We start from the raw sequence: 576716 nt of genomic DNA, 5'->3' as shown, positions 1-576716 counted from the left end.
GACACTGGCTTTCTTGCTGATCCTTCAATGCAAGACTATACCTCCCTCCCAATTCTGTGCCTTTTCATTGGTTGACTGCCCATGCCTGAATGTTCTCCTTCTTCATCTCTGCTTCTTGATTTTTTTTTTTTTTTAGTGAGGCAATTGGGGTTAAGTGACTTGCCCAGGGTCACACAGCCAGTACGTGTTAAGCGTCTGAGGCCGGATCTGAACTCAGGTACTCCTGACTCCAGGACCGGTGCTCTATCCACTGTGCCACCTAGCTGCCCCAATGCTTCTTGATTTTAATGGATTTAAATGCTAGTTCAAATTCACCTTTTCCAGCAGGCCTTTCTGTTCCTCTTCTTGTCTTTCCCTACCCAGTGTTTCCATCTGAGATTACCTTACCTTCGATTTATATCATAGGGAGAAAAGGGTAAGGCTGGCACCTCTGGTGTGAGAGCTTTCTGAGCCCTTTTCAGGGCTGCTTATCCAGTTTGGGTGTCTACTTGGCACTTAACTCTTACTGGGGCTCCAAGAAGCTGTACCATGCACAGCAGCCACATCCTGGTAAATTGTCTTAGAAGATGGGCGTAACCCATCAACCCAGGTTGAGAGTAACGAGCAGGGCCTCAAAGCTGTTGACAAGTTAGGGGGTTGTCTATCCCAAGCATTGTGAAGACTTCCCTGGCAGAATAGGCAGAGGAAAAGATTTGTTTCCAGTGGTCATGAAGGTGGCCGAGCAGACTCTGTGGATCCCTAAGACCTGGGTCTAAATCAAAGATGCATCCCGAGCCATTGTTAGTCATCTTGACTTTTGGTCTTGCTGCTAGACTAGGTGATTGGAAGAGAGAGTGAGGTTGATAACGTTTTATGCAACTCTGCCTCACCTAAATCCAATTCCAAACAAGTCAAGACCACTCTGTGATGTCACTGGGTCCTCTTTGAAAATGAAGGACAAGGGGCAGCAGGGGGTGCAATGGATAAGCACTGGCCCTGAATTCAGAGGACCTGAGTTCAAATCTGGCCTCAGACAATTGATACTTTACTAACTGTGTGACCCTGGGCAATTCACTTAACCCTCATTGCCCTGCAAAAAAGAAAAAAAAAAAGAAAAGAAATGAAGGACAAACCATAACACATGTACATATTTGTATATTGTCTGCTCCATTGGATTGTAAACTTGAGGACAAAGATTATTTTGTTTTTCTTTGAATCCTTAGTGCTTAGCACTGTGCCCGGAACAAACCGAGCACTTAATAAATGCTTATTGACTTGATTTAACTTGACTCGATTTTTTTCACATCTTTTGAAATGTTTCCTTCTAGATATCTTAAAAATCAGCCCCTGAATGGGTGTTAAAATTATGTTCATTTTCAGTATGTATTTCTTTTTATATGCATTTAGTTAGGTCCAGTTCCTACTGAAAATTTTGTTAAATGTCACTGACCCTTCCTTCCACAGTACTTCAGATATAGTTATAAGAACTCTAAAATTCCAGTTGGTCATCACACAGTGTTGCTGTTACTGTGTACAATGTTCTCCTGGTTCTGTACACTTCACTCAGCATCAGTCCACTTAAGTCTTTCCAGGATTTCCTGAATTTGTCTGCTCATTATCATTTCTTACAGCACAATAGTATTCCATGACATTCATATACCACAACTTGTTCAGCCATTCCCCAATTGATGGGCATTCCCTCAATTTCCAATTCTTTGCCACACAGAGAGCTGCTAGAAATATTTTTTGTACATATTGGGTCCTTTTCCCTCTTCTATGATCTCATTGGGATACAGACCTAGTAGTGGTATTACTGGGTCAAAGGGTATGTACAGTCCCATAACCCTTTGAGCATAGTTCCAAATTGCTCTCCAAAATGGTTGCATCAGTTCACAGTTTCACCAACAATGCATTAGTGTTCCAATTTTTCCACAGCTTTTCTAACATTTATTATTTTCCTTTTTGTCATATAGCCAATCGAAAGGTCTGAGGTGGTACCTCAGAGTTATTTTAATTTGCATTTCTCTATTCAATAGTGATTTAGAGCATTTTTTCAGATGGGCAATAGATAGCTTTGATTTCTTCATTCTGAAAACTCGCCTATTCATATCCTTTGACCATTTCTCAATTGGGGAATGACTTGCATCTTAAAATTTGGTTGAGTTCCCTATATATTTTAGAAATGAGGCCTTTATCAGAAACACTGGTCGTAAAATTGTTTCCAGCTTTCTCGCTTCCCTTCTAATTTGGTCTGCATTGCTTCTGTTTTGTACTAACCCCTTTTCATGTAATGTAATCAAAATCATCCATTTTGCCTTTCATATATTCTCTATCTCTTGTTGATCATAAATTGTCTCTCCTCTCCATAGATTTGAGAGGTAAAGTATACCTTTCCTCTCCTAATTTACCTATGTATAGTATCACCTTTTATGTCTAAGTCATGTACCCCATTTTGACCTTATTTTGGTATGAGGTATAAGATGTTGGTCTATGTCTAGTTTTCTCTGCCATACTACTTCCAGTTTTCCCACGCTTTCTTAGCAGTGCAATGATCCAAGACAGTTCCAAAGAACTCATGATGGAAAATGTTCTCCACATCCAGAAAAAAGAGAACTGTGGATTCTGAATGCAGATTGAGCTGTACTATTTTCTACTTTTTTTCTTTTTTGAGGTTTCTCCCCTTTTGCTCTAGATTCTTCTGATTCTTTCAGAAAATGTTTAATGTGATTGTACATATATAACCTATATCAGATTGTTTTGCTCTCTTGGGAGGGGGGAGGGAATGGAGGGAGGGAGAAAAATTTGGGAATTAAAAATCTTATAAAAACAAATGTTGAATCTTCAATGAATGACTCAATTATTTTCAGCAATGCAATGACCCAAGACAACTCTGAAGGTCTTAGGAAAAATGCACTCCATCTACAGAAAGAGACTGATGGTATTTGAATACCGATTGAAACATAATTTTTTTCATTAGTTGTTTATCAGAAACAAACAAAAATGATGAGCAGGAGACCATCAGAAAAACCTGGAAAGACCTACATGAACTGATGCAGAGAGTAATGTACTGTATACAAAATAACAGCAATATTGTAAGATGATCTGCTAATGAATGAACTTGGTTATTTTCAGTGATACAATGACCAAGATACTCTGAAGGACTTATGAAAAATTGCAATCCCATCTACAGAGAAAGAACTGATGGTATCCAAAAACAGATTGAAGCATATATTTTTTTGATAGTTCCTTAATCTGAAGTTTTGTTTTTGTCTGTTTTTCTTTTTACACACCTGGCTTATGTGGAGAATGTTTTGCATGACTACTCAGTATAACTTATATTGAATTGCTTCAGTTCTTGGGGGGTAGGTAGGAAGGGAGGGAGGAAGAGAAGTTTGAAACACAAAGTTTTAAAAAATTGATGTCAAAATTTGTTTTTATGTGTAATTTGGAAAAATAACATTCTAAATTAAAGAAAAAAACAAATGTTGAAAACTATTTTTACATGTAATGAGAAAATAATAAAATACTTTTATGATTAAAAAAGAATTCTAAAATTCCTTCTGAGAGGTACCTGACAAGATGGCAGATTACAGGCAGCTACCCAGCTGAATTCATCCAGTATTACCCTCCAAACAACTTTAAAATAATGTGTCAAATAAAATTTTGGAATAGCAGAGCCAACAAAGAGTCTGGGTGAGGCATTTTTCTGGTTGAGGTCAGAAGGAAAACTCTGTGGAACTGGATAAGTAAATTAATTTGGGTAGAACTGTCTTTTTATTATATTGGCTCAGCCTACCCATAAGCAACTAATATTTTGCCAATTGTTTACATCTATCTTTATTTATTTATTTATTTATTTTAGTGAGGCTATTGGGGTTAAGTGACTTGCCCAGGGTCACACAGCTAGTAAGTGTTAAGTGTCTGAGCCGGATTTGAACTCAGGTACTCCTGAATCCAGGGCCGGTGCTCTATCCACTGCGCCATCTAGCTGCCCCTACATCTACCTTTATTTATGTGAAAAGTTTTTTTTGTAATTGTGTTCATATAATCCTTGTGTTTGTCTTGGCAGGTAGACTTTCAAGTATAAAATATTGTCTGCAGTTATTTAAAATGGAATTTTTCTCCCTATCTCTTCCTGCTGGGTTTTGTTGATGCTTGTAGAATGCTGATGATTCAAAGGGTCTATTTTATATCCTGCACCTTTGCTGTAGTTGTTAATTTCAACCAGTTTTATAATTTACAGTCTATGGTTCTTTAAGTATACCATCATGTCGTCTGCAAAGAATGATAGTTTTGTTTCCTCATTGCCTATTTTTATTCCTTCAACTTCTTTTTCTTGTCTTATTGAAATAGCTATAATTTCTAATGCAATATGAAATGATAGTGGTTATAATGGACATCCTTGCTTCACTCCTGATATTACTGGGAAGGCTTTAAGTTTATCCCTATTTTATAACCACTATACATAATGCTTGTTTTTGGTTTAGATTGATACTACTTATCATTTCTTTCTTTCTTTTTTGCGGGAAACGGGGGTTAAGTGACTTGCCCAGGGTCACCCAGCTAGTAAGTATCAAGTGTCTGAGGCCAGATTTGAACTCAGGTCCTCCTAAATCTAGGGCCTGTGCTTTATCCACTGTGCCACCTAGCTGTCCCCTCGATACTACTTATCATTTTAAGAAAAATTCAATTGATAATAGGAATGGGTGCTGTATTTTGTCAAAGGCTTTTTCATTATTTAACTCTGTGTGTCTTTCTGTTTCATTTAAGTTTATTCTCTCTAAACAACATATTGTTAGAGTCTGGTTTCTAATCCATTCTGCTAGTCTACTTCCATTTTGAGGGTGAACTTATCCAATCACATTCACAGTTATAATTACTGTATTTTTCCCTCCATCCCATTTTCTTCTGTTTCTTCCTCTCCCTCTCTCCTTTTATCTTGTCCCTCCACAAAAGTCTAACTACTTCACAAACTACTGTGAAGTAGTAGTTTAAAAGCCTATTTCAAGTTTCCAAGTCTATTTTGTTTGTTTGAGGTTTTTCTTTCTTTGTTTTTTTTCCTTAGGGCAATGGGGGTTTAAATGACTTGCTCAGGGTCACACAGCTAGTGTCAAGTGTCTGGGGCTGGATTGAACTCAGGTCCTCCTGAATCCAAGGCAGTGATTTATCCACTGCACCACCTAGCTGCCCCACCAAGTCTATTTTTAAAAAGTGTATATTACAAAAGTCTATTCCCAAGTGTATTTTCAAATCTATATTACAAAAGTTTAACTACTATGCAAAAAGTCTAACTTGCTTCTAACTACTGCTTCCCTTAATTCATCCTCCCTTTTATCATTCCCCTCCCCCCCTCCCATTTCCCTTTTTCCCTTTCCCTCCTATTTCCCTATTGGGCAAGTTAATTCTATATACAACTGACTGCCCTATAAATGATAAAATTTTTTGAAGTTACATGTATCATCTTCCTATATAGGAAAGTAAGTAGTTTAATTTCATTGAATCCCTTATGAGTACTCTTTCATGGTTACCTTTTATGATTTGCTTGGGTCTTGTGTTTGAATGTCAAATTTTCTATTCAGCTCCAGTCCTGTCATATGGAATGCTTGAAAGTCATCTATTTCATTTAAATATGCTTTCCCCCCCTGAAGGATTGTACTTCATTTGCTGGGTTGTAATTCTCATCTTTGCCTTCATGTACATCATATTCCAAGTCCTCTACTCTTTTTAACATGGATTTGTGATCCTGACTGTGGTGCTCCATGATATCTGAATTGGCTTCTTGAAGTATTTTCTCTTGCCTGGGAGCTCTGGAATTGACTATAATATTCCTTGGAATTTTCATCTTGGTTATGGCAGTGATTGGTGGATTTCTTTCCATTTCTCTTTTTCCCTCTGGTTCTAGGATATTGGGGACTATTTTCCTTAATAATTTATTGAAATATGAAATCTAGGCTATTTCTTTGATTAGAAACTTCAGGTAGTCCAATAATACTTAAATCACCTATCCCCCATCTATTTTCTAGGTCAGTTGTTTTTTCCATGGGATATTTCACATTTTCTTCTATCAATTCTAATTTTTTAAAATTAATAAAGTATTTGTTTCCCATTACATGTAAAGATAGTTCTCACTTTTGTTTATGCAAGCTTTCCAATTTCAGATTTTTCTCCCTCCTCCCCCCTATAAATTCTAATTTTTAAGGAATTTATTTCTTCAGTGAGATTTTGAACCTCTTTTTCCATTTGGCCAATTCTGCTTTTTAGATGTTTTCTTCAGTGATTTTGTGCCTCTTTTACCATTTGGTCCATTCTGCTTTTTAAGGTGTTATTTTATCAATATTTTTGGTGCCTCTTTTACCAAGCTGTTAATTCTCTTTTCATGATTTTCTTGCATCACTTTAATTTCTTTCTTGATTTTTCTTCTACCCTCATCTGTTTCTTTAATGCTTCCAGAAATTATGTGCTGGCTTTAGGTCCAATTAGCATTTTTCTTTGAGGCTTTTATTTTGTTTTTTGTTTGTGGGGCAATAAGGGTTAAGTGAATTGCCCAGGGTCACACAGCTAGTATCAAGTGTTTGAGGTTGGATTTGAACTCAGGTCCTCCTGAATCCAGGACGGGTGGCTTTATCTACTACACCACCCAGCTGCCCTTTGAGGCTTTTTTAGTAGCAGTTTTTACATTAGTATCTTCTGAGTTTACATCTTAGTCTTCCCTGCAACCATAGTAGCTTTTATAATCCAATTCTTTTTTTTATTTTCTCATTTTCCCCACCCTATTTCTTTTTTTAATTTAAATTTTTTTAAAAAAGTAATAAAACATTTTATTTAAAGTTTTGAGGTTTCAAATTTTATCTCTGCTTCCCTCCCTCACTCCCCCACTCCCTGAGGTGGTAAGCAATCAGTTATACATGGGCAATTATACAAAACATTTCATATTTGTCATTTTGTAATAAGAAGACTCAATTAAAGAAAGGGAATCAATAAAAATGTAATGAAGGTGATCTAGAAGTTTCAGATTTCGAAATATATTACAAAATCATAATCATCATAACAGTCTGGTACTGCTTAAGAATGTTTGTGGTGGGTCACGAGAATAGATTAGGTATACCCTATTTCAGTCATTTCAGTCATGTTTGACTCTTTGTGACCCTATTTGGAGTTTTCTTGGCAAAGATACTGGGGTGGTTTGCAATTTCCTCTTACAGCTTATTTTACAGATGAAGAAACTGAGGCAAACAGGGTTAAATGGCCTGCTTAGGGTCACAGAGCTAGTATATATCTGATGTCACATTGAACTCAGTCTTCTTGTGCCACCTAGCTGTCCCCATATGACCTAGGAACCACATATTAATTTTATCCTTTGTTTTATCTACATTTTTATTTGTCTTGTTAAATATTTCCCAATTACATTTTAATCTGATTTCAGCCACATTGGGAGTTCTGAGGGCCTTAATGTGTACTTTGATATGTAGGTCTGGATGACCTCTAAGGTACCTGTACATCTTTAAATCTGCACTTTCCCTGAGGGGCCTTGATATCAGCCAGCTAATCTGAGAAATGAATCGAACTGTTGTACTAAGGAACAAGACTAAACGGAACTCTTGAACACTTTAATGGTGGGCCTCCCAGGGGACAATGAAGGTTATCATATCATTACTTCTACCTTTGTTTTTTCCACAATTAGTACCCACTCTTAGGAAGTTTCAAACTCACTTGGCTCCCCCCCTACCTTTCTTTTCCCCTCCCCCCACTTTCTCCTGTTTATGACAGTACACTGTTCCCTACTTACTGACTAACATTAGTCCTCCACAGATTGAAGAGACCCTATTTCTCCAGCTATAGCTCATGCTATTCTTCTCTATGTTTCCATATCTCCTAGACATCCTGGATGACTGTCTATCCCCTTCAAAGACACAAGCACCATCCCACAATTATTCCCTAGGCCAAGCATGTCCTTCTTCACCTGCTTAAATTTCTTCTTTTAAAGGACCTACTGAAATACCACCTTCTCTCTGAACTGTCAGAGCAGTAACAGTCTTTCCTGCCCCCAGAGCTCTCATAGCAATATTGTTTTTATCTCCCTAACATACTCATTGCGTGTTATTTTTGTAACACAATTATCTACATAGATTTCACGTCTCCATGCTAAATTATGAGCTCCATGGGCAGGAATTTTTTATTTCAGAGATGACCTGCTAATGGGAGAGGGCAAGATAGATGCTCTTAGAGCAGCTAGGTGGTGCCATAGTGATCGTGTGTGAGACCTGGAGTCAGGAAGACTCAACTTCCTGGTTCAAATCTGCCTCAGGACACTTAGTAGCTTTGTGACACTGTGCAAGTCACTTAACCTCTGTCATCTTCAGTTTCATCAACTATAAAATGAAAATGATCATAATAGCACCTACATCCCAGGGTTGTTGTAAAGATCAGATAACATAATATTTTTAAAGTGCTTGGCAAAAAGTAGGAGCCTAATAATGCTGTTTCCTTCCCTACTTTCATTCTATTAGCATAGGAGCCTCCCTTGCCTATGCCCAGAGCTTTGTCTGAAGAATTGAAAGAGATTTATTTAAAGTAGGAGAATTGTTATTTGTCCTTGTTCTTGAAAAGGACCAATGACAACTGATGAGGTCACAAATCCCAAAGATTACCAATGATATAAAGTTGCATTGCCCTTTCACACTGCGAATATTCTCCTTTCCTCTTTTTCCCTTTTTCCTGCTTCTACCTACCCAAGCCTTGCTTTAAAGACCTGAGGTGAAGATGCTAGAAGCTCTGGGGCAGTGTGAGTTAAGTGACTTACCCAGGGTCTCATAGTTAGACCATATCAGAGGGAGGATGTAAACTCAGACTCTCCTCACTTCAAAATGCCTTCTATCTACTATGCTGTTCCCAAAGGAGGCACTGGGAAAATATGCCAACAGTGGGACAGCATTATTATGAACCTTTTGTATGCATGAACAAGTGCTGTGAAAGGGATACTACTCATGACACTTCCAACCTGTGTGACTTTGAGCTTGGACTTCACCTGTTTGGTCCTATTTCTTCATCTGCAAAATGGGGGAAGGAGTTGGACTCAGTGAGTCCTGTGGTCCCTTCCAACTTTAGATCTAGGATCTAAGACCTCACAGTAATAGAAGTCATGGTCCCCAAGGAGCAGCTAGGTGGCATAGTGGATAGAGCACTGACCCTGGATTCAGGAGGACCTGAGTTCAAATCCGGTTTCAGACACTTACATACTTATTAGCTGGTGACCCCGGGCAAGTCACTTAACCCCAATTGCCTCACAAAAAAACAAAAACAAAAAAACAAAAAAAAAGAAGTCATAGTCCCGCCCCTAAGGGACCCACAATTTAGTTGAGAAGGCAATACATACACATTCATGAGGGAACACATACAAAATCATACACACAGACACATCCCATCACTCACAAACATATACACCATAAACATTCACACACACAGGCACATGGTGGGGTTTTTTTTTTGTGTTGTTTTTCAAGTGTCTGAGGTCAGATTTGAACTCAGGGTCCTCCTGAATCCAGGGCAGGTGCTTTATCCACCTGCACCACCTAGCTGCCCCCACTCCCATGGTGTTTTAAGAACACTGTTCAGAAGCTTACCATCTATGCAAGATTTCATAGTACCAACTGAGCCCTTTAGTACCAAACAGATGTCAAATCAAAGATGTGAGCAGTTTGGCAGGCTTAATCAGGAAAGATTTCCTCCTGGAGGTGAATTGGGCTTAGGAGGTGATGATGAAAGAAGAGCATAGGCATAGAATATGTGTGGAGTCTGAAGAACTGAGTTTGAATCAATCCCAGCCCTACTGCTACCATCAGCAGTGTAGAGCTGAAGAGACTTCAGAGGTATCTAATTCAATCCCTTCATTTACGGATGGGGAAAAATGAGCTCAGTGAGTTTAGGTGACTTGCCCAAGGTCACACAAGTAGTTCAGTAAGGGAAGAAACAGCTCCCCAAATGAACAGGATTAAAAGGATTCTAGAATTATCTCTTGAACAGATCTTAGAAGTCATCTAGTTCAAACCCCTTCATTTTGCAGATGAGGATTAAATGTTTGATCTTGGGTGAGTCATCCATCTGTCAGTCAGAGGTGGGGGGGGCCTCCCCACCTTCCCCAACATTCTAATTCTATAGATTGTAGATTAATTGTGTGGAGGGAGGTTCCAAAGTGGAAATCTTTTTTTTTTTTTTAGTGGAAATCCTCTACACCTATGAAATCACAGTGTGTGTGTGAGAGAGAGAGAGAGAGTGAGAGAGTGAGAGAGTGAGAGAGTGAGAGAGAGAGAGAGAGAGAGAGAGAGAGAGTGAGAGAGAGTGAGAGAGTGAGAGAGTGAGAGAGAGAGGTGAGAGAGAGAGAGAGGAGAGAGAGAGGAGAGAGAGAGAGAGAGAGAGAGAGAGAGAGAGAGAGAGAGAGAAAGTATTACTGATCCAGGTGAAGGGGATGGTATTTACAAAACCCCAGAGAAGGGAAATAGGTGACTGGACTCCAAAACTACTTGGGATTCCATGTAGAATGATAAAGGAGGGAGGGGTGGAGCAGGGAAATAGTTGTGTTTATTATGGCCGGAGGACTTTGATAGTTCTAAAGGGCTTTATATGAATGATAAAGGGCACACTTTCCCCTCCTCCAATGGACTTCCCTCCTGAGACCTGTTTAGGACCTTGAAGGAGGGGGGGGGGGGGGGCGGTAGCCGCGGCACCTCCTGCAGCTGCAATCTATTTCAACCTTATTGAAACTCTCCCTCCTTTCTCTAATGGTTTAACACATATAAACCTGTGTAACTTTTCTGCTGAGGAAGCCCCTTCTGGCCAGTGTTTGAAGTAATCTTGATTGGAGGTTTTTGTTCATTTGTTTGTTTTTGCTTTCTTTTTCTATAGAGGCTTTTATCATGGAGGGTAAATATTTTTGTTATTATTTCTTTCAAACTATAATTAGTTTTTCTTACCTTAGGTCCTCTCTGTGTTGGTTTCTATTCTCTGGTAAATGGGACACTTTCTTAGGTGACCAAGGGAGAAGGAAGAATAGATGAGAAAAGACCTAGAGGATCCTGGGAAGTATACGTGTCTCTAGATGAGTTCTAGAATCAAGCAAAGTTGGTGTGGGTGAGGTGGCTATGCTAGCAATTCCTACGTTATTTATAAATGTAGAATTTTCACTCCATTTGAGGAAATGGGGGGCTATAAGGGATTCATGTTGCTGGAATAGTATTTTCTTTTTCTTTTTTTTTTTTTCTTTTGAGGTTTTTAGAATGTTTTACACCTTTAAACAATTTTTAAAAAATAACACAATTTATAAAGCACATATTAGTTGTGTTTCCCAATGGTGAAACTGTTAAGAATTCCTGGACTAGCCATTTTCTAGAGATGTTGGGGCTCTAGGAGGCATGGGTCTTCTTAGAACATTGGGATTTTCAGAAGTGGACACTATGTCCAAGAGAGGGTAAAATGATTCATCCCCAATCATACAGGTAGTTAAGAAACAGAATCGGGATTTGAACCCAGGTTCTCTACCACCCAATCTGGTGCCTCTTTCCATCCAGGCTGGAACCTCAGAAGTAGCAGCTCTTTAACCATTCCCTAAAGCCTCACCAGAAGTATTTGGCTTCTCTTATATGGCCTGACTCTACCTGTGATTTGTGGTGGTGTAATAACAGCAGCATTCCTGACCCCTGCTAGGAGGTAGAGTTGGGTTGATCACTCCCTCTTTTTCTCAAACTTGGCTCTCTCAATAGAAACGGAGATGAAAATTCTGAGGATAGGAGCTACAGTTAACAGAAGCTTTCATTGGTGCTGGGAAAAAGGCGTGGACATATGAGGACAGTCCTTGGCAGAAGAAAGAATTCTATTCCAGTTACATTGCAAAAGTCTTACAGCAAGTGAGTTGGGGTCCCTTTGGTCTGGAAGGACGGCTTGAAAAACAAATGTGCGATCAGAATAGATTGTCACCCCATTCCACTAATGCCAGAGGAAGAAATTCCAGACTTCAAAATCCTGGGCATTAGTCCTCTCAACCATCTTGAAAAGTTTCGGGCAAAGATTTTGTAAATGAATCCTATTTGTTTTTCCTATCTGACTTAATTGGAACTAGGAGGGGAGGAGGGATGACATTCATATGAAACACCTACATGTGCCAGGCAGTGTGCTAAGTAAGTGCCTTTTAAAAAGTTTTATTTTTTATAAATATCTCATTTGGTCCTCGAAACAACCTTATGGGATAAGATGTTATTGGTTACCCATTTTATAAAGGAGGAAACTGAGGCAAAAAGAATTTGACTTGCCTAGAGTCTCACAGCTGAAGCTGGATTTGAACTGGGCTCTGACTCCACTGGGCCAAACAGCTGCCTCTGTCAATTCAGAGGATCATGGCTGTAGATCTGGAAGGAATTGAAGAGACAATACCAATCCGTTTAACTGAGATTCAGGGAAGGGAAATTACTTACCCAAGGTCATACATAGGGTCCTGGTACTTGAGCTGGAAGTGATCCTCAAGGTCAACTAGTCCAACCCTCACATACCAGATGAGAAAACTGAAGCCAAGGAAGGCAAAGTGACTTTTAAAAAAAAAACAAAACAAAAAACATTGATTCCTAATGCTTGGGCTTTTCCTCCTCTCCTTAGTTTTGTCTAGCAATCAGCAAGGAGTTTAAATACTGATTTAAAAAAAATAATTTTTAATTTGAAAGTTTTTAATTCGAAAGTTTAAAATGTTAATTTAAAATATTCTAATTGAACTCTGTTGGGGGATGAAGGATTCACTAAACAAATTTAATCATTTTTGATTTGCTTCCTTCTCTCTCCTCCCACCAGAATCTCTACACTGCGTTCAAGAGAGGTAGACCTGCCACCACCAGGGGTTTTATTTATTTATTTTAATTTAAATTTAAATTTTTAGTCCTAGCAGCTTTTGAAGGCTCTCTACTAATGCTCAGGAGGATGGGAAGCATGGTAGAGCTGCCTCTGGATAGTGAGGATCTGGGTACGAATTTCACCTCTGCACTACTGTGTGCCCCTCGGGCCAGTAGCGCCCTCCTGGGCCTTCATTTCTTTATCTATAAAATGAGGGAGTTGGGAGATGACCTCCAGGGTCCTGTTCCATCTGTAGCTCTAGGATCCAATGACCCCACACTCTGGATTTATGGAAGAGGTATCTGTATAAACAAAACCAGAGTTCCTAAGTCACCAAGATAAAATCAGTCCAATTGCCCAGCAGGGGTGGAACTGACTTGAGGGCTCAGTTTTGATTTTTATTTGTTCCCTTGCAGATTCATGAAGACTTCAGTGGACACACCTGGGCCCTGGATATCCTGTGGTCCTTAGACGACGGGCTGTTTGAGCAGGCCATCTTAGAGGCAGTCAGGTTATCCTTCTTTAACCACAGGCAGGTAGTCACCATCAGAGAACTGATCCACGCATTGAGGGCAGATGCTCCCTATGGGTATGGACATGAGGCTTCTGCTGTGACAGCTAGCTGAAAGTGAAATCTCGTTGTATTTATGTAAGTTATCAATAAAGTACTTTTATAAAAACAAAACCCAAACCCCGAGCTGTCTTTGTTAGGATAGCAAATGGCAGTCACTGTATGACTTGGGGCCTTAGTTTCCCTAGTTGTAAAAAAAAAAAAAGGGGGGGGTGAGTGGTGGAGTGGTGGATTAGCCACTCTAAAACTACCTCTTCTGGCTATGGACATCCTAGGGATCACTTCTGAAAACATGTTGCCTTACTCTACCCAGTCTCTGATACTAAAGTATAGTGTAATGGCCAAAGCACAGGATCTGAATCAGGATGTGGCGTTCAAATTTCTACTTCTGATACTTCATTGTGGTGACTGTGGGAAGTCACTTAACCTCTTTGTACCTCTGTGCATCCTCATCTTTTTGAAAAAAAAAGTCCGTTGGACTTTTGGCTTCTGAGGTCCCTTCAAACCCTAAAACTATGATCCTATGGGTTTGAAGAGGCTTGGGTTAAAATCTTGACTCCAATAGATACTAGTAAGTCATTTAACCTCCCTGAACCTCAGCTTTCTCATATGTAAAATGGGGACAAAGTTGCATCACCTAATTTATAGGCTCAATGTGAAGGAAATGCTTTGCAAATTTTAAACCTTTCTGTAAATTGGAGCTACTACCTCTTGGTTGAACACTGGACTTGGGAGTCAGCAGAGTCAAGTAGTGTTTTTGCCATGTCTTAGCTGTGTAACCTTGGGCAAGTCACCCCCACCCCACCCCCAACTTAAACTTGGGTTAAAATAATCAATTTCAGCAATATAAAATAGAGGCATGGCCATTTAATACTTTGTCTGGAAAAAAAAATCTGGGTTTTACAATGCACTTCAAGCTCCGGATGATTCAACAGTGTGACAGGGTAGTAAACAAAACTAATTTAATCTTGAGTTATTTTAAGAGATTTATAGATTCCTCTATTAGTCCTGCTGTACCTTGCCCTGGTCAGATCATAACTGTAGTATTGTGTTCAGTTTTGGGCATCACACTTTGGAAATGACATTGATAAGCTGGAGAGCATCCAAAAAGGGGCAGCTGGGATGGTGAAGGACTTTGAGTCCATGCCACCTGAGGCATGGACTCCATGAGGATTATTAGCCTAGAGAAGATTATGGAGGTGGGGCTTAATGTCAGGAAAAGCTTATAAAGATTAGAACAAGTTCTTTGTCATTACAAAAAAGAGCTGCTGTTCGTAGTGGACTTTTCTTGCATCTTTTTGGGGTTTAGACCTAGTGGTATAGTTGGGTCAAATGGCATGTATAGTTGTCACCTTTGGGGGCATTGTTACACATTTCTTTCCAGAATGGCCAGACCATTTCACTGCTCCAACAGGGCATCAAATATACCCACAGTCCCATCCAATATTTGTCATTTTCTTTCTTTCTTTTTAAAAATCAGCTTATTATTAAATTGGATGGATATGAGGTAGAGACAGTTGCATTTCTCTAATAATTAGAGGAACAACTGGATGGTATATTGAATAGAGTGCTGGGCTTGAAGTCCGGAAGATGAGTCTTCCTGAGTTCATATCCAGCCTCAGACACTATGTGACCCTGGGCAAGTCACTTAACCTATTTGCCTAACTTTCCTTATTTGTCAAATGAGCTGGAGAAGGAAATGGCAAACCACTTCACCATTTTTGCCAAGAATGGGGTCACCAAGAGTTGGACATAGCTCAACAACAACAAAAACCTCTGAATCCAGAGTTGATGTTCTTTCAGTTGTGACAGCTGTCACCAGACTGGGAACCCTGACTATGAAATGGTAGATAAGAATGGAAATGTAAACTTTGTCCCTTGCTCAAGTACACCCACAAAGGCACAGTATCTTAAACAAATGATTAGCTTTTACAATACAAACGGGATCCACAAGAATCTGAAAACCTTATTACTACAAGGTTTGGTCTTTGAGGCCCCTAATCAAATGAGGAGGACCCTTCCCCTAAGAAGCACTACTGACATCTAGTGGCCAGTCTGAGAAATTCACTTTGCAGGAGTTGGTGTCATGGGAGTAGAAGAACCCAGATGACCCTATGATGTTTCCAGAGTTGCCCAGTAATTAACCATTTGATGGTACCTGTTAAGGAAGATGCTATGCACTTGCAGAGGAAGAACTGATAAATAGAAGTATTCATAGTATGGTTTTACATATATTTATATATCAAGTGGTGACGTTCTCTAGTGCAGGGTGGAGAGTTCAGAACTTAAAATGTAAAAAAAAAAATTAAATTTGATTAAAGAAACAATGTAGGGGGCAGCTAGGTGGCGCAGTGGATAAAGCACTGACCTTGGATTCAGGAGGACCTAAGTTCAAATTTGGCCTCAGACACTTGACACTTACTAGCTGCGTGACCTTGGGCAAGTCACTTAACCCTCATTGTCCCACAAAAAAAAAAGTAAACAAAATGATCACTAAAAGGAAGTTGTCATTTTAGTAAAGGAAAAACCAATGATGATCCTAAAGAAGAGAAAATGACACAAATCTCCTCCTTCATGGCAAAGAGGTGGGGGACTACTATGACAGAATATGTATACACTGTCAGATGTAGTGTTGTATTGGATATTTCTGCTTAGTTATTTTTCTTTTTTACAATCTAAGGAGCAGAGTGTTGTGAGAAAGAAATGTGATTACAGTCCAATAAAGTGAAGGGTTTGTTTTTTTTTTTAAAGAAGCATCAGAAGAAATGTGAACTGGTGACAAGCACTTCTTGGGCTCCTGGTTCAAACTGGGATATATAGTCCCTTTTGTGATTGGGTGGGTAGGGATGTATAGGATAGACCTGAGGCAGGTAAGATATTAGGCACCTCTTTAGAGACTCCTTGGGGTGTGTTTGTGAAGGAAAGGATTTAGACAAGAGTGGAAACATGGGTTTTCTGTTGAGAGTAGGATTATCTCAAGAGTGACTAACTACTCTCTCTTCTTCCGGCCTCTCCCCTCTTTAATCCCTATTCCACATACCTGCCAAGGTGATATTCCTAAAGTCTGTCTAATTATGTCACTCCCCTGCTCATGAATCTCCAGTGGCAATGATAACTTACTTAATGGTTAGTCAACTCTCATCATACTTCTATCATCCCAGTGATCCTCAACCCCTGATATTTTTTACCCCTCCCCCCATTCTCTATCTTCCCCCTGACTGCCCCTTCATTCCTATCCCTTACAAATCCTTCTTCCCTTCCAATGTCCTACTCTAAAATGACCTACTCCTGTGCTCCCTGGAATGCCTTATCCATAGGTAACAAACCAGCTTTCATTTTTATCAATTTTCCTTTTTCACTCTCCATCCTCTTGAACTTACTGAGACCTGGTTTCCACCTGATGACAAAACTTCCCAGACTATCTTTTCCATCTCCGGTCACTCTTTCTTTCTTTCTTTCTTTCTTTCTTTCTTTCTTTCTTTCTTTCTTTCTTTCTTTCTTTCTTTCTTTCTTTCTTTCTTTCTTTCTTTCTTTCTTTCTTTCTTTCTTCCTTCCTTCCTTCCTTCCTTCCTTCCTTCCTTCCTTCCTTCCTTCCTTCCTTCCTTCCTTCCTTCCTTCCTTTTTTTTGTGTGTGTGAGGTAATTGGGGTTAAGTGACTTGCCCAGGGTCACACAGTTAGTCAAGTGTCTGAGGCTGGATTTGAACTCAGGTCCTCCTGACTCCACAGCCAGTGGTCTATCCATTGTGCCACCTAGCTGCCCCTACTGGTCACCCTTTCAATCTCAATCCCCTTGTACTTGTGGGGGAGTTGGAATACTCCTTGCTTCCATTGACACTTCTAGTATTACCCTACACCACTGTCACTCATTAGCTTCACTTCCTTTGAGGTGCATTTAATCACTACTTATCCCTTAATCAAATCTGTTGCCTACTGACCTCTAGAACACTTTTTCCTTCCTCAGTAAGCTCAGACCCTAACTCATACTCGTTCCTCCCCATACTACAGGACTGTGACACACATATTGATACTTCAAAACCCTAACCTTCCAATTCCTTAATTTACTAATTTCCCATGATCCTTTCCTTTACCCCACCTCAGCCACATATAGAGATGGTCATATAACCTTGATCTTGCCATTTCCCACAAGTGTTCTCCTTTCATGTTCATGAACTCTGAAGTTCCTTAATCTAATCATAATCTATTGTCACTTCACCTATCTCTCTCAGTCTCTCATCCCCTCATCCTATTCTTCATCCTCACCATGATCTCCAATTCCTCCTCCTCTTAGTTATTTCCCAGACCCCATGTGCTGGCTATACTCTCCTCCATTGCATCTCTTGACTTCTTGATGAAACAGTTCTCTACATTGTCCTCTTCTCTCAAGTCCCTTTGTCTCCCCTCCTATCCCCCTTCTTATTCTATCAAAGATCTTGTGTGGCCAAACCTTACTTTGGGTTACTTCCACCATCCACTACAACCCTCCTACTTACATACTGGTTTTTTTTTTAGTGAGGCAATGGGGGTTAAGTGACTTGCCCAGGGTCGCACAGCTAGTAAGTGTTAAGTGTCTGAGGCCGGATTTGAACTCAGGTCCTCCTGACTCCAGGGCCGGTGCTCTATCCACTGCGCCATCTAGCTGCCCCCTTACATACTGTTAAATGCAATTGTGCAGACAGAGTGCACCACAAATTTGTGTTACATAAACTCAACTGGGCTTTCTTGATGCCAAGGCAATCCTTTTACACCTCCCTAAAAGAATCACTATCCAACTTTGCCCTGAACTTTTTCCAAAATCTTTTCATCCCTCCTCAAATTTCCCCTGGCTCCCTCTCCCCGACTCTCTCAGCCGAGATCTTTGCTTCATATTTCACTGAAAATATTGAGGCTCTTTGCAGTTTCCTGTTTTTCCTACTTCTTATGTTGGATCACCTAGCTACTTTCTGCCACTATCTCCTCCAACCCTGTCTTATGATAAAAGGGGGAAATTAAAACCCCTTTACATGCACAAATGATCCCAGTTCATTCCATGTTCTCTAATAGGTTGCCTCTGTTATCATTACCAATCCCTTACCTCTCTTCAATTTCTCCCTATCTGCTGACAGCTTTCTGACTGCTACAAACATGCCTACATTAACTCATTCTCAAAAAACCCTCACTAGGGGGGGCAGCTAGGTGGCGCAGTGGATAAAGCACTGGCCCTGGATTCAGGAGTACCTGAGTTCAAATCTGATCTCAGACACTTGACACTTACTAGTTGTGTGACCCTGGGCAAGTCACTTAACCCCCATTGCCCCGCACAACAACAACAACCCCCCCCCCAAAAAAAAACCCTCACTAGACCATCCCTTTTCACTAGATATTGTTACACACACACACACACACACACACACACACACACACACTCCCTTTCATGGCTAAACTCCTCTAGAAGGCCATCTACAATTCCTCTCCCCTCTCTTCTTAACTCTCTGTGATATGGCTTTCAACTGAATTTGCTCCCTCTGAAATTGCCACTGATCTATTAATTGGCAAATCCAATGGTCTTTTCTCAATCCTCATGCTTCTTGATCTCTCAGCAGCTTTTGACATTGTTCATTACATTCTTCATGACACACTTCTAAGTTTTTATGACACTTTGCTCTCCTGGTTCTCCTCCTGTCTGTCTGATCACTCCTCAGTCTATTTTTCTGACCATTCACCCAAGTTGTGCCAACTAACTATGTTTGTTCCCCAGGTCTCTGTCCTGGGCCACCTTCTCTTCAATCTCTCTCTAAAAATGTACTTTTCTTATTGATCTCAACAGTTCTCATGGATTCAGTTGCCATCTCTATCTCTCCAGCCCTAATCTCTTTTCTGACTTCCAGTCTTATCTCTCCAGCCTGCCCACTGGACATCTCAATCTGGATGTTCCATAAACTTCTTAAATTCTTTTTTTTTTGTAGGTCAATGAGGGTTAAGTGACTCGCCCAGGGTCATACAGCTAGTGTCAAGTGTCTGAGGCTGGATTTGAACTCAAGTCCTCCTGAATCCAGGGCCAGTGCTTTATCCACTGTGCCACCTAGCTGTCCCCAAAACTTCTTAAATTCAACATGGCCAAACCCAAACTAATTATCTTTCCCATCAAACCCTCCCCTCTTCCTAACTTTCCTGTTACTGTTCAGTGTACTTCCCTCCCTCTGGGCATTCAGGCTCAAACCTAGCGATCATCCTTTTTTTTTTTTTTGCATGGGGCAATGAGGGTTAAGTGACTTGCCCAGGGTCACACGGCTAGTAAGTGTCAAGTGTCTGAGGTCAGATTCGAACTCAGATCCTCCTGAATCCAGGGCCAGTGCTTTACCCACTTCACCAGCTAGCTGCTCCCTATCATCCTTAACCTCTCACTCTCCCACCCCCATATCCAATCAGATGCCAGAGCCTGTCACTTCTATATTTGTAGTGTATTTCATATATGACCCCTTCTCTCCTTTGACATTACTACTCCTCAGGTGCAGGCTCTTATCACTTCATGCCTGAAGTATTATGATAGTCAGCTGTTTTGTCTCCCCACCTCAAGTGTCTCCCCTATTCCATATGGAACACAGGACAGGTTTTACTTAACACAATAGAAGACACATAGGACTGGTACCCAAGTCTCCAAACTGCCATGACATCATAACTCTCTGATGGTCTCACCTCCCAGCCTTGTTAGAGACCTGTAACCTGTGGACACAGGTAAAACTTGAGAGCATCTGACATGTTCCTTTCATTTTACCCTCAATGCAAGGAAATTTCCTTTTGGAATATCATATTTTTTTTTTCATATTCTCCAAAAAGGGCTTCTATGCAAGCCATTCAGACAAACTAATGAAAGACTTTCTTTCCAAAATGACAGGAACATTGACTATGGATGATAGGAACAGCTGAAAATTATATATATACTATCTCATTTGATCCTTATGATAACCCTGTGAAGTAAGTGCTTTAATCCCCATTTTCTAGATGAGGAAACAGGCTTAGTAGGTTAGTCATGTGCCCATAGCAAGTAAGTGTGAGATTTCAACCTGGGCCTTAATAGATCCAAATCTAATGCTGCATCCACCACAACGCCGCACTTCAGCCCAGTTGTGCTACCAAATGCCCTGAAGGTGACAAAGTGGCCCTAGGAGACTAGAATAATGTGGTCGATGTCAGTGCCACTGGCAGGATTGGGACACTTGGATTTTGTGTAGAATATAGAGCCTACCATGGTGGGCCTTGTACAACTGGACAATGTACTATTAACTGCAAAGTCTGCATCCATGATCTTCCTTTCTAGTGCCAGCTAGGCAACAAAGAGCAGGAGTGCCAAAAGGGTAGGTATCTGAGAAAGAGAATTCTTTATCGAGCTTAACATTGCTTTGTTAACGATGTCCTGTTACATAATTATTTGTTTGATTTTTGTTATTTATTTATTTATTTTTAGTGAGGAAATTCGGGTTAAGTGACTTGCCCAGGGTCACACAGCTAGTAAGTGTTAAGTGTCTGAGACTGGACTCGAACTCAGGTCCTCCTGACTCCAGGGGCAGTGCTCTAACCACTGTGCCACCCAGCTGCCCCCTGTGACATAATTATTAAAACCAGATTTTCTCCACACCATCTTTTCAGCTTGGTCTTGATGTAGCTACATAGTATTCTTGAGGAGAGGGTGCCCCACTGAAGCTTGTCTTGCTACGAACTGCTGTTTTCAGCAGATCCCCAAGTTCCAGCAAATGGAGCATTCCTCATGGTTAGCTTTACCTGCATTGGCTTTATTTAAAGATATGTGTATGGAGAAGTTTGCTATCTTAAGACAGTCTGAAGTTGCAGCAACTTCTCCATGTGGTTCCCTTCACCTCAAAGGGGTATCCCAGATCCTGTCCCAAATCTTGGGGAAGAAGTGGCCCATCCTGGGAGATTGTTTCTATATGGAAATGTGTGTCCATTAGAGCTAAGGAATCCATAGTCTGAGGCTATGTGGTGTGGTTTACATAGGGGCTATAGACCAAGGATAATGTTTCATAGGGTCTTGACTTGAAGGAACTCAGGCTGGTCCAGATGTTTACCTCACTGTTCCCCGCTCTGGTTTCAAGTGATATATTCAAATGGAGCAAGTTAATATGACACTTCACTTGTACATACTTCCATACCAGAACTATAACCTGTGGACATAGGTTCAAGTTGAGGGCATCTGACATGTCCCTTTTATTTTTGCCTCCCAAGCAAGGGAGTTTCCTTTGGGAACATCAGAATTTTTTCACATTGGTCTCCCAAAAGACCTCCTGTGCAAGCACTCAGGCCAACAACTGTAAGAAAATAATGGGCTTTGCCAATGCCCAGAGGCCTCAGTTGGAGGGGATTGATTTGGATTGATTAGATTGACTGAAATTGACTGAAATTGAAGCCACACCTGCCTGGCCCTCAGGAGGGTGTGTTCTCATCGCTGTGAACTCTGACCTCAACACAGGACTACCCTCAAGTCCAGTGAACCTGATGGATTTGGGGGTGATGCTAGCCAATTTGCTTGAAGCAATGTGGAAGACTGCCTCTCCTGTGGGACGAAGAGGAAGCTTCTTCTCTCAGTTCAATCTCTCGAACAGGCTCGTGGTGGAGAAATTGAGGAAGAACCAGGTGAGGCTGGAATGCTAGGGCTAGCGAGAGGCCTTTTCTTAACTTTCTGACCCAGGGGTCTTTCTTTGTTTTCTAATAAATGCTTTATGCCCCAAAATTGGTGCTAAAGCTTCTATTTATAAGTAATTTCTTAGCTAGCTTTACCCATGCTTTGGGGCCAGGAATAAGGCAACCACACATAATTTTTTTTTTATTTTTTACTGAGGCAATTGGGGTTAAGTGACTTGCCCAGGGTCACATGGCCTAGTAAGTGTTAAGTGTCTGAGGCTGGATTTGAACTCATGTCCTCCTGATTCCCAGGGCCGATGCTCTAATCTACCACACCACGTAGCTGCCCCCTTGGACTCTCTTTTTTGAGCCTTATCTGACAATAACTCTTCTCCTGGGAGGGCCATGTGTGATGCACAGACCCTCCGACGCATGTCCTAAGGGTATATGCTACTGCCATCCAACACCCCATTAGATGTGTATTTCCACACCTGGTAGAGAAAGATATAGCATCCCGGCTCAGGCTCTGACCATCAAAATTCAGGAATCAACTTTTTGTTGTTGTTGGTTTTTTTTTTGTTTTTTTTTTTTTTTAGTGGATAGGCAATTGGGGTTAAGTGACTTGCCCAGGGTCACCCAAGCTAGTAAGTGTTAAGTGTCCTGAAGCCAGATTTGAACTCAGGTCCTACTGACTCCAGGGCCGGTGCCTCTATCCACTGGCGCCACATAGCTGCCCAAGGAATCAACTTTAACTGGTAGGCAAGTAACGAAGTAGAAATGAAGTGTCGACAATACAGAACTGTAGGAATAGTGTACAGTGGGAAAGAGAATTGGTTGGAATCAGAAAGATGACTCAAGTCCAAATCTTGGCTCTGCCATTTATAGCATGGGATCCCCCTGGGAAAGTCATTTAAAACATTAGGGGTCTCAGTTTTCTACATCTGTAAAATGAAAGAGTTGAACCAGAGGGCTCCTAATTCATAATTCAATGACAACCCATACAGTTTAGGAATTCACTTAAACTGGACATCCCGTGTCAATTGTTCTGACTTATGATAGCTATCTGAGACCCAGTGCAATGCAGCAGGGTGTGTATGTGGTGTGTGTGCATGTATGAGCACTTGTGTGTTATTGCAAAATTGTAATTCATTGGATACTCTGCTTATGGATTGCTGGATGCATATGACATTTGGAGGAAGGAGGTCCTCTGGGACCTAGAGTCTGCACTCCTCTTGCCAGACTATTAATGCCTTGCCCAGAAGTCTCAAACACACAGCCCCCTGCCTGGACAAGATTAAAATGAATTGGGCAATATTTAACAATAAATGTACCTTCTGTACTGTCCCCCCTCTTTGGGCCTCCCCCACAGGGGCATAGATTGGTAAGTCTCAAGGAGTCTGCTTGTAGGTAGTGATGGTGGTGGTGAAACGAATCTTGTGGGTTGAGCTCTATGAGCTGAAATCCAAAGGATTTTTCTTTATTCTGATCATGGAAGTGCTTCTAGCATCCATGTTGAAATCCTTGTTGGAGTTGGAGTCAGGCCTAAATCCTGACTCAGATACTTACAGTACTATCTATTGCCTCACATACTTCGGTTTCCTCATCTGTAAAATGAGGATAATAATAAATAAATTAAAAAAAAAAACAACAGGTTAAAGCACTGGCCCTGGATTCAGGAGGACCTGAGTTCAAATCCGATCTCAGAAACTTGGCATCTCTGTGACCCTGGGCAAGTCACTTAACCCTCATTGCCCCACCAAAACCAAACCAAACCAAAACAATATAGATAATGTTACTATATGGTTTTCTAAGTAAATATTCAGCCTGCAAGGATCTTTATAGGTTAGTGGCCCTGCATTTGTATATGAGGTTGACACCACTGCTTTGGCCCATATGCTGAAACTCAGATTACTAAAGACAATCCCAAATGTTCTCTTGGGATAAGGACTACAGTCACACCCTTGGCTATCTACTTTGCTTAGAACCAGACATCTGGTTGAGTGTGAAATAGAAGCAGTTCTGATGTCTCATTGGTTTTTTTTTGTTTTGTTTTTGCGAGGGACAATAAGGGTTAAGTGACTTGCCCAGGGTCACACAGCTAGTCAGTGTCAAGTTTCTGAGGCCAGATTTGAACTCAGGTCCTTCTGAATCCAGGGCCAGTGCTTCATCCACTGCACCACCTAGCTGCCCCTCATTGGGTTTTTGTCTGCTTGGGGGTGGGGTGAGGGCTCTGGGGCACCTGGGCTGAACTGGGCTCCTTCAGGACTCATTTGGCTGGCTTAAGGATGAGAATTTTGGAGGTGGTCCGGACTGCCAGCCAGCCCAGTTTGGTGAGAATTCCTGAGATTTCTTCTTAAATGCTACCAAATATGTTAAGGACTGGACTTGGCTTTGGGACCAGGAAATGAAGTATCCCTTTGTGTAGATGTTGCTTGCAGGAAGTGAAGTTACCTGGACTGCACTGGTTAAACACCTGCTATCTAGAACCTCTGTTTACATGGCCCTTTAAGGGGCCAGTGAGTCCCGTTTCAAAGTTCAAGTATGGGATGGCTGAATGGGGTATGGAGTGTTATTCTGGTAAATATCAACACTGGGATGAGGCAGGGTGAGAGAACTAACTCCTGGGATGATGGATTTATGTCGGAGAGTTCTTCTAGCTTCCTGGAGAGCTCTGGTCTGTCCCCAATTTTCTCTGCTTCATCTTGACGGTTTGAACTTGGAGAACAGGGTCCTGGCTGATGCGTAAGGGGTTAGAGATATATAGGGTCAAGGTGTATGTATCTTCTGCCCCTCTCCTTTGAGTCTGCCCATGGGAGCATTGATGGGAAAGTCTTAAGGAACCTGCTTGTGGGTGGGTGAAGGGGTGGGTGGTGGTGGTGAAATGAATCCTGTGGGTGGGGCTCTAAGCTGAAACCCAAAGGATTTTCTTTCTTCTGATCATGGAAATGCTTCTAGGTATTCAGGATCAGTTAACATTTTGCATCTTGGTGAAGAGGGATAAAGGAGTGGGCTGTTGGAGTCAGGATAACCCGCCCCCCCTTCCCCCCCTCAAAAAAGAATCAAGGGAAATTATGCATATAATGTGCTTTGCAAGTTTAAAACACTATTGTTATTAAATTTAAAAAAATCTTGCAAGGCAATGAGGGTTAAGTGACTTGCCCAAGGTCACACAGCTAGTAAGTATCAAGTGTCTGAGGCTGGATTTGAACCCAGATCCTCCTGAATCCAGGGTCAGTGCTTTTACCACTGAACCACCTAGCTGCCCCGACACTATTGTTATTGTAATAATAATTATAGTTCTCATCTACTCTGCTGTATAAACCTCCTAAGCCAGAGATTCTTAACCGGGGGTACACAGATGCCCACGGGATTCTGTAGTTCTCTCCCTGGTGAGGGGGCGGGTTGTCTGCAAGACATTTGGGATTATCATCATTCTTTTCACTAATAATTGGTTTCGTTTGTAATCCTTGTGTATTTTATTTTATGTATTTTAAAAACATTATTCTTGGAAGGGAACCGTAGGCTTCACTAGAATTGTTGAAGGAATCCATAGCACCAAAAAGATCAAGATGCCCCTGCCCCAAGTTCCAACCCCAAACAAGAGAGATTCCTGTTGGTTTTAAAGACTTTTGCGCAGCAGGTGAGGAAGGTGGTGGATACACCATAAGAAGGCAAGCACTTGTGTAATGCTTTAAGGTTGCAAGGGCTCCACGCCCTTTCTCTCACTTGAACTTCACAAAAACGCTGTGATCCTTGTTAGGATCAAAGATCTAGAGCTGGGAAGAGCTCAGAGACCAAATGGTCCGACCCCACATTTTACAGATTGAGGCTGAGGCCAGAGAGAAGAAATGATTTATTCAATAATTGATATAAGTACTTTTTTGTTGGGGGGGGGATGTGCAGCCTATAAGCCCAACAATATATAGTATAGGTGTCAATCAAGAAAGTTCATGGGCTGAACGTGGCCCACAACACTTCTGAATGCAGTGAAAACCAGATTAAAATGTAATTGGGAGGGGCAACTAGATGGTGCAGTGGATAGAGCACCGGCCCTGGAGTCAGGAGTACCTGAGTTCAAATCTGGCCTCAGACACTTAACACTTACTAGTTGTGTGACGCTGGGCAAGTCACTTAACCCCAATTGCCTCACTAAAAAAAAAATGTAATTGGGAAATATTTAACAAAATAAATGAAAATAGGATGAAACAGATAAGTCATCTTCAATCATAGCTGACTCTGTGATCCCTTTTGGAATTTTCTTGGCAAACATAACTGGAGTGGTTTTGCCATTTTCTTCTCTAGCTCATTTGACAGATGGGGAAACTGAGGTAAACAGGGTGAAGTAACTCACCCAGGGTCACACAGCTAGTAAATGTCTGAGGCAGGATTTGAATTGGGGTTTTCCCGACTCCAGGCACAGTGCTCTTCCACTGCACCACCTCAATATACAGCCTGTAGGGATCCTTATGTGTGGTTTTAGTGGTCCCTCTTTCATTCCGAGTTTGACACCACTGGTATAGGGAAACAATGTAAAAATTCCTCTCTCAGGGGCAGCTAGGTGGCGCAGTGGATAGAGCACCAGCCCTGGATTCAGGAGGATCTGAGTTCAAATATGGCCTCAGACACTTGACACATACTAGCTGTGTGACCCTGGGCAAGTCACTTAACCCTCATTGCCCCAAAAGGGGAAAAAACCCCAACCAAACAAAAAACCCCGACTCTCCCAAAATGCAGATCAGCCTTTCTGCTGTTGATTATTTTCAATTGATCTTGTATATGGCTTTTTTGTATATAGTGGTTTGCCTGTTTTCTATTAGATCATAAGCTCCTTGAGGGCAGGGATTGTCTTTTGCTTCTTGGTGTGCCTCCAGCACTTATCACAGGGCCTGGCACATTGTAGGTGCTTAATACATGCTTATAGACACAGACGAACTCCACTGACCAACTAACTGATTTAACTTTAGGGATACCATAAGTCTTAGTGACTTGCCAATGGTTGTACAGCTACGTACGACCATAGATTTAGAGCTGCAAGTGACCCTTCATTTTACAGGTGAAAAAACTGAGGCCTAGGGAGTTTAAATAACTTCTCTATGGTCACACAACTGGTATATAAGGTAGGATTTGTTTTTATTTTATTTATTTATGTACTTATTTTGGTGAGGCAATTGGGGTTAAGTGACTTGCTTAGGGTCACACAGCTAGTAAGTGTCAAGTATCTGAGGCTGGATTTGAACTCAGGTCCTCCTGACTCCAGGGCTGGTACTCTATCCTAACTACTCCTGTATAAGTTAGGATTTGAACCTGGATCTTCTTGACTCTAAAGCTGGCTCTCTATCTATATCTATCTATACCTTGTTGCTTTTTTAAAAAACCCATTTGTTTTTGAGGGGCAATGAGGGTTAAATGACTTGCCCAGGGTCACACAGCTAGTATGTGTCAAGTGTCTGAGGCCATATTTGAACTCAGGTCCTCCTGAATCCAGGGCCAGTGCTTTATCCACTGCGCCACCTAGCTGCCCCTGATTTGCTGCTTCTGGAGTCAGTAATACAGGTTATTTTAACTTTTTAGGTCTCACAGAGGTTAGGTGCCCCCCCCCCCCCCAAAAAAAATCACACCATTAATAAGTGTCAAAGACTGGCTTTGAGCCCATGTCTTCTTGACTTCAAGTCAAGCAGTTTCCACTTATAGTGCTTTTCATCAAGCCTCTAGGGAAGGGAGGCCTATAACCATCTCTTCTGGCCTTGGGTTGGTTCTACCTCTCCTGTCTTTGAGGGAAGGGTTGGATTAGGTGAATATTTAACATTCTTTCTCAATCTCATGATCTGAGGTTGCCAGGGAGTGATTTAAACCCCAGACTGAGACACTTTCCCCAGAGTAGGGTACTTTTCCCATACTTACCATAGTTTGCAGCCCTCTTCCAGAAGTTAACCTTTCTTCAATATTGAGCCAGGCTTGTTCCTTCTCCTTATAGCCTTCTTTCCAGATCTTGCCTTTCTCTCCAGCTTTCTCTTTCTTACCTCTTCCTACCAACATTTTCGCAATGGTGAGAGTGTTTGCCAGTAGATAGCTCTAAACATACCCACACAGGTATGATTTGAATCTGGGCTCTCTGGTTTTCTTTTTTAAAAAAAATTTTTTGGGGGGCTCTCTGTTTTAATTTCAGTCCATTTCCCCTTATTAGGTCTCAACATAGATCACATCTTCCCAGTATCCTCATCTTAATCCTTCATAGACTTTTTTGTGTGTGTGTGTGAGGCAATTGGGGTTGTGACTTGCCCGGGGTCACATAGCTAGTGTTAAGTGTCTGAGGCTGGATTTGAACTCAGGTCCTCCTGAATCCAGGGTCAGTGCTCTAGCCACTTCACCACCTAGCTGCCCCTTCATAGACTTTTTTTTTTTAGTGAGGCAATTGGGGTTAAGTGACTTGCCCAGGGTCACACAGCTAGTACGTGTTAAGTGTCTGAGGCCGGATTTGAACTCAGGTAACTCCTGACTCCAAGGCCAGTGCTCTATCCATTGCACCCACCATCTAGCTGTCCCCTTCATAGACTTTTAAAGAGTCATCAAGTTAATCAGTTCAGCCCTCAGCCTTCCCCTCTCCAGGCTAAAAAGCCCAGTTCCTTTAATTGTTACTCATAGGGCCATTTTTCATCCCTGCTCTCCCCATGTTATTCAGGACAGGGTTTTGAATCAGTAGTTCCCCATCGTTGTTCTTTTTTTCCTTATCCCATCCTTTTTTTTTTTTTTTTAGTGAGGCAATTGGGGTTAAGTGACTTGCCCAGGGTCACACAGCTAGTAAGCACTAAGTGTCTGAGGCCGGATTTGAACTCAGGTCCTCCTGACTCCAGGGCCGGTGCTCTGTCCACTGTGCCACCTAGCTGCCCCCCCCTCCCATCTTTACTATCCAGTTCCAAATGGTAATTTGGCCCATCATATTCCCAGTACATATTCATACTCCTTGGCAGGTCTTGAGATGAAATGATGGCAGGGGTATCTGGTAACGGGACATGGCAGAGGTGTTACAGATTCTCTGCCCAGGGCATAGTGGATAGGGCACTGGATTTAGGGTTAGAAGGGCCTGGGTTCACACAAGAGCTCAGACAATTGCTGTGTATCGATGGCTTCCAAGGTCTTTTCTACCATCCTATGAAGTCTTTTCTAACCCCCTTACTGGGCCTCCAACCTCATCCCCAGGAGTTTTGCTTTAGTCTTGGGAATTTATCATGATTCCTTCTGTCAACCAAGCTTACTTCCCAGCATGCCCTGTTCTCTTGGGGAGCTGCTGAGGGGAGCAAAGCTCACAGCCGACTTTTCTAATCAGTCTGGCGTCTGTTTGGAGCCTGTTCACTTTTACTCTCTAAACACCAGAGCCAGGAATGTGTCCGGGAGCCTTCAGGATTGGGGTAAGGCTCACCTCATCTGTGTCTGTCCCAGCCTTTGGCTGGAGAGAGCCACCTCAACTTTTCCTCTCTCACTGTGGGCTTGAAGCTTTGATGAAAGGGACTTGTTTGGGGAACTTTGCAGAGGCGAGCACCTTTTGTGTGAGGCTCTGGCTGGGAGTTCTGCTAGTGAAGGCTCCGAGGGCTCCTCCTCCAGCTTCCTTGTGGGGGAGGGGAAGGTTGGCTGGTTGGAGATTTCTCTGACCGTTCCATGCCAGGCACCATTGGAATAACTCACATTCCGATCCCACAGTGGCTCTTAAAGAACCAATCTGGGAAAGAAAGTTCTGTGTTGAGCTAGAAGCTTCCCTGGGGAGGCCAGGGAATGGGTGAGGGTTTCTGGGTAGAGGCCCCTTGGCTGTGATTTGATTTAGGTGTTAGATATTCCAACATGTGGTATCTAAAGTGGTCTGGGCACTCTGCTGCGACCCACTTCTCCCATCCTTCCTGAGGCCCCCTGAATCTTGTGCATGCCCTGGAAAGAAAGACAGAAGCCCAGGATTGTTTTATTTTTGCTTAACAAAACAAATGGAGGGTGGCAGAGAGAGAGAGAGAGAGAGGTGGGAGATAAGGAAGGAGAGAGAGAAGGAGGGAGAGAGAGAGGGAGAGAGGGAGAGGGAGAGAGAGGTGGGAGATAAGGAAGGAGAGAGAGAAGGAGGGAGAGAGAGAGAGAGAGAGGTGGGAGATAAGGAAGGAGAGAGAGAAGGAGTGAGAGAGAGAGAGAGAGAGAGAGAGAGAGGTGGGAGATAAGGAAGGAGAGAGAGAAGGGGGGAGAGAGAGAGAAGGAAGGAGGGAGAGAGAGAGAGTGCAAGAGCTTTGGCCAATTGGCCTGCTCTTCCTCTTCTATGCCATGGGGAACCCTCCTCCCCCACCAGGATGAGGCCCTTTGAGACTGTAGGCTATTACTTCCCTGGGAAGATTGATAGTTTTAGCTGAAGTGGGGGGTGGGGTGGGGTGGAAATTGGCAGCATCTGGCTCACCCAGAGTAGAGCACTGAAAGTTGAGTACAGTTATGGAAGGGAGGCTTTCAGCGACTCATGGGAGCTAGAAAGGTCCTTTTAATCATCAGCATAAGGGGTAGAGCATTTAGAACCCACCTGGAGCCAGAAAGACATGACTTTGAATCTTGTCTCATAGGCACTTACTAGGCTAAGCGACCCTTGGGCAAATCACTTTAGCCCTTTTGTGCCTGTTATTTCCTGACCTGTAAAAATGGGGGGGGGGTGATATAATTAGCACCTACCTCACAGGGTTGTTGTGAGGATCAAATGAGATAACATCCGTATAATGCTTTGTAGACCTTGAAGTGTTAATATATATGTTAGCTATTATTAGTGAAAACTCTCTTGATTTACGGAGGAACAATTAGAACCAGAACAGGATAGTGGGCTAGCACCAGAGAAACAAACAAAGAATGAAAACGTATTAGGGGAAGGAGTGAAATTTTATTCCCCTCAAGACCAAGAGATTGAGTTTTAATTCCTAGTTTGAAGCAATATCTGTTGCCCTCCCCTGCCCCCCCCCCCTTCTCCTCTGTCTCCTCAGCATCTGGTTTTGTGTTTTGCTTTTGCTCATGGACGAATGTCTGTTTCTTTGGCGTGGGGAAACCTGTTTGTAAGTTTGAAATTTTTTTCCTACTTTCGGGGTATCAACCAGGATCAACAAAAGACCAGCCACTTAGAGCTATCTGAGGCCTCTCACAAGGATTCTTAACAGTGTGGATTTCGTCTCCTTTCTTTCCCTTTCTTTCCTTCTACTCTCTTCTGCCTTCTCACATTATCTTTTTATTCTGCTTTTCATATGGGTCTTGTAATCACCAAGAATCATAGAAGTTTAGAATGTTAGAGTTGGAAGGAACCACATGATATACAATGTCAGAACTAGAAGAGATCTCAGAATACAGAATGTTAACTGCAAGAATTTTTACAATGTAGAATGTTAAAAGTGAAAGAGACCATAGAACACAGAATGTTACAACTGGAAGAAACCTTAAAACTTAGTGTCAGAGGGGCAGCTACACGGCTCAGTGGATAGAGTACTGTCCCTGGATTCAGGAGGACCTGAGTTCAAATGTGACCTCAGACACTTGACACTTACTAGCTGTGTGACCCTGGGCAGGTCACTTAATCCTCATTGCTCCACAAAAAAACCAAAAAACACAAAACAAAAAAAACAAAAAAACAACACACAACAAAACACAAACGAAAACCCAAACCAAAAAAAACCCAAACCCTCAACAAAACAAACAAGAAAAACTTAGTGTCAGAACTGGAGACACCTTAATACAAAGAATATCAGAGATGGAAAGGACCAATGACCACAGAATGTTAGAATTGGAAGAAGTGGGGAAAGGGAACAAGTGTTTATTAATCACCTACTATATGCCACACACAAATATGATCTCATTTGATCCTTATAACAATCTGGAAGGTAGTACTATTATTATTCCCATTTTATAGTTGAGGATACTAAAGCAGACAGAGGTTAAGTGACTTGGCAAGGGTCAAACAGCTAGTAAGTATCTTAGGCTGGATTTGAATTTAGGTCTTCCCGACTCCAGGTTCATGGATCTATTCTCTGCACCGTCTAGCTGCCCAAGAACATAGAATGTTAATAATGGAAGAGATCATAGAAGACAATGTCAGAACTGGAAGAGACCTTAGACCAGAACATGTCAGACCAGAGGGCAGAACTGGAAGAGAGCTTGAAGGGAAATTGGAACATCGAGTCTTAGAGCTGCAGAAGACTTCAGAACATAAAATGGCAGAGCTGGAAAAGATCTTAGAACACAGAATGTCAAAGAGGGAAGATGCTTTAGCATGTAGTATGTTAATACTCCATCCTGGTCAGAAGACACCTGGAATATTGTTCACTACTCAATGTCCAAGTTTTAAACACTCCTTTTTTTTTTTTTTTTTTTTAGTGAGGCAATTGGGGTTAAGTGACTTGCCCAGGGTCACACAGCTAGTAAGTGTCAAACGTTTGAGGCCGGATTTGAACTCAGGTACTCCTGACTCCAGGGCCGGTGCTCTATCCACTGCGCCACCTAGCTGCCCCTAAACACTCCATTTAAGAAGGATATCAGCATACTAGAGGGTGGTGACTGGGAGGAATAAATATCCTCAAGAACAAAAATTAGTTAAAGGAGTCAGTGAGATGTTTCTGATTGATTTCCCCTCCCCCCACCCCCGATATGGGCTAATTGTTTAGTATGTATTGTCGTCATTGAGTCGTTTCAGTCACGTCTGACTCTGTGACCCCATTTGGGGTTTGTCTTGGCAAAGACACTGGAGTGGTTTGACAGGTCCTTCTTCAGCTCATTTTACAGTTAGGAAACTGAGGCAAAAAGGGGTTAAGTGACTTGCCCAAGGTAACTTAGCTAGGAAATATCTGAGGCCAGATTTGAAATCAGGAAGATGAATCTACCCACTGTATTATCTAGCTGCCTTTGGTATGTATTATTCCAATACAATTCTGCTACTGCAGATCCCCTGCAGAGATGCCCTAAAAGTCTGCCTTTGGGCCTTTTTTGTCTGTAAAGACTCATAGATAACTTGAAAGGACAGACCTTAGAGGTCATGTAGTCCTAGTTTTCAGATGAGGAAACTGAGGCCCAGGGATGTTTATAACTCTTCCAACATCACAAGGATAGTAAGAATCAGAGGGGATTTGTACCTAGGTCCTTGGATTCCAGAGTTAGTCCTTTTTCTACTGTACCATGTTTAGTCTGTCTTGTGTTATAAGAATTGTAAGGCTGACCAAACCCTTTAAACTTTGACTTACTTCTCAGACTCACAGCTCTAAGACTGGAAGGGGCCTCAGAGGTCATCTTGTCCAACCCTCTCATTTTACAAAAGGGGAAACTGAGGCCCAGTGGTGAAAGGACTCGCCTGGGCAAATAGAGTAACCAACAATTAAAAAAATGTGAAGCCAGGCTCTATGACTCCAACTCCAGAGGCTTCCATGACACCAGTATTGAAGCTAGAAATTATTACCACTTTCTATCCTTTTAAAGTGTTTTTTCCCCCTAGGCAGTAGAAGGAGGTTAGATCTAGGGAACAGAGTATATACCTCAGTGGAAACTGAAGATGAAGTTGTCAGTTTCGGCTCCTGTTAACAGGCATCCTTTCCCATATGTTCATTCAGAAGTGAAAACAGTGTTGCTACAAATAAAGTTTCCATTCGAAGCTTGACAGGTCAACCTTGCTCAAGGCAGGGGAAGAACAAAAGTCAGATTTTGACCCTGACCTGTAGCAAACACCCTGCCTCCCAGACTCTGGGGTTTTTCTAGACGTCTTTAGGAGGGAGGTGGGGCTGTAATATGTGGCATTTCTTACTGTGCTAAGTTCAGGGAAACATGACTTGGCTGTCACATTCTTTTCTGAAGCCCAGATACATTGTAACTTTCTTTAAAAATGTTTTTTTAAGACTTATTTTATTATCTTTTGTTTTTATATCCCTTATATTTAAGAATGTAGCTTTTCTCCAATCCCTCCCTTCCCCCCAACCAGTCCCTTTGTGCCATACCTTGTAATGTTGCAAAAGAAAGAGGAAAAAGAAGCATTTTAGCAAAACTAACCCCAAACTGTAGTCTCCTACTTCACAATGAAGGCAGGGAGGTATGTTTTTGTTTTTCAATTCTTCTCCTAGCAGCAACGTAGCTGTTGCAATTATACAATGCTAAGTTTCAGGGTTTCGGGTTCTTTTGTTCATGTTATTGTAATCATGGTCTATATTGTCTCCTGGTTCTGCGTTTTTTTTTTAAAGTCTTCATAAGTCATGTAAATCTTCCTATGCTTCTCTGAAGGTTTTCATTTCCATTGCTGCTGCTTCTTCTTCTTCTTCCTTTTTTTTTTTGTAGGCAATGGGGGGTTAAGTGACTTGCCCTGGGTCACACAGCTAGTAAGTGTCAAGTGTCTGAGCCGGACTTGAACTCAGGTCCTCCTGAATTCAGGGCCGGTGCTTTAACCACTGCGCCATCTAGCTGCCCCTCCATTGCTTCTTATAATGCTGTAGTGCTCCATTAATATTACTGCCATGGGGGACAGCTAGGGTGGCACAGTGGGATAAAGAACCTCGCCTGGATTCAGGGAGGACCTGAGTTCAAATCCAGCCTCAGACATTTGACACTAGCTGTGTGACCCCGGGCAAGTTACTTAACCCTCATTGCCCTGCGCAAAATAACAACAATAAACAATTAACGAATAATAACAATTGATCTGGCATTTATGTAGTTTCGTAAGTTGCAAAGTATTTTACAGTGACCAGTCTCAGTTTCATTCTCACAACAACCCTGGAAGGTGGGGTGCTATTATTTATCCCGCATTTTATGGATGAGGAAGCTGAGGCACAGGAGAGGTTAAGGGACTTTGTCCGGGGTTGACACAGTACATAAGGCCTTGATTTGAACTCTGGTCTTCTTGACTCCAGGCCCAGTACTTTATCCGTTGCACCACAAAAGCTGTTTTCCTATACCACCTTTCTGAATCCTATTTCCATAGTCCATTGGGCATACCACTTTGTAGAATATCCTTTTTCCACGTTGCCCTTGGATTTAATATTTGTGTTCATAGACTTTCCATTTGCTGTTTGTTTGATTCAAGAGACCTAACAGGTTTTAGGGGAATCCAGGGATGTAACCCCGGGTTCTATGGACCTGTTGCTTGCAGTCATGGAAACCGTTTTGTGATTGTCGCCATTGGTGTGCTAGCCAACCATTTTTTTTGGCCTCATTTGTGGCCTTGGGTTGTGGTTTGCAGACAACGCTACTGTCGGCCCCGAGACCTGCCTGCTAGCACTATGACTCCAGTGAGGTGCCCCTGAAGGGAAGGGGAGAAAGGATTGGAGATGAAGAGCTGGAAGGGACCTCAGACCCTATCATTTTACAGATGGGGAAACTGAGGCCAGGAGAGATTTAGTGAATGACTCAAAGTCATACAGGGTTAGGCTACTCTTTGGCTCCTGAAGAAGGAAGCATATGTAGAAGAAACAGCATGTTGTGGTCTATCCAGCCGAGAGTTGCATGTTTGAAAGTGTTATGAAAGGGCCGCTAGGTGGCGCAGTGGATAGAGCACCAGCCCTGGATTCATGAGGACCTGACTTCAAATCCAGCCTTAGACACTTGACACTTACTAGCTGTGTGACCCTGGGCAAGTCACTTAACCCCAATTGCCTCACCAAAAAAAAAAAAGTGTTATGAAAGCAGGTTTTCTGGGATACTATTCATAATGACAATCTATACTGACTAAGGATATACCCTGAGAATCAGAGGAACTTTGTTCATTTCATGCCTCTGATAATTTATTTTCTGGGCAAGTTACACAATCTCCCTGAGCCTCAGTTTCTGTACCTGTAAATTGGATCAGATAGCCTCTGAGGTTTCTTTTAGCTCTTTATTTATGGCCTTATTCACTCTCTGGGCCTCAGTTTCCTCATCGGGAAAATGAAGTGGTCGGAACTGGTGGTTTCTGAGGTTTCTTGCAGCTCCAGATCTAAGATCCCATGTTATTTTTTTTTCTTTAGCAACCCAAGGTTTCATACACGAACAAAAGCTAAAGTGAACCCAGTTCATGTCCAAACTGATGGGGAAGGGAAGGGGAAGGTGACAGGTGGGTTGGGGTGTGGGGAGGGGTTTGGCAAATGAAGTCCTTAGAGGTACTGGATCCTAGTGAAACAGAACCCACTACAACAGAAATCTTTGTTTAGACAAAAGATGTTGAGACTTGGCTGATGACCACTTGAAGCAAGGTGTTGCCCAGTACAGCAAATCCCAGGGTCCTCCTTTATATGAATAATGAGCTCACTAAAATATGTAAATCATAATCAAGTCATGATGCTTCATCTTCATTTCTAAAGATCTCCCAGTCACAGTGGCCCAGACTATCTCAGTTCTAAGTTCCATTCACGGGATCAGTCCCCAGGGCGGTGCTGGAGTGGACTGTTCCATTTCAGTGTGAGAATTTGGAAATCAGCAGAGGTGATTAAATAAATCAGGATTTGATTTAATGTGTTGTGGGTTGGTTTAGACTTTAAGAAAGTGATTAAGAAAATGCAGCTAAATTAAGAAATGTATCATGGGGCGGCTCAGGTGGCGCAGTGGATAAAAGCACCAGCCCTGGAGTCAGGAGTACCTGAGTTCAAATCCGGCCTCAGACACTTAAACACATACCAGCTGTTGTGACCCTGGGCAAGTCCACTTAACCCCAATTGTCTCACTAAAAAAAAAAAAAGAAATGTATCATGTATACATTTTCCTCTTGAAGAGTCAGTTGATAAACATTTATCAATATATACCAGCCAATCCCCATTCTACAGCCTCTTGTACTATTGGTTCCTAATTTTATAATTAAGTAATTTTTCAGTCATGTCTGACTCTTCATGATGCCATTTGGGGGTTTTCTTGGCAAGGATACTAGAGTGGTTTGCTCATTTCTTTCGCAGTTCATTTTATAGATGAAGAAACCAAGGCAAACAGGGTTAAGTGACTTGCCAAGGGTTCACACAGCTAGTAAATGTCTGAGGCTGGATTTGAACTGAGGAAGATGAGACTTCTTGACTCCAAGCCCCAGTGCTCTATCCACTGTGTCACCTAGCCACACCCCTAATTTACAAATAGACACTTAAATGTATTAGAGGAACCCTACTATTTAAGGAATGTTTATCACAGGATCTCAAATCTGAAGCTAGAAAGTATCACAGAAGCCCTTTAATCTCAACTCTCATTCTAGAAGTGTGGAAACTGAGGCTCAGGGGAAAGGAAGTAACTGTCCAAGGTTAAACAGGTAATAAGTGTCAGTGGCAAGATGTGAACCAAGATCCTCTGAGTCCCATGGGGATATTTATGTCAAACAAATACCCAATAATGTGTATGCTTTAATTAGATTTCTCTTTTATATTAAGGATAACATGTGCATCATACTGAAAGAATGTGGATTGTTTCCTGGGCTTCATTGTAATGAGACTTGCCCCTATATAGCTATTCCTAATGGAAAGTATATTTCTAGGGTCGAGGTAGGTAGAGAGGGAGAGACTGGGAAAAATGTGGGGTAAGTATTTTGAGGGGAGCATTAGGTAAACATGAAAGTGGTTCTAGGGAATTCAGGTAGAGGCCAGAAAAGAGAAGAGGAGGAATGCAGAAGGGGAGGAGGGAGGCAATTCTATTAGCAGAGCATTATGGACTGTGTATCATTTGATGGTGGTGCACAATCCCACCTCATTTGTCTTGGGGACAGTGAAGACTTTTAGATTCACTATGTGTATGTGTGTCTTGGGCTTTTTTTAAGGTTCTAGCCTCTTCCAAACTCTGTCTAGCAGAGTTCCACCCAAAATGTGAAACCTGTCCTGATGTCCTATACTCAGTGGGGATAACCAGATCTAGGATTAAGGCCTTCTTTTCTTGTCCTCCTCAGTGACTTCTTCATCCTCTGGATGAATTGTTCCCTCTCTGGCAGGAGGTCAGTAAGTAACTACGCCCTTTCTTTGCAGACCAATCGTGGACCTAATTGGTGCTATGGAGACCCAATCAGAACCTTCGGAGTTAGAACTGGACGACGTTGTCATTACCAACCCCCACATTGAGGCCATTCTAGAAAATGAAGATTGGATTGAGGATGCTTCGTAAGGCAACTTTTTCCCTTAGCTTCTCCAAAGGTTAACCTTCCTGACCTCTGGGCTGGGCTTCTGCTTTCTCATTTGTAAAATGAAGAGATTGGATTAGATGTTTTCAAAGATGATGCCCAGCACCAAATCCTATAAGCTTCTCATTCACTGGGGAACTCTACTTTTTGTTGGGCACCCATCACTTTTTTTTTTTGGCGGGGCAATGAGGGTTAAGTGACTTGCCCAAGGTCACACAGCTAGTAAGTGTCAAGTATCTGAGGTCACATTTGAACTTAGGTCCTCCTGAATTCCAGGCTGCTGCTTTATCCACTGTGCCACCTAGCTGCCCCTAACCCATCACTTTGTTATGGAATTTGGAACCAGGTAGCCCAGATTCTAATCCTGAATTTACTGAGTTCTAGTTATGTGTTACTGGGCAAGATCCTTAAACTAAGTGAGTCTTCTTTATATCTCCCCAGAGGAAAGCAATAATGCATGTGCTACCTACTTGATAGAGTTGTATGGAAAATATTTTGTAAACCTTGAAGTGCTATGGAAATGGGAGTCTTTATTATTATGGGTGGGAAGCAACAGCAGAAAGAGAGTACTGGCTCTGGCATCAGAGAAGCTAGGTTCAAGTGCTTCCTTTGACACTTACTAGCAGTGTAACCTTGGGTAACTCTCTCTTTTTTTTTTTTTAATTTTAGTGAGGCAATTGGGGTTAAGTGACTTGCCCAGGGTCACACAGCTAGTTAAGTGTTAAGTGTCTGAGGCCGGATTTGAACTCAGGTACTCCTGATTCCAGGGCCGGTGCTCTATCCACTTGGGTAACTCTCTTAACCTCTGTTTGGGTCAGATTCCTCATCTGTGAAATGGAGATAACAGTAGCACAAAACTTCCAGGGTTGTTGTGAGGATCAAATGAGATCATTTCAAAGTGCTTAGCATGGTGCCTTGGGCTTAGGAAGCACCACATAAACATTAGTTGATAATGATAATGATAAAAGGGAAGAGACTTCATGAGTGAAGAGGGCCTAGATATTTCTGGGAGGGTTTATGATAGGGCAGGCCGGGAAGATCTTCCACAGATAGGATAACCTGACCTTGGTCAATGAACTTAATCCATTAGGATTATTGCTGATAAGGGCAGCTAGGTGGTTCCAGTACCAGGTCTGGAAGTCAGGAAGACTTATCTTCCTAAGTTCAAATCTGGCCCTCAGACCACTTGCCAGTTTGTGTGACCCTGGGTGAGTCACTTGACTCTGCTGCAGTTTCCTTATCTGTAAAATGAGCTGGAGAAGGAAACGGTAAACCACTCCTGTATCTTTTTTTTTTTTTTTGCAGGGTAATGGGGGTTAAGTGACTTGTCCAGGGTCATACAGCTAGTAAATGTCAAGTGTCTGAGGCCGGATTTGAACTCAGGTACTCCTGAATCCAGGGCTGGTGCTTTATCCACTGTGCCACCTAGCCACCCCACCCCATCTTTTTTTTTTTTTTAAATTAAAAAATTTTTTTTTGCTGGCAATGAGGGTAAGTGACTTGCCCAGGGTCACACAGCTAGTAAGTGTCTGAGGCCGGATTTGAACTCAGGTCCTCTTGAATCCAGTGCCACCTAGCTGCCCTCTAGCATCTTTACCAAGAAAACCTAAAATGAGAGTCACAAAGAGTCAGGCACAACTGAAAAATGACAAATTGCTGATGGGGGAAATCTGGCTGGAAACTCGATTAGTGGATCAGAGGCAGAGGAGGTAGGGATGCCTGGAGGGAGGGAGAAGGGAGGATGGCTTCTCTCTTAGTCACTGACAAGCTCTTTGTTTCTCCAGGGGTCTTGTATCTCACTGCATTGCTATTCTGAAGGTAATCATTTCTCATTAGCAGATATGGACCATCAATGGACTGCATGCCATCCATGGGTAATAGCCTGGGGTAGGATCTTACTTTGTCTGCCTCTCTCAGAGGATGCATTTAGTACTTGGGGGTGAAGGGTGGGGAATGGTTCTGCATGGAATGAGCTAAACTTGATTGGAATGAGAAAAATGATCCCAGGTCTATCTCCTCTTTCCCATAGTGCTTTGTGCCATCCATTTGCCCTTATAAAGAAAAAAAAAAAGATTTGCTCCCTTCTCTTCTAAATCTCTGAAATATAGCATGGCAGAGTGACTCTGGATACAGCAGGCCTGGGTTTAAATCCTACCTTTGGCAATAATCACCCATGTGACCTTGGGGGAAAGTCACTTTACTTCCTTACTCCTGGACTCTGAGGGTTCTTCCCACTTGAAATCTATGATCCCTGCTCTGCCATGAACTGCCTGTGGGGCTTTTTGGTACATCAATCAACCTCTCTGGCCTCAATTTTCTCATCTGTAAAACAAGGGCATCAGAGTAGAAGACGGTCTCTTCCATGGCTAGATCTAAGATCCTGGTTGGTTGGTTTGTTGTATAGTTCTGGGATTGGGGGGTTGGGGTGGGGAAGGGTTTGGGCACGGATTGGGCTCTTGGGGCCTTGTTGATTAGGTAACAGAGTATTTATGCTGGGGCTCTTAAGGGAGTATAAGGTGGGGGTGGGGGTTCAGGAAATGTTTTTCTTTTTTTTTTTTTCTGGGAAGTTTTTTCTGCTAAGCTCTAAGGGGAAACTCAATCACATGCTCTTTCTCAGTGTTTTTTATTCCAGATTAGAGTTCTTTGATCCAAAATTCCAACTCTGATCTCCAATTCCCAACCCCACCCCCCTCACCTCCCTTTGCATTTGCTTCTTCCCATTGCCTAGTACATGAGTGGCGAAGTCTGGGGGAACAGATAATGAACCAGGAAAGCTAGGCTAGAGGGTTAGAGAGCTAGCCTGGGTCTGGACTTGCTCCTCAAAGGAAAACAGAGACCCTCGGGCTTGGGTAGATCATTGTCATTTCATAACCCTCTGCCTTTGGTTCTTATCAGATCTGCCATACTCTGACAGAAAAACTTGTTGCCATGACGATGGGCTCAGGGGCAAAGATGAAGACTTCTGCCAGTGTCAGCGACATCATTGTAGTGGCCAAGAGATCAGTCCCAGGTAAGAAAGAAACTGACTCAGGTCTCCGGGGCTTGGGGGGGTCCTATGTGGGAGGCAGAGTCTGGGGGTAGAAGGGGATGGGGGAAGGGGGGGGGATAAATTAAACTCACGGTTATTCATGCTAGATGATAGATATGTTGGCAAGGATGACACCCTTGTTCCTTTTCCCCTTCCCCCAAATAAAAATCAAACAACAACCATAGATACTCACAATCCTTTATGTGTCTTTATGAATGTACCCAATGGTACAATAACAAAGTGGTGTTCAAGCCCTGCTTTAGAGGCAGCAAGGAGGGTGAAGCGGGATAGAGCCCTGGACTTTGGAGTCAGGAAGTCCTGAGTTCAAATCCAGCCTCAGGCATTTATTAGCTCTGGTTACCCTAGGAAACCCTCAGTTTCCTCATCTTTAAAATAGAATAATAATAGCACTAAACTCTTAGGTTGTTGTGGGGATCAAATGAAATAATATTTGTAGGGTGTTTTGCAAATATTTAAGGGCTATACAAATGTTAGTTATTATTTTAATAATATATTATATATAAGATATCATTATATATTATATATACTTTAATCTATCCTATAACATAACATATGATATTATATTATGTATAATATATGTATGCTATGTACAACATCATATCTGTACTATATTATTGATGTCTTACATATTATATGTATATATACAATACATATGTGTACATGTAGGTATGTTTATATACGTGTTGATATATGCACACATATGTATCATACACACATACATATGCCACATACACATATAATATTAAATGATAATGATGATAATTCTGCCACCATATATTAGCTGTGTGACCTTAGGTAGGTTATTTAACTTCTCCGAAATGAATAATAACAGTTGGAGTGGGTATATCATAGTAATGTTTTGAGGAAGGTGCTTTGCAAACCTTAGAACACTGTATAAAATGATTTAAAGACTTTACCCAGGTGGGCAGCTAGGTAGTGAAGTAGATAAAGCACCGGCCCTAGATTCAGGAGGACCTGAGTTCAAATCCAGCCTCAGACACTTGACACTTACTAGCTATGTGACCCTGGGCAAGTCACTTAACCCTCACTGCCCTGCAAAAAAAAAAAAAAAAAAAAAGGACTTTACCCAAAAGAGTCAATCTCTCTCTTTATGATGCCTATCTTCTGCTAAATCAGCTGATCTTCTCTGAATGCTTGCCAACTCATTAGGACAGTTTCAGGGGGAGAAACTCTGAAACTGTTCTGGCTGATTCACAGATGCCAATTTGTGATTAAACTTTTTTTTTTTGTGTGTGTGGGGGCAATCAGGGTTAAGTGACTTGTCCAGCCAGGGTCACACACGGCTAGTAAATGTCAAGTATCTGAGGTCGCATTTGAACTCAGGTCCTTTCAAATCCAGGGCTGGTGCTTTATCCACTGTACCACCTAGCTGCCTCCTAAACATTTTCTTTCTTTCTTTCTTTTTTTCTATGATGGACATTGTACTGGATTCAGGTAGACATGACTTTTAATTCTGCTTTCCCCACTTGGTAGTTCAGTGACCCTGGACAAGTCACTCAACCTCTCAGTTTCTTCATTTGTGTAATGAGGCTAGTAATACTTGTAATAGGGTTTTCACAGGGTTGTTGTGAGGCTCCAAGGCACTAGAATGGCTTGTATTACATACATGATCTCAACTGATATCCACAGCAACCCTGCAACATAGGTCCTATTATGCCCATTATAAAGATAAGGAAATTAAGTTTGAGAGTGTACCTCTTTTACTATTTGCATGACTTTGGCTTGTTCCCTTTCTTTTTTTTTTCTTTTTTTGCAGGGCAATGGGGGTTAAGTGACTTGCCCAGGGTCACACAGCTAGTAAGTGTCAAGTGTCTGAGGCCAGATTTGAACCAAGGTACTCCTGAATCCAGGGCCGGTGCTTTATCCACTGCGCCACCTAGCCACCCCGGCTTGTTCCCTTTCTGATTCCCAGGTTCATCTTCTGTGAAATGGGGGTCATTGGGTGGGAGGGGGTTGGATTAGATCATGTTAGAAATCTGAGGGGGCAGATAGATAGTGCATCCCCTTTCGCCTCTCTGCCCCTGGCTTTCAAGGGGATTGAAAGTGAATGGGTGGGCCAATGTCCAATACCGATACTGATATATAAATACATCTTCTCCAGTTCTGCATTTGATCACCTGTGGAGTGACCTGACCTGCACCCTGGCCTCAGTTTTCCCTACCAGCCCAGTGAAAGAATTAGACTGGCTTCTCTTTAAGCTTTGAATCTACTGTCTCTGCTGCCTGCTTTAAGCACCATAGAACCAGAGCTGGAAGTGGTCATCTAGTCTAACCCCTTCAATTTTCAGTTGAGAAAACTGTGGTGAAGAGAGGGCTAAGTGTTCTATCCAAGGTCTGCCAAGAGGCAGATCGGTATTTGAACCTGGATTCTCTATGAAACAACTTCCTACAATACTCTGTCAACTCTCTGCTGTTCATTGCCTTAGTCGGGGTGGGGAAGGCAGAGTATAGTCTCAATGCAGCAGGTATTTCTATATGCCAGGTGCCCGTTGAATCTCAGTTGCCAGCAATGCCCCTGATTTGCACCTGATATTTTGATGAACAATGAAACCCGCATAGTCCGTGAAGTCTGGAAGTCTGTGGTGGTGCTGCCACCTAGTGGCCACTGTGTGAATGTGCCTGAGCCATGAAATGCTTCATCCTGTTCTGTTTTGGTAGTGGGGTGTGGCCTGTGCTTTCATTTGGTGTGAGGAAGTTCCAATGAAAAACCTCCCTCTACCAATGCAGACCAAGCCCCTTACAACCTCCCCCTTTTCTCTTTTCAGTCTTTTTACTCCTTCCTCCCCATCATGTACCCTTCTACCCAGTGACGCTGGCCTCCTGGCCGGTGCGTGAATAAGACATTCCATTTCTGGGCTTTGGGTATTTTCTCTGACTGTCCCCCCATGTCTGGAGCACTCTTCCTCCTCTCCTTCAGCTATGGACCTCCCTGGCTTCCTTTAAGTCTCAACCTAAATCTTGTCCTTCTACAGGAAGATTTCCCCAACCCCTTTTAATCCTAGTGTCTTATATCTGTAAATTTTTTTTTTAAGTCTATGTCAGGATTTTCTTTTTTTTAAATTGTAATTTTTTTTGCTTACATTTGATTTCTAAGTTGTTTCTGTCCCTCCCAACCCTGTACTGGAGAAAGTCAACATTTTGTGTGTTTATATATCTCTCTATCTCCATCTCTGTCTCTGACTCTATCTCTATCTTTATCTCTGTCTCTTTATCTATGTCTATATCTCTATCTACATTTACATCTATATCTACATATATGAAGACATATACACATATATACACATGCAGATGTGTATGTGTTTGTATATCTATCATCCATCCATCTATCTATCCATCTATCTATCTATCTATCTATCTATCTATCTATCTATCTATCTATCTATCATCTCTCTATCTCTCTATCTAACTATATAATATGTAGTTTCATAATCAGTTCTTTCTCTGGAGGTGGATAGTATCTTCCTTTTGGGGTGGGGGGTCCTTTGCTAATTGATTTGAATCTGTTCATTATTTCCTATTTGTCGGGTCTATAGTTGGGTTTTGTATATATATTGTATAAATCTGTTTGTGGTGTTGTCTCCCTCATCTAGATCTGGTAAGCTCGCTTGATGAGCAGGGACCGACTTTTGCTTCTTGTTTATATCCTCAGCACTTAGAGCCACAGTGCTTGGCACCATAGTAGGTACCTAATAAATGTTTCTCAATTGATTGATGGATTAAGTGAATCTTACAGAGTTGCTCAGACATTAGAGTCAAGTCATCTACAGTCATTATCCAAAACCGTCTGCTGTCAAGGAGTGGCACCAACCCAAATCTTGCTGGCTTCTGCGACCACCTTTCTCTCCTCTAAGCCTTCTGGACTCTCTGTTTTCTCCTTTCCCAGAGGTAGGGAAGCCCCAGCTCTTGGAAAAGATGCACAATTATGTTGTTCAGCATTCTGTGTGAGTTTCAGAAGTTCATTTAATTTTCTTGTCCTCGAGAGATTGGATAATACAGTTGAGAGACTGTTGAATTTGGTGTCAGGAAGATTGACTAAATCAAGATGACCAAGTTTCCAAGCAGTCAGCAACTAACCCTAATTTCAAGGTGGCAGCAATTCCAATCAGTCAGCAACACTGACTAAAAAAACAGTACTTAGTCCCGTGGGAGGAATATAAAAGAATTAGCCAACTTGACCATCTTGGAGAGGTTTGTGGAGGGGAGTTGATATGTCAAGTAAGGGGCTGGTGACTTCAAGGAGGGAAAGGAAGAAGTAAAGATGAGTCAAGGACACTTCTGCCTTCTCTTTTGGTGTTATCCCTAGCTCATAGGTAGTAAGTCTCCTACTTACACTTGCTAGATGGATCCTGAACCCTAACTCCAAAGTGCAGACAAAGTCAACCATGGGATTCCAAGCTGGGAGGAAAATAATAGCTGATTTAGTCCAACCCAATCCTTTCCCCTTCACCCCTGACTCAGCTTTGTACGATGTAGACACTGCTCATTTATTTCTTCGTGACACTTCTGTATGACCCTCCCAATACCCACCCCAGCTCTGCTTAAGCAGGCTGGACAAGTTTCTGTAATACCAATCCTTTGGTGGATAATGATAGGAGCTAATAATAGGATTTATACAGTGCTTTAAGATTTACAAAGCCCTTGACAATATTATCTCATTTTTCTCCTTACAACAACCCCTGTGAAGTAGGTGCTATTATCATCTTCATTTTACAAATGAGGAAAGGAGGCGGCCAGAGGTTAAGTGACTTCTCCAAGGTCATGTAGCTAGTATGTATATGAGGATGGATTTTAATTCAGGTCTTCCTGACCCCAGGTCCAGCTTTTCATCCATTGTGCCCCCTTGGAATTAGTGTTAGGGTAGCTGACTGATGAAGAAGAGTAATTCTAAAGTTGCATAATGTGCTGGGGCATGTCTGTGGTGGATAAAGCTGAGGTTGGGTTAATGAAGGGCTCAGAGATCGGTTGCTGCTTCCTTCATCTCCTCTCATCCCCTCAAAAAATGGGGGGACACAGTAGAAAGTCCTCTATGGGTCTTTTCCTGCCTCCATTCATTGAATTACAGCTCCAGAGTGCAAGGAGACCTCAGAGATCATTCAGTTCAACGACCTTCATTTTACAAATGAGGAAACTGAGACCCAGGGAAGTGAAAGGCATATAGGGACATAGATTTAGAGCTAGAAAGGACCGGAAAAGCTGTTTAATCCAACTACTTTAATTTTACACACCGGGAAAACAAGGTGCACCAAAGTAAAGTAACTTGCCCCAAGTCATAGGCCATAAGCCTTAGGGGAAGGATTGGAACTGACATTCTCTGACTCCTTCCTTCAGCTTGACCTTTCCTTTCCCCATTCTTCCTATTGCTCATTCCCTCATTTCTCATTCTCTTATTTCTGCTCCTGCCCACTTACTCCAGGGACTGTGCTTATCTTTTGTCAGATCCGAGATTTGCAGGCCCACAGAGGAAGCAATGGGTTGAACAGCCTTGCTTCTAATTTTCTCAGAGGCTGGTTTCTGGGCTCAGTGTCTTCTTGTTCACCAGCTCAATAGCTCCTGGAAAATATTTGAGTGGAATTCTTCCTCAAACGCTTCTTGGAAATCAAATAGTCAATCTTTCCTGTTTCTTGTCTGACTAGGCATCAAGATGGCTATGAGCAGGGACTGTAGTTAGACCATCGCCGAAAGTCAGAATGGACAGCATTCATTTACTGAACCCATTTTATTTTTAAATCGAATCCATCATCTGAACTTGAAGAACCTTCGACTGATTTGAACTAGGAAAAGAGAAACCATCATAGAGTTGAAGAGTGTGGGTTTCAACCCCTCCCCCCATCCCCATGTTTGCTATTTGTGTGATGTTGGGCAAGTCACTTAGCTTCTCCTGGGGCCTCAGTTTCCTCAAATGTATAATTGGGGTGTGTTTGGACTAAATGAGTTCTAACATTCCTTCTGGATGGATCTAGACTGATTATACTTTTTTTCGTGGTTTAACTGTTTCTAACTCTTCATGACTCCAGGGACTGCAGCATGCTAGGCCCTTCTCGATTCCTCTATCCCTTGAAGTTTGTCCAAGCTCATGTTCATTGCTTCCGTGGCACTCTCCATCCACCCCATCCTCTGCTGGCCCCTTTTCCTTTTGCCTTCAAGGGATATTCTATGGACCTAGGATATCTGCTTTCATCAGGTGAGGACCTTCTCTCCATTAGCAGAGGATGTGACTCCTCCACTCTGGCATCTGAGAGTTGTTGTGAAATAGAAATTCCTCACTTTATAGATTATCAATTTAGAGCCAGAAAGGACCTTAAAGCTCATTTTGTCCACCCCTCATCCCTCTGCTTCCTTTTACATTTGAGGAAAGTGAGGCCCATGGGGAAAGAAGTGGCTGGTCACAGGCCATTCAGATTCTTGATTTTGTTTTGTTTTTTGGGGTTTTTTGCAGGGCAATGGGGGTTAAGTGACTTGCCCAGGGTCACACAGCTAGTAAGTGTCAAGTGTCTGATGCCGGATTTGAACTCAGGTCCTCCTGAATCCAGGGCCGGTGCTTTATCCACTGCACCACCTAGCTGCCCTGGTCATTCAGATTCTTAGACTCATTTATTTAGAGCTTGAAAGGGCCTCAGAGGTCATGTACTACAGCCCTTCACTTGCCAAGGAGATAGATTGATAGATACCTATGTACATGCATACATATATGTATACACAGAGAGACAGAGAGGGAGAGAAACAGGGGTGGGGGAGAGAATACATAGGTAGATGGATAGATAGCTATAAATATCTATATCTTTATGTATTTATCTAAATAGCTATATATGTCTATCTAAGTATTTTTCTCTTATGTATCTATTGACAGTAATTAGCAGAGCTGGGATTGTGGATTTATGGTTGGCAGGGTCCTCAGGGGTTCTTTTGTCTATCTCTCCTTTCCCATACCTTAAGTAGAAGGAAACTTGAATCCCACTGCAATGAAATGATTGGTCAGAAGTTGCATAGTTATCAAATAATGGAATCAGAATTTGAACCCAGGCCTTCTGATTCTAAATCTGGTGCTCTTTCTGCTGCACTACATTTTCTTCCAAATTCAGGTTTGTTGGACAGGCTCCTGGTGATGAGCCTCCCTCAACCCTGTTGGGCTGCTTTATGGATGATGGGCACACCATCCAAGGATAACTGGCCTGTACTAAAAACTCTTTGGCATCATAGGACCATCTAGAACTGGCATGCTTCAAAACAGAGGACCAGGGTACCAATGGGGAGGTATCCAAGTAGGACATCAGTGGGTGCAATCACTCAAACCAAAGCAAAACCAGCACACTAAAATATTATTTGAACTGAACCTCAGCAGATGTTTCTCTTTATAGGACTAGTCCCTGATCCTGCAGACATGCCTTCAACAGAAGCCCCAAAGATATGTCTTAGTGCTATGATGAAAAGAATGTTGGCTTTGGAATCAGAAGACCTGGGTTCAAATCCTGACTTTTGCTTTTTTATTACTGCTATTACCCAGGGTCAGTCATCTTCTTTATCTGAACTTAAGTTTCTCCCTGCAGATAGTTGGAATGGGACAGGGAGTTTCCACACTAGGAGCTCTTTTTTTTTTTTTTTTTACTGCTAAAACTCCTCTTCTTCCTACCCCCTGAAAAGAAAAAGATATACAAGGTAACACTATGAGACCATAGGTTCAGAACTTGAATAGATCTCAGATGTCATCTGGCCCAACCTCCTCATCTTATAGATTAGAAAATTTAGGTATAAATAGTGAAATGACTTGTCCAAGGTCACCCAGAATGTGAGGGTGAGTGGTAGAATTTGAACCCAGGTCTTCCTACTGCCAAACCCAAGGCTCTTCCCATTGGACAAGCCTGCCTCATCAATTTGCTAGGTGCTTGGGAAGGATAGAATAATCATCCTCATAAAAGCTGTCATTTATACAGTTTTTCATATAAATATTAGCTCACTTTATTCCCACAATAGCTTTGGAATGTAGGTACTATTATCATCTTCATTTTGCAGAGGACCCCTTTGTAATGACTTTGTATGCTCTTTTTTTTTTTTTAAATAAGGTACGTATGTGTGTACAAGTGTTACCCACAATAAATTATAAACTCCTTGAGGGTAAGATGCTTTTGGGTTTTTTGGTCTGTGCAGCCCTCTTGCCTTGCACAATGCCAGACCCATAGCAAGTACTTGATGGAATGCCTGTTGATGGAACTTCAAAGTTAATAGAATGTTTCAAAAATGATCTTTCTCTCCGCAGAGTGGATGATGTTGTGAGATCAATGTACCCTCCGTTGGACCCTAAGCTTCTGGATGCCCGGTGAGGAGACACATCATGACTCAGACTATTAGCCAAACGTAGAGGGAGGTGGGATAGACATTCAGGAAGCTGGGTAGTGAGTCAGCTGATGAGCCAACCACAGCGTAACAAAGCAGCTGACTGGTCAGTCATAAAGTCACCTTTCTTCTTCCTAGGGCCTGAGTCCTTCCATGGGAGGTGGGTAGTTATGTTTGTTCTTAGTCTTGAGTAATGCTCCTTCAGGCAACATTCAGAGATAGGAATGGCATCTTGCTACATTAAAAAGGCCACTCCAACTCCACCTGGGTCTTATGGGACTCCAGTTGGTTCTTGGAATTTGAGGTAGTGGTTATTAAGTCCAAACATGGTCTAAACCTCCTAGGGGTCAGCCAGTCTTCTTGTTTTGGCTTAGGGGAAAGATGACATCATTCTAGAGTCCTTGGAAGGGACTGAACCGGTCTTAGATTTTAGATTTCAAGAGCTAAACATAGGCTTGTGTCAGTTCATGTCCCTACCCCTAAACACTCTAACCCATTTTTTTTTTTTTTGGTGAGGCAATGGGGGTTAAGTGACTTGCCCAGGGTCACACAGCTAGTAAGTGTCAAGTGTCTGAGGCCGGATTTGAACTCAGGTACTCCTGAATCCAGGGCCAGTGCTTTACCACTGCGCCATCTAGCTGCCCCTCTAACCCATTTTTAATCTTGCCATTAGCACAGTGCCTGGAACATAATAGGCACTCAATAAATGTCTATTGATTGAGCTTCATTGGCCATCTCACAAACACCAAGAACTCGTCTTCCTTGGTTATGGCTGTTGGCCAGCTGATAATCTTTGGAATTTTATCATAGGATGATAGCTTCAAAACTGGGAGGGACCTCAGAGGGCATCAAGTCCAACCCCTTCATTTTAGAGATAAGAAAACAGAGGTTTAGAGAGGTTGACTTGTCCAAGGTCATACAGACAGTAAGTCAAACTCATATCTGGGGACTCCAGGTTTATACTCATTTCATCATACCACACTTTTCCCCTTTTGGATTAGATTTTGACAAGGTCAGCACTGAATGGTGGTAGCAACTGATTCACCCATCTTTATCTCTCCCTATACCCACTTTTGTTGTTCAGTGATTTCAATCACGCCTGACTCTTCATAATCCTATTTGGACTTTTCTTGGCAGAGATACTGGAGTGGCTTGCCATTTCCTTCTCTGGTTCATTTTACAGATGAAGAAACTAAGGCAAACAGGTTTAAGTGACTTGCTTAGGGTCACACAGCTAGTAAGTGTCTGAGGCCAGATTTGAACTCAGGAAGATGAGTCTTCCTGACTCCGGGCCCAGTACTCTATGCACTGTGGTGCTATCTAGCTTCCTGCCCTAAGCCTCAAAGCTAGTTACCTCCCCTGAGTTTCACTTATGGCACAAGCACAATCAGCTAACTCCAGGACAAGGCATGAAGGGTATGCCTTAGCTTGCATCTTCCTGTAACATGTATAGATTGATTTTTTTTCTTTATCTGAATATATTTCTCTATTTTATAGCTCTAAGTAATTCATCATCTCAATGCCAAGAGGTAGAAAACAGGATTCTTCATATAGGTTGATTTTTAAACCATTAAATCCTCATCCCCCTCCCCTCCAATAACTTATCATGACCTCTTCACAGATGCTTCATCTCTGATTTTTGATAGATCTTCAGGATACAATGCTGGATTCAGAATCAAAGGACCTGGGTTCAAATCCCAGGCTCTGCCACTTACTCCCTGTGGGCAAGTCAAGAGAGGTAGCAAAGGGGTACCTTGGATTTGAGTATTGGAATGGAATCAGAAAGACCTGCATTCAAATCCTGCCTCAGATGTTTATTAACCATATGACCCTGGGCAAGTCACTTCACCTTTGTCTGCCTCAGTTTCCTCATCCGTAAAATGGGCATAAGATGGGGGCAGCTAGGTGGCGCAGTGGATAAAGCACCGGCCCTGGATTCAGGAGTACCTGAGTTCAAATCTGGCCTCAGACACTTGACACTTACTAGCTGTGTGGCCCTGGGCAAGTCACTTAACCCTCATTGCCCTAAAAAAAAAATGGGCATAAGAATAGCACTTCCTTGCCCAGAGTTGCTGTGAGGACTCAAGTCAATACATGTCAAACACTTTTAAACCTCAAGGCTCAATACAGACATTGTCTAATAACATCATCAACTACAATAGCAATAATAACCTCACCTCCCTCAGTAGGGTGACCGGATCCTGTTGATTTTCTTCCAGCACAACTGCCCTCCTTCTGTCTGTCAGTCACCTGGTGCTGGTGACCAGGAACGCCTGCCACCTGACCGGGGGTCTGGATTGGATTGACCAGTCACTGTCGGCAGCTGAAGAACACATGGAAGTCCTCCGGGAAGCAGCTTTGGCCTCTGAGCCAGAGAGGGGTCTCCCTGGGGCTGAGGGCTTCCTGCAGGAGCAGTCTGCCATTTAACTGTGGCTGGCCGGCCACAAGGGGGCAGGCCTCTGGCACGCCAGGGAGTCGGCTGCCTTTTTTTTTTCCCCCTGTAGGAATAGGTGGTTTGCTCAGCTCCCAAGTGGAGCTATTAAAGACCATAGATGCGCAGAGCAGCGTGACTGGTGTCTTGGCTACAATGACCATTGGTGGTCAGGGGCAATGCATCATAGAGATTACTGTGTCTGACATTGGATGTCACTGCTGGGATCTAGATACGCGAGAAGTGGTCATTTCTTCTTGGGCAATGGCCTGCTAGTCTGCATGGTTAGATTTTCTCTAGGGAATTAACTGAATTATGTCAATTATAATACATAATCCTGGAACTATGGAAAGAGAGGCCCCTTTCTGTCCTGAGATCTGTTTGGCAAATAATAAAAGAATAAGTTGGCAGGGAGGGAGAGGATGATGGGTACTTCTCAATGAGGCTTGGGGAACACAATTGAAACTTGAAGACTGATGTCTCGAGGACATATAATGGAGAACCACTCACGGTAAAGAGCTGACTTTTGAGCCAAGAAGAGCTGGGTTCAAATCCCACCTCTGATATGCTGGCTGGGTGACTCTGGACAAGTCACTTATCTCAGAACCTCCACCAACTCTGTAAGACTCTCTTTGCATTGCAAAGTAATTTCCAACCAGCTTTGGGAGAGGGAATTTCCTCACAAGGAGTTCCCTATACTATTGAAAGAGGGAAGGGAATATGCAGTTATTATACACCTACCATGAGCCAATAACTGCTAAGAACTATACCAATGAAATCATAGGCTTAGTTAAAAGAACAACCTTATTATTCAAAAACCACTAAAACAAAATTTATCAAGATATGCAAGCCATTTGCAAACGTGGGCATCTCTCATCTTTTCCTGCTCTATTCAAATGTTAGGAGAAGAGGAGTCTCTTCTCCCTAGTCACCATGAACACATATCTTAAAGCCGAGCTTCTGAAGACCTTTGTCCCTGCTCAGAAATCTAGGGGAAGGTACCGAGGGCAGAGTCACATGACCTCTCTGGCCCTCAGTGTCCTTCTCTGTAATATGAAAGGAATTAGACTACATGGTCTCTAAGGTCCCTTCCAACTCAAAATCTCTTACCCTATAAGTCACTTAGCCTTCCTGGGCTTTAGTTTCCCCATCTGTAAGAAGGGGAGGTTGGACTAAATGGCCTTCCTTTGCTAGCTCTATAATCTTATCAGTCGCTTATTTCCCTGTGCCTCAGTTTCTTTTTTTTTAAATTGAAAGGGCTTGATCAGATAGCCTTGGAGTTCCTTTCCAGTTTTAAATCTATGAGATAGAGTTCTAGAGCAGTTGATATAATTTAGGAATATTCAGGAACCTCTCTATTTCCAGAGATCTGTTTGGCAAATGTCAAAGGGTAAGTTAGTATGAGGGTGAGCCTTAGGAGACTCAGACTTGAAACTGAAAGACTATGATGTCTCAATATTTATTGCCATTTCATGGGAGAGCCTGCATTCCCAGGTGTGCTTAGTGCTTGTTTTTCTGCCCATGGGGGGCAGGGGGTGGGGAGAAGGCATTTTCTTAACTCCCCAGTCACTCCCCTCAAATTATATTATGCATAATTTACCTGGGAGGTACAGTAATTGGTGTAATAGACAATAAATTGACCTCAGAGTCACGGAAAACCCTTTCCTAACATAAACTGACTGCTTTTGTGACCCAGGCAATTTACTTACTCTCCCAGCACTCTTGGGTAACTTTTTTTTTTTTTTTGTGAGGCAATTGGGGTTAAGTGACTTGCTCAGGGTCACACAGCTAGTAAGTGTCAAGTGTTTGAGACTGGATTTGAACTCAGGTCCTCCTGACCCCAGGGCCAGTGATCTATCCACTGCACCACCTAGCCACCCCGTTGGGTAACTTTAAAGACTAAGTGTCAGACTTGCTTTGGCAAGGAGAATTTCCTCATCTGGGAATTCCTTATCTCAAAGAAATTATAATTCTGGTCTGTGTGTATACTATTCATCTCCCACATCTCTAGTAGACTATCAAGTTCTAGAGGACAGGGAAAATTTTCTGTTTTGTCTTTGCATACCAGCAAAAATATTGAGAGATAGATAAGAAAGTCATAGAATGTTATAGAATTTCAGAGAGGAAATCCACCCTAGAGATGAGCCTGTCTCCAATCAGTCAGTCAACTAGCATTTATTAAACGCCTACTGTGTACCAGGCACTGTGCTGAGCCATGGGAATGCAAAGAAAGGCAAAAACCTTTCTTCCTGCTCTCAGGGAGCTCACGGGCCAATATGCAAAGGAGTATGCACACCAACCTCTAACAGAAAATTCACATTTCCATCAAATATGAATGCACAGCAGTCAACAAAACATGATTCTGATGAGGGAGCCATAGGCTTCACTGGATTGCTGATGGGGTGTATTATGCACGAAAACCCATAGAACCCTTGATTAACCCACCCTCTTCTTCTGCCTGAGAAGGAAACTAAAGCAAGATCGGATAAATGATTCCTCTGAGGTCTTGCAGAAAGAACCATCGGAGATTCACCTGCCAAAAGGCAATTTCTGGGGTTGGAGCAGAAAGGGGCTTTAAAGAATCCTCACAGAGAATGGCCAATAGATTAGCTGGAGATTGCTCCTGGTAATTTAGGCTAGCTAGCAAAACCATAGCTGGAGGGCATTAAATGAAAGGGCAGAGAATTGGAGGCCTGGTACATAAGACAAGCATGATGCAGTTCTATTTTTTATCCATTTGGGGAACTAAAGTCTGTCTTGTGATCTCATCTTTGCTAACTTCTGTAAACCACTGTAAGATTTGTAATGCCCTTTATTTGACTCACAACAACCCTAGGAAATAATTACTGTAGATAATTAAATATAGTTTCATCTGCCTGTTTCCTACAAAAATTTAATATATAGTTGAGACATTGATTTTATAATATCTCCTACAATTTATTTCCATACCCATCCTCCTACCAAAAAAACAAATCAGAGAACATAAGTCTCCTACCAAAAACCAGATCAAGGAACTTATAATGTCTCCTACAGGATAAACCAGATCAGAGACAGACAGAAAAAAATAATACCAATTTAATTTGTCCCAAGAAGAAAGAAAACATTATTATGTTGGAGACCCCCCCCCCTTTTCTGAGGGTATATAAGATTTCTTTGTTCACTGGTTACAGGGGGTTATCAGTTTCATTAGCATGATACAAATCAACTTAAAAGCAAATACTATGACAAGAATGAACATCTTAACAATTTTAGTTATAGTTCAACCTAATAGAAACACTATGATAAGATTACAGGATTCCAAAAAAAAGGGTTTGGCAAGGATGAGGACACATAATAAGATAGGGACTTACTATCCTGAGGAAAGAAATCACCAGGTAGGGACTTTTATCACCTAGCTAGCTGGGTTGAGTTTGGAGTTCAGGTGAAGGGCAATTTGCTCCTAGGGTTTCATAAAAAATACTTTTGGATAATAAGGCACCTTCATCAAATCCAGTTGATCCATATATTCATATTAACAGTACTTACCAGAGACAGTTACACAACTAAGAAATATTTGAGGTTGGATTTTTCTAAGTTAAGTAACTTGCCCAGAGTCACACAGTCAGTAAATGTCTGAGGTCAGATTTGAACTCAGATCCTCCCAATTTCGGGGTTGGTGCTCTGTCTGTTGTACCACCTAGTTGTCTTATCTTTCAGGACCTTAGAATCTTCTTGTTGTCCAGTCATTTCAGGTGGGTCCTACTCTTCTTGGATATTGTATAGTGTTGGGAGAAGGAAGTGCTCTGGAGATTTGGGGATAGTAGGCAAGTCTTGAGGGGGGCAGACCCAGCGCCAGAGTTTCCAAGGGGCTGCCCAGCCCCTGCTCACAGCTGGTATTTCTCTCTACCTTATAATGTCAATGCCAACCAATAAATACCAGGACCCCTTCCATGCCTACTCCCCACCCCACCCTAGCCCCATTCTAGCCCCTTGTTAAATGAATGCAGACCTTCCCTCCCATCACTCAATAACTAGATTTTCTCCTTCTCTTTCCTGTCTAGTCCTCTCTTCCCTTCCCCTCCAGTTTTTCATCCATTCCTTATGGTCTTCCTACTCCCCACTCTCAATTCCCAAGGTTCTTCTGCCCAGCCCAGGATCCAGCCCAGGTAATCATCCCAGGATGCAGTGTAGCCTACCACATGCTGTGCTAGACTTGGAGTCAGGAAGATCTGGGTTCAAATCCTGTCTCAGACGCTTTCTTGTTGTATGACTCTAGGCAAGGATCATGAATTCTCCAACTGTGTAAGTCACTTAAATTCTTCAAACCTCAGTTTCTCCATCTGTAAAATGAGAGCATTGGCCTCAGTGATCTTACAAGTCCCTTCCAGCTTCTACTCTCACATAAGGAGATTTGAGGGGAGGTAGAGCTCCAATCACGCAGTCCAATTTAGTAGAGAAAAGGAATGATGTGTATGCGTGCAAGTCCATGAGGACACATTTCAGTCCCACATGGAATGGGTGGTTTTAAGATACTAGCCTCAATTCCTACAACACATTTTTGCCCTTTCAAAGGGGACAGTTTTGGAGTTGCAAGGGATCTCAGACCATCGAGTTCAGCTATACCCCATCTCACATTACAGATGAGGAAACTGAAGGCCAGAGAGGTTAATGACTTGCCTAAGGTTAGTCAGCCTCAGAGTCCCATTGGACCTCAGTGAAGGTCAATCTCTGCATTTTGCATCTTGACAGAAGGTGAGTTTCTGGCAAGAGAGGATTCTGCTGCTAGAGGGGCATGATTTGGGAGAGAGGTCTTGTCAGACTCCTGTGGGGTCTTTCCTACCTCCCTTAGGAATAAGAGAATCAGACCGTTTGGATTGGAGTTAGATGTCTATAGTGAGGGCACCCCCATTTTAAGAGATGAAGCCCAGAGAGAGGAAGTAACTGCATCAAGATTACACAGTGGGTTACTTTAGGACTAGAACCCCAAGTGCCCTGTTTCCCATCCTATCTCCTCCCAACACCTCTCCCCCAATGAACCCTCACCCTGTTATCTGGCTTGTTGTTTCTGCAACTCTTCTTATAGTGTGTTTAAGACATAGTGATGGCCTTGAAATCAGGGTAGACCTGAGTTCCAATCCAGCCTCCAACATTTACTAATTGTATGACCCTGGGTAAATCACTTAACCAATGCCTGCCTCAGGTTCCTCCTCTTTCAAATGGGGAAAAATAATAGTAGCTATTTCCCAGGGTTATTATGAGGATCAAAATGACATGTTGTAGAGTGCGTTTGTAAATGTATAAAGTGTTTTATAAATGCTAGTTACTACTACTACTACTACTACCACCACCACTACTACTACTAGTACCACTACCACCACCACCACCACTAATACTACCACTGCTACCACCACCACTACTACTACTACCACCACTACCACCAATACTACCACTACTATTATCACCACCACTGCTACTACCACTTCTACCACCACTATCATCACATTTGTTTCATGGAATATTCTAACTGCAAGTGTCATTCTTCCTTTGAGAAAGGCAAATGAATTAATATTGACTACTAGAAAATATATACACTATAGGGACAAGGACTTGATTTAATTGGTATGAGGAAACTCCCTCTATCAGTACAGATCAGCATCTTCTCTGTGGTCTTAAGAGAGTTTCCTGGAGCAATGAGTAAGTGACTTGCTCGGGGTCACACAGCCAGTATGTGTCAGAGATGGGACTAGAACTTAAGTCTTCCTGGCTTTCCATCCACTAGGTCATGCAGCACATTTATATATGAATATTTGAATAATTGAGGGCTTCCTCCCCACTCCCAGTTTGGACCTTTATGTATTGACATTTTATTCCTTCCTGTCCCTATAGGCCATGGGTGCTTAAAACTTATTAAAGAGGGGGCAGCTAGGTGGCACAGTGGATAAAGCACCGGCCCTGGAGTCAGGAGTACCTGAGTTCAAATCCGGCCTCAGACACTTAACACTTACTAGCTGTGTGACCCTGGGCAAGTCACTTAACCCCAATTGCCTCACTAAAAAAAAAAATAATAATAAATAAATAAAAACTTATTAAAGAGGCATGGGAGCATACTGGTAAATATTCTATTATTCTAGGTGTCCCAGTGGATTGAATGCCATCTTCCTGAGTTCAAATTGAGTCTCAGACATTAGTAGCTGTGTGACCCTTGGCAAGTCATTTAATGCTGTTTTCCTCAGTTTCCTCATCTATAAAATGATATGGAGAAGGAAATGGTAAAGCACTCTAGTCTTTCTGCCAAGAAAGCCCCAAATGGGGTCATGAAGAATTGGACATGATTGACAAATGGGTTAACAACAACAACAGTCTGTTAAAATAAATCTCTTTTATTTCTTAGGTGCATATGCATGGTAAACTCTAGAACTGATTTCATTTTGAACTGGGGATACTTGAAGACATAGTGAAAGTGTGGGAGTGATGGAGGGGTGGAAAAAGTTTGAGGACCCTAGCCCTAAATTACATTAAAATAACATTCATGTGTAGAATTGTTTTTCTATTATATTAATAATCCAGTTTTATTTATTTGTTTGTTTGTTTATTTATTTATTTTTGCAGGGCAATGAGGGTTCAGTGACTTGCCCAGGGTCACACAGCTAGTAAGTGTCAAGTGTCTGAGGCTGGACTTGAACTCAGGTCCTTCTGAATCCAAGGCCAGTACTTTATCCACTGCACCACCTAACTGGCCCTCATGTGTAGAATTGTAAGGGAAAATAGATATCTTTTGATTGTCCCTAGAAAAAATAATCCAATACCATTCTCCTGGCCTAGACCTGGTTATCTATCTATCATCTATCTATCTATCTATCTATCTATCTATCTATCTATCTATCTATCTATCTATCTATCTATCTATCTATCTATCTATCTATCTATCTATCCATTCATTTATTTGTCTGTCTGTCTTTCCATCCATCCATTCATTCATTCACTCACTTATTTACTTATTCATTCATTCAATTTTTTCATTTATTTGTTTATTTATTTATTTTTGCAGGGCAATGAGGGTCAAGTGACTTGCCCAGGGTTACACAGCTAGTAAGTGTCAAGTGTCTGAGGTCACATTTGAATTCAGGTCCTCCTGAATCAGGGCTGGTGCTTTATCCACTTCACACACCTAGTGCCCCTAGACCTGGGAATTTAGAGACAATTCCCTGGCAGGCTCATGGCCACATTAATTTGGCTACTATCCTTAATACTTAGATAGTTTTGCTTATTTTTTCTGACTAAAAACAAATTTGTATTGAAATATTTTTTGTTTTTACATTGCCTAAATTTTCTTCTCTGTTTCCCTCCTCCTCCTGCAAATAGCCAGCTCATATAACAGTTTTTTTTAAAGAAAAAAGAAACCAAGAAGAGAAAGTGAATTAATTGCTTCTTTCTTTTTTCCTTTGTCTTTTCCTATTCCTTTTTTCATCAATATCAGTTCTTTTTGGAGGTGGATAGTATGTTTCATCAATATTCTTTTGTTATTGTCTTGGATTATTGTATAGTTGAGAATAGTCAGGGGAAGCTAGGTGGTGGAGTGGATAAAGCACCAGCCCTGGATTCAGGAGGACCTGAGTTCAAATCTGACCTCAGACATTTGACACTAACTAGCTGTGTGACCCTGGGCAAATCACTTAACTCTCATTGCCTTGCAAAAAAAAAGAGAGAGTGAATAGTGAAGTCATTCACAGTTCTTCATTGAACATTATTGCTGTCTCTGTGTACAGTGTTCTTTTGGTTCTGCTCACTTCCAAATACATCATTTCATACATGTCTTTCTAGGTGACAAAGTGTATAGAGTGCTGGGTCCCAAGTCAGAAGACTCATCCCCCATATTACCTGGTTAGGTGGTGCAGTAGATAGAGCACCAGGCCTGGAGTCAGGAAGACTCATCTTCTTTTCTTTCTTTCTTTCTTTCTTTCTTTCTTTCTTTCTTTCTTTCTTTCTTTCTTTCTTTCTTTCTTTCTTTCTTTCTTTCTTTCTTTCTTTCTTTCTTTCTTTCTTTCTTTCTGCACGGGGCAATGGGGATTAAGTGACTTGCCCAGGGTCATACAGCTTTTGTCAAGTGTCTGAGGCAGGATTTGAACTCAGGTACTCCTGAATCCAGGGCCAGTGCTTTATCCACTGCGCCACCTAGCTGCCCCCCATGACTCATTTTCCTAAGTTCAAATCTGGCCTCAGACACTCGCTAGCTATATGATCCTGGGCAAGTCATTTAATCTTGTTTGCCTCAGTTTCTTCACCTGTCAAATGAGCTGGAGAAGAAAATGACAAAGCACTCCATTATCTCTGCCAAGAAAACCCCAAATAAGATCATGAAGAATTGGACACAACTGAAAAATGACTTAAGAACAATGAAAACCAGTCGAGGGAAGGTCTTTCCCTATAACTTCATAGATAAGTGTCCATCTGGGCTAAATACTCCCCTACACATGGAATCATGGGTAAAATCCTTTAGACTCCCTAATTAACTGAGCTAGAACAGATGAGGCAACACTTTAGTCCCATTGTCTCATCCATTCACCGTGCTCAAAGATGCCAAGAGGGGAGCCTGGAAATCCCCCACAAATCACAATCTTGGACCCCTTGCAAAGGAGAGAGCATTCTCAAGAGTCCTCAGAGACAGGATTTTTCCTGTCCAAAAAAGGAAAGCAGAGAAGGCACTTGGGAGCTACTATACTCTCCATCGTCAGTCTGGCTGCATATCTAGAGGACCACAGAACCTCTCCATTTCTTTCTCCAGCCCCCAGAAGACCTCTTAATAAGAATTTTTGGGGGCATATAAGTCTTGTCTATGGGTTTTAACCTTTCCTCTTCTCTGCTGCAGACACTGAGTTACCCCATGACAGCAATGACCTGTCATTATCATCATCCCTATTTTACAGATGACCAAACTGACTTGTCTAAGGTCTCACCACTAGATACTAGGAGAATCAGTACTGGAACCCAGGTGGGGAATAGAAGCTGACATTTCTATAGCCATTCTAAGATCTATAAAGCCCTATATGTGCATCATCTCATTGGATCCTCCAACAAGTCTGTGAAGTCAGTGCATACTTATTATTATCTCTTATTTTACAGGTTCTCAGTTACATGCCCATGATCACACTGCTTAGGTGTCAGAGGTGGGATTTAAATCCACATCTGCTCTGATGCCAAGTCCAGTGTTCTCTCCATTATATCAACCAACCAACCAACCAACAAGTATGAATAAGCTCTTACTTTGTGTGGGGCATTGTCCTAGGAGCTGAGGCTACAAAGATGAGTGAAAATGGAACAGTCTTTGCCTTCAGGAAGATTGTATTCTTTTTTTTTTAAGTGAGGCAATTGGGGTTAAGTGACTTGCCCAGGGTCACACAGCTAGTAAATGTTAAGTGTCTGAGGTCAGATTTGAACTCAGGTACTCCTGACTCCGGGGCCGGTGCTCTATCCACTGCGCCACCTAGCTGCCCTGACTGTATTTTTTTGAGGAGAGAAAATGGACATAAGTAGATATAATACAACATAGAATAACAACAATGATGATTAACATTTATATAGTACTTTAAGGTTTGCAAAACACTTTACATATATCTCATTTCATTCTCACGGCAACCCTGAAAGGAGGTACTATTATCATTGCTATTTTACAGATGAGGAAACTGAGGCTCAAATAGGTTAAGTGACTTGCCTTGGTTCACATAGCTGGTGTCTGAGGCAGAAAAAACACTTAAAGCCCCAACTCTCTGGAGACTCATAATCCTGCAGAGCCCTCAGATTGATGGGGACAGATGGCACCTGTGAACTATGCTGAGTTGCTGATTTCCAGGAGGAACAATGAGAAAGAAACAAAAATCTGAAGGTGCTGTCCTCCAGGCATATAGCAGCAAAGAACAAGAGCCCATAAAAAACCAGCAGCCTTGGCCAATGCCAGCCAACCAATCAGCTTGAGTAGGTAAAGGATTATGGAGAAGAGGATGGTCTTCAAGGGAATGTTAAAACATGGAAGCTGAAGGTTCTGGAGCCTGGAGAGGAGCCCCCGGTCATGCCATCCAAGGCAGCACCTGCCACCAAACTTCCAGTTTCAAGTTGATCAGATTGAAAGATGTTAACACAAGCAGCCTCCCAGATCCAGAGGGGTGTTCAGGTCACTGTGTGCACGGTATGGTATGGAATAAGCAGACCTGGGTTCTAGTCCTAGGTTGCCACTAACTAGCCATGGGACTTTGGTCAAGATACAACCTTTCTGACCAACTGTGTTGTTGTGAGGACCAAATGGGATGAGATTTCCAAAAAGTTTTGGATGCTAATCCAGTGCAAGGGACTATAATGATTAAACTTAGTTTTTCCAATGTGCCGGCCATTTGGAGCTCAGAAAAATGTTCTAGAGCAGTAGTCAGTCATTGAATCAACATTTATTAAACACTTACTACATGTAAAGCTCTGTATTAAGTGCGGGGGATGCAAGGAAAGGCAAAAACTCGCCCCCCAGTCTTCTCATGGAGAAGACAATAGGTCAACAGCTATATACATGTGAGGATTCTCAATTTGGGGTCTCAATGTAAAAAAAATTTAACTGTATTTTATTATATGTAATTGCTCCCCTTTTGATCCTTATGTATTTCATTTTATGCCTTTTAAAAATAGTATTCTGAGAAGGGGTCCTTAAGCTTCACAAGACAGTCAAATGGAATAAATAGGATTTGAAAACTTTGCCTTAGAGGGAAGGAATCATGTTCTATAAGCAACTCATAAGAGAGAAGGAGCTAATATGCTGGTGACTCCTGGGACTCCAAGTGGAGTAATAGCGATTGAGTGACATTTGGGGAATCGATACCTGGAGTTGCTGCACTAGTATCACCAATGACCATTCTCTTATATCTCTCTTCCCCTTTTCAGCTAAACTCTTTGAAAAAGGGCTGCACATCAGGTGCCTCCATTTGCTCTCCTCATCCTCTCTTCTTAACTTTATGCAATATGGCTTCTGACATTATTCAACTGAAATTGTTCTCTCCAAGGCTACTAGTGATCTAATCCCCAAATTTAACAGCCGTTTCTCAATACGCACCTTTTTGGCTTCTGAGTCATCTGACCTTATTGATTACCTTTCTAGATACTTTCTCTTCTATGGGTTTTCACCAGCTGTTCTCTCTCTTGATTCCTGGCCTCCTTTTCGGTCTCCCTTGTTGGATTTTTATTCATGTCCCACCCACTCACCATAGGTATCTTCCATGATTCTATCCTGGGATTTCTTTTCTCTTTGTACTATCTCACTTTGTGATCTCATATGTTCCTAGGAGTTTAATTATCTCTATGCTAATAATTCCAGGATCTGTTACTAGGACCAAATTAGTGTGAACCTGCTGACGTGGTCAAATTATTCACAGAATATTTCCATTGAGCTAGAACCAATGACCACATTTTACATAATTACAACTCTCAATAACTTGAGTTTTCTAACCACTTCATTATTTTATTTATTTATTTTTTGGTAAGGCAATTGGGGTTAAGTGACTTGCCCAGGGTCACACAGCTAGTAAGTATTAAGTGTCTGAGGTCGGATTTGAACTCAGGTATTCCTGACTCCAGGGCCGGTGCTCTATCCACTGCGCCACCCAGCTGCCCCCCGGGATGCACTTCTAATAAAAGGAAAACTGATATTTGTCTGGGGAGACCAATGTAGTTAGCTACATGGAGAATTTACCAAGCAACTTAGATTTTAAAGTGAAATGCACAGAAGATGGAAGCAAGGCCAAGTGATTGACTACAAATGCTTGAGCATAGCACAACCCTGTAAAAATAATGTTAGGGGGGAAGCTTTGCACAGTGGATAGAGCACTGGCCCTGGAGTCAGGAGGACCTGAGTTCAAATCCAGCCTCAGACACTTAACACTTACTAGCTCTATGACCCTGGGCAAGTCACTTAACCCCAATTGCCTCACTAAAAAAAATAATAATGTTAGGAGTGCTTTCAGAATGGGTTGAGGCTGGCAATGAACTAAGGAGAACAAAAATTGCACACACACACACATACACACACACACACACACACAGATGGAGATCGAGATCTAATCTAATTACTTGGCCAAAGTCACTCAGGTAACCAATAGCTGAGCTGAGATTAGATCCAAGTCTTCAAACTTGAAGTCTACTGTTCATTGTACAAGGCTGTTTGCAAGGCAGCATTGAGAATAACACAGCATTTCTATATTTTTATGCTGGTAAGCGGTATGAAATGGAGACTCATGCTTTCATTAAAAACATCCACTTGTGTTCTGCTATGTATGGGGAAATGCTGATTATTTTTGGTATTTAAGTTCAGAGGTTAATAAATAAAATTTAAAACCTCAAAAAAAGAAAGGGGATAGAAATGGGGCATGTTTTTTTTTTGGGGGGGTGCATTGTCATAACCATACTGCTGTGAGAAAATAATTATTAATAATGGATTTCTAGGAGAAACCCAGACATTAGTTTTAGCTGCTCTTTCCCCCTCACCAGAAACCAGCCTGGGATGAGCCTTCATGTGAATAAAAAGAATACAGATTAATTCTTTTGTTTAGCTAGGGGAAGAAGCATACGTAGATGACTAGAATTTCATCTCTAGACCATCCTTCAAGTCATGTCAATCAATGGAGCCGAATGACGCTAAGCAGTTAGCTTAGATCAATATATGGTAACCCACCTCTACCAAAAAGAGGATAAAAGACTGGACCATGAGGGGCTTGCTCTCTTCTTCCCTGGACCCTCTTTTATTCTCCACTTGCCCTCTCCTACCCCTCTTGGCTCAATACACCAGGTATGTAATTGTTTAGTTTTGTGACTGGTTGTGGAGGTCAGGGAGACACGCAGTCAGTACTTTAATAATATGAGATATTAATTAAGAATAAATGCTTACTGCCAAAACTGGTGCAATGGCCATTTATATATATATATATATATATATAGTTTGTTTTGTTTTGTTTTTTTGTAGGCAATGGGGGTTAAGTGACTTGCCCAGGGTCACACAGCTAGTGAGTGTCAAGTGTCTGAGGCCGGATTTGAACTCAGGTACTCCTGAATCCAGGGCCGGTGCTTTACCACTGCGCCATCTAGCTGCCCCCCCATTAATATATAATTTAGTAATATTTTAGAAAACCCAGCCTAGTCCCCTAATAATTTAAATAACACACTGCTATGTGTCTTTGGGGATGACCAGACCCTAGGTAGAAGTTTCTCTTTGCTCCTAATAATTTATGAGATAGTTAAGTGGAGAAGACACAGAGGCAGCCAAACTCTCATTTTATCTGGCATTTCTAGAGTAGAGACGATGCCTTTGTCTAAGGGATAGCCCTTAGATTGCTGCCTGGGACCTCCTTCAAATACTGGATCAGAAGAGATGGGAAGGAAGATATGGGAAGCTGGCTGTGCTGTCAGTCAGTATCGATATCAAGTGTCTGAGGCCAGATATGAACTCAGGTCTTCCTGAATCCAGGGCTGGTGCTTTATCCATTGTGCCACCTAGCTGCCCCCCAGGACCAATTAAAAAATACTCCCTTTTATTATTACTATTATTATTTTGTGGGACAATGGGGGTTAAGTGACTTGCCCAGGGTCACACAGCTACTAAGTGCCAAGTGTCTGAGGCTGGGTTTGAACTCAGGTCCTCCTGAATCCAGGGCCAGTGCTTTATCCACTGCGCCACCCAGCTGCCCCCAGACCAATTTTTTTAAAAGCATTACTTATCTGCATACCTGCTGCTTCCCCCCTCTAGAATGTAAACTATTTGAGAGCAAAAGCTGTTTTCACTTTTGCCTTCCTATCCCTGGGACCTAACACAATGTCTGGTATGCAGTAAGGAGTGCATTCTAGCCCAAGGGACAGTCTAGGTGAAAATGAGGAAGGGATAGAGTACTGAGTTTATCGGTCAGCTATCAGTCAGTCTGGCTAGAATGCAGTGCCGGTGAAGGCACTGAATGTAAATAATCCAGAAAGTCAGGTTGAAGCCAGGTCCAGGAATTTGTCTGTCTCTATGGTACAAAGTGGGATGGCTAGGTGGCACTGTGGTTAGCATACTTGGCCTGGAGTCAGGAAGATCTAAGTTCAAATCTGGCCTCAGACACTAGCCGTGTGGCCCTGGGCAAGTCACTTAAGCCTCTTTGCCTCAGTTTCCTCATCTGTAAAATGAGCTGCAGAAGGAAATGGCAAACTACTCTGGTATCTCGGCAAGAAAATCCCAAAAGGGGTCATGAAGAGTTGGACATGACTGAAAGAATCAGACAATGACAACAACAAAATAGCACAAAGTGAGTAAAGAGATAGCATAGTGTAGTGGGTTGAGAGTGGTCGCGGAGACAGAAAGATGCAGCTTTAATTTTTGCCTCAGGCACATGCTAGTTATGTGACACCAGTCAAGTAATTGAATTTTCCTAGTGTTCTCCGAAATTCCCTAAGACTTTAAACTGAAGGACTGTCGATCTGCACTGGTAGAGGAAGCCTCCTTATCTGGTCTTTCCCCTGTTATGCCAAATTTAATAATCTAGATACAAGTGAGATAGTTAATGAGTATCTAAATCACTTGGATTTGATGGAACTGCCGTATTATTCAGGTAGATTCTGTGAGACCCTGGATTGATAGAAGAAAAATGCCTTTTGACAAAGACTTCAAACTGAAACCAGATCGTCCCTATTTACTTACCCCAAGAGAAAAAACAAACTTAAATGCCCCTTTGAAATTCCTATTCACTATTTTCTTTTCCTAGAAAGTAAAGGGATCTTATTGTTCTCCCAGTCAACTATCTAGACCCCCTTGTCTTTAATAATAATCTAATCATAGCATCTACTTTAAGTTAACTGCTAAACTGACTTGTATTATTTGACCGATTTACATTTGTGGTTTGTGTTTTGGGTTGATTTGTAGCATGCTCATGAAATGGATAACTAAACAGCAGAAAAAAAAAGGTTTAATTGCTGTCAAAAAAGGGAAAACCTTTGATAATTTTTATTGGCAGACTCTCTCTCTCTTTCTCTCTCTCTTTCTCTCTCTCTCTCTCTCTCTTTTATTTTGCAGGGCAATGAGGGTTAAGTGACTTGCCCAAGGTCACACAGCTAGTAAGTATCAAATGTCTGAGGCTGGATTTGAACTCAGGTCCTCCTGATCCAGGGCCAACACTTTATCCACTGCACCACCTAGATGCCCTGTTGAAAGATTCTCTGCATGTCACGCTTGCTTGTTATTGGGATGAAATAAATCAGTGCTCTGATCTGGTTTTGTTTAGGTGCTCTCTTCTTGTAGGGGAAGCAGGGATTGTGAGTTTCTGTTTTTGCTTAGATTGTAGGAGGATAGGTATGAAAACTATAATTAATTTTAATATTAATCATTGAAATTATGGGATTTGTCTCTAATTCCCCATAAGAAGTGAGTATCTAAGTACTGGGAAGAGGCAGAGGAGAGAATGATCTCAGACTTAAGTTGGAACAGCTTACTGGAGGAAGAGCTTTGGACTAAGCCTACATCCTCTGAATGCACCAAGTGTAGACTCACGGTTCTGGAAATGAGACACCCCCCCCCCCCCCCGCCCCGCCCCGCCTACTTTCCCCCTGTCCTCCTGGGTTTCTCTACAAACCTATAAAATGTTGAGGTAACAGAAAATTCCAGTGGGAGATTTTCTAGTTCTTTCTTTTCTTTTTTTTTTTTTTGGTGAGGCAATTGGGGTTAAGTGACTTGCCCAGGCTCACACAGCTAGTAAGTGATAAGTGTCTGAGGCCGGATTTGAACTCAGGTCCTCCTGACTCCAGGGCTGGTGCTTTATCCACTGTGCCACCTAGCTGCCCCGATTTTCTAGTTCTTCAGTGACCTTCTCTAAGCACCAATCTGAAGATAAGGATATCTCTCTCCCTCTCCCTCTCCCACTTTTTCTCTCTCTCTTCATTTTCTCAAATCTCCAGGGAGAGAGGCCCAGCATTTATAGCTCAGGACTTTTTGAAAGGAATAATTAGTTCACTAGATTTACTTATGAAATCATTACCCTTGTGAGGGGGATGGAATCTGAGAATGATTTCCTCATAGCTTGGGGCAAGAGTCCCTCTTGCGGCGCACAACATTCCATTCCTCCTTCTGCAGGCAGGACTATAAAAGAAGACTCACTGTCTCTTACTGCCTGTCAGGGATGCAGAAGAAGAAGAAGACTGCTGGTGAGATTCCAACTTCTTTCCCCATGGGGGTCAAATGGGTGCTTTGTTTTTGAGGCTGCTGAGGTGTGTGTTTCCAGAGGGGTTAAAGGCAGTTAGTTGAGACTGAGGATTTCAGCCTGGATATTAAGGAGAAAGAAGCCAGGGGTTAAGATAAGGAATGGGAGAGGGGTTCTTGGGAGTCCGAGGAGAAAGGCAGTGCTTTAATGGTGGAAAGGAGACTCCATAGGGCAATCTTGGGACTCAAAGGTAGGTGTGACAATCCTTCTATATCTTCCATCCTTCCAAATCTATGCTCAACTTGGCAGTGACCTGCCCTGAACTGGGGAATGAAACGAGGTTATAGGGGAATATAGGAGCAGACACGTAGAGCTTGAAGGACCCTGGTTCAACTCATTATTTTATAAATGAGAGAACTGGGGTGGATAGGGGAGAAATGATTTATTAAAAGTGACATGACATTCCCCAGTTGAGAAATGGTCAAAGGATATGAATGGGCAGTTTTCTGGTGGAGAAATCAAAGCTATCTATTCCCATATGAAAAAAATGATCTAAATCTCTAATGATTAGAGAGATGCAAATTAAAGCAACTCTGAGGTACCACCTGACACCTATCAGATTGGCTAAAATGACAAAAAAGGAAAATAATAAATGTTGGAGAATCTGTGGAAAAATTGGACCATTAATGCATTGTTGGTGGAGCTGTGAACTGATCCAACCATTCTGGAGAGCAATTTGGAATTATGCCCAAAGGGCTATAAAGCTGTGCATGCCCTTTGACCCAGCAATACCACTTTTGGGTCTTTTCCCCAAAGAGATCATGGAAAAGGGAAAAGGACCCACATATACAAAAATATTTATAGCTGCTCTTTTTGTGGTGGCAAGGAATTGGAAGTTGAGGAGATGCCCATCAACCGGGGAATGGCTGGACAAGTTGTGGTATATGAATGTAATGGAATACTATTGTGCTGTAAGAAACAATGAGCAGGAGGAGTTCAGAGAAACCTGGAGGGTCTTGCGTGGGCTGATGAGGAGTGAGATGAGCAGAACCAGGAGAACATTGTGCACAGTATCATCAACATTGTGTGTTGATCAACTGTGATAGACTAGATTCTTCTCACCAATCCAATGGTACAAGAAAGTTCCAAAGGACTCATGGTGGAAAAGGCTCTCCAAATCCAGAAAAAAGAGAAACTGTGGAATATGGACGCTGATTGGACCATAATATCTCTTTTGTTTTTGCTGCTGTTTTTCTTTTTGGAGGTTACATATCAGATTATCTGCTGTTTAGGGGAGAGAGGGATGAAGGGGAGGGAGGGAGAAAAATTTGAAATTGGAAATCTTATCTAAACAAAGGTTGAAAATTTAAATTAATTAATTAATTAATTTTTAAAAAAGTGACGTGAGTAGTAAGAGAATTCAAACCCAGGTCCACTGACCCTAGAACCAGCAGCTCTCAGAACAGTTCAGAGCCTGTTCAAAAACAAGGCTGGGGTGTTATGGCCAGAGACTCATATTAGGAACCAGAAGACCAAGGTTCAAATCCTAGCTTTGTCACTTACTTAGCTGTGTGATCCATGCTTGAATGGTGAGACCTTGGGCAAGTCACTTTGCTTCTGAGCTTCAGTTTCCTCAGTTATAAAATGGAGACAACATCTTCTTCACTATTTATCTTCCCAAACTAGAAAGTGGGAATCTAAGATTAGAATTTAGGTCCTTGAATGCTAAGCCCAGTTATATAGCGATACCAAAGTTCAGAAAGGGGTGCAGAGGGTGATAGAAACAGGGCAGAAGGGAATAGGGACTGGTGAGAGAATCGGTGCTAAGTTTACTGCAGGGAACAGGGAAAGGCGGCCCAGTGGTCCCTCATGGCTGCTGATCCCAGACATCCCAAGTGGACGTATTGTTGGGTCAGGCACTACTCTGCTTTGCCTTGATGGGAGAGTGTTTGGGAGAGGGACTTGTGAAAGAGTTAGAATAATTTGGGGGCAGGAAGACAGCAGGTCAGCTGGAAGAGGATAAGGAGATCTTGTGAGGGGGAGATAATGGGTAAACTTAAGGAGAGCAAGGATATCTCAAAGGGAGGGATCAGGTAGGTTTGAGGAATGTAGTGGGGAAGGTATCAGGCAGGTCCTGAGGCCAAGAAGGGGTAGTATTTTTTTAAATTTAAAATTTTGTTAGTGATATATAGTTACATTTTATACATATATCAAACATAGATCTACAAATACACATAAAATGACATATATAATGTTTATTTTCTACATTATTATATCTAGATATATTCTAGTACATATAACTTAGTATTTTAAGTCCTTCCTCTTCCTTTTTTTAATAAACAGTTTTCTTTTTCCTTTTTTTTTTTCACTTACCACTTTTTTTCTCTGACAGCTTGTCAGGCATACTGTAGAGTGGATATTGTTCCTATCTCGGCTAGACTGGATGGATGCTGTGGTCCTTTCCCACTCTGACATTCTGTGCTTTTTGTTAAGGAAAGCTCAGCCCTCCTCAATCAAGTCTTTTAAAGCAGTGGCTGTGGGCAATAGCTGCCAACTCAAGGTTCTCTCTTCCCTCCCTTCACACAACTTATAACTACCCTCTCTGGATCTTCTCTTTCAGCCATGGAAGTGCTCTGGATTCTGCTGATGCTGAATCTGCTCCAGCCCTTGGCAAAGGCATCATCAGGTATTGTGCCCTCCCTTTCCCCCCTTGCCCACTCCCTCCCTGTCCCTGTCCCCAAATATTCTACCATTTTAGGTTTCCAAGCTATTGTTCCTTGGGTGATAGCTTCTGGAGCTAGAAGGAAACTTTTCATTTTACAGATGAAGATACTGAGGCCCAGGGAGGCAAAGTCACTTGCCCAAGGTCTCACAGATGGTAGAAATGGGTTTTGAACCTTGTGTCCCGTGATTCTGTCTGGTTTCATTGTTCTTTACACCAAACCATACTGCCTCAGTAACAGCCCCATTATTCCCCATGGGGCATTGTGTCATTTGGTAAGTACCATCTCAAGACCTCTCATGGATTCCCAGATGGTGGGGAAAGGTTTCATATTCTTCTAGGATTTAGAGCTAGGATGGATCTTAGACTTGATCTATAAAATGGAAATAATAATAAAAATAATAATTATCATTAGTATTTATAGGATACCTTAAGGTTATCAAAGTCCTTAACAAATATTATCTCACTTGAATTTCATAATAACCATTGGAGGGAGGTGTTTTACAATCTCCATTTTACAGATGAGAAAACTGGGGCAAATGGAGGTTTTGTCCTGAGAGTAAGTGTTGGAGGCTGGATTTGAACCTAGATCTTCCTGACTCCAAACTCCAGCATTCTGTACTGCCCAGAGGCTAAGGGAACAACAATATCTTTACTACTTCCATTGCAGTTGTTAAGAGGAAGGTGTTTTGCAAACTTTAAAGAAGTATAGAAATCTGACTTGGTTTTGGTTATCTGGTCTAATCCCTTTATTGTAGTGGCACATATACCTATGCCAAGGGAGGCTGAGACTGGTGGGTCAGTTGAGTTTGGGAGGGTTTTTTTTTTTTTTTTTTGCGGAGCAATGAGGGTTAAGTGACTTGCCCAGAATCACACAGCTAGTCAGTGTCAAGCATCTGAGGCCGAATTTGAACTCAGGTCCTCCTGAATTCAGGACTGGTGCTTTATCCACTGAGCCACCTAGCTGCCCCTACCCTCTGGTCTCTTTCCACTCAACTGTTTGCTTGACACAGCCGCTAAATTAATATTTCTGAGTAGGAGATCTGGCCACATCACCCCTTTAATTAAGAAGCTTTGGTGATTTTTTCCATTACCTTTAGGCTAAAATATTGAACTTCTTTGTTGAGAATGTAAGGCTGTTTGCCGGTTGGCTCCATTCTGTCTTTCCAGGCTGAATTCCTGTTGTTTCCCCCTTGAGCATTCCTATGCTCTGGGACAGCTGGTTCACCCACCATTCTCTATATGGGACATTTCATTTCCCTGCCTGGGACCTTGGCACAACCTGTCCCCCAGGCCTGGAATTCTCATTCATTCATTCATTCATTCATTCATTCATTCATTCATTCATTCATTCTCTCTCTCTCTCTCTCTGTGCTTACTCCCCCCCCCCCCCGGGGCAGTGAGGGTTAAGTGACTTGCCCAGGGTCACACAGCTAGTAAGCGTCAAGTATCTGGGGTTGGATTTGAACTCAGCTCCTCCTGAATTCAGGGCCGGTGCCTTATCCACTGCATCACCTAGCTGCCCCCTGTCTGCTCACTTTTACCTTGCTGAGCCCCAGGTCCTTTCAAGGCTCATCTTAAGAGCCTTCTTCAAGAAGTTTTCCTAATGGGAAGAGAAGAAACATTTATAGAGTGCCCAGCACAGCGATAAATGCTTTTGTTTTAAAATTTTGTCTCACTTGATCCTCAAATAATCCTGGGAGGTCAGTGCTATTATTATCCCTATCTTACAGTTGAGGAAACTGAGGCAAACAGAGATTAAATGACTTGCCCAGGGTCACACACCTAGTAAGTGTCTGAGACCAGATTAGGACTCAGATATTTCTGACTCCAAGTTCAGTGCTCCATCCAGAGTCACTTTACTGCTTCTTAATTCTCCCAGTTGTTAGGCCTCCACTCCCTTCAATTGGTATGTGTGTGTGTGTGTGTGTGTGTGTGTGTATACACACATATACATACACATACACACAGATACATATACATGCATGTATATATACACATATAACTATGTATTGTATCTATCTTCTCTCTCTCTCTCTCTCTCTCCCTTTCTACCTACCTACCTATATATGAGGGTAGTAATATTTTCCTATTTACCTATCTGTGAACATCTTATATCTTCCTTAGTAGACAATAAGACCTTGAGGGCAGGAAATATAGTGTCTGACACATTGTGAGTTCTTAAGAAATGCTTGCTGACCCATTCTGTTTGGCCTCAATGCATAATGGGGCAAATAGGTAGAAATCATAGGGAAGCAAATTTCAGCTCTCCATAGGAAATAGTGTTCTATGTTGAGAACACATTTTTGCAGATTTATCTACTCTCTAGAACCTGTGAATGGGGCATGTGGTGATAACGAGAAGTGTACATTTGGTCTTTGTGTAATTGGGTGCTGTGGCTGGCCTGGATCACTTGTGTCCCTTGAGCATTGGGGAGAGGGAGAGAGAGACTGATAGAGGTAGGGTTCATTCAACTTTTGCTTCCAGTGGCTTTAATTATGTATGTCCACTTCTAAGTAGGTGCAAATCACCATGCTTTTTGCTTTTGGACTCATTTTCTTTTTTCCAGCTCCCTCATTCTCCCTTGTTTAAGAGGAAAGGTCACCTACAGAGAGTGAGTTGGGTTTGGGGGCTTAAGGAGAGCAGAAAAGGTCTGGTTCAGTTGCTATGGGAAACAAGATAGTCAATTAGGAAAGTGAATAAAAATGGATTGCTAAGTAAGCACCACTGAGATGGCTTGATTGAAGTTAGGCAACACAAGTTTATAGTGGAAATAATTGATTTGACTTTCACTAGTCATGCTCATCTGCCCAGGGTCAGAAGCAGAAAAAAGAGAAAACAGGGCTATCTTTGATTCAAGGCTGGTAAGGTGGGCACAATGGAAAGGTATGAGGTGAGGAAGAAACCTAAGGTGCTAATGAAAAGATTATTAAATTAGTCAATCGCTCAATTTGGAGCCAGAATACACAGATTTGAAGCCCACCTCTAGCATTAGCTAGGTGAGCAAGGATAAGCCATTTAACCTCTTTGACCCTCAGTTTCCTCATCTGTAAAATGGGAATGACTAATTCTCACTTTTTTCATAGCATTACTGTACAGCAAGCACTTTGTCAGCCTTCAAATGTTAGCTGTTATTTTTATTGGCAAGTAAACACATAACATGTCTGATAGACTGGAAGTTTAGGTGGAATCAGCGATTTGGATGTCATAGTGATGGTTAAGAATGGATTCAGTAGGAGTGAAGGAGTGTGATCTACAGAAGGATAAAAAAAATCACAGTCAAAGCAGGAAATTTCATAGTTTGAAATCTTGGGGGTGGAGAAGTTCCAAGTGATAAAGTCCAATGTGTCGTCTCTCCTTCAGCTGTAGTGAAGTCAAATGAGGATGAAGGTCATCTTATTTGAGGAGGACCAAAAGGTCACCAGTATCACTGGTGAAGTCTCTGAGGGCACAGGATGGGGGTGAGGAAGCCTGTCTGTGAGCCAGGCCAAAGAGCCAACAGGCTTGTTGAATTCCTTGAGGAAGGAGGGCGAGTGTCCTAGTACAAGACATTGATAAGATGTGTGTGGGGGGGCATAAGTGAAATGTATGGACTGCTGTTTTTAAAAAGATTTATGAATGTTTTTTATTTTTGTGTCACAAGCATTTCTAGAGAAACCCTTCTTGCCTCCCTCCCTCCCTCTTTTTCTTTCTAAAAACAAGCACTAAAAAAGAGAAAAGACAGTTTAGGTAAACCAAGGAACAGTGGTCAAGTCCAGTGCTCTATCCACTGAGTCACCTAACTCCCTCCTAATTCCTCCAGTTGTTAGGCCTCTCCACCCCTCAATCATTCTATGTATATATATATATATATACACACACACATACATATACATATACATATATATATATATACACACATATACACACACACATATAACCATATGACAATGTATGCCCCATTCCATACCTATAGTCCCCCACTTCTCCAGTGAAAAGAGGCTACATTTTTTTCTTTTCTTAACTCTTCCCCAGGTGCAGGCTTGGCCCTTATGCTTACATAACATTCAGCTTAGTTTTGTCATAATTTTCTTTTGCATTGTCATAGTCACTGTGTGTATTGTTTTCTTGGTCTTTACTCTGCCTGTTTGCATAAGCTTTCCAGTGTTTCTTTGAAGGGAAGGGAATAAGCATATATTAAAGTGCTTATTATGTGTTATGAATTTGAATTTATTCATTATTTAATCATTTATTCATTCATTCATTCATTTATCTATTTATTTATTCATCCATTCATCCATCCATTTATTTATTTATTTGTTTATTTATTTGTTTGTTTGTTTGTTTGTTTGTGGGTCAATGAAGGTTAAGTGACTTCTCCAGGGTCACACAGCTAGTAAGTGTCAAGTGTTTGAGGCTGGATTTGAAGTCAGGTCCTCCTGAATCTAGGGCCAGTGCTTCACGAATCTGCATGTCATCCTTGCGCAGGGACCATGCTAATCTTCTCTGTATTGTTCCAATTTTAGTTTATGTGCTGCCAAAGAGCACAAGGGCCAGTGTTTTATCTGCTTTGCCACCTAGCTGTCTCCCTCGCTATTTCTTACAGTGCAAACAATATTCCATCGGAATAACATACCATAATTTGTCAAGCCATTTTCTAATTGTTGGACATCTACTTAGTTTCCACTCTTTTTACTCACTCTTTAGGGCCAGGCAGAGAGGTTGGCATGCCACTGCTACCTCCACATATTTGGATATTTGGCTATCTTCTTTGAAAATTTTCTTTAAAAAGCCCATTCCTTCATTAAAAACCCATGCCTTCTTTGAAAGCCCATGCCTTTATTCCCCTGATAGAACAAACTTTTTATAAGGTTCTATGTACACAAAGACATTCACAGGAAAAGTTTTGGAGTAATAAAGAAGTACCCTATCCCTGACACTAATACATTGTTGGTGGAGCTGTGAATTGGTCCAACCATTCTGGAAATAAGTTTGGAATTCTGCTAAGAATGTGAGCATACTGTTCATACCACTTGATCTAGATCACTTGCTACTGCAAGGCATCCATTCTAAGGAGATCAAAGAAAGACAACTCCAGTATATACCCAAATATTCATAAAAGCATTTTTTAAATGGTAGTCAATAACTAGAAGGGTAGCTAGGTGGTGCAGTGGTTAGAATGCCAGGTCTGGAGTCAGGAAGACTAATTTTCTTCAGTTCAAATCTGGCCTCAGCCTCTTACTAGTTGTGTGAGCCTGGCCAAATCACTTAACCCTGCTGGCCTCAGTTTCCTCATCTATAAAATGGGCTGGAGAAGGAAATGGCAAACCACTCTGGTATGTATGTCAAGAAAACCCTAGATGGGATCACAAAGAATTGGACGTGACTGAAAAAGACTGAAAAACAACCAAAATTAGAAACAAAATAGATGCCTATTATTTGGGGAATGGCTAAGCAAACTGTGGTACATGAATATGAGAGAGTATCACTGTACTGTAAGAAACAATGAATGTGAAGAATTCAGAAAAGACATGGATAGGCTTATATGAACTGATGCAGAGTGAAGGAAGCCAAATCACAGAACAGTAGATATAACGACTATAGTGATGAAAAACAAAAGAACAAAAAACCCCAAACTGAATGTAATATAATTATCATGTTCAAGTTTGACCAGGGAGAACATATTCTCTTTATAGAAGTGGGAGACTTTGGGTATGGTATATTATCTATGCTGTCAAATATGGCTAATGTGTTAATTGGTTTTGCTGAACTTTCTTTTGTAATCATTATCATAAGGAATAGTTCAATGGGGAGGGCAGGGGAGGGGAGAGAGGGGAGAGGTTATATTTGGAAGAGAAAGGAATGTAAAAACAAAAGATAGCAATAAAAATAAGATTAAAAAAATTTGCGCCTGATTGATTAACTGGACTACAGTGGTAGAAGTTGTAGTTGTTTTATGGGGTTGAGAGAGGATACTGGAATTCCTTATAGGGAAGTGAAGTGACCGTCATGCACCCATTGGGTTCTCTTGTGCTACAGGTGTCATGGGGACCTTGTATACCTGAAGGTATTTTCCATCTCCATCTCTCTGTTTTTCTCTTTCTCTCTGTCTCTGTATTTCTGTTTCTATCTCTCTCTGATTGTCTCTGTTTTTCTGTCTCTTTGTGTCTGTGTCTCTGCCCCTCTGTCTCTGTATTTCTATTTTCATCTCTCTGCCTCTGATTCTGTCTCTGTTTCTCTTTCAGTCTTTGTGTATGTGTCTGTGTCTATGTCTGCCTTTTTGTCTGTTTCTCTGTACCTGTCCGTCTTTCTCCAGACAGGGCTTCCTTAACTTCCCTAAGCTGGAAGTGCAGGGGCTGCTCACAGGCCCAATTGCACTTTGTTTTGGTGTGTGAGGTTTGACCTTCTTTCTGTCCAAACCTTGGCTTCCCCCTCCTTAAGCAATGGGTCTCTTTCCCCCAGGCATTCTGCCAGAGTTCTATGGTCTTGGATGTTTTGGGGTTTGTGACCAGATCTAGTCTGGTACATCCTGGTGCTCTTTATCATTGGATAATGGTAGAGAAATATTCTTGTAGGCCTAATGAGCATTCCCTGTCTCTAATTCCTTTAATTGCTGAAAGGCAAACAGAGTCAGTTGTTTCTCCTACTCCCCAATGAAGCAGAGAGATCTCATAAGGATTAGACTCTTGGCTTGCACCCGAGTGGTAGAAGGCTTAGGGCACTGGCTTGAGACAGGATTATACACTTTGTCAGTTGTCCGTGAACTCAGAGATGAAGGGAACAGCTGCTTTGGGGTCTGCTTTAAGTGAAATGACTGATTTTCTCTCCTATATTTAATGTAAAGTGAAATTGGGCTTGGGGCATGGGATCACTCTCGTGTCTGGTATGAGCCTCCAACAATGAGGTTTCTAACACCTTACCATCCTTATCTTTGGCTGCATTCTCAGATGTGCTCAGCACTTCTGGGCATTCGACAATAATGATAATAACAACTAGAAATTATATAACACTAAGTTTTGCAGAGTGCTTTACATATGTTAACTTGTTTGATCCTTACAACAACCCTGTGAGGTGGGTCCTATTATTATCCTAATTTTACAGATGAGGAAACTGAAACAGAGGTGAAGTGACTTGCCCAGGGTCACACAGCTAGTAGTGTCTTATCAGGATTTGAATTCAGGTCTTTCCGACTCCAAGTTCCACATTCTTCAATTACCTCCATCTTTGTGTCCACATACTGCAGCCATTTCTTGAACTTGCTTCTCTTCCATATGGAGCTGTACCTTCTTTGAGTTATTAATTTCCTGGTCCATTTGAATGGATGGGGACAGCCTAGTGTTAAGGCATTACTATTTCCTGACCTCTTGCCTTCTTTCCTATTCCACATAAAGTCCTAGATCAGGTTGCATTGTGAGTTTCTGATGCTGGCTGGTTGCTGCTGGTGGTGGGGAAGTCATTGAGGTGAAGGATTAATCAGAACCTTAGAACCAGGGGAGGTCTCTACAGGGTTATTCCTCCCCCACTAACTAGCTGTATGACCTTGGACAAATTGTGTCAGCTCTGTAGGCTTCAGTTTTCTCCTGCAAAATGTGAGAAACCTGGGATGATTTGTATGAACTGATACAGAGTGAAATGAACAGAATCAGAGGATCAATTTAAACTATCACAACAACATTGTAAAGACAAACAGCTTTGAAAGACACAACTGATCAACCCTATGAGCAACCATGGTTCCAGAGGTCTCGCCAAGAGGCATATCACCCATCTTCTGACTGAGAAGTGATGGACTCAGAGTCCATCTGAGACATATATTTTTGGCCAGGGACAATGTAGGGATTTTTCACTTCACTATGCACCGTTGTTTTAGGGCTTCTGTTTTTCTTTCTCTCTCTCATCCCTCAGTGGGGGATGCTGGGTGGAGCAGAGCGAAAATGGATTTTTTAAATTAAAGAAATTAAAATAAAAAACCCCTCAAGGTTGTATGTGCATGTGTATATGACCTTGTCATCCTGTATTCTACTTCCTTTTATTGTTTCTCTTTGGACTAGACACCACCGATGACCTGTTTACCTATGAGGATCTGATGAGCTGTGTGGAAGAGGCAAAAGAGATGGTGGATGCAGCCTATGAGAGCAGCCAAAAGAGGTAAGGTGCTAGGAACCAGGCAGTAAATACCTTGGCTCCTGCATCCCCAACCCCAAGAGCTGGGAGATGTTATGTCAAGGAGGAGGTGAAGGTGATCGTGGGGGAGCTGATAGAGGAGGAAGTAATGGTGAAAGGGCTTGAGCTTAGGGCTCCTGGAAGGGATGTGGTATTGACCGAGGCCTGGGGAACAGAGAAGTTGTTATATTTTTTCTTTCAGAAATGCTTTGTTTACTGAATTAAAGTATAGTATTCATTGCATGCCAGTGTGACGTAGAGGATAGAAAGTAGAGGGATGGCCCTAGAATTAAAAAGACCTGGGTTTAAAGTTTTGCCTTGGACCATGGGCAAATCACTTAACCTTTCTTTCCTGGGCAACTCTAGACTCATCACGCCAAACATCTAGAGTTGGAAGGGACCCCTGAGGCCATGTAGTCTGACCCAATCATTTTATAGATGAGGAAACAGGCCTGGGGAGATGAAGCAAATGCACACGTGAACACAATAACAGGAAACTTAGATTTCCAGTAAGGAAAGGGTTATATATTGTAATAATTTTCTATCAGAGAACATGAATATATTTCCTATACATAAATGAAAGACCATTAGCATATACTTACATGTATAAATATATATTGATGTTCTCTCAGAAATTTCATTCTGAGGCCAATAAATTTCCCTTTTTTGGCCACATAACTTTCCTCCTCTGGGTAGTTTAATTAAGAATCTCAAACCGGGGCACTTCTCACCCCAATATTAGCAGCTGTCACATGGCCCAAGCTGTCAATCCTATTATTAATAGCTACATCATTTTTACAGCTAAGAAGCAGGCAAAGGGGCATCATTGTTACCTCAGGGATGCGAGTCATGCTGTAGAGGAAAGAGCACTGGGCAAAGAACCAGGAGTCCTGGATCTCCCCCTCACTCTTCCTATGGCTTGGGGCAAATCTATCCCCCTGTTCATTTTTCCCATTTTTAAAATGAAGGGGTTGGAGCAGATGGTCTTCCCTGTCCTTCTTAGGCCTTGGCATTTTCTGGGATGTATGACTGATCAGAGGCACTTAACCTTTTCCCATTTTGTATCAGCGAAAAAAGATTGAACAAGGAAGAATAAAAAACAAGGGAGGAAAGGCATTTTCCTCATGCACTAAACCCCCAAACTAGCTAGAGAGGAGGCTTTAGACCAAAACTGAAAAGCTGAGACAGAGGTCAGAAGCACAGGTTATCAAGCAATTATTAATCACTTCCCTCCTCTCAGATACTGAGCTGGGCACTAGGGTTACAAAGATAGCAATGAAACATTTCTTTTCCTTAGAAAGCTAACATTATTTTTCCCCAGAGGAGACATGTTTTTTCATATGTGTAGGTGTAGGTGTAGGTATATACCTACATACACATATATATGAAAAATAGATATTCTGAATATATATACATATATACTTATATGGATACATAATATATGTATGTATATGTATAGAGTAAATACATATATATACACAGTGTATATATATATATATTAAATACAAATTCAAAGTAAATACATTTAATTTTTTGGGGGGGGAGGAAATAGTTGATGGGAGGAGAGTGGATTTATTTAAAATTAAATTTTAGAGGAAAAGCCTCCCATAGGAGGTGTCATTGGAGCTAAGTTTCGAAGGAAGTGAAGGGTTCTAAGCAGCAGAGATGAAGAGGGAATGCATTCCAGGCATGACGGTAGGCAGCCTGTGCAAAGGCGTGGTGATGGGAAATGGAATATTGTGCATGGGAAACAGCAAGGAGGATCGTTTGCTCAGATTCTAGAGTACCCAAACAGGAGAAATGTAAGATTGAAATGTAAAATGATTCGAGAAAGGTAGTGTGATGTTTAAAATCTAAATTGTGGTCACCTTAAATTAGAAGCTTCAGCACCAGTCTTTGGGCATTAAACATTTATTAAAGCATAGAGGTATTCACAAGGAGTTGAGAAAGTTAAGAAAAAGAAGTCCTACCTAGCCTAGAGTTCCAGCCTGGTTGGGTTCTTCCTGAAGTCCTTCTCCACCAGCCTGCTTTAATCAGGAACTCCCCAGCAAGCTGATTGTGGAAGCTTTTTATAGGTCTGGGGGCGGTCCTTACACGCTGCTTCAAGCTGATTGGTTGTCTTCATCCAAATCCATTGGCTTTGAAGGTCTTCTCAAGTTGAATTCACAGTCTAGCTTCTGAGAACAATACCTTCTTAAGGGCTAGCCAGGTGTGATTACAATCCAGTTAACTTGAAGTAGGCTAATCAGCAGTCAATCACTCTCACTTGATTCAATCAGTTTAGATTAATCTCCAGGTGGGTCTTTGAGTATCTGCAAAATCCCATTATTTCATCACAGAAGGTTGGTGCCAATTTGTGAAGATAAGAGAGAAAAGAGCAGAGTACTTGCAAAAGAAAGGGGAAAAAAAGAGTAAGGAACAAAATGGGGTTTAAGGTGGGGCCCTGACAACTGTCCTAAGTGTCATCTCTCAGTGACACCACCCATAATGCGTGTAGGCTAGGGGCAGCTACTGCCGCTGTTCTAGACTTGGCATCCACAGGTCTGATAGCAATGTGACCAAGGATATATATGAGTTGAATTTCAGCCAGCAGAGGGTGACCAGAATAACGAGAGGACCTTAGGAGGATTTGCTGGAGGAAGGAGAAATTTTAGCTGGCTGAAAACTTTGGAGGCAGAGAGGAGTGGGATCCCATAGCTTGTCTTCCAGGAAGAGGACTCAGGTATGTTCTGCTTCATCTTGAGCTAGGAGAAGTAGGTTAGAAGATCAAGAGAGGTACCTCTGGGCTGGGTGTAATCAAAATTTTAATTTTTAATCAGATTTCTTAAGTTTAAATACTATCTCCAACATAAAACCTCTCCTGATCCCCACCATGCTTCTGACCCCTCCCCAATTATCTTGTATGGTTTTTTTCTTTTTCTGGAGGCAATTGGGGTTTAACTGATGTGCCCAGGGTCATACAGCTAGTAAGTGTCTGAGGCTGGATTTGAACTCAGGTCTTCCTGACTCCAGGATCAGTCTCTATCCACTGCACCACCTAATTGCCCTTGAATGTATGTGTGGTTTTTTAAAAAAAACTTTCCTTATGTTTCTGCTTTTTGAGAAGCAGCCTGTTAGAATAGAAGGAGCTTTGGATTGGGAATCAGAGGATCTGAGTTCAAATTTTGTCTCTGCTACTTGCTACCATCTCTCTGGGCCTCGGTTTCCTCATTTGTAAAATGAGAGGGTTGGACTAGATCCCTTTGAAGGGTCTTCTAGCTCTAAATCTATGATGCTTTGCTTATATGAACACTCTGGGACTCAGTTTCTTCATCTATAAAATCAGGGGGCTGGACTAAATGGCATCTGAAGTCCCTCCCAGCTGTGAAATATGTGATCCTGTGGCCAGGGACTTTTCGTTTTTGTCATTGCACTTCCAGTGAATAGTACACAGTAGGTGCTTCATAAATGCTTATTGATAGGCTAATTGGATATTTAGAGCTATCCCAAAGCAAGATGGACTAGTTCAGGAGTGAGTGGTTTTCTCTTCATGGGGGGGTGTCTTCAGGTAGAGGCACGATGATCACTTGTCTGTTAAATTATAGTGGGGATCCTTAGTCTGTTGGATCAGGTGTCTTCCCAAGCTTCCGCCAACTCTGGGATTCTGAGATTCTCTCTTCTGTGCAGAGATGTCAGGCGGGGCCCATGACTCTTTTTTTCTCTTTCAGAGCTCACAATGCCCTGGAGAGTGGCAAGGCCACCCCTTTCAATTTCATGAAATACCTCAAAGAACCCAGAGGAGGAACCAAGGCAGCCACACAAGTAGCTGATTACACAGAACTCACCCTGCAGATCCTGAAGGAGAAAGCGTGGCCCACTCTGGGGGACGTGAATATCACAGGTACTCCCAGGCCTGGGGATGGGGGAACCCTCAGGCCTTGAGCTGCAGGGAATAGTGTGGTGGGGTGAAAAGAATATTAAACTTGGAGTCAGGGAACCTTGGGTTTGAATCCTGGCTTTTCTATTTTCTGACTGTGTCACCTTGGACAAGTCATTTAACCTTTCTTAGACTTGCTTTCTTTGCCTGTAAAATGGAGATATAACCATTATACTACCTATGTACCAGGATTGTAAGAAAATAGATTTGGAAACCAGATAGCAAGGAGGTATTATTATTATTGTTATTAATGTGATGATCTTGCAAACCCTCCCAACACCAGGAGTCCTATAAGTTGTACACAGGGTCCTAGGTCTTAGCTATAATGTGTTTAAACAACATGGGAGATTCAAGGGGGGAAATCTCTTCCCACCTTTCTCTCTTCTTTTTTTTTCTTTCTCTACTTCTCCCTCTTCCATTCCCTTCCCTTCTTCTGTTTTTTTCTTCCTTTTCATTGCATCAATTCCTTACTGTTTATACTATAAGTCTGCATAACAATCCTGGTGGGGGCCTTTCAGAGTTACAGTTAGTCATCTATCAGAAGATAACTGGAGTGGATGGGTGGGGGAACTCTGTCTGATGCCCTGTGAATTTTTTTTTTACGGGGCAATGAAGGTTAAGTGACTTGCCTAGGGTCACACAGCTAGTAAGTGTCAAGTGTCTGAGGCTCCATTTGAACCGAGGTCCTCCTGAATCCAGGGCCAGTGCTTTATCCATTGCACCACCTAGCCTCCCCCATCCTGTGGATTTAAGGAAGGTTATTTCCTAGCTAGTCTTTAGCATTAGCTTGTGTATGTATCTCAGGGAGACTTGAAAGGTAAATGGACTTGGTTTAGGAGACAGGAGACCCACCCCTCCTAACCCTAAGCCATTATTGGTTTCCCTACAGATATATTAAGTCCCCTGCAGAAGGAACAGATTGCTCGAGCCACGGGCTGTGTCTCCTACACACATACTACAGAATGTCCAGAGATGAGCCCTTATCGGACCATCAGTGGGAAGTGCAACAACCGGTGAGGGAGACGGGGCCAAGCGGCTGCTTCCAAGGCCACTCACACCCGAGCAGATCCTCTATCCTGAGAACAAATGTCAAGAGCCTTAATAACGCCTGACATTTGCCTGGTGATTTTAACCTTTCAAAGCTCTTGGCGGGCTGGAAGCTGAGTACACTTGCCTCCTTATGGCCCCTGAGGGAGTAGGCTCCACCAGGAGATGGGGATGGGGGAGGACTGAATCTGGGATGATGGTGGAATCAATCAATCAATCAAGCAAGCAAACACCTACTATGTGCCAGGCACTGTTCTAGGCACTGGGGATACAGGGATAAAAGTGAAATATCCCTGTCCTCAAGGAGCTTACCTTCTGTCAGGGAAGTAAGGAAAGAAATAAACACTCATTAATCACCCACTATGTGCCAGGCACTGTACTAAGTGTTTAAAATTAATATCTTATCTTATAACCCTGGGAAATAGGTGCTATTATTATTTCCATTTTACAGTCGTAGTAACAGAGGCAAATAGAGGTTAAGTGACTTGCCTAGGGTCACACAGCTCATTATGTCTGAGGTCAGATATGAACTTAGGTTTTCTGGGTCAGCACTCTATCCACTGAGCCACCTCCGGGGTGGAAGTGGGGAGAGACATTTTCATAAACAAGTGTTTGCCACGTGTGTAGAAAATGAATTATAAAATATTGTGTGTGTGGGGAAGGCACTAGCAGCTGTGGGGAGGGGCATCTGGAAAGGCTTCATGGGGATGACGTTACTTGAGCAGTTCTAAAGGAAATGTGAGATGTAAAGAAGCGTAAATGAGGTGGGATTGCATATCTGGCATGGGGGACTAATAAGAAAAGTTTGGCTGGACCAAAGAGGGTGGGAAAGGAAGTAATTAAAAGCACAAAACGATTGGAAAGGTAAGTTGGCGTCAGGTTGTGAAGAACTTCAAAACCTAAACAAAGGAGTTGATGTATGAGTATATTTTATATGAAAAAAGGGGGTGTGGTGAAGAACCAGGACCTGATGGTAGAATCTAGGGGAGGGAAGAGTGTCCACCTGTTGAGGACTGGGGGTCTGTGGGAAGGTATTAGTGTCATCAATAGAAATGGGGAGGGGAGGCTAGGTGGCGCAGTAGATAATGCACCAGCCCTGGATTCAGGAGTACCTGAGTTCAAATCCAGCCTCAGACACTTGATACTTACTAGCTGTGTGACCCTGGGCAAGTCACTTAACCCCCATTGCCCCACAAAAAAAAAGCAATAGAAATGGGGAACTTTGGAGGGTGGCTTTGGGGATATAGATATAGGTATAGGTAGATAAAGATAGATGTAGAGATAGAGATAGATACGGAATCCATATAGCTAGAAAGATAGAGATAGATTCCATATTTTTCTATCCGTATCTCTACATCTATCTATATATAGAGATAAACATGGAATCTATATCTAGAAATTGATTGTCTCTATCTTTATTTATCTCTAGAATTATCTATCTATCTCTAGAGATTCATAGTATAGAGATTTTTTTTTGGGGGGGCAGGGCAATGAGGGTTAAGTGACTTGTCCAGGGTCACACAGCTAGTAAGTGTCAAATGTCTGAGGCCAGATTTGAACTCAGGTCCTTCTGAATCCAGGGCCAGTGCTTTATCCACTGCACCACCTAGCTGCCCGTATAGAGATCTAAAGATATTACCTATATCTAGATCTTTTTCTTCTCAATCTCTCTCTCTCTCTCTCTCTCTCTCTCTCTCTCTCTCTCTCTCTCTCTCTTTCTCTTTCCCTCCCCTCTCATGTCTGTTTTAGACATTTTGAGATGTCTGTGGAGATGCCCATCAGTCAGCTGCCAGTATGGGACTGAACTTTAAAAGAGAACCTAGGGATGGACACCCAGATTAGGAAGGCATATAATATAGTAGGTGCTTGTTGACTGACTGACTGATCAGAGAAGAAATGATTTGACCAAGGTCACATAGGGAGTAAGTGGCAGATCCAGGACTCAGACTCAGGTCATCTGTCTCAGAATCCAGGCTTCTTTCCATCTCATCATACTCCCATTTGAATTCTCTTGGCTTGCTTTCTCCTTTCTATGACAGGATGTATCCGAACAGAGGAGCCTCCAATCAAGGCTTTGCTCGTTGGCTCCCAGCTGAGTATGAAGATGGGATATCTCTTCCGAAGGGGGCTACTGCAGGAAAGCTTTTTAATGGATTCCCTCTCCCGCTGGTGAGAATGGTGTTATCCACTGTACTTAGTAATAGACACAAGGGAGACATAACATTGTCTGTTCAATAAACATGAATTACTGAATGCTGGTGGGAGGGAATAGGAAGAGGACAGAAGACAGAGTCTCTGCCTTTGAGATGCTTACAATCTATCTGGCGACAAAAAATACATATATATTAAGTGACCACAAGTGTAAAATGATACAGTAAAAATGGGGGAAAAAAAAGGAGGATCCAGGACATGGAGAGAAAGAAAACAATCCAAGTGGGGCAGTGGTCAGTCCAAACATCCTTCCTGGAGGAGGTGGGTTTTGAAGAAGGGGTTTGAGTGGTAGAAAGGAGGAGAGAGGGCACCTCAGGTGAGGAGGAAGCTTTTGGAGCTGCAAGTGGATTTGTTTCATAGGTGCCGAGTGACCCTTGGTTGGGGGAGGAATTAACAAATAATAACAGCTCAGATCTGAAGCATGTGGCATGGTACCCAGCGAACTGGCCTTGGAGAAAGGAAGACTGGGGTTTAGATCTTGTCTCTCACACCCAAAGAAAATTGCTTAACCTCTCTGTGCCCTAAAAAACTCTCTTGAGGCTAGCTCTGGAGACAGAGGGTTCAAATCTCACCTCTGTTGTTTACCATCTGTGTGAGACTAGACAAGTTATTTAGCTTTCTGGGGTCTGAGTTTCCTCATCTTTAAATGAGGGGATTGCACCAGAAGCCTCCAGGGTCCTTTTCAGTTCTAGCTCTGTGAACCCATTAACCTTTGAGCCTATGACCATAAAGTACAAAAGAGCTGTTGATCTGCATTGGAGGGAGTTTCCGTACTTGAAGTTCCCCAGGCTGATAAAATCTTGGGACAGGACAGCAAAACAATGAAAATGCCACTCGAATTTCTATTGTGTTTTAAAGTTTAACAAGTTCTTTAAAGTTTTAATATTTCACATTGTATGAAGTTTCTATATTATTTCAAGTATTTATATTGTGCTTTAAAGTTTCCTCACCCCCTCCCTGTGAGGCACCAGTATTATTATCCACATTTTACAGATGAGGAAACTAAGGCACAGCATGGTTATATGACTTGCCCAGGTGGCAAATAAGTGTCAAAATTGGAATTTTGGAATCCAAGTCCTTCCTGGCTCTGAGTGCAGGATTCTTTCTTCTTTTCCCACGGTATTTTCTCAGGGAGATACAGTTGTGAAAGTATGGGCGTGAGGGAGGGCATCAAGGGAATGCTGGGCTGCAGACCTTAGCAAGACTGAGTGGGCATTGAGGGGCCCAGAGACCCCATGACTCCTTGGTGATTGCTGGGAATGGGACAGAAAACTTGGATTCAGCTGCTTTCAGTCACCGTCTCTTCTCCTTGGGCAGGTACGACAAGTGTCCAATGAGCTGGCACACGTTTCCAATGACAACATCACTCATGACCAGAACCTCTCAGTCATCTTCATGCAGTGGGGACAGTGGGTGGATCATGACTTGGACTTTTCCCCGTCCAGCCATACCAACCCCAAAAAACAAGTTCCATGTGGCTCTACCAACTGTGATTTTGACTCCCCCTGCTTCCCTATTAAGGTGAGGAGGACACCATTTCCCTTCCCTGGGTCTGCAGTGAGCCTACCTTTCCCTCTCCCTCATAACAGGTCAGCTTTGGTCTTTGCATAATATTTCTGAGGAAGGACCAATAAAAGTTTCCCCCTTTTCCAAATTTTCTCCCTTATTGGCCTATTGCCTGAAATTCCCAATATTAATAAACTCCATTGGGTTAAGGGCTGCTGCTTAAATGTAAAGATCTTATCTGGGGTGGGCTTCTAGCCATCATTTCCTTCCACATATATAAATGTTTTTCTTTACTCTTTTTGTCCCTACCTTTTGTCCCTTCTTCTTTCACTCTTACTCTTTCCCTCTCCCTTTCTTGACAGGGACCTTTGAGATCATCTAGCCTGAAGGTTCTGGGGTTCATGAACCCCCAAGGGATCTGCAGATTGATTTCAGGGGGTCCATTGACTTGGATGGGGAAAATGACATCTTCATTTTTCACTTACCTCTAACTGAAATTTAGCATCTCCTTCAATTATTTAAAAACATAATTCTGAGAATTCTGAGTCCATGGGCTTTAGTCAGATTGTTCCAAGGGGATCTGTAAAGGTTAAGAAACCCAGATCTAACTTATTACTTTTATTTCCTTTGCCCCTACACCTGCCTAAATCATAGGCCTGTCAGTGGTTCCCAGAGGTATGGGGAAACATCAGGGTTAGTATTAGTAGGCTTGTGTACTCTGTAAGCCCTCAGACTTGCTAAGGGCCAGGGCCTGAGATCTCTGGGTTAGGGAGGCTACTGAAATGTTATGGTAGAGAAGAGGAAGATTTTTGGAATGTTCATTGAAGAACTTATGGGAGGAGGTATCAGGGCTGGATATCAGGGAAGGAAGATAGTAAGGAGAAATAAAGTATGAACACCAGGGGTCTGAAGACATACTCTTAAAAAAAAATTTTTTTAAGGCAATTGGGGTTAAGTGACTTGCCCAGGGTCACACAGCTAGTAAGTGTTAAGTGTCTGAAACCAGATTTGAACTCAGGTCCTCTTGAATCCAGGGCTGGTGCTCTATCCACTGTGCCACCTAGCTACCCTGAAGACATACTCTTAAAGAGTTTTCTATAGGAAGAGCTAGGAATTAAAGAATGAATTAATCAACAAGTATTTATTAAGTCAACCAGCACCTACCATGTGCCAAATAATGTTTTAGGCACAGAGGATAAAGGTACAAAGAATGAAAAAAATTCCCACTTAGGAGGAATTCACATTCTAATGAAGGAGATAAGTACATATAAAAAATGAATACAGTATGAATACAAAGTGAATGAATGCACATGGGCAGCTAGGTGGCCCAGTGGCTAGGTGGAAAGGAGTTAAACACAAGCTAGTTTGGGAGGGAGCTAGTGATTGAGGAACTGCAGAAGAGAGCGCTTGAGCTGTGTGTTACAGGAAGAGAGGCATTCTGTCCTGTGCAGGTAAGGAAGGAGAACATCTCAGTCATGGGGGATGGACAGTACAGTGGAAGGAGATGGGAGATGGTGTCATGTATGAAGAACAGAGAGAAGACCAGTTTTCCTGGACTGCAGAGCACAGGTGGAAGGGGAGGGGGGGATCCTCCTTCTTTCACCACCTTCTTCCCCAGCCAATGAGCAGGTAGAAGGGTGTGAAGGGGGGGTATGACTTCTGGGACCAGGAAGTAAGCATCCGTCTCTTTCCCAAGTTTCCTCCCAATGATCCCAGGATCACCACCAGAGGCATCTGTATGCCGTTCACCCGCACATCCTCCGCCTGCAACCCCGACTCCTTCGTCCGGGAGCAGATCAATGGCATCACCTCGTTCTTGGATGCCAATATGGTGTATGGCAGTGAGGATGGCCTGGCCAACTTGCTTCGCAATAAGAGCAGTGACATGGGCCTCTTGGCTGTCAATGAGGAGTTCCAGGATGAAGGACTTGCCTTCTTGCCTTTTGAGACTTCAACTCCAAACCCTTGTTGGCTTACCAACAAGGAGGCCAACATCTCTTGTTTCAGAGCTGGTGAGTGGAAGATGCTCGACTCTTCTCCTGGGAATCTTCCCTTCTCTTCCTTACACTCAAAAATGGTCCCCTTTCTGGAAGGCCCCATTCAGAGCTGCTAGTCATAGAGAAGGAAAGTGGTTGGACATGGAGCTTTGATGATGGTGGCTGTGATGGTGGTGATGGTGGCTGTGATGGTGGTGATGGTGGTGGTGGTGGCGGTGATGGCGGTGGCGGTGATGGCGGTGGCGGTGATGGCGGTGGCGGTGATGGTGGTGGCGGTGGCGGTGGTGGTGGCGGTGGCGGTGGTGGCGGTGGCGGTGGTGGCGGTGGTGGCGGTGGTGGCGGTGGCGGTGGTGGCGGTGATGGTGGTGGCGGTGATGGCGGTGATGGTGGTGGCGGTGATTATGAAGATGATGATATAGTGCTTAAAGGATGAGGTAGGGAAGGCTTGTGGGTATATCTCAGGGGCAAACCCTCAAATCACAGGAACACAGTATTTAGAACTAGGAAGGAACTCAGAGGTCATCGAATCCAATCCCCTTATTTGACAGATCTGAGGTTAACTATGGCCCTTAATAGATGTAGTGCTAGGAAGGACTTCAGAGGAAATTGAGGCCCAGGAAGATGGATTGACTCACCTGAGGTTGCAAAAACAGATAGTAGCAGAACCAAGATTCAAACTCAAGTACTTTACTGCCAACCTGCTGTTCTTTTCATTGTGTTAGCTCCTTTTCCTAGCTCCTTGAGAGCAGGGTTTATCTTGCTTTTCTAAGCTCTTTCTCCTCTTCCCTCCCTCTCCCTTCCCCCAATTATAATATGTTGTAGGCAGTGAGGTTTGGAAGTCAGTGAGTATATAAACTTTTTGCATGCCCAGTGCCCAAAGTAGTACAGATAGTTGTCTAAGAAAGGCCACTGATAGTCCTCTGTGACCATGGCTCCAGGGGAAAGAAGCCAGGAACAAGGTCAGACACCTTCTATCTATTGAAAGATAGTGGGGCGGGGCAGCTAGGTGGCGCAGTGGATAGAGCACTGGCCCTGGAGTCAGGAGTACCTGAGTTTAAATCCGGCCTCAGACACTTAACACTTACTAGCTGTGTGACCTTGGGCAAGTCACTTAACCCCAATTGCCTCACTAAAAAAAAAAAAAAAAAAGAAAGATAGTACAGCAGGGTAATACTCTAAAAGCCCTGGATTCAAATCCTGCCTCTGACCCATACTAGCTATAAGACTCTAGGTAGACAAGTCACTTTATCTCTCAGGCACTCAGTTAACTCTTTTTTTACGGGGGGAGGAAATTGGGGTTAAGTGATTTTACCAGGGTCACACAGCTAGTAAGTGTCTGAAGCCGGATTTGAATTAAAGTAACTCAGGCAAGTCTTAAAAATTAATAAAGGCTAGACTGGGGTAGTTTGGATAAAAGATAAATAAGTCTCTTTGTTCAGGACTCAGTGATCAGTCATGTCCCTTGCTGCTCATTGGAAAAGTCCACCTATCATTATAATAGTCATTCTTTTCAGGGGGCAGCTAGATGGCGCAGTAGTAAAGCACCAGCCTTGGATTCAGGAGTACCTGAGTTCAAATCTGGCCTCAGACACTTGACACTTACTAGCTGTGTGACCCTGGGCAAGTCACTTAACTCTCATTGCCCTGCAAAAAAACCAAACCAAAACAAACAAAAATATTCATTCTTTTCATTAATTGTTAGGCAATCAAAGTTGATTGCAACTCTTCCAAGGGCATATAAGTGCTGAGTGGGTTCTGTGAGTAGTATTCAAAAGTGCCAGTGATCCCTTTTGTTAAGTATATGCTAACAATAATAAAATGATTAATTACTCAGAAAAAATATTAATAAAGGAAGACAGTACATTATGGTGGGAAGATTAAAAGACCCCTGGATTTGGAGTCATAGGACCCAAGTTTAAAGCTTCACTCTGCTTCTTCCCTAGTGACCTTGGACAAGTCACTTAACATACATCTGGGCCTTAGTTTTCCCATCTGTAAACTCGAGATGGCCTCTGTGGTCTTTTGAAGCTCTAGATCTGTAGTCCTAGGTGGCTGGGTGGCATAGGGGATAGATAGAGTGCCTACCTTGGAGTTTGAATCTAGCCTAGTTAAACAATTCACTCAACTTCCCAGCCTCAGTTTTCTCATCCATAAAATGAGGATAATTATAGCACCCACCTCACAGGATTGTTGTAAAGCATCAGATAAGATAATAGACATGAAGTGCTTTGCAAACTTTAAAGTCCCTTGTAAATTTTTAAAATTTTGTGGGGCAATGGGGGTTAAGTGACTTGCCCAGGGTCACGCAGCTAGTAAGTGTCAAGTGTCTGAGGCCAGATTTAAACTCAGGTCCTTCTGACTCCAGGGCCGGTACTTTATCCACTGTACCACCTAGCTGTCCCGTCCCTTGTAAATTTTAGACATCATTATTATTATCATTCTGGGATCTTGTAGAGAGCAAAATTTCCAAACATTCAGATGACTGAAAGGAGTTTCCAGAATTTGAGGTGGGAATTTTGGGGAGGGGCAATGTCTCATGTAGCAGTGATTAAGACTGGAGGGGGAAAGTCAAGGCAGGGATGAGGATCAGAGGCTGTCCACCATTGTTCTCCTAAGGACTGGAAGAAAGAGTCCTAGTACTGTTTTCAAGCCTAACCTGGTTTTCATGGTTTTGACCAACGTCTATTTTTTTTTTAAGTGAGGCAATTGGGGTTAAGTGACTTGCCCAGAGTCACACAGCTAGTAAGTGTTAAGTGTCTGAGGCCGGATTTGAACTCAGGTCCTCCTGAATCCAGGGCCGGTGCTCTATCCAATGTGCCACCTAGCTGTCCCGACCAACGTCTATTTTAGTTCCATATAGTTACTTCAGTTCAGTCTAATTATTTTTTTTCAATTCAGTTCTAGTCCATTCAATTCAACAGGCATCAATTAAGCATTTCCCTGTAAAGAGTGTGGGAACTTCTCCTGTGGCAATAGGGTGTCTTCTGTCTTTTGTCACCCAGCATTAGGACATCACTTCCCACGAAGCATAGATCTCAGAGGTCATCTACTCCAATCCCCTCATTTTACAGATAGGGAAACTGAAGTTCAGGTAAGTGAAATCCCTTGCCTGAGGTCACACAGGTAGAAAGTCAGCTTCAGAGGTTGGGCTCTGACTCTAAGGCTAGGACTCTTTCTTTCTGAAAGAATTAGACTTTAAATAGAAGGAAGGCCAGACTCGGAGATCTTTTTGTTCCATCCATGCCCTTTGCCCATTCATTAATAAAAGTGTTGATAAGTATTTGTTAAGTACCTACTGTTCTAGGCAATGGTGATGCAGTGGTCAAAAATGCAGCAGTCTCTGCCCTCTTATTGGTCACTGACCTCTGGTCTCACCTCCTGCATCTGTCTCTCTAGGGGACTCAAGGGCAAATGAGAACTTGGGCATCATGGTGTTCCACACTATCTTCCTTCGGGAGCATAATCGCCTTGTCTCAGAACTTAAGGAGCTGAACCCACATTGGGATGGGGAAGTGTTGTACCAGGAGGCTCGGAAAATCATCGGGGCCGTGATTCAGGTAAGTCCAGGCACTCTCCAGGTCCATGTTTTCCAGGAACTGGCCACCCTGGAGTAGCCCCAAGGACTGGGCAAGTCACTTAGCCTTCCTTACCTCAGTTTCCTCAATGGGGATACTAATAGCACCTACCTCCCAGGATTGTTGTGAGGATCAAACAAGGATAATTGTAAAGCACTGAACACTGTGCCTAATCCATAGTAAGTGCTATGTAAATGTGAGTTGTTATTATTGTTGCTGTTCTTTGCTCCCAGAACTAGCCTCATCAATGAGAAGCAGCATGGAGTGGTTAGATGGAACACTTGAGTTGGAGTTGGGAAGACCTGGCTTCAAATCCTGCCTCAGACAGTTACTAGCTTTGTGATTCTAGGCAAATCACTTAGCCTCTCTGTGTTTTAATTCCCAGTTCTGCCATTTACTATCTCTGTTGCTTTGGTTAAGTCACTTATTCTCTGGGCCTAAAGTTCTTTATTTGTAAAATGAAGGGTCTTGGATCTTCAAAATCCCTTCTATCTCCAAATCAATGATGCTTGTGTCTCCTTTCTATGCCTCATCTTCATTCCCCTCTTTCCTTGCTATTGCTATTGCTTGAAGTCTACCTCTCTCCCACATTAGATGATTCCTTGGCTAAGGAGATCTGTACATCAGGACACAGCTCTGGATAGCTTGCCTGTCAGCAGGTTTGACTAGTGGGGTCACCAGTCTTCTCTTACTGGGTCCCAGGGGTCTCCAAATGCAGATTTATTGGGGGCCCTGACTGATCAGTAAAAGCCAGACTTCTTGCAAGTTCACCATGTTTGAAATGATAGCAGTATTAACAAATGCCTTGTATTTTGTTGTAGTGTTTTATACATTTTCAGAACATTTTCACACCTATTATCCCATCTTATTATGATAAGATTTTTATTTTGAATAGTATTCGCATAGCATATTTACTTCTTTACAATTCTTATCCTACCATCAAAGAAGCCAACAACATTTCCATAACTATCGCATGCTGATTTCTTCTGAATTTAAATACACATTTTCATTGTTTTCCACTTAGCTGTTTTATGCTCATTTATGTATTTATTTTGTTTGTATCTTTTCTGGTTTTTCTTTACAGGTCTGGACCTTTCTCTTTGTTTAACAAAGTATTGATAGCTTCTGTTTTTATATCATCCTTGTATCCTTGTTTCCAAATTACTCCCTTCAAATCTCCCACCCAAAGAACCATACCTTTTTTTTTTTTTTTTGTGGGGCAATGAAGGTTAAGTGACTTGCCTAGGGTCACACAGCTAGTAGGTGTCAAGTGTCTGAGGCCAGATTTGAACTCAGGTACTCCTGAATCCAGGGCTGGTGCTTTATCCACTATGCCACCTAGCTGCCCCAAGAACCATACCTTTTAACAAATACAAAAAGGAGAGGTGAAAAAAAGCAATTCAGCAAAATTAACCAGTGTAGTAGTAGAATTTGACAGTACAGTAATCCCTTCCACATCATGGGGGTTAAGGGTGCAGCACTCCCTTGATCCAGAAAATCTGTGTAAAATTTTTTCAGCCCTCCCTTTATGCCAGAGAAGAAGTCTGAATTATTATGGTATTAAAATATAAAATAAGTTGATATAATGCAATACTATACATATATTTTATGTATTTCTGAGTTTCTAAGCTTTTTCTCTGTCATCTGCTGGTCTTCATGTGTTGTCTGCAGCTTCTGCAAAACTTCTCCCAAATTTCCATTTAATTTTTTATGCTGACCCATGATCTATATAAACCAAGACAGGGAAAGTTGCAATATGGAAGGGATAACTGTATATGCATTGTTCAACACCTACAGCCTCATATCTATCAAGTTGGCCTGTTTCTTTCATTCTTTGCCATAACTTTTCTGTAAGTTGTTTTCTTTTTGGTCTTCATAAATTCTCCCTTCGTCTAGTTATTTTTTTGGATTAATTTGTATATTTCTTTTTTTTTTTTGTCTTTTTTTTGGGGCAGGGCAGTTGGGGTTAAGTGACTTGCCCAGGGTCACACAGCTAGTAAGTGATAAGTGTCCGAGGCCGGATTTGAAGTCAGGTCCTTCTGAATCCAGGGCCGGTGCTCTATCCACTTCACCACCTAGCTGCCCCCTAATTTGTATATTTCTAAGCATCTTCTTCCCTTTTTGGAATCTTTAGCTCCAATGTCATGATTCTCTTTCTTTTCCTTTTCACTTCATCCATTGTGATTTCATCCCCTTCTCTGCCACCCTCTCACTCCCACAATCTAGGCTAACTGGCATCAAAAGTTTTTGGTGTGGTGCAGAGACTATGTATGCATTACTGTGTCTCTCTCCCCTCCCCCTACTCTTGGAAGGTTTCTTTTGTCCTGGAACTTAGTTTTGCCTTGATCAGCAGTTTGTTGCCTAAAATATTCTCTGGGACATCTCTGCTTTGTCCCAGTTTTATATCCAGAAGCCTCTTAAAGAGCTTTGTAATAACATTATCCCCAAATCCATCAATTTTTATTTTATAGCTATAGACTTCCTTGAATATGTCTTTGGATCTTTCCTGGGTTTTCCTCTTTCAGATCTGTGGCTTTTCTCTTTGATTCTCACGTCTTACCATCATGGAGCTGGAAAGGACTTCATAGGACCCTTCTTCCAACCTTTTCATTGTACAGATGGGAAAGCTGAGGCCCAGAGAATTTAAAAGACTTGCTCAGGGTCACACAGGTAATAACTGAACCCTGGTCCTCTGGATGGCATACTATGGATGGTAGTTTCCTCTGAATCCAGTTTTTGAGGCTTTGCCTTTGGCTGGAGTGGCTTCTCACTTAGCCAGGTCTGGTAAGAGGAATCCTCATTTGAAGTCAGAAGATCTGTGTTTGAATCTCAGCTGTGCTACTGACTTGTGTGCCTGGGTATATAATTTCTCCTGCTTTGGACCCCAGTTTCCTAATCTGTAAAATGGGAAGTTTGACTGAATTCCAGATTTCATGGGAAATTCATTTACAGAGCATTATAGCTTTAAAGATAGAGGGGACCCTGGAGAGCTAAAGTCATCTGTCTAGTCTAATCCCCTTTGTTTTTCAGATGAGGAAATAATCCCATGGAGGTTCAATGATTTTCTCCAGGTCATACAAATAATAAGATGCAGAGCTGAAATTTGAACTTGGGACCTCTGATTCTCTAACTGCTCTCTTTCCACTGTACAACAATAGTTTAAGACCTTACTTCCCTTCTTCCCCCTCTGTTGCTGATAGAGATGGTAGTAGCACATGGGCATGATTAGTTTCCAGCAGGGCCTACATGGACCTCCTCACCTCTCCCAACTTGTCAATTTCCTATCTTTTCTCACCCACTCGGAGACCAGGGGATGCTGATCAAAGTGATGGAGAATGTCTTCATGTAGATCAGCTTCCCATCTGGCCAACTCCAATGAACATTCTCTGTGTGGTGGAATAAATCACGGCTTGTCAAATACAAGAATCCTCTAGATCTAGAGATAGTCAATATGTTTTCCCCTCTTCCTCTTTTGGCATTTTCTATGATGTCCCAGGTCAATAGATAGCCCCTGTTTGTGGCATATCCTGTGCCTTTTGCCTCAGTTCTGCCATCCTCACCAACCTTGACAACCGCATTCCTGCAAGAAGTTTGTAGTCAGGGTTTTAGTCAGGTCAGTGACTTCTGTTTTCAGAGTCTTCCACTCTACTTTCTAATTTAGCATCATGAATGCCTTTTGTTTCATTGTGCAAGTCATTTTAATCTCTCTAGTAGGAATATAAAAGCCCATGGTTGGCTTAGACTGCACCAGAGACCCTGTAGACACCCTCAGCACTGAGACTACCAGTTCTGTTCAAATTGTTCATACCATTACTTTCTCCTCCTTCTCCTTCTCCTTCTCCTTCTCCTCCTCCTCCTCCTCCTCCTCCTCCTCCTCCTCCTCCTCCTCCTTCCTCTTCCCCCCTTCTTCCTCTTCTCCTTCTTGAAAAACAAAATTCTTTAAAATTTGAGGTAGCTAGCTGGTGTATTAGATTGAGTATTGGGGAGTATCAGGAAGATCTGAGTTCAAATTTTGTCTTAGATAACAGCTGTGAGACTCTGAGTAAGTCACTTAACCTCTGCTTGTCTCAGTTTCCTCATCTGTGAAATGGGTATTTTCCCTACCTCCCAGGGTTGTTGTAAGGATAAAATGAGCTGTTTGTAAAGAGCTTTGCAAGCCTTAAAGCACAATACGAATGATAGCCATTATTATCTTTTGGTTTTATACCACCTTTATTTAATATTATATATCCCTTTCCCTCCCCTACCCAGTGAGATAGCCCTTGTAACAAAAAATAAATAAATAAAAAAGAGATGGGAAAAAAACCAATTCATCAAAACTAACCAAGAAATGACATGATCACGACAGCGTATGTAATGTCCCGCACCCCTAGTTCCCCACCTCTAATGAAAGGAGGGCGGCACATTTTCTCAACTCTTCTTTGAAGAGAAGCTTGGTTGTAATAATTACATGGTGTTCAGTTTCGTTATTTGCTGTTGTTGTTTCCAATTATGCCACTCACTTTTCAAGCTGCGAAGTCTACTGTTAGATAATTTGCTTTTTTTCTTCTCTGATTGGAATGCATTCTGGCATTAGCCCAGATTACTTCCCTTTCCTCTGAAGGTACCTTAACTGGCTCCTGAAATGTCTCTTCCCTCAAAACTCCTCTCTTCTTCACAGATTTTTTGGGGTAGGTTTTTAATTTGTTTTTCCTGTTAAGCCCAAACTAACCCAGCCTGTCTTCTCTCTTTATTCCATACTCATTCAGAGAGATCTATATCCTTGTTTGACTTTCTTTCTTCCCTCATCACCTTGCTCCTGTTTATGCAAACTTCTCTCATTCGATTGGAGTTTCACTGTTTCCGCTCCAGTTTCTTCACCTTGGGTTTTTCTCTCTGTGTGACCTCTATTATTCACTTCTGATGCTGCTGTGAATACGTATTTTGTTCTTTAAAGTCTTTTGGCTTCACTTCTTCCCTTGAGAATTTTTTTCCCATTAAATTGTTTTTAAAGAAAGGTAGGAGGGGGGCAGCTAGGTGGCACAGTGGATAAAGCACTGGTACTGGATTCAGGAGGACCTGAGTTCAAATCCAGCCTCAGACACTTGACACTTACTAGCTGTGTGACCTTGGGCAAGTCACTTAACCTTCATTGCCCCACCAAAAAAAAAAAAAAAGAAAAGAAAGAAAGGTAGGATGGTATAGTGAAAAGAGAAGTAATATAGAATTGCATTAATTATATTATATCATTAGTTCCCTTTGTTTCATTGTGCTGGTCATATCCCTCTTCCCAGGAGGAATATAAAAGCCCCAAATTGACTTGGGCTTCTCTCAAAGACCCTATAGGGATCCTAGGGTTCTAGTTCTAGAACTACAAAAGGTCTGAGATGCCATCTAGTCCAACTGAGGAAACCGAGCCCAACATCATACAGCTAGTAAAGAACATGGATAAAGCACCAGCCCCGGAGTCCAGACGACTTGAGTTCAAATTCAGCCTTAGACACTTACTAGCTGTGTGACCTTGGGCAAGTCACTTAACCCTAATTGCCTCCCCCAAATCATGGAATTTGGGATTTGAATTAAGGTCTTCAAACTACTTTTATCCTAGGAATTAGATGACATGAAATAAAATCCCAGTTCTGTCATTTAATGAGCTGTGTGGCCTTAGAACAGTTACTTCTTCCCTTTGGGCCTCAGTCTTCCAACTTATAAAAGGAGGACATAGGGTTATTCTCTCTAAGGTTACTTCTAGTTTTTTTTTTTTTTAAGTGAGGCAATTGGAGTTAAGTGACTTGCCCAGGGTCACACAGCTAGTAAGTGTTAAGTGTCTGAGGCCGGATTTGAACTCAGGTACTCCTGACTCCAGAGCTGGTGCTCTATCCACTGCGCCACCTAGCTGCCCCCTAGGTTACTTCTAGTTTAAACATTATATGATTTTGGTGTTTCATCACTCCTTGACTTCTTGAAATGGGAGTAGAACATCTTTCTCCTGGATCATTCCTCATCATATTTTCCATCTCTTTCTGTTCTGACCAAAATTTGTTCATCTTCTCTATGCCTCTGTCCATTTCCCTAATGTTTAAGTAATTAATTCCAGCTATTTTCATAGCTTGGTCAGAAAAGTGGCATCTTTCACTGATATCATGACGTGTTTAGTTTAGCCATGCCCATGTCAAGGAAGGCACTGTGCTCCATGAATAAAGCAGAATTGCATTAGCTGAAAGAAACACGAGATGCCCAAATTTAGAGACATCTCCACCCAAATGTTCCCATGCACTCTTTGTGCCTGACCTGTGGTACAGTCTTCTGAGTGCATATTGGTCTGATCAGTCACAGCTGAACACATTGTACTTTGACACCAACATAGTGATGCCATTTTGGTCCTCTCTGAGAATGAAGAACAACAACCATCTGACCATATACACATATAGGAGGGTTCTTCTCTAGGGAAAATGGAAAGGTCTGGTGGTACTTCAGATGAATGTGTGTATAGGGTTAGTTGTTTTTTAAAGTTATATTTTCCCTGGTTTGCCACATAGTAAGCATTTAATAAATGCTCATTCATTCATTCACTAGAAAAATCTAAGGCCTCTTCCAGACACAAAATTCTATGATTCTAAACATTCTTTCACTTTATATTTTTATAGACTGTTAAATGTTTGGTTTCACTTTTTTTTGGGGGGGTGAGGCAGTTGGGGTTAAGTGACTTGCCCAGGGTCACACAGCTAGTAAGTGTCAAGTGTCTGAGGCTGGATTTGAACTCAGGTCCTCCTGAATCCAGGGCTGGTGCTCTATCCACTGTGCCACCTAGCTGCCCCTTTCTTTTCACTTTTGAGCTATATTCCTCCGTATTATCATTCTCAGTTTAAATATCTCCCCCAACAGTTGACCTTCCCATTCTGTGCCTGAAGGGCACCTGTTTCAAATTTATTTTGAGGGGGCATAGACATTCCCCAGCCTGATCTTTTCTTTCCATAATTTCCACAATGATACAACTTTAAACGTCAATTTTTTTATCTTCTAGAATCCATTTCGAATGTGTTAAAGAGAACTCTTACCTCTGTATTGGAGGCAGTGTGGTATAATGGAAAGAGCTGGGTCTGGGGTCAGAGGACCCAGGTTTAGAGCTTGGTTTTCTATGTCCTGAGGCAGGAAGGGATTTTACATGTCCTTGAGTCCAAATCTCTTATTTTATAGATGAGAAACTGAAGCCCAGAGAAGTTATAGGATCATAGATCCTGAGCTTAAAGGGAAATTAGAGTCTATCTAGTCCATCTTTCTCATTTTACAGTTGAGGAAAGAAAGACCTAAAGAGGTGAAGGTTAAATAGAATTGAAATTTGAACCTACATTCTCTAACTCCAAATTTCCAGTATAATGGACAAGTCATTTCAATTCTTTGTAGCTCATCAATAAAATAAAGAGATTGGATAAAATGTTATATCTGAAAGTATAATCTTTTTTTTTTTGAGGCAATTGGGGTTAAGTGACTTGCCCAGGGTCACACAGCTAGTAAGTGTCAAGTGTCTGAGGCCGGATTTGAACTCAGGTCCTACTGACTCCAGGGCCGGTGCTCTATCCACTGTGCCACCTAGCTGCTCCTCAAAGTATAATCTTATGATAATCTGATGGATTCATTTCTCAGCTGACCAGTAGGGACAGGCCTCAAGCCCAGGTTTCTTGACACAGAATTCTGCCAATTAGCAGAAAACAGATGATTCTCTTCATCTTCATTTCGTTTCAGATCATCAACTTCAGAGACTATTTGCCTTTAGTCCTAGGAAATGAGAAAGAGCAATATATCCCTCCCTACACAGGCTACAATGAGTCTGTGGACCCCTCAGTGGCAAATATTTTCTCGTTGGCTTTCCGATTTGGACACAGCACCATTCCATCCTTCATGTCCCGCTTGAATGAAAAGTTCCAGCCAAATGGTCCAAACTCAATTATCCCTCTCCACCTTACTTTCTTTGCTACCTGGAGGATTATCTTGGAAGGTAAGTCTAGACTTATGAGTAATATGGGAGATGAAGCAAAGGTGTGGAAAGGATCTGACATAAAAAGAAAAGAAACAAGCATTTATCGGGTGTCTACTATGTGCCAGGCACTGGGCTAAGAGCTTTACAAATATCCCATTGGATCCTCACAACAATCTTGTGAGGTTGGTGCTATTATGATTTCCATTTTACAGTTGAGGAAACTGAGACAGAAGTTAAGTGATTTGCTCAGGGTTATGCAACTAGTAAGCACCAGAAATCATATTTGAACTCAAGTTTTCCTGACTCAGGCCCAGTGCTGAATAGATTTGACCTTTTCAGTTTACAAAGGCAAATGTTCTCATGGCATAGCGGAAAGAACATTAGATTTGGAATCATGCGACCCAAGTTAGGGTTCTTGGTTTGCCATTTAACTGCAAGCTTTGGGCAAGTTACTAAGCCTCTCTGGGCTTCAGTGTCCTACAGGACCTCTGAGCCCCCTTCAAGCTCTAAATTCTAGGATAAGTAAAATCTATAAAGCCTTGATTGATGATAGGGCTATAGAGTTAGAGCTGCGAAGAACTTTGGAGTTCATTTAGTCCAGTCCATTCATTTTGCAGATAAAAATACTAAGGCCTAGAGAGATGAGCTGACTTGTCTAAGGTCAAATAGAAATTTGGTCTCCTGATTGCACTGTGTAAGTACTGGTCTGGAAGGAAATAGATTTTTAAAAAGGGACATATCTCTGAATGATAGAACAATGTTTAACTCTTGAGAGAAGTGAGGATATACTCATCTTTTAAAGGCTGAAGGCAGGGAAGAGTCACCTTACCCTCCTACACTCTCACCTCAAGGCCTCTTTTGGCAATAGAATTTTGGGATAGCTGGGCCAAGGATCTGATTCATCAAGGTGACTCCCATTTTTCTTTGTAAGGTATATATCCTAAAGTTCCCTTGGCTAACTTCATTATTTATTCTAGTAAATCTTTATTTATTTACTCATCTATTTACTTATTTACTCATCTACTAATCCATCAATCAATTAATTTGTTCATTCATCTATTTATTTATTTTGCAGGGCGATGGGGGTTAAGTGACTTGCCCAGGGTCACACAGCTCCTAAGTGTCAAGTGTCTGAGGCTGGATTTGAACTCAGGTTCTCCTGAATCCAGGGCCGGTGCTTTATCCACTGCATCACTTAGCTGCCCCCTGTTCTAGTAAATCTTACAGGATGTTAGCCTGACCAAGAGATTCCTAGGACATGAGAGGGGATAACATTTCCTAGAATCCTTGTCAGGCAGAATCATAGAAGGTCAGAGCAGTAAGGGACTGTAGGGAGCATGTAATATAACTGCCTCATTTTGTAGAAGAGGAAATCTGAAGAGAGATGAAGAATTGCTCAATGACACATAGCTAGCCAATTCCAGAGTTGGTACTATCTCTTGCTCTGAGTTCAGGGTTGTTTCTGCTAATATAACTTGTCCATCTGACTTTCAAGGACCTTTTTATTCTGTCTCCATTTTACCTATTAGACCCTGTTTTAAAATAGTAGTCTGTGTGGTATAGTGGAAAGAACTACTGGTCTCAGTTTCCTTCTCTGTCAAAAGTAGAGGGTCAGATGAATTGAGATCCATTGGCTGCCATTCACCATTCCATGAAATCAATATCTCAGATGAGGGCAGATTTGTAATTGCTTAGAAAGAAATGACTCTTCATCTTGCTGCTAACTGGTTTAAAAGAGATTCACGTTGTCAATGGAACTGAAGTTTGAGTCATTCAACAATTTCTTGTCCACTCAGCTAATCCATGTCTCCGACCGCTCATTGTTCTAGGGAGCGATAAGAGGCCTTTCTCCTTGTGTGGACTTGGCCAGGATTTCCCATTTGGTTAGCCCATTTGCCAGGTCAGCAGTTCTATTTGATGACCCAAGCCTTATATCACCCTAGCCAGTAGCTATGATGAGTATCATCATCCTTCATATAGAAAGATGGTGTTATTGACCCATGTCTTTCAGGCCTGTGCTCTCCAGGCTGTTTCCAGCCTTTGGGGAGGTAAGACATTTACATATTTGAAGTCTGTCAGACTTGTAGTCTTCAGCACCCACCTGGGAGAGGGCTGGCCTATCTGGGGTGAGAGCTATTTTCTGAGTGTCAGAGCATGGGACAGAGCAAACTGGCTTGTAGAGCTAATGGGCACCCAGTGTCTTTTTAAGATTTACTGATCAACTGATCGATTGAAAAGCATTTCTCCAGTGTCTTGGATATGTCAGGCACTGCGCTAAATCCTAGGGCTACAGTAACAACAAAGAAATAGTCTATGCCCTCAGAGTTTACATTCTGCCAGGAGAGCAAAGGCGTTTCTAAATAATTATATACAAAATAAAGGATTATGGAAAGGGGACAGAATCTGTATTTTCACTGATCAGAAGAGGAAATTCCTTTTACCAATGTAGGTCAGAATCTTTTATGAAATATATAGACTTAGAGGGGCAGCTAGGTGGTGTAGTGGATAAAGCACTGGTCCTGAATTCAGAAGGACCTGAGTTCAAATCTAGCCTCAGACACTTGACACTCACTAGCTGTGTGACCCTTAACCCCCATTGCCTCGAAAAACAAACAAACAAACAAACAAACAAATATATAGACTTAGAGAACTGTCTGGGACCCCAAGAGGTTGAATGATTATCCAGGGTCACACAGACAGTCTGTTTTAGAGGAGAGACTTGAACCCAGGTCTTTCTGATCCTGGGACCAGCTCTCTGATCACTATGCTATGTTGTCTTTCACTATATAAAATAAATGCAAAGTATTTTTTTTTTTAGGAAGGGAGAAAAGGTGCTTTCAGGGGTATTCTGGAAAGATTTTATGTGGAAGGCAATGAGTTTTGTGAAGTGTTAGAAGTGAGGAGGGAGTGCCGTTCAGGCATGGGGGAAAGTCAGTGCAAAAGCTGGGAGGTGGGAGATGGAGTGTTCTATTGGAGAAATAATAAGAAAGCCCCTTTGGCTGAACCATAGAGTGACTGAAGGAGAGTAATGAAGAATAAGTCTGAAAAGTTGCTTTGGCACCAGACTGTGAGGGGATTTATATGCCAATGTTTTTATTTGATCTGAGAGGCACTAGAGAAGAGCCTTCTTAATAAGCAGGGAATCTGGATGCCTGATAGCTATGTCTATTCCTACTCATGTACGGCTAAGGAGTGTGTATTGTATCCTATGAAGGCCTAATCAGGAGCTTCTGAAGGTGTTTGAGTGGAGGAGGAGCATGGTCAGAATTATCGGTCCATTAGGAACCTGCACAGGAGGACTGTGTATTCCAGAATCACTGCCCCTCCTCCCCAAGCCTCCAAGTGAACAAAGATGAGAAAATAGTGACTAAAACACGGTCCAGGGCTGGAGGTTAGAGGGATAGGGGGAACAAGGAGCCTTTGTGTCTCTCCCTAAAATTAACTGCCTTACTCCTGCTAAGGACACACACAAAGGGGGAGGAATTGGAGGCAGAGACCAGGCAAGCTGTCATGGAGGACTGAATGAGGTTGGTAGTAATATGAGTAGAGAAGAAGGGAGAAATATAAAAAAGATTATGGAAAAAAGGATTGAATGTGGCCTGCTGGGCTTGTAGGAGGGAGAGACTTGGGTTTGACTCCTACCTCTGATACTAGATAGATGACTTCGACCAATACACTTAACATTCTGAATTTTGATTTCCTCATCTGAAAAATGCCTTTGATGTCTCATAGGGGGTATTGTGAGGCTCAGATGTATCTAAAGTACTTTGCCAACCTTACATCTATCTGTACAGATTAATTATTTTTCGTGTCAGTTGATTGAATGTAAGAGGTTAGGGAGATGGAAATATCTTAGACAAATGGGATTTACTAAGAAGATGCTAATGCTTGCAATAGAAAAAAGGAAAGTTGAAAGGGAAGGGCAAATTTGGGGAGGGAGCATTATATGGTCAGTCTTAGGTATGTTGAGTTTGAAGTACTTAGGAGAAATCCAGGTAGGCATCCAGGCAGTTAGAAATGCAAGATGGAGGGGCGGCTAGGTGGCGCAGTGGATAAAGCACCGGCCTTGGATTCAGGAGTACCTGAGTTCAAATCCAGCCTCAGACACTTGACTTACTAGCTGTGTGATCCTGGGCAAGTCACTTAACCTCCATTGCCCAGCAAAAAAAAAGAAAAAAAAAAGAAATGCAAGATGGAACTCAGGAGTTATCTGCATAATGGTGATAATCAGATTTATGGGAGCAGATGATGCTCACCAAGAGTAAGAGTTTTGGAAGGGAAAGATGATATGGAGTCAGAGGGCTTAGGGGATTCCCATACTTAATAGGTGGGGAGAACTTGCCCAAGATCCCCCACTGATCTGAATAACTGACAACTGGAAGCCAGGTTTAGTGTATGCCTTCCTATGTTATAGTGTTTCTCTGGTGCTTACATTCTAGTACCCAGCATTAGAAAGTTGCTAGTCCCACTGTGTGCTAAGTGTTGGTCAAACCACCTCTTTGTCTTAAGATTTTTTTTTTTGGTGAGGCACTTGGGGTTAAGTGACTTGCCTAGGGTCACACAGCTAGTAAGTGTCAAGGGTCTGAGGTCGGATTTGAACTCAGGTCTTTCTGAATCCAGGGCCAGTGCTCTATTCACTGCGCCACCTAGCTGCCCCTCAAACCACCTCTTTGGATGCCATGTTTTGGGAAGGATATTGATAAGCTGGAATGTCCAGAGGAGGGCGACCAAAATGGCAACAGGACTTGAGTTCATGCCAAATGAGTATCATTTGATGAACTATGGATGCTTAGCCTGAAAAAGAAAATAATAGGGAGAGTAGGTTACTTGTTACTTGTTCTCTGGCATTTGAAGGATTTTCATGTGGAGAGTGATTAAACTAGTTCTTCTTGGCCCTAGAGGGAAGAACCAGGAGCAGTGTATACAACTTACAGAGAAATACTTTTAGGTTTGATGTAAAGAAAAACTTCCTAACAATTAGAGTTGTCTACAAATGAAATGGAAGCAGTAGGTTCCACCTGCTTGCATGGTTAGATGACCACTCTGGGGGTATACTATAGAGGAGATTCTTGTTTAGGATGGGGCTAGATGGCTCCAGAACCCACTCCTAACTCTGAGATTCTGTGATTCTATTTGGTACCTTCCCCTACATATATAAAATCTAGTGGTGTTTCCCTTTTTTCAGGAGGCATTGATCCAGTTCTCCGAGGACTACTCATCAACCCATCCAAGTTGTTGAAGCAGAATGCAATCCTGAATGAAGAAGTCCAAGAGCGGCTGTTTAAACAGACTGAGGTCATGGGCTTAGATCTGGCTGCTATCAATATGCAAAGAGGAAGAGATCATGGCATCCCAGGTATGTCCCTCCTGCCCCTATTGCCCTAAGAAGGCGGACATGCTGCCAAGTCACAAAAAGGACGAGGGGTCTTGGGGTGGGATCTTAAGCCAATGATAGGCATGGCAGATCAGAATAAATGACCCACCATCTAAACTAGGGATCAACATATGTCAGCATACACTGTTCCTTTCTGATTTGCATAAATGATGCATCTCTAGGGGTTGTACGGAATGGAAGGAGTCTTGATGAGTTTTGTAATGAAACCTCTGACTCTTAGAGTCTCAGGAAAGGGATGCAGACAGTTGCTTTGACTGAGCAAGGGGAAGAGAGATTTGCCTGTTCCTTGTGTGCCAGCAGGAGGTCCTCTGACTCCAAACCCAGTGCTCATTCTGCTAATATCATGTTGCCTCCTAGATAGTAGCCTCTTAGCTAGAAGGAACCTTTAAGGTCAGCTAGTTCAGAGGCCAACAAACTATGGCTTCTAGAGACAAGTATGCCTCCTCTCTTCCCTATCTTTTACAGCCCAAGAGCTAAGCCTTAGGCTGTATAATTTGCCAGCCCTTGGGTTGAATCTGACCCTTGCATTTTACAGATGAGAAAACAGAGGTCAAGAGAAATTAAGTTATTTGCTCAAAGTTAAATGGTAGTAGTAAAGAGTAGAGCCAGAATTTGAATCCTGTACCTCTGACTCCAAATCTAGCACTCTTTCTACTATACCAAGGGATAACATCATTCTCAGTGGATCCTGGATTAAGTAGAATGAATTAATGTCAATTGGCAAGTATTTATTAAGCACCTATTATGTGCAAGGCACTTGGGATACAAACATAAAAGTGAGATAGTTCCTGGCCTCAAGGAGCTTACATTCCCTTGGTTTTTTTTTTTTAGACAAGATTCCACAGACAGATCCATTGTTTTAAAAGAATCAACCGGGCAGCTAGGTGGCGCAGTGGATAAAGCATTGGCCCTGGATTCAGGAGGACCTGAGTTCAAATCCAGCCTCAGACACTTACTAGCTGTGTGACCCTGGGCAAGTCACTTAACCCCCATTGCCCTGCAAAACAAACAAACAAACAAACAAACAAAAAACAACAACAAAAGAATCGACCCTGGAACGAATCTGACCCACTCAGTACACACTTGCTTAGATTCTAGGGTTTGTTTCCTGGCATTTAAAATTTTTATATCATCACAAAACATAGAAAAAATGCCCAATAATGTAAGAAAATCCATTTGTGAAGGGAAACAGGTAGCCAGAGAAGAAACAGTCATAAAGCCTCTCTTGCATTACACAGAAAGGATTGGAGAAAATGAGGTGATGCGGCCATGAAGAAAGAGGGAGAGATTTTTTTAAAATAGTAAAATAAAAAATAGTAAAATAGGGGGCAGCTAGGTGGCGCAGTGGATAAAGCACCGGCCCTGGATTCAGGAGTACCTGAGTTCAAATCCGGCCTCAGACACTTGACACTTACTAGCTGTGTGACCCTGGGCAAGTCACTTAACCCCCATTGCCCCGCAAAAAAAAAAATAGTAAAATAATTTTTTTAAATGGTGGAAAGGAAGAAAAGTGAGAAAAAAGATACTTTCTGAAGACATCTTTCAGCTGTTCAAAAAAGGCAGTTTTCAAAGGGGAGTTTCCTTTTTTAATAAGTGAAGATTTTGTAGTGATTGCCACTGGAATTCAGGTTGGCACCTTCTTTCAATGTATAATCTTAGACAGTTGCCTACTACAGAGATGTTGAGTGACTTACTCCAAGGGGACACAGTTAGTATCTGTCAGAAACCGGTCTGGAACCTAGGTCTTTCTAGCCTCAAAGTCAGCTCTCTATTGACTATACCTCTACTATACTCTGACTCTTGAAAAAAATAATAGTTTATAAATTGAATCCATTAGTCCTGAAGGAATAGAGTGCAGTGGGTATGGACATGCCTGAGGAATTATAAATTTGGGGGAATGATCAAATGCCCGAAGAATTGGGGACACTCAAATGCTGCTGTGAGTGACCATAACTTCCCTCTCCTTCCATGGTGGCCAAAGGACTAGAGCTGGAAGTAAGGTCACAGGGTGCCTCCTGTCCCTTCACTATACTTGTTCATTCTATTCTTTTTTGTCTTACTTTATCCTTCAATATTTCCCTTGCTCCTTACTTCTAAGGGACTTTGAGCTGGAAACATTGGAGGTGAAGTGTTGAAGTGTGATTTACCTTGGGCCTAAAGCCCTCTCTGAGAAGGAGCTTGGGAACAGAGGTGAATCCAGGAAGATATTATTATTTTTTTAAATTTGAAGTATATGTTTATTGATAGCTTCTGTTTTCATATGACCTTCATTTCTGAATATAACTGTCCCCCATGCAGAGAGCTGTAGTTCATAATTAAAGTGAGAAAAAAAAAGCTCAGCAAAACTAACAGATCAATGTAATCTGATGGTATATACAATGTTCCACCCCCATAGACCCTCTGCTCCACTTCTACAAAGGAGGAAGATATATTTTCTGATGTCTTCTTTAAGGTCTTGCTTGATCATAATCATCATTCAGTGTTTTTCTTCTTTCTATTTACATTATTGTAGTCATTGTGAAGAGATGAGTTTTGATGAAAAGGACAGATTGATGGAAAAGGGTTAGGAGGATCTTCCAGTTTTGGGGGGTCATGGGAGAATGGGGTTGGGGCTTATGTGCAAAAGAGTCTCAGCGTCAGAAATAAGCTAGCCTCCTGTGTGAGATAGGAAGCATCCATAGGCTTGACTGGAGTGGCCTGGGGATGGGAGAAGAGTGATTTGGTGAATAAAGGTGGGGCAGAAAGGGTGTTGAGGCAGTTGCTCAATCATCTTTCCGTGGTATTATTGCAGGGTACAATGCTTGGAGACGGTTTTGTGGTCTCTCAGAGCCCCAGACCGTAGAGGAACTTGGAGATGTTCTCCAGAATATAGAATTGGCTGAGAAATTACTGGCCCTGTATGGGACAGCAGACAACATTGACCTGTGGATTGGGGGTCTGACTGAGCCTTTTGTTCCTGATGGAAGAGTGGGACCTCTCCTTTCCTGTCTGATTGGCCGACAGTTTCAGCAGACTCGAGATGGGGACAGGTGGGATTCAAATCCAAGTCTTTGTGGCTCCAAGCCTAGCATTCTACTCATGATGCAAAGTTTTCTAATTCTGGAATGTTGAGTAAATGTCACAGCTGGGTCTGTGGTCTTAAAGTAAAACTGTAGAGCCCAGCCGAAAGAAGAAGTGGGTAGTGGGGTCAGGAACAGGACTTGAAAGAGGAGCTTGGGCACCCTCAGAGACTGACTGGTAAGGACATCAAGTACAATGTGGCAGAAAGGTATTACCTCCCTGAATGATTCTGCTGCTAAGAGCAAGCCTTAATTTTTAGGTGCATGAATGAGACTCTAGCTTCCTCTTCTAACCAGGAACGAATAGAGTAGAGAAGGATGAGTGTCACAGGGAGAAAGCAGATGGGTACAGATAAGCTGGTTGACATTCCTTGGGAATTATGCCTAGATGAAACCCTATCTTCCGCCATGCATAGTATATACTCAGAGGGAGAACTGTTGAAATGAAGGTTGTATTCTTGACTGGCCAATTTCTCTCCATCTCTGCAGGTTTTGGTGGGAGAATCCGGGGGTTTTCACAGAAGAGCAGGTAGAATCCTTGAAAAATGTTTCCTTGTCTCTCTTGTTCTGTCACAACACCCACCTTTCTGAAGTCCCCATGGATGTGTTTAAAGTCAACAACTATCCTGAAGACTTTATAAATTGTGCAGAGTTTGGAAAGCTTGATTTGTCTCCCTGGAAAGTCCCAATCGAATAGAAAGGTAAGACTTATGTTTCTCTCATCCTTGTCCCCTGACTCACTTTGTCCTGATATCCTTCTTGCTTCCAGTGACCCCAAAATGTTCCAATCAGTGCCAGTGGACTGGAACAGAGTCATTTGGATAAAACCTTAGAGGTTACCTAATTCAACTTCCTCATTTGATAAAAGGAAGTGAGTTGCCCAAAGTCATACGGTAAAGTGGTAGCAGAGAGAAGACTGGAACTCGCTTCTTATGAGTCCTAAGAGTGAGGCATTTTCACAGTAGTGGGAAGAGCATTGGCCTGGAGGTCAGGACAGATTTGGGCTTTAAACAATCAATCAATCAATCAACAGTATTTGTTAAATGCCTTCTCTATGCCAGGCACTATGGTATGGGCTCATAGTTACAAGGACAGAATAAAATAATTCCCACTTGCCAAAAGCTTATATTCTAGTGTAGGGGTTCTTTACCTTTTTTGTTTCACAGAATTCCTTGGATGTCTGGGGATATCTATAGTCCTCTTCTCAGAATATTTTTTAAATACATAGAATTATAAAGGAAACGTTGAAATTTTATTTTATTTTTTCCCATACAAGTCCATGGATCCCTTGAAATCTACCCACAGATCCTCTGTGAATCCCAGGTTTGATAATTTCTGTTCTAATGTGACATTTCAAATCAAATTGACCAGTTGTGTGACCTTGGGCAAATCACTTAAATTCTCTGAGGTATAGTTTTCTCATCTGTAAAATGGGACTCTACCTACTTACCTGGATTGTTGTGAGAAAAGCATTTTACATACCTCAAAGCACTATCTAAATATGAGCTAATAATATTATTAAACCATATTGTAGTTTACCTACCTTTTGGTTTTCCTGAGACCAGTGATATTCTCCTTAATTACTTGGTTGTTGACACTTACTTTTGTTGTTGTATTTACTTTTTTCTTTAAAGGAAAAAGCTGTAAAGCCCTTTGAAATTTCAATACTTAACCATATCCTGGGTTTTGAGAAGAAGGCAGCTGGTGCTGTGCCTTAGGCTGAGGCATGGTTGTTTTCAGCATAGAATCAGCTGCTATTGAGAGTTGAATCACAGGCATAGGATTAGGAAATTGGATAGTTTCTTGGCTTCTCCTGAAAGATCCTTATTAAGTTTGGTATAAATTACCAGGCCAGAAGACAAATATCCATTGAAATAAAAGGCATCAACAGCAACACATTTTCAAAGCCAAATAGGATGGTTAGATTGGCTTCCATTTTTTGGATTGTCCATGCCATCGTTCTCTCCCATTGGCTTCAATTTTTGCTGTTTGTTTCCATGAAACACCAGTGCTGATAGACTCTTCTTGTCCTTGCTGTCTTCTTGCTTCCAGGGCAGGAATACTAAACAGTGCTTGGAGATCCATAGAATGAGTCTTCTTTGTTGTGGTGGTTTAGTCAATTTCAGTCTTGTATGATTCATCATGGCCCCCTTTTGGGGTTTTCTTGGCAGAGGTACTGGAGTGGTTTGCCATTTCCTTCTCCAGCTCCTTTTACAGATGAGAAAACTGAGGCAATTGCCCAGGTTCACACAGCTAGTCAGTGTCTGAGGCCAGATTAGGCGAGTCTTTCTGGCTCTAAGCCTGGTGCTTTATCTGCTGTGCAATTTAACTGTCCTTGAGAGCCTTCTACCCCACTCCCAGTTGTCTTCCTTTCTCAGAGGGGCTTCATGGTCAGTTTCTTCCCATCAATACTGCCAAGTTCAGCTTATTTTAAACACATTGGGCACTGAACTGTAATATTTTGAACTGTGACTAACAAGATCCATATTTACACAGTTTGTGAATCCTGCTATAGTTCTTTCTCCTAACAGCTCCCTGTTTTTCTTTGAAGACTAATCCAGAATGTCCACGATTCACTCTCTACTTGGTATTTATGTATTGCTTTGTTCTCTTCTCCCAGGGCATCTTAGGAGTTTTCTTCAGCAGCAGGATCCTGGCATCTCTTTGGATAAGTGATGGAGGCCAAGAGGCAAGGAAAACTCAGGGCTCTTCTGGCCCAGAACCCAGCAGATGCTCCCTTCCCCTTTAATTTCAGCAGCTCTTAGCCTGTGGTCCATAATGGAGCTTTTTGTTTGTTTTGTTTTTTGTTTTGTTTTTTTTTGGTGGGGCAATGGGGGTTAAGTGACTTGCCCAGGGTCACACAGCTAGTAAGTGTCAAGTGTCTGAGGTCAGATTTGAACTCAGGTACTCCTGAATCCAGGGCCAGTGCTTTATCCACTGTGCCAGGTAGCTGCCTCCTATAAGGGATCTTTTAAAGGACCTTCAGCCACCTGTAGTATGGGTATTTACAACAGAGCAAGGTCTATGCCTTTGTTTCAGTTATGGACATTAGCTCTGGAGCAGCCATGTGGACATTAGCACCTGTTGTCTGGGAGGAAGACATACAACCCATTTTCAGGAGTTTAAAGGATCTGTTGCAAGGATACTCAGGTAATTCAGGCCTGCAGCACATCTCTCAGAGATGATGGAAGAAGACTGTCTCAGTGACATCACAACCCTGCCCTTGGGTGTGTGCAGGATCTGGGCAGCTGACTGAAGCATCACCACCTTCCAAGCGACCCATGTCATCCGCCCTATTCAGACATCTAACGTGTTCCCTAGCAAAGGCCTCTGCTTGTCGCTGAAGGCCCTTCTCAGGATGGCTCCCACCTTCCTTTCCAGCACCTTACCAGTTCTACCTTTCAGAACACTGTGTCAAATTTGACTGGTCGTGTTTGTTACAAGGGTTTTGCTTTGCTTAGCTTTGCTTGTTTGCTTTCTTTTTTTTTTAATGGCGGGGAGGGGTGGAGGAGGGAGAGAAAATAGATATTTGTTTAAGAAAAATATTAAATTAAATAAAAAACATAAAATCAATTTTTGTTCTTCATGCATTCTTCATGTTAGTCAAACTGGCATGCTAGCTGTTCCTTGAACATGACATTCCTTTTCCTGCCTTTACACAGGTTGCCCCTCCCCCAAGTCTGGAAGGCCTTCTCTCTCTTTCCTTCTCCCTCCTCCCTCTCCCTCTTCCTCCTTTTTCCCCTCCTCCCCCTCTCTTCTCTCTCCCTTCTCCCTCTCCCTCTTCCTCCTCCCTATCTCTCCTATCTCTCCCTTCTCCCCCTCTATTCTCTCTCTCTCCTCCCTCTTTTCTTTCAAAGCATTGCCTATATGCCCCTGCTCTTTATTGGTACCTTTCCTGATCCCATACTCAGGTTTCAGTGTTCTCTAGCTCCTGAAACTCTGATGATGGTGGTGGTGGTGGTAGTGGTTGTTCAGTTGTGTCTGACTCTTTGTGACCCCATCTGGGGTTTTCTTGGCAAAGACACTGGAGGGGTTTGCCATTTTCTTCCCCAGCTCATTTTACAGATGAACAAACTGAGGCAAACAGTGTTAATTGACTTGCCCAGGGTCACACAGCTTAAGTAAGGGTCTGAGGCCAGATTTGAACTCAGGGAAATGAGTCTTCCTGACTTCAGCAAGCTGCCTATAATAATAATAGCAGCAGCTAACATTTATATATTTAAATGCTTTAAGGTTGGAAAAGCACTTTGCAGACATTGCCTTATTTTAGGTGCTGTTATAATCCCCATTTTATAGATGAGGAAACTGAGGCAGGCGGAGATAGTGACTTGCCCAGGGTCCCAGAGATCTGGACTCATGTCTTCCTCACCCCAGGTCCAGCCCTCTGACATGCTCTAGGTATCTGTGCAGATGTTATATGTCTTCCCTCTCATCCCTCTTCCCCACTAGAATGGAAGCTTCATGAGGACAAGGGATGTTTCCTTTATGGCTGTTATGTTTTTGTCTCTGTATCTCTCACATCCAGCACAGGGCACTGCGCACCACTGGTGCCTATGCAACAGAAGGATTTTCTGAAGCTTAATCCTGTTCTGGAAGTGAGAGGCCTTGGGAGGCCTGGAGGGAAAAGTCCCAGGGGTGCCCTTAATTGTTGTACTGCTGCAGGTGCATCTAGAAAGCCGTGCTAGGAGGGGCAGGAAGAAGGCCTGGGGGAAACCCAAGACCTGAGACCTCTCTAAGAGCTCCAGGATCCCATGATGAAATATGTCTATTTCAGTGGAGCTAAGGAAGTTCTTATTAATAGATCTTGTCCTCCCTGATGGATTAATACTCTACTTATATCTAGTTAAAAAAAAAAAACAACCAACATGTTCCCTGAATGCTAAGTAAGGTGCTTTCTTAAGGTTCTTACTAAGGATGAAGCTGACCTCATTCATCCAGGGAAGGATAGAGTTTTGGTAATGGCAGTTTCAGACCCTAGGTAATGGAGTCGGGAAGACTCCTCTCCCTGAGTTCAAATCTGAACTCGGACACTTACTAGCTCTGTGACCCCGGGCAAGTCAACTACCATGGTTTGCCTCAGTTTCTTCACCTGTAAAATGAGCTGCAGAAGGAAATGGCAAACTACTTCAGTATCTCTACCAAGAAAACCCCAGATGGGGTCCCAAAGAGTGAGACTTGACTGAAATGACTAGACAGTGGCAGATAGGTGATCCAGTAGATGGAATGTTGGACTTGGAGCCAGGAAGAACTGACATCAAATCCAGCTTCATTCACTTACTAGCTGTGTGATTCTGAGCAAGTCTCTTAACCATTGTTTGTCTGAATTTCTTTATCTGTAAAATGAGGTTAGTAATAGTACCTGCTTTCCAGAGTTTTTGTGAGGATCAAAGGAGATAATATTTGTAAAGCTCTTTGTTAACCTTAAAGTGCTATATACATGTTAGGCATCATCTCATCTTTTCTCTCTCATCTTTCTCCCACTGTTGCTGGGGATTTCATTGGCATAGGGAGTTCTCAGTGAGAAATTTCTTCAAACAATGCAAATCACCTTCTCTTTAACTTCTAGTCTCACAAAGTTGTCTAGGGCACTCGGAGGGTTAGAGCTTTGCCCACGTCACACAGCTAGTATGTGTCAGAGGAAGGACCTGAACTCGATTTTTCTTGACTTTGATACCAACTCTTCAGCTGCTGCCTTTTAGAAGTCTTTTTTTGTTTCTTTTTGTTTTTTGGCAGAGCAACGAAGGTTAAGTGACTTGCCCAGGGTCACACAGCTAATGTCAAGTGTCTGAGGGTCGGATTTGAACTCAGGTCCTCCTGAATCCAGGGCTGGTGCTTCATCCACTGCGCCACCTACCTGCCCCCTTTTAGAAGTCTTAAAAAGCAAACCCTCTATAACAGAAGCTTATAATGTCTTACATAATACTCTTTCTTGCTCTTTGAATATTGAAGTGTTTATGTTCATGGTGGTTATTAAGTTCATAACTGAAAAGAAAAATTAAAAAATCTTGGAGAGGTATATAAATGTGAATTATTATTCTCTTGACTTCCATTTGGATAGAGGTAGGGGGTGGGGCAGATGAGCTGTAGCTTTGTCTTTGCTCTTTACCCTAAAGCAGGCACTGTGCCTTTCCAGGATGTCAGTGAACACTGTCATGCTTCAAAGTGATTTCTGAGCTGTGTAGAGCTTTTATTAAGAATTCCAGGAAGTCAGAGACTCTTGCATAAGGTGTGAATCATAACCTAATACTTATATAGCTCTTTGGGAAGGGAAAAAAAGGTTTCTAAGCATTTAGATGGATTTTCTCATTGAAGAAGTTGAGTCTGCCAGAAGTCAAATGACTTTTCTATAGTTATGAGGGATAGAAGGGAAGAAGGAAGGAAAGTAGGAAGAATGGAAGGAAATATGGGATAGAGGGGGTAGAGAAGAATAAGAGGGAGGAAAAAAGGAGGATGGGAGGGAGGGAGGGAGAAAGGAAAGATGGGAAGGAGGAGAGGAATAGAGGAAGGGAGGAAGAGGAGAGAGGGAGGAAGGGGGAAGAGAGAAGTAAGGAATAACAAAAGGAGGGAAGGGAAGTAGAGAAGGAGAGAGAGAAGGGAGGGAAGAAGGATAGAAGGAGAAAGAGGAAAGAGGCAGGGAGTAAGGGAAAAATAACATTTGTATAACACTTGAAGGTTTTCAAAAGTATTCTTGATTCATTATTTCATTTGAACTTTACAACAACCCTTTGGTAGGTGTATAGGTATTATTATTCCCATTTCACAGATGAGGAACCAGAGCCTTAGACAGACCAAATTACTGGCCCAAAGTTACATAGCTAGGTGGTGCCAGAGGTTTATTTCCAACCCCTTGAATGTGGAGTACACCTATACTCTGCTTAGCTATCTTTTTCCATGTGAGCACTGAGCTAGCAATACAGTCATCTGTCTAGAACTGGAGTTTTATTACCTGTCTGTGAACTTAAAACAATTTTTTGATCACTGATCTAGAAGCATCAAGGGCGGACTAAAAGCTGCCCTATTACAGTGGTAATGGAGACCAAATCCAGACTCTAAAGTGACCAACTTCCAAAAAGAGGATTTCTGTCTTCAGACAGCCTTTACGAGGAGGCATGGGGCATTCCCAGCACCCCTGCAGTCAACCCACTGGGGTCCCACATAGATATTTGCCTTCCCTGCCTCTGTACAGTGGATAAAATGACAGACTTGGAGTTAGGAAGAGCTGGCTTGGAATCCCTTTTCAGATTCTCACTAATCATAAAGCTCTGATATTTAACCTTTACTACTTTTAGCCTGCTTTTTTTTTTTTTTGGTGAGGCAATTGGGGTTAAGTGACTTGCCCAGGGTCACACAGCTAGTAAGTGTCAAATGTCTGAGGCCAGACCTGAACTCGGGTCCTCCTGACTCAAGGGCCAGTGCTTTATCCACTGTGCAACCTAGCTGCCCCACCTGCTATTATTTTTAAAAATTAAAAACTGTTATTTATTTTAAGAAGTTATTTAACTTCTCAATTTCAGTTTCCTTATCTGTTAAATGAGGATAATGATAGAACCTTCTTTGTGGAGTTATAATGAGATGATCTATTGATCTTCCTTCCTTCCTTCCTTCTTTCCTTCCTTCCCTCCCTCCCTCCCCCCTCATTCTTTCTTTCATCTATTTGAATATATCTATATCTATACAAGTATATCTTTAGCTATCTATATCTATAATGGACAGTTAGGTGGTGTGCTAGATAGAGCACTAGCCCTGGAGTCAGGAAGCTGACTCACCTCAGACACTTACTAGCTGTGTGACCCTGGGGCAAGTCACTTAACCACAATTGCCTTAAACATCTGGGGCCATCTCCAGTTGTCCTGATGTATATCTTGCCACTGAACCCAGATAGCTCTGGAGGAGAGAGTGAGGTTGGTGACCTTGCACAGTCCTCCCTCACTTAAATCACCTCCTGATGTCAAGAACGAACAACTATCTGTCTATCATCTATCTGTGTGTGTGTGTGTGTGTGTGTGTATATATATATATATATATATACTTATATATATGTATATATGTATATATATGTTTGTATATTTATCTATCTGGATCTATCTGAGTATATATCTGTCTATCTAAACTTAAAGATTTATATAAAAGTCACCTCTCCCCTCCACTCTTGTCCCCTTTTTTCCTCTCCCCTCTCCTCTTCTCCCCTCATAGGCCATGGCATCTCTCTAATGATAGAATAGAATATTAAGACCACCTTCTTTAGGCAGATAAGGGATTGACCAGCTAGGATCAAAATCTCTGCTCTTTGGATTTTTTAAAGAACTGGAAGTTTCCAGTTCCAGTGCTATCTCTAGCTGGAACCTAACTCAGCTTGGCAGGATCCCAAAGGAAACAGCTGCTCAGCTGGTAGCATGGGACTTCTTGAAGCCTCCTCCATTGCCTAAAGTATATACTTAAGACATAACTGTTCCATAAAGAAAGGCTCCTGTATAAGATTTAGCAGTGCCTCTTAGAGGAACACTAGGGGGACCTCCACCAAGCAAAGCATGCTGGGAACATGTGTGGAGTGGAGGGGGTGGGGTCTGACCAGAATGTTAGACGTTTGTGCTTTAAAATGATTGCATGTGCTGGGCTAAATCCTCTGCATGTCCACTTGTAATCTGGATATCACAGAGTCTCAGGCACATAATATATTAGAGATGGAAAAAACTTCATGGCAGCTTAATCCAGCCCATACCCTAATGGAATCCCTACTACAACACACCTGACAAGGGGTCCTCTAGCCTGTAGGGGCCAAATTTAATATGAGGAGAGTTAATTGGGTGGCTTGCCGTAATAGTGGGGTTCAGAAAATAATGAGGGACTTCTAGGTCCAAAGTTTCCTCCCTTCCAAACTGCCTTTTTTAGTTATTTCTCCCAGGCCAATAAGAAAGGAGATTAACAACCTCTTTTCCACAAACAAATCAGGTTTTATTAATGGGAATAAAATATATAACAAAGGTGAAATTAATAAAGCCAGTGATAGGGAAATAGGGAAAGAGAAAAATGGGTAAGCTCCCTGGCTCTAGAAAAGACTTACTCAATCCCCAAACTTGCTTCCATCTCAGCTAAAGTTGAAGAGTTGGCCTTGTTTTTATTAACTCACCAACTGGGGTCTGTATTTCTATAGGAGTCATCCGTGCAGCCCCTCTCCAGTCCATTCTCGAAAGCTCACCAGCAGGAAAGAGAGAGCTCCCAGCCTCAGTGTTCTCCTTTTATACTTTTTCTCTCCCTCCCCCAAAAGGGATGTCCTTCAGGTTGCTTGACTGAGATTGGTCCCCCTGGTGATGTCAGTAGTATATGTCACTCAGGGCAGGCCAGGTGTAGCCTATATCTAATTATCTCAAGTAGGTACTTAGTCAGTTACTCAAACAATACTAGATCATTCAGGTGTGACCCCTGGGCATCTGCCAAATTCCATTATTTTATCACAAGCCTCTGCTTGAAGACCTCCAGGTATGGGGAACTCATCACTTGTCTAGGCAGCTCATTCCCTTTTGGCTCAGCTCTGATGGTTAGGGAGTTTTTTCCTGACATCAAACCTAAAATGGGCATCATGGGCAATTTCTACCCAGAGGTCTTGGGTCAAGCACAAGAAGCTTAATCTCTCTCCTGTGTGACGGCCCTTCATATACCTTTTTTTTGTATGTGTGTGAGGCAATTGGGATTAAGTGACTTGCCCAGGGTCACACAGCTAGTAAGTATCAAGTGACTGAGGCTGAATTTGAACTCAGATCCTCCTGACTCCAGGGCTGGTGCTCTATCCACTGTGCCACCTAGTCGTCCCCCTTCATATACTTTACTCTCTCTCTCTCTCTCTCTCTCTCTCTCTCTCTCTCTCTCTCTCTCTCTCTCTCTCTCTCTCTCGTGTGTGTGTGTGTGTGTGTGTGTGTGTGTGGGGCAATGAGGGTTAAGTGACTTGCCCAGGGTCACAGCTATTATGTGTCAAGTGTCTGAGGCCAGATTTGAACTCAGGTCCTCCTGAATCCAGGGCCAGTGCTTTATCTCCTGCACCACCTAACTGCCCCCCTTCATATACTTTAAAACTGCTATCATATTCCAACCTGGATCTTCTCCAGGCTAAACATTCCTACTTCCTTCAAGTGATCATCTTATGGCTTTCTGCTATTCTAGTTGCTTTCCTCTGGACATTCTCCAGATTATCGATGTTTTCCCCCAAATCAAGGCATCCAGCAGAAAATGCAATGCCACAGAAATGGTCTGATTAGACAGAGTACATGGGACTATCACCTCCTCATTCCAGGGAGTTGTGCCTCTTCTAAGGCACCCCAAGATCTCCCAAGTCTTTTTGGCTGCCACATCAAATTGTTACCTTATATTGAGCTAACATCCCCCCTCCATTTTTTATAACTGTTGTCCAGCTATGCCTCCCTAATCTTGGATTTAAGAAGTCTGAAAGGCACTCCCCTCTCCCCTCCCAAACTAAAAGAACTCTTCTATCCTCATCAACTCTAAACCATCATGTTTCTGCATCTTATTTCTATTTCTGACAGATAAACATTTTAGTCAGGTTTCCAGGAGGCAAAAAGAAAATTATGGATGAGTATGTCGATTGGTAAGTAGATAGATAGATGACTGACAGATAGAAAGGTGGACAAGCAGAGAAGAAACAGTAATAGACTAGGAGATAATAGGAGGCCACTGAAAGATTTCTAAAGGATATCACACCCTTCACAGTGCAGCCTAAGATGCTATTAGCTTTGGTTGCTATTGTACTATTGGATCATGTCAAGTTTGCAGTTCACTAGAATTCCCAGATCTTTTTTTTTAGACAAACTAATCATGTCTCCCCCATCTGGTATGTGCAAAGAAGTTGATTTTTTTGAACCCAAAATATAAGATTTCAATCTATCCCTGTTATGTTTCTTTTTATTTAATTTGTCCCAGTGTTTAACCCCGTCCAGACCTTTTTGCATCCTTGGTAACCAGTATGTTAGTCAAACCTTCCAAGTCAATGGCATCTGCATATTTGAGAAGCACGCCATCTATACCTTTATTCAAGTCACTGATAAAAATGTTAAACAGTATTAGGTCAAGCAGAGTTCTGGGCCAATCAACTACCTTCTTGCCAAGTTGACCATGAGCCCTTAGCAACTACTCTTTGAGTCTGGCCTTTTGATGGATTTTTTTTTTTTGGCAGGGCAATGGGGCTTAAGTGACTTGCCCAAGGTCACACAGCTAGTAAGTGTCAAGTGTCTGAGGCCGGATTTGAACTCAGGAACTCCTGAATCCAGGGCCAGTGCTTTATCCACTGTGCCACCTAGCCGTCCCTTTTTGATGGATTTTTAATCCAATAATGATGCAATTATCCAGTCCATATCTCTATCATTTTCCACTGCATAGTTGAAGATACTGTACAAGTGACTTGTACCAATTTAGGTAAATTCTTTCTACAGTTCCCTTGATCTACTCATTAAGTAATCCTGTCCAGAAGGAACTGAGGTTAGTCTCTCTCTACCATGACTTGTTCCTGATGAAGCCCTGCTGATTTTTCATGATCAATAATTGCCTTTCTGGATATTTGCTCCCTGGGCTTGAGGTCTTAGCTTTAATATTTTACATTTGGTGTATTGAAAAAACAACAGCACTGGATTTGGATTCAGAGACCTTGTATATTCAATTCTGACCTCTACCACTTTTTGGCTGTATGCATGACCTTGGTTAAGTCATCTGACAGCTATGAACATCACTTTTCCTACCTAGAAAATGAGGATAATAACAAAGGATCCCCCTCACTTTTGTCATTTTCTGCCCCAACACTCCTGCTCCTTTTGTTGCAACTTCTTTCAGAAGCAAGTCACTAAAGGTCATGGTTGAGAGGAGCTAAGCCTCCTGGGCTGTGTACTATGTAAGACCACAGTGATGTGGTGATGAGAGCCTAAACTAAGATGTTGGTGGAGAGGGAAGGGTACAAATTCAAGAGATGGAAATCTAGAATTCAAAGGACCGGGAACTGTCAATAGTCAACAATTGTCAATAAATATTGATTAAGGACCTACTATGTGCCAGGCACTGTGCTAAGTGATAGGGACACAAATAGGGAAAAGAAAGACAGTTCCTGTCATAATGGGGGAAGATAATGTACAAAAGAAAGGTGAAAAGCAGGGAGTTGGGGAGCCAAGGTACCTGGCTCAGGCATGGTGGGGAAGCCAAGAAAAGCAGCCCCAAAGGAGGGCAGCTTCTGGAGGGTAGGGACCATCTTTCTCTTTGCTTGCATGTATATCACCAGTACGTAGCACAATGCTTGCCACATAGTACTCAAGAAATGCTTGTTTCTTCCCTCCCTCCCTCCCTCCCTCCCTTCCTTCCTTCCTTCCTTCCTTCCTTCCTTCCTTCCTTCCTTCCTTCCTTCCTTCCTTCCTTCCTTCCTTCCTTCCTTCCTTCCTTCCTTCCTTCCCTTCCACACCTTAGGAGGGGCCCCGAAGGTTCAAGAAGAGTGAGATCACACAGGTGTGGAGTTCTAGAAAGGCCATTTCCCAGGACCTCTCAGAGTCTCTTCCCTGTTTTATCCTCTTCAGGAAGAAACAGTTGGGGCCCACAGGGATTTACCTGGAGCTGGAGCTGAAACAGCTCTTGTTGCTGCAGTCACCCCCTACTCACTCAGCCCTGGAGGGAGAGGCTGCCAGGTGGTCAGTCCTGTTCCTCCCATCATCTCCTTGGACCATCTGGATTTCAGCAAGGGTCAGCAAAAGACAGGCAGGCAAGGGAGGCAACCAGAGTGAGGTAGGCATGGATTCAACACAGTGTGTTTAGCAGGATCACTTAGACACTCCAATAACCAAATAGATCAAGATCTTATTGGTTTAGAGGGCTCCTCCAACTCTCTTAGTGCCTTCTCTAGGAGACTATCCCCAATTTATCCTGTTTATATCTTGTTTGTACATTGTTGTTTGCAGGTAGTCTCCTCCATTAGATTATAAACTCCTTGAGGGCAGGAACTATTTTTTGCCTTTCTTTGTATTTTCAGTGCTTGATACAGTGCCTGTTGGCCACATAGTAGCTGCTTAATGCAGTTTGTTGATTGACTGACTATGTATTTAGCCACTCATTCAGACCTTGCTAAACCATGGTATTTTCCCCCATAAATTCACCACTGGGAGTTCACCCAATGTGCTGGAGGCCTCCCTTTCTCCTACTGGATCTACTGGATGCCAACGGAGCACTCTAGTTGTTGATCTTTCATGTCTAACCCTTACATGCGACTAGCCTGTCTTCTTTTCCTCTCATAGTTTTCCTAATATACTCATGAACAAGCTTTATATGTGATTCTTCCAACTGCACATCAGTGAGTCAATCAATAAGCATTTACTAAGCACTAATGTGCTAGACACATTAGGTGCTGGGATGCAAAGAAAGACAAAAATAGCTCCTGGCCTCAAGGAGCTTACATTCTAATGGGGAGACAACCTGTAAATAACTAGGTATATACAGCATCTCTCTCTCTCTCTCTCTCTCTCTCTCTCTCTCTCTCTCTCTCTGTCTGTCTGTCTCTCTCTCTCTCTCTCTCTCTGTCTCTCTTAAACATGGATGGTAATCTGAGAGGGGCACACATTATGAATTGGGGGGGACTGTGCAGAAGGTAGGAGTTGAACTAAACTTTGAAGGAAGCCATGGAGAGTAAGTGGGAAAGGTGAATTATAATCTGAACAATGAACATTCTTCAATCACTTGGCCTTTCCTCTGTGGATGGTCTTTTCCAGGAGGCTCTTCAGTATTCATGGATTAGGGAGATTAGCTTTTACAATTTGTAAAAATTCAATTTTGATTTGATCCTCACATCAACCATGTGAAGTAGAAATATTATTATCACCTGAAGAGAATTTTCCCTGGACTAGATTGCATGTTATTTCATCATGTTTGCAATTTGAATGGGCCATTCCGTCTAATTTATTAACTTTGTATATGGGGAAACTAACACTTGGAAAATGGAACACATGACAAGTATAAAGCAGAGTTGAAATTTGAGTCTTGGTCTTCTTACTAAAACTCCAATATGTTTTCTATGGTACCACCTTTGCATACTTAGAATAGAACATGATATCTTGTGCCCAGGAGACATTTCATAAATATTTCTCAAAGTGGACTGAATTGAGTAATCCAAACCTAAGTTATCTCCAGAACTCAGTTTAAGATACCCAACCTTGACCTCTTTGACCACTGAGTCAGCATTTGAGTGCCTATACCCTACTAGGGATAGGTATAGTATACAAAGCTAAAAACTTCAACTTTTCTTAAACTTACATTAGTTAGTGAGTACTAACTTTGCAGTAAGATAATCTGATTTCGCCTTCTGACCCTGACAACCCATGTGAGCTGTGTTGTAAGGCATTAAAGGTCTGGGCATAGCATCCACTAAAGTCCTGGCCAGTAATGACTCTATCTCAAGGTCAGTGATCACTGCACCCTTGATAGCACCCCAGTCCTTTTCTCTTTGGTGTCTTTATATAACCCTGAGGAAGTCAGTTAACTTTTCTTGGCCTTGATTTGCTCATCTGTAAAATGGAGTTAGACTAGCTGACCACTGAGGTTAGTGATCTAACTCTAGGTCTCTAATCCTTTAAGACTATTCAATTGTATATAAGCTATAATGTAATTATAAAGTGATTGGTGTGTGTGTGTGTGTGTGTGTGTGTGTGTGTGTGTGAGAGAGAGAGAGAGAGAGAGAGAGAGAGACAGAGAGAGAGAGACAGAGAGAGAGACAGAGACAGAGAGAGACAGTCAGAGAGACAGAGACAGAGACATAGACAAACAACCAGGTGCATCAAAAAAGCCCTCCTATAGGAGGCAACAGCTGAGCTGAGTTTTAAAAGAAGCTAAGGATTCCAAGAGGGGGAAATGAGGAGGTTGGGAATTCATGCATAGGGGGTAGAGCCTGTTCAAAGACACAGAGATGGGGTGCCAAGTTCGAGCAACCGTCATCAGGCCAGCTTGGTTAGAACAGAGAGTACATGAGGGGGAATTATGTGAAGTAATTCTGGAAGGACAAATCAGCACCAGATTGGGGAAGACTTTAAATGACAGGCTAAGGAGTTCGTACTTTATCCCAGAGCAGAGGAATCTGTGGATAGATTTTAGGAGGTCTATGAATTTGGATAGGAAAAAAAAAAGACATCTTCCTTTTCACCAAGCTCTCAGTGAAATCGAGCATTTCCTTTCATTATGAATGTAGGCAACGCACATTATTCTGAGAAGGGGTCACTGGGCCAGACTGCCAAAGGGGTCCATTGCACAAAAAAGGTTAAGAACCACTGTCCTGGAGGCAAAAGGATATTAGTCCTTCATTCAACATTCAAGAAACATTGTGTCTGTCATTTACAAAGAATTGTGGTAGGCACTGAGGACACAGATATTTTGAACACAGATGGTTTCTGCCTTCAAAGAGTTTATGATTTACTGGAGCAGAGAATCTCAAACTTTTCGTTCTTGGAATCCCTTTATATGCTTAAAAAATGATTGAGGACCCCCCAAAAGATTTTGATTATTGGGTTATATTTATTGGACCAGAGGACCATGACACTGGGGGTGATGTCATGACTTGTAGTGAATTGGATTTAAGTGAGGGAGGGCGGTGCAAGGTTACCAACCTATCTCTCTCCTCCAGAGCCATCTGGGTCCAATGATAAAATATATATCAGGACGAGTGGATAGCATACTGGCCCTGGAGTCAAGAGGACCTGAATTCAAATCTCACCTCAGATACTAGCTGTATGACTCTGGGCAAGTCACTTAATGCCAATTGCCTTAAACATGCAGGGCCCTCTCCAGTCATTCTGATATATATATCTCATTACTGGACCCAGATGACTCTGGAAGAGAGAGTAAGGTTGGTAACCTTGTACAGCCTTTTGTCACTTAAATCCAATGCACTGTGAATCATGACATCACCCTGATGTCATGGTCCTCTTTAAGAACAAAGGACAACAACAGCAGTATATTTAGTGATATTAATTAGAAATTAAAAGGTCTTTATATTTTTATGAATAGTTTTGAACTTTAGGACCTTGTAAGGGTTTGGGGGACCCCAGGGGTCCTTGGACTATTCTCCAAGAAGCACTAGATCCACAAATCTGGGTTTTCTGTTGTGGGGACCAGTGCCAGCATTAAGAAAGAGGACAAGCTGAGTTTCTTCCCAGAATCCTGAGCACACTCAGATTGTTGTTGCTTCAGTAGAAGGGGTTACAGAAAAAAACAGGCAGGCTTGCTGAAATCAGAAAAGCTGAATTGTCCTCTAATCTTTATCTCTTCCCTTAGCACCTACCTCTCTCTTGATGCTCTGGGAGGTTGCACTCAGCTCACCTTACTTTTTCTTCCTTCCCAGGAAATTGACAACAGCAACTTTGGGACAGGCCAAAGAGTGGGCTCTGATCTCACATCACAGCCTTGAGCCCAGAGCTACCCCAGGGCCTCCAGGGGCCCATCTGAAATGGAGCTTAGGGCCTGGTTGTACCTGCCAAGGAACAGTGTCCTTGCAATTGTCTCTCTGATCAGCTGTTTTCTTGCCTCCAGTGAAGCCAAAATCTATAGTCGGTGTGAAATTGTCCATCTGTTCCAACACAATGGGCTTGATGGCTATTGGGGATATCACCTAGCTGACTGTAAGTTCCCTCTGTTCTTCCCCCCAATCAGACTTTATGGTTCATTTGTATATCTCTCTCCTTCCTTCTCACTGACATCTCTTAAGAACTTTTCTGTTTGGGGGATGAGAGATCCTAGATGCTACACATCAGCTTGGCCTTGAAGTCAGCATCTTAGAGATTAGCAAGGTATTTTAGAGATCAGCAAGTCTAACCCTCTCATTTATATGGAAGGGGAAACTGAGGCCTAGAGAAGGGAAGTAGGATCATAGGATTGTAGATACAGAGTTGGAAGGCACTTTAGAGATCATCTGGTTTTAAACCTTCATTTTATAATGGAGGAACCTGAGGCTCAAAGACATTGACTTGCCCAAGGTCATAAAGCTAGTAAGTCTCAGAGCTGGGAATTGTACTTAGTTCTGACTCCAAATGTAGGACTTTTTATTCCCTGTCTTCCTTCCCTAAACTGTGTATTCTGTAGCTACACAGTTGCTTTGGCCTCTGTCCAAGGTCCTCACATCGCTTTCTGGCCCAGATCCAAGGTGGCACGCCCTAATTCCGCCCTAATTCTCCCAGCTATGGAAAGATGATACCTTCCTCCATGAACTTCTCCTGCCATTCTGTCTGAACCTTCCATGAATTATCTAATTTTCCTTTTGGACATTTCTATGTTATGCCTCCTCCCCTGAAGCCCCAAATACTTCATCCTATTTCAGCTTTCTATATAGTCCCTCCAGTTTTCTTTTTTCCATAAGGCACTTCTTTTGAAAAGGATCATATAATTCAGAGCTTGAAGGTACTTTGTATATCTTCTAGTCTGAGGATTCTTAACCTTGGGGTCGTGAACTTATATTTTAAAAAAATTTTCATGGTCATATTTCAAAATAATTGTATTTTTGTAATCTTATGAATTTGATTTTATGTATTTAAAAACCTTATTCTGAGAAGGGGTCCTGGGTTTCACTCAACTAACTGCCCAAGGGGTCCAAGACCCCAAAAAAGTTTAAGAAGGAAGAAACCAAGTATTTATTGAGCACTTATAATGTGCCAAATAGTATGCTAAACACTGGGATAAGCACAAAATTAAAAAAAAAAAGAAAATCCCTGCCCTCGAGAAGCTTACATTCTAATGGAAGGAGAGGTGAAAAGGAGTCAGGGTGGGGTGGGATGGAGGGTAGGGAGTGGGGAGCAGGAAATGATGAAGGTGCCTGCTACTGGGGAATGGTTTGGAAGTCAGGAAGAGATCTAGGAGGGAGATGAAGGCTGGCCTTCACAAAATTGCTCCTCCAGGAGGACCTCACCAGTGGAAGAAGGGGGCAAGTCTTACAGAGGGATACTCCAGCAGGTTGAGAAGGTCACATGGCTAGTTAGATGTTCCTTCCTCCCTGTCCCCCTCTCCAAAATAAACAAACGTTTATTAAACTCTTACTATGCACCAGGCACCATGGTGATTGGAACAAAAAGATAAAAACAAAGCAGTCTCTGCTCTCAAAAAGTTTATACTCTGTCAAGGTAAACAATGTATGCATATTGTGGACCAAGCTGTTTAGGCTTAAAACTACATTAAGACTTTTGGAATGCACAGGATGTATGTATGTGTAGATGTAGATGCATATGAATACATGTGTATATGTAGATATTTAGATAGATATATGTGTATATGTGATATGTGTGTGAACACATATAAAACCACACACATACATAAAATGCAAGTAATTTGGGGGCATGGCACTAATAATTGAGCTGACCAGGTCTCATGAAGTTTTCACTTGACTGATTCTTAGGGGGGAAATTTGTCGAGTCCTAAAATATATCAAATCTGTGAGTTGAGGAATAAAGCATCTTTAATTGAGACAACAGGGTAGCAAACCTGGCATATTTCAAAATATGTGCCAGGGGGCATATTTTGAGGGATGTCCAGTGAATTTCCACTCTAAGACCCAAGCAAAAGCTTCTTATACCTTTAGGAGGAGAAGGGGAGGAGGCAATATAAAGTAGCAAGGTCTGGTCATGAGATCCCAGTGGCCCTTGGTGATCTGGGCACGGAAAGACACTTCATTCTGGCTGTTTTACCCTTCATGCCATTAATCCCAATGAAAGGGGACAAGGAAACTAGAAGCTGAGATCCAGTTTGAGCTGGACTCCTCCACAAGGCAAAATCCTTGGGTAGAAGGATTTAGAGTGTGGCTCAGCTCAATCTAATTGAGTAAATATTTTAAGAGTAGGAATGTGAAGACATTACAGAAATTTGGACCGGATCATTTAAGGGAGTGGCAGTCCATATTACATTTGGTATTAATAATTTCTGTCATATCAACAATTTTCTGTCAAAGTTAAAGTGCACTCCATTTTTTTTTTGTGGGGTGGGGTGGTGGGGCGGGGCAAACACCTGAGAGATGGGAAGTGGAGTGGTGTGTGTGAGAGAGTCCATTTGGATAGACCACATTTCACCTCCTATTCCCCCTACAGGCTGATCAGGTTACCATCTTTTGTCCACATGGCTCTCTCCCAGCACAGGCATGGGTTACTTTTCTCTCCCCCATCCCTTTGTCTTCTCTTACTCTCAGGGGTTTGTCTAGCATACTATGCCAGTGACTTCAATACAGCAGCCTTGGACCACGAGACTGATAGGAGAAACAACAATGGCATCTTTCAGATCTACAGCTGGTGTTGGTGTAATGACTACCATACTCCCGTGGTCAACAAGTGCAACATTCATTGCAATGGTATGGACCCTGACATTCCCCTCTGGCCCTTTCTCAGAATCTCTCCCTTCCCTTCCCCAGGTTCTGTCCTTGGTCCTACCTTTGTCCCAGTTTCAGTTTTATTTGATTTCTTTGGTTCTTCCCAAATCAATGTCAAAGTCTTTATTCTTATCGTATTATTATGTGTCAAGCACTGTGCTAAGCACTGGGAGTACAAAAATAATTTAAAAAGAAAGACAATCTCCACTCTCAAGGAGCTTGCATTCTTTTTTTTTTTTAAATTTTTATTTTAGTGAGGCAATTGGGGTTAAGTGACTTGCCCAGGGTCACACAGCTAGTAAGTATTAAGTGTCTGAGGCCAGATTTGAACTCAGGTACTCCTGACTCCAGGGCTGGTGCTCTATCCACTGCGCCACCTAGCTGCCCCAAGGAGCTTGCATTCTAATGGAAGAAGACAAAGCAAAAGAGGGAGGTGAAAAGGAGTGAGGGGGTGGGGAGCAGGAAATGATGAAGGTACTTGGTAGTGGTACTTATACCCCATTCCCCATCCCTATTTATTCAGTATCATCCCCTGTCCCATTTCTTTTTGGCCAGACCCATGATTCCACTTGTTTAAGGGTCTCCCAAAGGAGAAGCTTCCTCTACCAATGCAGGAATCCCCCTTTCTCTGCTTCTTATGGTCTTAGAGAGTTGCTTGGGAGATACAAAGAGTTAAATGACTTATCCAGGGTCACCCAGCCAATATGTGTCAGAAGTGAGACTTGAACCCAGATTTTTTTTACTCCAAGATCTGCTCTCTATTCACTATACTGTGCTGCCTCTCTCCTGTCTCTTTAATCTCCCTGCTCCTACCTCTAGAGGATGGAAGAGAAAGAAATATCCTGAATCTGGATCAAGCAGGTATTTGGTAGGGGGTGGAACAGGAATAAGGCAAAGAGAGGGGGAGGTTTTTTCCAGTTCAAGTTTAGAGTTTCAGATCAACTTCTGGTATCTCTGACAGGAAGTTAGCCCCTGCTAGTACTTCAGTGGATAAGGAGAAGAGAAGGGTACAAAGTAGAATAGAAAGCGCCCCAAATTTGGAGGCAGACCAGGATTTGAATTATAACCCTGTCCCTTCCTGGTTATCTCACTTTCCCTCTCTGAGACTCAGTTTCCTCCTGTACAAAACGAGATGACTGAACTAGATGATCTCTAAGTTTCCTTGTAGCCTTGGCTCATGGATTGATGAGATGTCATAAGGTTCTCCTGGGACTTCACTTCATATAGACTCAGGGATACTCCCTTATCCTCTCCTGCTTCCCCTCCTATAAACCAACATCAGTTTCTAAAATGACCTAAGTGGCACCTGGAGATAGGCTAGGGAAGAATTATAGAACCACAGAATTTCAAACCTGGAAGAGACCTCAAAAGTCACTTAGCTAGGGGGGCAGCTAGGTGGCGCAGTGGATAGAGCACCAGCCCTGGAGTCAGGAGTACCTGAGTTCAAATCCGACCTCAGACACTTAACACTTACCAGCTGTGTGACCCTGGGCAAGTCACTTAACCCCAATTGCCTCACTAAAAAAAAAAAAGTCACTTAGCTCAACCCCACATCCCTTTACAGAGGAGGAAACTAGGTGTTGAAAGGGAGAATGAGGAACCCAATCTCATACCACTATTTGTGGTCAAAACCAGGGATAGAACCTAGGCATCCTTTTAGTTCAGTGTTGTTGCTTGTCCTCTCACTCTCCCCCCAAATACTGGCTGATAACTGGCCAATGATTTGAACTTAAAGTCCAAGGAGGATGTATGTGTGTTCAAATGTGTGTGTGCTCTCAAGTTGCAGGATGAGAGAGACAGAGTCAAAGAGACACACATATAGAGAACTCCAGAGAGACACAGAGCCAGAAACAAAGTCAGAGATAGAATCATGGAGATATGTATAAAGAGAGACAGACACAGAGAGACAAAGACAGAAATAGAGACAGAAACAATAAGAAGCTGGTCTCCCACTTCCCATCCAGATCCTCATTGCCTTTGTTTTGCCTTTCTGCCTCCCACCCACCAGACTCGCTGAATACTGACTTAAAAGAAGATATTGCCTGTGCCATGAGGATTGTGAGGCAGCCTCAGGGTCTGGAAAACTGGTAAGTGTTCCTTGGGCAGAGGAATATCTGCCACCTTAGGGAGGTGGGCTGGTGCTCTGGTCCCCAAAGCACCAGTCACTTGGTCAAGGGAAGTCAAATTCTATATAGAGTTCTTTGTAGCAGGAAAAGGTATAAGAGAATTAGAAGAGAGGACAAATGAAGTGGGGCTACAAAGAAGACTTTCTCTCAGGCAGACATCCCTGTGTGGATTGTGGAAGTAAGGAAGGAGGTAAATGGGAAATAGGAGCCCAAGTGGTCAGCACTGGTATGGGAATGTCCATTTGGTGTCACGTATGTGAGAGGTTCCTCATTTCAGAACAAATAACTTACACCACAAGAAGCAACATAATAGTGGATAGAGGGCTAGCTTTGGAGTAAGGAAGACTTGAGTTCAAATCCTGACAGAAAAATTTACTAGCTATATGATTCTAGGCAAGTTACATCAAGATCACCACCACCACCACTACCCCTAACATTTATAGAGTGCTTTTTTTGTAGTGAGGCAATTGGGGTTAAGTGACTTGCCCAGGGTCACACAGCTAGTAAGTGTTAAGTGTCTGAGGCCGGATTTGAACTCAGGTCCTCCTGAATCCAGGGCCAGTGCTCTTATCCACTGCACCACCTAGCTGCCCCTATAGAGTGCTTTAAGGCTTGCAAAACACTCTATAAAGATCATCTAATTTTATCCTCATATCAACTGTGTGATATAAGTTACTATTATCTCCATTTTTCAAATGAGGAAACTGAGAAGTTAAGGAACTTGCTTGTGGTTACATAGTTAGTATATGTTCAAGGTCAGATTTGAATTCAGCACTCTATGTCCAGCACTCTATCCACTGGTATACCTAGCTGCCTCTCTGGGCCTCAGTTTCGTCATCTATAAAATGAGGGGTTTGGACTCAATCACTTATAAGGGCCCTCCCAGCTGTAAGTGTGTGTGTATGTGTGTGTGTGTGTGTGAGAGAGAGAGAGAGAAACAGAGAGACAGAGACAGAGAGACAGAGAGAGAAACAGACAGACACACACACACACACAGATAGAGACACAGAGACAGAGTCCAAAGCATAAGGGACAACCTAGTGAAATGGACAGAGGGTTAGTTTTAGGATTCTTGAAGACTGAGGATCAAATCCTGATTCTGATATATATGAGCTGTGCGACTTTGGTCAAGTTTCTTGACCCTTCAATGCCCCAGGCAACACCATAATACTACAAGTTGTAGAGGAATTTCTGGTCTGTATTGGCAGATGGAGTTTCCATGTCAGGATTTCGCCATGCTGATGAAATCACTGATCCACACCAGTGGTGTCAAACTCAAATAGAAATAGTGGTCACTAAACTGTACATAAAGCTCCCCATGGAAAGCATATTGACTTAGAAAACCACACATGTTTCTCTCTCTCTAATTTAATTTTTTAAAAATACATCAACACATTAAAATCAGATAGAAACTACATTTTAATGTGACTCAGGCTACATGCAAGAGTGCTGTGGGCCAAGTGTAGCCATGTTTCACACCTGGCTTGCAGAACAAACAACAATAATAAAGCCAGGATCCAGGAAATGGCTCTTGGAGACTGTTGCCTGGATAAATGGCCATCTGGGTTCATCTTACAGCTCCGCCACCACTTAATTGTGCTACTGATCCCTTTGAGACTTATTTTCCCCATCTGTGAAATAATTGTCTCTAGCTCCTTTCCATAAGGCTTATAGGGATATAGGACCATAGATCTAGAAATGGAAGAGATCTTTGAGGTCATCAATTCCAACCTACACTATGCAGATGGAGTTCAAAGAGCCCAACACTTGCATGAATGTTTGAGGCCAACTGTAGTTTCTGTGTAATCATGCAGGGTTTAGAGTAATACTGGTGAGTCCATTCCAAAGCTCTTGTCCCCTAGTTGAGTGGTGATGATTCTTTACCTGCTAAATTGGAGGTCCCTCTTTGAGACCCAGGCCAAATAGCACTCTTGGCCCTTCCCTACAATTGGCCATGAACTCATTCATCAATCAAAGAACCTTAGAGTTAAGGGGTTCCCTTCCAGGCTTGAAAGAGGCAGTTTTAAGGAAAATCAAAGGAAAAAATAGAGCATTACTTTACGTGGCAGGTGGCAAATCTAGGCAGCTTGTTACCAGCAAGTGGTGGTTGAGCAAGAAAATATATGTAGGTTTAAAAAGGGGCTCAAGAAATTCATGGCTTCATCAATTCTATTTAAAGCAACCCAAAAACATTTATTAAGTTTCTCCTGTCTGCAAGGCATACACCATGCTGATAATTGATGTGTAAAGATCCAGTTAAGGAAGCAAGGTCATTCTAACAGGTATACTGAGTTGTAGTAGCTAATAGAGAGGCGGGGTATGATAGTGGCTAGGTAGCTAACTGGCCTCAAAGCCAGCAGAGACCTGGATTCAAGTTCTGACATTGACAAAAAGTGGCTGTATGACTCTTGGTAAGTCACAAACTTTCAGTGCTATATTATATGCAACTTTCTAAGCCTCCAAATAGAGAAGGTGCTGATCTGTATTGGTAGAGGGCTACAAATGAAAGTATAAATCTAGCCTTTATTTTCCTTCTGTAGTTGCTGCTTAATATATCGATACTATTCTCTTAACAAGTATTTTTAGAATGTTAAATAAATGAGGTTTGATGTAAGGACTGAGTATGTATTGCCCATGTAGGGTGTGTGTGTGTGTGTGTGTGTGTGTGTGTGTGTGTGTGTGTGTATATGTGTGCAGTCTTCTCCACTTACCCTCCTCAAAGGGAAGCTTTGATTTCTGTCTTACATAAGGAAAAAAACCTGACAATGAAACCCATCCATTGAGGTAGTAGACTGCTTTAGGAATTAGTGAGTTTCCCCATCATTAACAGTCTTGAAGACAAGGCTGAATGACTCCATGTTGGATATGTGGTAGAGAGTATTCGCATCCAGGTTCAGAATGGATTAGATGGTCCCTGAGGGTCCCTTCTAACACTGAAATTCTTTAATTCTATGAATCTGGAACTGATAACCTTTTGTGGTTGATGCCAGAAGGCAATGATCATAGAATGTTAGAACATAGAATGCTACCATTAGAAGAGGTCTTAGAACATAGAATGTTAGAACACAGAATGTGTTCCCTGATTAGGCCTTGGAATATACAATATTAGAACACAGAATGTTAGCATGTAGAATGTTAGAACATAGAATGCTAGCACTAGAAGAGGCCTTAGAACAGAATGTTAGAATACATAATTTTATCTCTGGAAGAGGCCTTGGAACACAGAATACTAGAACACAGAATGTTAGAATATAGAATGTCAGAACATAGAATGTTAGAATGTAGAATGTTAGAACATAGAAAGCTAGCATTAGAAGAGGCCTTATAACATAGAATGTTAGAACACAAAATGTTATCCCTGGAAGAGTCCTTGGAACATAGAATACTAGAATACAAAATGTAAGAATGTAGAATGTTAGAACATAGAATTCTAGCACTAGAAGAGGCCTTAGAAAATAGAATATTAGAACACAGAATGGTATCCATGGAAGAGGCCTTGGAACACAGAATGTTCGAATGTAGAATGTGAGAACATAGAATGTTAGAATGTAGAATGTTAGAACATAGAATGCTATCTCTAGAAGAGGCCTTGGAACATAGAATATTGGAAAAGATAATGTTAGAATGTAGAATGTGAGAACATAGAATGTTAGAATGCAGAAAGTTAGAATGTAGAATGTTAGTACACAGAATACTAGCACTAGATGATGCTTTAAAACATAGAATGTTAGAACAGAAAATGTTATCCCTGGAAGAATCCTTAGAATATAGAATACTAGAACACAAAATGTTAGAATGTAGAATGTTAGAACATATAATGTTAGAATGTAGAATGTTAGAACAGAAAATGTTATCCCTGGAAGAGGCCTTGGAACATAGAATATCTGAACACAGAATGTTAGAATTTAGAATGATAGGACATAGAATGTTAGAATGTAGATTTGTTTTTGCAGGGCAATGGGGGTTAAGTGACTTGCCCAGGGTCACACAGATATCAAGTGTCTGAGGCCGGATTTGAACTCAGGTACTCCTGAATCCAGGGCCAGTGCTTTATCCACTGCACCACCTACCCACCCCAGAAGGTAGATTTTTAAACCATAGAATGTTAGAACACAGAATGTTAGTTTGTAAAATGTTAGAACATAGAATGCTAGCACTAGAAGATCCCTTAGAACAGAGAATATTAGAAGACAAAATGTTATCCCTGGAAGAGGCCTTGGAGTATAGAATACTAGAACACAAAGTGGTAGAATATAGAATGTTAGAATTTAGAGTGCTAGAACTAGAAGAGGCCTAAGAACATAGAAAGTTAGAAGACAAAATATTATCCCTGGAAGAGGCTTTGGAACACAGAATATTAGAACACAGAATGTTGGAATGTAGAATGTTAGAACGTAGAATGTTAGAAAGTAGAATGTTAGAACACAGAATGTTAGAATGTAGAAGTTTAAAACATAGAATGTCAGAATGTAGAATGTTAGAAAATAGAATGGAGCACTGGAAGAGGCCTTAGAACATAGAATGTGAGAACGCAGAATGTCATACCTGGAAGAGGTATTGTAACATAGAATATTAGAACACAGAATGTTAGAAGGCACAAGGTTAGAAAATAGAATCTTAGAATATAGAATGTTAGAACATTGATTGTTAGAATGTAGAATGTTAGAACACAGAATGCTAGCACTAGAAGAGGCCTTAGAACATAGAATACCAGAACACAAAATGGTAGAATGTAGAATGTTAGAATTTAGAATGTTAGAACATAGAATGCTAGCACTAGAAGAGGCCTTAGAACATAAAATATTAGAATACAGAATGTTATGCCTGGATGAGGCCTTGGAACATAGAATATTAGAACACATAATGTTAGTTTGTAGAATGTTAGAACATAGAATGCTAGCACTAGAAGAGGCATTGGAACATAGAATGTTAGAACACAAAATGTTATCCTTGAAGAGGCCTTGTAACACAGAATACTAGGACACAGAATGTTAGAATGTAGAATGTTAGAAGGTATAATGTAAGAATGTAGAGTGTTAGAACATAGAATGTTAGCACTAGAAGAGGCCTTAGAAAATAGAATATTAGAATACAGAATGGTATCCATGGAAGAGGCCTTGGAACACAGAATGTTAGAACGTAGAATGTTAGAATGTAGAATGGAAGAGCATAGAATGTTAGAACATACAAAGTTAGAACATAGAATGTTAGAAGGTATAATGTTAGAATGTAGAATGTTAGAACAGAGAATTTTAGAAAGTAGAATGTTGGAATGTAGAATGTTATAACATATAATGCTAGAACTAGAAGAGACCTTAGAACATGGAATGTTAGAACACAAAACATTATCTTTAGAAGAGGCCTTGGAATGCAGAATGTTAGAATGTAGAATGTTAGAACAAAGAATATTAGAATGTGGAATGTTAGAATGTAGAATGTTAGAACAGAGAATATTAGAATGTGAAATGTTAGAATGTAGAATGTTAGAACATAGAATGCTAGTACTGGAAGAGTCCTTAAAACATAGAATGTTAGAACAGAAAATGTTATCACTGGGAGAGGCCTTGGAACACAGAATATTAGAACACAAAATTTTAGAATGTAGAATGTTAGAATATAGAATGTTAGAACATGGAAGGCTAGAACACAGAATGTTATCCCTGATGAGGCCTTGGAACATACAATATCAGAACACAGAATATTAGTATGTAGAATGTTAGAACATAGAATTCTAGTACTAGAAGAGGCCTTAGATCATAGAATGTTAGAATACAAAATGTTATCCCTAGAAGAGGCCTTGGAACCCAGAATACTAGATCCCAGAATGTTAGAATAAAGAATGTTAGGATGTAGACTGTCAGAACATAGAATGTTAGAATGTAGAATGTAAGAACATAGAATGTTAGAATGTCAGAACATAGAATGTCAGCAGGTAGAATGTTAGAACATAGAATGTCAGAACATAGAATATTAGATTGTAAGAACATACAATGTTAGAACATAGAATATCAGAACATAGAATGTTAGAACGTAGAATGTTAGAACATAGGATGTTAGAATGTAGAATTTAGAATATAGAAAGATAACACTAGAAGAGGCCTTATAACATAGAATGTTAGAATGCAAAATGCTATCCCTAGAGGAGGCCTTGGAACCCAGACTACTAGAACCCAGAATGTTAGAATGTAGACTGTCAGAACATAGAATGTTAGAATGTAGAATGTTAGAACGTAGAATGTTAGAATGCAGAATGTTAGAATATGGAATGTTAGAACATAGAATGTTAGAACGTAGAATTTTAGAATGTAGAATGTTAGAACATAGAATGTCAGAACACAAAATGTTCTAATGTAGAATGTTAGAACATAGAATTTTAGAATGTAGAATGTTAGAACATAGAATGTCGGAACATATAATGTTAGAACACAGAATGTTATAATGTAGAATGTTAGAACACAGAATGTTAGAAGGTAGAATTTTAGAATGTATAATGTTAGAACATAGAAAGCTAGCACTAGAAGAGGCCTTATAAACATAGAATGTTAGAACACAAAATGTTATCCCTGGAAGAGTCCTTGGAACATTGAATATTAGAACACAGAATGTTAGAATTTAGAATTTTTGAACATATAATGTTAGAATGTTAAAACAGAGAATGTTAGAATGTTAGAATGTAGATTGTTAAAACATAGAATGTTAGAATGTAGAATGTTAGAACAAAAAATATTATCTTTGGAAGAAGCCTTGGAACACAGAATGTTAGAATTTAGAATGTAGAATGTTAGAACAGAGAATGTTAGAATGTAGAATGTTAGAACATAGAATGCTAGCATCAGAAGAGGCCTTAGAACATAGAATGTTAGAATATAGAATATTTTTTTTTTAGCGAGGCAATTGGGGTTAAGTGACTTGCCCAGGGTCACACAGCTAGTAAGTGTTAAGTGTCTGAGGCCAGATTTGAACTCAGGTACTCCTGACTCCAGAGCCAGTGCTCTATCCACTGCACCACCTAGCTGCCCCTAGAATATAGAATTTTATCCCTGAAAGAGGCCTTGGAACCCAGAGTACTAGAACACAGAATGTTAGAATGTAGAATGTCAGAACATAGAATGTTAGAACATAGAAAGCTAGCACTAGAAGAGGCCTTAGAACATAGAATGTTAGAATGCAAAATGTTATCCCTGGAGGAGGCCTTGGAACATAGAATATTAGAACACAGAATGTTAGAATGTAGAATGTTAGAACGTAGAATGTTAGAACATAGAATGTTAGAAGGTATAATGTAAGAATGTAAAGTGTTAGAACATAGAATGTTAGAAGGTAGAATGTTAGAATGTAGAATGTTAGAACATAGAATGCTAGCACTAGAAGAGGCCTTAGAAAATAGAGTATTAGAACACAAGGCCTGGAAGAGGCTTTAGAACACAGAATGTTAGATTGTAGAATGTTAGATCTGTTAGTTTGATGAGTCCTCTATAATTTTGTCGGCCTGTAACTGAATCAGCTCCATTGATGGCAGCTTCTGATTGCTTCTGTATGACTGGACATTGAAACCACTGTAGTTGGATTCTCAGAGAATTCTTGGTCCAAAGAGACTCCATTTTTTTTTCCAGATGAAATTTAGTCTTCATCGCCATTTCCAGACTCCACACTGCAGATGTCTGGATCCTATTAGGAAGAATAACATGTGAGTAAATCAACCTGTGAGTTTTTATTTAGGAAAAGAATGAGATGTACAACTCGGGGCATCCTGGGCTGAAGCACTCTGTCTATCTTCTTTTGTTTTGTCTTCATTTTTATGGGCTGTCTCTGACACATAATAGCACCTGGTTTCTTTTGCCTTTGCGCAAAAGCCAGATGTATTCTTGTGTTTCTTCTGGGATTAGAAGATTCATAACGATGTGGTCTTCACCACTGGGACCTTGTTCACATGGTCACTAGAAGCTGAGTGGGTTATGGTAGGTGAATACTAAGTATTTAATTCTTTCTAAACCTTCCAGGCTTCCATGGTGGGGGGGATGGGGAAAGAGACTTTTATCAGCCCAAAGCTCCTGTATGGGCACAGAAGCTGAAACCAAAGTGGATCCAGGAGATCCTAGCCGTTTGGGTACTGAGCCTTTGGTACGAGGTTGACTGAAACCATAGAGCAGATGGCCCCAATACCCAGTTGGAGGGTTGAGGAGAGGGGTAGAATGAAATCTAGTCTATTACCTTTGACTGAATCAATCAAACAATGTATGGACTTACATTTACATTAAGTATTTATATTATGTAGATACATAAAGTATTTACAGTAATTGGGGGGATACAACCCCCCACTATTGGCAATAGAGTAAAAGATTTTAGAGACAGAAGGGACCTGAGCGACCATTTAGTTTTACTCCCTTTTTTACAGTTGAGGAAATTGAAGCTCAGAGAGGGTAAGCCACTTGCCCATGGCTATACAGCTCCAGAGACAAAACTTCAACTCAGATAATCCTGACATTGCATGACACTCTCTGGTCTCATAAGTAGTAAGCACGAGAGTTAGCATTTGAATGCAGTTCCTCTGATTCCAGAGCCTGTGCTTCCCTTCCTCTACCTCATGGGTCATATTCATTAGAGATGAGTAACTTCTGTGTTCTCTGAGATTCCAGTTGGGGAGGGGAGGGGGACACCTGGTCACAAGCTCCTAGCCATGCCAAGTAATCCAGCCATTTGCCAAGTGTCTCCTTCTCAGCGGGCAGTGGTGCCATCTCCATTCTCAGTGGGCAGTGGTGCTGTGTGTGGCCTTTCTGCCAACGTATCATGTTAATGTTGAGTGTGCTTTAGCTTAGACATAATTTCTATTGAATATGAGCTATAAAAGCATGAATTACATGAAAAAGAATGAACTATGCAGGTGATAAGTTTGCCAAATGAGGTACTAAGCTAACTTCAGAGGGCTCAGTTTGCGGAGGGCAACACAGAGAAGGCCAGGACTGGGAGTAGCAGGTACTAGTGCATCACTGTGAATTATTGTCAAGGGGATGGTAGGTGTGTTTTTTTTAAGCAAGCAGAGCCCTGCTTAGAAGCTAATGAAATGTCAAAGGAAGTGCATGCCGGGGGATATATAACAACTGGGTAGCATTTGTCATTTTCCCAGATGAGGGCTATGTGTTCCTGTATCTCTGTAGCCTTTCTGTCCTGCACCAAATTGGGATGCAAACCCTTGGCCACAGCTAGTCATCAAACTTTGGGGCACCTAGATGGCATGTGCCTAAGGGTGTGTTGGTATCAGCTTGAGCTGATTGTTAAATTTTCAGTGTGAACATTTACACCTTGGAAATTGGCAAATGCTACAAATCGTGGCTTGATTAATCGTTTTGTTGATTGTCTTGACTTAAGAAGTGGATAGAGAAAATGCTAATATTGTAGATTAAACTTAAGAATATATTGGTGAAGATTTCCAGAGAGTCAGTTGTCAAACATTTCCTGGTACACTCCTGCATGTGCCCCTTCTCTGAGAAGGGGATGAGGTAGTTGGGATGGTTTTGGTAAAAAGTAGACCTTAATCATTCTTTTTCTGCCTCTTTGCTCATCTTCAGCCCTTTCTGAGGATTTTCTAATTCTGATAACTTGCATTTCTACATACATACATATTTCTACATACACAATATTTTCCTTGTAGTGGTCCTTGAGGTAGAAAGGGAAAGTAAATACTGTCCCCCTTTTGCAAATGAGGAAACTGAGGTTCTGGAAGGTTAATGACTATAAGTAGATAAAACATTTATTTTAAAATTTTTTACTCATTTTGAACTTAAATACAAAAAGACAAAATAAAAGAATATTTCTATGTACACAGCACAACATAAAAAGAGGATTCAATATAAAATCATGAATTTCCACATCACATGGTTTATCTTTTTGGGGAAAAACTAGGTGATAAATACTACACATTATTTTCAAAGCTACCCTGTTTTTCTGTACTTCCTTCTAAGTTTTCTTCTGTTCTCTGCTGCACACTTTTAATTTGCTTTCTCCCTTTCTCCCCACCCTGTCCTAGAGAGGGCTACCATTAGACACAAAATATGTATATGCATGTATGTGCGTATTTATATGTAAAACCATGCTATACATACTTCCATTTGTCAGTTCTTTCTCTGGCATCTTCCTTATAGGTCCTTTGTATTTGCCTTGAGTACTTATAATATTCAAAATGACTTAGTCATTCAAAGTTGTTCTTGGAACAATATTGCTGTTACTGTATACAATGTTCTGTAGGCTCTTCTCATTTCACTCTTCATTATTTCATGCAAGTCTTTCCATGTTTTTCTAAAATCAACCAGCTCATCAGTTCTTATAGCACAGCAGTATCCCATCACATTTATTAAGTACTTGCTATGTACAAGCACTGTGGTAAGTGCTAGGCATACAAATTCAAGCAAACAAAATCGTGTCTATGTTATTCTAGGGGAAAGACCAAACATGAGGGAGAGCTGAAAAATTGGGGGAGGAAGGAAGGGAAGAATACACTTAATGGAAATCAACTGGAGGTGGGGAGGTTGGAGAGTGAGTTGAGCTGGGAGTAAAGTGCTTAGTAAGGCTGGGGTACTTCAAGAAATGGTGACCCTTGGAAGAAACTCACAATTTCATGAGTAGGCTTCAGGCTGGAGTCATCTCTGGATGGGTAAGGCAGCTAGTGGGGAGATTGAGTGGTCTTTAGGGTTGAGTTGGGTACAAAGCGTTTATATAGCTCTGTTGTCTGGGTCTCAATTTCTTCCCTTTTAAAAGGACAGGGTTGTGCTAGATCCTGGGAGATTAATTTATTAGGTATTAAGAGTATGTCCTTTGACAAAGCTGACCATGTTGAGGATGTACCTAGCATGTGTCTCCTTTCTCCATAATTTTACTGGTCCTAAGCCTCTTCTGACTCCATGCCTTGATGGTCAGAGATGTTCTCATCTCCACATTCTTTCCATCACTTTTTCAGACATTGACAAATGAACCAACATTACTCCTGTGAAGGTCATGACCATCTGTTGCCCTGATTCCACTCAGAATCACTGTATTCCTGTACTGTAGACTGTGCATGTACACATTTGTTTACATGTTATTCTCCCTGTTGGAATGTAAGCTCTTCCAGGGCAGAGGCAATATTTTTGCCTTTTTTGTCTCTCCAGTGCTTAGCACAATGTCTGGCACATAATAGCTGCTCAATTAATGCTTACTTACTGACCACCATTCCCTTGCTCCCTCATATCTATCCACATCAGCCTCATCCCTCTGGTATCCTTACTCTGCTCTTCCCTAACTTCCACAGTGTCCTCTGTAATGCCTGTTCTATTGTTAACAAATTGACCTTCCTATTTGGCATGTGCCATTCCCTTGAATTTAGTATTTATTTATATTGTATATATTATCTCCAGCCCCCAATAGAATGTAAGCTCTCTGACATTTTATCTTTGTATCTATAGCATTTAGCAGCTGGTAGGTAGGTTCCCAATAGGTGCTTTTTGAGTTGAATAGATAATCTGAGGTTCCTTCCTCTCCTAAATCACATGATCCCATAGGTGATGGAACTGGGTTTTGAATTTCTGTTTTTGAACTCCAAGTTCAATACTTTTTGTGCCATTTCTTCCATTACTATCAAAGCTCCTGTGTATCTGCTGTGCTGTTGATGGGTGTCTTTCTCATTTCTCCATTTTTCAAGAAGCCCTGGTATCTATAGTTCATAGCTAACTTTCATTAGGAAAAACAAATTGGAAAATTTCCATTGGTTCATACTTTGGTTCTCATCTCATTAGCTAATTTCTTAAAATACATGGCTATATTTATTTTGTTCCAGGTTTTCACTCTCGCTTACTTACTTCCACTCGGTTCTAGTTCCCATGTGTCTTGTCTTATTATCCTCAAGGATTTCACATGTCCAAATGAACCCAATAGTTAGCCTTAAGAACAATAGGACAAACAGATGCACAGATGTATCATATTACTTTTTATACTCAACAAAGATCATTGAGAGCTAAAATGAGAAGAAAATTTCCTTTAGGAAAAGGAGCCATTTATTATACATCTTGTTGTCGTTTGTCCTTTGTTCTCAAAGAGGACCATAATATCAGGTGATGTCATGACTTGCAGTAAATTGGATTTAAGTGAGGGAGGGCCGTGCAAGGTCACCAATCTCACTCTCTTCTCCATGCTTTGTCATAGAAGCACCAATATAGATACAAAAGATGGAGAAATTGGGTGATGCATGGACACCAGCCCTTGAAAAACCTTAGTTATAATATACTTTTCTCTTTCCTCTTCTCTTTCTTCTTTCTTCCCTATATTATCTAGAATTCCATTTAGAAAACACTTTTCTTCCTCTCACTTCTACCCACTGATATCTGTTTGCTGAGCCTGGGATTGGACAAAAGTGGTAATTCAATGGTGGAAATGAGAGCAGTTTACTCTGTGAAGAACCCTGGACTCAGTGAGTAAGAACCACAAGGCTCACTCAGAAATACTAATGAAGCATTGCAATTGGCCAAGTCCCTACAAGGTTATACCTGTTTTCAGCTAGTTGGGTTTTAGGTGGCTCATGATTCATCTTGATTTCTGAATCTGCTTCTAGGCCACTTACATACATTCCTGTGTCACTGATTATATCTGCCTAATGAATACTCTTTCACCTAATTTCTGATGTTTCTTTTTTGTTTTAATTAAAAAAATTTCTGATGTTTCTAACCCACTGAGATCATGGGGCAATTTTTAAACCTCTGAGTCACCCAGAAAAATGGAAAATATTCCAGAGCCTTGGACTAAACTCTTTAGAACCCTGCCCACAACCCCATGATTCCTTATCCCCTGGGTTTCCCTTGGGCTGTGTCTGTACCCACACACTCATTACAAAAATGGCATTGACTTTATTTGAATCCAGTCCATTTGAATGTTTTGAAAACAACCATATAGTGACTATTCAGGAACTGGTCCCTAAATGGTTGTTTGACTGAAGCAACAACAGCTCCTCTCTCTACCACCACAAACCAGTTTGTGTGTATAGTTGAAGGACCTGAGTCAAACAAAACTCTCAGCCCTTAGGTATAAAATACAGCATAAATGTTCTGCAATCTGAACCAAATGGAGATCAAATATGATTATTCTTTTTAATGGTTTTTAAATTGTGCCAGAACTTTCTCTGCACACATATAAACACATATACATACAATATATTGTATGCAAATGTGTATATATTGTATGTATGTATTATATGTATATATAATACATCATAGATGTATATATAGTGTATATATGTATATATGTGTATGTGTGTGTGTGTGTGTGTATATATATATACCCCCACATATATGGAACTCCCTCCACTGATACAGATTGGCAACTCATTCAATTCATTATAGCCTTAGGGAAGGAGTTGCCTGGGGTACTCAGAGATGATTACACCTGTCTTGTAGACTAGAGAAAGAACTTCAATTCTGGTTTTCTTCTGGTTAAGGCCAGTTTTCCATCCTCTATGGCAGTATACCTCTCATATAGAATCTATATATTTACATATTTCTTAAACTTTTTAATAAAGGGAACCCTAAACATGTTCTCCAGACTGGGTCTTTTTCATTCCCTTTAGGGTCCCAATGTGGGCATACCCACAAGATGATAGAGATTCTCTTCTGACAGTTAAAGGGTCTCTGCCACATTTTCCAGGCTGGCCCCGGGTTGAGCAGGAGACTGCTCCTAGGGACTAATCTTCAAGCCTCTAGCAAAGAGAAAGAAGCCTTCTCACTCTTCCCTGCTCTAGCAGAAGGAACTCAGCCCAGGAGGACTTGTTTTTCACTATGGCACATTGAGCACCATGCTTACAAAAGGTTCTTTCTGCATGTACTTTTTGTTTGTTTGTTTTGTTTGCAGGGCAATGGGGGTTAAGTGACTTGCCCAGAGTCACACAGCTAGTAAGTGTCAAGTGTCTGAGGCTGGATTTGAACTCAGGTACTCCTGAATCCAAGGCCAGTGCTTTATCCACTGCGCCACCTAGGTGCCCCTGCATGTACTTTTTTTTTTTTTTTAATGTATAGAAAACAACATAGTATAGTGGAAAGAGTGCAGAATTAGGAAAAAGGAGACCTGGGAACTAGTGTCATCTTGGCCACTAGACTAATCTCCAGTGAAATGTAAATTGCAGTGGTAATTGATGTATACCCCTCAACACACCACTCTGCTGTAGGTTGGATATTTTCACTCATACTGTTTTAGTGAGTAGGAAGTCACTAAATACAAATCTTCCATTAATATGACAGGCTCTATTTGACTTATTGCTGAGTCATAGGGACCACTGTGCCTTACCATTTGCTTTGTAGCTGCACCCTAAGAATCCCTGGGTCTAGCCATTAACACTGTTGATGAGCCATAAAGACCACCAGGTCTTCCCATTGGCTCTGAAGTTGAGCTCTTCTGTATGTATATCTTTTCCCAACTTGAATTCAAGCTCCTTGAGAGCAGGGTCTGCCTTACCTTTCTATTTTTACCCCCCTCCCCCCCCCCAGTTCTTATGCAGTTCTTACCCAGTTCTTATACATAGGCATACAGTAAGATATTAATTAAAGCTTTCTAATTAATTAATTGAGAGAAAAGATTTTTTGTTATTCTCTTTGTATCTCTAGGACCTAGCATGGTACATGACAATTAGTAGGCTATTGGATGCTTATTGAATGAATGGCTGGCATGACCTTGGGTAATCACTTTATATTGCTGGGCTACAGTTTCCTCCCCTGTAAAATAAAGGGGTTGGAATAGAAGAGTACTAAGGGCCCTTTTTGATATAATGCTAATAATAACAGCTGCCATTTCTAGGACAGTTTTCATTGGTTATCTCATTTGGTCTTCACAACAACCCAGGGAAGTAGGCATTCCATATAATATTGTTGTAATGGGAACTTCTGCAATAATGTTTCATCTCTAAGAGAACCTAAGGGGCCAGTAAGTTTCTAGAGAAAGAAATAGAATTTGTGATACATGAAGAATTAAGATTGTCCTAGTCTTTAGTAGGATTGAGAGTATACAGGGAAACTGGGCTGTCCCAAACATGCTCTGGAGAAGGAAGACATGTGATATGGTATAAGGGAAGAGATGAGATATGTATGGTGGTATACAGGGTTAACTTTCCCCCTTCTTTCTGCTGCTATTGAGATTCTGTTATCTTGATTACAATGTTGAGTGACTGAGCCTCCCAGAGACAAGAAAAATAAAGAAGGTTTTTAAAAATAGTATGCTTTGTTCTGCATTCAGACTCCATCACTTCTATTTTTGGAGATGGATAGCAGTTCTTCAGAATTGTCTTAGATTATTGTATGTATTTCTTAGAATAGTGAAGATATCTACAGTTGATCATCATACAACATTGCTGTTTTTATGTACAGTGTTATCTTGGTTCTGCTCACTTCACTTTGCATCAGTTCATGCAAGTCTTTCCAAGTTTTTCTAAAAGCATCCTGATTATAATTTCTTATAGCAAGATAGTATTCCATCACAATCCTATACCATAACTTGTTCAGCTATTACCCAATTGATGGGTATCACCTCAATTTCTAATTCCTTGTCACCACAAAAAGAGGTGCTATAATTATTTTTGGACATATGGCTCCCTTTCCTTTTTATCTCTTTGGGATACAGGCCTGGTAGTGGTAATTGCTGGACCAAAGGGTATGCACGGTTTTATAGCCCTTTGGACATAGTTCCAAATTCCTCTTCATACTGGTTGGATCAGTTTTATAACTCCATTAACTGTGCATTGGTCTTCTAATTTTCCCACATCCCTTCTAACGTTTACAATTTTCTTTTTCTTTCATGTTAGCTAATCTGATAAATACCTCAGAGTTCTTTTAATTTGCATTTCTCTGATCAATAGGGATTTAGAGCATTTTTTCATTTGATTATATATAACTTTGATTTCTTCTAAAAACAACCTGTTTGTATCTTTTGACCTTTATCAATTGGGGAATGCTTCATATTCTTATAAATTTGATTCAGTTCTTTATATCTTTGAAAAGTGAAGCCCTCACCAGAGAAACTTGCTGTAAAAAGTCCCCCCCCCCTTTTTCCTGCTTCCCTTCTAATCTTGGCTGCATTTGTTTTGTTTATGTAAAACCTTTTAAATTTAATGTAATCAAACTAATCCATTTTACATCCTGTAATGCTTTCTGTCTCTTGCCTGGTCATAAATTCTTCCCTTATCCATAGATTCGATAGGTAAACTATTCCATGTTCTTCTAATTTGCTTATGATGTCACCCCTTGTGTCTAAATCATGTATCAGCACGTAAATCATGTATCTTGTATCAGCATATGGTATGAGATCTTGGTTAATAGTTTCTGCCAAATTGCTTTCCAGTTTTCCCAGCAATTTTTGTTATATAGTGAGTTCTTGCCTCCAAAGTTTGGATCTTTGACTTTATTATGGTCATTTACTACTACATATTGTGTACCTAATTGTGTCATTTACTACTACATATTGTGTACATATTGTGATCCACTGATCTACCATTATATTTCTTAGACAATATCAGATTGTTTTGATGAATACCACTTGATAATACTGTGTGAGATCTGGTAATGCTAGACCAATTTCTATCACACTCCTCCCTTCTCCAAACTGATTTCTGGATGCTCTTGACCTTTTGTTCTTCCAGATGAATTTTGTTATTTTTTTCTAGCTCTACAAAATATTTTTTGTTAGTTTGATTGGTACAGCACCAAATAAGTTAATTATTCTAGGTAAAATTGTCATTTTTATTATATTGGCTCAATCTGCTCATGAATCTGACTTTATTTGTGTGAAAAGTGTTTTGTAATTTTGTACATATAGTTCTTGGGTTTATCTTAGCAGGTAGATTTCTAAGTATTTTATATTGTCTGCAGTTATTTTAAATGGAATTTCTCTTTCTATCTCTTGCTGCTGGACTTTGTTGGTAATATATAGAAAATGTTGATGATTTATGTGAGCTTATTTTATACCTTTGAATTTTGCTGAAGTTGTTAAGTATTCCAGCTAGCTTTTTAGTTGATTCTAAGTATACCATCATATAGTCTGCAAAGAGAGGTAGTTTTGTTTCTTTTTTGCCTATTTTATTCCTTCAATTTATTTTTTTCCTGTTATTGTAATAGTTATCATTTTTAGTATAATATTGAATAGTGGTGATAATAGAAATCCTTGCTTCACCCTTGATCTTATTGGGAAGGCTTCTAGCTTATCTCCCTTATAGATAATGCTTGCTAGTGGTTTTCGATAGATATTACTTTTCATTTTAAGAAAAGCTCCATTTATTCTTTTTTTTTTTTGGCGAGGCAATTGGGGTTAAGTGATTTGCCCAGGGTCACACAGCTAGTAAGTGTCAAGTCTCTAAGGCCGGATTTGAACTCAGGTCCTCTTGACTCCAGGGCCGGTGCTCTATCCACTGCGCCACCTAGCTGCCCCCTAGCTCCATTTATTCTTATGCTTCTTAGTGTTTTTAATTGGAATGAGTATATTTTGTCAAAAGTCTTTTCTGCATTGATGGAGATAATCCTATGATTTTTGCTGTTTTTGTTATTGAGATGGCCAATTATGATGATAGTTTTCCTAATATTGAACCAGCTCTGCATTCCTGGTATAATTCCCATATGGTGTATATTTTAAAAGTTAAATTGATGTCTTAAAATATTACTTGCACTTTCCAATGTCCCCCCTCTCTGCCTCTCTCTCCCTCTTTTGAATCTATTACCCTTCCCCTTTTCAATCATCTTTCCCCTTCTTCCTTTCCCTTGGAAGGCAGCTAGCCTAGACCCAGTGGCTTTTTCAGCTTGGTGTTGTTTCTTTACCTTCTTGAATGAATGAATGTTAATAAGATCCTTGGAGGCCTCTCATAGACCCTGTTTTTAGAAGTACTGATTTGGAATGTGAGATTCATACCAATTGAAAAAAACCCCCAAATCCACAATTGCAGATAGCCCATTTCCCTCTCCATGTTAGAACGGTTGTTCTTGCATCATGTGCGGGTGCAAGGAGTCCCTTAGAATAAGAAGGGGTCCACACATATAGCCTGGCATAAGGCACATCGTACCATAACATGAAATCGGGCTGGACACTTCTTGGATAGCCTTTGGTTTATGTACTCAGACAAGGCTGGTACATACTTGGCCTTTGGCTTTCCAATATTTGAGCAATCTTGTTTCAGGACTAGTGAATAGACATTCTAGTGAAATGTCAGCCCACAAACTCTCAGTATGCAATATCATAAAAAGGAGAGTTTGGTGTCTATGTCCTTCTCTAACAGGACAGGCAGACATTGTGCTTTGGGTGACTTTGGGAGGTTGATTGCTTTTCTGTCAAGCCCTATGTAGGTCACAAGCAGGACCAAAGAACAGAGTTCCCTCTTCATACTGGGTTGTGGTGGTGATGTTTGTGTTGCTGACCAGATGAGAGTCCAGAGGGGTCAAGGCTTTCAAAACATTTCTAAAGACCAGTGCCAGAGGGGATGCTGAGAAAACTCAGAGCTACCAGAAGGGCTGAGAGCTCAGTGCAGCTAGAACAAGAGGACTCGGCCTGGGGCAGTTCTTGGCTCACCAGTGCTGGGCACATTCCTCTGGCTGCAATGCCAGAGGCTATGGCCAACAGTGCAGGACATCAGCATATCTAGAAAACAGATTGCATGTAGAGATTGCATTGGGGGTTAAGGGAGAAGGGGTGTGAAACTGGATCCAGCTGGAGAGGAAATGGTCTTCCTAGGATGGAATTCATTGCCAGAGAGACAAAGACATGAAATGTGGCTTGGCATTTCTTGGAGAGCATTTGCTCTACATGTTTACACAGAGGTGTGATCAATGACTTTAGGCAGGCCATGAAGATTCATTCTCAACAGAAGATCCTTTTAGCAAAATCAGACTAGCCAATGATGTCATTTTTTAATATCATGAAAAAAAGAATGACTCCCCCTCCCTATATCTCTTTATATTTACTAATCAGTATATATATTGAGGGCAGGGCTGTTTTATTTTGGATCTGTGTCGGGGCAGCTAGGTGGCACAGTGGATAAAACACTAGCCCTGGATTCAGGAGGACTTGAGTTCAAATCCAGCCTCAGACACTTGACACTTACTAGTTGTGTGACCCTGGGCAATTCACTTAACCCTCATTTCCCCACAAAAAAAGAAAGTAACATTTTTGATTTGTGTCCCCCAGAATCTAACACAGTGCTTGGCATATAGCATTTGCTTATTAAATATTTGGGGAGTGGATTCCCTTCTCTGTTACCACATTATTACCTACTTGTTCCCCTCAAATAAAAAAAGAAACAAACAGTCCCCTACCCTAACCACCTGACAAATCCAACATAAGCACAAAAATGTAGTATGAGTAGTGGGGAGGAAAAGGGACATTTACAAACAGAATATTTTCTAGGTGCATTAAGATGGTGTCTCTCCAAATATATGAGAAAATTTAAACATTGGCATAAAACTGAGCAGTGTTTAAAGGGACTTTTACATGTATTACCTCATTTGAGTCTCACAATGACCCTAAGGTAGTTAGGGCTTATTACCCCTGTTTTAGAGATGGGAAAAATGGAGATTCATAATGGTGAAATGATTGTCCCAAGATCACAAGGTGAGAAGACCAGGTCTTCTGACTGTCAGTCCAGTGTTCTTTCCATTGCACTGAGCTATCTCTGAAACATTTTTGAAAACAAAACTTTCTGGTTCATAAGGGGAGAGTTAAGACCCAACACCACAAATTTCATGAGTCTGGATAGTAACTATAGAAGCCCATTGGATGTAGTTGAAGTTTTCATTTTCTGTGGGTCCACTGTATATTTCCAAGTTAGGTTGTATAATCCTTGAGCATAAAAATGGTTTCCTTCTTGTCATTCAATCTTCAGGTGCCTAGCCCAGCACCTGGTACATAAAAGGTGCTTAATAAATGCTCGTTGATTAATAAAGAGATATTGTATATGTTGGAGTATATGTTGGAGGATGGGCCTGTGGATGTGGCAGTGGAACAGGATTTCAAAATGTAGAGGGAACTGACAAAACTTATACTCCTTTAGCAGCTAGAAACAACTGAGCTTAGCATCCGTTCAGCAAGGCTAATTAAAATAGGAAACTTATTATCTTTATTTACTAATTTATTATTATTAGTTTAATTAGCAAGGCTAATTAAAATAGGAAATTAATAGAAGTTTTCTTCCCTTGACTTTCTTTCCCCAGATGAACTCCTCCCTGCTTCCCCCCTCTCCCCTGGTAAACCAGACTTGATGTGTCCTAGAGTCTCTTTTCCCTGCCAAAAATGAACAAAAAAAAAAAAAGTTAAAGTGAGGACATTTTCCATGCTGCTTTTTCCTGACCTGCTTTGTGCAGCCTCTCCTGGGTGTGTGTGCTCCTGGGTGCTACTCTGAAGGCTAGGTCATGCTGTATCAAAATATTAGCTGAAGTTAAAGGTTAATACACAGGTTGTACATTGCAGTGAATAGGTTACTATGTGGCAAGTCCTAAAAATCTTGGCAGTTTTCAGCTTTAATAGCTTAAATAGCTTTAAGCTTTAATTACTTAAAGTTACACTAAAGGCTTTTGGTACCCCATGTATAGCTCTCCATGTGGAGTGTCCTAAACAGTACTCTCAGTTTTGGTGCCTGAGACTTATGAGAGAAAACTTTGGTTGATCTTAAGATTATGGATATAGAGCCAGGAGGTATCTCAGAGGTTATCTGGTCCAGCCCTCTTATTTTCCAGATGAAGAAACAGGTCCAGAGAGGTGGAATGACTTATCTAAGGCCACATAGATATTAAATAACTGAGCTGGAATTTTGAACCCTAAAGTTATAACTTCTCCCACTGTATCATGCTGCCTCTTGATAATGGATTCATGCCTGGTATAGTTACTGTGGGATTATCAGTGTTTCTTGTCCCATAAATAAGATACATGGAAGTCCCTATTATGGACCATACTTTGAGAATTGTCAGTTTGGGGTTAGTGCCCAACATCAATAAGAAATTTCTTATCACTATTTGATCCAGGCTGCCTCAACCGATATTCCATGTTATAATGTGAGCTAAATCCTTTGGGCAAAGACATTGAAAGCCTAGGCTAAAATGCAAATGTTACCAAGAAGGTGCTATCCTTATTGTTAGCTATTGAGACCTTAATCTGAATTAGATTATCCAATTACTTAGTTAATAGTGGGCTCATAAAGGAATAAGACAGAAGTCAAATAAGTTTTTTTTCCTTTCTTTTTTTTTTTGCAGGGTAATGAGGGTAAAGTGACTTGCCCAGGGTCATACAGTACGTATCAAGTGTCTGAGACCGGATTTGAACTCAGGTCCTCCTGAATCCAGGGCCAGTGCTTTATCCACTGTGCCACCTAGTTGCCCCCTTCGAATAAATTTTGATGAGCAAAGGCCTTAGGGTCATTGAGAGAGTGCTAGAAGAGACTTCTGAAGTCATTGAGGCCAACATCTCAATTTTATAGATGAGAGAGCTACAGCTCAGAGAGCTGAATCGTATTTCCCAACATCATATAGTTAAGAAGGAGCAAAGCCAGAATTTAGACCCCATGTCTGTTTCGTCATACTCTGCTCAAGGCTCAAGGCTCAAGGCTCAAGGCATATGGGTCTTGCTAGGTATCATAGAATCACCAATTGAATGCTAGAAGAGACCTTAGAGGGCCTTTGGGTCATCAAGTCCATCCCCTCATTTACAAATGAGGAAACTGAGGCTGAGAGGTTAATTGACTTCCCCAGGTCACACAGCTAGTTAGTATATGAGGCTGGATTTGAACCCAGGTCTTCCTGATTTCACGTCCAATGTTCTATCGACTATTCCACACTGCCTTCAAAGGTTGGATAAGACCAATGGAGAATCATGAATAGTATGAGGGAATGGGTGCCTCAGACTGGGTGAAATGCTTTGAGGCCATGGAAAATCCAAAGCAGGGGAGTCAAGAATTTTTGCCTTTTGAGCACAATTCTTGCTGAAATCTCATTTACTGTGAAATAGGCAACAAGAGCCCTCATCCATGGGCCTGCCAAGTAGGGTTGGTTTAAATCCTGGGTCCCTGAAACAAATATTTTTCTAAAATGCATCCCCTTCGTCAGCTTCCAGCCCACCAGTCCCTTCACATGATAACCACAGACTGATTGCGCACATCATAGCTAATTGGCCCCAGTCTGTTCTCTCTGAGAAAGTGACTAGGATTTGGAGACAAGGCAGAAAGAACACAGACTGGCCATTTCCACAAGACCAGCTTTAATATGATTGTGATTTGAAGCACAGAATAAATTAATGGTAAAGAAAATTCCAAACAAACAAAATCCCATGAAAGTTTTTTTTAAATGAACAGGAAAAAAACCAAAAAAACCCAACAACACCAACAACCCAATAACAAACCAACCAACCTTTTCCTCCCCCATTTCAAAGAAAAAGGACCGGGGTGTACAAGCTACATGACGATAGAAATACAACAGAGGAGTCGTGAATAGATCTTCCAGGTCACTGAGTCTGTCCCAGGCTCCCTGGGCAGCTGGGAGCTGGTCCCTTTGGGGCTAAGGACCCCACGGGGCCAGCTGGGGTTTAGGGAGGAGGGCGTGGCCGTCACAATGCCTGGCCCTTTCTTGGAAGAACCAGTGAAAACTACACAAAGGACAAAAATGCACTCGGGGGTCTGTCAGAGTCATACTTGGTGGCTCGGTTTTTATTCTCATTCAGGCCGGCAGCATTAGTAAAGGTGGTTTTTGTCATCGGGGAAAGAGGTCAGGGCTGTGATCTCGTTCCGCCAGCACTTGGGCCTTGGAGTGAAAACCAGAAACCGCAAAGAGAGGAATGTGATTTATAAAGACAGAGATGGACACGGCGCAGTAAAAAGGGCAGGCATGCAAGTGTTTTATACATTTGGCAGTAAAGTAGGAGAAATGGCGGGCTTTGTTTACGCACAGTTCCAGAATTGGAATCCTCTTCCAGAGAAGAGAGTCACACCCCATGGGGCACGAGGACGGAATCAAGTCAAAGGTGGCTCTTGCTAGGTTTTGGCAGATTTTTTTGTTTTGTTTTGTTGTGTTGTGTGTAGGTGTGGTGTATGCATAGCGATTGACTCTTTCCATTGGGTTCAGCCCTGAGCTTGCCGTCCCCTTTCTTGGGTCTCAGGGTCTCAAAGTTCTATCTTGTTTGATCGGGGTGGGGGGAGGGGCCGTCCTCGGGGCCGGGGGTGTCAGCAGGCAATCTCCTCCAGGGTCCCCAGAGTCGTCTGCAGGGGCACATTCACAGTGTGGCTGATGGTTTCAGAGTGGTTTGGCATCGTGTCGCAGGTACTCTGGGGAGGAAGAGCAGTGGAGCAGACTTATTGCATAGCCCACTAGCATGTTTCCCTGACTCCTCCTTTGGTAGGAAGAGCACTGGGCAATATACTGGCTTTATTCTGTGCTCAAGGAAGTCAGCCTGGGGAGGGTCTTGGAAAGGTCACAGAACCACAGTTCTCTAGTCCAAACCTTTCATTTTTCACATGAGGAAGTGGAAACACGAAGAGGTTCAGTGACTTGCCCAGGACCATACAGGTAGTGAGGGTCTGAAGCAGGACTTGACCAGGCTAGAAAGGGCCTCAGAGGTCATCTGACCCAATCAACCCATTTTTTAGATGATGAAACTGATTAAATGTCTTGCCCAAGGTCACACAAGTAGTAAATCATGGAGGTGGGATTTGAACCCAAGTTCTCTGACTATAGATCCAGAGCTCTTCTCTATACCACTGTCTCCCTCTATGTTGTTGGACAGCACTACAGAGCCACTAGGTGGCCCCACAGTGCACAGAGTGATGGAACCAAGAAAACTCATCTTCCTGAATTCAAATCTGACCTCAGACACATCCTAGCTGTGTGTATGACCCTGGGCAAGTCACAACCCTGTTTGCCTCATTTTCCTCATCTGTAAAATGATCTGGAGAAGGAAATGGCAAACCACTCCAGTATCTCTGCCTAGAAAATCCCAAATGAGGTCATGAAGAGTTGGACACAACTGAAACAACTGAACAACAAAAACAAAGCAGAGGGAGGAAGAGAGGGTCATTCAGGCCCTGGGTAGGAAGAGATGGCATCACAAATACTTTGATGACACTAAGGATAGGAAGTGCCTGGCACACAGTAAATGCTTAAGGAATGCCTGGTGACTTGATTTCATTGGCTGAGTTAGAGGCCAATCTAGGTTAATCCTGCCATTTTACAGATGAAGAAACTGAGGACCAGAGAGCGAGTAGCATCATAGGATTATAGTTTTAGAGCCCAGAGGGACCTCAGAGGCCATCAAGTCTAACCCCTCTATTTTTTGTGGTCCAGTCGTATCTGACTCTTTTTGACCCCATTTTGGGGTTTCTTTGGCAGAGATACTGGAGTGGTTTTTCATTTACTTCTCCAGCTCATTTTACAGATGAGGAAACTGAGGCAAACAGGGTTAAAGTGGCTTGCCCAGGGTGACACAGCCAGTAAATGTCCAAGGCCAGATTTGAATTTACAAAGATGATTCTTCTTGATTCCAGGTCTGGAACTCTATCCACTGTGCCACCTAAAGACCCTCCTTTATTTTACAGATGAGGGAACTGGCTGAAGGAGATAAAAAACCAAGGCAGTGTCAGATTCTCTGACTCTAAATCCATGGTTAATTCCATGGGCTGAGAGGGCTTCACTTGTATCACTTACTTATTCCCCCTTTATCCCCCACCTCCAAAAATTGTCCCCCTGTTTATATTCTAGAGAAGAGTATTTTATTGTAGGGCCTCTGGCATCAGGCTTCTGTGGCCTCATTTGCCTCCAGTGTCTGGCTCCACTGAACTTTCCACCTCTAATCTGCTCACGTGTATCTACTATGAAGCATAGGGAGTAAGAATCGCTGTCTATGGTGAGGGAGAAGAATGGGCTGCCTGGCTGAGTCATGGCACTCAAGTGCTGAGGTCAGAGATGTAAAAGGGGTCCCAGGATGGAAGATGACCCTGAGCAGTGCAGCAAGCAGCAGGGACAGAAGCTGGTATTGGAGATCTGGGACCATCACCCTCTCCTACTCAGTTTTTTCCAGTTTTCCCACATAAAGATACTAAGAGAACACAACTGGATTTGGAGTCAAAGAATGCAGGCTCAAATATTGACCCTGCCACTTTAACTATGTGACGTTAGGCAAATCTCTGACTTCTCTCAGACTCAGCTTCCTCTGTGTAGTACAATGGAAAAAGCTGAGGGTCATAGGACCTTATGACTCTACTCCTTACCACCTGTGTAGCTTTGGGCAAGTCACTTAACTGCTTGATGCCTCAGTTTCCCCATCTGCAAAAGAGGGGATTGGACTAGGTGACATCTGAGTTCCTTTACAAGATCTAAGGTTTATAAGATCATATGACCTATAGTAGGGGATTTGAAGTAGGTCGCTGGGAAGTAGGATGACTTGCCCTGAGCAATGGTGTGCCCGCTCTCTCCTCTCTCTCTCTCTTTCTCTCTCTTCCTCCCTCCCTCTCTCCCTCCCCCCCCTCTCTCCATCTCTGTGTGTCTCTCTCTCCTCTCTCTGTCCTCCCTCTCTCCCTCTCCCTCTACTCTTGTCTGTTTTTCTCTGTCCCTTCTGTGACAAAAGGCATTGTGTGTATAAGATGATTAAGTAGATTGATGGGCATGTCCTACAGCCAAACCAGGAATAGGGTGAATGGAAGTTCCTTATGGGATTAGAAAAGAGGAAGAGGACATAAGAGGGTATGTAATTATGAGGTAATAGAATCATGGATCATAGGATTAAAGATTTAGGGCTGGAAGGTACCTTGGGGTCATCTGGTCCAACTTTTTAAAAATAGATGAGCAAACTGAGGCCAACAAGAGTTAACACAGATATTAAATAGCAGAGCTGGGATTTAAACCTATTGTCCCTTAACTACAAATGCATCATCCCCCATCCAACCTTGTACTAACAAGAGAAAACAGAGGCTCATGGAGGTCAAGAAACTTGTCCAAGGTCATATGGTTGAAGGTAGCCAAGCCCCGATTTGAACTCCCATTTCAAATCCAGCAGTCTTTCCTGTACAGCACTCTGAATAAACTAGAAGACTATGCCAGAAGAAGGGAGAGGATAAAGAGAAAGCAGGAGAAGGGGAAAGAAGGGGAAAGAAGGGTCTAGATGATGGACTCTAGCTTTCTCTGAGGACTAATGAAGAGCCCAGGTCAGTAGGAGCCGGTAGCAGAAGGTCATGGGCTGTCTCCATGATTGGAACCTAAGATCATTCTAAGAAGGATGTATTATTGAATGATTGCACATTTAGTGAACTGAACCAATGTTTTCATCAAAGGGAGGTACTGGATGTAGAGCACCCTGGGAGAGTTCTCCAGGGGTCCAGGGATCAGATGAGAGGCTGGTGAACCTGAGATTCAAGAAGGCAGTGGTAACGTGTGAAAGTTTTTAGGCAGACATCAAGGTAACAAATGGCAAACCTTCTCCTGGTAACCCTGGGCAGCAGAGCCAGCTGGACATGCTGGGCTGGGCTACAGTCCTACCTGGTTTCAGAATTAAAAAGTCCCCTATGGTTTTATAATCCTCATGAGGTCAACTCTGGATAGAGCATGAGGAGGCGGACATAAATCACCTGACATCCTGTACCTCTGCGTGCTTGGAGGAAACAGTGAACTCTTTGGGCAAGCACACTCCTAAAAAGAAAGCTTGAGGGAGAAGTGTTGTAGGGAACCAGATGAGCTGCCGCAGGCAGGGAGAGTGAGGGTCAGGTGGTACAATGCAGTGGTAGACCACACTGGAGAACCCATTCAGCACTGGGAGCCCCATCCCACTAAGGCATGGCGAAGGGTAGCAATGACAAGCCTGAGGGTCAGAGCAGGGGAAGAGGAAGCAGGGAAGGGGGGAATGAAAAGGAGGAGAGGAAGGAGGAGGAAGAAGGCAGGAGGGGTAGAAGGGAGAAGGAAACCAGTTGATCATGTGTTCTTCGAATGTCTGCTTTGTACATGGTGCTATGCTGGGGTCTGTGGGGAATCCAAAGATGCCTTCACAGAGTCTTCGGTCTAGGAGAGGAGACAGGATGAATATACATATAGCAGAACAATTAAAGCTTAAAATACATGATATTAAGTGCAATAGGAGTTCAGGAAAAAAGGGGGATGGGGCAGCTAGGTGGCACAGTGGATAAAGCACCAACCCTGGATTCAGGAGGACCTGAATTCAAATCCGACCTCAGACACTTGACACTTACTAGCTGTGTCACCCTGGACAAGTCACTTAACCCTCATTGCCGAGGGGAAAAAAAGGAAAAAAAAAACTTATTTGACTTCTGTCAAAGACAGAAAAAGCAGGGTGTGTGTGTGTGTGTGTGTGTGTGTGTGTGTGTGTGTGTGTGTGTGTGTGTGTGAATCATGGAAAACTTTCTCTAAGAGAGGACACTTGATTGAAGGAAATGGAGATGTTTGTAATGGCAAAGAGAAAACTCACCTGGGGGTGGGGCTGTGAAGGTGGGTGAATATGATAGCTTCCTTCCAGTATATGAGGGTTTGGGGCAGCAAGGTGGTGCAGTGAATGGAACACTGATACTGGAGTCAGGAGGATCTGAGTTTAAACCTGGCCTCAGACACTTAATAGCTGTATGACCCCAGGCAAGTCGTTCAACCCCAAATACCTCCAAAACCAAATGAAAATAACAAAAATGATATGAAGGATTGTTATGTATGTAGCTAGATTAACCTTGTTCTGTTTGGTTTGAGGGGACAGAACCAGGAGGAAGAGATGTGAGCTTAAAGAGGAAATGTTAGGCTTGAAATCTCCTAACAATAAATGTGAGCTGTGCAAATATGGAAGAAGAGGCAGGTTTGCCATCATTAGAGATCTTGGTGTAAGGGGGTAGGTGACTACTTGCAAGGTATATTAGGGTATGGGTTAGACGACACCCTGACCATAGTCATGATGCTTCAATTCTCTAATTCTGTGGTTTGATTTCAGAGTGGGTCTTGAAGGATAAATAGTATATGGATAGTTGGAGGAAAGAAAAGAAGGCATTCCAAGATCCAGAAACAGCTTGAGTGAAGGCATGGGGCCAGGAATGATTATGAGGGAATGGGTAGCCATAAGGAAATTGGCTTGAGTGGAGGCTGGGTAAAGATAAGAAATATGGTTGGACAGATAGGATGGGGGCATATCAGGTAGGGCTTTGGAAGTCAGGCTGAGGGACAAGGCACAGTGTAGTGGAAAATACACTGAATTTGGAGTTAAAGAACCTGGGTTTAAATTGTGCCCTGGATCATAGTATGTTAGAGCTGGAAGGGACCATGTGAATTTTTTGAACTGTTTGTATTTTAGAGAAGAAAAGTCCCAAAGAACTGACTTGTCCCAGGTCATGCAGTCTGGATTTGATTTGGTAGGTAATAAAAGAATCATTATGCATTCCTGAGTAGGGGAATGATGGGATAATAGATTGTACCTTGGAGGCCATCTAGTATAGCCCTTTAATTTGACAGATGGGGAAACTGAGGCCCGAATTTGCTCAAGATCACAGAAGTATTAAGTGGCAGAATTAAGTTTCATACCCCAGTACTTTAATTCCAAATGCAGCGCTCTAATCCAAACCCCTCGTTTTCCAGAGGAGGAAACTAAGGTCCACAGATGTTACACAGGTGCTAAATTGCAGGAAAAGTCTTTGAACTCAGGTCCTCTGATTATAAACAAAGGTTTTCCCTTTTGCCATGCTCATACATGTGGTTGGCAGTAGTGTATAGGATTGCCAGGGATGGACAGCCAGGACTGGGCAGAGATATGAGTCCAAGAGACTAGCTGTGAGGCTGTTGCAGTAATCCAGGCATGAAATGAGTAGAGTTTGGACTATAATGGTGGCAGTAGGAATGGAGAGGAAGGGATGAATCTGGAAGACATCCCAAAGGAGAAATCACAGCACTTAGCAGCATTGTCTGCAAGGGACAGAGAAAGAAGTGTCCAATATGATTCTCAGGTTTCTAGCCTAGGATTCTGGGTAATACCACTAGCAATGAAATAATTCATAAAAGGGGGCTGGGGTGGGGAAGAGGAAGTAAATGATGATTGATTCAGCTTGGGCATGTTGACCCTGATGAAATCATAGTATAACAGGATCACATGTGTAGACTTGGAAAGGAAGTTGACTCCACCCTCAATTTATTGATGAGAAAACCAAGGTCCAGAGAGATAATTTGTCCAGGGTCACAAAGCCATTATGGGTCTGAGGAGGGATTTGTATCCAGTTATGTCTGAATCCAAGTCTAATGCCCAATCTATTATGCCATGATGAGATGTCTAAGTCTATAATTTAGCTGTAACTAGGGGAGAGTGACTGGGCCTTTGTCAAAGGCTGCTGGATTTTGAGAATTCTTTTTAGCACTTGCAGTTAGCTTAGAAATAAGGGAGATGACAATCTATTTTTTTTTAGTGAGGCAACTGGGGTTAAGTGACTTGCCCAGGGTCACACAGCTAGTAAGTGTTAAGTGTCTGAGGCCGGATTTGAACTCAGGTACTCCTGATTCCAGGGCTGGTGCTCTATCCACTGTGCCACCTAGCTGCCCCTGAGATGACAATCTATTATGCAAGAATAATTAATTAATATAGAAAACTATCAGATGGTACAGCTTTCTACTCCAGATGATCTCTTCTTAGGCTGCATTTTTCATGCCCATTTCCTCCAGAAGACATCTTTGATGGGCATGGTTTATGCTACTTGTCTCAGGTTCAAAATTCACCTGCTCAGGTAAATGGTTAAAGCCCTGAGAGTAGCTTAGTTTTCATGGGGAGAGAGTATTGAACATCAGATCAGAGGACTGTGGGCTAAGTTTCAGGGGAGGGGAGAGAGAGAGAGAGAGAGAGAGAGAGAGAGAGAGAGAGAGAGAGAGAGAGAGAGAGAGAGAGAGAGAGAGAGAGAGAGAGGTCAGGGAGTATTCAGGGAGGTGAAAGAGGAGAGGCCAAAGAGGAGAGTATAAGTACCAAGGCAGTGGTCAACAGTATTAGATGTTGCAGAGAAGTGGATGAGGATGGGGACCTGCAGAAAGGAGGTTATGAGTACACTGGAGAGAGCAGGATATAATTAGGAAGGTCAGATAGGGGCTGGAAGAGGTCAGAAAGCTCTTCTCTTCTCTTCCCTTCCCTTCCTTCCTTCCTTCCTTCCTTCCTTCCTTCCTTCCTTCCCTTCCCCCCTCTCTTGTCAAGGGAGATTCAAGTATGTTTGAAAGTCAAAAGGAAGGACTAGAAAGGACACAATAACCAGGAGACAGAAGCCAGGTCCTAGATTGTCTGCTCTGGTTCTGTAACCTCACTGCTACTCTATTAGCATATTAGAATGAAAACTTGAGAGTAGGGATTGTTTTATTCTTCAAATTTTATCCCAAGCACCTCGGACAGTTCCTGGCATACACTAAAGTGCCTAATAACTGCTTCTGTATTGATCAAATGAAAGCCCTAGGAGGCAAAGACAAGGGCTATTAGTAAATAGCACTGTCTATGGTCTAGGCACTCATATATTAAGCAGTGGATGGTTTTCTTCCTTCCTTCCTTCCTTCCTTCCTTCCTTCCTTCCTTCCTTCCTTCCTTCCTTCCTTCCTTCCTTCCTTCCTTCCTTCCTTCCTTCCTTCCTTCCTTCCTTCCTTCCTTCCTTCCTTCCTTCCTTCCTTCCTTCCTTCCTTCCTTCCTTCCCAGGGTAATGAGGTTTAAGTGACTTTCCCAGAGTCACACAGCTAGAAAGTGTCAAGTGTCTGAGGTCAGATTTGAACTCAGGTCTTCCTGAATCCAGGGCTTTATCCACTGCGACACCTAGTTGCCCCCCACAGATGGTTCATTTTCAATGTAACCCTGGTACTCCACTCCAAGCCTTTGGCCCTAATGGCCCACTGATCAATGGTTTCCCACTTTTCAGTGTGGAGTAGAATTTGGACACAACTAGGGCACTCATCTACTGGGAAGATGGTGGCAGGGGTTGTAGGATCATGGATGTAGAGCTGGAAATGACCTTAGACGTCAATGAGTCCCACTCTCTCATTTTACAGATGAAGAAACTGAGTCTTGGAGAACTTAAGTGATTTGCCTAGAGTTGTATGGTGTCTGGGTGGGATTTGAATTGAGGTCTTCCTGATCCCAACTTTGGCTATCTCTGAACTGTGCCACTTAGCTACCTTCAAGGTCCCCATAATGCTTTTTATTTCCAGATAGGAAGACAGGGGTCTATAAAGCACCCCCTTATAGCACAAGCTATAAGGGAGAAGCCAGCTTGCTCAGAATCTCCCACGGTGCCTTCCTTGGGCCCCTTTCCAGTGTCTATCCTAGGGTGGGTGGTTGGGGAATGCCACTGATCTCTTAACTCATTTATGGTCTAAGTCTGAGTTCCTTGAATCTCAAGGATTTGAAGTGGGAGGGGGTAGGGAGGAAGTCAACATTTAGGGCAACTTTGATTTCTATTTGCTTTTTCTGCAAGGCACATCATTCCTCTGGGTGAATGAGCTCTTTCACTTGCCCCTGCTAACACCTGATTAGCATTAGCTTGTAATGGAAGGCAGCCTGTGAACTGCTCCCTTGGACCTGTTAATTTGGCTGCAATCAATGTAGCTGAGGTTTGCATGCCAGTGCTCCTGAACCTGCACTGATGCTCACTCAGCTAATCCATACACCATCTTTCTGGTTTGTCCTACTTTGGGAATGAAAAACAGAGGTTCCCAATGAGGGTAGACAGGCCCTCCACTTGTGAATGAAGAAGGGCATGTCTAGGGAAGCCTCCTGAGGCCTTGAAGCAACCAGGCTAGGGCAGCTGGTAGCCCTGCCCATCAGGGCACAAAATCCTACAGAATGCCCACAGATGCCAGCCTGTTCATTGAAGTTGGGAAATAGGCAAGGATGGGAAGCCTTTAGTTTATTGGGATCTCTGGGCAGGTCTGAACCCACAGGAGGAAGTCTGAAAGGTTAGTTCCAAGTTGGCTGGTTTGATTGTCATTAAAACAAAAAAACCCAATCCAACCCACCTCCCCTCTTACCACGTTTTCATCGTGACTCCCTTCCTCTTCCTCTTTCCCAAGTAGGTCTAACAACTTCTCTTTTATCAGCTGAAAAAGAAATGGACTTGGATGGACTCAAGTTGTATCAGGATCACACAAAGTCAGAATACCCCTGCCTCAAGGTGGTCCTGAGAACCACAACAGGAGCAGCAGCCTTAGACTCAGGCCGACTGAATGAAAATAAATCTATACACAGATATACATAAACATATATACATATGCATAAATGGATATAAATAGATTATATTAAAATTACATGTATATATTATATAATTATAGTTATACATTAAAATATATAAATTATATACACATAAATTAAATGGAAATATAAACATGTAAGACATATTTTATATACATGTGTATATAAGTGCACAGACACACATGCACACATAACACATGCATGCACATATGTGTGTACATACAAACACACACATATATGGAATAAAATAATAACCCACTGGTACAAGGTGGGGAAGAATGGGCTTAACACACCTGATCTCCTGGCAGAAACTTCTGAAGGCTACCCTAGGCTAGAATGGAATTTGTCTGTATTGTATATTGTTGAGAATATGCGAACCCTTTGCTTAGAGAGATTCCTACATAGACATACATATACACATAGGTACATAGATTTGTGCATGTAATACATAGATGTTCATGCATATCAGTCTATAAGTGGAATTTTGCTAAGGTGGATATTGTTCAGAATGGGCAGGCTTGAAGATATATGTGCACGCATATATACATATGCCAGGATCCGGGGCTTTTGTTTCTGGATGGAGGTAAAAACCAGGAATGAAGTTAGGCCGGTCTAAAGTGGGGGGTGTTGTGGGAGAAAGGAAGGGAATGGGAGTATAGGAAGGACAAGAGGATAGAAAAAAGGGAGGCAAAGGAGGAGAGAAAATAGGAGTAGAGAGGAGAGGAAAGAAGGGAAATAAGAAGAAAGAGAAAGCGAGTATAGAAGGAGGAGAGAGGGGAAGGAGGAGAGGAGGAGAGGAGGAGAGGAAAAACAGAGAAGTAAAGAGGAAGGAATGGAGGGGGTGTTTCATTATATGTCTCTGGTGTAGCCTTGCTTTCTAGTTTGGATCACTCAGTATCCACATGATCACTCCCTTCATAACTACTTCATGTCAGAGACCATGTTCTTTCTTCTCTCCCCATTGTGCCTAGCACGGAGCTCTGCTCACAGAGAAAATTCAATAACTGTTACTGCTGATGGTCCCAAGGTCTGGTTATCTCTAGTCAGTCTTTTGGGGTGGACAGGACTCAAGGTAGGGACCTGTGGGGACAGTTTGCCCCAGTATCCAAGATCAAGAAATAGCAGGGATCCCAGAGACCGCTTAGTTCAGCTCACTCACTTTATGGATGAGAAAACTGAAGTGTTTCATCCAAGCTCGCCCACATAGTAAGCATTAAAAGTGGGATTTGAGCTCAGGCCTCTGACTCTTGAGCCAGTGTGTTGTCCGCAGACCCATGCTGACTTTCCTGGGGTTTGTGGGACAGTAGAATCTTAGAGCTTGGTTCTGTAAATCTGGGGACTGGAGTGCAAGGAGAGGACCTTGCCAGCATCGTATTTCATAGGGATTTAGAAACAACTGCAAGCCTTACCTCGTAAATGTAATCAAAGAGCTCTAGGATTGTAAGGATACTAGCACCAATAAACAATCCCATCTGACCACCGATGTCCCCTGTCGAGAGAAGAGAAAAGTCCAGGTTTTTTGCCGCAGGGAGGTGGCATACATTCCACACTGCTCTGATATAATGTGGTCATGTACTCTGTCTGAGAAGACCTTGGCAAAAATCCCCAGAAGTAGAGAAACCATAATACAGAAGGAGAAAGAAGGCTCAAGGCTATCTCCCAGGTCCGGGTGAGAGCGAGATTTGCACTCGTGCCTTGCATGCAGTTATGGTTATAGAATCTATACTGCCTCAGTTTTTCTCTCATCAGATGAGGGCTGGGTGCTCCTTCCTTTGGAGCAGACTAAGAACATACAACTGCCAAAGTGGCTTGAGATGAATCCAGAGGCGACTGAGATGGTCTTCCAGAGATTGGTGTCCAGTGATCATAATGGTCCCATGGTAAAGTTCTCTTTGTGAATATTTGTATGGATCTCTGTAAACATGTATTCCCTATAGATGGTAAAGTCTTCTGGATATTATTGTTTGCGGAAGACAAATCTGCAAATCATTTAACCTCCCTGGGGCCTCAGTTTCCTCATCTGTAAAATGAGGGATTTGGACTCTGTGGTCACTGAAGTCCCTTCCAGCACTAGGGTCGCTGATATTTCCCTGTTCTGTGGCTTGTATTTCTAGCCTCTATAAGGGGCAGCTAGGTGGCTCAGTGGATATAGCTCCGGGCCTGAAATCAGGAAGATTGGAATTGAAATCTGGCCTCAGATACTGGCTGGGTGACCCTGGAGTGGTCACTTAACCCTGTTTGTCTCAGTTTCCTCATCTGTAAAATGATCTGGAGAAGGAAATGGCAAAACATTCCAGTATCTTTGCCCAGAAAACTTCATATGGGATGTTGAAGAGTTGGACACGACTGAATCACAATATGTTGCCTTTCTTTTACCTTGTTTCTCTTTCTAGTAAAGTAAGTTTTGAAAAATACAATCATTGTCTTGAGTGAGGTAAGAGGAAGGAAGTGGGGATGCCCAGGAGAGGGGAGAAGTGGAGGGGAATTTAGTGGCAAAGATAGAGATGCGGAGGGGGTTATCAACCCAACAGCACCAGAGGGGCAGCTGTAAGAGAGCCAGGGAATAAAATTTCCAGGGGCCAGCCTGGGATGGGGACAGTATTGAAGAGAGCAGCACCTCCAAGAACCAGTCCCTTGCCTGCCTGGGGTTGTTTCTGCGTGGTAGGCTAGTGTCAAAGGGTGTGAGTGAGTGAGTGAATGAGTGAGTGTGTGTGTGTAGTGTGCTGTGTATATGTGTGTTGGTTTATGTGTATGGTATGCACGTGTGTGTATTCTGTACACGTGTGCATGAAAAATATATATGTGTGTGTGGTGTGTCTATGTGGTATGCATGCATGGTATGTGTATGCTATATGTACATGTGGTATGGGTGCGTAGTGTATATGTAAAAATTGTGTGCATGTACAGCATGTGTATATGTAGCATATATGTGTAGTGTGTGTGTATACATGTGTGTGTGTATTGTGTGTATGTGTGTGTGAAGGGGATGCAGAAGCCTTTGGGGCTGAGGACTCTGGGCTGTTCCGGCAGCATCCTCCCCTGCTGAAGGATGAGCGGATGGCAGTATTGTTTGCTCAGCAGGGCTGTTCTGGGAGGAGGAAGATGCTGGGAATGAGTTCCTCCTCCCAGCAGAGATAGCGCAGACCTCTTTGGCAGGTCAGATTTCAAGATTCCTTTTTCTCTCCATCTCTTGTTAATGGAGGTACCAAGAGAACTCATCCCGAATTCCACTCAGGAAATAAAGGTCAAAGCCAGCAAGAGGCTTAGTAAGTGTTTCCATCTCTTGTTGGGAACATCTCACGACAGCGAGTGAAGCTGCTGGTCTCCCAGGGCGAGGAAGCCACTTCACCCACAGCTCCTCCATGTTAGTGCCATAGCAACCTGCATAGCTTGGCTACAAACCCTATTTACTATTGGGAAAACTGTGCCTGGGCTGTGTTCCAGGCTTCCACCTTGGGGAAGCCAAGTGAGGGAAAGAGAAACCACTTACCTTGGGACTCACAGCCAGGCATCCAGAGCCTCAGGGTGAGTCCTGGTCAGAACCAGTTCTAGGCCTAAGGGGGTCGGTCATCTCTCATAGTGAGATCTGGGGTGGAGGGCTCTACGAAGGTCTTGCTGTCCCCCAACACTTCCCCTATTCAGTTCAGCTTATGCTCCAATTACACTTTCCAGCCTTGGAGCCTCATCCTATTGGTTTAGGCCAAATACAAGATGGTGTCCATCATGAGGTCAATGAGATCAATGGACCATGGACCAAGAGCCTTATCCATAGCAGGCCCTCGATAAATACTTATTAAGTTGACTGCTGGGGTCATGGGATCCTAGAGCCAGAGCCAGAAGGGATCTCAGAGGCCATCCAGTCCAACCCCCTTCATTTTTTTTTTTTTGGTGAGGCAATTGGGGTTGTGACTTGCCCAGGGTCACACAGCTAGTAAGTGTTAAGTGTCTGAGGCTGAATTTGAACTCAGGTCCTCCTGACTCCAGGGCCGGTGCTCTATCCACTGTGCCACCTAGCTGCCCCCCTACCCCCTTCATTTTACAGTTGAGAAAACTGAGGCTCAGAGTGGTTTAATGGCTTGTTCAAGGTCACAAAGGTAGTGACAGGTTTTGAACCCAGGTTCCTTGGTTTTAAATATAGCACCCTTCCCACCCCATCCTGGCTAGGAATTGCAGACTTACTCACAGAGTGGAAAGGGACCTCAGAGGCCTCTGAGCTCAGCCTGCGCCTGAACAGGAATCCTCTCTCCAATATTCGAGAGAAGTGGTAATCCAGCCTCTGCTTACAGACCTTAAGGGGTGGGGAACTCGCTACCTTCCGAAACAGCTTGGTCGTGCCCTAGATACACTACTAAGTCTAGAATCAGGAAGACTGGAGTTAAAATTATGCCACAGATGTTGTGTGACCCTGGCCAAGTCACTTAACTTCTGTCTGCTTTGTTGTCTTCATCTGTTAAATTCTGTTTTCTCTACCACAGAGAACACATTTGACCTCTCAGTCATCTTAATTTTGGTGAGTTTCTCAGTTTTTTTTTACTGAAGAGCAGATTTTAGGGGAAATAATGATGATAATAATAATACTGGGGGCAGCTAGATGGGCCTGGAGTCTTCCAGTCTCCTCTCCCTGAGTTAAAATCTAGCCTCAGACACTTACTATCTGTGTGACCCTAGCAAGTCACTTAACCCTGTTTGTCTTAGTTTCCTCATTTGTAAAATGAACCAGAAGAGGAAATAGCAAATCACTCTAGTATCTTTGCCAAGAAAACCCCAAATGGGGTTATGGAGAGTTGGACATGACTGAAATAACTGAACAACAACAAATAATACTATCATTTCTATAGTACCTTGAGGTTTGCAAAGTATTTTACATGCAATCTCATTTGATCCTCACAACCACCTTGTGAAGTAGGTCTTATTATTGTCCCCACTTTATAGGTGAAGAAACAGAGGCTGAGAGATGTTAGATGATATTCCTGGGGATATACTGCTAGTAAGTGTCTGAGGCAGGATTTGAATTCAGTTCTTCCTGATTCCAAGTCTGGTGCTCGATCTGTTATGCCACCCAGAATAGAAGATGGGAGCACTGGTAATGAGATGCCCACCTTCCCCTAGTCCTGCTACAATGGAGGAGAGATTTCACTGTCTGTTTTTGTTCCTGAATTTCAGTATACAGGCCTAGGTCAAGATAGAATGGTAGATAGTGGCAAAAGCATGGGACTGGGATGCTGACCCCACAGTCAACCAGCTGTGTGACTTTGGGTAAGTCTTCCCCTTCCCTCCTCCTTTTCTCCTACTGCTTCCATTTCTCCTCTTGTAAAGATGTGAGTCTGATTAGGTGATCTCCGAGGCATCTCCTAGCCCTGATATTCCATGATGCTCTGTTCCGGAGAATGAAAAGAGCCTTCAACCTTAGACATAGCAAACAGGCTCTTGATAAATACTTGTTAAGTCGAATTGACTGGAATTCACACCGGGAGACGCCGATACAGTAAAACCTCACTAATGTGAGGTCCATTGATTTAGAATCTGGGGTAATTCAATCTCAGTTCATTCATTCCACACAGCTTTTAAGTGCCTACTGGGTGCCCTGTATTCGGTAAGATACAAAGACAAACGAGGCAATTTTGTATGAGCAAAACATATAAAATGCTTTCACCCACTGAATTTTTAGGGTCTCAATCAGATTAGAGAATTTCAGGCTAGAAACAACAACTGTTTTTACATGGCTTCTTTTCCTGCTATGAACTCCAAGCTGTATAGAGAATAATAGTCATGGTGGAAGGAACTAATCTGGAAGTCACTGGACCTCAGTTCTAGTCCAACCAGCTGTGTGGCCTTAGACAAATCAGTGCCCCTTTCTAGGCTTAGCTTCTTCCTCTGTGAAAGTGAAAGGATAGATTAGATGTCCTCCAAGGGCATTCCTAGCTCTGACATGCTATGCTCTAAAATTCAATGTTCTAACATTCTATGTTCTGAGGCCTCTTCCAGGGATAACATTCTGTGTTCTAACATCCTATGTTCTAAGGTCTTTTCTAGTTCTAGCATTCTTCTAACATGTTTTAAGGCCTCTTCTAGTGCTAGCATGCAATGTTCTAACATTCTAAGTTCTAACATTCTACATTCTTTTTGGGTGGGGGGTGGGGCAATGAGGGTTAAGTGACTTGCCCAGGGTCACACAGCTAGTAAGTGTCAAGTGTCTGAGGCTGAATTTGAACTCAGGTCCTCCTGCATTCAGGGCCAGTGCCCTATCCACTGTGCCACCTAGCTGCCCCTAACATTCTACATTCTAACATTCTGTGTTCTAATATTCTATGTTCTAAGGCCTCTTCCAGGGATAACATTCTGTGTTCTAAGGCCTCTTCTAGTGCTAGCATTCTATGTTCTAACCTTCTATATTCTAACATTCTGTGTTCTAACATTCTATATTCTAACATTCTTTGTTCTAAGGCCTCTTCCAGGGCTAACATTCTTTGTTCTAAGGCTTCTTCTGGTGCTAACATTCTGTGAAATTCTCCTGAAATTACAGAATCCTCTAATTTATCATGTTTTTAATTCTGGTATGTTTTGCTACTATAAATAGGCACAGGTCTCTGATATCACACATTTTCTGGGGGCCTGTGACAGGAGGGAGGAGCCTGTGTTTTGAGTCTCAAATGGTCCTTCTTTCTGGACCCACAGAAACCCTGGGAACTTATGTATTCAGTAGGTGCTATCAGACCTTACAGCTTCCAGTGAGAGAGGTCAGAGCAGGTGGCCGGGTGGGGGGGAGGGAAGGAGGGTCATTATTTTGCCTTTTGCTGGGTAACTCTTGCCACACACAGCTAACTGGGGCATTATGGATATAGAGGGTCTTCATAGGTGGGAGGCATAACCAGTCTGCTCTTCCTGCCCCCTCCTGCCTTCTCCCTAGCTCCTGCCTCCTAGCGACCCTTCTCGGGGGGCTACTATTTTTCCCCCAGCTTCCAGAACATTAATTTGGGAGTGAAGCATCACAGGATCAGAAGGACTTGATTTCAAATCCTACCTCAGACATCTACTAGCTGTGTGATTCTGGGAAAGTCACAACCTCTCAGCCTCAGTTTTCTCATCTAATATAATAATACCAATTCTTTTTTGGGGGGGTGGGGTGGGGCAATGAGGGCTAAGTGACTTTCCCAGGGTCACACAGCTAGTACATGTCAAGTGTCTGAGGCTGGATTTGAACTCAGGTCTTCCTGAATCTAGGGCTGGTGATTTATCTACTGCGCCACCTAGCTGCCCCTGTCTAATATAATAATAATAACACTTATCTTACACGGCTGTTGTGAACATCAAATGAAATAATGTATGTAAAGTGCTTTATAAACCTAAATCACTACATAAATGCTAGCTCCTATTATTATTGCAGAAGAAGAAATAGGCCACTAATGGCAAAACAATTTACTCACCCAAGGTCATGTAATGAGTGGCCTTGGGTAGAGGTTGGACATGATAGCTGAGGTCTCCTGAATCTCAGGTCATGCTATTCCCATCACAAAACACAGCCCTTCTCTTTTTTGTGTTTGTTGGGTTTTTTGGGAGGTAATCAGGATTAAGTGACTTGCCGAGGGTCACACAGTTAGTAAGTGTCTAAGGCTGGATTCAAACTAAGGTCCTTCTGACTCTAGGTCCAGTGTTCTATTCGCTGTATCACTTAGCTGCTCCCAAATCCCTTAGTACAGAGCCTGCCTCACAGCAGGCATTTAATAAAAGCTTGTTGACTGACTGGCTTAGAGATAAAACACAAAGATATCCTATTTCGGGGACTGGGAAAACATAGTGTGAACTTCATAGAATATGAACCATTCATTCATAGTGCTATCTAAGGCTTATAAAACTTTTCCCCCTCCTTTCAAGTGAAGCATGCCCATGTCAATTATTCCCATTTTATAGATAATGAAACTGAGGTTCACAAAGGTTAAGTGACTTATCCAGAATCACATAGCTGGGGAATGTTAGATCTAGGTTTAGAACCCAAATCTTGTGATTCTGGGCCCAGCACTTTCAGTGGTACCACTTGGCAAGACACCAAAGAGATCCCTGCCTGCCCACACCGTCACTACCCACCCACCTACAGCTCTGGTGAGATTTTTAGAAAGACATGAATAGTATCTCTGACTTACCAAGTAAGGCTGCGACTTCATATGCTTTCTTCTGCTCAATTGTCTCATAATTGAGTGCTTCAAAAAATATATCCAGAACGAGAATGTTCTCTCTGTTGAAGGAATATTTAGAAGCTTATAAGCAGGCAGAACAACTCTCTTTTCTTCTTTTCCATCCCTAATTTTCCTTTATTCCTTTATCTTTCTTTCCCCTATTCCTGCCTGATCTGGCCTCCAGGTCCCTGATACTCCACGGAACTGTGTTCTCAGGATCAGAGCTGGGATTAGGGGTAGGCAAGATGGGCACCTGGCCTGGGTGCACAGACAGGGTAGGTTCATTGAGAGGGACACTTTTGAGGGTTATTTTTCATAAGTGCACACATTTTTAATACCAAAAAATCCCAGTTTCTACTTTCTGTGGCACATGAGAATTTACTCTGTGAGACGTCAAGACTCTTTAAGTGGGACAGCAAGGGCTGAAAGCTCTTTGTGGATGATAACATACAGGGGGCAGCAGTGCTTTGTCCCAGTCTGCTCTGGAGGCACATGAGCTCAGCCTTACTTAGGCTGCTCATGGATCATGTATCTGCCACAAGTCCTATTTTGTTGTTGTTCACTCATTTTGGTCCTGTCTGACTCATCATGACCCTATTAGGGGTTTTCTTGGTGAGGCTACAGGAGTGGTTTGCCGTTTTCTTCTCCAGCTCATTTGACAGATAAGGAAACTGAGTCAAACAAGGTTAAGTAACTTGCCCATGGTCACACAGCTAGTCAGTGTCTGAGGTCTGATTTCAACTCATGAAGATGAGTCTTCCTGACTCCAGCACTTTATCCATTGAGCCACATAGCTGTCCACAAGCCCTATAACTCTCTTATTAATCCCCCCCTCTCTGCTGGGAGTGAAATGGAATAATAATGATAGTAACAACTAGCATTTAGACAGTGTTTTAAGCTGTGCAAAGAGCTTTATAAATATTAACTCATTTTTCCTCATAATACCCTATGAGGTAAATATCATCATTATTATTTTATGGATGAGGAAAGTGAGATTCAGAGAAGTTACATGACTTGCTTAGGGATACACAGCTATAAATATCTTAGGCAGGATTTGAACTCGGGTCATCCTGACTCAAAGTCTAGAGTTCTACCCACTGCACCACCTAACTGTATTCAGATGTTGGGACTTGGAACTACATCTCCCATCTTCCTCCAAGCATCAGGCAGAAAATGCCTAGACTCTTCCAGGGAGGCTCCTCATGTCTGGGGCTGTATTTAAGGAGCATGAGCAGTCCTGATTTGGGGAGGAGGCTGGGAAAAGAAAGGTGTGAGGTTGGGAGGGAGCTTCTAGGGGAAATTAATCCATCCTGTTTTGCACTAGGAAGCAGACAAGGCATCAAGACACATCTCAGCAGTCAAAGTAATTGTGCTCCTAGAGAATATCTACAAAGCAGCAGGGCTTGGCAAGTCCTGCTGTTTTTTCTCTCAATAGAGTCTGCTTGCAGGGAGATACAAAGCACATGACTCCCAATGGTTGTAGTTATGTCAGAACAAAAAGGATTCCAGGTGGGAGGGGGAGTGGATCACCACTTCAGAGGATTCCAGGTGGGAGGGGGAGTGGATCACCACTTCAGAGGATTCCAGGTGGGAGGGGGAGTGGATCACCACTTCAGAGGATTCCAGGTGGGAGGGGGAGTGGATCACCACTTCAGAGGATTCCAGGTGGGAGGGGGAATGGAACACCACTTCAGAGGATTCCAGGTGGGAGGGGGAGTGGATCACCACTTCAGAGGATTCCAGGTGGGAGGGGGAGTGGATCACCACTTCAGAGGATTCCAGGTGGGAGGGGGAGTAGATCACCATTTCAGAGGATTCTAGGTGGGAGGGGGAGTAGATCACCATTTCAGAGGATTCTAGATGGGAGAGGAAGTGGATCACCACTTCAGAGGATTCCAGGTGGAGGGGGAGTAGATCACCATTTCAGAGGATTCTAGGTGGGAGGGGAAGTGGATCACCACTTCAGAGGATTCCAGGTGGAGGGGGAGTAGATCACCATTTCAGAGCCCCCTGGAGGCTGGTTGGTGACATGATGCCTTAACAGCCCTTGGGAAGCATCACAGTTTGGAGCCAGGAGACCTTTGTCAGTTACTAGCTGGGTGACCTTAGCTTCTTCATCTGCAGAGTGGGAATAATGATGTTTACACTATATGCTTCACAGAGAACACTTCATAAGCCTCAATTTCTTCAGCGTGGGAACCCCATACACCAATGGAGATTTCAGCTGCTCCATTAATTAGTAGAAAGTTAAGTGACTTATCCAGAGTCATACAGCTTGTGTCATCTTATAAACCTTAAAAGACTAAATATATGTGAATAATCTGTCTCACCTTTTTTGAGAACAAGGGTGCCATATTTCTTGATCTAACATTCTCCACCGTGAAGGAAGATTTATTTTCAGTGTCCCTTCCCATCAGTGTCTGTACCTGTACCCCTTACCCCTTTCCTATCCCACCTACCCTCTCCCTATCCCATACATTTTCTTCATCCATTTTACTCACGAGATATACTTTTCTGACTTGTTAAATTTCTTCTCGAGATACTTGGCCGAAGTCTTGCTGGGAATCTTCACCATGGAGAGCTCCTTATTATAGCGGGTCAGGTTACAGGGCGTCCTGCAGAGACAGTAATTACTGTCCTTTTCAGCAAGTAGACCTGGGGATGAGAGAGAGGCAGCACTCAGTTCAAATGGTGGTCACCTACTTAGTTTGAATACTTCCAGAGGTGGGGAACTCACTATCATGTAGGGTGGGCTGTGGCCTTCCATTGTTTGTGAGGACTGGAGCTTGAGGGCTCCTGGTCCCCCGAGGGATGCTTTTTATCATGCATGCATGCTCACCCTTGAGATGCCATGACTCCTAATTCTTTCTCTGTCCATGGCTCCTTGAGAAGCCCTCCACAGACTCTATTTTCCCATCTCCAAAATGGGCCCTCTTGTTCTACAGGGAAACAACTGATTCCAGTATATCAGAACTCGATGCTGCAGTTATGTTGAGCACCACTGCATAGGAAATCACTTCAGGAATCTTAGAGCCAATAAGTCTTGTGGGCTTTTGTTTCCTCCTATCCTTTTAGCTTCTTGCAGGGGGAGTGGAAGAGAGACAGTTCAAGTTAGATTTACCCAACAGGAAGCTATGCTTTGTGGCATATGGTGCCCATGAACCAAGTGACAGATGCATTAACCACTGCTCTCATCTTCAATTTTTCCCCTTTCTTTCCTTCTATTTCTATTCTCCTCTGTTTCAGTTTTTTTTTAGAAGATCATAATAAGAGCTGGTGGGAATTTACAACCCCCTCATTTTACAGATATGGAAAATAAGGTCCAGAGAGGGTTCAGTGATTTGCCCAAGGGCATGAAGAGGCAGGATTTGATCTCTGGTTCTTTCATTCCAAATCTAACACTTTTTTCTTGGCACCACACTGTCTAGTCCTTTGGGTAGTGTGGATTCTATCAGACTCTTAATTCAGAAAAGTTTCCAGATCTTTGCCAACTGTTGTTTCTTCTCCCTTCACCCCCCAACCCTGGCCACACAGCAGGCTCCCTGCTGCTCTGGGGGGATCAAAACGTGAGTCCAGAATCACCTCCCTCTGGCTTCTAGCCACTCAGAAGTCTCCTCTGAAGCTGCTAAAAAGAGTTAGACATTACTTAAAAATTCTCTCTGTTCATATGTTTGCAAACCGCTTTGTGAAGTGCTGGGCGAGGCTGCTTCCGAGAGGCGAGAAATTCGGGGCCAGGGCTGGATTGCTCGTTATTTCTCCCAGCAGGCTCCCTAGGCGCTATCATCATTATTCCTGCCTTTCCTGGGGCCTGGACATGTGCCAGGAAGGCCAAGGCTTTGGGCCATGGGACCTTAGGTCATATAAGATAACCGGGATGGAGTCCTCTTTGTGTTAAATTAATCAGGGAAAAAGCAGACTACTTCTTCATAATGTGCCATCATTAATGTCTGAAGGTGACCCTACCTACCATCAGTAAAGCTTGTGACTCAGAATGCATTTTTCTTTCTCAGTTTCTCATTTCTCCCTCTACTCCCTGTCCTCTGTTTCTTAGTCTTCTCTCTTCCCACTGATCCTCTCTCCATCCCCTTAGCCTTCTTTCTATTCCCCAAATCTGTATTTCCCTTCTCTTAATTTCCCCAGCATCTCTCTATTCCTATTCTTACATCAGTCTTACACATTACTCTTCTCCCATACCTCTTTCTACTCCCTATCTTCTCTCCTTCCCCTAGTCCTAACTTCATTCTCCATGTTCTCTTTATTCCTTGGCTCTCTCTCCACCTTTGGGTCCTCACCTTACTTTCCACTTTCTTTCCATATTCTCATCCAAAGCTTCTTAAACTATGGATCATTACCTCATATGGGGTCCCATAATCGAATGTGGGGGTCACAAAATTTGGCAATAGTAAAAGGTTATGTATACCTGTTTTACATACCTTTATGCCCAGGGTCAAGTAAGAATTTCTTGGGTGAAAAAGGGGTTGAGAAAGGAAAAAGTTTAAGAAACCCCATTCTAGCCTTTCCTCTTTCTGTTCCCTGTTCTCTAACCAACCAACTGACCAACCAACCAACCAACCGACTGACCAACTGACCGACCGACTGACTGACCAACCAACCAATCAACCAACCAACCAGATAACTAACTAACTAACCAACTAACCAACTAACTAACATTCTCATTTAGTTCATTCTCTTCTATCTCCTGGTCCTTTACCTTCTCGCCATAATTTCTTTCTATCTTTCCATATGCTAATACTAATTCTATTTCCCATCCTCTCTCCATTGTCTTGTCCTGAATTCACTGTCTAGCTCATGGACTCCCTATCCACTGAGTTTTCTCCACTCCCCATTCTCTCTCCATCACTTGGCTCCTGGCCTTCTCCCCGCTTGCCATCTTCTGAACCTCAGTTCACTATCTAGCTCATGGCCTTCTCATCTGATGAGTCTTTTCTACTCTTTATTCTCTCTCCAACACATGGCTCTCTATCCATCTCTGGCCACCTCTTTCCACTCTTCATAATCTCTATCCCTTGGCTCTCTCTCTATTCATTAACTCTCTCCTCATTCTCCATCATCTCTCCATCTCCTGACCTTTTCCCATTCCTCTCCCCGCCTCTTCTCATTAACTTCTTTCCATGAGTTTTGTCTCATGGAAAGCCCAGATACTTAGAGCTGCTATCACTTTCTGGCCACATCCCACTGTTACAAAAGGAGGGGAATCTCCTCTGAGAGAAGTAAGGAAGTTGGAGTACTGACCTAAGGCTGGCTCCGCACACTCCTTGTGCTGTTCTGGGGTACAGAAAGGGGCATCCCCTGCATGGACAAAAAACAGTGGTAAGATAGCTCAGGAACTCTCATGGGAGTCTGTCCTTGTCACTGGACCATTCAGAGAAGAGATGAGACTTTTCTTAGATTGCACAATTAATAAGCAAGTGAGGAAGGAGAAGAATGTGGTTTATAATAACAACAACAACAATAATAAATAGCAAATCACATTCCTATCATGCTTTAGGGCATGGTCTTTAATATTTGTTTTACCCTGAACTACTTTGAAAGTCTGGTGAAACCTATGGACCCCTTCTCAGAAGAATGTTTTTAAATATCATAAGAGAAAATGCATAGGATTACAAAGGAAACCAATTATATTGAAATAAAGTTATTAAAATATTCCAAGTTAAGAACTCCTGCTTTGCAGCCTATGGGGGAATTTATATACTACCTACTATGTGCCAGGCACTGTACTAAACACTTTACAAATATTATTTCACTTGATCCTCACCACAACCCTGTGAAATAGGTGCTGTTATCCTCATCTTAAAGTTGGGGAAACTGAGGCAGACAGAGATGCCATAGAGTCATACAGCTAGTGTCTGAGACTGGATGTGAACTCAGGTTTTCCTGATTCCAGCTGAGTGCTCCTTCCACTGCATCACCTCACTGCCTCTACAAAGTGCTTCTCCCTCTCCCCAGTTCCTCCCCCAATTACAAATCTTAGTATACTTTTACAAATGAATCAATTTTTGACTTTGTGTCCCTGGTTCCTAGCACGGTGCCTGGCACATAGTAGGCATTTATTAAGTGCTTGTTGATTGGGTGGTTGCTTTAAGCTAAGAGCCTCTGGGCATCAGCCCAGCCATGTGGATTAGCTGCTAATAGACTGGCATTTTGTCTGGAAAAAAAGGAAAAAAAATACAAGAAGCAGGATGTTTCCAACTTATCTGTATGTTCAGTCAGTGTCCTGGCATGATGGATTCGATTTTCCTATTTGTCCGATGTTTTTGTCTTGTACAGGCATAGACTTTGATTGGCAACAACTTGGGGGCAAGAAATCTGGGCTGCCAGGAGTTCAGGGAAAGACTTGAGGTGACATCAGGAGGCATAAAGCCACTCACTCCCCATCCTGCCATGGCCCTGGCATGTCACTGACCTGGCATGTGAACCATCCGACAGTTACAGTTCTCCACAATGTAACGGGTTTCACAGTCAATCCTACAAGCTGTGATACTGTAAACAGGAAAAAAGTCGAGTCCCATCTCTGAAGATCGGCATTCTCCCCAAGGAGGGGGCAGGTATGTGAGCTGGAAGAGAAGAAGGAAATAGACACTGGTTAGCACAGGGGCCAAAGGTGTTTTCAGGACCTGAGGCTGTGTGGGATATTATGGAACCCATGTTGGATCTGGAGTCAGAACAAATGGAGAGTTCAAATGCCATCTCTAGCAACTACTGGGATGACCAGACATGAGTTATTTAAGCTCTCTCAGCCTCAGTTTCCTCACCTGTAAAATGAGGATGTCTTTGTGAGGCTCTAATGAGATAGTATATGTCAAGTGTTTTCCAATGAGAATGGAAGCCTGTCATGAGTGGAGATCGATTGTTTCATTCTTCATACTCATATCTCCAGCACCTAGCTCAGTGCCTGGCACATAGTGAGACTATAATCAATTCTTCTTGGTTGACTGACTGATAGATACTTAAGTACTACGGAAATGTCACTTATTCCTATTAGTTGGGAGACTCAGTGACTTTCCCAGGTCACCCTGGCAGTAATAGCCAGAATTAGAACACAGATTTTCTGATTCGAAGTCCATCGGCATATCCAGAAGACATCTAAGGAAGACCTCCAAGCTGGGTAGCAGAATTTCATCAGATGTGATGACTTGCCACTGCCTGATCTCGAGAAAGTCCAAATTCCTTAGAGTGGCATTCAAGGCTTTCCTCTTAGTCTAGTTTCAATCAACCTTGCCAACCTTCTCCATCACTATTCCCCTTTCTTTTATCTTTTGCTTTAGCCACCTGACTCATTTTCTTTTTGGTCTCAGGAACCTTTGACACCCTAAAAATTATAGGGACTCCCCCAACAGCTTTGTTTATGTGGGTTATATCTATTGATATTTACCATATTAAAATTTTCAGTGACATTTTTTTTGTGAGGCAATGGGGGTTAAGTGACTTGCCCAGGGTCACACAGCTTGTAAGTGTCAAGTGTCTGAGACCGGATTTGAACTCAGGTCCTCCTGAATCCAGGGCCGGTGCTTTATCCACTGCGCCATCTAGCTGCCCCCTACCATATTAAAATTAAAATGTCTCAGTATTATTATGAAAAGTTTTGCCCTCATGGACACCCTGAAAGAGTCTTAGGGACCCCCAATGGTCTCCAGCCCCCAGCATTTTGAGAAGTGCTACTCTAGAATATGTAACATACCCCGCCCTGCCCACACCTACTTTTGTGCCAGTGGTCTGGGGCCTCTGATTGAGCTCTTTTCCTGGAATGTGCCAGCTTCTGCACTGCCAACTCACAGACAAAACCATAAAGACTTGGGGCAGCTAGGTGGTGTAGTGTATTGAGCATCAGCCCTGGAGTCAGGAGGACCTGAGTTTAAATCTGGGCTCTAGATGTTTGGCATTTACTAGCTGTGTGATCCTGGCTGGGCAAGTCACTTAACTTTCATTGCCTAGCAAAACTAACCAACTCAGCGACACTTACAAATTAATATATATTAACATATCATATATAGAGAGAAGTTTTTATTGTATTTTAGTTTTTGTCAATTGACAAGCATTTAATAATAGCTAGCATTTATGCAATATTTTAAAGTTAGCAAAGCACTTTACAGAGGATATCTCATGTATGTGCTATAATATGCCCCATATAATAGATGAGGAAATCGAGGCTGAGAGAGTGTAGGTAACTTGTCCAGGGTCACAGGGCTGCTAGTATGTGCAGCTGAATTTAAACTTCTAATCTTCCTAATTCCAAGTCTTGCAAACCACATATCTAGATGAATGAGGGATTTCTTTTTCCTTTCTCCCATCCATACTATTCTCTTTTCCTCCCATGGAGAAAACAAATTTGTTTTTGTTGAGTTATTTCAGTTGTGTCTGACTCTTCCGTGACCCCATTTGGGGTTTTCTTGGCAAAAATACTGAAGTGGTTTGCCATCCCCTTCTTCATATCATTTGACAGATGAGGAAACTGAGGCAAACAGGGTTAAGTGACTTGTCCAGGATCACACAGCTAGTAAATGTCTGAAGCTGGATTTGAATTCATGAAGATGAGGCTTCCTGACTCCATGCCCAGTGTTCTATACATTCTACCACCTAGATGCCCTAAGAAAATAATAGTTAGCTTTTATATAGCACATTAAGGTGAACCTCATAGGTCACTGTTGTCATCATGGCTAGAGGATTGAACTTGGAAATAAGAAGACCTTGGTTGAAATCACTCCTCAGATATTTATTAGCTCTGTGACCCTGGGCAAGTCACTTAATCCCTTGAGACTCATTGTCCTAATTTGTAAAATGGGAATTATAAAAATTGTACTGACTTCTCAGGGTCAAAGTGAGGATTGAATGAGATAATTTTATCTGAAAGGCTTTGAAATGTTGACCCTGGTATGTGGTAGTCAACTGTTACCTGGGAATGTTGATAGTTTTTAGTTCCAGCTACTTTTTTCTCAACTAACCCCCTCCTCCCATAAAGCTGCTGGGGACACCAAGGAAGCCATCTGTCATCTCCTGGCCATGGGAATGAGATTTTCTAGGTTGGCACTGGCACATCTGAAACTTTAAATGCATACCAATCATATCGTGAACACCAAAGCTGAAGACAGCTGGGTCTCAGCCCACAGTAGGTGCTTAATAAATGTTGATTGACTGATTGATTGATTGATTGACCATGGGCGGGCTACTCAATTGCTTTGAGAATCTGTGTTTTCCTCTGCCAAATGTTTTACATCTTATTAGTTCAATCAATCAACTAACCAACCAACAAGCATTTATTAACTGCCTACCATTTACCAGGCACTGTGCAAAGCACTTAGGGATGCAAATACAATGAATGAAAGAATCTTTCTTCTAAAGGAGCATATGTTCTCATGGGGAAGACAACAAGGACACATATAAATACATAGAGAATAAATACAAGTAAATTCAAAATAGTTAACTACAAGGAAGCTAGGTGGCTCAGTGGATAGAACACCAGCTCTGGAATCAGGAAGCCTCATCATGAGTTCAAATCCAGCCTCAAACACTTACTAGCTGGGTGACCCTGGGTGAGTCACTTAACCCTGTTTGCCTCAGTTCACTCATCTGTCAAATAAGCTGGAGAAGGAAGTGGCACACCACTCCTATATCTTCACTGAGAAAACCCCACATGGGGTCATGGAAGAGTCAGACACAACTGAAAAATGACTGAACAACGACGGTTAAATACAAAGCAGTTTTAGAGGGAGAGCACTTAGGGACAGGAATAAGAAAGTTGTGCTTGAGTGCTCCCTGGAAGCATCGGACAGATCCTATGAGGTAGTGCTGAAGGGGGAGGGCATTCTAGGCACGGGGGATAACCTTGGCAAAGGCATGGAGATGGGATATGGCTAGCATTTGTGAGGACCAGAGAGAAAACCAGTTTGGTAGGACTGCAGCCTTCTAAGACTTGCCCCACCTTTGGCCATCTGGTTCTCAGTTACAGTCTCTCTGTAGGGGCCTTCCCCGCCTTTCTGTTCTTGTTGACAAGCCACTGCAGCTCTTTTCATTTGTTTCCTCGAGTGATCCAAGTGCAAACTTTCAATCTGGCTCACCCAGATGGAGGGGTTGCTATCAGAGACTGAGTTTATGGGGCTGGTTTTTATTCTGATGTTTTTATTGCAGCGTGTGGGTTGATTTAAGCAAGGCTACAAAGGATGATATTGTGTTTGCTTCTGGAGGCTCCTTTCTGACATCCTGCTCAATTAGGACAAAAACCAAATCCATCAGTGAATAATGGAGGCATCCATGGTGAGCCAGTTAGGACCGGCACCTTGGGAGCAACTGTCTCACGTCAAGATTTATTTCCTCAGAAGAAGCCGCAGACCAGCCCCCGCTCTGCCCCGTTGGAGCATTTAATTTATGAATTAAAAAGAGTGGAGACTGACCCAGCACCAGAAAGTATGGTTGAACATAAATCTTTTTGCACTGACTGAGGCTCAAGGAGTCGCTGACCCAGCAAGTCTTGGTAAATCAGAAAAGGATTAAGGAAACACCTAGTCAGTCATTGCTCCCCTGTGATGTGCCCTGGGTGCCCAGAACAACAAAAGGGGAGAACACCAACAAATGGTAGGGCCCCATTGATATTATAAAAAGAGTTTTTGTTTCACAGATGGATTCTAGGTTTCTTTAAGCAGCAATTTACCTATGGGCAGTTTAATATTTGAGGTCTTGAATGATTTAAACTGTGACCCACTGATCGATCAATCAGAAAGTAAGATTAAATATCTCCAGGGATGGCAAATGGGAAAACAGCATTTGTTTATAGAAATTCCATTTACACAAAGCTTGGCAAGAAATCACCTTGTGGTTTCTTAAGTCTGTTTTGTAGAGGAGTCATCATGGTACAGTAGAAAGGACGCCAGTTTTGGAATTAGAGGACCTGAGTTCAAATCTCACCTCTGGGGATTACTACTTGTGTGATCTTGAACAAGTTATGTAGAATAGTTGGAAATCAGTTTCCTCATCAGCAAAATGGCAGAGGTAGACTGGATAAGCTCTAAGTTTCTTTAAAAAAAATTTTTTTTTTGCAGGGCAATAAGTGACTTGCCCAGGGTCACACAGCTAGTAAGTGTCAAGTGTCTGAGGTCGGAATTGAACTCAGGTCCTTCTGAATCCAGGGCCAGTGCTTTATCTACTGTGCCACCTAGCTGTATAGACTGACTGTGTGACCCTGGACAGATTACCTTGACCTCTCAATAAGTTGCAGAGAAGATGATGACCTGAACTGGTCTTCTAGGAGCTTTCCATACTAATGAAACCAGAGGTCCTGTGCCTAGTTTATAGGAGTACATGTTATTTCTCCCATAGAACATAAGCTCCCTGAGGGCAGGGGATATTTCATGTTTGTCTTTGTCGCCCTAGAACATGCAACATAATAGGTGCTTTAAAAATGCTTGTAGAATAAATAATGAATCCTTCATATGAATTGACAGTGGCTTGTATCGTGCTGGGTGCTCACAATATTTTACTTATTTAGAATCTTATTATATATTTTACTAGTTGGCTGCATTATTGTTACGATGATTATTGAATAAGGCTTATGATTTTATTGGTATATGGAACTCCAACTTAAAGGCACTGTTTTGGGCAATGAGAAGTTAAATGATCTGCTCAGGTGAAACAGTATTTGTCAGAGGGAGGATTTGAACTCAGGTCTTCCAGGCTCTGAAGCCAACTCTCACTATCCTGTTAGGCCACTTCTCTTGGATGTATTTTTAAATACCTTAATTATCAGGGCCAAGCCTATTAGAGCCCATTGAAAGCCTAGATGAGCTTGGGACCAAGTCCTTCTGTCTACCCTACATCCCAATCCTTTCTCTATCCTATTCTGTTCTTATCTTGCATCTGTGAACCCAATGTCCTCAGCTTTGCTGCCTTAGACTGATCCCTTCGTAGGCTTTGACCTACTGGTTTCTCAAAACAGCTGCAACTCCCAGACACTTTTATCCCCATCAGCCTCTGTTTGATCAGTTCCTCTTCTTGCTACCCTGTGCCAAGCACCTGAACCGACTTGGGCTGTGTTGAGTCTCTCCCACAGCTGACATGTGCTGCCCCCAGCTGGGCCCTGGCTGCTCCAGTTATGCAATCAACAGTACTTATGACACCAGGCACTGGCTAGCATCCCTGGCTCTCTAGGTTTATGGAGATAACTATGGCTGTTATTACATTTTAGGCCCCAGACTTATTGGCTGGGGCTGTGCAATTACCAGGAAAACCAATGGGAAAAGAGTATTTCATTTTTGCAAAGCAAAATCCTTCCCTTCCCCCCATTCCTTTTCACCACTAAAGGTTAAAGTCATTTGAACTATGCATAGAAAATGCCTGTAATTGATGTTACTCTGAAAGTGTGGGAAACCACTGTCAACCTGTCTCATTCATCGCTACCATATTAGGCTTCATCAGGGTAATGAAGGCACAGGAGCCAAAGAAGACGATGGTAACAATAACTACCATTTACATAGCACTTTACAGTTTGCAAAGTACTTTACATATTATCTCATTTGATTCTCACAACTACCTGGCCACGAAGATGCTATTATTATCATCCCCACTTGGCAGAAGGGGAAACTGAGGCTGAAAGAAGCTAAAAAGATTACACAGCTATTAACAGTCTAAAGCTAGATTTGAACTCAGGTCTTCCTGATTCCATCCCTACTGCTCTATCCACTATACTGCTTAGTTTCCTTATCCTTTTCTGTGGGGATAGGGTTTTGCAGAAGAGCCCAGAATATCCAGGGATCACTTTGGTGCCCCTGAAAAGGAAGACCCCAAACAGAACTAAGAGAGCCCCCTGGTTAGTTAACATTCTGGTTTGTCCACTGGGTTGGGGTGAACAAGGCATTGCAGTTATTTTCTCTAAATAGCCCCTTGTCAGGTGTTAAGTAACCTATTTGGAATCAGTCTTTCCAAATAGAGCAGACTTCACATTAATCAAGGTAACGAGGTAGCATTGTAACAGATATTTCTTATCCCTGAAATCAGAAGACCTCAGTTCTAATCTCAACTCTGACATTGTGTGTCTTTGGCAGGGCAGCTAGGTGGCGCCATAGCGCACAGAGCACCTGGTCTGGAGTTAGGAAGACTCATCTTCAAGAGTTCAAATCTGGCCTAGGACTCATTATAGCTGTGTGACTCTTAGCAAATCATTTAACCTTGTTTTCCTCAGTTTCCTCATCTTTAAAATTGAATTGGAGGGGCAGCTAGGTGGCGCAGTGGATAAAGCACTGGCCCTGGATTCAGGAAGACCTGAGTTCAAATCCAGCCTCAGACATTTGACACGTACTAGCTGTGTGACCCTGGGCAAGTCACTTAACCTTCATCGCCCCACAAAAATAAATAAATAAATAATAATTAAAAAAAGAGAAAACAAAGAAAATTGAATTGGAGAAGGAAATGGCAAACCACTTCAGTATCTCTGCCAAGAAAACCCCAAAAGGGGTCATGAAGAGTTGGACATGACTTAAAAATGACTGAACAACGACAAATCAAATCTGGTGCCTCAGATGCCACATCTGTAAAATACTAGACTATACTAAATACTGGACTACGTGACTCTGAAGGCTCCTTTCTGCTCTTGGTCCATGATCCCTTTTTAAATCAAAATCACTTCCAGCACCCATCAACTCTCATGGTGTTACAAAGGAATTAGTAGGTGTTTCCTGAGCTAGCCTGCCACAGTGGAAAGAGCACTGGCTTTGGAGTCAGAGGACCTGGGTTCCAGTTCTGCCTCTGAGGCTTACAACCTGTATGAACTTGGGCAAGTCATTTCACTCCTTGAGCATCAGTTTCTTTATCTGCAAAACAAGGAAATTGTACTAGCTGTTCTCTGAAGTCTTTTCCAGCTTTCAATCAATCCAGCTTTTGATTCAACCTTGTGCCTCAATGAAAATTGAAGTCTACTCTTTGCCTTTAAGGAATTTGTAGCCCAGTAGAAGGAGACATCTCCATTCCAAATGTTCTTATGTGCCGACCTGTGGTGGAAGGCCAAGCTTGTTCTGGTCTGATTGGCCACAGGTGGCCGATACTTTGACCTCTACATAGTGATGTTATTTTGCTCCTCTCTGACTATGAAGGACAACAACTGACCAATATGTGACTCAGTGGTCCTAAAGTAGGCACTTGTGTTCTTCTTGGCATCCTTTCTAGGTTGCAAAGTCTAGGGTTTTGCATATGTCGGGGCCAGGGGGAGCTTTATATACACTGTGTTGAATGATCCAATGGTGTACACTGTCCTGGTCATTGGATTAACACAACACCAACAACTGATCAATCAACAAGCACTAATTAAGTATTTACTATGGTGCCAGGCACTGTACTAAACTGGGAATACAAAGGGAAAAGTGAAACAGTCCCTGTCCTCAAGGAGTTTACTCTCTAATGTGGAATGCCTACACACACCTATCTATACCTATATCTTATCTATAGGTATATAAATGTCTATCCATCTGTTGTTCAGTTGTTTCCATTTCTCCATGGCCTCTTGTGGGGTTTGCTTGGCAAAGATCCTGGAATGGTTTGCAATTTCCTTCTCCAGTTCATTTTACAAATGAGGAAACTGAGGTAAATAGGGTGAATTGACTTGCCCAGGGTCACACAGCTAGTAAGTGTCTGAGGCCAGATTTGAACTCAGGAAGATGAATCTTCCTGATTCCAGATCTGGTACTCTATCCACTGCATCATCTAGCTACCCATCTAAAGATACATAAGTATTTGTAGATATGTAATAACCTACATATGTCTCAAATAAAGATAAACAGATAGAAATAAGATACATAAATAGTAGATGGAAGGTAATGGGAGAGGGTATTAGCAATGGCGGGGGTGTGGGGGGGGAGGGGCTAGGAAAGGCCTCTTGAAGAAAATGGCCTTTGCAAAGAGTCTTGAAGAAAAGCCAGGGTTTGCAGGAGCCAGAGGGAGAGCATTTCAGGTATGAGGGACAACCAATGAAAAGGCAGGGAGGTGGGAGATGACATGTCCTATGAGGAGCAGCAAGTGAGCCAGTAAGGCTAGTCCCTACTATGCATGTAGAGAAGTAACATGGAAGAAACCTGAAAAGACAGTAAGAGACCAGGTTGTGAAGAGCTTTCAATGCCAAATCAGAGTTTATGTTTGATTCACAAGAATACAACATGGGCTACCACATTCAGTTTAAGGATGAGAATCCCCTAACCCGCCTGCTTTCTCTCTCATACAGCAATGCGCAGTCCATCTGTGCATTGCTAACAGTCCATTATAATTACATTTTCATCTGGATACAATTTCCGGGACACGTGCTATTGATGCATTCAGCAGCATTGTTAACATTTTCAGCAAACTACCTCAGTCTGTCATTTGTGAAATGTTGAGGGGGAGAAGTGTTCTTCTGACAATGCTAGCGGAAGAGTAGAAGCGGCCATTCATGGGCCTCCCAGGGGGCTCCTTGGGAGCCCCAAGATCATGGGTCTCTGCTGACAGCATTGTTCTTCCTGGCAAAGGGAAACCTCATCCCACCTATAGCAAGATGATGTTAAAGATGTCATGGACATTAAACTCCTGTTTATGTGACAGTGGGTGCTTTCCACTCCTTAGTACTACGAGGAGAGGCTTCAAACACTCCAACAGAATGTAAGCAACTTGAGGGTAGGAACTGTTTCCTTTTTGTCTATGTATTTCCAGAACCCAGCACAGTTCCTAGCACAAAGTAGGCTTGTAGATTGATTGAAAGTGTCCCAACTCATTCCCATTCCAATAGAATATAAAAACTCTTTGTGGATAGAGCACCGGCCCTGGATTCAGGAGGACCTGAGTTCAAATCTGACCTCAAACACTCGATACTTACTAGCTGTGTAACTCTGGGCAAGTCACTTAACCACAATTGCCTCACCAAAAAAAAAGTTAAAAAAAAAAAAACACCTCTTTGAGGCCAAGGACGATTTCACTCTTATCCATGTATTGTTCACTCATTTTCAGTCATTTTTGACTCTTTGTAACCCCTTTGGGGTTTGCTTGGCAAAGATACTGGAGTGGTTTGCCATTTCCTTCTCCAGCTCATTTGACAGATGAGAAAACTCAGGCAAATAGGGTTAAGTGACATGCCTAGGGGCACACGGCTAGTAAGTATCTGGGACTGGTTTAGAACTCAGTTCTCCTGACTCCAGGGCTGGCGCTTTATCCACTGTGCCACCTACCAACCCATTTAGGGAATTAGAGGAGACTTTCATTAAGGAATCAGACAGGCTGGTAATCTGTAAAGCTATAGGTCTTTATTGTAGTCTATTTCAAATCACACAAGGCATGACCCAGTACCTAAACTAAACACTTTGGGGAAGGGGCATCAAATAATCAAAGACTTGGCTTTTTTTTCCTGGTCACAGCAAACCCTCCATATGCACAAGTGACCCCATTCCATCTCTAGCAGAATGCCCCCTCTATTATCCCTTATCTTTCAATAATCTCCAGTCTCTCCCTATCTACTGGCTATTTCCCCAATCCTCAAAGAATCCTCATTTGACCTTCCCTTCCTGCTAATTATTGTCACACATTTCTCTTCCCTTTTGTGGCTAAGCTCCCTAAGAGTTTACAATCTATAATCTCTTATGGTTTTATCTACAATAAGCGACACCCCCTTCCTTTCCTCTCACACTCTTTTTAACTCTTCGCATCCTGGCTTCTGCCCTCATCCTTCAACCAAAACTGTTCTCTCCAAAGTCACTAATGGGAAGGGAAGAGAAGGGCATAAGCTTTTATATAGTGCTTATTATGTGCCATGCACTGTGCTATAGCGCCTTTTACAAACATTATCTCATTCGATCCTCACAACAAGAGGTTGTTGTTGATACTAGATTGGTTTGCCATTTCCTTCTTCAGTTCATTTAACAGATGAAGAACTGAGGCAAACAGGGTTCAGTGACTTGCCCAGGGTCACACAGCTAGTAAGTGTCTGAGGCCACATTTGAACTCAGGAAGATGAGCCTTCCTGATTCCAGGTCTGGTGCTTTATCCCATGTGCCACCTAGCTGCCCACCCTGAGAGGCAGGTGCTATCATATTACAACTAGGGGTTGCTTGGTAAGGTCACACAGCTAGTAAATTTCTGAGGCCAGATTTGAACTCAGGTCTTCTTGCCTCCAGGCCCAATGCTCTATACATGTACGGTGCTGCCTGGCTGCCTAATCTCTCTCTCTCTCTCTGTCTCTGTCTCTGTCTCTGTCTCTGTCTCTCTCTCTCTCTCTGTCTCTCTCTCTCTCTCGGTGAGGCAATTGGGGTCGTGACTTGTCCAGGGTCACACAGCTAGTAAGTGTCAAGTATCAGGCTGGATTTGAACTCAGGTCCTCCTGACTCCAGGGCTGGTGCTCTATCCACTGCGCCACCTAGCTGCCCCTGGCTAATCTCTTTATTGCTAAATCTAATGATCTTTTCTTAATTCTTATTCTTCTTGATCTCTGTGAAGCCTGACACCATTGACCATTCTCTTCTCCTAGATATTCTTTTCTCTAGATTTAAGTAACACTGCCTTATCCTCATTTTCCTTCTGTCTGATAAATATTTCTCTATCTCCTTTGCTGGATCTTCATCTACATATGCCCCTGACCATGGAGGTCCCCCCAGTGCTCTGTCCTGGCTCCTCTTTTCATCTCCCTCACTTAAGTGATTCATTCGCTTAGTGATTTCATCAGTCTCCCTGTTTTAAATGAACATCTTTCTGTAGATGCCTCTCAGATCTACTTACACAGCCCCTAACCTCTCTTCTGACTTCTAGTCTTGCATGTCATATATTAGACATCTCCCACTGGATATCCCATAGACATCCAGTGGGGGATGATAGCTTGGGGAAGGGCAGAGTAGAGTGTGATATCCTTAGATATCTGAATAGCTGCATCTAAAGCACAGGAAGGATTATATCCATTTGCCAAAAGTAGTTGGAAATTGAATTTTCTAACTTTCTAAGCTTTCTAAAAATTAGCATTGTCTGGGGCAGCTAGGTGGCGCAGTGGATAGAGCACCAGCCCTGGATTCAGAGTACCTGAATTCAAATCTGGCCTCAGACACTTAACACTTACTAGCTGTGTGACCCTGGGCAAGTCACTTAACCCCAATTGCCTCACTAAAAAAAAAAAAAAAATTAGCATTGTCCAAAAGTGGAACGGGTTCCTTTCAGAGGGTAGATTTCCTCACACTGGAAGTCTTCAAACAAAGAATGTAGGACCACTTTTTGGGTATTTGGAACTTCTTAGCTGTGTAGGGAATCCTCTGTTCACAGACAGGGGCAGGGTGTTTTGTAGTCTGCACCATCAGACCAGTTAAGGAGTGGCAGGAAATGAGGATGAGAGAAGGCACTCAGATAGGAGTGCATCAAGGGTCATTGATATCACTTGCAGAACATCCTGTGCGGACCTGCATGCATGAACTCATATGCGTGTCAGGGAGAGTTGTTCTGGGTAACAATAATAAACAGGATTTCTAATGCTAAGGTACTTGAGAGGTTGCAAAGTACTTTGGACTCTAACTCTGTGAGATATGTGGTACAAGTGAAAATTTTTATTTTCATTTTCTAAACAAACTTGACATTTAGAGAGGTGATGAGACTTGTCCAAGGTCACACAGCTAGTGACTGAGCTAGCACTGGAACCTAGGCCTGCTTCTAAGACTATAGCTTCTTCTTCTTTTTTTTTTTTTAGTGAGGCAATTGGGGTTAAGTGACTTGCTCAGGGTCATACAGCTAGTAAGTGTTAAGTGTCTGAGGCTGGATTTGAACTCAGGTACTCCAGACTCCAGGGCCGGTGCTCTATCCACTGTGCCACCTAGCTGCCCCCAAGACTATAGCTTCTTGAGGCCACAGGTTGTTTCATTTTGGGTTCTGTATCCCTAGAACCTAGCACAATACCTGGAACACATCAAGTGCCTAATAAGTAATAACTAGGAAGCTTGGTAGCACAGTAAATCCAGCCTCAGACTCTAACTAGCTGTACGGTCCTGGGCCCTCTTTGCCTCAGTTTACTTATCTGTAAAATGGGAATAATAATACCTCCTACCTCCCAGAGTTGTTGTAAGGCTCAAATGGGATAATATTTGTAAAACACTTTGCAAACCTTAACATGCTATATAAATGCTGTAGCTGTTGGCTATTAATAAATGCTTATCAATTGATAGATTGAGTTCCACCAGGAATTCTTTCCCATCCTGCTCCTGTGCTGCCCCTCCTCAACTCCCTGTGGCTGCACTGTTATTAATTTTTTTTTTTAAAGAAGAAACTCCTCATTTCCTGATTCCTCATTTCACTATTTACATCTTATGCCTGCAGCCTCATGAAGCTGGAAAATTTGGACCAGGGATTAGTTCCTGTGCTGAAAAGGACAGAGAGGATATAGATGCCAGAGAATCTTCCCTAAGGGTAGTAGCAATTAAAGTTCAACTTCAAAATGACCCAAGAATAGGCGGCCCAATCTATGGAGGCATAGATTAAGTACATGCAAATTATATGCAAATCTACTCAGCATTCCCTTAATATTTATAACTGGCTATGTCTCCTGGGAAAATTCTAGAAGGGACCACTGACCTATATCAAGCTGGAAAGAGGTAAAACTTTTGATATATATATATATGCACATACACACATATAACATATAAATATATGTAAAATATTACATATACACACATATGCACGTAAGTATATACATTTCTTCTTCTAAGAGACCTTGCCTTTCAGTTGGCAAAATACAGAATTGGTTCTTGCCATCCTGACAAAATGGGATTTGCTGTGTACCTCCTCATATGTGCTTGTAATATCACAGATGTGAACTGTTAGTCATCTTTAGCTAAGAGAGGGCCCCAGGTGCTTCCCACTGTGTTACAGAGGAGAATAAGTAATCACCCTCTCAAATCATGTTGGCTGGTTCTCTGAGGCTGATCCATGTACTGCTCAGCCCTTTGAAATGGAGGTGAGTAGCCTGGCATATGAAGCAACTGCAAGTCACATTTATGCTTTTATTTATCTCCTGTCTATTTCCAAAAGGATGTGATATAACATGCCACATTAAAAATGACATCGAATAGGACAATCACAGATTTTTTAAAAAGTAGGGATGATTTAAGAGAAACATCATTATCACTAACATAATAAATAATAAAGGCTGATAAAGGGTAACCATCATTGGATTTGTTGAATATAATTGGAGGTAGTTTAACTCCAGATGGAGCCCATGAAATGGCTAGAATCCAAGAGTGGAATTGAAAGACCATCAATGGACAACATCCCCTCTAACGAAGTTAACAATATGTTAACAAAGGAACACTGAGAAAATGGCTGAGTTATGAGGATTAAAAAGTATTTTTTCTTTGGAAAAGGAGGGGTTGATGATGGCAACAAAGGAATGGATCATTGCTACCAGAAATTATAGAAGAGTTATTATCCTCAAGGAGCTTGGACTAGTGATCAATGAAGATTATGCAAAGAACTGGTAGAAAATGCTGCAGGTTTAGCATAATAATCATTAGCAGCATTCATATGGTGTTTTAAGGTTTTCAGAGTGTTTTACATATGTTAATCTCATTTTATACCTAAAATGACGAGATTGGGTCACTAGAATTTTAGACTGACAGAATTATATAGCAGAAGCTTGCTCAAGGATTGACAGGTAACAAGTCTCTATACTATAAATATAGACCTCACAAGATTTTTGTGAACTAAACCAATTAACTGTATTACAACCAGTACATGATCACTGACCACATTGTTGCTCACAATCATCCATGTGTATTTAAGGACAATATTTTCAGTAAAGGGCTGGGGGAAGGAATAAACACTTATTAAGCACCCATTATATGCCAGACACTGTTCTATATATATTCTATATACAAATACCTCACCTGATTCTCACAACAACCCTGGGAGATAGGTACTCTTTTTTTTGATAGGTACTCTTATTATTCCCATTTTACAGTTGAAGAAATGGAGACAGACAGAAGTTAAGTGACTTGTCTAGAGTCCCATAGCTACTAAGTGCCTGACATGGGATTTGAACTCGGGTCTTTCTGACTTCAGGCCTAGTGTTCTATCTACCATACCACTTAGCTGCCAAATAGATGACATCATGCCAAATACTCACAATCTCTCAGCAACATGGGATAGAAAACTTTCAAAAGAGGAGATGTAGCAGAAGAGATAAAAATAATGTGGGAATAGAATGAGGCAAGTATCATTTTTGTCATTCTGTTACTGGAGGTATCCCACAGATACTTTAAGTGAGCCCACAGAAATGAGCTTACATCTTAATAGGATTACTCAACAACAAAAAAGCAGCTCTTTTAACCAGTGGTGTAATACTCCACAGTGCATTAAACATATGAAAATAATTATAGGATAGTGACTTGTCCCAGGCACATCTTTATCTGAACCCCATGGAAGAAATATAAGAATGAGATAATAATGATAACAAAAATATTCCACAAAAAACTGAAATCCCACTGGGGTGGGGAGGTAAACTTGGGTCTTTGATAATTATTCCAGTGGAACTCTTTCAGTTCTTATTCAATAGAATTTGAGCTCCTTGAGGGCAGGGACTCTTTTATTTTTGGTCTTTGTAGAAGGAGTACTTAGGATAGTGCCCAAAACATGATAGGTACATGATTATTGAATTTGTTAAAATCCTGGACCTGCTCCTTACTATCTATGTGAGCTTGGGAAAGTTTCTTAAAGCCTTTCTAGGCCTTAAGTTTCCTAAATGCAAAATGGGATGGCTGGACTAGATTTGTTTTAAAGAATCCTTCCATCTCTAAATCTATCATCTCAGGATCTTAAGAATTGAATTGGAAAGGTTTCAAGGTACAGTTCTCATGACAAAGTATCCATTGTCCAAGGACCAGTTCAGAGTGGCTCATCACCAAGTCAGCTGCAGGGGGTTGTTTTTTGTCTGCTATAGCAACTGGTAATGACCATCTGGTAACATGGAAGGGAGACCACTTTGAGTATTTAGTATACATCCTTCCTTTTAGTTCTAAGATCCTCTATGTTGCTTTATATACTTGCACTCTTTCCAGTCTTTTTCCTCTTGAGATTTTTGATGTTTTAGCTTTTTTTTGCCCTTTATATTCATCTGTCACTCACTTTCTGACTCCTCCCCTTGTTGTGTGTGTACTTCAGGGGCTAGGACTGCAAACTTCCTCAGCATACTCCCACATTAGGAGATTTAGGTTTCAGCAGCCTTGGTCCTTGCACTGAGTAGTCTCTGGAGAAGCAGAGTGGAAGGCTTGGCCCCAGCTGACTTTCAGTCTCTTTTCCATTAAGCTTTGGGAAGACATTCATGTTGACCTCTCCTCCCCCACCTCCATCCCTGCATCTTCCTTTCCTGCTCTTCTGGGTTTAATCAGCATCTGCCACATTTTTGCAGGGTCATGGGAGAATATAGGCTGGGTGTTTCAGATAGAATCTCTGCAGTCTTGGGGGTCTCTAATGTGGGTTTTTTTCAAGGCACAAGGTAGCTCACTTCTCCTGTATCAGTGTCTGCTGCTTATTGTAGGATAATGAGCATCCAAGGAGTAAGGCATGCCATTAAAAACTCTGGAGTAGAAAAAAGATCCCAATGTAAGCCTGCATTCCTGGAAGGAGTGGAGGGGAGCTAAACGAATGCTTTAAGAATTAGCATTTTCTGGTGTTAATAAGAATTTTACATTGATTCAATGTCCCTTCCCTTCCTTTTTTCTCCTTTCCATCTCCCTCCCTCCCTTCCTCCCTTCCTTCCTTCCTCCCTTCCTCCCTTCCTTCCTTCCTTCCTTCCTTCCTTCCTTCCTTCCTTCCTTCCTTCCTTCCTTCCTTCCTTCCTTCCTTCCTTCCTTCCTTCCTTCCTTCCTTCCCTCCCTCCCTCCCTCCCTCCCTCCTTCCTTCCTTCCCTGTAACTGCTATGTATCTGACACATAATTCCTCTTTTTTTGGAGAGTTGGTAGAGACTGAGAAAAGTGTCTAGTCATCCATATTTGTTGGTCATGTGAAGGTAAAAAGATAGGCTTTTGTTTTAAGGATGAATTTGGGGTCATATAATTAGGGATTGACTAAACAAATGTTTAGTCATGAGTGTAATATAATAGTGCTTGCTGTATAAATCAACGAATATGTGGCAATTACAATAATTTTGAGAGATAAAGTTTTGGGTAAATTATAATCAATTTTATCAATCATGGCCATCAGGCGATTGACAGTATGGTTCCTTATTCTCTAGTTCATCAAAGAGACTAATGAGACTGCAGGCTACTTCTTTAGGTTTTTATGCCTTTGGATAAGAGGCAGTCAATAAAACAGCAATCAATTCTAATTGGTTAACAGAATGGTAGGTAGGCTTTTTTTTTTTTAGTGAGGCAATTGGGGTTAAGTGACTTGCCCAGGGTCACACAGAAGTGCTCTATCCACTGTGCCACCTAGCTGCCCCGGTAGGTAGGCTTTTTAAAAACAAAGGGCTGAGAGTGATATCATGTCACTCTTGGACAGAGAAACTATTGTTTTTTGTCCTTCTTTCTCTAATAGGACCATGACATTGGGAGGGGATGTCATGACTTGCACTGAATAAGATTTAAATGAGGAAGGGCTGTGCAAAGTCACTCTCTTTTGGGTCTAGTGTCAAGATATACATCAGGACGACTGGAGATGGCCCTGGATGTTTGAGGCAATTGGTGTTAAGTGACTTGCCCAGAGTCACACAGCTAGTGTGTCAAATGTCTGAGACTGGATTTGAACTTGGGTCCTCCTGACTCCAGGGACAGTGTGCTATCCATTGTGCCAGCTGGCTGCCCATAGCTTTGAGTCATCTATTGGAAGAATGTAAATCCCACCCAAGTCTGAGCAGACCACAAAACAAGGGTGGAGTTTTGAACAAGACAGTTGGTCCAAGGTCTAATCAGCAATGTCCTTCAAGAGACTGAATTTAAAAAATCAGGATGTTGGAAGAAGAACAGAGCTCTGAATCTCTCCAAATGATGGGTTATGAAAAATCATTCCTCTCAAATATAATGAATATAGAGAAGCATGGAAAAATGAATAGGCCACTTGATTTGGAGTCAAGAAGACCTGGGGTCAAATCCCACCACAGACAGTTAATAGCTGTAGGACCCTAGTAAAGTCACTTATCCTCTCCAAGCCTTCATATCCACCTTAATGGCCGGTAAGGTCCCTTCTGGCTCTGTAACTAAGATCCAATCAATTGACGCAAAATGAAGTAACAGAGCCAGGAAAACAGTACACAACGATAGCAATTTAAATGGGAAGAGCACCACTATCAAGATAATTGAAATTGAAGGCAATAAAATTAATTTAATAATCAAGCCTGGTCCCAAAGAAAAGATATGACAATGCACCTCCCCCATTCCTTTCTTTGTAGAGGTGAGGGAATTGGAGTGGAACATTGCATAAAGAGTCAGACTTTTCCCATGAGTTGGTCAGTTTTATTAAACTTTTTTTTCTCTTTTGAAAAATTATTTATTTGAAGGAATGATTCACAAGGAAAGCATAGGAGAAGGATACAGTGGGAAATGGAGTGATATTAAAAAAAAGATATTAAGAAAATGTATTTTAAAGTAATTTTCATTTCGATAGCATTTTAAGGCTTGTTCCATACGTTATTTCATTTGATTCTCACAACAAACTTGTGTGATCTATACTTTGGATACTATTATCCATGTGTTATGGGTCAGGAAGTTGGAGTGCAGGGAAATTAAATGACCTGTCTAGCTCCTAAACACCAAGGGTGAGATTCAAATCCAGGCACTTTTGATTTCAAGCCCAACACTTTCCACTGACTCAGATTTATATGTCAGTTTATGGATTACAAATCACTTTACTAGATTACTTTATCTTTGCAAACATTTTGTTAAGATAAAGAACTGACTTTACCAGGCACTTAATTAATGGATTGATGCCAGGCCAGGTAGGGGATGCTCTGCTCTTTGTCCTGTTCTGTTCAACATTTTTCTCATTGACCTGGACAAGTGATAGATGGTGCATTATATCAAGTACGCAGATGGCACAAAGACGTGAGGAAGAGCTAACATGCTGGGCAACAGCATCTGCATGGACCATTTTCTTGAAAGGCTGAAGCGGTGGACTAGAATGAACAGAATCAAACTCAGGAGATACAAATGGAAAAGCCCTGGACTTAAGTTCAAAAAATCATTTGCTTTTTCATGTGAGAGAGATTTATGGGCTTGAGTGAACTATAAGCTCAATAGCAACCAGAAGTGTGCTACATTAGCTAAAGAAACCAAACAAACCAAACACATGCACAAGAAGAAAGGAGTTGACAGTCTCCAATATTCCCTGTTGCTCAGGCCACACCTCTAGGCAGCACTGGACAGCTCCTCCTTTAAGAGATGCTGACTAGCTGAACCTTATCCAGAGGACAAACAGGAAAATGAAGAAACCTGAACCCAAGAGTTGTGGGAAGAGCAATGCTTCCAGCCCACTGCTCACAACTATCCATTCCGTCTGTCATGAAGGGACTATGGACTATAGACACTATGAAAATTATAAGGTGGTAGATTTTGGCTCAATATAAAGTAGAACTTTCTAACAGCCAGCTGCCTGACAGTGGAATCAACTGTGAGTTCCTTTCTCATCACTGGAGGTGTTTGAACAAAAGCTGAGCTAGGTATGCTATAGAGGAGGACACTTATGGTGTGGGAGGTTAGAAGGGATGACACCCAAAGTCCCTTATAGTTCTGTTTTTGAATTTATAAACTTAAGATTCAATGGTCATGGGGGCAGCTAGGTGGCACAGTGGATAAAGCACTGGCCCTGGATTCAGGAGTACCTGAGTTCAAATCCGGCCTCAGATACTTGACACTTACTAGCTGTGTGACCCTGGGCAAGTCACTTAACCCTCATTGCCTCGCAAAAAAAAGATTCAATGGTTATAGTGGAAAGATTCTTGGTTCTAGAGTAAGAGAACCTGGGTTCAAAGCCCACCTCTGATGTTTTCCTAGCTGTGCCACCTTGGACATTTCACTTAACCTTTATGGACCTCAGTTTCCTCATAGGTAAAATGATGGGGATGGATTCAGTGACCTCTGTGGTCCCTTCTAGCTCTAGGTCTATGATCTTATAAGTCACTTAAATTTCTTGGGCTTTAGTTTCTTCATCTAAGAAGAGAGGGTTGGACTAGATGGTCTCTGAAGTCCATTTCTGGTCTAGAACTATGATCCTACAACAATACCATTGGGCATTGAACTTGGCCCAAGTTTCTTCATAGCTAAAATGAAAAGAACAAATGTAATGACTTACAATGTTTTTCTTCCTTGTCTAAAGCAAACAAATTCATCTAAAGATATAAGCTTTTTCCTGATGCTTAATTCAAAGAGTAAAGTCACATAAGGGGAGGTGTCTTCAAAAAAATTCATAAGTACATATCTAGTTCATGTATTCCATCACTTTTGAATTTGGGCCCAATGTATGATTCCCATCCAGAAATCTTGATTGCTATTTTGGATATACTGGAAATTCCTACAAATCCAGTCACATAGACAGAGGGTCATTTCTGTAGCTGGGCCCTTCCCCTACCTTCTGATTTTGGCTTTTCTTTTCCCTAGTTGTGTCCTGAATAAAGGAACAATCAACTACATATTTCATTTAAAAATCTTATTTTAATTGACATATTTTGTCTTTACATTACCTTCATTTCCAAAAATATTCTTTCTCCCTCCTCTATTCAGTGAACCATATATTATAATAAGGATTGGAAAAGGGGAAAAAAGCAGCCCAGCAAAATCAGCAAGTCACATCAATTGTGTATGCAATAGTATATGCAAAAGTCCACATCCATTTTCCTTGACTTGAGCTAAGATGAGAAGAAAGTGAATTTTCTCAAAATTTTTTTTTCTGGGATTAAGTATTCAGTATGTGCTCTTGCTGTTTATATTATAGTCATTATGTATATTATTTTCCTAGTTCTGTTCTGCATCAGTTCATATAAATCTTCCCATGATTCTCCGAATGTTTCAAATATTCATTCCTTCTTGCAATGTAGTAATATTCTATTTTATGTTAATGTACCACATTTTGTTTAGTTATTCCCCAATCAATGGACATCTAACTTTGTTCCTCGATTGTTACTACCACAAAAAGTTCTGCTATAAATATCTGGATATATATGGATCCTTTATTTCTGGAGTTTGGGGCAAAAGGGTATGAGCGTTTAGTTACTTAAAAACTATAATTCCAAATTATTTTCCAGAATGATGGAATCGAGTCACAGCTTCACCAAAAGTGTATTAGTTATCTCACAGATGCACTAACATTGATTATTTCCATTCTTTGTCATCTTCATCAATTTGCTGAGTTGTATCATTCAATATCAGAGTTACTTTGATTTGCATTTTTCTTCATTAGTGATTTTAACCAATCTTTCATTTGGCTGATAATAGTTTGCAATTATTCTTTTGAGAACTACTTGCACATATTCTTTAACCATTTATCCATTGTAAAATGGATCTGGAACTGGGTTTTATATATTTACATCTTGGCCAGAGGGTGCTAATCAGAGATGTCTGATGCAAATAATTTTTCTAATCAAAACTTTCCATTCATATCCCAGCCACCTTGATTTTGTTCATGCAAAATCTTTTAAATTTCATGTAATTTATGTTATTTTATTTTTGCAATTGCCTCCAATCCTTGTTTGATTAAGAATTTCCCTTCTAGATATAACTGTGAAAGGTGACTGCCCTCATTTTCTTTTATGATTTTTTTTTTTTTTGCGGGGACAGTGAGGGTTGAGTGACTTGCCCAGTGAGAAGTGTCAAGTGTCTGAGGCTGGATTTGAACTCAGGTCCCCCTGAATCCAAGGCCAGTGCTTTATCCACTGTTCCACCTAGCCGCCCTTCTTCTATGATTTTAAATAATTTGACTTTTAAATTTTGGATAGTGTACTGATTTTTAAGCTTGCTGTCAACATGGAATTGTACCTATAGATGGATCAGGAAAGTGCTACTTTTTTCATAAAGCCTTCTTAGATCCCCCTACTTGGATATGATTCCTCTCGAGTCACATTAATGAACCACAACTTGTTGAGTTATTCCCCAATCAATGGACAGCTAACTTTGTTTCTGCATGGTTTCTACCACAAAAAGTTCTGCTATGAATATCTCAGGACATGTAGATCTTTGATTTCTGTATTTTTGCGTCAAAGGGTCCCATCACTGAGTACCAAGCTTGAATCTCTACTATTAACCCTATTAAACCTCTTATTCTTGAGAGGCAGCATGGCATAGGATTTAGGGCACTTGACTTGCAGTTAGGAAGATCTGGATTCAAATCTTGCTTTAGGTGTTTGTAAGCTGTGTGATCCTCGGAAATCACTTAGCTTCTGGGGACCTTAGTTTCCTCATATGTAAAATGAGTAGATTGGACTCAATAGATTCTAAGTCCCTTCATTGTTTTAAATCTATGACTGGATGACTATTATCATATTCTGTTATTTTTTTCCAAAGGTGTTTTACTAGGCAGTTAATGAAGGAAGATATGATCAAACAAAATAGCTTCATGCCATAGAAAGAGCAATGAGTTTGGAGTAAGAGGATCTGGGTTCAAATCCTAGATCTGCCACTTACTGCCTGGGTAGTAAATTGATTAATTTCTCTGCTCTTCAGTTTTCTCATCTATAAAATGAGGGATGGTCTTTATGCTTCTTTTCAGCTCTAAGTCTGTGATATTTATTGTGCTTCTAAATTCTTAAAGCATAGAAATTAGTGTATCCTTTGTACACTGAATTTCCCCCCCAAAGTAGCCTACAGCCTTGTGATTTGCTGCCCCAGCCACTTGGGATACTTCTGAAATATTGCCCACTCTGACTCTCTTCTGGGCCAGCCATCAGGGGGTACTCAAAGACACAAGCCCTCAGTTGGCAATAGGGTGGTAAATTCTCTTGGCAAAGGCGATCCCTACTTTTAGATAATCTACTATAAAAAACCCTGAATTTACAAAACAGATCAATTGAAGGTAGTGAGGGAATATTCTCATTACAGACATGCCTTTAACTCAGCAGATTCACTGGAGCTTTCTTTAAATAGAAACTCTCCTTATACTTAGCCTCTGGTATACAGAACATTAACTACTTGACTGAAAGGCTGAAAAGCAGGGGGGCAGAGTTGGGAAAAAAGAAACATATCTAAAATGTTAGGAACCATTGCTCTGCAGAGACTAGACAGAAATGAAGATTAAGCAGGGTTGAAATGCTAATGTAAGTCAATAGAAAGGAGAAAGAATTCAATTTATAAAATTCAATTTATAGACATCCCTAGGAACACATCTATTGTGTAAAGCAAGGTGCACCATACCTGTTGCCTTTTGCTATTAAAAAGCTTACCTATGTGTTATTGGAATGTGCTTTCCAAGTGGGAAATGTCCATGATATAAGTATTTATTCTTCCTGTCTAATTTATCCTGCTCTATGTTTGGGTACTTAAACAGCTCCTATCAGGATCTGTCCAATCTGTTTAGAAGTCTGGTTGATTCATTGCTCACATTCTCCGATGCCTTTCTATTCATATGGTAATTCTTTGCTGCTACAGATTAGTTCCTTTATCTATGCATTGACCAAAAAGGGAAGCAGTTTAGCTCCTTATCTCAGCATTGATCAAAGAGGGAAGTCACATAAAGTGGCCAAGCTGAAGGTCTGGGTGGGAGTTTGTACTGTGTGTAGATAGTAGGCTCAGAAATGGGAGGACAGGTAATCAAAGATGGAAAAATCAAGTTTGATGTTTTATATGTTCGGACCTGGATGACATAGGGCCTTATTTTAGGGTGCATTGGGCCAAGAAAGACTCATTATGTCCCTTTTCATCTACCTTGACCTTAACACTAGAGAGGGAACTGGGATCTTTAGTTTTATAAGAACATATGATTTATAACTAAATGGCATCTTGCTACACTTCAAACCTTACTCAACATCACTCTCCATATCCATTCAGTTGCCAAATCTTGTCATAGAATTAGAATTAGAAAAGACCTCAGGGCTGGGGTTCCTAACCTGGCTTCTGTAAACTTTTTTTTTTCTTTAAATATATTGATTCAGGGTGCAGCTAGGTGGCACAGTGGATAAAACACTGGCCCTGGATTCAGGAGTACCTGAGTTCAAATCCGGCCTCAGACACTTGACACTTACTAGCTGTGTGACCCTGGGCAAGTCACTTAGCCCCTGTTGCCCCGCCAAAAAAAAAATAGATAGATAGATAGATAGATAGATAGATAGATAGATAGATAGATTCTCTCTCTCTTCCCTTCCTCCTTTCCTTCTTTCCTGTCGTTCCCTCTCCCTTCCTCCCTCCCTTCTTTCCTGTCGTTCCCTCTCCCTTCCTTTCCCTTTCTCCCCTCTCTCTCCCTCCCTCCCTTCCTTCTTTCCTTCCTTTCCTATCTCGCCTCTGCTGAAGCTGCTGTTCCTGATTGTCACAAGCACTTCAACCAACGCCATTTCCAATATAGGTCACTTGACCCTTTCTTAGCCAACTTAGTCATAGCCCACTCTCAGGGTCTAATCATATTGATGCTGGAATCACCTCAGGAACCCAAATGGCTCAGAATACTATAGTTTACAACTCCTAAGCTCAAATGCTTCATAAGCTTCAGCCTACTCAGTGGCAAGGATTACCAAATTGTATCACTATGCCTGGTTTATTGAAAAAATAATTGGTTTCCTCTGCAATCCTATGTAGTTTTTTTTTCTGTGTTTAAAAACATTATTCTAAAAAGGGGTCTGTAGGCCTTACCAGACTGCCATAGGGTTCCAGGACACAAAAGAAGGTTAAGAAAAACCACCATTCGAGCCCAAATTTCTCATTTTACAAATGAGGAAACTGAGGCCCTGAGAGGTTGTGACTTGCCTAGGGCCAGAGAGCTAGTAAATGTCTGTGGCAGGATTTGAAGGTAGATTTTCTTGATTCCCAATCAGTGTTCTATCTGTTCCACCAGCTAAGGACTGCTGTCAATTCTGCCTCCACAGCATCTCAGACCCATCATCTTTCTTCCAATAATACAGAGACAACTCTAGCTCAGGCCTCTACTACTTCTTGCTTGGATTTTCAAAATCCTAGCTGGGCTTCCTGCCTCTAGTCTGTCCTCTCTTTGATCCATCCTTCACTTACATCCTCTTCCACAAATCTGGCCATGTTACTTCCCTTCTCAAAAGCCTTCTGTGGCTCCCTATTTCTTATAAGATAAAACAAAAGCACATTAGCTTAGTATTTAAGACTTTTTAACAATCCGGCTCCAACCCACATTTCTAGTGTCATTTCATACTACTTCCTTTCAGACTTTCACCATTCTAGGTATAATGGGTTACTTACTAGTTGTTCCTGAAGCCTTCATGACACACATCTTCCACCTTTGACACTTCTGATCTAGAGTACTGTTTTTGCTATGTCCTTTCCCTTCTAACTCCCACTTTGCATTATATTTATCTGTGGACCCATCATATTCGCCTAATATTATAGAAGTTTCTTGAGAACAGAGACCATTTGGTTTTTTTGTCACTGTATCCCCAGTACAAGCCGAGTGTCTTGCACATGGCAAGTTCTTATTAAAAGTTTTTAGAATTGAAGCAATGAGAGGCAGGAATCATTTATTCCACCAATGAGTTTACTTGAGTTGTGATCACCTTTGACACACAAAAGACAGAAATACCATCAGGAGAACTTCTGTATCCATTGTATTAAATGAGGTGCCCGCTTATACTAAGAGAGGAGGAGAAGAAAGGAGTTAGAACTTTGCTGCACAAAGGCTAATACTTTTAGGACACAACTTGTGGGTTGTACTGGAAGGATGTCACTTAGATTGCCTTTAGCCACCAGTTGGAGGAAGGGGCACTGAAGGGAGAAGGAATTGACGGGTTCTCCTCCCTCAGAGATCCAAATCTCTCACCGGGAGCTGCCCATCCCACCGCAGAGGCAATGACATTTGAAGGAAATAAATTGCCTTAGGTGCTGCTCCTTAAACTCTTCTAAGTTGTTCCTTCTGCGAGCTAGCATCTCTCAGCCAATTGTCCTCAGGGGCACAAGCAGCTTTTCTCTCTCCCTGACACCAGACTGAATTTATAATCCCAGAAAAGCTGATGGTGCAGCTTTTGCGGACGTGATTTCTCAAGCATTTCATCCCCATGTTGATCAAGTAAACACCACTTCATTATTTAGCCATTTACCACTTGGACCATAAAGGACCAGGGAGATAGAAAACTTGGGTGCGCTGCCCTTCTGTATTGACCCCAGATGAGAAACGGATGTGATCCATTACACTGTGGCTCAAGCAGAAAGGCCGTTTATGGTTTTTCATTGAAAATGTGCCACTTTAACATTTATGTTAGACCCATATTTCAGAGCACTGGTTTTAACCTGTGCTTGTCAGTAGATGCCTTAGCAGCCTTCACTGTTCTGACAGCTGTGGCCATGGTGTCTCTTATAGGAAGTGAAAACCTTGAGGTCACTGGGACATTATTGGGGTTTCTATTGGACAAAATGGCCAGAAACACAGAGACACATGCATCATCTCAAGGGTAGACATGCATACCACAGTTCCCTTGACATGACTTCCAGGGGAAAGGCAGTCATGAAGGTATCACACAAGAGACACACACTGGGAGCCCACCTGCTGAGCCGGTGCTATCCAGCTATGCTGAAAACCTCACCTAGCTTCTGCCTATACGCCCTCACCCATCACCACAGCTGACTGGTTTATCAATGGTATGCCAGCAACATTCTCCATTAGATTCTCCTCCATACCCTAGATAACTGTCAACCTGGAAGAGAATGCTAATGCAAACCATTTTTAGTCATAGCTTTTTTATTTTCCAGAGACATTATGAGGCTGAAGGGTCCTGGGGAGGACATTAGTACCTTATCCTAGGGAGATTTCAAGTGTACTGCTTCCTGTTCTCTCTTCCACCCCACTGTGCTTTCTCTAAAAAGATATTGTTTCTAGCATCTGAGTATTTCTGCTTGGATGAGGCAATAAGCAGCTTCGTGACCCATGTCGAAGTTGGAGGGAAAAACTCAGCACTGGGTTGCCAGAAGGACAGTTAGGAAGTGGTGGCTAGGTCAGAAGTCAGGGAAGCCAAGAAGGAGGGGAACAACCAAGGGAAAAAGGGGGAGGTTGGCTAGGGGTGGGGGTGGGGAATAGTGCATTCATGAGCCAATGGAGTAGTGAAATTCACTTGATTTGATCACTGTCCCAGGAGCCTTTTCTCTCCTTTGTGTCATTGCTGACCCACTTTGGACCTTCAATGGCTAGCTGACCAAAATAGTACATACAGGGGCACCCCTATGGATCCCACGTGGTGGGGGTCTATGTGTAGAGAAAGAGCCCTAGGGGAGTTAGGCAGAGAGACTACAAAGAAAGCAAGCAGAACTGGTGGCAGCTTAGGACCCAGAGAGGAAACATATGTCTAATGTTATAGAACAGAAGGGCCACCCTGGCAAACGGCTAAGCACCTCCTGCTAGAGGCAGCAAGGGGGTGCCATGACACATAGAGCACTGGGTCTGGAGTCAGGAAGCCCTGAGTTCAAATTTGGTGCTGGTACTTATCAGCTGTGTGCCCTTCACTTCTGTCTGCCTCAGTTTCCTTGACTGTAGAATGGGGATAATAATAGCACCCACCTCTCAGTGTTGTTGTGAGGATTAAATGAGAGATTTGTAAAGTACATAGAACAGTGACTGGCACATAGTAGGTGCTTAATAAATGTTTGTTTCCTTTTTTCCTTTCCTCCCTTCCTTCTTTCCTTCCTTCTTTACTTTCTCCCTCCCTCCTTTCCTCCCTCCCTCCCCCACTTCCTTCCTCCCTTCCTTCCTCCTTCCCTCCCTTCCTTTCTCCCTCCCTTCCTCCTCCCTCCCTCCCTTCCTCCCTTCCTTCCTTCCTTCCTTCCTTCCTTCCTTCCTTCCTTCCTTCCTTCCTTCCTTCCTCTCTCCTTCCTTCCTTCTTTCCTTTCTCCCTTCTTTCCTCCTTCCCTCCTTTCTTTCTTTCTTTCTTTCTTTCTTTCTTTCTTTCTTTCTTTCTTTCTTTCTTTCTTTCTTTCTTTCTTTCTTTCTTTCTTTCTTTCTTTCTTTCCTTCCTTCTTTCCTTCTAGTCTCCCAGATATGATTCAGTGTCTCCTATCTTAGGAAATTTATGAGAAAATAGGGCCTAAGATGTCTTATTTCCAAACTGCTTAACTATCTCAGTGACTCTTCCCTGAAACCCCTTTAAGCTCCGTATGCTACCTTTTAGCAGAAAGCCTGGTCTCATTAGTGGACTATGCTGTCAAAGGCTGGATTGCTGTGTGCTGCTCTATAGGGTTGGCTGGCCAATTAAAAAATCATCAATAATCAATGTGGCTTTTGCCTCTGGGGTTGCACCCAGGAACAAATTAATGGGCAGTATGGGCTATTAAACTGTGCAGGAATGAGGTCCCCCACTAAGCAGATATCCTTAAGCAGGTAAGTTGCTGCAGTGTGAATGAGGTGAGGCTAGTTAATGCACTTCAGGGAGAGGGTATGGACACCCACTATCTCTCCCCATGCTTCCAGAAGGTAGGATCCCACACAGAGCATTAAGTAAACCATCAAGTATTTGATGATTGAATGAATATATGAGCTTTCGCAATGGTTCAGGACCCAGATTTCAGTCCCAGATACATTTGTGACTTTGGGCAAATGATATCCCTTCTCTGGGCTTTCATTTTCTCCTCTTTAAAATGGACGGCTAAACAGAAAAAAAAAAAAGAAAATAAGGCTTTTAAGGGGCAGCTAGATGGCACAGTGGTTAAAGCGCTGGCCCTGGATTCAGGAGTACCTGAGTTCAAATCCGGCCTCAGACACTTGACACTAGCTGTGTGACCCTGGGCAAGTCACTTAACCCCCATTGCCCTGCAAAAACAACAACAACAGAAAAAAAAAAGAAAATAAAATGGATGGCTAGACCAGGGCTTCTTAAAGTTTTTCACTCGTGACTGCTTTTCACCCAAGAAATTTTTACATGACCCCAGGTATATATAAAATAGATATACATAATCTTTTACTATTGCCAAATTTTTCAAGACCCCCATATTCAGTTAAATAACCCCATATGGGATTGTGACTCACAGTTTAAGAAGCTTTGGGCTAGACTAGAGAGATCATTAAGGCATCTTGTCCAGGCAGTGGTGTGCTGGTAAATGTTTAACAACCAGCTTTCCAAAGAGAAAAAAATATATTCATGCCACACTTGAAAATTTATATAATTAACATTTTGTTATCACTTTCTGTAGTCAAGACAATCAATAAAACAATAAAACAAACCCTGACTTGTACCGTTTGCTTTCACTGAAAAATTTAAAATTGGTTCTAGTGGGTTCAAGGCGACTCTTAAACATCTGTGTCTAGGCCTATTTTTTGTGATTCCTGCTTTTTAAACAATTGGCAATTATGGCTTCCTCTTTCTAGTCGGGATGACAGGTTTTGTGCTTGTCTGTTTGCTGACCCCCATGCAATTTGGGGGCAATGTGGAGAACATTGACATCTAAGGCAAAGGCTGATAGAGACCATGGCAGGAACTACCTCCCTGGCTCTGACTCTGGTTTGCTCTCCATTGCCTTTGCCCCTTTGCTCAAGCACATGGCCTAGATTTATGTGAATAATTAACTCTCCCTAAGAAGAGTCATTGAATGGTGTCTTCTAGGATCACTTATCTGGTTGAAGTGTGGGCTGGTAGCAAATATCAGGTTTTATGGAGACTAAGAGACTTTAGAACACAAGATATTTGAACTGGAAGAGAACTTCCAGCCCAGGTTCTTCATCTTCTGGTGTATTATGGAGCCCTCAGCCAGTCTGGACAAATCTATTGGGCCTCTTTTTTCCAAATCATGTTTTTAGATCCGTAAAATATAATACATATGGGGCAGCTAGGTGGCTCAGTGGATAGAGCACGGGCCCTGGATTCAGGAGGACCTGAGTTCAAATCTGACCTCAGACACTTAACACTTACTAGCTGTGTGACCCTGGGCAAGTCACAACCCCAATTGCCCAGCAAAAAAATAAAATTAAAAAAATATATAATACATAAGGTTATAAAGGAAACAATTATATTGAAATGTACCTATTCAACTTTAAAAAAATACTTCACAAATCTCAGGTTAAGAATCCCTGATCTAGTCCAGTGCTTTCATTTGAAAGATGAGGAAACTGAGGCAAGTGACTTGCCTGCATTCACATAGCTGGTCAGTGGCAGAGTCATGGGCTAGAATCCAAATCTCTGATAAAGAACTCTTCATACATATGCCTCATTAACTTTTAGATTGGCATTTGGAGCTGTCTGGGCAGTGTTGTTGCTCAGTCATTTTCAGTCATATCTGACTTCTCATGACCCCTTTTGGGTTTTCTTGGCAGAGATACTGGAGCAGTTTGCCATTTCCTTCTCCAACTCATTTGATAGATAAGGAAACTGAGGCCAACAGGGTTAAGTGACTAGTCTGGAGTCACAAAGCTAGTGTCTGAGACCAGATTTGAACTCGGGAAGATGAGTCTTTCTTATTCCATACCCAGCAGTCAATCCACTGTACCACCCAGTTGCCCTGGTTGGGCAGTAGCCATTTCCATGTCTTTAGACTAGTGAGGGCTGATATTACAGAGGAAAGACTTTATTATTGGGTCATTGGGAGTATACTGGAACCAGGTGCCATGGAAGGGTTGGGTTGAGATTGAGGGGAATAAAGAGAACAAGGACACTTATGAATCTCTTTGATGTCCTTAATGGGCTTAACTACCCCAGTCAGAGGCCATCAATATCAGATAAATTGGGAATAATTCTTGCTTTCAAGGAAGGAGTGTCTGAAGTTAAAGGGAATTTTTTCCTTCCATTCCCCAGGAGAGTGTGTTTCTAATGATAATAATAATAAAAAAAATCATATTTATATAATACATTATAGTTTACAAAGTGCTTTTCCCACTTCCTCTGAGACAGGGAGCACTAGTATTGTTATTTACATTTTGTAGGTGAGGCATCTGAGGCTAAAGGAGAGGAGGGCCAGTACTCAAACCCAGGCCTTCTGACTATGTCTAATGCACTTTCCAATATACCACATAATAATCATTCTTTTCCCAGAGTCTGAGGGATTTTTTTTTTTTTGGTGAGGCAATTGGGGTTAAGTGACTTGCCCATGGTCACACAGCTGGTAAGTTGTCAAGTGTCTAAGGCTGGATTTGAACTCAGGTCGTCCTGACTCCAGGGCCGGTCCTCTGTCCGCTGCGCCACCCAGCTGACCCTGAGTCCATGGGATATTGAAAATCTTAACCTTAACTATCTCCTCTCATTAGCTGCCTTGTAGGCTCACTACACTGGAACAGTACTCACTATCTTTTTCTTCTTTTGGATTACATACTTCTTCTATCAGTAACAAAGTTTTAAAGACCTACCCCCCCAAATTTGTATATTAACTTATTTATAAATTACATATCTACTACTTACTATTATTATTTTTTAGAATTATATTTTATTTACCCCCAATTACATGTAAAAACAATTTTCAACATTTTTTTTTTTGTGGGGCAATGGGGGATAAGTGACTTGCCCAGGATCACACAGCTTGTTAGTGTCAAGTGTCTGAAGCTGGATTTAAACTCAGGTACTCTACTGCACTGCCTAGCTGCCCCTCAATATTCATTTTTAAAAAAAGTTCTGAGTTCCAAATTCTATTCTTCACTCTCTTCCCTCCCCCCTCCCTGAAATGGTAAGCAATCTGATATAGGTTTATACATTGAACTATTATTTTAAAATATATTTTTATTTATTAAATAGATCCCAATTACATGTATTTTTTAACATTCACTTTAAAAAATTTTGAGCTCCAAATTTTCTTCCTTCCTCCCGTGCCTCCCCCCTTCTTGAGAGAGCAAGCAATTTGATATTGATCATATATGTGAAGTCATACAAAACATATTTCTATATTAGTCATGTTGTAAAAGAAAACAGATAAAAAATAAACAAAGAAAATAAAGAAAGTAAAAGAAAAAATAGAGTTCCTCAGTCTTCTCTCTGGAGGTGGATAACATTACTGCTGTATTATTATGTATATTATGTAATTTGCCTGAAAAATAGAAATGAAAACATGATGAGATAAAGGTGAAATGATACTTCAACAGTGCTGACAGGGAACCCCTGGGGTTAGGGAGTAGGGGAGTGATATGATCAGAGCTAGGTTGGAGGAAAACAAGTTTAGCAGCTTTTGTGAAGGGGCCTGAAGATGAATAGTAGTGAGTAGAGAGGTGCCAGATGACAGAGATGTGGAGGTGGGAATGACAATGTTTGGCAACTGACAAGATATGTGGGGTGAAGGACAGTGATGAGTTAATAAGGATAACACTGATGGTGTGACCCTGGGTGACTGTAAGGATCATGATGCCCTTAAGAAATATGGGGATATTTGCAAGAAGGATGGGTTTTGGGGGAAGGTTAATGGAATGAGATCTGACATGAAGTCACAACTCATCCATGCTTATTTATTTAATGTGACTCAGTCCCATCTAAAACCAAAAGGGGGAAGAGACAGGACTCTTACTTACTGGTCATATCCAGAGACCAGTGACCATCCTTCAAGGGGCATCTGTTGTAACCATGATGTAATCTGGGGAGTCAGGGCATGGGCATGGTGGATCACTTCTGGGCAGGGTTCCTGATTAGGGTTAGGTTATAATTCTGAACTTCAACTTGAGCTTCAACTCAAGTGTATTATTCTGTTGCTGCTGCTGGAAGTGGTCCCAGAACAGGGATCATATTTTCTACTTTTTGGGGGTGGCAGTCACTCTTTCCTTTACTGCCTTGTCCAGAATCTCTCAGGGGGCTGGGCATATCGTATATACACAATAAATACTTGTTGGAAGAATGCCCACTGAATCAGGAGATTGGTATATCCCTTGCTGGTCTAGTCAGGTATCCTCTATACAGAGACATGCCCAACATGGATGGCTCCTTCAGCTTGTAGCCAGAGAGGAAGGATCACTGACCTTGTCACAGCCTGAGAAACAGTCATTCTTCTTTCTGGGCCTGGAGGATTTTCAAAATCTTAACTTCCACATCCTCCTAGGAAATGTCGCCTAACCCTTGTAACACCATCTCACATCTCTAAACTCAAGTCAGGCTTTTCTGTACAACAAAAATGCTCTTTCAAAAAGAGACTCACTTAGTGATGGCAAAAAAATCCCTTTGAACCAAGGAGAGATTTATTCTGGAAGGAAATTGGGTTGGGAAGGCTGTGAGGTTTCCCATCCTGAGAATAAAGAGGAGAGGGGATGGTATTAAAAAAAAAAGCTCCTCTGTTGTGATGCTTGCATTTTTGTGAGTATGGGAACTGATTTCCTTTCTGGGGCAGCCTTCAGTTGAGATATGAATAACAATACCACCTCTTCCCTACCCTCACTGCTGAACCTGGTTCCTTGCACATAGTAGGGAGTCTGTAAATACTTGTAGAATGAATGAAATGAATGAGCATAGTTAGGGCTGGGTTCTGGACCATGAGATGGAGATATTCTCATTGCCAACATCAGCTCCCCCTCACCCCCATCTCCCCTGATATTTCTTTTTTCTTTTTTTTTTTTTGGTGAGGCAATTGGAGTTAAGTGACTTGCCCAGGGTCACACAGCTAGTAAGTGTTAAGTGTCTGAGGCTGGATTTGAACTCAGGTACTCCTTACTCCAGGGTCGGTGCTTTATCCACTGCGCCACCTAGCTGCCCCTCCCCTGATATTTCAAACCTGTGAGAAGCCAAAGGTGAATTTCTGACATCTCCCTGGCACCATCTCTATTTCTATGGGGGGGATGACGATGATCAATGGACAGCTGACATTTTGGGAAGAGGAAAAACAGTATAAGCCAGCCCTGAAGTGATATTATCTATTGTGACAGACAAAGAAGAGATAGTGGGTAATAAGTGGATCTTATCTCCCTTCTCAGTGGAGGGAAATAGTACGTAATATAATATATTAGATAGTGAAGTGATACAAGTCAGCCACTTTAAGATAGACTATTTCTGATGTATAGGCAAAGTGTGCCCTGATTTAAGAAAACTTAGTACCTGGAAATTCTCTCTGACAAAACAGGATAAATTGGGACTATGTGTCTCCTCATCTTTTCTAGTTTGCTTCACCTAGTAGCATGCAAAAAAAATCCAGGACAGCCCACTGGTTTAGTATAACAGTAGGAAGAAGGGAAGGGACCCGAGAGTCCAATTCTAGAGCTCAAGGAATTAAATCATACTTGCATCGTCTTTAAATCTCATTATAGGGTTTATTGATAATATACAACACTGTCCTCCCCCACCCCATACCCTATTCCCCTCCGCACAGTAAACAACCAAAGTTATATAGTCTATTCAGCACAGAGAGTGACCCAGTTTCTTAGCTCTCTATTCTGGTCCCTGAGAGACAAAGAAAGATATTTGGTGGTAGTTCTAGGAAAACTAATTTTCCACAGAATTTCAGGCCTGGTCTGAGAGGTTAGAGAAGTTAGGGATAGCACTGGTTTATACTCAGGAGGTCAAAGGACTCTGTTCGGACTTTTTTTTCAAATATCTTATGCTAGGGCAAACAGATCTCAGGAACCACATATATATATATGAAAAATGTTTCTGCATTAGTCATTTTGTGAAAGAAGATTCAGAATGAAAGGGAAAAACCTCAAAAGAGAAAAAACAAAAATAAAAGTAGAAACAGTATGGTTTAATCTGCATTCAGAATCCACAGTGTTTTTTTTTTTTCTGGATGTAGAGAACATTTTCTATCATGATTTCTTCAGAATTGTCTTGGATCATCATACAATGTTACTTTTACTGTGTACAATGTTTTCCTGGTTCTGCTCACTTCACTCAGCATCAGTCCACTTAAGTCTTTCCAGGTTTTTCTGAAATCTGCCTCAGGCACCTTTTTTTAACACATTGATCAGGAATAAGCTACAGGTAGGGATAAGCACAGGGCTTGACAGAATTCCTCTGGTGTCACAGGGTGGGGGCGCCCCCCCCCCCACTGCTGTACCAATGGACTCATTAACCATGCTGGCTGTTTATATCTACTAATTTCCTTTTTCCTGTTGGAGAAGGGACTCAATCTGATCATTTTGCAAAAGGGCATAATATATTAATTCTCCAAATATTTGTTAGGTGCCTGCTATGTATAGGGCACAGTGCTAGGCACTATGGGTGATACAAGAATAAAAAAAGAAAAGAAACAAGTATTTATTAAGCAGTTACTATGTGCTGGGCACTGGGCTAAGCACTTTATAAATAATATCTCATTTTATCCTGGCAGGTAGGTACAATTTTCTTCCTCATTTTACATTTGGGGAAACTGAGGCAACCAGAGATTAAATGACTTGCCCAGAGTCACATGGCTAGTAAGTATCTGAGGGAAGAGTTGAATTTAAGTTTTCCTGACTCCAGGCCACTGTGCCACCTACCTGGCTCAGAATAAGACACAGTCTCTGCTTGCATGGATCATTGGATTCTGGAGTTGTAGAAGCCATTTGACAGATGAGGGAGATTGATTTCTTTTTTCCTCTATTCCTCAACTCCCTTAAGCCCCAAACTAGGGCCAGTATAAAATCAACCTTTCTCCCTGTACCTAGGCAAGGGGAATACGAGGAGCCCTAGTTCAGGGGCTGAGTTGTTCAACCGTGTTCTTTCTTTGGCCCTCTACCCTGTAGAGTTTTGTCCATTGGTTTCCTCATTCCCAAGTCCTGCCTTGGATCCCTGACTCTCTGGGCCCTGAACTCCATTCTTTCGCCCCAGATGCCTGACAGTCTAAGATGTTGGACCCCTCCCCCCATCCCATCTCTGTTTACTAGCTGTTGCCTAACACTGTTTGATTGACTACACCAGAAGTGTCCAACACACAGCCTGCAACACTCCCAGAGGCAGCCTGAACCAGATTAAAATGTAATTGGAAAATATTTAACAAGATAAATAAAAATAGAATAAAGTATAGTTAACATTACATTTAAAACCTAGTGAATATGTAGCCTGCAGGGATCCTTATGTACATACAGAGTAGTGGCTTTCCTGTCTATTTGAGTCTGCTACCACTTCCCATTACCTCTTTGCTGGCCTGTTGCCAACTGCCATACCTTCCTGAGTAATGGTGTACCTATTACTGCCTATTACCAGACTTCTCTGCAAATGACTATGTCCAAAACCTGCTATCATTTCCTCCAATTGAATGATGCTTACAGAATATTTCCTCTCTGCTTTTACAGTGGTATTGATTTGTTTGGTCTCTCAGTCCCCATCATCTCTGGCCTTGCATAGGCAAGTACTGACAAAGTCCCCTTATGGAATTCAGCTAAATCGATTCGTTAATGTTGTCTCTAAACATCATCATAATCATTTTCTTCTTTTTCTTCTCCTTATTCTCATTCTTCCTCTTCCTCCTCTTCTTCTCCTTGTTCTTCTTCTTCCTCCTCTTCTCCTTGTTATTATTTTTCTCTCCTTCCCCCTTTCCTCTTCTCCTTATTCTTCTTGTTCCTCTTCCTTCTTTTTTCTTCTTCCTCATCTTGGTCTTCTTCCTCATTTTCTCCTTGTTTCTTCTCTTTCTCCTTTTCCTCTTCTTCTTCTTCCTCTTCTTATTTCTGTTCCTCTTTCTCTTCTTCTTTTCAGCTAAGACCATTTAAAAAATCTAGGATCATCGGATGATAAATTTGGAATTGGATGGGACTTTAGATGTCAGCTAAGTCAAATCCTTTATTTATCAGTGAAGAAACTGGGGCCCAGAGAGAACTAAGGTTCCAAAGTAAACATTACTTTCTAGGAGTACATGGATCACTTAAAGGAAGGTACACTTGCATTTAAAGACCATCTTGGGGGGGGCAGCTAGGTGGTGCAGTGGCTAGAGCACCGGCCCTGGAGTCAGGAGGACCTGAGTTCAAATCCGGCCTCAGACGCTTAACACTTACTAGCTGTGTGGCCCTGGGCAAGTCACTTAACTCCAACTGCCTCACAAAAAAAAGACCATCTCTGACCCAATCCTTAAATTGCTTATTGTGAATATGGGAAAACAAAACAAAACAAAACAAAACCCAACCTGAAAGTAGTTGTGATAGAGTAGAAAGAGCACTGAACTTGGGAATAAAAATACCCAGATTCTCAAACCTTCCATGTACTGGGCACTGACTAAGTGATTTACAAATATTTTTTCAGGGGCAGCTAGGTGGCACAGTGAATAAAGCACCAGCCTTGGATTCAGGAGGACCTGAGTTCAAATCTGGCCTCAGACACTTGACACTTACTAGCTGTATGACCCTGGGTAAGTCACTTAACCCTCATTGCCCTGCCCAAAAAAACCCAACAGACAAAATAAACAAAAAAAAACCCCATTTGTTTTCATTTGATCTTACAATAATCCTTTGAGGTAGGTGCTAATTATTATCACAAATTTATAGTTGAGGAAACTTAAGTGACTTGCCTAAGGTCATATAGCTAGTAAGCAACTCAAGTGGGATTCCAGCTCAGGTCTTCCTGACTCCAGGCCCAGAGCAATATCCATTCTGCCACCCAGTTGCTTCAAGGGGTTCAAGATCATAGGCATAGAACTGTAGGGGATCTCAGAGGCCATTGATTCCAAGCTTGTCATTTTAGAGATGAGGATACTAAGTCCCAGAGAAGTTAAGTGACTTGCCCAAGATCACACAGCTAGTAAATAACAAAGGAGAGATTTGAAGCCAGGTGCTTGAGACTCCAGATTTGGCATGCTGCTGCCACTATATTCCCAGATTCTCCTGGTGAATGTTACACACGATTCACAGTAAAAATGAATACAGCAATAATCAAATTACTGGCAACATGCAGGCTCCATGCTTTACCAAATCACCTTCTCAAATGATCATAATCTAAGGCCTCGGTCACAGTACTATGGAGATGTATGGAGCAGAGGGAAAAGAAATCCTCATGAGCGGTGATGAGCATCTCTCCCTTCCTTCCCTGACAGGATGTTTTCACCATGATATATTTAGGTGCCTATCAATGACTAATGAGGCAAATCTGGGACTGGCAGATTTTACACCAGCTCAGACAGATGTTCCCACATGTGGAAGTTGGATTTTGATTCTCAGCCTGCTGTCTATTAGGAGATACCTGGCACCTCTCTCCCTCCCAACTTGACTTTGGTGATTTAAATGGGTCTACGTCCTGACATCTGCCTGTGGTCTCAAGCTGGCTAACATCCCTTAATCAGCTTTGGCCTCAGGCAAGAGGCCTAGATGGAGCCTGGCTTTCAAACTCAGATGGCTTAGTACTGGAAAGCATATACCTCAAAGCTTCTCCAGTAGGTTTCTCAATCTGGCCCAATTACCTTTTCCAAGAAGACTTACCTGACCAATCACTCCTGTAGCCCCAAACAGAACCACATCAATCATCCTTCTGCCTTGTAGCTAGAAATTTTGATTTCCATAATACAATTCTCTAGGGGGTTCTTACACGTTTGTTTGATCTCCCCCACCAGGCCTTGTTCTTTGCTCCAACCTTGTACATGAGGTCTTTGGGAGGGGGAAACCAAGGAATGGCCTTTCCCTTCTTGAATCTATGAGCATTTTATGGAAACTTTGTTTTACATGGTCTCCAAGGACTTCAGAGTGGTCAGTCCAAATAATCAAATTTAGAATTTCAAATTATTAGTTTAAGATGTTTTTGGAGAAGACCTATAACTTCATACATGTAAGAAGCTCTGAGCAACAAATGCCTTCCCCTTTTTTTTTTTCTTTTGTGCAGGGCAATGAGGGTTAAGTGACTTGCCCAGGGTCACACAGCTAGTTAAGTGTCAAGTGTCTGAGGCTGGATTTGAACTCAGGTCCTCCTGAATCCAAGGCCAGTGCTTTATCCGCTCTGCCACCTAGCTGCCCCCCAACTCCTTCCCTTTTAAAGCAGATTAGTACTTGCTCTGAAATGGGCAGTCAGGTGGTGTAGTGGATAGAATGCTGGGCCTGGAGTTAGGAAGCCCTGAGTTCAAATCTAACCATAGACACTTACTAGCTGTGTGACCCCCAAGCACCTCTGCATAATTATGCAGAGTCTAGCAAAACAAATCCCCACACTGTCCATTTCCAAAAATGTATGTGTCATTCTGCATATTGAGTCTGTCGCCTCTCAGTCAGGAATGATAAATAGAGGTTTTCAGAGAAACCTAACATGAACTGATGCAGAGTGAAGTGAGCAGGATCAGGATAACAATTTCTACCCTTCTCTCATTTGGGATAATGCTTTTGTTTCTCTATTTTCTGACTTTTGTTCCTGGATTACTCTTCTCAGAACTCTCCATTGCTTTTAGCTGACCATTGGACCCAGACTAGCATTCATCTCTCAGATTATTTATATGGATGAAAATATATTTATAGAAATTAAATGATGAAAATGAAATTTGCAAAAGAAATATTTCGTTAAGGAGTACTGGCTAAATTTGGACAAATGACCTGGGTTCAAATCCCAGTTATTCTACTTGCTAACCTATATGACCCTGAGTTCTTCTTCTACTCTTTGGGCCTGAGGATTCTTCTCTGTGAACTGCTAAGGAGAGACATAGGACACAGAGCACTAGGCCTGGAGTCAGCAAGACTTATCTTCCTGAGTCCAAATCTGGCTGCAGACAATTACTAGCTGTGTGACCCTGGGCAAGTCACTTCACCCCGTTTGCCTCAGTTTCCTCATCTATAAAATGAGCTGGAGAAGGAAAACCCCAGATAGGGTCATGGAGAGTAGGACATAACCGAAAAACCACTGAACTACAAATCCTTCTCTGTAAAAATGAGAAAATTAAGTGATCTCTAAAGGCTCTTCCAGCATCCCCAGTTGTAGTCTCAGGTACTGAACAAAAGGTCCAGATCGATGCCCAAGTGTGATTCTCACTGGGGTGTCCAGTCTCTAGGCAGCTTCAATGACCTGAGTGTGTCTCAGTGGGTATAGAAAGTCTGCATTTCCAGGTCCTAGGGATAAGGAAATGACTCTGCCCTCACTGTAGATGGGAATAATAATATAGCATCGTAGACCTAGAACTAAAAAGGTCCTTAGAGGCCACTGAGTCCAAGCTTCTCATTTTACAGATGAAGAAACTGAGGTATGAAGAGATTAAAGTGACTAGTTCAGGGTTACACAGCTGGTAAGTGCCCAAGACAGGTTTTGAACCCAGGTCTTCATGCCATGCTGCCTCTCTCATAGATGACATTTATAATAGCACTTTAAAGTTTATAAATTTATATACCAAGGAAAGCAGGAACATGGAAAGGCCTGAAGGAGACCTTGGATATCATACACTCTAACCGTCTCATTTTACAGTTATCAGAGGAGCTAAAGTCAGGAAGACTAGAATTCAAATCTAGTCTCAGACTCAAACTGTGTGACCCTGGGTAAGTCATTTAACCCCTGCTGGCCTCAGTTTCTTCATCTGTAAAATGGGCGTAATAATAGTAACCCCCTTCCAGGGGCATGGTGAGGATAACATGATTGTAATTGTAATGATAGTCATTGTAAAACAGGCTGCAAACCTTCAAGTGCTAAAGAAATGCTAGTGATGATGACGATGATTTCACTTGATATGAGAACTTCATCTGGGATGATAGATTTAGAGCTGGAAGAGACCATAGAGATCATCTAGTCCAATGACTCCATCTTATAGATGAGGAAACTGAGGCCAGAGGGATTAGGTGACTTGCTCAACCTCATATGGTAAGTAGCAGTGACCACTCTTCATTTCCAGGTCCCTCCTTTTACTGCTATTTGTATCGAATATTTTGGACAAGTGAGAGACTTTCATGTGAAGATTTCGCTGGTGTTGAGGAGATCTCTATTATGTGTCTATCACTCTGGGGAAGTGGACATTCTTTTTTTTTAATTAATTTTTTAAAGCATTTAAATTTTTAAAACCTTTTTCTTGATGACTTTTGTTTTTATATCACCTCAATTTCTCCCTCTCTTCCTTTCCTCTTTCCTACAGGAGAGTTATCCCATATAATAAAGGGAAAAGAAAGAAGAGAAAAAATTAGTAAAGCTGATAAATATTTGGAAAAAATAATCTGACAATATATGGAATGTTCCACATATTGCCCCCCTCCATCCTCCAGGACACAGACAAAGCAATAGGGGCAGGTATCTCCGCCTACCTTTTCTTTGGAACTAAGCCTGTTCATTGTAATTTTGCAGCATTCATTTTCAATTGCTTTGTGATGGTTGTTCAGGTGAAGTGACTCTAATGTGGAACATCTGAAGCTTGTGGAATGCTGAGTCCAAAAGTTGGAGGGAGAGACCAGATGGGGTGCCACCTTGGAAATGGAAAAGAACTGGATTTGGTTGTTAACTATGGTAGGCATTGGATACATGCCGCCATGTCTCGAGGTGCCAAATGGCAGCTTGATATGGAAATTGGACTGGATGCTAGTAAGTGAGAGTGGGCTCATTGATGATTGGGCAGGTTTAGAACCCTAGGAAGCATTGGGGGGGGGAAATCCATGTTGGATGAGGGTAGTAGAGGCTTCATGGGCTATGACTAGGCTAGGAGACAGCATAACAGCTATGAGATGTATTGGAGGAATCGGGTAGGGATGTAAAATGCTAGGGAAATTGGCTTTCAGGCAGGAAGCTGAGCAAGGGAGTCTGAGAGTCGGCCAAGAAAAGCGTGTTCAGAAAAACAGCGTTAAGTCTCAAGTGGGTACAGAAAACGGGAAGAGCAATATGTGCACCGAGTGAGTCGCTTACTTTGCTTGTCCGTCTCCCTTTGTTCTCCACTGTCCCTATCCTTACATAGTTTTTGAAGTCACTGGCAGCATGGTGCCTTCCTGATGTAGTCCAGCCAGTAACTGAATCATGTGCTAGCTATTTTACAACCAGTATTAGGAGACCTAACAATATGCCAAAATTGCTGGATGCATCTAAAGCAGTCCTCAGTGGGAAACAAACCATATTCCTACAACATACATTAAAAAATAGAAAAAGAGAGCATTAATGAACTCAATATGCATTGTAAAAAATTAGGGAGCCAACAAATAAACAAACCTAAAAGAAACACAAAAGAGGAGATATTAAAAATAAGAGGAGAAACAGATAAATTGGAAAACAAAAAACTCCCTATAGAAACGTTAAATAAAATTTAAATCTGCTTCTTTGAAAAGACTAATACAGTTGATAAACCAGAATAAAGGGATTTTAGCATGTAGCATCTGGACATTGAAATTCAACAATTTTCTATTTTTAATGCATTAAATATTTTTTTAATCTTTTCCTTCAAAGTTTTTTGAAACATCCTAAAGAGGAAAGGTGCGATCTGATGGTATTACCAAAGGGACGTTAATCCAATGACTTCTGAGGTCCTGGGGCACCCAGAGTAGAATCATAAAAGTCAAATGCAAAAGAGGGTGTGAACCCGCTCTCACTCCCTCACCCAAGCATGGGCTGAAACCAGATAATGGTGCCATTGGGAGTTGGTCAGTTTTCATTTCCTCCCTGGGCTATTCACTCACTTCAGGGATTCTGGCACCAACCCAGTCCACTGGAGGCTACAGAGATCTCACCCTTTGCCTTCTCTTCTGAGATAGGAGCCAGCCAGCATCAGGGAAAAGTAGAAAGAAGGTTGATTTTGAAATAGAAGGACCCATGTTTGAATCCTGTTACTGCTATTTGCTACCTTGAAACAAGTCACTTCATTTCTCTGAGACGTATCTGGTAAGAGAGAGTTTTGGACTTGGTGGCTTCTAAGATCACTACTAACTTTTCCCCTTGAACCATACTGCTTTTGAGCCCAAGGGCCTAGTAAGGAGGGTAGCTAGATGATGCAGTGGATAGAGTACCAGGCCTGGAATCAAGAAAACTTGATTTCAAATCCTGTATCAGACACTTACTAGCTGCGTGACCTTGGGCAAGTCACTTGACCCTGTTTGTCTCACCTTCCTCCTCTGTCAAATGAACTGGAGAAGGAAATAGCAACCCACTCCAGTATCTTTGCCAAGAAAATGCCAACAGGGGTCACAAAGAATCAGACATGCTGAAAAATGACTAAACAACAACAAGAGAGTAGATAATAGATATTATTACCCCAATTTTACAGATGAGAAAACTGAGGCATTTCCCAAGAGGTTAAATGATTGCCTACATAGAGGTTATACAGATGACAAGTGACAGAGACAGGATTTGAACTCAGATTCTTGGATTCTGAAGTGAAAGCACTTGCCCCAGCAATGTGGAACCTTCTCTTTGTTTTTCATTTTTGACTTATGAGTCTAACATTTGGTCTCTGTCTCCAGTCTGTTACCTCTCATGTCAACATTCTTAGGTTTCAAATGGCCAATTTTTGTTCTTGTTTTACTGTTCTCAGCACCTCCTTGATGCCCACAAAGCCCTGCTTACTGTGTGTCCAGCATTCAGGCTCTGTTTGCCTCTGGACTACATTGCCCAGTGACTTCTTCACTATGATCACCTATAATAACAATAGCTGACACTTACATGGTCCTTCAAAATTTACAATGTGCTTCTATATTCAGTCACTCAGTCGATTTTTTTTTTTAGTGAGGCAATTGGGGTTAAGTGACTTGCCCAAGGTCACACAGCTAGTAAGTGTTAAGTGTCTGAGGCCAGATTTGAACTCAGGTACTCCTGATTCCAGGGCCGGTGCTCTATCCACCGTGCCACCTAGCTGCCCCTCAGTTGATTCTTACAATGACCCAAAGAGATGAGTGCTACTGGAATTCTTCCCAGTTTATAGATGAGGAAACTGAGACTCAGAGAGGTTTAGTGTCTTGGCCATAGCCACAGAGCTATTAAGTACAAAGAAAGATTCAAACCTAGGTCTTTCCTGACTCTAAGGTTAGCAATTTCCCTACTATACCAATAGAATATATCAGGCAGCTAGGTGACATAGCAGATATGACACTGGACTTTGGAACCATAAAGACCTGACTTCAAATCCTGCTTCAGACATTTGCTAGTCATGTGACCCCAGGCATGTAAATTAACCTCAGTTTATCAAATGAGATAATGTGAAGTGCTTTGCAAACCTTAAAGTGTTACATAAATTATTATCATTGGGGGCAGCTAGGTGGTACAGTGGATAAAGCACTGGCCCTAGATTCAGGAGGACCTGAGTTCAAATCCAGTCTCAGACACTTGATACTTACTAGCTGTGTGACCCTGGGCAAGTCACGTTATCATTATTATAATAAAATTCTGTACAACTATGAATTCTCAACCTCATCAATGAAGTGCAAATCTTGTCCCCTTCAGAGGATTGCTCTGAGTTAGCATGGTTAACTTGTATATATTTGTACTTATGCACTTAATATTCATGCTGCATTTGTATATGTACCAATTATCTCCTCCATTAGAATATTAACTCCTTGAGAGCAGGGATTATATAATTTTTTTTTGTATTTGTATATCCTGCACCTAGAAAAGTGCTTGGCACAAAGTAGGCACTTAACAAAATGTTTATTGATTCACTGATGTGATCTATAATAAAAGAAATTCCCCTCTCTGGGGCTCAGTTTCTTCCTTTGTAAAGCAGTGGAATTGGATGCTTAAGGCCCCTTCCAGCTCTGCCATTCTGGAAAAGTAGGGAAGCAAAGTCCAATGCACTTTCAGGGATTCCTTTGGCTACAGCTTCATGGGGCTAACCACTGCATGGGGTCCCTGAATACATTAATAATGCTATTTTAATCCACTCTTGCTGTGCTTCATGACTTCTGGTAAGAGCTAAAAACCTCAGTAGGTGATGATTGAGCTAAAAAATCAAATAACAGGATAACAGGCATGACTTTGCACTAAGAAAAGGAAGCTATCTTTTAGAAATCCAGTGGAGTTCCATTTGTTAAGTCTTGGACACAACCCATCACCTGGCTGGGTAGCTCAGACTATTAGCAAAGAGGGCTAATAAAGCCAAAGTTGGGGATATGATTAGCTTGGTTACCTGGGCTACCACGAAAGGAGTGGGAGGTAGGTCCTTTGTCCTTCCCTTTAAGGCAAAATATCTGGGATTGCCTCTCCCATTTTTCCTGCATGCCACTCTGGTTACCCTTTCATGACTTCTTTCCTCTTCCAAGACTATTCTGGTATTTATTTCCATATGATTTCACCTGTGTATAAATGTTCAGGGGACCAAAGGGTTGGAGCACATAATGGTGATTTGTGCTAGCTCAACACCTACATCTTGTAATAATGGAGTTTGGAAAGGTTAACATAAATTGGCACAACCTCTTCCTTCTTCTTTCTCCCACCTCATGTTGGCTATGGTCTATTTGTAGCATGTCACAGACTGTAATCCTGGCCCCAGGCTTATAAGCATGTTTTCCTAGGTATAAGTCTCGAGAGCACAGAAAATCAGGCAGCTTGATTTAATAGAGGTAGCCCAACATCACTTGGCAACTGATTCAATATGAGGTTGGTAATGGAAAAAGAGGAGTAGATGGGGCAGCTAGATGGCGCAGTGGTTAAAGCACCGGCCCTGGACTCAGGAGTACCTGAGTTCAAATCCGGCCTCAGACACTTGACATTTACTAGCTGTGTGACCGTGGGCAAGTCACTTAACCCCCGTTGCCTAAAAAAAAAAAAAAAAAAAAAAAAAAAAAAAAAAAAAAAAAAAGAAAAGAGGAGTAGATGATGAGACTGAGGTCATGAGCTTGGGTAACTGGAAAGGTGGTGGTGCTCTCACCAGAACCAGTGAAGTTAGGAAGATGAGTGGGCTTAGGGAGAAAGAAAAATGAGCAATAATATGTTGAAGTTGATATGCCTATGGTGACATCCATGCAGATCTAGTAGGAAACTGGCAACATAAGGTTGGAACTCTAGGGAGATATTGAGGTCTGTATATGCAGATTTGGGATTTATCTTCACAGAGATAATAACTGAACTTAAGGGAGCTCATTAGGTCATCGTGAGACTGTAGAGAGGGACACCCATATTGAGATGGCTAGAAGTGGCAGATGATCCTGCAAAACAGACTGAAAAAGAGTGGTCAGGTAGAAGAAGCAGATGAAACAGTATCATGAAAATTCACAGAGGTGATAGTGTTCAGGAGAGGAGGCATGATAGTAAATAGTGGCAAACATCGTAGAGAGGTCAAGAAGTATGAAGACTCTGTGTGACCCTGGGCAAGTCACTTAACCCCCATTGCCCTGCCCCAAAAAAAGAAGTATGAAGACTGAGAAAAGCCGTTCTTTGGCTTTAGCAATTAAGAGGCCATCGGGAACTTGGGAGAGAGCAGTTACAGTTGAGTGATAGGGTCATAAGCCAGAGAGAATTCACCTCCACAACCTCTATGATCCTTTAAGCCTTCTTGCTCTTTCTCACACATGACATTCCATCTCTTGACTCATGCATTTTCACCGCCTGTCCCTCTTGTCTGGAATTCTCTCCCTCCTCCTCTTTCTCCTGGCCTCCATGACTTCCTTCAGGTCCCAGCTAGAACCTGACCTTCTGCAAGAAGCCTTTTGTCACCCCATTTCATGCTAGACCCTCTCCTCTGAGATCATCCCCAATTTATACTCTCTATATGAAGTTGGCATATAATCATATGCATCTTTTCTCTCCTATTAGACTATGAACCTCTTAGAAGCAGTGATTATTATTTGCCATTTTCTGTATCTGTGGCACTTGACACAATGCTTGGCACATAGTAGGTGCATAATATATGCTTGGTAGGATGTGAGGAAATGAAGGCAATGAGTTTAGCTTTTTTTTCAAGGTCACACTACAAATGGCTGTTTTTTAGAATCCTTCTAGTCTAGGACTTTTTTTCCTTCATATTATTCTGCCTCTCTGGAAAGGCACGAGAAAGGGGGGCATAGAGGCTGGGGCTCAACCCCCAGGATGCCCCAGTCCTTCATGGCTCAGCCTCTGCCTCTTTGGTGAGGTCATGGATCAGGAGGGAAGGCTCCTCAGCTTGGGGGCTGCTTTCTTTTGGCTCTGAGAGTCTTTGTGGCACCTGTGTCCAGGGCCCCAATTCAGATTCACTGGGGCTTTCTTCCTTCAGGGTAGGCCAGGGGATATTATTCCCTAGAACTTAGTGCAGCAATTGAGGGCAAATCCAGGGGAGGGGGCAAAGGACTAACTTTAGAGGGGATACCTCTGAGAGTAGCTCCAGAGCTGAAGGTTTGAGACCCCCTCACACACATAAAGGGGACACAGCTGTGGGCCTATGAGTCTGGGGAAGACCCTGGGCCCTGGGGGGCTGGGAGTTAAGGCTATGAATTTCCCTGCTGACCCCGAGGGACCATGGGAAATTTTTGGCTTTGCTAGAATTTCATGTTGAACCATTGTCATAGAAGCACGGATTTAGAGATGGAAGGGGCCTTCACAATCTGGTCTCATTTTAGAGTTGAGGGAACTGAGTCCAGAGATGGTAAGTGACTTTCCCAACTCTCCCATGCTTATACAACATAAATGGGATAGTCAGGATTTTAATAAAGTACCTCTTTCCCATACATGATGCTGCTTCTTTTAAAAATATTTTGCTGGAAATAAATGGGCCACTGCCTTTCTCTCCCTCAACAAATTTCTGTTGAAATCAGAGTTCATGGTCAGGGGCAGGGCAGGGAACGGGGAGGAGAGGCCACAGCCTACGGGAGGTAGATTTTACCCCCACCACCTGTGACTGGAGCAGGGATGGGTGGAAATGGAACCCTAGAAGCTGTGGTGATGAGTGAACTGTGCCCTGGCCTCTCCCACCTTTCTCAGACCTTTTACTGTCAAGCCACAGATCCAAAGGAGAGATCATCTGATCAGGGCAACCAAGGAGGGGCTGGGTGGGAGAGAGATGCAGTCCTGGGCTTCAGTAACTTTCCCTGCAGGTGGAATGTGGCAGGGGAAGGCTGGGATGTGGACTGCTTAGTCTGGCATTCTCTCCTGGGGCAGGGGAGAAGTATGTGCATTAGTGTCTGTCTTTTTCTGTGTCTGTCTATGTCTCCATGTATGGCTAGCTCTTCTGTACAGTGCCTGAGTGTCTGTCAGTCTAGGTATGTGGCTCTCTCTTTCTCTGAAAAGAGAATAAAAGATTGTCCCTGCCTTTCTCTCTCTCTCTCTCTCTCTCTCTCTCTCTCTCTCTCTCTCTCTCTCTCTCTCTCTCTCTCTCTCTCTCTCCCTCCCTCCCTCCCTCCCTCCCTCTCTCTCTCTCTCTCTCTCTCTCTCTCTCTCTCTCTCTCTCTCTCTCTCTCTCCCTCCCTCCCTCCCTCCCTCCCCCTCTCTCTCTCTCTCTCTCTCTCTCTCTCTCTCTCTCTCTCTCTCTCTCTCTCTCTCTCTCTCTCTCTGTGTATCTATATCTATAGGTGTGTGTGTCCCCAGGGGCCAGCCTGGCCTGGTGGTCTGAGCCAGGAAGTAAGAGGTCTCTGGGTAGGTAGAGGGCTCCTGGTAAAGGTGTCCAGCAGATTCAAACAAGCTCTACTTGCACTTGTGGATATAGTAGCTGGTGACGTAGCCGATGATGAAGATGATCCAGAACATAATGATCCCACCTGTCACCTTCATGGCGATGCCCAGCTTCCCAGTGCATAGTTTGGTGTAGATCCACTCACAGCCGGAGCTCTCGGAGGCCTGCACATTCATGCTGACCTCATCCTGGTTGTTGCTCCACCTGCTGTACTGGACACCGCTCTCCTGGGGTTCCATCATTCTGAGGTGACCTTAACTTTCAAGTGCAGGGCAAGGAGCTGCTCTGGTAGATGAAATCCCCCAACAGAAGCTTGTTCTTCTCAATCTTAGGAGAGGGTGTTGGGTGCAGAGGTGCTGTCATCCCTCTCTCTCACCTGCAGCTCCCTACCTGTCCCCCTGAGTTTAGCTTTAAAAAAAGTCAGTTGCTGGGGAGAAGCTAGGTGGTGCAGTGGATAGAGTACCGGTCCTGGATTCAGGAGGACCTGAGTTCAAATCCAGTCTCAGACACTTGACACTTACTAGCTGTGTGACCCTGGGCAAGTCACTTAACTCCAATTGCCTCACCAAAAAAAAGTCATTTGCTGGGAAAGGTGATAGAGAATGTAAGCCCTTTGAAATGAAGGAGCATCATACTGTATTTATGTCTCTGTATCCCTAACACCTAGCAAAATGTTTGGCACACAGTAGGTGCTTACTAAATGTTGGTTGATTGATAGGATAATTGCTTGAAGGTATGGCAGGGTCAAGTGTAGACTTTTTGAGGATGTGGAAGGTCTGTACATAATTTGTAGGTAGTAGGGCAAGAGCCACTGGATTAAGAGAGTTTTAAAAACTGGTAGGGATGATTATAGGTGCAATTTTCCCAAGAAGGGATGGGATGAAGGGCACAAGCAAATGGTTTGGCTTTGGGAAGTAGAATGTCCACTTATTTTTTGTTTGTTTGTTTCTTTTTTCTGAATAGAATTTTATTTTCCAAAATATATGTAAAAACAAATTTTGACATCAATTTTTAAAAACTTTGTGTTCCAACTTCTCTTCCTCCCTCCCTTCCCACCCCCACCCACAAGAACTCAAGCAATTCAAAATAAATTATACATGAGTAGTCATGGAAAGCATTCCCACATTAGCTAGGTTGTGAGAGAAAAGTCAAACAACAAAACTTCCGATTAAGGAATTGTCAAAAACAAAATTTTTTTTTAAAAATTGTTTCAATGTACACTTGTAAGTAAAGGAGAGAACGGGATATGATGCTGAGGTGATTTGAAGTGTAGAATTGTAGAGAAGAGGGGGCTCCCAATAGATGGTCTCTTTGTTCTCAGTCAAGTTATAGGGCGAGCTCTTCTGCTAAGAAAAGAGGAGGGGAAGATGTGGATGGCTTGCCACAAGGAAAGAACATTTGGAATAGATTCTTTCAGGAGTGCAATAGGCATTCAATCAAAGAAGAGTAAATGAAAGGATTGGCCATTTAGCATTTAGGGAGCAGCTAAGATTAGATTTTTTTTTTTTAAAAATTAGCTCATTACACAGTTGTAGGAATTCCAGTGACTGCTGGCAGTATGTGAGCAGGAGTGTCTTGTTTTCTAGTTATCTGACAATATGCCACAGTGCCTCATTAGAATACAAACTACTTGAGGTCAGGGATGGTGTCTTATTTTACGTTTGCATTTCCAGTGTCTAATACAGAGCTCTGCACATGGCAGATGCTTAATAAATGCATATGTATTTCACTGAAATGAATCACAAGGGATACTGAAGACATTACAAATCTACTGGTTTAAACATATCTTTGCCACTGACCAAACAATTCAGATTTTTTCTCTTGAATTTTAGTTCTATATCTTCAATTGCCTGCTGGACATCTCCATCTGGATAAATGACCAGCACATCAAACTCAACATGTAACCGACTGAACACATTATCTTCTTTCAATCTGCCTTTCCTCCCAACATCCCTATTATTGTTGATGGCATCATGATCTTCCAACTACCTAGACTCTTTCTTCCTTCCTTCATTCTTTTTTGTTTGTTTTTTGTTTTTGGTGAAGCAATTGGGGTTAAGTGACTTGCCCAGGGTCACACAGCTAGTAAGTGTCAAGTGTCTGAGTCCGGATTTGAATTCAGATCCTCCTGAATCCGGGGCCGGTGCTTTATCCACTGCACCACCTAGCTGCCCCTCTTCCTTCATTCTTTATGCCCAATCAGTAGTTCAGTCTTATGGATTCTGCCTCTAACAATACATCTCACACTTGTCCCCTCCTCTTGATTTACCCAGACACTACCCTAGTTAAGACCCTCATCTCCTCTAATCTGAACTACTGCAATTGCCCCCTAATTGTTCTCCCTAACTCAAGTCTCTCTTCTGTCCAATTCACCTTCCAAATAGCTCATCTTCCTAATGTACTTGTCTGACAACACCATTCTCCTACTCAACACCTTTGAATTTTCCTGTCTATCTATATGATAACAACTACATAGGTTAATATTTAGGGTCTTTCTTCACTCAACATACCTTTCTAGCTTCATTCCACACTATTACTCATTATATGCCATAGTCTCTAGCCAAAATGAGCTACCAGCTATCCATAACATCAGTCTACACTTCCTCTGCCCACATATGCAAGTTCCGCATATCCCATGACTGAATTGTGTTCTCCACTTATCTTCCTGTTCCTTCAAGGTCCACCTCAGTCATCACCTCCTTCATGAAACCTTCCATGATCTCCCCAGATGAAAGTGACCTTTGCCTTAATTTTTCTAGAGCATTTTGTCAAGATCTTGCTTTTGCCTCATCACACTCTCATAGTCAGTCATATGATTCAGAGCTGGGAGGGACCTAAGAGAATGTCTAGTCATAACATCATAGATCTAAAATTAGAGAAGACATGACAAGCCATCTAGTCCAAACATCTCATTTTATAGAAGAGGAAACTGAGGTGCTAAGAGATAAAATTATTTCCCCAAGATCATATAAGCAGGAAATAGCAGATCTGGATTTGAACCCAGGTCCATTCACTAACTCCCAATTCAGTGCTCTTTCCACTATACCAGGCTTCCAAATTGTATCATATTTATTTGTGTACATGTCAATCCCTTACCTCTCCTAAACTGACTGTAAACTCATTGAGGCTATGGACTGTATAATTTTTCATCTCTGCATGCTTTTGCATATCATAGGTTGATAAAGATTTGCTGAACTAAATTGGGAAATGTTATTCAATGTCCTTGATATAAGGAGTCTGGCAAAAGATTCCTGCCTGAGTTTTATTCCAGGAAAAATTGAGTCTATGTAAACCAATTTGTTTGCTTTATGTGACCATGGAACTCCATGTTTTCCTCTTTGTCTCAGTGGCTAGGAATCTTACAGTCAAATCTATAACCCAAATGCTACATACTGCCCAATTTAGGGTCCTGAAAAACTGCCTTAAGGTATTTCCTTTGGTACATTTGGGCTGTCTCTGTTCTGTTTTGCTTTCAAACATCTTACCTTGCACTATGGGTTAAGCTCTAAGCTTCTCCTAGTTGAGGAATTTTAAATCTTGGGGCCATATACCTGTTGGGCGTTTGGATATAGACGAACATGGATGGGAAAAAGTCACATATTTTTTCCCACTAACTTCTAATTTAAGTTTAGGCTGCCTTTAATTGTACAAAAGCATTATTCTGAAAAAGGAGTCCATAGGTTTCACCATATTTCCAAAGGGTTACATGACCCAAAAAGGGTTAAGAATTCCCAATTTGGTCCTTGGAGTCAGTAGGTGGAGACATATATCTTCTATAGATAAAATGACTCAGATCTCATGCCTTATGGGTTATGGGTCATGAGTGTCATCTTCCTACAGGAAGGAAAGCTTATTCTTATTAACCACAACCACAACCAATCCTGTGGAGAACTGGGTGCTTCTTGAACCTGGGGGAAAATTTGGTTTGGAGGTAGCATGGAAGTAGTTTGGGAGAGATTCTTTCTTTCTGGTTAGGAAGTTATGCATATATATATATATGTATATATATATATATACACACACACACACACACACACATATACACATACATACACATACACACATACATATATACATATACACAAACATACACACATATATACATATACATACATACATATATAATATATATATGGGTGGCAGCATAGTGTGGTGAAAAGAACACTAGATACAGAGGTTTGAGTCTTGCTCTATTACTTATTATCTTTATGAGTCCAGGAAATTGCCTCACCTCTCTAAGTCTCTGTATCCTTCAATTCCTCAAAGGTTGTGAGGAAAGTGTTTCATAAATTTTAAAGCACCATGGAAATGAGAACTATTTTCTTCCTTTCCTTTCCTTTCCTTTCCTTTCCTTTCCTTTCCTTTCCTTTCCTTTCCTTTCCTTTCCTTTCCTTTCCTTTCCTTTCCTTTCCTTTCCTTTCCTTTCCTTTCCTTTCCTTTCCTTTCCTTTCCTTTCCTTTCCTTTCCTTTCCTTTCCTTTCCTTTCCTTTCCTTTCCTTTCCTTTCCTTTCCTTTCCTTTCCTTTCCTTTCCTTTCCTTTCCTTTCCTTTCCTTTCCTTTCCTTTCCTTTCCGAACACCTGCCCAGAAATTATGTCTGGTTTACTCTATCTCTCATCTCCTTGACTTTGCACTGCTCATTCCCCATGCTTCACCTCTACCTTTTAAAACCCTTTGTTTGCTTTAAAATTCTGCTCAAACGGTGCCTCTTACATAAAGCCTTTTCTGAGTGAGCCCAGTTATGAGGGCCTTGCCCTCAATTTACTTTGTACTTCTTTGTATATATTATGCATTGTCACCACTCCTCCAAAGGAAGTTCCTTGAGGGTAGGGGATATTTCATTGTTATCATTTTATCCTTAGTGTGTCTGGCTGATACATAATAGATGCTTGACAAATGTCTGCAGATTTACTGATTTCCTTACAGTGGATCCAACAGTGGAATGGGCTAACAGCTGGAGGGTGGATTTGGTGACAAGGCTTTTCAGACTAGAGGTTCTATAATGTTAAGGGTTAAAATTCTTGCTAGTCTGTCTAAAATATCTAATGAGTGGTCGCCAATCAATTACAAGCTTTAGCAAGAGTTAGACTTTTAAGCATTTATTAAGGAGAATAAGAATTTGGTAAAGAGAGAGAGAAAGGCCTAGATTCCTATCTATTAAAGGGAGAGCACATTTCTAGCTCCCTTCTCCGCCAGCGTCCTCAGGAAAGAGACCCAGAGTCAGCGCCAGTCTCTTCCTTCCTCCTCCCACTAGTCTGCGTCACTTCCTGAAGCCTGGTCTTGCCCTCAAAGACCTTTGCTTCATGGGCAGAACTCTTCTACAGTAAGTCTCCAGCAGGTGGCGTCATTCCAATCGTTACAATAAGCATGTACAATTAGGGACTGTGACCAGGGTGACTACCCTTTCTGTCTTGGCATCCCTGAGCCGCTTGGAATGTCTCCATAGTCTACAGATCTGGAAGTGATGTTAGGAGGTTATTTAGTCAACTTTCCATAGCATATGAGTGCAATGAGGGACATCAGAGAGCCTTTGGATCAATGTCTTTGTTTTTCTTTGTTTGTTTGTTTTTGCCGGGCAATGAGGATTAAGTGACTTGCCCAGGGTCACACAGCTAGTAATTGTCAAGTGTCTGAGGTCATATTTGAACTCAGGTCCTGAATCCAGGGCTGGTGCTTTATCCACTGTGCCACCTAGCTGCTCTTCAATGTTCTTGTTTTATGGATGGGGATGCTGAAGCTCTGAGAAGCAAAATGACTTGTGAAGACTCACACAGCAAGGCAATAGCAGAGCCTGGACTGGAATTCATGTGCTTGGCTTTTACTGAGGATAGTTGCATAGTTTGCTCCTAAAAATACCTGACTTCTTCATTGTGTTTTATATTTCCCAATATGTTTTTACACCCATGACCTCCATTCAATCACATAACCTATTCAGTAATACTGGAAGGTCTTGTTTATTACCTCCATTTGACTTATGGGAAAACCAAGGCTGATTTTTACCCAATGAATCAGTACAAGATTCAGGGCTAGACCCTAGTTCAGTGATTCCTAGTTCAGTGCTCTCTCCATTATATCATGTTTTCTCTTCTTTTGTGTATGATAAAGCAGTAGTGGAAAGTATGGGTGCTTGAGTTTCATTCCTGGATTAGTAATTGGCTCGATTTGTGTGACCTTGCCTTCTCTGTACTCCATGGGAAGATGAGTAAAAATAATATTGCCTGCCAGATACTGTGCTGGGAAATGATGTAAAGATTAGTGTAATCACTCTAAGGCATTCTAGGCTTCTCAGATGAATGGTACCATAAAATCTCATTTTTAAAATCATTGCTTTGGTTAGTGGACAAGACACAGGAGTGTGTTTTCTTAGAAGCTTCTTACACTGAATAAAGCCTGGCCAGCTATATGATCTCTCATGATCCTTTAATGCACTCATTTCCACTAAGAGAAACCAAGGGAGTAGGTGAGACTATGCAACATCCAGGACTAAAACTAAGAAACAAATAAGATCAAAACAGCCTTAACTCTTCTGAAGTTGGCTGAATGCGGATGACTCTTCTTAAAAAAGCTTTTTATAATAGAACAACTCCTATCTATCACATTATAAGAAAACTTGACATCTTCAATAATGAAATTTGTAATTCAGAAAGGAATTATATTTAATAAGGTACCTGGCTTCATCTACATTAACAATAATTTTGCTCCAAGGATTTTGAGCACATAGAAGAAAAATTTCTTTCCAATATTGTCTCTCTGTTCTAGCTATGCTTACTGGTTAAGTGCTCCTTGTACACAACTTGGTCCTTCCTTCCTTGTGCCCTTTGGACAGAAAATAATAGAATATTAAAGTTCTTAAGGTCTTTAGAGATTCCTTACTCCAGCCTCCGCACATATTATAGAGTAGGAAAATGAAGCCCAGAGAAATGATGAAATTTGTTTAAGGTCACACTAAACTAGGACCCCATTCATAAGAATGGGATACTGGTCTGAAGAACAACCAAAAGAGACAGCACATACAGATAGTTGTCAAAGTTAGGTACTGAATAGATTAGCATACATGGTTGGGATAGGTCAGAAAGGCCATTTCAGGGCAGGAAACTGAAATGAGGGTAGTTGAATACAGGAAGGTAAGGTTCCAAGCAATAGTACGACAGGCACAAAGACCAAGGCCTCTGGGTCACTTTATCAGAGAAACCTGAAAGCAGAGGTATGGAGTTCAGCACCATGGATTGCTCCCAAGGCCTTGACTTTTCCTGAAGTGAATCTGAAAGTACTGTTATTTGATCACTATTATCTTTTTCTCCAAATCTTTCTAGTTATACGGACTTGAATTTTTAGGCAGGAAGTTTCTATGAAACGGGGGAATCAGACTCGTTTTCCACCAAATTTTTAGTATATAAAGTAGATGGTAGGACAAAACCTTTTTAATCTCAGTGGGGGCTCTGCCTAAGCATCTCTGTACTAGTGCAAGAATTCTTATCCTTTTTTTGTGTCATGGATCTCTTTGCAAAACAATGTTTTTAAGTGCATAAAATAGGATTACAAGTGTCTAAGTATATTGAAATATAGCTATAAGAATATTTATTAAAAAGTTCATAGGCGGGGCAGCTAGGTGGCGCAGTGGATAAAGCACCAGCACTGGATTCACAAGTACCTGAGTTCAAATCCGGCCTCAGACACTTGACACTTATTAGCTGTGTGACCCTGGGCAAGTCACTTAATTGCCATTGCCCCGCAAAACCCCAAAACAAAACAAAACAAAACAAAAAGTTCATGGGCCCCAGGTTAAGAACCTCTATCTAGGGCAGCTAGGTGGTGCAGTGGATAAAGCACTTACTAGGTGTGTGACCCTGGGCAAGTCACTTAACCCTTATTGCCTCACACAAGAGAACCTCTGTCTAGAATTGGAGAGTGTGGTTGCCTGCACTGTATGGCTTGTTTTCTTGGGCCCTATTTCTCTAAAGTTTCGGTGTAGGGTCTGGCCTGAGGATGGAGACCTGGCTCATATTAATGTTGGGATTAGAATCAAGACCTCTCATCTTTTAGTCTAAAGTTTCTTTTCCACTTCATCCATGCAATTGTCAAGATTTCCATCTCCTCTTCCTTTATGCTAACCAATTTCCCCTCCCTTCCTTCAAAACAAGCCTTAAAATTCACCTTCTCCAGAAAGTCTTCTGTGATTAATTCGTCTGACATCACTTTTTTCTTGGTCTTTAATTCTCACCTATTGACACTGATGGATATCTTGTTTTGCATAGTACTCATGCTATTTCATGGGTATGGACTGTCCCCAACAGAAGATGATATTCTTGGTTCCAATTTTTTTCCACTGATGATCATATAATTTCATATTTGGATCTTACAGATTGGCTGGTTTATCCTTCCCTTTTACAGAAGAGGAAAATAAGGCCCAGTGAGAGAAACTGACTTGCCCAAGGTCACACAAGCGCTAAGTGACAGAACCCCGATTCAAATCAAATCTTCTTGTTCTCAATCCAGTTCTCTTCTCATTGCACTGTGATGTCTGCTGCTTAATCATTCTTTCTACATTCCCCACCTGGTCCCTAGTTCATGGTTGTTAATATGAGGTATTCTATTAACATCAATAAATTAATACATAAAAAGCTCCCTCACCCAGGGCCTCAAGCCATTGTTGTCAATTTCCCTGACTTAATGATGATGAGTTTTCTATTTATTTTCTCTACCGACAGGCAGTTTTGTGTCTGCTTAAACACATTTGTTCCTCTTCTTTCTTAGTCATTAATAAATCCTTGGAATGTTTTAGGTAGCATTAAGGAGCTGAGCCTCTGACCAAATCCTGAGAGGTCACCAAAACCTGCATCTGGCTTATTTCCTCCAAAAGGCAACAGGTCATTGAGCTTAGACTTAAAAGCTATTAATGAACTTCAAGCTTGATAGAGGTAGGAAAATTTAGTCTATCTCCTGATCAGGTTTCCCAACAATCCCTCTTGACTAAGGTTGACTGAGGATACTAAGGGTTAGCATCTTAAAATTAAAGTCTATAAGATCAGAAAGAATGAAACTCAGAAAGAGGAAACCAAAGGAAGAAAGCAGGGATTCATAAGAAATCTTGTTTCTGGATATTCAGTTCAATTATGAAAAACCTAGAGAGGCAGTGAGTAGAAGGAGGTGTCTTGAAGTCAATAGAAAGCTGGATTCTAAGTTGGGTTTGAATTCTGCCTCTGATGTTCTCAAATTGCACAGCTATAGCTAAGCCACTTAATCTGTTTGGGTATCAGTTTCTTTTAAGAATTTTATTATTTTTTTAATGCTTAAATTTTTCTTTGAGTTCCAAATTATCTCCCACCATCCCCTCCCCCATCCATTGAGAAGGCAAGCAATATATCAGTTATACATGTGAGATCATGCACAACATTTCCATGTTGCAAAAAACCCAAGAAAAATAAAGAAAGTGAAAAAAATTATACTTTAATTTGTACTCAGAGTTCACCAGTTCTCTCTCTGGAGATGGATAACATTTTTTTCATTATGAGTTCTTTGGAATTGTCTTGAATCCTTGTATTGATCAGAGTGGTTAAGTCTTTCACAGTTGATCATACTTAAACTATTGCTCTTATTGTATACAATGATCTCCTGGTTCTACTCACTTCACTTGACATCGATTCATATAGGTCTTCTCAGGTTTTTCTGAAACCATACTTCTTGTTATTTCTTATATAGCACAATAATATTCCATTAAAATAATATACCACAGCTTGTCTAGCCATTCCTCAATTGATGGACATCCCTATAATTTCTAATTCTTTGCCACCACAAAAATTGCTGAAATAAGTATTTTTGTGCATATAGGTCCTTCTCTTTTTTTTGATTAGACCTAGTAGTGGTATTGCTGGGTCAAAGGGTATACAGTTCATTAGTGTCTATACTTTTCTATATCCCCTTCAGCATTCATCATTTTCTTTTTCTGTCATGTGAGCCAAACTGATAGGTGCAAGATGGGTCAACAGAGTTGTTTTAATGTTCATTTCTCTAATTAAATGTGATTAAGAGTATTTTTCAGATGACTATAGATAGCTTTGATATATTCTTATGAAAACTTCCTGTTCATATACTTTGACCATTTATCCACTGGGGAATGGGTCTTATCTTTATAAATTTGACTTAGTTTCCTATATATTTAATAAGTGAAGCCTTTATCAGAGAAACTTGATATACAAATTCTTTCCAAGCTTCCTGATTTCCTTTTAATTTCCTGTTTGTACAAACCCTTTAAAATTTCATGTAATCAAAATGATCTATTATACTTCCTGTAATCTAAAGTGCCTTTCAGTTCTGACCTTCTGTAGCAAAATGAGTCTATGAGATAATCAGAGGTACCTATGAAAATTTAGCTTACATCAGAGTATCAATCTGAAAAGTGCCAGAGGAATGGAATAAGCAGTAAACACTTCAGAACTTCATAGACATAGGAAGGTAATTATAGACCGGAATGGTCAGGAAAGGCTTTATTGAGGAGACAGCACTTAAGTTGGACCTTAAAAGATTGATAGGACACAAACACACACACAGAAAGAGAGAGGGGGGGGGAGAGAGGGGGAAAGAGAAAGAGAGAGAGGGAGCGAGGGGGAAAGAGAAAGAGAGAGAGAGGGGAGGGAGGGAGGAAGGGAGAGAGAGAGGGAGAGGGAGAGGGAGAGGGAGAGGGAGAGGGAGAGGGAGAGGGAGAGGGAGAGGGAGAGGGAGAGAGAGAGAGAGAGAGAGAGAGAGAGAGAGAGAGAGAGAGAGAGAGAGAGAGAGAGAGAGAGAGAGAAGCAGGAAGGCATTCCAAGCAGGAGAGTCAGCAAAGGTGGGAATATAGGAATCTCTGTCACATGGCCATGGTCTGTTTTGATTTTATTAATTTCATTTCAATTTGATTCAATCTAGTCAATCAACAAGCATTTATCAATAATTTATTATATGCCAAACACTGTGTTAAGCACTGGTAATGTTAAGAAAAAGAAAAAACAGTCTCTGAACTCCAGGAGCTTACATTCAAATGGGTGAGATAACAAATAGAAACCAGTAGATATAGGATGAACACAGAATATGTGAGAGGTAATTTTATAGGGGATGGCATTAGCAGCTTGTAGATACCAGAAAACCCTGCAAAGAACTCCTGGGCTAAGGCATTCTAGTACGTGGAGTCAGTACACTTGTCTGGCTGGCTCAGAGGGTGCATGATGGGAAATAATGGGAGGTTGAGGTGGGAGATGGAGAGGTGGGGGTGTGACTTGACTGGGAATGTCCTGTTATACCAGGCTAAGAAGTTTGGATTCTCTTCCCTGGGCACTGGGAAGTCAGCAAAAGGTTTGAGTGACATGTGATGAAGGGCATGCTTTTCTCATCTTTGTATCTCTCACAAACCCTAGCAAAAATCCTTACTTGCTGTATGTTAGTTTCTCAATAAATATTTATTGAATACATGTTTCAGGAGAATATCTATTGAGAAAAAAATATTTGAGACTAGAAAAAAATGGGTGAAAATTTTATCTAGCAGCAAGAATGTCTGGGGACCTGAAGACATTACTATTGTACAGGCTGGGTGGCAGTAAAGGTATACTGTTAAATGGTCAATTGAATCTTGTGTGTAGTCTATTTATGGGAAACCATGTACCCCATTAATCCCAATGGGATACTGTCACAGCAGCCAGCTTGGCATTCTGGGACCTCCCCTGTGTTCCAGTGGAACATGTTTATGTAGTCTAGACATTGGCTAAGTTTTCACAAAGGTTCTGATGGCTTGTGTAATCAATTTCCTTTCTTGCTGTCTTTTTATTAATGTGGCAAACCTACACTTCTAATGCAGCCACATTATACATAGATATTGAGAAGACTGGATCAGGGTGCTAGGCTGATAAATTCTCATTGGAAGGGGCCTAGGAAGTTGTGTTTGGAAGCCTGAAAGGAGCTGTCTAAAGCAGATGGTATCTGCCTGATGCGGCAGCTGGGAATGTATTCTTTGCTTCTGAACCATGCTTTGATTTCTTCTGACTCAAAGAAATGTGGTCAGTCTTTTCCAGGGACAAAGACCTAGGCAACTGGGCTAGAAAATGCCAGCTTCCTATCTGGCAGAAACCACGGCTGATGCATTGGAATATGCTTTCGTCTCCAGCCCCAAGCTGGCAGGTGGGTGGCTGAGAGCCACAGAATGCTAAGTATGTGAGGTGCTTGTGCCCTGGAATTCTCAGTAAACAGCTTGGGTAGGAGAACCAAGGTGAAGAAGCAGAATCTGAGAGTTGTGAAATTTATAATGATAATCCTGTTTGGGGGGGGGCAGCTAGGTGGCACAGTGGATAAAGCACTGGTCCTGGAGTCAGGAGGACCTGAGTTCACATCTGACCTCAGGCACTTGACACTTACTAGCTGTGTGACCCTGGGCAAATCACTTAACCCTCATTGCCCTTCCCCCCCACCAAAAAAAATCCCGTTTGGGGATCTTTGTTGCAAATGGCTCCAAGCAGGGAGATGGAGACCCTTTCTAAAGTTTGCAATGCAGTTAACAAAGATGATTGAGCTCAGAGCCACAGCAATAACCAACTGCCCACTAGGATATAAGTTCCTTAAGAACAGGGACTAATTAATTTTAATTTTTTGGTTTTGTATCCCCACTCCATAGAAGTGCCTGATGTATCATTAAATGCTTATTAATTTTTTTTTTTGCGGGGCAATGAGGGTTAAGTGACTTGCCCAGGAACACACAGCTAGTAAGTATCGAGGAAGGGTCTGAGGCCAGATTTGAACTCAAATTCTCCTGAATCCAGGGCCGGTGCTTTATCCACTGTGCCACATAGCTGATCCTTAAATGCTTATTGATTGATTAGACTATTCTATAACTTAGCACAACTGGCTAATTCCTTGACTTTCTCTAATCTTTGAATGCCCAGAGTCCAGCACATAGCAGGTGCTTAATAAATGCTTGATGATTGATTAACCTATCCCACATCCAAGCTTCACTGTCCAACTGCTTGACCTCTTCCATATGGATCCTCATTCATTCAATTTATTCTAGAAATATATTGTGAGAGTCAACTACTTGAGATGACAGGCCATCAATCTATGCCCAAGGAAGTAGGAATTAAGTAGCAGATTAGTAGACTGTAAGGTCCTTGAAAGCAAGGATTCTTTCCTTTTTATATTTGTATCACCCACAGTTCCCAGCTTTGTGCCATACCCACAGCACATGCTTAGTGAAGTTTTAACAACTGAATGTGTCAGAATTGAGAACACTAGGTGGTAGTCAGACAGATGTAAGGGGAAGATATAGCATCAACATGACTGTTAATTCTGGGCTATAAAAGAACCTCATGATATTCTTTTGTTTCTGGTAACTGTTGTAGAGCCATATCTGGGTCCTGGTTATGTTTGTGAGGGAGCATAGAGTGGTGGTTGTTATGTGTCTAAAGTAGACATTCAGTGTGTGTGTGTGTGTGTGTGTGTGTGTGTGTGTGAGAGAGAGAGAGAGAGAGAGAGAGAGAGAGAGAGAGAGAGAGAGAGAGAGAGAGAGAGAGAGAGGCAGGCACAGATGGAAAGATGAAGCAAGGTACACATGGAGATAGGGTTGAGAGAGGGGACAGAGGGAGGATGGAGAGATAGATGGGGAGAAGAGGAGGAGGAGGAGGAGGGAGAGAAGGAGCAGGAAGAGGAGAGCAAGAAGCAAAAAGAGGAAAAGGAGGTGGAAGAAGAAGAGGAATAAAAAGAGGAGGAAGAGAGGGAGAAGGAGGAGGAGGAGGAGAAGAAGGAGAAGGAGGAGAAGCAGAAGCAAAAACAGAAACAGAAGAAGAGAAGAAGCAGAAGCAGAAGAGGAAGAAGGAGAAGAGAGGCTAAGAGGGAATTAAGTATTGAATATGAACAAAGCAGAGCAAAGTACATGTAATACTAGGGAGTGGGTGTGCAGGGAATATAAGTATAGACCTCTGTTTAGATTGAATGTGTGAGAGTTGTGGGTGTAAGAGGAGAATAGACTGGAAGGTGAGGGAGGGAAGGACAGGTCTTCTTGCTTGTGTAGTTAGGCATGGAGATGGTTTGACCCTAGGTCCAAGGGCCAATTTCCACAGAAGAAGAATGGTAATTTGGGTATTATGATGACAAAATCTTGACATATGTGCAAAATCTTACTGGTACAGTTCTGAGACCCCAGTAGTTTCTATGCAGAAAAAGAAAGTGCTCAGGAAATGAAAGGGGAACAAATGAGTGGACCTAGAGCAAGTATGAAAGTATGTGTGTGCAGGTTCATGTCAGAATGAATGAATGAATGAATGAACGAATGAATGAATGAATGAATGAAGTTAATAAAGTGAGACTTCCCAATACCCAAGTCTCCTCAAAGTAAAATTAATTTTAAGGGACTTTTTTTTTTGGACAAAGGCTCTTCATTTCCTTCTTGTGAGAAGGAGGCACCCTAGTGTGAAGCTAGTGGGTGCCTTAAGGGACTTTTTAAAAGAACTTACATTTAGATAATCAGTCTATGGTCTATAGCACAGGAAAGGGTAGATGGGGTGGGGCGAGAAGAGTGGTTTTAGTAAATCAAAAAGAAAATGAGAAGATTCCTTATTCCACAAAGGTCAGGCATCACTGTGAGTCTGCTGATAAATTCAAAATGAATCTAATTTGGTATCTGTTTAATTCTGTCTTTCAGGATGGAAGTGTTTGTTCCCTGATGGGTGCAGAGAGGGAGCATGTTCTTCCTCTACTTGGCTATGTGTGTTCCCAGGACATATGTTCTGTTCTGGGAGAGAATCCCCAGACACTGATATGCATTCATAACTAAGGTGGTCTGTAGGTCAAATGGCTTTCTCCTCCATTCCCTCCCTTTCTAGGATATGTTTCCTTTGACACTGAATCACGTATGACTGATTGGAAGCATACCCGGGCTTTACCATTCCCAAGGTGTCCAAGTGCTGAGGGAATGTATGTGGTCATCCAGAATCAGCCAGGGAAGCTCTGGGCATGCCCTAATACACAGAACTATAAGGTTTGAAATGCACTTTTCATATGTCATCTTCTTTGATCTTCACAGCAGCTTTATGAGTCTACACTGAACACTGAAGTTCAGACCATCCAAGGTTAGGGGTGGGATTCAAACCCAAGTTTCTCCTGACTCAAACTCTAGCAGTCTTTCTACTATTCCTGGGGCTCTCAAACCTAGGGCACATAGACCCCTAGGAGATATGAGAATCTTGTGTCAAGAGAGTATGAGGAGGGGCAGCTAGGTGGCATAGTGGAGAAAGCACCGGCCCTGGATTCAGGAGGACCTGAGTTCAAATTCTACTTCAGACACTTGACACTTACTAGCTATGTGACCCTGGCCAAGTCACTGCCCCCCCCCAAAACCAAACCAAAAACCAAACCAAAAACAAACAAACAAAAAGAGTATGAGGAATATTTGTTAAAACACCATCACCAGCAATATTATTTCTTTTCTTTTCTTTCTTTCTTTTTTTTTGGTGAGGCAATTGGGGTTAAGTGACTTGCCCATGGTCACACAGCTGGACAGCTGGTAAGTGTCAAGTGTCTGAGGTCGAATTTGAACTCAGGTTCTCCTGAATCCAGGGCTGGTGCTCTATCTACTGCACCACCTAGCTGCCCCAACAATATTATTTCTAATGAAATTAGCTAATCTCTTGATTACTTCTTATGGGCGTTGGTCAACAACACTCCCCAGTGTAGCCCAAATCAGACTGAAATGTAATTGGAAAATATTTAACAAAACAAATTAAAATGAAATAGAAAAAAATAATGTTACTATATATATATTACTCCCCAGCTCCTTCCCCCTCTTCTCCTCCCCTCCATAAGCTTTTTTCTGTTTTATAAGTCAATATTCATCTGCAGGCATCCTTAGGTATAGTTTAGTGGTCTGATTTTGATTTGAATTTGACACTATTGCTCTAGAATGTATTTCTTTTCATATCGACTATCCCCAGGACAGTGCCTAGCACACAGTAAGCACTTAGTAAATAAATGCTTGTTGACTTATTGGCTGGCTTAATAGAAGTTAAAAGAAGGTTTCCCAAAAGTCAAGGGGCAGAGTGACCAACAAAGGTTGGGAACATCTCTCAAATGTAAGTGTCCCTGAGAGGGGGCTTCACTTGAAGCTGTTTTAGTTATCCACATCTTATGTAAATGAAGGATCTGATGGCAAGTTTTGATGATGGGGAGGGAGAGTTGTGAGGGTTTTGGCTGCTGGAGAGGTGATGTCACCAATGTCTAGATGGAGATGAAGGGCTTACACAACCAATCAATCAATCAACATATATTAAGCACCTACTATGTGCCAGGTACTGTGCTAAGTAATGGGAATACAAAAAGAGGCAAAAGAGCCCCTGTTCTCAAGGAATTTATAATCTAATGGACTTTATCTACTTCATTATTGGACCTCTGGGCCAGTCCTTAAGCTGCATGTGGAAGTCCGTTGACCCCAGTCACTATCTCTAGAGCTGGGAGTCTTCATTGTTGGTGAGTATTCACAGGCTTCTTTGTCACTGTTTACCTTCACAGCATCCTGACTCCCTATTCCTCTGTGCTTTTCCGTCTGTACAGGGAGGCCCTCTCCCCTCCCCGGACAGCTGTTAGGGCACTAGATGGCAACAAAACAGATTGCCAGATGCTGCCTGTGTCCTTGAAAAAACATCCCTTCCCCCAGTCCGTAGAGATCTGTGTGGCTCTGAGAATCTTCCCTCTTACTGCATTCAAGGAACAAAGCCCATACAGAAGTTGCCTCTGTATCTTCTTTAGAAAGCAGAATTGATCTGCTTTAAGAATTCTTTGTGGATCATACTTCATTTCCTTGGGCTTAGGGTTGAAAAAGAAAGACACTGATGTTCTCTCCCTTTCCAGGAAATACCTGAGATCTAGTTTCCATCTTGGGAAGGAAAGCTTGTCTCTGTCCCTTGTAAAACACTTAGAATAGTTCCTGATACATAGTAGGTACTCAATAAATTCTTGTTCCCTTCCCTTGCCCTTCTGTAAAAAACCTGCTCAAAGTTCACCCATTCTAGGAATTTTCCCTCCTGTATTTCATTCACTCCACTTTTCTGGACTGTGAAAATAGTCTCCTAAAAGGACTCTTCATCTCCAGGTTCTCCTCCAATCCATCCATCCCCCTTCTGCCAATGTAATTTATGAATAAGAATATGTCAGTTATTCCCTCACTCAAAAACCTTCAGTTGCTCCCTTTTGCCTCTAGGAAAATAATACAAAATTCCTTAGTCTTTCATTAAAGGTGCTTTACAACCTGTTTCTACCCTGCATTCCCAGTCTACTTTCATGAGATTCTCTTACAGGCACTCCAAACTCCTGTCAAAGAGGACAATGTGTTTGCTATTCTCTCCCACAGCCGGGTATTTGGGCACAATTTCCTCATACATGGAATGTATTACCTCTAAATCTCCGCCTGGTCATAGATGATAGCTCTAGAATGGAAGGGGCCCACAGGAGTTATCTAGTGCATCTCTCTCATTTTATGGTGGGTTTTTTTTTGGTGAGGCAATTGGGGTTAAGCGACTTGCCCAGGGTCACATAGCTAGCAACTGTCAAGTGTCTGAGGCCAGACCTAAACTCAGGCCCTCCTGAATCCAGGGCTGGAGCTCTATCCACTGCTCCACTTAGCTGCCCCCATCTCTCTCATTTTAAGGCTGAAGAAACTGACACTCAGAAAAGTTAAATGACTTAATCCAAGGCCACACAGTAAGTAGCAGAGTTGGTCTGATTGCAATTCCAGTACCATTTCCTCTCCTCATCAAACTTCAAGGCCCAACTCAGGTGGCAACTCCTCCTGTGATCCTCTCCATCAATTAAAAGTAATCTGTCAGCTAGGTGGCGCAGTGGATAGAGCACCGGCCCTGGAGTCAGGAGTACCTGAGTTCAAATCCGGCCTCAGACACTTAACACTTACTAGCTGTGTGATCCTTGGCAAGTCACAACCCCAATTGCCTCACTAAAAAAAAAAGTAATCTGTCTCCTCAAATTTTCTTATAGCTCTTTGCCTGTATCTCTCCCTTGGCTCCCTCATACAGGGATGTACACACTGATAATGAAGTTGATGCACGTATTGTCAGAGCCAGCTCAGTGTTTGGGAAGTTCTGAAGTGTGGGAGGGAAGATGTATTAGACTGTCTACTGACCTGAAAGTTGACAGATCCGTTGTGCTGACCTCATTGTTATATACCTGTGAAACATGGACAGAGCACCAGTGCCATGCCAGGAAATGGAATCACTTCCCTTTGAATTGTCTTAGGAAGATTATGAAGATCACATGGAGGGATAAGGCAGCAGACACTAAGATCCTTTCTCGAGCTAAACTGCCAAGCGTTCAAACTCTACTGCAGAGAGTGCAACTCTGATGGGTTTGACCATGTTGTTCAAATGCCAAATGTATGCCTGCCTAAAAGACTTTTTTATGGAGGACTCAAAGAAGGAAGGTGTCAGAAGAAGCAACACAAGGACATTCTCAAGGTCTCTATAAAGAACTTTGGAATTGATTGCATGACATAGGAGACACTGGAACAGGACTGCCCAACATGGGTTGCCTACATCAAAGAAGGTTCTGTGCTCTAGGAGAAAAGCAAAATTGCAGTAGCTCAAAAGAAATGTGAGATGTGCAAATTTAGAGACATCTCCATCCTAAGTGTTTACATAGAGTATTTGTGCCTGACCTATGGTAGAGCCTTCTGAGTCTGATCAGCCATAGTCAGACATACCGCAACTTGACTCCAACATAGTGATGTCATTTTGGTTTTGTTTGAGAATGAAGGACAACAACCAACCAAACAGCCCACCAACTAGCCTGGTACCAAACATTTGTGTACATCCCATATACCAGCTATTAGGATGTAGCCTCTTTGAGGACAAGAACTATGTAATTTAAAGCTTATATCCCTTCCTGACAATATAATGCTTAAAATTTAGCAGGTTCTAAATAACTGTTGGACAAATGTAACTGAGTAGAATTTGTGCCACATACAATATTTTGGCTCTGATCTTATCTTGCTTTCTGATTGTTATAAGATCCTCATAAGGTGTGTGTTCAGATCCCCCGCCTGCTAGGCATAAAGTTCCCCAAAGGCAGAGTCCAACTCTTTTATCTCTGTTAACATTCTTTCCCCATGGCTGATCTAGTACTCAACATTCAAAAGGGTGCCAGGAAAAAATGAATGTCAATGCCTATCGCCTCCTCTCTCCCCTCTGTTAGGTCTCACTGGATAACACAGACAAAGCGAGTAGCAAAGAGGAAAATTTCAAGCTACCTGTTTTTCTTGAAATCACAGAAGCAGAGAATCTTACAGCTGGAAGGGAGACCATGCAGTACAATCCATACTTGAGTAACAATCCTATCTATATCCCTGCTACCTGGCTATCTAGTGTCAGTTTGAAGACACCCATTGGTAGGGTGTTGGACTAGGAAGTGGCATGGCCTAGGGCACAGAGAGAAAGGGGATGGGATGGAGAATAGAGGCTCATGGATTAGCTGGATTGTATCCCTTCCCAAACTCTCAATCAATGTTGCTAGGTATAATGGAGGAGGGGGCAGACAAAACAGAGCACTTGTTTCTTGTCTCTTGAGGTTTACTGGCAATAGTCCATATGCTAAGTGCATCTTTGGAAGAAACAGGTCCAGGGCACCCCCAAAGAAAAGGCTCCCAGAGTCCTCTATGAGCCATAGACTGTCACTTTGAAGGGTCTTCGAATAGCATCTAGTCTAATCCTACAGAATAATAATCCTCTATAGACAATCTCCAACAAGAGGTCATCCAGCCTCTTGTTGTTACCCTCCACTTTTTAAGAACACAAGAACCTCCTCAAGCAGCCCATTTTGGACAATTCTGGAAAGGTTTTTTCTTATGGGGAGCCTAAATCTACCTCTCTGCAACTTCCATCCAAACATATGTGTACATGCCATAAATCAACTATTTTTGATGCACTTTTTTTTTTTAGTGAGGCAATGGGGGTTAAGTGACTTGCCCAGGGTCACACAGCTAGTAAGTGTTAAGTGTCTGAGACTGGATTTGAACTCAGGTACTCCTGACTCCAGGGCCGGTGCTTTATCCACTGCGCCACCTAGCTGCCCCATATCAACTATTTTTTAAAAGATTTTCTTTTATAAAAAGGTTAATATAACTATTATATATGTGTATGTATATATGTGTGTATGTATGTGTATGTATAAACACACACACATATGGATACCAGCTATTAAAATGGAATCTACCTGAAGGCAAGAACTGTGGCATTTCAAATTTCTATATCTTTCTCTGAGAACACAGTACCTGAAACTTTGCAGGTATTTAATAATTGTTGGACAAATAGAAGTTGCAACAAATAGTTGTTGCAACCAAATAGAAGCGGGCCCTAATGCATAGTGCCCGGCTTGGAGTCAGGAAGACTCATCTTCATGAGTTCAAATCCAGCCTCAGACATTTACTATCTGTGTGACCCTGGGCAAGTCACTTCACCCTGTTTGCCTCAGTTTCCTCATCTGTTAAATGAGTTGGAGAAGTAAATGGCAAATCATTCGGGTATTTTGTTTTGTTTTGTTTTTGGGGGGGTTTTTGTGAGACAATTGGGGTTAAGTGACCTGCCAAGGGTCACACAGCTAGTAAGTATCAAGTGTCTGAGGCCAGATTTGAACCCAGGTCCTCCTGAATCCAGGGCTGGTGCTCTATCCACTGCGCCATCTAGCTGCTCCCCATTCGGGTATTTCTGCCAAGAAAACCCCAAATGGGGTCATGAAAAGTTGCATGTGACCGAAATGACTGCAAAACAAAAATCATTTGCATCACAAACTTGCACAATATTTTGTCCCAATTCTGTCCTATGGAGTTATAGAAAGTTTGTCTAATTCCTCTTTTAGATGGCCAGCCTTCAGATATCTGTAGATCGCCATCATATGCCCCACCTCCCCCATCTCAGCTTCTGCTCTCAGGGCAAGCATCCTTAGTTCTTTCAGTTGATCTCACATGGCAGGGTTGAGTGCTGTTACAATTGAACTGAACTGAAATCAGCGAACATTTATTAAATATTGACTATCTGCTATGTACTCTACTGGGGGTGAGAGGGATAAAAGGGTACCTGAAGTGCATTGGCATACTATGAGTGCTGAATTTGGACTCAAGGACCTAGGCTCTGTCACATCAAGTCAAGTCACAAAACATTTATTAAGCACTTGCTGTGTACCAGGCAGTATACTAAAGCCTAGGAAAAAAACAGTCTCTGTGGTCAAGGAGCTCATAGTGTAATGGGGGGTGGGGGTGGGCAAACAACTATATACAAACAACACATATACATATTCAGGATAAATTGGAGATAATAAAGATGTAGCATTAAGGGAGATTGGGAAAGACTTCTTGTGGAAGATGGAGTTTTAGCTGAGATTTGAAGGAGCGATAAGTCACTTGGGTTTTGGGGGCCTCAGTTTCCTCACCTGAAAAAGGAAGGAGTTGAACCAGGCCCTCTCTGAAAGCCACTCTAACTCTCTATTTATGATCTTATCCAGTCCCTTTCCTCAGGGAACCCAATTTCAAGTAGCAAGGGAGTAATAAATAGCATGCCTATTCATTGTTCATTTCATTTGTGTGTGGTTTGGCAGGGGTACACTGGAACCAGCTTGTATTGGCTCACAAGAGCCAATTGTTTAAATTTTCAGTGAGTGCCTGCACCTCCCAAATTGGCAAACTCTACAAATCAAGGCATGAGGTAGTGTTGTGTGAATTGTCTGGACTTCAGAAAGTGAAGGAGAAAATAGAAATAATGCAGATGAAACCTCAAAGTATGCCCTGGGTTTTCAGAAAGCTGATATTTAAACATTTACTAGCAAACCCTTCTTTGTAAGTGACCTTCATGTGTGATGAATCAAGTCACAGCCTTGTATGGTGAATGCTGTAGATGCTACTGCGGGCTCCTTTAAGAGCTGGGGCTTCATTCTAAAGAAATGAGATGATGATGTGGCATTCAGAGATGATGAGAGGATGTTTGTAAAGAGCTCCGTAAATCCTAAAGCCTACATAAATGCCAGCTGCTATCATTAGAACAAAGTTATTGTTTTAGTACTTAATACAGTTATTATTAGCTAATTATTATTAATATCAGCTAATATTATTATTAGCTAATAATATTAATTTCTTTTAAGGTCAGCACTTTTACTTTCATCCTGGTGGACAACTCCCCATGGACAAACTCCATCCACTGACACAGATTACCTCTATAACCTATGGTCTTAGGACAAGAGTCATCAATATTTTTCAGTCCCTATTTCCTTTAGTTTTCAGTAAAACTTCCCATACTGGGGGGAAGACATCCAGTGCTTTTTCTATGACTCTAGGAGGTATCATCCCTGAATCCTCTTTTATTTGAGCTAGGGATAGGGTAGGAAGTCCCTGAAGGTCAGCCCAAAATTCTGTTCCTAATGGAGAATGGTAAGGTTGCCATGGCTACAATGGCTACAATCAATGTTCAGTTCTGTTTAATCCAACAAATACTGCCTACGACACACACTGGTCATATGATCCTCTGTTTTGATGTCTCTGCACCCCAGGAAAACTCTCTCATATGACATGTTGCAGAATAGTGGCTGATTTTATTGGTAGAGAGGAGCTCCTTATACTGATGAAATCATAGGTCTGCATGAATAGAAATGTTTATATAGAGAGATACATATATACACACATATGTGTACATGACTATATATGCATTTGGATACATATGTGTAAGTATACATGGAAGGCAGTGAGATATGGTGGCCAAGATTGGACTTTGAGACTAGGAAGACCTAATTCAAGCCATGCCTTTGACATATACCAACTGTGTGATTCTGAACAAGTCACTTCATCTCTCAGTGTTCTAGGCAACTCTTGAATACTATAAGTTGTCAAAAGAGTGCCAACATGTACTGGTGGAAAGGGGAGGGTGCTTGCTTTTTATACCATTGTACCATTCAAATCACAGGTCTAGGGGGTAGCTAGGCGGCTCAGTGGATACAGCACTGGTTCTGGTTTCAGGAGGACCTGAATTCAAATCTGGCCTCAGACACTTTACACTTATTAGCTGCGTGACCCTGGGCAAGTCACTTAACCCTCACTGCCCTGCCCAAATAAAAAAATCACAGGTCTACTTCCTAACCTTATCTAACGTAATTTTGGAATTCTTTGCTCTTTCACTATGCCCTCAGTGGAACTCATCACTGGGAAATCTCATCATCTTGAAAGATCCAATCAGCTTTGGTTACTCATGCCCCGTCAATGCCTTCTGCCCCTTTGATTGGAGAACAGAGCCACAAACTCCTCTATTTAAGGAGATAGAAGTAGACTGACATCACCTTAGACATCTAATTTCCCACCTAACTGCACTCATTTTGGACTTCTTTAGTTTTTCCACTGTGCTCCTGCAACCCCCCCACCTTTTCAGCTTTCTTTTGTGTATTGTCTCACCTCACTAGGTTTTAAGCTCTTCGAGGGCAGGGCCTACCTTTTTGTTCATATTTGTATCTCCAGCATTTAGCTCAGTGCCTGGCATATAGCAGGCACTTAATAAATGCCAACTGACTATTGATTATTGACTAATCTATCTATCATCTATCTATCCAATAAATAGTAAAACTCAAGCAACTTCAATCCAATTATATACTAAAAGATACTTCAAAGCAAATTTTAAAAAACAGAACAAAAGAAACAAAAAACTCTCTCAGCATTCCTAGGGATTTTTCCCCCTTTCTTTTATCCCTGACCTTCACTTAAGAGAAAACCTTGGCTTTTTTATGAATCTGCACAAATTTGCCAGAATTTTCTCTTACCAATGTAGGTTCAGAGAATGTCTGATGTGGGAGGCAGCTTACACAATATCTAAGGTCCATAGCAATGACCTATCTGAGATCATACAGTTAGAACTAGGGACTCCACCAGGAGTAGTATCTAGGTTTCCTGATTGCCATTCAGGTCCTCTTTCTATCACAATGAATTCCTTCCCAATTATCCAGGCCTACTCTGTGTCAAAAGCCCATTGACCAATAAATAGCCTGCCCTTTCCTATTCTCTTGATCTCTTAGCTATTAGACAAAACAAATAATCAAGGATAGGAAAGAAAATGTAGCTTTCCCATCTTTCTAGTTTTCACTTTCTAATCTAAGACTTTTCTTCCTTTCTTTTCCCCATGAGGAAGCTGCCTATGGCCTCTTCACCAAGAAAGGGCAAAGCTCCTATGTCTCTTTTTCTCCAGTCAAAAGGAGGTATTGTCCCATTCTTCCTTCCAGGAGAGTATTCTCCAATCAGAAGAAGGAATTCATATGCTTTACTCTCTAGGAGAGTATAACATCTTTCCTTCTTCTGGTCAGGCCAAGACCTGGCTGGTTAACTTATATTTCCATATTATAACTGGAGCTCCTATCAGCTTTGATTAGCCGTTCTCCCTTAGCAACATCTTAGCAACTGGCTTCTTTACAAAGGGTTCCAGAAAGCTCAGAATGAGCGCATCCCTAAGAACAGAAGGAAACATTCTCAAAAGAAAATAAATAGCTGGTGAATTAAAGAGGAAACAAACCAATTTCACCGCACTCCACTTTCGGGAGTTGGCATAGTGGACCTGGCCTAGTGGGGGAAGCCTGAATCTACTCAGAGCCACGTGGCAGAGGTTGGCTCTCCATTTTTTCCCATAGCAGGGGAAAGGAGTTTCTCCTAACTCAGGTCTTTTTCCTTTTCTCTCTTCAACTTGTAGTCTAACTGAGAAGGGGAAAACAACAACAATGTGGCCAACACATTTTACTTAAATTTTTTTTCTAATAGCTCTATAAGGGATGTTAAACATCACTCAGTCCAATACAAGCATTTTACAAATGAAGATGCTAAAGCTCAGAGAGATTACACGATTTGTCTAAAGACGCAGAGGCCTGCTAATGACTGGGTTGAGACTGCCACCCAGGTTTCCCGACTCCAAGTCTGGCTCTCTTTCCACTAGGCTCAGAATCACCAATAGGCCCAGAACCATCGACCGGGTACACTAGTGAACCAAAGACTTACCCTCTGCTCCTGTGTAGCCACAAATGTCTGGAATCCTGGTGCCACACCAAAGCCTAGCTCCTGGACGAAGGGTGGCTCAGACTGACTGTGAATCTGCACTTTCACTCCTGCTTCAAAAGTCGTTTCCTCTGAAAGAAAAAAATAAGAAAAGCAGGGTCATTTGATGAGCAGAAATAGAGCTCATGAAATCAGAGGGTCAGAAAGTCACAAGGGATCCCTCTACTCACATCAAGCTCACTCATCTGGTCTATTTTTTGTGCCTCAGTTTTCAAATCCATAGTATGAAAATAATTTTACATTCTACAAATCACTCAATTAATCTCCATTTAAGATCCACTGGGTACAGATCTGGATTGCCTTCAGGAAATTAATTGCAAAACTTATTTAATGACCATAAACCTAGAAATAAAGATCCCCCTCTATTTTTTGGTGGGGCAATGAGGGCTAAGTGACTTGCCCAGGGTCACACAGCTAGAAAGTGTCAAGTGTTTGAAGCCAGATTTGCACTCTGGTCTTCCTGAATCTAGGGCTGGTGCTTTATCCACTCTGCCACCTAGTTTCCCTAATAAAGATCCTTTTTAAAAAAAATTCTGGTATTCTACAGGTATATATATATATATATATATATATATATATATGTACATGTACATGTATGTGTGTATGTGTGTGTATATATATATGTGTACATATATACATATAGACACGGAATACATCAATCTCTGAAAAATTAAAAATGAACATTACACAGAAGGCAATGAAAGGTACATGATAGGTGTGAAGAGGCTGAAACATACAAATGACAAGAAACTCCAAAGAAGAAAAGGAGCAAAAGTTGTCACAAGGAAATGAACGATAGGAAGAGAATGAAGGAAAAATGATGAGAAGGGTTGTTCATGTGGCAAGGGTGGGAGATGCCAGGTGGACATCCCTACTCAGAGTCAATAAACAATGAAATGCCTACTATATGCTGAGCACTGTGCTAAGCACAGGGGATACAGGGAAAGGCAAAGAATAGCTCCTGTGCACCAAGAGCTCACAGTCTGATGGGGGAGTCGACATATTAACAACCATATACAAACAAACCATTTACAGGAAAAACTGGAACAGAGGAAAGGCATGAGGATTAAGGGAGATCAGGAGAGGATTTCAGTAAATGGTGAGATTTTAGTTGGATCTTGAAAGAAGTCAGGAGGCAGAGATGAGGAAGGAGAGAATTCCAAGTATGGGGCAATAGGGAAAATGTTCAGAGCCAAGAGATGGTGTCTATTGGTTAAGGAACAGGAAGGAGGCCAGTGTTACTGGATCTCAGTATATTTGTGTGCATGTGTGTGTGTGTGTGTGTGTGTGTGTGTGTGATATTGTTGTAATGTCTAAGGAGCCTGGAAAGATATGGGGGGCAGTTTATGAAGGATTTTGAACTGCAAACAGAGGATTTCATATTGACTCATCTTTTATAACTGACACTACAGTTCACACAGCTAGTTATTTTCAAAGAAAGAATAATAAGTGGTATTAATTATAGCAACATACTCATTCTGGATCTCACCTTGGTGGGGTGTTTTATAGTTTACAAAAAAAACATTTTCCTCTATGTTATCTCACTGGATCTTCACAATGACCTTGGGAGGTAGGGAAAGGATCATACCCATTTTAAATATGGGGAAACTGAGGCCAAGAGAAATGAAGTGACCTGGAAAATGCTTAATGGTCTGCCATGGTACCCACTCAACCACCCCCTAAAGAAGCCTGATGGAAGGATAATAAGATTTTAAGGGGAAATTGCAGAGTGTGAGAGAGGTAGGTGTAGGTGGCCTATTAATGGCAGAGTCATTGTTTACTATCCCCCTCTCCCCCAGGAGCAATTGCCTTTAAGAGGAAGTATTGGGAGAATATCAGCTGGCTCATTGTGCAAAGCCAGGGATTTCAGCTAATATCTATAGAAATTTTAGGTAGTCAGATAGCTCTAAAGATAGTTATCTCTCATTAAAGTAATTGCAGCAAAAGTCAGTCTGAATAAAGAAACCTGAATCGGGGAATATTTGAAAAGAAATGCATAAAGGGACAAAAAGAAAGGAATGGAGGAGGATCAGTGGGATGGGAAGGAAGATGGGAGGAAGGTGAGAGGGGAAGGAAGATAGGAGGAGATAGGAATTAAGAAAGGCCCCTGCACTTAAAAAAATGGGGCAGCTAGGTGGCGCAGTGGATAGAGTGCCGGTCCTGGAGTCAGGAGTACCTGAGTTCAAATCTGGCCTCAGACACTTAACACTTACTAGCTGTGTGACCCTGGGCAATTCACTTAACCCCAATTGCCTCACTTAAAAAAAAGGCCCCTGGGTGATATAAATTGTCGGGGCAGGGCTTAATTGGCATTAAGTAAGCCAAGGCCAAGCTTGAGTGCATGAGAACACTGAAAATAAGTCACTGAAGCAGGCTGGAGGTAGGGAATACTTGGAAGGAAACAGGGAATCCTTAGAAGTCAGCATTCAAGGTAGAGTGACAGGAGAGCAGCCAGATTAGAAGTTCTGAGCTAAAGAGCCCAGAGCAAAGGAAGGCATTGAAGGGCCAAGAAGACTGTCAGGACCAGGATATTTATAGGAGCCAAAAGTTAAGACAAGGTAGAGGACGGGAAAATGGTCAGGACCTTGGACAGAAAGCCTGGGTAGTGGACAAAGAATGCCAAGTAAGTCAGATGGGGAAAACCCATTATGGCACCTAGTTGCTTCGGATTTCTCCACTGGCATGCTTGTGATGTCAGGAGAAATTAAAGAAGGGTGGCTGGTAAACCTGGGATAACATAGACAAAAGCTGAACAGGAAAGGCAGGAGTGAATTACTATCTACAAGGGGCTGCAGAGGAATTAGAAACACCAGGTTCAGACAATTTTTTCTTTGTTCATTTATTGTTGAGGCAATTGAGGTTAAGTGACTTGCTCAGGCTCACACAACTAAGGGTCTGAGACCATATTTGAACTCAGGTCCTCCTGATTCCAGGTTCTGTGCTCTATCCACTGTGCCAGCTAGCTGCTCCTGTAGACAGCTTTTAAAAGAAGCTTAGTGTATGAAAAGGAATGAGAAAGAGGACAGTAATTTCATAGAGGTGTGAAACCCAGGGAACTGGATTAAAATATAATTGGGAAATGTTTAACAAAAATTTAAAAAATTAACACCTGCGAGGGGCAGCTGGTTGGCACAGTGGATAGAGCACTGGCCCTGGGGTAAGGAGGACCTGAGTTCAAATCCAGTATCAGACACTTACTAGCTCTGCGACCCTGGGCAAATCACTTAATCTGAATTGCCTCATGCCCAAATTAAAACAAAACAAAACAAAAATTAAACCTCTGTGACTCTGCTTGGGCTGAACTATATGATGCCTCTCCCAGGATAAGCTGATCACCCCAAATCTCATGATACTGCTGAGGTATCAGCTTTGGCTATTCAACATCTTCCCAGATCCCTCAACCTACTTTCCCCTCTGACCTGAGGGTTCAAGGGTGGAGAATTAAATTCCTCCCAAAGCTTTCCTTTATAGAGGACTAGGACTGCACTCTGCAGCTCATTCTCCACTTTCCATTTGTGTCTCTGCTTGGTTTCAACTCCAGGGAGGCATGGACCATGATATCCCTGTGCTGGGTATTTCCTGCTTTCCTCCCTCCTTCCAGCTGCCTTTTGTGTATAGTCTTCTCCCATTAGATTGTAAGCTCCTGGAGGGCAGATACTTTTTCCCTCTTTTTTTGTATTTCCAGCGCTTAGCATAGTGCCTGACACAAAGTAGGCAATTAACAAATGTTTTGTATCATATTGTATCATATCATATCATATCGTGTCATGTTGTTCCTCCCTCCCTTCCTTCCTCCTTCCCTCCTTTCCTTCCTTCTTCCCTCGCTTCCTTCCTTCTTTACTCCCTTCCTCCTTCCCTCCCTTCCTTCCTTCTTTCCTTCCTCCCTCCCTCCCTTCCTTATCAATGTTTGTTAGGTGCATGATTGACTTGTTGAATTGAATCAAATTGACTGTATTTTCCCAAACCTGGATCCCTTATCATGAAGGAAGGTATGGGAGAAGGAAACCAGCTTATATCTTTCCACAGAAGGGGCTTCCATATGAAGAAAGAGACAATGCCGTGGCAATGTTAGGATTTCACATATAGCTAGAGCTTAGATTAGCTGAAAGAGTATTCAGTTTTGCTTGGGAGGCTATGGTGGAAAGGTCAGCATTTGATTTCACAAGGTATTTGAAGGCACCAAGAAGCAAGACACAAATTATGAGATTAGGACCCCTTCTCTTTTAGCAAGACCTGCTCTAAGGGCTACACCATAAGGGCTGGAGCCATTTGCACTGGATGATATGGGGAAGGGAGAAAGAGTAGAGGCCAATGGTGTATCCATTTGCAGCAGAGGAGAGAAAGGCTGATTTTCCCAGGTTGGGTTTAAGGCATCCTATAGGATAACAACTGTAATAACTGGCATTTGGATAGCACTTTAACATCTTCAGAGATCTTTCTATCTCATCTTATTGCACCTCGCAATGAGTCTGTGGGGCAGGTGCTACAAATTTCCTGGCCCTGACCCTTCAGAGAAGGTGATAGTCACACTGTAAGACTCTACAGGCTCACCAAAGGAATATTAGTGTTAAAAATATGGGCTTTTATTTCACAGAGAAGCCTGAGGTTGTTAAAAAGCATTGAGGAATTTCCCATCCCCCAGAAAAACTGAATCATTCCCTTTTTGCTGAGAGGAAAGGGAGGCCAAGAGAGGTTAGATGATCTGCCCAGAGTCACATAGTTAGGAAATATCACAGAAAGATTTGACCTTAGGTCTTCTTGACCTCAAATCCAGTGTTTCACCCATTGTACCAGCTCTTGGAAGGCAGGAACCATTTTAGTTTTTGTCTCTGCTTCCTTGGTTCCCAGCACAGGCCTTTGAACATAGAACATTTTTCATGTATTATCTTACTTGATCTTCACAGGAACTCTGGGAAGTAGGTGCTATTATCACATTCATTTTACAGATAAAGAAAATGAGGCTGAGAGGTGAATTGACTTGCCCAGGGTCACACAGCTAGGAAATGACAGAGACAGAGCTGGAATTCAGGGCTTCCTGACTCTCAGCTCAGCATTCCATCCACAGCAGAAACTCCTTGAAGGCAGGGGAGTGGGGGCAGGGCCGGGGGGGGGGGGGAGCTATTTCACATTTTTTTTGTCTTTGTAGTCCCAGCCTCTGGCACATGCAAATAGCAAGGGTTTCATATTATACATGTTGGTTGAATTGTTTGGATCCATAAGAATCTAGAGACATGCATTAAAGGAGATCTATGGGCTGGTGTCATGCATGTGCTTGGCTGCTAGAGTTGTCAACTTGGACCGAACTTGTTTCTCTAAAATCATACTGTGACTCAAGATGTCTCAGGAACCTCTCACTGCCTTCAGAACTCAAAGCTGCCCCTGTCCTTCCTCCATCCCTGCCATCTCAAGTTACAATTCCCAAGGCCTCTTTTTGGCTGAGTCCAGAAGCAGGGCTTATTGTATGTAATCCTCTCATTCACAAGACCCAAGGTGATTCAGGCATTTTTTAGCAGCAGCAGGAGCATTTCTAGCTCATCCACTGGTATTCGGCCAATGGTTTTCAAGCCTCAGATCCCCCCTTCTTATGCTGCTGCTAAGATACTTAAGCTCCCATCTCCAAATATAGTTTTTCTCCCTAACTGAGCTGCCCACCCCTATTGACCATGTTCTTATTTATTAGTGACTACCTTCTATGCCATCTTCCCATCCTCTCAAAGTTGAAAAGAAGGGAATTTCCACTAGAAAACTTGCTAATGATAAAAGCTGTTCAAAAGTAGAATGGAGGGGCAGCTAGGTGGCGCAGTGGATAGAGCACCGGCCCTGAATTCAGAAGGACCTGAGTTCAAATCCGGCCTCAGACCCTTGACACTTACTAGCTGTGTGGCCCTGGGCAAGTCACTTAACCCCAATTGCCTCACCCCAAACCAAAACAAAACAAAACAAAAAAGTAGAATGGAATGCCATGGATGGTAGTGAGTTCCCATCAAAGGGGTCTGAAAGTGGGAGCTGGATGGTTATTTGTTGTAGAGGGGGATTACTCTCCTTATGGTGACTTTTAGGGCTCCTTCCAGTTAGGTGGAGCTGTGGTTACAGCACTGGGTTTGAAGTTGGACAGACCTGAGTTCAAATTTGACCTCACGCACATAATCTGCTGTTAACACAGGGCAAGTCACTTTATCTCTGTCTGCCTTGGTTTCCTCAACTGTAAAATGGGCCGAATGCTAGCAGCTACCTTGCAGGGCTTTTGTGAGGATCTAATGAGATGATATTTGTAAAGCTCCTGGCACACAGTGGGTGTTTAGTAAATGCTTGTTGCTTTTCCTCCCCCATCTCGGCTTGAGATCCATCAGTCAACAAATCAATCAGCCAACCACAAGCATTTGTTAAGCATCTCCAGTAGAGAGAGGTAGCATGATGAATGGAGAAAGAGCTGGCATGAGAGCCAGAAAGACATGGTTTCAAGTTTTATATACTGGCTGTATGATCTTGGGCAAGTCACTTGACCTCAACTTGAGGCAGCCCCCTAAGAGGAGAAGGTGCCACCCTGCAGTGGGAGAAGGAGTTTCTTCATCAGGGAGTTCCAATACTAGTGAAACCAAAAGTCCAATCTCTCTTCCTTTCCCTATGTGTCAGGCATTGCATCTATAAATACAGAAGTGAGACAGTCTCTGCCAACAAAGAGCTGACATTGTACTCTGGGTGTCCAAATTCACAGATAAATTAATATAAGTTATATGCCAAAACTATGAACAATGACTTAGTGGGGAGGCATACTACAGGTAATCTTGTTCATGGTACATGCATAGTGTGGGTATCCGAACACTCTCCTCTCCCCACAAAAACAAACTTTGTAATGAATTGATGTGATATGGAGCATCTAGGTGGTGCAGTAACCCTGGAGTCAGGAGGACCTGATTTCAAATTCGACCTCAGACACTTACTAGCTGTGTGACCTTGGACAAGTGACTTATCCCTGATTGCTTCTCAAAAACAAATAAACAAACAACAACAAAAAGAATTACTTTGATAAACTGAAGTGGAAAGAGCACTTGACTGGTATTTCAGGTTCTGGATTCAAATCCTGCCTCTGACTACTTGTGTGACTTTAGGCAACCCACTAAATCTTCCTGGGTCTCAGTTTCCTATTCTGTAAAAAGAGGAAGAGAAGACCTCTGAGAATCTTTCTTGCTCTACTTCTCTGATTCAATAAATCATAAAATTTGTAGTGCTGGAAAGAACCTTAGAGATTATTTGGTTCAACCCCCTCATTTTAAAGAAGAGGAAACAGAGATTCTGTACGGTAATAAAAGCACTCTACGTGGAACTCCAGAGTTCAAGTCTCAGCTCTTGGGCAGTTAAGAACCCCATGACCTTTGTAAAGTCATTTCTCCTTTTCTTACCTATCAAATGGATGGAACAGAGTGATTTCTTTTTTTTTTAATTTTTAAATTAATTTTTTTTTTTTTTGCGGGGCAATGAGGATTAAGTGACTTGCCCAGGGTCACACAGCTAGTAAGTATCAAGTGTCTGAGGCTGGACTTGAACTCAGGTCCTCCTGAATCCAGGGTCGGTGCTTTATCAACTACACCACCTAAATGCCCCCTAAAGTGATTTCTAAGATGTTTTCCACAAACAACATTTTAGTATTCCATAATTCCTCTGGATTTCTCTGAGATCACACTGATAAGAAAATGGTAGCGAGATGTGTACAGTGGATAGACTTCTGCACCTGGAATCAGGAAAACCTAAGTTCAAATCTGGACTTAGCTATTTACTAGTTACATGACTGTGGGCAAATCACTTAAACATTCTCTTCCTGACTCAGTTTCCTGATTTGTAAAATGGCCATAGTAATAATAGCACCTACCTTCCAGGATTGTCATGAGGGTAAAATGAGATATTTGTAAAGAGTTTTGAAAAGTTAATGTGCCATATAATGGCTTTCTATTATTATTATTGTCATTAATTTTCTTGTTATTCTTATCATTATTATTAGTAGTAGTAGTAGAAGAAGAAGGAGGGGGAGGAGGATGGAAAGGAGATGGTTCCTAATTCCTAGTCTAGTGATTTTCCCTGGTTATTTTGTTTGTTTGTTTTTTTAAGAATGAGTATATTGTGATTTGTAATACCCTCAATTACTAAGTGAGTTTGGGTTGGACATCTCAAATAGAAGATTGGACAGAAGTCTGCTATCTACAGATGCCTAATTTATTTTATTTTGCCCCTCTGGCCTGTTAAACACTTAGTGGCCCATAACAGCCCAACATATGATTGTGATAAAATGTGGCATCTCTGTAAAGATTTGGGGTGAAATTAGTGGGTTTACCACCATATGTAAGGAACATATGTTTTAGTTAGAGTGCAGGAATCACATGGGGGAAGGAGAAGGGAAGGGAATAGGCCTTTATATGGTGTCTACTATGTGGCAGGCACTGTATTAAGCACTTTACAAATATTATCTCATTTGATCCTCATATCAACCCTGGGAGATAGGTATTGTTATTATGGAGGAAACTGAGGCAGACAGAGTTGAAATGACTTGTTCAAAGTCATACAGCTAGTAAATATCTAAGGCTGGATTTGAATTCAGGTCTTTCTGATTCCAAGTCCAGTGGTGCTCTTTCAATTGAGCCACCTCTAGGGCCTCTCAGTAGTAGTAGTACTTGTTTGTCCTTCTTTCTTGAAGAGGACCATGATATTGGGAGGTGATGTTGTGAGTTTCAGTGAATTGGATTCAAGTGAGGCAGGGTTGTACAAAGTCACCAGCCTCACTCCTCCAGAGCTATCTGGGTCCAGCAGCAAGGTACACATTAGGAGATCTGGAGATAGCTCCAGATGTAGTGGCTTCCTTTACCTAGTCAAAACAAATAAACAAATGAATAAGTGATTGGAGAAAGAAAAAAGGAAGGAAGGAAGGAAGTCAGTCCAGGAGGGGAAGGCCCTCAGTTTCTGGCCAAAACAGAAGCAAATGCTATTTACATTGGCCTTTTAGAAGCCAAACAATGGCCAATGAGGAGTGGACTGAGACCTATTATTGGTGGATGGGGCAGCTAGATAGAGCACTGGCTCCAGAGTCAAGAGGACCAGACTAACCTGAATCTAGCTTAGACTCTGGAAGCATTAGAACTGTCCATTTATTCACTAAGCAGATAATTATCTAGTATTACAATGATCTATGTATGCCCCTTATGTTATTTCCTAAATGAGATCCATTAACACTTAAAAGAGTTTTGACCTCACTCTGCACACAGAAAACACCAAGTGGTTGAAAGATACTATCTAGATGAAAGATACCTACTATCTATAGTTGGTTGGACAACCCATACAGTTGGTCCATTGACCAGAAATTGTAAATGGACAATGGAATGGAACTAGAATTGAAAGGAAGAGTAGAAGGGGCTGGAATTAATGAATAAACAACTAAGCAGTTATTAAAGTGTTTCCTATGTGCCAGGCATGGTGCTAAGTGTCAGGGATACAAATATAAGCATCACTTCAAAGAGGGGAAGACAATACTTAAAGGGAAATCAAGCAGTTAATCAATAAACATTTATTATCTGTCTACTATACCAGGGACTTTGCTAACAGATGGAAAGGGGGAATATCTTGGACAGGTAAGTCAAAGCAATGGTGATTGGAGTCAGAGAGCAATTGATTTATATGTCCTTTTGAGGAATGGTAGTGTTAGTTTGATTACTACTCTCATAAATAGATTTGAAAAGGGGGTGAGGAATAGGTGAGCTTGGCAAAGAGATAGTTAGGAATTAGCATGTTGGATCTGAGTAGAGCCAAGATAAGGTAAATTCTCAGTAGTCAGAAGCCCAGTGTCCCAGGAGTCGGAACTGAATTATGTCTGAGAAACTGTACATGGTTTTTGATGATCCAGAGAGGCATGGTCACAAAGCCAAGAAGATCTGAGGTCAAATCTCGCTTTTATCTACTGGCTGTGTGACCCTGACCAAGACCGGAACCTTCTCAGCATTCTAGGCATCTCTCAAAGATTTTAAGTTGCAGAGAAGATGCCAACCAACATTGGTAGAGGGAGTTTTCTCACTTATACCAGTGACATCACAGAAACAATCCTGTCCCTTTAATGACCCCAATTTTTTCCTTGAAACAAAGGCTCATATACATATTTTTAACATCAGTATTACTTTGGTGATCCCACATGTCTATGAGTAATTGAGTACCATAGTTTATAATATACTGGGCCAGAAGAATTGGAGCCAGGTGGGATGGCTTACCTCATACATAGATTGATGATGGGGGTCTGTGAATTCCTGGCTTCTTGTAGAAAAATGTCTTGGGCCCTCTCTGGGGGCTCTATTAGATAAATATATCTCACTTTGTGTAAAATTCATACAGGAAAAAAAATTCTAATATTCTAAAAAAGATAAATTGGGAGGAGGATTAGGAAGGAGAATACAAAGTGTGATTCCAACTATTTCAGGAGTCTGAGAACCTGCGTTCAAGTCTTGCCTTTGAGATGACCTTGGGTAAGTTAAATAACTTCCAGAATGGGACTCAGTTTCCTCATCTGTAAAATGTAGACTACAGGGGCAGCTAGGTGGCGCAGTGGATAGAGCACCGGCCCTGGAGTCAGGAGTACCTGAGTTCAAATCCTGCCTCAGACATTTAATACTTACTAGCTGTGTGACCCTGGGCAAGTCACTTAACCCCAATTGCCTCACCAAAAAAATAAAAATAAATAAAATTTAAAAAAATGTAGACTACATGGCCTCTTCAGCCCTTTCCAACCCTGAATCTATAAGCCTATTATTATTGAGAGTACCAAGTACAGTGTCTTGATCAAGTTTTGATAAATGTTTGTTGAATGAATCAAAGAATGATTCACCATAGACTTTACTCAGAGTGAATCTTCCCCCCCTCTCGCCAAGAAAACACCAGTTTGCTCTTTATTTGAAGTTTTGACCCCTTTTCCCCCCTTCTCCAGGCTGTAGTTGGATGGCACAAACTTGGCACTGGTGCTGAATGGAGAACAATTATGAGATGAAGGCAAAACATTATGAGAGATCATATTAGATCAAATGGGGAAAAGAGACTTCAGTTTACAGAAATTTGATTTACAGGATTTAAAGGACATGGACACCGTGTTAAGGGGGCCCCACCCACAGCGTTCCCATTGTCAATAGATAAAGGGCTCTGGAGCTAAGCCAGAGGGAGACTAGCAGCTACACCAGGAATGCATAATAGAATGGGAAAGCACAGTGTAATAAAAGCAGACTAAATCTTTAATCTTTTCAAATTATGGGAAATACACTGAGGAAATAAATATGGGAAGAAGTACAAAGCCTGGCTTCCTCCTGAAGTCACAGAAATTTTCTAGGCTAAGGGGGTGGGGGTGTGGAAGCCAAGCAACTTTGTCTTATTAGATGAAACCTTTTTTTTTTTTTCCCTACTAGTCGCCCCAACTCCCAGGATGCCTAGGAAATCATAAATCCCTAGGGTCTAAGAGGAGTGTGTGTGTGTGTGGGGGCCTTAGAGCCTTCCCTGCCAGTATAGAATCACCCCTCTCCTAATAACACACATGTTCCTCCAGCCTCTGATCTAGTTTGTAAAGAAGCCTGTCTCCTTACTGAAAAAAAAGGTCCTGCTTTCAGTGAATTAAAAATCTGAGTTTCTGCAACTTTTATTTACTGTTCCTACTTTTGCCAAGTAGAAAAAATCTTGCCACTCCTCTGCCCACTAAATTCCAGTGGCTCCCTATTGCCTCTAAGAGAGCAAACAAATTTCTGTTTGGCATTTAAAAGCCTATACAACTTAGCTCCAAGGCTTTACTTAACCTCTGCCTTTTGTCTTTATCTCTATTTGTCTCTGTTCATCTCCCTCTGCTTGTTTCTCTGTCTCTGTCTCTGTCTTTCTGTATGTCTATCTCTGTCTCTCAAATCTCAGACCACCTACTAAGTCATAGGGGGGGGGTTTGTGATCTGTGTGGGTTGTTTTGTTTTTTCGGTTGTGTCTGACTCTTTGTGACCCCCTTTGTTTTTGTTTTTTTTTTTGGGCAAAGGTACTGGAGTGGTTTGCCATTTCCTTCTCCAGCTTATTCTTTTTTATTTTTATTATTTTTTTTTGTGGGGCAATGAGGGTTAAGTGACTTGCCCAGAGTCACACAGTTAGTGTCAAGTGTCTGAGGCTGGATTTGAACTCAGCTCCTCCTGAATCCAGAGCCAGTGCTTTATCCACTGTGCCACCTAGCCGCCCCCTCCAGCTTATTCTTACAGATGAGGATGCTGAGGCAAACAGGGTGAAGTGAGTTGCCCAGGGCCACACAACTGGTAAGTGTCTGAGGCCAGATTTGAACTCAGGAATAGTCTTCCTGACTCCAGGCAGAGTACTCTATTAACTGTGTTTTTAAAAATTATTGTGGCTACTGGACTTTATAAATTAATTGCTATTTATGTATTAATTGCTATTGCACTCATTTTGGCAGTAAGCATTTATTATTAATTAATATTATATATACCAGTAAAGAATTGATGGTGTGTCTCCCTAACTTCTCATAGTCTCAGGCCTTCATACGTACATGGTGCTAAGAGGAAGGGTATACACCAATCAAGAGCGAAGCCAGAGAGAGGAGCAAGAGAGAGGAAAAAAAAAAAGGACCCTGGTGTGGCCAAGGGTTTAGTTAGAAGAGAGCCATTATACATTGATCTAAGCTAATTGGTTATAGAATCATTCAGTTCCATTGATTGACATGACTTGAGGGTGGTCTAAAGAGTGAGCAGAAGGGCCAATTCCAGTCTCTGGTATGTTTCTTCACTTAGCTAAACAAAAGAATCAATCTCCATTTCCCTTGTTCCCCTGGGCTGGCCCCAGAGAGGATTTGCTGAAGTTCCTCATGAATTGGACTTTTTGGAGTGAGGAGGAGAAAGGATTGAAACTGATCTCTGGGTCCTCCCAAGAGATTCATTATTAACACACTGTGCCACCTAGCTGCCTAGTCTGTGTTGGTAGAAGGAACCAGATCATGCACAAAGTCACAGGTAAGAAAGGTTGACAAATCCTGTCGGTGCAGGAAATCTAATTATCACCACCATTTTACAGATGAAGAAACTGAAGCTGGGTTAAGTGACTTGCCCAGGGTCACACAGCTACTAAGTGTTGGAGCCAAGATTTGAACAGAAACTCTTCAAACCATTTAAAGGTCCACCACACAGTACTGCTGATTTGGATTTGTTTGTCTGCTGTCCAAGGACCAGCATACCTAAATGCAGAGAGACTCATTCCAAGGAGGACTACAAGCTGATGACAATATTACTGCTCCAGGATTTCAGAAGTTTCTCATATGCAATGGTCTTAGTTCCCTCACTACGGCTGGCTTCTGGTTCGGAGTTCATGAACATAGACTGTAGCTTCTGCTTCTGTGGGGGAGAAGAATCAGGGACACCACCCAAGGAGGACCAGGCCCAAGTGAGGCCACCTGCCCAGAAAGCCAAACTTGGCTCAAAGATGGGAAGTTCTGTATTGTGCCCAAAGTGACCCTGGTATCCTTTTCTCTAGGGTTTGAGGACTTACTCAGGAGAGAATAAGCTAGGTAGGTACACCACCTCCCAGAAGGCTGAGCCTCCAGATCTTCCTATGTAGTCCTCTGTAGCTGATCCAGTATTTCTGGTAAGGTCTACAACCCCTTTAAATCCACTGAATGGCTGAGCAGGATAAATGTGCAGAAAGCTGTCATTTAACACTGGTGAAAAAAGATCTGACTGCAAAATGATCATTGCCAAATTGGTTGGCCACATAGTGATGTCATGGCTCAAGATTTAAAAATACTCAGTAAGAAGGTGATCAGGAAACATATGTATTATTTATCTGTTTAGCTTGCTATTCCCAAAGCTAATTACTGGTTAGTTTAATAAAGGTTAATTCTTATGATTAGAGCTTTGAGTACATGACAGCATGTTAGCTAAAGCTGGTTCCCAGGTGTCAAATGCAAGACTTGTGAATTACCAACATAGTCTCATTAATTATAACCGGGACTGGAAGCTTTACTTGAATATATTGCAACTATTCAGAGCAAAGGAAGATTGTGCAGAAAGGAGAGCCAATAAATTTGCTAACTGTTATTCTCCTTCTGCACACATCAACTATGATTTAGTCTTTGGCAATAATGAGGACAGAAGGAAGAAGGCCAGGGAGGCCCTTGAGAATACCTTGAAATAGGTAGAGTTTGTCTTTTTGACCTTCCTCTCCCTCTTTCAGCCTTCATCTCTCCTAGCTTGGTATCCCCAACTTCCTTACATTTCTCCCCTCTTCCCCCCCTCCCTAAGGCATTTATCCCAACGGGCCTCATTCCTGCAAGGCTATGCTTGCTCAGCTAACTCTCAGGTTGGAAAGCAATCTAGCTCTGGCGTTAGCTGACTAGATGATCTATCTCCAAGGTTCCTTCTAGCCCTAAAATTCTACGATTCTTTGATGACAGCTTAAGGTCTCCCAGGAGTGTTTACATTTTAATTGGTACTTCCAAAGAAGAAATTCGTTTCTATGGACAGTCTGAAGCACCACGCCAGGCAGTGGGGGAGATATCTTGGGGGTAAAAAGGCAGGGAACCAGAGCAGCTAGGTGGTGCAGTGGATAGAGCACTGGCCTTGGAGTCAGGAGGACCTGAGTTTGGGTCCAGCCTCAGACACTTAACACTTACTAGCTGTGTGACCCTGGGCAAGTCACTTAACCCCAATTGCCTCACCAAAAAAAAAAAAAGGCAGGGAACCTTCCCATACAATTCAAATCATAGCGTGTAGATAATAATCACATGGGTGACATGAATCCTGATCATAATAGCCCTGGATTTCACCAGTAGGTTCCACAGTCGGGTCAGTAGCAACCCATCTGTGCCCCCTAGTATACGGCAAGTGGTTTCAACCTTATCCAGCAGTTCTGAATTACTCAGCCCCGAGTTTCCCATCTGCCTTTAATCAATCAGCCAACTGGGCTGATACGTTTTTATGAATAGTTCCTGTCTATGAGGCAATATACTATGTATGGTAGGTGATACCCAGTAAATGCAAGACATAATCCCTGTCCTTGAAAAGCTTACAATCTAACTGGGATGACAGAATGAACAATAAGATAAGTGAAATCACAAGATAATTAAACAACAATACAGGAAACAGAATGTCACCCTTGGAGGGTGACTGTCAGAGATGGAAAGATTTTTAGAGCAGGGCTTCTCCAACTTTATCCATTTGTGATCCCTTTTTGCCTGAGAAATTTTTACTCCACCCCGGGGGTATAGGTATACATAACCTTTGACTGTTGCCAGATTTTTCGTGACCCCCACATTCAGTTATTCGAACCCATATGGGGTTGTGACCCAACAGTTTAAGAAGCTTTGCTTTGAAGCAAAGGAAATTTACACCTAGAACATCAGAGACATTAAGAAGATGGATTTTTTTTTTTTTGGTGAGGCAATTGGAGTTAAGTGACTTGCCCAGGGTCACACAGCTAGTAAGTGTTAAGTGTCTGAGGCCGGATTTGAACTCAGGTCCTCCTGAATCCAGGGCCAGTGCTCAATCCATTGTGCCACCTAGCTGCCCAAGACGATGGATTATTAAGAGTTGGAAGGAATCCTTGAACACAGAACGTTAGAAGAGAAAGGCAGAGCTGGAGAGGAGCTTAGGACAGAAAATGTTAGAAGAGAGAATATTAGAGCTAGAAAGGCTCTTAGGAAAAGAGTGTTAGAATTGGAAGGGATATTAAGACCTGCTATAGGATGTCACAGCCCCATAACAGCTTAGTGACCTCCTCATTCTGCAAAGGAGGAAATTTGAGCCCAGACAAGGAAAAAGAGAAGGAACGTGCCTTGTCTCAAGACATAGTTTCTTGGTTACTTTCAAAGCCCAATGTTCCCTCTATTAGTGCCTAAGTAGTGGTTGAGAGACTAAGGGCTGAGCTCACAGTGAGGGAGGGAAGCAGTGAAATAGGCCAGCAGGTATTGTTTCTTCTCAAATTGTGGAACTTCCTATGGTGACCAGGCTGGAGCTGGTGACATGTGGGTAATCAGAACTTTGAGGACTCTTCTGTGAGGACTTTTTGCACATCTCCATATTGATCTGTTAGCTCTCACTGGTGGGGGCTGCAGTGACCAAGGAAGAGACAGCTGCAGTTGGTCTGAATGGCAATATTTCTGGTCCACTGAATGGCATTGGTGGGCACAACATGCCTCAAGAAAGCCAAGGGTAACAAGATTCTTCGAGCTCTTGTTCCAGTTTGTCTCTTTGTCCAGGCAGGCACTTTTTTTTTTTTTGGTGGGGCAATGAGGGTTAAGTGACTTGCCCAGGGTCACACAGCTAGTAAGTGTCAAGTGTCTGAGGCCGGATTTGAACTCAGGTGCTCCTGAATCCAGGGCCGGTGCTTTATCCACTGCGCCACCTAGCTGTCCCCAGGCAGGCACTTTTATATTCTCAAGCTCTCATGATTTGCTAACATGGTAATTGCTTTTCATTTTCATTTCCAAAGAGGCCTGGGGGAGAGAGAGAGAGAGACAGACAGAGAGACATAGAGACAGAGAGACAGAGAGAGACAGAGAGACACAAAGAGACAGAGACAGAGAGAGAGAGAGAGACAGAGAGATTGGGGGGAGAAGAGAGACAAGGAGAGAGAGAGAAGAGGAAGGGAAGAAGGAAAAAGAGAAAAAGAGAGAGGGATGAAAAGAAGGAAAGATGAAGGAGAGAGAAGAGAAAGGGAGGAGAGATGAGAGGGGGGAGAGAGAAAAAAGGGGGGAAGGAGAGAATATGGAAAATATCTGTTTGAAATGCAGTTGCTATTCTTGCTGTTTCAGAGATCACAGAAATAGGAGAAGGGGTCATCTATTCCCTTGTTTTCCAGCATGACTAAATTTACATCCTTCCAAATTCATATGACTTCATAGAACTAAAGAATTTCAGAATAGGAAGGGCCCTTAGAGACCTTTTGGCCCCGTCTCCTCATTTGACAGCTCAGGAAACTGAGGCCGAAAGAGGCAAAGCGTTATAATTACATGTGTTCATTTCCTATTCTCCTAGACTGCAAGCTTCTTGAGAACAGGGACCTTCTCTCATCCAAACTCTGCAATCCCCCTAGTATTCAGCACCATACTCTGTATGCAGCAGGTACTTAATAAATGCTAGCCACTTTTGGCCTTCATTCCTTCCTCTGTAAAAGAAGAAGGTTGGACTAAGTGTCCTCTAAGGGCACATCTAGTTCTAGGTCTATGATCACGCCATGCCAAGATCACTTGGCCAATCAATGGTAGAGTGAGTCAAAGCCTCTTAATCGGCCAGGCTATCAGAGAGATTGCAGGGTGTCTTGGATAAAGAGCTGGACTTGAAATCAGGAAAATCTGCATTTCAAAATCTGCATTTCAATCCAGCCCCTGACATAACTAACTGGGTGACCGTGGACAGGCAAGTCACTTAACCTGTCTGAACCTCAGTTTCCTCATCTGTGAAATGGAGATAATCAAACCCATCATTACGTATCTCACAGGGCTGTTGATGAGGCTTCAATGAGATAATGTATGCAAAGTGTCTGCCAAGCTTCAAAATTATTATTCTAATTTTTGTTATCATTCTCTCTCTATGACCCTTTGGGAATACAAAGGCCTCCTGAGAATGTAGCTTTGGGCAGGGACTCTGATTAGGCACAGCTTGTGGGCTGGGCACTCACAGAACAGAGAACCAGCTAGACCGACCAAGAAGCAAAAATAAGGGAGGGTCCAATTCAGTCTTGAATAAAAAGAAGTGAGTAGCAGCTAAAGCTTGTAAAGGAATAATAGTAAGGAAAACAGAGCAAGGGTGATTAGGCAAGTTCAGTGAGCCAGGCAAAGAACAACCACTGTGGTGGAAAGAGGGAAGATCCTGGTCCCAGTCCTGGCTTGGGGAAGTTCCTTTCCCTCTTGGTTTCCTCCACCTATCCAGGGTAGGGGGTTGGTGTCAAACAGATCACAATGACTTAGAAAACCACAAATTAACATTATCTATGTTGTGTTGTCATTGTTGAACATTTTCCAATTACAGTTGTTTTTTTGTTTTTTGTTTTTTGTTTTTTGTTTTTTTGCAGGGCAATGAGGGTTTAAGTGACTTGCCCAGGGTCAGTCAGCTAGATTGTGCCAAGAGTCTGAGGCTGGATTTGAACTCAGGTCCTCCTGAATCCAGGGCTAATGCTTTATCCATTGTACCATCTAGCTGCCCCCCGCCCCCCAATTACATTTTAACCAGGTTCAGGCAGCACTTGAGAGAGTTTTGCTGGAGATAGTTTGACATTGCTGGGCTGGAATACCTCAAAGCCTCTTTTTAGCTCTAAATGTTATGAGTGGCTGATTTTACAAGGTGAATAGGCATAGGAAATGTCCTGACAAAACATTCTAGAGCAGGGTTTCTTCACCTTTTCTGTGTCCTGGCTTCTTCTGGAAGTCAGTCTGATGAAGCCTATGAACTCGTTCTCAGAGCACTGCTTTTTAGGTTTTGTTTTTGGTTTTTTTGGTTTTTTTTGGTGAGACAATTGGGTTTAAGTGACTTGCCTAGGGTCACACAGCTAGTGTTAAGTGTCTGAGGCCAGATTTGAACTCAGGTCCTGCTGACTTCAGGGCCAGTGCTCTATCCACTGCGCCACCTAGCTGCCCCCCTCAGAGCACTGCTTTTTAAATGCATAAAGTGAAATAAACAGGATTACAAAAGAACCCTAGTATATTGAAATGCGGTTTCTTGTTATTGTTCAGTCCTTTTAGTCCCAGCTGACTCATCATGATCCCATTGGGTGTCTTTTGGGCAAAGATATTGGAGTGGTTTGCTATTTCCTCCTCCAGCTCATTTGGCAGATGAAGAAACTGAGGCAAACAGGATTAAGTGACTTGCCCAGGGTCACAGATTTGAACTCCAGGCCAGGAACTATATCCTCTGTGCCACCTAGTGGCCTCAGAAATGCAGTTATCAAAATAGTAAACAAAACAATTTCCATGCAACCCAGGTCAAGAAGCCCAGCTGTAGGAGGAGTTAAGGGCAAAGACAACACTTATGGGGACAGACATCTTGGGAAGCTTCATGGTGTAGGGGGTACCTGGGCCAAGCCTAGAAGGATTACAATAGAGAAAGACGATGGTCTCTAGGATTCTTTTCAGTGCTCGCCATTCCTGTGACGCCAACAGCAGAAATCTTGGTTTGGGAGGCAGGAGAACTGGGTTCTAGTATCCTAGTACCCGGGCTGCCACTAATATGTTCTGGCTTGCTAAGTCTGATCTAAAATTGGAACACACACACATCTCGCTTCCTGCTTTCCTCCCAGGCAGGGCCTGATCACGCGGGAGTTGCTAGGGAAGGAGCATTGCACGTAGGGCTCCTTCTCTGAGGCTTCTGGGTGACAGTTTGGGGCTAGGGGGAGTGACTGCAGAAAGAAACTTCAAGCTGGGCAGGACTCAGCTCCTCTGTAGTCAGGACGCACAAGAAGGCTTGTCCCCTCCAGCTGAGACCTAAGTTTTGCAAAGTGGATAGGAGGCGGTAGCAGTGAGCAGATAGTCTCATTAAGAACAGATCCATCCCAGAGATCCTTGAAATAGGGAACTCCCCTAATGCAAATAGGCATTTACTTAGGGCTGATTAATTACTGGAAAAAGATGTTGATGGCCCTGGGCAGAGAGAGCAGTAGCACTTAGTGGTAAAATATTAGAGGCCAATTAAGAGCCATGAGAAATGGAGATATTGGGAAGTTTCAGATGTCAAAAGTAGTCAGTGGGTGATAATGATTCAATCTACCCAAATTCTGTTCCTGTATGCTGGTTGTAGGGAGAGAGGTCCTCTTGGGGGGGGGTAGCATAGAAGGAAATAAGCACTTATTAAGTGCCTACTGTAGTAAAATATGAAAGTTTTTAACAGTCGGTTAGGATAACTGAAGGACGCCAGTTTTTCAAGGACCACCCTTTTGGGGAGGAGATGAACAGTCCGCCTGCTGCGCATGTCAGACTGCCTGCCGGGTGCAGTCCGCCTGCTGCGCATGTCAGACTGCCTGCCGGGGTTTTTTTTTTTGACTTCCGGGGTGGAGAGAACGGAAGAGGCCTTTTTGCCTGCTTGGCGGGACTCCTGGCGGCGCAGGACAGACGGTCTCCCTCACTCCAAAGGTGGCCTTTTTTGGTTTGGTGAGTTTTTATAAGAAATATAGACTAAGCCTAGATTTAAGACGATTTCTACTGTATTTCTACTTTCCTATCCTTCTAATCAACAACACCTTATATACAATAAAGGCTCTATCTAGAAAACCAGAAGCTTCCATTTACTAGTCTGGGAGATAAATTAAGGGAAAAGTTAAGTAGGGGAGATTTATGATCTAATATCCAATTTTAAATTTCACACTACTATATGCCAGGTTCTTGACCATGATGATACTGGGGAGGAACCCCCATATCAACTGCCAGAAAAACTACTGGAAACATCTGCCTTGATGAGAAGCCAGGATTAATAGCTTTAAAAGATTCTAGATGTAGTGATGCAATGGATCTCGGGGGACTTCTAGGGAGGTCCAGAGAGGTCAAAGGATTGATTATAGGATCATAGATCGAGAGCTGGAAGAGACCTCAGGGGACTTCTAGTACAGCCATTTTACAGATAAGGAAACTGTGCCCCAAGCAGGTCATTGGATTATAGGATCCTGGATAGAAAGTTGGAAGAGGCCTCAAAGCTGTTCTCATTTCCCAGATAAGGACACTAAGAGGTTAAGTATCCAGCCCAAGGTCAGTCAAGGAGCCAGCAGCAGAGCTGAGATCAGAACTTGGGTTCTCTGACCCCAAAGCCGGTCCGGCTTCCATCTTCCTTGGAGCTGTCGGCCGGCTGGGTTGGGATGGCAACAACATCCAGAGACTTTCTCCAGAGTGGCACTTAATTTAAGGCCAGGCCTTCCAATCAAGAGAAAAATGAAAAAGGGCCTCTGGCTGTTTAATGGCCCTTTCTCCTCTTATGAAGCTCATGATTTATGCAAACATGTGTCTCTGGGCTCCTTGGGCGCCTGAGGAAAGGGCAGGGTACAGGACAAAGACCAGAAAGGCCCACCTGTGTGGTGATGCAGCAGTCTTAGGAGAGTCAGCATGGACTCGTTCCCCTTGATGTGAAAATCACCTTCTGCAAACCCACAAGGGGATGTGTCTAGATGTGGGAGTGGGGCAAGCATTCAAATGTGTTTCCCCAACCTTGGAACAGAAATGGGAGAGAAACTATAGCAACCTTAAGACTTCTTTCTGGCCGTGTGAGCAGAGGGGAGGAGGAAGAACAGAACAGTGGGTATCCGCTACCCAAAGATGGGCATGCTGGCTTTTCATCTATCTTCAGCATCTCTGAGCTGAGGAGGTAGAGGCCTATCTTGTGACTGAGAGTCTGTATGCCAACTTCCTACCCCTTCCCCTCCCCTCCCCTGCACCTCCCCTTTAAAAGAATCTTGTTTTTATTGATAGCGTTTGTTTTGACATCACCTTTACTTCTGAATATGTCTCTCCCTTCACCCCATCCAGCCATCCAACTCTCATAACAAAGAACGAAAAAGAGAGAAAAAAGAACAGTTTAGCAAATCCAACTATTGGCCACGTCTGATGATGTAATGTATACATGTTCCACAGGCACAGTCCCCCTCCTCTGCCAAAAAGGGTGGGTGTGTACCTGTCTTTCAAACAAGGCCATCCACCACACTGGCCAGACATAAGCAAGTTTACATCTGGTCTCCCTGGGATACTTCATACATAGCATAAGAGTCAAGAGGATCCAGTTTCAAATCCTATTGCTGTCCTTTACCAACTCAGTGACCTTGGGCAAGTCACTTAACCTATATGAGCCTCTTTTCCTTTATCTGTAAAATAAGAGGGCTAGACTAGATGACCTTCTCTCATCCTCCAAGTGGGATGATTTTCCCCTCAGGAATCATATCACCTTTAGTTTCATAAGTTTCCAGTGTGCCAATCATGTAATATTGGATATTATTACAGTATGGCACCATTCAAAGAGTGATGGGTTTGGATTCAGAGGATGTCAATATCCCAGCTCTGCCACTGGCTATCTGTGTGACCTTGGACAAACCTCTTTACTGTTTGTTTTTTTTTGTTGTTTTTGCGGGGCAATTGGGGTTAAGTGACTTGCCCAGGGTCACACAGCTAGTAAGTGTCAAGTGTCTGAGGCTGGATTTGAACTCAGGTCCTCCTGAATCCAGGGCCGGTGCTTTATCCACTGCGCCACCTAGCTGTCCCCACAAATCTCTTTACTGTTTAGAGCCTCTACACCATCTATAAAATAATAAGGTTAAATTAGATGATCTCTAAAGTCCCTCCCATCTCTAAGTCTATGATTCTGTAGCTACGTGTTAGTGTTTTTTAGTTCAGTCATTTTTTTTTTCAGTCACATCTGACTTTTTGTGACCCCATTTAGAGTTTTCTTGGCAAAGTTACTGTAGTGGTTTGCCTTTTCCTTCTCCAGATCATTTTACAGATGATGAAACTGAGAAAAACAAGGTGAAGTGACTTGCCCAGGGTCACACAGCTAGTTAAGTGTCTAAGGCTGGATTTGAACTCAGGAAGATGAGTCTTGCTGACTCCAGGACAGGTGTTCTATCCATTGTGACACCACCTAGCTGCCACCTAGCTAACCACTAAGTACTTTGGTTAGTGCTTATAAATTCCTTGAGGGGGGGCAGCTAAGTGGCTCAGTGGATAAAGCATTGGCCCTGGATTCAGGAGGACCTGAGTTCAAATCCAGCCTCAGAAATGTGACACTTAATAGCTGTGTGACCCTGGGCAAGTTATTTAACCCTCATTGCTCTATAAAAAAAAATTCCTTGAGGGCAGGGTCAATATCTTATCTAAGCTCCCTATCTGCCTTCTCTCTCTCCTACCCCCACCCAATGTAGTGCTATGAACCAAGTGGATATTTAACAAATGTGTGATTGAAAAAATAACATAGTAGTCTTGCCCAAAGTTCCTGTACCTCCTATGTCACAATCTAAGTCTGTCATTGTGGTAAGAAGTCAGTGCAGATGGGGGCGGCTGGGTGGTGCAGTGGATAGAGCACTGGTCCTGGAGTCAGGAGGACTTGAGTCCAAATCCGGCCTCAGACACTTGACACTTACTAGGTGTGTGACCCTGGGCAAGTCACTTAACCCCAATTGCCTCACCAACAAACAAAACAAACAAACAAAAAAGTCAATGCAGAGCAGTTGTTTCATTGAGGCCTCAACCTTTTGAAAGATAAAATTATTAGCAAGATGACTCTGCTAACAGAAAGTATCTTCCAGCTGGTGTCTGTATAGTTGAAGTTTCTCCATCACTACTGTTCTTTGTCAGTTTTGTGATCTGCTTCAGGAATGATCATCCATGTCCCCCACCTAGCCCAGTAGTTAGTAGATCATCCTGTAGTAATATCACTTTTGTGTTAATTCTTTCTTTAGCTCCCACCCGAATGTCCTTTATTTTGATTCTTCAGGAAGTATCAGATTCATAGAATTATAAGATCATTGGACCTTAAATTTAGAGCTGAGTGGCACCTTGGAAGCTCTCCATTCCAACCTCCTTCCTTTTCAGATGAGGAAACTGAGGCTGAGAGAGTTTAAGGAACATGCCTGAGGTCACCCAGGTAGTGAGCCAGTGTCAGGGCTGGGATCTGAACCAAGGTCCTCAAAGGACATCAAGGAGCACAACCCCCCCAATATTCTGCAGTGCCATAATCCTAGCTCCAACTCAAGCCTTCTCCTCTACCTCAGGAGACATAGGGAATCTGAAGAAGAATAGAATATCACTCTTGGCAATCCCAGTTAATTCTCACACCCCACCCCTGGGCACAATCCCAAAGAATCTTCAGAAATAGACTTCCTTTGACAGCTGATCTGTCTGTGAATATACTGCTCACAGGCCTGTTTCTGACTCCGGACTTCACCATGCCTCCTCGGCTACCTTTTCAACCTGAAGAATCCCTTCACTTCTGCTGCCCCTGTCTCTCATTGGTTAGCCACATCAATGATCCTTCTAGTATACTATTTATTCTCTTGTGTCAAAATTTTAAGGCATTGTCTTTGTCGCCTATGGGCAGCTAGGTGGCACAGTGGATGGAGTGCCAGATCTGGAGGCAGGAAGACTCATTTTCCTGAGTTCAAATTTGGTCTCAGGCACTTAATAGCTGTGTGACTCCAGGCAAATCACTCAACCTTGTTTGCCTCAGTTTTCTCATCTGTAAGATGTAATAGGGAAGGAAATGAAAAATTATATCAGTATCTTTGACAAGAAAACCCCAAATGTGGTCACGCAGAGTCAGACACAACTGAAAATGACAACTACAAAACTTTGCTCATGTGCTTTATGTTGTTCTATATCAATGCTCAACCATTTTCAGTGTCATGGACCCCTATGGAAGTTTCATAGAACCTATGACACCTGCTAAGCATCATATTTTTATATCCATAAAATATATAATACAGTTAGTTCTCACTTAATGTAAGTGGACTGTTCTTCAAACCTCCCCTTCAGTGCAGGGTCCTGCCAACAGCCTATGAGTTGAATTTGAATAATGCAAATTTATGTAAAGCAAGAACTTTCTGTATTGCAAAGGGAGCCAATCATATTGATTTTTAATAATTTTATATTTATTTTTTATTATATGCCATTTATTATAATGTTTATTACTATTCACTAACAGAATATATCTTTAGTTAATTATCCTTTTTATTTAATTGTTTATTAAGCATTTTTTTTAATGTTCATGGACCCTCTGGCCTCAGATACTTACTAGCTGTGTGACCCTGGGCAAGTCACTTAACTTAGATTGCCTCAAAAAAAAAAAGTTCATGGATTCCAGCTTAAGATTCATTGATCTACTGGTATCTGTTTCATTTGCATTTAATAAGCATTTATTAAGCACCTTATCTGTGCTAGGCATTAGAGATATGAGGATTAAATGAAAAATAGTCCTTACCAATCTATGACAAAATGCTCCAAATGACTAATAATTAGCTCAATGAAAACGAAAGCAACTCTGAGGTTTTAAATCACATTTAACAGATTACCCAGAATGACCAAAATGGTGGAGGGAGAGTTGGGGAGCTGTGGAAAGGTCTACATCCACTGTTGGCAAACTGTGAATTGGTCAGACTATTCTGGAAAGCAACTAGGAACTGGTGCTTTAAAGTGGTTCAAAGCCATTACAGTGGTGCTATCTGCTATAGGGGCATAACCCAAAGAGATCAGAGACACCGGGAAAAGATCCATATCTATAGAAACATTTAAAGCAGATCTTTTTGTAATGCAATGAGTTCAAAACAAGGTAGGTGCTTATCAATGGGGGAATGGCTGAACAAATTATAGGATTTAAATGTAATGGTATTGAATTGTCTCACAAAGAGGGGGGAAGAGAACAAGTCTTTAATAAGTAACCCCTAAGTGCCAGGCACTAACATAATCTCTTTGATTCTCATAGCAACCCTGAAAGGTAGGTGCTATGATTGTCTCCATTTTATAAATTAGGGAACAGAGACATAGGGAGGTTAAATAATTTGCTAGGGTCATATGGTTAGTTAATGTGACTAGTGAGTGTCTGAGGCAGGTTTTGAACTCAGGTCTTCCTGACTCTGAGTCTCACCCTGTTTACTGCTCCACCTAGCTCCCTGAGACTTAGCAGCTGTGTGACCCTGGACAAGTCACTTGACCTGTCAATCAGCACAGAGAGAAGTTCTAAAGGGTCCATAACTATTGTTTGTAACTGACTTTCCCATTACTTGTACCTGAGAATTATCGGGCACCTCTTCCTCTATGGTGTTTCTTCCCATGTCACAACTCTGGGCCTTAATAATGTCCAGTTTCTAGCTTATCTGGGTTGCTTTCTTCCTAACCCTCATTTTTCTCTAAAGCTTCTTGCTCAGGTTAGTGCCCCTTCCTGCCAAATATATTTTCTCCAGAAGAGATGTGTTCAGTCCACTGTCAATGACCCATCATTCTGGTATCATAACCTCTATTGTTTAGAAAATAAATTCTGTTCTCTAACACCATCTTCATAGTCAGTTTTCATTTCCTGAATTATCTTTTTTCTTCCAAAGTCAAGACTGGTGGAAGGGATGGAAAGACCACCGTCGCCCTCCAGCCCTTCCTCCTCCTCCTCCTCCCCACCCCCCACCAGGGTTTTGAAGAGCCCCAGTAATGCCTTCCAGGTTTCTTCCGAGTATATCAGCAGAAGAGTGTGGTGGTTCCTGGTCCTAAGGACCAGGCTGGTTTTCCATCACATTTTGGATCCACGTTCCAGGAAAATGGCATATCTTCTAATCAGATGAAGTCTATCTTTCTTTCTATCTCTCAGCAGGAAGTCACTGGCACAACTACAGACCATGGTAACCAGTTTCTTCCCACCTGCTGGGGCCTCTGAATTCTCCTTATTATTGCACACTGTACAGCATACTGATTCTTCTTACACAATCTACAGGGGAACACAACTTCATGTCTATTATATAGTTCTATTGTCAGAGTAACAGGGAAAGAGAAGCATAGAGTGCAGGTGGGACAACATCCTTAGAGAGCTGGGATCAATTCCTGTTGGAGATACTACTTGCATGACTCTGGGAAAGTTCACTTAACGACTCTGTGCCTCAGTTTCCTCATCTGTAAAGTGAGGGGGTTGGATTCTCATATGTCCATGTCCTTTCTCAGGCTGTTCCTCTCTGCCATTGTCTGCTGAGCTCCTCCTCTTTCATTAAAACCCATCTCAACTACCATTACCAAATGTACTTTCCTATTGTGTCTACCTTCAGTTCAGTTCATGGGATCCCAAGATCACTGGCTCTTTCCAGTTCTAAATCTGTGATCTCTGATACTATATTTGTTGTTGAGAGCATTTGTCATGAGCATTGCCATGTCTAGAGGAAGACATTAGCTTTGACTAGAAGTGTTTATAGCTAAGAAATGGAGTTAGTTGCCCCAGCTCTTTTGCCCAGGGCTGCTTGTTAGCCATGGGTCATTTCATCACTGACCTAGAGCTGCAAGGGACCTCGGTCCATTCTACTTATTTCACAAAGGAGGAAACTGAGGCCCAGAGAGGCTATGTAACTTACTCTAGGGTGGATAAGGAGTGAGAATCAAAGGCATGATTTTGGTCAGGGCTAATGAGGTCCTCAGGATATAGAACCACACTGTTTGCTATAGTGTTGTTGTTGTGAAGTTGACATTGTGAACATGGCTAATCTAATCTTGGAGGACTATCTGTGATTTCAATGTGATTCAGAGTTTGGTATGAGGAGAGAAGCCAGGTGAAGTTTGAGGGTGTGAACTGTCTGTGTCATGGACCAGCAGTTAGAGGGTGGGTAGCAGGGGCAGCGGTGGTGTTTGTCATCTCTTTTAACTGTCCTCCCTCTAGGAATGCCATTTAAGCACTTGGGAACTATGCTTCCTAAGATTTTGTTTCTTCTGCACCAGAAGCCAATGTCCAGTTAGAGCCCACTACCCATTACTGGGCACCTAATAGAAGAGGCTGTGAGGAATACAAATCTCCTCTACAACACATCAACAAGTAGTGATACAACCTCTGCTTGAAAGCATCCAGTGATGGGGAACTCACTACCACTTTTTCCCTTTTTGATAGGTATAATCATTAGAAAGGAGGAGACATGGAATAGTGGACAAAGTACTGAACTTGGAGTCAAGAAGATGAGTTAAAATGCTTCCTCAGATACATACTAGGTGTGTGACCCTGGACAAGTCATTTAGCTTTTCTCAGCCTCAGTTTCCTTATCTAAAACATGTGGGGATAATAATAGCACCTACTTCATAGGGCTGTTGTGAGAATCAAAAGAGATAATGTATGTCAAGAACTTTGCAAAATGTCCAGGTGCTATATCCAGTGTAAACCTTCTTTCCCCCTTCCTCTTTTCCTCTTACTCCTTCTTTCTAGGCTTAACAAATGATGGTTCCATTGCTTGCTCCAAGGGCATGTATGTAACAGGGACCCTTGCTATTAGACATCACAGGACCCTTAACATAGTGTTGCTATTGCTTCTTCCCTACTTTTCCCGCATCACATTCACCCATTCAGCAACCTCTTAATTCTTTTCTAATGTCATAGAATATTTTTCTTTCTGGCTTCCTTCCTGGATCATTTCTTCTATCCTGTAAAACAAGCCTTCATCCTCTATAACAAGCTGCTTTGCAATAAGACGTATCCCAAATCCCTTTGCCTTTTCTTTTGGTAGAAAGAGCAGCTTGCATTTCTAGCATTTGTGCTGGTAAATGTCTCAGGCAGAGAGATAAATGTAGCACATACCCTCCATGTCACTGCAACAGTTCCCTTGGTGTCCATACTTCCTTAGTGGCAAGATAAACTAACAGCTTCTCCCTGCCTTTTCCACAATTCCTCCTAGAAACTCCCCCTATAAACTGCCAGCAGAAAACTCTTTTGAATCTCTCAGCTTCCCTCAATCTTCCCTAAACTGTATCTCTCCTCTATCTGCATCACACTTAGATACCTAGCAAATCAACAAAACAATTTCACTAACAAAATGTCCAATTCCTCTCTGTTGAGCTCAGGAGAAAATCTCACAATATATACCCCATCCCACCAATACGGCTCAAACAAAATTGGCTAATGACACAGTTTTGTGAGGTATCTCCTGAAAGGAATACCAAAAGGAAAAGTCCCAGCAATGCTATAGAAAAAAAATCTAGAGCTCCTGTGTCAAAGAAAAGATACAACAAGCATGTAGAAAGAAGCTGTTCACCTAGCAAGGAACCAATTAGTATCACACAAGACCTGGCAGCTTCTACTAACAATGAGAGGTGATCTTAGAATATGATATTCTAAAAAGTAAAAAGCCTTACAGGATTATAACCAAGCCTTTAAATAAAAAATAACTTACCATGAAAAGCTGAGTATAATCTTACAGGGAAGGGAAAAAAAGAAACCTTTAATGGAATAGGAAACTTTCAAGCATTCCTGATTAAGTGACCAGAGCTGAGTAGGAACTCTGAAATGCAAACATAAGAGTCAAGAGAAACCTGGAAAGGTAAATTTATTTAAGCAATTGAAAAGGGCTGTATGATGAAGTAGTGCTAACATTCTAATAGGGGAAGAAGAAACATGTGTCCCTTCAGAATCTTAATCTCTTCAAAGCGGATTGAGGGAGTTAAATAAGAAAAAAAAGAGGACCTGGTGAGGTGGATTGGTTCTGCTTTGAGGTTTTAAGAGGGGAAATAGAAGGGCAAATGCTATTATAAATAGGGTATGGGAGAAGATTATACAAACATGTAGGAAGGGCTGGGGGGGGGGAAGCAGAAATCAGCTAAATTTCATTCTGCTTGGAAACATGTAAAGGTGTGTTGAGATATATGGTTTGGCATAGAAATACATCAGATTCTACAAGGAAACACACAAGAATGGGGGGGAGTCTGTTAAGAGGGAAGAATAATATTAGAGAGGGAAGTTATAAGCAAACAAACTTCTTGATCTAAAAGAGGAGATTAAAAGGGGAAAAAAGAAAGGCAAGAAACTGGAATCCAAGATCATCAATTGGGAAATATATAAATAAACTGTGGCATATGAAACAATGGGGTATTATTGCACCATAAGAAATTATGGGAGAGGGCAGCTAGGTGGCGCAGTGGATAATGCACTGGTCTTGGATTCAGGAGGACCTGAGTTCAAATCCAGCCTCAGACACTTGACACTTACTAGCTGTGTGACCCTGGGCAAGTCACTTAACCTCCATTGCCCCGCAAAAAAAAAAAAGAAAGAAATTATGGGAGAGATGATTGCAGAGCATCCTGGGTAATGTGAACTCATACAAAATAAGTTGAGCAAAATCAGGAGAACAATTTATAACAAGAACACCATTATAATGAATAACAGCTTTGAAAGGGTTAAGAACTCTGATCAGTGCAATAACCAAACTTATTTCCAGAGGATACACATCTTGACAGAGAGGAAACTGGATCAAGGTGCTGACAAAAACATGCATTTTTGGAGGTGGCCTCTCTGTGAAATGGTCTTTTTTGCCTATATATTTGTTTCAAGGGTTTTCCCTCTTCCTTCTATTGGTTTCTTAATTGGGGGAATGGTTGGAGGGGTGTATGTGTGTATGTGAAGAATACTGACACCAAAAAGGAAAAAAATGATGGCCATTGCAACATTTTTTCTTTTCTTTTCTTTTTTTTTTTTTAGAGCACAGAAGAGAATGGAAGGTAGGTCAGAAGAATACACAGACAGGCAGGACAGTTTTGAAAGTAATGGCAGGGGGCAGCTAGGTGGTGCAGTGGATAAAGCACCAGCCTTGGATTCAGGAGGACATGAGCTCAAATCCAGACTCAGACCCTTGACACTTACTAGCTGTGTGACCCCACCAAAAAACAAACAAACAAAACAACAAACTAACAAAACAGAAATGGCAATCAGTCAATAAACTCTCATTATTAATTAATTAATCCATCCATCCATCCATTTATTTATTCATTTATTTATTTATTTGTTAATTTATTTATCTATTAATCCATTTACTTACTTATTTATTTATCTAGTTTTCTATCTATCTATCTATCTATCTATCTATCTATCTATCTATCTATCTATCTATCTATCTATCTGTCTATCTGTCTATCTGTCTGTCTATTTTGCAGGGCAATGAAGGTTAGGTGACTTGCCCAGGGTCACACAGTAAGTGTCAAGCATCTGAGGCTGAATTTGAACTCAGGTCCTCCTGAATTCAGGGCTGGTGTTTTCTCCACTGCACCACCTAGCTGCCCCTCAATAAACTTTTATTAAGTACCTTCTATATGCCAGACACTGTGCTAGGAGCTGCGGATACAAAAAAAGGCAAAATGACTGTTGCCTATAGATTAGCATCAGCAAGTCTGGACAAGGTTCATGCTAATGAATGTTTTCATTCCCAGCAGCTCTCAGAGATCGTCTGCTAAGGCATGGAGGAGTTGGATTGAAGTTGGTAGTGGGAATTCCCATACAGAAATGATGGATTCTGGGAATATTGATACATATAAGCCATAGGAAGCACAGTACAATGGAAGGGGCACTTGGAGGTCCTCAGTGCAAATCTCAGGTTTTCCACTTCCTCTGTATGTGACTTCATCAAACTCTCTAGGCCACCATTCCTTTTCTACAAAGTGAGAGGGTTAGGTAGTATCCTTGGTCCCTTTCCTTATGCTATGATTGTTCCCATTTGACAGATGAGGAAACTGAGAGAAGTTAAGTGACTGGTCCAGGGTCACACAGCTAGTAAGTGACTGAGGACGGATTTGAATTCAAATGTTCCTGAATCCAAGTATTCTCTCTGCTATTCTGTGCATCTTTTTCCTTCTTAATGATTGAGACTTTCTCTTTGTAGAGAGGATTATTATTCAGATGTAGGTTGGACCAGAAGGTCCCTCCCAACTCTGAGATTCTGCGAATAGGATTCTGATTGGCCCTTGTTCAGGGGAGTGTTTCTAAGCATGTGCTTCAGAGACTGAGGCTCTGTCCCTATCTCTCCCCCTTCATCCAGGTTTAAAAAATATGATATGCATTTCAGGTGTTCTGGGCTCCCAGTAATTAATTTTGAATTTTAATTGCAACAAGGCAGCACTAATTAGTTTGTTTTAGGTATTTGGGCATTCAGCCTCCTGAACTCAATATGTAAATGTATTCATGGATGAATAAGTCAGTGATTCTCTTTAGAGACCAGAGTCCTAATTCACACCTTTATAGATGGAGAGCTAGGAGGGTCTTTAAAAGCTGGCTGGGAGGAAATGGAGGTACAGAAGAGTAGCAACTTGCCCAAAACAGGTGGTAAGTGACAGGTACAACATCTGATTTCAACTCCTCTGATGCTAGAGTTCTTTTCACTGTCCTCTGTGGCCTTTGGAATACAGAAAGGAGAAAGTTTATAATGAGGACAGAAAGTTAGGTTGTAAAGGGCTTTAAATGCCAAACAAAGGAGTCTGAGACAGCCACTGGAGTTACTGAGGACGGGATTGACATGGTCAGACTTATGTTTTAGGAATATCAATTTGACAGCTATGGGGAGGGCAGGCTGGAGAGGGATTTAGAGTTGGAAGGAATATCAAGGGCTATGTAGTCCAGTCCTCTTGTTTTACCAGGGGAAACTGAGGCCCAGAGAGGTTCAGTGACTTGCCCAAGATCACACAGGTACAAGTGAACTTAGGTCTTCTGACTACTAATTTAGTGCTCTTTAGACCATTCTATCCTGCTACTCTAATCAATTAAAGGCTATTACAGTGACCCTGGGGAGAAGTGAATTAGGATGGGGGCCATGTGCATGTAGCAAATGGAATGGGTTACATGGCTAGTAAGTGTCAGAGATTGGATTTGAACTCTGGCTTTCCTGACTTCAAAGTCTTTGTTATCTATCTATCTATCTATCTATCTATCTATCTATCTATCTATCTATCTATCTAGGAATTGGACTTTGACAGACTTAAAAAAGTTTGAAATGGGGATGTGTGGGAGAGTATAGTCCAAACATGGAACTGGAGAGGGGCTGATGTAAGCAAAGGCACTACAATGGGAAAGGGCTGGATAAGGACAGGTGGTTGAGAGTAATTAGGTATAGCTGGAATTTGGGGATGTATATGGTATGGATTACAGGATCATAGATTTTGAGCTAGATTTAGAGCAAGAAGGGGCCTTTAAGGCTATTGAAGCCCCCTCCCTTCCCATTTTACTGGTGAAGAAACTTAAATGATTGGCCCAGCTCATAAGTGCATGAGATAGGATTTGAACTCAGGTCTTATGACCGCAAGCCCAACACTCTTGTTTGTTTTGGTTTTTGTTTTCCTTGTTTGTTTTTTTTGTGGTGGGGCAATGAGAGTTAAGTGACTTGCCCAGGGTCACACAGCTAGTAAGTGTCAAGTGTCTGAGGTCGGATTTGAACTCAGGTCTTCCTGAATCCAGGGCTGGTGCTTTATCCACCGCACCACCTAGCTGCCCCAAGTCCAACACTCTTTACCACTGTGGAGTCATGTCTCTATAAGGCCAGGCAGGGAGATTGTAGCTAGATTGTGGTGAACCCTGAATATCAAGGCCAAGAAATTAAATTCAGCAAGCAATGGGGAGTCATTGAAAAGAAGAGATTGATAAATCCCTTGTTATTCCAAAGACACCCCAGGGTTCCTTCAATCCACAGACTCTTTGGTAACCTCTACACATCTCTCTCTCTAAAGTGAAGATTTTGGCTTCTACTATCTTTTATAAGTCTAATGTTTTCCAGTTCTATGGAAGTCCCCATGACCAATATCATACCTCTCCTCTTGCTACTGTGTTTTCTACCGCCTGTACTATCTTCTATTCTGGTTAAAAGGTTGGCAAAAAAGAGCAATGAAATATATCCCTCATAATGCATGTCTTGGAAGTCTTTATAGCCTGCTCATCCCCACCAACGGCTGACTACCTGCCACCCAGAGGTCAGGCAAACCAGCCTCGATGAAGCAGCAAGGCAACCTGAGAGAGAAATAGAAGGCATGTGCCAGATGAGTCAAATTATAACCACAGCCACCACATCAACGAAGACCCTGGAGGAGATAGCCCAGGACCCTGAACCCAAGTCTTGGGAATTGCTATGTTCCATAGACCATGATTTCAGCTTCCAGACCAGGCCATATAGCTACCATTGAGGGGAATGCACTAAGGAGAAGTGTTTCACCTTCCTCACTATCCCTAATGCAAACTGCCGGCTGATTGCCACCAATAGGCAGGAAAATCCCAACTCCCTGGAAGTGGCACTATTGCCCTTCCCTACATCATTATCCCTGCTTCTAATTTGCAAACATCATCTTGAGAAGCAATCCCACGGAGATGGGTCTTTGAGCACTATTAACCACAACTACTGAAGACCCTTACCACCAATGTCCTTGGTACTGTCAGAGTTCAACATCAGGAACTGATACAATTTTACCAGTGGAAATGATATTTAAGAAGGGGCCTTACCATCTGCTTTGCTGCTGCACCCTAAGGAGCACAGGCCCTTCCCATCTGACTTGTAGCAAAAAGCTTCTATGTATATTGTCTCCCCCATTACAATGTGAGTTCACTGAAAGCAGACACTGTCTTTCGTCTCTGTATCCCTAACATTAGCATCATGCTTTGATTAAATTAATAAAGTTTTCCTTCATTCATTCATTTATGCCAAAGGATCCTAGAACACTGGTTGTAGGTAGCATTTCATTGAACTGATTGGGAAATCTGAAGACAAAGGAAAAGGCTACCCCTTCCATGGAAGCATGTATTCTGCCCTACAAGTAACCAGAGAGCCATCTTACCTGTTTCTCCCCAGATGGGTAGGTACTCATCCTGTTGTATGTCCAGCATGATCTCTAACCCATTGCCTGTTCCTCCCTTGACCGTAGTGAGCAGAGGTCTTCCATCCTCTCCTGAGTTAAACATATAACATTTCCCATATTTTGTAAACACCTGGAAGAGAGAAAAGAAAGAAAACATGAGTGACTTCTTGCAGGTCTCTGGGCACTGACAATTTAATGACAGATTATATCTTTCATAAAGCCTACTGTGGTCTAAATCTCTGAACAGCCCTTTACATTCCTTCAGCCTTGATTGATGGACTACTGGTTTCAAACAAAGCCAACATACTCTAGTCTCATGGAATGTATGATATGGGCGATAGAAGTCTAGATCTGGAATAAACAGATCTGGGTTCAAATCGCACCTCTGACACATACTGAGACTAAGACTTGAAGTTATAGAGACCTGAATTATTGGAAAGAATGCCCCCCTAGGTTTTCTCCCATCGTTTGAAGACAGGGACAAGTTCCAGAGCCAAACATGGTCCTTGGCACACGAGTAAGCACTTAAAAAAAGCTTGTGGCTTGATGGATATATAGACATTTTGAACAATAATTCTACTACAACAAAGAATTTGGTCTTTCCATTAGAATTCATCATGGGAAGTGATTTCAAAGAGATGGAATGCTGTAGTGGAAAATGTATAGGACTGGGCATTGGAGAGAGCTGGCCAAGGTCCTTGTCCTGACTTCAGCAGTTATGAGCTAAGTGACAATGAACAAGCCTCTTCATCTTTCTGGGCTTCAGTGTCTTCCACTGAAAATGTAGATAATCCCATCGTTCTAAATCTATGCTCTAATCTTCTGAAAACATGCTGTACTGAATGATACTCCTTTAGCACAGTGCTTGGCATATAGCAAGCATTTAGTAAATGCTCATTTACTTCCTCCCTCTTAATGGCTCAGAGTGAGTGTAAATAGCAATTGCTTCTATTTTGGCCAGAAACCCTGAGGGCCTTCCCCTCCTAGACTTCCTTCGTTCCTTCGTTCCTTCGTTCCTTCATTCCTTCGTTCCTTTCCTTCCTTCCTTCCTTCGTTCCTTTCCTTCCTTCCTTCCTTCCTTTCTTCCTTCCTTCCTTCCTTTCCTTCCTTTCCTTCTTTCCTTTCTCCCTTTATTCCTCACTCCCTCCCATCCCCCTTCCCTCCCTCCTTTCCTTCCTTTCTTCCTTCCATAAAACCCAAGTACTTGCCCTCAAAGAGCTCACAATTGAGTTTGGGTGGGGCAGAGACACTGCCCATTAAGATGAATTACTATTACAAAACATCTCTGGCATCATAATTAACCAGATACAATCTTTTACTACAGAAAAAACCCAAACAACTCACTTAAAGGAAAAAATAATTGGAGTCTCGTCCCCTCAGTTAGACCACGCTGTCCTAGAAATAAAGTTTTACTGTAATTACTTACAGTAAGGGAATTAAAGTTTGCTACTAAAAGTCCTTCTCAAGGTCCTCCTTTGATGAATGGTTTTGGGGTAATAGAATTTTAGAGCTAGAAAGGATGAACCTTAGAGATGATCATCTATTAGAACAGTGCCTGGCATATAATAAGCACTTAATAAATGCTTATTGACTGACTGATTGACCTAGTCCAGCCTCTCCATCTCCATTTTATAGATGAGGAATATAATAGCTCACATTTCGATGGTGCTTTAAGGCTTAAGAAGTGCTTTCCCATCTTGTGAGGTGGGTGGGTAGTAGAGGTTGTATGTGCTCACTTTACAAATGAGGAAACAGTTCAGTCCCTCATTGCCTCTTGCCTGGACAATGACATCCCATCAGGCTCTTGTAGCTGGAAAGAACTGCTTTCCCTTGGGAAGGGAGGGGTAGATGATACAGAGCCCAGGCCACTGTGGTGGTAGTAGTAGTGGTGGGAGTAGTAGGGGCAGCACCCCACAATTCAAGTTAATCCAATTCAACAGATGGTTATTAAGTACCTCCTACATGTCAGGCATTATACTAGGTAGTGGGGAAAGAAAACCAAATCTCTCTACCATCAAAAAAGATTCCATACTACTTGGGGGAGCAAAATATCCACAAGTATAATAGGGGCAATTGAGGGAGACTGACCCCCATCTTTTGGGCTGAGTCCTCCTAGGTCCATTCCAAGAAATGTGGTTGGGGGTATGCCTGCACACTGGCTTGTGAAGTCAGTCAGTCAATTAGTCGATAAAGATTTATTAAGCACCTACTATGGACCAGGTACTATGTGTAAGTAGAGATTCCTGTTTGGTCTCCATGGTCCCTATGATTAAGAACCATGTTGAAGATGAATGAAGAAAAGTGAACGAATGAGAACAACCCCTTAAGTTAGGGTTAAAAGGAGAAATAATTTCGACTATCTCTCTCCCCCCTTTTTTCCAAGACTGTCAGGATTCTGTACCTTTCACTTGAACTTCTACTAGGAGGTAAAGGAGAAAAGAGATTTCTTTTCCCCTTTCTCTTCCCTCCACCCACCCCCATAGCTATAACAATTATGTCAACAAGTACATGTGCATGCCTCAGACTGGAGTTCAAGTCCCTAGATTATTCCTCTGCTTTGTGTTTCTTTCCCTGAGCACAGGTGACCAAATAGTGATGCTGAGATGTATGTCTCCAGCCTGGCCAACTAACTTGTAAACTTGAGAGGTACTGCATCACTGGGATGTCCAGGTGATGTCGACTGGTACTATCTTCAAGGAGCGGCACAACAGGGGAGATAGCTCTACTATCTGGGGAGATGAGGAAAATGCTTATGTAGCCCATGACATCTGAGTTGTGCTTAAAAGGAAGCCAGGGATTCTAAGAGATGGAGATGAGGAGGGAATGCAATCCAAATATGGGGGACTATTTGTGCAAAGGCAAATTCACAGAGGTGGGAGATGGAATTTCATATTTGGGCAATAACTAGTATGCTACATTGAGTGCAACAGAGTATGTAAAGGTGAGCAATAATAAATATGATTTGGAAAGCAGAAGGTTTCAAGATTATAGAGGGCTATAAATTCTGGGCTGAGAAATTTGCATTTAATCTTAGAGGGAACAGAAAGCCACTGAATAGCAATAAAAAGTTATATTTTTTGGAGCTGGGGAGTGACATTATCAATTCCGTGTTTTAGGAATATCAAGTAAGGAAAAGAGACTAAAGGAGAGGAACTAATTAGAAGACTATTTCAAGAATTCAGAGGAGAGAAGGCAGTAGCTGTCTTAGCTGTGGGGAGTGAGGAGGGGAAAGGAGATTCCTTCCCCCTGGTCCTGTGAATGGAGAAAAGGGAATGGATGCAAGAGATGTGGAGGTGGGATCAATAAGACTCACCAACTCATTGCATATGAGCAATTGAAGTAGAGGGCAGAGTCAAGAATACATTCAAGGTTATGAGCCTAGGAGATTGACTTCCCATCAACAGAAATGGAGAAGTCTGGAGGAAGGACAGGTTTGAGGGAAAAGAAGAGTTCTGATTTTTCAGGTGGAGTTTAAGGTATTGATGGGACATTCAATTGGAGATAGTTAGGAAGCAGTTGATGTTAAGAGGCTAGTGTTCGGGAAAGAAATTGGGAATGGAGATGGAGATCTGGGAGCCATCTGCAGAGAGGTGATCATTGAACCTATGGAAGCTGTTAAGATTGTCAAAGGAGAGAATGTGGAAAGAGAAGAGGGCCCAAGACAGATGCTTGGGGGAGACTCACACTCAGTGAAAAGAAAGAAGAGGATGATTCAATCAGTCCAGCCATCTTACTGGCTGCCTAGATGCTTTGTGCTTACTCCCTGGCCCATATTGCTTTTGATCTTCTTGATCAGAAAATCATAATGAAAATAAAATTATACCATTGGATATTGGAAAGGGTGTGATCATACATTGCCCCTTGTGGCTTCACTCAGAACCTCTATGATTGAGGTCATGACTTCCCAAACCTAAGCTCATCTGGCCTAATGGATGTTTTCTACACACAACATTTGATTCCTTTGCCTCCATGCAGGTTGCACCCATTGTCCATCTTGGGAATGTCTATAGTCATCTCTGTTTGGAATTCTTTCTCTCTGCATCTTTACTGCTTGAATCCCTAGATCTTTTCTTTTTTTATTTCTTTAAAAATTTTTTTTTCCCTAGATCTTTTCAAGACTCAGTTTATAGGCCATTCATCCTCCTTCCTGCACTCTGCCCCTCCCAAAGGCCCAGGAAAGTTAAGTGATTTGTGCAAAGTTCCAATAAGAAGAGCTGTGATTTGGATCCAGGGTTCCTGATTCTGCCTTCAGTGCTTTGTCTAATGTGACACACTGCCTCCTTATTCCCCATGGGGACCCCCATCAGTCTTTGCCTTGGACCACTTTGTGCCCACCTGCTCATACACTATTGGCTTAGGTTCAGTCTGAGTCATTCTGTTTCCCCCCCTCCTCCTTTTCTCCCCTCCCCAACCTTCTTCTCCAGCCTGTCGCCTTCTCAGCGTTCCACTTAATTTTATTTAAACATTTCTGTTTGTGTCTCCATTTCTGCTGTAGCGGAAATAATCCTTTAAGGGACTAAAGGTACTGAAGAGGAACGGAAGCCTCTTTACACAGGCTGGAAAGAAGGGTTTGGGGAAAGCAAAATGAACTTCTGTTGAATGGCATCATTGGTTTTTCCGCCTGGGAGCCCCAGCCTCAGCGCCTCACGCTTGGGTCTCCCACAGAGGATTAATCTGGTTTTCTCCTGCCATCCAAGGCCTGAGAGCTATTTATGCCCAATGCTATCTTTCAACAAAATACTGGACAAGCTGTGGCTTCTATTGATGTATAAGTGTAACATGTTTTTCAGATTGCGCCTTATCACTCCAGAGCCAGGAAAGACAATTTAGTTAAGTCCAGAAGGCCTCGCTGAGCAAAAAAATGCTGCCTGACATCCGGGGTTTGCTTGTTTGGTTGGGGTCTGCCAACACCTTTTCAGTCTCTTTGGCAGCTTTTCCACATGCTCTGACACTATCAGCACTCATCTTGGCTGCGGAGGCTGGATGGGAGAGGAAATGAGTAGTGTGTGTGTGTGTGTGTGTGTGTGTGTGTGTGCATATGTATATGTGAGTGTGTGCATATGTGTATATGAGAGTGTCTGTGAATGTGTATCTGTGTGTATGTATATGCGAGAGTATGTATGTGAATGTGAGTGTGTATAAATGTGTAAGTCTATATGAGTGTGTAAGTGTATGTATGTGAATGTGTGTATGTATGTGTGAGTATATGAGAGTGTGTATATGTGAATGTGTATGTGAGTTCAAGTGTATATGAATGTATATGTGTTCTAAGCCTGCCTTCTCCTCCTGCCTGGTATCACTCTCACTTCTGCCCTGCCATATTTCTTGGCCTTTAGCTGATTGGCATCTCCCTACCCAAGAGCTGGGAGATGGGAAATCAATCAAAGTCACCTGAGGAGAACTCCCTGCTTGAGCTGCCCTGAAGCCAAGATTCTTTAGCCTTCACTGTGTCCTCTGACAGATGATGTCAAAAGGACTTGGGAGGGGCTGGTGGTGAGAAAAGAAATCATGATTTTCCCCTGTTCCACTCAGCTTGAAGGTCCCTTCCAGCTCTGGAGCCATAAGCCTGTGATCTGTTTTGGGGCTGGGGCAGGGGAGAAGAGAGGAAAATGACTCTTACTATCTCCTCACTTATTTGGACGTCTTAACCTCCTATTAGCCACTCTTGCCCTTTCATTAGAAGCCTAAAGATCTTTCTCTTTGGAAAAGAAAATAGAAACAAAATGAGAGTCTAGTGGGCTCTGCTCCCTCTTTTCACCAATTATCGTCTCATCCACCCCCAAGTCGTATTCTCTTTGATGCTTGGATTTTGCCCTTGGGAACTACCCTGGGACCTTCTCTGTCCTTCTGAACTCTTTGAAATCTCACCCCAAATCTAGGGTACATATTGTAATCCAAGGACTAGAAATCAAATGCTCTGAGCCAGAAGGAATGTTAGACATCATTTAACCTAACCTCCTCATCTTAAAGATGAGAAAATAGAGCTTGAAAGAGGTGAGGTGACCTATCCAAGGTCATAGAGTTAAGTCAGTAAGAGTCAGGATTTACCCCCTGGTCCTTTCAACCCCTGTACCATTTCTAGCCCAGGGGTCTTCTACTATATCACGATGCTCCTCTACTTAGCCTCTTCTTTTCCTATTCATTTATAACAGGGTCCTAAGGACCCATCCTTCTCAGTACTTTTTGTGTTTTCTTCTAGATACCACACTTGGTGAAACTGCATTTCTTTGAAAACTCTCTAAATGTAGATTTTCCACTTATTCCAAATAGGTTTTCCCCTCAATTAGTTTGGATTTGTGAAGCCTGACCATAGTTCCTAATAGGGTGGTTCTCCAAATAGCTAGTTAGCTGAATCCAACCATTCTCTGCTTTATTCTATCACACTGGTCAAACAAAGTCCAAGAGAATTGAAAAGAGGAAAAAATTTGGCTAAAGTGGCCATTCGGTTCCATTAAACACCAAGATGCTAATTTGTTTCCTTTTCCATGATAAACAAAACAAAATAAAAACAAAAACAACAGACAGCAAATTAAACCAAGCCAAGATATTTGTCTAGCTACTGCCTTAGCAACAAAGGATCATAGATTTAGAGTTGAAGGAATCTTAGAGGCTACCTGGTCTACCTTCCATCCTCTGACCCCATTTTACAGATTAGGAAACTGAGGCATAGAGTTAGTTAGGATAATTTACCATGGTCACATGGGTATTTTGTGATACAGCTGGGATTTGAACTCAGGTTCTTTGATGTTAAATCCAGTGTTCCTTTCAGTCTACAAGCACTTTTTTTTTTGTGGGGCAATGAGGGTTAATAAATGACTTGCCCATGATCACACAGCTAGAAAGTGTTAAGTGTCTGAGGCCAAATTTGAACTCAGGTCCTCCTGATTCCAGGGCCAGTGCTTTATCCACTGCGCCACCTAGCTGTACAAGCACTTCTTGTAGTTTAGTCATTACAGTCATTTCTGACTCTTCATGACCCTATTTGGAGTTTTCTTGGCAGAGATACTGGAGTAGTTTTCTGTTGCCTTCTCCACCTTGCTTTACAGAGGGAACTGAGGCAGTGTTAAGTGACTTGCCCAGGATCACACAGATATTGTCCAAGGCCAGATTTGAACCCAGGTCTTCCTGACTGCAGACTCAGCACTCTATCCCCGGCGTCCCCTAGCTGCCCACAAGCATTTATTAAATGACTAATATGAAAGTCACTGACCGCAAGAAGCTTTTGAATATACTCAAGTTAATTTGCATTACTCATCAGAGGCTATGTTTTTCTTTTCTTTTCTTTTTTTTTTTTTGGTGAGGCAATTGGGGTTAAGTGACTTGCTTAGGGTCACACAGCCAGTAAGTGTTAAGTGTCTGAGGCCGTATTTGAACTCAGGTCCTCCTGAATCCAGGGCTGCTGCTCTATCCAATGCACCACCTAGCTGCCCCTAGAGGCTATGTTTTTCTATCTCATATACTGAATTATTAGAAGGAATGACAAAGCCTGACAGGGGACACTTGTAGACTGGTTTTCAATCTCTCTTTCTCCCCAAGACATCACTGTCACTCAAACTATTTCCTGTTTCTTCCACCTGCTCCTCATGTCAGCCAAGATGAGTTCAGCTTTACTCCAGGCCTTTGGCCAAGATATTTGTTCCACACTGGGCATTGGGCCAGGTGCCCTCAGATAGTGGAGGAGGGAGGCTCTGGTGATACAAAGCTCGGAGACCTTTTCTCTACCTTCCCAGGTCCCAAGCTGGGAAACAGCACCAAGAGGAGTGATAGCTCATGTTGATTATTCCCCTTTAAATTGAAATATTTTGTGAGCAAATTGTTCTTTTGCTAAGTAACTAAAGCAGACATAAGGACCCTTTGGAAAAACTCCAATCATTCCCTTGGAACACCATTCAAAAGGCCTCATTGGCTGCTGACAGAGCAGGGCTGACAAACTCCTCGGGACCTCCCATACTGTAGGTTAGACTGGAGGGTATGCAATGGGATGCCAAAGATGTTAGTAACCATTGTGCAAGGATGTTAGGAACCAATGGAGGTTCCCTGGGCAGGGGTGGTGGGAAATATTTGCATCTCATTGAAAATTTCAAATGGAAACATGATAGCTCATTCTCCCTTTGGAGAGGTGCCACTGTACAGTGGAATCTGAGTCTAAAGTCTAGGGACCAGGGGTTCAAACCCTATCTCTGATGCCTGCCATGTGAGTGATGTTTGTACAGGTCAGCCTCAGTTTCCTCATCTATTGAATGAGGGGGTTGGACTAGAATGTCTCTGTCAGATCGAGATCTGTGATCCTATGATCCCTTTCAAATGTGACTGTCTGAAACAAACCTTTCACATCCTGGGGAGCCCTGACTATATTCTTTCTAGGGAAAAAGGGAAGCAGAGGTAGCTAGGTATTATAATGGATATCAAGGCTGAACTAGGAATCAGGAAGTCCTGAATTTGAATTCTGCTCCTGACGCTACCTGTGTAATACCGGGCAAGTCACTTAACTTCTCTCATCCTCAGTTTCTCCATCTGTAAAATGGGAATAATAATAAAACCTCCCCCCCCGGGTTGTTGTGAGGATTACAGTGATATAATATATGTAAAAGTGTTTTGCAAATGTTAAAATGCTATAGAATTGCTACCTACTCTGTATTCAAGGGAACATGCTAACTACTCTATGTTGAGGGTTTGACATGTGCATGGAATGCCTCATTGTTCAGTCTTTCAGTGGTGTCTGACTTTTTGGTACCACTTGGACATAGCACACTAATACCATTCATGGAGTTTTCTTGGCAAAGATAGTGGAGTGCTTTGCTATTTCCTTCTCCAGCTTTTGACAGATGAGAAAACTGAGGCAAACAGGGTGAGGTGACTTGCCCAAGGTCACACAGCTAGTGTCCTGAAGTCAGATTTGAACTCAGCTCCTCCTGACTCCAGGCCTGGCACTCTATCCATTGAGATACCTAGCAGCCTTATGGAATGCTTTAGAGAGACACAAACATACACCATGAACTCCTGACTAGAGTTACAACAGCTAGGGCCTCATACAGTCCAACAGCATGGAGGAAAGGGGGAGAAAACTCCCTTCTCTGGCTTATCTGAAACCAGCTGTATACTTCACTATTTTCACACAGAAGCTCATAATGATTGGAGCTGGTCTAACCAGGGCACACCAGCACTGAAGATTATTCTGTGATGTGCTGGTAACTGTTTAACAATTGGCTTGCTGGCCTTGCGAGGGGGGAGGGAAGGGATGGGGAGGGGAGCAAATTTTTGAACTAAAAAAAAAAATCTTTACATGTAATTGGAAAAAATTAAAATAAAACCCCCAAACAAATATATACACAACACTCACCAGTCGAATCTGCTTAAATCCAGACAATCAGCAAAGCAGTAAATCAAGCCATGATTTGTAATGTTTATTTACCTAACAAACTTCTTTTGAGCCAGGTCCATCTGGTTCCAGCCCATCTTGGAATTCACTCCTTCCTCACATTCACTTTGAAGAATCCTTAACTTGCTTTGAGGCTCAGATCTGATGCTACCTCCTATGTGAGGATTTTTGGTTTCCCCGGGATCTTATTGTTCTCTCCCCCGAACCTGATCTCTATTTAATGTGTACATTTTTTGAGTAGAATACTAAATCTCTGAGGGCAGGTACTGTTTTTGTAGCTTTAGGACCCAGGACAGTTCCTCAAACACAGTGGCTACTTAATACATATTTACTGAGTTGAGTTGAGTTGAACTGCCTTGATCTTAATGGAATGGATGGTGTTCATCTCAGCTAATGGGGTAGAAGAGTTTTACTCTAAGTTTCTTCACCTAATGCTCATTGTTAACATTAAGTCTGATACTCCTAAATCTGACTCTCCTTGGGTTGCTCAGAAGCATTCACAAATACTGTAAGAAAGCAGTCCGGTATAATGAAAAGAGTGCTGTATTACTGGCCAAGAGACCCCCATTCTAATCCTGACTGTGTTACTAATTTAGGCAAGGCTCAATCTGGGACTCAGTTTCCTTACCTGCAAAATGGGTTTAATATCTCTCCCTTACCTATTTTATAGGATTGCGGTTAGAATACAATGAGGTAATAGATGTGAAGTTGCTTCTATGATGATAATGTCATGTGAAGAGCTGAAATGGATGAGAAGTATGTATGGTCATATAGTGAGCACTGAATAAATGATTTTCCATTTATCCATCCATCCATCCATCCATCCATTCTATGAGAACATATGCCAGCATCAGAGTCACAGATTGAAATATCTGTGCCTTGAGAACTTCCTAAAAGCAAATTATCCCTCAGATATTCACTGGATGTGTGGTCCTGGGCAAGTCAATCTCTCTCAGCTTCAGTTTCTTCCTCTATAATACCTTTTAGGTTCTTTCCCGTTCTAAATCTATGATCCCATGAACTAGTTGAACCCCTCATTTTACAGTGGAGTAAACTGAGTCCCAAAAAGTAGTTAAATGACTTGTCCAGTGACAGAGCCAGGAGTTTAACTCAGGTCTCTAAATTCTGAGTCCAGTGCTCCTTCTGAAGAGAGAGAGGCTGAACATCTGAGGGCACTCTTGTTTAGCTTGTCATTAATTTCATGTTATCTTGCAGGGCTGAAGTGAAGGTGATGCATCAGTAAAAACAGAATGATTATTTATGATGTTTACAGAGGAGAAACAGATGTTACTGTTTGATGCCCATCTAGAAAAGAGTCTCAGAGTAGGCTGTTGCTAAAAGCTGATCAAAAAAATAAATTAAAAAAGGTCAGATAAGTAACTGCACACAGAGCCAAAGTAAGCTCTTGTCCCGGGTTCTTACTGGGGATTTTCTCCTGGTAGAATTGACACACTCTCTCATTTCACTGGGAATTAATTTCTCCCCAGATACTTTCCAGTCTGGAGGACTATTTAATATACTAGCCACATGGAAGAGTTTGGCTTGCATTGATCTATTCTTCTGGGGGCTGCTGCCCATGTAGACCAGTTCCCTGGAGCTCTATCATGATCTTCTGCTAACCATATTAAATTATCACTGATTATCATCCACCACAACCCTGCCCTAACCAGGTTTCTCCATTACCACCTCTGGGTCTCCAAACTAAATCAATAAACATTTATTAAATGCTTACTATGTGCCAGGCACTGTGCTAAGTGTTGAAAACTCTATATGATCACAGGGTAGCCTTCAAGTCTTCCCTGTTTTCCCATCGTTCTCCTTCTAAATCCTAACAATAAGTCTTTCTCTTTCCTCCATCCCATTTTACATCAGTTTGGCTCTTTATCTCCATTTCCACAACATAGCACCTGATTCTTTGCTTAAATATATTGTACATATTGTCCCCAGCATTCAACACAGTACCCAGAACATAATAGGCACTGAATGAATGAATGAATGAATGAATGTAGCATGTTTTGTTGCAATACTCTCAATCAATCAGTCTCTTTCCCTTAAAAGCTTCAGAGTCAGAAAGATCCCATTTTTCTGCAATTGCTCTTCAACACAAAAGGTTTAGCTTGGATTGGTCTTTTCTTTTGGCAGTTGCCACTCCGTGTAGACTAAATGATTGATGGACTGAATGAATAAATTAATGAATGAAACATGTTTTACTACAATACCTTCATTGGTCAGCCTCAGCCTCTCTGCCTTCAGCTTTGCCCTCCCCCCATCTCAACTTCAATTTATACTGCTACTCAGGACTGGGATTCTCATTGACTTGTTTTTCTTGAGTGCTTTTCTATCCAATATCTCTCTCTCTCTCTCTCTCTCTCTCTCTCTCTCTCTCTCTCTCTCTCTCTCTCTCTCTCTCTCTCTCTCCTAAGTGTTGGAAACTCTACATGATCACAGTGTAGCTTTCAAGTCCTTTGTTTTCCCATTATTTCCTCCCAAATACCAACAACAAGTCCTTCTTTTTCCTTTGTCTTACCTCTCATTCATTCAAACAGTATTTACTGAAATGTTACAGGCGAACTAAACCCAATGAGGGATGCAAAAATGATGATGACATAGTCCCCACTATGTAAGGGAAATAAGATATATTTAAATATATATCATACAAGACAATATATGACAAAAGCCAAAGATAAAGAGCTGATCAAGTGGGAAGAAAAATGACCTCAGAGTGACAAAGACCCGACTGGCTTGGATGCCTACTGTGCCACTTGCCAACTGTGTGACTTTGGACAAATCACTTTCCCTTCCTGGTCCTCACCCATTTCCTCTTCTGTAAAATGATAGTGTGGATGGTCCTCAAGGTGCCTTCTATTTCTAACATTCTATGAGTCTATGAGTAGTATAGAAAATAAGGGGCATAGGAGTTTGAAGAAGGAAGAGGTGATTGTTGATTGTTTCTGGTAGAAAGGGTTAATAAAAGCTTCATGGAGGAGAAAGAATTGGTTCCCAATTTTCTTTCATATTAATTTTCCCATATTCCCCAGTATCTTAAATACTCATCTGTCCAAAAACCACTTTACATGACATTCAAAATCATAGATTCAGAATTCAGAGATAATGTAGTCCATCCCTTCATACTCATTTTACAGATGAGGAAACTGAGACCCAAGGATGTGAAATGATTTGCCCAAAGATATACAAATAGTAAGCATCAGACTGAGGATGCCTAAGCTACTACTCTTTCTTTATACCAGATGGTCAAAATTCTAATCTGGAAAAAGCTTAAAACTGCCCCAAGACTTTTGGGACACCCAGTATATTCTGACTCATCTTTTGAGGCTCAGACAGAACACAACCTGAAAAACTGAGTGCATATGTCATGGAGGTACGAAGGTGAGGGCCTGCCAGACTGCTTTCAGATGATCCAAATCAAGGGCCCAGGTGCCATTTCAGTGACTTGCAATCGTTCAACCTAAGTGACCCATGGAAGCATGTGTCTGTTGAGTGGAGTTTGGTGTATGTGCTTCTGCTATATTGAAGGAGGGCATACATAATATTACTAATAGCCCAATGCCTTTGTGGGCATAGATAATCCTATAACCCTCATTTATTCATTCAACAAACATTTTTTGACATCTACTATATGTCTTGCTATGGGATCACCATGATAATTGCTGATATTCACACAGTCACTTGAAGCATTTTAAAAAGTCCTTTACAAACAGTATGTCACTCATTCCTCAAGACTCTGTGAAGCAGGTGCTACAGACATTATCCTATGCTTTTATAGATTAGTAAACTGAAGTATAGAAGTCAAGAGACTTGCCCAGGGTCACACATTTAGGAAGCATCTGATTTGGGATTGGAATCTAGATCTTCCTGACTTGGAGTCCAGTGTACCTCACTATATGAAAGGAGCAAGGGATTGCCAAGAAGGAAAAGGAAAAGCCAGGTCATCCTGCCTTGGGTCTTCTGTCACTACAGTTCCTTCAAGTCACCTCCCCTTACATGACTATTTTGGTTGTTATTGTTTTCTGAGCAGAGCATTATCAATATACACATTGAATACCCCTAGGGGCATACAAGCTTTTTGGGAGGCAATTATTGATTTTTTTTTGTCTGTATATCCCCAGTGTCTTTATTTATTTGTGGTGGGTGTGGGGTGGGTGTGGGGGGGTGCAGAACTATGGTTCCCACCCCATGTGGTGAGTGCTGGGTGAGTATTCCTTCTACCAATGGAGATCAGTAGCTTCTCTGCAATGAACAGCGTTAGAGACATAGTTGGGTACACTAAGAGGTTAAATGACTTTCCCAGGGTCTCATAGCCAGTATATGTCAGAGGCAGAACTAGAGTCCAGGTTTTCCTGACTTTGAGCCTGGATCTTTACCCATTGAGCTATCTAGCATCTTAATAGATGCTTAATAAGTAGATGCTTAATAAATGATTTTGGATTGGATTCAATGAGGTATGTGTGATACTTGGTGTTTCTGGATATTTGCCTTGGTAAAGTTATGTAGTTTGGCTGCTTGAGTACCCCCAGAAAGTATGGGGAGCAAGCAATGACATTAATCACAAGATCAGATTTGACATCTGAATCATGTCAACTGCTCTCACTTCTGATTGTCATTACCTGGAATACTGCCTGAAGGATGGGTTCAAACAAGGCAACCTTGCCAAGAAGGCACTAAATTCCCAGGGGGAAGAAGATGGGTGGGACAGTGAAAACCAGGACATGGGACTCAAGAAAATACAATCTTCTACTTTCTGGCCATTTCTATACTATTTTGCCTCTAATTAGGCCATCTATGCATCTCCTTCAGGAGGGAACTCTATCCCCAGGGTGCCAAGCCCTGATAGCTGAGCCTTAATCTTATTTTGCCTGGAACTAACCCTCCATACCATACTGCTTCTCCCACCACAGACTCAGATCCCCTTTATGGTTTGTCCTTCCCCATTAGAATGAAAGCTTCTTGAAGGCAGAGACTATCTTCCTTCCTTGTATTTGTTTCCCCAGCATTTCACAATATGGCCCTATGGCAAACATTTAAGAAGTAATTTATCTATCTCCTTCCAAATTTTGGTTTGGACTTATGGTTAGATTTCCCTCCTCTGATGCTTCATAGAGATGTGTAAGGGCAGCTAGGTGGTAGCAGTGGATAGAGCACTGTTCCTGAAGTTGGGAGGACCTGAGTTCAAATCTCACCTCAGACACTTACTAGCTGTGTGACCCTGGGCAAGTCACTTAACCTCAATTGCTTTGAACATCCAAGGCCATCTCTAGTCATTCTGATGTATATCTTGTTACTGGACCCAAATGGCTCTGGAGGAGAGAGTGAAGCTGGTGACCTTACACTGCCCTGCCTCACTTAAATCCAATTCTGCTCAAGTCATAACATCACTCCAATGTCATGGTCCTTTTTGAGAATGAAGGACAAACAATAACAACAACAACAAGAGATGTGTCAATGATGCCAGGTTTTCAAAGGTATCATAATGCAAACTCTATGGGTCCAATGATGAGTCTACGTTTATTGTCCAAGGATCTGCCAGTCTGAGCTCAGAAAAATTCATCATCAGAAAGTATATCCCTGTGTGATGAATTTTTTCCATATTAATCTATGCCTCTGCATAACCCACAGCAACAAAAGCACAGATATTTCCAAGTATGGCAGAACGGTTGAAATTAGAGGGATTATAGGTCAACCTCTCATCCTTTAACTCTGCTAAAAGTTTTATTTATGTTTCTATATCCCTTGCTCCTAGCCCAGTGCTTGGTAGGTGTTTAATAAATGCTTGTTGATTGATCAACTCTTCTCAGGCCTAACCCCATCAGCTCCCTTCTTGCTAAGCTTAGAAGTTGGGGGTAGGCATGGGAAAGGGGACACAACTCACTAGAAAGGAAAACAAGGGTCAGCTATATGCTACAAACCAAAATGGAATGCAGAAGCATTTTTGTGTCCTGTCTACAGGGCTCAGGCAACACAACTTACCTGGCTCTGAGGTGGGACCAGAATGTCAGCAAACACAAGGCAGGCATACTTTGCTTTGTGTATTAGATTTGTCTCTGAAAACCTACCTGGAAATTGAATTGTTTGTAACTCAGATCCCGTTTTCTCATTGATTTCTAAGATCAACCCAGAGATGCTTCATCTTCATTTCTGATCACCTTCCATCTCAGTGACTCCTAATCATTTTAGTTTTAAGTTTCTTTGACCCCTCAGCATTTTGGACCAGGAGTTAACTCTCTAAGAGCCATGGCTTAAATGCAGGGGGCTACAGTGATACTCAAAAGATGCTTCAAAAACCCATTGCCTAATTCTGTTGAAATGAGACACATCATTCCTTGATGAACCAGTTTTGAAAATCTGGATTTCTCTTATGCTATGTTTCCTTAATACAGAGTATGTTGAGAGGCAATAGTAGAGTCCTGTACAGAGAACTGATTTGAGCCAGGAAGAAATGGGTTTGGGGAAAAAAAAGAACTGAGTGTCAATACTGCTTCTGACACACACTGGCTGTGTCACCCTGGGGAAGTCACTTAATCTGTAAGAGCACACAGGCAACTATCCAAGACTACATGTTGCTGCCTTTGTTGATACAGAGTTTCCTCACTGGGAATCCTTTGTACCCATGAAATTAGACTCCCCCCTCCAAAGGACATCCCTGAATATATTCACTGATCAGGTGTTTTATCTTTAGATCTGGTGTAGCTAGTTAGTTAATACCAGTATTCAGAGCTGGGAGAAGGAGGGAGTCTATCTATCATTGATAACGTAACTCTGGAGACTGTAGCAAGTCAAGACTGATGGTGTCACTTAGGCAAAGTCATCTAGTTGTCAGGAATGGGATTTACAACCATGGATCTGATCTCCATTTCCATTACAGAGGGATGCTATTGAGACTTTCAGGAAAAAGGGGGAGGAGAAGAGACAGAGAGAGGGAGAGAGAGAGGGAGAGAGAGACAGAGACACAGGGACAGAGAGAGACATAGAGACAGAAACGGAAACAGAAAGACAGAGAGGAGATACAGAGAGAGAAGAGAAGAGAAGAGAAGAGAAGAGAAGAGAAGAGAAGAGAAGAGAAGAGAAGAGAAGAGAAGAGAAGAGAAGAGAAGAGAAGAGAAGAGAAGAGAAGAGAAGAGAAGAGAAGAGAAGAGAAGAGAAGAGAAGAGACATGGATGCAGACAAAGAGACTGAGAGTATTCCTGGTGAGGGGTACTCACTCTTCCCTTAGAGGCAGGGGAGATATTTGGAAAATGTAGCCACAGTTTAAATGAGAATGTGTCTCAGTTCCTTAGATGCTGCCAGAGTTGGAGAGAGTTATGTTCCCATTAATATCGTTACTTTTCTGAGACAGAGCTATCCAGGACCCCAGATGCCTGTTTGTCTTTCTTCTCACCAGTGAGCTAAAGAATCGATGGCATGCCAGGAGTAAATCTATGCTTTCTAAACTCCTTTACTTCCAAAACCTCTCTTCTACCTGGACATGCCTTTCTTTTTCTGCTTGTAATAAACACTCAATTAGATTTCCAGACAGATGTGCCTAAACCCAGATACATGGGACTCCTCACTTGGTCTAACACCCTTGGTGCAATTCTCACCCCACCCCCACCCCACACACCTGTGGGGCAAACTGCTTTCACTTCCCAACAGGTGTCAACAATTTTCAATTTCGGGCAATAGCCTGTTCCCTCCTTCCCTTGGAAGGTTTGGACAAGGGTTTGTCTGCAGACTGAGTAGTCCTTAAGGAGTGTCCTGAGTGGTGTTATAAATCACATCAATAGAGATAACTGCAATTCAAAGCTAGTAGAGTGGGTATTAAAAAAGAAAAACACACTAATATTCTCAAAGCAACTGAATAAACTCTAATGGCTGCATTCTGAGCACTTCCAATGTGACTGAACATAAATTAGGCAAATTGCTATGTTACTGGGTGATTTCCCCTGGGCACTAATTACCTACAAATTGGAGGGAAGGGATGAAACCAGGATCTCCGAGGAGCGCAAAGGAGCCTTTGTGTGGGTGATAGCAGGCAGGAGACACAGAGGAATAGTGGAAAGAACAGTAGAATTGCACCAGGATGTAGCTAGGCTGGGATCCTGGCTCTCTTCCTTATGGTCTGTGTGACTTTACCCAAGTCCCTTTCCCTACTCTGGGCTTCAGTGTCCTCCTGTATGAATAAGGAATTTGGATGAGATCATCTCTAAAGTCCCTTTTAGTTCAAAATTCTATGATCCTATGCTTGAAGTCTGTGGTATTGGATGGGTAAGTACTTCAAAATTGAAATGATGCAGTCCCCAGGGCACCTTGTCACAAAGAAAGCTCAGTGGCCAAATTCAAAGGAGATTCAAGATCACTTTGTGGATCAAGTTCAAAGTTCATATCTATTGGCCAAAATGGCAGGCAGAAGTAGAACGAAGTGTACTTAACTTGAACAAAACAGGAGACTGCTTATTTCTCCCTAGGAAACTAATTATTGCCTGTCTTGAGGGCAGGGGGAGGGCAACACTCTCTGGAGAAGAGGGATGAGTTCTGAATATAGAGGCCAGAAAGCATAAACCAAAAGCCCAGGATTGGTCAGTACCAGGCCAAAGTCCAGGGGCTGTGATGAGTGGGCAGGCAATTACAGGAGCAGAGGTTCAGGCTGGGAGTTCAATGTCAGATCAGAAGACAAGATCCTGAGTACGCAGCATTTGACTGTATGACTCAACCTATCAATGCTCTTGTATTTCACGACTGCCCCTACTCATTGTTTTTGTGCCTGTGTCAACCATTTGACCTCCTGACTAGGTCATCTCAGGAAGACTGTGGGCTCAGCAGAACAGAGGGAAAAACCAAACTTTCATAGTAGATATATTTTGTTGTTGTTCAGTCATTTGGTCACGCTCGATTCTTTGTGACTCAATTTGGGGTTTTCTTGGCAAAGACACTGGAATGGTTTGCCATTTCCTTCTCCAGATAATTTTATAGAACAGGAAACTGAGGCAAGAGAGTTAAATGACTTGCTCAGGGTCAAACAGCTAGTAAGTGTCTGATTTGAACTCAGGTTCTTCTGACTCCAGGCCTGGTGTTCTATCTGCTGCTGTACCTAGCTGCCCCAGTAGATATTAGAAAGTAATTTCATGACCAAAGGAGCATTTTGCTTTGTAAAAGAACCCATCAAGGGTTCCATAGCAACCTGGTTTAGTGTCATTAGAATTGAAGGAGGATGGAGGAGAGGAAAGATGAAGGTCCTTTTCAAATCTAAAATTCTATGATTGGTGTGCTCAGAATTCACTAAAGTGATTCATATTATAACATCCCAAAGAATCTAAGCATATAAAAGGGCCTAGGCAGCCTTTTCTCTCTTTGAGTCATAGGGGTTGTAAAAATGTCCAAGGATATAAGGGCATAGAAAGTTGTGAGCTGGGGCTTATATATCAGTAATAAATGTGTTCTTTGTTGAAAACTTAGGAAGCTGATGCTTGCAAAGGGGTTAGATGAGAGATAAAGCCAGATTCCGAATAAGAGACTTCTGGTTGAGGACAAACACAAACGACTGAGATTATTTTGAGAGAAGATCCCAAGGCTGAACTTCATCCATTGGTCATACTTAAGTCCTAGTGACACATGGCTTATGTTTGTTTTATGAAAAAAATGTTATTTGTACACAACTGGGGAAGACTGAAATTGCACGAAGTCTACAATACAGCTGTGATGTTCTAGTATCCTTAAAATGAGGAATTCTAGGTGACAGGCAAGGTTTCTTACAGCAAATCTCTTGACAACTTCATGGCTCCATTGTTGGACATGGTTGGGAAGAGACTTGTCAGATTAAATCACAACTTTTTGAAGACTAGATTCTATCACTTAGAACCAGCAGCCAAATCTTGCTTTGATGAAATGGAGAAAGAATGATTGAAAGACCTACGGATGTTAAGCTCGAAAAAGAAAAGATATGGATATTGGGAGAGGGGTGATTATTTTCAGATAATTGTCAAGTACAAGAGATGAAGAGGGCAGAGATAGGATCAACAAATGGAAATAACAGGGTGGCAGATTTCTGATCCAAGATGCATGTCTGATAATACCATTCCCCAACTAAAAAAATTTCAGTAGCTCTTTATTGCCTTAGGATATAATATGAACCCCTCAGCCTGGCTTTTAAAACTATCCACATTTTCCTTCTCATTTCTCTTGACAGATTACTTTCATTTTATTTGACCCTAAGTTTAAGCCTCTGTCCTGTTAAATGTTCTCCCAGTTCTGTGCCTTCTAATGGGCTGTCCTTTGGCTGGAGGGCACTTTCTCCTCCCTTCTTTCTCTTGCAATTCTGGCTTCCATCATGGTTTGACTCAGCTGTCACCTCTCATGTGAAATCTTTCTTTTTCTATAGTGATTAACGTTGTCTTCTTTCTGGATTTACTTTCCATATTTGTAACTGTAAATATATTGCATCCCCTTAGTGGAAAGGAAACATCTTAAGGCCAGGTTCTACCTCATTTTTGTTTTTCTAGCCCCTTCACCTAGAACAGTGCTTAGCACATAGTAGATGCCTAATAAATGCTTGTGGAACACATGAAGTTCCCCCTCTTTGAGCTTTAAATTTTCTCTAAAATCAAGGGGTTGATAAGAGATAACAAGCCACATTCTGATTTTCCCAGAGGAGATTTCTGGGTGGAGGCATCTAACCTGTTCTCTTTAAGCACTAAAATTTTCAATCCTCTTCACCTCAGTCTCTTAGAATTCTTCATTTCTTTCAAAGTTCAGCTCAAGTTTCTGCTTTCTACATAAGACATTTTTTGGGTGGTGGGTTAATGGGGGTTAAGTGACTTGCCCAGGGTCACACAGCTAGTAAGTGTTAAGTGTCTGAGGTCAGATTTGAACTCAGGTCCTCCTGAATCCAGGGCCAGTGCTTTATCCACTACACCACCTAGCTGCTTCCTCTACATATGACTTTTGCTAATCCCTCCCACTCCCTACCACAATTGCCTTGTATGTATTTTCATCTTTCATGTATATACACATACATATATCATACACACATACACACTTTGTCTCCACCAACAGAATGTAATTTCCTTGAGAGTCAGGATTGCTTCATTTTTGTATTTATTACCCACCCCCACCCCCCAGTGCCTAGTACTGTGCTTAGCACTGCCAATGCCTGCCGCATAGCAGAAATTGAATAAATGTTTGTTGATTGATTGACCTATCCCAGGATGCTTTGGAGAGAATTTTTGCTTCAGCTGCAGGGTTGAATAAGATGACCATGAAGGTCCCTGCCTACTCTGAAGTTCTATGATTCCATTAGGTGTGTGTAAATTTCTCAGCAGTGATGCCCAAGCAAAAGTCTGCTGGTAAATATTTAACAACCAGTTTTTCCCAGTCAAAATGTACTCAGGATACACTTTTCAGTTTAATTTGCATTATTCACATTTTTCTATCACTTTATTACTTCAGGGTAATCAACAAAACAACAACCAAGCCCTGATTTATAGCCTTTACTTATTGATTTCCAAGGAGTAAATACTCACACTGAAGATGTAATAATAAGTTGAGAACTGGCTCCATGACACCCCTTTTATGCTTGTTTTTTCATTGCTCTCCTTCCTTCCAGAAGATAAGACTTCTACAATGGTGGGTCCTACCCCCATTTTTCTAATAGCAAGAAGCTGAAACCTCCCATATCATTTATATTCTTCTCATTAACCTTGCTGAGGTCCAGAGGCATAGAGGAGAGGGAGTACAGATCCTGACCCATATCTTTCTTGCCACAGGCATCTATAGGGACCTAATCATCCTGGTGTGTAATGGTGACCCTCTAACCCTTTAATACCCAACTGAGGATTTATTGTGGGGCTTAGGGTGACACATAGTAAGTCCTTAATAAATGGTTTTTATCCATCCATCCATTCCATCTACATGCAAGAGAAAATCACAACCCACTAACTTCCTGAGATATGGATGAACGAAAGAGACTGGAGGCAGACAGAGGCAGGGAAAGCAAGCAGAAGGAGGGAGAGGGCAGTAGGCCACACATTTCTGGGGAATCATTAGATATTAGAAAAGACCTTTTTTTTTTTTTTTGATATGGCCGCTTGTCCAGATAGGTCTTATGGAACTGGGAGTCAGGAGGCATGAGTTCTTACATGGACTCTGCCACTAACTGGCTATGTGACCTTAGTTTAATCACTTCATTTCTCTTGGCCTCAGTTTCCTTCTCTGGAAAATGAGGCAGTTGGGCTTGGTGATGACTTAAGTTACCATCTATTTCCAATGTTCAATTTAGTAAATTTTTTTTGGTGGGGCAATAAGGGTTAAGTGACTTGCCCAGGGTAATATAGCTAGGAAGTGTCAAGTGCCCGAGTTCAGATTTGAACTCAGGTCCTCCTGAATCCAGGGTTGGTGCTTTGTCCACTACACTACCTAGCGGCCCCTTCAATTTAGTAATTGAGGATACTTATGATGACTGCTGGGTAGAAAGGGAAGGGGAATAGAAGGTTGTAGGTCTCTGGGCCAAGAGACAAAGTCACAGTAAAGAAGTCCTATTTGACTTTACTGAGCTGGCCTTAGAACTACAGTTCTCTCTGCTCAGTGACAGACCCTTCCCTTTAGAGATAGAAGGGGCTTTAGAGGTAGAATCATAAGATCATAGATTTAAAGGATGAATGGACCTTGGAGGTTATCTATTCCAATTTCTTGATTTGTTGAGGAGGAAACAAAGCCCAGAATAGTTTCAGTGACTGACCAAAGGTCACAGAGGTAGTAAGTAGCATAGGCAAGATTTGAATCCAGTACTTCTGATTTCAGTTACTGTACTCTCCACTGAATCAAATGCTAGGGGTGACTTCCATGCTTTGGGCAAGCATACTTTTGAGGGCAGGTCACCCTATCACAGATTTAGAACTGAAGGAGACCTTATAATATCTAGTTCAACCTCTTCGTTTCACAGATGTGTAAACTGAGCTTTAGTTGGGGAAGATAGGTGGAACAGTGAATAGAACCAGGAAGACTCATCTTCATGAATTCAATTCTGTCCTTAGACCCTTACTAGCTGTGTGACCCTGGCCAAGTCACTTGACCCTGTTTGCCTCAGTTCCTCATGAGCTAGAGAAGGAAATGGTAAACCACTCTAGTATCTTTGACAAGAAAACCCCAACTGGGGTCATGAAGAGTCAGACATGACTGAAGCAACTGAACAACAACAAATCTGAGCCTTAGGGAGATTAAGTGACTTGTCCATGGTCACACAGTGTCAGATATGGGATGTGAACCTCAGGCTTCCTGATTCCAAGTCCAGTATACTGAGCTGCCTTTCATCTATGGCCCACCTTATGAAGGGAAGGCTGAGTGGGTACTATTTGTGTTCTTCTGCTTCTAAAGGAGCAATCTGAGCAGACTAGGAAGAATGAATATTTGCTCTCACATTCTCCAAACAGCACCAACCCAGCAGAATGGAAGCGGGAGCTTTCTCATTTCCACAGGGACCTAACTGCAACAACACATCCGCCCCACCAAACATGCTGCCTGGTGCCGTGAATCAGGAACTTAATGATGCGTTGGAGAATGTAAGTGGTAATCACTAAATAGGGCAAGGTAGAGGAACTGGAGCCAAACACACAGCAGGATGACAAAAAAAAATTTCAGAAAGGCCTGAGAGTAAATGGGGCAGGGAGGGTCTGGTCCTTCTGAGGCAGAAAGAACATTCATCTAATAGCATACTCTTACAATTCTCATATTTCATCTTTATATTAGAAATTACACATGTGCACCATTTTGCAAAGACAAGAAAGAAACAAGCTTGAGCTCACAAAACAGAAGAACTGGGGTGGGGAGGAAAGGAGATATTTTTGCATCAGAAAAAAGATTCTTTGGCTTGCCAAAGGATGCCTGGAAGGTGCCTTTAAATAGCAATTCCCTTGGGACATTTAAGTGTTTGATTACAGAGCATTAGATATTACATAGAAAGAGTCTGGCTGAGGTGAGGAAGAAGGGAGGAGGCTGGGCAGAGAAACCAACTGTATTTGAAGCACAGGCACTTGGAATGCCATTAGAAAGGAAAGAAGAGTTTTCTGGTATGGAGCATTTCATATATTGTCAGATTTTTTTTCTCAAGGTATTGAAAGTTTGGGGCTGATTTTTCCTTTTCTTCCCTTTTTCTTTGAAAATCTTTTTGCAATAAAGGATGACTTTGTGGACAAAGGAAGGAGGAGGGATACCCGGAGAAATTTAGAAGATACAAAAACAAAAGATCAATAAAATTATTTTAAAAAGAAATGAAGGGATTGCTTCTTTGGATAGACACTATATGTACAAATAGCATTCCATGAACAGAATTTCAACTAAAAATATAATTGACTGGCCATATTTGGTGGACAGACAGGGTGGGGACCTAGATCCAGAGTTAACTAATGAATCAGAAGGACCTGGGTTTCTTTTTTTTGTGGTGGCAAGGAATTGGAAATTGAGGGGATGTCCATCAATTGGGGTATGGCTGAACAAGTTGTGAATCTGAATGTAATGGAATACTATTGTGCTGTAAGAAATGATGAGCAGGCAGATTTCAGAGAAACCTGGAAGGATTTACATGAACTGATGCTGAGTGAGATGAGCAGAACCAGGGAACATTGTACACAGTATCATCAACATTATGTGTTGATCAACTGTGATAGACTTGATTCTTCTCAGCAATACAATGGTCCAAGATTGTTCCAAATGACTCATGATGGAAAATACTCTCCAAATGCAGAAAAAAAAAAGAACTGTGGAATCTGGATGCAGATTGGACCATACTATTTCTACTTTTTTTGTTTTTCTTTTTTGATGTTTTCCCCTTTTGCTCTGATTCTTCTTTTACAGCATGACTAATGCAGAAATATGTTTAATGTGATTGTACATATATAACCTATATCAGATTGCTTGCTGTCTTGGGGAAGGGGGAGGGAGGGAGAAAAATTTGAAACTAGAAATCTTAGGAAAACAAATGTTGATAACTACCTCTACATGTAACTAGAAAATAATAAAATATGATAAAAAGAAAGAAGGACCTAGGTTCATGTCTTGCTTCTGACTCAAAATGACTCTGGGTAATCACTTGATACAAGCAACTCTCTAACTATTAGTTGTGGAGCACATACAGATCTTCATAAGTTTCCTAATCTAGAGTTCCCTAGACTGATATAATCACAAATCTGTTCTTCTCTCCCCCTAATTTTTATTTTTGGTGGTAGACACATCTACCGAATAAAGCAAAGCTTGCTTACATTCTGGTCATAAAGATGAGTGACTAAATGAAGAGGTTGCTAGAGTTTGGATTAGAAAGGAGAACTAGGTGTAACTATGGGCCCGCCCATAGTTGGTTCTTAACAGGTATCTGTTGAATTAACCTTAGGAGATCATAGAATAAGATCATAGCAGCACAGAATTAAAGAAGGAAGGAACTTGAACAGTCATTAAGTTCTATCCCTTCATTTGAGGACTGGGGTGGAAAGAGAGGAAAATGTGATGCATTTGACCCCAGAGGACTTGGGTAGATTTTAGCCCGAAAATGTGAAAAGAGTCCATTTCAGGCCTTGGGGCACAGACTATGTAAATGAGCAAAGGTGGGAAATAGCATGATGAAACTGAAGATGAGACTGGAGTCTCAGGAAGATTATTTTGCTGCAGAGAAACTATGGAAAGAACCACGAAGGTAGAATAAAGAGACCTGGGTTCAAATCTCAGTTCTACTTTCTATAGGTGTGACCTTAGACAAATCACTCTGGTTCTGGATTTTTGTTGTTCAGTTGTTTTAGTCATGTGAGATTCTTCACGACCCCATTTAGGGTTTTCTTGGTGAAGATACTGTAGTGGTTTGTCATTTCCTTCTCCAGCTCATTTTACCAATGAGGAAATTGAGGCAAACAGAATTAAGTGACTTGCCCAGGGTCACACAGCTAATAAGTGTCTGAGGCTAGATTTGAACTCGGGTCTTCCTGACTCCAGGACCTGCACTGTACCCATTGTGCCATATAGCTGGCCTAGTTTCTGAATTACCTTCTCTGTAAAATGCAAGGATTTCACCAGATGACCTCTGAGGCTCCTTAGGGATCTATATCTATGGCCATACTACCCTACTCTATGAACCTCTGCTCACTGCTCCCCTAAATCAGTAACTATTGAAGTTTTGTGACCCCGAGGCCCCAAACAACATTAATTTATGGAGGGTTTATGTTAAATAAAGAAAAATAAGAATGTAGTGGACATTTACATAGCTTAATGCTTCTAAAACTCTTAGCGTGTGTTATCCTTAACATCAGATCCTCACAATGACACAATAATTCTTGCTTCTATTTAACAAATGAGGAAACTGAGACACAGAGAGGTGTTAGTAATTTGACCACAGCCACACATCTACTGTCAGAAATGGAGTGCAACTCTGGGCTCTTCTGAAGCCAAATCCAACATGCTACCTATTACACCATCCTGCCTCTCTAAAAACACAGGCACAGACCACAAGGTCCCCAAAAATACATGGCAGAATTCTCTAACCCTAACCTTTCAGCCTTTAGGTCTTGCATTTTGTCAATGAAGCTCCAGCCTTTGATACTTGGCCAACTTTGCTCAAAGACCTCAAGAGAAGAGGAAGCCGGTACTTACAAAGGCAGGCCATTCCACAGTGGGAGAACGCGAATCGTCAAAGTTTCCCCTAATATATCCAGCTTAAATCTGTTCCTTTGCTGCTTCCACATAGCGTTTCCACCCATCTTTCAGGAACATAGCAGAGTAAACCGAATCTTTCTTCCACATGACAATCCTTCTAATACTTGACAAAAACTGTTCTGTGTCTCTCATCATTCCCCTTTCCCCCAGTCTTCTCTTCAGGTTATGTACTCACAGTGCCATCAATAGATACTCATACAGCATGAACTCAAGGTTTATCATCATCCTGGTCACTCTTCTCTGGATCAGGGAGGATCCAGCTTATTAAGGTCCTTTCTAAAATGTGACACCTAGAACTGAGCACCATATTCTAGATGTGGTCTCATTAGCCTAGGGTTTTTCAGTCATCGTTTCAGTTATTTCTTACTCTTTGTGACCCCTTTGGGGGTTTTCTTGGCAAAGATACTGGAGTGGTTTGCCACATCCTTCTCCAGCTCATTTGACAGATAAAGAAACTGAGGCAAACAGGATGAAGTGACTTGCCTCGGGTCACACAGCTAGTAAGTGTCTGAGGTTGGAATTGAAGTCAGGAAGATTAGTATTTCTGATTTCAAGTTCAGTGTTCTATCCACTGCACCACCTCGCTGCCCATAATTAGGATAAGGTGGGGGCAATCACCATGGGGAGGCTCCATCTCTCAAGGCAGCCCAAGATTAGCTTTCTTGGCTAACATATACAACAACTAGTACATATTGAGCTTGGAGTCTGCTAAATCCTCTAGATCTTTTTCAGATAAGCTGCCAGTACTCTTAAGGCTATTAGGTAACATCTTAGTGAAGGATATTGTGGAGATGAACTGTAAAGAGATAGGGGTCCAGGGAAGAGGAGACACTGACAGGGAGAAGGGAGGGTGCTAACAAAATACTTGTAGAAAAATAGATTGAGAGCTGGAAAGAACCTCAGGGGCCATCCAATCTAGCCCACTTATTTATTTATTTATATATTTGCCCACTTATTTTTACAGATGGGGAAACTGAGGTCCGGAAGGAGAAACAAATTGTCCAAGGTAACTTGGCAAAGAACTGAAATTCCAACAACTCCTTAGGATCTTAGACCTAGAGCCAAAGGGACCAACCCTTAGAGGCCATCTGCCTCTAATGTTTAATGCTTGTATGACTTAACTTCCCCAGGCCTCAGTTTCCTTATCTGTCAAATGAAAGGACTAGAGAAGATAGCTTCTGATATCCCTCTAAGCACTAAATTGATGAACATCTTAATTTTGTGGATGAAGAAATGGAGACCAAGGGAGGGGAAGAGACTTGTGTAAGGCCATACATTACCAATATCACAAGTTGGATTTGAACCCAGGTCCTTGGACTCAAATCACTGCTCTTTCTTCTTGTACCATGATACTTTCTGGTAAGTCCCCTCTGACTCCAAATTCAATCCTTTTTTTTGTTGTTGTTCGTTTTTTGTTTTTTTGTTGTTGTGGGGAAATGAGGGTTAAGTGACTTGCCTAGGGTCATACAGCTAGTAAGCATCAAGTGTCTGAGGCCAGATTTGAATTCAGGTCTTCCTGAATCCAGGGCTGGTACTTTATTCACTGTGCCACCTAGCTGCCCCCAATCCTTTTTCCACTATGCTATGTTGCTTTCCCACCTACTCCACGATCCTGCTAAGGGGTGGTCTTGAGTGGGTAAAGGAGAGAGATAGGAGAAAGTATCCTAGGGGCTGGATGGAATCAAGAGCTTCAGCCACTGGGGACCTTTCCATCACTCAGCTGCCTGTTGCAACCCATCCTCTGGAAAAGTATCAGTGAATTAAAGCCTAATAAAAAAGTCAATTAAGTACAGACTCATTTATGCCTTAAGCTCCCTGAAGCCAGCGAGCTGGAATGGGCGCTGAAATGTATTTTACCATTTCCTTCCCTGTCTGTATTGGTCTCCAGCGAAGCATCAGTGACACATTTTATTTCAACTATAAAAGAAGCAAAGTGATGGCCACTGGATGCTCTTAGAGCCTTTCCCAAACAACAGGCATAGATTGTATGTGACTGGGTGTGGGGGTGGATGGGGAGCGGGGGAGAGGGGGGATGATGTATCACATCCTCATGTCCGATGGGACACCAAGGATGTGTGTGTGTGTGTGTGTGTGTGTGTGTGTGTGTGTGTGTGTGTGTGTGTAAGCTGTATCTTTAGGAAATAGACTACTTCTGCCCAGGAAGCAGGGAAATTAATAATGACAGACCATCAATAGAGTTATAGAGGTTGGTAATGATGTGAAGGCTCTGTGAAGTGGGAAGGGAGAAAGGATGAGGAGGAGGAAGATTGGTGCCTAAAAGCAATCTCAAAAGGCCCCTGTCCTAACATTGAGGAGGCAGTGTAGTACACCAGGGGAAACCCTGCCCTGGGAGTCCAAAGACCTGGACTGACTCTTACTGATGATGTTTTTAGCCAGTGTGACTATGAACTAGTCATTTGCCTCCTTGGACCTTTTCTCAGTTGTAAAATGATGGCTTTCACTAGATGACCTCTGAGGTCCCTGCTGGGTCTCAAGATATCATCCCCAGTCCCGGTTCTGATGCTTAATGCACTTTGTGACTTCACGCAGGTCACCGGCTTCTTGAGATCTCAGTTACTATACAATGAGGGGGTTGGGCTAGATGCATGGTCCCTTCCTTCTCTAACATTCTTTGGCTCTATGATTCTAGGCCATCAATGGGACCCAGAGGCCCAACTAGACCAGGAAGAGGAAGAAGAGAAGGGATTTTTAAAAAAAAGAATCAGTATGCAGGGTGGGCAGCCAGATGCTAACTTATTCCCAGGCTGTTGTGAGTGGAATGTGGTGACATCGTCTGAGCATAACAACGTGCCCAAATGAAAATGCAGAGGAGAATGAGCACAGCAGCTGCCAGATGGAAGGGGGGAAGAGGCACCTACATAGTGACTTAGACAGCAACCACCCTCTAATTAATCAATCAACAGCAGTTATGAAGTACCTACTATCTGTCAACTTGTATGCTAGACACTGGGAATACAAAATGAAGCAAGAGTTGCCCAACGCCTGGCATTGCTTCATAAATTCGTGTTGGCTTTCCCTCAAAGAGCTTACATACTTTCAGGGGAGAAGACATGTACATAATACCAAATACTTATATATTTAGAGCTAGAAGGAACCTTAGAGGTAATTGATTCCAACCCTTTCCCATTACATGCAAAGAAATTGAGACTCAAAGAGGTCAGATGTTTTGTTTCCTTTGTTCTTGCAAGCTTTTCTTTTATTTATTTACTTTTTTGTGGGGCAGTGAGGGTTAAGTGACTTGCTCAGGGTCACACAGCTAGTACGTGTCAAGTGTCTGAGGCCAGATTTGAACTCAGGTCCTCCTGAATCCAGGGCTGGTGCTTTATCCACTGTGCCACCTAGCTGCCCCCTTCCTTCATTCTCGAAGAGGACTGATGGAGAGGACTTGCTTGTGAACTGGATTTAAAGGAGGCAGAGCAGCACAAGTTGTCTGCCTCACTCTTTCCTCCAGTCATTGGAGTCCAGTGGCAAGACAAAAGTCAAATCACACAGCTGCTAAGTATTTAAAGTAGGATTTGAAACCAGCCTATGCAAAATAAAGATAAGGCAATTTGTGGGGAGGAGTCTATAGCTAGGGAAGGGTTGCATGCAGAAGAAGATATCAAACCTGAATTTTGAAGGAAACTAGGAATTCTTTAAGGTGAAGATGAAGAAGGGAATGATTCTAGGTAGGTAAGAAGGCTAATGCAAAGGCATGGAGGTAAGAAAATATCTTTTGTGAAGAAGAGTAAAAGAGCCAGTTGGACTGGAATGTCATCTGTGGGTGGGAATATGATATATGAATATAATCTAATCTATGATATGACATGATATGATATGATATGATATATTTGCAGATTTCCTTTTAAGTTGGCTATGAACCATTAAGAGACTTAATTCTTTTCTCTAGGAGCCCACATCATTTCTACAAGAATAGCATGAGGCTGGCTTGACCTGTTTGTGATGGAGCCATTCTGGCCCTTGACAACTCCCCCTTTCCTAGCTGTTTACCTCTTTAATAATATATGGTAGAATTTGGCCAGGAAGCCAAGACAAACTCACTCGTCTGCCATCTTCAATAATGATTCTCTTCCTTCTTGTGAACAATGATGCAACTTTTGTCCTCTACCTGTCCTGAGGCCCTGCTCCTGTTTTCCACTGTCTTTCCAATATCACTGACAGCAGTTCAGCAATCACACTTGTCAGTTCTTAAGAATCCTTGGATGAGGGTCATCTAAGCTTGGTGGCCTGAAGTTATCAACAGTGTCTGGGTATTCTCTTACTGGCTTCTTACTTATCTTGGGAATTGGCTCCCTGTTAGCCATGTTTGTTTGGTCTTTTTCAGTGCAAAGGGCATACTCTTCCACAGAGGAAATAGAAGAGAAATAATTCCACTTGCTCATTGTTATCTGTTATCATCACACATTTTACTCCAAGCAATTATTCTTTTCTTTCTTTTCTTTTCTTTTCTTTTTAGTGAGGCAATCGGGGTTAAGTGACTTGCCCAGGGTCACACAGCTAGTAAGTGTTAAGTGTCTGAGGCCGGATTTGAACTCAGGTCCTCCTGAATCCAGGGCCAGTGCTCTATCCACTGTGCCACCTAGCTGCCCCTTCTTTTCTTTCTTTGATATTTTTCTTTTCCCCAACAATGCCCGAAATAAAAAGGGTGGGGTAAAGGGATCTTTTGTTATCCTTGGCTTTGTCTGGCAGCCTCAGCTTATTCTGCATTTCAGCTTTTCTGATGCCATTTTACTGGACGATGCTCTGCTTTTGAATTCCTCCTGTTCCCTGCCTTAGCTTCTATCTTCTGTACATCTTTTTAAAATCCAACTTAGCTGAAGCAATCCGCTTCATTTCTTTCAAAATGGAGCAGCTGGTTGGTACAGTGGATAGAGTATGGAGCCAGCAGTCAGAAAGAGCTGAAGTCAAATCTCTCCTCAGACACTCATTAACTGTGTGACCTGGACAAGTCACGTAACCTTCATCTAAGTTTTCTCAAATGTAAGTTGGGGATAATAATAGCACTTGCCTCTCAGGGTTGTTGTGGGATCAAATGAGATAATAATTGTAAAGTACCTGGCACATACTAAACACTATATAAATGTTAGTTATTATTATTACCATTATTAATTATTATTGTTATTGTTACTCTCCCCTTTCTCTCTCATCATGGTAGTTTTCCTATGTCTTCAGAATTTCATTCTTGAGAATTTCCTATTTCTAGAATACATCCCTACCTCATCTTGACCCTTGAAATCTGTCGCTTCCTTCAAGGCACAGTGCCTGGCTCATAGTAAGTACTTAATAAATGTTTGCTGACCAACTGATACCCTAGTTGGAAGGGAATAAAATGTTCCTAGTCTCTCATTGATGAGAACCATATTCTTTCTTTTATTATGCTTACATGGGTGTAAGAGGCATTAGGTGGCATAGTGATTTGTGATATGGGGGAGGAGGCGAGCCCAGAGTTCACATGGATGACACACCAATGGTAGGAACAGAAACAGCTGCAGTTTCAGGAGTTTTCAAGCCAGAGATAGTAAGGGGACCTGGCAAGTGGTCAGAAAGATTTTATAGGGGACTCCTGTGCTAGCACTTGAAGAAGCACCAGATGCTGTTTGGCAACTCTATTGCCTATAACCACTTCTGAGTCATAGTTCAAGGGTGGAGAGGAGTACTTTCAGTCAAGAGGGAGTGGAAGCTCCGAGGGTCAGTATCAATTCTAGCCCCAAGTGATCAGGGACCCTGAGGAAAAGTATCATTTCTGGTCCCAAAGGAGGAGGGGCCCTGAGGAGAAGTATTGATTGCAATCCTAAGGGATCACGGTCCCTTCTGGGTAAGAAGCAGAGCTCAGATGAAGAGAGCAGTGACCAAATTTTTCTCCACATCACACCAGCTTAGAAGCACCAAAAACTTTCAAACACCCAGAACCAGGTCTGAAAATAGCAGTGCAAAAAAGTCTGAAGCTTGAGACAGAATCCTTTCTGACACACACCCCTATCCCATTCCCCCCAGTCAGGAACAGAGTCCAACATTAACATAAAGTTCCAAATCAAGAAAGAGGGTGGAAAATGAGCAAACAACAACAGCAACAACAATAAAAGAACCTGACCATAAAAAAATACTATGGTGACAGGGAAGTTAAAGACACAAACTCAGAAGAAGATAATGAAGTCATAACAGCTGGATATAATGGACACACGCCCAACAGGAATTCCTGAAAGAGCTAAAAATTGTTTTCAAAATCAAATTAGAGTGGTAAAGGAAAAGTTAGGGAAAAAACCTAAGAAGAAAATTGTTATTAATTTTTTTTGGCAAGGCAATCGGGATTGTCACTTGCCCAGGATCAGGGTCACACAGCTAGCTTCAAATGTCTGAGGCCAGATTTGAACTCTTATTCTCCTCACTCCAGGGCTGATGCTCTATCCACTACATCACTTCTCTGCCCCAGAAGAAAATTATGAAAATACAATTCACAACTTGGTAAAAGAGGCACAAAAATACTGAAGAAAATAACAACTTAAAAAGCATAATTGGCTAAATGAAAAAAGAGTTTGTGACCAAACAAGATATTAAAGAGGATTACAGGAAGTAAAATAGACATTTTTGATTACATGAAATTAAAAAGCTTTTGCACAAATAAAACTAATGCAGTCAAAACTCAAAGGAAAACAGAGAACTGGGGAAAAAACATTTTTTTTTGCATCAAGTTGCTCTGATAAAGGCCTCATTCCAGGAAGTTGAGCCAAATTTGTAAAAATAAGAGCCATTACCCAGTGTATAAATGGCCACAGGATATGAACAAGCAATTTTCAGATAAAGAAATCAAAGATATCAATAAACACAAGGAAAATGCTCTAAATCACTACTGATTAGAGAAATTCAAATTAAAACAACTATGAGACACCACCTCACATCTATCAGATTGGCTAACATGCCATAAAAGGAAAATGACAAATCCTGGAGGGGGTGTGGAAAAAGTAGGAAACTAATACACTGTTGGTGGAGTTGTGAACTAGTCCAACCATTCTGTAGAACAATTTGGAATTATGCCCAAATGACTATAAACCTATGCATACCTTTTGATCCAACAATAACATTACTTGGTCTGTATCCCATAGAGATAAAAGAAAAGGTAGAAAGGACCCATTTGTACAAAAATATTTATAGCCGCTATTTTTGTGGTGGTAAAGAATTAGAAATTGAGGGAATGCCCATCAATTGGGGAATGGCTGAACAAGTTGTAGTATATCATTATGTTGGAATACTATTATGCTATAAGAAATGACAAGCAGGATGTCTTCAGAAAAACCTGGAATGACATCTGAATTCATGCAAAGTGAAGTGAACAGAACCATGAGAACATTATACACAGTAACAGCAATATTGTACTGTGAAAGACTATTCTGATCAAGACAATGATCCAAGCCAATTCCAAAGGCCCCATGATGAATAATTTATCCACTTTCAGCAAGAGAACTGATGAGCTCGGAATGCTGATTGAAACATCCTTTTTTAAACTTTATTTTTATTTTTAAATTGTGTTTTCTTCTGGAACATGGCCAACATGGAAGTATGCTTTGCATAACCTCACATGTATATTCAAAATCAAATTGTTTACAAGGAGGGGCAACAGGTGAGAGGGAGGATGAGAATTTGGAACTCAGAATTTTAAAAAAATGTTAATTTTTTACATGTCATTGGGAAATATTTAATGAAATAAATGAAAATGTATATATTTTAAAAACCTCAGATCCTCTGATTCCAAAAGTTGAATCTCTGACTTGCCCAAGTGTATGATCTCAGACTTAGATCCTGACCTCCTTGGCTGTCAAAGGGGCCATTCACTGTGGGGAATGTTTGATGGTAAAGGTCCAGCTTTCCTTACCTATTTTAGCCAATCGCCTGCCCTGCAAACCCTCCCCCCATTTCTTCCCCCTTCATCAACTTAGGATAACCTGGTCTTACTCTCCTATACTTTAGCTTTCCTCCCTGCTCTATCTATTCCTTTGAGAATTTCCCTGACACTTCAGGTATTAATAACGGTTTCGATTTTAGACATGTCAGCAAGTTTTCCCAAGCAAGTGAAGGAGGAAGAATGTTAATGTCTCCATCTGTGAATTATGTTAATCCACTAGACAGAATTGACATCTTTTAAAATTGTGAATTTTAATTGGCTGTCTGTTCCACCTCCAAGTCCAGGATGTGGCAGGGTTTCATCAGTGGGATGGTGGAAGAGAATCTCCTTTCTCCTTTGGCATTTAATAGGGGAAAGAGCAAAGAGAGAGCACAGATGGATTCCAGTAGTGCTTCTGCTATTAACTGTCTGTGCAACCTTGGTCAAATCACTTCCCTTCTCTGGGCTTCTATTTTAGCCTCTGTCAAATGAGGAGGTGGGGCTAGCCCAGGGGTTCTTCATCTTATTTATGTCAGGGGCTGCCTTGATAGGCAATCTGATATAGTTTATGGAAGACCTCAGAAGCATATTCTTTGTGTGTGTGTGTGTGTGAGCCAATTGGGGTTAAGTGACTTGCCCAGGGTCACACAGCTAGTGTTAAGTGTCTGAGGCCGAGTTTGAACTCAGGTCCTCCTGACTCCAGGGCCGATGCTCTATCCACTTCGCCACCTAGCTGCCCCAGAAGCATATTCTTAAACGTATAACTGAAAAGACATTGCATTACAAAGGAAAGCCATGATATTGGAAAACCACTTATCAAAATATTTTTTAAAATCAAGGTAATGGACCTCAAGTTTAAAAACCCTGAACTAGATGAACTCAAAAGTTTCTTCCAGCTCTGACAATCTAGGATTCTATTAGAGAATCTCCCTGAGATTTAACTTAATCTTCTCGGTATTCACCAGCATCACTGATAATACCAGTTTCTACCTGCTCCTACTAACTTTTTCTTCTCTCCCAGATTTAGGCATGTGCACATGTGTATGTATACAATATATGCGCACACATGTATGTAGTGTGCACACACAACATGCATGTTTATCTATGTGCATATAGTCATATAATATTGCATACATACTGATGCATAATACATACACAGATATATAGTCACATATATGCACACATATACACATAATCTAATAGACACACACATACACATAATACATGTATATATACATACACACATATACACATATGCATATGCATTTATTGTTCAGTTATTTCGCTGTATCGGACTTTTTGTGACCCCATGAACCATACTGTCCTTGGGGTTTTCTTGGCAAAGATACTGGAGTGGTTCACCATTTTTTTCTCTAGTGGATTAAGACAAACAGAAGGTTGTTACTTGCCCAGGGTCGCACAGCTGGTAAGTGTCTGAGACCAGATTTAAACTTAGGTTTTCTTGACTCTAGACCCAGTGCTCTATCCACTGAGCCACCTAGCTACCGCCTATACATATACACACACGAACACACATGTAACACACATGTACACATGTATGTATACACACATACAGTACAATACACGTAGGCATATCCATGCGTGGTGGTGTCTCGTTTAGCCTTGCTTTACAAACTTGAGCAAACCCAAGCCTCAACATCTGTGTATCAGTCAGCCAGTAAGAATGAATTAAGCCCCTGATAAATGCCATACAGTTGCTAATTTCTAGGCATACAAAGAAAGGCAAAAACAATCTCTGGCCCCAAGGAGCTCCTATATTAGTGAGGGAGACAACATATAAAAAACAAGGAATATGATCCATTTAGGAGAAGGAAGGCACTCTCGAAGGTGAAGATATTAACAGCTGGGGAGAAAGGGGAGAGATGGAAAAGGCTCCTGGAGAAGGTGGGATCTGAGCAGATTGTTGCAGGATATTAAATTAGGAGAATAAGAGGGTCAGGGAAGGAGGGAGAATATTGTAGAAATGGGCAGTCTGTGCAAAGGCATGGAGATAGGAGGAAACGAGAGCTTTATGTGAAGAAGGACAAGCAGGCTAGGTTAGCTGGCTCAAAGAATGAGGACAGAAGAGGAAAATGTAAAGAGGCTGGCTAGAGAGGATGGGCTCAGATGGTCAAGAACTCTAAATGCCACATCACGGACTTGCTATTTGATCTTGGATGTAATCAAGGGTCTTCGCTGGGTAAGGAGATGGCATGGCAGAGCTACCCTTTCAGAAAATCTATTTGGTAGCTGGGCGGAGGACAAACTGGAGCCGGGAAAGACTGTTGGTAGGGAGACCAATTAGAAAGCAAGGATTATGAGAACCTGCACTGAGGTGCTGCTACCTGTGTGAGTACGTATGAGAAATGTTAGGGAGGTAAAAGGGACAAGGTTGAGGTAACAGATTGGATATGTGGGGTGAGTGAGGGTGAAGAGACTAGGAGCTCCCCCTCCCCCCAGGAAACAAGGACTATTTCTTTTACCACACAGGGAATGCCAGTAGGGAAGACACTGTGCCTCTTGATACCCTTTCTCCCAGAGACTGAGAAAGCTCAAATCATACTGGGAGTTCCCAGTGCACACTGGAATATGTCTTTCACCAGATTAGGTGGGTGGGGCTCCTTAAACCAGAGACCAAATATTCCCCTTTCAATCAATTAACCGATCAGCCCAAAATCATTTACTAATATGTACCAGGGGCTGGACCAAGTACCAGGGATACAGAAACTAAAATGAAGCATGTCTCTGCTTTCAAAGAGCTAACATTCCATTGGATTGAAAGAGACCAAGGATCCTCATTCCAAAGCACTTCCTGAAATCGGACCCCAGCATTCCCCAATCATATCTTTGTCTAGCTAAAGCTTTGCCACTTTAATCTGATTGGAGCTATAAACCCTAGCTTCTTAAACTATGGGTCACAACCCCATATGGAGGTCATGTAACTTAATGTGGGGGTCGTGAAAAATTTGGCACCAGTAAAAAGGTTATTTATGCCTATTTTATTTACCTATATAACAGTATATCTATAGAGATATACCAGAGATGACCCCAGATGTTTAAGGCAATTGGGGTTAAGTGATTTCCCTAGGGTCACACAGCTTGTAAGTGTCTGAGGTGAGATTTGAACTCAGGTCCTCTTGACTCCAGGGCCAGTGCTCTATCCACTGCACCACCTAGTCACCCAAAGCAGAGAAGCAAGATTGGAGAAACTTCATTTCCTGTTTGATCCCAGAACTGGAGGCCATCCTGAGCCCACCCAAGTTCCTCTTCCTTGACTGCTGGGTCAAGTTTATTGCAAAGATGTTAACAAGCTGAAATTAACAGGCTCTTTTTCTCAGGTTGTTGGGTTTAAAGTAAAGGTAGTTAAAATCACTTATAGAATGCTCAGAAGAAGGAGCAAAGGAGAAAGGGAAGAGGCAAGCAAGGCAAGGAAAACCAGTTTTAAAAATTCCATTAAAGTAGCAAAGAAATGGAATACCCATGGATCAGGAAATGGCTCAGCAAGTTGTTGTATGTGAATGGAAGGGAATGCTATTATACTATAATAATTATACTATAAGCAAGCCACTTTAATCTCCAGGTGCCTCAGTTTTTTTATCTTGGAATGGGGAGATTGGACTAAAGGACTTTTGAGGCTCCTTCCATCTCTAGATCTCTGGTGATTATTTTAAAAAATGAAGATGCATGAGAAGGCATATTAACTGATACAAAGAGAGGTAAGCAGAACAAGGAAGACATAAATACTGTAATAATAAGAATGGAAAAAAACAACACAATAATTGAAATGGAATTTTGTCTAATTATACTGGCTGAGGTTGGCCCCAAAGAAGAAATATGAGAAGGCATCTCCCCAAATGCCCTTCTATGTAGAGATGGGTGACTATGGATATCAAGCACAACATAGGATGCCAGACTTGGTCAATGTGTTGGTTAGTTTTGCTGAACTGTTTTCCCTTTTCTTTCTTCTTTGTTTTAAGGAATTGCTTTCTGAGAGTGGGAAGGAGGATCCACTGGGAAAAATGGGTAATAGATTAAGAAATGATATCAATAAAAACATTTTTGAAAAAAAAAGTTCCTCTAAATATTTACCCACCAGCCTCCATTTGTGAGATAAACCACTAGCAGGACTTTATACTAAGTTTTAAGATACAGGGTTAGTTGAATATATCCCACTCCAATAAAATACTAGATCCTTGAAGGACTAACTCATTCTTGTATTTGAATGCTCGATGTCTAGTATAGTGTCTGGGCCACAGCAGGCACTTACTGGATGGTTTTAGATGCATTGATTCTCAGGATTCTGGGGGCATAAATTTATTTCACTGGAGAATTCAATGGGAAGGAAGGAAGCAAGCAAACATTTATTAAGCACCTACTATGTGCCAGCCATTCTTCTAAGTACTTTACTAATATTATCTCATTTGATCTTCATAACAAGGTTGAAGGTGGGTGCTATGATTATCTCAATTTTTCAGATGAGGAAACTGAGGCAGACAAAAGTTAAGTGATTTGTCCAGGGTCCAAAAAGATGGAGGTATAGTAGCATCCTCTAGCCAGAGGAAATCTCAGTAGGGCAGTAAGGAACTTTAAGATGTTACTATGTGAGAATCAATGGAAAGAACTGGGAAGTTTTTTCTTTACATCCAACCTAAATCTGCCTCTTTATAACTTCTACCCATTGTTCCTGGTTCTGTCCTCTGGAGCCAAGCAGAGCTTTTGTTTGTTTTTGGTTTTGGCAATGGAGGTTAAATGACTTGCCCAGAGTCACACAGCTAGTAAGTGTCTCAGTTCATATTTGAACTCAGGTCCTCCTGACTCTAGAGCCATGCTCTTTCAACTGCATCACCTAGCTGCCCTTAGAGCCTCTGTTTCATGGAGACTGCCCTCCAAAGATTTTTTTTTTTTTTTTGCGTGGAGCAATGGGGGTTAAGTGACTTGCCATGGGTCACACAGCTAGTAAGTGTCAAATGTCTAAGGCCGGATTTGAACTCAAGTCCTCCTGAATCCAGGGCCAGTGCTTTATCCACTGTGCCACCTAGCTGCCCCCCAAAGATTTGAAGACAGCGGTCAGGACACACACAAAAGTATTTTCTTCTTCATGCTAAATATCCCTTGAGGCAGGTCACTTAACTTCCCTGATACTCAAGTCTAAAATGAAGTAGTTCAGCAGGCAGGAGTTGCAGTGGAGACAGAGTTAGACTTAGAGTCAGGAAGATGAGTTCAAATCCTGATTCAGATAAATACTGACTGTGTGTGACCCTGGGCAAGTCACTTAATCTCTCCAGTACTCAGTTTTGGGGCATAACACTTTGGGGGCAGCTAGATACAGTGCCAGACCTGGAGTCAGGAAAACTCATCTTCCTGAGTTAAAATCTGGCCTGATACACTTACTAGCTGTGTGACCCTGGGCAAGTCACTTTATCCTCTTGGCCTCAGTCTCCTCATCTGTCAAATGAGCTGGAGAAGGAAATGGCAAAACCGTTCCAATATTTTTGCCAAGAAAACCACAAATGGCGTCACGAAGGGTCAGACAGGACTGAAATGCTAAACAACAAAAAAAGAGGGACCAGATGGCCTCTGGGCTCCCTCCTACCTCTAGAGCCTATGACGAAGTACTGTTATCCCCATTTTACAAATGTGTAAACTGAGGTTCACAAAGGTGATATTATCTGGCTGGGGAAAGAAATAATAATGGCTCCAAATCTCTGCTGTTAACTTGTTTTGTATTGTTGGGCAAGTGATTTCATCTCAGGGCAAGGTGGGGAGAAGAAAAAAAAAGGGGGAAAATATATTTTTTTTATTTTGCAGGGCAATGAAGGTTAAGCGACTTGCCCAGGGTCACACAGCTAGTAAGCATCAAGTGTCTGAGGCTGGATTTGAACTCAGGTCTTCCTGAGTCCAGGGCCGATCCACTGTGCCACCTAGCTGCCCCGAAAAAAAGAAATTTACATGATATTTTTGTTGTGTATTTGAAAAGAATAAGTTGTGCACGGTAAATTTGCAGTTCATGTACAATCATCTTTCTTATTGTACTATGTAAGGGAAATGCTTGTCTTATTCCATAAATTAAAAATAAATTTAAAAAAATGAGGGGGTTCATAAAATTTCGAGTTGGAAGGGACCTTGGACAGCATCCAGCCCAACCACCTTGCTATAAAGAGGAGCTAAACAGAGGCCCACTTCTCTTCCTACTATATATAGACCCAATGCTATAATCATATGCAGGGATGAGGTAGGGAAATCATAGGATGGTTAAGTGAAAGAGACTTGCATCTAGTTGCAAAAGACTCTGAGATGGGGAAACGATCTCAGAGATCAAGGAAACTGAGCCCCCCTTTACAGAGAAGGAAGCTGAGGATCAGGTAGGGGAAGTGATTTACCTCAAATCACAGAAGTCATGGGATCCTGAATTTGGGGCTGGAAGGGACACCCATGTATTACAGATGAGGAATTGAGATATTCTGTGGCTGGCCTTAATACAGGTATTAAGTAGCATTACAGCTAAAAGTGGAGCCCAATGGTATCACAAGGACTCCTCCATCCTGTTACACCTACACAAGCAAAAAGAACCGTGCTCTGCCCTCGTGCAGTCCTAAAAGGAGCTGGGTGAGAGGATTCTGAATTGTGTGTGTGTGTTTTTTTAAATCTTTCTTCCATCTCTGCACTACCTTCCTTAGGCCCCTGAGCAGATTCTAATTTGGCCTCAAAAAATTCTCTTTTGGCCCCAGGCAAATGCTCATTTTTCAGGACTGAGAGTGGGAACAGTCAGCCCCATCTTTCCCATTTGAGTTCCTGAGAGCCCCACGACGAGGCCTCAGAAACCTCTGGAGTGTGGGGGTATGGGGGTGGGATGCCCTCTATTGGCTGTCATGGTAAGGGGTCTGATGCCAATGCTCCTGATTGCACACAAAGCCATGTAGGGCTTCCCTGGCCCCGTCTTGGCTTGTGATGGGCAGGTGGAAAAAGTCGCGATCCAAATTGGGATCCCACCTCTCCAGCACAGACCATCACGTCTTCACGGAGCAGGCACAGTGAGAAGGGGACTGAGATGAGAACATTGTGTACAAGGTGAATCAGACAAAAGGTTGGTTTTTTTGTTTTTCTGTTTTTTTTTATAAACAGGGAGCACTACTCTCCTCCTTGAGAGCCTAAGAACAAACATTTCTGAGTTTGGAAGAGAAGAACAATGGTTATGTTACTCTTGTGTCTGTAGGGACCGGGCCTTGCATTTCTGCTTGATTATTTTACTTGGTGCTGCCTTGTAGCAACCAGGAAAGGGGGAACCAAGAAATTCCTGAATATGGGAGTTAGAAAGGGCCTTTGAGACCCTCATTGTACTGCATGGGGAGGGGCAGTCTGATTCAGACTACCTAGTCAGTGATAGTGCCTGATGTAGAACCCAGATCTCCCAGCCCTCAGACACTCTACTATATTCTGTGCTTTAAATATTAGGGGGAACATTTAGGAAGATCCTAGGGGCTGATGAAAGAACTTTGAACTTGAAGGCAGAAGACCTGGGTTTGAATCCTGTCTTTGGTGTTTACTAGGTGGATCAGTGGATAAAGTACTGGGCCTAGAGTCAGGAAGATTTGAGTTTAAATCCAGCCTTGGACACTTACTATCTGTGTGACCTGGGGTGAGTCATTTGACCTCTGTTTGCCTCTTTTTCCCCAACTATAAAATGGGGTTAATAATAGCACCTGCCTTGCAGGGTTCTTGTGAGGATGAAGTGAAATAATATTTGTAAAATGCTTAGCACAGTGCTTAATGCACAGTAGGCCCTGTTTAAATGTTTATCCCAGGGGCAGCTAGGTGGCACAGTGGATAAAGCACTGGCCCTGGATTCAGGAGGACCTGAATTGAAATCTGACCTCAGACACATATGACACTTGCTAGCGGTATGACCTTAGGCAAGTCACTTAACCCTCATTGCCCCACCAAATAAACAAACAAACAAACAAATAAATAAATGTTTATCTCTTCTTCCCTTCCTCTCCCTACCAGCTATGTGACCTTGGGCAAGTCATTTCAACCTTTTGGATCTCAGTTTCCCTCTGTGTGAAATGAAGGTTATTGGACTAGCTGATTTCTAAGTCCTTTGTGGCTCTGACATTCTAGAATTCTGTGACATGACAAATGTCAGAGATCTACTGATATCTGCTTAGCATCGTCATCTTTTTTCAATCACCCTCTAGGGAAGAACAGAACCAAACCAAATCTGACCTTTGGGTCTACTAGCTTGTGATCTGAGTGCTCAATTTCCCAGCCAGTTTAGTAGTCATTTTAACTCGGTTTTTCCTTGTTTTGACGGAAAGGGGTCAAAACAAATCCCTTTTCTTTTTTACTGCAGATTCTTTCCCTTCCTCTTCTTTGTCTCCTCCCAATGACCATGCTCCCCACTCCTAAAATGCACTCACCTATAAACTGCATTTGATGGATTCACTGGCTAGCTTCCAAATTCTGGGTTAGGTCAAGGGAAACTGGCTAACCTTATGGGGTGGAGAGGGGGAGGGAGGAATGAATAAGAGTGAATTGTGACATTGTTGCAATCAATAAAACCCTATCCTTGTTCCCTTGTAACAACATCTTTGTCTTCTCTCTAATAAGTGTTAATCCTTGTCACTTTGCTACATTTATGGGGATATGGCCAAGCTGTTATGGGGAAATAATGGTGTAGGGATAGAGAAGAGAGGCAAAGAACAGGTCTGATCACACTGCTCCCATACCCAACAAGCTTTGACAGATCTCCAAAAAAAGAACCCGAAAACTGCTTGTCCTGGCATTTAAGGACTTCCTTTATTGTGAGGTTGGAAGACGAACTTCGCTCTTCTCTTTTCCCCATTACAACCCTTCAGTAATTCAACATTCAAGGCAAACTGTGATTCTGTGACCTCTTCACTGTTTATTTTCTGAGCTCATCCCTAGCTCTCTCCAGCCTCCATGCATATTCAAAAAATTGGTGCCTGGATTCAGGGGGACCTGAGTTCAAATCCGGCCTCAGACACTTGACACTTACTAGCTGTGTGACCCTGGGCAAGTCCCTTAACCCTCATTGCCCTGCAACCCCCCCCCCCCAAAAAAAAACAAAAACCACAACAAAAAACCAAAACAAACAAAACAAAAACGAAAATTGGTGCCTAGAGTATACATATCTCCATAGATCTCTGCCTTTTGAAATCCTCCAGATGTCACCTCCTCCATGAAGCCATTCTTGCTCCCCTCCTCCCCAAGATATGAATTCTCTCTCTGAATTTCTGCATCACTGTGACCTTTCTTATGTACATAATAATATTCTAACTTTTATTATGCTTACTAGTGTGTGTGTGTGTTTTTTAGCAAGCTATTCAAGGACAGGGACTATGTTTTATATCATCTGTTTCCCCAGAACCAAGCACATTGCCTTGCAAACAGTTGCTGTTGTTTGGTCATTTTCAGTCATGTCTGACTCTTCATGATCCCACTCAGGGGCTTCTTGGCAAACATAATGGAGTGGTTTGCCATTTCCTTCTCCAGCTCATTTTCCAGATAAGGAAACTGAGGTGAACAGGATTAAGTGATTTGCCCAGGGTCACATGGTTAGTAAGCGTGTAAGGTCAGATTTGAACTCAAGAAGGTGAGTCTTCCTGACTCCAGGCCTGGTAGTCTGTCTACAGTAGGCACTTAATAAATGCTTGCTAAATTGAAATGAATTATTGAAACAGAACGCCATCTTTATGTTTGTCTGCTACAGTTGGTTTCTACTTTAAGGTGAGACTCATTTACCCCATTAAGGGATTTATTTCCTAATGAGCAAGAATTATCAAGCTGCAGGGGACATTTATGCCTGGAGCAAATCTTATAGCAAAACCAAACTACTACTGTTCCAGGTACTTCCTGTCTGAGGAAGAGCTGCTTCCTCTGGGGGGAAAATAGATGGATAGATGGATAGATAAATAGATAGACAGCTAGATGAATAAATAAGTAAACACATATATAAAAAGGCAACATGGTATAGTGGAAAGGTTGCTGATACTAGAGTCAGAAAACCTAGGTTCAAATCCTGCCTCTGATCGAACTATCTGAGTGACCTTGGGCAAGTCACTTAATCTCGTGGGGCCTCAGTGTCTTAATTTACAAAATGAGGGGGGTTGGACTAGGTGTCTTCTAAGGTTCCTTCCAGTTCTAAATTATGATCTTATGTCTAACCAGTAACATTTGGCACTGTTGGACCAGAGGTGTCTATTCTCAGGGGAGCAGCCCAGTGAAAATTGGAGAGGCATATCACCAGGTTGGTCACAAGGTGAGAAGTAGTTTGTCCATAGCAATTTCCAAAGGACATTTGCTAAATCAGTGTCACAATGGGCCTTGCTCAGTTGCTACTGTGAGTATTCTTGTATCTGTTTGGTTATAACCACCAAAAGAGGCCAAGGAAGGGCTCAGAAGTGGGAAGGTTAGGAAATTGCATAACAAAGCATGGAGGGGTGCAGGGGATTAAATTGAAAGCTTTATTGGAGGCAAGCTCAATGTCTGGCTCTCCTTGGGTAAGTAGGATGTGATCTATCTTCCCACATTAATTAGTTGATGACACAACCTTGGGGTGAAGGTTATGGCCCCTCATTTGGAAACCACTATACTAAATCATAGAAGTTATGAGATAACAATAATAATTGATATTTACACAGCTTTTTTTTTTTGGCAGGGCAATAAGGGTTAAGTGACTTGTCCAGGGTCACACAGCTAGTAAGTGTCAAGTGTCTGAGGCTGGATTTGAACTCAGGTCCTCCTGAATCCAGGTTCAGTGCTTTATCCACTGTGCAACCTAGCTGCCCCCAAACATAGCATTTTAAAGTTGGCCAAGCTTCCTACGTACAGCACCTTGCTTGAACCACACAACAGCCCAATGATATGAGTTCTATGGACACTATCATTTTTGTTTTATAGAAGAGGAAACTGAGGCTCAAGGAAGTTGAGTAACTTGTTTAGCAACATATGCACAGCCAGTATCAGAGGTAGTATTTGAATCCATGTCTTGGATGAGCAATCTATGCAATGGAGCATGTTGTCACTTCTTCTGCTCTTCTGGAAACTGGGTCAGTGGAGTGAATACCCATATTGAAGAAATCTCAGGTCTAGGAAGTTAGATATTTTGATTGTGTGTGTGTGTGTGTGTGTGTGTGTGTGTTGTTAATGGGCACTAGTTAGATATATCCCATAACTTGGGTCATGAGAAAATCCAAGTATAAGTGTATTCTGATATTATAATGGGAGTTAATCAAACATTCAACAAATCTTATTGAGTACCTATTATGTGCCTGCCACTGTGCTAGGCACTGGGATACACAGACTGAAAAATGAAACAGTAATTTTCCTCAAGGAGCTTACATTCTCTTTGGAGGAAACAATACATATCATCCATCCATCCATCACCCACCCATCCATTCATTCATCCATCCACCCACCCATCTATCCACACACTGACACACAGAATAAATAAGTGATTTGGGGTGGTTACAAACAGCTGGGGGATGAATGAGAAAGAGCTCCATGTAGTAGGTGGTGCTTGAGTTGAGCTTTGAAGGGAAGTTGGGGGTGCTGAGTGAGAAGTGAGAAGTAAATGCATTATAGGTGTGTGTGTGTGTGTGTGAGTGAGACAGACAGACAGACAGACAGACAGATACTGGGCAAAGGCACAGGCATAGGAGATGAAATATTTTATCCAAGGACTAGCAAAGAGACCATTGTGGCCAGAGCATAGAATTTGTGAAGGGGAGTAACAAGCACTAAGCCTGGTGAAGTAGACTGGAGCTAGATTATTAAGCATTTTAAATACCAAGCAGAGAAATGTGCATTATATCCTAGAGGCAAGATGGAGTGCAGGGGAATGGGATGTTCAGGTCTCTGTGCTTTAGAGATATCAGTTTGGCAGCTACATGGGGGATGGGTAGATGAGGAGAGAGATGAGGCAGGGAGGCCATTTAGGAGGCCATCACAATAATTTAGGAGAGGGTGAGGGGCTAATAAACTATTGTTCTGGTCATGTAGATGGGGAAAGGTTAAACAAACACATTGGAACTAGATGGAGTCCAGAGACCTGAGCTTTGATGCATGACCACAGGCAAATCATTGAATTTTCTTATGCCTCACTTTCCTCAGGACATCTACTCAAGGGTAGACGAAAAAAATCCTTTGTTAACTTTAAAACTACCCACAAATATGACTTATTATTATTATTACTATTTTTGTGTGAGGCAATTGGGGTTAAGTGACTTGCCCAGGGTCACACAGCTAGTAAGTGTCAAGTGTCAGGCCAGATTTGAACTCAGATCCTCCTGAATCCAGGGCTGGTGCTCTATCCACTGCACCACCTAGCTGCCCCCTATGACTTATTATTAATAAGGAAAGCAATGTGACTTATTGGGTATAGGACTGACCTTATTGTCAGGAAAACCAGTGTTCCAGCCAAGCCTTCTACATGTATTCATTGGGTGACCATTGTACAAATCACTGAACCTTTCAGGTGCTCCAGGCATCTGGCTAACACTAGAGTTACAGAGAAGCTATTGTTCTGCATTGGTGGAGGGACTTTCCATTCTGAGAGTTCCCAACATCAAAACAATCATAGGTTGGAATGAAAAAAAAAAAGAAATGAATTATCCTTTAGCATGAAGAGAGAGACAGCATCTAGCACAATTCAACCTTGTTTGTTTGTTGTTGTTGTTGTTTTTTTGGCGGGGCAGTGAGAGTTAAGTGACTTGCCCAGGGTCACACAGCTAGTGTCAAGTGTCTGAGGCCAGATTTGAACTCAGGTCCTCCTGACTCCAGGACCGGTGCTTTATCCACTGCACCACTTAGCTGCCCCCCACAATTCAACCTTGGAATGTTTCCCTCACTTTCCTTAAATTTACAGCTGCTCAATGAGATCTGCATTTGTAGATTGAGAGCCTGCTAATTATTTTGTTTAAGGTAATTGCATTAATAGTTTCAAATGCTCATTAATTCTGAGAGATGTGTGACAGCTATCAGCTAATCACTGAAAGCCTTACTGATTTGGAGAGCTGACACACATTGTTCACATCACACTTACTTCAGATTGTCATTCTGTTTCTCTCTAACTGAATGCCTAACTGATTAAATTTCAATTAAGGGTCTTTGGGAGCTTTCTCCTAAGATATCATCATTGACTTAAGTACTTGGAAGTGAGGATGACTGTGAGAAAGGGAGCTATTTCTTGCCTTGGTGACAATAGGCTTCCACCCACCTGCCCAGCCCAGGTGCCTACAGAAGAGATAAGTCTGTCCCAACTGCTTGCTATTCAAAGAATGCCAGAATTATAGGCTCATAGAATCCTACAGCTGAAAGTGGGCAGGAGAGATCGTTTGACAAAGTTCTCTGACAATCACAGAATTGCTAACTTTGAGAGTTGGGAGAAATGTTGGTGGCTATCTAGTTCATGCAGTACCCCAAAAGAATCCCCATTATGCCATACAGAACAAGTAGTCAACAAGATTTTGCTTAAAGACCTCCCAAGGAAGGGGAAAATATCCCAGCCCCCCAAGGCAGTCACTTTTACTTTGGACAGGTCTATAGGCAAGTCTATCCACTACTGGTTCTGCCTTCTGGGGCCAAACTGACATCTAACCCTTCTTCTGCAATGAAAACCCTTCAAATTCTGGAAAAGAGCTATCATGTGTCACCCCGACCCTTCTCATCCCTCTCTTCGAGTATTCTCTTTTCCAGGTTAAACACACCCAATTCCTTTAACCTTCATGACATGTACTTAAAAGGCCTTCACCCTCCTGATTGCACTCCTGTGCACATTTTCCAGCTGATCAATGTCTTTCTTAAAATGGATCATTCCAGGGGCAGCTAGATGGTGCAGTGGATAGAACACTGGCCCTGGATTCAGGAAGACCTGAGTTCAAATCTGACCTCAGACACTTAACAATTACTAGCTGTGTGACCCTGGGCAAGTCACTTAACCTCAAATGCCACACACACACACACACAATGGATCATTCCAGAACTGAATAGAATATTCCAGATGAGACCTGATGAGGGCAGAGTATAGGGGTACTCTCATCTCTCTAGCCCTAGAAGCTATGCTTCTCTTAATGCAGCCCAAGATTGCTTTAGATTTTATAGATAACACTTCACACTGCTGACTCATATTGAGCTTATAGGCCACCAAAACCTGAAGATATTTTTCAGTACAAATGCTGTCTCACCATGCCTCTTTGTCTTGTACTTGTGAAGATTTGTTTGGGTACTCAAATATAAGAATTTGTTTTTTCCCATTAAATGTCCTCTTAACAGATTTAGTCCAGTGCTCTAGTCCAGTGGTGTCAAACTGAAATAGAAATGGGATCCCTACTGGTCACATATTGACTTAGAAAACCACAAATTAGCATTATATTGTATTGAATTTTTATTTATTTTGTTAAATATTTCCCAGTTCCTTTTTTAACATGGCTAGGGCAGCATTTGGGAATTTTGTGGCTGAGGACTGATGAGTTTGACATCTCCACTCAAGCTTGTCAAGTTCTTTTTTTGATCCTGACCTTGTCATCCACTAAGTTATCCCTCCCTGTTTTAGCATCATTTGGAAATTTAATGATAATGCTATCTATGTCTTTATCCAAATCATTTATAAAAAGGTTAAAGAGCATAGAAACGGGCAGCTAGGTGGCGCAGTGGATAAAGCACCGGCCCTGGATTCAGGAGTACCTGAGTTCAAATCCGGCCTCAGACACTTGACACTTACTAGCTGTGTGACCCTGGGCAAGTCACTTAACCCCCATTGCCCCGTAAAAAAAAAGAGCATAGAAACAAAAACAGATCCTTGGGGTATGCCAATGTGCCAATGCAGATCTCCTGCCACTTAGATGTTGAATTATTAACTATTTTTTGGGTCTAGTCATTTAACCAGTTGTGAATCCTTCCAATTTCATTTTTACTTAATGCATATCTTCCCACGTTATCCAAGGGAATAGTATGAGATGCTTTACTAAAAAGTTTGCTACAACATAAACTATACCCATACTAGTCCCATACCCTATGCCGGATGATAAATTCCTTAAGAGTCGAGATTATGTCTTATTCATCTCTGTACTCTTAACACTAGTAACAATAATTCCTTCTCATATTTCTAGAATGCTTTAATATTCAAGAAGTCCCTTCTTCACAAGAACTCTATGAGGTTGATAGCTTATGCATTATTATCTCTGCAGCAAAGTGAAATGATTAGCCTCAATAAATATCAGAGCCAAACCTAGAAAAGCTAAACCTCTTGACTCCATATGCCATGTGGACTCTGTGAACTAAACACAATAGGTACTTAATTCATATTTGTTGAGCGACTGTGAACAGATGGATGAATTCCAGATTGGGGCAGGACTCGGTGTCAGCAAAGGTGTTGGATGCTGGAATGTTTAACTAACATTCTGGTTATAGGAACAGACAGTTCTGTGTGGAACAGAGAGTTCACATACACAGTAGTAAGAGACAAGATTGGAAACATAGTTTTGACTTAGATTGTGGAGGACCTTAAAAGTCACTGAATTTGGACTTTAGCCTCTTCATATAAGCCCTAAGTTCTATGTGGGAGATGCTTGCAGTGATAGTTAAGATTGTGATCACTCATTTTTTTTGGGGGGGTCATAAATAAATGAATGAAAAAGCATTTATTAAATGTTTACCGTGTGTTAAGCATGATGCTAAGTGCAAGGGACATAAATGTAAAAATGAGACAGTTCCTGCCTTATATCTGATAAGGGGAGAGTGACCAGGGAGGGAGTTTTGGTCTGTGGAATAACGAAGATGGTGAATAGAGATGTAGGACAATTGACTGTCATACCTTTTACAGAAGTAACAGCAGTATTGCTATGAGTCCTATTGCCACAGCCAAGAGTGAATAATGGAGTTGAAGGGTGGGGTAGCAGGGCAAATAGTCTGGTAGGTAGCAATGAATTCATCCTTCAACCTGTTCTATTGGAAAAACAACCTAATTTTTACCTGTACCAGCTGTGCTCACATTCTCAGGGCTACAAAACACAAAGCACCATATTTTGGTTCCTGATTATTCTTGTTCTTGTTCCCAGTCTTAGACTGTTTCTTTAGCTCCAAAAGCTTTTTATTACTGTTTTCTTGATGGGGGTGGTTTACACAGAAACTAGCAATTTCATGTCTGGGGCAGGCTTCACAAAATGTGCCAAGGGAAAGTAGTAAGAAAAGTGCCTTCGATCAACTTTTAAAGACAAATTCAATTGGGTGTGGAAGAAAGATAGTGATTACCCCATACAGAGACCCCAGAATCCTTGGTCACCAAGAACAGAGACTACTTCTGGTGAATTATAGGAAGGGGGATAAGGTGCGTCTGGGCTATGCTAGGAAGACTAGAAAGAAGTAACATTCTGTTCCACAGATTTCTATTTAAACTATTCTTGATAAGGATGTGCTAAACTCAGCTATTCCTATACTGCTAAAGAAGTGTAAGGGTTGGGGGAGGGGGTAACCCAAATTGTTGGATCCTGGTGCAAAACCACTATAGCCCCATCCTAGTTATAGCTCAAGGTAGGGGACAAGAAACTCAGGTGCTCTGCCTCCCCATATGATCGAGCAAGACACATTCTAAAGCATATATAACTGTAGTACATTGGATCAAAAATGAACTCTAGAATTACCCTAATAAATGGATTTCCAAAAGCACACATTTATTCTACTCTGTAAACATATCGGTGTATAAATATGTATGCAGAAAGGAGCCTTTTTGGAATATAAAGTACAGCTGGAAGAAATCCTTAAAAAGTGGAAATCTTCATACAGCTACTAGCTTCTCCCATAAACCTAGCTGGGAGCATGTGAACTCTCTGCTAATTACTTGTCCTGTTAATTAAAAAATAAATCCCCTTAAATTTTATAACAGGTGGTTTGTGATGCTAGAATTGAAGCTGAAACTTGTGTATAATTACTGTGCAGCTCTTTGCATTTCAGATTGCTTGGGGGGACACTGAAGGCTAAGCTTCCAATCTTCTGTCTGTCTTTCACCTCCATCCACTGGCTATGTTGGATGGAGATTAGCTGGAGACATCTGGCATATCTCCTCTCTGAGCATCTCCAGTCTGAGGCTTGGCTAGGGGTGGGAAGCTCTGGTTACTTTCCCAAGCACTTCAAATCCAGGCAGCATTATGGCCTGCTGCCTCAGGAGGTTTGAAATGGAAAGTCCATTGTTTTTAGCAACAAAGTCAGGACAGTCCAGCCTCCAAAGCTAACCGTGCCAGAGGCAGTAAATAGAATAGAACAAGAGCAGATCCTCTAGGTAGCTTATCCCATACAGGTACAGCAGCAGACTTTACTCAACTGGTGCCTACCACAGGCAAATCAAATGTCTTTTTAAATTGAATCCTACTTTCTCACTGATTTCTACCATCATATCAGATAACTGTTATCCAGACTTGCCATGGATCTCCAATTTGCAGAGAAAGTTAACACTTTGGATGGAAGATTTTCTGCTTGTTCCCCCTTCTGCTGAACCTCTCCATGAAGTACTTAATGATTTGGAGAAGGAGACTTAAATAAATGCTCTGGGGTGCCTGCTGTTTCAAGGAACCCTTAAATAAAGAGTAACAGTGTCCTGTAATGAGTGGAAAGCACTGGATATCAGAACTAGCTCTGATCCTTACTGTGTGATTTGGAACAAATTGTTACACCTTTTCTGGACCTATATTTCCTTATCTGGAAAATGATGGGATCAGACCACATCCCCAAAGTTCCTTTCAGCCTGACATTCTATGACAGTAGTTATTAGACTATATCCAGGGGCCAGGGGGTATGTCTTAGCTAAACTGTGAATCTCTCCCCTCCCCCAACCCCGTGCCTAACACAATGTTGTGTATTTAGTAGGCACTTAATAAATGTTTATGGAGATCAAAGAATTTTTACAATGTGAACAGTCACTTCCCTACCAATTTATCTATAAGAGTCTTGCACTTCCATAAATTTCTTTCCCCATCCCACTCCCACACCCATGTAGGGAGTACCTATGTTCTGAATTTCTAGAACTTTAGAATCACTTAGGACATATCATCTGGAGAATAGCAAACCAAAAAATCCCATCCCCCGATTCCTGGCCCAGAACTCTTGGCAAGACAACAATCATCTCTTGCCCATAAAGGATGGAAAATCCCTACTCACTTGAGGTCCAGCAAGTATATGGGATCTTAAAATAGGATCTTTGATGTCCAGGGTATTCAGAGAATGTTAGTTATCCCTTGATTTTTAGTGGGTTTCAATTTGTTTCTACTAGTTTTCAAGGGAACACGATGGGCTGCAATAGCTGGAAGTTATAGGAGGCAGATTTCACCTTGACGTAAGAAAGAAAAAAAATTCCAAATAATGAGCACTGTCCCAAAATGGAACCATCCTTGCACTGGAGGTTTTCAAGGCCAGATGACCACTTGTCCCAGCTGTTAGAACAGAGATTCATGCTTTGGGATGGGCTAGAATAGATAGGCTCTGAGTTCCCTTCCAATGTGGAGTTTTTGTGACTCTATAACACATACCTTTGGGCATTGGGGATGAATTCCTTAAGAAAAGCTATTGTTGGGGGCAGCTAGGTGGCACAGTAGATGAAGCGCCGGCCCTGGATTCAGGAGGTCCTGAGTTCAGGTCTGGCACTAGTCCTGTGACCCTCATTGCCCTGTAAAAAAACCCCAAACAAACAAACAAAAAAACAAAACAAAGAAGAGCTATTGTTGGGACAGCTAAGTGGCAGTGGATAAAGCACCAGCCCTGGACTTAGGAGGACCTGAGTTCAAATCTGTCCTCAGACACTTGACACTTACTAGCTGTGTGACCCTGGGCAAGTCACTTGACCCTCATTTCCCCACAAAAAAAAAAAAGAAAAAAAAAGAAAAGAAAAGAAGAAAAGAAAAGCTACTGCTGTGGGTTGGGAGGGGCACTGCACTAGGAGTCTCCAGAGGCCTGAGATGCTCTGTCACTAATTAGTATGATCCTATGTGAGACAGTTAGTGTCTTAAAGGTTGTTTCAAGAAAAATGCTAGGGGCAACTGGGTGGCCCCTAGTTAGAGCACCAGCCCTGGAGTCAGGAGGAACTGAATTCAAATCCAGCCTCAGACACTTACTGACTGTGGGTGAGTCACTTAACCCTGATTGCCTCCAAAAAAGAAAGAAAGAAAGGAAGGAAGGAAGGAAGGAAGGAAGGAAGGAAGGAAGGAAGGAAGGAAGGAAGGAAGGAAGGAAGGGAGGGAGGGAGGGAGGGAGGAAGGAAGGAAGGAAGGAAGGAAGGAAGGAAGGAAGGGAGGAAGGGAGGAGGGAAGGAAGGAAGGAAGGAAGGAAGGAAGGAAGGAAGGAAGAAAAAGAAAAGAAAACTTGCTAATATGCTTGAAAGCACTTTGAAATGCCAAAGGATACTTGGATCATAGATCTAGAGTTGAAAGACACCTCAGATGCCATCAAGTCCAAATGGATCCTTTTGTAGATGAGGAAACTGAGACACAGGGATGCTGAATCATTGTTCTAAGGTTACACAGGTAGTAAGTGGCAGAAGGAAGATTTGAAATGGAAATTGCATTACAAGCCTAAAGGATTTTTATGAAAAGTATAAATTTTTTATTCTAGTGCAGAATTTTAAAAGGCTTTGTAGAATTGGAAGGAGCTAGAGAGATCATCTGGTCTACCTACTTTAGTTGACAGGTGAGAAAACAGGCTCAGAAGGCTTAAGAAAGTTCCCCAGAGTCATACAGCTGGTTCTTTGCAGACCAGGGGGCAGAAACTTCATCTCTGGGCCACAAATCCTGTATCCTTCTTGTTGTTATTCAGTTGTTTCAGCCATGTCTGACTCCTTGTGACCCGATTTGGGGGTTTCTTGGTGAAGGTACTGCAGTGGTTTGCCATTTTCTTTTCCAGCTCATTTGACAGATGAGGAAACTGAAGCAAAAAGGGTTAAATGACTTGCCCAGAGTCACACAGCTAGTAAGTGTCTAAGGCTGGATTTGAACTTAGGACGAGGAGTCTTCCTGACTCCAGGGTTGACACTCTATCCACTGTACCACTTAGCTGCCCCCTGTATCCTTCTACTACATGGCATTAGGAGATAGTTTGTTCTCAGTCTTCATTCTTCTGCAGCTCTCTGCTGCTGTTGACCACTCTCTCTTCCTGGATACTCTTTCCTGTCTGGATTTTCATGGCAGCAGTCCCTTCTGATTCTCCTCCTCCCTGTCTGATATTTCCTTCTTAATCTCCTTTGCTGGATCATCATCCACATCATGTTCCCTGACTTTGGCTGCTTCCCAAGGTTCTGTCTGGCGTCCCCCTTTCTTCTCCCACCACATTCTCGCTCACATCTCATTAGGACCCATGGGTTTAACTATCATCTCTGTGCAGATATCTCCCAGATAGACATATCATTTTTTTTTAACTCATGTTGTTTGTCCTTTACTTTTATTTATTTATTTATTTTGGCAGGGCACTGAGGGTTAAGTGACTTGCCCAGGGTCACATAGCTAGTTGTGTCAAGTGTCTGAGGCTGGATTTGAACTCAGGTCCTCCTAAATCCAAGGCCAGTGCTTTATCCACTGCGCCACCTAGCTGCCCCCCAGATAGACGTATCTTGAGCCATTCTTTTTCCCAGCTGAGTCCCCATTGCCGATTGGAGATTTCAAACTGGACATTCCAGAGACATATGAAATTCGACATGGCTAAAAAGAAATTCATTATCTTTCTTCCTAAACCTGCCCCTTTTCCAAACTTGCCAATTTCTCCAGCCTTCCACTGCCTCAGGTTGCGATCTTGGCAATATCCTTGACTCCACATGTTTCCTCACCCCACATATCCAATCAGTTGGCAAGACTCATTTCTCCTTCCCAACATTTCTTGCAACCCCCTCTCTCTACTCACAGAGTTACCACTTGAGCTCAGGAATCCATCAATCTCTCACCTACATTAATACTTTTTTTTTTTTTGGTGGGGCAACGAGGTCACACAGCTAGTAAGTGTCAAGTATCTGAGTCTGGATTTGAACTCAGGTCCTCCTGAATCCAGGGTCAGTGCTTTATCCACTGCAGCACCTATCTGCTCCTCACCTACATTAATGCAATAGTCTCCTCATTGGTCTCCCTACCTCAAGTCTCTCACCATTCTAGTCCATAATCTTCACTGCTGCTAAAGTGATTCCTTAAGTGCAGATCTTACCACGTGATTCCCCTATTCGACCAACTCTAGTGGCTACCTATTGCCTCTGGACTCAGATATAAACTTCTCTATTTAGCTTTAAAAGCTCTACACAACCCAGTCCCAATCTATCTCTCCAGCCTCATTAGACATTATTCTTCTTCCTATGCTCCAGGATCCAGCAAAACTGGCCTCTCTCTGTTTCTCACCCACAGCGCTCCAATTTGTCTCCTGATTCCAGGCCATCCCCCTGCCTGGAATGCATTTTCTCCTTATCTCTGCTTCAAAGAGTCCCCTTCTTACTTTAAGGTGAAGTTCAGGCACCATATTCTGCATGAAGCCTTTACTGATCTCCCAACTGCTAGTGCCTTCCTTCCCATAGTACCTTGAATATAACTCCTTAGTGTGTGTACAGAAGGCTTTGTTAAATTTATATTTATATTGCATGTATTTTATATGTACTGGTTGTCTCCCTCGTAAAGGTGTTTATTAAATACCTGTTGATTGGTTGATTTATTATACAACCGGTCTCATGGCTGTAGAACTGAAAATTAGAAGCCAGGAAGCTGGACTAAATAATCCTCAGGGAGAGAAAAAAAGTTGCACAAAGGAAAGAACTTGGTATTTGGAATCAGAGCAACTGTTCTTACATTCAGATTCTGTTACTTACTCCATATGGCACCTCAGAAGGTGCATTTGTGAAGCAATTCCGACATGTCAGGTACTATGCTAAGCACTTTACAAATATTATCTCATTTATGCTTTTTTTCCTTTCTTTTTTTTTTTCTGCAGGGCAACGAGGCTTAAGTGACTTGCCCAGGGTCACACAGCTGGTAAGTGTCAAGTTTCTGAGGTCGGATTTGAACTCAGGTCCTCCGGAATCCAGGGCTGGTGCTTTATCTACTGTGCCACCACCTACCTGCCCCCTATATCGTTTACTCTTTTTTTTTTGGTGAGGCAATTGTGGTTAAGTGAGTTGCCCAGGGTCACACAGCTAGTAAGTGTTAAGTGTCTGAGGCTGGATTTGAACTCAGGTCCTCCTGACTCCAGGGCCAGTGCTCTATCCACTGTGCCACCTAATTGCCCTATATCATTTACTCTTTACAGCAACATGGGGAGGTAGGTGCACTATCATCCCCATTTCACAGCTGAGGAAACTGAGGCAGAGACTGTGTCTGAGTAAATGTCTGAGGCTAGATTTGAACTTAATGAAGTCTTCCTGACTCCAGGCCCATTAGCATATCCACTGTGTCATCTTGATGCCTGACTTGCCCACACCTCTCTAGGGCTCTGTTTTCTCATCTGTAAGATGAAGAGGTTGGACTAGATAGATGATCTAAGGTCAGACAGTTAGATGGCACAGTGAACTGTGTGTGGGACCTGGAATCAGGAAGACAGGATTTCAAGTCAGTCTCAGATATTTAGTAGCTGTGTGGGCAAATCATTTAACTTCTGTCTTCCTCACTTTCCTCATCTGTAAAATGGGGGCAATAATAGCACACACTTACTTCATAGGGCTTTGGTGAGGATCAAATGAAATAATATTGGTAAGTCATTTTGCAAACATGAAAGTGCTATATAAATGCTGTTAATAATAATAATAATTAGTAGTAGTAGTAGGAATAATAATAATAATTCCCTCCCAGCTCTAGATCCATGATGCTATGTCCGTTTGATCTCACCCGCTGTCTAGGTTGAGGAATCTGGTAACTGACTAAACCATCCAGGACAGATGTCTGCACTCTCCCTGAAAGTCTCCAGGAGAGAGCTGTCATGGCCTTTTCTAATGCCAGTGTTATTTTACCTTCATAGTTGGTTGGACACTTTCAAAGTCATGGTCTACTACAAAAACCAGATTTCTACAAGCTAACAGAAGTAGAAGCTGCAAAACAATTAGAGCAAGAGGAAGAGAGCATGTGGTGGTGGATAAAATCACAGTTATTTGGAACTCTGAAAGCTCGAAGCATTGGGGGAAGGTCTAATAACCTCAGAACATGCTACTGTTTGGGTTCCTAGGGCTCTCAATAACAGCTGACCCTTTCTGCTTCCCCAGTGTTGGGCATGTTCACTTTTGTTTAATAACCCTGATCCCTTACAGTAATTTGGGGGTTGGAGACTTGGCTGTCTATTGTTTATTAGAACAATAATAAGGCTGGAGTGGAAGTAAATTGCAGGTAGCTGAGGCAAAGGTGTTTATTAGGAGCACTCAGGAGCTATAGACAAAAGCATAAAAGGCTGAAATGACCCTGAAATGCAAGTCTGGTTGCCTCCCTGGTGTCCCCACTCTAACCAACTCAGATGAAGCACATGGAATTAAGAGTAGGGGCCTCTAGGAGAGCATCAGGCATCCATTCCACCAGGATGTGGGTGCATTGGGAGAGGTGCTTCGTGGAATGCAGCTATTGTCCCCGTCCCCTACAACTTGGCTTCTGAGATCTGCCCAGGTCATGGGAAAGGAGGTGAATAGGGTGCCTGCAGAATGATCATTTCTTCTCTGGCCTAGAAACCCTTCCTATCTGGAATAATTTGCATGAGCCTAGTCTTGGAAAGGCAGCTAGGTGGCACCATAGTGGATAGAACACTGGGTTTGGAATCAGGAAGACTCATTCTCATGAGTTTAAGTTTGGCCCAGACATTTACCAGACATGTGAACCTAGGCAAGTAACTTAAGCCTGTTTGCCTCAGTTCCTCATCTATAAAATGAGCTGGAGAAGGAAATGGCAAACCACTATAGTATCTCTACCAAGAAAACCCCAAATGGGGTCACAGAAAGTCAGACATGACTAAACAACAAGAAGGAGTATATATTCTATTAAGGCATGTAAATTGATAAGTCCCTTCCCCACCCCTCTCTCTCTTCCTCTGTGTGTGTGTGTGTGTGTGTGTGTGTGTCCAGTATAGATAGGGCATGCCAGAAAAGTTAGTGAGTTTTAAGCTTTGAGAGAGTAACAGGCAAAGGAAACTACCATTTAATATGCAACTACTACGTGTCAGGCACTTTATACATGCTACATGTAAATATCTCAGTTAATCCCTACAACCGTGGGAGGTAAATGCTATTACTTTACTTTATTTTATTTTATTTTTTGCGGGTCAGTGAGGGTTAAGTGACTTGCCCAGGGTCACATAGCTAGTAAGTGTCAAGTGTCTGAGGCCGGATTTGAACTCAGGTCCTCCAGAATCCAGGACCCGTGCTTTATCTACTGTGCCACCTAGCTGCCACCGGTAAATACTATTATTATCCTCATTTTGTGGATGAGGATACTGAGAAAAAACTGACATGTCCAAGATGATACAGCTACTAATTATCTGAAGCCATATTTGAACTCAGGTCTTCCTGAATTTAGGCTCCACGCTCTATGAACTATGGAGCCCCTACCTGCCATATATAATGTAGGAAGGGGAATAATATGAAATGACCTTAGAATAATGGGCTGCAGATTGGTTGTAAAGGTCAAGTTGATGACTTGTCCAAGATCACATAATAAGTAGAAGAGACAGCTTTTTAAGTTGGGCCCATTGACTCTAAATTCAATTTTCATCTCAAACCAGGGTGAATTAATTGTGTGGATTCTGTCCCTTTAACTAGGCTATAAAACCCTGTCAAATAGAGTTGATGTCTTCTCTTTCCTTTAAGAATGGATGGATGGATGGATGGATAGGTGGATAATAAAGCACTTAATAATGCTTATTATGTGCCAGGCACTGAGTTAAGCCCTGGGTATAAGATATCAACAATCAGGTTTACCTCCCAGTGTGGGGCAGGGGAAGGGAAAGAAGGCACATATTGGGTAGATAGAAAAGGGGGGCAGAATGGAAAGTTTCAGACAGTCCTGGAGAGGGCTGGTTCTGGAAAAGACAAGGGAAATGCTCACCTATCAGAGCCCAGGGTACCAGAGGGCAGAGCCCAGGATCTATTTCAGTTGGCAAAGGCTGGGTAGCTAAGCTAGGATAATGGATGACTGATTAGATTGTTCAAGAAGAAAGACATGCAGGATTATGCTTTTGTGTTCTAAAGTAGACAACACTGTGACCAAAGCTTCCTAGAGTGGCCAGACTTCCAAATCCCAGGAGGGATGGCCCATTTTCCTCCACCAATGTTTGGTACAAACTGATTCCAGGGTAACCAAAGCATTAAGATAGTCCTATGTAATTTGGTTGTAATGAAGTCTCACCATGATTTTGATAGAACAGCATTCTTTAAATCTAGGCCACTCCACTGAAGCTGCCAAGAAATCGCCATCCTTCCAGAATCCAGGTAGACAATGTTCCCCCCCTGAGATTCTTGGCGCAAAGCTCATGAGGGGATAATTGGATTTTGGCAGCATATTCTCACAACCACTGACCTCCTGGGGGTGGCCTTCTGGAGGGAATTGATTCTGTGCTGCTGGAGGATGAGTGAATCTATGTGTATTTGGAGTAGGGGTGGAGACCACCCAATCTTCCTGCTGAGCAGGATCCCCCAAACCCTTCCTGACCATTAGAGTTAATTGTTTGAGGGCTAGAAGGCTATTCAGTCACTGCATAAAATTACCCATCCCCTTGACACAATTCCAATTTATACCAGTGTCAAACTAAATCTGGAGAATCTGTCCTTTCCAGAGATTGTCCTGATAATTAGGGGTGACCTCCAGTGGACAGACTGCAAAGTGGATCTAAGTTTTTATGGATCTGAATTTCTCCTTGATTCTTTCCATCCCTCCACCCCCAAACCAAAGTGACAACGGGGAGTGGAAACAGCTTTTATCTAAGCTCTTCCTAACCTTCAATGCCACAATCAAGTCCTCATTTCTTTAATATTCTCCCTTGACATCTCTCTGGCTCATTAAGCATCATGTGCCATCTGATTCTAAGTTTTTCAGGTGGTTGCCTTGAACAAACTAAAAACCCTTTGGGATAAAAGTGCAATAGAGGTGTTAGGGCTGAGCAGATAAGGAACCCCAGAACCTTTCAGTGGACCACAAGGTTCCTTCACCCTATTACATAAGAATCACAGAATTTTCGAGTTGGAAGGGATTTCAGTGGCCATCTGGTGTAACTCATCTACCCCACTACAATATACCCCTCCGCTTGAAGACTTTGGGAGGAAGGGGGAACCCCCTACTTCTTTTTTTTCTTTTTTTTTTTTTTTTTTTTTAGTGAGGCAATTGGGGTTAAGTGACTTGCCCAGGGTCACACAGCTAGTAAGTGTTAAGTGTCTGAGGCCGGATTTGAACTCAGGTACTCCTGACTCCAGGGTCGGTGCTCTATCCACTGCGCCACCTAGTTGCCCCCGAACCCCCTACTTCTTAAAGCATCCCATTCTGCTTTTGGACAACTCTAAATGTTAGGGAGTTCTTTCCTGATACTAAGGTTAAATTTGCCCTTGAGCAACATCCCCCCACTGCTCTTGGGCCAAGTAGAGCAAGATGAGCCCTTTCTCTGCATGACAGTTTATCAGATACTCACCCCTCTAAAGTCTAGTCTTCCTCAGACAAAACAATGCCCATTTCCTTCAAATGATATTCATATACCAAAGACCCAAGGGCATTCACCACCCTGGTTCTCATCTTCTGAGCACTCCAGCCTGTCAACATCTTTTTTAGCCACAATATCCAGAACAGAATACAATACTACATTGTACCCAATAAGTGATCATTTAACCTTTTCCTGAAGTCCTCCAAGGAAGGGGAACTTACCACCTCAGGAGACAGCTTATTCTATTTTGGGGCTGCTCTAGGAATCGGGAAGCCTAAACTTTTCTCTTTCCACTGATTGCTAGTCCTGGACTCTGGGGCCAAAAAAGAATGAGTCTAATCTAATCTGATGATGGCCTATGGGATACTTGCTATTATTTATGCTCTCCCTGACAATAACTAAGGCTATGGAATGGATCAAATTAGTAAAGCTGTAATGGACTTTAGCAGTCATCTACTATAAGCTCTCGGTTTTCCAGATGAAGAGACCAAGCCAGAGAAGAGAGTGGTTTATCTAAGGTCACAGGGATTAGATGGCAGACACAGGATTTGAACCCAGGCCCTCTAACTTCAAATCTTGTACTCTTTATCTGCTTTTCTTATAAAAATGTCTTGGAATAAAGCTCTTCTAATTGTCTAGAAAAGTCATATTTGACTTTTAGATTCCACAAAGACATTGTTTTTCACCTCATCTCTACTATCTCTATCTCTATCTCTATCTCTATCTCTATCTCTATCTCTATCTCTATCTCTAGGAGATCCCTCATTTCAGACAGCTAGAAGGGTGGGGGGAATAATGAACTTGAAGTCAGAAGACCTGAATGCAAGTCCTATACTTTAGCTAGCTTTGTGACCTTGGCCAAGTCTTTAATCTCAGCCTCAGTTTCCTTATCTACAAAATGGGGATAATGATTACACCAAATCACAGGGTTATTGTGAGAATCAAATAAGATAACTTTGTGGGTGTTTTGCAAACTTTACAACCCTAGATAAATGTTAGTTGTTACTATGCCTACTACTACCACTTCTACTATGAATACTTTTACCACTATTTACTACTACCACTACTTACCATGACTGCTACTCACTGTTACTTCTACTACTACCACCACTTATTACTACTACTACCTACTACTTACTATTACTACTACTTACTGCTGTTACTACTACCTACTACTTCTACTACTACTTACTATTACTGCTACTTACTGCTTCTCCTCCTCTTTACTATTACTACTACTTACTGCTGCTACTACTAACAACCACTACTTACTATTACAGCTACTAACTACTAACTATTACTACTACTACAATGGGACCTATCCCAGAAATCCTCCCAGGCATGATGGTCTTATATATTCCTTTGTCCCTGGCACAGTCTCTTGTTGGTTCTATAGTCTGATGGGGGAGAAAATGAGGATGAAGAAGAGATTTTAAGCTGCAAGATGCCAAAGGGATCTTTTAGTCCAACAACCTCATTTTACAGCTGAGGAAAATGAGACCTGAAGAAAGGAATGAACTATTATCACAGGGTCACAGATATAGAGGTGGAAGAGACTTTGGAGGTTATTGGGTTCAACTCTCTCATTTTGCAAATGAGGAACCTGAGGCCCAAAGTCATATGGTAGCGGGCGACAGAGCTAGGGTTGGAATCCAGGTATACTGAGAGCCAGACCTCTTTCTACTTTACCATGTTGACTCCACAGATGTGCTACGTTAGAAATAAAATAAAAAAATGTGAGTCTGAAATGTCAAGTCCTATAGCAGTGGAGGATGGGCACATAAGAACTGTGATGGGAGTGGGGGTAGGGCAGGGCTAGCTGTCGGTGGCATAAACTATGGGGACAACCAGAGAGCCCAATGCAAGCTGGACTACAAGATGGCTCAGCATCCCAATTCTCAGTTTAATACATGTTTCTTTAGGCAGCTGGTGGTACAGTGGGTAGAGTGCTGGGCCTGGAGTCAGCAAGACTTCAGTTCAAAACTGGCCTCAGACACTCCCTAGCTGTGCAGCCCTGGACAAGTCACTTAACCTCTGTCTGCCTCTTTCCTTAACTGTCAAATGGGGATAATAACAGCACTTATCTCTGAGGGTCATTGTGAGATCACATGAGATGATATGTGTAAAGCACTTAGCATAGTGTTCAGTCAATGCTTATTCCCTTCCCTGAGCCCCTTCTTTTAATGCCCAAGAAGGGTAGGACCCTGGGTAATAATACACTGAAGACTTTGGATTATAAGTTACTAGAGAAAACATAGCCCAGATCATGCCTGAAGCAACATCATTCCATTAAGCCTAGATTTGCCAAATGTATTGGATAGTTCACTCAGGGAATGTCAAATTTAGCTTAAATCCTTGAGAAATAACAGTGATTTGTTTGTTTCTTCTGTAGCAGTTGGAGAAAAGGCAATGATTTGGACTTTTTTTTTAACTTAAAGAATTCCTTCACTTGATAATGGACTAAGCTACTGAGGCATGCTGCAAAGAGTATGGGGCCATTCATTCATTCATTCATCCGTCCATCCATCCATCCATCCATTCATTCATTCATTCATTCAGTTGATCACCACCCACACACCCAACCAATGTTTTTTAAGTACATCAAGGTAGAGGACTGTGCTAGGATAGTGAAAGGTTGATGTAGGGCCTCCTGGTGCCTGGAGAAGGGTAGTCTTCAGAGCCAAGACTCTGAGAGACAAGAAATGAGGAAGCTTCTTGCTGGTCCTAGAGTTAGGTTCTTCATGAAAGAGCCTCAAAGTGTGCTAACCAAGGATTTCAGCTGAGCTGGAACCCAAAGGCTTCAGAGACTCACCTGCCAGAAGAACAATGTGCTTAGCTGAGCCCTGTGGGGAAATGTGCCCTGCAGAAATTAGTCTCAGTGGACTCAGCTGAGCCAGGTGCCCATTGGAGAGCAGAGTGAGCCAAGTAGAGTCATGTAACCTAGCCAAAACATCTTACCTACTGATGAGCGGCTCAGGGACATTGCCAAGAAGACATCAGGAGCCCTTCAGTATCAGAGGAGTGGTTTGTCTACCCATGTGCATTTTCCATGTGTGATTGCTGTACTTATTCACTTTCCCTTTGATGATATGAATGTTGGTGGAAGAGTATAGCCTAGGTTATGGGAGACTGCTCTATTACAAATTATCTAATATGTCTAAAATATCTTCATAAATACTTATTATACAAATACATTCTTACTATCTACATAGGTATGTAGATACGTTTGCCTTAAGCAAATTGTATCCTGTTGACTGACTACTGAAAGGTAAACACTAGTGGGGGCTTATGTGCTACAATTTTAGGAGTGAGAGGCCAAAGGATATCCTCGGGGGATCCATCCTGTGAGTGTATTTGTGGAGGCAAGGGAAGTACTACACTATGTTACTTGGAGAGTCAATGATTAAGAAGACCTCCTGGACTTGCTGTGCAGTGAAAATGGGCCCTTGCTTCTTGAAATACATTTTTTGCAAAGAGTTCTGATGAACCTCATTTGGAGTCCGTATTAGAGCAATTATAACTAAGGATAGGAATGGCTTTGTCTTCCCTTTCTTTCCTGCCCTTGCTTCATCATACCTAGTGAGGTGGCTACTTCCATGGAGTTCTGACACTAAAAACCTCACCTCTATGAGAATATCAAGTCACATAGTGGCAGGACTGGAAAAGAGCATAGAGATCCTTTAGAGGAGTTCTTAAATCATCTTGGATACTTTGCACATCAAAACTCCCTTCCTTAGCTACCATTCTGCCTTCTACTGATTTGAATGTAAGCTTCTTGAGGGCAGAGACCATCTTTATTTTGTCTTTGAATCCCCAGGGCTTAGCTCAGGGCTTGACACATCCTCATTCAGCCATGTACAATTCTGTAAACCTGTGGACCATAGCTCACCAATGCTGTCCATGGGGTTTTCTTTGCCTAGATGCTGGAGTAGTTTACCATTTCCTCCTTTAGTTGTTTAAGGCAAACAGAAGTTAAGTGACTTGCCCAGGGTCACACAATTAGTGAGTATCTGAAGTCAAATTTGAACTCAGATCTTCCTGACTCCAGGCCTAGCTCTCTATCCATTGAGCCATTTAGCTGGCTCCATTAAAATTATAGTAAGCGTTTACTAAATGCTATTCATTCATTCATTCCTTCCAATGTTTGGTATCTCCAATTCTCTCCCAGTACATCCTGTAGTCGGTGTTATTGGTACAACTACTTAATAGCTTGTAAAGACTTGGTAACGGCCTTTTGGAGAAGGAGGGGAGGGAAATATGAAACAAACCATCCTCAGAAGAATAGTTTTGCTTCCTTGCTAGCCTTTGCCCTGCTCTAGGAAAGCTACAGGGCCCTGGTAGAGAAGAAGCTCATTTCTGGAAGCTAAGAATTGCAGAGCCAACAAAATGGGCTCTGTTCCCATCCGTGCTGGAAACACACATTGTCATTACAGCAGAGGAAGGTGGGAACCCTTCCAGAAAACTGAAGTGCAGCCAAGCTTTCCTTTTAGTAAACTGTTTGGCAATTTTTATTCACCTGAAAAGTGCCTTCAGTGAAATGCCTGGGAGAGCTCTCTAAATGCCCGAGGCCTTCACTGTCAAGGGGGCAGTGAGGTCTACTCCCTCCCAGTCTTGGTGGAATCCACTATAGGACAATCGAGACTCACCAGATAGATAAGAGAAAGGGGGCTGGTGAGTCATATAACACAAAGAGTCAAGTGGGCTTCTTTAAATAGTGGCTCCCCTGGCACAACAAGCATAGGCTTCTGGATCATTGGCTATTTGACAGACAGGCTGTGGAGAGGGTGGGCCCTTAGGAAGCCACAAGGAGGAACTGCTGACAAATGAGGCTCAATCAGAAGGCAAGGCAAGACAGCTTTGACAATGTAATATAAGGCAGAGGGAAACTGGATTTGGTTTCCAAAAATTCAACACAGATCCAACTTCCAGGAAGGCATCCATTGCCCTAAGAGAGGCCCACAGACCTCACACTTAGCCTTTTCCCTCAACTGTCTAGTGTGGTTGATAATGGCATCCTCCCTTCCTCCCTCATAGGAGATAATGGGCATGCATGGGAAGCTTGTTGGAAAGCTCCCATTTCTAAAACACTTTGTACTTTTTTACAGGGCTTCAGGAATTATCTCATCGGATCATCTCAATAACCTGGTGAGATGAGAAGAAAGGGAATAATTACTCCCATTTGACAGACACAGAGGGGTCAGATGTTTTACTCAAGGTCACATAGCCATTCACTCAGTGGCAAAAATGGAATTAGAAATTGTGGAGGATACAAAAGGGCAAATCAAGTCTACTTGGTGACAAGGAGGTGTTCCCTTGGGCTGCGAAACCTAGATTGTTCAACAGGAAAGGCCTGAGAGCCCCTTAGTCATTAGCTCTTCTCGTCTCTGTTTTTCTTATTTCCATTAGTGGTACTGCTATTATATCAATTTACATTTTTAAAAGGAGGGGGCAGGAAGGTAATTGACAGAAAATTGTTAATATAATTGCTAATATGACAGAAACTGTTAATACCAAATGTAATATGGACTGCCACTCCCTTAAATGATCCTTGTCATGTCGAAATTTCAGTAATGTCCTTACATTCTTAAGATATCTACTCTTGATTAGGTTGAGCTGAACCACATCTTAGGACCCACCACCCAGGCATTTTGCCTTGTGGGGAAGTCCAGCTCAAGTTGGATCTCAGCTTCTGATATCCTTGCCCCCTTCCACTGGGATTCATGGCACGAAAGGCAAAATAGCCAGAATGAAGTGGCTTTCCATGCCTGGATTGCCAAGGGCCACTGGGGTCTCATGACCAGACCTTGCTACCTCATACTGCCTCCTCCCCTTCTCCTCCTAAGGGTATAAGAAGCTTTTGCTTGGGTCTTGGAATTGGGAAATCTGCTGGACATCCCTCAGGGTAGCAGGTTTGTTACCCTGGGATCTCAATTAAAGAGGTTTTATTTCTCAACTCGGCTTTGATTTATTTCAGAAATTGAGATTATCTTTGATTCTTTCCCCTCCCTTACTGCTCCTCTTCAATCAATTCCTAAATCCTGTTGCTTCTGTCTCTACAACAGCCCCTATTTCTGTCCCTGTTTGCTGCTGCATCCTCTGGACCTGGGTTATTGTCATATCCCAGATGCTACTGAGGATTAGAGATCATGGTTTTGTTATTTAGTTATTTTTCAGTTGTGTCTGACTCTCTGTGACCTCTTTTGGGATCTTCTTGGCAAGGATACTGAAGTGGTTTGCCATTTCCTACTCCACCTCACTTTACAGATGAGAAAACTGAGGCACACAAGATTAAGAGACTTGCCCAGGGTCACATAGCTAGAGCCTGAGGCCAGATTCGAACTCAGGAAGAGGAGTCTTCCTGACTTCAGGCCTGGTGCACCACCCAGCTGCTTTGAGAGATCACGCCTTGGGGGATTGAATTCTATTAGCTCTGTAATAATACTGGTGCCCAAACTGCCCTAACTTGTTAGTACATCCCATAGATCATTCTATCTTGTCAACCCTAACCAACCTTCATATTCCACCCTGGCCATGTTTTTGCCACCTGCCCTATGAATGCACACATACCCTCCCCCCTCTCCTTCATGTCCCTTCTGCTTTCCAGTTCTAGAATTGTAATCAAAGCAACATTGCGATTGCTCCTGGAATGGTCATATCAATCAACGCTCCTATGGCTCCACTCACCATATCCCCATGACTTCCCAAACCAAAACACCCTTCCCTGGCTGCCATTCTCCTACATGGGTTATCTTCCCTATTAGAATAGACAGTACTTGAGCAGAAGGACTGTTTTGTATTTGTTTTTTATTTTATTTTATTTTTTTTTGCGGGGCAATGGGGGTTAAGTGACTTGCCCAGGGTCACACAGCTAGTAAGTGTCAAGTGTCTGAGGCCGGATTTGAACTCAGGAACTCCTGAATCCAGGGCCGTGCTTTATCCACTGTGCCACCTAGCTGCCCCCGCATTTGTATTTGTATCCCCAGGGTTTAGCACAGTGCTCGGCACCAAATAAGTCCTTAATAAATTCTCAATACCAAGCTGTTTTGAAATTGATTTCTTTGTAGTATAGTTTGAGATCAGGCAATGCTGCACCCATTTTGTTTCCACTTCTTTTCATTATTTCTCTTGAGATTCTTGACTTTTTTTTCTCATTATGAATTTGCTATTATTTTTTCGAGTTCTATAAAGTAATCCTTTTGCTATGGTCTTGAATAGATGAATTAATTTTAGGTAGCATTGTCATTTTTATTATATTGACTTGTCTTACCCACAAGCAATTGATATTTTTCCAATTATTTAGGCCCATCTCTGCAAATAGTGGTTTGTAGTTTCATTTACATAGTTCTTATATGCTTCTTGGAAAGCAGACTCACAAGTATTTTCTATATTCTGCAGTAATTTTAAATGGAATTTTTCCTTCTTTCTCTTCCTGCTCAGTTTTATTGATACTATATAGAAATGTCAGTGATTTGTATGGATTTATTTTATATCTTGCAAGCTTGCTGAAATTACTCTTTCAATTATTTATGTTTATTTACTTGGCTCTCTAGGGTTCTTGAAGTATACCTTCATAGTATCTGCTCAAAGAGATCATTTTGTTTCTTTTCTACCTATGCTCATTCTCTCAATTTCTTTTATTTTTTATCTTATTGTTTTAGTTAGCATTTCTAATACTATATCAAACAGAAGTGGTGATAATGCACATCTTTGTTTCACCCCTGATTAGAAAGGATTCCAGTTTATATCTGTAACATAATGGAAGCACTTTGCTTCAGGTAGATTTTATTTCAATCGATCAATATTTATTAATTACTATTACTGCTTAGTGCAGTTATTTAAGAAAGGTCTATTTATTCCTAAATTCTGGCATATTTAACAGAAATCTCAAAAAAAGCTTTCCAAGCATCTATTGGTATAATCATAGGGTTTTTATTCATTTTTCTATTAATATGATTAAGTTTATAGCTTTCCTAATATTAAATGAACTGCAACTGTAGGATAAATAAAAAATGGTTTTTGTTTTTAATCTTTGTGAAATGCAGTTTAAACTGCTTTGCTAATATCTTATTTAAAGTTTTTGCATTATATTAACTAGAGATACTGACGTAAAGCATTCTTTTTCTGTTTTAAGTTTCCTTGGTTTATATATCAAAGCACTTCTGGGGACAGCTAGGTGGCACAGTGGATAAAGCACTGGTCCTGGATTTGGGAGGACCTGAGTTGAAATCTGGCCTCAGACACTTGACACTAGCTGTGTGACCCTGGGCAGGTCACTTAATCCTTATTACTCTGGGGGGGGGGGAAGAATATATATTAAAAAAAGACATTTCTGTATCATAGAATGAATTTGGTTGGATCTTTCAGTTGGCTATTTTTTCAAATAGTTTATATAATATTGGAATTAATTATTCTTTGAATGTTCAATAGAATTCACTTGTGAATCCATCTGGCTCTGGAGTTTATTTTCTTTGGAAATTCATTTATGGTTTGCTCACTTTCTTCCTCTGAAATTGAGCTGTTTAAGTTTTCTATTTCTTGTTCTGTTAATTAGAATATTAAATATATTTTTGTAAATATTCACCCATTTCATTTAAGACGCCCGTTTAGTTGGCATATAGTTGGACAAAAATAGTTTATAATAACAACCTTTATTTGTTCATTTGTTGTGAATTTTTCCTTTTTCATTTCTGATACTTGTAATATGGTTTTTCTTTTTCTACCTTTTAATCAAATTATCTAATGGTTTATCTATTTTTTAAAAATAGCTCCTCAGCCTTTAAAATTAATTCAATGGATTTTTGCTTATAATTTTCTTCATCTCTTTATGATTTTCAAGATTTTGATCTTTCTGTTTAATTTTTAAAAAAAAATGTTGGTTTTCTAGCATTTTTAGTTGCATTCTGAATTCACTGGTTAGTTTTCTCTTTCGTTAAAATGTTTAATGCTATCAATTTCCCCCAAGGACTGCTATAGCTGGAACCTTTAAATTTTGGCATATTGTTTCAATGTTGTCATTATCTTTATTAAATTATCTATCATTTCTTTCTTTCTTTCTTTTCTTTTTTTGGTGAGGCAATAGGGGTTAAGTGACTTGCCCAGGGTCACACAGCTAGTAAGTGTCAAGTGTCTGAAGTTGGATTTGAACCCAGGTCCTCCTGAATCCAGGGCTGGTGCTTTATCCACTGCACCACCTAGCTGCCCCTAACATTCGCTTTTTGATTCACTGATTCTTTGGGATTGAATTATTTAGTCTCCAGTTGATTTTTAATACTTTTTTTCAGTGGCTCCTTATTCAAAATAATTTCTATTATATTTGTATAAGAACATTATGTATATAATAATTCTGCTTTTCTGCATTTGTTTATAAGGTATTTATGTTCCAAGACATGATCAATTTTTGTAAAGGTATTATATGTAGCTGAAAAAATGTATTCTCTTTTCTATTTCCATTTAATAATCAGCAGGGGTCTAATATTTCTAAAATTTTATTCTGGTAATTAAGTTCTTTTTGGTTTATTTTCTGATTATATTTATCTAGGAATGATATGGGTAAATTGAGGTACCCAGTAATATAGTTTTATTATTTCTCCTGGTAATTCATTGAGTTTTTAAAATTTTTAGAAGCTATGCATTTAGTGCATATGTGTTAAGTATTAAAATCAATTCATTATTTGTTTTCTCTTATCAAAATGTAGTTTCTCATATTATCTTTTTAAAATTAAGCACTTTTTTTTTACTGTTTTCCATGTATGAAATCACAATTGCTACTGTTACTTTTTTGTGTTCAGTGGAGGAAGGATAGATTTCTCTCCAATTTTTTATTTCAAGTGCATGAGTCTTTATGTTTCAAGTGTTTCTTATAAAGAACACATTGTTGGATTTTGCTTTCTAATTCATTCTGCTAACCTCTTCTGTTTTATGAGCAATTTCACCCCATTCACATTCACAGTTATGAAAGCTAATTGTTTTTTCCCTCCATCCAATTCTATTATATTTTTCTTCTCTAAACTCATCGCTCCCTGTCTATTTCAAATTGTTATCCCCTTTTTTCTTTTTAACCTTGTGCTCACTATCCCTTCTCCAAGGTTAGGGTTGCTTTGCTTATGACTAATCCCTCCCTGAGTTTACCCTTCTTCTTCTACTCCCCTCTCTTTCCTTCCTATTACTATCTGGATCCTAGTTGAGCTGAATGCTCACCAAATTCTTTTTTTGTGTGTGTTGCCTTCTTTTGACTAGTTTCAATGAAAGCAAAGTTCAAATAAGGACTGTTCCTCCCATTCCTTCTGTTTGTATCTAGTTCTATTTGTGCAACTCAGTTGTGTGTGTTAACAAATTCTGCCATCTTTCCTCCCATTTTCCCATTATGAGACCTCCACCACTCCCTTTTCTTCTTTTTCTAAGGGCATTTTCAAAACATAATGAAACTATTTATAGGTTTGTCTCAATCAACTAATTCTATGACCCTCTGTGATATTAAAATTCTGAAAGAATCCTTTTAACATCTCCCCTCCCCAACCATTAGAATGTAAATAGTTTATCCTTATAAGAATCCTCCTAAATAGATCTTCTTACCCCTACTTTCTCCCTCCTCCAATCCACTCTTCCTAAAATTGTCAGAATATTCTCTGTTATGCATGGATCTGGTCATGTTGCTTCTTTGCTCAAAATCTTTCATTACCTGCTTATTGCCTACCAACTGAATAGAGTTCAAACACCTTTCTTTGGCATCAATAACCTCTCAGTGCTTTAGACAACTCTCTGAAGTTTAAAGGTGAAAAGAAAGTGCAGACCTTCATCAGAAGAGGATGCTTGCTCATTCAGGAGTTCTCTATTGCAATGAAATCACAGGTCTATTCCCTAGCCCTATCCCGATTATGATAACTGACATCATATGAAAGTCTGAAAGTTTTCAAAGACCTTTCTATACATCATCTTATTTGATCTTCACAACAACCTTCTGTGCAAAGTACTATGGAGTAATATCCTCATTTTCCAAAGGAGGAGACTGAGGCAGAGAGAAGTTAAAGTGACTTTCCCAGGGTCACACAGCTAGTAAGTTTCTCAGGTATGATTCAAACAGAAATTTTCCATGGTGACCTCCCTCCCCTGAGGGCAATGGTATGAGTTGCCTGAAAATGGTCTGATTCCTAGATGTTCCAACCTGAAGAGCAGTTTTACTTTGGTGTGGATGGGGGGGGGGACACCTCTACCTTTTATAGCCCCACCTCTCTCATCCAAGACCCCTATCTAGATTCACAAAATGATTAAACTAAAGGGTGTGGTTATTCCTATTACAAAAAAGATTTAAGGGGACATTCTATTCTCTTACCTTTCCTTCTCCCCCTCCCCATGGAAGCAGGCACATGGTCAGTGAAAGACAAGAAGGATAGCTCTGAGCATCCTGCCCGGGGTTGGAAGGGAGGGTGGGTTGGGAAGAATAGACCTAGTTACAGATATGACCAGAAAGGATTTTAGAGATAGATCATCCCATCAAAGGTTTTAGAGTTAGGAGGGAACTCAGAAGCCAGCCAGTCTAACCCCCTCATTTTAGAGATGTGGATACTAAGGCCCAGAGAAGAAATGGGTCTCTCTTGCTTCCCTACCAGAGCTCTTTAAGCAGAGCTCGAATGACCACTTTATAAAGTGGATCATATGGGGCAGCTAGGTGGCACAATGGATAAAGCATCGGCCCTGGATTCAGAAGGTCCTGAGTTCAAATCCAGCCTCAGACACTTGACACTTACTAGCTGTGTGACCTTGGGCAAGTCACTTAACCCTCATTGCCCTACCCCCCCCAATAAAGTGGATCATAATTTAAGAGCTAGAAGGAACCTTAGAAGACATCTAATCCAATCCCTTCATTTTACAGATGTAGAAACTGAGACCCAGAGAGGTGAAGGTACTTGCTCAAGGTCTCCAAAGCAATAAGTGGCTGAGCTGTGATCTCGAAACAGGCTCCAAGTCCAGTGTCTTTCCATTGCTCTGACCCTTCATTTTACATATGGAGAAACAGAGACATGGGGGGGGGCAAGTGATTTGCCTATGGCCACTTGGCTAGTCAAAAACTGAGCCAGGATGTGATCCCCTGGCCTCAGATTCCAGTCAGTGGTGTGTGTTTTTTTCTTTTTTATTACTGCTCCCAAATTGCCTTGCTAAATTACAGCACAAAACAGTAGGCTACTCAGCTTTAGCCAGAGGCCAGTCCTGTCCTGTTTATAGCAACTGGACAGTTGTTTAGAGCCTGAGTTTAATGAGGCTGAGGTTGTAGGTTGTCCCTATGCTGTGACCACTGACTTACACCCCTGACCCAGGCTAGCCATCCTGCTGGAATTCATGCCAGACTTCATCAATGGGGCCAAGGCAGAGAGCCTGGCTAGACCAATGCAAGCCTGTCACCATTCCTAGAAAAAAACCCAACTCAAAGTCCCTATCCTACTGACAGGGGGTGAGTAGTGTCAACTCCCTCTCCAGAGATCTTAGCTCATTGGAACCACCCCAGGGCTGAGACCTGAATAAAACCGGAGCAATCTGAACAAACTTCAGACTCTGTGGGGGTGACAGTTAAAGAGAAAACATTATTATTAGAGTTCAGTGAGACCGGATTGATGTTGGGAGTATCATGAAGAGTGGGGATGAACAGCGGCACTGAACTGAGAGCCACTGAATTATCAAATGCCAGAGTCAGAAGGATCCTCAGGGACCATTTATTTAGTCCAACCCATACCCGGAAAGGCAACTCCTCCACTTAGTGCACACACACATGTTGCTTCCCATGATAGACTGTAAGCCTGGTACATAGTAAGCACTTAACAAATGTTTATTGACTGACTGGCTTGAATTTGTTAGTTGTTGGTTGCCTAAAGCCCTTTTAAATTTTTGTCTTTGTCTTGTGAGATTAAAATTGGATATTAGATCATAAATCTCCCCTACTTAACCTTTCCCTTAATTTATCTCCCAGACTAGTAAATGGAAGAAGCTTCTGGTTTTCTAGTTAGAGCTTTTATTGTATGGTAGTCACAAGGTGATGTTGATTAGAAGGATAGGAAAGTAGAAATACAATACAAATCGTCTTAATTCTAGGCTTAATCTATATTCCGTATAAAACTCACCAAAACCCAAGGCCACCTTTGGGGAGAGAGACCGAGTCAAGCGCGTGCTGTTAACCGAGAGCCGGGCCGAGTCAAACTCCAGTCAGCGTCTGTCTGTGCAGCGCAGCCAGGAGACCAGCGGAGCAGGAAAAAAAGCCCCCACTTCCGTCCTCTCCTTGCCTTTTAAGCTCGCACCCCGGAAGTCGAGTGCTCAGCAGGCAATCTGGCGTGCGTCACAGGCGGACTGGTGTGCGTAGCTCATGCTGTTGGTCTCCTCCCCAAAAGGGTGGTCCTAAAAAAAAAACTGGCGTCTCTCCATTATTTAACTGACTGTTAAAACTTTTTACCACATTCCCCCCTTTTGTTCCTCAAGAAACAAAATATTTCCTTGACGGAACAGTAAAAATAATATAATAACTATTGCTAACTATTAATATGTGAATAACAATATAGAAAAAGAGAGGAAAGTTTTGTCCAGAGGGGTGATTTTTTTTTTTGTCCTCATGAACCGACGCTTTGACATTTGGCGAACCAGCCAGGAAACCAGCGGAGCAGGAAAAAAGGCCCCCACTTCCGTTCTCTCCTTGCCTTTTAAGCTCGCACCCCAGAAGTCGAGTGCTCAGCAGGCAATCTGGCGTGCGTCGCAGGCGGACTGGTGTGCGTAGCTCATGCTGTTGGTCTCCTCCCCAAAAGGGTGGTCCTAAAAAAAAAAACTGGCATCTCTCCATTATCTAACCGACTGTTAAAACTTTTTACCACAGTCTCCAAAGTGGAGGATTTGTTTTTAATTGGACCTATAATTTGAATGGTATACAGCCTAGCTGCTTCTTCTTCTTCTTCTTCTTCTTCTTCTTCTTTTTTAGCGGGCCAATGGGGGTGAAGTGACTTTCCCAGAGTCACACAGTTAGTAAGAGTCAAGTGTCTGAGGCCAAATTTGAACTCAGGTCCTCCTGAATCCAGGGCCGGTGCTTTATCCATTGCACCACCTAGCGGCCCCTGAGCTTAGCTTCGTAAACTGTGGTTCTCTTGAATGTGGGAGCTGTGAAAATTTTGGTAACAGTAAGAGGTATGTATACCTACTTTATATGCCTATATACCTGGGGTCAAGTAAAAATTTCTCAGGCGAAAAGGGGGGATGAATAGAGAACTCTCAGTGAAGAAACTCTCCCTACCAATGCAAACCAGCAACTACTCTAAAATTCATGGTCTTAGAATATTACCTAGCAATATAGGCTTACAGTGTTGCCAGGAAGCACTGAGAGGTTAAGCAACCAGTTCAGAGTCACACAGCTCAGCTAGTATATACCAGAGTTAGGATTTGAACACAGGACTTTGTGATTCTCAGGCCAGTCAGCTTTCCATGATACCACTCTGCCTCTCTATTAGGACTGGCACACAGTAGGTACTTAGCAACCATGGTTCAAATCCCAAATCTACCGCTTACTATCTGTGTGACCCTGGACAAGTCATTCCCTGGACCTGTTTCATCATCTATCAAATGAGAAGCTAGACTTGATGGTCTGTGAGGTCTCTTCCAATCCCAAATGATGAGCCTATGATCCCTGACAATTGGTTCAACAGTTTCTGCTAATGAACGCTAATGAAGACAGTGGCACAGTAGATATAGTACTTGGCTTGGAATTGGGAAGACCTAAATTCAAATCTGGCCTCAGACACTTGTTAGCTGTGTGATACTGGGCAAGTCACCTATTTCCTTGGGCAAGGTGAACTCTCATGCCTCCATGTTACTGTTACTGTGGCTGCTTCCCAGAGAGGAGAGTCAGAGATTCATTTCTAGAGCTTGAGAGTAGAGAGGGATCTTAGTGATTTCTGTCCACCCTCTTTGAGGCACTTGGTGAGAGAAATGACTTGCTCAAAGTGACATAGAAGCAGCCCCTTCACAGGAGTCTAACTACACTACCAGTTCTTCTTCTTCTTCTTCTCCTTCTTCTTCTTCTTCTTCTTCTTCTTCTTCTTCTTCTCCTCCTTCTTCTTCTTCTTCAGTGGGGCAATAAGGGTTAAGTGACTTGCCCAGGGTCACACAGCTAATAAGTGTCAAGTGTTTGAGGCTGGATTTGAACTCAGGTCCTTCTGAATCCAGGGCAGGAGCTTTATCCACTGCACCATCTAGCTACTCCTAGCTACCAGTTCAATGTTAGATCTGGTATGCATCTCTTTCCTTCCCAACAAATCAAAGGAGGACTGCTCCCATAGATCAATGAGTCATAGGAACGCAAAATAGAACTGGAAGGGGGCCCCCTCATTTTACAGATGGGCAGACGGCAATAGGGAACAAAAGCTGCTGACTGGATACAGGCACAAGAGAAATACCTAAAGAATGAATAGCTGAATGAAAGCATCTGGACATGCCCAGATACTACTCACTGAGGGAAACTCAATGGCATCCATAACTGAAACGTATGGCTAGGCATAGGATTGGCCTGAGAACAATGGAGGACTGGCCTCTAAGGGCATACGATTGGCAGCGACCATACTGTGATGCTATTTATATATGTAGCCAATTAAAAAATAAAGGAAAAGAAAAATCTTCCTTCAACAAATTTTTAGACCCAAAGCAATCAGGATGTCATAAATTGAAGAGTTCTTTTCAATGAATAAAACTGCTCTTATATTTAATGAATAGGAAACGGCTTATGTGAAGCTAAGTACTCTGGTGATTATAAAATCACCAATGTAAAATATCAACATTTCTCCTTCCACCACTAAAGTAGCCCCTAAAATTGATACTGATTAGACATTTTCATTTGCAGAACCTCTCCCCTTGGCACCACCTCTATTCACAGATATCAGGCCAACTACTGCTCTCCTACAGTACAAAATGCTTTCTGCGATCCATGTGCTTGAGTGGGGGTGCTTCCAAGTCTGTTCCAAGAAGCAGTTGGGATGTGGCCTCTGGAACAGTGCTGCCTGGAGAAGATGTAGTGTAGGAGTTCTGATGGGCTCACTCCCATTCTTACCCCCCAGCCTGGTTTTCAAGATCAATGGACTACTTTTTGTTGACTCTGGGATAGGTGGCTGGTGGTCCATGTGAATGGTCTTTAATTCTTGTTTTTTCTTTATTCTGAAACCCCAAAATACCAAATAAAGTGAACATTTCCATATACATTATTTCTATCTTACAGGTGAGGAAATTGAGGCTGAGAAGGTAAAGGGATTTGCCCGGGGTTATTATGCCATTAGATAAGTATTTGAGGTGGGATTTGAACTCAGATCTTCCTGACTCCAAGTATAGCACCCGGCTGCCTTACATCAGCCCCTTGAATCTTCATTGGTACCAGCTGGCAGTACCACTTTCTCCTCCTGCTTCTCCAAGTCACTGGGCAGCTTGTACCCACAGTCCAGGGCAATCTTCTTGATATCCTGAATTCTCTGTATGCCATAGATAGTCTTTCCATGGAAAGTCAGGCTTTGCCATGTCCCTCTCACTACATCCAGCAGGCTTCCTGGGTGGGTGGGGGGGGAGGGGATACTTACATGAAGGGTTTTATTCTTTCCTCATCCTTTCTCTTTTGGTGCTCTTAAGAAGAAAGGAAGGAGTGAACAAATGGATGAATGAATGATGAATGAATATCAAGCACTTAGTATATGCCAGGCACTGGATTAAGAATTCTGGGTGCTCCTGAAAGCAAAACAATTGACAGAATGGATTGTAAAGGGGCCCTGCAGCTCACTGGGTCAGAGTCCAACTTGCCATGCATTTTTCCCTTTTGGCAATCACAGAAAGCAAGCCATCAGTGGGATTGTGGGACTAGAAAGTGATCAAGCCCCATGATCTCTCCATTCACCTTTAGACCCTGTGCTTCCTCCCATCTGTCGGACTTGACACCATGTTGGCACTGAGATGTTTCCTTCCTCTCTGCTTCATAGGTTATTTAATGTCTTTCATAGAATTTCGGGGCTCACTGGTAAAGGGCTTTAGGCAACCACCATCTAACAAATTCAAGCCAGTCAGTCAGTAAACATTTGTTAAATGCTTACTATGTTCCAGGCACTGTGCTAAGTGCTGGGCTAAAAAAAAAAAAAAAAAAAGGGTAAAAGATAGTACCTGCTCTGAAGGAGCAAACCGTTTAAAAAGACAGAGCAGTCAAAAGAAAAAAGGAAAGCGAGAAGGTGAGATTCAGTGGAAAAAGCCATGGACTTGGGGCCAGAAGACTCGGCTTCCTAGTTGTATGATTTTGGCTGACTCATTTTATATCTCTGGGCATGAGTTTCCTTATCTGTAAAATGAGCCTACTGCATTTCTACCAGAGGTTCTTAACCTTTTTTGTGTCCCTGGAATCTTACAATAATGTATTTAAATGCATCAAATATGTAGGATTATAAAGGAAACCAATTATACTGAAATATAGTTATCAAAACATTAAAAAAGCAGGGGCAGCTAGGTGGTACAGTGGATAAAGCACTGGCCTTGGATTCAGGAGGACCTGAGTTCAAATCCAGCCTCAGACACTTGACACTTAACTAGCTGTGACCCTGGGCAAGTTACTTAACCTTCATTGCCCTGCCCCCCCAAAAAAATATTAAAAAAGCAATTCATGTACCCCAGGTCAAGAATCTTTAGACTAGATGCTCTCCAAAGTCACTTCCATTTCTAAAGTTCCACCTCATGTGGTCCAGGGGTACGAGGTGTTACAATGTGGAACAATGCTTTTGACTCAAGAGTAAGAGTATCTGTGTTCAAAAGCTGCCTATGGTGCTTACCCATGTGACTTTGGGAAAGTCTCACCTCCTCCCGGCGCCTCAGTTTCCTTTTCTGTTAGTGAGGAGGCGGGACTTAATGTGCCCATTGATGTATCTTCCAGCTCGGTGTTATGAGAATAATACAGATATACCCAGTATTATACAATTGCTATAATTTTGCAAATTCAGAGTTGGTGGTGGTTTGGAATTTTCTAGATAACAGTATAAAGGACATGGGATCCCATGCTGTTGTTACTGGAAAAGCTATGTAACTAAGGCAGGAATGTGGGCCTAGGGTGGAGGACAATGACCTCATGTCCCTCCTTCGCTTTGTTTTTGTTCTTGCTCAGATAAATGTGGGAAGATTTGGAGAATGCTGGTGCTTTCCTTCATGGGTCATCTCCAATTAGCCTTCATTTATTTCTTTTCTTTTCTTTTTTTTGGGCGGGGCAATGAGGGTTAAGTGACTTGCCCAGGGTCACACAGCTAGTAAGTATCAAGCGTCTGAGGCTGGATTTAAATCCTGGGCCGGTGCTCTATCCACTGCGCCACCTAGCTGCCTCCCATTTATTTCTTTAGTACATAGTTGTTTGCATGACGGTGGGTTCCTTGAGGGCAGGAAGTATCTTTTGCCTTCCTTTGTCAGCCTAGTACATAGCACAGTGCCTAGCACATAGTAGGTGCTTCCTAAATGCCTAGCTGATGGGTTAATAAATTATGTATAGCCACCCAATCAGCCCATAACTTCCCATCACCATTCATTCAAACTGTCCTGGAACATAAGAAGAGGGCGGGGCCTTAGATAAAGATGCAGAGGAGGGGGAAGTGTCTGCCCAAGGTCATACAGGTGGTAAATAGCAAAGATGGGAGGGATTTAGATCCAGGCCCCCTCAGATCCCATATCTGGACTATGCCATGTGGTAGTTTGTGCTTCTCGTTACCCCTGATCTTTAAAAACCGAGAGAAAAGCAAGAAAACCACTTGAGTTTGCAATCCTGGCAAAAAGACATTGGGCACCAAAGCTTAGAATTACTCGAATTATATGGAGGTGGAGAAGGGGGTAAAGGAGCTGTCCTAATAGTAGACAACTTGCCACCTTATGTTGAATAAGTGACACTGAGCTGAGACCTGAGGGCCACCTAAAGCTAGCAAGTGGGTGAGGGCTCAGGGCAGAGAACACAGCTGATTGACTGTAATTCTCATTTTATTTGTACTTAGAGTCCCCTTCTTTTTCTGCCTGTCTTTAGTGTGGATTGGAGATCCAAGATCCTGTATCATCCACTGTGTCTCTGTGTACCATAATGGACAGGACAATAACGGGGTATCTTGTAGCAATGGCAATACCAGTATCCAAATGATCTGTCTTGTGCCTCGGGTGCTTTTTTTTGGCCTGGTGTATTAAAATAGAGAAAGCACCAACTGCACTGGAGTTCTGAGCAGAGGCACCCACAACCCAGACTTGTTACAGGGATCAAACAAGAGGATGTTTGTAAATTGATGTGCAAACCCTAAAACACTCTAGAAATGCTAGCTGTTATGGTGAGGATGCCTTGATTCTTTTCACAGCCTCTTCCAAGTCACAGTCAACTAACTGAACTATGAAACTTGCCATCCCATCCACAGGTAGGATTTCAATGTTTCAAAGGCACTTAGTCATCTAATCCAATGCGTCCATTTCACAGGGAAGGAGGAGGAGAAGGGAGGGTAGAGATGAGGATTTCTTGGAGCAAGAATTATAGTCAGACTTAGAAGGGACCAACTAGTTCATCTAGTCCATTTTTCTCATTTAACAGAGGGGGGAAACTGAGGCCCAGGAAGGGGAAGTGACTCTTCATAAGGTCATTTAAAAAACAACAACACAGGATTCTTTAATTTTACATAGGGAAAACTGAGCTCCCAAGAGAAATGACCTGCCTAAGGTGATAGTTAAAAAGTAGATAAGTGGAAAAACCAGGATTTCTTTCTTTATAGAAGAGGAAATGGGTCCAGAGAGGGAAAGAGATATGTCCAAAGTGATGCTGTTAGCTATTAGAAGAACTAGGCAGCTAGGTGGTGCCATAGTGAACAATGCTTGGGTCTGAAGTCATCAAGACTCATCTTCCTGAGTTCAAATCTGGCCTCAGACACTGACTAGCTGTGTGACCCTAGGCAAGTCATGTCACCCTTTTTGCCTCAGTTTCCTCGGCTATAAAATGAACTAGAGACAGAAATGGCAAAACCATTCTAGTAGCTTTGCCAAGAAAACCCCAAGTGAGGTCACAAAGAATTGGATGTGACTGAACAACAAATTAGAAGAAACCAGGATCTCAATAAAGGTTTCAAGGAACCAGTGCTAATCCTCATTCTAGCATCCTCAGTGGTCCTGCTGGTCATGTGCTTTGCACAAATCTAAGCCAGGAGAAGACAAGGTTGGCTTTGTTTATTCTCCCTGTTTTCAGGTTCATGAAAAGTCAAACTAGGGATTGGGGTAGGGACAGGCTGATAAAACAAAATGACCAGTTTGGGAAACTGATCTTTTAGACATAGTTGGTTGTTCTACCTGTGTAGGTCACCCCCAAATTACAAAGGGTGTAGGGTTCCAAAACCTCATTTGTAACTTGGTGTTGAACATTTGAAGGCTTGAAGCTTCCCAGTAGGCATGTTCTTAGCTCCCCTAGCTAGCCCCCAGATCCTACCTAAACCTCAGTGAGTGTGTCTGAGGGATGGTTTGACCCTAAGATGCTTTGTTTTTCTTTTAAAACTTGTATGGGCAAAAACTAATAAAATTTGTATGGGCATCTTTCATTTTAATAGGTCATGCTATTTCTTTTCACACAGAAGGAATTTAATAAATGCTTATTGATTGACTGTCTAAATGTATATTCAATTACCCTTTGCTTCTTTGTCTTTTTTCTTCATTTCTATTGATGTCATCTATTTTTATGTCATATTTGTTTTTTAATGAGAGGTGTAGTGGCTAGAGTTCTCAGCCCAGAGTCAGGGTGGCTTAAAGTCAAACGCAGTCTCAGAAATTTACTGTGTGACCCTGGGCAAGTCATGTAACCTCTCTTTGCCTCAGTTTCCTTACCTGTAAAATGGGGATTAAGAATAACACCTACCTTCCAGGGTTGCTGTGAGGATCAAATGAGATAATAATTGTGAAATGTCTGGCGCATAGTCAAAGCTATATAAATGTCAGCTATTATTATTGTTGTGATGGTGGTTAGTGATTTGAGAGCCAGTTCAAAGCCAAGAAAATCTAGATTCAAGTTCTGCTTCCGAGACACATTGCTTGTATGATCTATAGCAATTCACTTAAGCCTTCAATGCTCAGGGCAGCTCTCTAAGACCATAAACTGCAAAGAAAGTGTTAATCAGCATTGACTGGGAATCTTTCCTAACCCAAGAGTCTCCTATGCCAATGAAATCACAGGTCTGATCCCTATTCCACCCCCCATGGCCACCAGTCATCTCATAACAAAAATTTTAAATGAAAAAAAATACAGATTTGCAAAACCGATGACAAGGCATGTAATATTTCACACCCATGGTTACCTGGTTCTTCAATGAATGGAGGTAGGCAAATTTTCTTAAGTCAACTCTGGGGTTCTATTTGATCATTATAATTATAATGGCTTTTTTGGGGGTAGGGGGGTAGGGCAGTGAGGGTTAAGTGACTTGCCCAGGGTCACACAGCTAGTGTCAAGTGTCTGAGGCTGGATTTGAACTCAGGTCCTCCTGAATCCAAGGCCAGTGCTTTATCCACTGCACCACCTAGATGCCCCTACCCATAGGCTTTTGAAAAGGAAATAAAGCTTTTCTGATCAGGAACATAGGGGCAGCCAGGTAGCACAGTGGATAGAGGTGCTGGGCTTGGAGTCAGGAAGACTCGCCTTCCTGAGTTCAACTCTGGCCTCAGACACTTACTAGCTGTGCAACCCTGGACAAGTCACTTAACCCTGTTTGCCTCAGTTTCCTCATCTATAAAAATGATCTAGAGAAGGTGATGGTAAACCACCTTGCCAAGAAAACTCCAAATGGTGTCACGGAGTGTAGGATACTACTGAATCAAAACAACAACAGAAACAAAATCGGAACATCAGTCAGGAAATCCATTCTGACAGGACAAACCCATCAAAATTATTATTAACAATTTCTAATTCATTAATAATCAACAACCACTATTAATTGAATAATTACTGATTATCATTATTAATTTAATATCAATAACTAATAAATAGTGTTAATGTGGTTAAAATTAATTATCAGTTATTCCTAAAACTATGGGATTTGCAGCTGGAAGGTACTCAACCCTTTCATTTTAAAGAGGGGGAGACAGGCCTAGAAAACTTAAGCAATTTACTTGCCCCAGTTCACAGAGGTAATAAACAGAACCAGGATTCAAATTCACAGCCTCTTTGACTCCATACTGTTTCTTCACCTTAACACTGGTTGAGCAGTCATTCAACCAGGTAATAATTCCCAACTCTGAGTTTTCATAGTACATGGCAGAGAGGAATTCAATCATTTCTCCTCCAGTCTAGCTTTTTGAGCCTCGGTGAAAAGTCTGAATTGCAGGCTATTTTTAATGGAATGCAGTATTTTTACTTTCAAATGGTGAACATATGCCAGAATCAAATATAAATGGGTACTAATCATTAAAATGAGGTGGCTTAATGAAAAAATTATAATTCACAATATGCCTCCATGACACAACAGTATATCACAAACATAAAAAATAAAAGCTTTAGCATCCAAGAAATAATAACATAACATACAGGAATTAATTGCTGGACAAAGATATTCTGGGCATGTTCCAAGAATCCTTATTTCTTAAGGCCCCAGTTTGGGAAAAAATATTATTTCTGGAGAGTGGGTGAGCATGGTATAATGGAGAACTGGCCTTGGATTCAAGAAGACCTGGGTTTAGATCCAGCGTGGGGAAAAGGAGACAGCCCTGCATGTAACATCAGAGGACAATAGTTCAAATCTTGTCTCAGTCCCTTACTATCTGTGTGACCTTAGGTAAGTCATCTAACCTTTCTAGAACCCAGCTTTCTCATCTGTTAAATGAAAGGGTAGGATTCAATGACCCCTCAGGTCCCTTCCACCTCTAAATCGATGATCCTATGATCTAGTCTCTGACATTTACTAGCTGTGTGAACCTGGGCAAGTCACTTAGATTCTTTCTCAGCCTCGGTTTCCTCAAAATGACCATTTGGACAAGAGGCCCCTCAGTTATCCTACAAAATGAGGATAATGATGCCTGTAAAATCTACCCTGCAGGTGGGTTGTGAGGTTCAAATGAGGGAATATATGTAAAGTGCCTAACAGAGTTTAAAGATACTAAAGAAATGTCAGTTATTAGTATTCCGAACTTGATTCTTCCTTGTAAATAAGACTCTGAAATTGGCAGATGAAATGATTTTGAATTTCTTTTCACTCATTAATACTCATGGCTGCTCTAATTTATTGCAAATTCTGAATGGGTGGGCTGGAATTAATGCCGCTTTATTGTCCACGGAGGGAGGGAGAGAGGCAATGCAGTCTAGTAGAAAGAGCCCAGTACTTGGAGGCAGAAGACCCAGCCGTGAGTCCTGGCTCAGTCATTTACTGACTGTGTGACCATAGACAAGTCACTTCCCTGCCTTCAAGGCTCAACTTCTTCATCTATAAAATGAAGATGATGATGCTCGGCACTTTCTGCTTCACCAGGTTATAGGAATGCTTGCAGGTTAACAGACATTTATTAAATGCCAACTATGTACCGACTATGTGCCAGGCTACAAAGAGACAAGCAAAATGGTCCCTGCCTTCATGAAGCTCCATTCCAAAATGGGGAGACAATATAGCTCTGTGAGCTTGGTGCTAGAGATGCTGATATCCCCATCTGACAGAATGGGAAATTGAGGCACAGAGAATTCACTCTATTTGGCAAATGAGTGAGGCTCAATGAGTTTAAATAACCTGCTGATGGCCATCAATCTAGTAAATCTCAGAGGTAGGATTTGAACCCAGGACTCCCTGACTCCAAATCCAGAAAACAATACAGTGTACCATGTTGCTCTCCATGCAGATAGAGTTGTCTTGAAACCCTTAAAGCAGCATATAAATGTGTATTTTTGTTGTTATGATCACCAATTCTTGGCTGTCTTTGACTCCCATGATGGTAGCTCGTATTATCTTGTCCATAAACCACTGGGTTAGTTTTCCAGGGGGTCATCCAGAGAGTCATTCTATCACCATGGTACAATGAGTGGAAAGAGTACTGGATTTGGATCCTGAAGACTTGGGTTCAAACTCCAACTTTGACATTTGCTCCCTATGTGACTGATTACACAAATCCCCTAACTATGCTGGGACTTAGTTTCTCCAGGTGTAAAATGAGGAGGTTGGACTAGATGGCCTCTCAGGACCTTTTTTACGCTAGGAGATCGATGATTTTATAGTCATATGTTCTCTGGGTCTCACTTTATTCATTTGGTAAATGTGATCCTGGTGTAATGATTGGAATGACGCCACCTACTGGAGACTTGCTGTGGGAAAGCTCCGCCATGAGGAAAATGCCTCAGAGGCATTGTGGCTTTTCCTCGGCGTCAGGAAATGACGTTTGCTCATGGGTGCTGTCTATCAAGGCTACCAGCCAATCAACTTGAGGAGCCTCCTATGGTCTGGGAGGAGACAGGAAGGAGGAAAGGGAGCCTGCACAGAGAGCGCTGGGCTTTTTGGCTTCCTGACTTGATGGTGGCAGCGGCAGAGGACTTCACAGGAAATTTGAGGAAAGATAGGAATGCCAGGCTGTTGGAATTCTGTTCTCAATCTTTTGCTTTCTATTTTCCAATAAACCCTTAAAAACCTAAACTCGTTTTATCAGTGATTTTTAGTCAGTTTCCCCCAAAACTGGGGGAACAGATTAGAATCCACATTTAGAATCTTAAATTACACACTGGGCACCCCCATTTTACAGATGAGGGAACTGAGGTGACTTAGCTGGTAAGTATTAGAGCCAAGATTTTGGTCCAGGGCTCTATTTTGCCCACTGGATTTCCTATGGAATAGCTAAGCTACCATGTTAGATTCTATTATCTTCTTCTATAGCTGTGATGGCCCGACAAGCCTTTCTTTTTAAAGCAACTTCTTTTTTTGTTGTTGTTGTTTGTCCTTCATTCATTCTCTCTCTCTCTCTCTCTCTCTCTCTCTCTCTCTCTCTCTCTCTCTCTCTTTTGGGGGGGCGGGGCAATGAGGGTTAAGTGATTTGCCCAGGGCCACGCAGCTAATAGGTGTCAAGTGTCTGAGGTAGGATTTGAACTCAGGACTTCCTGAATCCAGAGCCAGTGCTTTATCCACTGTGCCACCTAGCTACCCCCTGTCCTTTATTCTCAAAGAGGACCATGATTTTGGAATAAAGTTATGACTTGCAATGAATTGGACTGAAGTGCGGGAGGGCTGTACATGGTCACCAACCTCAGTCTTTCCTCCAGAACCATCAGGTCAAGTGGAGATGGCTCCAGATGTTTAAAGTGATTGGGGTTAAATGACTTGCCCAGGGTCACACAGCTAGTAAATGTCTGAGGTGAGATTTAAACTCAGGTCCTCCTGACTACAGGGCCAGTGCTCTAGCCACTGTGCCACCTAGCTGCCCTAAAGCAACTTCAGTGGTTTTGTATAAGAGGCAAGTTTTCCCAATTACTACTGGGAACTCCTAGGGGGATATCCTAGGGGGATAGGCTGCCCCTTTTCCAGTGTGACTTGGCATGATACCTGTCCCACATCTCATTTTTCCTCAGCTACAAGAATTCTATCACAGCTCTGCCTGAAGGGTCAAATTATACCTAACTGCTCCTTACTCCACCCAACATCCACTTTAAATCAGGAATGGCAAAGGAAAAAAAAAAGTCCCATGGTTCCTCTATACTACACTATACACACACTACTTCTGACTTTTCACTAATATAAACTTACCTCCCCCAGTGTGGCTGAGCTGGAGAGGTTTGACTTTGCTAACAATCTGCTTCTTAGAACAAAGGGAATTTATTTTACGGAGCCTCATTTGCAGCCAGATGCACACACCTGTCTCAAAGGAATGCCCTATATGAAAGGAGCCTATTTTAAAGGAAATGAGGGTAATGGCAGTAGGTTGCCTAGGTCTGAAGCCCTAGTCATGTAGAGAGACAGAAGGTCTCCTTATTTCCAGCGTTATTGACTACTTGGGGCATATACAGAAGGCTATGTGGTACCTTGTAATGAATTCTAGGGTTAGAGTAAAAAAAAAAGACATTAAATTTGAGTTTTGGTTATCCCCCTTCCTTTCTCTGAGCCCCGGTATTCTTATTCATACAATGCTTTTTCTTTTTTTGTTTTTGGGCTGGGCAATGAGGGTGAAGCAACTTGCCCAAGGTCACACAGTTGGTAAGTGTCAAGTGTCTGAGGCCAGATTTGAAGTCAGGTCCTCCTGCCTCCAGGGCTGGTGCTCTATCCACTGCATCACCTAGCTGCCTCTTATTCATACAATCTTTAAGGAGATTGTCCTTTATGACTTCTAAGACCCCTTTTAGAGAGACAGTGTTGTATAAGGGAAAGCATCCTGGATTTGGAACCTTAAGGAACCTAGAATCCAAGCCTGGATCAGCTACTTAGCCCATAGGAGACTCAATTTCTTCATCTGAAAAATGGGAATAGTAAAAAGCTCCATTTTTCTGGGAGGACCTAGTGAGAGGATTTATGTAACATACTTCACAAGCCTTCTAGTGCTAGATAAATGTCAACTATTTATGAGCTTGCAAGACTGCATGCAACTGCAGAGAAGAGACCAGATTCCTTATGAGGGACTGGTGAGAAAGGGATCCTTTTCTAAAGCCAACATTTCGCTTGTTCTGAGTCAAGGAACCATAGCCTGGGGTCCTTGGGTAGATTTCAGAGGTCCAGCTTAGATGGGAAAAAAAGCCCTCACAGCTTTATTTTCATTACCATTTGGTTTCCTTTGCAATCCCATGTATTTTATGTATTTAAAAAACATTATTCTGAAAAGGGGTCCTTAGGCTTCATCAGAATGCAAATGGGGTCCTTGACATAGATAAGGTTAAGGCTCCCCAGGCTAAGTGAGCCTTGGAAAGCAGCTGGCACGGTGGATAGAGAGTTGACCTTTGAGTCAGGAAGATCTGGGTTCAAATTCTGCCCCTGGCACTTGCTGACCGCATGACCCTGGGCAAATCATTTAAAGTCTCAAAGTCCCAGGCAACTGTCATACTAGAAATTTCAGAGAAAATGCTGACCTAAGCTATTGGTACAAGGAATTTGCTCACTAGAAGATCTCTAGCAATGAAATCCCAGATCCAATCGCCACCTCTGAATGAGTGAATGAATGCAAAGTAAATCTTATCCACAGAATTTGAGATGAAAGGTTGAAAAAAGTAGGGAATAATAATAATAATAATAATAGCTAAGAGGAATACATTAATATTTTTGTATAGCACTTTAAGATTTGCAAAATATTCATACATGTTATCTCATTTCATCCTCACAACAACCCTGGCAAGGTAGGTGTAATTTTTACCTCCATTTTACCGGTGAAGAAACTGAGGCAGGCAGGGTTAAGTGACTTATCCAGGGTCACACAGCTAGGAAGTACCTGAGGTGGAATTTAAACTCAGGTCTTCCTAATTCCAAGTCCAGCATCACCTAGCTGGGAACAAATCAGTATGATAAAAGTCTCAGCCTCAGAATTGAAGAAAGTCAGTTAACTTCTCTGGATATCAGTTGAGTTGGTTTTTAAACCCGGTTTCATCACTTATTCTCTGTATCCAAATCACCTAAACACTCTGGTTCCTCATCTGTAAAATGAAGGGGTTGGACTAGATCACTTGACATCTATTTCAGCTTGACATTTATCCTTCTGACTTTTCAGAAGATGGGGACAGCTGCTGGCAGACTTTTGGTATTACAGCTCAGCTCTATTCGACATTGTAAACACACAGAAATAAAGAAAAAAGAGGAAAGCAAAATTCTAGGAATTGTTAGTAGATGAGTGTTGTTTTGGGGGTATCTTTGAGGTGCACCTGGGGCCGGTAGCTTCTCCACTAGAGTTTCAGGAAGTCTGAGTGATCACATCTACATTGTGAGGGATATTAAATTGAGGAAAGGGCTCTGGAGGAGGATGAACCATTTTATTCTTGCCACTTTTTAGAAAATGATGATGGGATACAGACCTAAAGATCAATAAGGCAGCAAGGCATGTGGGTCCTGGACTGAGAGAGATAGATAGGGAGTAGGAAGACAGATGTGGGAGAAAGCTAAGTTGAACTGTAGGACTGACAGGTTGTTACTCATCCAGCTGGTTTGAATATTTATACATTACTTATTTAAATGACTCTTTTAAAAAGGAAATAAAAATAGTGAGATGTTAGTCCTAATCCTTTCAGACCTTTCTAAGTATAAGTAGTAGGTATAAATCAGGCCCTGCCAATGCTTTAGAAACTGTCTTCCCAACACACACACACACACACACACACACACACACACACACACACACACAGAGAGAGAGAGATGACTTTCTTAGAAACATAACAGGGGCATTTCAGGGGCCAGTGGTATTAGTTACAGACAGGTGGAGACTTTTTACAAAATTCTTTTTGTTTTTGTTTTTTTCTCACACATACCACTGACACAACAGAAAGAAATATTGTGAGGCAGCTACATGGTGTAGGCTATAGAGTGATACCCTTACAATTAGGAAGATTTGAATTCAAATCCTGTCTCAGACTGGGCAAATCACTTAACCTCTCTCTGCCTTAGTTTCCTCAACTATAAAAAGGGAACAACAACAACAACAACAACAATAATAATAATAATAATGAACACCTACCTCCCAGGGTTGTTGTGGGGATCAATAAGCTAATAATGTATGTAAAGTGTCTTACAAACCTTAAAGCATTATAGAAATTCTAGTTATTATTATTATTATTAATTATTATATGAAGTGTTGGCAGTACTGATAGAAATCACTGGAGAGCTATTTTAAGCAACATAGAGGAACACGAATACTTCTTTTCCCTTATACTCCACTTAAGAGCTACTCACCCACCTAATTTGAAACTGCTCCTTTCCCAAGGATAGACAACACACCTTTTTTAGGGATAGTGACCATCAGTTGACTTGTTTTGAAAGAGGAATAAATAGCAAATTGTTATGTTATCTTCAGCTAATCACTTAACCCCTTTGGATATCAGTTTTCTGTAAAATGACAGGGTTGGACTAGCTCAGAAGTTCTTAACCTTTTTTTTTTTTTGTCACAGACCTCTTTGGTGATCTGATGAAGCTTATGGACTACTTATCAGGAAAAAAAATAACCCACATTTGAAGGAAATGCTAAATTATAGTTAGAGGTTAGGAAAAATAAAGATTTTTTTTTGGTTTCATGGAGATTCACAGACTCCCTAAAATCTATACACAGACCTCATATTTAGGACCCATAGACTAAACCAGTGGTGTCGAACTCAGATAGAAATGGATCCCTGCAGCCATATACTGACTTAGAAAACCACAAATTAACATTATCTATGTTGTATTATATTTTCATTCATTTTGTTAAACATTTCCCAATTACATTTTCATATGGTATAGGCTGCAATCAGTAATGTTGCAGCTTGAGTTCAATACCTTCTGACTAGATGAACCCCAATGAGGCTTCTTGTTTTGGCATTCTCTGTTCTAAGGTTTCTTTCTGCCCTAATGTTCTCTGCTCTAAGTTCCCTTCCAGACCTGAGATTTTTTGTTCTAACCTTCACTATTCTAAGGTCCCTTCTGATGCTAACATTCTCTGTTCTAATTTCTTTAATGACATTCTCCATTGTAACATTCCACTTTCTATACTTGTGACCTGTAACCTGTTCTGTTCTAATGATCCCCCTTCTAAAATTCCTCCTGGCTCTAATATTCCATGTTTTAAGTTCCCTTTCCAACTCTGATGTTTTTTATTCTAAGTTCTCTTTCATCTCTGACATTTATGACTTTAACCTTTCATGCTCTAGGGTCCCTTTTAACTTTGTAGTTTTATAAATAGCCCTTCATTCAATATACATTTATTAAGTGTTTACAATGTGCCAAGTATTGTGCTAAGAACTGGGGATACAAAATGAGGCAAAAGACTCCCTACCCTCAAGGAGCTTATAATCTAATGGATTGAAGGGGATTGCACCTCTTCAGCTCAAAGTCTTATTGCTGTGGACTTCTGGAGGCAGAGTCAAGATGGCAGAGTAGAGAAAGTGCCCAGCTGAGCCCACCTCAAATCAAATTCTGGAGTGACAGAGCCAACAAAAGATCATAGTGAGACATTTTCCTAGCCCCCCAAAACTAAGGTGTTCAGAAAGAGAGCTCTGTGGTGGAAGCTGGCCTGGATTCCACATGAATGAAACAACAGTAGCAGGACTAGGCGGTAGCAACAAAGGTAGCAGCAGCTTCAGGAGCTCCCAAGCCAAAGCCCAGCAACTGGTCAGAAAGAGACTCCAGGGGACCCTTGTGACAGCACTGAATGCAGAACCAGATGCTGTTTGGCAACTCCATTGCCTATACCCACTTCTGGGTTATACTTCAATGACAAGGAAAATAATTATTAGTCAAAAGGAGTGAAAGCCCTGGAAGACAGTATCACTTCTGGTCCCAAGGGATCAGGGACCCTGAGGAACAGTATTGATTGCAATCACAAGGGATCAGGGGTCCTTCCTGGGTAAGGACTAGAATGTAGACTAGCACCCATGCTATCTGTGTGACTGTGAGCAAGTCATGAATCTCTTTGCCTCAGTTTCCTTATCTGTAAAATGAGCTGGAAAAGGAAATGGAAAACCATTTTACTATCTTTGTCAAGAAAATCTCAGATAGGGTCATGAAGAGTCAAACAGGGCTGTAGATGACTGAACAACAAGGACTGAATAACTAAGACCAGGAGAGCAGTTAGCACACCCCTTTTCAGATCACTCCCCTGGGAATCCCCCCAAAACTTCCAAATCCCCAGAACCAGCTCTTTAAACAGCAGTGTGAAAAAACCTGAAGATTGAGACAGAACCTCCTCCACCCCAACCCTCCCATCCAGGAACAGAATCTAACACTAACTTAAAGTTGCAAATCAAGAAACAGGGTAGAAAAATGAGCAAACAACAACAAAAAAGAACCTAATCATAACATAGCTACTATGGTGACAGGGAAAACCAAGGAACAAACTCAGAACACAATGAAAACAAACCAGCCACATGAACCAAATAAAAATGTGAATTGGACACAAGCTCAACAAGAGTTTCTGGAAAGTGAAAAAATTATTTTCAAAGTCAAATAAGAGTGGTAGAAGAATAATTAGGACAAAATGAAAGAAAAGGAAGAAAATGGTAAAAAGATAATTCACAGCTTGGAAAAAGAGGCACAAAAATAATGAAGAAAATAATACCTTAAAAAGCAGAATTGGTAAAATGGAAAAAAAGAGTTTATGACCCAACAAAAGACAGAAAAGATTATAGGAAGTAAAAGGGATAATTTTGATTACATGAAATTAAAAGGCTTTTGCACAAAAAAAAAATTAGAAGGAAAACAGGAAACTGGGAAAAAATTTTGTAGCAAATTGCTCTGATGAAGACTTTATTTCTCACATGTATAGGAAATGGAACCAAATTTATAAAAAAAAACCCAAAAGCCATTATCCAGTTGATAAATGGTCAAATGATATGAACAGGCAATTTTCAGAAGAAGAAATCAAAGCTATCAATAGTCACATGAAGAAATGCTTTAAAAAGTTACTGATTAGAGAAATGCAAATTAAAACAACTCTGTGGTATCACTTCGAGTCTATCAGATTGGCTAACATGACAGAAAGGGGAAATGACAAATGATGAAGGGGATGTGGAAAAATGGGAACACTGATGTATTGTGGAATTGTGAACTAATCCAACTATTCTGGAGAACAATTTGGAATAATTCCCAAATGACTACAAAACTGTGCCTAAACCCTTTGACCCAGCAATATTGCTATTAGTTTTGTATCCCAGAGAGATCAAAGAAAAAGGGAAAGGAAATATTTATACAAAAATATTTATAGCAATTCTTTTTGTGATGGCAAAGAGTTGGAAACTGAGGAGATGGGTGTCCATCAACTGGTGAATGGCTGAACAAATTGTGACATAGAATTGTGATGGAACACTATTGTGTTATAAAAACTGATGAGCAGGATGCTTTCAGAGCAAAAAAAAAAAGAAAAGAGGGGAGAAGGGCAGAAGGGAGAGAGAGAAAGTGGAACTCAAACATTTTAAAAATGAGTGGTAAAATTTTTTAAAATGTAACTGGGAAATATTTAAGGAAATACAATTAATTTTTAAAAAGTCTTATTGGCCTACCAATTAAGGACAAGTGTGTGACACTTGCCTTTTGAGACATTTGTGTAACTTTGCTTAGCTCTTTCCTAGTCGGACCACTCCAGAGATAAAACCATGAAAGAAGAAATGGCCTCTCTCAAAAAGAAGAAGATGCTGTTGTGAAAAGTAATATTATGACTCGGGGGTGATGTGTTACTAGGGGGTCAGGGCAGGAGGACAGATTAGGCAACACGTGTAAATCATGCTCTGTGGCCAAATGTGATGTCTCAAGCAACTCTAGTGATCACTATTGAGATTCCGGCTTGTGACAGTGGGGCTCTGTGGAAAAGGCTAAAATGCAATTCTGGCAGGTGGGAAGTGGTTGGATATAAATATTTTAAGACAACAAATATGATTCAGAGGGATAATTGGAACGCATTGACACCACCAAGGGCTCCTGGCAGCCTGACATGCAGATGGAAGTAGGATTTTCCGCCTCGGCATTAAAACAAATACTGTAAATCAGACTAAAGAAACTGTCCCCTAGAGGGACACTTCTAAGTCTTTTGCTTGCTGGAAAGCACTCAACCTGATGAAGCAGAAAGAGATGGAAAGCCTGGGTCCTGGTGTCTCATCCCTCTTCCCCCACTGCCTTCGCCACTAGACTCGTTGAGTGACCTTGGGCAAGAGCCCATCCCGCTCTATACCTCAGTTTCCCCCTCTGTAAAATGAGAGGTTAGAGTGAGTATGTGCTATGATGGAAAAGGCACTGACTCTAGAGTTGAAAGATCTGCGTTCAAATTCTGCCTCTGGTATTTATTACCTGTCTGCTCTTGGGCAAGTTCCTTCTTATTCCCTGCACTTCAGTTTCCTTCTTTCTAGTTCTAATAGTCCATGATCCTTTGCTCACTGTCTGGACACCCAAAGGTAAGGTACTTGTGAGTCTGAATTCCCACACTAGGCAAGGGCACTTTCTCGCACTCCAAACCCCGTCTTTGAATTTTGCTGTGGTGGTCTGGGCTGTTAGAATAAGCAGACTCTCAGAATAATCTCTGTAAATACCTTTTTTTAATGCATTTACATAGTCTATTTTGCATGATAATTATTTGTGTAATGATCACATCCCTATACCAGATTGTAATAGTAATAATTGTCATCTTTTGCAAAACACTTCCTATACACGGGCTCATTTGATGAAAAAAATAAGCCTGTAAGGTAGGTACTAAAAGCAATTGTTATGTCCCCCCCTTTTTTTGGTGAGGCAATTGGGGTTAAGTGACTTGCCCAGGGTCACACAGCTAGTAAGTATTAAGTGTCTGAGGTCGGATTTGAACTCAGGTCCTCCTGAATCCAGGGCCAGTACTTTATCCACTCCCACACCTAGCTGCCCCCTTGTTGAACACTTAAAATGCTACATAAATTTTAATGATTATTATAATGATTATTAGCATTATTAATGCTTGTTCTTCCCCATGATCCTACCCTCTCTACACCTCTGCTTCCCTCTGTGAGGATCGTTGTGACCAGAACCCCGATTCAACCTTTAGAAAGCCACAGCAAGGACAATGGGGAGGCCAGAGATCTAAGGCGCTAGAGCACTGGACTGGGTGATGGAACGAGCACTAGAATGAAATGCAGAAGAACTGTATTGCCACTAGAAGGGCAGCATGATGTAATGAAGAGGGCTGGGTTTAGAACAAGAAGGCCTGGTTTTGAATCTCAGCTCTGCCTGCGTGACTTTGGAAGGTCCTTCTCAAGCCTCTGATTCCTCATTTTTTGGGAGGTAGGGCAATGAGGGTTAAGTGACTTACCCAGGGTCGCACAGCTAGTAAGTGTCAAGTGTCTGAGGATGAATTTGAACTCAGGTCCTCCTGAATCCAGGGCTAGTGCTTTATCCCCTGTGCCACCTAGCTGCCCCAAGATCCCTCATTTTTAAAACAAGGTTTGGCAGCTAGTTGGTACAGTGGATAGAGCACCGGCCCTGGATTCAGGAGGACCTGAGTTCAAATCCAGCCTCAGGCACTTGACAGTTACTAGCTGTGTGACCCTGTACAAATCACTTGACCCTCATTGCCCCGCAAAAAAACAAACAAAAAAACAAGATAAAAACAAAAAGAAAAAAATAAGGAGCTTGGACTAGATGACCTCTAAGGTTCCTCCTGACTGGGTATAATACTTGAATCCTACCTCTGCTACTTACTTCCTGTGTGACTCAGGGCAAATGACTTAATGTCTCTGGATGGGTCCCCATTGCCTCATCTGTAGAATGATGGAGTTGTGCCATCTTGCCTCTAAGAGCTCTACCGACTCTAGCTCCTATGATTCTATGGCCCCTCGGGGCTCCACTATCCATCTGGAGAAAGAGTCCCAGCAGAGGACCTGGACAGTGAGGGATTCTGGTCAGGAGCCACTGGAGGCTGTTTAATTGCAGAGGAAATAGGAGGCTGAGTGGAGGGTCTGGTCTCCTCCTCTAGTTTCTACTCTTGGACAATCACAATCAAGAGACTTTTATTAAGTTCCTGTATGTGCCAGGCACTGTGCAAGGCACAGGGTGTGCACATGAGTGTAGCAGGCTGTCTTCAGGGAGGTTTCAGTCCATTTGGAGAAGTGTGTGTGTGTGTGTGTGTGTGTGTGTGTGGAGAGACAACATCCACACATGTAAGTATATACAAACCAGATACAAGGTGATTTTTTGGGGCGGGGTGAAGAACTAGCATTTGGTGGGAACCATTGGGATAATTGAATGAGCTGTACTGAATGCAGTTGGGGAGGAATGCCATGGAGGAGGCCACAATGAGCCCTCCCCCCTGCCCACATCCTACAGAGATTTGCCCTTTCTCATAGTCTCTATGCCAATGCTCTTTTCTGCTTTCCCCTTTTTTAATGGATGCCAACCCTTCCCTATCTCTCCATCCCCAACTCAGTGGGAGAGAGCCCAGAATGTTCTCTCCATGTCAATCCTCAGGCACATTCCCCTCTTCCCAAGGTCATGTCCAGGAATACCTCTACCTTCTTTCTCCCATCAATGGGTAGATATTGTTGGTGACACAATACTGATGAGTCATCAACTCTAATCCTTCCAGTAAAATCCTTCTGGTGGTCCATTGGTCCTAACCAGCTGTTCTACCCCTGTGCCCTAAAGACCTATGAATGTGCCCTCAGAACCAGTTTTTTTCCATCCATTCTGAAGCTGAAACCTTCTAAATATGTTGTCTTCCCCTATTAGAATGTGAGCCCCTTAAAAGTAGAGACAATCATTTTTCTAGTATCCCCAGCTCTTATCATGGTAAGCAATTCATAAGCATATAGTAAGCCCTTAATAAATGCTTCAATTTATTCATCTGGGCTCCAGAACTCATCTATGTTGTTGACTTGGATATCGCAACAGAATCAAGACTTTGAGAAGGGAGATTAGTGGCCATCTTTTCCAAATGATAAATAAAATCAATCCCCATACTAACATAGCTGACATGTGGTCGTTTTGCCCCTGACATGGTCCTGTTCTTCCTTAGACCTTGGGAACAAAGAATATGTGTCTTTAGCTTTGCTTATCAACTGGGCTTTACCATGACTGATCTATTCTTCTGGAGCATGTTGACTGATGTCTACTTAATGATTGTGAGCAGAACTCCAAATCTCAGGATCAGAGCCAACAGGGTCCTAGATCTAGCTCATCCAGTCCAAGCTCTCATTTTACAGTGGAGGAAACTGAGGCCCAGAAAAACAAAGTGATTTGTCTAAGGTCACGTGGGTAGTAAATAGCAGACCCTGCTAGCCCATTCACTGAACATCTCCAGTTGTCTTAGGAAGGATGAGAGTTACCTACCACCAGCAGAGTGGTTAAGAAGGCACCATGCCCGAGCTGTTGGAGAGAGCCTTGAAACAGATGGATGACAGAAGCTCAGTAAATGTTGCTGGTGCCAGGGAGGCAAAGGTAGATGGGAGGATATTTCCTAAACTTAACAACAGCAGCAGGATGGAAGAATCACAGAATTTGTGAGTCAGAAGGGGCCTCTGTAGCCATCTAGTCGAACCTATCCATAGCTGGGCTTTCTCTTTGGATAATAAATAAGGTCTAATTTAGGACCCAAACTTCACTGCTGTCACTTCACTTTCTTGCTTAGAGATCTGTCTCCAATAACCAGACTACCTCCTAAATTTAACTGTGGCATCGTTAAAAAGCTTCTGTAGTTCCTCTCCTGCATTTGCTTTATTCCCTGGCTTCATTCCAGTTAAAGTAGGATAAATGATAAGTCTTTTAAAGAATATACTTGTTAATTTTATGGTGAAAAGAGCAAGGGAGGGAGCTAGCATAGCTATCAATATCCTGTAATGCTGTAACCATTTCCAACTGCAAGCATTTATTAAGGGCCAATAATAAAAGCCCCCCTGATACATCCATGGCTCACTTGGAATGCTTTCTGCTAATAAAACAGAAATGGATTTGAGAGACGATATTTAAATTCTGCCCACAGGATGTGGAGAAATCAACTACGCAGTGAAGATGGGCAAACAATTTAATTCATTCGTTGAGTCCTTAGGCGTCTCCCAAAGTGGTTGATATTTGCAGCTCCCCCATAGCTGCGTGATTTGGGGCCTCAAGTCGGTGCAGGGCTGTGTGCAAGGGTGTGGTTGCCTAACCATAGCTCCAGCTTTTCAACAGTTACTACCAATCTCCTGAGCAATTCTGATCAATCAGATGTAATTGGATCAGCAACCTGGAGGCTCCAGGTGTCTCTGAATGAGATGACTTCTTATGGGAAGTGATTTCTTTGGAGACGTTTGTTACATCTCTCAGCTTATTGTTGTTAGGACATTGTTAATAACAGCAATAATAACTCATCATGACTAACTTGGTAATAATAAAATACATTAATATTAATATATTGACACCTTATCAATAATAGTCTTTTTTTTGGTGAGGCAATTGGGGTTAAGTGACTTGCCCAGGGTCACACAGCTAGTAAGTGTCAAGTGTCTGAGGCCGGATTTGAACTCAGGTCTTCCTGACTCCAGGGCCGGTGCTCTATCCACTGAGCCACCTAACTGCCCCCGAAATCCTCTTTAATGTATAGTCTTAGGGAGTAAAGCACTGAGAGATTTTGACCTGTCCATGGCCACAAAACTGGTATGTGCTAGAGGCAGGATGTGAACACAGATGAACCCTCCTAATTCCAAAGCTAGTTCTTTAACCACTAGTCTACCCCGCCTCGTTATTCTTAATATTATCATAATAATAATGTTAGTATATATATGCACATATATACAGACTTTCTAATACAAAATCTCATATACATATATTTGAGTGTGTATATATCTCATGTGTTTTATATACATTGTATATACATATACACAATAAAAACAGTTGTAACAAACATCTCAAAGAAATCACTTCCAAAAAGAAGACACATGCACACAGACATATATGTGTATATAGATATACATATCTATCTATCTATCTATCTATCTATCTACCTGTCTGTCTACATATCTACCTATATATCCATCCATCCATCCATCCATCCATCCATCCATCCATCCATCCATCCATCCATCCATCCATCCATCCATCCGTCTCCCTATCTAATCTATCTAAACTATCTATCTATCTACCCACCAACCTATCTATCTGTCTATGTATGTATCCATCCATCCACCTGTCCTTCTACCTATCTATTCAATTATCCCTCTATCTCCCTTCCTTTATGTCTACATATCCATCTCTCCATCTATCTCTCCATCCACCCATCCATCCATGCATCCATGCATCCATGCATCCATCCATCCATCCATCCATCCATCCATCCATCCATCCATCCATCCATCCATCCATCCACTCATCTCTATATCTGGACCCATGATTTCTTTGGTCACAAGAGAAGCCCAGATAAGGAAACTCTACCAACTAGAGAATCTTAGAGAATTGCCTAGATGTGTTCTGATAGAAAGATTACTGGATCTGGCGTCAGAGGACCTGGGTTCAAATCCTACCTCTGACATTACCTGTGTGACCATAGGTAAATTACTTAATTTTTCTGCTCCTCAATTTCTTCCTCTGGAAAGTGATTAACTAAATGACTTCTGAAGTTCCTTCCAGCTTTAAATCTCTGATCCTATGACTTGCCCAGGGTCATACAGCAAGGAAGTGTAAGAAAAAGATCTGGGGCAGCTAGGTGGCACAGTGGATAGAGCACCGGCCCTGGAATCAGTAGTACCTGAGTTCAAATCCGGCCTCAGACACTTGATACTTACTAGCTGTGTGACCCTGGGTAAGTCGCTTAAACCCCCATTGCCCTGCAAAAAAAAATGAATGAAAAAGATCTTCCAGACCATCTCCAAGGAATACAAGTTTTCTATCCATCATACTGTGGCGCACCACATAGTAGATGTGGCTCTGGGTCTCTTAAAAATGATGGCAGGTTGGGGGCAGCTAGGTGGTGCAGTGGATAGAGCAATGGCCCTGGAGTCAGGAGGACCTGAATTTAAATCCAGCCTCAGACACTTAACACTTACTAGCTGTGTGACCCTGGGCAAGTCACTTAACCCCAATTGCCTCACTTAAAAAAAATGATGGCAGGTTGAGAGCAAGCTCTGTGGATGGTACTCCCAAACTGAAGAAGCTTTTAAGGACAAGCTCCGTGTCTCTTATCTGAAGATAGGCCTAGCAAAGTTCAGAAAAGCTCATCACCACATTGGCCAAGAGTCATGAATTTTTTCAGCATGAACAATTCTCAAAGACCAGCTGCACTGAGTGATAAAGGGGCAGAGATCTGTATCTCTGAGAGAGGAGGACTTGACCCAATGAAATCACAATGCCTTCAATTAGGGTGACAACTATATATACAAAAGCTACAGTACAATAGCATACAGGTACATGCCAACCACTTTGCACTATCTCCTGGGCTCACTAAGATCAGTGATTTAAATCCTGAAGGGATTCCTGAAGTCATTGGATTCAACCCCCTCATTTATCATATGAAGAAACTGAGACCTGTAGGACCATGGATCTTGACCTGAAGGAACTTAGACCTCTACCCCTCATTTAGGGATGAAGTAACTGGGGACCAAAGAATACTGGATCTGGGCCTGGAAGGGACTACAGAGGTCATTCCATCTAAGACCTGCATTTTACAGATAAGGAAACTGAGGTCTAGAGAGATGAAGTGATTTGTTCCAAATCATACAGGTTGCTATTTAAAACCCGTCATACCAGAGCTGGTGTTCCTTCTAATGTTAGTTCAGTGCTCCCAAGTGCAAATTTCCCAAAGTCTGCTCTATTGACGTTCATTACTTATGAAATGAACAGCTCTTTAGTGCCTGGTGACCTACTCTTCCCCCCAAAAGCACATCTTATGGCTTGTTTCTGCATTTCTCTCCCTTTCCCTCTCCCTTCTTAGCCCTGGGCCTCTCAAGCAACAGAGAGATGGCTTGTGGCTGATATTTAGGCCTGTGACGCAGAAGCATTCCCACGCCAGTGGAAAGAAGTCTTTGGCTGTGTGAAAGAGGCTCTGAGACGGACTGAATGAATGAGTCACTCCCCAGAGCAGCAACTAGCTGCAGGTTCTTCCTGCACAATGAGCTGTACTGGGAAATTACCAGAGGTCCTGGGTCACTGGGCTGAAAGAAGAAGGAATGATTTACTCTCTGGGGAAAAAGGATTCTAAGGATATAGATGATTCTAAGCAAGAAGACATTAAGGGTGAGGCAAAGGGAATTGTGTTGTACAACAGACACTGCTTGACTTCTGTATGCAAAGACCCGAACAGTACACACACACACACACAGAGTATATACATTTATACATACATGTAAATGTGCTATATAGTTATGTATGTATATACATGTGTATATGTTTATGTGTATATGCACATATGTCTATACATATATGTTTATGCAATACATCTATGCATACATGTGTGCATATATCCGTATGTAGATCCATGTGTATTTATGTGTCTATATACATACATTTATATATACTTGTGTGTACATACATATGATATTTGGGTACCTAGGGTAAAGTAACTTTATGGCTATCCCGTCTATAGACCATAAAGGGACACAGCAGAGATCCGGCGACTAATGTTCGTACACTGAACATTTGAAGGTGCCGCAGAAGTCATCTAATCCAACCTCCACCCCACCTCTTTACAAATAAGGAAACTGAGGCCTAGAGAGGTTATGTGATTTGTGCAAGGTCACACAGGGAGCCTTCTGATTCCAAATCCACTGTAACTTACTTCTCACATTGTTCCCTGCTTCCTATTCAGGTGATTCATAAAACAGAGATTCTAACTTTTTTTTAAAATGTCCTTTGGCAGTCAGTCTGTGAAACCAATGGACCCCTTCTCAGAATCATGTTTTAAAATACACACATACATACATACATACACATGCCTGCATGCATAAATACATACATACACATTTATAATATTACAAAGGAACCCAATTATACTCAAATGCCGTTTTAATATATTTTTTTAAGTTACAGATTCCCAGGTTAAGAATCACCTACCCAGGGGCAGGTAGGTGGCACAGTGGATAGAGAACCGGCTCTGGAGTCAGAAGGGCCTGAGTTCAAATCCAGCCTCAGACACTTGACACATACTAGCTGTGTGACCTTGGGCAAGTCACTTAACCCCAATTGCCTCACCAAAAAAAAAAAAGAATCACCTACCCAACAAAACTGAGTATAATCCTTTGGTGGTGGTGGTGGTAAATTGTTATTTAATGAGATAGAGGACTTCCAAGCATTCCTGATGAAAAGACCAGAACTGAATACAAAATTTTACATACAAACACAAGACTCAAGAGAAGCGTAAAAAGGTAAATGTGAAAGGGTAATCACAACGAATTTTTTTTTTTTGGTGGGGCAATGAAGGTTAAGTGACTTGCCCAGGGTCACATAGCTAGTAAGTGTCAAGTGTCTGAGGCCGGATTTGAACTCAGGTACTCCTGAATCCAGGGCCAGTGCTTTATCCACTGCTCCACCTATCTGCCCCATGAAAGGATAATCATAAAGGGCTTGATGAAATTAAACTGTTTACATTCCTATATGGGAAGGTGATACATATAACTCCTAAGAACTTTATCATTATTAGGGCCAGTTTGAAGGACTCTACATAGACAGAGGGCATGGGTGTGAGTTGATTAAATTGGAATAATCTCCAAAAAAGGAAAATGTAGATGTGAAAAAGAGGGGTGCACTGAGAAAGGGGGGAAGGGAAAGCTAGTATGGAGCAAATTTGCTCACATAATGGAGATGCACAAGGAAGAACTTTATTGGGGAGGGGAAAATGCTTAAGTGTAAAATGGGTAGTGCTTGAATCTTACTCTCACTGAAATTGATTCAAAGAGGTAAGAATATGTATATACACACACTCAGTGGGGGTAGAAATTGATCTTACCCAATAGGGAGATAGGAAGGGAAGGGGATACAAAATAGGGATGGGAAATGAAAAAGGGGAGGGTGGATTGGAGTAGGGAGTGGTCAAAAGCAAGATAGACTTATGAAGAGGGACAGAATAAAAAGGGAAAGAGAAGAATAAACAGTAAAATAGGATGGAGGGTAATGCAATCAGTGATTATAACTGTGAATATGAATGGGATGCACTAATCCAAAGAATGGAAATGGATAGCAGAATGGAATAGAAACCAGAATAGAACAATATGCTGGTTACAAGAGACACTCGAGACAGAAAGAATCACACAGCGTTGAAATGAAGGGCTGGAGCAGAGTCTATTATGCTTCAGCTGCAGTGAAGAAGGCAGGGGTGGCAATCATGATCTCAGACAAAGTGAAAACAAAAACAGACCTAACTGAAAGACATAAATGGGGGAACTACATTTTGCTAAAAGGTATCATAGACAATGAAGTAATACCAGAAAATTTCACAGTTTCTCTGATGAAGGCTTCATTTTTCAAATATAGGAAATCGAGACAGATTTATAAAAATAAGGGCCATTCCCCAGGTGATAAATTTTCAAAGGATATGATCAGACAGTTTTCAGGAGAAGAAATCAAAGCTATCTATAGTTATATGAAAAATACTCTAAATCACTTTTGATTAGAGAAAGGTAAGGTGCCAACCAATATCTATAAGATGTGATAAATGCTTAAGGGAATGAGGAAATGAATTGTTGGTGGAGTAGTGAACTGATCTAACCATTCTGTAGAACAAACTAGAAGTTTGCCCAAAGGACTATAAAACGGTACCCTTTTATTCAGCAATACCAGTACTAGGTATATACCCCAAAGGGATCAGAGAAAAAAGAAAAGGACCTACATATACAAAAATACTTATAGCAGCTCTTTTTGTGGTGGCAAAGACTTGGAAATTGAAGCTATACTCTTCATTTGGGGAATGCCTGAACAAATTGTGCCATATGATTGTGATGGAATATTTTTGTGCTATAAGAAATGAAGAGAGGGAGTGATTTCAGAAAAAGAACAGAGTATACAGTAACAGCAACATTGTTTTATGAACTTCGAGTGACTAAGTCATTTTGACTATTATAAATACACAAATTAAAAATAAGGGAAATATGAAGAAAGATGCTATCCATATCCAGAGAAAGAACTGATAAATAGAAGTATTTATAGAATAATTACATATATGTATACACACATATATACAAATACATATACACACCTATTTGTAGCTAATGGTAGCCATCTCTAGGGCTGGGGTGGGGGGAGGGAAGAAAAAAGGAAGAAAAGAAATTTACATTATAACTTTATTGTATATTTGGAGGGAATTACAAGTTGTACATGGTAGATTTGCAGTTTCATGTGCAATCATCTTTTTATTGTACTGTGTTATGGAAATGCTTGTTTTGTTCTGTGAGTTGAAAATAAAATAAATTTTAAAAAACATGGCAAGACCAATATGAATTGGTGCAAAGTAAAGTGAGATCATTGTGCACAATAACAACAGTGTTGTAATATGATTAACTGTGGAAATACTTGGCTACTCTGACAAATGTAATAATCCAAGACAATTTTAAAGGACTCATCATGGAAAAATGCTATCTACCTCCAGAGAGAGAACTGATAAACTCTGAGTGCAAACTGAAGCATCATTTTCTCACTCATTTTTGGGGCTTTTTTGGGCAGTATGGCTAATATGGAAATGTTTTGCATGATTTCACATTTATAGTTAAATAATTTTGTTTGCTTTCTTGGTGGGTGGGGGATGCTTGGGAGGGGAAGAGAATTTGGAACTCAAAATTTAAAAAATGTTAAAAATTTAAAAAAGAACAAAAGAAAGGAGGGTCATTGAAGCATCAAAAATTCACAGAAGGGAACAGAAGAATGTTTAGAGGGAGACACAGATAAGCAGGGTAGCTTTGAAAGTAATGTGTTCACTTCATTATATATATATATATATATATATATATATATATATGTATATATATATATATATATATATATATATATTTTGCAGGGCAATAGGAGTTAAGTAACTTGCCCAGGGTCACAGCTAGTGTCAAGTGTCTGAGGCCAGATTTGAACTCAGGTACTTCTGAATCCAGGGCCACCTGCCCCTTCATTATATATTTTGAAGAAACCAAGTTACATGTAATAGAGATTTGTGGTTTCATATATAATTCTTTTTTTTCTCTTCTATTTTTTTTTACTCAAAATGTTCGTGTTTGAGTATGTGCTCCTATTAAGTTCAGAATAAAAAAAATCAAAATGGAACAAAACAAATGAAATAAAAGTTCTTTGAGACTCAAGCTTGTTTCATTTGTATCATCAGTGCCTAGCACAACGCCTAGCCCAGAGTGGGCAATTAAGGAATGTTTGTTGATTAGTTAGCTGATTAGCTACTATTTTAAAAATTAGACCTGCATCCCTATGGGGAAAAATATTGCTTCCAACATATAATTACATTTTCACTGACTTTTTTTTTTTGAAAAAAAACACACCATGCTGTGTTGAAATTGCTATTTTATACTTTGTATGTTTTAATGTTTGCATTTTGAACTTATTACCCTAAAGCCTTACTGCTCTATAAGAGTGCATTTTCAAAAGTCAAAGAAATAAACATAAATCAACACAACTTGCTTGCTGCAAAGAGGATAAGACATAGTTTTTGATGTAGCTGAACTCTTGCAGATGCTAAGTGATGGAACGAAATCTGGCTTCTTTAGACTAAAGAGACTATACAGATGTTGTAGAAATCAAAGTCATTGGCCTTGGGGGCCTAGACGCAAACTTTCTGACAACTGAAATAGCTTTTTTTCTGATGCCATGTGGTATTCCTAGGAGGGAGGTGGAATGATTCATGAGTTTTAAGCCTAGTCACTGAAAAATCAGAGAGGGGTCTTGGGCAGGCAATAGTAGATACCTCGATTGAGCCAAAAGGCCAGTTAGGAAGCACAGCAGATAAGGCAGCAGTTCCCACTGTGGTCCTCAACACCTCTAGCGCACCTGAGACACTTTCACAAATCTGGCCTCATACACTTACTAGCTGTATGATCCTGGGCAAGTCACTTAAACCCCATTTGCCTCAGTTTCCTCATCTGTCAAATGAGCTGGAGAAGAAAATGACAAATCGTTCCAGTATCTGCCAAGAAAACCCCAAATGGGGTCACAAAGAGTTGGGTCATGGCTGAAAAATGACTAAACATACCCTTTGAAGCTGGACAACTAAAATCTGAGATGATACGCACACATACAGATGTGATTTTTAAAATCAATGTATGGAATACCCCATATGGAAACTGCTTGATGTGGATGGTTAACTCATCAATAACAAAGTCTTAGATACCTTAGTTCGCCTGGAGACACAGAGATGTTAAAAAGATTACCCAGGCTCACACAACCAGAGGTAGGACATGAACCCATGTCTTCTTGACTTTAAGGATTGTCCTGTATCCACCTTGCCATGTTGTCTCTTTTCAGTAGCTCAGTTTTATATCCCCGTGAAGGAGGTAATTTGAAGGCTATAATTGGCATTCTTCAAGTGAAGAAACTGAGGCACAGAGAAGGGAAAACGTTTCCAGTCACATGACTAATTCAATCCAAGGCTAGGTTTTCTTATGCTAAGTTCAGGTCCTTTTCACCTACTTAGTGCTATCCAGATATATTTGTTCTATTTTCTTCTTATCAATACTCAGGCACTGAATGTTGGCCTTTGGGTAGGTGGGACTCTGCACACAATTGTGCCCTCATCGTATAGCAGGATGCTCATAGGTGGGTAGCATTAAAGCTGGAAAAGATTTAGAAGTCACCTAGTCGATCTCCCTCATTTTATAGACAGCTAAATGGCACAGTAACAGCCCCGGACCAGGAGTCAGTATGACTTGAATTCAAATCTGACCTCACAGACTCACTAGCTATGTGACCCTGGAATAAGTCACTTAATCTCTGTTTGCCTCAGTTTTCTCATCTGTAAAAAGGGGTTGAAATAGTACCAATCTCTCAGGGTTATTGTAAGGATGAAATGAGATGACATTTTAAAAATGTTTACAAACCTTAAAGTACTGTATAAGAGGGAGAGGAAGAGGGAGGGGGAAGGGAAGGGAGAGGGAGAATGCTGCTATTGTTGTTGGTTATTATTATTACTGTTGTTGTTATAAAGCCTAAGGCTCAGACAGGTGAAATGATTGTCCAAAGTCATGAAAGTAGTAAGTGGCATAGAGAGGATTTGAACCCAGGTTCTCTCACTCCACTGCTTTCCCCTTTTCCATCCACACTGCCTTCGAAACTTAGTTTTATTGGTGACATAAATTGCATCAGTGAATTCCCCCAGTGTGATAGTTGCCATAGCTTTAGTCAAGTCAAGAAGTATTTGTTAAGTGCCTACTGTGTACCAGATAGTGTGCTAAGCACTGGAGATAAAAAGAAAGGTAAAAACAGTCACTGCCCTCCAGGAGTTCCCAGTGTAATGGGGAAGAACAAGTACAAACAATGATGTACACGCAAGATACAGAAAGGACAAATTGGAGATAAACGAAGAAGGAAGTCACTAAGGTTAATTGTGACTGGGAAAGACTTCTTGTAGAAAAAAAAATAAATTCTTGAAGGACAGCAGGGAAGCTAGGAGGTGGAGATGAGTTCCTAGAAGAAAGTGATAGTCAGGAAGACTTGAGTTCTAATCCCACCTCAGTCCCTCACTAGCTGTGTGACCCTTGACAAGTCATTTCAACTGTGATGTGTAGATAAGAATAGCACCTACCTTACACGGTTGTTCTAAGGATAAAATGATATTGAGTTAAAGTGTTATGTATCTGCAAATATCTCTAAATCTCTCTGCAAGCCTTGAAGCATTATATCCATGCTAGTTATCCTTATGATGATTATTATTACCACTAAGTCATATTTACTCCCCTGTACCTAGCGCTGGGAAGATATGCAGGACAGCCTGATTTCTTCCACAGAAAAATATGCAGTTGTGTATAAACTGAACACAAAGGTTTGATTTATATTTCAAATCAAGAACTTTCAGGGTCAAAATGGTAGATGAGGTTTTTTTTTTTGGAATCTAAGCCTCTAATGAAAACTTCCAAGGGCATAAAAATTCTGCTGGTCATAGCAGAGCTCTAGTGGGGGTGGGGTGTGTGTATGATCCTCCTGCTAGGCTGACAGAATCCTATATTTTAATATCTTTGCACTCCTAGCCACAGAGCATCTCACTTCCAAGGAGATGGAAGTGTTCCATGGGTATTGCCTCGTAAATACTTAAAACCCTCTCTGTGAGGGAGACAGAGAGACCAGGAGTTGTTGGGGGTGATCGCTTCTTTGGAGAGTGAGAGACTGTAAATCTACCCCCACTCCTTTAATTTTGTGCATTTCCTCTCTGGATTTGCCTTAGTGGGCTTTTGCTATCCCCCCAATTCTCATCTCTATTCAAGTCCTCTATTTGGCATAATTTGATTAGAATATTCCTTTCTAGCTCCTAGGGTTTCTGAAGAAAAAGAAACCGATTGATAGGCTCCAAAGTTGGCTAGATCAGGGGGAGACCCAGGTCACCATGAGAGAATTTGAATATTACTTAGAAACTGTTGGGGTATTCTTTCTTCTCACATGACCAGCAACATAATTCACACCTTCATCATCTCTAATCTGCTAATCGGTCTTCTAACCTTAAGTCTCCTCTCTCCAATCCATCCTAGAGGCACAAGAGACATAGAAGTGGCAGCCCCCTTTTTGACACTTGTCCTGCTTCTAGCCCATCCCTCACAAGTCATCATCCCAGGAGGCAAATTCAGTCAAGAAGGAGTGAGCCATTGTTACTCTAGGCCAACCAACTGCCACTCACAGGGCAGACAAACCAGGCTAGCTGAAGCATCAAGGCATCCTAGGCTGCCAGGTCCTACCCTGAAGGAGAAGCAGGAAGCAGCATGTGTCAGGTAAGCCAGACTAACACTACCACTTTGACCACTATCTCTCCTCAGCTTAGAACCCTAAACTCCAAAGCTTTGGAAGCAGCAATAGCTCCATCCCACTGACTACAGCTGCCATCTTGGGAAGCTACCTCTGTGCAGATGTAGCCTGGCAACTGCTCCAGCAGGAGCTTTGACCACTGTTACCGAAGACCTAGAAAAGAACATTCTTATCCCCAACATCCTTGATGTTGTCAAATGGTTCAACATCAGAAATGGATAAGATTTTGTCTGTGGGAATTCCACTAAAGGGACATCACCATTTGCTTTGTTATTATACCCTAAGGACCCTTCCTTTCTACAGGACCTTTCTGTTGACTCGAAGAGTGGCACAGTGGATAGAGCATTGGCCCTGGAGTCAGGAAGACCTGAGTTCAAATTTGACTCCAGACATTTAATAGCTGTGTGACCCTGGGCAAGTCACTTCACCCTGTTTGCCTCAGTTTCCTCATCTGTAAAATGAGCTGGAGAAGGAAATGACAAACTACTCTGTTATCTTTGCCAAGAAAACCCCAAATGGGGTCATGAAGAGCCAGACATGACTTATTGACTAAATAACTGCATTTACTTGCAGCTGAAATCTTCCACATATATTTTCTCTACCATTAGAATGTGAGCTCCTTGAGAGCAGGGACTATCTTACTTTCCTTTTCATATCCCCAGTGCGTAGCACAGTGGTTTTCACATAACAAATGCTTTCCCCCCCATTCATTCATTATTCATCCATCCTCCACAAGGCTGCCAAGATGATAATTATAAGAGCTGATCTGGCCATGCCACTCCCCTACTAAGTACATCTCAATGCCTTCCTAACACCTCTGGGATCAAATATAAACTCTTCTGTGTATGGATAATTCTTCACAACCTGGCACCTCCCAATCTTTTTAGTCTTCTAATATATTCCTATCTTCTCCACACTCTATGGTCCATCCATAGCAGCCTACTTAGTGTTCTGCACACTCAATGCTCCCTCTCCTATGTCCATGCCCTTGCACTGGTTGTGCCCCATTTCCCCATCTCACTTCTGCTTCTTAGAATCCCTGTCTTCCTTCAAGACTTGGCTCATGAGCCACCTCCTCCAGGAAGCCCTTCCTGCTTCCCCCAGCTAGTAGAACCTTCCCTACTAAGGTGATGCCTTCCATTTTTTAAAACATTTATTTAATGAATATATTGTCTTTCCCATTAGAATGTAAGATTCTTGAAGGCAGGAACTGTTTCACTAGAGGCAGCTAGGTGGTGCAGTGAATAGAACTTGATCTGGAGTCAGGAAGACCTGAATTCAAATTTCACTTTAAATACTAGCTATATGACTCTAGGCAAATAATTTGCATTTATTTGCTTCAGTTTTTTCAACTATAAAATAGAGATAACAGCACCTACTTCACAGTGTTTTCGTGAGGATATTTATAATATGCTTAGCACAGTGTCTGGCACATAGTAGGCACTAGATAAGTGTTTATTCCCTTTCCCCTTTCCCTCTCCACTTTTGCTTTTGTATTCCCAATGCTTCGCACATTTTCTAGTACATAGTAGGAACTTAATACATTCTTTGGGTGATATTTGTAAATTAATGTGTACATGTATTTATATGTTTTGTATATAGTCTATAATATGTGAAACATAGAAATATATCACAGTATAATTCCGCATTTTACAAAGTTTATATAATACATTATACATACACATAAACATATACAAATATGATGCTGTGATGGTCAGAGAGTTGGCTTCTAAATCAGGGAGAGCCTGGATTCAAGTTGGCCTCTGACACATATTGGCTGTGATGGGTAAAACAATAATAATGTTCTCATATGGCTCTTTGACCCTGGGAAATTCACTGCATCTCTTGGTGTTCTAGGGAACTGCAAGACTAAATGGCTGATGGGGGCAGCTAGGTGGTGCAGTGGATAGAGCACCAGCCCTGGAGTCAGGAGGACCTGAGTTCAAATCTGGCCTCAGACACTTGACACTTACTAGCTGTGTGACCCTGGGCAAGTCACTTAACCCTCATTGCCTCGCAAAAAAAAAAAAGACTATATGACTGATGAACACTGATAGAGGAAGATGTCTGTGTCTGTGTCTGTGTGTCTATGTCTATATCTATCTGTCTATATATACATATATATGTGTGTAGGCATATATCCACACATTACATATATATATGTGTATATATATAGAGAGAGATAAACACACATGTGAACATATACATATACATGCATACAAATATGTATATGTATGTATATAATTAAACTCCATTTACATATACGGATACACATATATACAAGGTGTCCCCAAATCTTAGTACAGTTCTAAGCTATTAAAGTTTTGAGAGCTTCCATGTGCACTAAAACTTCCCTGTTGTTGTCATCTTTTATGACTAGAATGGATTCTTCACACATCAACATCTGCTGAAAAAATTTTTCTTCAAGAGGCTTCCTCCTAATTTCCTCACTTCTCTTTCCCTCACGCTACCCACCTGCCCTGGTTACTGGTGATTCATTGGAAATCAGATCAAATAATTTAACACTTGTCAGATAATTTTCAAATTATTATTATTATTATTAATTATCATCACCATCAATCATCATCTTCCTTATATTTGCTTGACCTTTCATATTTACGTACTGAATTTTAACTTGTGTGATTATTAACTTTTAAACATGTCTCATACCCAATACTTGGGTGTAAGTGATCTGAAGGTAGAGACTATGTCATTTTCCATCTTTTTATCCCAAGTGCCTAGTGCAAGGAGTCAAAGAACAAGTCAGACTCAGAACTAGGATCCAGGCAGCAAAGGCCATTACACTTAACTGGGGTTGTGTGAAGAGACATCCAGCTGTGGTTGGGTGTGGTCTGACTGGGATAGAGGTAAACCATTCCCAAGAGAATCTGGTTTGTGCTTTTGTGGCATAGTCAATGAATCATAAGTACCAATCACTAGGAGGTAGCTAAAGGGAAAGGTAATAAGGCACAGTAACTGGACCCTTATGGCTGTTGTTGTTTGTCCTTTATTCTACAAGAGGACCATGACATCAGGGTGATGTCATGACTTGCACTGAATTGTATTTAAGTGATGGAGGGCTGTGCAAGATCACCAACCTCACTTTCTCCTCCAGAACCATCTGGGTCCAGTGGCAAGATATACATCAGGACATCTGGAGATGGCCCTGGATATTTAAGGCAATTGGGCTTAAGTGACTTGTCCTGGGTCACACAACTCATAAGTGTCTGAGGTGAGATTTAAACTCAGGTCTTCTCATCTTCAGGGCCAGTATTCTATCCACTCTGCCATGGGTGAAGATGTAGGTACAAAGAGACAAGGGAGGGCCAGAAGACTACTGCTAGGAGGGAGAATTTCCTTGACAGGTCATATACTCTTCATCTCCTGGGACAAAGCCCCAGTCACCCCCACCCTAGTTATGGGTCTGAAATAAATTTTTAATAAGGAGGATAAAAGGAGCTCTGACTTCCCTCAGTCACTCACCCTTTCAAGCCAACAACCTAACTCATCAGACTCAAAGAAAAACTTTTAGGATGATTCTTTATCCCATATTTTCAGCCTTTGTAGTCACCAATGGTGTAAACATCAAACACAGAAGACCAAACAGTACAATCAGATTATGAGACAAAAACCCAACACAAGAAGATGGGAGAGTTTCATCAGGCTTAATCTACTCAAGTTTGCTCAGTTTCTTCTAATGGAAATGTAAGTGGTCATTCAAAGCATCGTCCTCCTCATACGATCTTGTAAATATTGTAATATCTCCAAATTCCTCTCCACTTCATAAATTTCATGTATCTCCTTCTGACATTTATGAGTGTCTGCGGCTCTTACAAGATTAAATCACCTTGAAAATGTTCCACCTGCTCTTCCTACCTCCCCTACTTGAAAAAAAATCTGGCACAAAGTTAAATCAAAATACATGTGGCCAAGATTTGGGAGTTGCATTCAAGACCTCTGATGAGCCATTTCTATTTCCACTGCACATCTTAGAGACAATTCTTTTTATCATCCAAAGGGCATGGGTCAGGTCTGTTGAGGAGTAAACTTCAATTAAAGTCAGACCATAATCCATAGCTAATATCTGTTCGAATATACCTACTGTTACTCAGCAGGATGAGGGGAAAAAAGATACCCTTTCTCTCCATTAACAATGTTACATTATAGTCAACTTGCTCATTTAAAATCCCTTTGCCATAGATCAGTGTTTTGCCTCTGCCATTACTACCTAATGCAAATGTACCCCCTTCCTGACTGAATTGCTAAAATCACAGAGCAGGAGATATGTTTTCATTTGCTTCTGACAGCCTTTGCTGACTTGTTCAAAGAGAGAGACAAAGACATCGGGAGCACAAAAGGCTTCATCTTGCAAGAGTAAAACCTCATTTGCAGTTGGAAGAGGGTTACAGGATCATAGACCCAGAGCCAGAAGGGATGTGGAGGGGGATGTCTCTGGTCTGACCCTCTCATTTTACAGATGAAGAAACTGAGGCCCAGGAAAGGTAAGTGACTTGCTCAAAGTGACACATTCAGGTTTGACACCATAAGGGATAGGAACTAATGAAAGATTTCATTAGAATAGGGAAATGACAACAACAACAGCTAGCATTTACATAATGCTTTTTGATTTGCAAGGTGCTTTACATAGGATAACTCATTTCATTCCCACAAGAATTCTGGGAGGTAGGTGCCCTTATTATCTGCATTTTACAGATGTGGAAACTGAGGTAGAGAGAAATTAAGTGTCTTGCCCAGGGTCATGCAACTAGCAAATGTTTAAGGCTGGCTTTGAATTCAGGTCTTTCTGACTCTAGGCCTGGTGCACTTTCTACTGTACTACCTACTTGCCTGGTAGAGCAAAAAATGTCAGAACTATTCATTAAAGCAGGTCCTTAAAGGATTTCTACCTGGCAGCACTTGCTGCTTGATTATGCTATTTTATGTGCTTGAAAAGAATAAAACCACATCTGGAGGCAGTATGGTGCATTGGAAAGGATTTAGGGTTACAGGGCCTGGATCACTTTAGGCAAGCCATCTCCTGAACCTCAGGTACCTTTTCAGTAAAATTAGAGGGTTGGAGTAAATTATCTCTAACATTTTCTGGGTCTAAATCCTAAGATCCTTTTCCCTTTCCCTTCTTCCCTCCCTTCCTTTCTCCCTTACTCCCTCCCTCCCTTCCTCCTTTCTTTCCTTCCTTCCTTCCTTCCTTCCTTCCTTCCTTCCTTCCTTCCTTCCTTCCTTCCTTCCTTCCTTCCTTCCTCCCTCCCTCCCTCCCTCTCTTCCTTTCTCTCTCCCATCCTCCCTCCTTTCCTTCTCCCCTCCCTCTCCCTCCTTCCCTCCCTTCCTCTCTTCCTCCCTCCCTCTTTCCTTCCCTCTCTCACTTCATTCCTTTTTTCCTCACTCCTCTTCTAAAATATATATGTATATGTATATGGAGTTACTTGATATTTGTTAAGTTCAGAACAAAAATCTTTTTAAAGAAACCCTCTTTCCCTCTCTCAGCCCTCATCATGTAGGATATCTCTTGGTTCACATCCTGCCCCCCAATCCTTCTCAGATCCCCGCCAGTCATTCATGTGTCAGTTACTCCTATCATCATCATCACTGTTGTGGTCACTGTTATCCAGCAGACACAGGCTGTAGTCCTGGCTGTTATTAAGTGCAGGACTTAAAATAAAAAGCCCTGGGTTTAAAGCCTCCTTGCAACAGTTAGTTCTATAATCATAACTAAGTCAAAGATCATCTTGAAGCCTCCAATGGTATCCCCATCTTTAAGACTGGGATCCTAATGCTGGCAATATTCTTTCATGGGCTGAGGTCAGATGGGCAGGTGTGGGATGGGTTTCTTTCTGCATCAAAGGGGGCAGGTATGTAAGAGAGATTTCCATGTCTGCAGAAAGGCATGTCCATTGGAGTACTGGGGCATGCATAACTCAAAGTGGTGCTGGGAGGTTTGAATGATATAACATGTATAAAATATTTTGTAAACCTTAAATCATTATAGAAATGTCAACTAATATAATTGTTGTCTTTTATCTTATAAAGTTTCATGTCCCTCTTCTTTGAAACAAGGGTCATGAAATAATAGAGCTAGACCTAGAAGGGAATCCCAATTTAGTCTATTCTGGTCCTATCATTTTACAGATGAGGAAAATGAGGTTCAGAGAAGTAATAAGTATCCCTTCACTTGAGATCTTAAAGCATAGGATCATTAAAACTAGAGTTCAAAGGGATCTCAGAGGTCATCTAATCCAATATCTTCACTTTATAGATGAGGAAACAGAGGAACAGAGAGGGTAAGTGACTTGTGTGAAGTCACAAAGGTAGTAAAGGGAAGTGTCATGATTTGAACCCAGATCCTCTGACTCAAAATCCATTTTCCCACTCTACCACCTTTTCATTTTACAGATGAAGAAACTGAGGATGATGAAAATAAAAGTGACTTGCTCAGTGCTTGTTGATTGATTACCCAGGATAAGGCTTGAACCAATGTCTTTCTAATTTTAAGTCTATCTGCTAGGTCACACAGCAGATAGACCACAGAACTTCTAGTCAGGAAGAAGACAGGAGTTCAAATCTTGCCTTAGAAACTTATCAGCTATTTGACCCTAGCCGAGTCACTTACTGCCAGAACAAGCCTAGTTATTTTCCCACAGGACAGCCTTTCAAATACCTGACAACAGTTCTTCTTCTTCTATCAAATCCTCTCTTCTTCATCCACAAGTCCATCAGCTGATCCTGGCATAGCAGGTTCTTAAAGCCCTTCATTACCCTGGGGTTACTCCTCTGTATATTTTCTCACATTTCAATAACTTACCTAAAATATGGCACCCAGAACTGAACATGGTATTCTAGATGTGGTCTGATCACAGAAGTACAAAAGGCCCAATTATTTCCTTTTCCCTGGCTGATATACCTCTCTTAATATAGGATAAAATTGTATTAGCCTTCGTGTCTCATATAGCAAAAAGGAATGACTGCACTCTCTGTGTGTCTAAGAAGCATCATGGGAGAAACAGAATGTGCCCAGGACTTGGAGTTAGAAAACTGGAATAAGAAGCATTGTGACTTTGAGCAAGAGACTACCTCTCTGAAGCTGTCTTCTCCCATGTAAAAAGGAGATAATTTCTTCCTTGTCTATTTCCCAGAGTTGCTATGAAGAAAGCACTTTAGTGCACTATAGAAATATCAGCTAATTTGATTATACCTCTGGTTTGTGGATACCGCTTAAAATTCATGGAATGTAAGAGCTGGAAGGACCTTGGACAGCATCCAGTCCTACACCTTCATTTTACAACTAAGAAGAATGAAGCCCAGGAATGAGTCAGGACTTGCCAAAGCTCATGTGGGATATATGGGCAGATCCAGGATTCAGATCAGGTCTCCTACCTTCCAGTCCATTGCTTTTTTTTTTAAATCATCATGCTGCCTTCTATTTCTAAACCCTCATGCATCTCTGCACTACTACTCATTATTCTGATTTACAGAAAGGGAAAATGAATGGGTCCAAAGTCACAAAATTAAGGAAAAACCTGTTCAAGAACTCATAAAGTGAAAATATGCCTTTCCAACATCCATACAGAGACGCAGGCTGGGGTGTTCTAGAGGCATCTTGGACCACTAGCTCAAAAGAGTTGATTGTCAAAATTTCAGTATAAGAATTTGTACTTCAGAAATGGTCAAACACTACAAATCAGGGCTTAATTTCTGGTCTTGTTGATTATCTAGACTTAGGAAAGTGATGGAAAAAATTGTAATGATGCAGATTAAACTTAAAAGTGTCATGCACACATTTTTCCTCACAGAGAACATGTTGCTAAACATTTACCTGCACGCTGCTGGATGAAGGTGACTGTCACTTCAGACAATAGAGGTACTCACATGAAGAAATAAGACAATGAAAAATACAGGGAATTATGGGTACACTTATATGAACAGATGCAAAGTGAAATAAGTAGAATCAGGCAAACAATGTACACTCTGAACATCAGAATGTAAATGAGAAAAATGAAAAAAAAAAAACAAAATAGAAACTGATCACAATGACCAAACTTGACCCCAAAGAAGAGAGGAGAGAACGCATCTCCTTCTACTCCCCCACCCAGACGTGGGTGACTATGGCTCTGGAATACTGCATATGCTGCATTTCTTTCTCTTCCCTTCTAATTCTTTGTCATAGGGGTTGGCTCTCTGGGGAAGAGAGAAGGGAGAGACATATTTGGAAATGAAGGTGTTATAAAAACAAAAGATAGTAAAAATAAAAAAGAGAGCTTTATAGGATTATAGATTTAAAGCTGTAAGGAACCTTACAAGCTATTTAGAGGATGAGACTATTCCCCAAAAAGATTAAATGAGTTATTTACTTAGAGGCAGCTGGTGAAGTGGAAAGAACACTGGACTTGGAGTCAGACGTTCTGGATTTGAATCCTGCCTCAGACACTTACTAGCTGAGTTTTAACAGACAAATTGCTTAAAGTCAATAGACCTCAGTTTCCTCATTTTTGAAATGAGGCGGTTGGACTTTATGACCTCTAAGGTCCCTTTGACAGCCTAAATCTACAATTCTTTCATTTGGAGGTAACATTTGTAGTAAGGAGCAGGCCCAGGATTAAAATCTAGTTCCTCAAATTTCAAATCCTAAAATACAAATTGGTGCTTAATATATGTTCAGAGAGGGAACAAATGAATAACATAAGTAGGGGTGGCTTTTTTTTTTAGTTTTTTGAGCTTACTTCCTAGATAAGAGAGTCTATATTGCCTTCTTTTTTTCCCTTTCCCCCCATCAAATGATCTCGCTTGGGCAGGTAGCGACTGCTTGAAAGTTGAAAGAGCATTGAACATTTATAATTCAAGTTCCATTCCCTTCACCCCACCCCATTTCTGTTATTCATCTGTTCCTTTTCCAAACATATATTAAGCACCTATTTGTATTGTAGGAACTGAAAGAAGATAGAAAGATAAAGCAGATACTCACGTCTTTACCTTCATGAAGTTCACTCTCTAATGGGCTGTCAAGACCTAACCACAAATAAACAGCATACAAATTAGGATCTGCTGTCTTTATCATTTCTGAGACTATTAATTTTCATTTCAGATCGATCCTCGACCAGCAGGAGCTTATAACACTTTTGTTTTATATTTCTCTGTTTCTAAACTGTATGGGACCTAATGATCTCAAAGTAAGAACTAAGTTTTTAAAAATAGGAATGTTTCATTCTTAAGGAACATTATAGAAAGTTGATTTGTAATATAATATAGCATTCTCTTCTCCATCCCCTCCCACCCCCAGAAGTTTTGGAAGCTTAGGTTTCAAGGCAAGTGAGAAGATGCCTTTGGTTTCCCCAAATGGGGTTTCTCTGCTATCTTTCAAGGACATGCATATTCTTCAGAGAGAGGTACACCTGTAGATGGTCTCTTGTGGTTGGCTTATTCATAGCTTCCCCAGTAACTTGCTTCAAGGCACAAAGCTAGCTAATACCTGCCTTCTTTATTCTGGAATAGCAGGAGAGACTGGGAGTGTCTCCTTTTCCTTGCCCAACAGATGGCACTGCTTCATGTAAGCACAATGACTGACCAAGGCTCACCACAGGGAAAATAGAGGTAAGGGCATTGTGGAAGTATAACAGTGGAGTGGGGTTGGGGAGGGAAGGAAGAGGGAAGTGTAAGGGGTTTTCTGAGCTCACTTCCCAGATAAGAAAGTCGATATTGACTTTTTTTTTCACTGAGATGATCTTCCTTGGCCAGGCAGAAACTAAATGCTGAAAAGATTTTGTTGATAACCAAATAACCAATCAGTCAACAAGCATTTATTAAGTGTCTACTATGTTCTTAGCACACTGTCTGGGAATAATACTAAGACAAAATGATGCAAGCCCTGCCCTCAAGGCACTTACCTTCCATTAGGGGCAACATGGGCCATACAAATCATTACAAAAAACTCCTAGGGGACAAGAAAAGAGAGCCTACAGAGATAAAATGCTCCAGCTGGATGAACCCTTAGATTTCATCCACTCCAAGAATCATCCGAATTCCAGATTTGGCTTTGACTTGTGGGGCTACTCCTCTTGCTAAGTCTCATCATTGCCCTGCCCTGAAAGATGATGAGGCTATACTAGATCAAAGGACCATAGAGCTATCTGGGAGGGATATTGTATATCAGCTCATCCAACCCCCTTGTTTTACTGAAGAAAAAATGGTGGCCCAAAGAGATGAAGAGACTCATAGACCATCAAGTCCAATCCTTGAACTTTATAAACTAGGAAACTGAGTCTAGCTAGATTAAATGACATACAAAGTCACACAGGGTCAGGAGTGAATTTCTAGAGAGTGTTAAATGTTTAGCTGGAACATTAACACCTCAGAAATCCACAAATGTTACAAACCAGAGCTTGATGTATCATTTCATTGATTGTCTGGACTCTGGAAAGTAATGGAGAAAATTCTGATGATGCAGATTAAACTTAAAAGTGTTTCATGCATACAATTCCCCCCAAGGGAGATGGTTGTTAAACATTAACAAGCATACCACTTCCCAAGGTTTAAGTGGCATTCGATTAGAAGTACTCTAATTCCAAAGCTAGTACTTTTCTCACTGCACTATGATGTTTTGAGTGTTTCCCAAGGCTTGTACTCTGAGATTCTGAGAGCTGGTGGGTAGATCCTAGTTAGGTATGGTGCAGCCTCCAGGAAACTTGGGTGTAGCCTGGGAGTAAGGTATTCTTCCACAGTATGGTAATTTCTGCAGCAAAAATCACACATAACTATAAAAGACTCAGGCCTCTGGCTATGTAGTACAACTCATGCTTTTAAAGGTTTTTTTTTCTTTAAAATAAATTAGCCATATAGTTAACTCTGGTGCAGAGCCATAGAATCTGTCAGTGAGCTTCCCTCCGCCCCTCTGCTATTGCAGGAAGGGCTGCCAGCTGGGGTGTATTTCCTTGGCTTGTCTGATATTTTATCTTGGGAACTGGTTGCTTCTTAGTGGGAACTGGTTTGTGGTTGGTTTTCGTTTTTTATTTCTTTTTTTAGCTTTTATTTTGGTAAACTGAGCCAAAAGGCAGCATGGGGTAGTGGATGGAGAGTCTGCCTGTTAGTCAGGAAGACCTGGGTCCCAGACCTGCCTCAACCATGCACTGGCTGTGCGAGCATGGATAAGTCAATCCCTTACCATCCTACTGCGACGTTCAAATACTCTGTTACAAGTGAGTTGGTGATCTGCTTTCAAAAGTAGGAAGCATCCACATTAGGAGCTCCGGATGTTGATGAATCACAGGTCTAGAGTGAGCAACAACAAAATCACAGGCCCATGAGCAAAAAAACAAAAACCACAAACCAAACCATAAACCCTGTGAAACGGAGAGAGAAATCAAAGCCAGAGACCATGGCCAATACCAAGGAGTAAATGAGACAGTGAGATGCAGAGGAAAGGGATCTGGATTAGAAGTCAGAGAATTTCACTTGGAATTCTGGTTCCTACCTATGTGACCTTGGCCAAAGGCAGAGTGCCTTTCTGGTCCTCAGTTTCCTCCTCTGTAAAATGAAGGGCGTGGATTAGGTAACTTTGGAGGTCTCTTCAGTTTGACATTTATAATCCTATCGATAATCTAAACCCTATGAGGTCACAGAAGATCCCTGGGCATGAATCCTCACTCCAATGTTGCCACTGTGTGATTTCAGGTGAATTTCTTGAACTCCCTGTAAACTTCCTCATCAGGAAAGTGGGGATGATAATTCCTCCACCAATTATGTAGTAGGATTTCACTGAAATCAGTGAAAAAAAAAAACAATCCCGAGCATCAAGTGTATCACCTACTACCTGTGTGACCTTAGAAAAGTCCCTTGACTTCTTTGGGACTCGATTTCCTTATATGTAATATAAGGACATTCAGCAGGATGGCCTCTGAAGTCCATTTCAGCTTTAGATCTTATTATTAAAGTGGATTGAAATGTAAACCAGATGTAGACCCACCTTTTAAAGAAAGGCTCTTCTTCCTTATAAACCTGATAAACCTTTTCCTTCCAAATGTGTCTCACTGGCCACCTCCTATATTATGTCCTTGAATCTCTCAGGTGTCAATACTCTATCTCTGTCTGCCTTTTTCTTATTCCATCTCTGTCTTTGTGTGTCTTGTTTCTCTGTCTCTGTGTCTGTCTCTCTGTCTCTCTCTCTCTGTCTCTTTGTCTTTCTGTCTGTCTGTCTCTGTCTCTCTGTCTGTCTCTCTCTCTCTCAATCCTCTGGATTACTTTGTATATACTCATCCATGAATATATTGGTTTCCTTGTCCAGTAAAATGTAAGCTCCTTGAGAGCAGACACTTTAAAATTTTTGTTGTTTTGTCTGAAGCACCGAGCCCAGGACTGGGTACCTAGTAGCAATATGACCAATTCAGAGAAGCATAAGAAGATTTGTATGAGCATATCTAAAGTGAAATAAGCACAACCAGATACAAATTAATTGAATTAAAACTAGAAAGTTCTAGAGATAGGCATCCTGGATTCATTTACCATGTGGTGATTTTGTGGGATGAAGAAAAAATTAGGATCATCCTAGACCATCTTTTTTGGGAGATTACTGACATCTCACACAGGGTACACACAGGGGCAAGTTGGAGTTAGCCCTTATAAACTTGAGAGCCAATTGTCAAAATTTGCACTTCAGAAATTGGCAAATGCTCCAAACCAGGGCTTTCTGATGGGCAAATGCTACAAATTAAGCTCTTATTTTGTTGGTTTCTAGACTTAAGAACACGCTGGAGAAAATGTTAATAATGAAGATTAAGCTTGAAAGTGTGCGCTGTGTACATTTTCCCTCTGGAGAGCTAGTTGTTAAACATTTACCAGCACACCTTTGGGAGCATATGGCTAAAATACATCCATCAGCTTTCCCTTCTGCTTGTCTCCCTTTCATCAGGTTGGCATTCCAATTGAATGTTTCCACTTCCTACCCTTAACTGACAGAAGGGTGGAAATCTAGAAGACCTGAAAAGGTGAGGATGCGGAACTATTCCAAGAATTACTTCCATGGCATCTCATTACCAATGTGATGTCTATAGTCTTTAGATTGGCATTCAAGGTCCTGCCTCAGTTATTCCCTTACATCTACCTTCTAGCCTCATCTTCCAATTTGCTCCATCATCCTGCACCATGACACTCTAATCAAATTAATTTACTGTCCTGCAAACCCAAGGGAGCAGAGTGGTAGAATGAAAAGAGCAATGGACTTTTGAGTCAGAGGTCCTGGGTTCAAATCCCAACTCTTTTGCTTACTACATCTATGTAGTCCTGGGGAAATAATTTTCCCTCTCTTTCTATGTAAAATAAGGGGATGGGACTAAATAATCTCTAAAGTCCCTTTCAGCTCCAAATCTAGGGCCTATGTCTTTTGTGTGCATTGCCCATGTTCTTCCCTCTTGCTAGTATGCCCTTCCCTTCTCCTTCCCATATACTTGTCCAGACCTTTTATCCTTTGAGGCCAGCATCCAGGAAGGCTTCCCTGAACACTCCTACTCACAGTGATCACTACTTCTCTAGAATTCCCATAACACTGATTGTGTGTACCATCCCTTTGGGACCTCTGCCTTGTGATGTAGTATAATGAAAAGAATGATGGATTTGGATTGGAGGACCCGGGTTTAAATCTGACCTCTGTCACTTCCTTATTACCTGGGACACCTTGGGCAAGTTTCCTTGCCTTTTTTACACCTCCATTTCCTCATTTGTGAGACAAGACAGTTGTATGGAGAGGCTGGGATTTGCCTAGGCTCCCATAGTCAGTGTGTACCAAAGACAACTCTTGAACTCAGGTCTTCACAACTCTGAGGCTAGCTTTCTTCTCCACTATCCTTGTACTGGTTCAAAAATAGTCCTCAGTGATTCAAAGATAGCCACCGAACACACACATTTGAGGAGAATATTTTTGTCATCAAATAAATTTACTTTATTTATCACCAGGAAAATGGCAACTTCTTTCCTTAGCTCAAAAATCCTTTAAAATACTTTGGCATGAGGGAACCAGCATGCTACACATGATAATGTGCAAATGTCCTAAGCTTTGTCCTCATATCGTCACAGAATTGTCAAAAGCTCTTTACTTTCAATAGTCTTTTAAAAAATAAGGTTGATTCCTCTGGTAACAATTTAAAAAACTGCATGTGGCTTCTCACCGTTATTTCCTGATTTTCTGCGAGGCATGTAGTGTATCTCAAATGCACTGGGGCCCACATTTTCCAATGCTTGGAAACCTACATTTTGTCCTGAAATTGATTGAGCTCCATAAGTGCTCAGTCCCAAACAATTCTCCCACATCATATCATTTTCATTAAAATTCTATCAAATATATTGAAATTTCTCTTCATGTGGCACTGCCATCAGTAGGTTTACATGGTAACAAATCTTCTCTAACATCCTCTCCGTAACATTGTACAGATGTGATCAAACGAGCATCTTTAAATACATCTGTTACTTCACTCACTTGAAATTCAAAATAGGAAGATTTTTGTTTCTTACTTTATTGCTCTTGAAGGTCTCTGGACATATGCAACCGGGTCCCTGTTAGCAATGAACATACAGCTAAGTCTCAATTAATGCAAATATTGAATCTCCTGATGCATTAGTCTACCTTTAATCACTGGTATGATCAAAATGATGTTTGCCAAATGACATCCAAAACAACTTCGAATGGCTTGGAGGAAGCTTGGTGTGGTGGAGAGAGTGCTTGGTTTGGAGAAAGGGTTGCATGCATTCAAATTGACATACTTCAAAGTTATGATTGTGTAAGATGTGGAAATTGCCCCCAACCCAATGGAAATAAGCAGTGCAGATTCAAACATTGAGAGTGCTTCAGGGGAGCCATTATTCACACTAATCTGGATCTAGCTGTAGATAGTTCTTTTCCCTAGGTACGAGGTATCTTAAAAACCTTAGTGTAGTTTTAAGCCAGTTTCAATTGTGCATGGATCCATGTCATTGTCAATTCAAATCTGGAAAGGACATAATTTTACAGATGGTGCCTGTTGTTCATTTATTTCAGTCACATCCAATTCTTTGTGACCCCATTTGGTGTTTTCTTGGCAAAGATGGGGGAGTGATTTGCCATTTTCTTCTCCAGGTCATTTTACAGATGAGGAAACTGAGGTGTCACACAACTAGTAAGTTTATGAGGCTGGATTTGAATGTATATGAAGATGGGTCTTTCTTATTCCAAGTCCACTGCTCTGTCTACTGTGCCACCTATCTGTCCTGGGTTGCCTGTGGTTGCCCAACTAATTTGAGTCAAAGATGTGGTCATTTCTTCCTTTCTTGAAGCCCAACACTCTCTCCACTACACCATGGTATCTCCTAACAATTTGAGGTTGCTTTGGATGTGATTTAGCAAGCATCATTTTGACCATACTGGTAATTAAAGGTAGCACTAAGAGGTTTCCCTGCTGCCTGAGGCTTTTTACCCATAGCCTTTCTGTAAGCAACATTATAAGATTGAGATAATCCTTTTGATGTCACAGATAAGAGTTCTCAAAATGTTGTTTGTGATTATTAAAGCATCTAATTGTCACTGGAAAATTTGTCTTGCCAATCTCTTCTGCACATACACTTTCAAAATCTTCCAATTAATTAGGATTCATGTTATTTGCCATTAAAGGATTCATGCAAAGCAAATGAAGAGGTCTTTCCTCTCCATCCTCTATGGATCTGTGAATCCCAATGATAATACAGTGGATCATATTTCCTGGCTTGTGTGTGTGTGTGTGTGTGTGTGTGTGTTTCTATTCCCTTAGTTTAAATGGCTTCTCTTGTCTTTGCTCAGATTGCTCTAAGCTGCTCTACTGGATTTTCCCCTCACACTGGCTATGCATTTCTCCATCAAAAAGGGACACTATTTTGCTTAATGAAATTAGGGATGACAAAATGTATGCTAATTAAATTTAAATGTAATTGTTGAAAATATCAAGCGATTAACTATGACCATTCTTGAGTTGTTTCAATTTTCTAAAATTTGCAGGTGTGTGTGTGTGTGTGTGTGTGTGTGTGTGTGTGTGTGTGTGAGAGAGAGAGAGAGAGAGAGAGAGAGAGAGAGAGAGGAGAGGGAGGGGAAGTGAGAGAGCACAACTAGCTTCTTAGTGTTCTTAACAAAATGAGTGATGTTTTAAAAGAAAACAGATATTATGGTAGTTTTAACTTCCAGGCAGACTGTTTAACTTTGAGTTTTTACATTTTGTGTTTAAATGTGACCAGCAGCACAGATGACACAACTCATCTACATCAGAGCCTGAGTGTACTGAGGGGGCAGATAACTCCCGCATTGAGATCTGACTTGCACTGACTCAAATTTGACCTTGTTTGTGCATTCTGTATTAAATAATCAATGTGCTGTAGTCGTTGCAAGGTGGAGTGAACTATGGTGTTAGTTTTACTTTAGTTGACTTTGATTTGACCCGTTTTCATCTTTATTTTATTTTTATTGATTTATTTGCTGGGCAATTGGGGTTAAGTGACTTGCCCAGGGTCACACAGCTAGTAAGTATCTGAGTTCGGATTTGAACTCAGGTCCTCCTGAATCCAGGGCTGGTGCTCTATCCACTGCGCCACCTAGCTGCCCCATTTGTTTTCATTTTTAAAAGTGGGAAGATATGCAGAAGTTATAAAATAGCTGATCATTTTGGTCACTGCTTCTTTCCTGCGTGGTGTAGTGAGAAAATGCTGGGCTTAGAGTCAGGAAGATCTTAGTTAACTCTAGCCTTACACACTTTCTAGCTGAGTGATCTTGGGCAAGTCACTTAATTGCTTTCTGCTTCAGTTTCCCCATCTGTAAAATGAGCAGGCAGCTAGGTGGTACAGCAAATAGGGTACTTGCCTAGAGTCAGGAAGACCTGAGTGAAATTCAGCCTTAGACACTGTTTAGCTTAGACACTTTCTAGCTATGTGATCTTGAACAAGTCACTTAACTGCTGTTTCCCCATCTGTAAAATGAGGACAATAATAACTCCAATTTCCCAGGGTTCTTGTGAAGAGAATATTTGTAAAGTGCTTTGCAAACACTGAGGTGTATAAATGTTGATGGTTATTATCATTATTCTTATCATTGTTAATGATAATCATAGCTCATAGTTTGGGAAACTCTGCTATAGAGAGATGACTAACTGTATACCCATGCCATTAGCCCACAAACTACAGAGGATCAGGGCACTAAGAGCCTGAAGAGCTTTTTGAGGTCATCCAGTCCAATACCCTCATTTTATAGATGAGGAAACTGAGGTCCACAGAGATGAAATGACTTGTCCAAAGTCACATAGGCAGTATGTAGCACCTCATCGATCTACTTCCTTCCTGACCTGCATAAAACCCTATTTCAGCTATAATCTGGCCTCAAGAGTCCTCCATACTCCAAACGCCTTCTTTGTCAGAGATCTCTCAAGTAAGTAACAAAGAATCATGGGATCTCAGAGCTGGCAAGGACGTCAAATGTCATCTCTAAGGCACGCTGTGCTTGAACAAGCGTCCTGTCTCTAATAACCCCTGACCAGTGACAATCCAGCTTTTGCTTGTAGGCATCCAGTGAAGGGATAACCTATTTCTTCTCTAGGCAGCCCATTACACCTTGGGATAGCTTTCGCTGCTAGGGAGTTTTTATAAGATCATAGACCTGTAGCTGGAAGAGATACTGAGAAGTGTTAGGGGTGGGATTTGAGCCTTCTGACTCATGTCAGAGTTGATAAGCCTTATATTACAGTAGAAGCCGCTATGAACAAAGTGATGCATAGGTCTAAAATCATAGAAAAATAGACTTGGAGCTACAAAGAGCCTTGGCAGTTACCTAGTTCAACTCCTTAAAGCTACAGAAGAGGAAACTGAGTTCTAGAAAGCTTAACTGACTTGTCCCCTGGTCACAAAGTCAGAGGAAGGATTTGAATAAGGCCTTCTGACTTTAGCTTACTCCTTCCTCTATACTAACATAGGAAGCTTATCTGGAGGCACGGGGGAAGGGGAAGCTAGCTTCCTCTGCTCATGCCTCTTCCCCCAGTCACCAAAGCCAGGTTGATAAAAGAGGCTGTTTTATGACTAAGGTTTACCACTTACAGCCTCCAACACCACCCTGCAAAGCCCACTGCTGAACAGTACAGGGGAAATTATTTTCAGCATTTTCCTTACCTATTCTAATCTTTACCACTTTGCAGTGGGTGGTAATAGCTGGTGATTTTCCTTTCTCATCTACAAACGAGACCAGAATAAACAGCACGGGGTGAGTCACTTCAGTCTCTTAAAGCTTCAATTACTCAGAAACTCAAGAGCCCGATGAAGCCCAGAATGTCACCTTCTCCTGAGCTGCAATAAACAGATGGGGAATGTTCCATATTCCAAACAGCCAAGTCTTCCCCAAGCACAGAAATCCACCAAGAGCTGGCTACCAATGGAGGAGCAGGAAACATGTTTTGAACAGCAGCCCAAGCCTATTCCCTTGAAGGCAATTGACACAATAGGATTTTAGGGGGGGAAATTATCCCATCATAAATAAAGAATGTCACTGTCCTCAAACGTCTTCCCTAGAGGTGTTTATCAAGGTGAACAACAGTTTTCCATACCACGACTGGCCAAAATTCTGTTTGATTTGAAAAATTTGTACTGACCCTGGCAGCATGTGTCAAATTATTCCTCATCTTGGGCATCTCCACCTCTTTCTAATGGTGCCTCCATGCTCTCTTATAATAGAAGTGAGGTTTTAGCAACAGTCATCCCAAGCCAAGGCAAAGAAAGGTTTCCATGAAAACTAAAGTTAAAAGAAAAAAACAACCACCACCACCCAGAACGGAGGAGGGGCACAGCTGAACTGTTTGCAGCTGCCCATAGCGGAAGCATGCTGAAGAATATGTATAGCTACACATATGTGTATCTGTATCTACAGATAGACACACCTTCACATATGTATATGTGCGCATGTGCATATGTCCTTGGTTATGTGAACAATGAACTATTTCTCCCCTGTTTAGTACATTTCCGGAAGAATATCGTCAGTTTCATATAGCTGGGTTCTTTAGCCTTCAGGCTATAAAAGAATATCTGAATCCTGGCCAATACAAGCTGAGCACAAGAGAGGACCATGAAGAGGGAGCCCTGGGCTTAGGCAGAACGATGCACACACTGTCAGATATAATCACCCTGTCAGTCACTTTTACTGAACCTTTTTTCTTTGTTACAAGAGAGGGTTCAATGTTCAATTTGGGGGCTGGTAGGAATACACAGAAATGAGAGAGACAGATAGAGACAGATTCAGAGAGACAGAGAGAGAGAGGGAGGATCTATGATTTCATTGTCATAGGGAGCTCCTGTGTGACGAAACTCCTTCCACTAATGCATATTGGCACCCTTTCTGGAAAAAAAGCCAAAGACCGTCAATTTTATCTTGCCACCTCTCACATATTCTCCTCATCCTCTTCTCTTTTCTGACAGGGTTTACCACCCAGATGCAGGATGTCATCACCTCATATCTGGATGATTACCATAGCCTGCTGGTCGATCTCCTTGTCCCCAGGTATCTTCGGCCCCCCCTTCATTCCATCCTCCACTCAGCTGTCAAAGTGATCTTCCTAAAGCTCAGACCTGACCATGTCATGCCTCTGCTCAAATACTCCAGTGGCTCCCTATGGCCTCTAGGATCAAATATAAAATGCCCTGTTTGGGGTTCAAAATTCTCATAAACTGGCTCCTCTGTTCCACCTTTCTAATCTTTGTACACATTAACTCCTCCCCCACTCATGCCTAGAATTCACTCCTTCATTTCCACATGCTGACTTCCTTCAAGTTCCAGCTAAAATACCCTGGACAGGAAGGCTCTCCTGATCTACCTTCATTCTAAGGCCTTCCTACTACTCATTATTTCCAATTTATTTTGTATATAGTTTTTTTGTTTTGTTTTTTTTTTTGGGGGGGGGTACATGGTTGTTTTCATGTTTAGTTCCTCAAGGGCAGAACTTGTCTCTTGCCTTTGTTTGCATGCCTAGGGCTAGTACCTGGCAGCTAGGATAGAGGGCTGGGCTTGGACTCAGAAAGACTTGAGTTCAAGTTTGACCTCAAACACTTACTAGTTGTGTGACTTCAGCAAATCACTAAATCTATGTTTGTCTCAGTCTCTGGATCTGTAAAATGGGCATAATAATAACTATCTCCCACAAATGGTGTGAAAATTAAATGAGATAATAACTATAAAGTGCTTAGCACAGTCCCTGACACATAGTATGTATTATATAAAGGTTATTTATCATTGTTGTTGCTCTTATTGCTATTATTATTATTATTATAACTATTATTATATGCTTAATAAATGTTTACTGACTGAGAGGAAGAGTTCTTAACATTTTTTGTGTCATGGACACCTTTGGCAGTCCATTGAAGTCTGTGGATCCTTTTTCAGAATAATGGTTTTATATGCATAAAACAAAATACATAGAATTATAAAGGAAACCAATTATATTGAAATAGTAATTACATTTTTTTTCTTCAAAAAACCTGCTTAGAGGGGCAACTAGGTGGCCCGGTGGATAAAAGTACTGGTGCTGGATTCAGGAGGACCTGAGTTCAAATCTGACCTCAGACACTTGACACTTACTAGCTGTGTGACCCAGGGCAAGTACCTTAACCCTCATTGCCCCACAAAAACAAACAAACAAAAAAACCTGCTTACATTCAGGTTAAGAAGTCCTGTAGAATTGCCTAGAGTTGTGAAAGGTGATTTGCCTGGGTGTCACATGACCAATATTTATCAGAGGAAAAACTTGAACCCAGATCTTTCTAGCTTTGAAGCCATATGAGATGCTACCTCTAATATGTATTTATTTATTTTTTAAAAGCATTTGACTGGGTGTCTGGAGATCTGTGTTCTACTTATTCACTAGTTTGACTTAGCTTGGTTTTGTGATATTTACCAGGGTCTTGGTTTCTTGGGAAATAGATGAAGTGAATCGTTGGATTAAATGACTTCTCTAAGATTCCTTCTAGATATCATGTTTTATCAACCCATGAGTCTGGGCAACAGGAATCAAGTAGAACCACGTCCAGATACCAGGAAGTAGCGCCAGACTAACAGATGACATGGAACACTGGTGTTTTATCAGCTTCGAATTTGTGGGAGGAGCATTGATTAAGGACCAAGTTTCAGTCCCAGCTTTGTGAGTAGGCTATTATTGGGCAAACCATTTCCTATCTCTGAGTTTTAATAGCCTTGAATTCAAAAAGGGAATAACAATAACTGTAGTGTCTACTTATGTACTGAGAGGTAGCATGGCAGAGTCAATAGAGTCAGCCTTGTAGGCAGGAAGGTCTGAATTCCAGTCCAGCCAATGACACACAGTCATAGCTAAAGGACCATGGATAAACCTCTCACTTAACCTCTCATTGCACCAGGCAATTCCCTAAATTTCAAGTTAATTGCCAATCAATACTGCTAGATTGTGTTTTTAATCTAAGAATCTCTTAAACTCATATCACAGGTCTGGACCCCACTCACCTAACTACTGTCCCAGGGTTGTGGTGGCGATCAAATTAGATGCTCTATGGAAAGTGTTCTGTGAACTATAATGTGCTATATCAATGTCAGCCATCATCACCATTATTATTGTTCTTTATTTGTACCTCTCAGGCCTCGAGAGTAGCTTATATTTGTCAATAAAAATTTGATGACTCCCTGAATCCCAATAAAACATGAAGAAATACTTTGAGTTTCAGAAAAAAAGTGGAAAGGATATCCCTCCTCTAAAAAAATATTTTTAAGTGCGTTTAAATTTAATTCAATTCAGCAGACATTCAGTACATGTCTCCTTTGTGCAGAACACATTGGTAGGTACTAAGGCAGATGCCAAGTTTAGGTAGGATAAGACAGGATAAGGTAGGATGGAGATGACATTCTAATAAGTAGGATAAGACTCAAACTGTAACTATGACCATAGTACTTCAGAGTTGGAAGGAGCCTGAGGGCATCTAGTTCCACCTGTCCCAGTACATTTGGAGTCAGAGGACCTGAGTTCCAATTCTAGCTCTGATATCTAGTACTTGCATGACCTTGGGCAAATCACTTAAGACCTCTGGGCCTCTATGACAAAAATTCTTAAACTGTGGGTTGCAACCCCATATGGGGTTGTGTAACTGAATGTGGGAGTCATGAAAAATTTGCCAACAGTAAAAGGTTATGTATACCTATTTTATAAACCTTTATACCCAGGGTTGAGTAAAAACTTCCCAGGAGAAAAGGGGTCAAGAATTGAAAAAGAGGGCAGCTAGATGGCACAGTGGATAAAGCACTGGCCCTGGAGTCAGGAGTACCTGAGTTCAAATCCAGCCTCAGACGCTTAACACTTACTAGCTGTGTGACCCTGGGCAAGTCACTTAACTCCAATTGCCTCACTAAAAAAAAAAAGAATTGAAAAAGAAAAAGTTGAAGAAGCCTCGCTGTGTGGCATCATCAAAAAGTGGCCAGCCATCATTGAACTCAATCCTTAAGTGAGGGTGAACCCACTACCATCCCAGGGCAGCCTATTACATTGGAGTAGGGCTATCACTTGTGAGATCCTTTTTCCTTATCTTAATCCTTGATCTAATTCTCTGAACCAATCTACTGTTTCATGTTCTTCCCTTTGTGGGCTAGCAGCATGTGCCAGTCCCTCTTCCACAAGACAGTCCTCCAATCATCTGAAGATAGTGATTGTGCTAGCCCAAAGTCTTCTCTTCCTTGGGATAAACATACCCAGTTGCTTCAGCTGATTCTCATATGGCAGGGACCGGAAACACCCCAGTGTCTAAGCTACTAAGCATAAATGAAGGAATGGAGAGTTTATTAAGCATTTCTTATGTCTGAAGCAGAACTGAACACAAGACTTCAGATCCAATTTAATTCCATCTGTATTTATTAAGAATCTACTATATGCAAGGCTCTGGGAATACAAAGATAGGGGGCTTCCTGCTAGCGAAGATATTTGAGTTGGCTTTAAAGGATTGGTAGGAATTCAAACGGGAAGAGAGAGAGAGGCAGACAGACATAGAAAGACAGAGAGTGGTGGGAGGAATAAAGGGAGGAAAAGAAAGAGAGGGAGAGAGACAAAAAGAGAAAAGGAGAGGGAGGGGGAGAGAGGAGAGAAAGAAAAAGAGACAGAGATGAGACAGAGAGAGCGAAAGAGAGTGAGAGAGAGAGCAAGAGAGAGAGCGAGAGCGAGAGCGAGAGCGAGAGCGAGAGCGAGAGAGAGAGAGAGCGAGAGCGAGAGAGAGAGAGAGAGAGAGAGAGAGGACATTCTAGGCAAAGGGAGCAACATTAACAAAAAAGGCATGGCAGAAAAGTTTAGAGATGATTTGGGAGGCAGAGATTAGTTGAGTTTAGCTGAAGGGTAAAGCATGTGGAAGCAGTAGAATGAGATAAGACAGAGTGATGATAGTTTATATAGGGCCTTGAATGCCAGGCAAAAGTGTTTGACCTTTTCATGGTAGGCAATAAAGAATCAGTGAAGATTTCTGAACTGAAGAATGACATTATCAAAGCTATGCATAAGGAATGTTAATCTCATAGTGATGTGAAGGTGGAAGGTAGGAGGCAGAAGAAGGGTGATAGTATAATGAGAGGCCATGAGATATAATGAAAAGACAAGTAGATTTAAGAGTCAAAGGACCTGAGTTCCAATCCAAGGTCTGACATTGACTACCTATGTGACCTTTGGTAAGTTATTTAATAAAGTGGTTGGACCAGATGGCCTCTGAGATCTCTTTAATCTCCAAACTATGTTCCTATATCTCTCTAGGCCTCAGTTTTCTCATTTTAAAAAATGAGGTGGTTGGACAAGATGGCCCCTAATGCCTCTTAATCTATGATCATATGACCCAAGCTTTGCTAAAGGATGATGGAGAAGGATGTGATGGACATCAGGGGACCGAATCATGGGGCAGGAGAAGTAGTGCAAAGGACTTTATGGGGGAAAAGGATGACTGGAAAGGCAGGTGGGCCAGTCATTCAGTGAGGGTAAGGGATCATAGCTGGACAGTCCATAAATGTTAACAACATAATGATCAAGGGACCTAGAGAAAGAGCCCTAGCTCCCTGAGGGGATCCCCTGTGGAGGATTCCAGGGATACAAGACTGATACAAGGTGATCTGGGGCAAAAGAAAACAAGGTTACTGAGGCCGCATCAGTCAGACTTGATACTTGATCAGATATGAGAGACGAGACAAGGAAAGCAGTCAAGCATGGGACACTATGCTTCTCTGGCTACCTTTAAAAACAATGCCCCAGATAAAAGGAATGAGTTTAGGGAAAAGAGAATTGATTCCATTAAGACATACTGAATTTAAGTTGTCTCTGGGATATCCAGGAGAAGAGGTCTAAAGGGCAGTTAGAAACTGTGTGGTATGGGTAGGGTAGTAGACTTGGAGTCTTGTCTTAGATCCTTTCTAACTGTGTTGACACTGGGTAATTCACATAACCTCTCTGAGTCTCAGTTTCTTCACCAGTAAAATGTATGGGTTGGACTGGATAAGCCCTAAATGTCTCTTTCATTTTGAAATTTATGAAGTTGTGTTCCATGATCCTATAAGATTCGGACCTAGAGCTTGGGAGAGAAATTACTACCAGGGATAAATATTTGGAAACTGGCTTCATCAAAGTAGCAGTGAAAGCCTTGGAAGTAAAGGAGATTGTCAAAGAAGAGTAAGGATAAAGCCTTGATAATCACTAACCCAAAAGAATCTATTGTAGTCTTACAATTATTATTGACTCTTAATATTACTGGGCAGCTAGGTGGCATCATAGTGGATGGAGCACTGAGCTTGAAATCAGAAAACTCTTCCTGAGTTCAAATCCAGCCTCAGATGTGTGGCCCCAGGCAATTCCCTTAACTCTGTTTGCCTCAGTTTCCTCATCTGTGAAATGAGCTAGAGAAAGAAATAGTGAACCACTCTTTGCCAAGAAAACCCCAAATGGGGTTGTGAAGAGTTGAATGTGATTGAACAAAAACAACCACAATCAGTAGTACTACTCTTACTATGACTGTGACTATTACAACTGCTGTTGTTAGCTGCTACTACAACAGAAACATGACAGTGTCATGCGAAGAACATTCAATTTAGAATCAAGTACTGGGTTCCAGTCCTGCTTCTACCTTTTACTACCCAAGGAAACTTTAACAAATCACTTTATTTCTGTCAGTCTCAGTCTTCCTGATCTACAAAATGTGATCATAATACCTGTCCTGCCTGCTTTGTATGGTTACTGTAAGAATTCCATTGAAATAATGCAAGTGAATACATTTGACAAACATAAAGTGCTATTTAAGCATAAATATTTTAAGTCTGCTTTATATTTGTATAGCCATTTGTAGTGGTATATCTCATCTTATTTAATCACATCAACCTGATCATCTACCTCCATCTATCTATATCTATCCAGTTAAATGCATATATACAAATCTATACATATCTATATATCTAAGCTATATGTGTTCCTATCCATCTATCCACCTGCCCATCCATCTGTCCATCCATCCATCCACCTATCTAATCTAATCTACCTATATATTCATATATAAAAATCTATAAATATCTATATCCATTTACATATCTAAACTATATGTTATCTCTATCCATATATCCATCTCTATCTAAATCTTTATCTACCCATTTATCTCTATTTTCTCTATCATCTATTTGTCCATGTATCCAACTAGCTATATTTATCATGTATCTATCTCTATTTTTATCATCTACCTCTATCTATCCACATATGTGCATATATACAAATCTATCTAATTATCTATCTATGCTATATGTTATCTCTATCCATAAATCCACCTCTGTCTGTTTGTCTGTCTCTGTCTTTCTGTCTCTCTGTCTCTGTCTCTGTTTCTGTCTCTTGGTCTCCCTCTGTCTCTGTCTCTGTCTCTCTTTCAGCTGACACTAGAATCCAGGCTTTAAACAAAAAGTGATATCCCAAGTGCAGGAGTATTCTAAGAACTACAGTAAAGATGAGGTAGAATGAGATTATGGAAATGGCCCACATAATATTCTTGGACGTTATAAGTATATTTGTATTTATATCAGGGAGCAAGATCCAGCAAAGACTTTTTTTCCTTTCTCTTGGGTCTGTGCCTGGAGTCCTAATTTGGACTTACTGAAACCAATAAATAGATCTAGAAAGAAGGATAGACAGAAACACAACGGAAGACTATGTTTATTGTTCTCTCATTGTGAACATTACCCGATATTCCATCTTTCATCTTGATACATTGAGTTAAAATAAAAACAAATTTACAGACTATGGCAACAACGTTTATCAAGTTCTTTGGATGGGCCAGGGAATAGAAACATTGCCCAGTACACCATGTGTTTTAAGGACTTGACATTTTTGATAAATACAACTAAGTGGAATCTGACCTAACTTGTTTCCCTGGGATCCACCTCAGAACTGAATTAAGTGTGTGTGTGTGTGTGTGTGTGTGTGTGTGTGTGTGTGTGTGTGTGTGTGTAAGGAATTTAAACTCCTTCCGCTTCATTCCACAAACACTTATTAAGTGCCTTATTAAGTGCATATACAAAATATGCAATTCTGGTCCCAGGGGAAACAAAGATGGGGAAAAAAAGACTCGCTTCTCTCAAGTGGTTTACATTTTACTGGTGGGAAACCACATATACACAGAGGGTGAAATATATAGTCATTTGAAGAGAGAAGAGAATGCTTTTACAATTCAGGAGGCTGGGAAGGCTTCACATAGGAAGTGAATTGGACCTTTTAGGAATTAAGGATTCTAGGAAGTGGTATGAAGGAGTATATATATTCCAGACATGGGCATAAGGAAGGTGATAGGAGATAGCATGTTAAGTTCAAAGAATAGCTAATAAGCCAATTTAGCTAAGATACGGAATATGTGAAAGATAGTGATATGAAATAAATCTGGTGAGGTAGACTGGAACCAGATTTTGAGGGGGAGGGGAAGGAAGGAGCTTTAAGTGACAGGCTGTGGAGTTTGCATTTTATTCTAGAAGTGAGAGGTAGCCATTGGAGATTTTGAGCAGGAAGTATTATCTGTGTTTTGCAAAGGGATTTTTTGGGGTAGCTTTGTTAGATATAGATTAGAAAGGAGAGATTCTTCAAGAGGGGAGTACCTACTATGTGCCAGGCACTATGCTGAGCACTTTATAAATATTATTTCAGTTGAAGGAGGGGGGTAATAACACTTTTCTGGTTTTATTCTTGGTATTTATTCTTCCCTTTTTCAATTATTTTGATTTTGCTTTTATTTATAGGGAATTAAGTATCATAGAATCAGAACAGGAAGGGACATAATCATCTAATCTCTCTCTCTCTCTCTCATTTTACAGATGAGAAAGTTGAGGCACAGAGAAGTTAAGCCGAAGTTTCCATAGCTAGTAAGTGGCAAAGCCAGGATTCGAATCCAAATTCCTTGGGACAAAAGGCCAGTGGCCTTTCCATTGTATGTAAGGAAGAGGCACTTATGAATCTTTACCAAGTGAAAATCAATCGGAAACAATGAAAATTTACCTCTGAAATAACCTTAAAGTCAAATAGACAATAGTATCCACTTTTGCCAAATGAAAACAACTACAACAACAAGAACAACAACCTCTCAGGACTACAGAATCACAGAACCTCATTATTGGAAGGCACTCTGGAGATCACCCTGTCCAGCCTAAACCTGAGCAAGATGCTCTTCCATCGTATCCCCATGACACGTGGTTGTCCAGTCTTTACCCAAAGACCAACAACGTCAGGCAGCCATTTCACTTTCAGACAGTTCTTGGGTTTTTTGTTGTTGTTATTGTTTTGGTTTGGTTTTTGGTTTTTGGTGAGGCAATTGGGGTTAAGTGACTTGCCCAGAGTCACACAGCTAGTAAGTGTCAAGTGTCTGAGGTCAGATTTGAACTCCTGAATCCAGGGCCAGTGCTTTATCCACTGTGCCACCTAGCTGCCCCTACTTTCAGACAGTTCTAAGAGCTAGAGGCCTAGTATAAATGCTTTTTCTTGAAACTTTTAAAAATTACTGCTATGTAAGGCAAGGTAAACCCCAGTTTCATTTCTCTCAGGAACTTTCCTATGGATGGGGAACAAGGACAGGAGACGTGGTTGGGAATAACATATAGTTATGGCCCATTGCACTGATAAAGAGACTTCAAATTCATGCCCCAAAGTTGGGTCAGGTGTTGTACATTTAAATCCAGAAAAACTCTACCAGAAAATCACCTTGGCTCTGTGAAGACTGGCATTCTCCCCTCTGTTACATATTAATTATAATGCATCCCTTTTACTTGCCTTGAATTATTTATGAGGCCGATGTATAAAATATGATGATGACTGGTTATCTCCAGCTGTGGCCCCCGAATGGGCCAGGAAGCACTGCAGCTGCTTCTAAGAAAAACTCCCAAGTTATAGAAGTGTGGAAGAATGGAGAGAAGGCAGGCAGATGTGAAAGGGGTCCTGCAGTCAGAGTGTGGGGCCAGGGCAAGGAAGAGCCACCTGGGGCAGCATATTGCCTGTGGACAACACCAGTATTTGAGGCTAAGGGCTTACTTCCCAAAAGCACCAGTGGGTAGAATGTCCAGGATGAGCTGTCTCCTGAAAGGCTGTTACAAAAGGTCTTTCTTCTCCTAGAGAGCTCAGAGAAGAGGGCAGACTACCATTCGCCCTAGGTAGCTGAAACATTAAAAATGTTTGAAGGCAAGAGGATGTATCTAATGAGCTCTCTGAAGGGCTTATTTCAATCTACAATCCTCAGTGTAAACTGGCAAGGTAAGTACCCATGGTTCCTGAAATAACCAGCCCCCTTTCACATTGCCCTTACAATCATAAATTTGAAACTGGGGGGTATCTTAGGAGTCATATAATCCAAAGCCTTTGTTTTGACATATGAAACAGTTGTCAAACGGAGGTTAAGTGATTTTCCCAAGGCTACAGAAGTAGTAAGTAGTAATTAGTAAGGTAACAGAACTAGTAAGTCCTTCTCCAAAATGAGTTTGATAGGGCAGGAGCCATGAAACACTTAAGGTGGTTGGGAAGGGATGGCTCAGGTGTTCTTTTCCTCCAAGTGACATTGTTAGAGAAAAGCAGAATGAAGGGTCCATTGGACTAGAACCAGGTAGCACCTTCCTTTTTCCCCCAACCTGCACTAATACCATATCCCTTACATTATGACTACAAGGTATTTTACATATGGTGTCCCGTGTGATCAACACAACAATCCTGTTAGCAGCAGATAGGTGAAGCATTACTTTCCTTCCTTTACAGATGAGGACACTGAAGCCCAGAGATCTTAAGGGATACCCAATAGCACACAATGAAACAGTTGCACAGCCAATCATATCAATATCAAAACCAAGAGAGAGCATATAATTATCTCAATAGATGCAGAAAAAGCCTTTGACAAAACGCAACGCCCATTTCTATTAAAAACACTAAAGAGCATAGGAATAAATGGAGCTTTCCTTGAAATGATAAGTAATATTTCTCTAAAACCATCAGCAAGCATTATCTGTAATGTGGATAATCTTGAAGTCTTCCCAATAAGATCAAGGGTGAAGCAAGGATGTCCATTATCACCACTATTATTCAATATTGTACTAGAAATGCCAGCTACAGCAATGAGAAGGGAAATTGAAGGAATTAGAATAAGGAAAGGGAAAACAAAAGTATCACTCTTTGCAGATGATATGATGGTATACTTAGCAAATCCTAGAGAATCAACTCAAAAATAAGTTGAAATAATTAGAAACTTTTGCAAAATTGCGGGATATAAAATGAACCCACATGAATCATCAGCATTTCTAGATAATACCAACAAACTCCAGCAGCGAGATAGAAAGAGAAATTCCTTTTTAAAAACTGTAAACATTATAAAATACTTAGAATCTACCTGCCAAGAGAAACCCAGGAACTATATGAACACAATTACAAAACACTTTTCACACAAATAAAGTCAGATCTGAACAATTGGAAAAGTATTATTCACTCATGGATAGGTCAAGCCAATATAACAAAAATGGCAATTCTACCTAAGTTAATCTACTTATTCAGTGCCATACTAATCGAACTACCAAAAATTATTTAATAGAGCTAGAAAAAAACATAAAAAATTCATCTGGTCAAGAACAAAAGGTCAAAAATATCAAGAGAATCAATGAAAAAATGTGAAGGAAGATGGCCTAGCCATACCAGATCTCAAACTGTATTACAAAGCAGTAATCATCAAAACAGTCTGGTACTAGCCAAGGAGAGTGGTGGATAGATTGGGTACACACTATATAGTAGTAAATGACCATAGTAATTTAGTGTTTGAGAAACCCAAAGGTTTCTCAACCATTTACTATTTGATAAAAATGGCTGGGAAGATTGAAAAACAGTTTGACAGAAACTAGGGATATCCTAATCTCTCATACCATATACCAAGATAAGGTCAAAATGGATACATGATTTAGACATAAAGGGTGATACTAGCAGCAAATTGGTAGATCTGACTGTTGCAAGCACTTGGAGTCAGGTAGTTTCTTCCTTTTTTCCCAATCTGCACTAATACCAGATCCCTTAAATTACAATTATAAGGTGGTGGGTGTGAACATGATTTGAGATGTATAAAAGCACTAGGTGAGGTATTAGTAGATTCTGTTATCTTTGCCCAATTGATGTAAACAAAATCTTTTATCTATTTAATGCTTTGTTAGCCTGAGTACTTGCAAGGGCACTGAGTTCCTTTATGGTACAAAAAAAAGAGCCACATACTTGAAGTTCCCAGGGTTTTGCTGGGAGGGTGTATGAGCCAGAGATAATTTGTGAGATTCACCACAAAAGGGGTACCCAGGTCTTTGTGTCAGGAGAAGCATTTTGGTACTTGTTTAGATTTTTGTTTTGTTTCGTTTTTTGATGGGGCAATGAGGGTTAAGTGACTTGCCCAAGGTCACACAACTAGTTAAGTGTCAAGTGTCTGAGGCCGGATTTGAACTCAGGTCCTCCTGAATCCAAGTCTGGTGCTTTATCTACTGCACCACCCCCAGGAGGAGCATTTTGACCCCAGGTCAAAGGAAAGTTAGAGAGAGTGCCATTTCTCAAATCTCCTTTCCTTTCATCATATATGGCCTTTCCTTTGTTCCTCCTTTCTCCTATTCCCCCAAATCTCCAAGTTGTAAATAGAACATGAAGGACCAACATAAAACTAAAATCAGCAAAAACAGTGTGGAACTTGAAAAAATTCAGATAGATGGACAATAGTCATTCATAGCTAAAAAAACAAGACTTCATTACATTGCTGCTGATTGTGCTATCAGTTCATTCCACTTGTAAACACTTAATATGTGCATAAAAGTATGCCAGGTGCCAAAACAAATGACATTTGCTAGAGCTGATCCAATCACTTTTGTGTTTAAACAGGTATGTTTCATAGCGCACATAGTAGGTCTTTATAACTTTAAGGACTACAATGGAATAGTGAGAAAGGAGGAGGAAAAAGATTGAGGAAAGTGGAAAGAAGAAGTCAAGGGGGGAAGGGAAAAAAAGGACAAGCAAGAGTCAGAGAAGGAAAAAAGAGGACAAGGAAAGAAGAGAGAGGGAAGAATGTGGGGTTAGGGCCTATGTAAGATAAAGGAAAAGAAAATTTAAAAAAAGAAAAGGAGAGAAGAGACACAAAGAAAAGAAAGAGAAAGAAGAAGAAAAGAAAAAGTAGAACTAAAGAGGAGAAAAAGGGAGAGGAAGAGAGAATACCTTCCTGCCTTAGAATCCTCATTTGCACATTGGGGAAAATAATGTTAAGCCACTTACTTTACAGAGCTTCTCTGACCCCAGTTAATTGGAATGATTCTAAAGTCTTTTGCTTAATTGTTACCAAAATGTTAAGTGATAACATGATGCCCCCTAGGACAGCTGGAATCCTGCCTTCCCAGGCACAGGCCCATCCCTTTCGGGTGGTGTGATGGCCCAGCTCATCCCCTCATCCCAAGGCACGTGACCCAGACAGCAGTTGCAATAATTGAGAATGATACCAATTGTATCTGGGCTCTCTGAGGGCTCCCTAGATAAGAATTTGAGGTGCTGATGATCCCGTGGAGTGAGCTGGTGGAGCTTCTGGCTAGTGCCAGCCCCAACAGCTGGCTATTCTCCCATAAATATTCTGGATCTCATTGACTATGGCTCTCATTCCAACCAGCTGTTCTCAGTCCTGGAAGATTAATAATCTAAGAGGAAAATGGGCCAGGTCTTCTAAGTAAACCTACTCTCTGTCATTGGAGAGTGCCTGAATAGAAGAGCAAATGAATTCCTCTTCCCCCTAGTCGCTACTGTTGCTATTCAGCACCCTCTTGTTCACCATCTTATGCTCAGGAAGAATTTTTTTTTTGGTTGTTGTGATCATCATGGCTGGTTTCCTGCTATCTGCTGACAAATGTGTGACTTTAGCTCTTTGGGATGGAAGGAAATGAAGAGGGCACTGGCACACACAAATGCATGCGTGCATGTCTAAAGCTATGCTCTTATGATCTCATGATTATGCCTTGTGCTCTAGTGTTAAGACATCTCTACTCTTCAGAAATGGGGATGTGACTTACCCAAAGTTGGAGGTGGGTTTGGTCTGGTCTTATACCAGTCTTCTAGCCCAATTCTCTCATTTTACAGATGAGGAAACTGAGGCCAAGGGAGATGAAGGGACTTGGCCAAGGTCACCTAGGGAGTGCGTGGCAGAGCTTGTATAAATTTCTCTGAGCTTCTGTTAGTTCTATTAGACTGGATGGTCTCCAAGGTCCCTTAATGTTTCAAAAATTTGATGAGACAGCTGGGGACATTGAGGGGATGTTTTGCCAGGAATGAGAGAAAGTTGAAGCTCAGGACTAGTCTGCCTAATGTAGGACATCTGTTCACCTCACTTTCCTCCCTGCCCAGATGTGACACAGGCTGTTGCAATAAAAGTTTGATGCACTTGGACTCCCCCTGCAATCAGATTACTCAATTTCCCAAGTGGGATGCTGGACTATGCTCTTCTCCTGACTGATAAATGACCAGAAACCTCTAGAGAACCCTTTGCTGGCAGCCCAATGCTTCCAAAATGATGGTGGCAGCGGCTGTGCCTGCCAGCCCCTCTATGGAAGTGGTGGGTGGAATTAGCTAAATATGCATCAGATCCCCCACTTTGCAAGGGATGGGAACTACTCCAGAAGAGCTATCCATCCTTGGCCTAAGCTGACATCCACTGACAGTTTATATATTCTCCTGGCTAAAGAAGAGGTGACATTTAGCTGGTGTCCGCTCACTTCAGCTTCCCCCAAACTCCCTGATCAAATAGGCAAGAGAGGAAAGGGAACAATCTCCTGTTGTTTCTTTCATCTCGTCAATGATGTTTTCTGTCTCTGACAATTGACTTCCCGAAGGACACCTGCATTACAGGCATGCCCCACTTTAAGAAGAGAGGTGGTTAGGAAAAAATGGAGCAGAAGCAGCTACGTTATAGATGGAGGTTGCCTGCATCATCAAAAGATTCTTTGCTTTGTGGATGGATTCACTTCACGGGTTTTTTTTTTCCATTTGAAAGATGTCATTTGGAAAAATCTGACTTAATGAATGCAATATTTCCAGCAACATGTTTTTTCTGGGTTTTTTTGTAGGTTCAGCAGAAATAAAGCTACACATTAGTGACCGTATTTATTTTGTTGGCATTTTGTTGTCAGGGTGCTGTGCTCTTTTGTCCAAAAAAATTATAGCTAACAGGTCAGAGATTCAGAGCTGGAGGAGAATTTAGTCCTCATTCAATCTAACCCTCTCAGCTAGATGGTGAAAGTAGATAGAGTATGGGGTCTAAGGTCAGGAAGATTCTTCTTCCTGAGTTCAAATCTCGCCTCAGACACTTCCTAGCAGTGTGGCCTTGGGCAAATCACTTAACCCTGTTCGCCTCAATTTCCTCATCTGTCAAATGGTCTACAGAAGGAAATGGTGAACGATTCCACATCTCTGCTAAGAAAATGCCAAATGGGGTTACGAAGGGTCAGATATGACTGGAATAACTGAAAAACAATCCAACTCTCTCATTTTATAGATTAGTAAATTGAGATTCAGAAATGGAATAGTGACTTGCCCAAAGTCACCAAGGCTTGTTTGGTTCTTTTGAATTGGTTCAGGTCATACAGTTCCATCTCCATAGGCTAAGTAGTACAGTGAAAAGGGGGAAGGATTTGAAGTCAGAGGACCTGAGTTCAAATCATTGTTCTGCCACTTATCTATGTTTGACCTTGGGTGATGCACTCAACTTCTATGGGCCTCAATTTCTTCATATGAAAAATGAGGGAGTCAGACTCAGCCTCTGAGGACCCTTCCAGTTCTTGATCCAATGATCCTTCACTGTGTGATAATTCTCCCTATTGTTGCAACACTGAGATAAGTTATAATCTTCAAGAGCTTCCTGGGACCACTGAGAGATGAAGTGGATTGTCCATGGGCACATAGCTAGTATGTATTAGAGTTTAGATTTGAACCCAGGGCTTCCTGATTCCAAAGCTGGTGATTTATTCACTCCTCCATGTTGCCTCTCCTCACATTCTCATTGCACCTTAAAGGTTGCTTGGTGTATTCCTAACAACAGCTCTGTGAATTAGGGCAAGTATCATTATACCCATTTTTCCAGGTGAGGAAACTGAGGCATCTACCCTGCTTTATCCCTCCTACCTATCCTTCCTGTCAACTTCTCCTTACACCAAAGGCTTCTATTTCTCCTTGCCTTCACACACTATCTTCTTCTCCTAGGTGAAATCACTCCCCTATGTCTAACTTTATTTTTATTTTATTTTATTTTTTTTGTGGGGCAATAAGGGTTAAGTGACCTAACCTAGGTCACACAGCTAGTAAGTGTTGAGTGTCTGACGCTGGATTTGAATTCAGGTCCTCCTGAATCCAGGGCCAGTTCTTTATCCACTGTGTTACCTAGCTTCCCCTTATGGCTAAATTTAGAAAAATGTCTGGTTCCTGCCAACTTTGAGTGATTCTGACTCTAAGACCCAGTTCTTAAAAGCAGAAAACCCCAAGGTTTTTCCAAAGATGGATTCTTCACTCATTAATGTTTTCTATGTCAGAGATTCATGCCCGTCATAATTGACAGGCTTCATTAGGGATACCCAAGAAATATCCAAATCTCCCCATTTTAGAAGGGGTATAGGAAGAGTGGTCAAAATGCTTCAAGAAACATCTTTGTAGAATAGAAAGAACCCTGGACTGATTGATGTTTGAGACACCTGGGTTTGTGTCCTCAATGGTTCAACTACCTTAGTCTATTATTTACTGTGTAACTTTGGGTAAGTCACTCTCTTCTTTGGGGCCTCAAATTCCTTATTTGAGAAGAGTGGGTGGGAAGAGTAGGATTTGATCTGTCAACCTTTAAGGTGTCTTCCACTTCTCATTCTCATGATCTTCTGGGACCTGGCTCTGTCACTTATCAACTGTGTGACCTTGGGCAAATCACTTCCTTTTCCTGGGGCCTCAGTTTCTCCTTATGTAAATGAGGTGACCTTTAAAGTCCATCCCAACACTGATAATCTATCAATCTCCTATTTCAGAAGCTTGGGGTCATGAGCTGATTCGAATTCCCAATCATCCCCCTCCTCTTGTGATAACGCTCTTCTATACCCAGATGCTTTGAGGCAGTATGGTACAGTGGGAAGGGGGCTGAAGTTGGAGTCACACGAAAATTGCTTCGACTCTCTTGGTCTCAGATTCCTCACTTGTAAAATTCTCATCTATAAAATGAAGACGTTGGACTATGACTTCTTAGTTCCCTTCTTACTTTAAGTCTATAATCATATCTTTCTTTCCTCAGAGAGTCCTGAATGGGCACTGGGAAGGTCCCTGGTTCTTTTCCCACCAGCACTAACTACTTGGATTTTTGGTTTTGCTTTTTGGTTGAATGAAGAAGACAGTCAACTTTTCTCACATACTTATGCCATCTTTGGCTTGAATTTCACTCTCTGACTGGATTGACATATGCATTAAGGAGTTTCAAAATTTCTCCAACAAAATGACACTTTAGGGCACCGAACTGAAAAAAAGAAATGTTTATTTAGCATCACACACACGTATACCCATAGACATACCCAATAAGATGCTAGAATTCAAATAGGCATGAACAGGCATTGAGGCGGATTCTTGGCAAGGGCCCTCACACTCTTTTCTGATGCTCATTCTAGAATCCAGGCAGGTAAATTTGAAGCATGAAGAAGAACTCTGGGCAGGTATGTCACACTTTATGCAAAAACTAAGATCCATAGAATCATAGATTTAAAGCTAGAAGGGGCTTTGAAGCCAACATTTATATCATGCTTTGAGGTTTGCAAAATACTTTACATGTTATTTTCTTTGAGCCTCACAACAACCCTGGGAGGTCAGTGCCATATAAAGAGTATAGGCGATTTGCCCAGGATCATGCAGCTATTAAGTTTTTGAGGCAGGATTAGAACTCAGGTCTTCCTATCTTCAAATCCAACACTGCTCCATTTTACAGGAGGAAATTGAAGCCCCCAAAAGTTAAGTGACTTGTCCAAGGCCACACAGCTTGGAGTTAGGGTTAGGGTGGTCTTGACTCCATGTCCAACATCCCATCCCTGAACCATAAAACCTTCAAGTAATTTTTAAAGCCCACTGCTTCCATCTCCAATATGTTGTGTAAATGTGATACAAAAGGGCTCTCTGTAGAAAGCATCTATATTGTCTCTCATATTACAAAGTAGGAAACTGAGCCTCAAAAGCAGGGGCAGAAGAGAGAACTTGCTCATGATCACATGACTTGCCAGTCAGCAACTGCAATGGCACATAAACTCAGGTCCCCAAAGGGCCAACTCCAACGTTCTTTTCTTTATATTGGGAGAGTCCAATAATCATAGGACAATTGCCAAAACATACTAGTAAACTATGACTTATCCTCTGTTCTTATGTGACTATCTTGAATCCTGGGTTTATGCTAAAGTGTAGCTCTTAGAGGAAATGGGCAGGGGGAGCCATGGAGTGAGGGGAATGGTGTTTCAGAAGAGCTGCCAATCTCAACTTTCATTGCATCTTTGAAAGCCATTGCCATTGGTTTTCCCAAAGTGCTTTCATTCACCTTCTCTCTTTCAATCCCCACGAGAATCCCCTGAAATAAGTAGTGCAGGTATTGATGTGTAGTTTGCAAAGGGGGAAATTGAGGCTCAGGGAAATTAATTAAAGAAAATTAAGTGTCCAAGGTCAGTCTTATGATGGAACTGGGTCTTAAACACTGTGTCTTCTCATCTTCTAGCCCCATGGTTTGTTTTGCCCATTGAATGTCCTTTCTGTCATTATCTTAGCCTAAAAGCTGTATGTAAACAGAAATTTTGTTAATTAGAATACATGACCTAATTTTCTGGGATCCTTCACTCTTTAAAGGTGCCTTACCAAATCCTTTTGCATAGAAAATAATTATTTTCTAAATTGAATGAACATAATCCAATTTAGCTGTTTAAACAGGGAGGGGAAGATTTAGAGTCAGGAAGACCTGGGTTTGAATCCTGCCCCAGACACACACTCAAGTCCTATAATCTCCATTTGCCTCAGTCTACTCAAGTGGAAAATGGGGTTGATAATGTCACTGACTTCCTGTGCAGGATGGTATATGGGATCACAAATCTAGTGCTGGAAAGCCTTCTATACCACGCAATTATCAAATAAGATATTATTTGTAAAGCACTTAGCCTAGTACCTGGCAAATAGTAGATGCTTAATAAATGCTTGTTCCCTTCCCGTCAGCCCTTTTGTTTGTGCAGCTGAGAAAGTGGAGACCCCCTAATGGTTAAATGACTTGCCCAAGATCCCACAGGCAGTGAGGAGAGGAGCTAGGATTCCAGATCTGATTCTGTACCTAGTTCTTTCTTCTGCTCCATGCTGTGTGTCTCATTGTGACCTATGTGGTAAAGAGTGGATGAGATACTACTGTATACAAGGCATGGTGTGGTGTGAGCCCTAAAGTATCATTTAAATGCGAACCATTAATAATAATAATTTGACAAAACAATATATTCAGATTTGTGAGCTTCAGGTTTTCCTAAAGGGGGAGGGGCATTCCTATAGTTCTGCCTTCCATATATGGAAAACTAGGTCAGGTCCACCTGTCTGCAGTCCTCAGCATAAATCAGTAACCAGGAAATAAAATCCATCACCCACAAGGATGCAGGCACATGGTCACGCTGACTTCTCCGAGGCTGAAATGGAATGGAATCAATGCTACCAGGGAGTGTTTTTTATTGCAACAACCAAAATGCCCGGAGCGTTTTTGTTCTTTGAAGTGATCAGCTTTTTAAAGGAAAGGTGAAGTTCGTAAAAAGCCAGAGATGTTATACAACCACACAATCCATCTTTTATGAGGTTTGATGTAGCCTGAATATCTCCCAGTAATTTCCCCCAAAATGAGGCCACAAGAGGCGGTCAGCTCTGATTAAGGTTCTGCCTTTGCAGGAAGAAGTGAGGCTGATCCATAGTCCCAGGCCTCTTGGTGCTTAGAATCGAAAAGAGATGTGCCGCCACACAGGAGCGTACCTTGCATCTGCTTTATCTCATATGAAAATGCACAGGAAAGACCAAAACAAAGCTACTTTGGGGCCCTGGCTTCTCTGCCTTCATATTCCCAGGCTCAATGAAGCTGGATAAAGAATCCAGACTAGCCACTGTTGATAGGTAGATACATACATAGATGATAGATGGATAGATAAATAGATGGATGGATAGATGGATAGATAGATGGATAGATAGATGGATAGATAGATAGATAGATAGATAGATAGATAGATAGATAGATAGATAGATAGATAGATAGATGGATGGATGGATGGATGGTCAGACAGAACTATAGATGAACAAAAAGAAATAGATGGATGAATTACAGATCAATTGCTAGATTGATTAAGAGAGCATTTATTAAGTACTTTTTGTGAAAAGCATCGTGTGAAGTGTTGGGGGCACAGATACAAGCAAGAAGGACAGTCTCTGACTTCAAAGAGATTACATTCTAGTCAGGAAAAAGCACTTTAAAAAGGAGCTAGAAGGGGAGGGGAAGGTACTGTAGGAGAGAGGACAATGCTTAGTGAGGAGACCTGTGTTCTGAGTCTGCCTTTAATGTTTATTAGATGTATGACCACAGGCAAGGCACTTGGAACAGCTTGGTTTTGCTCCTGGGGCAAACAGCCCAAAGAAAAGCCCAGGGTAAATGCCAAAAGTGAACCCTTGGAGGCTGTCTTGCGGGGTGGGGTGGAGTGCAGGGTTGAGGAGTCCCCTGGGATGAATCTACACACTTTGAAAATTATTCTAACTACAGAATTTCCTCCAAATGGCAACAGAGAGGTAAGTGTGGGGTAGTGTAAGCAGACTTCAGTTCAGAGAGCCACTGAAGAAGATCAGGAGTAAAGGATATGATCAAGGAAATGCATGATAGGAAGAGAGGATGGGCTGGGCACATGGCCAGGGTGAGAGATGACAGGGAGACAACCCCTGGTCCTCTTGCAATGTCTGGAGCAAATTAGGAAGGCCTTCTGCACGTTGGGCAAATGCCCTGCAGTAAACAAGGTATGGCAGGACATGGGTGAGCTGCATAGGATGAGCAGGCACAGTTAGGGTGAGATCTGCCTTCCTGGAGGGGACTCTCACACTGATGAGACCATAGATCCCTTTGGGGATTTGGGCATTCCAGCCAGCAGTGTGCTAGTAAATGTTTAGCTACTGGCTCTCTGAAAAAAATATATACACAGGACACACTTTTAAGTTTTATCAGCATTTTTTTCTATTTTTGCAGGGCCAATGAGGGTTAAGTGACTTGCCCAGGGTCACACAGCTAATAGGTGTCAAGTGTCTGAGGCCGGATTTGCACTCAGGTCCTCCTGAATCCAGGGCCAGTGCTCTATCTACTGCGCCACCTAGCTGCCCCCTTATCAGCATTTTTAACAATTTCTCCATCACATTCTTAAGTCTAGACCAGTGGGGTTAAGTTAAAATAGAAGCTGTACATCTTTGAAGGCAGCATCTGGACTTAAATGGGATATTATCCATATTTTATTTATTTTATTAAAAATTTACCAGTTATATTTTAAGCTTGTTCAGGTTGTGTATAGGACATATATTTCACACCTCTGGTTTGGACAATCACAAAACAATAAATCAAGCCCTAATTTGTAGTGCTTATAGATTTCTAGACATTTAACAATCAGCTTTTGAGGTCTGAGCTGTTTCCAACACATCTCTGATTCTAACCAACTAGCTGCTAAGCTCCACAACACCTGGTGAAGGGGCATGCCCTACTTCCCAAGACAGCCCCTGTCATTTTGGAGCAGAGTGAACAAGAGGAATTTTTTCCCTCACATCAAACCTCATTGTAACTTCTAACCAGTGTTCCTAGTTTTGTACCCTGGAGCCTGTCAGTTAGACAGTTAATAAACATTAAGTGCTTTCTCTGTGCCAGGTATTTTTGCTAAGATTTGGACAAACAGAATAGACTTAATCCTTCTCCATGCAACAATCCTTCAAATACCTGTAAACACCTAACTTCAGGTAAGTCTTCTCTTAAGGCAAAAATACCCAAGTACCTCTACCTAATCTTCATGTGACCAGATACCTGAATGATAAGCTTCAGAGTCCAGCTTCCAGAGGCCAGTGGCTTTCCAAAAACCTATGCCCGGGAAAAAAAAAAGGGAGGGGCAGCTAGATGGCACAGTGGATAGAGCACCGGCCCTGGAGTCAGGAGTACCTGAGTTCAAATCCGGCCTCAGACATTTAATACTTACTAGCTGTGTCACCCTGGGCAAGTCACTTAACCCCAACTGCCTCACTAAAAAACAAAAAACAAAAAACAAAAAAACAGTGCCCGGAACTGAGTGCAATCCTCTAGCTGTGATCTGACCAGGGCACAGTACAGGGGGACTAGCAAGTAAGCAACAAGTCTTCAGTGTCTATCATTGCCTCCCTTTACCTGGATGATTTGTTGTTGAGTCGTTTCAGTTGTGTCAGACTCCCCATGACCCCACTTGGGGTTTTCTTGACAAAGATCATGGAGTGGATTGCCTTCTCTAGCTCATTTGACAGATGAGGAAATGGAGACAAACCCAGTTACGACTTGCCCAAGGTCACACAGCTATTAAGTGTCTGAAGCTGGATTTGAACTCAGGTTCTCCTGACTCCACTGCACCACCTGGCTGCCCTCACCTGGATGCTCTACTTCTCAATTCATCTGAATGACTAAACCAGTCTCATCATAGGACTTGCCACAGTCCCATAGTCTGTGTCAAAGGTGGGACTTGAGAACAGGTTTCAATGGTGTTAAGCAACAGGAGTAAATGGATTTTTTTTTTTACCGTGACCATTTAAATGAATGACCTCTTATGATAAAAATGCAGTGTGGTGAATTAGAAAGAGCCCAAAAGAGTCTGAAGTCAGAGGATGTGGGTTCGAATGTTAGCTCTGTCTCTGCATGACCTTGGGCAAGTTACCGCCCCCCCCCCCCCGCCCCGTGGCCTTGGCATCGGTTTCTTTTTGTGTAAAATGAGGGGACTGTATACAACAATCTCTAGGTTTCCTTCTACCTTTGGATACTGACTGATTGTTCTGTCAAATAACTTATTGACATTTTGTTGTTTTGTTGTTGTTGTTGTTTTGGTGGGGGAAGCACAGCTGTTAAGAGGACCCAAATTCTGTCTCTAGACACACATGCAGCTTGATTCTTCAGAAAATCTGGAGGTAGAGAGGTAAGAATGGGGAGCCAGTGAACAGTTCAGGGAAGCTCAGAGGATCCCCTTCTCCTACTCTTCCTTCTGATATAGGTTGTTCTTTCCTGGACTAGTTGGTTAGGATCTGCGTGCTTGACACCTGGGGCCTGGTAGCCCCCGAAAGCTCCGCCATGAGGAAAAGGCGCCTGAGCACAAGACATGTGGCTTTTCTTTGGCATCAGGAAGTGATGTTTGCTTGTGGGAGGAAGACAGGGTGAGGCTGGTGCTCTCGCTCTCTTTCGTCAAGACTCTGGGGGAGAGTGGAGTGAAAAATGCACTCTCCCTTTAATAGATAGATGAATCTAGGCCTTTCTCTTTCTCTTTACCAAATTCTTATTCTCCTTAATAAATGCTTAAAAGTCTAACTCTTGCTAAAGCTTATAATTTATTGGCGACCACTCTGGATATTTTAGACAGACTAACTAGAATTTCAGCCCCTTACAGAGGAGAATCAAATTAAGTAGTCTGGGTCCTCCCTCAACCCCACCCCATATTGGTCAGTCTCAGCTGTTCAGCCTCCATGATGTCCTTTTGCATGGAGAGTGTGGCCAATGTTAGGTTTCCATCCCCATCCTACTGACCAGTTGCCCTGTACACAAATCAATTTTGCCTTTACCTGACACAGTCCCTTGTTGAGTGAGTTTCACAGAATGGAAAATCAAGAAGAGCAATGAGAGTGGCCCATTTCCACACAACTTTTGTTAGGCAAGAAAGTCTCCCCAACAAAAGCCAAAGCCTGGAGTAAGGGCATGGCACTGTCAGCATCCTGGGCTGGAAAGGGCGAGAGTGGGGACTCCAGTCTGGCATTTCCATCCTAGAGCACTGGATTTGGAATCAGGAAAAGGATCGGGTTTGTCATACTTTCTCAGTCACTCAACTGCAAAGCACTTTTGGGACCTCTAGTCTAATTTTCATTTGGTAGATGAGAAAAAGAAATATTCAAAGAAGATAAGTGACTTGCCCAAGGTCAAAGAGCCATTTAGGAAGACCTGGGTTCAAATCCTGTCTCTGATACTTATTATCTGTTTTTTGTTTTTTTTTGGTGGGGCAATGAGGGTTAAGTGACTTGCCCAGGGTCACACAGCTAGTAAGTGTCAAGTGTCTGAGGCTGGATTTGAACTCAGGTCCTCCTAAATCCAGGGTCAGTGCTTTATCCACTGCGCCACCTAGCTGCCCCTTTATTATCTGTTTGATCCTGGGCAAGTCACTCAGTCTTTCTTAGACTCAGTTTCTCCATCTGTCCAATGGGAGAAATAATAGCAAATCCCTCATGGGGTTGTTGTGATGATCAAATAGCATAGGCCAAGTGCTTCAGAATCCTTGAAGCAATATATTAATGCTGGCTATTATTTCATTCCTTCTTCAGCTTTCCCAGCAACCTTCTGTCTGCTCAGATAATCACAGTTCTGCATATTTCAGTACCAGATCAGAGTAGGACAGAAACATCATAACCACACCAGAAACCTTTTTCGTCCACGTTGCAAGAACATGTGTCCATTCTGAAAGACTTTCTGGCCCCTGAGGTCAGGAGTGACATACATGGGCAGATGGGCACCACATGCACATTTGGCATGGAAATGTAACAGTTCACCAGGAAGCCTCATGGCATTATGGAAAGATCACTCAACTTCAAGCCAAGAGACCTTGTTTTAAGACCTGCTACTTAGAGCTTGGAAGGGATCTTAAAGGTCATCAGAACAATCCCCTTTATTTTATAGATAAGGAAACTGAAGCCCATAAATGTTAAATGACTTGATCAGGGCCACCCAGCTAATACCAGTTAGAGGCAGGATTTGAACCCAGGTCTTCCTGACTAACCATGTGACCTTGTCCTCTCTGCTGAATTTTCTCATCAAAAGGACAACTTCAAAGGTCCCTTCCAGTTTCATATTGGGGAAGTCATGTAACTACAAGCCCAGCTTCCTTCTCAAAGAAGAAGAGAGCAGCGTGTTGCTATGCATGGGCAGTAGATAAGGAATGAGTGGATCTGAGTTCAAATCTTGATTCTCCCTCTTATTACCTATATGTCTTTAAGCAAGTCATTTATCTCCACTGCCCATTTTGGTCTGTGAAATGATGAGGTTACATTAGATAAATCAGAGCATCCCTTCCAGCTCAAAAATCTTATGACCTATTCTATGTTTCATTTCTAAATACTTCTTTGAGAAAAGAAAGCAGCATTCCCGTTGTACAGATGGGGTACATGGAGGTACTGGGAATTCAGTTAAATGAGGTCAAGACCACTGAGGAGCTTACACTTGGACAGAGACTGAGACAGAAATAAAACTTCTTGGTTCTAACAACCTAATATGACTCAACACTAGTAATCACTTTTTGAGCCCCGAGCGTGTGCCATGTCCTGTGCAAATCACCACAAAGAATAAAAAGGAAGAGCAGCTATGGCTTCCATTTTCCTTCAGTAGTCTGTTTGCATTCAGACCGATTTAGCAAACACTGAAATGGACACATGGAGCATTGGGGAAAATGCTGGATTAGGATCTAGAGGCCCTAGATTCCAATACTGGTTGGCCACTCAACAACATGTGTTGTTGCCACTCAACTTCCATGGACCTCAGTTTCCCCATATGTATAATGAAGAGAACGGATAAGATGAGAGGCCCCTCCTGGCCCTAAATCTATCATTGTACTATGTACAAGGTCTTGGCCTAGGCACTGGGTACATGAAGTTAATCAATCAACATTTATTAAATACCTATTTTGCACCAGGCACTGTGCTAAGCACTGAGGATACAAAAAGGGGGCAAAATACAGACCCTGCCCTCAAAGAGCTTGCTGGAATGGAAATAGGTCATATGTCTGGGAAACAATGGATCAACCATTCTAAAGGACTTTTATAAACTCTTAGTTCTGCATTAATTAACAGAGCAGGGAATGAAGTTTGGTGCTGAAGAGAGTTACCATAGAGATCCTAAATGGATTACCCATTTGCAGAAAATTAGAATGCAATGAAGCAAATTAGGAAGACAGAACTCTAGTGCTGGATGGGGCCTTAAACATCATCTGGTACAACCCCCTTATTTTATGGAGGAAAAAAAACCACTAAGGCCCAGTAAGATGAAGTGACTTTGCCCAAGGTCACATAGCTTAGAGACCAAACAGACTCCCAATAAGGTCTCCAGATCCCTCTTGATTTACTTTAACATGAAAAATTTACTGGCTCTAGATCAGTACATCGCAGAATCATTCCCAGGATGAAGTGGGTGCTCAAGGTCATTGTCACAATCATCAGCTCTGACCTTTTTATATTGGATAGATGGGTGACTCTGAACTTGCTAGCTGTGTGATTCTAGGCAAGATGCTTAACCTTTCTGTGCCACTATCCTCACAAGGTTGTTGAGAAGAAAGTACTTGGTCAAGCTAAATGTTTTGAATAAATGTGGATTCTTGTTATTACTAATAGTTCAAAGGTACTCCAGTGGATCTCCAATCCTGATCGTCTCACAGTCTAACCATATCTTCCCATCCTGTGGCCAGTTCTTGGACACATCTGTCCCCTGTAAAAATCTGCCACAGAGGGTTCACCTTTTTTAAGTTAGGGACTTTTCTCTTCATCTTGACATTCTGTAAATACCAACAAACAGAGCATATCGGCTGCCCATTGGCTATGCCTTTCTCTATCTATGTGGTCAGTCCATCTCCATCTTTTTTTCTAGAGATACATTTTTCTGGAAAGCTAGCATGGTGGGGTGGATAGAGAGCTGCCCTTAGAGCATGAAGATCTAGGTTCAATTCCTACCTTTGATACATACTATCTGTATAGTACAGGGCAAGTCACTCAAACCTCACAATACTACTCCAAGCATTCTCTATGACTATAAATTGTGGAGAAGATGCCAGTCTGCACTGGTAGGGGGAGTTCCCTATGTCAGTGAGGTCACAGGTCCAGTTCCTGTTCCTACTAAGTACTGAATCATTAATTGCCTATTGGCCATTTCAAACTGGATGTCCCAGAGACATTTCAAAGTTGACATGTCTAAATCTGAACTCATCATCTTTCCCCCTAAACCCTTTCCTTATTCAAACTACTCTATTCCTGTCAAAGGCACCATCATCTTTCTGGTGTCTCAGGTTCATAACCTCAGCATTACCCTGGACTTCTCACTCTCATTCACTCACCCCATGTATCCGATCAGTTGCCAAATCTTGCTGTTTCTACATCTCTCACATCCGACGCCTTCTCTCTGCTCACTCAGTTACCACTTTAGTTGAGGCCCTCATCCCCTCTCACTTAGATTATTGCAATGGTCTCCTAATTGGTCCCCCTGCCTCAAGTCAGTTCCAGCACTAGTCCATACCCCCCACTGCTGCCAAAGTACAGATCTGACCACATGACTCCCCTAACTCAACCAACTCAGGTGATTTGCTCTTGCCTCTAAGATAAAATACAAACTACTCTGTTTAGATTTGAAAGCCCTTCACAGCCTGGCTTCTGCAATCTCTTTCCAACCTAACTAGATATCATGCCCTTTCATGAACTCTACAATCCAGCCCCATTAACATTATTTCTTTTCCTCATTCAAGACATTCTATCTTCCATAGTCTCCCCCATGGCTGGATTGGCACTCTCTCCTTACATCTACCTCATAAAGCCCTCTTTTAAGATGCAGCCCAGGCTCTCTTTTCTGAATGAAGCGTTTCCTAATTCTACCCCCCCCCCAAACAGCTAGAGTCTGAAATGACGTTATATTTAACTACTTTGGTGAATGTATGATTTGTTTTTCTCAAGCTACACTAAGATATGTTCTCATGTGGAAAAAATAGAGGATGGTTTTGAAGGAATCTGTGAAAACATATATGAACTGATACAAAGTGAAATAAGAAGAACCAGGAGAATCACTTCTATAATAACAACAACTTTGAAAAACCAAAGAACTTCGATTAGAGTAAATTGATCATTGCCACTTCTAGGTCTTCCTCCTTTCTCCACCATGTGGTAGCTTCTCTGCCTTTGAAGTTCAAGCTATTTTTGTCTATCACTCAATCAGAATTCTGGTAGTGACTATCTGTAGACCCTGAGGTCACCCCCTCCCTTCTTTAATGACTTTGATACCCCGCTTACAATTTTCTTCTTTTCACCAAGTCCTACCCTCATACTTGGGGATACATATGTATGAATCTCTGTCAAATATCCTACCACTGAGTTTCTCAACCTGCTCACCTCCCATGAGCTACTCCTCCACCCCAAGTCAGCCCCACACAAAGGTGGTCTTACCCTTGATCTTGCTCTCACCCACAAAAGAAACACTTCCATGCTTAAGAATTCTGAAATCTTTTTATCTGACCATATCCTATTGGCTTTTCACCTCTCCTTCTGCCTTCCCTTACATAAACCTACTCTTCATCCACACTGTGACCTCCAATCCCTTGATCCTTTAATTTTTCCAAGGTTTCTCCCCTGCCCTTGCCACTCTCTCCTCTTCTCCCCATCTTGACTCCTTGATGAACCAATTCAACTTTCTTAAATCCCTAGCTTTCTTATATTGCCAATTACACCAAGCCAAGACTCAGCCTTGGATCATTCCCACCATTTGTCGCTTTCAGGACTACATGCTGGCAGTTGAAGGTTGAGAAAAATCATAAAGCATTTTGGCTAAATCCACTACAAATTGATGTTATACATATTCAACTGGGCCCTCATTGCTGCTAGGCAGTCTTATTATGCCCCCCTTATCAATTCCTATTCGCTCTCTCTCGCGAATAGGAATTCTCTCTCTCTCTCTCTCTCTCTCTCTCTCTCTCTCTCTCTCTCTCTCTCTCTCTCTCTCTCTCTCTCTCTCTCTCTCTCCAGTCCTCTTCCAAACCTCCTCTCCCAACTCTCTCAGCTGAGAAACTCATCTCAGATTTTACAGAAAAAATTGAGGCCATTTGCCATGAGCTCCCCCTTCTCCTCTCTTCCTCATCTTTTATCACTCAGATGCCTTCTGCTATTTTCTCCTTCATCCCCATCTCATAGGATGAAGTAGTCTTGCTCCTTACTAATGCTACCCCTCTACTTGCTCAAATGATCCTATTGTATCCAGTCTTCTCCAACAGATTACTCCCTCTGTCATCCTTATTTGTTATACCAAAAAGGAGATTGGGAGACAATTTGGTTCTTTGGATTAAATTATGGAAGCAATATAACCTGAAAATTTTGGTCCACAACAGCTCCTACATTCCTAAATGCTCCAATTTGGCAATATGTACTGATCAAACTAACCAGGTAATTAATTATTCCACTTCCACTTTCTGCTACAGAAATATTGCACGATTGGTTTAAACATCCACATGCCTTGAGAATAAAAGAATAGACAAAGCAAAATATACAAATAGTGGTTGTTATAAAGATTTTCTTTTTCTTTTCTTTCTTTCCCCCCAAAAGGTAGTGCAGTGGATAGAAAGCCAAGCCGAGCTTCAGGAAGACCTGAGTTCAAACCTGGCTCTTACTAGCTGTGTGACACTGGACAAGGTACTTAACCTTGTTTGACTCAGTTTCCTCATCTGTAAAATGAGCTGGAGAAGAAAATGGCAAACCACTCCAGTATCTTTGTCAAGAAAATTCCAAATGGGGTCACAAAGAGTCAAACATGACTTAAATGACTGAACAACACCACCAAAAAGAATAAAATCATTAATTTGGAGCTAATTTTTTTTAGTGAGACAATTGGGGTTAAGTGACTTGCCCAGGGTCACACAGCTAGTAAGTGTTAAGTGTCTGAGGCCGAATTTGAACTCAGGTCCTCCTGACTCCAGGGCCGGTGCTCTATCCACTGTGCTACCTAGCTGCCCTGGAGCTAAATATTTTTTAAAGTCTCTTCCAACTCTAGTATTCCATGGCTTGGTGGGAAGATCTGGAGCCAGAGGTCCTAGATTTCCGACCTATTTCTTCCTCTTACAGTCTGCGTAATGTAGGCAACTCATTTTCTCTCTGAGACCCTTAGACTCAGCAAATGTTTGCTATGCAAATAACCCTTAATGAAGCCAGCCAGTATCAGTTAAACATCATTAGGCTGAGAAGTAAGGGAGACAGAGTGGTCTAGTGGAAAGAGCTTGATTTGCAACAGAGGACCTGAGTTCAAAGCATGGCTCTGCTATTTGCTGTCTGTGTGACCTCTGACGTCACTTGCTTCTCTTGGCCTCAGTTTCCACATCTATAAAATGAAGGGGGATGAGGAAGGGGGTTGGACTACATGGCTTCTGATTCTCTGCTTCTATGATCAACACATACCCAATCTAGCAGGTATATCTTTGAGTACCATAAGCAATTTGACAAAGAATTGCCCTATGGATCCTAAGAGCTCCCCAACCATTTAAGGTGCCCCTGGCTGCCCAGAAGGCATGCCCTGGCCACCCTAATGGAGCAATTTATTAACTGTGATGAAAGAGACCTAAACTCCTGGGACAAGGTCAGCCAACTCTCGCTTCTGCTCTAATGAAGGAAAACAGAAGGTAACCATAGCAATAGTTCACCTGTTCCAGGGAGTCAGAATTTCCCCAAAGGTTCAGGCTTCAGAGGAGAGAAAATGGATGTTGAAGCATCCCAGAGGCAGAGAAAGAGCACCACCCCAAGAGCCTGAAGACCCAAGTTTCAATCTTGCTGTGGGAACTTGGCCACAGTTCTGGGCCTCCTCAAGTTACAGATTTTTCTGTCTTGCAAAATGGTTCCCTATTTCCCATTTATTCATTTTCATTATTTATTCATATTTAATATTGTCATTATTTCATTTCGGGGAAATGAAGCGACGTGTAAGGTCCCTTTTAATGCTGGCACTCTTTGATGTATGGAATGGAGAGAGTTTGATTTGTCACTGGAGGTTCTGTGTTCGAATCCCAGTTCAGCTATTTACTATGCATATAATCTTAACCACGTTTTACCTCTGTGGGCTTTAAATTCCCCATCTATAAAATGATAGAGTTGGAACAGATGCCCTCTAAGGATCTTTTTCAACTCTAAGTCTTTGACCTTATCGTTCTAATTATCAATTAACTACACAGATTTTAAAACCACCCAAGGAACCCCCGTGTTGCAGGCAGTCTTCTCTCTGCTGGAGAACGATTCATTTTGCTGGTAATGAAGGGCAAATGGGCCCTTCTTGACATTTTTCTTGGGAGCTTGGAATTTCAACTCATGCAATTAGTAAATTTCCTCCATTTATGCAACCGGCAAATATTGAAAGGGACCCAGCTCTTTCTCCCACATGTTGAAGGTTTGCAGAGGCAGTTCATCCTAGCAGAAGTCCTGACTAAGGAGGGGGAATACTTGGGGAAAGCCCAGCTATGCCCAGATATTTTCCCTGAGAGTAATACCCTTTCCTCTCTATTGTCTCCCTATCCCTCATTCTGGGTCTCTACTGCCCCACTGTCTTGTGTGGGGAGGGAGGGTTGAGGAGGGTTGGGAAGTGTCATAATGTTCATGTGATGGAAATAACTCAAAAGGAGAAAGGTAGCTGTATGGTGGCATGGATAAGGCACTGGACTTGGCGTTGGGAAGACCTGAGTTCAAATCTTTTTTTAGACATTTACTAGCTGTGTGACTCTGGGCAAGTCACTTAACTACCGTCTGCCTCAGTTTCTCCATCTATAAAATAAGGATAGTAATACCATCTACCTTCCAGGGTTATTGTGATATCACTACTGCTGCTGCTGCTGCTACTACTACCACAATTACTACCACCACTGCTACTACTCATACTACTTTACTATTATTATAGCTAACATTTATACAGTGCTTACTAAATGTCATCAGCTGTGCCAAGTGCTTTATAATTATGATCTCATTTGATCATCACAACAATCCTGAAAAGAGGGCACTAATATTACTCCCATTTTGCAGAGGAGGAAACTGAGGCAAACAGAGATTAAGTGTCTTGCCCAGAGGAACACAGCTGGTAAGGTTTTTAGGCTGGATTTGAATTTAGGTCTTCCCAATTTGGGCCCAGCACTCTATTCCCTGTACCACCTAGCTGCCCCTAATAAAATAAAATGAGATAATGTGCTTTGTATACTTTAAAGCATTATAAACATGCTAACTATTCTTGTTGTTGTTGTTGTTATTGTTGTTAATATAGGCCACACAATTGAGTTTGTCATTGGACTTAGGCTTTTAAAGGAAACTGGAGCTACCAAGAGATACACACAGACGGAGGGAAGTTAGACGCAGACACATACCTCTAGGCAGAAATGGAGACTCAGAGGGACACAGAAATAGTCAAACAGACTCAGAGACAGGTATCTAGGGTACATCACCTAGACAACCTCAGGGTCCAAGAAGAAATGAGCATTGCAGGGAACCAATGAGCAGGGGGAGAAAATACAATGTATCCTTTCCCTGCTACTGAGACATTATAACTATAGAGAGTCAGAGGGGAAATGGGACTTAGAGAAGAAGGCAGCTTCATACCTTCTTATAAAAAGGAAGAGAGCTGTCTTTTATGTTGAAGATTTGGCGTATAAACCAGTTCCGTATTTTTAGCCAAGTTAAGTAAAAGCTGTCCTATGCTTTGTTAGCCTGAGTGTTTTCAGGGCTGCTAATGACCTTTAAAAAGATAATCTAATGTTCTGGTGGGGGTGGGGGAGGGAACCCTAGTTGAGGGCAAATAAACACAAGTTATTACTGTGAGGGGCCCTTAATCCTGGGTGAAACTGATCTCCTGTATCAGAAGCTCATGGGCTGCACTAGACCCCATCAAAGCTTGCCTTTAAGAAAGAATGAAGTTTAAAGAAGGATGGATAAATTATCATACTGCTTTGGAAGTGGCATTTACTCTGAGCCAGAGCTAAAATTTCTAGAAGAAAAGACCAAAGCTCACATTCTATGGCCTAGAGATTGTTTGGAAATTGAAATGCCATAAACCATGAAGAAATCTCAAGAACACATTAATGCCAAAAGACAGCCAATCACACAGGTAAAAACAGATGTGTTTCCAGTGTGCTCTGCATTTCTCTGACAGTGATGTAACCTGTGCATGTATGTGACGCTTTGAAAGGAACCTGGCCCACTGAGTTTTCAAAATGAGCAAATGATGGTGGGGCATTACAAAATCTATTTTAGGTAGTGTGGCATGGGAGTGGGTGGCACAGATCTGAGAGTCAGGAGACTTGAGTTCCGGTGCTGCTTCTGACAGCTACTAACGGTCTGCTTCTTGGGCGTGTTTCACTTCTCATAAGAAAAATCAGGATAAATAGTTCATAGACTTAGACCTGGAAGGAGCCCTAAGAGTCACTGAGTTCCAACTTGCTCATTTTGTAGAGGACAGAACTGAAGCACAGTGAGATTTCATGAGGTCACACAGAGAATAAGTGAGAGAGCTGAGATTCAACCCAAATCAGTGTCCACTGCATTGTATCTCACATGACCTTAGGATCATAGTTTTAGAGCTGGAAGGGAATTAGGAGGTCACTTAGTCTGACTCCCTTATTTTACAGCTGGGGAAATTGAGGCTCTTAAAGGTTAAGTGACTTGCGCAAGGTCATACAGGTAGTAAGATACCAACTTGGGATTTGAACTCAGGTCTTTTAACTCTAAATCCGGGACTTTTTATTGCTACCTCCAAGAGATCTCATTAAAAAGAAAAGTACAGGGGACAGCTAGGTGGTGCAGTGGATAAAGCAGTAGCCCTGGATTCAGGAAGACCTGAGTTAAAATCTGGCCTCAGACATGTGACATTTACTAACTGTGTGACCCTGGGCAAGTCACTTAACCCGCATTGCCCCGCCAAAAAAAAGGAAAAAGAAAGGAAGAAAAAGAAAAGTGCACCTGTGTACAACTTGTGCATTATAACATTAAAAACTCAGACGTGGGTGATGATTTAAGTTTTACACAGTGATTTGCTCACAACAAACTACGAGGTAGGGAGCATCACCATTTTCTAGATGGGGGAACTGAGGCACAGAGCGGTTAAGTGATTTGCCCCGGTTCACAAAATAAGCATGAGCATTAGGAAATTGGATCTTTAGGGAGCCGGGCCTCCACCAATCAGGCTTCCGGGAAAACTTCATGGTAACTAAGAAGATCTGGAGAACCATCTGTACCATGTTAACAAGCAAATTAAATGCCTTGTTTAAAAGGGGACAATCAGCTGAAGAGGGCAGAATAAAGGTTTTGCAGATGGCATTGGAAAACGGGCCTGGTGAGAGGAGGAGGAACTCGGAGAATGTTTGTTATAGACATCCATTTGCATCCTCTTAATCCTTGGATGTGGAAAGCAACAAGAGGAGGTGGGGATGACTCTAGGAGGGGGAACAGGTGGCAATGGAGGGGGGGGGTGTAGCCAGCATATGAGGGAAGCCCTGGTAGTACGGGGCTTGGGTAAGGGCATATGTCTGTTGTCTATGAACCATCCTCAGTAGGTTCAGAGAGCTACTCGCTAGACCGTGGACAAGAGTAATTCTTGAAGATAGTCTATGAAGAGGAAGGAAGGGGACAAGCATTTATTAAATACCTACTATGTGCTAAGCACTTTACAAATATCTCATTTGATTTCCACAAAAAGAGGCTATTATTATCCCCATTTTAATGTTGAGGAAACTGAGGCAGACAGAGGTTAACAATCTACCCCAAAGTCACACAGCTAGTAAGTGTCTGAAACTGGATTTGAAATCAGGTCCTCCTGACTCTAGGGCCAACCCTCTGTGCACTATAGTGCCACCTAGCTGCCCAATAAGTCACGGAAGGGCTGTAGGCAGTACCCACAATGATTTGCTTTGATTCAATTCACTAAGTATATTAATTACCGAGTAAGCACTTAATAAATTGTTTGTCTTTCTATCATTTATCTGTGACTATCTATGATCTATCTACCTACTTTCTATTATTATGTGACTATCACTATACATCTAAAAGGGGGGACACTTAAGAAATTTACTTCTGGAATGAATATTAAAATATTGTAGTCTTCTTCCAATTATCCAGATGTGCAGCCTCGGAGTCATAGTAATAATGAGAGTATGTATATAGCACTTTATAAATTTCATCTCATTTGACCCTTATAACAACTCTGTAAAATCCTGAAGTCTTTTCTCTCTGTCTCTGTCTCTGTCCCTCTGTCCTTCTCTCTGTCTCTGTCTTTCACAGTGTCTCTCTCTCTGTCTCTCTGTCTTTCTGTCTGTCTGTCTGTCTGTCTCTCTCACACACACACACACACACACACACACACACACACACACATTCAGTCATTAGCCAAACCTTGTGGCATCTCCTCCCACTCCCCATCACCTCTTACATCAGATCCCCCTTTCTATGTTCTCATGGCCAACAGAGGGCAGTATTAGCTTTGGAACCAAAGGGCCTGCCTCTACCTCTGTGACCTTGGCTGAGTCTATCACCACCTCTGAGCCTCTAAGACTCCCTTTCCTCATTTTATAAATAGAGGGAATTGGATTAGATGGCTCTCCACATCTGTCTTCCAAACTATTAAAAAAGGCCTCCGAATTGGTCTCCCTTTGTCTGGTCTTTTCCCTCTCCAATCTATTTTTCCACAAAGTTATCAATAATATTCCTAGAACATATTTTTGACCATGCCATTCTGTTGCTCAAATCTCTTCAGTGGATCCCCAGGGCTTCTAAAATAAAATACAAAAGCCTCGGACTGGCATTTAAACCCACAGTGATCTGGGTGTGAACTATGTTTTTCTGAATTATTTTATATGACTTCTCTTCACACACTGGATGATGTGCTGTTCTCCAAACTTGATAATTCATCTCCAGCCTCTGTGTATTTGCACAGGCTTTTCTCCTATGCTTGGCAAGCACATCCTCCTCTCTTCTGTTCCTTAGGATTCATCCTCCTTCAAGATTTATTTCAGACGCTATCTCCTAGACAAAGCCTTTCCTGATGTAAGGACAGTTAGGGGACACAGTGGAGAGCATACTGAGCATGGAGTTAAGAAGATCTGAATTCAAATCCAGTCTTTCTAGCTGTGTGACCCTGGGCAAGTCATTTATCCACTGTCTGCCTAGGTTTCCATATATGTAAAATGGAGATAATAGCCCATACATTCCAGAGTTTTTGTGAGAATCAAATGACATAATATTTGTGAAGCACTTTGCAAACCTTAAGGTACTACATAAATACCACTTAATATAATAATTATTATCACCCTTATATATAACTATATATTATATGATGTTGCATAAGTATATTATAATGGATATAATTTATGTAATTATATATAATATGAATAAAAGCATTTTATCTGATATATTTTATGTAATAGTGCACATAGTATATTTAAAGTAAATGTCATATAAGTATATTAAGTATAAATATAAATACATAATATATTTTTAGTATAGCACAAGTAATATATACTATGTTGTGAAAAGTAAGTATATAAGATAATCAACAAGAGTATGATATATAATTATAATTATCATTATTGTTCTCTGACTTGCTAATGCATTCTCTCTCCTCACATTATCTTGTATCTGCCTATCTCTTCCTTCCTTCCTTCTTTCCTTTCTTTTTTTTGTGGAGCAATGAGGGTTAAGTGACTTGCCCAGGGTCACACAGGTACTAAGTGTCTGAGGCTGGATTTGAACTCAGGTCCTCCTGAATCCAGGGCTGGTGCTTTATTCACTGCACCACCTAGCTGCCCCTGCACTTTTCTTTTTAATGAGATCTCTTGGAAATAGCAATAAAGAGTCCTGGATTCAGAGTCAAAAGACCTGAGTTCAAATCCAGCCTCAGATACTTAGGAGCTGTGTGACCCTGGGTAAGTCACTTTACCCTGTTTGCCTCAGTTTCTCATCTGTTAAATGAGCTGGAGAAGGAAATGGCAAAACCACTCCAGTATCTCTGCCAAGAAAGCAACTCAACAACTCTGTCCATATCTACTTATTTACATGTTGTCTTCTCCATTAAAATGTACCCTCCTTGGGGACAGACACCATGCTTTTGCCTTGCTTGGCATCCCCAGTGCTTAGCATAGTGCCTAGTACATTAAATGCTTAATAAATGCTTGTTGACTGACTGAATGATCCCAGCACCCAGCACAGTGCTTTGGACATAGTAGATGCTAATTAATGCTTAATGGATTGAATTGAGTCAGACATAAAAATCCTCTGACAGGCAGGCTCCTCTTTTTTTCCAGAAGGCAAGCTTAGCCAGGCCAGTCAGAGGCAGGACACAGTGGCAGGTGCATTTTATCTATTTAATTAGATAGGGTTCTGGTAATGAGGCCAAGGCCATAGGCCCTGTCCCCAGGTGAGCCAGCTATCTCTGTTCTATTCCATAGCTACAGGCAGTACCCTTTGACCCTGGCCCACCATCTTGCCCATGTGTGCCCTTGACCATAAGAGGGAGCAGGTGAGAGAATACAGATGGCTTTGTAGAAATCCATTATCCTTGCTAGATTCAAAGCCTCAGGGCCTATGGAAAGTGGGGCAGTAGTGTGATCTTTATCTTTCTGAAGGACCATATGATAATTGCTCCATGGAGACCTTGTCTGTTTTAATAAATGTTAGCATTCATGGGATATTGCTTGCCCACCTTAATGCTGATAGAGAATGGGGGGTTACTAGGAAATTAATACAGGACAGATACTAGTGTTTAAAAATGAGGGGAGAATTCCCCAATAGGTAAATGATGAAAGGATAGGAACATACAATTCTCAAAAGAATTGCAAACTAATAAGGACCATATAAAAGAACGCACCAGATCACTAATAATAAGAGAAATGCAAATTAGAACAACTTTGAGGTTTTATGTCTCATCCAGCAAAAATGGCAAAGATTATAAAAGATGTGAATAGTGTAAGAGGAGTTGTGGAAAGATGGAAATAATAATACATTTTTGATATACCTGTGAACTGGTTCAACTATTTAGGAAAGTAACTTGGAATTATGTAAAGGGTATGACTAACTTATCCATACCCATTGATCCAGAAATTCTACTGTTAGGGATATACTTCAAGGAGGCCAATGACAAAAAGAAAGGACATATACAACAAAATATTCATAGCAGCCCTTTTTGTAGTAGCAAATAACTGGAAACAAAACAGATGTCCTCAGAATGAGAATGGCTAAAGAAGATGTGATACATGAATGGAATTAAATATTGTGCTTCAGGAAACAACAAATATGATGAATACAGAGAAGAATTGTAAGAAATATGAACTGATATAAAGTGAAGTAATAAGAACCAGGGAAATAATAGAGACAATGACCAAAACAATGTAAATGAAAAGGACAACAAAATAATTGAAACTGAAATCTACAAAATTATAAAGATCAAGCTTGTCCCCAAAGAAGAGATATAAGTAGGTACCTCCCTTCCTTCTTTGCAGAATTGGGAGATTATGGGTACAGAACACTACACAATATGTCATATTATTTTGATATGTTGATTTATTTTTTTGGATTGGTTTCTCCTCTCTTTTTTGTTATATCCTTTGTTATAACAGACTAGTCTCTGTGAAATGGAGAGGGAGGAAGAAAAGAATCAAGGAAGAATGTATATACTGTCAAATGTAGATGATGCAAAAATAAAGATACCAACAAAATTTATTTTAATTCTTAAAAATCAGGGAAAATAATAAAACAATAATTTTAAGTGAAAAATCATTAAATCATATTAGTAAGAATGCCATTCAATATCATTTTGTGTCTTTCAAGTTGTTTCCACAGATCATCTTTCTTGACCTCATGATCCTGTGAAGGAAATAGATGAGGCATTATCACCAGTTCACAGGTGAGGAAATTGAGGTCCCAAAGTTAAATAATTAGCCTATCAGAACACAGAGAGATCATTGTAGAACTAGGATTAGAACTCAGGTCTCTTGACCTTGGCTCAGGACTTGTTCCAAAATACCATGTTCCATGGTAACAAGCCAAAATTTCAAGTTTAAAAATGACAAAATCAAGGACTTTAAGAGCCTTAAGAGATCCCAGAAATCACTTAGCTCAAGCTATATTGGAAGAATTTGCTCTATAACATAGTGTCACTGCAGTCAAAGGACCTTGGTTCAAATCCCACCTCTGATGATTACTACCAGTGTGACCTTAGGCAAGTCACTTAACTTCCTTCAGTTTCCTTATCTCTAATATGAAACAGTTGGGCCAGGTGACCGCTGAGGTTCCTTCCACATTCAGAGTTAAGATCTTACAGTCCTACATCTGACAAATGGCCATTCACCCTTACTTAGTTAGAGATTTTCAATGGTGGGGGGCAGGAAGACAGAAGTACACTATCTTTTACTACAATCTAGTCCACTTTGGGATAACTTTAATTGTCAGGAAGTATTCCACTTATGTTAAACCTAAATATTTCTCTCTACAACCTCCACCCCTTGTTCTCAATTCTGTCAATCTCAAGGAAGAGCAGACCACATTACCCATTCCTGTCTTTTCAGGAGGACTCATTTTGTTTTCAATCTGCAGCAAATTCTTTCATCACACAAGACTTGACAATTCTTGCATGATTCATTTTTGCTCCCTTCATTCTTTATTTGCTGCTACTTTTATTTATTTTAAGTGGCAAAGAAATGTCAAGTGTCATAGAATGTCATATATAATAGGATCAGTCTGCTATAGGCCTTCAGGGCTCCTGTTACCTGGACTTCCTATCTTCCTTCCTTCCTTCCTTCCTTCCTTCCTTCCTTCCTTCCTTCCTTCCTTCCTTCCTTCCTTCCTTCCTTCCTTCCTTCCTTCCTTCCTTCCTCCCTCCCTCCTTCCTTCTTTCCTCCCTCCTTCCTTTTTCCTCCCTCTTTCCCTCCTTCCTTCCTTCCCTCCCTCTCTCCTACCTTCATCCCTCCCTCCCTTCTTCCTTCCTTCCTTCCTTCCTTCCTTCCTTCCTTCCTTCCTTCCTTCCTTCCTTCCTTCCTTCCTTCCTTCCTTCCTTCCTTCCTTCCTCCCTTCCTTCCTTCCTTCCTCCCTCCCTCCCTCCCTCCCTCCCTCCCTTCCTTCCTCCCTTCCTCCCTTCCTTCCTTCCTTCCTTCCTTCCTTCCTTCCTTCCTTCCTTCCTTCCTTCCTTCCTTCCTCCCTTCTCTGAGTGCTCTTAGATTATAAGTTGTAGAGAAGGTGCAGACCTGCATTGGTAGAAGGAGTTTCCTCCTCCGGAAAGTCCCTGTATTTATGAAACCCTGGGATCAGTCCCTATCCTTAACCTTAGTTCTTTATTGAGGGACACCCACATGCACATACACCTGCATACAAATATATATACACACATATATACACATGCACAAGCACACATGTATATACACATCACATTTGGGTATCCAAGGAAGCCAATGCTTAAAGTGAAATTCTCTTAATCAGTTACTAATACTTTGTGGAAAACATTCCACTTAGAAACAATTAGGCTGATGTATTTCTCTTCCTCTTCCCACTTATTACCACAGATGTTGATGTGAAAATCAGGCTGCTGCCTCTGAAAAGATGATTTGCTCTCACTTTGCCAGTCCAACCTGTCCCCACTCCCTTCACTAACCCGAAGTTTTAATAAATCCCCTGCCAAGTAGCACAGTCAATAGTATGGTTCCAAGTGGATTAGGTGCACAGTTGACAAAGGAGGTCACAGGTGACCAGCCATGTGAGACCAGATACCTCTAGTTTTCCATGAAAATGTTAGTAAGCAAGAGGAAAGGGAGGATGCTGAGATAGAGGTAGCTAGAGAGACAGAGAGACACAGAGAGAGACAGAGACAGAGGAAGACATACATAGAGAGAGACAGACAGGGAGAGACAGGGACAGGGAGAGACAGAGGGGGACAAATTCAGAGAGAGAAAAGGAGAGAGACAGAGAGACAGAGACAGGGACAGGGAGAGACAGAGAGGGGGACAAAGACAGACAGAGAGAGAGAGAGAGAGAGAGAGAGAGAGAGAGAGAGAGAGAGAGAGAGAGAGTGAGTTTTTCTAAATAAAGCAGACATTGTTATTTTCCACTCAGGCCTTGGAATCGTCACGTATAAAATGAAGGGGTTGGGTTAGTAGATCTGCCAGCCTCCTTCCTGGCTCTGTGATCAGAAGCCTCTGTGATATTATCACAGTGAAGAAATATTATATTTTAAAATCATTACCTATTTTGTTGTTTCAAGCTTGGTGGCAGCCAAATAAGGGAATAATGCCTTAAACTGCATTAAGACACAAGCAGAGCGTCCAGAATGAAGAAGGCTGTAGTTCCTTCCTTTGCCCTGACCATCTAGAGTAACACAGACAGTTCTGGGTAGCACATGTTAGGATGAATATTGATAAAGTGGAGAGCAGCCAGAGAATAGTGTCCTTTGTGACCTTGGACAAGTCATTTAATCTCCGTGCACCTCAGTTTCCTCATTTGGAAAATGAAGAGGTTTGACTAGAAGGCATTTGAGGTACCTTAAGCTCTAGAGCTGGGAGCCTGTCATTTACCTCTCTGAGCCTTGGTTTCCTCTTCTTCTCCCTCTCCTTCTTCCCCTCCCTTTCCCCTCCTCTTCCTCTCTCACTCATTCTTCTCCTTTCCCTGTCCTCTCCTCCCTCTCCTCTCTTTCTCCCCCTCTTCCTTTCTCTCCTTCTCCGCTTCCCCTTCCCCCTCCCTCTCCCTCCTCAACATCTCAGGCAACTCTCAAAGGATATAATTTGCAGAGCAGATACCTATCTACCTTGGTCAAGTGAGTTACCTTGGTGGGAGTTTCCCTGTGCCAATCAACTCACAGACCCAGTCTGAAAAACACCTTCTGTAGGAAGAAATATTTCTCACATTCACATTTCATTCATTGCTTCCTGTAAAATGGTTCTACAAGGGTATGGATTCTCCAGAGATTTACCTGAATTTATTTTACAAGCTAGAGGTCATGGCATGGCAGCAGGAGAAGATTGTGGTAACTTCCCAAACTATTTTCATCATCTATTTAGTGAGTATTCTAACAGGAGCTATGGGATGGGGTGGGGGCAACTCTGAACAGTTAAGAGCATCAGAATTGGGACCAGGAGGACATGGCTGAGTTTGCATCTAGCAAAGCTGGGGAGGACTGACCACACTTACTGTCCTGTGAGTACCTGTATGCTTTTTTCACGAGGATTCATAAGGCTGCCTGCCTTCCCATTCCCATAAATTAGCCTGCTTAGACATATATTTTTTTCTGGCTTGTTGTTCAAGGTTGAAACATACAATGCACTAGAAGACTTTTAATGAGTTTGCCTGTCTCATTTCTTGTTTGCTGGGAGGCATATGAGCATATAATAGCCAGGAACAAAGGGCGCCAGATAAAGTAATATGAATAATAACTGACATTGATAGAGCTCTTTAAGGTTTACAAAACACTTATTAACTCCATTATTCCTCCTAACAATCCTGGGAGACAGACGTTACAGGCATTATCACCCTCCTTTTTGCAAATGAGGAAACTGAGGCTCAGAGAGAATGTTGTTGTGCCAAGCTCACACAGCTGGTAAAGGCTGAAATTCATCCCCAGGTTTCCCATGAGTCTAAGTTGAGAGTTCTTTCAGCTAAGATGAACACGGGACTGTTTAACTTTTGTCATTGTATTCCAATGCATAGAAATACATTGTAGTCCTGGCACATAAAGATAGGTACCAGACCTGTGATTTTTTTTTGGTATTGGGAAGTCTACAACTTCTTTAGAGAGAGGTCTAGAGTCAAAAGAGTTAAAGTGATTTGATCAGGGGTGCACAGCCTGCCTTTGCCTGAGGTGGACTCAAACCCAGGTCTTCCTAGCTTTAAGCCCAGTTCTTTAACTACATACCAAGCTATCTAGCCCATAGCAGGTGCTCAATAAATGCTTGTGGATTGATCGGCTGTGGCAGGATAAGGAAACTGAGACCTTAGGAAAGTCTTTACATTATGGCTATGGGGGAATTGTAATGTTAATTCAATTAACAAGCATTCAGTAAGCACCTACTTATGTGTTACATCTACAAAATGTGTTGTCATGCTCATTAGTCCTTCATAACCCAGCCCCCTACTACCTCTCCCGGTCTTCTTCCACCTTACTCCCTATGATGTACTCTCTCCATCAAGTGACACTGGGCTCTCGGCTATTTCAGGAACAAGACAATCCACCTCTCAGCTCTGGGTATTCTCTCTAGTTGTCCCCCAAGCTAGGGACACTCTCTCTCCTCCACTCTGCCTATTGATCAACATGCTTCCTTTAAGAACTAAATAAAATCTCAACCTTCTACAGGAAACCTTGTCCAAACCCTTTTAATTCTAGTGCCTTCCCTCCATTAATTATTGCCTATTTATCCTGTCTAATAACATGCTTTGTCTATATCCGCACGTTGCAAGCTCCTTGAAAGCAGACTCTCTTTTATCTCTTTTTATATCCCCAACACTTAGCACATAGTGGGTCTGGCACATAGTGAGCACTTAATAAATGTTTATTGATTGATTGTCATTTTCCTTGTTCCCAAGTTCTTCTCTGTGTGTGTGTGTGTGTGTGTGTGTGTATGTGTGTGTATGCTGTCTCCCTTTAATTAGATTTAAATTCTATGCATGCAGGCAGTAAGATTCCTATGCTTTTCTGGCTCACTGTTTCTTCCTTTCTGTCTTTTCCCTTCTTTCCCCTTGCCTCACACAAGTGCCTAGTGTAGGGTTCAGCAATCAATCAAATATCTGTTTGACTCCTTGCTGTTGTCAAGAGCACTGGCTATAGGGAGACATAAGATTGGGGTTTGAATCCCAGATCTTTCTTTTCTTTCTTTCTTTTTTTTTTTTTTTTTTGGTGAGGCAATTGGGGTTAAGTGACTTGCCCAGGGTCACACAGCTAGTATGTGTCAAGTGTCTGAGTCCGGATTTGAACTCAGGTCCTCCTGAATTCAGGGCCAGTGTTCTATCCACTGTGCCACCTAGCTGCCCCTTTGAATTCCAGCTCTTTCTCCTCTAAATCTATGATCATATGACCATTTGTGTGCTCAGGCACGTCCCTCAAACTCCCTGAGCCTCAGTTACCTTATCTGTAAAATGGAGATAATCTTTGGATGATAAGATCATAGGGTTTGGGTTGGAAGGGACTTCAGATGCCCTTTAGTCCCTCATTACACAGATGAGGAAATCAAGGCTGAGAGTGATTAGTACGTCACGTGGGATTTGAGTCCAAGCTTTATTACTCCAAACCCTCAGTGCACTGAAATATGGTTGTTGGGAAATGAGAAAATGTGCATTAAATGCTTTATGACCATAATCGATCAGTTGATTAACAAGCATTACTTAAGTGCCTAAATAAATGTAAACATCACTGTTCTGAGAGGCAGGACTACACAATGGGTAGAGAACTAAAGCTGGCCTTGAAGTCAGGAAGACATGGGTGTGACTCCGACCTGACTCCTGCTCTATGACTCTGGGAAAGTCACTTAACCTCTCACTGTTCTAGCCCAGAGGCATCAAATACTCAGCTCACATGCCAAGACAACCAGATTAAAATGTAATTTGGAGGGGCAGCTAGGTGGCGCAGTGGAGAGAGCACCGACCCTGCAGTCAGGAGTACCTGAGTTCAAATCCGCCCTCAGACACTTTAACACTTACTAGTTGTGTGACCCTGGGCAAGTCACTTAACCCCAATTGCCTCACTTTAAAAAAAAAAAGAAAGAAAAGAAAATGTAATTTGGAAATATATGACAAAAGTATAATAAGACATAGATAATGGTCATTTGTGGTTTTCTAAGTCAATTTATAGCCTGGAGGTGGGGGGAGGCACTCCACCTGGGGCCATCTCCAGTGGTCCTGACCTAAGTCTTGCTGCTGGATTTCAATGACTCTGGAGAAGAGTAAGGCTGATGACTTTGCCCAGATCTACCTCACTAGAATCCAATTCACTTTTAAATCAAGACATCACCTTCCTGAAGTCATTGGTCTTCTTTGAGAATGAAGGATGAACAACAACAATGGCCTGGGGATCCTTATGCACTGTTTAGTAATCCCTGTTTCTACTGGACTTTGACAGCACTGCTCCAGGTAACTCTAATACTGTAAATTGCAAGAAGGTAGCAACCTGCAATGGTGAAGGGAGTTTCCTCACCTGGGAATTCCCTCTGCCAATGAAATCACAAGCCCAGTTGCTAACCCCTACCATCAATATTTACAGTAATAGCAGTAGTAACAATAATAATAACTACAACAGATCTCACGGATGGCTCTTCCAGACCAATCTCAGAGCCGCAGATGTCACTCTGGAGCACTGTCCCAGACTTTCTGCCAGCTCGTCACCGTTCCCTCTGTTACTGTTTCCATCAGGCGGCATTCTTCATCCATCTGCTCCATGTTGTGGCATGTGGTGGGTTTCACCGAATGAATATTTACTACTAATTTTTGTCATGGAGGGCAGTTTTTACATATTTGGATATTAAGAGACCTTCGCTTCATCTCCTGTGACAACTGGCAACAGATTCGATCATAAAAAGCCCTTACAATTCTCATCTGAGAGCAAGAGGCAACCATTCTGTTTGATATGCACATGTATACAAAGCATGAACATAAAAATAATAACAACAATTATTATTATTATAATCACTAACATTTAAATAGTTCTTACTATGTGCCAGGTGCTGGGCTAAGCACTTTATAACTGTTATCTCATTTAATCCACGTGACAATCCTGAGAGGTAGGGTAGGTACTATTAATATCATCCCCATTTTATAGATGAGGAAACTAAGGCAAACAGAAATGACGTGACTTGCCCAGAATCACACTCTTAATGTCTGAGGCTAGATTTGAACTTAGGTCTTTCTGACTAGCGATCTCTCTCTCTCTCTCTCACACACACACACACACACACACACACACACACACACACACACACACTCATTGATTGATTTCACCCACATATAATGTGTTGGAGTAAAACCCAGAGGGAAATGAGAAGCTTCAAGCAAGTAGAAGGAGGATGCAGGAAAGCAAAATTAAATTACCCAGGCAAGCATAGACTCCAAACAAACCTCATTTCGTTGAGTCATAGAGTTTTAGAAATGGAAGCCATCTTAAAGACAATAATAATAATTGTTCTCTCTCCACCTAGTCAAGAAAGCACTGCATTTGGAGTCAGGACTAGGGGTGAAATTCTGATTGTGTTACTTATTACCTGTGAGACCTTAGGCAAGTCACTTAACCACTCTGGGCCTCAGTGCCCTCATCTGTAAAATGGGGATAATAACAGGTCCTACCTCCCAGAGTTGTTGTGAGGATCAAATGAAATAATAATTGTAAAGCACTTAACGGTCTTGACTCATACTGTTTACTCAGCCATAAAATGAGAGGTTTACACTAGATGACCTCCAAGGTCCTTGCCAACTCTAAGTCTGTGATCTAGCCTCCCTCTCTCTTCTCCATTTCATAAATCAATGCCAGCTGAAGTATTTCTCTCCCTTTCTGCAACTTCCAGCTCAAAAGTTTCCCATGGCTCCCCATTGTCTATTGAATAAAGTGTAAACTCCTTAGTCTAACATTATTAGGATCACAGAATCATACATTTGGGGGGGGGCAGGGCAATGAGGGTTAAGTGACTTGCTCAGGGTCACACAGCTAGTAAGTGTCAAGTGTTTAAGGCCTAATTTGAACTCACATCCTCCTGAATCCAGGACCACTGCTTTATCTACTCTGCCACCTAGCTGCCCCCAAGAATCATAAATTTTTAATTAGAAATGACCCAAAGGTAGGGGCCAGCAAATCATGACCTGAAGTCCAAATCTGGCCCTCTGACTGTTTTTTGTACAGTCCCAGCTAAGAAGTGGTTCCTTTTTTTTTGAAGCAATTGGGGTTAAGTGACTTGCCCAGGGTCACACAGCTACTAAGTGTCAAGTGTCTGGGGTCAGATTTGAACTCAGGTACTCCTGACTCCAGGGGCAGTGCTCTTTCCACTGCACCACCTAGCTGCTCCCTTGCTTTCATATTTTTTAAAAAAAGTTTTATTCTATTTATAATTTTTTTTTAGTTTTCTGCTTTTAGGCTGAACCACTGTGGGATGCAATTTGCAGACTCCAACCACCTCATTTTACAGATGTAGAAACTGAGGTTAAGTGATTTGTGGAGGGCCAAGTAACAATTAAATGTCTGAGATGGAGTTTGAACTCATGAAGACTTTATCCACTAATCCCCTTCCAGGTTTTTCTTCTTCTTCTCTTCAGAAATACTTCATTTCTGACAAAATTAAACTGCTCATCATCCCTGGGACCCACACCATGCTCCCTCCTGCCTTCATTTCTTTGCTCTGACTCTTTTCTCTACCTGGAACACCCTGCCTTGTCCCTAAAGAATCCAACACCCATACTCAATCCACATCCTTAGAGGTCTAGACCTCAAGGGTCATTTCCTCCAAGAGGATCTTGATTCCTGAAGTTCAAAGCAATCTGTCCTTTCTCTGAGCTCCCAGACCACTTTGGATTTCCCTTATTGTGTTTCTGCCTTTTGCCTTTTACGTGTGTGTGTGTGCGCGCGCACGTGTGCCCTTGCATCTTATCTGTCCACTTTTCTCAAAGCTCCATCTAAACCTATGACTTCTACCTCTCCGAGGCTTTCCCAGGATACAGTCCAGTGCCTTGCCCATAGAATGTACTCAAACATTTAGTACCTGAATGAGTAATGAACCTCTCAACTTAGAAAAAATGAGGAGTCTAGTCTGAGACCAAGAGAAAACACTAACAATTTCTCCTATAATTTAGAAGCTTTTCAATATATTCCCATTAACCTAATTAAGCAGCACACAAGATGTTATTGTAAAACAGAAAGAGTGCACTTTGAGGAAATGGAAGGAGGAGAGGTTGAGTCACTTGACCGAGGTCCCACAATGATTTGGGGACAGAGCCAGAAGAATAACCCCCTCAGGCTGCCAAGCTCCCAGTCCAGTGTTCCTTTTTTCTGTATGTCCCTGCTTTGGGAGAGAGGTAGAATCACAGGATTCTAGATCCTAAGCTGGAAGATCCCAAGCTGGACTCAGGTGAGCTGGGTTCAAAGCCAATGGGCCAATTTGAACATGGGTCAATCACTGAATTTCCCCTGGTCTCAGTTTACTTCATCTGTAAAATAATGGAGTTGTACCAGCTTTTTTCTAATGTCCTGCCTAGTAGGTTCAATGATCCTCATCCTCTGCTAACATTTCTAGAAGAGGGAAGAGGCCTCAGAGGATATCTAATCCTATGTACTTATTATACAGATGAGGAAACCAGAAACCCAGCGAAGGAAGATCTGAGTTCAAATACAAGTTCAGATACTTATTAGCTGTGTGACCCTGGGGAAGTCATTTAACTTCTTAAACTTAAACCCCAGTTTCCTCAACTGTCAAGTTGAGATCATTATAGCACCTACTTCACAGGTGTTGTGGAAATCAACTGAGAATACTTGTACAGTGCTTAGCACACAGTTTTGTTGTTGCTTAGTCATTTGCAGTTGTGTCCAACTCTTTGTGATCCAATTAGGGGTTTCTTGACAATTTACTGGAGTGATTTGCCATTTCCTTCTCATTTGGCAGATGAGGACACTGAGGCAAAAAAGGGATAAAGTAACTTGTCCAGTGTCACACAGCTAGTAAGTAAATCTGTTGAGGCCAAATTTGAACCCAGGTCTTCCTGACTCCAGACCCACCTCTCTACTGAGCCAGCCAGCTTCCCTGCCTGGTACATAGCAGATGTTTAATAAATGCTCATTCCCTTCCCTCTTCTATTCCCAGGGAGGTTTTCACAAGGTCACTCAGGTAGGAAGCATCAAAGGCAGGTCTCAAAACAACCTGAAAGATGTGTGCACAAGGGTTTAAATTCACAAGTGAGTGGGTGAGTGAGTGAGTGAATGAATGAATGAATAAAAATATTGATTAAGTACTTACTCTGTGCAAAGCAGTGAGTTAAAAGGGACAAATTCCAACTTCTGCAATTCGAATGTCAGCTCAGATGAACTCAAGTCTCATCACTGACTTCCTTGTCAGTAATATCAAGCATTCATGGAGCATAGTTTAGGCAGATGGTCCCACGTGTTCAATTCTACTGAGCTCATATTAACTTGCCTTCTAGGAATGTTGGTGGGAGGTGAGGATCATTGAACCTAGATTTAGAGCTGGGCAAGGATATTGCCCCCTCATTTTACAGATGAAGTAAACCGAGGCCAAGAGTAATCCATCGACTGGCCTGTGCTCAAACTGTTATTATGTGTAGAAATACGCTTCAAAACCAGGACCCCTGAGTCCAGGGCCTGTGTTTTTTCTACCATTCCCAAAATCTAAGGGATGTTGAATCATGGGAGACTGATACAGACACACCTCATCCTGGTGGTATGAATAGAAGCAAAGTGACTTCACCATGGACATGTCTCCCTTGGTATTGACACTGTAATTATGAAGCTGTCATTTAGATTACTTTAATTGATCTTTTGCTTATCAGTTTATTATGGTCTTCAATTGATACAGGCAGTGGACTATCCTGGAAAGAACATGAGGTCTGGAGTTCAAATTCCGACTCTTTTATTTTACAATATTGTATGATCTGGTACAGGGGAAAGAATGCTGACCTCAGAGGACCTGGGTTCAAATCTTTCCTCTGATCCTTTCTACCTTGGGCAAATCATTAAACCACTCTGAACCTCAGTTTACTCACCTGCAAAATGAAAATGCTGAACTAGATGGCCCCTGAGGCCCCTTTCAGCTTTAGATTGATGACTCTAAGCCAGTCACTTTTTTCCTTTGGGCCTCAGTTTCTCATGAGGGGAAAACCAGGACTGGATGACCTCTAAGGCCCCTCTTAGCTCTAATTACATTATTTTATGTCTTGGCAGGCTAAGTCTATGACTGTCCTTTAGGATTATGGGGGTGGGGAGGACGGCTTTTGCCCCAATCCTCTTTGGGCATCTCTCAGCTGACAGCTTCTTACAAACACTGAGGACACTTTAACAACAAAATAGATTTCATTTCTAAGGGTAACATCCTCTTTTGCTGTGATATATGATATGCCTGGAGCGGGTGGCATTATCTCGTGCAACAATATATGGCAATGTGACAATTCATGCCATCAGTCTGCAAAACCAGTGCCATAAACTCTGGGAATTTATCACTTGCATCTTGTAAACCCATGGATTATACATGTGCAGGTATCAGAGCTCCTTCCATGCAGGGCAACTCTTGGATTCAAAATGCCAATCCCCAAAGGACTTCTGATGTGGTACCCTTTGCAAGCGGGCAGCTTGGAGGGAGATGGTTAGAACCTGAATCTAAGTGGAAAATTAACCAATGCTTCTTTATCCTGTAATTGATCAAAGTCTGTGATTAAGGCAGTTTTGTGCCTTAATTACACTGAGATGAATGACTCCTGGGAGACATGGGATCATAGATTTAGAAGAGGAAGGAACCTCAGGAATCACCTAGATCAGTTTCCTCATTTTACAGATGAGGAAACTGAGGCCCTGAGAAGTCCATGAATTGATTTAATTAAAGTCACGCCGGCAAGCTGAGTCAGAATTCAAACGAGGTCCTTTGTCTCCCAATCCAACTCTCTTTCTACTGTATCAATACAAGTAAATACAAGGTATTGGAATTCATCATTAGGACTTAAAAGAGGTGTTTCATAGAAGAATCACATGGCCCAGGAGCCCTGGGTTCTAGTCCTGGCTCTGCTTTGTAGTCTTTGGAAAGTCTCTTTCCATCTTGAAGACCCAGTTTTCTTATTTATTACAATAAAAACTGGTTTGGGTGTTCTCTCAGGTTCATTTCAACTAGGGTGGTTTGCCAATTCCTTCTCCAGCTTATTTGACAGATGAGGAAACTGAGGCAAACAGGATGAAGTGACTTGCCCAGGGTCACACAGCCAATAAGTGTCTGAGGCCAGATTTGAACTCCGGAAGATAATGACTCCAGGCTGGACATTGTATGCACTACATTACCACCTAGCTTTTTGACTTAGATGTAAAAAATGGGTTTGATGCTGAGTGGAGCAGTTAATCGGAAGTGGTGTTGATTTAAATGGCTGACAATTCAAAGTAGGACCATGAGATCATAGATTTAGAACTAGAAGGGAACCTTTAGTCTAACCCCCTCATTTTATACATGGCAAAATTGAGGCTCAGGTAGGAGAAGAGACTGGCCCAAGGTCACATTGTTAATAAGTAACAGAGCTGGGATTTGAACTCACATCCCCTAACTTTAGAGGGCATGTTCTTTCCATTGTACCACACTGTGTGGAAGGCAAGCCAGGGTTATGTCTTCCTCTAAGCACTGATGCAGAGTGAGATAGATGACCTGACTCTGTGAGGAGCACTCCCTCCCTCCTGATTTTAGCTCATCATATATTAATGAACAAGCTTAATGGGAACATTTCTGGACTTCATGCAAGCCCCACAAAATTCCAATTACTTAACAGAGATAGAAACTGAGATGCACAACATAAAGTGGCTAAAGAACATTGCTGAGAATTCAGACCTCCTGAGTCATATGATCATGCATTGCCGATGGAGTATAAGCTCTTTCAGGGCAGGCACTGTTTCATTTTTGGCTTTATAGTCTCACATTTAGCACAGAGCCTGGCACATAGTAGGTGCTTAATAAATGTATATTGACTTTTTGCAGGCAATGAGGGTTAAGTGACTTGCCCAGAGTCACACAGCTAGTAAGTGTCAAGTGTCTGAGGTCAGATTTGAACTCAGGTCCTCCTGAATCCAGGGCTGGTGCTTTATCCATTACATGACCCAGCTTCCCCCTATACTGACTTTCTAACTCAAAATCTATGATATATAATCCCCTCCTTTTACAGGGCAGGATCCTGAGGCCCAGAGATGGGGAATGACCCAGCCAAAGTCACATAGCTGGTGAGAGAGCTGGGATTAGGTTCCCCAGTCTTCTCACTGCAAATTTCATGCTTTTTTGACAGGCTGCTAGAAATCCACTCTGGAATTTCCAGCCCTCAAACTTTTACCGTGGCTGAAGGTCAGCATCTACCTCTAAACGGCTTCTAGCAGGGAAAATTTGGGTTTGATGTTTTTCTCCCCTCCACTCCACTTGCCCACCCCTCCTCACCTTCCACAGACCCTAGTCAGGATTTTGCTGTCATGGGGCCACAGAAATATATGCACTGAAGGGCAGAAACACTTTTTCATAAGAAGGCAGAAATGACTTAAGGGATCTCGGGAATGGGCTGAGATGCAGTCCCCAAGTAATCTCTTCTGGCTGCACCATAAATGCAGTTAACTGTCCATTGCTTAACATCCCAGCTCTGACTTTTTACTTTCTTCTTCAGGGAGGGCCAGCAGCCCCATATGACTGTACCTCATTTAGGATACCTGGTTTTTGCCTGAATGGTTCAACAACGGCTCACTGTAATCAAACTGACGGTTTAAAAGTCCCTTTTTGCTGGGAGGCCACTTCTAAGTGCTCTGTGGGATGCAAAGAAATGGGAGACATAGTCACAGAATTCCAGGTCTTGGGGTTGGAAGGACCCTCAGAGGGCCATCTAATCCAATCCTCTCATTTTACAGGCAAGGAAACTGAGGATCAGAAAGTCGAAGACACTTGCCCAGGGTCTGTTAGCAACTTCAGAGGCAGGTCCTCTGATTATAGAACCAATACACTTTCCACTGGACCACACTTCCTCTTGTTCCTAATCTTGAGGAGCTTACAATATTGCAGAGGCAATAAGACAACTTAACAACTCTATATGGTGAGGCAAAGTATACATGGTACCATAAAAATGTCCAAGATGTCCCATGATATGGAGGAGCACTAGATTTGGGAGTGGACTAGCTGGCATCAAATCCTTTACTGCCAATGTGACTTTGGGAAAGTCACTTTACTACAATGGTTTCTTCATCTGTGCAATAAGGAACCAGATATATTCCAATGTGCTTTCCACCTCTAAATCTGAGGAGCCCATGATCCCAGAAAAAAAGAACTTTTCTGACTGGAAGGAATCAATGAAAGCTTCATGCAGGAAGTGGCATGGGAATTGGCTTTGAAGATAGGGCTTGGAAAGGTGGAGCTTGAAAAGGAAAGATATGTCATATACAGGAGACCTGTAAAGGCAAAGAGGTAGGGAAGTTCAGGCTTTCATGGGTGGGGAAGTGGGAGAACAAGTACTTCTATTCATCTTGACCAAAGTGTATATACAGTATACTGTACATACTTTTCTATTTACATTTCTAGCACTTGGCATGGTCATGTGTGCATACATGCTTAACAAGTACTTTTAAAGTGTATTCATCCATCTATCCATTCATCCACCTACCCATCATTTATTGAGTGGATGTGATCACCACGGGGGAGGATTTAGAAAGGAGAAGTGGATCAAGGGCAAAACCTTAAGCATCTAAAGCATAGAAAGGAAAGAGAGGATCTTGTAAAGGAGAAAGGAACAATGGGAAAAGAATCAGAGTGGTAATAACAGTGAGATGCTGAGGGAATCCAAGAGAAAAGAGAATTTCAAGAAGTAGGAACTACTTCTTCAATACTACAGACTGTTTTGAATTCTAGAGAGGTAAAGGAGAATGGAAACTAAGAAAATGTCCATCACATAGTATGTAAACTACTCATCTGCAAATTAAATTAGTCATTTGGGGGCAGCTAGGTGGCACAGTGGATAGAGCACTAGCCCTGGAGTCAGGAAGGTCTGAGTTCAAATCCGGCCTCAGACACTTGACATTTACTAGCTATGTGACCCTGGGTAAGTCACAGAATCCCAATAAATAAACAAATGAATAAACAAATGAATAAATGAATGAATGAATGAATAAATTAGTCATTTTTAGTTGGGCCCAACTCTCCATGATCTCTTTTGTGGTTTTCTTGGCAAAAATACTGGAGTAGTTTGCCATTTCCTTCTCCAGCTCATTTTCCAGATGAGTAAATTGAGGCAACCAGGGTTAAGTGACTTGTTCAGGCTCACACAGCTAGTAAGTGTCCAAAGTCAGATTTGATCCCATAAAGATGAGTCTTCTTGACTAAAGGTCCAGTACTCTATCCACATCACCCAGCAACCCCAAATGAAATTAGACTGTCTCACTGATTTCCCTCAGTATTTCAAAGATGCTTGATCTCTTAATCTCCATTTCTGCTTGGTCTTCAAATGGAAAGAGTGATGCCTAATGCATTGGCTTTAAACCTGGATCGTGTAGAATGTAAGATTCTTGAGATCAAAGGCTAATTTCATGATTGTTTTTGTATCTGTAGTGACTAGCATTGTACCAGGCACAAAACAAGGGCTTAAAATATGCTTTCTGAATTGAATTGGATTTCCCTATCCTAGGTTCCCACCATTTTTGAGAATCTTTCCATACCTTTCAGTAGATAATGCCCTGCCCCCCAAATTAATTTGTATTATTGTGAATATCTTATATATTCGCTTATTCCTGCCTCTGTCATTTGTCCCAGTATACTGTTGCCCCCTTGGAAAGAGGGACCACATTATTTCTTGCCCTTGTATCTACAGCAGCTGGCACTTCCTGGATATTTAATAAATGTTCATTGTTATTGTAATTATTTGACTTCTATGCAAACACTGAATTATTTACTACTTAAAGGAACCCTAGAGTAAATAGTAAGGATTTTCTGTAATACAAATTATTTCCCATTATCCATATCTTGGCTTTTATAGATGGAGACTTTTTTTCTTAACATCCTGAATGTTGGGCACTCATCCCTCTGTTCTGTCTCATTGAATTTAATTGTTGTCCTATCCATAGAAGGAATTGATGCTAATACTCTGATACGGTGGAATGAGTCCTGCCTTGGGAGTCAGAAGATATAGATTCAAGTCCCAACTCAGTCTCACATTTATTATGTTACCTTGGGTAGGTTACAGCTCACTTTTGAGCCTCAGTTTCCTCTTCCATAAAAATTGGGGAATTAATAGATTCACAGTTTTCATGTACATTTTTTTTCTTCCTGTTCTCTGATAGAAATGTCCATTTAGTTTGGAGCTTAAGAATTTGGAAAATAGATTTAATAAGAGTACAAAATGAAGGGATTAGAGTGCATTGTAATGTCTAAGCTCTCTTTCAGTGGTGGTGACATTCTATGATCCCAAGGGAAGCCAGCTGGGCTCTGCCCCATTCCTATGAACAACACAATCTAGGCTGGGCTGTCATCACTTCTGCCTGCTGCTGATGTGTGACTAGATTGTACAGAAAACCTTTCTAGAAGGCCGAGGTCAGGCACTTTCAAAATCAACTTTTAAAGATTGGGGTAATAAAATGAGCCAGGCAGTGAGCTGACGGTCAGAGTCAGAGACAGAAGCGTGCTCAATTTGAACAGACCATGATGGGAAATGATATCCTTTGTGCCTGTTTGTACTGTTGGGGTCAAAAAGGAAACTGTCTTCTTTCAATTCCCACCACAAGACTGTAAAGAAATGGAAGAACATAGAATTATTTTGGAGAAATGAAGCTGATTGCAGCGTAATTGTAATGACCACTCTTGGCCCTGGAGCAAGGATAAGGAAATGTGTCCCCTCATTTCCTTGGTGAGATGGGCATGTCACATGACTGTCAGACTTGGTAACAGGTGCTCATTGCTTTAGCTTACCTGATTTTCTTTGTTACAAGGGAACATTCACTGGGAGGGGTGAGGAGGGAGTATGTCTGGAAATAATTGTGGTTTAAGAAAAAAAGGCATCAATAAAACTTTATTCTTTGTTCTAAAAATAATTTTTTTTAGAGTAGAGAGAGACATTCTCCCATAGTATAGAAGAGTAAACTAAAGTGGAAAGAATTTGTGATTTGTCCAAGGTCCCACAGGTCGGATCATAGAATTAGTGCTTTAAAACACCTCAAAAACCATCTGATGTCCCCCCTTTTTCTCTTGACACGTGAGTAAATGTGGGTCAGTGTCAAGTGACTTGGCCAAAATCACACAAGCAGAAACTACCAGAGATAGGTCATGGATGTAGGTCTCCTGACTCACAGGCAATGCACTCTCCACTATAAACATTCCCTCTGAAAATCCAGAATTGTGACTCCCAGTCCAACAATTTTTTTTTCCATTTTTTTTCATCCAGTCCTGTGATTTCTTTAATATTGGGAACTCCCCACATAAAAAATCCCTCCAATGATACAGACTGACAAATCATCTGAAACCAACTCATCTATCCTAACTGTAGAGAGCTTGGAAAAGCAATGGATGAAATCCACTCAATATCACTAACTGTATATATGCCTTAAGCAAGCTGTTGGGTGAAGAGATTAAATGACCTGTCCACACTCACACAGCAACTATTTATAGGAGGAAGGACTTGAACCAAGGTCTGATTCCAGGGTTGGTCTTTTCTTGACTATATCACACTGGATTTCATATTTCACTTTACCATGCTTGCTATAATTTAACAAAGGTTATAAAAATATTTTTCTTAAGTCCCTTGCCCATGTAAAAATTTACTCCTTCTCCCTTCAAATTTTCAATAGCTTTCTTACTGGGTAGAAGAAAAAGATGATAAGGATAATTGGATTTATAATTAAAAGAGCCCTTAGAGGTTATCTAGTAAAACCCCCTCATCTTACAGAGGAAACTGAGGCCAAAAGAGAGGAAATAATTTGCCTAAGGTCACTCAGTTTGTAAGGAGTATGGGAGGAATTTGAACTGTTGACTCTCCACCATGTTCTATCTCCTCCATGCCAATGTCTGTCCACTCATGGATGTCTAGGCCTATATCACATTCATCCCCTTAGCTCCAAGACTGGCAGGACTGCTGCTTCTTTCACTTCATCTCATTACAAGGTGAGGTATAGGAGCACCATTGAATCTCAATTGTTTTGGTTGCTCCTAATTCTACCTGGTATGGTTCAGTTAAAAGTGTTCCAGATTTGGATTCATGAGTCCCAATTTGGGCTCTTCTCCTTGATATATGACATTGGGTGGTTCCCTTAACCACTCTGCTTTCCCTACTCTTTAAAATTGAGGAGGTGGGGGCAGCTAGATAGCACAGTGGGTAGAGCACTAGCCTTGGATTCGGGAGTACCTGAGTTCAAATCCGGCCTCAGACACTTAACACTTACTAGCTGTGTGACCCCGGGCAAGTCACTTAACCCCAATTGTCCCAGAAAAAAAAATGAGGAGGTGGATTATGTGACATCTAAAGGTTCCTCAAGCTTGATATCTTTGGTCTAATTCGATGATCCTTGTTCATAAAGACAGCCATGTTTCCAAGGGAGGCTGAGCTTTAGGGAGCAAAGAAATGAATAATGGTAGAGAAGCACACAAAAAAAGCAAGTCCTGTAGGAGAATACAATGAGAAGTTAAACTGAATCCACAATTGCATATGTATAACCTATATCTGATTGATTACTGTCTCAGGGAAGGAGGAAGGAAGGGAAGAATAGAATTTGGAACTCAGAACTTTAAATTTTTTTTTTTGGTGAGGCAATTGGGGTTAAGTGACTTGTCCAGGGTCACACAGCTAGCAAGTGTCAAGTGTCTGAGGCCACATTTGAACTCAGGTCCTCCTGACTCCAGGGCCGGTGCTCTATCCACTGTGCCACCGAGCTGCCCCAAAATGTTTTTTTAAAAAAAAGAAGTTAGAAAAGGGAAAGAAAGAAAGAAGGATGAGAAAGATGAGAGGGACTTTAAGAACCAAGACAACGAGATTAACAAAGCAAACAGTTATAGGTCTCTTCTAGCTCTCAATCTCTGATTCTTTGATCCTATAAATCTATTGGTATACTCAGCTCTACATAGTAATAATGGCTTCTGTGTCTAAATAATTTAAGGTTTCCATATACTTTCCTTATAATGATCCTCTGAGTTAGCTAGGTGAGTATTATTATCTCCATTTTACACAAAGGAAACGGAATTTCCAAGGGGTTATTCAGGGACATGCCACTAATAAGCATAAAAGCTGGTATTTGAGGCCTGGGAGATCATAGGTAAAGCCAGAACAGGCTTTCAAGATTATTTACTCCAGTCCCTTTGTTGTACAGAGTGGAACACTAACATTTTGCAGTTGAGTGTTACAGTTCCTTTTAAGGTTAAGCAGCATGCCTAAGATCATACGGCTCATAAATGGCAGAACTACGATTTGAAAACAGGGTCCCTCCAAACTAGGCTATCTCCTATGGCAGCATGCTGCCACCAGAGTAGAAATATATGAAGTCAGCCAGTTGGGTGTAAATCTATTTTGTTTTTACCAGGGAATTCCACCATATTGTCAGAGCTGCTATAGGTCTGTTTCCCAAGGCCTTTCAAATGGCAGTGGCTTCATTAACACTTTGAGTTTTTCCTTCCCTCCCCAGTTTCTCTGCCAAGGAGTTAATGATCTGCAAACACTTAAATGCAGAAAGAGAGCATATAATGAGGAGCCTACCCAAGAAACTCTTCATTCAGAAAGGTGGCACAGGCCAAAGACAGTATCAGCTTTCAGAGAGTTTTGGAGAATCACAATTGATAGTTCTAGACTGGGTTATTGGGATAGAAGTTAAAAATATTCATGCATTTGACAAATATTTGTTGAGTATCCATTATGGGCACACTCTTAAACTGGGCCTCAGTTTCCTTATCTATAAAATAATAGAATAATATAATATAAAATAATAGACTAGAATGCCTCTGAGGTCCAGTCTAGCTCTATATTTCTGATCATACAAACTCCTGCTAGTTATAGACTGTGTGACCTTGGGCAAATAATTTCCATAGACCCCTGGACACCATGCCTCTAGAGGAATTAATCTAATTCAGTTTTGTCACTTTTATCTTTCCTAATCCCTCTTAATTCTAATGCCTCCCTCCTGTTAATTATTTCCTATTTGTTCTGTTCATAGCTTGTCTTGTACATATCTGTATGCTTGTTGTCTCTCCCATTAGATTTTCTGCTTTTCTTTATATCCCCAACACTTATCAGAGTACCAGGCACACAACAGGCACTTAATAAATGCCAATTGACTGATTACCCTGGAGCTCCTGCTTCCCTGATTGCTGATCATGTGAGCAGAAAACTCATCTGCCTCACTCTATTCAGCCTGTCCCAGCCATTCTTCTTATTCCATATTGGTCCCTTTCTATCTCTTGTTACTCAAAAACTAATTAAATCAACACTGACCTTTACTATTAGAAAGGGTATATCAATCAGCTTCACTAGGTTTCCATTCACCACCACCACCACCATCCTCCTGACTTCCTGAACTGAAGTTCCCTTCTCTGGCCATTATTCTATTTAGTGGATAATATATATGGATTGTTTTCCCCTATTAGAATATATGCACCTTGAAGCCAGGAATGGTCTCATTTTGTGAGCAGCTTAGCATCATGAATATAAAGTTAGCCTTAGAACCATGAAGACCTATATACAAAACAATGTAGAATTTCCTCATAGCCATAATATAAGGAGTTTCCTACCACCTTAGCTTACTTACCCTACCATAACCAATCAGTCAATCCACAGGCCTCAGTTTCCTTCTGTGTGTAATGAAAAGGTCACCTTTAACATCCTTTTTATCCCTGATATTCTATGGCTTGATAATTCAAAACAATACCTTGGTATTTTCTTTGATATAAAGGGATGCTTGGTCCTAGTTTTTCCACATAAGGGCACTTGAGGGAGATATGAGGCTCAGGAATCCCATGAAATCTTTTCCCAAACCTTCAAACTCCATAAAAGAAACAGTTCCAAGGTCCCTCTGGCCTATGCTTTGTCTTGTTTCACATCTCTGTAACCAGTGGGTGCCCCTTAGAACATGATTCCCTGACACCAAAACTTCCCTGTGGTTCCTGATATTAAGTGATCTCTATGATTAAACTGCCTTTTAATTATTTAATGAGATGTCAATGGAGCATACTATTGTGACATTAAAATGGACTGCAACTCCCTTCCAAATGCCAAGGAGAGGCAGGGGACCATTACCTTGTCAAAATGTTCTTACCCAGTGACTTTATTTCCAGTACACTGGCTAATGTTTCAAGTGCTTCAGGAATGGCAACGGCTGTTCTGACAGGGGCACCACCAAGTAATTGTGACCCACTAATGGTTTCATTGGTTTGGCATCAACATTCAAGCTTTGCCCTCCCTGAAAGTTACCTGTTTTAAGGAATTGAAATTAGGCTCTGGGTGGGTGGGTGGGTGGGTGGGAGCTGTCTTGGGTTAATGGATATCAGTTGAAAGTGACCTTAAAAGACATTCAGTCCAACTCCCTCATTTTAGTTATGAGGAAATTGTGGCAGAGGTTAAACAATCTAATCAAAGACAGACAGGGAGTAAGCAGCAGAGCTGGGATTTGAACCCACACTGTCAGACCCCATCACACAATGTGCTTTTCCTTATACCATACTGTCTATCAATATGACTTCAAATAGAGGCATGTCAAGGCCTGGGCCAGAGTTTCCCCAGACAGAAACAGATTCTGTACTGGGGGTGGTGGGTAGTGTGGATGGTAGGGAAGCTGTAAGATTCCACTGAAGGTAATCTGGGTACTCAGAGGGACTAGCTCTAAGCAATTTCATTGACTCTACCTTCTACTCTCATTCCAAGGGAGATCTAATTCCATTTGGAAGATGTGCATCCGAACAATGAAATGCTAAAATATAACCAATATTGCTGAGAATATGGAATTAGAAGACATGGCTTCAGATACTGACTCTGCTGCTCACTATCTATTTCTCTGGGGGGCACGGGGGAAAGGGAAAGGACATTGGCTCAAGAGTTAGAGGACCTGCATCCACATCCCACTTTTGCCACTACTTTTGTGGTCTTGAATAAATCACTTAACCTCTCTGGGTCTCAATTTCCTCATTTGTAAAATGAATGGTTTGGAACATAGAGCCTCTAAGTTTCCTTCCAAGGCTAAATCTATGATCTGTGATCCTACTTGTGTTGTCTTTAACATATTACTTCTTTTCTCCGCTCTTATTTCCTTCTCCATTAAACAAGGATGTTTGAACAGATGATTTCCAAAGTCTTTTGCAATTCTACGTCCCGTGAATTGTACTTATTTTAAGATATAATTGTCCTTTAAGACTTAGAAGGGTGTGTGTCTGGAGCTGAAATGTTCATGGCCTATGTTAACTTCAAGCTACAAGGATTTCAGTGCTTTACCTTCTGGTTGGAGCAACTTGTTCACACTGCACTATCCATGGTGCTGACAGACTGCTGAGCCCATCGTAAAGCTGATACTGCCCAGACTCTTCAACCCCTTGTCCACCAGCCCTATTATTGAACACACATATACTCCTACTGGCAACCACAAGCATTACCAATCTTTGCCTAACCTGAGCTAGGACACTGGTTTTGTGAATGGAAGAGATGCACCTTGGTAAAAAGGATGAGATTTGGCTAATTGTTGGATATGTGGGATGGGTAAAAGTGAGGAGTACAGGGTGACAGTGAGGTTGCTAACCTGAGTGATTGGAAGAATAGGCATAGGATCAAAGATCTAGAAGAGATATTAGAGGCCATCTAGTTCTACCTCCTCATTTTACAAATGAAGAAACCGAGGCAAGGAAGGTAAATGGTTTGCTTGAGATTATACAATTAGTAACTATTTGAGGCATGAACCCATGTCTTCTTGACCCCAAGGACAACATGATACCCACCAAACCATTTAGCGGCTTCAAAACAAATGGATAGATTAAGAAGGGGATGGTTTGGGGCTAGCTAGGTGGTGCAGTGGATAGTGCACTGGCCCTGGAATCAGGAGTACCTGAGTTCAAATCTGGCCTCAGACACTTAACACTTACTAGCTGTGTGACCCTGGGCAAGTCACTTAACCCCAATTGCCTCACTAAAAAAGGAGGTGGTTTATGGGGTAAAACATAATAAGTTTGTTTTTGTGCATGTTGATTTTGAAATGCCTATGGTACCATTCAGTTGAAACTGTCCAAAAGTTGGTTAGTGATAAAAGACTGGTGATAAAAGTTTGGTTTAAGTAAGGCTCATGTCTTGCACTGTTATTTAACTGCTTGATGAAGATTTGTCTTGTCTCCTTGACTAGACCACAAGTTTCAAAAAAGCAGGGGCTATGTCATATATGAGATTTCACAACAGTAAAAGATACACAGAAGAAACTCAATGAATCAAAGATTCAGAACTAAAAAGTACATTAAAGGTCATCATGTCCAACCCCTTCATTTTACAGATGAGGAAAATGAAGACCATAAAGGTGAAGTGACTTGCTCAGGTGTCACTGATGCACTGAACTATGTGTCATGGAATCAGGAAGAGCTCTGACTTTGCTTAGCCTTGAAAGAGGGTAGAAAAGAGAAGTCAGTCATAACAGAGAGACCTACTTCAAGCCTATCTCCTTTGCCTTGCTTGCCTCCTCTCATAATAGATACACTCATTTCTCTCATCAACTCTGAAAATGAAGATTGCCACAAACATTTCCTTCCTTCATTCCAGACAAAGCCTTCACTTTCAGTAGGTTGAGGGAAGACTCTTGGGTGTCATTACTTGTTACTTACATTGTCCAGTAACCAGATGCTAATCACCTATGAAAATCACTTTACCCATCCATAGTGAGTGATTTTTGAATCAATAAACCAATTTGTTGTAAAATCAATGAGTTTTAAATTAGCACCTTCTCTCTACCTCCTTCAACCCAACTGCATTTGTGAGCTATATCTATTTAAAAGAAAACATGCAATTGTGTAATCATTTTTACATTTTCAAACTATAATCCTTCATGCAAATTAAAATTTTAATGATCATTTAATGAGCTCAATTCCTTCCCCCTCCCAACATGTGGACATCTTCTTTAGCATCTTAGAGAGTGTTCCTAAGGGCTGAAGGGATATTTCCACAGTCCATCTTAAGTGATCTCTATCAGCCTACCTTCAAAAGGATTGGAGTGGAATAGGGGGTGGGGCAAAGAATCACTCCTCTCAAGTGGAAGCTATATTCATTCCAGGCAGTAGTCCTCCTCCTCCAAAGATGGCTATATATAAAGCCTGCCTGTAACAGATCATAAGCATTGTTTTTTCAGTGTAGAAACATAATTTTCCCCTCAATGGAAAGGACATTGAATTTGAAATTAGAGTGTAACCTCTTTGAGGACAAAGAGTGTATCATTTTTTAGTTTCTGTATTCCCAGTACTCACCACACTGCCCTGCACATAGTAGACACCATAATGTTCACTGAATTGAATTAAGATCCTCTCTCTCCTACTTACAACCTGTTTGACCTCAGGAAGATGACATTCTTTCTTGCCCTAAATTTTCTCTTTAAAATGAGAGGTGGCAGCAATGGATTCAATGAACTCTAAGGAGCCTTTTAGCTTTAGTGCCTGATGAATCTAATTTAGTATCATATAGACATGGCCTTGAACTAAAATCTTATTGGAGGAGGCAGTGTCAAATGATGGAAAAAGAGGGGCCAGAGTTAGAGCCTGGATTCAAATCCTGGTTTTGCAACATATTATACCTTCAGTCTTGGGCAAGTTATTTGAAATCTTAGGCAAGTCTTTAACATATTACTTCTTTTCTCTGCTCTTATTTCCTTCTCCATTAAACAAGGATGTTTGAACAGATGATTCCCAAAGTCTTTTGCAATTCTATGGTCCCGTGAATTGTACTTATTTTAAGATATAATTGTCCTTTAAGACTAAGAAGGGCGTTTCCTCCCCTTCAAAATAAGGGACCCCATTTAGATGATCTCCAGGGCCTTTTCTAGTTCTAAAGCTATGACCTCACTTGAAGGGGGTGGCTTACATTTAGACTAATGTAGTATGTGGATATCTCATCTCTGGGCAATATGCCAACATGAGTTGGGGTGGAAGAGAGGATCAGGAGTACTTATGGAGCAAATTTATGGAGGGTTGAACATAGTTACATACTTCACAAGAGGGCTGATGGGATCTCACGGGCATTAGCCTGCCTGGGCCAAGGGCACTTCCCACATGTGTGTGTCCAAGACTGAAAGGGAACTTTAATTTCATCTTACTCTTCCAAAGAAATCTTTTCCCTCTCTCACCCTATAAAAGTTCTGCATTGCTCAGAGAGGCAGATATTGTACAGGATAGAGAACGCAGTGGTCTGGGATCCAAGAAGAAATGAGGTCATGCCCTGCCTTTGCCACATACTGACTGTGTGACTCTGGGCAAGTCTTTTAATCTTTCAGTGCTCTAGGCCAGGGCTTCTTAAACTTTTTCCACTTGTGACCCCTTTTCATTCAAGAAAGTTGTATATGACCCCAGGGTATATAAGTACATAAAATAGGTACACAAATCAAATATTTACTGTAAAATTTTTCATGACCCCCCACTTTCAGTTACACTGCCCCACATGAGGTAGAGAACTACAGTTTAAGAAGCTTTGCTCTAGACAATTCTCCAAGACTCTAAGTTAAAGAGAAGGTGCTGACCTACACCAGATAAAATAAACTCTTTCCTTCTAGGAGTTCCCTATACCAATAAACATAGGTCTGGTCCTTATCTCTCACTGTAAGGCAGGTTATTCATAAAAGAGCGACCTAATCACAAATTCACACTGATTGTGTGACTTTGGGCAAGTCCCTTAACCTCTGTGGGCTTCAATTCCCTCAACTGTAAAGCAAACAGGTTGAACAAGTTGGCCTCTGAAGTTCCTTCTAGCTCAAGATATATGATGTTCTTAGAATAAGGGCTGAAGTTGGCAGGTCGGGGATAAAGGGCTCCATCCTAGCCTGGGAGACAAAAGACCTGGCTTTCGATGCTGGCTGGGAGGCTTCTTGGTTGTGTGATCTTAGGCAGGTTACTCCTCCACTATGGACTTCAGCTTCCCCGCCTGTAAAAGGGAGAATGGTGGGATTTGGTGTCCTCCCAGCTCCCTCTGTGAGCTTGGTTATTTTCAGACTGTAATTGTGCAAATGAAAGTGAAGGGTTCTTTCCAAATAGTCTTCCTAGTGCAATCATTGATTTGGAGCTAGGAGGCCCCTTAGAGACCATCTGATCCAATTCCCTAATTTCATGGATGAGTAAAGAGATAGCATGGAGGTTAAGTGACTTGCCGAGGTCACATAGGTAGCAAGAAGTAGAGTTGCAATTCAATCTCAGGTTCCCTGACTGCAAATTTAGTGTTCTTTCAACAATTTCAAGCTGCCTCCATGACCCACAGAATGTTATTAGAAGGGACCTTCAAGGTCATCTACTCCATCCTCCCACCCTAGGTAAGAATCCACTCAATTCTTAGATGAGTGGCCACCTAGCCTCTGCTCAGATACCCTCAGTGATAGAAAACAGACTCATTGCCCAAGGCAGCCTCTTTCACTTTTGAGTAGTCAAAAGTATTAGAAAGTTCCTCCATATTTTCTCCATCACCACTCAATAAAAACCCCAAACTCTCTCTATGTTTTCAGGTTCCCAGAATTAGATGCATTTTCCAAGGCTCCTAGTGAATTGGAATAAGGTGGTTGGGGACTGAGAGATAATCCTGGAAGCAAGGAGAAGGGGCAGATCATTATGTAAAGAGGCTACTAGTGGTTGTGCTTAGGGACTATGACTCAGCCCCCTGAAGGCCTGGGATATCTGTATGACTTGCAGATTGAAGGAATGGTGTGACTATAGGGAGGGACGCTCTATTCCCATGAAACCTGGGAGAGGAACTAAAATGTGGTCATATTTTATCAAATGAATTAATTTTAAAAACATTTATTAACTTCTAAGCCCTGGGAATACGAATATAAGCCAGCAAGCTGCCTTCAAGTAGCTTACTTTCTAATAGAGGAAGACAAGACTTATAGGGGCGTGGTGGCCAGGAAGAACTGTTTTGGACAAGAAAATCAAAGGGAATAGAGATTGGAATCATAGGCTGATATGAACTTTCTAAGAACAATAATGTTGATTAGATTATGGTTTCTCAGAGTTAGAAAGGATTGTGGGGTATATACATGGTATCATGGTATAGGAATGGTTGGGAAGTGGAATGGTAGGTTTGGGTCCAGATAAGACCAGGTAAAGAAGACTCATCATATGTGTATATATGTATATATTTATATATATGTACATGTGTGCATATATACACACATCTATATATACACATAGGTATACATATAGTATAAGGTAGGTAAAATAGGTAAAGATTCACAAACATAGATAGATGATAGATTTAAATATAGTGTGTACATATGTATTATGTACATATGTGTATGCATATGTATATACATTCACACATATAATGTATGTAGATAAGCTTTCAGTGAGTTTGAGAAATTTACCAATTAATTATTGACATAAATCATAAAAGCTTACTGAGGCAACCTAGTGATGGATAGCAAGTCTGCCTCTGAGTCAGGAGAACCTAAGCATGTAACTTAACTTCTTAGTGTCTGAGAAAACTCTTTAAGACTATTAACTCCTGCTCTACTTTGAGAGAGGAAGGTTCCTGACTCAGTATTCCCTATACCAAAGAATCTCTAGGTCTGAAGAAAATAAATAAAATAAAAGCTCATGTGAATATGATGTTTTACAATTTGCAAACCACTTTCTTTCCAATTCCTTATCATGTGTCTAGGATGGTGTCAAGCATCATAGGGAATCCAAAAGAAATAGGAGGCATTAGGGAAATCTTCCTACCATGTAAACCCATGGAGAGCTTCTCTCCACAGGTTTATAATAGACTTCTTTTCAACTAGGGAGTCTGGGAATCAACCAGAGTTAAGTAATTATTCATGTTTTAATATTTAGTTCAAAAATTACTCCGTGTGTTAATGGATGCATGCATTTCCATCCTAGGGAGTACAAGACTGTATACTTCAAAGAAATTTTAATCTTCAGTCATATTTTATTACATCTTCATATATATGTATATGCTTAAGGTGAGTTCAGGAGGTTTTTTTTGCTTGGTTAAAGAAAAAAATGACAAAATTAAATGAGTGGGAAGAATAAATTACAAGTGTCTGTTTTTATTGCATGAGATTAGAAGCCAGAGTGGAGAATTTAACAATTATGTTGCCAAGATTTTAAACCATGACTTATCATGGATGAATCCTTTATATTTACAAGTTGGTTTTTTAAAAAACCATTTTTAGATATTATGAAGTTTCCCTTTATAAAACATGACTCTTTACTGACTAAGTTTTTGGGGATGTCACATTCTAAGTCCCAGGGGTAGCACATATGTGGCTATCTTTCTTCCTTCCTTCCTTCCTTCCTTCCTTCCTTCCTTCCTTCCTTCCTTCCTTCCTTCCTTCCTTCCTTCCTTCCTTCCTTCCTTCCTTCCTTTCTTTCTTTCTTTCTTTCTTTCGGTGAGGCAGTCGGGGTTAAGTGACTTGCCCAGGGTCAAAAAGCTAGTAAATGTCAAGTGTCTGAGGCCAGATTTGAACTCAGGTTCTTCTGAATCCAGGGCTGGTGCTCTATCACTGTGCCACCTAGCTGCCGCTTGTCTATCTTTCTGAAGAAGCAAATAACATCCAACCCCCCCCACCCCCAAAACAAAACAAAGCAAAAAACCCCGCCAGGGGCAGCTAGGTGATGCAGTGGATAGAGCACCGGCTCTAGTGTCAGGAGGACCTGAGTTCAAATCTGGCATCAGACATTTGACACTTACTAGCTGTGTGACCCTGGACAAGTCGCTTAACCCCAATTGCCTCACCAAAAAGAAAAAGAAGAAGAAGCAAATAACAAGTAGGTTCCTGCCCACAGGCAGTTTACAATCTAATGTAGTGGTTCTCAAATTTTGGTCTCAGGACCACTTTAGACTTTTAAAAAATTATTGGGACCCCAAAGAGCTTTTACTTATATAGACTATATCTTTTGATATTTATTGTATTCAAAATTAAAACACCTTAGTATTATAATAGAAATTGTTTTTGAACTTCTAGACCAATGGTGTCAAACAGGCAACTAAACTATACATAAGGATCCCTGCAGGCCAAATATTGACTTAGAAAACCACATTTTATTTATTTAAAACATTATCTATGTTCTGTTATATTTTTATTAATTTTGCTAAGTATCTCCCAATTGCATTTTAATCTGGTTTGGTGTTATTGGCCTTATGTTGAACTTTTCTCTTCTAGATCCCTGAAAGGGACTTGGGGAACCATGGATTCCCCAGACCATACTTTAAGAACTGCTGATTTGATGGAATAGACAGAACTCCTTTTAAAAATTGGATCTGTGATTTCATCAGGACAAAGAACTCCTATTGTGCACATCCCTTTTATCAATGCAGACTAGCTCTGGTTTTGGAGTATCATCCTTTTTAATTTTTTTTAAATTACGCTTTTTGGTTCTATATCACTTTATTTCCAAATATACTCCTCTTTACAACCCTACTCAGTAAGCCATCCCCTAAAACAAAAATATAAAAGAGAAAGGTAAAGAAAAAATAAGTTCAGTAAAAATAAACCAATATATCAGTCAACAGTATATTCAATGCTCTACATGTCTATGCCTCCACATTGACAATTAAGAAAGGGAGATGTTTGTTTTTTTTTTTTTCTTCTCATCTTTTATCTGGTGTGACCTATAGTTTTAGTGAATTGGCTGGGGCACTGAAAAGTTAGGTGATTTACATAGCATCACTCAGCCAGCATGTGTCAGGGGCAGGACATAACTGAGATTGTTAACTGAGATTTATACCACTATATGGACCAACACATTAATCAAAAAGTATTTATTTATCTTTTGGAGGCAATCGGGGTTAAATGACTTGACCAGGGTCAGACAGCTAGTAAGTGTCCAAGGCTAGATTCAAACTGGGATTCCTCTGACTCCAAGGCCAGTGCTCTATCCACTGTGCCACCTGGCTTCCCCTCAAAAAAGATATTTGTTAACTGTGTACTCTGTTCCAGGCAGTGTACTAAGTGATGGAGATATGAAAAGAGGTCAAAACAGTCCCCACCCTCAAGCAGTCTATATTCTAATAAGAGAGACAGCCTGCAAATAACTAGATACATGCAAGATAAGACACTGGCAGAATAGATGGGGGCATTGTCTCAGAGCGGAAAGCCCTAGCAGGTGCTGGCTGCTAAATAGAAAATGACAAAATTCAGATACCCAATGCCTCCTCACTTTCTCTTAGCTCCAGCAACTCCAGATCTGAGACTGAATATAACTTATGGAACAGGGAGTGAATCCTTACAAAGTAGTGTCTGATTAAGTATAAGGTAAGAGATTATAAAATGGCTAGAGATGAGCTGATAGGGAGATAGGAGAGAAGAATGATCAGAGTGTGGGGGAGGGTAGGCTTTTCAAGTAGGCAAGATGGAAGTCAGGTCTTTGAGGAAGCAATGGGTATGGCATCCACAGGTTTTAAAAGCTATGAAGGGGGACAGCTAGGTGGCACAGTGGATAAAACACCGGCCCTGGATCCAGAAGTACCTGCATTCAAATCCAGCCTTAGACACTTGATACTTACTAGCTGTGTGGCCCTGGGCAAGTCACTTTACCCTCAGTGCCCCCCCCCCAAAAAAAAAAAACCCTATGAAGGGAATGTAGAGTTTGAGAGTTGGAAGGTACCTTAGAGGCTATTCAATCCAACCCTTTCATTTTACAGATGAAGAAACTGAGGCCCAGAGAGGTTCAGTGACATGGCCAGGGGGGTCCCACAGTGAGTAAGTATAAGAGAGACACAAAGAGAGACATGGGGGGGTGGGAAGGAGGGAGGGGAGGGAGAGAGACAGAGACAGAGAGTGACAGAGAGGTGAGCTCAGGTTTTTCTGCTCCAGCTTCAGCTCTAAGTTCCTCCCCTATAAAAGGGGGATAGTAATATTTGTACTGTCTTCCTTGTTGGGATGGAAGTGGTATTAATTCTATAATATTTCTGAGTGATATTAACTCTATTTTCTTGATGAGACAACTGAGATTGAGGCAAGTGACCAAGCTGTTAAATGGTGCTGAGTGGCAGAATGAGAAAACAACCAGGAAATAGATTCTTAGGTAGTGTGATATAATGGAGGAAGAGAGGGAGGGAGGGAAAAAGAGGGAGAGAAGAAGAGATAGAGAGATAAAAACGTGAGGGAGGGAGAGAGAGGGAAAGGGAGGGGAAAGGATAGGGATGGGGGAAGGAGAGGGAGAAGCAGGGGAAGGGAAAGAGGGGAGAATGGGGAGAGAGAAGGAGGAAGAGAGAAAGGTAAGGGGAAGGGAGAGATGAAGAGAGAGGCAGTGACAGGGAGAGAGGGAGGGAGGGAGGGAGAGAGAGAGAGAGAGAGAGAGACAAAGAAAAGAGGAAGCAGGAGAGAGACAGAGACAGAGATTTTATTAAGTGCTTACAAAATTCAAGGCAGGGCACTGGGCTAAACATTGAAGGTAGAAATATAAACAAGTGAGGCAGTCCCTGTCCTCAAAAAACTTACATTCTAAGGGAGGAAAACACCAAATAAACAGGAGCTGGAAAGGCCAGGGGAAGGCCTTGGAGAGAGGGCAGCCCTCAGAGCAAGCAGATCTGAGATCACAGCTTGACTCCAACACTTCCTAGATGTGTGACCTTGGGCAAGCCACTTGATCTCTTAGTTTCCCCATCTATAAACTGGAGATAACAGTAGATCCCCAGGACCCCACTGGGCTACTGTAAGGAAAATGCATTGTAACCCTTAAAAATGCTATAGCAATATGAGTTGTGAGTGTTATTGGGTAATAGTGCCAAGGTCCTTTGGTGTCACCCAAAGCCCTCACTTACAATCAGAGAAAACCTCATGAGCAAGGAGAAGACTAGTCTCATACTCACCCTCATGACCTGCACTGAGTCTGGGCCTCCGAACTGCAAAAATGAAGTGGTATGCTCAAGCAATTATCTAATGTATTAGGGAGTCTATCCCTGTGGCACTCCGGCCGACCAAAGTAATAAATATAAAATGGAAATTTCTCAGTGAGCTGGGCTGGCAGCTCCCACATGACCTCACTCCCACCCGGCATCCAGAGAACACTGACTGCTTGTCCTCTCCTAGATCTGGTGGAATAACACAGCTTGCTTCTGTTGAAGTCTCTGGCTTTTTCAGACAAAATGGATTTCTCTCTCTCTCTCTCTCTCTCTCTCTCTCAATTGGGAATCCTCGATTCTCTATGGGTTCTTAACCAGGGGTCTGTGAACTTGATTTAAAAATACATTTTGATAACTGTCTTTCAATATAATTGTTTTTCTCCATAAGCCTATTCATTGTGTTTAATACATTTAGAAGACCTGTTCAGAGAAGGGGTCCATAGGCTTCACCAGACTGTTCATAAAGGAGGTCCATGGGACAAAAAAGGTTAAGAACCCCTGATTTAGAGGATCATTTCCATCCTTAGCAGAGGCAGAACTTTTCTTGTAACTTTCATCAGAAAATAACTGCAATGCTCTGTCAGGTTAATTAATCACATTCAGTGATATCCCCTTGGCTTGGGTTTTATTGGCACCTATAACCCACCCAATTCTCATTAGAACTGAGATATTCCTTATCTGGGAATAAAAGGCATTAAGAGCTTGAGGGAGCCATCTAGGTCAACATTTTAACTTTACAGGTAACAAAACCAAGGCCCAGAGAGAAGTGATTTCAATACTTCCAGAGAGTCAATCTTCATTAGTTAATGGGATATGTCATTCAACCAGTCTGTGCCTGACTTTCTACATCTGTCAAAGAAGCGGGTCAAACCAGATGACCTCGGAGGTCCCTTAGGAGTGTGTGTATGTGTACTCCTCCTAACATAGAATATAATGTCTCTGTACCTTAGTAGTGTATATTGCCACTAGACCCAGATGGCTCTGGAGGAAAGAGTGAGGTTGGTGACCTTGCACATCCTTCCCTCACTTAAATCCAATTCACTGCAAGTCATGACATCACCCTGATGTCATGGTCCTCTTTGAGAATGAAGGACAAACAACAACAACCTAGCTTCCTCCAACACACAACATGGCTCAGGTTCAATCTCCTACTCAAGGCCTTCCTAGATTCTCTACCTCCTCCTTTTATCCCCTCCCTCCACCCTTACTAAGTGATTAACATTCTCTCCCATAACTGTCTTATTTTGTATAATCTTCGTGTTTACTTACATGTTGTCATTCCCTCTTCCTCCATACAATGTAAGCACCTTGACGGAAGGGACTATTTCATTTTGTTGTTGTTGTTGTTGTTGTTATATTCTTAGGGCCTGGCACATAATATATGAATTGGATTGATGAGATTTTCTCAGCTGAGCTAAATTGTTTCCGAAATGGTCAACAAAAGCACGATCCATTGGTAAATCTTAACTTGGAGTCTTTCAGACCAGGTTGAGTCTGTCAGAGTCTGAATTCCATGAACATAGCCTTTGAAAAAACAGGGTCATCTCCACACAATATTATCAAAATAAGGCTCTGGAGATAGATTTGAGTGCAGGATAAGTGCTATTTTAACTTTCTGAAAAGGTGCTATTTTTTCTTTCTCTCTCTCTCTCTCCCCCTCCCCCAACCCCAGAAGCAATGGCTTTTTGGAGGGCGTGATGGGGAGGAGGTCACTTTACCTAACCACATGGCTGATTCGTAGTTTTATTTTGAGCATTTCATGATGGTCAGTGGTTGACACAATTTTTAACAACTGGGTGGGATGGGGTGGGGGAAGGAACTGGAATCCAGTCTGTTTTCTGAATATTGGACCTTATGCTGACTGGGGAGGGTGAGCCCAGGGGCTTTAAGGATAATTCAGCTGGTCTGACTAAGCAGCACAAGAGATGAATGGCCTGTTATTACAGCCATTCCCTCAATGATGTGAGGCCAGTTCCTCAAGTTTCTTAATGCCCTCTGCCTTGACCTCTACTCAGCACTTATCTCACTCTCTTTTGCATCAGAATGATTTGTGCACAAGTCTCACACCCGTGATTCAACAAGCAGACTGGACTGTGTAGTAGAAAGAGCTCTGAATCTGGAGTAAGGGAGCCAGATCTGATGCCTACATCAAATTATTCCAGGGGAAAAGGCAGTGTAGGTGCCAGCTACTTCATGACACCTTCCCTAATCTCACCAGTCAGAACTGATCTCTTGCTCCTCCAAACCTTCATTTCACTTTATACCTCTCTTCTGTAATTACTCTTTTCCACTTGGTAGGAGAGTTTGTGTGTTTGTGTGTGTACATGTATGTATGTATTGAGTGGGGGAGGGAGGAAAGAGGTTTCCTCTTACTCACCTTTGCATTTCTCCTAACGTCTTGAACTATCCCTGGTGCTTAACAAATGGAGCTTGAATTTGCTGAATCATAGAAACCTAATAGTTTTTACAGCTGCCAAGAGAACACTGAGCCCAATCCTCTTATTTTATCAGATGAGGAAACTGAGGCTCCAAGAAGGAAAGTGACATATTTATGTCAGTTTCAAGTCAGGACTAGAACTCAGGTCTTCTGATTCCTAGTCAAGTACTCTCTCCAGCATATGAAGTGGAAGCCCTAGGAGCTGGCTTTATTGCCAAGTGACCTAAATAATGAGGATTTATACCATTTTAACCTCGTAGGGAGTTCAGAGATAGAAGGGAAACCTTGGTTGCAGGGAGCAGGCATTCCTTGATTCAGCTCTGTGTTGTGGTCCATGGTGCTACACAAGGTGCTCTCATCCCATTGGATGAATAAGGAACCTTCCCCATACACCCAAGCTTGAGGCATGGGTATCATTCTCCAATGGAATGTAAACTCCTTGAAGGCAAAGTGTGTCTTTCTTTTGTCACTGTATGCCCAGTAGCCTAGCATATATTAGGTGCTAATAAAGTGTTTATCAAATTATATTGGATTAACTCAACTTCTTTGAGTCTCAGTTTCCTCAACTGTAAAATGAAGGAAGAGGGGATGGACTAGATTGATGCCTAAAGTATTTTCCAGCTCTAATTCTGTGATCTTATAAACTCACTCCTAGGTGTCTAGCTTGGCTCTAATTCTTATAGGATTATTCTCCGTCACTAACTTGGAACAAGTAGGGAAAGTTCACTCTGAATTTAAAAAGAAATGTTTTAAGAAATATACTTATTACTTCCAAGCACTTATAGTAACACAGATAAAAGCTGCCAAGTGCAGTTCCTGCTTCCTCCAACAAATCAAAAGGACTGCTTGTAATTAACATGTTTGTTGTGTCACAGGATTTAGAAATGGAAGGAATCTAAGAGATCATGCAGCCCAGTACCTTAATTTTACAAATGAGGAAACCGAGACCCTGAGAAGAGGAAGTGCCTTGTCTAAGATCAGACAGGTCATAAGAGTCAGAGGTATGCATGACCCCTTTTGCTTAAATGGCTTCCATTAAAGTGCTTGAGAACTTTGTTGTAACAAATGGATTAAATAGTCATATTATACATGCCTTGTTTGTAATGTGAAATTCAATGATCAAATTTCTTTTCTTCATGGCAGCAAAGGTTAAGTCCCAATTCTGATGATGTTCAGTATATCATAAGTTTCAAAGAACGGTCAGGATCTTTATGATTAGAACCCGTGACCAAACATGGATTGTGACTGTCTGTACTAGCAAGAGAATAGGGTCAGGGAAGGGAGATACCTAAATCTCTAAGAGCTGCCCACCCGATTAGGAGAAGGTGCTTCTGGTAAAGGTCACTGACAGTGAGAGGGCCTGTTTAGAGGCTGGGAAAGATTCTTGAGATCTAGCAGAACTGGTGGGCAGACTGGACAGTGCTTGAGAGCCTGTGTTGCACTGTCTTCAGAAGCAGCAGAAGTCCCTGGGACAGCTGTCAGAGGCACCACTGCCATGAACCTCTTTTGGCTGCTTCTTAGACTCCAGAGGGCTTGACTTCTTAACCCTTCAAAGGTAGCCTCCAATGCTTCCTTGCAGACCAACTTTCCAGACACTATATCCAATCCTTGGATAGGGTGAGCCTGTCCATTTTGGCCCCACTAACCCTGATTCCCAATAAGAGACCTAGTTTGCCTGTCATCTTTCATTGGATGAACTGACTGCAATGGAACTGGGAGAGCACCATCAATAGTTAACACAGAACAAATTATGAAATATCATTGAGAGGCAGCTAAGTGACACAGCTGATAGAACCCAGACCTGGAGTAGTGAAGACCTGAGTTCAAATCCAGCCTCAGACACTTACTAGCTATGACTCTAGGCAAGTTTATTGACCTCTGTCTGCTTCAGTTTCCTCAACTGTAAAATATCACCTATTCCCAGGGTTGTGAGGATCAAATTACTTTCTAGGGTTCTATCATATAATCTACAAAAAAGTAATAGTTTTGGGGCAGCTAGGTGGCGGAGTGGATAGAGCACCGGCCCTGGAGTCAGGAGGACCTGAGTTTAAATCCAGCCTTAGACACTTAACACTTACTAGGTGTGTGACCCTAGGCAAGTCACTCAACCCCAATTGCCTCACCAAAAAAAAATAATAATTTTGTTTCCTTCTGATGATCAGATGAGATAATATTTGTAAAGCCTGAAACAGAGTAGTTGTTCAGTCATTTTTCAGTTGTATCTAACTCTCTGTGACCCTACTTTGGGTTTTCTTGGCAAAGACACTGGAGTGGTTTGCCATTCCCTTCTCCAGCTCATTTTACAAATGAGGAAACTTAGACAAACCGGGTTAAATGACTTGCCAAGGTTCCACATCTAATAAGTGTCTGAGGACAGATTTGAACTCATGGCATTCAATAAATAGTTATTTCCTTGCTTCCATTGAACTTTATAGGTTCATCATAAAATGATCTAACTTCAAAGCTGGAAAGGACTTTGGAAATCAAGCCCAATCTCCTTATTTTATTCCTATATATGAGAAAACAGTAGTCCAGGGAGGTTTTGCAACTAGTGAAGCTGACATGTCTTCCTGATATCAAGGTCAGTCCTTTTTCCACTACTCCCTATTTCCTCAAGGACTCAGCAGAAATAACAACTCAACAGAAACTCTCATGTTGTTTCTTTTGGGGGAAACCAGCCCTCAGGGGATAACATTAAACTCTGAATTAGCAAAATCTTACTGAACTTGAAAGGAGTAAGACTTTATCATAATGTTCATTAATCACCCAAGAATCTTAGCTCCTAAAAATCATCATGTAGCCCTTTGAGAAGAGGCACTGGACCACATCATCCTGACCCACGACCCCCTGTTATCCCCTTCATACTATTTCAGATGACATCATTGGGCCTGGGGGCTGGGTGGGGGGGCGGGATTTGGAGTTGTTTTTAAGCAAGAGTCCTGTCCAAAAGGTCATGCTGACATTAACATTTCACGGATGCCGAGATGCCTTCAGTATTGTTGGAAATCCATTGCATATTTGAGAGGGGAAGTGTTGATTTCATGAAGAAATGTATGTAACATTTCCAAATGGGGAAGAACTGAGCTAACTGAGCAGCACTTCCAAAATTAATGGGGATAGGTTCAGGGAGTTTAGGTTGTGTCCAATTCTTTGAGATCCCGTTTAGGGTTTTCTTGGAAAAGATATTGGATATTGGTTTGACATTTCTTACTCTGTCTCATTTTTACAGATGAGGAAACAGAGGCAAACAGGGTTAAGTGACTTGCTCAGGGTCACATAGCTAGCTAGTAAGTGTCTGAGGCAGATTTGAACTCAGGCCTTCCTGACTCCAGGTCCCACCCTCTATCTGCTGTGTCACATAGCTAACCTGGAAATGTCAATAACACAAACTATTTCCAGCAATGAGATGCTTCAGGAAAAGCTGGTGGCTTTCCTGAAAACCAGTTTTGGTGAAGGGAGGGATTGTAGAGGCCATCAAGTCCAACATCTCTAATTTTACAGAAGGGGAAACTGAGGCACCAAGAAGTCATAGAATCTGATATTTAGAGTTAGAGTGGATATAAGAAGCTATTGATGATCACTAAGGTGTCTGTCAGCTCTAACTCTTATGATCCTTTGAGCCCCATCAGTCTAGCCAGAATCAGACTCCAAAGGGAAGATGGACAAGTGGTAGGGCCAAGGTTATAGAAGGTGAGGGGAAGTAAATGGAAGCCCAAATTAAATGCAGAAATCTTGGCCCCCTAGACCTGTGTCTTAGATACTGAAGCTGCCCCTAGTATATCCATGCCACCCCTGCCATTGCCCCATCATCATGGTGACACCTTCCTCCTGGTCTGAAATGGGTTATTTGTCACAGAACACCAAGAGGATGACAGAGAACCATAGGGAACATTCAGAGAAGGTCCAAACCAGACAGCAAGGGACAGTGAGTCACTGGAGGTAAGCAGCCAGACAAAGAAGGCCAAGCTGAGACAGGAGGAGACCACCAGATAGAGATATGGAATGATTAGCCAAGGAAAAGGCAGGGATTATTAAGTAAAAGATCAAACTAGAAGCAATTGGAAGACCCAATCATTTCTGGTGTAGTCATAAGAATAATAGATTTTATACAGTATTATAAGGTTTACAAAGTACTTTACAAATATTATTTCCTTTTATCCTCACAACAGCCATAGGGCAGGGGAGAGATGAGATGCTATTTGCATACCCATTTTTTGGGGGGGGGTGAGGTAATTGGGATTAAGTGACTTGCCCAGGGTCACACAGCTAGTAAGTGTTAAACATCTGAGGCTGGATTTGAACTCAGGTCCTTCTGAATCCAGGGCCTGTGCTCTATCCACTGAGTCACCTAGCTGCCCCTGTATACCCATTTTACAAAAGAGAAAACTGAAGCATGCAGAAGTTAAGTGATGTGCTTGGGATCACATTTGAGGTAAGATTTGAAACTCGTCTTCCTGACTCCATGCGCTATGTCTCTGTACAGAAAAGTAGAAAGGAGATTGACTTTGGCAGTCAGAGGACCTGGGTTCAAATCCTGATTTTGCTATATATGTGTGACCTTGGGTCAGTCCCATAATCTCTTTGAGCCTCAGTTTCCTCATCTGTAAAAAAAGAGAATTAGACTACATGTCCCTGAAACCAATTAGAACTTGAGAATGTTTTTTATTTAAATAATAAAACAGAGGAGTGCAACCAGGTTGGAGAGCTGTCTAGATACCATTCAGTATGAGGATCAATTGAAAGAAGTAAACAGAAATCGCTTGGAGAACAGAAGATTTAGTCACATGATGATCATCTTCAAATAGCTTGAAGGGAATGTCATGTTAAGGAGAGATCTGACTGTCTGCTCAGGCCAATCCGGCAGAACCAGGTCCAATGGGTGGAAGTTGTGAAGAGGAAGATATCTGTTTGACAAAAGGGGACAAAACAAGCTGAGACAGGATAGAGATGCGAAGTGGCTACCTAAGGAAAAGGTGGGGATTATTAAGGGCTCAGACTATATCCAACCTCCTTATAATTAGAAATTTTGAAAGTAGAATGAACCATCTAGGAGGTGGTGGGTTCCCCACCTCCCTGGAGGTCTTAAGGGAAAGTTGGAGGACCACTTTTCTGGGATTTTCACTCAAGCTGGCCCTGAGGGCTTCTAAGATCCCTGCTAACTCTTAGATGCAATTCTTTCAAGGGAGAAGGGAGGGGTCAGAGAAAGTCTGCCCAAGTAGCACACCCTACAAATGGCAGATCAGGGATCAGAATCTCTGCCTTCTGATTCGAAGGTACCTGGACAACATGCCTGCATCACCTCACAGGGCCATCTTTGGCAGGTATGACACAGGCTGTCAGTCCTTATGATAACCATATATTCTGACTCTTCTCCCAGAAAGAGATGATCCTCAAAGAAGGGCAAGCTGAAAAAGGTAAAGATGGTCCTTCTGCTGATGTTTTCATTATGAGTATTCATTAAAATGTGAAACAGCACAAAGAAGATCTGGGTTCAAATTCTGACCTATGTGACTATCAACAATTCACTGTGCCCCTCTGGGTTCCACTTCTTTATCTATAGAATGAGACAGTTGGACCAAATGCCCTCCAAAGTCCCTTTCAATTCTAATGAGCCCTATAAAGTGATTGATAGCTTTAAACTATCACAACCAAGACTTTTCTTTTGTTTTCATGACTCAGGCTACACAAGGGAATCAGAGTCACAAAGGAGACACCCAAACCAGACACCAACAATGTTCCCACCATGTTACTAAGAGGCACCGAAATGATAAACTCAAGCTTTTAAAGGAAAAGTTCAGGAGGAATATGAAGGGAAGGGTTTATACAAAGATGAAAGAATTTTAGGGAACAGACCCCTCCCCACCAAGGAAGGAAATCAACCCTCCTCCTTCTCACTCCTTTCCTAAAACTATCCATTCATATAGACAGTTTGGGTCACTTTGTTACCCTGCTGGAAATTCTACAAGTTGGCATAAATAGGGGATCTTCAAGTGAAGGGGAAGTGGGAATTGAAAGGCAGGGATGTATATATGGGGTGGGGTGGGGTGGGGTGGGGTGAGAGAGAGAGAGAGAGAGAGAGAGAGAGAGAGAGAGAGAGAGAGAGAGAGAGAGAGAGAGAGAGAGAGAGAGAGAAGACGGAGAAAGGGACTTGGCAGGACACCCAGACAAACTTTCATCATTTTAAAATGTGAGTGTCACCTCTCTCTTCTCTGTCTCTATTCCATACTCATGAGTTGTACTTCATACCTATCTGACAACTCTTGCTCTGACTTCATCAACTTTCTCAGATTGTAAATGTAAGCAAGCTTCACATTCTCACTTTCTTCTCTCTTTTCTTCTTTCCTAATTTACTCTTTCCTTTCTCACTCCCCGAGCTTATCACTTCCATGGGGATGCCTTCCAAATCTCTGTTTTTTTTGTTTTTTTTTTTTAGTGAGGCAATTGGGGTTAAGTGACTTGCCCAGGGTCACACAGCTAGTAAGTGTTAAGTGTCTGAGGCTGGATTTGAACTCAGGTACTCCTGACTCCAGGGCCAGTGCTCTATCCACTGTGCCATCTAGCTGCCCCCAAATCTCTGTTTTCATCCTCAATATCTTTTGTGAACTCAAGACCAACATTTTCAATTGCATCCTCATGGAATGACTATCAGCTGACCTCGACTTGCTCATGCCTCAAACCAAACCAAACTTTTCATAAACAAAACCCTTTTCACAAAAAAGGCCTGGGTCCAGATCCTGGCTGCATCACTTACTAGCCATATGATTTTGGACAAGTCATAAAAAAAGTCTCTGAGCCTCAGTTTCCTCTTTTGTAAAAATGAAGATTATCATGCTTGCCCTAACAACCATTGTGACAAATATGAATGCAGGAATGAAAATAGAAAACATCATAAACCATACATTAATACAAGTTACACTGATCATGACCTTGGCCTCATTACCACTGTGCTCTAACCATGACCTAAGCAGCCATGCCAAGTCCAACAAGCTCCCCATCTTTCATGAGAAACAATGGAAGCCACCTCATTGAGGCAAGAATTTTAAAAACAAAAAAACCCCTTCTGATGTAAAAATTGAAGTTGTGTTTTCCTTGTTGCTTAAAGTATTTGCTGCTTGTAGAATATTCAACAAAAAGGTTCTCATTTCATGTACTGTCAAAAATATAATGTAATTAGAGTGATGCTAAATATCTCCAGCTGTTCAGAGAAATTTGAATCTTAAATCAACCCTGCCTGAAAGCATCGCACGTAAGCAGCTGGTGTTGGAATCAGATTCGATAGAAATCTGGTACTGGAAAAGTTCAGACAAGATCGTGTTTGTCCAGTTCCTTGTCATACATCTCAATCCTCTCCTTCCCACTGTCCCCTTCTGCTCCTTCTCCATTTCTTTTGGGGGCAGCACAATCCTTCCAGGAATCCAGGTGGCATCCTTCCATCCCTCTCCCCTTCCACAGCAGGAGGTTTTAACTTAGGGTCCATGAATTTTTAAGAATATTTTGATAAATGGGTTTCCCTAGAATTGAATTCCTTTCTAATTCCATGTATTTTGTACATTTAAAAACCTTATTCTGATAGAGGGTCAGATAGGACTGCCAAAGGGGTCTATGACACCAATAATGGCTAAAAACAAACAAAGCAACCCTGCTCTATATTCTATCTATTGCAAAGTCTTAAGCATTTTAATCTCCACCTTCCTTCTGCATCCATCCCCTTCTCTCCACTTAAACAGCCTCTATTCTAGTTGGGGCTAAATCACTTCTCACCTGGACTCTTGCAATCACCTCCTAATTGGTCTCCCTGCTTCCAGTCTCTCTCTTCTCCAAGTCAGCTTCCACACAGCTGTCAAACTGATATGCCTAAAACACAGATCTGACTATTCTGCTCTCCTGCTAAAAGTAATCAGCGCCTTCTCATTGTTTCCAGAAAGAAATACCAAACACAGCCTGGCATTTAAAGCCCTCCACAATATGGCTCCCGGCTATGTTTTCAGTCTTAATGCATATTATCCCACCTTAGTCTGTTCCTAATCAAACTGGCCGCTGACTATTCTCCCTACACACACTCTATTTCCAACCTCCAAGTCCTTGTACCGGCTAACACCCCTCCCCCTCCCCCCCTCCCAGCCTGGAATGCACTTTGTTGTTTAGTCATTTTTCAGTCTTGTCTGCCTCTTTTTGTTTCCTTGTGGGGTCTTCTTGGCAAAGATACTGGAGTGGTTTTCCTATTTCCTTCTCTAATTTATCTGACAGATAAGGAAACTGAAGCAAGCAGGTGACTGGCCCAGAATCACACAGCTAGTAAGTGTCTGAGGTTAGATTTGAACTCAATCTTCCCGAGTCTTCCTTGGCTCCAGGGCCAGAGCTCTGCTCACTATGGCGCCACCTAGTGGAGCTAGAATGCACTACCTAATCTCTTCTGCCTCTGAATTACTTTAGTTTACTTCAAAGCACAGCTCAGGAGCCACATGGTAAGCAGTCCTTTCCCCACACTCAGTGTTTGTGTTCTCTCCCTTCTGAAATTACCTTGCATAGCTTTGCCTATTAAGAACGTGCATGTCTTCTCCCTTTCTCCTCAAATCTTCTCACAAAGGGAAATATAAATTCCTTGGGGAAATGGACAATTTCTTTTGTTTTGTTTTGGTTTGGTTTGGTTTGGTTTTTTTGGTCTTTAGATCCTCTAGACCTTGCATGTAGTCAGTGCTTAATAAATGTTTATATAAATGCAAAACCCGAGCTGGTTTGTAGCCTGGCTCCAAACCAAGCTATTTGAAAGTATACTCTGCAATTTGACGGATCAAGAGAATCTCTCCAAATAGGCTTTCAAATCTTTGTGCAGGGAGTATACAGAGAGAGCGTAAAATAAATGGTAATAAAATGAATAAAATCGCGCCTCACTCTCAAGTCTTTGAGGTGCTTCCATAAATCATATTCTTTCCCTAATTTGCTCTGTAAGACTGTACTGAAAAAACAGGAATCCAACCTCATCTGACTTACTAAACATCGCACTTAGATTTATGGCTTTCAGCCTACAGCCTGCAGAATCCATTTGAAAGTTTGGGTTTTTTTAAAAAAATAATTTTCATTGGGAAGGGCTCAACAAGAAAATGAAATCTATTGCTTTTAGAGACCAAAGTAGCAACAATTTTCTAATCTGCCATGCAATCCAAATCGCTAAGAGGATGAGCAGTTTAATATTTGGGAAAACAAAAAAAAAGCTCCCAACAGGAAGAAACAGATGTTGATGTTGTCCAGGGGCCATCTGGCTGGGGATGGAAAAAACCCTGCTTTGCCACACACATACTGGCTGTGTGACCTTGGACAGGTCCCCTCATCTCTTTCAGGCTCAGTTTCCTGTTTCAGTTTCAGATATCACAGAGTCACTGTGAGGAAAGTGTTATGTAAACTATTGAGCATTAGAAATGAGTTATAGGGAGCAGCTAGGTGGAGCAGTGGATAAAGCACTGGCCCTAGATTCAGGAGGACCTGAGTTCAAATCTGGCCTCAGACACTTGACACTTACTAGCTGTGTGACCTTGGGCAACTCACATAACCCCCGTTGCCCCACAAAAAAAAGAAATGAGTTATAAAAAATGAATACTATATGTGTTGGCGACATTAATAGATACAAATACTTTAGCAACATTAGATTTTTCACTCACTCTAGCTTGGGATAAATGTATGAATAAGAAAAGAAGAAATGTAAGGGACTGTGATTATTATTTTGGAAGTGTCTTCTATGGATTTAACTAAATTCTTCATATCTCTAAGACTTAGCACAGTGTCTAGCCCAAGGTAGGTGTTTAATAAATAAATGCTCATTGAGTGACTGACGACCACATGGAAAGGGGGCAGAGCGTTTGCTGGCAGAGACTGCTAATTTGTGCTTCTCCCCTTCAAGTGTTTTATTGCCTTTCAGAGGCAAATTAAAGCTTTGATCCAGACAGACTGGAGTAATGGATAACTAACTGACCTTGAAGTTGAGAAGACTTAGATTCAAGCTGGGGTCTTCTAGCCTGTAGGGGAACCCATTTAACCTCTCCCTGCCTCAGAAAACTCTTTAAGTCTCTAAGTTGGAACACAGGTGCTGATCTGCCTTCTGCCTTGGCAAAAAGGGAGTTTCCTCATCAGGGATTTCCTATGCTAATGAAATCACAGGTCTGGACAATTTGCATGGCCACTTGCTCATTACCAGAAGAGCATGATGAGAGTTGAACACCAGAAACTTTGTCTGAGCCTGGAGGTAGGGATGAGGTAAAAACTCACTCAAAGTCAGCTAGGACTAAGGGCTGGGCTGGGCTAGGGTGGATCTTCCTCTCACTCTCACTCTCACTCTCTTTCCGCCCAACCTACCCACTAAAATTTGGAGTATGATTCTTCATAACTCCTCTCCCTGTAAATTTCAAACTCTGCAGCTGTAAAATAAAGAAGAGCCTACCTAGGGTACCTTTTTAACCTCCAGAAAACTACTGTCAAACATACAAAAAACAATTCCTAGATTAAAGGTGTTATATGGACCGAATGTATCATTATCCCAATTCCAGAAAAGCACACTCATTTCCCCCACCAACCTCCAGATCCTTTGTTGGAGAGTGAAACTTGCTGTTGTCATAGATCAGACCAGAGGTCTTCCAGTTTTTTCAATCCACCAATAAAGATTTAATATGTGCCAGACATTGTGCTTTGTACTCGGTATACAGACAAAAGTAAAACTAGCCATATATCGGTTGATATAAAATATAAAAATTTGGCACAGTGGGTAGAGAGCCATTTCTGGAAGTTCTGAGTTCAAGTCCTGACTTTGACAAATACTGGCTGTGTGACCCTGGGCAAGTCACCTAACTTCTCAAGGCTCTAGGCAACATCTTAAGACAATAAATTGCAGAGATGGTATTGACCTGCAATGATAGAGGGAGTCTCTTATACCAATGAAATCACAGAGTATGTCCTATCTTTATAAAATATATACAAAATTAGGGATGTTAAAAAGTGGGGATGAGAAGGGAGTACACTGTAGACTGTGGATGTCAGGAATGGAAACTAGGCAATAAGGAAGAGAAAAGAATTAGCAAGAATCAGTATACAGTTTTAATATGGTACAGGGTAATAAGACTGGGGGAGGGGAAGCCCTTTATAAAATTTCTGAATTAGATGAGAAACCTTGTAGACCATCTAGTCTAAATCTCTCATTTTACAAAGAAGGAAACTGAGGCCTGGAGAGAGGAACTGACTTACCTAGACCTACACAGCAGTAAGTAATAGAGTCAGGATTCAAACTCAGGCTTTCAGGCTCAAAATCTAGTTATCTTTCCATTATCCATCACCAGAACACAATGTATAGGGTTTCCAAGCCAGACCAAACTCATTCAAGCACTGACCAATCCCCCAGCATGGAAGTGATATTAACTGGAATACTGGGACCTCAGAAGTAGAAGAAACCTCAGAAGCCATCCACTCCTACCAATACCTGTTCACAAATTCCTTTCCAAACATCCCCCAAAAGGGGTCACTTATTGAACACAGATGGGGCAAAGGTCAGCAAACTGTTCTCTAAGAGCCCAAAGATGGTCAGGAAACAAGAGCATGCCTTGACCACAGAGTCAGACGGCCTAGGAGACAAGCATTCATAGACTATGCAGGTCACTTATTCCCCCTTACCTTCTCTTGCTCCCCCCCCCCCGCAATATCTTAGGATGCTTTGTGCCTATGTGAACCCCAATATAAAACTTCACATATAATCCTATTCAATTTTTTCTTGTTAGCTTTAGCTCTAGGCTATCAAGATCTCTTTGAATCCTGACTCATTTTCTAGCATGTTAGCCATTTTCCTAACTTTGTGTCATCTGAAAGTCTGATAGGTGTGCCAGGTTGACTTTTCCAAGTCATTGATAAAGCACAGAGACAATGATAGATCCTCGGTGCACTCCTCCTGCCAAGGAGACATCAAACCATGAATGCAAAAGGCCTAACCCTTCAGTTGACTCTATATCTACTATCATGTTTCCCTTGTCTCTCCATCTTTTCCATAAAAATTCTCCATGGGAGACTTTATTAAATGTTTTGTGTACAAATGTTATCAATCAATTGAAAAAGGAAATGAAGTTAGTCTACTATGACCCGTTTTGTTGAAGCCATGCTAGTGACTTCTTGTAACTGCCATTTTCTTTTCTAGATAGTTGATAACCGGTTCTTTGATAACACAGTCTAGAATTTTGCCAGGATTCAAAGTCACATTTACTGTCTTACAGTCCAAAATCTCCACCCTCTTTCCTTTTTTGAAAATCAAGACAACATTGGTCCTTCTCTAATCCTCAGTCCCTGTCCTCTTCTTCACAATCTTTCCAAGATCACCGACCCCCTGTAGTTCAACAATTACATCCTCAGATTCTTATATATCATTACTTACTATGGCTAACAACTGACTATATATTACTTAGCCCTGCCTTACTTAAATCCAGTTCATTATGTCATTGGTCTTCCTTGAAAACAAAAGATGTAATTATTCACTGGTCTGCTTCATGGTCCAAATGCCATTCTCTTTGGAAGAAAAAAATGGTGGTGAGAGGGTCAGGACGAGTTTAGTGACCATGTCTTGTCTCTGTTATCCAATACCATTGTTCTATCCACCCCAAGAAGTCATCCTATCCCTTCTCTGATCTTACTTTCCCTCAAAAAGAACTTTATTTTAAAAAGAGCCAGCCCTTTTTGTTATCCTTAGCTTTAGCTCATTCTGATTTTCAATATTCCCCACCCTTTCTATAGGACCATGCCACATTTTTTGATGCATCTTTTGCTACTGGTCTTTGTTTTCAACTTCTATATATAGAGAGACTGGACATGTGACTTTACTGGTATTATGGAAACCCAGGTGAAGAAACTCCCTCTATCACTGCAAGTCAGCACCATTTTTGTCAACTTATTAGAGTGACTTAAGAGTACTGAGAATTTAAGTCCCACAGATGCAGGAGCCACATAGCCAATTTATGCCAAAGGTGGGACTTGAACCTGGGTATTTCTAGTTTTAAGGCCAGCTCCACTATGTCATGCTGTCTTTTGATAGGTTTAAAAAAATAATCTAAATTTGAAGAGCTCCCTATGCATCCACATCAGTATCTATAGACAGCTTCCCATTTTCTTCCTTGTTGGAATTATTTCTTTTTAGGTCTTGAGAATTTCAACCTTTAGAATTTCCCATATATCTGGGGCTGAGTTTTCCCTATAGATTTTTAGTCCACAAGATTCTTTCTACCCTTTTTCTGAAATCTAAGTAGAATAGGGCTAACTTTCCTTTCCTCTGTCACAAATTTCAAGATGGAAGAGTCACTTCCTCTCTACATCTAGTTATTCCACATGGCTGGGCACCAGGTCTAGGACAGAATTTTCTTTATTTCTTTCTTTGTCTTATAAAGGATGTAATTATCAATAAGGCAAGTTGAGAAATTTATTAGCTGCTCCTTTGGAGGGCAAGAAGGAAAGGAACACTCTAGCATAGGGATTCTTAACCTGGACCCATGAACTTATTTTTTAAAAAATGTTTTAACAACTGTATTTCAACATAATGGGTTTCCCTTATAATCCTACATACTTTACCATATGCATTTAAAAACATATTATACGAAGGGGTCCATAGACTTCACCAGACAGTCAAAAGGGACTGTGATGCACAAAAAGGCTAAGAACCCCTGGTCTAGCAGGTATCCAGATAACTGAAGGCCCTGAAACACCCCCAAACCATCCCTCCTAAAACTCTGGTACTTTAGGTTTTTTTGGAGTATTCTGGGATTGCAAAGGAGTTTTTAAGTGAATGGCCCTAAGGCCCTCACATCTCCTATCGCCTTGCTCTGAAGGCCCTGTGACCACAGGCATTCAAACCCAATTAAATGAGACATAAGGAAATTATCTCTTCAGATCCCTCCCACTGTTTATAGGGCAATGAGGGTGGGCTACCAGCATTGCAAAGAGTGCATCTTTCATTTGCAGCCAATTTGAGCATTCTTGCCCAGACACAGCCTAGAGGCACTTCAGAGAACCCACCATGCATGATGGATAATAAGCTAGAGTCTACCCCTCGAAGGTGATAAAAAGCACCCTCTAGCACCCCATCTCAGAGTCTCCTCCTGACCTCCTGGTTGAGCTCAACTTCAGGCCCGGGCCTGTCTGAGAAGAACTCTGAGAGGGATTAAGGAAAGGTGGCATGGCCCTACTAAGGGATAATTCACACATTTAAATAAGCTTGAAGTTTTACTAACAACTTTCCACACAAGAATCCTGTAAGTGAGGTAGTTCAAGCCACGTACTCCACTTTACAAATGAGGGAACTGAGGCTCAGAGAGGTGAGATAGCTTGCCCAAAGCTACACTTTTGTGGTTCCCAACAGCTGTAAGACCACTTCTGTTTCTAATATAACATAGTCCATCTAAGGTTTAAGAAGCAAAGAGACATAATGGAGAGAATGTTGGATTTGGGTTGAATCCCACCTAAGACACTGGGTGACCCATGGGCAATCCCTGAACTTCTGCTAGCTTCACTTATCTCCTCTTAAACTGGGGAGATAGAGCAGCTAGGTGGTGCAGTGGATAAAGCACTGGCTCTGTATTCAGGAGAACCTGAGTTCAAATCTGCTATCAGACACTTGGCACTTACTAGCTGTGTGACCCTGGGCAAGTCACTTAACCCTCATTGTCCCACCAAAAAAAAAAAAAAAGATAACATTTAAACTGGGAAGATTGTAGTAACTCATTCCTCACAAGGTTGTTGCAATGATAAAATTAGTTTAAATATAGAAAACATTTAAGACCTTAAAAGTGTTGTGTAACTGTGGGTCCCTTGGAGTCCAAGGATTCGAGTTTGAATTTTATGTCTTCTATTTGCAGTCTTGGGCAGCTCAATCCACATCTCTGAGCCTCAGCTTCCCCATAAGTAAAATAAAGGGGTTAGACTGGATTCCTTCAAGTTTTAAGCTTTTTGCTCCTGTAGGTGGGGCCAATACCAACTTTCCATAGAAATTATTCCAAGGGAAGTCTTTGGCCAACTTTGTACAATATTTTCCATATACACCATTGAATGGATTTCTTGCTTCTCAGTACCTTCATCAGCCCTCTGGGCAGAGAGTTCTGTTTAGATTCTGTGTACCTGACAATAATTAGGCACTTACATAGCACTTTAACATATGTAAAACTCTTCACATACATGTTATCTCATGTGATCCTCACAACCACCCTGTAAAGTAGGCCTTATTATCATTCCCATTTTAAAGATAAGGAAACTAAGGCAGAGAGTGGTTAAGTGACTTGTCCAGGGCCACATAGGTAGTATGTTCTGAGAGAAGTAGGATTTGAACTCAGGTGTTCCTGACTCCAAGTCTAGAACTCTAACCACTGTACCACCTAGTTACCCTGGAATCCTTTCATAAACTGATCATCAGGTAACAAAAGGTCTTTGTGACCTTGGTCAAGTCATACCACCTCTGTCTGCCTCCTCGTCAGTAAAATAAGAAATTTGGACTAGATCAGTGGTGTCAGACTCAAATAAAATGGATCCCTGTAGGCTACATATCAACTCAGAAAATCACAAATTAACATTATTTATGTTAAATTGTATCTTGATTTTGTTAAGCTTTTTTGATTATGTTTTAATTTGTCCTGGTTGCACTTGGGAATTTGGGGCCAGCAGGCAATAAGTGTGACACCACTGGACTAACTGATCTCCCAAGGTCCTATGATTTTATCAGGTGGCCCGGTAGCTATTCTATCCCTAGCATCTTAAAACAACCCAAATGCCTAGAACGAGAGGGGGTTCTTTTGTCAGAAGGCAGGCACCTAATAGCTGAACTGGATCAATTGTGCAGCTGTCTGATTGACAGCTCTTTGATCGGCTCTGACAACACCTCCCCCAACCCCAGAGTCAACTGTATTTTGGTCAATTTAGCTGCTTGTAGTTCTAAGCTGAGTCTATATTCGATTTCTTACTGTTTCCCCAAAGTGAAATCACTGGGTAAAGGTCCACATGTTTCTTGTAGAAACAGCTATCAATCATCTTCTATACTTTAACACTTCAATAAAGTGTACACTTCAGCCATAGCTGCTGCTCTGATTCAGCCATCTTTGAGACCTCAGAACCCCATCCTTTCTCCTCCCTACCGACCACTCCAGGCACAGAATATCAGAGCTGAAGGGGACTTTCGAGGTCATTTGGTCTAAAGGGGAGCAAACTGGACTAGCCAGGAGAAACGTGGGCTCTTAGCTCACCTCTGGCTCTTCTTAACCATGTAAACTGCTCTGATCCTCAGTCTCCCTCTCTGTGAAAAGGGAATAAATAGTGCCTGTCGTAAATCCCTTCTAGGAATTAAGTGAGGATCAGATAAAGCAACTTATGTTAAGTACTTTGCAAGCATGAACGTGTTAGATAAATGCCAGTCATTATTAATAGTACCACCCTTTCGGGACAATAGGAAACAAAGACTGAAAGTTAGAAGGGGGCTTACTAGCTGTGTGATCCTGAGTAAGTCATTTAACCTCTGCTTCTGTTTCTTCATCTATAAAATGGGTTTAATAACAGCACCTGTGAACCAGGATTATTGTGTGGATGAAATGAGATAATCATTGTAAAGTACTCAGCACCATGACCGACACATAGTAGGCACTGTATAAATGTTAGGTAGATAGGTAGATATATAGATATGGATGGATGGATGAGTGGATGGATGGGTGAGTGGATGGCTGGATGGCTGGCTGGATGGATATAGGTATATACACACTATACAGCTATACATATGTACATATATATGTACTATATACATACATCTATATGGATATATTATAATTATATTTATATATAACGCTATATTATTATTGTTATACTTAGTATTTTAATACCACCACTATCTACTCCAAACACCTCATTTTATAGATGTCAAAACTGATTCCCAGGGAAGTTGAAGGTCACACAGGTAGCAAGTGTTGAGGCTAGCAAGTAAATCTAGATCTCCCACCTTCTAGTCAAGGACTCTTTTCACAATGACTTGCCATTTGACATTATTTTGGGTCAGCCTTATTACTTTCACATGCTTACATGCAAGCAAAAAGACCTCTGCTCTGATAGGATCATAGGGTCATAGATTCAAAGTTGGAAGGAACCTCAGAGGCTAGTGAGTCAAACCCCTCATTTTGTAGAGAAGGAAACTGAGGAATAGAGTGACTTGCCCAGAGTCAACCAGCTACTAAGTACCAGGGGTGAGATATGAACCCAGGTCTTCCTGAAGCCAAGTCCAGTGTCCTGTCCTCTGTAGTGTGCTGTTATCTTCCTCAGTAGGATTTCCTACCTACAGCAGGACTTTGGGTCTTTCTGAACAGCATTTCAGCAGAAAGCATCAGTGTTATACAGAAATGCTGCTTAGAGCCTTGTTTTTCTCTCTTACTCATAGCAGCCAATCTGTTTCAGAGGGACCAGAACAAATCTCATCTCTTTTGGTTTTAGGAAATGCTTCCCTGTGAACAAAAACCAGGCTTCAAACTCAGTAATATTTTATAATCATTCATAATTTTTAATAGTATGAGGTTGACAGGAGAGGCAGGATGGAGTAGTATTTAGAAAGGGTCTTGGAGTCAGGAATACCTGAGTTCAAGTCCTGCCTCTGACAGGACCTGACTGTGGCCCTGACCAAGTCACTTAATCTATTAGTGTCCCCACAGAAGTCTCTAAAACTGGAAGCTGCAGGAAGAGGTGCTGACCTACATTAGTGGAAGGAGTTTCTTCACTAATGAAATCACAAATACAGTCCAAAAGGGGAAGAAAAAAGTTTTAAAATGTTTTCCTTGGTTGTTCAATCAGTCAGTTGTGTCTAAGTCTTCATAACCCCATATGGGGTTTTCTTGGCAGAGACACTGGAGTGGTTTGCCATTTCGTTCTCCAGCTCATTTGACAGATGAGGAAACTGAGGCAAACAGGGTTTAAGTGACTTTCCCAGGGTCATACAGCTAGTAGGTGTCTGAGGCTGAATTTGAATTCAGGTCCTCCTGACTCTAGGCCCAGTGGTCTATTCACTGAGCCATTTAGCTGCTTGCGTTTTCCTTACAACAACTTCGTGAGATAGGAAATGAAAGTATCATTACCATTTTGCAATGGAAAAAATTGAGATTCAGAATGGAGAAGCAACTTATAAATGTCATGTGACCAGTAAGTGGTGGTGCTGTGATTTGAACCCAGGACTTTTAAATTATAGTCCAGTGATCTATTATACTACCACACTGCCTCTCTGAATAGTATAAGCTGGGGTGTGATGGAAAGAGGTGGCTTCTCCCCAACTCCTTCTGCCTCCATAACCTCCTAGTCCTATCTCTAGAAGAAGAATCCCCTTCTCACCTGTCTCACCGCTTCCAGGTTCTGCAATTGACCCTAGGGCAGTCGTAAACACCTGCCACTCCCTCCCCAGCACACAATACATACCCCTAACAATGTAGGCTGTCCCAAGTAACTGCTGGAGCTGACTCTCTCACACCCTCCATCCTAGCCAATGAATGGGAAGACTGCTCTTTGTAACACCAGGAAAGACAGCAGAAGTGCCAAAACCCCAGAGCCAGAAACTCCACTGCCACTGAGATAGAATGGGCCTTGAGAACCAGTGAGCTTCCTTTTTTAATGATGCTAATTGGATTAGCTGTTGGATAATTACACCAAACCCAAAAGGGAATGTAAATAGCCACACTCCTAACCAGCTGGAAAAAGAGAAGTCCCAAAGACACCCCCAGTCCCCTTAATTCCAAACATGCCCAGGTAGTTATACAATCTGCATTTAGGGCAAAGGTCCACCAGCATGAATAGAAAAGAGCCAGTATACCACTCCAGGGAAATCTCTTCCATGATATCTTTCTAGCTGACTTGTTAGCCAGTAAAACCGAGTTCCTTTGGGGATGTAGAGAACCAAAGAAGTCTGAGAATCATTCAAAGCATTGTTCCTTAGCTTCCCCCTACCCTATTAAGTTAATAGAAAGTTCCTGATTGTTAAACAGAAAAAGTAATGGAGGCTAGATCCTAGGCCTGTCATGACTGACCCATGAAAATTCCATCCAGAGAATGGTTGGGGTCTTGGATGAAGCTGATCACATTGGTGGCATTTTTGGTGGAAGAATAACAGGACCACATCTAAGGTTAAGGATCCCTCTGAAGTGGCTTCCAGAATTATCAGGTAGAAAGAAGTAGCCTACTATTGTGAGGTGATGAGAATTAGGGAAGTTCTAGGATAGGGTTACAAGAGGTCATGGGAATATACACGGGTAAGGAAGGGTGTGTGTGTGTGTGTGTGTGTGTGTGTGTAGTGGGGAAGGGGGAGCGGGCATGAGGCACAACAAAGTCAGAGCCTTCTAATACACTAGGGCCAAGCAGCCAGCCTAGCTGGCTTTAAATAACAGATTTAAACCTGGAACATTTCTTAGGTTAGAGGTCATTTCATCCAACCTCTATCGATTTACAGAAGAGGAAATAGACCTAGAAAGAAGTGACTTTCCTTAACACAAAGAGTGGTAGAGTTAGGATTTGAACACGGTACCAAAGACTTCCTTTTCCATTATGTCATGCTGCTTCTCAGAGGAGGGAGGGAATGTATATCCCAAAGTGAAGATGAATATTTTGAACAGAGAGAAGCATAAAGAAAGTAGGAGTTAGTTCCTGAGATATAGTAAGAAGTTTATAAACCTGCTGAGAGAATGAACAAAGGATCGAAGTAGTCCAATAGCAAAGAAGGGTTCTGTCCAAGAGAACCTAAAAGGTCAAGGGGCACATGGTTGGGAAGGGAGGATTGTCATAGGGATTTGCTTTGTTTTATGACTCAGTGGCTTTCATCTTTGCCGTTTTCAGCCCAATGTTGGTCACTTCCACCATTTAGCATCCCCAGTTTCCTTTAAAAATCAGATCCAGTTAAGAACTTCCACATGAAACCTTTCCTGATTTCTCTCAGCTGCTAGTCCCTCCCACCCACTCTCCAATGACCTTGTATCTATTTTGGCCCTGTTCTATCCCCCATTAGAATCTAAGCTCTCTGAGGGCAGTAGCTATTCTGCTTCAACCTTTGTATCCCCAGCACCTAGCTCAGTGCCTGGCACCTAGTAAGTGATCAATAAGTGCTTGATTGGGGTTAAAAATTACTGAAGCTTTCATGCAGCATGCATATCTACATTGCTACCACTGGAGGAGGCTGCCAATCGATCAGTCAATCAATAACAGGCCAACCAAATAGAAACCCAGACAGCTGAAATTCATCTTTACAAAGTTTGTCATAACGGTCTAATGGAAGTAGCCTGAGGAGAAGAGCTTTGGTGCCAGGCCCATTGGACAGTTCAGCAGCTAAACAGGACAATAACAAAAACAAGCAAATAAACCAGAGCCTGAACAGCAAGGATGGTATGAGAGGCTCTGAAGCAGGCCCCACACCACGTGTAGGCTCAAAGAAATATGAGGGTTGTAACCTAGGGGTAAGCATCAAGAAATAAGAAAGAAGGAACAGCAGAAATAGCAGGTCAGGAAACACAGCTGGTTTTCATCACACAGGTGAAGGAATACCTGAATTATTGCAAACCCAGCTGGTCCCAAATGAGCCTCTTCAGTCATCCAGGAAAATACATGTGCCAAGACGATAAAGATGCAAAGGTCTCTAATCCAACACACCTTGTTTTTCAAAGGAGGAAACTAAGGCTCAAAGAAGATATTTGACTTGGCCAAGGTGACACAGATAATAAGAGGAAGAGTCAGGCTTCAATCTCTGAGTCCTATGACTCTCCCTTCAAGAGCTCATTCCATAGCATCCTCTACCCATCTAGCTTCTTAGATACTGATTACTAGGTGCTGTTTTTTTCTAAAGCCCCACCCCCATCCAATAACAAATATATATATATATAATACACACATATACATATAAATATATGTGTAGTATACACATACACACATATGCACACACATACGAAACTCAGAGCACACACACAGAGCAACCTTCATAGCATTTTGGAGAAAAATAAGAAATGACACCAAAGAGTTAAGCCAGTTTCCTCCATTTAGAGCCCTGGAAATCCTAGTTGTCAAGATTCCACAAATCTGCCTTCTGTCAGACAGGTGTTTTATCCAGACCCACTGCGTGTGGGGAATGAGCACATACAATCGCTTACAAATTTCCAGCTCAGCATCTCCTTGTTGCTAACTGTTAGGAGTCCTCTCTAATGCCCCTTCCTATGCTGCTTTCTACCAGGAGAGAACATTCCATCCAACCCTGAGTTAGCAACTTTTCCTTGGGGAAAGCCAGGGAGAGCTGTGGGACCTGGCCCTTGGACCAAAGGTTCTGTGGCTATATACGCCCTCCCAGTCTGGGCAACAACCCAGGCCACCTGCAGTTTCAATGACGGGTGACATTTCAGGAGTTTCCTCCCCAGAATCTAAACAGAGCTTCTGTGTTTGAGCTATCAGTCTTATTAAGGCTGCTGAGCATCTCTGGGTGTTTAGCAGTTGGCCCATTTACTGAATCGATTGTATTATTGTTCCATCCTCCCCCTGGCCCTCAAAGACAACCAACACTTCCTATTTGGACAGAACTGGCCTCCCTTCTTTCCCCATCCCTTCCTTCCCAGCCATCAGGATCCATCCCACCTGCTTGGCGCTAAGGGAGGTATGAACCGGGAGAAAGAAGATTTGGAGCTAAGCCTACAGTGTGGCCAAGTCACCGACCATCCTGGTGGGCAGCGGGAACCTCTCCCTGCTTCAGATTGTCCCCAGCAGCTTCACTTAGGTGAGCCTGCTGGGGGTAGGGGTGGGACACAGAGTCCAGGCTGCAACGAGGTAGTGGCGAATAAAGAAAGGGATTGGAGGGAATGGGGAGAATCCCGAGGTCGGACAGGGGTTTGAATCAGGCCCCATGAGAGTGGGAAGCATCAGCCAGAAGACTGGCTGCCTGATCAGAGACCGAGGCTGAAGAGAAAGGAGGGAGCCCGTGGCCCGGGGTAGGGGGTTACTAGAGAGCAAACTCACAGAGGAGAAGTTGTGGGGCCCGCAGAGCTCGCCCCGGTACTTGCAGGAGAGGAGCATGTCCTCCAGCTGGTGACCCAGGCGGTCCATGAAGGCGGCGCTGATCCCCTCGAAGTGGCGCGGCGGCAGGAAGAGGCGGAAGTCGGCCAGCTTGCGGAACCACTGGCGGCGCGACTCGTCCCCTCGGAGCAGTTCGCTGACGAGCGGACGGGCGGTGCGGTTGGGCAGCAGCAGCCCGAGCCAGTGGCCAGCGTAGTAAAGGTCCCCCTTGGAGAGGCGCGGGAAGCGCAGCGGGTTGTTGTTGCACAGGGTGACGGCCGGGAAGGGCAGCTGGCGGCTCCACTCGCGATGCACCCGCGTGTGCGAGGGGAAGCTGAGCCAGTAGAGCAGGCGGTTCGAGGACCAGGAGAGCAGCAAGCCCAGCGAGGTGCAGAAGGCCAGCACCCACAGCGCCCGACGCTGGAAGGAGCCCCCGGCCGCCGTGCGCCCCGGACACATGTGCCGCAGCCCGTGCAGTTTAGCGCGGCTGAGGGGCAGCCGTCCTCGCCGGGGCCCCGAACGCGGGAGCGCCCGCTCCCGGCCGTCGTTCCGGCCGCCCCCGGGCTGCCCCGCCACCGCCGCCGCCGCCCCCCCGGGCTCCTCGCGGGCCATGCGGAAGCGTCCCGAGGGGCTCAGTGCCGCCGCCGCCGCCCCCGCCGCGGGGGGCAGCCCGGCTCCTCCGCTGCTCCGGCTCATTCATTCAGTCCGCGGCCGGAGGGGGAGGCAGCCCCGGCCAGGCGGAGCCGCCATGGGAGTCCGCAACAGCAGCAGCAGCAACGCGCAGCCCGCGCCAGGGAAGCGTGCGCCCGGAAGGAGCCCCGGTGGCGCGGCATGCCCTCCCGGCGCCGCCTCCGCGGGCACCCACCCGGGACCGGGCACTGCCTCCGCTGGCCGCCCCTGGCACTGGTCTTTCCCGGAGCGGCTCCCCGCCCGGCTGGCCCCGGGATCTCTCTCCGTGCACTACCTCTCTCGGGGACCCCCGGGCACCGCCTCTCCAGCCCCACGCTGAACGGCTCCCGCCCCCGTCGTCCTGGCCCCCGCGGGACCCTGGCTCGAGTTTCCCCTAATGCTGGTCTGAGATAGGGATCTTGGGGGAGGGGCACTAGACCGACATGACTGCTCCAGGGACTCCGCTGCCTTCTCTTCCCAGCCCCAAATCCCGCCAGTCCCAGTCCACTAGCCCAGCGTTGCTGGGACACTGGCGACAGAGAGCTGGGGAACGAGCGCCCCCAGAGGCCTCCCTTGACTCCAGGGCGAGAGGGTGGGTGGGTGGGTGTGTAAGGACCGGGCTGGGGCTAGCGGGAGCCGCTTATTGCCCGGGTGCCCCTTCCCGTTATCTTCCTCACCTTCCCTAGCGGACCCTCCGGGCTGCTCCGAGGGAGGTCTGCACGCTGCTCCCCCGCCCAGCTGTTGCGCTCCCCCTAATCCCGCGCCAGGGCAGTCGCCCCTTCCTCTCGCCTAGGCTGCGTCCGACTCTCTCCTGGGGCTGGGGGCTTCTCTGGGTGACAGGAGAGAAGGGGGCTCGCTCCCCCGGCCGGGCTCAGGCTCAGGCTCAGGCTCGGGCTCGGTGGCTGCGGCGGCCGTGCAGCGTCGCTCCCTCTGCCGGCTCTCCTAGGTCCAGCCAGTCCTCGCGGAACGCTCCGGGCCCCCTTGCCCCTGACGCTGCTCCTCCTCCCTGCCCGGGCATCAGAAACTGGAAAGACTGCGGAGCCACTGTCTGCACCTTCGGTGCGACCCGGCTGCCCCTTTCCTCTCCAGAGGCTCCAAGAACCACGGCCCGTTGCTACCTCCTTCTTTCCTGTCCCGACCTGGGGCGTGTGGAGCCCGGGGCGAACTTGGGCTGCGGCCGCGCACGGCTGGCGCGGTTGGGCGCTGTGCAGCACCTGCTCTCTTCCTCCTCCTCCTTCTCCACCTCCACCTCCTCCTCAGCCACGGTGGCCCCTCGGTTCCGGGCGGGGCGGAGGCAGCAGCGAGCTGTGTGCGCTCTTGGAGACACGGTGCTGACGCGCCCCGGCTCCTCCTCACTGCATTTTAATTCCTGGCCGCTGTGGCCGCTGCGCACCGAGTGGGAAGCTGCTTGCAGGAGTCAGCTGGGTGGGGGACGCCTGGCACAGACTCTGTGCGTGCGTGTGTGCGTGTGTATGCGCGTGTGTGTGCGTGTTTGTGTTTGTGTGTGTGTGTGTGTTTGTTGGGTACCTCCACCCACTGCAGGGGACCATGGGGGCCTAGATTCTTGGGCAACCCCTCTTAAGTATTGGCACTGTCCCCACCATGCCCCGAACCCTGAAGGAGGCCCCATCTCTTCCCCAACACAGTCTCGGTATCCTACAATTTTGGGCTGGACGGCACCTTAGAGATTTATCTAGTCCAAGATAGAAGAGACAGCTGTGGCCTGGAGAAAAGAAACGACTTGCCTAAGGTCACACACGCGGAGTAAGCAGTGGCAAAGCCACGACTGAGATCGGTTCCCCTGACTCCCAAATCCAGCTCTCTTTCTACCACAGCTGGCTGCCTCTTCTGTCTCTTTTTGTGTCCCCCACCATGAGAAAGTCTCATCAAGTTCTCCTAGAAAGTGCCCATTCGGTCGTCGAGGAACGGGTCCCACGGATGGCTCGATCCCTAGTTCCGGCATATTCCGACAGCCTAGCCCAGAGCGATCTCTCCAGCCCTGAACTCCCCTGGCCCTTTCTTCTACAGTTCACCAGAGAGATGGACAGCTCGGGCTTTTATTTTTTAGTGGTCTAAGCGTGATTTATCGAGTACCAGGTATTGTACTAGACATCAGTGATAGAGAAGAACAAAGCTGATCCTGCCCTCAGGAAGCTTAGCAGAAGCAGCTCATTTAGAGACAAGGCGAGCTATATTCAAGATTAGACAAAGTAATTTAAGGAGATAGTCTGAACAACTGGGGCCGTGGGGGTCAGGAAAGGCCTCCCAGATGAAGGGGTGTCTGATCTGAGCCTGGAACGGAGCTTGCAGTTTCAAGGTACAGCGGTGAGGACGCAGAGCATTCCAGACGAGGAACTACCTGAGGGAAGGCACTTACGTAGGAGTAGGAAGGTTATATATGGAGGGAGCAGCTGCAAGACTTACTCATTCACACTCCCCAAACCTTAGCGCAGTTTTCTGTTCTTAAAAGCTGATGGCAGGGGCAGCCAGGTGGCAAAGTGGATAAAAGCACAGGCCCTGGATTCAGGAGGACCTGAGTTCAAATCTGGCCTCAGACACTTGACACTTAGTAGCTGTGTGACCATGGGCAAGTCACTTAACCTTCATTGCCCCGCCACCCCCAAATGGCTGCACTAAGACCTTTGAGACACCCTGTTTAGCATGGTCATATAAACTGCACAGCCCTTTTATCGCCTACAAATTGCTTCCACATCCATTATCTCCAGCCAGCCTCACAAACATGCTAGGAAAAAAAGAGGGGTGGATATTAGGAGAAAGACTGTCACTGTGATTTCATTGGTCTAAGACATCTCCACCAATGCCAGTTGGCACTTTCTCCGCAATATATAATCTTAGATATTTGCCTGGGGGCATTGAGAGGTTAAAGTGACTCTCCTAGGCCACAGAGTCAGGATTTGAACTCAGCTCCTTTAGGCTTTCAAGGCTGGCACTCTACTACTGCCTTTAAGTGAGGTTTCATCATCCTCTTTTTACAAATAAAACAGGCTCAGAGAAGGGATAGCTGCCCGGCCCCCATAATCACATAACCTATTAGTTGCAGCCAGGCCAAGCATCCAGGCCTTTTGACTCTAAATCCAATACTTTTGCCTCTTCAAAAAGGGCATAAATACTTGTTTCTTAATTGACTGAGACTTCTTCCTTAGAGGTAACACTGAAAACCTGTCTGTCATTTACAGTCTGATGTGAGGAGTTTATCAGATCCAGGTCTGTGTAGAGGTTTTGATGGGCGAAAGAGAGATCAGATGGAGGGAGAAGGAGGGAGCTCCACATGACCCAGGCTGAAGGGGCAGATAGGGAGGCTTTGGTCTTTAGGGTTACATTTTGCTTTCATCATTCTGAATAAGATTTGCCCCAGTCAGGCATGTTGTTGTCATTGCCAAATAACACAGTCCAAGCGCCATGCCCCACCTCATCTGCCTGTCCCTTGGCTACATGAAGGCTGTTCAGATGGAATGACTCCCCAAGATAACCACTCTCAGCACACAGAAAGGAGGAGATTCACCAATCCAGGCTGTTCCATTTCTCTTCTTCCTCTCCTCACAGTGACTGATTCCCAGACTAACAATAACCCTGTTCAGACTCACTTTATATTAATGTTCATTAATACAACTGCAGCCTTGGTTTCTTTTTTTTCCCTCCTAATCTCAAAATCTTCCACTGCATTTGAAATTTAAATGTATATGAGTCTCTGGACTGGGATGCCTGCTTAGTCCTGTAGCTGCTAATGTTCAGCAGGCTTAATTATGTTGTTTGGGCTTTGGCATGGGCTAGGAAATCAAGGACACACACACACACACACACACACACACGCACGCACGCACATATACCAATATACAGAGGCAAATAGAACATCACAGGGTTTAGAGCTGGGAAGGACTTTAGAGGTAAAACAAGCCAATCTCCTAATTTCAGAGCTTGCACAGTTGTAGATTTCAAGCTGGAAGGACTTTAGGGACCATCTAAGTCACAGAAGCATGCATCATGGGTTTAGATCTGTAAGGTATATTAGTGGTCAAATTCCAACTCCTCAGTTTGAAGATGTGGAAAGGGCAGAGGTGGGATGTAACTCACCCAAGGTCACACGGTAAGTGGCAGCTCTGGGACTGAGCTCAGGTCCTGTGACTCCAAATCCAGTGTTCTTTCCACTGCACTAGTCTACCTCCCTGTCCACTGGATCTTTGGAGCACAGACTCAGAGCCCAAAGAAGCTTTAGAGGTCATCTTGTCCAACCGTCTTATTTTATAGATGAGGAAACTATGGCCCTAGAAATGGAACCGATTGCTCAAGATTACATAGTGAGTGGTATAGCCAAAATTTGAACCCATCTTTCAAAAAAAATTAAGTTTTATTGATGTCTTCTGTTTCATACATCATAGTTATTCCTAGTATTCTTCCACTCTCCCTCCCACAGAGTCATCCCACATGACAAATAATATTTAAGGAGGAACAGATATATATATATATATATGAATATATATATGTTCATATATTGATATATATTCAATATATCAATATATTGAAAAAGTCTGAAAAGGTGCAATGCGTAACACCTGTGGACATGCCACCACCACAAAAGGGTGGGTGAACCCATGTCTTTTTATGACAAATCTAGTATTCTTTCTACTATACTCTCTGCATCCCTAGTCTGACTTCATTTTACAGAAGGAAATGAAGTCTTGCAGAGATGGAGTGAATTAGTCAAGGTCACTCAGCAAGTTATTAGCTGAACTTGGATATGAATCTGATCTCAATTTCCAATCCAGATCCCTTTCCATAATATCAAATTGCCACCCATCTTCACCCCTAAACAGGGGCTGGATTATTGTCATAGCATTGCTGGTTGGTCTTCTTGCCTCAAGCCTTTCTTCACTACAATCCATTCTCTACTCAGCTGTCAAAGAGCTCTTCCTAATGTACAGGTATGATCATTCTCCACCCCCTACATGCACCAGTTTCCTCATCTGTCAAATAGGAATCATTCATCTCTCTCCCGGGGTTTGTTTTGGGGTGGGAAAAGGAATGAGGTAATATATAAAGCACTTTATAAACCCAGAGATACTATATGCTGTTGTTGTTGTTGTTGACAATGACAACTACTAATTTTCAGTCATGTCCAACTCTTTGTGACCCTTTTGGGGGTTTTCTTGACAAAGATACTTTCCTTCTCCAGCTGATTTGACAGATGAGAAAACTGAAGCAAACAGGGTAAAGTGACTTCCCCAGGGTCACACTGCTAGTAAGCATCTGAACCCAGATTTGAACTCAGGTCTTACTGACTCCAGGCCTGGCACTCTATCCACTTCAGTGCCTAGCTTGTCCCTAAGCACTATATAAATGCTAAATTTTATTACTATGGGCTAAGAACTTAGGATACAAAGAAAGGTTAAAACCACTTACAGTCCCTATCTCCAAGGAGCATACATTCTAGTGGGGAGCTATATACAGTTATCCTTTCCACATTGAGGGGCTTGGGGGGCACCCTCACAATCTGGAAAACCCCAGTAAAATATTTTGGCCCTCTCTTCATACCAGAGAAGAAGTCTCACTTATTATGGTATCAGAAGACAAAGTATGTTGATATCATATAATACTGTACATATATTTTATGCATTTGAGGGTTTCCAGGGGCATCTAGGTGGCGCTGCAGTAGATAAAGCACTGATCCTGGATTCAGGAGGAACTGAGTTCAAATGTGGATTCAGACACTTGATACTTACAAGCTGTGTTTCCCTGGGCGAGTCACTTAACCCTCATTGCCCTCCCCCCCAAAAAAGTTTCTAAACTTTTTCCGTGTCATCTGCTGGTTTTCATATGTCATCTGTAGCTTCTTCAAAACTTCCCCTAAATTACCATTTAATTTCTTATGCTGACCCTCGTGATGGGTAAAGTCATGATGTGGAAGGTATAATCACACAGAAGATATAGACAGAGTCGATTGAAGGTGATATGGCTGTGGCTCAGTGGGTAAGATGAAGGGGGTTGTGCCATGTGATGCTTCATGTAGTTTGGCCAGGCAGAGGATTGCAAAGCCAGGCACAGGATGGCCATCACCAGCAGCAGGAAGCTCACCCTCCCATGGAATATGCGTCTGCAAATCTCTCTTCTCCCTGGGCTACTTACAGTTCTTCAAAGATCCTGTTGCTGAGGTGGGCTAGTGCATCCAATCAGGACTCAGGGCTATATGTAGGGTATCCTGTGCACAATTTGGGGGAATCACCACATTACTCTTCCTTTCTTTCCTCCTTAAGCCTCAACCATTTTCTTAGGAGCTTGAGCTCATGCTACAGACAGGATCTAAAGACTTATGACCTGCCAGCAGTTAATGGTCAAATAGCATGGACAAGCAGGTGGTATCTCCCAGATGCTCACCTGTGGGCTACCAATACATCTGTTTATAAACTGTTAACAACTGATGTTCCTGGCTTTTTTAAAAAACATTCTCCCTCTTCCCCCTCAAAGTTCCCCTTTAAATGCCCATATGCTGTGTTTGTAGGGAATGGGTTTCGCTTCATTGCCTTATTCATTCCTATAACTGGGCACTCATGTAAACATGGGTTTGGAGTCTAAAAGGAACCTCAGAGACCATAAAGTCTGAGCTCTTCTCTTTACAGATGAGGAAACTGAGTCCCAGAGAAGTTTGCTCAAGGTCACACAGCTAGTGAATGAAAGAGCCAGGATTTGAAGCTAGGTTCCCTGATCTCAAATCCATACCTTTCCACCATACCCCACTGCATCCTGGGTCCTGCTAATGGGAAATACAGTGTCCTGAAAGGGGAGGGGCAACCTGCTTGCTAGGGGGGAGAGACTGGATGGTGCTCAGGATCATTGGGACTTTCCCTTTCTCAATGACTCTGTGTGAGATACTTTATTCATGACCAGTATCCAATGGTCATTGCCACTCTTCTATGCAGATCCTTGTTCCTTTGACGCTGGAGAAACCTCTGAATTCACCAAGAGTCTAGCACCATGGAAAGAGCATTCCATTTAGAATCAGAGTTTGTTCAGTTGTTTTTCAGTCATGTCCAACTCTTTGTGACCCCATTTGGGGTTTCCTTGGCAGAGGTACTGGAGTGGTTTGTCATTTCCTTCTCTATTTCACTTTTACAAATGAGGAAACTGAGGCAGACAGGAATGAATTATCTGGGACATGGGTTCAAATTCTGGCTTTGATGCTTACTCTAGTGTTGTACAAGTCACTTAATCTTTCTGGAATTTCATTTCTTCAACTGTAAAAAATGATGGACTCGAATAAATGACCTCTGAAGTCCCCTCCAGATCTAAACCTGTAATCCCATGAACACATGATCCCATTTTAGGCTGAGAATCCCATGAGGAACTTTAAACTAGCAGGACCTGCTGCTTCTATCTCCCCCCTCCATGAAAAAGGAATTCTCTCCCGTCCCCAACCTTAGGGATCCACTGTTGCTTGAAACTGAGCCCCCACTACCCGAGACCTTCCTTTCCCCCCTTTATCTGCCCCTCTCTATTTCTCCATTCCCATCATCCCTGAGATTCTTCACTCAAACCTGGGTCATTTTTAAGGGTAGAGAGTATAGACCTCTATGTCCCCTCTCAACTCTGGGACTTCAACATCAGGGGATATGTAAGGATGGGAGGGGTGATCGGGAACATATATTCCTAGTTGAAAAATTAGAATGAATTTAATATTATAGCTGGTGGTTAAATTCTAAGGTACTATTAGCTCTTGGTGGGCTAGTCTGGAAACCTAAGAGAACTGTGGTGCTGTGAAAAGAGCATTGGAAGAATCCATGTCAATTCCAAAGGATTTTTGATGAAAAATTCTATCTACCTCCAGAGAGAGAACAGATGAACTTTGAAGCAGATTTTTTCACTTTTTAAAATTTTTTCTTGCTTTTTTTTGCAACATGGCTAATATGGAAATATATTTTGCATGACTTAACATGTATAACCGCTATCACGTCTTGCCTTCCCAATGGGTGAAAAAAATGTTCTGTGTACATGGAAATTTCCTTTTTTTCTTTTCTCATTTTGCAAATGAATTTTAGAAAGTGGATTGAAGGAAAGAGAGAATTTGGAATTCAAAACTTTTTTAAAAAAATTAATATTAAAGGGGGCAGCTAGGTGGCACAGTGGATAAAGCACAGGCCCTGGATTCAGGAGGACCTGAGTTCAAATTCAGCCTCAGACACTTAACACTTATTAGCTGTGTGTCCCTGGGCAAGTCACTTAACCCTAATTGCCCTGCAAAAAAAATTAATATTAAAATAGAAAAGAAAAAGGACAGAATCTTGCATTTGGTGTTAGGAGAACTAACTAGATGAGCCAATCACTTCCTTTCTATGGGTCTCTTGTTTTCCCTATTGGGGTTAGATTTGATGATCTCCCTTGGAGCTTTAAAATTCTATGATTCTCTAACCTATAACTTTTTTATCCGAATAAATGTCAATTTCCAGGAATTCACATACCTTCCTGCCTAAGAACACTAGGTCAAGACTAAGATTTTTTTTTGACCTAGCTCTTTTCCCTTCTCCACTTATGTCTTTGTCCTGCCAGCGACCCCCAGTGTCATTTATTTAACCCTGTTAGAGGAATTAAAGGCCTACAGAGACCACTTGACCCTATTCCTTCCATTGTAGGTGCTCAGTAAATGTCTAATAACATGGAGTGGGAGGAAAATATTGGTGGCATGAGAGCTGAAAGAATCCATCCTCACTGAGCCTTCCCCTTTGCATGTTTTCCTGTTTGCTTTTCCATCATAGAAGCTGACTTGAACCATTATCTCTTTTGGTATTTTTAAGCATATTCTGCTGCTCTGGGCCCTTTTATTCCTTTTCTTCTTCCCTAGCTGGTTTTCATGCATTAATCTTGGCCTAATTTAGTGCTGTTTCCTTCTGGACTGACTTCTTGGACTTGTCCTAGTTGGATCTCCTTCCCTATTCTCTAAGTATCCATAATTCTTCCCTCTCCCCCACCTAGGGTCATGGTCCTGGTTTGATGTAAGATCCCAGAATGGTAGAACTAGAGAGCAGTGCCTGAGAGATCATCTTGTTTCTCTTCTTGAGGAAAAAGAGGCTCATAGAAAAGAAACCTGAGACATCATATCATCCATCACCTCTATTTTCTGGGGGGTGGGGTGGGGTGGGGAGGGACTGAGGTCAATGAAGGAAAAGAGACACGAGATATCATCTTAGTCCATTACTCACAGGAGGAAACTGAGACCCATGGAGGAAAAAGGACTTGTCCAGGGTCACACAGTTAGTATAAAAACCGAGACTTGGACCCAGGTCTCCTCATTCCCAGTCCTGTGCTCTGCACATATATTTCCCCTTCCCCTCCTAGTTTCTCCATTTGCTTCTGCTACTTTATTCCAACTGTTTTTAATTTCCTTCAACTTTTTATTTCACTCATTCCTGCTTTCACTTCCAAAAAAAGAGAGAGGGCCTGGCAACAAGGCCATCTTTGGTATTAGCAGTTTAATGGGCAGATTTTTGGCCCACATTTGACTGTTCATGAGAACGGATGGACAGGAGCAGTGATGCAGATAATCCCAAATAGCAGATAATAATAATAATAAAAAATATCCACGTCATCTCTGAAATGCATTCAGCCTGCAATATTTTTTATAGTACATCTGCCTTCTCCACTATATTCTACTTTGGCAAATACTAGATGAATTTTAATGTTATAAATGTCCAGTAGGTGGGGTTGGTTTGGAAACCTGCTGCTTTGAGCAGGTAAGTTGGGGTTAACAATTCATGAAGGATAACCTGCAAAGTAACAATGGACCGTCGATCTAGAGTTTGAAGGAACCTCGAAGGTTTTCTAATCCAACCCCCATCATTTTACAGATGAGGAAACTGAAGATCCAGGAAGTTACCTGGCTTGCCCCCCCCCCCCCTCCAAGGTTATACGGGGAGAAGCATTAATTAGATGCCACATTTTTCTGACTACAGAGGCAGTTCTCTTTCCCCTATTATCAACCTGCTAAAAGGCAGTGTGGGGTAGTAGGTAGAGAGTTAGCCTTAGAGGCAGAAGGACCTAGGTTCAAGTCCCACTGCAGTTGCATACTAGTTGTGTGACTGGACATTTCTTCATACGGTAAGTATTGCATGGGAAGGAGTTTCTTCACCTGGGAACTCCCTTTTTACTAAAAGTTCAGGCTCTGTCATATCTCTTTATAGCAAGTATTCTTAAATTGTAGTCCATGATCTTGGTTAGGAAATCAAAATCATTCTGTTGTTTAGTCGTTTTTCGGTTATGTTCATTTTCCATGACCCCATTTGGGGTTTTCTCAGCAAAGATACTGGAGTAGTTTGCCATTGTCTTCTCTAGCTCTTTCGACAGATGAGGAAACTGAGGCAAACAGAGTCAAGTGACTTGGCCCAGGGTCACACAGCTAGTGTCTGAGGCCAGATTTGAACTTATGAAGATGAGCCTTCCAGATTCCAAGCCCAGTGCTCTGTCCACTTGCTCTTGATTAATAAAATCAGAGCTATTTTCATTAACTTCTGATAAAAACCTTCAGTTATTTTAAATCATCATTCTGAGGAGGGGTATGTAGCTTTACCAGGATGCTAAGGGGGTCCTTTACAGAAAACTTTGTAAACTAAGTAAAGTTTATCACTTCCATTTTACAAATGAGCAGACAGAGGAAATGTATGACTCCCATCTCTCTGCTTTCCCCTCTTCTATTGCTTTTCCACACCCAGAGTTAAGCAAGATTTTCCACTACTTCTTTTTGATCTGTTCCTTATTCAATGGAAGGTGACCATTGTGATTTTCTTGTTGTTTCCCTATAGCCCTACTTCATCTTTTCTCTCATCCCAGTCAATATCAGGACCATTCAGGGAAGGAAGTAGCCTGGGCATGCAGGGGTTAATGTAGGAGCCAGAGTCAAGTGGAGAAGAAGATAGTAATATTGTCATATGAGTATTTTAGTCCCTCTAGACACTCTCCTCCTCCTCCTAGTGATTTGCCTCTACTGGCCTTCCTTGTAGTCTGAACTACAACTGTGTTTTTCCCAGATCATTCCTGGTATTTATTGCCTTTATTCACAGTCTTTCAAACTTACTGACATTCTGTGGGCCTGCTCTTCAGTTCATCCACCTTGACACTTGCTCCACACAGGGAAGGGGTTCTTAACCTGAGGTACAAGAGCTTAAAAACACATTCTGATCACTGTATTTCAGTATCTTTGGTTTCCTCTTTAATCTGATGCATTTCATTTGGTGCATTTAAAAACTTTAGTCTGAGCAGGGGTTCATAGACTTTAGTAGACAGATGCCAAATGCATGGATAATACAAAAAAAGGGAAGAGTCATGACTGAAAGGGACCTCAGAGAGCATCCAGTCTGACTCCCTTCTTTTCCAGCTTGGGCAAGTCATGACTGCAAGATCACAATGGTAGTAAATAGTGGACCTGGGATTTGAATTCAGGTCCCACTGTAGCACTGGGCTATCATGTCACTGCAGTGACTTGATTCTCCTCACACTTCTCTGATCATTCCTTCATCCCTTTCATTTATTTATTTTTTATTTAGAATTTTCCCCAAGTTACATTTAAAGAAAAAAACAATTTTTTGCATTGATTTCTTAAAACTGTGTTCTAAAATTTCTTCCTCCCTCCCTCCTCAACCCTCCCTAAGAAATTAAGCAATTCAATAAAAGTCATACGTGTGCAGTCATGCAAAACATCTTCACATTAGTCATGTTGTGAAAGAAAATAGACAAAATAACTTTAGAAAGAGGAACTAACAAATAAAATTATACTTCAATCTGTATTCAGATACCATCATATCTCTCTGTTGATGGTTTGCATTTTTTGTACGTCCTTCTGATAGCATCCTGCTCAGCATTTCTTTCACAGTTACTATTGCTAACTGTATTACCTTCCATCCTAGTCCCTCCCTTGATATTTACTCTATTTTCTGTGTTCTTTCAGCCTATCCTATCCTTTTTACTGCCCCCTCCCCCAATCTGCCTTCCCTTCCTTCCCCTCCCACTTTCTATCAGAGCAAAATATATTACTACACCCACTTGAGTGTATATGTTATTCCCTCTTTGAGCCAATTCTGATAAGATTAAGACTCACTCACTCCCCTACTCCTTCCCCATCTTCCCCTCTACTCTATAAGCTTTTTCTTGTTTCTTTTTTGTGAGCTGCTTTACCACCTTCCACCTTTCCCTTTCCCTTTCTTCCAGGTCATTCCTCTAACTTGTAACTTTAAATTGTACTATTTTTTTTTTTTTGCAGGGCAATGAGGGTTAAGTGACTTGCCCAGGGTTACACAGCTAGTAAGTATCAAGTGTCTGAGGCCCAATTTGAACTCAGGTCCTCCTGAACTCAGGGCCAGTGCTTTATCCACTGCACTACCCAGCTTCCCCTCCTTCATCCCTTTCACTGACTCCTCTTCATCCATCTATGCTCTAAAGGAAGTATCCCCAAGGTTCTGTCCTTGGTTTTCTCATCCCCTGTACTTTCTCCCTCAGCCGACCCTCATCTTCTATTGTTTTGACCTTCACAGGATGATAGGCTTAGATCTGGGAGGGACCTTAGAAGCCATCTAGCTCGGGGCAGCTAGGTGGCGCAGTGGATAGAGCACCGGCCCTGGAGTCAGGAGTACCTGAGTTCAAATCTGGCCTCAGACACTTCACTAGCTGTGTGACCCTGGGCAAGTCACTTAACCCCAATTGCCTCACTAAAAAAAAAAAAAAGAAAAAAAAAGAAGCCATCTAGCTCAACAGGCTCCTTATATAGATGAGGAAACTGAGGCCCAGAGATGCTAAGTGGCATTTCAATATGGAAATTTGTACATTGGCATTCAAAGCCTTCTGTGATTTGGCTGCTGCCAAACTTCTCAGGCTTCTCTCTCTCTACTTTCCGTCAGGCACCGTGTGCTGCCCAAGCTGGACGACTTACTGTTTTTTCTACACCTGATATACTTTTTACAGAATCTCCAAGTTGAAAAGAGCCTTAGGAACCATCTGTTCCTGCCCACAGCTGGATAAAAATACCCTTTTACAACCCCACTGAGATATACCAGTCCATCTACCCTTTGCTCATCTCCAATGAGGGAAAACCATCACCTCTTAAAGAAGCTCATTCTACTTTAGATAGTTCTAGTTCTTAGACAGGTGGCCCTCCCATACTCTTTTTTTGGCAGGGCAATGAGGGTTAATTGACTTGCCCAGGGTCACACAGCTAGTAAGTGTCAAGCATCTGAGGCCAGATTTGAACTCAGGTCCTCCTGAATCCAGGGCTGGTGCTTTATCCACTGTGCTACCTAGCTGCCCTTCCATACATTTTTTTTTTTAGTGAGGCAGTTGGGGTTAAGTGACTTGCCCAGGGTCACACAGCTAGTAAGTGTTAAGTGTCTAAGGCCGGATTTGAACTCAGGTACTCCAGAGTCCAGGGCTGGTGCTCTATCCACTGCGCCATCTAGCTGCCCCTCTTCCATACATTATTAATTGCTTCTAATTTCCCTTCCCTGAGACTAAGTGGGACACATATAATTTCTCTTTCCTGGAAATATACCAGTCAATAAACATTTATTAAGGGGGCGGCTAGGTGGCGCAGTGGATAAAGCACCAGCCCTGGATTCAGGAGTACCTGAGTTCAAATCCAGCCTCAGACACTTGACATGTACTAGCTGTGTGACCCTGGGCAAGTCACTTAACCCCCATTGCCCTGCAAAACAACAACAACAACAACAACAAACCAAATAAACATTTCTTAAGCACCTGTTATGTGCCAGGCATTGTATTAAGTGACTGAGATACAATTGTTGGTTATTTTTCAGTCATTTTCAGTTCTTCATGACCCCATTTTGGATTTTCTTGGTAAAGATCCTGGCAATGTTTGCCATTTCTTTCTCCAGCTCATTTTGTAGATGAGGAAACTGAGACACACAGGGTGAAATAACCTTCCGAGGGTGGCACAACCAGCAAGTGTCTGAGGCTGGATTTTAACTCTGGTCTTTCCGACTTTGGGCCTGATCCTCTATCCACTGAACCATCTACCTGGCCACTGGAGATAGGGAGAAAGGAAAAGACATTCCCCACTTTCAAGAACTCACAATCCGATAAGGAGATGGCATGAAAATAGCTATGTACAAACAATTCACATTTAGAAGAATTTGAAATAAGTGGCAGAGGGAAGGCACTTGAATTAAGGGACTGGCAAAGGCTTCTTGAAGAAGGCGAGATTTTAGCTCTTCAAATACTTAAATTCCTCTTTGACCATAATCACAACCCCTCCCCCATCTCTCTCTTTCTTTCTCTCTCTCTCTCTCTCTCTCTCTCTCTCTCACACACACACACACACACACACTCACACACACACACACACACACACTTCCCCCCAGGCTAAATCTATTTATTTTTCACAACCTTCATAAGGTACGACCTCAGGGCCCTTCTCTATCCTCGTAGTTCTCTATCCTCTCTAGTTTTTCCACATCCTTGCAGTAGGCTTTTAATTGGTCTCCTTGCTTCCAGTCTCTTTTCCTTTTACAATCCATCCTGCACAGAGCTTCCAAAACAATGTACTCAGGTTAGAAATCTGACCCTTTCTTATCTCAGTTCAAAAGCCTTTAGTGGCTCCCACAGGTCTCTAGCATCAAGCAACTTATCAGTCAATCAACAATGTGATATCCAGAAGTGAACCTGTTGTTCCCAGGTGTGATCTGACCAGGACTGAGTACATTGGTACTAACACTTTCCTTTGTCCTAGCTGATATACTTATCTTAATGTAACCAAGCCATTTTCTGTTTGCCATATCAAACTATACTAAGCTTTCAGTTCACTAAAGTCTCCCAGATCTTATCTAGGCAAATTTCTGCCTGGTCATACTTCGCCTACTTTGTACTCAGGAAATTGATTTTTTGATCCCAAGGTAAATATTTGCATTTATCTCTGTTAAGTTCCAGTTTATCATATTGCACCCAATATTCTAGGCCAGTTCATATCTTTTTGGATCTTCATCCAGCATGCTATCTATTTGGCTTTGTGTCATCTTCAAATTTGAGAATTATATATGAACGCATTTCAAAGTATTATAGGCTTTCAATCCTGCAGGGGTTTGTAGCTCAGAGGTAAATGAGGGCATAAGGCTTACTCACTGTATTTCATCCCATTGCCCTGTAAAACAGGATTACCTCTGCCACTCTCAGTTGTGTGGCCTTTTGGCCTGTTGCCTTTTCTCTTTGAGCCTCAGGAAAATGAGGGGATTGAAGCAAATATCCTCTAAGATCCTTTCCAACTCTAACATTTTATGGTGCTAACTCCTTCAGAATGAACATGGGACACACGCCTCCCCCTCCCCCCCCTGCTTTTCTCTCCTTCCACAATAGTGACCCTAGGTATCTGTTATCTCTGTAATAGGCTGCTAGATGGCCTAGTGAATAGAGAGCTGGACTTGGAGTCAGGAAGATTTGAGTTTGAATCCTGCCTCAGATGCTTACAAACTATGCGACTCTGGGCAAGTCCCTCAGTTTCCTCATCTGTAAAATAGAGATGATAATAGCACCTAATTCATCAGGTTGTTGTGAGGATAAAATGAGATACTATATAAAAATGCTTTACCAGTCTTTAAGTGCTGTATAAATGTTAGGTATTAGTAATAAAGTTAGTATTTTTTTTTGGTAAGGCAATTGGGGTTAAGTGACTTGCCCAGGGTCACATAGCTAGTGTCAAGTGTCTGAGGCCAGATTTGAACTCAGGTCTTCCTGAATCCAGGGCTGGTGCTTTATCCACTGGGAAACCTAGCTGCCTCTAAAATTAGTATTTTTAAAGTATTCTTATTTCTATTAAGATAGAAATTAGTATTATTAATAGAAAAGCCATCCATCCAGGCCTTATGACTTAAAGGCTGAATGACCCTGAATGAGTCTGTCTTTGCTCATGCTCCAGATATCCTCTCTTCCATTTCCTCCTACACATCCTTCAAGACTCAGCTGAAGCACTACCTTCTACATGAAGCTGTCCCAGCTGCCCACCAGACCCTTGTCCTTCAGAAGCCTTCAGGTGACCCTGACCTCCTTTCAAACTATCATACTCTCTGCTGTTCACTATCATGTTCCTAGACTTATACCATCTCAATGCCTCTATTTCTTTAACTACTCACTCCTCAAACCTTTATGAACATAAGTCTAGAGGAGGAAGGGACCTTAGAGGTCATCTAACATCACTATTTCATTTTATAGATGAGGAAATTGAGGCCCACCAGAAGTGAATTGCCTACAATTACAGACCTAGCAAGTGGCAGAGGTAAAATCTCAACCCAGATCTTCCCAACTCCAAATCCAGTTACATAATGCTTGTTGAAATGAATTCCCCCTTGAAGAAATGACAGGTATCTCTTCTAAATACTCATAATACTCTACTTGTACTTATTATTAAGTGTACTTGTACTATAATTACTTTTTTCTTTTTGTGGGGCAATGAGGGTTAAGTGACTTGCCCAGGGTCACACAGTTAGTAAGTGTTAAGCACCTGAGGTCAGATTTGAACTTAGGTCCTCCCGAATCCAGGGCTGGTGCTTTATCCACTGTGCCACCTAGCTTCCCCCTATAATAATTTTTTTGAAACACATTAAATTTATTCTGAACTTGAGAAATAAAACAAACATTTCCATAACATAGTAAAATAGACAAAATATTATTGTACATAAAACTGCAATCTATTACGTACAAATTCTATTCCTTTTAAAAATATATTAAAGTTATAACCTCTTCCTTTCCCCCTTTTTAATTCTTCTTCCCCACCCCAGATATTCCATTTGAAATAACTCAAAACATGGGGGCAGCTATGTAGTATAGTAGATAAAGCCCCAGGCCTTGAGTCAGGAGGATCTGAGTTCAAATCTGACCTCAGATACTTGACACTTTCTAGCTGTGTGACCCTGGGCAAGTCACTTAACCCTCATTGCCCTGAAAATAATAATAATAATAATAATAATAATAATAATAATAATAATAATAATAATAATAACAACAACAACAACAATAACAACTCAAAACAGTAAAAAATACCTGGGAACATACCTGCCAAAAGAAATCCAGGAACTATATCAGTAAAATTATTTTTTAAAAAATCCTTTTCATACAAACCAAATCAGATTTAAATAACTGGGGAAAATATTACTTGTTCATGGGCAGGCAGTGTCAATATAATAAAAACAACAATTTTACCTAAACTAATTTATATGTTCAATGCCATCACAATTAAATTACCAAAAGCAATTACTCTACTGAATTAGAAAAAAATAAAATTCATTTAGAATAACAAAAAATTAAGACTATGAAAGAAATTAATGAAAAATGTAAAGGGAGGATTTTTAGCAGTGCCAGATCTTAAAGTATATTATAAGACTGTAATTATCAAAACTATGTGGTATTGGCTAAGAAACAGAAAGGTAGATCAGTGGAAAAGAATAGACATACAATTTACAGCAGCAGATAAATGGAATTACTTTTATTGGTCTCATCTCTACTATTAGACTTTAATCTTCATGAGGGCAAGGACAAACCCTCATTCATCTTTATGTCCCCCTATCATATAGAAGGTGCTCAATAGATTTACTTTGGGTGAATGAAAGAATGACCTTGAATCATCCAGGAAAGCGTAATTTTGTTTATTGCTTTGTTTAGAAAGTAGAAAATTGTGTGATACATTATTGAAAGAGTTCTTTCAAAAATGTGGAAAATAAGTAAGATTTTGATGCTCAGTGGAATTAACCAGTAGTTACTGGAAAGCTTAAGTGCTCGTTAGGACTCCTTCATTCCCAGAGGGTTCATAGGAGCACAGATTTAGAGCTAGGAGGCATCTTAGGGGTTCTTTTGAACATGTGAGAAAACTCAAGGCCTACAAGGTTGTGATGGGGCAAAGGTCACATACAGGTCTTAAGGGGGGATTTGAGTTCTGGCCCACCGTCTCCTATGCAGTGCTCACTCTGGTCATGTCATTCCTTTGCTCAGGAAGGTACAATAGCTCCCCTTCATCTGTCACATAAACCTTTGAAATTTTATGACACTATCAATTGCATTATTTTGGGGTGGGGGTAGATAGATGGCACCAAGACTGGAGTCAGGAAGACCTGAGTTCAAATCCAACTTCAAATACTTGGTAGATTTATGACCCTGGGCAAGTCTTGTAAGTGCTGTTAGCCTCAGTTTCCTCATCTGTAAAATGAAGGTAATAACAGCATCCACCTCTTAGGGTTGTTGTGAGGATCAAATGAAATAACAACTATAAAGCACTTAACATAGTGCCTGGCTTGTAGTAAGCACCACATAAATGTTAACTGTTATTGTTATCATTATTTCCATTGCCATGATAGAAATGAAAAAATCTACACAATGTCAAATTTTGATTTATTGATGTCCAGTATTTTGTTACTGTGGCTGAAAATTCAGAGTGCTCTGTGTTTTAGCCAAATGGGCTCCATACTGGTGTTCATTTGTGGGACAAAGGTCCTTTCATGATATTCCACATATTCTGTATTCATTTGCTTCACCAAACATGATGAAAAGCCAATTTATGACATTTTTCCACAGAAGAAACAATAAGTAGATGAGACAGAGTGCCTGTACAACAACGACATTGTCTCTACCATAGTTTCATGTTCCCGTCACACGTGTTTTTCAGTGCTCTTCTGAAGGGCTCCACTGCCCTATGTGGGAGGCAGGTGTACTGAGTGGGGTTGGAAACCTGAGCATGTCAAAGCATCTGAATGGTGTGCCAGCTTTTGGAATGCAGCTTTCCATTTCTATGTGTTCTGGGCTTTTCTCTCCCTTTCTCTTTAGAACCTAGTCCCATTCAGGGACTGATTCATAGGAACATGGAATATATTGCTTTTGTGAGCTATTTAATATATATGTATATAGGTATACTATGTACATGCATGTATGTACACATACACATTTGTACACATATGTATATGCCTGTGTATGTGTGCATATAAAATATGTATGTATGTATGTATGTATGTATATAGGGAAAGAGAGAGGTGAAAGAAAGAGGGGAGAGAGGAGAAAGAGAGAGGAGAGAGAAAGACAGAAAGAGAGAGAGATTGAGAATAGGGACCAAACTCTTTATGCCTATGAAAGAAGCCATTGGAATTGTGAATTTGGAAAATTTGAATTAGAGATGGGAGGTATCGCAGAGATGCTCTGTCTGCTCCAGAGGCCTCATTTTACAGAAGGAGGAACTAAGGGTCTAACAAAGCTGTGACTTGCCCAAGGTCATATTACTAATGAATGCTTGGCAGAAATAGAAGCCAGGCCTTCTGACCCAGTCTATTGCTCCTTCCCCTCCAACATGCTGCCTCCTGGATTTTATATACATCATGCCAACCTCACAGAGATTTATGATCCCCATGAAGTATAAGGTCTGACCAGAGGAGAGTCCCTCCCCTTTCAAGAAGTTCCAGTGGTGGCATCAACTATCCCCATGCCTGGAATTCACTCTTTCCTTACTTCCACCATTTTGAATCACCAGCTCAGCAGATACCTTCAACATGAAATGAAATTTTTTCAGATTCCTCCCCTTTCCCTATTAGCAGTGTCTCCTCCCCCTGCCAATTAACTTCCATTTACTTTGTATATATTTGTATCTATAAGCATACGTGCTGTTTTCCCTGATTGAATTTAAGTTCACTGAGGTGAAAAACTGTTTTATTTATACCTTTGCATCCTCAGGGTCTAGCACAGTGACTGGCCTGTGGTCTCCACTTAACATGTTTGTTTTGTAAGTATTTAGAAAAGTTTAAAGCACTAGGCATATGTAAGTTAGTATTATAACCATCACAATCAACTGATTGTGATACTAGTATATACAGTCAATGGATTATGATAATACAATCAACAATACACAATTGTGATAGTAATAACATACAATCAACAGATTGGGGTGGTAAAATCAATACTACCCAACTAGTAGATTGTGATAGGAATAATACTTGCATTTGCATAGTGCTTTAAACTTTTAAAATACTTTCATTATATTATCTCATTTAATCAATCAATTACTCAATGAACATTTGTTAAGTGCCTATTATGTGTCAGAGGAAGCAAGCCTGGAGTAATATAGACCAATATAAAACATAAGGCAATGACATGAGGAACTATATGGAGGATAGATTGGAGAAGGAAGGGCTGTGGGTTTGGGACATCAGTTAGGAGCTATGAACTAGAGGAGTGGTCATAGGGGAAGGGAAAGAATATGGGAGATATCCTAAAGGCAAAATAGACCAGATTTGATGACTGATGTCTATGTGGGGTGAGGGAGAATGAGAAGTTGAGAATGAACCCAAGGTTGTGAATGTATGAATGGAAGGATGATAGTGCACTTAACAGAAACAGGGGGTCTGGGAAGAGGGGAGGGTCTGGAATAGGGATAAAAGATAATGTGTGCCATTTTGGACATCATGAGTTTGAGTTCCCTGTGGTCTGTCCAGGTGGAAATGTGTCTTTTATTGTACCAAAACAGCAGAACTCCTTGGCAAGAGAAATCTTAAATGAAGAGTCAACTTAATGACCTTAATCCTAATGTCAATTAGTAAGAAGCAAAAGGTGGTAAAATGAGAACCCAGAAGGGAGGAAGATTGCTTCCACAAATGCTTATAATGTGAACAGTACTACAAAGATAGGAGCCCAGAGTGCCATTGTTCTCTGCAATGGAGATACAAGGTAACTTATCTAATAAAAACTTGTAACTTATCTAATTAAAAAAATTACTATAAGGCATAACTCACTGTAGAAATGTTATTGTAACTACTTTCATATAGTGAGAGATTTGGTTATTTTGGTGGAACCATGAGATAGTTTGATGAAAACAAGGTATTGTTCAGTGGCCTGAAGCCATGAGGACCTATTTTCAAATGTGACCTGAGACATATAGTAGTTGTGTGACCTTTACAAGTAACTTCACCCTGACTGCCTCCTCTCAAACCTTCCCAAAACAGTTGTTTCAATGAATTGACAAATTGGCTCCAATAAGACAGCTAAAGCAGTCTGTCTAAGTGGATACAGTCTGATTTGACTCAAACAGCCAATGTTGGGCAACACCCAACTAGATGTCATTGGATTCCTGCCTCTTTCTGTGTCCCCAGCACTTAGCTCACTACCTGGCACATAGTAGGCACTTAATAGATGTTTATTGCATGAATAAATTATAATATCCTTGTCTGTTGTTACATACTGAATGCTGAACATTAAGATCTAATAGGAAGAAATATAGATTTGAATCAGAAGACCTGGGTTCAAATCTCAGATCTGATACTTAACCACTTCTATGACCTTGGGTGGGCCCCATAACTCTCTGCGTCTCAACTTCCTAATTTGTAAAACAGAGCCAATTAATCTACATGAACACCTACAAAAATCCTGATGTTACCATTTCTCTCTAGTGATTAATATAACAATTTAGAAAACAAAAACAAAGAATTTCATAGTTTTTTTAATACCTGAAGAAACCTTAGAGACCAATTAGTTCAGGAATTTTTAACCCTGTGTTAAAAATTGTTCTGGCCAAATTAATCTTGTTTCCCTTCTTCCATCTCCCATGTGTGCCTTTGAACAGACTGTCCCTCAGGTGGGGAAGGCACTCCCTCCTCACAGCTTCTAAAGCTCACTTCAAACAACACATTCTTCATGAGGCCCTTCTTGTTGCACACCCCTGGCATTGTTTTGTGTTTATCCATATGTGCACATATTGTCTCCTTTTGCTTTTCCATATTTAGTTTTCTAGATGTGCTTTGTTTCTACCTTACACATATTGACAGCTTACTCAGGTTCTTTAAAGGCAGACACCATCTAATTTTTAATCTTGTCTCTCCAGTACTGAGCATATTGTCTTCAGGAAACAGAGTAGGGGCTTAATAAATGTTTGTTGATTGATCAGCCATTGGTAAACAAGGGGACAAAGGATCCTGCATTAGACAGCTGCTCTCCTTAACCTCAGACCAGAGCAGCATCTGCCTTTTCTTCATATAGACCTGAGAAGGTAAATATTTTTCTCCTCATCCATGGGATAGCCCTCATGCCTTTGGTGTGGGGTCACATTTGGAAAGGTATTGAAGCTCCAAGTGAGCTGGCAGTGTCTTTCATCCCCCAGCTTAGAACCTCTATAAAAACAAAATCCTTCTAAGGAAGAGAGGCCATGACTACAGCAGTTTGATCCCTGGGTTTGTGTGCTTGGGTTTTTCCTCTCTTTTCATGTTTTTCTAGAATGGCAAAAATGACTCTAATGGAGTCAGAAACAGCTTTTTTCTTACCACTGGCTGACTTCAGTAAGGTTTGTATGTGACTGCCTTGAGGGAGAGAATTTATCTAAAGTCCTCAAAAACCCCATCATAATACCAAGGGGCTGGATTCTTGTTGGGACTAATCCAATTTGAGTAGCAGAATTTACCAAGATCATAGGATCATAAATTTAGGACCAGAAGGGACAATCTGGCTGAACCCTCTCATTTTGTAGATGAAGAAACTGAGACCCAGAGAGTTAAGGGAGTTATCCAAGGTCACCTAGGGGACGGAGGTAGTTTCCCCATTAGGGTTTCAAAAATGAGCTTGGAACAGGGCTTTCAAAAAAATCCACAGAAGGGAACCCTTACAGATTTTTATAAATCAGGGGTTGGAGTACTGTGGCTTTGAGCATTTCTCTGGTGTCCTGAGAGTGAACAGAGATACTGGTGAGGGTTTGGGGGTCATTCAGTCTTGTGGGGTATTTTTTCTTTTGATTTAGCTGAGGACCCCCTTGATCCTGGTGTAGTGGAAAGAATAGTGGATTTGGAGCTCAAGAACCTGTGATCAAATCTTGGCTTTACCACTTACTACCAGTGTGGCTTTGGGTAAGACAACTAAGCCTCAGTTTCCTCATCTGAAAAATGGGGAGGTAGGATGAGATGACCTGAAGAGTCACTTTTAAGTTCTAGATCTAGAAGACTATGACCCTTGTCTCAGAACTCGGAGACAACTTCTTTCTCCATTCCCCCATGCTAGGAATATGCTGTGGGGATACTTGTTTTACTGCTGAAAATTCCTTTTATGGGAACCTGGGCATTCAGGTATTGGATCAAGCAATTCTCTAGAATGGATGAGAGCTCAGGAATGGTTCTACCATTTTCCAAAAGGAATAAGCCTTCCCTAAAATGTAGTCAGTTCTCAAACTGCCCCTCCCTACCTTTATTTAATGAGTGTTCATACTATAACAGAGATTTAATGTTAAGAATTTTTCTTAAAGTTAATAGTACTGTGCTTTAGAAAGAAAGAAAGGCTTAGTTAAAAGGATTTTTACAGTGATAAGTCAAGACAAGGGGTCTTGGATTTACATATTCTCCAGTCTGAAATTCTCCTAAGGAAAAAAGAAGTTCAGAACCTTCAAATATGTAGGAAATGAAAATGAGATTTTTGAAAGTATTCATGTTAGGTCAGGAAAATATTCTGTTCACTTTGGCCTTGTCAATAGAATACGATCAAGTAATATGTTAGTGGGTTGATTTCAAGGCTATTTTAAGGGTTGGAGAGTGGGGAGAAGTAGAGTCATGCCGTTTGTAGAATAATTGATGAAATCTGGCATGGTTGGGCCACATCCCTAACCTTTAGAGGATGATCTGAGAAAGGACAATGATATCATTCATTCATGACAATGATCTTCCTGGCTTCCTCTAAGTCCCAACTAAAATTCCACCTTCTACAGGAAGCCTTCCCTAATTTACCCTCTAAATTCCAGTGCCTTCCCTTTTAAAATTATTTCCTATTTATTCTGCTTATAGCTTGCTTCGTATGTATTTGCATGTTGTCTCCCCCATCAGATTCTAAATCCCCTGAAACCAGGAAATGTCTTTTGCCTCTTTTTGTGTTCCCAGCACTTAGCTCAGTGCTTGGCATATAGTAGGCACTTAATGTTTACTGAGTGAATGAATGATAACATCCCTGTCTGTTGTTACATACTGAATGCTGAACATCAAGGAAGAAAGATGGATTTGATTCAGAAGACTTGGGTTCAAATCCCAGATCTGATACTTAATCACCTCTATGACCTTGGGTGGGACCCATAACTCTCTGGGCCTCAATTTCCTAATTTGTAAAAACAGAGCAAATTAATGTACATGAACGCCTACATAAATCCTGATGTTACTATTTTTCTCTAGTGACTAATATAACAATTTAGAAAACAAAAACAAATAATTTCATAGTTTTTTTTTCTAATAGCTGAAGAAACCTTAGAGACCAATTAGCCCAGGAATTTTTAACCCCGTTTGTCCCAGATCCTTTTGGCAATCTGGTGAAGCCTATAGACCTCTTCTCAGAATTTGTTAAATAAAATACAGAAGACTACAAAGGAAGCCAATTAGTTTTTTTTTAAATTAATTTTACAGACCTGAGATCAAGGATCTTTCATCAAGTCCACTCTTCTTTTTCCCAAATGAGGAAAATGAATCCCAGGAAAACAAAATGAGTTGCCTAATGACATATAACTAGGAATCAGTGAGCTGATATTTGTACCCAGGTTAGGCACCTCTAACTGTTATACTGCTTCTACTTTGCCATGTTGACATGCATTTGATTAGACAATGTAAACTTCGACTAGAAGATGAAGAGCTACATGGGACCTTACAGACCACATTGTCTGACCTCTTCACCTGGTATAGACACCTCTCTCTCCAGCAACCCTGATGGGTGATCCTCCAGCCTCTGCTTGGACACTAAAGAACTCTGGATAGCAAGGAATCCACTGATCCTCCAGGGAGACCATTCCACTGGTCTCCTCTATTGTTTAAAAAAGGTTTTTTGTTGTTGTTGTTGTTTTTTACATTGAACCCAAATTCACTTCTCTATAGCTCTTTGTTTTTTTTTGTTTTTGTTTTTGTTTTTTGATTTGGGGTGAGGCAATTGGGGTTAAGTGACTTGCCCAGGGTCACACAGCTAGCAAGTGTCAAGTGTCTGAGGCTGGATTTGAACTCAGGTCCTCCTGAATCCAGGGCCAGTGCTCTATCCACTGTACCACCTAGCTGCCCCTTATAGCTCTTTACCAATATTGTTCCTACCTCTGCCTTCTAGAACCAATTGGAACATTTCTGCAAGCTTTTTCTAATATTTAAAGATAGTTCTCTCCCAAAGCTTTTTCCTCGTAGAGGTTAAACAGTCCCTGTATCTTCAATCCATCCTCATATGGTATGGTCTTCACCAAACTGGTTACTTTCCCCTGGAGACTCTCTGGATGGAGAGCCCTCTACGTTCCCAAGGCTGCCTATTCTATTGCTATTGTTGAGGGCAGCTAGGTGGCCTAGTGGATAGAGTACTAGCCCCGGAGTCAGGAGGACCTGAGTTCAAATCTCAACTCAGGACAATTACTAGCTATGTGACGCAGGGCAAATCATTTAACCCCAATTGCCTTAAAAACATCCAGGGACATCTCCAGTCATCCTGGTCTATATCTTGCCACTGGACCCAGATGGCTCTGGAGGAGACAGTGAGGTTGGTGACCTTGCACAGCCCTCCCTCACGTAAATCCAATTCAGCAAAAGTCATGACATCACCCAATGTCATGGTCCTCTTCAGAATAAAGGACAAAAACAATGTTCTATTGTTGGACAGCTCCAACCAATTGCTCAATTTACTAGCATTTATTAATCGATTGACTAAGATTTATTAAGCACCGAGTATGTGCCAGACATTGTGCTAAGAGCTGGGAACACAAAGAAAAGTCACAGTATAATGGAGGGGACAACACATTAAAAAACTATGTGCAAATAAGACATATACACAACAAATTGTGAGTAGTCTTTCATAACTCAAGCCAGAATGTCTTCTTATGTAATAAAGCATCCAGCCCATTCCTGGATAGGCTGCTGACTTACATATCATCATCTCAAAGCCAGTTTATCTCTCTTTATGATTATCCTCCAATGTCCTGAGGCTCCTAACATTTTAGCTCTGTTTCTCTGCCTATTCCAAGAGGTTGCCCAATAAATGTGATTTTGAATAGCAATCTGTATTAAATGCTGATGAGAGAAGCAGTGTGTGTGGTAGAGTGGACAGAGGGCCATCTTGGGAGTTGCAAAGACCTGAGTTCAATGCCTATTTCTGACCCATTCTGGCTGTGTGACCCTGAACAAATTACTTAATCTCTAAATTCTCTAAGCAGTCTCTAAAGCTTTAAATTGCAGAGCAGTCAAAGCAGCTACTGTGTGCCAGGCACTACGCTAAGTACTTTGGGATACAAAAAGAGACAAAACATTTTCCCTACCCTCAAGAATTTCACAGTGTGAAGAGGAAGTGCTCTCATCTGGAATTTCCTCTACCAGTGAAATCAAAGAGCTGGATCAAAATCAGACAGCCATTCCCATAATGTCTAATTCTTTGCCACCACAAAGAAAGCTGCTATTAATATTCTAGAATATATAAATTCTTTTCTTTTTTTCCCTAATCATCTTTGGAAACAAATCTAGTAATGGTATTGCTGGGTCAAAGGGCATGGGCAGTAAAAAAAATATGCCACTTAATAATCTTGTTATGTATTTAAAAGGAATAGCAAGTTGTACATAATAGATTTGCAGTTTTATGTGCAATTATCTTTTCTTTCTGTTCTACTATGTTCTGTAAAGTTTTGTTTTATTTCTTTAGTTCAGAATAAATAAATATTGCGAAAAAAATTAGTACTAGACAGCAGATCAAACCCCAGCCTTAGAGCTGATTGAGAGGGAGTATGGATTGTTTTCAAGGAGTTTGGAAGTGCCAAACAGGACCTTAGCAGCTATGGGTATTTTTGTAAGAGCATATTTGCCCTTTTAAGCTCCTAAAATTAAAATGGGGAAGGGGTTCCAATTGGAGCCTGCCTTCAGAAATTTAATATGCTCCTATCCCTTGCTTGCCTCAATTGCTGTGTATTTAAGAACACTGAATGTAAATCAAGTCGACTTTGCCACTGACTTCCATAATCATCCCAGATGCTTATGGTTTATCTCCTTCTCTGATTGGTCTCCAATGGCCCATGGCTCCCAACACTTTAGCTCTAAGTTGTTCTGCCTCCCCAGAAACTGCTCCTTCAAGTGCCTCATGATCTGTAAATAAACACTTATATGCTCCGAGGGAGGCCACTCTTTCACTGGAGCCCTGGGGTGAATCCTTTGGGGAAACAGAATTTTTTGTCGGGTGTTTATTGCTTTCCTAATCAATTCAGTTCCATTTAATAAACATATGCCCAAGAGCTTCCAATGTGCCAGGCACAAGGTTAGCCACTAGAGAGACAAAGACAATAAAACAAAATAGTCCCTACCCTCACAGGGCTCATATTTCACTGGGGGAATGGGGAGAACAAACACTATGTAAAAAGATAAGTCAATGGGAAGTATGATAAGAGGTATCGGAACTGTGATTTCACTGGGATTCTTTGGATGAGGAAATTCCCTTTACCAATGCAATTTGTGGTCTGTAAAAGTTGCATAGAGCTTGAAAAGTAGAATGACTTGCCTAGGATCACACAGGAAGTAAATGCCAAAGGCTGAATTTGAACCCAGGTCTTATTGGCTTTGAGGCCATCTCTTATCCTGAATCATCTCTTGGAGACAAGCACAAAGTATACCCAAAGTAATTTCAAGAGTGATCTAAAGAACCCAAAGAGGAGACAACACAAAAATTATACACATGTCATTTTTAGAGGGCATGGACACTAACAGCTGGGGTGATGAAGAAAGGCATCCTCTACAAAGCCCTGCCTGAACTGTGCTTTGAAAGAAGCAATGGGTTCTGTGAGGAAGGGGAGAGGAGGAGGTGCAGTTCAGTGATGGGATCCTACTCATGGTAAGGCACAAAGATAGGAGATACAATGTGATGCTTGGGAAACAATTAATTGGTTTGTTTTCCTGGAATTTTCCTGAAGGGAAATAATATGAAAGAAGACTTGAAAAAAAGAAGACTTGATCTAGATTGGGAAGAACACTGAATTCTGAGTTTCTAAATCTTATCTGTTTTCTACATTTGGGGGTCATTTGTGGATTATTTTCTAGCAAAGAAAGCCCATAAAAGTGTTTAGCTCATAGATGAATGTTCGATCCACATGGGCATCTCCTGCCTAGAAGCTTGGTTCCAGGTAAACATAACATTAACTGAAACAACATTGGGGTGACAGAGGAAGGAAAGGCATGGGATTAGCTCCTCAGGAAAAAATTTTTGACTTGATTCTAGGGAAAGAAGCCAAATGATAATACAGTGTGGTTTTATGGTGTTACTTCTGGTTTGTTTCTAAGACATTAATGATGTCATTAGAAGTTATTATTGGTTAAAAAAAAAGCACTAGGTGGGGTAGACTTGTGTGGGCTTTCTCTCTGATTATTTTTATTCCACCCCATTCAGTTCATTAGCTGCAATGAACTGGAAATAGAAAGATTTATGTTACTAATTAATTTAAAAAAAATAAAAGTTTAAGGGGAAGGTTCAACAGAAGTGTACCCTATGACTGTGCTTAGCGATCTTCACAGGTCCTAAACAGAAATCCATGGTATTAACCAAAGTAATTATAACAATCAGCCAAGGTTAATTAAAATGCAGAGTAACATTTGGGCAAGAATAAAATCCACTTTGGAGGTTTTCCAGAAGTACATGCATTTGTGTAGGCACTTAATCCACCCAAGGGTTCCATCCTGACAAGATATCCTGGTGGATGCTAATCAGCATTGGGCTGCCTTTGATCGTGTCACTGAAAATTCCTCTTCTAAGACTTCTTGACCATTCTCAGAAGATCAGTCCTAATGTAGCTTTGGCTTAATCTGGGAGGCAATTACTTTGTTATTACTGTCCACTACACTTGCTTTAACTTGTACAGACTTACTAATTAAAGTAATTAATCAAAGCCCCAAGAAGTTAGGACTGTCTGGACACTGCCTGGACTTTCTTCCGTATTCATTTACCTTTGTTGGTTGGCACTGTAGACTTCATTTCTTCAAGCACCACTGCCCATGTGGATAGTCTGACGCATTTTCAACCATTCTGTCATTGGAGGCCGTGTGATGCTCCCTGACTAAGGTGACAAAAGCATCCTTTCTCCCCCTCTACCTCCACCCTACCACTGGTCCTCTATCTCATGGTTCATGCCTGGGGTGAAAAAGAGCTGGCTGAGTCATCAGCCAATGGCCTCTGAGAGGCAAATATGGTCAGCACAATCTTTAGGCAAAATTATGAAATTCACTGAGTTTGTCTTCAGGGAGAAGAGTTTTCCATAGGATGGGAAGATTATCTGAGGTCAGAGGACCTGGATTCAAATCTTGCCTTTTTCACTTACTACCTGTGTGACTTTGGGAAAGCTACTTCATACCCTGGGGACCTCAGTTTCCTCATTTGCAACATGAAGGAGTTGGCCATGGCTCCTAAAGTCCATTCCATCTCTTTTTTTTTTTGCAGGGCAATGAGGGGTAAGTGACTTGCCCAGGGTCACACAGCTAGTTAAATGTCAAGTGTCTGAGGCTGGATTTGAATTCAGGTCCTCCTGAATCCAAGGACAGTGCTTTATCCACTTCGCCACCTAGCTGCCCCAAATCCATTCCATCTCAAAGTCTTTTTCCATGGTCTCAGCTATCCATTTCTCTTTAGAAGACCCTTTGCCTATATAACTTCAGCCCATCCAGTACCCAGCTTCTCTTTCCCCCTTCATAATATACACAAAAAATACTGAAAGGAAGCAAGATCTAATATTGGTCATTTGCTCTTTAAGTTTTAATTAAGCTTCATGAAAAAATGGTGGGAGGAGGGGAGAGAGAGCATTTTAAGACATCCCTAGGCAGCACAGTGGATAGAGTGCCAGACCTGAAGTCAGGAATTCAAATCTGGCCTCAGACACTTGCTAGCTGTGTGACCCTGGACAAGTCACTTAACCTTGTTTCCCTCAGTTTCCTCATCTGTCAAATGAGCTGGAGAAGGAAATAGCAAACCTCTTCAGTATCTTTGCCAAGAATACCCCAAACAGTCATGAAACATTGGACACAGTCGAACAATGATAAAATAAAGACCCATTTCTTTTGTTATTGGTGCTTTAATCCTGAAGAACTTAGCATAATGTCTTTCATACACTGTAAATATGTTACATATTTAAAATGTTCATTGGATTAAATTGAACTAAAGGTAGCTTGTGGGGGAGAGACTTGGGAAACAGAGGTGCCCCTACAATCTTGTGAAGTGCCTGCCTATGCCAATGTGCTTGGGGAAGGGTATGCTACTGAGAGCTACTCCACTCCCATAGGTGCTAAGGTGAGTAGATGAGTGTATAGGAAAGTATTCTCTTGTTCCCCTACAGCACAGCAAAAAGAATGCTGAACTTATAGTCAAAGGACCTGGGTTCAAATTCCACTGCTGATATTTAACTCTGTTACTTTGGGCAAATCGTTTCCCTTCCCTGGGCCTCAGTTTCCTCATGTGTAACATGGCCTCTGAGGCCCCTTCCAGTTTGACCTTTATGCTCCTGAGGAAATTGAACAGGGAAGTGGCTGGTGCTTTAAAAAGTCCCTTCCCTTCCCCTGGCCTATTTTCTTTGCAATAAAGGGATTATACTACAAGGCTTATAAGGTCCCTTCTAGGTCTAAATCCCGTGTTTCAGCCAAGTGGACAACTTTCTCAATCAGTTCTTGTCCTGTGCTCTCTGTTTTAGTTGTCACTGCAGCATCTTCCATGGCTAGAACAGATTCCTCTTCTTCCCCCTTCTCCACCTACTGAAGACTCCCATTTAAGGACAAATTCAGACTTCAGATTTCCCTGAGACTGGCCCATCCCATCATTTCCCTACCTGCCCCCCTCCTTCCTTCCCTAGCAAGTTAAAAGAGATATCTCTTTCCTCAAATTTCCATCGCTCTTTGGCTGAACCTGTCATTTGCAAAGATCTCATTTGCCCTTTTAATAAATAAGTCATGAGACAGATTGGATTGGAGGATAGAACATTGGACTTGAAATCAAGAAGACCCGAGTTTAAATCTTGCCTCAAGCACTTACTAATTATATGACCCTGGGGAAGTTTCTTAACTTGTCTCAGCCTCAGTTGTCTCATGAAAAAATGGTGTTAATAATATGCATTCTACCACTGGGGTTTAAAAAACACACATGCACATGATCTATTCATGGCTTGAGGACTCACAGCACAGTGGTTTCAAAAGACATATTGTTGAGCAATAGGGGTTAAGTAACTTAAGTCTTAGCAGAGCACAGATCTGACCATGTTACTCCCTTGCACAAGAAGCTTCAATGGCTCCTTACTGCATCTCAGAGAAAATACAAACTTTTTTTGTTTGGCATTTAAAGCCATTTACAATCTAGCTCTAAGCTAGTTATCTTCCTTCCTTCCTTCTTTCCTTTCTTTCTTTCTTTCTTTCTTTCTTTCTTTCTTTCTTTCTTTCTTTCTTTCTTTCTTTCTTCCTTCCTTCCTTCTTTCCTTCCTTCCTTCCTTCCTTCCTTCCTTCCTTCCTTCCTTCCTTCCTTCCTTCCTTCCTTCCTTCCTTCTTTCTTTCTTTCTTTCTTTCTTTCTTTCTTTCTTTCTTTCTTTCTTTCTTTCTTTCTTTCTTTCTTTCTTTCTTTCGGGACAATGAGGGTTAAGTGACTTGCCCAGGGTCACACAGCTAGTAAGTGTCAAGTGTCTGAGGCTGGATTTGAACTCAGGTCCTCCTGAATCCAGGGCCGGTGCTTTATCCATTGTGCCACCTAGCTGCCCCTAAGCTAGTTATCTTTGTTGGGGATAATTTCATATTATTTTCTATCTTAAGCCAGCTAGACTAGTCTATTTGCTTTCCTCCCTTACACATCATCACATAACCTTGGCACCTAAAGGCCAAGCCCAAAATATTTTCCCTCTTCATTCCAGTCTCTTGGGACCTCTAGCTTCCTTGAAGACTCAAGTGCTTCTCCTTTAAAGGGGTCTCCAATGATCCCTGCAGATATGTCCTCTTCCCATGCCCCCCCCCAAAGAAACGTTGTATATTGTATATGTATCTTTTTGTATACACATTGTTTTCCCTAGAAGAATGTAAGCCCATTAAGGTCAGGAAGGGACTGTTTTGTTTCTGTCTTTGTATCTCTAGTGCCTAGTAGAGGAGAACAAGGAAAGAGAGGAGAGGAGAGAATAGTAAGAAGAAGACTGTTTATGGCCTCATCCAAGTGGCTTATTTGCTGTTCCTCATACACGAAATGCTATTTCCCATCTCTGCCTTGTGTGGACTGTTCCCTATACCTAGCATGTGCTTTCTCTTTACTTTAACCACTTGGAATCCTCAGCTTCCTTCAAAGCTCAGATCCCATACCACTTCTTACACGAAGCCTTTCCTGATTTCCCCAGCCACTAGTGCCTTCCCACCCCTGCCAAAATCAACACTCCCTAAGATGCAAAAAAAATCACTCTGCTTTCTTTGTATATATTTTGTACTTATATGGATCCACATTTCCTTCATTAGACTGTAAATTCCTTGAGGGCAGGGACAGTTTACATTGTCTTTTTATTCCTAATGTCTGAAATAGCACAGGTTGGGGGTTCTTAACCATTGAAGCCTGGGGATCTTTTCTCAGAATCCTATTTTTAAATAATTGAAGGAAATATTAAGCTTCAGTTAGAGGTTAGACAAAATAAAGATGTAATTTTTCTTCCCATCCTAGTTCATGGACCTGGAGGTCCACAGGTTAAGAACCCCCTGTGTAAGCACTTAATAAATGCTTTTTGACTGATTGATTTATTGTTTCTTCCTTCCTTGAATAATTTGAGATTTTAGACCTGCAGAGTATGCCCAGCGTGGGGAGTACCATATATTTAATTTGATATTTCCAATGCATCCTCAGCCCTACAAGCTTTAATATTTCCTTGCCCTTTGGCTAAAGGTAGAACTTGGAGCCCTCATACACAGAAATGAATTACTTGACTTGACATAAAGCAAAAAGAATTCTAGAGCCTTCTGTGCATTTGGACAAGAGCCCCTAAGCGCTCTGCCTCGCCCTTGGTGCTGGATCACATCTCGGCCCCAGCCTCCTCAAAATGAGATTATTTCAGGCTCACTCATCCCACAGGGAAGTAGAATCCATGTGGGAAGCAAGTCACTTTGTGTCTGGATCTCAGAGGACTCTTTCAGTAAGACCAAAGCATTATTCATGCTTAGTAGATGAGAAAACTAAGATCTAAAGATGGACCCTAAGGTCAAGGATCTCATGGCCATTAGGGGCAAAGCCAGAGCATCAGTCTCAGAGTCTTAAGTGCAAAACATACAGCAATTCTAACACATTTATATTACTATATGGAACATACCTCATAACATAACATAAAATGTTTGGTAAATGAGAGTTATTTGTATGAAACCCTCAAAAGTAAAATCCAAACTCCTTCCTTAACCTGGCATTCAAGGCTCCTATAATCTAACCTCCGCCTGCCTTCCCAACTGTGGCTCCTTTTATTTCTGTACATGAGGAATAAAGGCAAAGGTAAACCTTGGGCCTGACAAATCAATCAATCAATCCTTTGCTTTCTCTGTACACCAGTGTAGTAGGAACCAAGACAGGTTCCTAATTCCCAGCTCTGTTCCAGCCATGCTGATTAATTTCCTAGATGGCATAGGGGACAGAATGGTAGACTGAGTCAAGAAGACCTAAGCTCTATCCCCACCTCAGACTACCTGTGTGATCCTGGACAAGTCACCTAACCTCTCTTGGCCTCTCTTCTTTAAATGGGGATAATACCAGCATCTACCTCAAAAGTTTGTTATGAGATTCGAATGAGACACCATATGTAAAATGCTTTGCAGACAATAAAATGCTCTGTAAATGTTAGTCATAATAATTATTATTACTGTACCCTGCTCCATGAGCTTTCACAATTACCTATTACTTCCAGGATCAAATTTCAAGTCCTATCTTTGGCATTTAAAACACGTCACACCCTGGATCCTTTCTCCTTTCCAGTCTCCTCACACCTTACTCCCCTCCACCTACTCTACAATCCAGGCAGATGGGCCTACTTGCAGGTCCTTGAGGATGACCCTCCATTTTCCATCAACACGCTTTCGCAGTACTTTTCCTTCATGCTTGGAATGCTCCCCCCTCCCCTTACTTTTCCCGGCTTCCTTTAAGGCTCAGCTCAAATTCTGCTGTTTATAGGAGGCTTTTCCTTGTTCCCCTAACAGCTAATTAATGCCTTTTTCTTTCAGATCACCGTCCATCCACTCTTTAGATATCTTCTATGTTTTTAGTAACTTAGCTGTTGTCTCTCCCGTTAGCCTGTAAGCTACTCAGGGGCAGGGACTGTCTTTTGCTTTCTCTTGTATCCTAAGAGCTTGATGCACTGCCTGGCACACGGTAGAAAATAAATCTTTGCTGAATGATTCACTGAATATAATATGCCCATTCCTATTCTAACTTCAGTATAATCTTGGAATGGCTCTAGGCAGCTCTGTGAGACTATAAGCTGCAGAAATGGTGGTGCGCCTCATTTTAGAGGGAAGTTCCCTATTTCAATGAAATCAGAGGCTCAGTCCCTAGCATATTCTTCTAGAGAATGTTTAGGGTTGTGAAGGACTTTTCTGTTTAATCATCACCGATACATTGATAACACCTACGGCCATGCTGCTAAAATAAAATCCGGAAAAAAGTCCAGGGTTGGCTATTGTTCTTCCCACAGTAGTTTCTAATATTCTTCACTTAGCTGTATTAAAATACTTCCTTCAATATTCCTCCAGGCACCAAGAAAGATAAAGAATTGCATTCCTCTGTGTGTGTGTGTGGGGGGGGGGTGGAGGTGTTATTTCATTTCTTCCCCAAATAGGGCACTTTGCATTTTGCCTGTGGTGGTGATCAGTAAATGGGTATTCCTCAGTCTCTCTCTGGAAGCAAGGCATAATTACTTCCTATTGCATTTTTTGGCAGTGGAAATTCCCTCCTACAAGGGGAAAAGAAAAACCGCCTCCTAAACTTTCATTACCCATTTTCTTCTCGCTGAGTTTACAGCCCTCTTGATGAGAAGTGGGATGGCAGTTTAACTAGAGCGTTGAAAACGTGCCGTTCTCCCCCTAAGCTGGCAACAGATCAGCAAACCCAGGGTTTTGGCCTAGAGATGCCAGGTTTCTGAGAGTTTCCGTGGCGGCAGCAGAATAAACAGCGCAGCGTCCTGCACGAGTCGCACCTGGAGCCTCTCATCCTCCTTTTTCAAGCTGTCAAGAATTTCAGAAAGAAGACACACGCCCTCCCAGAGCCCTGGCGGGGAAGCGTTGGCCTTGGACGCTACAACGGGGACAGGATATTAGTAGGATCAGGGATGAGGAAGGAAGAACACGATGAAGCGCTGGTCCAAGGAGTCCCGAAGATTGCTGGTTTTGTGTTTGTTTCCCTTAAGGGAACCCGGGCTCTTGAACTTCTAGCCTTGGGAGAGCTGGTGCTTGAGCAGAGCCGAAAGTGGGCCAGTGACAGCTCTCTCTGTGCGTGGGCAACAAATGAGTCAGTATCTGCCTGTTTTAGCTCTGGAGGGAAAGCCAAGAAGCCAGCGAGGAGCACTGGATTTGGGTCGCCGGGACCTGGGTTCTGATCCCAGCCGGGCCGCTTGCTACCTTTGCCACCTTCCCCGTTGTATGTAAGTAAAATGGAGGGGGTTGTGTGGGGAGCCTCCTAAGGTCCTTCTCATTCTAAATCGATGACCTCGGTAATATACTAACTAGAAACATGGGGGAGTGCTTAGAGCACAATCTCTGGGAGGTGGAAAGAGCGAGGTTCAAATTCCTCCTTAGACACTTAACAATTGTGTGGCCCTAGACCCCTTATTTCACTTCTTGGTCGCTCATTTTCACTGCCTGCAAAATGATGAGGCTGACCTCTAACCTCCAGCTGGGTTCTAAATCTATAATCTTATAATTTCTTTTCTGTTTTTTTGTTTTTTTTGCGGGAAAATGAGGGTTAAGTGACTTGCCCAGGGTCACACTTGGAGCTGCACTTGCATGATAAGGGTATGGAGTTTGATTCACTTGTGTCCTTAAAACTAAGGCTTCTAGATTTTTCAGGAAAGATCCTAAGGAGATCTCATTGCATTCCCTAAGCTTTCATGAAAGAGGCAACATGGTCCAGTGGAAAAATGTTGAATTTGGAGTAAAAAAAAACTTTGAATTGAATCCTAGTCCTGGCACTTACTACGCTTATGACTTTTGCAAGTCATTTAGGCAGCCGGGTGGTGCAGTGGACAGAGTCTGGGCCTGGCATTAGGAAGCCCTGAGTTTAAATCCAAACTCAGATATTTACTAGCTGTGTGATCCTGAGCAAGTCACTTAACCTCTGTTTGTCTCAGTTTCCACAACTGTAATATGATGATGATAATGATGATAACAGCACCTGCCTCCCAGTTCTGCTGTAAAGACCAAATGAGATGGGGAGTATCTGGGTGGCACAGTGGATAAAACACAGGCCCTGGATTCAGGAGGACCTGAGTTGAAATTCGGCCTCAAACACTTGAAACTTACTAGTTGTGTGACCTTGGGCAAGTCACTTAACCCTCATTGCCCTGCAAGAAAAAAGGAAAAAAAAAAGATCAAATGAGATGGTTATAAAGTGCTTAGCACAGTGCCTAGCATATAGTAAGCACTATGTAAATATTAGCTATTATTTATTCTCTCTGGACCTCACTTTCCCCCTCTGCAAATTGAAGGGCTTTGGTTAGATCATCTCTAGTATGCCCAAGAAGGAAATAGCAAACCATTCCAGTATTTTGGCCAAGAAAACATCAAACGGGGGGTCACAAAGATTCAGACACAACTGAAAAACCACTAAACAACAAAGTGCCTCTTCCAGTTCTAAATCTACAAGCCTAGGTTTCCCTCTCCTTATCCCTTTGGGAAAGTCAGTTCAACATCCTTAGTCCTCGGTTTCCTCCTTTGTAAAACTAGGGAGAGGGTTAACTGGATAATTTCTAAGGTTTGTCTTAGTTCTCCCTTCTGTGGCTCTGAGTCTGAGTCTAGGGATGGCTGTCAGGGAGGGAAATTCAGCGTCAGCTCCCACCCCCATCAAAGGAGAGGCTCCAATAAGACTGTCACATCAAGCCTGGCCATTGTCACCCTGTGCTGTTCCCTGAGGAAGCATTTCAATCCAGATGGTGTTCTTCTTGTCAGGGGCCGGCCTAGCATCGCATGTCATTCTCTGACATTTTGCCAATAACTTTGAACTTGTCTTTTTTCTCTCTCCCTTTCCTTCATTAAGGGGCAAAAAAAAGCACTTGACTCAGATCCTCTGAAAAGTCTTCCCATCCCACAAAGACATTTTTCCTCCTTCTCAGAGAAGAAAATTGACTGCGGGAAAGCTGAAATAATTCCAGAAATGATCATTCCATAGGGGGAAGAGAGAAGAGGAGTCACACCCTAAACTAGAACCAGGATGGAGTGAATGGGGCTTTGTTCTGGCCCTGAACAGAAGGTTGGGTACGCTTCTTCCCCAAAGTGAACATTGTCCCTAGAAGACACAGTTGTCTGGAGAGCAGCCTGCCCAATCCTGGTAGTGGGGCTGTGCTATGCCACCTTTCTCCTTCATCCTCCTATTCCACCCCCTACCCCAAACTGAAATTACTTCAGGCACAATTTCACATTAATCATGGCTCTGGTCCCTGGGAAATGCCTGTGAGAGAATGCCCTAAAAAGATTGTGGTTTATGTGACTGTCATTCTAGGCTAGCTTCAATATCTATTTAAGCCCCAAATCCCAGAAAGCACTGCGTTACTATAATTCTTTTGTTCAACAAAGTATTCAAGTGTGACCTCACAAAACCGAGACTTGGAACTTGTGAAAGGACTTTTGAGACCACACGGTTAGCCTTGATGAGCGAAGCATCAGGGCATAGTAGATAGAGTGCTAAACTTGAGAGTAGGGAAAATCCTGCCTCAGACACTTACTTAGCAGCATGACCCTTCTTAAATCACTTAACATCTCTGAGCTCTTTAAAATGAGGGAATTGCACTTGGGATCTTCTAAGATTTCCTCCAACTCTGAATCTATGATCCTACAGAATTTGGAGGCCCGGAGAAGGGATCTTTGGCAGGTTTTTAGCAGCATACTCGCTAGAATCCTGATATTCTGATCCTTCTTCCTTCTCCCCTGACACTTGTCCCTCTCCAGGTAAGACCAGAAGAAGTTGTCTAATAGCCACATTTCTGATGACAAAGCATGTGGCTGGAATGATCTCCTCTCTTTTAGTCGACAAGCATTTGTTGATTACCTGCCCTGTTCCAGGCACCATGTTAGATGCTGGCGATAGAAACACAGAGAGAAACAGACCTTGCCTTAAAGGAAACAATATGTAGAAATGTGAAAATATACAAAATAATTGCAAGGTAATTTGAGGGATGAGAGCATTAGTGGATGCATCATAGTGTTAGTGATTTGTATATTGTCGTTTTTCAGTTGTTACCTACTCTTTGTAACCCCATGGGCAATAGCTTTCATGGGGTTTTCCTGGCTAAGATGCTAGAGTGTTTGTCATTTCCTTCTCTAGTATAAGGCAAACAGGGGTTAAGTGACTTGTCCAGGGTCACATAGCTTGTAAGTGTCTGAGGCTGGATTTGAACTCAGGTCTTCCTGACTCCCAGGCCCAGCATGCTATCTGCTGAGCCATCTAACTGCTTGTCACATAGTAGGTGCTTAATAAATGTTTGTTGACAAGTTGTGCTCCACAATGGCATGGAGAATAGGGTATAATGAATGGCTATAATAGTTGTGCCCTTCCCCATATGTTCTATTAAAAGTTATTCCTCAGGAAATTGCTTCATCCAGTCATGGTTAATTGCCATGACATGACTTTATGCAACTGCTCAATATGTATGGGTATGCATATATATTCACATGTATTTGTACATGTGTGTATATGTATATTTGTTGTTCAGTACTTTCAGTCATGTCTGACTCTTCATGACCCCTATCTGGAATTTTCTTGGCAAAGATTCTAGAGTGGTTTGCCTTTTCCTTCTCCAGCTATTTTTAGAGGAGGAACTGAGGCAAACAGGGTTAAGTGACTTGCCCAGGGTGTCACACAGTAGCTTTTCTGTAGATATTGTAGATATTTATTGTATCTGAGGCCAGATTTGAACTTGGAAAGATGAGACTTCCTGACTTGAGGTCTATTGCTCTATCCACTGTACCACCTGGCTGCTCTATGTGTATGTGTGTACTCATCCATCTCTCTCTCTCTCTCTCTAATCTATGTATACATCTATCTATCTCTCTATCCATCCACCTATCTATACACACACACATATATATTATATGTGGATATGGAGCGAAGGATATTTATATGTATATATATATATACATATATATGCGTGTGTGTGTATCTGCATGCATACATACATGCAGATACACACACATTAAATTAGCCATTGGGGAATTTCCTAGCTAAACATATCTCTCCAGGAACCTAAGTGTTCCCAAACACCTTTCTCCTGTGGGTGATCCCCACCACCACCCCCCTACTCCCGCCTTCATGATGCTGCAGTGTTATAGATAAGGCATAGCTGAGAACCAGCTGGATGGAGGCCAATCATTGAGCAACACTTTGAAGATTACAGGATTAAAGGATTTGGAACTGGGAAAGTTTTCCTTTGGTGCTGCCTTCTCCCTTCAGAGAGGGCAAAAGTGAAGCTCCCAGGGCTAAGTGGCAAAGTTAGAATTCAAACATTCCAAATGCCATGGTGTATTTGACACAAAGAGAAGGCAAGAAGAAGAAATGATGTTCGGTGACAAAGATGGGAAAGAGGTGGCATGATGCAATGGGATGAGTCTGAAGATCTGGGTTCTGCCACTTAAGAGTTACATAATCTTTGAGAACAGATTTCAGTTCTCTGAGCCTTGCTTTTCTTTTCCATAAAATAGGGATGTCATGGTGCCACTGACCTCCTTCAGTAATGGGTGGGTAAAAACCAACCACATCTGGGGGGGCGGGGATGTGCACAGGACACACTTTTTAGTTTCATCTGCTCTGTTACTATTTTCTTCATCACTTTCTTAAATCCAGACAATAGCAAAACACTAGATGAAGCCATAATTTGCAGCATAGATTTCCAAGTTGTACATTCTTCCAGAATACTTACACATTACAAAACAGACTTTCTTTGGCCTAGAGATGAAAAACGAATACATGCCTCTCCCCTTAGAAGTGTGTATTTGTGTGTGTGTGTGTGTGTGTGTGTGTGTGTGTGTGTGTGTGTGTGTGTAATGCTCATACATTGATTGGAGAGCTAAGTTTCCAAGAGGCTCAAATCCAGAGCCAAATCATTTACATCATGAGAAGGGCATCGATGCAAAAGCTAGGATTCTGAAAGCAATCACATTTAGAAAGGGACCTTCTTGCCATTTGCTTGTTGGAAGAAAAAAAAAAGCTTCATGTTTTTCCTCTTTCTTTTTTTTTTTTAATCTTTGCTCCCAAGGTTAGCTAAGATAGGTAGGGGAGGGGAGAGAAAGGAGGATATTCAGAACTAAAGATGAAGTAAAAACAGAAAGAATTCATAAAAATAAGCTAGCACAAGGAGAGAAGCTCCCTTCCTTATACCTCTTTCCTGGGAGGCAAGGCCACCTAGGGCAGGAATTGCATGGTTAGAGCCAATACAAAGGAGGCATCCTGGAGGGACTGGCTCCTTTGCTCTGTTTCCCTCTCCATTGCCTTTTTCTCCCTTTTCCCAATACAGGATACAGCCACATGAACAAATATAGTCCAGTTGTAGTGAGTAACACCAGGAATATTAGAAGGTTTGGCTCAGGGGTCCTTAAACTTACTGTTGTCATAAATTCTTTTGTAGTCTGGGAAAGCCTATGGACCCCTTCCCAGGATTACTATGTGATTAAAGTAATTGAATGAAATGGTGAAATTCATTTAGAGACTGGTGAAAATAAAGATGTATGTTTTCTAATAGAGTCATAGTCTTCTTTAAATCTATCCATGGATACAAGGGGTCTGTGGACACCAGGCTAAGAATCCCTGGTTTGGTTTAAAATAGGCACTGTATATTAGGAGCCTAGTCTTGGTTCTTCCACTAAGTATCTGTGTGACCTTGGGAAAGTCATGTCCCCTCCTCTGGGATTCAGCTTTCTAATTTCTAAAGCAAAGGAGCTGGACTAAATGATCTTCATGATTCCTTCTCTCTAATGTTCTAATATATATGTATATGTATATGTATGTGTACATATAGGTGTATGTGTATATATGACTCCAGTTAAAATAGTATATATTTATTAATATAACATAACCCACCATGACAGTGTGATCTAACATAATATCATATGTATATAACATGACAAGCAGTATGGCATAGTAGATAGGAGATGGCTTGGGGGTCACAAAGAACTTGGTTCATGGATTATCTCTGACATTTAAACCAGCTGTGTGGTCAGGGTCAAGGCCCTTAATCTCTTAGTACTCCAGGCAACTCCCTGAGATTATGAGTTGCAGGCAGGTGCTGATCTGCATTGGTGGAGGGAGTTCCCTACATCTCCAAAATCAGAGGTCCAGGTCATCGTCTCCTCTCCCCCCAAACAGATAAACCATAATCAGGATACATTTATGTAATCTATTTAGATGAGGGGCAGCATGACATTTTGGATTGAATACCATCTTTGGACTTAGGAAGAGCAGGGATCAAGTCAAAATATAACTAGGGGTGAGTCATAACCATTCTCATTTCCTGAGTCATTTCTCCAAGTCTACATTAGAAATAAGTGATTGATCTGCATTGGTGATGGGAAGTTTCCTTGCCACTGGACTTTGATAACTGGAGGAGAGAAGGAGAGAAAGGCCGATGACTGTGCAGCTCTGCCTCACTTAAATTCAGTTCACAGGCAAGTGATGTCATTGATCTTCTTCTGGGACAAAGGACCACCACCACCACCATCACCAATCCCATGTGAATAATATAATAATGGATGAGGACCCCAAAACCATCTTTAGTCATAGCATGTGCAGAGAAAAGAGCAGGCAGTGTATTTATCAGTAGGAGTTAATTGGAAAATTAACAAACTACCTTCCCAGCCTACACCTGTCAACAAAAAGATTCTAATAAGAAACCTTAGCAAGACACCAGCATGGTGTGTGCATCCTCTCCTAATGAGGATCAACAAAAAGGCCCTGCTGTTCTGTGGGTAGGTCAGGAGTGTGTTTTTTGGGTTGGGGTGGTGGTGGTCACATAATTGCAGGCAGACCTAAGACTAATGATGCTTTCAAAAGAAGACGGAAGGATGGATTCAGCAGGCTACAAGGATACAGACTGTCAATGTGATTCACTGAGTAATTATGGAATAATACAGTGTAAACTATTAGGAGATAATAATAATAAGTCAGGATTGACTCATCTCTTTGAAAACTTGGGCCTGACAAACCTGCCAGGTATTTGTTATCTCCCCTAGTCTGTGCACCAATGTACCGTGAGCAAAAGCAGGCAGCTGAATTCAAACGAGACAGGTCTATTATCCTTTTTTTTTACATTATAACTGTGCGAATGCGGCGGAGAAAAACAGGAATGCAGTTAGGCTAATATCAGCACCCATTTCCAGGTAAAATGATAATTGTCAGTCACCTAAAGTCCTCCAAAATTAAATGTTCTCAGTCCAAAGTAGAAAAAAATGGCAGTGATGGTCTTGGGATAGCATACAAAGAACGACATTTGGCTTACTAAGTGAAGTGGGTATGCAGAATTTAGGAGTCGGTTCACTTGAATTCAGCACCTGCTTTGTGCTGATGGAGATATAAAGACAAAATACTAAAATTAAAAAACAAAAAACCAAACAGATAGATAGATAGATTGATAGATGAATGAACGAACAAACACATAAATAAATGTATGAATAAAGAAAGAAGTGAATGAATGAGAGAATAAATGGATGAATAAATGGATAAATGAATAAATGAACAACAACATCAACATAAAAAACAGTTCTTGCCCACAAGGATTTTATATTCCATTGAAGAGACAAAACATTCATCTCAATTCAATTAGTCTTCAATAAGAGGCTTCTGGGTGCCTCAGGCTGGGGATAAAAGGGTGAGAACAAATAGTCCTTGTTCCTTAAGGAGCTTATGTTGTTACTGAAAGGATACAACTGGTACACAGATAAGTAAGCACTGTATGTACACAAAATGATGCAAACTAATTTCAAGAGGGAGGAGGGAGGTTGGAGATCAGCAAATGCTTCAAGTAGGATGTGGCAGTTGATCTGAGCTTTAGAGGAAGCTAGACCAAGCTGGACAGCTAGGGCAGGCCCTAGTCAGGAAGATGAGTCTTCCTGAGTTCAAATGGGGCCTCAGACACTTACTGGCTGTTTGATCCTGGGCAAGTCACTTAACCTTTTTTTTTTTTTTGCTGCAATTTCCTCATGGGTAAAGTGGGCTGGAGAAGAAAATGTCAAACCACCCCAATATCTTTACCAAGAAAACCCCAAATGATGTCACAGAGAGTCAGACATGAGTGAAAAAGGACTAAACAACAGCAAAAAAGATTCTACAGGAGGGAGTGCAGGCCAGGAATCTAGGACAGCCTGGGCAAAAGACTGCAAAGGAAGGAAACCGAATGCACTATATGAAGAGCAAATAGACCAGTTTGACTAGAATGGAGAATTTTCAACCAGCAGGAATGCAAACCGAACTGGAAAGGAATCAGGGAGGCAGATCATGGAGGACTCTAATGTTTGTAACATTTGTAAGAGGGTCTTTGAAATGTGTGCTAGAGGCAATAGGGAGCAACAGAGACAATTTGTAAGTAGGGGAAGGACACATCTGTCCTTTACAAATATCAATATGACAGCTGTGTAGAGAATGTGTCAGAGGAAGATGAGACTGGAAACAGAGAGACCAATTGGGATGTTATCATAATTGCCCTGGCAAGGTTTGATGAGGGCCCAAGTTAGGATGCTAGGCATGTGAATGGAAAGAAGGAAATCGATACAGGAGATATTTTTATTTGAAGGTTTGAGGCTTCAGACTTGCTTAATTTTCATCCTAAAGGACAATGTGGTACAGTGGAAAAATCACTGACTCCAAAGAAAGAACTTGCATTTATTTCCCAGTTTTGATGCTTACTACCTATGTGACTTTGGCTATGTCACTTAATCTCCCTAGAACTCAGTTTTCTTATCTGAAAAATGAGGGAGTTGGATTCCATGGCCTCTGAGTTCTCTTCTCACTCTATATCTATGATCCATGATATGAGACAGTACATATGGAGTGGGGATGGGAAGATAGGGCAATGAACCATTAACTCATTTTTTTTGGTGGGGCAATGGGGGTTAAGTGACTTGCCCAAGGTCACACAGCTAGTAAGTGTCAAGTGTCTGAGGCCAGATTTGAACTCAGGTCCTCCTGAATCCAGGGCCAGTGCTCTATCCACTGCCCCACCTAGCTGCCCTCCCCCCATTAACTCATTTTTACAGAATCCAAAATCTTCAACTTGAGAAATGTCTAGGCTTGAGGACATTATGTAGTAGATGGTGGCCATTGCTGGTGATCTAATGGTGTGGTTTTGGTGTAGTGAGCTTTGCAAGTACCCCCGCCCCCACACAAATACACAAGAAGAAGTGGAGAGGAGGTGAGTTCTAGGAACCTTGGGGTCAGAGATAGAAAAATATAAGACAAAGTCTTTAGAGGATCGGTGGCTAATGGAAGATCCTAGCTCTACAGCTAAGGTCTTAGAGGCCATCTTGTTCTAATCACCTCATTTTATAGGTAAGGAAAGCGAGACTAAAAAAGGATAAGTTTGTTGCCACAGTTAGTAAGTATCTGAGGCAGGATTCCAACTGATGTTTTCCTGACTCCATGTTCAAAATCTCATCCACTGCACCATAATGCCCCTCCTAGGTGATGTCAGGATCAGCAAGGTGCTACAAAGGGAATAAAAAACTGTGTCCTCATGACAACTGGGGTTAGGGTGGGGGCGCTCCAGGTATCTAGAAAGGTCAGAAAGATATCAAAAGTCAGTCAGACTAAGGCAAATTAGCTCTGTCTGGGGGAATATCCCATCAGTAAGGTCAAGACAAGTACTGACATTGTTGTTCCAGGGAAAGGGCCTGTGGAGGGGGCACAGGCTATGGCAGCAGAAGGGGAGGAGCCTAAATCATCACTTTGGAAATGAAATGTACCTTCATGGTGAATTAGTCCACTTTATTTTCCTGATGAGGCAACTGGCACCTAGGAAGGTTAAACAATTTTCCCAAGGTTACAAAAGGAGTAAACATCAGGGGTAGGATTTGAACCCTGGTCTTCATTTCCCAAATCAAGGACTCTTCCCACTGAACTATACTGAACATACCGATATTCATCTTAACATCATGTGGTTCAAGGGAAATCAGGAAACCTGGATATGATTCCCAGTTCTATCACTAATTATCTATGTAGCCTTGGGCAAAGCACTTCACCAACTAGATATTTCATTTCAAGCAATTAATTAACAAACTTTCTTTTTTATTAATTTAGGCACTTCTCTATGCCAGGCACTGAGGATACAAAGAAAAGCCCATCATTTGGGGAATGGATGAACAAATTCTGGCATATGATTGTGATGGAGAACTATTGTGTTATAAGAAATGAGGAGCAGGATGATTTCAGAAAGAACCTAGGAAGACTTATATGAACTGATGCAAAGTGAAGAGAACCAAGAGCAACAGCAATGTTGTAATGATGATCAACTGTGAAAGACTTAGCTACTCTGATCAATACAATGATCTAAGACAATTCCAAGGGACTCGTGATGAAAATAGTATCCGCCTTTTGAGAGAAAACTGATAAACTCTAAGTGCAGATTGAAGCATTTTTTCTTCACTTTATTTTTCTTGCTTTTTTTTTTTTTTCAATTTGGCTAGTTTGGAAATATGTCTTGTAGGATTTCACATGTATAATGGATATTCTATTGCTTGTCTTCTCCGTGGATGGGGGAGGGGCTGGTGGAAAGGAGAGAATTTAAAACTCAAAATGTTAAAAATGAATGTTAAAAGTAAATAAAACGGAAAATAAAAATATAAAGCGTATTTCAACATAACATAAAAAAATAAAATGAGGGGGTTGGACTGGATGACTTCTAAGGTTCTTTCTAAGTCTAATCATTTAGAGCTTCTTTCACCTCAGAGTAAACATTGACTGATTTTGTTTATAAAATGCTGTCTGAGAGCTACAAGATCTTTCGATGCTGCCAAGCACGGGAATATGAATGGGACTGAGTTGACAATTAGTCAATCTGCTATCATTTCTTAAACCCTTAAACTCCCTGCCAGGAATTATGTTAGGTGCTAAAGATACCATGGTCAGATAGTTCTTGCCCTCAAGGCAAGTGTGTGTATATATTTGTGTAAACTTATACATATATATATAAGCATATATGTGTGTTTATGTACATAGTAACTTCAGATATATATCATACAACCACAGTAGGAACAGTGGCCCAGAAATGGAGCTTTGTTCTAGGTGGTCAAAGACATTGTGTTTAATTATTGGTGTAGTAGCAGCCTAGTAGGCCTGGGTCCAGTTAGGAATACTCTAACCATAAAGAGAACACTCTGACAATGAGAAATAATACAGTTGATCAGCTTGCTGGGGTCAGTTAGAGGGTGCTCTTTCCTTGGAAAAGCAAAGCAGTTAATTAATTAGATAGTGGTTAGTCAAACAGACAATGAAGCAGACATGTCATGGGCACCCAGAAAGCTGGATGCCTTGAAATTTATAGCAGGAGCCTAATTGGGCCAGATGTGCTTGCTATGTGATTAGAACCAGGTAGTGACAATAATCTTAAGTTAGGAATATGACATATTTACTGTTTCATGTATCCCACTGTCCAATAGCATCCTCATTCCCCAAACAGCTGTAACTTTTCTCAAGTCTTTCCCCCATCCCTTTCTTTTCTCTATAAAACTATATCACCTTCTCCTTTGTTCATGGAGGAACATGCCATAAATCTGTTCCTCCTCAGGAGTTGAGGTTTAGACTTCTTCTCCCGGCCATACTTCTGTGTGCCGAGTAATAAAAACGTTTACTTAAATTTTTATTGGATTGTGTGTACAAATAATTTTTTGATAGAGGAATATTTTCAGATGCAGTTTCACAGTAGCATAGGGAAGCTGATTGTTATGGCTTTTGGTTATTGTTCTCTGAGCAAAAGGAGGAAAGTGAGTTGGGGCTGGATCCCTGGAGGAAGTTACTACAGGGCAGTTGGCAAGTACCCACACTGACTAGATATCCTGTTGCCTGACTGGATGGTATGGAAGATAGTAGGCAAGTAATATTATTATTCCAATAATATCTTAAGTTTCACAAAACCACACATATACTGTCTGTTATCTTTTTGATTATCACTCAAGTCTTATATAAATTGATACAGATATTACCATTTTACAGATGAGGCTGTCAAATGCTTAAAGAACTTGGGTGTATTCCCACGGTCACAAAGATGGTCAGGGACAAAAGCAAGGTCTAAACCAGCTTCCTCTTATGTCCAATATAGAACAATTTTTCAGATACCATACTGTCTCTCCAGTGGATAGAGACAGGAAGTCAGGGGACAGAGAATAGGATGGACCTAATAATTACTATTCTTAGCTGGCCTCGGGCCTCTGATGAACTCAATTCTCAAATATATCCTGGGCTTGACCTCTATCTAAACCTCTTCCTCAAATATATTCTGGCCTTACACTAACATTCCCAGGTGATATTAGCCAACCTGAAGGGTGAAACCCTCAGCAGAGTGGGCACCACAGGGCAGAGCATGGAACTGGATCCAGATTGACCAATTATGGCTTCATGAGGAGTTGAGCCAAATTTGGGGTCGTGACAAATGAATGGGCATCTGTTATTACACCGTGGGTCGTTTGTTAGAAACTCTCTCCTTTTTCTTTCCCATTTCATATCTTTGATTCATTAACTCAGTATGTTGGAATTACAGATGACAGCAAGGGTTGCATTTTAAACAGGCAAATACCACGGCTTTAAAAGTGGCCTCCCTAAAAAGGTTAATATTATAAATGCATTTTAAATGTCTAATACATAATCATGTGCCATGAAGATGGAAATGTCACGAGTAGTGAAACCTGGAGAAAAAGAAGAAAAACTAAAAAACAAAAGAAACAAATACCTTTGCCTTCTGTTCAAGGGCCATGCTACTGTTAGATTCCAGATGTATTAGAAAACATCTTTAATCTACTCTAACTAACCAGGCCTTTGGCTTTTGGGTGATATTCAGTCTTTCACCAAATGGCAATCAAATCATAAGCTTATGGTTTTGCCCCATTGAATAGGTGGTCTCTTCCCTATCCCATCTTGCATAGAGTTGCTGGACTAAATATCCTTACTGTTTTTTACAATGCCTTTAAACAGTTCAAGGACTCAGAGAGCCTCCCTATTGCTGGTTATATGCTTTAGTGGACCTAAGATCTCAGCAATGTAGGTATTTTCTCCAATGGTGCAGATTACAACCCATCCACATTTTCTCATCCTATAAGATCCTTGCCTATCTTCTCCCAAGGATCTTCCACAGGATGTTAAAGGGGCAGCTTGGTGGCACAGTATCTAGAGCCCCTGACTCTGGAGTCAAGAGGACCTGAATTCAAATCTCATCTCAAACACTTACTAGCTATGTGACCCTGGGCAAGTCACTTAACCCCAATTGACTTAAAACATCTGAGGTCATCTCCAGTCATCCTGATATTGTGTGTGTGTGTATATATATATATATATATATATATATATACACACACACACACACACACACACACACACACACACATATATATATATATATTTCCACTGGACCCAGATGCTTCTGGAGGAGAGAATGAGGTTGGTGACCTTGCACAACACTCTCTCACTGAAATCCAATTCACTGTAAGTCATGACATCCCAATGTCATGTCCTTCTTTGAGAATGAAGGACAAACAACAATAACAACAACAGGATGTTACACCCATCATTCTGGCAACCTTCCTCTAGGGCCATCTTAAAAGTCCATAGGCACCAAGGCTGAACACAGGCTTTCTATCTGGGATCCCTCACTCACATTGATATCTACCTCCTTCTTCACTCATGTATCTTTAAAGATATATTTTATACTACTTGGGCACTGTCTCTCATTATAGGATGCTGTTGATATCTACCAGATTCTTCTTCTGTCTACCATTTTTAATTCTTCAGAGACAGTCAGTCTAGTCTGTGACTTATAGACATATGATGTCATTAGAAGAATAGTAGTATACAAAAGATGAACTTCTAATTGGGGGAGAAGCTTTGGGGGTACATATGGTACAATTTTCAAAATGCAATCTGGCATATTCTCTTCTATTACTCAATTACTGGCCTAGATAATTTTCTGTGTTTGTATATATTTGTGTAAACTTATATATATATATATATATGAGTATATATGTGTGTTTATGTATATAGTAACTTCAGATGAATAGTGAGTTCATTATGTGCATATATAAAATCTTTGAGATACATTTCAAATGGATAGAGTTAGGCTAAGAATTGAGTACTAAAAGGAATAGACTGTATTACATTTGGGAAATATATAAATTACATATAGTGTATCCTCAAAGTCTTAGTGCAATTTTAAGCACTGATGGTGTTTAAAGCTTAAAACTGTTATAGAATTGTCTAGCTCATCTCGGATCAATGACCCCGCTTGCTATCTATACAACTTGGTAGTATACTCTGGATAAGATATATTCTTTATCCACTTGGTTTTCCCCATGTGGATGGTTAGGCTAAAGTCTTTTGAGTGGTCATGGATCTCATTTTGTAGGTTCTGCAATGTTCTGGTGTTTAATGCAATTGGAACAATGTCATTTACCAATAGGAATTTCGGGATGACCTTGCCATTTATAGGGAATTCCTCTTCCATTTGGACTGTACAGTAGATATCCTTTGTGTCTTTTGCTAGACTGTGTCTTTTTGGTGCCTAGGTCATCAAGTTCAAATTCTTCAGTTTAGCTTTTGAAATAATCTAGAGCTTGGTCATAGCATGGCATTGTTCTCTCCAGGAATGCTACCCATAAGTGGTAGTAATTAATGCTAGCTAGCATTTATATAGCACTTGAAATTTTGCTAAGTGCTTCACATATGTTACCTCATTTCATCCTTATAACTGTGGGGCAGATGGTATTGTAATAATACTCATTTTATAAATGAATTAGAATTAAACTAATAGAGCCTGAGGGTGAGAACCTATCTGATGAGAAAGAGCATGGTCTATACCCAAACAATAGTCTGAAAGGGTAAACCTGATGCTATTTAAGGGGTTAACAAATTCATAAGAAGGGACTAACACCCAGGGGAAGTCAACATAGCTGGCATCAACGACATGGTGGTTTATCCTATATTATTAATATTGTAGAGTGCTGATCCTTGAGTCAGAAAGACATGTGCTCAAATCGCACATTGGATACTTGCTTTGTTACTCTGGACAAGTCACTTAACTTCTCTGAACCTCATCTTTCTCATCTATAAAATGGGGATAAGAATAATCACTACCTCATAGGGTTGTTTTGAAGATCAAATTAAATCATGTTGGCCAACCATCTTGCAAATTTTTAATTATTCAACAAATATAGACTATCATCATCATCTGCCACAATTGTTTTTGTTGTTCAGTTGTTTTCAACTCTTCATGACCCCATTTTGGGTTTTCTTGGCAAAGATAATGGAATAGTTTGTCATTTACTTCTCTAGCTCATTTTATACATGAGGAATTGAGGCAATCAGGATTAAGTGACTTGTCCAGGGTCACATAGTTAAGAAGTGTCGGAGGCTTCATTAGAATTTGGAAAGCAGAGTCTTCCTGAATCAAAGCCTGCACTCTACTGAACCACCCAGCTGCCTTATATTGGGCTAGCCACGCCCTTTCCTCACTCTTCTGCATCTTTCTTGCTATCAGTCTGAATAAGCTCAACCCCTCCCTACAAAAGGGGGGCTGTATCTTATCTCCCACAGGACCTAGCACTAGGCCCAGGACAGAGTAGGTCACTTATGAAACGACCTTACTATTTCTCAAGACAATCACTGGTTCAGAGGCAAATTTGTGCATGAAATGAGCTTAAAGCTAAAATGCAAAATTCTGGCCATATTCACGTTATTGCCTTTGGATGAGCGTAGAAATTCATTTGTTCAACTGATCATTCATTTAAGAAAGATTTCTTAAGGTCCTGCTCTCTTTAAGTCACTGTGCCAGTCTCTGGAGGGATAAAAACAGTTGTAATGAAGAAAATTTGTGCCTGGATTAAGTACCATGAGCTATGCCCAGGGCAAGCAGTTGGGAAGAAGGTTAGGAAATTCAATCATGGTGGTGAGATAGAGACAGGTGGACAGACATGCAAAACTGATGCTGAGGCTACTGAAAAAGGGACAGTGGGGAGGAGCCTGGGAATGATGGAACAGCTCATGTCAGCTGCCATCTACTACCTTCCTATTTTAACTAATTCCCTCTTGCTTACTAGGTGCTGAGAATTGTAGTTGCTAACTTCTAAGGGAATGAACCACAATATGCCATCTACATTTCTCCTACATTCTTTACTGTGAGGCAAGGCCCTATTTTCCTGGTCCTAATTGTAGATCTGGATACAAAAAGTTGTAGTTTTAAAATAGGGTGACACTGAAAGTGATACAAAATGGGAATTGTCAATTTGCCCAGCATTCCCTTTCTGCTCTAGCCAAGCAGGTTTCCTCTATAATCCATCCTTCATACTGATGTCACGCTAATCATAGCTACCTCTGAACCTTTGCTCAGGCTGTCCCCCCCCCCCCAGCCTGGAATGCCTTCCTGTCTCACCATCCCTCATTTCAATCCTACTCATCATTCAAGGTTCCACTCAAGTCTCACTCTATGAAACTTTCCCTGATTATCACCAGCCTCTAACCCATCTCTCCTTAATAGTAATAATAGCTTATATGGCACTTGAAGGTTTGAGAAGTACTTTACATGCAAAATCTCGTTTTTGAGATGTCTGTGAGGGAGGTTACCACAGATATCATCAGCCCCACTTTATACATGAAAAAACCTGAAATTCATAAAAAAAAACTGGTCCATAGGACTTAGATCCCAGTTCTCTGACTCTAAGTCCAATAATCTTCCCCCAACATCACGATGCTTCTCTGACCTCCCATTGGATTCCTTGTCAAAACCACTAAGGTATTGCCTTTGTCATCTGTTTGCTTCCTTCTTAGTTAGACTGTGAGCTCCTTGAAGGCAAGAGACACATCTTATATGTATTTGCTGATTCCCATTCTGGGGAGAATAACTGGTGCTGGATACACATAAGTAGTTGTCAAACAACAACAATAACTAATTTATATTTATTATGTGCCAGACACTGTGCTAAGTGCTATACAGCAATATCATCTGACTCTCACAACAACACTGCAAGGTAGGTGCTATTATTAACTCCATTTTACAAAATAAGGAAACCGAGGAAAACAGAGGTTAAATGACTCACCCAGGGTCACAAAGCTATTAGGAGTCTGAGGCTAGATTTGAATTAAGGTCTTCCTGACTCCACTCCTGGTACTCTAACCACTGTACCACCTAGCTGCCTCCAATTTGTTAACTGGTGATCCTTTTTATTGTACAAACCATTTTCCCAGTTGGGTTGATATAGAGTACTGATTCTCCCTACTTGGTCCCATCCAATGCTCCATTCAGTTCAATAAATTCAATTTCATAAATGACTTATTCTGTGCCTGAGCACAGTGCTAGGTACTGTGAGAGATAAGACACAGCCCCTTCCTTTAAGAAGGGCACAGTCTAGTGGGGTGATAAGAGATAGACAGAGATGACAACCCCCAACATGAAAATGATGAAGCCCAAGTCCAAGCACCACAAGCACTACTTTTCTGGGGATGGCTTCACTTTCTGCATGACTTTTCCATCACTATAACATGTAATAGATGAGTTCATCATAGAGGTGTAAAACGAGAGACCCAGTCTGGCATTTTGGATAAATTGCCAAAAATAGACTGAGAAACATCTGGATTTGAGTCTCTCTTCTAAATCTTATTAGCTGTGTGGCCTCAAGTGAGTCCTTTAACCCCTCAGTAACCCAGGAAACTCTCTAAGACCGTACATTGTATAGCAGGTGCTGACCTATATTGATAGGGGTCTCTGCACCAGAGGTTCCCTTTACCAATGAAATCAGAGGTAAGGTATAACCAACAAAGAAAAAAATACAATATTGGGCTCAAGAGGAAAGGTCATCAAACCTGGGGTTGTGGTGGTTTGAATGGGACTTTAAAAGATGAGTAGAAATTCAACAGGAAGGAGCTGTTCTTGGTCCTGATTACGATAGAATCAGCTATACGCAGATTTCTGAAGCAGAGAGTATTTGATTTTTTTTTTACCTTATCTTTCTGTGAGCACCTTACTTCTGCCTCATACCTTTAAGACCAAATTGTGTGTCCTAGTCTTTGGGGCCTTGTTCCATCATTAAGGAATTAGTAGTTAATAGCAGATAAAACTTCAGCTTTTCTTCCTCCAAATGTTCTTTTGCTTAAAAGGGATTACTTTGAGACTGAAAAGAAATACTCAAAGGAATAATAATAGTTAGCATTTATATAGTGTTGTAAGGCTTGCAAAGTACTTTACAAATATTATTTGATCCTCACAATAACCCTAGGATGTAGGTACTATTATTATCCCTCTTTTATAGATGAGGTAAAGCTACTAGCCCAAGGTCACCCAGCCAGTAAGTATCTTAAATTGTATTTGAATTCAGGTCTTCCTGATTCTGGATACAGCTCATTATCCACTGTGCCACACAGACGATTAGGAATGCATCTCTAACAGTGGAATTAAAAGCCCTGGGATAGTCAGGGTATGAGATCCAGGCTAAGGACCATCCTGGTGCCCTTAAATTATACCACAAAGGTGGTTTACTCCTTATAAGCTTGGCTTATTAGATGTGTGTGAATATGTGCATGAATGAGCAGGGTTATTATAGTGTTGCATACTAATAGCTGGCACTTAAATAGCCTTAAGACTTATAAATCACTTTATATTCATTATCTCATTTAGGATAATAGATTTAGACCTACCAGAGATCTTAGAGGCCATGTAGCTCATCCCTTCATTGAGAGCCAGAATGCTTAGGTGACTTGTCATAGTAACACAGGTAGAAAGTGACAGAAACAGGATTTGATCTTGGGTCCTATGATTACAAATTCATTCTACCATGATCTACATAGCAATCCCATTGGGTAGGTAGTAGAGGAATTATTCTTATTAATTATTATGATAAAGATGAGGAAATTGAGGCCTAGAGAGATAATATGCCTTATCCATGGCCAAACTGCTGGTATCAGAGTTGATATTTGAACCTTGGTCTCTCCTTATTCTATTTCCAACATTCATTCTACTATATCACCACCAATACCATTCTACCTTAGAAGGAAGAGTCCATATTCTTACACTGAAGGATATGTAGTAGGGTGGTTTTTCTAGAATTTTAGACATAATGATTTGAATATTATCTAATCCACCACCTTACATTTTGCTGATGAAACTAAGTCCAGAGAAGGTACATAATTTACCCTATCCACTATTCCTGTCCCCTGTGGCTCCAAGAAGCTGTAGCATGCGTAAACCCATAAAATAACCCATAACCCAGTAAATCTTGGCAAATGGGATAATCCAGATTTAGGGTAGCCAACAAGTCTTAAAACTGTTGAGTTAGGGGGATGTTTACTTCAGTTGTGTGAAGACTTCCCCTGGTGGAATAGGTAGATGAGAATGATTTGTCCCAAGGGCCATAAAGCAGGTGGTGTGGAGTGCTTAGAGTTTGGTCAGATATTGAAGACACCAAAGTCATCCACTGGATCCTGGGCCATGGCCAGTTGTCTTGACTTTTGTCCTGCCACTGGACTTTGTGCAATTCTGATTCACTTAAATCCACTTCCTGTGCAAGTCATCCCATGTGATATCACTGGTGCTCTTTGAAAATGAAATATTACCACCACCAAAAGCCCAAGGTTTCATAGCCAATTAGTAGAAGAATCAGGACAAGACCCTAGGACTCTGAACTCAGTGACCTTTGAACTTTGTCATGCTGGTGTCTTATCCTGGGTTCAATCAAGTCAAACAAGAGTGTGCATGTTGACCAGATGTCTTGGCTGTTGTCATATTACAGAACATCCAAGAGGAGTAGTTTACAAGGATCATGATACTGTGGGTAGCAGAATGACCCTGCATGCCCATATACATAACCAGCCTCCTCAAAAGACTATGTCCTCAGTTACAGTTCAAAAAGGGGCCTCTTTCTTAACTGGTAAATATGTTTCTAGTGGATAGGGATCCTTCCTCCTTTCCATCTCTCCACCCCGCCTTGTGCTACTGGTACTGGGGTGATATTTATACTGCTCCCAGAAGGATCTAAGGCTGTCCTTTGCTAATGTCACCTGTCACTTGGGGTAGAATGGATTGATTTCTGTTTATTCATGGTGTGTTTTCTTTCACTAAGCAACATTAAGTCTGAATCAAAATGTGTAACTTCTGTGTAATTATTCATGGATGCTTCTTCAGATGATTTTATTTTTCTTGCTTATTATCTTGAGGGGACTTTATTGCTATTGATCTCAAGAACTAGTGAGATGGATGGAGAGGATGGGTGTGCAATTTGCAACCTGTGCACCTCTGGCCTCTTCCTCCTGATGTTAGCTTCTCTCATACTAATGTCAGGAGGGAAGAGGCAAGGGGGAGCTTTAAGGATTATATTCCAGGGAAGTAGCCCATCTGTTATAAATGAGGCAGATAGCATCAAACTATATCTGACTTTATCATTGTTTGTTCCTATTCTAGTATATATATATATGCTTAGTGTGGTGGAATAGATAGGGTACTGAACTTGGAATCAGGAAGACCAGGATTCAAATCTTTCCTGAAGCCTTCCCATATTAACTGAATTGCCCTGCGCAAATCATTCAGTCAATCAAAATCACTTATTTGTTTATTTCATTCTATGTACTAAGCACATGTGCTAGGCACTTTTCTAGGTAATGAGTTTACAAAGGCAAAAATGAAAGTCTCTTCCCTCAAGGAACTTAAATGGGGGAAGACAACATATGCGTATATGAGATAAAAATAGACATACAGCAATTATGGAGGAAAAGATACTATCATAGGGGTGTTGATCAGGAAAGGCCTACTATAGAAGGTGGTGCTTGAGCTAGGCATTCCAAGAGGAGGAGGTGAGGAGGGAATTTGCTTCAGGCATGGGGGACAGCTTATACAAAGGTATAGAGAAAGGAGATGGAATAATCCACTCCATTAACAGTTCCATTCCTTTTCATGAGGAACCTTAAATACCTCAACAGAATTTCTACAATAATCAATTTCTCCCCATGTATGTTGCTTTCAGTGATGGGAATTGAGGAGGGAATATAAAATAATCTTTGTACTCAATCTCTACTTCCCAACACCTAAGTATTCTAGTCTTGTGATATCTATGCTTTGACACCCAACTCAGTGCTCTAAGATACATTTGCTCTTAGATAGAGTTGTTTGGTTGAACCATCTCTAGTATCTTGCCCTTTAGAGGCAACCAGATTCAGCTATCCCTTGTTCTATTCCTTCCCCAGGAATACCGTAGACACTGCTTGGTAACCCACATAGGAAGAATAAGATCAAAGGGTGATTGTCATCTCCTGGGCCCCTACCCTTAAATGCTGCTTTTCCCAGGCTTCAAGGTAAAGCTTGAATGGAGCAGAGTTCTGCTCCATAGTCCACCCCTCCCCATTTTTGCCCCCACTTTCAATAAAGAAACATGCTTTTCCCCGGGGCATCTCTAACATCCCTCCTTCAAATTGATGCTAAAAGGTCACCTCCTCTGGGAACTTTCTATGGTTAACCTCACTCATTATTCAAACCACCAGTATGGTCTCTGACTCACCCTCAGAACATTTTTTTTTTGTAATCCTTGCTTTCACATTCAAAGTGTAGCAAGACATGAATATATTTAAAGATATATCTATATTTTTAGAGCTGGAAGGGACCTTAGAGTTCAATTAGTCCAACCTCCTCATTTTATAGATAAGGATATTAGGGTCCAGACAGAGGAATTAACTTGCCTAAAGTCAGGCAGCTAGTTAGCAACCCACTCCAGACTGCCCTCCAGGATTCTTCCTAATCCACCATGTGTTTATGGCTAAAGTCTGTTGAACAGCCAGGATGCAAATCAATGCAAATGAATAGACTGTGCGTGTTTTAACATTTAAGTTCTCAACCTTATTGGTTTTATTTAAATGTCTTCTGTAGGATTCTAGTTTTCATTTCTATAAGGCTTTACAGTTTACAAAGTATTAGTTAGTCAAAGTATTATTATCCATGGTTCTTGACTCATTAAGTTTTTTTTTAAGTCAACAGTTGTAAAAATAAAGGAGTTAACAGAAGCATCATTTATCCCTTTTGCAAATAGGTACAGCAATGTTTTGATGCCTTAAGAGCCCTGTAATGAAGACACCAGCCATCTGTTAAATAAACACATTATTAGGATAACAGAGGTGTCATTATTGGAATATTGATTAGTCTCATGAACTTCAATGGATATCTGGTCAGAACATGATGAACTAGAGGCCATTATTATTGCAGCATGACCTTGAAGAACTCACTTTCCCTTTTTGGGTCTTAGTTTCCTGATCTGTAAAATATGAGCTTTGGAATTGATTGCCTCTGATGTGTCAAACTCTAGACCTATGAGCCAGAGGGACCATAGAAGTCATTTAGTCCAATCGATTCATTTTATAGATGAAAAAACAGGTTAAATTACTTGCTCTTAACTAGCAAGTTTAAGTGACTTTGTTCAAGGTCATGCAGTAAGCAAGTAGCAGAGCAAGATCTTCTCATAACATACAGAAATCTTATCATTAGGAAATCTCGTTATCTGAAAGATTGACTCTGTCTGATGCTTACATGTCTGAGCATCTAGGGAGTGCACTTGATAGAGTGCCAATCCTGAAGTCAGGAAGACCTGAGTTCAAATCCAGCCTCAGATACTTATTAGCTGTGTGAGTTCGAGTAAGTGAGTTAAATCAGTTCCCAATCTGTAAAATGGGGACCCAGTGGAGAAGGAAATGGCAAACCACTACAGTATCTTTGCCAAGAAAACTTCATGGACAAAGTTCAGAGTTCATGGGGCCACAAGTTTAGAGGATCACATAGAGTTGGACATGACTGAACAGTAGCAGCAGCAGCAGCAGCAGCAGCAGCAGCAGCAGCAGCAGCAGCAACAATAACACTGACATTTTATCAGTACCCTCTGTTCCTTTGATTGGATCCTCTAGCTGGAGGGCAGGGCCATCGGCTCTACTTAAGAAAGAGGCTCAGTACAGTCTTCTCCAATTTCCCATTGACTGCATTACTTTTGGATTTCTTTGGACTTCTCCATCATATCCCTTCACTGGATAACTCCCATACCACAGACTTCAGTTTACTGTTGTGTTATCTTTCCCTATTAGAATGTCAGCTCCTTCAGGTCAGGGACTGTTTTTGTTTTAAGCTTCTATTTGTATCCCCAGTCCTTAGCACAATGCCTGGCACATGGTAGATGCTTAATAAATATTTATTGATTGAGTGTCTGTATTTTCATTGTACCATGCTGCCTTCTTTCACTACCACATACAGGGCCATATGGCAACAGAACTATTAACAGAATGATAATCAAGACAATTAAGACCAACTCAAAGTTAAACTGCAAAGTTTAATGATCATCCTGTCTCAAGTACACAGTTGAATGACATTCTGATTGGTCAGGACAACTAGGGGACAGGCCTGCAAAACCTCACACATTGGAATTAAAAGAAGGGAAGACCATTTTGAATTAGTGAACTAGAGAAGAATTTTAAAGAAAGAAGTGCTATTAATTTTGATTATATGCTGCAGTTCCAACTGCTGACTAACTGAATAACTGAACTGAGGTCCTGCCCCAGCTGGTGTGAGCAGATAAGCTGTGTTTGTAATTAGTAGCAAAATTTGCATAAAAATACAGTAACAGATTCTGAAAATATAATCAAGTAGACTAAACATTCCCCTTGTCATCTTGTTAATACACTTCGTTCATTTAGTAAAATACTTTTTTTTGTTCCTAACTGCTGCAAAGGTAAATTCCAGATGGGCCAGGGTATGAAATCCAAATGAACAGGGCTCGGAAAATGAAGTTTTATGGATTTTTGTGGGTTCCATGTGTGTTTGTCATGACTCAATCATCAGAATATTTGGGACTCTTGGAGGAAAGGGCTGTTTGTAATAAAGGGCAAGAGATACGAGGGACCTTGATATCATCCAGGCAAACGCTTTCACTTGACAGATGGGAAAATTGAGAATTAGAGAGGTCAAACAAATTGACTAAGGTCACACAGCCAGGAAGAAACAGATCTAAGACCAGATCCGAGTTTTATTATGTCAAGTCTAACATTTTTTCACCACGCCATGATGCCTTCTCTTGAGCCCTTTCCAGACTCATTCCAATGAGTGCTGGCTTTCAGAAGCCTTATGGTTTTTTTTGGGGGGGGGGATGTCTCAAGACCCCTACCTACCTTGCGTCATGTGAATATAAACACAGAAGGAGTTGGGATTCACCAAGATTTGCCCACACAGTCACGGAACTAGCAATATTGTTCTTTGGGAAAATAATTCCAGACAAATTCAGTTGAGGAGAAGGAGGAAGAGACTTTAGGATAGAAGGCCTCTTGATGGGAGAGAAGCTAGTCACCTGTGGTGGGGGGATAAGACTCTAGGCTACTTTTTCTCCACACAAATTCAGTTGGTTTTTACCTGCTGGAGAAATGCAAGTCTTGGTAGTACCCTTTAAATTTGGATGCCCTGTGGGAAGAAAACTTGCATCCCCTTGATAACAATAGCTAGCATTGGGGGGCGGCTAGGTGGCACAATGGATAAAGCACCGGCCCCGGATTCAGGAGTACCTGAGTTCAAATCCGGCCTCAGACACTTGACACTTACTAGCTGTGTGACCCTGGGCAAGTCACTTAACCCCCACTGCCCCGCAAAACAAACAAACAAACAAAAAAAAACAAACCAACAACAACAACAACAACAAACAAAAAACCCCCAATAGCTAGCATTTGCCATATCCTAGGTGGGATAGTAGATATGGTGCTGGATTTGGAGTTAGGAAGACCTAGGTTCAAACTTTGACTCAGGAACTAATTGGGTGACCCTGGGCAAGTCACTTAACCTTCACTTTGTAATGGGCATGATAATAGTCAGAATTGATATGAGAATCAACAAAATAACATAAAGGATCTTTGAAAACTTAAAGCCCCACCACACAAATGTTACCTAGTACTATCTCATAGTGCTTTACATATATTAACTTATTTGAATCTCCTAACAACTCTATAAGGGAGGGGCTGTGATTATTCCCACTTTACAAATAAGGAAATTGAGGATTTTAGAGATTAGGTGCCTACCATAGCCAGAAATCAGTTGGAACTCTTCTTCCTAACTCTAAGCCTAGCACTCCATCCACCAATAGTCTGCAAAATCTGATCTGGCGACCTCTAGGATTCCTCAAAACCCTTTCAGAGAGAATATGAGGTTAAAACTCTTTTCATGACCCTGCTAAGGCATTTTAATTTCTAATTTGAAAAAAAAGGAAAAAATAAAAATAAAAACAATTCTAATCTGATAAAATCCAAACAAAAGCTTTTTGGGGTCCTCAATAATTTTTTAGAGTCTAAAGAGGTCATAGACTAAAGAGTCTAAGAACCACTGGACTACACCAAGCTGTTTTAGTTAAGCTAATTAGCCAGCCTGCTTTTGGCCAGAACTCTTTTCTCATTATATTTTAACTCTTTCGGGAGAGCCTTAGTAAATCCAGTGCTGAATAAATGCTTGTTGACTGATTGACAAGCCGACTCCCTCCTTTTCTGTCTCTGCTTCCTCCAACCCCTCCTCATAGACCACTTGGTCTAAAGGCTTGGTGATAGATAGACAGGGCAGTTAATGGCACCCTAAGGCCTATGAGACCATGCTCCATAATCCCTGGAGCAAATATTACAAGGTTGACCTGAAGCTCTGTATTCCACAATGCTTGACTGCCCTTTAAAGCAATCCAAGAAAAGCATTTCCTAGGCTTGCCTAGCCTAGCTTCCAAGGGGCAGGACTGCACTTAGGTCTCCAGCTGGGCCTCTCAGTTCCAGAACTGAGGTCCCTGTGGCAGAGAAAGAACCCACTTTTCTCCCAGCATGAACCTCTCTCCCATTGTGAATACCCCATGCCTCCACAGCTCTCTCACGCATACTTAAGAATCTGATTTCATTTTCCCAACCTCCAAGCTGTTCCAGTTATTATGAAATGTTTGATTGCGAGAACAGTTGAAATACATTAATAATGTAACTTTATTTCTCCAAGAAATTTTCCAGTAGAAATTAAAGTCACTGGAGCAATGATGTCTGGTATTTATGGCCCATGGTATTTCCAAGAGTTTGGAAACGCTTTCTACTCTGACAGTTGGTGTGATCCTGGTAGCTTTTGTCCACAGGCCTGCAGGTCATGTTCCCTCCCTCAACAAATTTGATACCTGGCTTATAATTTTTTTCTCCTCTTTAATTCCTGCCTTCACACTTGGGGACTTCATAATAAATATCAAATCTTTCAAATACCTTAACCACTCAGTTCAACATACTCACTTTTCATGACCTACTCCTCCACTCTATATTAGGCATACACAAAGATCTTCATACCCTTGATCTTTCCATTACATACAAATATATCACTTTCATGCTCAATAATTCCAAAATCCCCTTCTCTGACCATAACATATTGGCTTTCCACCTCTCCCCCTGCCTTCTTTTAACAATCTCTACTTTTTGTCAATACCCTGACCTCCAATCCCTCATACTGTTAGTTCTCTCCCAGTCCACATCCTCTGGACTAGCCACTTATTTTTTACTGATCTTGACCCCTTCTGGTGAACCACTTTAGTTCTATCCTGTCATCTTAAGTCTCTGGTCCCCTTATCATATTGTCAATTATACCCTGCCATCCCTCAGCCTTGATTGATTCGCACCATCCACCACCTTTGCTCCTTTTCTGCTGAACATAGGTGAAAAAAATCACTCAATCATTCTGACTGGAACTACTACAAAATTTTGTTACACAACCTCAACTGGGCCCTCACTCCTGCTAGGCAATCCTGCTATACTGCTTTCATCAACTCACTTTCCTACTCTCTATAGAAGCTCTTTTACCATTAGCATGGCTGCCCCTTCCCTCACCATCTTAGCTGAGAATTTGCCTTATATTTTACTGCTTTTTTTTTTTTTTTAGTGAGGCAATTGGGGTTAAGTGACTTGCCCAGGGTCACACAGCTAGCAAGTGTTAAGTGTCTGAGGCCGGACCCGAACTCAGGTACTCCTGATTCCAGGGCCGGTGTTCTATCCACTGGCCTTATATTTACAGAAAAAATGAAACCATTTTCTATGAGTTCCCTTTTCCCCCTTCTCATCTCATAACTCTCAAATGCCTTCTACCACTGTTTTCACCCCTGCCTCACATGAAAAGGAGGTCTTATTCTTTATCAAGACTAACCCTTCTATATCCACAAGCCATACCATTCCATTCTGCCTCCTCCAACAGACTGCCCCCTCTTTCATCCCCACTCAATAATTTATTATCAGTCTCTCCCTGTCTACTGGCTCTTTGTTTACTGTTTACAAACAAACATATCCAGGTCTCTCCCATCCTCAAAAAACCATCACATGATCCTTCAGTCCCCACTAACTATCATCCTGTATCTCTTCTGCCCATTGTGGTCAAACTCCTTGAAAAGGCCTTCTTCACTTTCCTCTGGCTCTCTTCTTAATCCCTTACAACATGACTTTGAACCTCATCATTCCATTAAAACTGCCCTCTCCAAAGTTACCAATGATCTCTTCGTTGCCAAATCCAATGACCTTTTCTCAATTCCCATTCTTCTTTCCCCTTCCAAAGCCTTTGACAAGTACTGTACTAGGCACAGTACTTGATCTTTTCTAAGTTTTCAGGACACCACTCTCTCCTGGCTCTCCTCCTACCACCCATCTGAACAATCAATCTTCTTTGCTGGATCATCTTTCAGGGCATATTTCTAACTGTAAGCATCCCATATAGTTCTGTCCTGGGGCCTCTTCTCTTCTCCCTCTATACAACTCCAGCTAGTGATCTCATCAACCCCTGTAGATTTAATTAGCATCTTTATGTTGAGAATTCTCAAATCTACCTATTCAGCCCTAATTTCTCTGTTAACTTCTTGAATCTCTACTTACTTTTCAGCCATCTCAAAGTAATGTCTACTAGATATCTTAAACTCAACATTTCCAAAATTGAATTCATTTTCTTTCTCCCTAAACCCTTTCCTCCTCCTAATTGCTTTATTACTATTTAGGGAAACACTGTCTCCCCCATCCCCCAGGCTCTCAGCTAGGCATCATATTGAACTATTCTTCTCCCCCATCCCCAATATCCAATATGTTGCCAAGGTCTGTTGATTTCACTTTTGTAACATCTCTCAAATATACTTTCCCATCTCCTGACATTGCTACCACTCTAGTGTAGGTCCACATCACCTCATGCATGCATGGACTATTACAATAGCCTATTGGTAGATCTTCTTTCTCTACTCCACTGTGTTCTTTGGCTTCCTGGAAGTCCCAGTTAAAGTCCCATCTAATAAAGGAAGCCTTTTCCAACTCTTCTTAATTCTAGTGTCTCCCCTCTCTTAATTATTTCATATTTTCCTGTATATAGCTTGTTTGTACATATTTGTTTGCTTGTTGTCTCCCCCCTTAGACTACAAGCTCCTTGAGGGTAAGGACTGTTTTTTTCCTCTTTTTGAATTCTTAGTGCCTAGTACAGTACTTGGAATATAGTAAGTGCTTAATAAATATTTATTGGCTGGCTGGCAGGGAAGCAGGAAGAGGCAATGGAAAGAATACTTGAAAGAGGTAGAATCTAGGTCATAACTGTCCTGGGATTTCATAATTTTTTTTGGTTCCATGCATAGAGTATGGGCCAGCTATGCTGGCACAACTTGGGAAAGACATTAGCATTGGCTTTTACTTATTCCAAGATATGTTGACATACCTGGCCATCCCCAGCAAACTCAGTCCATCCTAAAACAAGCTGATGATGCCATGACCATATCTGGGACCTCATTAACATGAAAATTCCAGAAAAAGGCATTTTAGGAGACTGGCATTTTAGTCAATTCAGTCAAACCATCTCTTGGGTTGTTTTTCCCCCCACACTGGGTCAACTGATACTAGACTTGAAGTTTGGAAGACCAGAATTCAAATCTAATCTCAGATACTTACCAGCTATGTGACCCTGGGCAAGTCATTTAACCTCTGTCTCAGTTTCCTTATTAATAAAATGATGATGAACATAATAATCACACCTTATCCCCAGAGTTGTTGTAATAATTAAATGAGATAATATTTATAAAGTACTTTGAAAACCTTCAAGTACTATATAAAGGTCGGGTATAATTTGACACAATAATCTGGTTACCTTGGTGTCTTATAGACATAAAATCAGATAAATGATCTTTTCATTGAGAAAAGGAAATTCCCCAATCCAATGGTGTAACTTTACTAGTTCATGTAGTGAATTTGCTAGCCATTCGGTAGAGAGAACTAGATTTGGAGTCAGAACTCTTGTGCTGCAATCATTTACTATCAATATGAGTTTAAATAGCCAGACCCTTATTTTCCCCTTCTGTAAAAAAGAGTTGAGGGGGTAAAGTCGAAAAACTTTAAGATCTCTTCTGGTTCTAATATCTTTGCTTCTGGCCTGAATTTATGTCCAACTTCTAACACAGAGGTGAGGAAAGATGCTGTTTATGGCTTAAAGCATTATATTATAGTGAGTCACTCACAATGTCTGTCATTCATATAGTACTTTATATTGATTTTGTGAGAAGGACCATGGCATAGAGAGTTGGTCTCACAGCCAGGAAGACCTAGGTTCAAGTCTTAATTCTAAAACATACTCCCTGCGTCACCCTGGTCAAGTCATCTGACTTATCAGTATGCTAGTCAGCTTTCTAAAACTTAGGTTTCAGAGAGGGTACCCACCTATATTGCTAAAAAGATTTCCCTTGCCTGGGAATTCCCTAGATCTATAAAGTCACAGGTCCATACTCTATCTTAATTGATATTATAGGCTCTTAGCTCAGTAGCTAGATGGCTCAGGGGAGTCAGGAAATCATGAGTTCAAATCTGGCCTCAGACAACTGTGTGATGTTGGACAAGTCACTTAACCTATATTTACCTTAGTCCACTGGAGAAGGAAATGGCAAACGACTCTAGTATCTTTACTAAGAAACCTCCAGGGGTGGCTAGGTGGCACAGTGGATAAAGCACCGGCCCTGGATTCAAAAGTTCCTGAGTTCAAATCCGGCCTCAGACACTTGACACTTACTAGCTGTGTGACCTTGGGCAAGTCACTTAAGCCCCATTGCCCTGCAAAAAAAAAAAAAGAAAGAAACCTCCAAATGGGGTCATGAAGAGCCAGACATGACTGACTAAGAAGCAATAACAACAAGCCTCAAGGAGTTTACAATCTACTTGGGCGATACAATGAATATCCAAGAAGTAGACACGAATTATATAAAAGGTGATTAGGGAGAAAAAACACACATACAACTTATTTGAGATAGGGAGAGGAATTGATTGATTACTGATTACTGGGGGAAGGGGAAGGGGAATAGCAGGGAGGAAGGGAGATCAGGAGAGGCCTCCTGTAAGGGGGGGCACTTGAAGTGAGCCTTGAAGGAATCTAGGGGTTCTAGGAAATGGAGGGAAGGAATGAGATCAATCTAGGGAGGAGAAATAGCAAGAGCTGGGAGATGGATGTCATGTATTTATTATTTTATCTGGATACCATGGGGTCTGCCAGGGGTGAGTGGCTCCATCAGCAGGCAAGCCTATGGCATAAGGAAAGGTGTAGAGCTTGGGGCATGGCTTAGAGACCTATAGGGGTCAGTAGGAGGTCACTGTGTTCTGTTCTGTGGCACCTGGACTTGAGCCAGAGCCTGGTGTTTGGGCCCCAGAGAGGGGAAGACAAGCATCCTTGCCTTCAAGGATTACAGTGATTTTGCAGTCTTGAGGAAGGATTGTCTGAGAAGCAAACCATCAAGTCATAAACCCAGGAAACAAGATCTGAGAGGCTTTAGCTGAGGCAGAGCATGGAGTCAGCGACCATAAATCAGGTAAACAAAGAGTGTCCTTGGGGCCTCAGCACGGACATAGTCTAGGATGAACCAGAAAGTTGGAAAACCAGGGAGCTAAGCCAACCTGAGAGAAAATTAAAGAGCTAGCACACAATCAGAGGATACTTTGCTTTTCTTAGCAATAGGAAAGAGTGTTCAGAAGTTTCCTAACCCAGAAAAAAAGGGGTTGGCCATATTTTTCTTTATTTCTGACTCAGGACACATTTGTGTGCACTTCTGTTGATTGTTACCTGTGTGTTACCTGTGTGACTTTGAGCCAAGTACTTAATTTCCCTGAGCCTCAGTTTCCACATATGTAAAATGATGGCCTGGGAGTACCCTTTCTCTTTACCTCTGCCTCTTACTCTAGTTTCCTTCATGTATGTTCAAATTCCACATTTTGCATGAGATTTTTCCTGATCTCTTCCCTCCTCTAAACTGAAAGTATCTTCCCCGCTGAGATTACCACCCATAGACTCTCTATATAGCTTGTATCTAGCTATTTGTGTTAGTATGTATGCTCCTTGAACATTGTACACAGTAACAGCAACATTGTATGATGATCGTCTGTGAAAGACTTAGCTCTTCTCAGCAATAAAACGATCTGAGACTATTCTGAAGGATTTGTGATAAAAAGTGTTACACATTTGAGAAAGAACCGATAGACTCTGAATACAGATTGAAGCAGACTTTTTCTTTACTTTTATTTATATGGAGTTTATTTTGTTTGTGTTTTCTTTCACAAGACTAACATAGGGATATGTTTTGCAGGACTGTCCATGTATAACCTATATGGAATTGCTTGCCTTCTCAATGAGGGGAGGAGGAGGAGTGAGGGACAGAATTTAGAACTCAACACATTTTAAAAGAATGTTAAAAATTATTTTTACAGGTACTTGAGGCAAACTATTAAATTAAAAAATAAAAAATAAAAAGAATGTATACTCCTTGAGGGCAAGCCCTGGTTTTTCCTTTCTTGTGTCCCTAATGTTTAGGGGAATATTGAGTACATTGTAAGCATTTAGTCAATGTGTTTATTAATTGCTAGATAGCCTCTGCAGTTCCTGAAGGCTCTAAATCTACCACTTTATGTTGTTGGTTTTTTTTCAGGGCAATGGGGGTTAAGTGACTTGCCCAGGGTCCCACAGCTAGTAAGTGTCAAGTGTCTGATACTGGATTTGAACTCAGGTCCTCTTGAATTCAGGGCCAGTGCTTTATCCACTGCGCCACCTAGCTGCCCCTAAATCTACCACTTTATGAAAAGGCCAGCATAGATGCTCTTGGCCCTTGAAGTGGGATGCTCAAAAGGGGGTGGAGAAAATTTGCCCGTGGTTAACCCTGAACCTTTCTCTCCAAGTCTATCTCCGATGGGTGCTGAAATTGATCCTCAGGGAATGATTAGACATCATGATGTCATGGACAAATCACTGAATTTAAAATCTGTAGATCTGGGTCCTGATCCCAGCCCTACCATTACCGAGGCAGCCAAGAGGGGCAGGAGATAAAGCCTCTGACTTGGAGTCAGAAAGACTTCAATTGGAATCTTGCTTTTCAGATGTTCAGAACAGAATCACAGAAGCACAAAAGAAATCTAGAGACATCTCCAACCCAATTGTTCAAATGGACTATTTGTACCTGACCTGTGGGAGAACCTTCTGAACCTCATTGTACTGGTCTGGTCAGATACAGTCAGACACACTCTACCTTTACCTCAACATAGTGATGTCATTTTGGTCTTCTTCGAGCACTGACCCTCAGCAAGTCATTTTACCTCAGTTTTCCTCATCTGTAAAATGGGGATAATAATAGCACCTACCTTCTAGGATTAATGTGATGATCAAATGAAGGAACACTTGTAAAATACTCTAAAAAACTATTATTATAGCAGTGAGTAACCCGGGGCAATTCACAATCAGTGAACTTCAGTTTGCTTATTTGTTAAACAGAAATAATAAGGCCTGTGGTACTTTCCTCACAAGGGCCATACAAGACTTTAAGCAGCAGAGGTATGTAGACTGTTATTACTTGCTAGTTGTGTGACCTTGGCAAGGCCTTTAACCTTTTGGGACCTCAGTCTTTTCATCTTAAAAATGGATACCTACATAATCTTTCACCAAATACTTATGTAAGCATCAGCTCTTAGGTATGGTGGTTGTACTTAGCTAGCTCCCTGATTTCCCTGGTGTTCAACCAAGGTGGGCTGTCTTTTATTCTAAACCACATACCCTTTTAGAAGGTTTCTAGATCTTAGGTCTGGAGCTAGAAGGAAACTCAGAGATCATCAAATTTTACAGTGGAGAAAACCGACAAGGAGATTATTTTTATTTGTTTTTTTCAGGGTAATGAGGGTTAAGTGACTTGCCCAAGGTCACACAGCTAATAAGTGTTAAGTGTCTGAGGCTATATTTGAACTCAGGTCCTCTTGAATCCAGGGCCTGTGTTTTATCCACTTTGAAACCTTACTCCCCCACACCCCAAGGAGATTATTAAGTGACCTGTCCAAGGCCATACATGCAGTAAACATCAGAGGTAGGTTTTGAACCCAGTTTCTTTCTTTAAACACAGAGCCAATGTATATCTCCTCCCACCCACAGAGATTGTCTCCATTTTTGTCTCTTGTGTTCCTTCTTCTGGGTTGGGTGAGTGGTCTCTTGGGTCCCTTTTAGAGAGCTCCAACAGTCTAAGGTCCAATGCTTCTGGTCCAGAAACTTAGCTCTGTTCCCTGCGGTTTCCGAGAACTCCCAGTGAATCCCAAGCACAGCAGAGGCAGTGCAGCCCACTGATTGCAGTGGTGACCAACCTCTCATTTTACCCAAGTCCTAATTGAATAATGAGACCTTCTCATTCCCCCTCATGATAGAATTTCTTCCAGGTTGATTCAGCTATAGGCAGTCATTGAAGGCAGCTGTCAGGGACCTTATTTGCATATCACCATGATGAGCAGTTAACTTT

The 576716-nt window shown here is 41.8% G+C and overlaps 4 protein-coding genes, 1 long non-coding RNA gene and 1 other non-coding gene across 6 annotated transcripts; 3 read left to right on the top strand and 3 right to left on the bottom strand.

Moving 5' to 3' along the window:
* The first annotated feature begins 52870 nt into the window (after nt 1-52870).
* On the top strand, nt 52871-112362 carry LOC122755278 (myeloperoxidase-like). Its single transcript, XM_044003596.1, has 15 exons — nt 52871-52935; nt 68034-68104; nt 70721-70786; nt 78850-78946; nt 82669-82841; nt 83767-83890; nt 85964-86093; nt 87453-87656; nt 89338-89653; nt 93035-93195; nt 100936-101188; nt 106356-106526; nt 109357-109594; nt 110114-110325; nt 112245-112362. Exons 1-14 carry the CDS (start codon nt 52871-52873, stop codon nt 110319-110321), a joined length of 2277 nt encoding a protein of 758 aa, XP_043859531.1. The 3' UTR covers nt 110322-110325; nt 112245-112362.
* On the bottom strand, nt 75245-75349 carry LOC122726922. The gene has a single exon (XR_006352913.1). It is a non-coding gene; the product is annotated as a U6 spliceosomal RNA (small nuclear RNA).
* Nucleotides 112363-126089: 13727 nt separating the features above from the next.
* SPACA3 (sperm acrosome associated 3) lies at nt 126090-132976 on the top strand. Its single transcript, XM_044003595.1, has 4 exons — nt 126090-126261; nt 128808-128966; nt 130993-131071; nt 132973-132976. Exons 1-4 carry the CDS (start codon nt 126090-126092, stop codon nt 132974-132976), a joined length of 414 nt encoding a protein of 137 aa, XP_043859530.1.
* Nucleotides 132977-153328: 20352 nt separating this feature from the next.
* Nucleotides 153329-507884, bottom strand: ASIC2 (acid sensing ion channel subunit 2). Its single transcript, XM_043963140.1, has 10 exons — nt 506878-507884; nt 285126-285276; nt 250823-250950; nt 177893-178043; nt 176722-176778; nt 173970-174123; nt 171436-171527; nt 164707-164786; nt 163078-163146; nt 153329-154394 (listed from the first exon to the last, which is right to left on the bottom strand). The coding sequence occupies exons 1-10, from the start codon at nt 507607-507609 to the stop codon at nt 154293-154295; spliced, it is 1716 nt and encodes a 571-aa protein (XP_043819075.1). The 5' UTR covers nt 507610-507884; the 3' UTR covers nt 153329-154292.
* Nucleotides 225818-226048, bottom strand: LOC122725813 (small integral membrane protein 1-like). The gene has a single exon (XM_043963141.1). The coding sequence runs from the start codon at nt 226046-226048 to the stop codon at nt 225818-225820; it is 231 nt and encodes a 76-aa protein (XP_043819076.1).
* Nucleotides 507885-542499: 34615 nt separating the features above from the next.
* Nucleotides 542500-553060, top strand: LOC122756240. The gene is made up of 3 exons (XR_006356443.1): nt 542500-543160; nt 544771-544988; nt 553009-553060. It is a non-coding gene; the product is annotated as an uncharacterized LOC122756240 (long non-coding RNA).
* Nucleotides 553061-576716: the final 23656 nt, after the last annotated feature.

This window comes from Dromiciops gliroides, chromosome 4 (genome assembly GCF_019393635.1).
Source record: "Dromiciops gliroides isolate mDroGli1 chromosome 4, mDroGli1.pri, whole genome shotgun sequence".
Taxonomy (NCBI): Eukaryota; Metazoa; Chordata; class Mammalia; order Microbiotheria; family Microbiotheriidae; genus Dromiciops; species Dromiciops gliroides.
This window is presented reverse-complemented; position numbering and strand designations above follow the sequence as displayed.

Bases quoted from the DNA above. Each gene is read 5' to 3' on its own strand.
- LOC122755278 (XM_044003596.1), top strand. From the start codon at position 52,871: ATGAACACATATCTTAAAGCCGAGCTTCTGAAGACCTTTGTCCCTGCT. The intron at 86,094-87,452 runs GTGAGAATGGTG...CTCCTTGGGCAG, and splicing joins ATGGATTCCCTCTCCCGCTG to GTACGACAAGTGTCCAATGA. The intron at 89,654-93,034 runs GTGAGTGGAAGA...CTGTCTCTCTAG, and splicing joins CATCTCTTGTTTCAGAGCTG to GGGACTCAAGGGCAAATGAG.
- SPACA3 (XM_044003595.1), top strand. From the start codon at position 126,090: ATGGAGCTTAGGGCCTGGTTGTACCTGCCAAGGAACAGTGTCCTTGCA. The intron at 126,262-128,807 runs GTAAGTTCCCTC...TCTTACTCTCAG, and splicing joins GGGATATCACCTAGCTGACT to GGGTTTGTCTAGCATACTAT. The intron at 128,967-130,992 runs GTATGGACCCTG...CCCACCCACCAG, and splicing joins GTGCAACATTCATTGCAATG to ACTCGCTGAATACTGACTTA.
- LOC122725813 (XM_043963141.1), bottom strand. From the start codon at position 226,048: ATGATGGAACCCCAGGAGAGCGGTGTCCAGTACAGCAGGTGGAGCAAC.
- ASIC2 (XM_043963140.1), bottom strand. From the start codon at position 507,609: ATGAGCCGGAGCAGCGGAGGAGCCGGGCTGCCCCCCGCGGCGGGGGCG. The intron at 176,779-177,892 runs GTCAGTGACATG...TTGTCCATGCAG, and splicing joins TCGGATGGTTCACATGCCAG to GGGATGCCCCTTTCTGTACC. The intron at 163,147-164,706 runs GTAAGGCTTGCA...TTTCTTTTTCAG, and splicing joins TCTTTGATTACATTTACGAG to CTGATAAAAGAGAAGTTGTT.